Source organism: Vulpes lagopus, chromosome 2, assembly GCF_018345385.1.
Source record: "Vulpes lagopus strain Blue_001 chromosome 2, ASM1834538v1, whole genome shotgun sequence".
Taxonomy (NCBI): Eukaryota; Metazoa; Chordata; class Mammalia; order Carnivora; family Canidae; genus Vulpes; species Vulpes lagopus.
This window is the reverse complement of record NC_054825.1, coordinates 54268713-54845428: the sequence shown is the minus strand read 5'-3', so window position 1 is coordinate 54845428 and position 576716 is coordinate 54268713. Positions and strand designations below refer to the sequence as shown.

The window sequence follows — 576716 nt, the reverse complement described above, 5'->3', positions numbered from 1 at the left end:
ATTCCCTAAAATCTTCATATAAAGTCCTCAAACCTTTGAAAGGAAGTCTGGAAGCCCCCATCTGAAATTTTTGGAAACCCTGCCAGAAGGCCTTGGAAGCCCTGCCCTGCCCTGTATGGCAGCCCTGGAAATACTGCCAGGAGTGACAGGCAGCCTTTTGGGGTTGAGACTGCAGTATGCATGTTATCCTAATATTATCTCTGCCTTTGCAACAATACTTCTCATTGAAGTAGGGAATGGGAAGAAAGATTATTATTGTTTTTGTTTTAAAACAAACCAGTGGCTGTGTCTTAGTTACCTCGACCCAGAGGGGCCAGCCAAAAAGGATAGAGTGTAGAGTTTCCAGGTTTTCGGTCAAGATGGTGGGACTTTGGGAAGGTTGGCCCTTGTCACTGGCCAAATATATTGAAGTCATTTCTTGATGTTTTGGGTTGAACGATGGAGGTCTTGGCCTCTGTGGATTAGTGTATCAGGTCAAGATGTAGATCCCCTTTATAAATATTCACTTCATTGCTGAAGGTGAGTGAGCTTGCAGGCAACGGGTTGGAGCACAGACACTAACAGGACTAGGTACTATCTACATAATTATTTCTCACCCAGTGGGGTCCAGCAGAGAATATCGAATTTTGTTCACAGAGAGAGGATTCAAGTACTTATACTCATGCACTCGGAAACTCAGATGGTTTCTTTCTCTAGGCTTCCCTGGAAAAAAAAATTCTTTGAAATGTATTCAGCTGTGTGAGAGGAAGACACACACCAACATTCAATATTGAGACTGTGTCAGAGATACAGATTCTGAAGTGACCAAAAACATAGATGGATGCTATAGGAGAGGGGAAAGGGAAAAACAAATTTAAAAGAGGGCAATTAAAGTAAAAGGAGGGATCCCTGGGTGGCGCAGCGGTTTGGCGCCTGCCTTTGGCCCAGGGCGCGATCCTGGAGACCCGGGATCGAATCCCACGTCGGGCTCCCGGTGCATGGAGCCTGCTTCTCCCTCTGCCTGTGTCTCTGCCTCTCTCTCTCTCTCTGTGACTATCATAAATAAATAAAAAAATAAAATAAAAAAAAATAGAAAAAAAATAAAGTAAAAGGAGGCAGTAAAGACTGAGAAATCAAGGCTCTTGGGATCAGGAACCAACATCCAGGAAGTATGCTTCTGTCAACAGGAAGATAGTCCCCCAGAAAGAACAACACCTCAGGAGTCTCTGCCATGATTGTCAAGCTTCCTTAAAATAATTTCTTTCTGTAATTTTGAAAGGAGATGTAAGAAAAGATAAGTGGATTAAGGGGTTTTGTCTGAAGGGAGCAGAAATGCAGGAAGGGGGAATATTTTGGGATTGAAAGAAATATTTTTGTCTCCTTCTCTCCCCCCCCCCCCAACCAAAGTGTTTCTAGGTATAAGAACTAATAGGATAAAGGAAAAGAAGATCTGACTGGATGGTGTATTGAGGGTCCTCAAGACCAACTTCAGGTTTGATGAACTCTCTAGGACTTGCAGGACTCAGCATACAGTTGTACTCGTGGCTGTGATTTATTACAGCAAAAGGATACAAAGCAAAATCAGCAAAAGGAGAAGGTGAATGCAGCACAAAGTCTGGAGTTTTCTCCCTGTGGAATCAACAGGATGTTTTTAATTTCCCCAGCAATGAATTGTGACAACACATGTGAAATATTGTCTATCAGAGAACCTCATTAGAGACTCAGGGCCCAGGGTTTTTATTGAGTGCTAGGTGTATAGACACCCTCTGCCTACCGTGTACAAAAATCTCAGATTCACGGAAGGAAAGCAGGTGTTCAGCACAAGTCACATTGTTTATACAGTTTAGGAAGAGTAGGCCGCTCTTAGCAGTTAGGGTGGTGGGAACCCCAAATCCTAGTTAACCAAAGCACACATTCCTAGGTGCCTGCCAAGGGCCAACCTTGCACACAGGCCTTTCTAGAGGGCAGTCTTAGGCCTGCTATGTTAACTCTTTTCTGTGCAAGTTGCTCTGGGTGAGGGGTAGCTGGCGTGCTCCCCACCTGCCTTCTTCTCTAGTCAAGCTACAAAGCTGAAATCTAGCCCTCACTTTGGGCACCATTTAAATGACCTGAAACGATGCAGATACTGCTAAGTGGCTCTACTGTGAAGAAAATGAGGCTTGGAGATCATTAGAATGTTCCCAATTAGGCTTAACATGGGAGAAGAGTCCTAGTGTCACTTCTGAATCCTGACACCCTTCCCTACCTGTATGGTGGGTTTGAAATAGGCCTTGGTCTTGGCTGCCTTAGGGAGGGTCTCCTCTGGTTGTTGGTCGTACCTGCTCTGCATGAATGGAGGCTTCCTCTTGGTGTCATCAGCAGATGGGTCGGAGAAACTGTCAGTGCCCTCCTGCTGCTTCCTTCAGCACCCTCTTTCCACTTCTTAGGTACCCATGGCCAACCTTTTCCTCTAGATTTCCATTCTCGATCATCTGAAGGGATCTAAAATCATACTGAGGTAGACAAGCTTGAAGACTGTGTGAATGGTTATTTTTTTTAAAAACACTGAACTAAATTCATAAGCTATGTTAGAGAAAGATTCTCAAATCATGAGCTCTGGAGGTGGCTTACCTGCAAAACACAGGGATTCAGGCCTTCCAGTTTCCTACCTGAAGATCACACATACGCATGGATGGGATAATTTTGGTTTCTCCATCTCTCCTTGTGGGGATGAATGTTCAATTCCCTGGTTGACAGGGGCTTGGCAGAGATGGAGACATTGTGGCATTTATCACTAAAGTCCTCCTTGGGACCAGATCCAATTGCCAGCAGAAAAGTAGCTCAATAACCTAAAATCAGACAAGGAATGACTGCAAATTGGAAGGTAAAGGCAATTTCAAATAGGAAAACTTGACTGAAATATTATCTTTCTGATATTTTTTGCAGCTGATGCATTTGGTTTGGAGGTTAGTATTTCTCAGGACATGACAATTTTATAAGAATTTGAAAGTTTTTGATGAGACCCACATCAAGTTTTAGGGGAAAAAATATGGACAGGAATTTCCCATAGAGTCAAATCTGTAGGGGTGTAAAGTGGGACCTCGGACGGGAGCCAGAAACACACTCCTTTTTTTTTTTTTTTAAAGATTTTATTTATTTATCATGATAGAGAGAAAAGCAGAGACACAGGCTGAGTGAGAAGCAGGCTCCATGCCTGTGGGACATGGGACTCGATCCCGGGACTCCAGGATCACACCCTGGGCCGAAGGCAGGTGCTTAAACCTGCTGAGGCACCCAGGCTGCCCCAGAAACACACTCCTTGATAGGTTTATGTTGAAAGGCTGAGAGGTGGTAGCACTATGGTAGGTGAGAATTCAGACTCTTGAAAATACTTTCAACTCCTTCCCTTGTTAATAGAAACTGAAAAGACCTTAGTGTAACTTAGCTGGAACCTAGCAACTGAATTGTAATTCATTTGGAAGAGATTTTTTTTCTAGTCTGTTCTAAAATCTGTCTCATGACTTGTCCTGGACAAATCTGGGCATTTATGTTCTTTAAGGGGAACTCACATTCTGATTATAGAACCAAACTTCTGTCTTTTGGATCCTTTTCTCAGAATTCACCCTGGGCCCATTTGTACGATGGGGGAAGTATGTTTACAGATTTCCCAACTTACTCTTTTGTACACTCTCCTCCCTTTTCCTAGAACCTCTTCATATGTACACCTGAACTTCTTGCTCTCTCCCCTTCTTTGAATGTGTTCGTGTACATTTATAAAATATCTGATTTGCCAGAGCATTAAATTTCTGAGAAAGGCCAATCCCTTCACCTAAGAAAAGGAAGCTCCAATGCTACACTCTAAAGCTTTATTAGCAGGGGTTGGTCTAGTTGTTTCAGGGAGTGAGGCTTTCCTAATGCTTCTAAACTTCCCCAAATGCTCTTATGTAGACATCTTCTCATGGGTCAAGGAGACTGTCAGTAGTCTATAATAAGACCCTAAAGATGGTAGCCCTTCCCCACCCACCCCCATTACTCTAAAGCAAAACCTTAAAAGATTCCAGTTGGATCAACATTCTTGATCCATAAGGATTGTGCATGGGAAAGACGGACATTGTGACTTCATCCTGACTTAGGCCAGGGGGCTCTGCCCCTGTGATTGGTCACCAGTGTCTTCTCGAGTCCTTCTGCCCTCCATTGCTAATTTGGTTCTTACCTGTCTGTGACAATGGAATAGAAGGCAATTATTTGAGATAATGATAGCAAAACATACAAGTAATAAGAGAGAAACAGAATAATGACTGAGAGAGTGACAAATGTACAGAAAGATGGATGCAGAAATAAAATACAAACATACAACTGGAAATAGGAGAAATATAAATGAAAGATAAACAGATTAGAGTATTAAAAGTATATAGAGACTTATCCCAGTAATGCTAACATTTGTCAACACACAAAACTCAATGTAATATACCATATTAATAAAGGGGAAATGTTCATAATCACTGCAATTGATACAGAAAAAGCATTTGACAAAATCCAACACCCTTCAGTGATTAAAAAAAAAAAAGACATTCAGAAAAATAGGAATAATAGAAGGAAATTTCCTTAACATAATAAAGACTTTTATGGAAAAACCCACAGGTAACATCATATTCAATGGTAAAAGACTTAAATCTTTTCCACAAAGATCAGGAATAAAACAAGGACGCTCACTTTTAGTACTGCTAATCAACACTGTACTGGAAGTTCTAGCCAGAGCAATTATTCAAGAAAAAAAATGTATCCAAATTGAAAAAGAGGAACAAAAACTCTCAATTCACAGTTACATGATCTTATATACAGAAATTCCTAAGAAATTTACACACACACACACACACACACACACACAACCAAAAAACAAAAACTCCACTCTAGAAGAGCTCATAAATAAATTCAGTCAAGTCCCAGAGTACAAAACCAAAAATCAGGTGTATTTCTATACACTAGCAATGAACAATCCAAACAGGAATTAAGAATACAATTTAATTTACATAGTATTAAGAAAAATAAAATACTTGGAAATAAAGTTAACCAAGATATGGCACAGGACTTGTACCCAGAAAACTACAAAACATTGCTAGTATAAATTAAAGAAGATTTCAATAAATGAAAAGACATCCCATGTGCATGGATTGGAAGACTTAAGATGGCACTACATCCAAAGCAATCCACCAACTGAATACAAATTTTATCCAAAATCAAGAATATTTTTTGGCAAAAATAGAAAAATTCATTCTAAAATTCATATGGAATTGGAAGGGGTTCCAAATAGCCAAAAAATCTCGAGCTAGAAGAACAAATTTGGAATACTAATGCTTACTTCCTGATTTCAAAACTTAGTACAAAACTTACTTCAAAACAATGCAGGACTGGGCACCTGTGTGGCTCAGTTGGTTAAGTGTTTGACTTTTGATCTCAGCACAGGTCTTGATCCTCAGAGTCATGAGGATCAAGTCCTGCACTGGGCCCCATGCTGGGTGTGGCACCTACTTTTAAAAAATGCATTACTGTAATAAGACCCGTATAGATCAATGAACTAGAATCAAGGTTCCAGAAATATAGCCATAAATCTAATGTTAATAGATTTTGACAAATATGCCACAGCCATTCAATGGGGGAAGAATAGTCTTTCAACAAATGGTTGTGGGGCAACTGGATAGCCATATGCAAAAAGAATGCTGTTGGACCCTTCCTTCACACTCTATATTAACATTAACTCAAAATGGATCAATGCTCTAATAATGAGCTAAAACCATAAAACTCTGAGAAGAAAACACAGGTAAATTTCAATTACCTTGGATTTGGCGGTGGTTTCATAGTTATGATGCCAAAAGCACAAGCAATAAAAGAATTTACAAATAGATAAATTGATTTCATCAAAAAATTAAAACTTTGGTGCATCGAAGGACACTATCAAGAAAGTGAAAACACAACCTATAGAATAAGAGAAAATATTTTAAAGCTATATATCTGATAAGAATCTATTATTCAAAAATATATATAAACTCCTATATAACTCAATAACGAAAAGACAAGAAAATTTTTAAATGGGCAAAAGCCAAAGGATATTATACAAATGGCCAAAAAGCACATGAAACAATGCTCAACATCATCATTCATTAGGGAAATGCAAGTAAAAACCACAATGAAGTACAAATTCACACCCTTTAGGATGGCTATAATTTAAAAATGAATAACAAGTGTTGATGAGAATGGAGAAATTGGAACCCTCACATATTGCTGGTTGGATTGTAAAATAGTACAGCCTGTGTGAACAACAGTTTAAGGGGTGCCTGGGTGGCTCAAGCAGTTTATCATCTGACTCTTGGTTTCAGCTCAAGTCAGGATCTTAGGGTCTTGAGACTGAGCCCTGCACAGGGCTCCAAGTCCAGCAAGGAGTCTGATTAAGATTCTCTCTCTCTCTTTCTGCCCCTCCCCCCACCCCCAATCGCTCGTGTGTGCTCTCTCTCTCTCTCTCTCTCTCACTCTCTCTCAAAACAAATAATCTTTTTATAAAAAAACCAGTTTGGAAGTCTCTCAATAAGTTAAAGAGAGTTACCATATAACCAGCAATCCCACTCCTAGACATCAACCTGGAAGAAATGAAAATAGGTGTTCAAACAAAAACTTGTAAACCAATGTTCATAGCAGCATTATTCATAATAGTCAAAAGTTAGAAACACTGAAAGGCCCATCAATTGGTGAATGGATGAACATCAATTGGTGAATGGATGAATGAACAAAATATGGTATATCCATACAATAGAACACTATCTGCCATAAAAAGCAAGGCAATAGTGATAAATGCTGTAACGTGGATGAACCTTGAAAGAAGCCAGACTCAAAAGGTCATATTGCATGATTCAATTTTTATGAAATATCTAGAACAAGCAAATTCAAAGAGACAAAGCAGATTAGTGGTTGCTGGGGGGTGAGGAGGGGGAGGGAGAGGAGAAGAAGGGAGGCAGGCAAAGGGAGGTGGTGGGGAGGAGGGAGAAGCAGCGTATGATAGGGAGTGACTGCTCTTAATGAGTACAGAGGTTCCTTTTGGGGTGGTGGAAATGGCCTGGAACTCAATGGTAGTGGTAGTTGCATACCACTGGGAATGTGCTATACGTCACTGATGGTCACTTTTATACTTATGTGTATTTTACCATAATTTTAAGAAAGGATCTAGGAACACAGGGCAGGAAAAAGTTAGGCAAGGCAGGAACTTAGTGTTGTTCAAAAAGTCCAGAAGTTACAGTTTCTGGGAACTACCTCAGACAGGAGAAAGCCCTGGGTGCTATTGCTAGTGACAACAATTTGCTCCTTTGTTTTGTCCTCTTGTATGCCTGCTGCCAAGTTCAGGGACAGGCATGTCGTAGGTACTCCCATACACAGCAAGCTTTAGGAATGACAGGGTGAACTGTTAGAGGGGCTGGGCCTGTCTTTGCTGAATGAACCACCATGCCCAGAACTCTAGTCAAGAAGCCCTGTGACCCTAAAAGGAAAATTTGACAATACCTCTTAGACATTTGATGTTCTTGCCAGGAAACCTGCCAAGAGATCATGTAAATCCTGGACTCCCACCTTGTCAGACCTTAAGGAGTGATGTTCTCCAGAAACGTGTCTGCTACTTCAGTTTCTCTTGGTTCAAAGGGGATGGTAAAGATAAAGGGGATCCTCTAGAAAATAGCAAGTTGGAAACCAACTTGGTTGGTAGCTGAAACCTACCAACGGGCCCCACCCTTTGCTGTGTCAGATGTGGTCTGCAGGTGAGAGTAAGTATAAGCTGCTCAAATCTGTGAAACCGCTTGGAGTCAGTGTATGGTGGCCTCAAATGTAACCTCCAAACTCAAACTTTATTATAGAAAAAAAAACTGTATAACAGAATTTAATAGATGCTGACTATAGGTCACAGGAAAGGCAGATGATTTGTTTAATTCCATATTGAGGCCATTTTCTCCCTGAATAAGAGTTCTCTTAAACATAAAAGAGTAACTGGGGAAGACCTACTGCTTGTTTTTTTAGGGACCTTTAGGTCACAGATTTCTTTATTCCCAGATGCAGCTGGGGTCATCAGAATGAACATCTGTGTCCACTCACATTCTGCTGCCACCATGAGTATTTTCTGTCTGGGGTTCATCTGTTTTCCCTTCTCTCCTCTCACTATCTAACCAAATCCCACTCATTCTACACTTTGGATAATGTAGCAGCAGCCTATTGCTTTCCCTTTAATTTCTTACCAAACTTAGCTAAAACACTATAGAAAACTTTGAACTTTTTTTTTTCTTATGTATTTGGAGAAATCATTTCAATCAATTACAGAAAGTTTACTGGGGTCATTGCAAGGCATAAGGACTGAAACAAAGGTTTTGGCCTCAAAGAATTCCCTGTCCGGTGGAGCAACTAACTTTACTCTCTAATAGGGTAAGGGATTTTGGCCTTAGAGTTCACCTGTGGAGCCCGTTCCTTGATCTTTAGGGGGGAAGAAAGGAAACTTTGTTGGTCCTTCTAGGAGCTGGCCGTCAAAAGCACATTCACACTCCGTACAGTGCCCAGACTGAACAGACCCTTAGGGTTCTAAGGAAAGGTCAGGAAAAATTTCAGACCCAGCCGACTTGAAAGGAGCTATTAACCGATCAGAAAAGAGCCCCATGTGCGGCCCGGCCCCAGTGTCTCATCTTGCTCTGGGGTTCAGGGCCAAAGAGCAAAATGACTGAAGACTATTGAAGTCTCTTCAAAATAGAAGCAACTATGAAGAGGATGGAAATGCAGAAGGTGCTGAAATTCCAATAACAAATGACAAGAGCTAAGCCACAAGAGTCTGGGAGTGGAAACTGAAGAGATAGTTGTGTCATTCCACCCTATGTCTGCAGGGTGCTGTGGGACCCCCCTGCAAGTCAGTAGAACCAATGTGTGACAATGTAAACAACAGTGCGAGAAGTAAACCCACAAACATCATTTCAGTTGGAAACAAAGCTACTCAGATGTCTCCTTAAGAGCCGGGAAAATGCTGAACTGTCAACTCTTTTCATGGGGTTGGAGTCTGAGCAGCAAGAGTTATGGGCTGAGGGTAAATAATATCAGGTGGGTGGTGACTCTTGGTGGCATTTTTCCTGTCTGCTGAGATCCTCTTCCCAGGTACACATCCAGGGTTCTGAAAGGGGAAAAGACCCCTTTGTGCACCTTCCTCCACGTCATTGGAACCCAGACTCATAGGTGTCACCGGCGACCACTGATGGCAGTCTGAAAATCTGTCATTGGAGCCTCTAGATAAAGCCATGCCTTTACCTCCATCTGGGATAGTAGCCACTGTCCCTGCCTTCGCCTACCTCATTCTGTATTATAATGCTTCAGAAAATGAACTTTAAATGTTAATACCTTTTGGGAAATTGTATTATTATTCTTAGAGAATTTAGCGTGGCGAGGAACTCCCCAGTGATGCTGGGATTCAAAGATGAACAAGACATAGCCATTACTCTGACAGGGGTCTTCCAAGCCAGTGTTGCTATCTCAGGGGGAAGCTGGACTTGGAAGCTGGAACTCAGAGACACCCCCTGGGGGGGAGGTAGCCTCTGCGCAAGTCTGACAAAGTTGCCTAGAAACTTCTGAACCAAAGTTAGACGTGGGGATGTGAAGTTCTCAGATGTCAGTTTCTGGGGAAGAAGACTGGAAAAAACAGGGAGCTCTCTTGGCTTTTGTGGGATTTGGGTCCTCGCGCTGCTCTGCTCAGAAACAGGGCAAGGGGCTGCCTCCCCGAGGCAGTGCAGCAGAAGCCAGAAGGCCAGGTTGTTGTGGCTGGAAGGGTTAGCTCCCCTGTTGATGGTAACTGGTGGATCCCAAGGGCAGCCACACAGAGCCCAGAGGGAGATGGAGGTGGGACAAGCCTTGAATGGTCCTTTCTGATTCAACAGGACAAGACAGGGGGAGAAGGATGAACTGGCTTTGCATCTTTGGGAAATGATTAGATGATGCCCTTCTCTGAGCCTTTCTTTTCCCCTCCTTCACTCTCCTGGGACCCTGCCACTGCTATTTAAAAGAGAGGGGGAAAAAAGTCACCGGATGATAAGGTAAAAGCTCAAAGAGAAAAAAATTCAGAGAAACAGACAAGATATGTGGAGAATAAAAAAGAGAAAAGTAGGGATCCCTGGGTGGCTCAGTGGTTTAGCACCTGCCTTTAACCCAGGGCGTGATGAGTCCCACATCGGCCTCCCTGCAGGGAGCCTGCTTCTCCCTCTGCCTGTGTCTCTGCCTCTCTCTCTCTCTCTCTCTCTCTCTCTCTCTCTCTCATGAATAAATAAATACAATCTTAAAAAAAAAAGTAGAACTATCTAGAATGCAAATAGGGGTAGAAATAAAGCAAACACAGGAAGAGATTAAGCAACATGGAAAGTTAAGAGAATTTGTCACTGGAAGAAGGATAAGGGTGAGAAAGAAAGAAAAAAGGAGGCACCCAGTCAAAGAGGGGAAGAGAGGGGGAAAGCGCACTTAGCCGAACCCTCCCTCCCTTTGTCATTTAGATGTCTCTGTCTGTCCTCTGCCCTCCCAGCTCTTCCTTCTTCCCTTTATTCCTTAATAAATATCAGAGCCCAAATATGCCCTGCTAGAAACAAGGGAGGGAAAGATGATGAAACCATCTCCTTGTTCTTAAATTCCCCGCTAGGGAATTACATGGTACCCTGCAAAAGGCAAGGGGTAATGCTGGTGTGCTTGGAGTTGCGCTGGCTGAGGGGTGGGGGGCAAGGCTTGGTGGGAGCAGGGCATTCTGTGTGTATATTAGAGAGAGATTGATTTTGATCACCCCAAACTGCCTTGTTGGTTGAGACTGTGCTGCAGACTGGGGAACCCAGTGATGTGGGTGGTAGCTAAAGATTCAGACCCTTAAAGTTTCCAGCTCCCCTCAAAGTGTTAGGTTAATTGAGTATTTTAGGAGCACTGGGCAGGTGGCTGTGGCCTCCTCACAAACATAACGTTGTGGGAGAAATTAAGAGATTTCCTCCACTTCTCCTGAATCAGTATCTAGTAAGAGGAGTAAACCACACACACACACACACACACACACACACACACACAGAGCCCTGTGTGCTGTCACTGTCATTTGATAGGACATTTCAACACCAAATTGTGGTGTACACCCCATGTTCTTTGGAGCTTGCCTGCTCTGCTCTGCTCTGAGTGGGTTCCCTAGGGCCTACATTGGAAGCTTTTCCCAGAGGGCCCTGGAGTCTATGAGGCTGGGTGTTGCATTCCAGCTCCTGCTCTGCCTCTTTTATGCAGTCATCATTCTTCACAGCAGGTCCCTCTGGGTAGTCCATTCCTTGATCTTTATAGAATCCCTCCTACCTCTCCTTGGCCAGAGGCCACATAACTCACAGTAAATGAGATTAAAAAAAAAAAAAACCAACCCCAAAACCCTTCCTTGTTGCTGCCTTTTCAAGCCACTGTCCCATGGGGGCGCAGGGCCAAAGATGAAGGTGTAGGCCTCACAAGGACCGGGCTTCCCCTGCTCAGGAGACGGGCAGCTAATGTCACTTTGAATCACTGTCTTATGAAGTGTTCTCATTCTGCCTGCGTTTGGATGTGCCGCCTCCTGCTGTTGACATCTTGGGGCCAGTTATGCACGTACAGGGGGTCTTTTTGTCTTGAGCTTGTGCGAAGTGTGGCTGGTTATTACTTACTAGTTCTCTCGGGTAGCTTTTGAATGCTGGAACGTTCTTCAAGTCTTCCTTTTAGTCAACAAGTGCCTTCACAGTGTGTCTCCTGCTCCCCTATCAAAGCCAAAGGTCGGGTATATTTTGCAAGGGACCGGGTACATCATCACACCAAGGGGAAGAAGACCCACAGTCACTCCTCTGAAATTGAGCCTAGGGCCCGAAGGAGGGCTCTGTGGCCAAGAGGAATGTTGCCTGGGTTTATAGGGATCCACACATTTCCCCTTCCCAGAGAGATGGGACAGATGCATTTTTGAAATCTCTGAAACACAGACGGACTGTTCTTATCACACCTGCTTTGTGATATGCGGTCTCATATCCATAGAGTATGGTTAGATCTTTCCCCCAGGACTTTCCCTAAATCTCTTTCAGGAATGTGCAAGGCTGTTTTCTTGCTCTTTCTCCTTCCCTCTGACCTTTCTTTTCCATCTTCTTAGCAGCTTCCTCCTTCACGCCCAGTGTCTCGATGTCCTCCAGAGCTCCAAATTGTCAAAATCTACTGTACACCTTTTCAGTAAGAGGCTAGATAATTAGCACGAGGGTCAGAGAGACCCACCAGGCTTCCAATTTTTGTTCACAACCTGTTTACCAGAGGAAGAGTTCCCTGGGAATTAGGAATGTCACCAGACGTTTATGGGGATCCCCATGTTTTCCCTTTTCCTAGAGAGGAGTAACTGTCACTTCCAAAACCATTGACTTATGGGTGGATTATGGGTTCTCATCCTTTCTGCTTTGACCCCTGTCCTCTGTGGCAGATGGCACCTCTCACGGCTATGTCTGGAGCATTTCCCAGGGTCAGCTGTAGACCTCCATGAAGTTTGGGTGTTTGTCTTCTGGCTTCTCCTCTCCCTGCCCCTCAAAGGATCTTGCTGAGATCCTCTCAGGTGTCCAGAGCTTTTGTGTTCTGTCTCTGCCCTTACTCACACCAGCCCTTGGTCATCCTCTGGGATGCAGTCATATCACTCTTAGAAAAAAAGTTAAAAAAAAAAAAAAAAAGGAATACAGCTTCCTTTTCTTCTTTTGTTATTTTTTTGTTTGTTTTTTTACCAAGATTGTGGATGGATGCCCACCCCACCCCCCATCTCAGGAAAGGGGCAATGTATTATTTCTGTAATCTTTGGCTTTTGGATGGCTTCAGACTAAATTGAGAATAAGAATGTGGTAGAAGGTAGAAGGAGGGGCCTCTTCCAAGATGACCTCTTTTGTGTGTGTGCGTCAGAGGTGGAAGAAGGACTAAGGGTTAACCACATGCTAGAATGAAGCCTGTGTTTATCTTCTTAGGTGATAGAAGAGTATGGGCAGGATGGCAAGTGATATAGGAGTTAGTTGAAAGGTCAGACCTCTAAAGGTGTTGATGTTCCCCTTGTGGTGACTTTTCAGGCTGTTGTGTTAGGGGTCTGTGTGGGGGACAGGGTGATGGTTGTCTCCTGCTCTCACTTCCAAATCTAAAGACTGAGATGGAGGCTGGAGGGTGCTATGCTGTTTCAACTGTATTTCTTTCCTAGGGGGCCTGCAAAGCTCTACTTCTCCTCTGGTCCTTTCTCTTTTGGCCATTCTACTGTCTGGTCTTTCCTGAATGAAGGAGAATAGGGGAGGGAAGTTTTAGAAAACCTGGTGAATACAAAAAAAAGAAGAAAATAAAGATTAGTTGAACCCAAAGTCATAGAAAGTAGTACTCTAAAGAGAAAAAGAAGAAACTACGGATTTACACTTGAAGCCCTATTCCCAGGCCCCTAAACTAATATATGGACCCTTGGTCAAGAATCTTTGCTCTCACAGGGTCTTGTATGGGGTTACTAATACTCTTATTAGGGTGAAACATGTGGTGGGCAGACAGTTATCCTTGATTCCACCCCTTCAAGAGAAGGATTTTTGGGGTATGGGAATGTTATTGTGAGTCTCCCTTGTAGACATCCATGCAATTTCATGGATGGGTTGGGATTGTGTGAAGAAGGTGTTCAGACAAGTCAGTCTCCTGAGAGATTCAAATTTTGTGTTACATTTTGGTTTGAAGCAGATACTGGCCACAGTCAGGGACTGGGGTTGGGGGGGTGGGGTGCTAAAGAAGCACTTTTGAGAAATAAAGTTGTAAAGTCAGGCAGTCACATCAGTAACTCCTTCCTTAGCAATCTCTTGATGTTATCTGCTCCCGTTGACAGTTTTTGAAGGCACCTCAATGCTCTGAGCCTGGCCTGCACCCCAGCACAGCGGGATGTGGATCACTCTCTGGATGAGCCCTTCAACCCGGGGAGCAAGTCCAGGGAGGGAAGGAATGGGCTCCACAAGGCATCAGGGAGCTATTCTTGCAGGTAGTTGGTTCTTCTCCTCCCCTTGGTTCCTGTTTCTTTTTATCTCAATCTCCAAATTATCCCATTGTCCCTGTGAAAAGAGAAAAAATATTAAGCAGCATCCATCTACATATGAACTGTAGAGAGAGCAATGATGACAGGGCAGGTTCAGGAGAATAATTTGGAAACGCAGTACAGTTTGTTGGGGCAAGGGAGGGGAGGGGTGGGGTGAGTCCATGTCTGGGTGGCACCCCAGGTGTCTGAAGGACCAGCAGACACTTCCAAACCAGTCCTGGGCTCATGAACCCATTCCCTACGGAAGGGGAAAAACAAAGGGAAGGGCAGACGCATGTTGATATGGGAGAAGTTGTCAAATGTTCCCTGATCCCCACAACCCTTGTTCTGATGTGATGTTAAAATTCAGCTGAAGATGCTGTGAATTAGCTCAGTTGGTCTCAGAGTTCGTGGACAAATGAAACATAAAAAAAAAAAAAAAATAGAACGACTGTGGGCATAACAACTTTTTATCCAGGAATAAAACTGTAACAAAAAATTGATGAGGCAAAGCCACTTTGCCTTATCGGGTCATTTGGTTTAAAAAAAAAAAAAGTTTGATAATAAAAAAAAGAGGAAGGCCTGTCCGAATACAGGAAAAGCCTTCTTTCCTCCTTCGCTTGCACCACGGGAAAATGCTTTCCTGGGTCCTCTTCACTCTTTGGATCGGGATGGCCTCCGCTCCACTCATCCAGCTCTAGCCCCTGGGAGCCACCTGGGTGTCACACAACTCTCTCTGCCTCCCGCCGGAGAAATCCACGTTCAAGTTCACAATAGGCTTACACAGATCCAGGGTTTCTCCTCTGTGGGTGCGAGGTAGGGGGCGCCCCTTCAAAAAACCTGACTGACAGAGCAGATGTCCTGCGTCCCCCTCCTCACCTGCTTTGGAACACACCACCCTCTCCCCTGTGGGAGGTATTTCTGGGGTGCTGGAATCTTTGGTCCCATGACTCTCTCTGGACTTTGCTAGGAAACACAGGAGCCTGGCCGCTTGCTCTCCCAGCTACTGCCTACGCGCCCCCTGCCACCTTCTTGGCAGTCACCCCCTCGGTGTAGTCATCCAGTCCCTTGATATTCTCTCTCTCCTACCTGTGCAAAATCAACTCCCCAGTTGTTTTTTCTAAGAGGCCAGAGGATTCACTAAGGTGAAGACTGTAACTCCCTCCCTGACCACTCATGATTTGTTGAGCTGGTTCCCCACTGAGAGATGGATGGATGGATGGATGGATGACAAGCATATAGCCTGAGGCTCTTGGGGGGTCTGCGTTTTCTCCCATTCTTGAGGAGGGGGTCATTTTTGAGACAACCTGACTTATTCATGGATTATAGGATCCTGTCCTGCAAGCTTAACGCTTTGCCATATTCTTTGTAGGGGGCATTTCTAGAATTCTGGGTGGGGCCTTCCTGCGTCCTGCCCTAGACCTATTGAGGAGATTTGACTAATGGCTTTCCAGCTTCTCCACCTCCCATTTTGATGCTGCATTACTCTTCACAGCCCTCTTCCGGGGGCCCAGAGCCTTCACGTCTGCCTCCTCCGCCCCTATCAAAACCAATTCTCGTCCCTTTTCAGAGAGTGGACAGGATAACTAAAGTGAAAAAGACTGTCAAAGTCCCCCATCCCTGTTCTTTCTCCCTTTCCAGGCTGTTGCCAATGGAGAGTGCAATCACCGAGAATCCCGCCTGAAGTATACAGGCATCTGTGCTTTCCCCCTTTACCGGATACAACCAATGTATCACTTCTGAAATTGCTCACTCTGGGTAAACTTTCTGGGTCCTCGCCCTCTCTACTTTGGGACTTGCTACCCTGTGCAGGAAGGGGAATCTCTAGGCATAGAATCTTTATTGAGGCATCACCCTTGATCTCTTTCCCAAATAAGGAAGCTTTGCGTCTTCCACCTCCCCATAGAGTGCTGCTTTCCATTCTCCTACAAGAGCTTTACAGTAATTTAGTCTGCTGGCTTCTTCCTGATAAAACTCTCAGCTGTCCTTTGGCATAAGGCCAGAATAATTCACACTAAGGTGAAAAAGGCATATAGCTCCCCATTTTGTCTATTCAAGTTATTGTACAAGTGATAGGTCCAATGATTATAACTTGGACAAACCTTTGAGATCTGAACTTTACAAAGGACTTGAACTTTTCCCACTTGCCTGGAGTGGGTGAGCAGTATTCTAGAAAAGGTCACTGGTACCGCTTTTGAAATCTCTGACTTAATACATGGACTTCTATGTTGTCCCACTATCCTATTTTAGACTCCTTTCCCTCTATGAAATAATTCAAATTTATATTCTTGTTCTCCTGCCTCACCTTCTCTAAGATTGTAGCAGGTGTTCTATCTCCTCTCCACTTTTATGCCCATCTCTCATTTTTCCTTTGGAGAAAAGAATGAGATAACTCAGAATATGATAGAAAAGTTCTGACTTTTTTCTTTCAAAGCAATGACAGTTCTTTGGACCACAGTAACAAAGTTCTAATGATTGCATGTCAGACACCACTGCTTGGGATAACTCTTGAGGAAGTGCAATTGTGAGTTGGATCCTCAGTCACTCTCCTTGGTGGAATCTGCCCTGGTGATCATGAGAACTCAACCTGAGTCATAGACAATCTGTTCTGGGAACTGCCCCAGGGTCTTAGAGAAAGATAGCCCAGAGGGTAGCCACAGGTTTATTGTCTGTGGGTTGTTTTATAAGCCTCTTTCTGATACTGCTCTTCCAAGGATTTTTAAAATAAGACTTTAAAGAGATCTGTATCTAAAAACAGTTGGTATTCAATTGTTCAGGAAGGGACTGGAGACAAAATTGCAAGTAGTATAGCTGAGAAAGTGTTAGATTGGGACAAAGATCTGTTTTGTTTCTGGTTCTGCCATTTTCCAGCAAAAGGGAACAGTTCCCTGAACTTTTTGATCCTCTTTCCTCATAGACAAAATTGGTATACTACTACCCACCACACGGTGGTGAGAGGTTAGAAGTTAAAAGGCTCATTGTAGGGTGTGAAGCAAGTAAGGTTACTTGTTGGTGTCGTACATACGGCTTGAGTGCTGCCAGCTGCCGCTTGCACACCCTTGTCTCTTCCATTCTTCCCAATCATTAGCTCAATGTCTACTTGTAGGATCAGACATTCTGAACCTGTACTTTGTAGACTGGCATATAAAACCCTTGAAATTGTATGCAAAAGTGCATTTGCATGTGTGAGTAGGATTTTTCTAGGAAGAAGATTCATAGGTGTATTCAGATTCCCCATGAGATTCCAACAACTACAAAGTTTCAGATTCGGAATTTGAGAGTTAAGCCTTTGATTTCATCATCACCCTCATAGAGTGGGTCTAAGGTTCTAGCAAATTTAAGTGTTGGCTGATGGTAAGATAGAGTTTTTGAAAATGAAAACATTAGAGAAAATCAGTGATGTGCTCACTGGCAAAAATTAACTGGTTGCCTGCAAGTTGAAGGAAGACAGAGCGGCAACTCGGCCAAAATTATATTATTGTCAGCTGTTTGACACTGAGAAAGCCCCTTCTCCTCACTGATCTTCAGTGACCTCATCTGTAAAATGAGAAGATGAACTATGGTTTTCCAAAGTTCCTCAACAACGCTAACATAATTCTCTTAGGAAGCAAGATGACGGTAGATCTAGATCCCTTGAGTAAATGAAAAAGGATTGGGAGAAAAAGGTTCTTTGTGCCTATGACTTCTAGATTCCAGGGACTTCATTCCTGATAATGTTCTGAGAGTGAGTCTGCAGCTCAGAAAGTTCCAAAGGGAAGGAAATAGAAGAACTGCTCCAAGAAACTCCACTAAACCAGACTGGACTGCCCTCCATTCCGAGGTCCACGATCAAATTGTCAAGATTACATCTCTACAAGGCATGGCCTTTCGTGCCCTGACTCTCCTCATACATCACCATGCAATTGGTGCCAGAACCACAAGAGATGCCTGCTTGTGTCCTCAGACTCACACGATCAGTAGAGCAGCTGTGGAGCATCAGTAAATCCCTGCAAACACTTCAATACTCATGTAAGTCTACATCCAAGAGCACTACTCAACATAGCGGGATGAGAGACTGGGAAAAGAAAGCAGAGCTTGTGCCTTTGCAGGATCTGCCATGCACCTTAACTCCCCAGGCTGGAGTAAAAGGGATGTAGAAACCTCTGAGAAATGTTCATTCATACTGAGTTGGGTCAGTTGAATTTTCTAAGAGTAGCAATAAGTTACCTAGCTTATTATTTACCTTTTCACAAAATATTCATGGATTATTACTATTTCTGAAAAGCTTCAAGGTAGTCTTTGGTATATATTAGTACCTATCATTACTTAATAAGACATAAATTTTAGGGGAATAGAATAAGGGCGGATAAACTCTACTAGAAGAGGTAGTGGTGGATCTTACCCTCACTAATAAGACATCAAAATCGGGATCCCTGGGTGGCGTAGTGGTTTAGCGCCTGCCTTTGGCCCAGGGTGCGATCCTGGAGACCCCGGATCGAATCCCACGTCGGGCTCCTGGTGCATGGAGCCTGCTTCTCCCTCTGCCTATGTCTCTGCCTCTCTCTCTCTCTCTGTGTGTGTGACTATCATAAATAAATAAATAAAATTAAAAAAAAATAAGACATCAAAATCAATGATTTTTGGATGCCAAAGACAATTGAGAAGAGAAGTATGTTGACCACAACTTTTCTGAAAGGGAATATGCAAAAGGAGTTGGAAGGTCTTTTGAACTAAGGAGAAAGGAGAATGTCTACTCCGTAGTGTTGCCATATGTGCTATACCTAGACTAGAGATAGGAAACACCTTTATCCTCCACTTTTGAAGGCCTGGACATTTTTTTAAATAACAAAGAACAGTATTTGTGTGGTTTCATACAAACATCCAAGAAAATAGGAAGGATTTAGAGTAGCAAAATGTCCCATTTATCACCCACCTGTCTTTTCGAAGTAGCAATTGCCAAAACCTCTTGTTCATCTTTTAATTCTTTTGTCTTTACATACATGCATGAATGTACATGTTTCATTTTCACTCATATTTTTGGGATGACTATGTTTGTATATATGGGTCTTTCTCCTTCTTTCTTGGGAGATGCATGCTATTCCATAAGCATGCTGATGGTTTGTTAGGTTGTCACTCTATTACAATCAACACAATGGCCATCCTCCTATGTAGTCTATTTTTTTTGCGCATGTACAAGTCTATTATCTCTTAAGAAGGAGTGGGAAGCTATGTGAGTTTTATTTTTCTAAAGATTTTATGTGAGCTAGAGAATGCATGAGCTGAGGGAGAAGGGCGGAAGGAAAGGGAGAAGCAGACTCCTCACTGAGCAGAAAGCCTAACATGGAGCTTGATCCCAGGACCCCAGGATAATGACCTAAGCCAAAGGCAAACACTTAACCTCTGAGCCACCCAGGCACCCGAGAAGCTCTGTGAATTTAAACCAACTGCTCAATACATACTTTTCCCTTATAAAGGAAGAACTCTATAAACTATTCCACTCAACACGTGCCCTTTGAATTAAGAACATAGAACTTTCCTTATTTTCAGTCGTTAAAATAATTTTAAAAATATAATTTTCTGGGGATCCCTCAGTGGCTTGGCAGTTTAGCGCCTGCCTTCGGCCCAGGGCGTGATCCTGGAGTCCCGGGATCAAGTCCCACATCAGGCTCCCTGTGTGGAGCCTGCTTCTCCCTCCACCTATGTCTCTGCCCACCCCCTCTCTCTGTGTCTCTCATGAATAAATAAATAAAATATTTAATAAAAACATAGAATTAATTTTCTTATTTCACATAAGGTGGACAGAAGATAAATGAGAGAGGAAAACAGTCAAGTGGGGGGAAAACAGATAAGACCTTTCTAGATTTATAAAGATCTGTGAGGCAAAAGTCTAGTTTATTACTACTAATCACAAAAATATCTTCTCAACTTTTATTTTTTTATTATTTATTTATAATAGTCATACAGAGAGAGAGAGAGAGGCAGAGACACAGGCAGAGGGAGAAGCAGGCTCCATGCACCGGGAGCCTGACGTGGGATTCGATCCCGGGTCTCCAGGATCGCGCCCTGGGCCAAAGGCAGGCGCCAAACCGCTGTGCCACCCAGGGATCCCTCTTCTCAACTTTTAAATTTAAAGATAGGTAAATTTTAATATACAGTAACTCTGTTCATTGAAAAACGAGAGAGACCACACCACTTTGTCCTTGAAACACTAATGAAATTGACCATCTATAATACCATAAAGAAAACCTCAGTAAATTGGGACGCCTGGGTGGCTCAATGGTTAAGAGTATGCCTTTGGGCTCAGGGTGTGATCCCCGGGTCCCGGGATCAAGTTCCACATCAGGCTCCCTGCAGGAGCCTGCTTCTCCCTCTGCCTATGTCTCTACCTATTTCTCTGTCTCTAATGAATAAATAAATAAAATCTTAAAAAAAAAAAAAAAGAAAATCTCAATAAATTCCCAAAAGTAGAAATATTATATTGAAAATGTTATAGACAGTACTCACTGGGTGTGCTTAACAAAACTAAAACTTAAGAGACTAAAAAAAACTATCGGAAAAAAATTGAACTTTCTTACTTCTTGAGCACAACAGGAAATGAATACTAAAATTGCAGCATATCCATAAAATAATAATCATGAAAACATCAAATATCATAAATTATGGGGTTCAGCAAAAACCTTTTTCAGAATAAAATTCCTAGCCTTAAATTTTTCTATTAAATAAAAAATAATTAAAATTATCTAGTGTATTCAGCTAAAAAATCTGGAAAGCAGAAAGAGATAATTAATTAATAAAGATTAAAATGGGAAAGCATTGGGCCTTGCTGGCTAAACTGGTGGAGCATGTGACTCTTGATCTTAGGGCTATGGGTTTCAGTCCTATGTTGGGCATAGAGCCTATTAAAAATAAATAAGGCCACCTGGGGGGCTCAGTCAGTGAAGGGTGTGTCTGCCTTGGGCTCAGGTCATGGTCTCAGGGTCCTGGGATTGAGCCCCACGTTGGGCTCTGCTGAGCATAGAGTCTGCTTCTTCCTCTCTTTCTGCTCCTACCCCATTCATTCTCTCTCTCAACTAAAATAAATATAGTCTTTAAAAAATAAAAACAGGGCAGCCCAGGTGGCTCAGCAGTTTAGCGCCGCCTTCAGCCCAGGGCATGATCCTGGAGACCTGGGATCCAGTCTGGCATGGGGCTCCCTGCATGGAGCCTGCTTCTCCCTCTGCCTGTGTCTCTGCCTCTCTCTCTCTCTGTGTGTGTGTCTCTCATGAATAAATAAATAAAATCTTAAAAATAAATAAATAAATAAAAACAATAAAAAAGCATTATATTAAAACAGGAAAAGGATAAATATAAAAGCCGGTTATTTGAAAAGTAGAGTAACTCTTAGAAAATTAAATTCTATAACCTGGTCAAGAAAAAGGAGGGGCACAAATATCCAAAATAATAAAATCAACCACCAATGGAAAAAATGATAATAACTAGAATTAGAAGTGATTCTTCTTGCCTGTAGGCAAACATATTTGAAAATGTGGGCAAAATGAACAATTTTCCAGGAAATTGTCAGAAAGCAACTACTATCTTCCAAAGTCACACTGGGCCTAGATGGTTTCATGGAGAAATTCTGTGCAAACTGTAGAAAACTGTTTTAATAGGTCCACAACTTAGAAAAAGAACAGCTACCATTTTTTTTTAAAGAAGCATCATTTTAATGGCAGAGAATCTAGGATGGCTAAAATTATTTTTCAAATGAAGGATAAAATTGGAGGACTTCCTCTGCTGGATTTCAAGATCTAGTGTAAAGTATAGTGATCAAGACAGTGTGGTATTTACAGATCAATGGAATACAAAAAAAAAATTGACGTAGTTTCACATATATGTGGCTGTTTTTCAACAGATTTCCCAAGGTAATCTAATAGGGAAAGGAAAATGTTTTCAACAAACGGTGCTGAAACAAGTAGACATCTATGTGGATAAAGAAAAAAAACGTCTTATATCACATCATACACAAAAATTAATTCCAAATATATCACAAAACTCTAAGAGCTAAAACAGTAACACTTCTGAAGCCCACAAGAAAACATAGGAAAAATTTTTTGTGACCTTGGACTAGGCAAAGATTCCTTAGATACGTCACAAAGAATACTAATAATACATGAACATTCTTGACAAACTAGACTTCATCAAAATTTCAAACTTGAACTTCTCCAGAGATACCACTAACAAAGCAAAGGTAAGCCACCAACTGGGAAATATTATTTGGGAAATATAACATCCAACAAAGGACTTGTGTATAGAATATGTAACGTACTTTTACAACTCAATAAGACAACACGATTTTAAAAGTGGGCAAAAGATAGTGATATATGGAAGTGTTGAATCCCCATATTGTACACCTGAAACTAATATAACACTTATGTTAACTAGCTGGAATTAAAACTTAAAAAAATAAAATGAAAGCGGGCAAAAGATATAAGCAGACACTTCATCAAAGAAGATACATAAGTGGTAAATAAGCATAGGGGAGCAGCCATGGCATCTTGCTAACCCCACAGAGGCCTGAACCACAACCTGAATCTTGACAAAATGCCTCATGGTCCTCCCAGAAAAGGAGAGGGTGAGAGGCAGATCCTCCCAGAAAAGGAGAGGGTGAGAGGCTTGTGAGGGGCTCAAGGCAGTCTCCCCTGAGAGGCTTTCATGAGATGGCTTCTCCCCTCCTCCTGGGATCTGATCTGGCTCTCTTCCCCCCACCCCACCCCCTACCCCCCAGGATAGAGCTGCAGAATATAAAGCTTCCTAGCTGGAATCTAGACTTGGCTCCTCAGCAAGGTTTCCCACATCTCGCGTTGTAGTCATCTGGCCTCTTTTGTTTCCATGTTATCCTTTCTGCTGTGTGGGGCAAGAACCATAGGGAGCTAGTGTCTTTGGCTTATTTTTGTATTCATTGTATGAGAACTGGTCTAAACTGAAAAGTGGCTCATTGTATCTTTATAAGCTGAATCATCCAGGTCTGGGCTTTGTCGCCTGTGTGTGAGCTTGACAATAATAGCACATGCAAAGATGCTCAATATCATTAGTTATCAGGAAAATGCAAATTAAGACCAGAGGTGAGATACCACTACCTACCTATTAGTAAGTCTAGAATGAAAAAGATTGGCCGTACTATACTCACTGTTGGGGAACAGATGGAGCAACTGAACAGCTCAGACACTTCTGGTGGGAAGGTAAAATAGTACAACTAATTGGGGGAAATATTTTGGTAATTCTTTAAATTTAAACATATACCAACAATATGACCCTGCCATTCATTCCACTGTCCAGTATTTACTGAAAAGATATAAAAGCATATGCCCACACAGGTCTTCTACATTAGTGCTATAGCAGTTTTGTGTGTAGTAGCTAAGAACTGGAAATAACCCAAATGTCTGTCAAAAAATAAATGAATAAACACAATGTGGTATGTCCATATAAAGGGACACTAATCAGCAATTAAAAGGAGCAACTATGGATAGCAGAATGATATTGTTAAACTCTACCAGATAGTACATATTATGCGATTTCCCTAGAATTTTATGTAATAAAATTTTATGTAATAAAATTCTAGAAAATGCAAACGAGTCTATTAGCCACAGAAACCAGGTTAGGGATTACCTGCACATGGGATGTGAGAGAAGTTTAGAGTGCAAAGGGTCATGAGGCAATTTTGGGAGGATATTAATATGTTATCATAGTGATGGCTTTCTGAGTAGGTCCATAGGTCAATACTCATCAAGGTTTACACTTGAAAATGTGCAGTTTATTGTATGCCAACTGTAATTCAATAAAGACATATAAAAATGCAACCCGATCTAATTTCATGTGTTTTTCTTGTGCAGTCTAGCTGCTGTGAGAAGGGACTGGGGGGGATAAGAGGAGAAGGTGGGGGTCCTTAGGATCCTGAGGCAGTCATCTGGGTAAGAGATGCTGGTGGCTGTGGTGACAGTGGAAATAGAAAGGAGTGGATAGATTTGAGATATATTTTATGACCTAAACAATAGTTGCTGGCAGTTTCGGGTCTCCTCTTGAGGAAATTCTTCCTTGGGTCTCTGGTCTAGGTCATACAAATGTGTGATATAATTTCTCTGGCTCCCTGTACGCATCAATGTTCACAATTGTGTACTTATTTGTAATAATATTCTCTTAGTGTTTATCTTCACCACTAGACCTAAGTACCACCAGGGCAGGGTCTGTGGGACTCTGCATTCTGTCCCAAGTGCCTTGTCCAGTGCTTGGCATGCAGAAGGGTTATATGGTAGTTTTTAAACATGCCTGCATATTTTTTTCATTTTTCTGCCATCAAGAAGTGTCCTGTATCTTCCAAAGCCAGGTCTTCAGAGGTAATAGAACTTCTACCCAGCTTTGTTTCCTGGGATATTTAACTTCCTAAACCAGTCACCTGGCTGCGAGGAGCCCTTTGCTACGTGAGTGGTTCGAGCTAACAACCCCAGCCTAGGTTCTAGCTGATGATATCAGCCACTAGCCATCAATCACATCACGCTAGGTCTTCGAGACAACTCCAGCCACTGTGTGACTGCAACCACAAGAAAAATCCTAGGTGAAAACCGTCTAGCTAAGCCCTGTCACCAGCAGAACCACGAGAGATAAAAATAATTGTTCTGGTTTTAAGTGATTATGTTTGGGGGCAGTTTGCTATGCAGCAAGTTTAGTAAATAATAATTAGAACAATTTTAGTAAATATTTTTTTAATGAGCAACAAGCTCTGTTTTGCTTCAGCTCTGTGTCTTTAGCCAGCAGACCTGTTTTCCATTCTCTATCAGGTCCTAAAGGTCCTGGAAGTTCTGATCCAGAAACAAAAGTCTGTGCTCTTCAGACCTATCAAAAGGAGATGTGAAAACTCTCTGCCCTCAGCCCCACAGAGAACACGGCTGGCAAGGCTGTGGACAGGTGGCCCTGGCAGGCATCTCCGAGAACAGCTGGCTCCTGAGTTCTTAACCTTGAATCAAGGGAACACATGTGCACATGCTGTAATGGGGGGGGGGGGTGCACATTTTCCTGGAAGGAGAGTCAATCCCAGACCCAACTTCTTTCAAATTTTCAAGAGTCTATCCCCAAAACGTTAGGACCTTCTTTTCCAGTCCATGGACCTCAACTTCTAGATAAGAAGCTGAGCATACCAGGTACCCTGAATAAGCTTCCTTCTGAAAACAAATTCTGAATAAAATTTTTAAATTTTCTTAAATACATTGATGAGCTGGGAAGAAAAGAAGAAAGACTCCGGCCCCAAACCCAAGAATCTGGAAACACACGCTAAGCCTCGAAATTGCTTTTAAGGATTTTATCAAGTCAGCCAAACGGTGATAGAGCTCCCAGTCTTGAAGGTGAACTTGAACTTCAGTTTTCACAGCTTCATGGAGATGAGGTGGTAGGAAAGACACCGGGGCACTCAAGGTGGAAAGTCTAACGTGAAACCCCAACCCCTCCCCGCCATAAGATAGGAACCCAAAAGGACTATACCTACCCTCGGCAAGTGGATGAACTGCCCAGAAGCCCTGCTCTTCCCAAAAGACTGCAAAGGAAAGGACGCACCTTAAATTGTCTATTTCTAAGAGGAAATAAAATATCCCTTGGGGGTTCATAACCACAAGGTTGGAAGCTCCTCCTAAGAGTCGGGAGCCCCTACTCAACGACCCTCCATCTCCCTCCTCCCTCCCCCCGCAGGCCGGAGCCGGGCACACCGGGCCGCGAGTGCCCCCCAGAAGTACCGCTCCTCGGGGCGGGGGGTGCCTGAGGCGAGGCCGCCGCTGCTCCCCGGGACTCGGGGTCCCCCCCCCCCGCCAGGCCCGGCGCAGAGCCTCCGGCCTGGGGCGCTCAGGGGCGGGGCTGCGCTGCGGGCTGGAGGGAACCGGTCCGTCCCTCGCTGGGGCCTGGGCGGCGGCGGGGGAGCCCGGGGCACGGCGAGGGGGCGCCCGGCCCAGCGCCCGGGTCTCGGGGCGCCCTCCCCGGGCCGCGGGGCCTTCCGCGGACGCTGCGCCCTGGGGAGGGAAGCAGGGGCGCCCTCCGCCCCCGGCCACCGGCCCTGCCCGGCACGCGGAGGGGGGCTCCGGCTCGCTGCCCGCCCTCGGGGTCGGGGTCGGGGTCGGGGTCGGGGTCGGGGTCGGGGTCGGGGCCGGGGCCCGGGCCGGGCGGGGAGGCCGCCGATGCGCCGCCAGGGGGCCCCGGGAGGACCGAGGGCGGGGCGGGCAGGCCCGGGGCGCACCTGCCTTTTCAGCGCGCTCCGCCGCACCTGGCGGGGGGGTCCTGGTGCGCGCCCCGGCGGGTCGGGGAGCAGGTGCAGCGGCGCCGGGAGCCGCTCCCCGGAGCGTGGAAACGCGGACCCCGCGCGCCCGGTCACGGCGGCGTCTGGGACCCCCGCGGGGCGCACCCAGGCCCCGCCAGCGCCCCGGCAGACGGCGGCGTCCTCCCAGCCCGAGGGCCGCGCCCGTGGGAGGTCACGGCAGGTGCCCCCGCTCGGCGGAGGCCGGTCCCCTTGGCCGGGAACTCGCTCCTCCCACCTCGCTCTCCAAGCCCCGGGCCGCGCGGCCACCCCGCGCCCAGCCCCGTCCCCTCCCTGCAAAGGCGCGCCCTTCGGGGAGGGCAGGATGCATTTTTGAGGTGAAACGTTGTAGGACGGCCAGGAGTGGAAAATATTAAAAGCCCACTGGCGCCAACAAGGTTCACTCGAGGGCCAGAAAGTCCAGAAAAGAGGAAGTGTACCGTCAGTGGAGGCCCCGGGGGCCCCCTGCCCTGCGTCCCGGGCTGTCCCCCATCTTCAGGGTTACCGAGAGCCTGGCCTGGGCCAGGGGAAGGCCCCGGCCCGTGGCCCCAAGGGAGGGCTGCCGGATGTCCTGAGTATGAAGATATTTCCCTGTATTTAATTATTTCATCTCCTATGTTGACCTTGTCATAATGCCCTGAATGTCTTGTATTCAGTTTTTTCAATTAATTACAAAATTTCAGCAAAGCTTTTTTTCCCTGCCAGTTATTGTTGCATACAACCCCCAAATGGTAACACTAGTTGAAATCATAACCCCCTCACCCAAATGAGCATATGGACAATACCCTACAGTTCTCCTGCAACTTTGGCGAAAGGAAGACCAAAAGAGGAGAACAATGAGTAAAGAACTTATTTTTCATATTCACAAGTGGGAAAAACTATTCTTTTTATTAAAATACTTTTTTAAATGTTAGTATAGTTGACACACACTGTTACTACATTAGCTTCAGGTGTACAGCATAGTGATTCGACTTCTCTATGTGTGCACTGTGTTCACAAGTGTAGTTACCCTCTATCACTGTACATACAATGCTATTATAATATCATTGTATTCTCTGTGTGGTGTCTTTTATTCTCATAACTTATTTATTGGGGAAACTATACTTTAACCAAACTCCGAGGTCTAGAAAGTAATCGCTAATTAGAAATGACTCCAGATCAATACACAAGGAAAGTCTGAGACACTTTCAGTTAAGAAGGGCTATGGAGACATGACAGCTAAATGTAATGCATCTTGGATGAGATCCTTGAACAGAAAAAGGACATTATTTAAAAATTTAAGGTAAATTTGAATAAAGTATATGTTAATAAGAGTGTGTCAGGGGCAGCCCGGAGGCTCAGCAGTTTAGCGCCACCTTTGGCCCAGGGCATAGTCCTGGAGTCCCAGGATAGAGTCCCATATTGGGCTCCCTGCATGGAGCCTGCTTCTCCATTTGCCTGTGTCTCTGCCTCTCTCTCTCTGTCTGTGTTTCTTATGAATAAATAAATAAAATATTTGAAAAAAGAGTGTCAGTATTGGTTCATTAATTGTGACAAATTTACCAACCTAGGGTAAGATGTTAATAAAGAATAGGTATGTGGGGAGTCTCTATTATCTTCATAATTTTTATGTAAATCTAAGTTATTCTAAAATTTAAAATTTACTTAAAAAAAAAAAAGAAAGAAACCATTGTGCATTGGGACACCAATGGCCTTCCCTGGACAGAAATGTTGCATTTGTGTAGGTAGGGGAAGAGTATATACTCTGTGTGGCCCTCAAAAAAGGAAGAGAGGCTAAGGAAGTCTGTGTGTGGATCCTTCCAGCCTCTATTGGTGTCTTTTTTGCCATATGATCTGGCTATGTCTCCTCCGTATGTCACTATATGTCTTAGTAATGAATACAACTGTATACAACTTGTTCTGTGAGCAAGTTTCTGAGAGTAGGGGTGGTCTTGCATACCCCTGACACACTTGTCATTCAGTGTTCTTCAGTTGTCCAGGATTCAAAGCCCCATTGACTCTCCTAAAAAATGTAGTTGTGAAGACACCAGTTTATTTAAAGCACTGAAATAATAGTTAAGTGCTAAAGAAAAGGCTCCAAAAATCCCCTGAGCCTACTTTTTTTCTTGCTCATAATTTTCAATATCTCTTTAGCAATAGAATTATGCATGTTGAAAGAAGAGCAAACAGCTTTATTATAAAACTCCATTGCTGAATGCATTGTTGAATGCATTGAATAAAATATTGGCAAAATATCAATCCGTTTAAATGTCAGTGCTGCTCTTAGAAGGAACAAAAGTGTATATATATGAATAGGTAAAGAAAAAAAAAAGAATAGGTAAAGAAATTCCTACTCGAAGTGGATAATTATTATGTGAGTTGCCACAAATCTTTTTAAAAAATGATTTCATCTCTTGAAAAATTTTATTCTTTTTCATAGAGCCACTGAATACTCTTTCAGTATGGGAGCAAGTAAAATTTTCATGTGTAGTGTTGAAGAAGAATGGAATACAATTTGATGACAATGCTCTTTTTTTGGTCAGTGAACATTTTTGCTTAAGTCTTATTTATTTGAGAGAGAGAAACAGCAGAGTGAGACAGCACGAGGTGATGGGGAGCAGTAGAGTGAGAGGGAGAAGCAGACTTCCCACTGAGCAGGGAGTCAGACACGGGGCTCAATCCCAGGACCCTGGGATTATGACCTGAGCCGAAGGCAGACATTTAACTAACTGAGCCACCCAGGTGCCCCTGGGTCACAGATCAAAAGATGTGATGCAATCTTGAAGAATGGAAAAGCAATTTATGGCAGAAAGGATGGTGTTATGTGTTTCACCAAAATAAATTTGGAGGGAAGTTCACAGTTATTAGTAACTCTATATGCTAATATCTGCTCAGTAAACTGGCTCATAACACATACAGACTGGATTTGCTCGTTAATGTTCAGTAATGTTCAGAAGACAAAAGAATGACAGGAGTTAACTGTGACCACTGAGGAAGCTATGTTATAATGCAGTGGACTTAGACTGTGCCTGTAAGGAATTTTTTTAAGATTTTATTTATATATTTGAGACAGTACAAGTTGGAGGAAGAGCAGAGGGAAAGGGAGAAGCAGACTCCCCACCAAGCCAGAGCAGGGAGCTCAAGGCAAAGCTTGATTCCAGGACTCCAGGATCACCACGTGACCTTGAAGGCAGCTGCTTACCAACTGAGCCACCCAGGCATCCCCCTGTAAGGAATCTTATAAGCAAATTCTACAAAAAAAAAAAAATTCACCAGAGAACAGTTAAATCATCAAGAAAATATAATTAAAGAGGTATATAATTCATATACTTCAGGTAGATTAAAAAATTTTTGAGTTTCAATATGCTCCGTGCAATATTTTTCTTTTATCTGAGTATACACTGCATAGGCAATTAGAAATGATTTACATGTAACTAGGCATCCTGCATTTTTATTTGTTAAATCTTGGAACCTTTGACACATGGTGTTCTTGTCTAGAGACACAGCTGATTAATGACTGAGCCAGGATTTGAACCTTGAAAATCTCACTTCAGAGTCTGTCTGAACTACCATACTCTACTGATGAAAATTTTCAGCCTAGAATTATAGAATTGACTAAACTCTCGTTAAAGTTTGAGAATAAAATAAAGATGACTTTAGACGTGCAATGAATCCTTTGGCTACAATTTACAGAGACACTGATTCAGGCTAGATTAATCAAAAATCACTTTTCAAAAAGATTATCCTGTATAAAGAAAGTGTAGAATTAAGGTTGGCTCCGGCATTCATGAATTCACTAGTTCAACATGACATCAAGGGCACAGGTTCTTTCCATCTCTCCACTCATATCCTTGTTATTGATTTTATCTTCCATCTAGAAGCAAGATAAACACAGGTGCTCCAGGCACATTAGTATCTAGAGGAAGTTGGTACTCTGTCTCTTCTTGTGATTCTCTCTTAGAAGCAAGAAAACTTTCACCAGAATCACCCCGGAAGACTTCTCATTACATCTTACTTACTTAGCTTGGGTCCCATGTTCATTTTTTACCTAGTCACTGACACAAGGGTAGAATTTGCATTACTGGCTTGGACTAATTATCCAGAGTAGAATGGATGTTTGTCTAGTCAACCGCAATATCCATAAAGCCTAAAAATTTTTATTTCTAACACTCCCACTCTTTCTCAGGAAGCTACTCATGTAGAGTTCCACCAGATGAGGGTGTGAGCCAATGAAGCACTCAGGATCCAGGCAGGAGGCAGACTGTACACTCACACTAAGCAATTTGAATAGAATTTAATGAACTACTTGCAAGTGTGATTGCTGAGTTTAAAGAAATTTGCCAGGTACAGTGCAGTAGCCCTGGAGAGTTATTACTCTTGGATCTGAAAGAACAAAGCAAAGGAACAGGTCTTGGGATCTTGAGAGAGAATCGTTATGGAGAGGGCCACCGGACAGGAGCCGTGACCTTGGTGGAGAGATGCAGCCAGTCTACAGCAATCCATACCCTACTTCACTCTCCTCCTGCCTACAATCTCCTACCAGAGCTTCCCACTGGCTGAATCCAACTAGAATCTGGAGGTTGAGGAGGCATGTAGTCACCATTCTATTTCCTGTATTGATGAGTGTGACTACCTTACCTACCTCATGTTAGTGGGATCTTTCTGTAACTAGTTTCTTCCACTTAGCATAATGCCCTCAAAATTCATTCATGGTGGGGCACCTGGGTGACTCAGTTCATTAAACATCTGCCTTGGGCTCAGGTCTTGATTCTACAATGCTGGGTCCCTGGGTCCTGGCTCCTTGTTCAGCAGGGAGCCTGCTTCTCCCTCTCCTTCTGATGCTCCCCCTGCTTGTGCTCTCTCTCTCCCCATTAAGTAAATAAATCTTTAAAAAAAACCTCATCCATGTTATACCACATGACAAAATTTCTTCCTTTATAAAGCTGAACACATTTCATTGTGTGTGTGTGTGTGTGTGTGTGTGCATTACGTTCTGTTTATCCATTCATCCACTGATAGACATTTGGGTTGCTTCCACTGTTTAGCCATGGTGAATAATGCCGCTATAAACATCTATAAATATCTCCTTAAGATTCCACTTTAAATTCCTTTGGATATATACCCAGAAGTGGGATTGCTAGATCATCATAGTTCTATTTATTTTTATTTTTTGAGGAACTGCAGTAGTTTATTATTTTTTATTGCTGAATAATATTCCATTGCCTGGGTATACCAAATTTTGTTTATCCACCCATCAGTTGATGGACATTTGGGTTCTACTTTTTGACCATTATGTGTAATGTAGCAGTGAATAATCTTTGTGTGGACCTGTGCTTTATTTCTCTTGAGTAGATACTTAGGACTAGAATTTCTGGGTTATATGTGTGTTTATGCTTAACACTTTAAGAAACAAACTGTTTTCCAAAGTGGCACCATTTTACATACCCCGCAGCAATGTATCAGGGTTTCCCTTTCTCCACATCCTTGCCAACACTTGCTGTTTTGTCTTTTCCATTAGTGGCTAAAAGTCTTTAAGGTGTAGCAAAATCCCAGACTCCCTTTGCTAACCAGACAGAAGATGGAAGGACCAAAGATGAATGCTCCAGAAAATGTAAGCCAGAGAGAATACATGCAGAGCCACCTTTACACCTAACTTTGAAATTTCTAGGAAATACAGGAAAACAGTGGAGCAAGTCTTAGAACATCAACAGGATACCATAAGATGAATCTAGAAGTCAGGACATTCCTAATCTGTAAAACAACTGGTGTGTTCTCTTCAAAAACTCATTTGTTGTTGTTGTTGTTGTTAAAAAGGGAGACTCTCCTTGCTTAAAAGAGACTAAAGGGACATAAGCAAAGGCAATGCATGAGATTTAATTGGATCCTAGTTTGATGGGAAGCATCTTTAAAAGACATTTTGGAAATATACACAGAGATAAAGCTAATATGGTAAAATGTTAGCAAATGTTGGAGCTTAGTATTGAGATACATATTCATTGTACTATTCTTATATGTTTAAAAAAATTTTGCTAACAAAAACTGGAATGAAAATGCCATTTGGAAAAAGGCAACATATTTCTATATCAAACATCCTGTCCTGCTGGACAATAATACCAAGAAAACGTCTCTGATCAACCAAAATAGCAGCCTACACTTCTGTCACTTACATTTGCTAAGTCCTCTTGTAGATATTATTAGGTTTTTGTCAGTAATATCCTTGGAACCCTGAGGATCTACAGTGACACAAGCCCTGATCCTCCTATCCCTCTCTATTTGAGAACTTGTAGACAATGTAAAAAGGTAAATGGTGACTGAGCACAAATAATCCTCTGGGAGTGGATTTTAGAGAAATCTCTTCCACATCAGGATGCAGGATTCTAGTTTAGAATTTATAGGCTGAAAGTTCCATATTCAGCATCTATGTTCTGTCCTCTTGGACCTTCAGCTCATAACTTGCTCCCTCTTATCTATCTCACCCCTCCCAGCCTCCATGTCAAGGGAATTCATCTTCGAATATCCTATAGCACTTAGTGTATGTGCTGCACAAAGAGTATGGGCTAAATATTTTGAATAAATGAATGAATGCAATCCTGAAAGTAAGAGAGGACTTGAAAGAAAGGACAGAGTGGGCAACACAGAAAAAAAAACTGGTACGAAAAGATAGATTTTTCTGGAGCTATGTGAGGTTATCATTCACAAACACAAGACCTTAGAATTAGCAACCACAGGATACTGAGAGTCCTTGAAAATCATTCACCCTTCTTGCCCACCAACAGCACAGCCCACAGAGGATCTTTCGACCCAGTGAGAAATATCCCTTTCTTAGCCTTGAGGACAATTATTTCTTCCATTCATTAGAAATGCATACACCTGCAAAAATCAATTCTTCAAAAACGGTGCAATCAGGATCGGAGCACCATTCAATCGCTCCTGCTGCTGCTAATTAAAATGAATTCATCAGGATGGAGGGTTAAGCCGGAGGTTATGATGCAAAAGAGCTCAGTGCCAACAGCTCTGGCTTCCTGCTTCAACATCTCTTTGTTCTCAAATATCTGAAGGGAAATGAAAATATGCTTAGTTGGAAACAGTTATTTTCTCAGGAAAAATCTCTTGCCAGATTGCAGGTGCTTCGCTGTTCACTGACCTAGAAGAAGAGTCCCATTAGTGAACTCCATGGAAATTTATCCTCAAAACAAAAACTAGGACAGAGAATTCCAGCTCTTACGACATTCTTCTGCAAACTACCCATCTGAGTCGGATGTCGATATTTCTAACTTAACCTGAGTATGCAACTAACACCCCAGTTTTCTGGGTCTCAGCCCCCTTTGTAGTTCAGACTCAAACCCTTTCAGTACAAGACCCTTGCGTGGCAGAGGCTGGGAAGTTGCTTGCAGGCTTCTTTTTGTAAGACAAGCAGAGACACCTTGTGGTTGGTTTGGAAAATTATGTTTGCAGCTGCAGTCTCCACATTAAATGAGAATGACCCCCACAGGAGGAGACAGAAAAACAAGGAAAGCAGGCAGCATTATCAAGGAAGATGAGATACTTATTTGGCTAAAAAATGTAGTGTTCCATTAGCAAATACGTTTAGGAAATTCTGAATTCAAGTTAAAACAACTTTCTTCTCACATCCTCTAATACGTTCTGTATGATTGTGAATGTCTCAGAGTACTTATATGAGGCAATATTTTAGAAATTAATTTGATCAGGGATCCCTTTTTACATAAGCATCTTAAGGATTGGCATTCTGTGATCTAGATTTTTTTTAAGATTTTATTTATTCATTAGAGACAGAGAGAGAGAGAGGCAGAGACACAGGCAGAGGGAGAAGCAGGCTCCATGCAGGGAACCTGACATGGGACTCGATCCTGGGACTCCAGGATCAGGCCCTGGGCTGAAAGCGGTGCTAAACCACTGAGCCACCCAGGGATCCCTGTGATCTAGATTTGATACACAGTTGAGAGCCACACGGTGACATAGTGACACATAGTGACACCTATCGATATTGGAAATATTCCTCCAATCTTAGAGGAATCTAATGATTACAAAACACCAATAATAATCTTTAATGATGACACTGACTCAGAGGATCAGGGTGTGGAATCTTTTAGATGGACAGTTCCTTCAAGCACATTTGTAATAACTCAAAGCAGGGCATGCCCCGCTAGCTTTCCTAAAAGATAATCACAGCCAGTGTTGGGTGATGTCCTGGACCTCGCCATCTTTGCACCTCACAAATTTGAGAGAACTCATTCCCTTCCTGTTCAAGCCTATAAGAAAGTGCTTTCTTAAAGTGGGCTAAAGTGAGCCTCTATACCTTCCATGAACTGGTGTTAGTTCTGCTCTTTGGAAGTCCTCAGAGTGACTCAGCTTTTTCCTCCAAGTCTTTCACAAATTTGATGAGTTGTTATTTCATCTTAAAATCTTCTCCAGTAACTTCCACCACCTTCTACCATGATATGGTTTTCAGACCCCTCAGGCTCATCATGGTCATCCTCCTAAAAACCCTTCCTTTGTATCAATGTCCTGTTTTAAAAGTGTGTCACTTAGAATTGCATCTAGCGCTTACGGATCAGCTGGCCAGGGCAATGGGCATCAGGACTATCTGGATATTGTACAAATATAACAAGGTCTAAACATTTATCAGGGTGGGGCCCCTGGCTGGCTCAGCAGTTGAGCATCTGTCTTTGGCTCAGGGTATGATCCTGGGGTCTTGGGATCAAGTCTCATATCGGGTTCCCCCGCAGGGAGCCTGCTTCTCCCTCTCCCTATGTCTCTGCCTCTCTCTGTGTCTCTCGTGAATAAACAAATAAAATCTTTTTTAAAAATTTATCAGGGTTTTGAGCTTTTTGAGCATTAATAGCCTCAGGCTGTTTACATTGCTGTTAAGCCAGGAATCCCATATTCTATACATTTGTACATGTGTTGGTTTTCTCTTGTAAAACATAAGTATCACACTTCATTCAGTCCTAATAAATTTAAATTATTCGGAGCAAGCACATTATTTTAGTTTGTTGAGATAGTCTTTCCTTCTACTCAGCTGTTTGTTCATCTCTCCATTCATATGGCAAAAATTTACTGAACAACTTTTATGTGTCTATCATTTGTTAGGTTCTGGGAATTCAGAGACATTGTCCATGTTCCAAAGAAGTTTACCATTTAATGAGAGGGAACTGATAACTATTTTCATAATGTCACAGGGTCCTATGGTTGTCACTAGAAACCTTCCTCTAAAATTACATTAACCCAGATACCAGGTTGGCTCAGTGGTTGAGCGTCTGCCTTTGGCCCAGGGTGTGATCCTAGAGTCTCCAGATAGAGTCCCACATCAGGCTTCCTGCATGGAGCCTACTTCTCCCTCTGTCTAGGTCTCTGCCTCTCTCTCTCAATCTCTCATGAATAAATAAAAATATTTTTAAAATAAAATAAAATACAATAAAATTACATTAACCTACACTCCAACATTATTTGGTCGCAGTGGCCCTATAGATGAAACTCTCTCTGGAGCACCTGGGTGGCTCATATCGTTAAGTGGCTGCCTTAGGCTCAGGTCAGGATCTTGGGGTCCTGGGACCAAGCCCTGCTTCTACCAAGCCCGCTGAGCAGGGAGTCTGTTTCTCCTCTGCCCTTCCCCCTCCCCTTGCTCTTGCAGGCACATGTGCTCTCTCTCTCTCTCAAATAAATGAATAAAATCTTTACAAAAAATTGTCTCTGAAGTTATCAAGAAAAATTTAGTAGCTGTTATTTTGAAAACAAGGCCTATATTATTAAACCAAGACAATGTCTTTCCACATTCAAAAATAAAATTTAAAAGAACAAACAAATCAAACTCTAAAATTAAATTTAGACACAAATCAATTTAACCGTATATCAAATTGCTAGCATAATGCTAGAGAAAAAGTAATTCAAATGATTTTTGAAAACAATATAATCTGACTGAGTTGAAAACATCCTGAGGGCAACAGAATTGCAAAAAAAAAAAAAAGTCGCGAATTTACTTAATAACTTTGTTGTTAGTGAAACAATCAGTGTGAGAATTGTGAAACTATTTTGTGTATAACTGTAGGATAGAAAAATAAGTAAATCTGTTGATATTTTTGGGAACCATAATTCTCACTGTGGGAGAATTCGAAATGTAAGAACGTGAAAAAAGACCCCGATGGTATTAGATTTGAATTAGAGGTATCAATATATACTCAATATTATTACTATTTATAAAGGTTTTATTTATTTATTTATTTATTTATTTATTTATTTATTTATTTATTTAAGAGAGGGAGAGAGAAAGTGAGGAGAGGGCCAGAGGGAGAGAATCCCAAGCAGACTCTGTGCTGAGCATGGAGTCAGACATGGGGCTCCATCTCAGGACTCCAAGATCATGACTTGAGCTGAAATCGGAGTCCAGTGCTTACCTGACTGAATCACCTGGGTAGCCCTGTTTTTTAAAATACAGTATATATTCCACAGACCTGTCCACTGAACAGCCTTAGAAACAATGATACTTCCATAACTAGGATATCCAGAATTTTTTTAGATAGGATTCCTCACTAAAAGAAACCAGGGCTCCTTAGAGAAATAGCTAGTTCCAGGAAAGAAGATGAGTCTGGAAGGCTTATTGTTCTAGAAAGGAAGGGCATGCTCAAAAACTGGATGGAGACATGTCAAAAGGACACAGGAGCCAATTTGAAGAGGCTCTTATGGTCAAATCCAGGACAATGTGGGCATCAAAATAGCATCAGTAATGAATTAAAATGGACTACATAACAAAGAATCTGTGTGTAGATACTGAAACTTAAGGGGTGGGAGGAAAAGGGGAGAAAATCTTTCTTCCAAAGAGGGTCAGCTAATATAGAAAAACAATAAATTTTTAAGTCATTATTTTGCAATTACCATCATAAAATTTATTCAAGAAAATTTTATCACTAGATGCCAAAACAATCGAAGGAAAGAAAATACATGCAAGAACTCAAAGCATCATGTAAAAATCACGTATTCATGACAGAGAAACCAAAAAGAATATTTACAATGGACAGATGTGATGGGCGCTGTCTTACTACATAATTACACCTAGAGTCACCCTATCATGAGATTTTACTATACATCGACTAGAACAGCTAAAATTACAAAGACTGACAATATTAAGTGCTTCCCATATGTAATGCAACTAGAATTCTTATACATTGTTGGCAGACGTACAAAATGATATAGTCACTTTGGAAAACAATTTGAGAGATTCATATAAAGTTAAGCATATACTTAGCCATATAATCCAGCAGTCCCATTCCTGGGTATTTACTGGAGAGAATTATAAACAAGTCCACAAGAATGTTCACAGCAGCTTTATGCATAATGGCTAAAAGCTAGAAATAACCTAATGTCCATAACAGCTTTTGTTATATCCATACAATGAAAAGTTAATCAACAATAAAAAGAAATGAACTATTGATACATGCAACAACAGGGTTAAGGGGATCCCTGGGTAGCTCAGCAGTTTGGAGCCTGCCTTCGGCCCAGGGCATGGTCCTGAAGTCCCGGGATCAAGTCCCATATCGGGCTCCCCGCATGGAGCCTGCTTCTCCCTCTGCCTGTGTCTCTGCCTCTCTCTCTCTCTCTCTCTCTGTGTGTGTGTGTGTGTGTGTGTCTCATGAATAAATAAATAAAACCTTTTAAAAAATTATTTTAAAAAACAGGGTTAAACCCTAAAAGCATTACACTAAATGAATGAAGCCAAACACAAAAGGCTATAGAGTGTATGATTCCATTTCTATTACATTAATGAAAAGGCAAAACTATAGGAACAGAAATCAGATCTGTGGCTCCCAGGATTTTGGGGGTAGGGGAAGAGACGGAGGACAAAAAGGCATAAGGCAACTTTGGAAAATGATGGAAATATTCTATCTAGACTGAAATGGTGATTATATAACTGTACACATTTATCCAGAACTCATGTAACTATGTACACTAAGATGTAAATTTACCTTAATAAGCCTAATCAAAGAATTAGCATTGCCAATAATGGCAGAAAAAGACATCATGTGCTCCCAAATATCAAATATGGGAAGTATTACCTCTGTGGTATTCTTGCTAAAAATATCCTACATCTAGCATGGAGAAACATTCTGACAAATCCAGCCAATAGGACATGCTATAAGATTCTTAAAATGTTGGGATCCCTGGGTGGTGCAGCGGTTTGGCACCTGCCTTTGGCCCAGGGCGCGATCCTGGAGACCCGGAATCGAATCCCACATCGGGCTCCCGGTGCATGGAGAATGCTTCTCCCTCTGCCTATGTCTCTGCCTCTCTCTCTGTGTCTGTGTGTGACTATCATAAATCAATTTAAAAAAAGATTCTTAAAATGTTGATGTCTTGAAAGACCAAAAAGAGGGTTGGAGAAGGGAGCTGTCTTAATCAGAGGAGACCAAGGAAGTATGGCAACCAAATGCAATGAGGACTTTAACTAAATACTCAGGTTTTCAAAATAAAAACCAAGTACAAATGCCATTTGGGAGTTTAATTTGAGAAATGTGAATATGACTATATATTAGATGATTCAATTGATTATATTAAAATTTTAGATGTCATAATGGTATTGTGGTTCTTTAGGAGAATATCTTTGTTCTTGGGAGACACATGCAAAATATATAGAGGTGAAGAGTTATGAGGTCTGCAATTTAATTTCTAATGGCTCAACTCAAAGAATAAATGTGGGGTGAGGGGGAGGCAGATATGACAAAACATTAATAACTGGTGAATTTAGAAGAAGGGTGTACATGCTTTATGTGCTTTCATTATGCTGTGTTTTCAAATTTACATAGATTTGAAATTTTTCAAGATGAATAGTGGGGAGGGAAAATAATGAATTTTTCAGGAGGTTTAGACATTTAATTGGCCCGAACTTCAGTTCTGTGGAAACTCCAGATATTCATATATAACAACTTATTACAGACAAATGAAGTTTTCCTTACCTGTTCACCCATTACTTTCTTTAAAAAGAACTAGCTCATCAGAAAGGATAACCTATCATTTGCATCAATGTGGATGAAACTGGAAGGTATTATGCTGAGTGAAACAAGTCAGGAAAGACAATTATCATATGTGGAATATAAGAAACAGCACAGAGGATCATAGGGGAAGAGAGGGAAAATTGAATGGGAAGTCAGCAGAAAGGGAGAAAAATCATGAGAGACTCTTAACTACAGGAAACAAACTGAGGGTTGCTGGAGGGGAGGGGCGTGGGGGGATGGGGTAACTGGGTGATGGGCATTAAGGAGGGCATGCGATGTGATGAACACTGGGTGTGATATGCAACTGATAAATTGTGGAACACTAAACAAAACAAAACAAAACAAAACAAAAAACCCAACTAGCTCAGCCAGGTTTACCCTGTTCTGTCCTTTTCAAACAGCCTAGGAGAATTTGAAAAGCTGAAGCAGTCATTTTCTTGACCTCCACTACATTCTTTAGACCTGACTAATCTTTCCTGACTGTATAAAGCAAAAATACATATAGCAAAAATTTGCTGCCCAAGAAAAAATGACAAACTTGCCACCATAGTAGGAGACATTAACATCCTTCTCCCCTAATTGAAAGAATAGCCATACAGAAAAACCATCAGCAAGTATACAAAAGATTTAGAAAGAACAATAACATAGAACACTGAAGAAATGGCTTTAAGTACCAGTGAAACACTTATAAAAATTAACCCCGCAGTGAGCCATAAAGCAAGTCTCAATAAACTTCAAAGAATCAATGTCTAACAGAACAGATCCGTTAAAACACAATGTGCCTGAGCTAGAGATTAATAACAAAAAGATAACTTTTTAAACTGCACAACTGAAAATATAAAGACACGTTTATAAATAATTCACAGGTCAATGACAAAATCATAGTGAAAACTGGGGAAGTCTTAGAATTCTCTTGTTCATCAAAAAAAGATCTGCATATTAAAACATGTTGAAGGGCACCTGGGTAGTTCAGTAGGTTAAGTGTCCAAATCTTGGTTTCCACTCAGGGCAGATCTCAGGGTGACAAGGGGCTCTGCAATCACAGGCAGAGTCTGCTTGGGATCCTCCCTCCCCCTCTGTTCCTCCCTTAGCATAAGTGTGTGCTCTCTTTCTCCCTCTATCTCTCAAAAAAAAAAAAAACCCAAAAGACAAAAAACCCCAAAACATGTTGAGATCCAACTAATGAGGGTACTCAGAAGAAAATTTATAGCTGTGAAAGTTTATAGTGGAATAAAAGTGTCTTAGCCTGGGTTTCCCAGAGAATATGGGTTGCATAAACAAAGCATTCAATGGAGAGGGTGGTGGGGGTCGGGGAGGGGGAGAGGGAGGGGGGGTAATGGAAGCAGGAAAGGAGTTAGAATGGGTAAGGATACATTCTGTGCTGCTACTAGAGGGGCTCTGGGTCCTCGCTGGAAAAGCTGTATGAAATGTATCTCTGATTATACAGGTGAAGAGAAAGGAGGAAGCATTTTCCATTGGCTTCAGCCACCAGCAGAAGTCGGATGGCTTGCCCCAGAAGGTGGTGCCTCCCCCACATTTCCAAAGGAAGCATCCGAGATAGGAGGTAAGAGGTAGTGCCACAGTCCTGAGGCTCACACTGTCTGTTTCACTCGTCATAAGCTGGCTGGAACCCACATATCATCTATAAAGATGCACACACCTGGGACCCAGTATTTCTACTCCTATGTGTCCCCTAGAGAAGCTAAAAGTGTGCACCAGGAAAACTCATAAGAGCCAATTTTACGATTTCACTAAATTGGAAACAACGAAAATCTGTCAAGAGTAGGATGAATTAAAATTGATGGTATAATCACAATGGAATAAAATAATGCACTACAACGAAAATGAATGAACTGCAGCTAACATATCTCAAAGGCAACGAGGAAAGAAAACAAAAGCTGGTAACAGAAAAACACTGTGATGCCATTTATAATAACATGCAAAGCTTAACGTATTATTGAAGTTTCCATGCCTATTTTTAAAGCTCTAAAGGAAAAGGAATGATTGATACAAATTTTAGGATGCCTATTATGTCTTAAAGGAAAAGATGCAGTGGAGGAGAGGGGAGGATTCACGGAGTCTTCGAAAGTGTTAGTACATCCCATTGCTAACGCTGAAGGCAGTGTACACGGTGCACACAGGGTGTACGGGTCATTAATTCTTCACACTGAACACATGCATCATCTTCTCTGCTCTACTATACTTCACAACAACAATTGTAGAATATAGTTTCTACAAAGATTTCACATACTGTTAACACCCATGTTCTTTCCCAGCCTCCTATTAAGCAAAAAAGTGTGAGTAATCATGTACATTTAGGACTTTCAGATAAACTGAGGCTAGATTTCCTCATATTAAAAAAACAAAAAACAAAAAACCAGGCAGCCCAGGTGGCTCAGCAGTTTAGCGCCGCCTTCAGCCAAGGGCCTGATCCTGGGGACCCGGGGTGGAGTCCCACGTCGGGCTCCCTGCGTGGAGCCTACTTCTCTCCCTCTGCCTATCTCTCTCTCTCTCTCTCTCTCTGTGTGTTTCTCATGAATAAATAATTTTTTTTTAAAGTAAAAAAAAAAAAAAAACCTATATTTTCAGCCCTAAGAACTTAATGCCACATTCTTGGTGCATTGGTCCCAGATTATTTAACATAAATGTAAATTGATTCCATTTATTTAGACTTTTCAATTCTATCATATTTTCTCATTTATGCCTGAAGGTACATATTGTTTACATTTCCTGTCCTGCTCCGTCAAATTGTTTCTCTCTATATCCAGTAAATCGTATCTGTGTACACATAGCTTTTCAATATATGTAATGCAGCAATATATATAGTTAAGAACAGAGTACCTGTATGGCTAGAGGAAAAGATCATTTGAAAGGATTTTTTGAAAGATTTTTAAAAATTTATTTAGTCATAAGAGACACAGAGAGAGAGGTAGAGACAGAGGCAGAGGGAGAAGCAGGATCCCTGCAGGGAGCCCGATGCAGGATTCGATCCCAGGACCCTGGGATCATGGCCTGGATTTTACACAGTGCGTGGTTTGAGTTGGTTTCTCCAGAAGCAGACACGGAGAGGAGACATCAGGTGCAGATGAATTAGTAACAAAGTGCCTCCAGGGGGTACTGGGAAGGAGAGGGGGAGGCAGGTAGGGAAAGGTGTGATGAAGTTCAGAACACGTACCCCAAATATGGCACTTCGGCTCCTGCGTATCTTAAGCAGGAGTTGGAGAAACTGGCAGAAACAGGAAAATGCTTCTGCCCTTGCACCCCTGGGAGCAGGAGATAAATCTCTGATGCAAAAGGCATCCCCCTGGGCCAAGAGGGAGGGAGACTTCCCTATTACCAGAGACAGGAAATTTAGGCCCAAAAGATTATACAAACTAACCTTGTTCTTTTTTACCCCGTTACTACCCCTGCCCTAAACCCCTTTGCCTTGCCAATTGTTCACAAATGTATTGTTCTACCCACTAGAAGGTACAAAAGTTTCCTGCTCTGGTCATTTCTTTGAGTCTCACGTCTTTGCGGGCCTCCCGGAAATATACACGTGGATACGCAACTAAAATTGCTCTTTTCCTGATCTGCCGTTTGTCACAGGGGGTCCCCGCCAAGAAGCTAGAGTGATAGAGGGGAGATTACTCTTGGCCCCCGCCCCCGCCCCCACCCCCACAGGAGTGATCTCAGTTCGCTTCCATCTGATACCGACTGCAGGACGGCCCTGGAGGCTAAGTCGTGCCTCTGAGTCTGGCCTGAGCGTCGCAAGGGAACCGGGCCCGAGGCTGGCTAAGGGCACGGGAACCTCCCAGGCCTTCTGGGCTCTCTGCGCACGTGGCCGAACCTGTCCGGTAGCCCAGGGCAGTCCCCCAGGAGGAGTCGCACATCCCTGAAGTGCCGGCTCGCCCGAGCTGGGCCGCGTGGAGGCAGGTGGCATAAACTGGTCACGGCGAGCTCCAGAGTGTTCCATCGCGCCTGGCGCTTCGGGAGCCAGAGTCTGCTGGGACCGTCCCTGACTTCTGCCGCCCCGGCTGTCGGGGTCCCCCCACCCCGGGAGGCCCAGAGCCTGCTGGGCGGTTGGGCCTTCTGCACAGGGCGCCCAGAGGGAGCTGGCCCCGAGCCGGGCAGCGCCTGTGCTGTCTGTGTCTGCCTCTTGCTGCAGTCCGGGTTCAGAGCTGCCGGGTTCAAACTCCGCTCTGGACGGCGGGAGCAGAGGACTCAACAAAACTGCCTCGCTGGCCTTATTTTTCGACGAGAAGTGTTGATTCACAGATGCTAAGTGATGCCAGCAAATCCCCGGGGGAGCCAAGCCCTGAACACCGACGCCTCTAACCCTCCAGCTCTGGGCCCCCTCCCCTCATCTCTGGGTTTGTCTTTCGGCCCCACTGGGGGCCTTCTCCCGACCCGGTGGCCAGTTGTGGGAGCTGGCACCACTCTTCAGGTGGGGCCACCTGTCCCTGCCAGGCCTTCCTGCCCTCTGGCAGCTGTCACCCAGCGGGCATCTCAGAGGCCGAGCAAATGGAGGGACGCAGGACCCAAGAGAGTGGGCTTTGCCAGGCCAGGCCTGAGTGCTGCCAGCTGCCGTCGTTGGCCTGTCCCAGACACCCAGCAGAGGTGTCATTGGCCTGTCCTGGACACCCAGCAGAGGCGTCATTGGCCTGTCCCGGACACCAGCAGCAGCCGTCATTGGCCTGTCCCGGACACCAGCAGCAGCCGTCGTTGGCCTGTCCTGGACAACCAAATTGGCAATTCTCAGCCCAATCCACATCACGGATCTTATTAGGAACCATCCAGATTTAAATCCCAACTTGTGTTTACATCTCCGGAGCCACAGGACGTACTGAAGTTTGTTTGTACATGAGCACATTTGAAAAATCTACTTTCCAACATTTGATTTACTTTAACATAAAAAGAAGAGACCCCTTTGCCCTGTGGTTGGTGCTGCTGCGGTGGTTCTGTACCTTGACCTGGAAACCTGACAGCTTCCCGCAATCTGAACGGGATCTGGTTCAGGTTTGCTCCAAACATGGGAGGCCAGTTGGCGCACAGGATGCTGTACTACTCCGATTATTATCCTGCAGCTTAAAGCACAAAGATGTTAAGCTGTGCTTTTCTCTTATTCCCTTGAGGACTTTGATTATTTTTATTTATCACGTTAAGAAGAGTGTTACATTTAAACAGGAATGTGGAAACCACCAAAGAAATCTTTATGCCTACATCTTTCTCTGACTAAATCCCAGGATATTTTGTGAAGAAATCAGCTTCTGGGGTAACTATCGTCAATCATATTATACTGCCAGCTTTGACTAAAGGAAATAATATATTTGCTATGTGTGCAATTTATATTGAACAAGACAATGTTTATAATTAAAATACCAAGAAGTCAAATTCACTATGAAGTAAAATGTGTAAGGAGATAAGCATAATATGTGATGAAATCTTTATCTTTTAACTTAACATTTCCTTTGATCTAAAGAACCATCAACAGGGATCCCTGGGTGGCGCAGCAGTTTGGCGCCTGCCTTTGGCCCAGGGCGTGATCCTGGAGACCCGGGATCGAATCCCACATCAGGCTCCCGGCGCATGGAGCCTGCTTCTCCCTCCGCCTGTGTCTCTGCCTCTCTCTTTCTCTCTGTATGACTATCATAAATAAATAAAATTAAAAAAAAAATAAAAATAAAGAACCATCAACAGATTATTCAGAGACCGTGACAAAATTGTGTGTGTGCACACACATACAGTCAACTAATATTTGGCCAGGGAGCCAGGAAAACTCAGTAGAGAAAGGATAGTCTCTTCAATAAATGGCATCAGGAAAACTGGATGATCACCTGCAAAAGAATGGAATTGAACCCCTACCTTACACTACTCACAAAAATGAACTCAAAATTGGCTAAAGACTTAAATGTAAGACCTAAAACTGTCTTGGAAGAAGAAAACATAGGAGTAAGCTTCCTTGACTTAGATCTTTACAATGATTTTTAAAAAATATGACACCAGAGCACAAGCAACAAAAGCAAAACTACAAGAGTGGGACTGTGTCAAACTGGAAAGTTTCTGTACAGCAAAAGAAACAATTAATAGAATGAGAAGGCATTCGACAGAACAGGGGGGAAAGTATTGGCAAACCTGATATACAAGGTGCTGTATATCTGATTTACAAGGAGCTCATACAACTCAAGAACAACAGCAACAAAACAATAATCTGATTCACAAATGAATGGTCTGAAGACCTGAATAGACATTTTTTCGAAAGAAGACATCCAAATGGCAAGCAGGTAGTTGCTCAACATCACTCATCATCAGAAAAATGCAAATCAAGGGCAGCCTGGGTGGCTCAGCGGTTTAGCACCACCTTCGACCCAGGGCCTGATCCTGCAGACCTGGGATCGAGTCCCACATCGGGCTTCCTGCAGGGAGCCTGCTTCTCCCTCTGTCTGTGTCTCTGCCCCCCTCTTTCTCTGTGTCTCTCATGAATAAATAAATAAAATCTTAAAAAAAAAAAAGAAAAATGCAAATCAAAACCATGAGGAGATATCACCTCACACCAATTAGAATGACGATTATCAAAAAAGGCAAGACATAACTGGTGTTGGTAAGGATGTGGAGAAAAGAGAACCCTGTACACTGTTGATGGGAACGTAAATTAGTGCAGCCACTCTGGAAGACAATAGAGAGGTTCCTCAAAAAACTAGAAACAGAACTACCATATAAATCCACAGTAGGGCAGCCCCAGTGGCGCAGCGGTTTAACACCGCCTGCAGCCTGGGGTGTGATCCTGGAGACCTGGGATTGAGTCCCATGTCAGGCTTCCTGCATGGAGCCTGCTTCTCCCTCTGCCTGTGTCTCTGCCTCTCTCCCTCTCTCCCTGAATAAATAAATAAATCTTTAAAAAAAAATAAATCCACCAGTATCACTTTTGGGTATTTATCCAAAGGAAATGAAATCACTATCTCAAAGAGGTATCTGTACTCCCATGTTCAGGGCACCATAATTCACAATAGCCAAGACATGGAAACAGCCTAAGTGTCCACAAGTGGATGAATGGATAAAGAAAATGTGTTATATGTATGCAAAGGGATATTATTTGGCCATGAGAAAGAAGGAAATCCTGCCATTTGTGACAATGCAAATGAAACTTGAAGGCATTATGCTAAGTAAAATTAGTCAGACAGTTAAAGACAAATATGATCCCACTTGTACATGAAGTCTAAAAAAAATGGAAATCATAGAAAGAGTAGAATGATGGTTGCTGAGGACTGGGAGGTGGGGATGTGGGGAAGAGTTGGTCAAAGGGTACAAACTTTTCAAGATGAACGAATTCTGGGGATCTGATGGACAGCATGGTGATTTTAGTTAACAATATATTATATACTTGAAAGTTGCTAAGAGAGTAAATCTTAAATGCACTTGCCACTAAAAGAGAAAAAAGGTAATTACATGTGGTGATGGAGATGTTAACTAAGCCTACTGTGGCAATCATTTTGCAATATAGATCAAATCATTTCGTACACCTTAAACTTAAACAATGTTATAGGTCAATTATATTTCAATTTTTAAAAATTGTGCATGGTGTATGCATGAGTGTGTATGTGTGTGTTTGAAGCAGTGGAAGAATTATTAAAATAATTTTTATTAGATTTTATTTGTTTGAGAGAAAAAGAGAGAGAGTGGGGGAGGAGCAGAGGAAGAGGAACAAGCAGACTCTGTGCTGAGGATGAAGCCAGATGCAGGGCTTGATCTCAGGACCCTGAGATCATGACTCCAGACAAAATCAAGAGTTGGACACTTGACTGACTGAGCCACGCAGGCTCCCCTAAAGAAAATAATTCTTGCAAAATGCCTGGCCCATAGTAAGTTCTAAAATATGGTAGTTTACTATTGATAAATAGAAAAAACTGCCATGGTCAATTAAACTTTGAAAAATTTTATGGAAACAAACCTAAGCAAGTATTTTTTTAAAGATTTTTAAAAAATTTATTTATTCATGAGAGACACAGAGCGAGATAGAGAGAGAGAGAGGCAGAGACAGGCAGAGAGAGAAGCAGGCTCCATGCAGGGAGCCTGTCCCCGGGCCTTCAGGATCACGCTCTGGGCTGAAGGCGGCGCTAACCCACTGAGCCACCCGAGCTGCCCTAAGCAAGTATTTTTATTGCAGGATGTCTCAGAGCTATTTATACATGAATTGCTATGGTCTGAATGTCTGTATCCTCCCCAAATACACATGCTGGAATCCTAGTGCCCGATGTGATAATGTTAGGAGATGGGGTCTTCGGGAGGTGATTGGGTCATGAGGTTGCTGCCCTCATGCATGAGATTAGTGTTCTTACAAAAGAAGCCCAGCAGAGCTCCCTAGCCCTTTCTGCCCAGTGAGGACACATTGAGAAGTTGGCAGGCTGCGACCCAGCAGGGGGCCTTAGCCAGAATGCAACCCTGCTGGCACCTTCCTATTGGACTTCCAGCCTCCAGAACTGTGAAAGGGAATTTCTACTGTTTATAAACTAGCCAGTGATACTTTATATAGCATCCCAGAGAGATTAAGGCACTAATACACATTGCGAATCTTGGAAAGGAGAAGTTTAATATGCTCTCAATCCCAGACTTACATTAACCTAGAATGCCTTCTTTTTTTCTACATAAAGACCAGGAAACTATTATCAACCCATTCAGAAGTGAAACTATAGGGAAAGATATTAAGTAATACATTTTAAAAGTTAATATTTGTTGGGGCGCTTGGATGGCTTAGCATTTGAGCATCTGCCTCCGGCTCAGGGCGTGATCCTGGGGTGCAAGAGTCCCACATCAGGGTCCTGGCAAGGAGCCTGCTTCTCCCCCAGCCTATGTCTCTCTGTCTTTCATAAATAAATAAAAAAATTTTTTAAAGTTAGTATCTGTTCTATACATTCTATGAAATTCAGATTTTCACTCCCATTCAATATTAGCTATCTTTATTCTATCTATCTCATTAGTTTATCATCAACTGCAGTTTTGTACAATTTTGGTAGAGGGATTTTAAGATATGTTTTCAAGGACAGTCTATTGGATAATTAAACAAAATAATATGTGTGTATATATAGATAATGCATTATACTGTATAATTATCATACATATGTATACATTTATATGTATATACACACACTCTGTATCCATATGTAAATAGGGTGTCAATATCATCTGTTCTTTATAATGGTTTTCTGATGAGCAACTTGCTAGATATTTCAGAGACGATTTAATAAGGGCAACTGGTTGCTAAATGCTTGAAAGTGCTGAACAGGGGATCCCTGGGTGGCTCAGCGGTTTAGCACCTGCCTTTGGCCCAGGGCGCAATCTTGGAGTTTCGGGATCGAGTCCCGCGTGGGGCTCCCGGCATGGGCCTGCTTCTCCCTCTGCCTGTGCCTCTGCCTCTCTCTTTCTATGTCTATCATAAATAATCTTTTTTAAAAAAGTGCTGAACAACTAAGGAAAGGGAAAGACGACATAAGGCAAGTGTCAGGAGCTCCGCGTGCAGGGGAGTCAAAGCCCCAGGAGGGATTATCAGCGGTGCTGGGGGCCCCGGGGCGGGGGGGGGGGATGCCCTGGAGCGTGGGGGCCGCCAGGGAGGGACCCAGGGGGAAAAACGGAACTGCCAAGTCCAGGATGCTCCGGGCAGGTGCTAAAAGCTTACAGGACGTGGCCCGAGGGCTGAGCATGAGGGTCAGGGTCCCCACTGCAGGAGCCAGGGCCCAGGGCCAGAAGCCCGGGGGGAGCGGCTCCCCTCGCCCTCCGGCCTCCCGGGCCTCTCTTCGGGGGACCAACCGAGAGCCACCCGAGGGGACAGTTTGGGAAATGAACCTCCCCAGAGGCACAGCAGTAACCGCAGAGGACTGGAGCTGGAGACTGCGAAGGACCAGCCCACTGACCGAGGCATTTAGAAAGCAATCATGTGGGTATATTTTTAAATAAAGCCCTTCCTTCTCCTTCTCATGATCAACAGAGAAACTAGGTTCTTTTAACTCTGCGAATTTGAATTAATAATGAAGAGATGAAATTAGCACTAAAGTCAGGTGATGTGGGAGGAAATAAGGACTTTTTTTTTTTAAGATTTTATTTATTTATTCATGAGAGACACAGAGAGAGGCAGAGACAGAGGCAGAGGGAGAAGCAGGCTCCATGCAGGGAGCCCGACGTGGGATTCGATCCTGGCACCCCAGGATCACGCCCTAGGCCGAAGGCAGACACTCAGCCGCTGAGCCGCCCGGGCGTCCCTTAAGGACGTTTTTTTTGTTTTGTTTTGTTCTTTTTTTGTTTTGTTTTGTTTTGTTTTGTTTTGTTTTGTTTTTATGATAAACACACAGAGAGAGGCAGAGACACAGGAGGAAGGAGAAGCAGGCTCCATGCAGGGAGCCCGACGTGGGACTCGATACCGATACAGGGACTCCAGGATCGCGCCCTGGGCCAAAGGCAGGCTCTTAACCACTGAGCCACCCAGGGATCCCAAGGACGTTTTTAAAAAAGAAAATCCTTTCAACTCAGATTTAAAGGAATGATAAAATGAAATAAAAATTTCATAACTTATATTACAATCTTAAATTTCTTTAAAATATGAGTACTCGATTTGACTAAGCATGAAATTTTAATTGGCACTAAGTACTTCACGTTTCTCTTTTTTGAAGTGTTTTTGCTTTCTTTTTTGTTTTTTTTGCAAATTTTCTCTGTTGTTCATGCTGTCAGAGACTGTCTCTGACATTAGTATGCACCAGAGGCTGGCTCTTCACACAGCAAACACTTTAGCCTGGTTGCCTCTGTGGTGTATGTGTTAGGATTTGAGGTTACAACTCAACTGTACATAACAGTAAAAATTGTTGATCTGGATAAGGAATTTGAGATGCTCGAAATCCTGAAGTGCTTTTGAAATGATTAAAGATCGAATTAGGTCTGGTTAAATTTTTGCATAACATTTCTTTTTTTTTTAATTTTTTTATTTATTTATGATAGTCACACACACAGAGAGAGAGAGAGGCAGAGACACAGGCAGAGGGAGAAGCAGGCTCCATGCACCGGGAGCCCGACGTGGGTTTCGATCGCGCCCTGGGCCAAAGGCAGGCGCCAAACCGCTGCACCACCCAGGGATCCCTTGCATAACATTTCTTAAAATACACTGTGCAAGGGGTGCATGGGTAGTTCAGTTAACTAGCTGCCTTCTGCTCAGGTCATGATCTCAGGGTCCTGGGATCCAGCCCCATGTCAGGCTCCCCGCTCATAGGGAACCTGCTTTTCCCTCTCCCTCCCTGCTTGTGCTCTCTCTCTCTCTCTCAAATAAATAAATAAATAAATAAATAAATAAATAAATAAATTTTAAAAACATACAGTGCGCAAATCTCTAATTCTTTAAGCTATTTAACAGGGTAGCCTATATTAGGGTTTCTTTGGTCAAATAGATCTAGAAGAATTAATGTAAGTCAAGGCTTCTCAAACTCTCTGTGATGAAGGACCAATTTTTCTTTGATTTCCAATTTGTCTCAGACCATTTTTTTATTTTTTATTTTTTTTAAATATTTGGTTTTTTTTTAAATTTATTATTTATGATAGTCACAGAGAGAGAGAGAGAGAGAGAGAGAGGCAGAGATACAGGCAGAGGGAGAAGCAGGCTCCATGAACCGGGAGCCCGACGTGGGATTCGATCCCGGGTCTCCAGGATCGCTCCCTGGGCCAAAGGCAGGCGCCAAACCGCTGCGCCACCCAGGGATTCCCAGACCATTTTTTTAAATAAAATACAAGAAAAACAAATTACCAAGTAAATGAAATAAAAAGGCACACAAAAAGACACTCTTTAATAATTAGGGTCAACAAGTATTACATTACTTTGTCAAATTTCTCTAAAGTTTCTAAATGCTTACTCAGTTCATTTCAGTATTTATTATAGGCCAGTAAGAAAACAACCCAACAAGCAGCAGACCAACTCTATAGACCCTGTTCAAGTTTAAACAAAATTTAAAGTTTTGTTACTGAAGTACTTCTCAGACATTTTAATATATTAATGAGCATTGTCAATATCTAAGAAGTAGATTCCAAGTGCAACATTTAGGACATTTCCCCCCATTAAATAAGAGTGTAGAACTTCTTCCTTCGGTTAGTTGGTTTCACCAGTCTATTCTATGAAAGCCGTGTTCCATGGGACATACTTGGAGAAAAGCTGTTTTGTTAAATTTTAATTCTTAGAGCACCTGGGTGGCCCAGTCAGTTAAGTGTCTGACTCTTGATTTCGGCTCAGGTCATGATGTCAGGGCTGTGAGATGGAGCCGGGGGTCAGGCTCCGGGCTCAGTGTGGAGTCTGTGTGAGATTCTCCCTCTCCATCTGCCCCTCCAGCTTAGGGGTTCGCTCCCTCTCAAATAAACAAATCTTTATTTTTTTTTCTTCAAATAAACAAATCTTTAAAAAAAATTCTAATTCGGGCAGCCCCGGTGGCGCAGCGGTTTAGTGCCTCCTGCAGCCAGGGGTATGATCCTGGAGACCCTGGATCGAGTCCTGCGTCGGGCTCCCTACATGGAGCCTGCTTCTCCCTCTGCCTGTGTCCTCTGCTTCTCTCTCTCTCTCTCTCTCTGAATAAATAAATAAACAAATCTTTAAAAAAATTCTAATTCTCTAAAAATTATAGCTCCATGCAAGTTATATAGGTTAATGTTCACTATATAGCATAGTTGTATTTCCAGACAATTCCAAATTTCCTAGAGATAGACAGATGGGTGGATGGGTAGATGGGAAAGAAGGAAGAAAGGAAGGAAGGCATGGTATTTATCTTGTATACTGTAGTTGCTTAATTATGTAACTGATAGTAACAGCCTAAGGGCTAAAAAAGTTTTGGAGGTTGCTTCTATCTTAAGGCAATTTGCTTTCCCAAGTATCTTCTTGTGACTTCGAAAACCAGCAAGGACTCCTTTCATAAAATAAAATGATATTGCACAATTGTTTGCTGAGGCCTCAAGCTCCTTTCCCAGAGCACAGTGCTCTCATCTCACAGAGCTCAGGATGGAGCTGACGGTATGGTGAAATGCCTGAAAGACAGTGTTCCTAAGGTTTTGTGGTAGGACCTAGCTCAGAAAAGTTAACACAGTATTCATCTAAACTCAGCACTCAATAGGTCAACCAAGAACCAACAGCATCAGCCTCTCCTGGGAGCTTGGGGGAAATGCAGACTGTCAGGTCCCACCCCAGACTTACTACTGACTCAGGCTCCACTTTCACCAGATTCATGGGAGATTTGTTTGCACCTTAAAGTTCAAAGAGCCTGGATCTAACTGTGTGCTTTGCACATACAATTGTGAATAAATATTCATTACTCAGTCTTAAGGGATTCTGTTAAATCAAATTGAGGCTGGTTAGGGTGCAAGCCAGTGAATTTAGAGAGGAGGAGGGAAATGCAGAAAGAGACCCTGAGGGTGAGCAGAGATAATTCATCTGTTCCTTCTATGCAGAATTGGATTACTCTTTATGATTTTTCTTCAATTTGATTTTTAAATGGAACCATTATGACTCTGATCTAAGGGGCTCCGAGTCATCAACCAAAGTGTGCTAAGAACTAAGAAGGCACCTCTCCTTTAACATTTTTCTTGGGGTTTTTTTGGGGGAAGGAGGGAGATGGACAAAGAAATTTCCAAATTTCCCAGGTCAGGGGTCCTCAGCTGGTGGTCTGTGACCTGGATGTGGTGTATCAGGAGATGTCAGGTCTTCAGCATCCAAGTGGGTTCTATTCTAGATTCTGCAGTTTCCAGCTATGTGGTTTTAGACACGTAATGGTTTTAATCTCTGAAAGTCCTCATTTCCTCTTTCATAAAATGAGAGCACTGATACTTATAATATCCTCAGGAGTAGTTGAAAGATATCAAGACTTGAAAGCACCTCCTTTGGGGGAGCCAATGTGAATACCTTTCTCAGGCCTAGTGTTCCAGGGAGTCTCAGCCCAATCAGTCCTCCACATCCCCGCAATCCTACCCTATTCCCTCCCTACCTCCCCAGCTTGGTGACCAGCGGCTTGACAAATATACATTGAGCACCTTGGGTAAGCCAGGCAAATAAATGAGTGACAGAGCCTTCCCTGGGATGGCTTCATCCAATAAGAGATTCCTACTGAGTTCAGTGATTCTGAGAGTTCTAGATTTCACAGGTCATTAAAATTTCAAAAATAATTTAGGACATTGATAAAGGATTGCCAACTTTTTTTTTTTTTTTTGCTATTTTTAAGAAAATGGCTCTCTCCATTTCCTAAAAGAAAAATCTATTTTAATACCATAAAGTAGGACATTATGAAAGATAATCCTTTTATATTGAATAAATTTGACTCTTTGAAAATATTGCAGTGTCTTTTTTTTTTTTTTTTTTTTACTTCAGTATGAATAGATAAAACCTCTTCACAGACCTGTGCTATTTGGTAACCACTCTCTCTCAAAACCCTAGAAGGCTAAAGAAATAGGTTTTGTCTAGAAGTTGCTTAAAGTTGCCAGAAAGTCCTGAGGTTTGCTGACCAGACCCAAAGCCCCACCTCCATTCCCTGACCTCCTCTGGCTGATGGAAATGTTAGTTGAGAAGCTGTAATAGGATATGACAGCAGAAAGGTTGGATTTACTACCCCAGGCGTCCCCAATGCAAATATTGTTTTATTTGTGTGAAACAAAGCTTTCTTTGGGCCTTGGCTACTGCTGGGCTTTAGGAGGAGGCTGAAGGGGCTAGCAGATGGGAGTAGAAATGCAATTAGTTAATGCAATTGTGTTATTTAATGCACTTAGCAAATATATATGTTTTTAAAAGAACTGAAAGGAGCTACATCCAAATGTAGGCAGATGTTATCGCTAGTTGCCTGGGATTATGGTTTATTTTTGTACGCTTTGGATTTTTCAATATTTTCCACACTTTCCCTAAGAAGATACATCATTTATATAATAAGAAAAAAGTTTATCTTGAAAATATAAATATATAAAAATTTTGAACCATGGGAATGGGGTTTCATACCCAGATGTAATGTGCCTGCATGAAATAAACTAAGCCCCACTATATACCCTTTTGTACCTTTTGAATTCTGTGTCTCAAGCATGTGTTATCTATTAAAATAATAATTGATTTAGAAAGAGTTCAGAAGGCTGGAGGAGTTCCTACACATAAGGCTTACATAATTTTCTATGCTTTCCACCTCAATGCAACCCCATCCCACCCCCATCCCATCTTTGGCCTTGGGGGTGGGGGCTTCTCCTATGGCCACTCGACTGGTTAGCAGCTGCTATCTAATTAGGTATGAAAGAAGATGTGGTCATTGCCCGGCTTGATTGCTACAATAAGGATTGCAAATCATGAATCCAAACAAAGACCACTTCAAAAATCCAGTGCCTACCAAAAACATGGTGCCATATGAGAAACTGAGATGAAAAAGAAAAAAATAAAGATGAGCTGTGTGAAATCAGACTTTGGGTGGACAGAATTCTGTGGTCTTCTGGGACCTGTCTCAGGTCTTTGAGGTAGGATGAACATCTTACTCATTAGTAAATATTTGAGATGAAAGCTTTTTTCACTCACCTCCTAATTATCATTTTTCCAAAGCATCTGCTTCTGGGAGAAGATTAATTAGTTGGCTATTCCTAAAGGATGGATTTGGCGAGATCAAAGGACCTCAAAATGTAATGGAGAGAGAACTAAACTGTGGAAATTTTCTCTTTGGAGGAATGAAGATGAAAATTCATTTGGGGAGTGTCACAGTGAACAAGATTTGCTCTGTTCTTCTTTCTTTTCTTTCAGAAAATAAAAGCTCCTGCCAGGATGCAAATATTTAACTTATACTGCATTTTATTAGCCTTCTCTTTGTAGGGCTGCCACTTAAAATTTTTCTCTTTCCCTCATTGGGTAAACACATCAAAGAGGTGTTTATCTAAGACTATGTACAGAGACCTATGAGGTACTCTGCATGGAAAATGAAGGAAAAAACTCAAGGATGGTTTCCTTATGTTCACTCAGACATCTCCCCATTTGATTTTTTTCTTGTAGATTTAAACAAGTCAACCAACAAAATTGATGTTGATAAATTGTGCAAATTTATGTCTGTGCAAAGACACGTTGGCTTGCCAATATCCTTGTCCCTCACCTGCCATGAAACTCTACTTCTCTACATCTTTTCACTTCTTTTCAGAACGGTCACTGCTCTAGGCTGTGCCATCCCATCTATGCCTGAATATCTCTGCCATCCCCAGAATTCATACATCAAAACCTAGTCCCCGAAGGTAATTTACCCAAAGGTAAAGGTGTTAGGAGGTGGAAGTTGATGAGATCATGAAGACAGAGCCCTCAGAAAAGAAGTGTCCTCATAAAACAGACTCCAGAGAGTTCCCTTACCCCTTCCACTGTGTGAGGACACGGTGAGAAGACAGCCATCTATGAACCAGAAAGCTGGCTCTCAACAGACACCGAATCTTCCAGCACCTTGATTTTGGACTTCCTGGCCTCAAGAACCATGAAAAATAAACGTCTGTTGTTTATAAGCCATGCAGGCTGCGGTATTGTTACAGTGCTCCAATAGGACTAAGACAGTCCTTGTACCTTTGAGTTTTAATTTGATGACTAAATATATTTGGTAGAAACTTTAGAAAATGTAGATTAACAAAGAGAAAATTTTAAATTATTCATAAGTCTCACACTCAAAGAAACTGCTATTAGCATTTCATTATTTAATCTACCCTTCCAGCCTTTTCCTCGCCACATACTTTTCTACACAGTCAACTCTTACAGTTCGCACTCTTTTTCTATTTTGTTTCTTCCCCCTCTTTGCTTTTCCACAACACCGCTCTGTAGGATGAGAAGAAAACAACTCTGTTCTGACTGTGGTGGGTGTTGAGATGGTTCTGATAACACATGCCAATCATATTTCATCCAAGAATTGCTCTACACTTAGCTTCATAGACGTTACCTTTCGAAATGGCTAATGGCTAATGGTTGCTCTGCTCTACACCCTAGACATGAACTAGAGGTGATCTGGACACTGTATACGGGCCTCTGCCTGGGCCCCTGGGACCAACTAATGGATCTGCAGCAGCTTCTGGCCTTGGAATTGGCCCTGATTTAGTTCACCGGCTCACTTCAGGAAACACTGCTTTTCATACCATCTGCCCAGCAGTGAATAAAGACACATGGGATGTTGGCCTCTTGGACTCAGAATCAAAGGGCAAGGGCTACCCCATCCTTCCCCTCCTCAGCCTTACCTCCTTGGCTCCCCCTCCACACACCCACACTGGGTCATTTCCAAGACTGCACTGTTGATTTTTCAACTTATCAGCACTTGCAGTTGGGGAGAAATTGGGTCCCCCAGGGGCTGAAATCTGCCCTAACTGCTTCAGCCTCAGGTTATGGGGGGAAAAGCCACCACAGAAATGTTTCCCTTAGTGAAGTGTGCAGAGCCTGCAATGGCAAAAAGTCAGAGGGACAGCCCGGGAACGATGTGCTACAAAGACGCAGGGTGTGTGGAGATGTATTCGAATGAAGCCCGAATGCAACACCAGGACCCGTTAAGCCAACACTGATACTAATATCAAGAGGAATGTTTAAAAAGTTCCTAACTTTTTAACGCTAACTTAGCGTTTCCCACTCTGGCTGACCACCAGAATCACCTGATGTACTTTTTTAAAACTCCAGCCATATTGTTAAGATTCTGCAGACCTGGGAATAGATCTGGGCAAGGGCATTTAGTATTTACTTATTTCTCATTTTGAACTGCTTTAGGGAGGTGTTGCATGCTTTTTATTCCATTTTTCTTTCTTTTTTCTTAAGTTAAGCAAAACTGACCATTACCAATGATTTCTTTATTAAACTGACCATTTTTTAAAAATTGGGTATTAACTCAGACAACACCAGTTCAAATTGATTTGTTTGCTTAGAGCAGCAGTTCTCAGACCTGGCTGCACCTCAGAATCACCTGGAAGGCTTTTAGAAATCCTGATGCCCGGGTCTACCTACCTACCTTCAATTCTATCAGAATTTCTGGGGCAGGTGCTGGGGCTGAATGTCAGCTTCTCAAAGGTCCCTGGACAATTCCAAGGTCAGACCAGGCTGGGGATCGCTGGGTGAGACCCAGCTGAAAGGATGCTGGCCCACCAGTGTGCCAGGTATGCTCACTGCCAAGCTCTTGGGGTACGCTGGAGAATCCAAACACTGATACCCCTAGTCAGCCCACTCAAAGAAGAAAGCCCATGCGTGGCCTCTGCTCACCGCCAGGTAATCAGTGTACCCAAAGTAGGCACGTGGGGAAGCATCACTGCTTCCAGACTTCTGGCAGGTTTTCCTGCTCTCCTCTCCCCTCCCGTCACTCCTCACCCTACAACTGACTACCAACCGCCTCCCACATGTGAGTAAACAATCTGCATGCAAGAGGATGCCTCTCAGCTATTCTCTGACACGGGTTTCACTGGCATATGTCTTGACCTTCATGTGATTTACCAACAGTACGCCACCAAAAAATGGAGTGCTTTAGAGTAATTATCTCTTTGTCTTCCCACAAGTTTTTTAGGTAAGTACTCTAATCATTTTTAATCTATTGGGGTTTTTTTTAAAGATTTTATTTTATTTATTCATGAGAGACACACACAGAGAGAGGCAGAGACACAGGCAGAGGGAGAAGCAGGCTCCATGCAGGGAGACCAAAGTGGGACTCGATCCTGGGTCTCCAGGATCACGCCTCCAGCTGAAGGCGGTGCTAAACCGTGGAGCCACCTGGGCTGCCCAAGTTTCTAATCTATTGTTGAGGAAGCAGAAGCTTAGAGAAGGTGCAGGCCACATGCCCATCCTCTGCCCCACTTCCTTGACTCTGGGGCTGGGACCCTGCAAAGTTCATTTCTGCTTTGCCCTGACAGGCTCTGCCTGGGGGTGCCCAGAGGAGGGAGAAGGCACTCACCCCTTCTTGTTGCCTCCAGCCTTGTCAGCATCCTCCAGGCAATGGCCCTTCACTTCAGGAATCTGGGTTCCTGCTCTGTGAGTTCCTTCCTTCCAGCTTCTAGATCCTGAGAACTGCAGCTCCCTCTCTCCCTAGCCCAATGCAAAGGTGGGGATGGGGGTCAGGAGAGGGGGTGTGTGGGGGGGTAGCTGCCCTTGCACTTCTACTCTGGGGTTATTCTGCATTGCCTTCTGGCATTTACCGTCCTCCCACACTGATGCAGCCAATTCCCTGTCTTAAATTCTCTCTGGTAAGATAGCCAGTGGGTTTCTATTTTCCTGACAAATAAATTAAATAATTACTCAAGGACATGCCGCAGGAAGTGGCAGACTTGGGACCCAAACCTAACTCCGTCTGACTCTGGAAGGCCCACTCTCCCTACCTCCTAAGAGCTTCGTGGTAGCAGGTGTAGGCCTCTGAGACAAGAGAGACTTACCTGGCCTGAATTTTAAGAACTCCTCTTTCAAAAAGTGAAAAATGTCTTTGTACCCATGAAAAACAAATAACTTTAAGGACAAAATGACTACTGGTGTGTGAAATGGAAAAATTTATGGTACATTCCAAAAGTGCCTGAGGGTGATTACTTTTAGTCCTAATTAAAGTCCTGGATCCTTGAAATAAGAGTACTTTATCTAGGCTAACACCATCAACAGAATGAAGTTGAATTTCCATATTTTAAGGGGTAATTCATAATTTCATATGAACGAATGTATCTGTAGAATATTCCAGGTTGTAATTAGTAGTCTACAGGCGAAATATCTTTGTGAAATATGTAATGCATATCATGCAGCTTATCTAGTCCACACCCAGTTCATGTAGTCTAGAATATGGGGAATCTGGTAGAGCTCAAGCTTTGTATCATCTGGATCTGGACTGGGAGCTCAATTCCATCCTCCCAGAGAGTGTTTCTTCCTTTATAAACACTTCACAGTATTACAAGTGAGACCTATGAATAAACAGTGGCTAACACAGAGAAGTCACTGGATGTATTTAATCACACACACACACACACACACACACACACACACACACACACACCAGGATAACCAAATGCTAGTGGAAAGTACAAAAAGGAACATTGAATAAATGAAGCATTCTGTGTACAGGAAGAGGAGATAAATTATTCTAGAGATGACAACTGTTGATCAAATTAATGTAGACATTTAATGCAACCCGAATCAAAATTTCAAGGGGTTCCTACAGTATGCGGTAATATCATATTTTTTATGATTAAAAGCAGTGTAAGAATTTTAAAAAGCATTAGCCAAGATGGAAATATACAAAGTAGAAAGAAAAAGTCCTCCCTAATTCCATGTGCCAGAGGTAACCACTGTTAAGAGAATGGCACATGCTCTTTTAGACGTTTTTCTGTCTATACAAATATGCCCATGAACTCCGTGTTCTGTGGCTAGAATCATGGGAGGGATTTGTTTAGTCTGCAGCCATAAGCTTAGTGCTGGGCATTAAGCACATATGCAGCATCCAGAACTATGTGTGAGAGCCCTGGGTGTGAGGAGGGAACCCATAAACCTAGGAGACTCTGCACACACATACACACATATCACACACACAGCATGTCTGGCAAGTGAGCATGCCTGGATACTGGGAGGAAAGCCATCAGTCACCAGCGTGGGGCCAGGTTTTGGCTTTCCTGTTCCACTAATAAAAGCCAATGCTCACTATGTATACAGGTTCATTTGTCTGCAGAGTCCCAAGTAGGAAGTTTGGAGATAATATTTTCCTCTAAATATATTGGGTGCCAGGGTCACATATGCTCCCAATAAGTCTTACCACTGTCTAGATCAAGGTCCTGGTGAGGAAGAAAAGGCATGTGCCAGGTAAATAAATGTGTTTAGCGAAAGAGCTGTCTTCAAAGGTGTGGCCAGGCTACAGGGAGAATGGTGAGGGTAGTGGTGGTGGTGCAGGGCTTTATTTTCTTTTTCTTTCATGCTGCTTCTTGCTCTTATTCTGCTTTCTTTCTACTCCTCTTTCTCCCTCAGCCCTCTCCTGCAGCCTTTTGCACAGGGATTGAATTTGTTGAGTCAAATACTTACCTGATGTAACTCCAAGGCACCTTAGAGCTACCTTATTGGTATCCTTTTCAACTCTCCCTCTACTCCTTGGTTCTGGAGAAGCTCTGGATTTTAAGCTGTGTAGACCTGATTCTCAGACTCCTCCCTACCAGGTTAGTGGAGATCTGAAGCTGCCTGCCTGAGCCTCCTGGAGCCTAGTGCACCAGCATGCCTGACTCAAGTTATGAATGCTATGCGATAGTGCTCTCGGCCTGCTGGATCCAGTGACAAGCTAACACTTGGGTAACCTTGCACGCTTGGCTGGGGTGAGAGCCCAGAGCTGCCTCTCAGGGTTTGAACCTACTGGTGCCTGTGGACCCCAGACTCTTTCCCCACCAGTGCCCTGCAGACCTGCAGCTCCCCCAGCACCACAGAGGCTTTTTTTTTTTTTTTTTTTTTTTTTTTTACCACAGAGGCTTTTGTGGGAAGACAGCCATGGACTGTCACCTGCTTATCCTGATCACATTCACACAGAAGGTTAAAGAAGCCTGTGAGTTTGGCCTGAATCTTCATGAGCCCTGCTGCCTTAGCATATGGCCAATACTTTGTCTGATTACAGCTTCTTCTGATTGGCTTTAGATATGTGATTCCAGGTCCAAGAGCAGCTAGAATGAATTTTATCATCCTCCATCTTAGCTAGCTGCCTTGACGAAGAAGATTCCATGGGAAGGGATGCCACTGAGTTACCTGGACAGGCCTCCTGCCAATGCTGTGTAGACCATAACCAGTTTCCACTCTAAGATCCCCTTGTTCCTTGTTTTGATTGTTCAAATCTCATTAAATGAGTAGAAATTGCTTCACCCACTCCTCGTCAATTGGTCAAGAACTTGGGACACTGTTTTGCTCTTTATCCTCTGAAACATGCCATCCAAAGCCAACCCCAGACACACACTAAGTCAATTAACTCACTCACCATTCAGCAGAATCCTGTGAATTTTCCAGAGTCCTCAGACCCATTCTGTCTCTGTAACTTTTCCTTAAATGAATCTAACTCCTGCCACCTCCTCACTCCACTCCCCATGCCACCTCTGCATCCCACAAAAGCTTCTCTTTCCTGGACGCATCTGATGTGCCCATCACCTGCTCTGACTCTCATCTTAGCACCTCAGAAGTGGCTGCCACTGTAGCTTTTGTCCATTGTGGTTCTCCTATCGGTTCCATCACCTCGCTTGTGGATCTGCCTCCCCCGCTAAAACTAATCCAACTTTCCCATATGCCCTTTGCCTAGAGTCACCAATTTCTAAAATTTTGTCTCATTCTGCTTTCTACATATATAAACATTTTGCTGAACCACTTGAGAGTCAAAGACATCTTACACCTTTACTTTGTAATACACCAGAGAGTATCTTAACAAGGATGTTTTCTTATTATAAGCATAATATAATTAACAAATTGAAGAAGTTTATTATCAATATAAATACCATTGCTTAACATATGGAGGATATTCAAATGTTATTGTCTCAGTAATGTCCTTTGTAGCATCTTTCCCTGATCCTGGTTGGTTCCACTTTAAGGTCCTCATCACATTTATATGTTGTGTCTTTCTGAGTCTTCTATATTCCAGAGCAGTTCTTGGTCTTTTTCTTTCATGACAGTAACATTTTTGAAGAGCACAGGCAGTTGTTTTGTAGACTGTTCCTCAATTTGTGTTTGTCTGATTCTTTATGGTTAGATTCAGCTTAGGGCAAGTTGGCAGGAATTCTCCAGAAGTGATGGAGCTTCTCAACGTACACTGACAGGAGTAGTTTTGGAGAAATTATATTTTCTTTCTATAGTTCCTCTTCCCCCATTTGAACAGGTAGGAGACTCTGAGACTTACTGCAGGGAGATGAGAGGCAGGGCAGGAAGTGGTAGTAATCTCTAGGCACCCCTTCCCACTTTTTATTTCCAAAATCATGTGTTTATTGAGAAGAAATGGGGAAATTTGAAGGAAGAGGCAAAAAAGACAGAAGGACTTGCCTTAGACCCATACAAAACTCAGGATAGAGGGGTTTGAGATTCCCAATAAAGAGACAGGACCAGTGTCCTCTCCCTGGAAGATTCTAGAGATGACAGGAGCTCAGAGGGAAGCACTACATGGTGCCCAAGGAGGCTGACTCCCAGGACTGTGCCCTGGGCTTGTCAAAGACTCCCCACATCCAAGTAGGGGAGGGACCTGCAGGGCAGACAGACCTGAAGACATGATACAGACTGGAACAGCAGGATCCTGCTGACTATACCTGGTAGAGACGGGGTGGGGAGGACCTCACCCCAAGAATGACCCAGAACCTTCGTCCTACCCTGGAAAAATGGCACAGCCCTAGGAATGACTGGCCAGCAGGAAGTAGACTTTGAAGTAGAAGTAAGTTTATTTAAGAAAAGCAAAGGATTGTAATATTTCTCCTACGCCTGAGTTTGTAGTTGAGATTCAGGCCTGGTGAACACTCACTCCCTACCCCAGCTCCTCTAACAGATGTGAACCTAGCTCTCTGCTCTCAAGGACCTTTTCTCTTGAAACCACTCCCCTACTTTCTCCTCCCTCCCCTACAGCTTCCTCTTGGTTTATTTATCTCCTGTGCTCCTCCTCCTTTCAAAGAATCCTGCTTCTCCTTAGGGTCAGTCTCTGTCTGGGTGGGTCATTGGCCGTCTATCTCTGTCCATCCATTGCTGAATGGAGCCCATGCTCTGGATCTGCAGACAAAGTAGAAGGGGAAAGAAGCCCTCAAGGTGTCTGTATTAGCTATCTATGCTGTGTAACAAATTACCCCCAAACTCAGAGGCTTACAATACCTATTATTTCACAGTTTGTATATACATCAGGAATTCAAGTGTGCCTTAGCTCGGTCTTCTATAATCAAGGGGTCAACCAGAGCAGCAGATGTCTCAAGACTCAGCTGGGAAGGTGTCTGCTCCAAAGCTCACTCATAATAAGGCTGTTGGCAAGATTCAGTTACTCATGGGCTATTGGCCAGTGGCCAGATTTAGTTTCCTGCCACACAGACCATAGGGCAGATCACAAGTGATAGCTAGTGTCATCATAGCCAGCAAGTGAGATGAGCCAGACAGAGAGGGCACTAGCAAGACGGAAGTCATCGCCTTTTGTAACCTATCCTTGGAAGAGGCATCTTTATAGCATGCTAGTTGTGAGAAGTAAGCCCAGCTCCATGACAAAAACAAAGAAAGTAATTTCTATTCAGGTAACACCAAACTTCTAAACAAAATTTGAATTTTTAAAACTTATCAAATTCATCTTATCAAGTTAGAGTGCATTATCGAATCTACCTCGACTCCAGTGTGTGTTCTTAAGCTATAGCATGAAATCCGATTTTCTCATGACTGTGCTACAAGGCCAGTCCTATGCCATGCAGTGAAATGGCAAATGTGTTTGATAATCCAGCCACCACTTTTCTTCCTTAGCTGGCCTCTCTCTTCCACTCCTTGCCTCTGTATCCCCTCCATGCCTCCGTTCTCCTTCTGAAAGTCTTCTTGAGATAGGCTCTGAGGTGCACTGGGGTGACCTGACACCCAGCTGGGCCCCTCGTTGGCCCTCAGGCCCTCACCCATTGGTCTGTGAACAGCGGAAGAAGCTTCCCGCAGGTGGCCATCCTCCTGGCCTGATATTTCTTCCACCCTGCACTTCCTCACTTTGCTGCCCAGGTTGATGCTATACCTGGGCCCTTTGTCCTACCCACAGCATCCAGCTTTTGGACAGTTTTACCTGCATCCATGTTAGTAGAGTCCAGTCAAGAAGTCAGCACCTCGTCCACATGTTTTGTGCAGAGAGGAATTTCATGCAGCCATCCGATGGCGACAGTCTTGAGGGGAATGGTAGATACCAGGAAAAGGGGATGGCCCAGCTGTCAGGATGCTGGAGCCCACATGCCCTGGCTGCTGGACCACTGGAAGCTTCACCACTGCCGCTAACAGGGCTGCAGGCCATGCAGCCTACACTCCTGCAGCTGCTGTTGCTTCCAGAGGCCCTCGCATGGGCAGGAGACGGTGTCGGCCGCTTGCTTTTGCTCTGGGCTCCACTGTGACTCTCAGAGACAGACTCTCACCAGAAGCAGCTTGCAGGAGAGTCTGGGAAATGTAGTCTGGACACTAGCCTCCCCCACCAGGATCGCTGGCGTCCCCAGCTCTGCCAGGCCGGGGGCTCCAGGAAGGGCAGGACTGGAGCTGAGGGCCCCACGCAGAGCCACGCTGGACCCCTCCAGATGTAGGACCTGCCATCTGGGCCCCGACCTCTTGCCTGGGCGGCTAAGAGAACAGTCAGGCAGCCTGCCACCTGCAGAGGGTGTAAATGTTAACAGAAGCCACACCTGCGCAGGTGTGGGCAGGCTCTGGCCCCGTCGGTGCTCTGCACATGGAAAGAAAGGCTGGCCTTGCTCGGGGACGTGTCATCTGTAGGCGTCCACAGCCGGGAAAAGCTAGGCTTTCGTTTCATTTCTGTAGCAGCCATTCAGTGTGGCTTCCTTCCATTTTTTTTCTTTTTTTTTCTTCTTTTTTGCTTCCTTCCATTTTTTCAATTTTGAGTCACTCTATATTTCCTAGGAGATATGGTAGAAATGTTTCACTCTGGCATTACATAAAACAGGAAATTGCATTTCGCAGTGTTTTATTATCTCTGGTTCCCATTTGCTCCTGGTGCTCTTCTAAGTCAAATGTCTGTCTTTGAACAAGTGGCAAATTTAGCAATGATTCAGAGATATTTATTGGAAGTCTGCTACTGGCCTGACACCGGATAAGGAATTAAAGAATCAAGAAAAGGAAAGAAAAAATGACCTCATGTTTAGCTGTGTTACAGTTTTGTTAAAACATGAGGCTACGTACCTACAACTTCAGAAAACAAATAGATGGGGGGAGAAAGAAAGAAAGCAAATTGATGGAGTCTATTCCACGGTGTGATACTCTGTGGTCCACACTGAGGATCCCAGGTCAGGAAAGTTTCTCTCTAAAGAAGGGATGGTATTATGGAAGGCAAGGAAGAGGAAGAGGTGAGTGCCGAGAGCTGTGAAAGCAAAGGAAAGAAAGGCACAGACACACTGGTGGGTGGGCGGTGAGATTGCTTCACTGCAGCGGAAGATACAAGTCCTATTACTGAGGATCTTGAACATCAGCTTGAGGAAATTGAACTTGATTCTAGAGTTGCCAAAACGTGGCCATGGAAACAACGAAGATTATAAATCATATCATCATTCTGATTTTATAGAACAAAACATAACAAGCAGCCTGAAAGATGTAATATTTCAATAAATGCAGCTCTAAAGTACTAATTGTAGTCCTATAAACCTAATAATTACATCTCTTTATAGAGATGAGGTATTCGATTAGAAGTATTCTGGGTGCCTGGGTGGCTCATTGGGTAAATGTCTGCCTTTGGCTCAGGTCATGATCTCAGAGCTGTTTGATCAAGCCCCACATCAGGCTCCCTGCTCAGCGAGGAGCCCGCTTCTCTCTCTTCCTCTGCCTGCTGCTCCCCCTGCCTATGCTCACTCTCTCATATAAATAAATAAGATCTTTAAAAACTATATTTTATCTTACATCTCAATATGTTTTTTCCTCCTAAAATATAAGGTATAACTACCCCTACATTCTGATGCATTTGATCCCTGAGTCTGGAAGTGAGTTTAGATGGAGAGGCATGCTGTGATAGCTAAATCTATTTAATTCCTGCATTTCTGAGTTAGAATAGCAAAGAATTTGAGCCCAATGCAAAAGATAAAGCCTAGTCAGTCCCTGAATTTGTACAGAGTGTTAGGAGAGCAAGGGAGCTCTGGACCAGATTTTCCAGAGTTCCCTCTTCCATTTCCACCCCTATTCTCCTGCTGTTTCCGCAGGCCTGATCCAAGCTGCCTGAATAAACACCCAAGGCCGCAATCCAGGTCAGCATCTCCTACCACCTGCTCTCGGGTAAGGAAGCTGCTCATCAAGCCTTGAAACCTCCTCCCACCCTCGTTCTAGTATTTAACTTTGAGAACGCATCCTCTAGTGGCGACCTCTGCAGTACCCCGTGTGCAAACAGGATGCCCCTGGAAGGCTGACTTTTGGAGGCACCCTGCCACGGCTGCACTTGGTTTTCTGAGAGAGGTAGGAGATGAAGAAGTTGGCTTCAGCCACATTGCAAAGGAGTTTGTGGCTAGTCTAAGGACATTGATCTTTGTTGCTCAGATCAGATATTTGTTCGGTTAACAAATATTTCGAGTAGTGGAGGAAATGACCAGTTCTCAATTTTATAGACAAGGCTCGCCTTCAGTATTTGGGTAACTATTGTAAGATAAATGATGCTGATAATGCAAGTAGCTAGCTTAAGAAATAAAAATAAAAAACCAATGAAAACTTCTCCATATGTGCCAGGCTCAGGGCGAAACTGAAGGAAGGTACTGCATCATTCTTGGCCAAGCTGAGGGACGCAAATCCAGAAACTGCATGCCTGTGCTCCTCGCAGTCCGCTCAGCACACAGCTTCCCCCACATGTTGATACAGGGAAAATCTATTAAAGTGAAGGTCAAGGACAACCAGAAAGGAAAGAAAACAGGAAGTTATCACCGAAAGACATCTCCAGAAGAGAAGTATATTGGTTAGGATTAAGTCTGGCTTAGAATGAGAATTCCAACACAATAGTGACTTCAACTGACAGAAGGGTTTCCTGTGTTTGTTTTTCTTTTTCTTTTTTTTTTTTTTTAAGATTTTATTTATTTATTCATGAGAGACACAGAGAGAGGCAGAAACATAGGCAGAGGGAGAAGCAGGCTCCCTGCGGGGGGGCTAATGAGGGACTTGATCCCAGGACCCCAGGATCATGACCTGAGCCAAAGGCAGATGTTCAGGCACCCCCTGTTTTTTCTTTCTTATGCTAATGTCCAGAGAGGTAAGCAATTTAGGCCAAGAGTGGTGGCTCCTTTCCTCAAAGTCCTAGGGATCCAGCCTACTTGCAGATCACTGTTTGCCAACCCTAGGAAGTGGTTCATATCTTCATGATCCAAAATAGGTTCTAGAACTCCAGCTATCTCCCAGGGCACAGGGGAGAGTAGAGAGCCAAGGCGGGGTGAAGAACACATGCTATGTGTTTTTAAGGAAGTATTCTGGAAGCTGGTCCTGCTCTTTGGCTTATAGGTCCTTGTGCAGGACTTAATGACATCATCTCATTAGATGGAAGGCAGACTGGGAAGTTTTGGAATGAAGTGATGAAGTGTGTTTGCTGGGAGAAGACGGCGGGTCTCTTGGAGTCCCAGCTGATAACTTTATCTTCTTATTTTTTCTGTCCCAACTCCCTCTGTCAGCTGCTTCATTGTGTCCAAAACCTACATTGTCCAATACTCTGCAACCTACCCCTTCCATTGTGGTCTGCAGCTCCATGGAAGCCTTGCCAGTCTTCATGTACTGTCAGGGGCTCAGGGTCAGAGGGTTCCTCCTTACTGACAGCCCTGGCCAGGACTACGCAGAAGCTTTTAGCATAAGCCCTTATGCTCCGCCCAACAAGGATTGGCAAACATGTCCTGTAAAGAATCAGATAATAAATATTTTTGGTTTTGCTGCCATATATTCTCCATTACAGCTGTAAGTCTGCACTGTAGAGCGAAAGTAACCACAGGCCGTATGTATATGAGTGAGCATGGTACATTTCAATAAGACCTTGTTTTTGGACACTGAAATTTATTTTTTATTTATTTTTTTAAAAGATTTACTTATTTATTTTAGAGAGAGCGAGAGCATGGGAGCCAGGGGATAGGCAGAGGGAGAGGGAGAGAATCTCAAGCTGAGTCCCCGTTGAATATGAAGCCAGATGCAGAACCCAGGACTCTGAGATCGTGACCTGAGATGAAATCAAGAGTCAGCTGCTTAACCAACTGAGCCACCCAGGCGCCCTGACACTGAAATTTAAATTACATAATGTTGTCACATGTCATGAAACATTATTATTCTTTTTTTTTCTTTTTTTTTTAATCATGAGAGACACCCAGAGAGAGAGGGAGGCAGAGACATAGGCAGAGGGAGAAGCAGGCTCCATGCAGGGAGCCTGATGCAGGACTCGATCCCAGGTCTCCAGGATCACTCCCTGGGCTGAAGGCTGCACTAAACCACAGACCCAGCCAGGCCACCCACATTATTATTCTTTTGATTGTTTTTCAACCATTTAAAAATGTGAAAACTGTTCCTATCTCACAGGCCATAATGCAAACATGAGGGGTTCAATTTGGCCCACTGACTGTGGTTTATCAACCTCTGCCTTAAAAGATGAAGATGTAGGATAGTTATAAATGATTACACATATAAGTGATATTATTTATACCTAGTGCTGGCACGGAGCTAAACCAGATACACAATCCTCATGGTAGCCCCATGATAACCTGTCTTATGAATCTGATTTTATAGATGAAGAAACTGAGGCCCAGAGAGGCTAACTAACTTGCCCAAGGTCACCCAGCTAGCAAGAGATTCAGGCCCACCCAGAGGCTGTGTCAAACCATGGTGCTTTGTGTAACTGACAAGCCTATGGTGCCTCCGTGAGGTGACGGGAAAGGCTGGAAATTACAAGCAAGGGGACCCCTGGGTGGCTCATCTGGCGTGATCCCCAGATGTGGGATCAGGTCCCGCATCAGGCTCCCTCTGAAGAGCCTGCATCTCCTTCTGCCTGTGTCTCTGCCTCTCTCTCTCTGTGTCTGTCTCTCGTGAATAAGTAAATAAATAAATCTTAAAAAAAAAAAAAGAAGTACAAGCAGGGAACATCCTGCAGCATCGCTCATTGGCCACATGCTGCAAGGGGACACAGAGGCAAATGCCTGCCAGGCAGACTGTAGTGGGTAAGAGTAGATTCTAGGGTCAGAGACCTGGGTTCAAATCCTCCCCCACCCTCTGTTACTGTGTGGACTTAGGCAAAAGGGACAGGACTTCACAAAACCTTAGTTCTCTTAGCTAAAAAATGGGCATAATGACATTACCTGTTTCGTGGAGTTGCTGGGTAGGTCGTATATGAAGGGCTTAGCCTGTTGTAGGCACAGGGTCACTACCATATGGTCAAACACAGGTCTGGGGAGTTTACTGTAGGATAAAGCAAGCACAAGCTGTGTCTCCACCAGGAGGAGGTAGGAGCACAGGAGCTTTGGGGTTGGTGTTGCTATTTCAGGAAGTATTCAAATTCCAGGGGAGGCATGTTTTGGCCTGAGCTGGTTGGGAGGAGAAGGCCAGGGCTACTGAGCTAGCTCTCTTATGTTCCATCACTCTCCTGTGTCCTCTGCTAGGGGTCAAAGGGCTGGACAGGAGCAGAGCAAGACCCTGCCAGGGGGGCTGCCCATGGGTGGGAAGAAAAAAAATGTAGTTTTGAAAACTTAAAGATACAGGTAAAGCAGGATTTTTCACCACCTTCTGTTTCCAGCCCAGCTCAGCCACAGTCACAAAAACCCTGTTCGGGAAAATGAAACCCCCTAATCACAGCCGGCAGGACCCTGAGAGCTCCCACTTTACCAGCTGAGGCCTTGAGAATTACTTTATAAAGCATCTGTTGCCTAAAGGCAGTGTTTTAGGAGAGATTTGCACACATTTCTTTGTTCATTCCTTACAACAATCCCTTGCAGAAGTTCTATCAGCCCCAATTTAAGATGAGAAAACTGGAGCACAGAGTGGTTAAGTAACTCTCCCGAAGTCACTCAGCAAAGGCAGGCCCACAGCCTCAGCCTCTCACCCAGAGCCCACGTTCTATTATAGGTCACTGGTTTGAGCTTGTTTGTTTGTTGTTGTTTTTTAAAGATTTTATTTATTTATTCATGAGAGACACACACAGAGAGAGGCAGAGACACAGGCAGAGGGAGAAGCAGGCTCCATGCAGGGAGACTCGATCCCAGGTCTTTAGGATCACGCCCTGGGCTGAAGGTGGCACTAAACTGCTGAGCCACCTGGGCTGCCCTTTTTTTTATTATTATTATTATTCATGAGAGACACAGAGAGGCAGAGACACAGGCAGAGGGAGAAGCAGGCTCCATGCTGGGAGCACAATGTGGGACTGGATCCCAGGATCCCGGGATCATGACCTGAACCAAAGGCAGACACTCAGCCACTGAGCCACCCAGGTGCCCTTGAGCTTGTTTTACAACAGAACCCCCTGGGCAGCTTGTTAAAAAATATATATATACCCACTTCCTACCCGGAGATTTTGATTCAGTAGGTGTGGGGAGCAGCCCAGGTATACACATGTTCAATAAATACCCCGGGTGATTCTGGTGCCTGCCAAAGAAAACACTGGGGTGGCGGAGACCCTATAACTGTGCTGCAAATGGGAGCCAGCTGCAGAGGCTTATACCGTGAGCGGGCTTCAGAAAAATCACAAAACAGATGGTGACTTTGTTTTTAAATATCCAATCCTCAGTTAAATTCAACAAAACTGAGAACAAAAGTGTTTCTAACAGAAAGAAAACCTGGCCTAAACAGGCTGGTGAGGAGGGAACAAGGAGGGGCCGCAGCAGGACAGCTGTTTGGGCTGGAAGAGGTGCTATTCATTCCCTGCTGGGGCTGCCCTGAAGCTCTGAGCTGTCAACTGTCCTACCAGCAGGGGAGAGGGGGGAGGCAGGGGTGAGGCGGGCCCTGGCAGCCCTGCCTCTGCAGGTGGGGAGTAAACCTGAGCCTGGGGAAGGCTCCTCACCCCCTGCTGTGAAGACCTGGGATTTCTCTACACCCGCGCATCTGGCCACAGATGTGCTCACCGCAGGACTGGAACTATAAAGGGTCACCAAGGATTCCACTGGATTCTTTGCCTCCCTCAGAAACAGCCCCTTGCACCTACAGAGTGGGCTCTGGGTCCAGGCTGAGAGAATGAAATTTTGCTCCAACCCACCTGCCTCATTTGTTAGCATCATCCTCCACCCCCTATTCTTTACTTCGTTTGCGCTTAGAGATTTTTTTTTTTTTTCGCTCAGAGATGTTTTAAGAAAAAAAACATTTTATAAAGTTAGCACCGGGGAACCTGGGTGGCTCATTCAGTTAAGTGTCTGCTTTTGGCTCAGGCTGTGATCCCCATGGTCCTGGGATCGAGGCCCATGTCGGGCTCCCTGCTCGGCAGGATATCTGCTTGTCCCTCTCCCTCTGCCCCTCTCTCTGCTCATGCTCTCTCAAATAAATAAATAAGATCTTAAAAAAAAAAAAACCACCATAAAGAAAGTCAGCTTCCCTCTGAAAAAGATCAGAGTGAAGCCAGCTATCAGGGTACCCCGTTGTCCAGTGAGAAGGGGTGCAGAGGGCTGGGGCCATCCTTATATTCTTGGGAACAGTGGGGATGGAGAAAGGGGTGTGCTGGCTGAGGGGCCCCAAAGAGTCGATGCTCCAGGACAGAGGTCCTTCTGGCTGGTTTCAGGAGCGGTACAGATCTGCCTCAGGGAAACGGGGAGAGCAGGGATTCAGGTGATGTCCCTCTGGGGTGAGGAGGAGGACTCCTGAGTACGAAGGGGAATGGCGAGCCTGAGGACTGGCAGACGTAGCTCTGGGGGGGGAGCACTGCTTGCTTCTCCCAAGACAGACAAGGACAAGTAGCAGGTGTCATCTGCCTGCAGTGGAGGACCCGATGGTGACCTTCCCCTCCTGCCTCTTCTCTGGGACCCCAAGGAAGCAAGGGGGCACTCAGATGTGCCCCCGAGAAGAGGAACAGAGACACAAATGGGAAAAGATGGAGGAAGAAAGACTGTAAAGCAGAGATGCCAGGAAATAGGAGCAGAAGAGGGGAGGGGAGCCCAAAGAAAGGGAGGAGCAAACAGATACAGAGAAAGACAAGAGAGGAGGCTAGCCAGGGCCACAGTCCCAGAGAGACCCGGGATCACAATGTGACTTCCCAGTCAGTGTGGCCTTGCCCTGGCCTCTCTGACCTTGCAGGGGCTTCCTCAAGTCCCAGAGGTGGGAGGTGGGCTTGCAGCGAGGCAGTGTTCCACACAAGGTGGGGGGATGTGGGAAGGCCTTGGGAGTGTAGGAAAGAGAAAGCAAGGAGAGGGAGCCCTGGGGGGGCAATGGAGAGGGGGGCTGGGAATTCATCCTGTCTCACGGTGGGGTGGGAACTGGGGAGCACAGGTGCACTCGGGATAACAGCACCGACCGTCCCCTATGGGCACTGCAGTAGACCCCTCCACAGCGGTGCCCAGGGACTGCAGCATCAGGGGAGCCACAGGGACTATAAGGAGGAGCCCATCCTGGGGGCATTTATGAGGTGCAATCCTTGCCACTTGTTTGACCAGCTGTAAGGGAAGGGGAAGAACCAAAGTCTGTTCCTAGGTTGCTATTTTGAGTAATTGGTGAATGATCATGCCATCAACTTGCAGGCAATAAAGGAAATGCAGATTTTTGTCAGAGAAATCAGTTCTGTTTTGTACTACTGTTGTTTATATCTGCGTGGAAAACTGTAACTGGCCAATGAACATGAGATTATGCACAAACTCACCATTAATGAAAGACTAGAAGTTAAAACAAGATCACTTACTTAATCAAAAGGACAAAGATACTGGATTAAAAATTTCACTATTGGCAAGGACACTGGCCAACAGGTGCTCTCACACATCACTGATGGGGGTGTAATTTGTACAATCATTTTTGTAGGTAATTTGGAAAAAGTTATTAAAATGTTTAATGCGCTTTCTTTTTTCCCCCCTTTATATTACTTATTTTATCCCAGTGATTTTTTGTATTCTCTTTATAGATGAAGATTATGAACAGTTTGGTAGTAATATATGTGGCAACATTTGTTTTCAGTTTCTTATTCTGTCTGACCCCATCATTCATTCCACATCAAAGAATTTATTCAACAGCTTGCAAAAATAAAAGCACAAGGCTGTGCGCCGGAGCATTGTTGGTATTCACAAGAACACCCCATTTCCTCCACTTTCCAACTATGTGATTTGGGGCAAATTACTTCATGGGCTGTGCATGTTTCCTCCCTTGTAAAAGTGGTAATACTGGCACTGACGTTATTAGTTTATTAGGAGGATTAAATGAGATAACTGAAGCCAAGCATTTAGCATGGTGCCGGAGCTATGGTCAGTGCCCAGCTAACGTTAGCAAGCGTACTCCTGACAGGGAGGCTTCTGATGGCATGTTAGGGGAAGGTCTCCTGGCATGGAAGGGAGTGTCTGGGCATTGGGAGGACACTGCTAGATGAAGCTGAAAGTTGGGGCAGACAGGAAGGATGAATCTGTTGTCAAGTGTACACTTTCAGTTCACATGAGGAAAGGAAGCAGGAGGCTCAGACCTAATCTGGAAAGACACATAGTAGTGGTTGTTGGAGAGGAAATGGGGTCTGGGGACTGTTTTGTGCTTAGGGGAATATGTAAACCAATGAGATCCAAGATTCCTGCTGAGAAGTTAGAAGCCTGGCAGGAGCCCCAGAGTCTCAGAGCAGACCCTCTAGTGCTACCTTGCTGCAGAAGAGTTGCTGGGTTTCCAGAACAAGCAGGGCGAGGGAGTGAGGGCAACAGAGGACAGGAGCGGAGCCTCACCATCTTGGTTGGCACAGTGCTAGGAATGTGGTCGAATGGTTCTAGAATGACTCAGACGTGTACAGAGCCTCAGCCCAGCAGTTGGACCCAGTGCCATGCACTTGACTTTGGTGTCAGCAGCTGGGGCTCGCACGTCAATTCGTTGTCCACACTTGCATTGGATATAGATCTTTTGCATCCTATCTACTTTCAGGGTTGTCATTGCTCATGGGCTCAGAACTTAAATGATGTCCTGGCCCGAAGAATCTCTTCTTTCCAGGTCCAACCAGGCATCCATGTGATGGGGTGTCCAGAATGGAGTTTAAGAGGTAAGCAGACACCTTACAATGTATTCTGTGTGCCCAGAAATAGCTCTTGAAATTCTGCCCTTTGAGACGCTTATTATGGTTGGGGATTCCAAAGTATCTCTGACAAGTACATTAAATAATGATTTATTAATTCATATCTATTGGCAAATGCATTTCATCCCTTTGCTTTCTCCTTGGAGTGGTGATCTGTTTCAAAAGTCAGGGGGATTTGATGAGGTGGAGGGAGAAGAGGGCAATTTCAGAACTTGGGCCTTTCAGTACGGGAAGATGGGTTTTAGCTTGATGACCAGGTTGGGGTTTCCTGGCTGACTGTTGAAGTGTAATGGATCACCAAAAGGGAGGAGAGCGTCTCGGAGCCAACTCTACAGGGTGGTCTATAGATGACAAAACCCAGAGATCACAGGGCCTGATGCCAGGAGATCTGCATTCCTGTCTCAACTTTGCAACTTAATAGCTCTACTAAATGGGCTCCCATCCTTGACCCTCCCTTCTCTCTGCCATAAAGGAGGGCCAGTCATATAAAATCTTAAAATAAATAAATAAATAAAAATGGGCAGCCTGGCTGGCTCAGTGGTTTAGCACTGTCTTCGGCCGAGGGCCTAGTCCTAGAGACCCGGGATCGAGTCCCACGTCAGGCTCCCTGCATGGGGCCTGCTTCCCTCTGCCTGTGCCTCTGCCTCTCTCTTTCTCTCTCTCTCTCTCTCTCTCATGAATAAATAAATAAAATCTATTAAAAAAAAAAAAAAGGGAGGGCCAGTCATGCCCGCCCCAACCCCTTCCATTTGGCTGAGTGTGGCTTGGCTTTGGAGAATATGCCCACCACCGTAATAAAATAAATAAATGCAACAGCACATAATATTATTATAACTATTGGAAATGTCCCGAGGGGACTGGCCTCAGCTCGGTCACTATAGAGCTCATCTCAGACAACCGAGGTGACAGGCTGGCCCTACCGCCCCCCTCCCCCCGTCACCCCCGCTGCATGCCTCTCAGAACCATACACAGAAGCACATGAAATGCCCCATTCAACTTTGCTGAGATCAAAACCTTAAAGAGAACAAGTTCAGCTGATAACAGCCTTCTTCAGGGAGTTTCAATGGAACAGTTCGGGGTCTGCTGATGCTGGGATAAGATGGACAAAGCATCTGCTTCCGGCCTGGGGAAGAGAGCCGCCAGGGCAGGTGGCCAGGGCCTCAGGGAAGAGGAGAGCAGGAGCATGTTTTCACTGCTTACTCTTAGGCCTGTCCAGAGACCCTGATCATCCAAGAGCAGCCCTTCGGGCCAGCCAATCCTATGTGGGACATGGCCTGTCCCAGAACGGCCCAGGTGTCCGCTGCATGTGGACAGGGTGTTGTGGGTACAATAAAGGAAACTCAAAGGACTGGCCCTGCCCACGCGGGAAGGCGGAAAGCCTCAGACGCTCAGCAGGGACAGCACGCAATCGCCTTGCATAAGCGCAGTGGTAGTGTGAGCAGATAGAGTCACCTGGGGTCACACCGGGTTTCAGTCCCTGTTCTACAGGTACAGCTTTTATACCTGTGAAAATAGAAATGAGATTAGCAGTGCTCTCGGACCTACTGTTGTGTGAAGAGTTCTTGTATTTTGGAGCCCTGTATAAGTAGCACATCATAACTCATGATACCTTGTTAGTATTAGAGATACATTGTTAATGATTCAAGTGTGGGAGGGAGCATCTTTGAGGGGATGGAGCTTACCCAGCCATTCCATCATCAGGAAGGCCACTGATGATCTCTGAAGAGTTTCTGGTTGCAAATTACTGCCTGGTTTTACTTCAACATCACAGGAATCACAGAACTCAGAGCTTGAAAAAGATGGATTAACCATCTAGTTCAAGCACCTTATTTTAGAGACAAGCTACGACGCAGAAACTCCATCTGACTTCTCTTTGCTTTGTGCAAGGCTCCTGGCACAGACTAGGTGATCCGTAAGTACATGTGAGACAGAACTGAGTTCATTTCCCTGCTGAAAATTTAGTCAGTGTAAGGCAGGGACCCTATTGCACTGCATTGTGAGATGGAAGGAGAAAAACAAAGGACCTGGGATTAAAGTGTGCAGGGGCTTTGCAGCAGTGCCTTTTAGATAGCATAGTTCAATTGCATTATTCTACATGTAAAATAATACATATTTGTATATGTGTGTGTGTGAAGTGTGAGTGTGTGTGTGTATTTTAGCAAGAGGTTAGTGGTGAGGAACAAATAAGGCAGTCCTAATTCTTGCTGGTTACGCATCCTAACTGTGACTTTTCAGCTATTTTGGTTTAGCGGCACAGTAATTCTTTAAAAAAAAAAATCCCTCAGTTGAAAGTTAAATAATTTTTTTACCGAAATATGACATTATATGTATTATGTATGCATGCATGCATATATATATCTATCCCATATAATTTGCATTTTTATGGTAAAAGACTGGCCTCACTAGCTGCAAAATTAACATTGAGTTTTATTCCAGTGCTTCAACATCCTCTTGCCTAGCTACTTCCTCAAATGACCTAGATACATTTTGATCCCTGGATGGGGATAGCATGCTGCCCTGGGGAGGATTCAGTATTAGAAATTATTCAGGAGGTCTGGGCTGCTTGTCAAGAGTCTGCTGTTCTTTACTTATGGACTTTGGTTTTCTCATTGGCGTTGGGGCAGGCAGGAGATACGTGCATTAGAATTATTTTATAAATACATATGTAAGTCTTGTTATCTGGCAAAAACTTTTCTAAGTGCTTGTGAATATTAACGTATTTAATCCTCACAACCACCCTATGAGTTACTAGTACTATCCCTATTTTGTAGATGAAGCTAAATAATTTGTTCAAATTCTACAGCACTTGAGGAACTCCTAGAAGGGCCCTCTGCCAAGATCAGAATCACTCTGAAACAAAATAAAATTTACCTGGTGGCCTTTCTCTGTTGGTGGGTGCTCTTAACTTTTAGGGGTCATACATTCCTTTCAGAATTTGATGACAGCTATAGATCCTTTCCTTGGAAAATAAACATGTGTTGATGAATTAATCTACATCCCAAAGCCATCCATGGAACCCAGGTTAAAAACACCTATTATAGGGGCCCCTGTGTGGCTCAATTGGTTAAGTGTCTGGCTCTTGATTTTGGCTCGGATCATGATCTCAGGGTGGTGAGATAGAGCCCCATATGGGGCTCTGTGCTCAGCAGGGAGCCTGCTCAAGATTCTCTCTCTCCCTCTGCCCCTTCCTCTGCTCGTGCGCTCTCTCTCTCTCTCAAATAAATAAATAAAAAATATTTTTTTAAAGCCTTAATATAGTAGAGGAATGCATCAGCACTTTCTTCGGCAACTTATTTCCCATAGGAGCCCCAAACCATAGAGACAGATGTTCCGGAATCTACTATCTACTTTTTGTGCCACATGTCCTGTCTTTTTCAATGACTCTAGATTAGAAATCATCTAGGCAGAGGTAATCTAGTGGTTATTTATGGAGGCTGGGATTCTTGGGTACTTTCACATTCTGCATGATGTATTTCTGCAATATTTAAATATTTCCCTAGAAGCATGTATTACTTTTATAATCAGAAATGGTATGAAATATTTTTAATAAAAAATCACAAAATTTTCATTATGTTTATAATAAAAATATGCAAAATTGTGTACATAGAAGAATATTCATCACTGTGTTGCCTACAATCCTCCTAAAGGAGAGACTAAATAAACAATGTGGCTTTCTTCAATGCATTGCTATGTGGCTTCCAAAAAGAAATCCTGTAAGGTAGCTCTAAATGTACTGTATGAACCTCAAGACCTACCATCTGGAGAATAAAGCAAGATGTAGAATGGTGTACTGTGTGCTACAAATTCATGGAGGCAAGGGAAAGGAATGCTGTTTGATGCATCTAATGCTTCTGGAAGGATCAGAAAAACCTGGTGAATTCACTGTCTCTGGAAAGTTAGAGCAGAAATGAAGACTTCCTTTCACTCCATGCCCTTTCCTGGTTTTTAACTTTGTTCCATTATGTATTACCCATTCAGTAAAATACTGTAAAAAAGAATGTGAAAGGTCATGGAGATGCCACTACCTAAGAGGTGTCTTCCCACCATAGGACCTGGCATTGTCTGTCCTTCTGCCTGGAATGACCCTTTCTATCCCCTCTCCCCCTTTGGATGTGAGTTTAGTTGAAAGTTTCTCATTAAAGTCTTCCCTGACCTTCCCAACAAGGTCAAACATCCATCTGTCTGCTTTTGTAATACCATGTGCCTTTCTATCCAAACACTTCTCGGTTGCAATTTTCCATATATTTCTGTGATTATTTGATCCATGTTTGTCTCTTCCTTCTAGGCTTAAGCTCCTTAAGAGAAGGGTTTTGGGTTTTGCTCACCAGTATATCCATAAAATTTGGGACATAGTAGTGGACCTGATGTACTGGTACATAGTAGGGTAAATAGTGAATGAGTAGGTGAGCATACATCCCCATCACCAAGTCCACCACCCCTACTTTCCTGTCAAGAGGTCAAAGGTCTTCTTAAACACCTAAGAATCTGGACCTCACAATTTCTTCAAGCTGTTCATTATACCTTTAGATACCTCTCACTCAGGGATCCCTGGGTGGCGCAGCGGTTTGGCGCCTGCCTTTGGCCCAGGGCGCGATCCTGGAGATCCAGGATCGAATCCCATGTCGGGCTCCCGGTGCATGGAGCCTGCTTCTCCCTCTGCCTGTGTCTCTGCCTCTCTCTCTCTCTCTAGAGTGTGACTATCATACATAAGAAAATTAAAAAAAAAAAAAAAGATACCTCTCACTCTTGGAAATTTCAATCCCATTTGTTCATATTGAGCTAAAATGAATCTTTGTGGCTTCTACCCACTGTATTTAATTCTACCCTTAGCAACACATAGAATGGAACTAATTCCTCTATATGATGATTTTTCAAGTATTTGAGCACTTACAGTCTTCTTTTTACCTAACTACACATTTTCAGATTTTTTAAAGATTTTATTTATTTATTCATGAGAGACCCAGAGAGAGAGGCAGAGACACAGATAGAGGGAGAAGCAGGCTCCTTGCAGGGAGCACGACATGGGACTCGATCCCGCGCTCCAGGATCATGCCCTGAGCCCAAGGCAGGCGCCAAACCGCTGAGCCACCCAGGGATCCCCAATTTTCAGGGTTTTTTTTAGCCATTCCTAGCTATGACTTCCTTGAGGGCAGATTCATCTCTGTATCTCTAGCCCTCAGCTCAGCTATGTTATTTTAACAGAGTCAATTTTTTTTTTATAAGCATCGCTTACATTACTCACCTCTGAACATGCTGTACTTTGCCTAATGTTCCTCTTACGGTACTGACCAAAATTCTGGACAAATATCGCAGCTTTGGTCTTGCTAGCATACTTCCTTTCTTTCATGGTTTATATCTCTAGTAATGCTGAGATCCCATAAGCTTTGGGGGCAGCCATTGATGACACATAATGAGTCCTGTTTATGAGGGTTTCTTTTTTCCTTCTTTGCAGAGCTCCTGTCTGTACCTTAGAGCATTGCTGTGTGTGTGACCTTATGTATTAAAACACTGCACTCGAGCTCAGGCGACAGCTGGACTATGCAGCGGCCCAGGCGCTGGGCATGGCTGGTCTGGTGCTGGAAATTTACAGTCGAGCTATTCAAAAAAGTTCCACTTGGAATCTTCCAGATACTATCTACAAAACATGTAAATGTGACTGTGATCATGCACACGCACTGCCTTAGAACACAGGACAGTTTCACAGTTTATTGCATCAATAGATAAAAAGAAATACGATCATCTTCGTAGATGCTAAAAAGGAAGTAACAGGTCTGATGAGCTGCACATTCTTCCGAGCAGCAAATAGTCTTTAGTCCTCCAGTGATGATGTGATTGAACTAACACCATCAAATTTCAACCGAGAAGTTACTAGTAGAACTCTAGGCTCCGCGGTGGCCACTGCCAGAGGTTGACACCAGAATGGAAGTAGCAACGGCATTAAAAGATGTTGTCAAAGTCGGTGCAGTGGAGGCAGATGAACGCCAGTCTCTGGGAGGTCAATATGGCATTCAGGGATTTCCTGCCATTAAGATTTTTGGATCCAACAAAAACAGACCAGAAGATTATAAGGGGAGCAGACCTGGAAAAGCCGCGGTCGATGCCGCTCTTGGGCTCTGCGCCTGCTGGTGAGGGACCGCCTTGCGGGGAGGGGTGGGGGGTACAGCTCTGGAAAACCAGGTAGGAGTGAAAGTTCTAATAAGAAGGACGTGATGGAGCTGCAGTAAGAACGTCCTCGATAATGACGATGTTTGGATGGTTGAATTCTACGCTCCTTGGCGTGGACACTGCAGAAGCCTCCGCCGGAATGGGCTGCTGCAGCCACAGAGGTGAAGAGCAGAAGGGGGGGGGGGGGGTGGCTCGCCGCTGCGGAGGCCACGGGGGGTAACCAGCCTCCAGCCAGCCGATGCAGGCTCAGGGCCTTCCCTACAATCGAGATATTTCAGAAGGGACAGTCTCCCGTGGACTATGATGGGGGACCCACATGATCCGACCTCGCGTCCCGGGCCCCGGATTCGTTGTCTGAGACCACCTAAGATGCGCTGCCTGAGATGTCAACGAGGACATCGCTGAGACCTGCGAGGAGCATCAGGGTGTCGTGGCCGTGCGGCCCCACATTCTGGACCCCTGAGCTGCTGGAAAAAATTCTTACTTAGAAGTTCTTTTGAAGCTGGCAGGCAAATACAAAAAGAAAATGTGGGGGTAGCTGTGGGCAGAAGCTGGAGCCCAGGAGGAACTTGAAAATGCACTGGGGATCGGAGGGCTTGGATACCCTGCCACGGAATCATTAATGCCCACAAGATGAAATTTGCTCTTCTTAAAGGATCTTTCAGCGAGCAAGGCACTAACGAGTTTCTCTTTTGGGCGTGGATCTACAGCTCCCGTCGGAGGTGGGGCTTTCACCTGCCATCAGCACCCGAGAGCTTCCCGTGGGAGATGACACTGACCTCAGGGACGTGGACCTGGACAATCTGGAAAGACATGAGCTGTGAGAGGCTTGGCACAGACTTCAGTTTTCTTTTCTTGGGAGTGGATCTCCCCAGCGATGAAGGAACATTCTTCATACTCAGATAAGTCTACCAGTGGCCTTTTGAACCAAGAAGTAGCATTTGATTGGTACTGTGAAAACACTGCAACAGTGAACTTTGCAGCTCAAGAAAACAATGAAAAATTCTATGAATTGCTGTAGCCAGCGAATTGGGTTGTATTCTATCAAGTAATATTTTGAGGAAAACTCGGGGGCTGTTGACATAGTTTTCCCTCCGTCTGACTGCTGCTTGAATGTTCTTGGAGGGTGTTTCTTATATTATTAAGTTTTTTAGTGTGATTCTTTCATTTGAATATTAATGCCTTTTTTCCATTAAAAAATAAAATAATATTTTGGATAATTAAAAAAAACTGCACTCAACTGTTAATATTATATTGTTGGTTTGTTTCTCAGACTTTCCAAAGCCAGACCAGCAGCTTGGTGAAACACCATGATGAGTTCCACGCCAAGAAAGATGATGCACTTTGAAAATATATTTGCTTGGTGTACCTGGGTGGCAAAGTTGGTCAAGCGCCCAACTCTTGATTTCAGCTCAAGTCTTGATCTCAGGGTCATGAGCTTAAGCCCCACACTAGTGGAGTCTACTTAAAAAAAAAGATACTTCCACCTGGTGTGGCAAATACTACCCGAGGCTGACTCATGATATTTCCCTCTACCCCATCTTTACCCAATGAGCATCTTCAGAGAAGAAAGAGAGTGTGTTTGAGTTGCAAGTGAGAATTTTTTAAAAGGCCAACCTCTTTAATCCTTAACTGTCACTAGACCACTCTCGAGGGCTCTCATAATGCTGAATTTAAGCTCTTAGAGCTAGAGGCTCCTGGGTAAATGTGAGCATGGGCACATCATTGCTAATGTGCACAATATTTGGCAGAATGCCATCAGGCCAATACATTGAATGTAGCTTCTCTGTCTTTTAGCCAAGAACAAGAGGAGAACCAGTCAATCTCCAACATCATAATAATTCCTCTATGGGGAACATGTCCTGACCTGGTAAAGGGATGCATGCAATGATTTAGTTTCTTTTTCCCATATTCAGCTTTCATGAGCTATATGACAAATGGGTAAAGGATCAGAGCATGCTGAGAACTAATGAACCAGAGGGAGAAATTCATTTAATGACTTAAGTGTGCTTTATCTAATGTGAAATGTAGGTCAATTCACTGTAAATTTATTCATGGGGATTATTTGTCCTTAGCCTGATTACATGGCATGTATTATAAGATTTTGGCCTTGTGTGAAACAGAACAGACCCTGCTTGTCCCTCCCCATCCTTCTCCACCCCTCCCCCTCCCACCCTTTCCCCCTCCCCACAGGTGGCAGGCTTCTAGCCACATCAGTCAGTGCTTGTCTCAGGAGAAAAGACTGCATTTCAAACTATTCAAAAAATTGATTTGGGGCTCTTTATTACATTTTTTGAGACACTGGAAAAATCTAAAGCCTGAACACCTACACAGAAATTCAGATCTATTGCTGAGTTAGCAGCCAATATAAAGATCAAGCAAAAAGAGGGGTATTTCAGCACTATGTGGGGCTAGCTGGCTATGTGTTACAGACAAATTCATCAAACACAGCAATCAGGGAACACATTTTATGAAGTTAGCTAGCAACTCTTTCTTAATTCTAGTTTTAGAAAGCCAAGACAGCAGTCTTACGGGGCTTATTGTCATTATCATCACCAGCATCATCATCATCATTATTTTATAAACTGAAAATTAGTAACTGAACAGGCCAGTTTGTATTAGTGTGCCGTTAGCTTCACCAGCTCCTTTACCTCTGAGAATCAAAAAGAATCTTCAGTCCTTGGTCCTAAAAGACAGTCCAGTAAAGCAATTTCATTAAAGATTTGAACAAAGGCTTAAGACATTTATTCGTTCAAAATAGATGTCCACAAGATCCACCTTTTGAAAGGAAGAAATTTGTGGGGCTTAGTTCACATTAATATAATTTGTGGTTTAGTGCAGTAATGTGAAAATCCTGTAGTTGTCAAAAAAAGAATCACTTTTCCGCCTTGAGAAAGAGAAAAATGGAATTTAAACTTTTTTTCCTTTTCTAATTTAAGCTTAGGGTTAATTTGACAAGGATGATGCAGGGAAATACTAAGAAACGTTAACTTGGCATTGTGCACTTAGCAAGTAAAGCCAAAAATTTCATACTTTTCCCCAAACCAATTTCATCTCCAAGATAAAGAGTGATGCCTTTTTATGATTCCATAAATTTCAATGAGTTTTACAGAAAAGAATATTACTTTTTGTTTTTTTGTCTCTCTAGTAAAAGAACAAAACTGTGAACTGAGGTTAAATGAGCTCTCCTTGTCTTCCCTGTGGAGTATTTGTATAAAGCCATGGAGAACTCTAGCAAAGTCTCCAAAGTTACTCCTTAAGTCCCATAAAAAGATGATATCAAGTCAGATTGTTCCTGGAAGACTTGGCCTTGGAATATAAGTAATAGTAATGCCCTATATTTGTTTGAAACTTCACAGTTCATAAGGTACTCTCACTCATACTGTTTCATCTGATCCTCATACTCTCCTGGTGATTTTCAGCAGAGTTTGGTCTTCTAAGGGGGGTTAAAGTTCTGTAACCACCTGGAAAGATCAAATCACACACATCTACTTGACATTTCCTGACTATAAAATACAGAACGAGTGGTTTGGGGTCTATGTAAATAAGTTAACTTATCTTTAGAGAGCTGGGTATAACAAAACATTCCCTGACTTTAAGCCCAATAATGGGTACTAAGCCTGGGGGTCTCATCTCCCACCCCACCTCACTTGGGGGCATGGATTTATGGAGCGGAATGGTTAGCAGAGTTGCCAACCATGTTCAGATGCTTATTCTTTCCCTCTCCATTCCACCAAGTGTCTGTTGCAGCAGGCAGGGTCCAGGCAGGAAAACAGAAACCACGCTAGGTATTTAAATAGAGGGGCTTCAGTATAGGAAATTGTTTACATAAGTGATAGAAATGTTTAGAAGAAGAAAGTTGAGAAGCCAAACAAAAGATAGTGAAGCAAACTAGAGGTTCCCAATTTCTGGAAGCCTCTACCACTCCTTGACTAAAGGAAAACAGAAAGGGGAGGTATCACCAGAACCCAGGGGCTGGGATCATTGGAGTTAAACTGGGATGAGGTGGGCCAGTTCATCAGGAAATAGAGCCATAAAGATGCCACCCAGGAAAAAAAAGGAGAGGAAGAAATACCCTACCCTGTCCTTCCTGCCCTCTGGTCTCCAGTAGCACCTCACATTGGTGGAACACACTTGGAAGATGCAGCCTGTGGGGTTTGGCCCCACTGCCCAAGGCAGAGAGCAGGTTGAGGGGTGAGAAATGGAGCTGAGGGCAAACAGAATCAGGGCCAGTGTAATAAAAAATTTCTCTTTGTGCCAATTGTAGCCTTGAATTCCTGTTAAATGTGCATATATTGTGACATCATTGTATGTATTACCATGATTCAAGTCAAATAATTTGCCCAAGATCACACAAGTCAAGTGTTGCAGCCAGATCTTTTGATTCTTAGGTCCAGTGCTTTTGCCACTACCCCTGCCTGTTTCCTTCTATATAACTATACTGGAAGGGGCTAGGATTATCCGAGGGTTTAAAAACACTTTCATAGGGACGCCTCGTGGCTCAGCGGTTGAGCGTCTGCCTCTGCCTTCGGCTCAGGTCATGATCCCAGGGTCCTGGGGTAGAGTCCCATATCAGGTTCCTGGCAGGGAGCCTGCCTCCTCTCTGCCTGTGTCTCTGCCTCTTTCTTTGTGTCTCTCATGAATAAATAAATAAAATCTTTAAAAAATAATTAAAAAATAAAAACACTTTCATAGACTCTTAGGTTGGAACTAGCTCAGGGCATTTCAAACTATGTGCTCCAGAGCTCGGAGCTCCACAGAATCCCAAACTTCACCCCTCACTTCAAACTGTTTATCAATTTAATGTTATGCATGAGGGTTCCACTAAGATTTTTTTTTAAGATTTATTTATTTATTTATGAGAGAGAGAGAGAGAGAGAGAGAGAGAGAGAGAGAGAAGGCAGAGACACAGGAGGAGGGAGAAGCAGGCTCCATGCTGGGAGCCCGATGTGAGACTCCAGGATCATGCCCTGGGCCAAAGGCAGGCACTAACCACTGAGCCACCCAGGGATCCCCGATTCCACTAAGATTTAAAGAAAGTGATACTGCTCAAAGAAAAACATAAAATTGTTCTAGTCTATCTCCCTCAAATGAAGTAACTGAGGGAATTAAATGAAATCACAGAGGGTCTTGCTAACAGTAGACTTGAACCCAAACTTACACATAGGTTTTCTGGCTTGTCACTTATCATTCTTGTCAGTGAACCATGCTGGGTGTGCTATAACCAGCTGCTAAGAGAGAGTGACAGTGGAGTGAGGGAAAAGGGAGGAGTGATAGGGAAAGGCAGAAGAAATATAGAGACTACTCAGAAGAAGATGATCCAAGGCAAAAACAAAATGAAATCCACTTGAGAATGATGCTTAAAGGATTTAAAGCCATTGTGTTTTGCACATGGGGCAAAACCAAGGATATTCTGTTGAAAATGAGATCCATTCACAGAAGGGCTAAGAGAAATCAAGGATAGTTGCCAGAAAGTGGAAACAATCCAAATGTGCATCAGCTGGTGAATGGCTAACTTGAAGAATACCCATACAATAGAATACCAATCAGCAGTAAAGGTGCAGGTGCATATTGCGACATGGATGCATCTCATCTACATTATGCCGAGTGAAGGAAGCCAGACATGAACGACCACATATTGTTTGATTCCGTTTACATGAAATGTCCAAAACACACAAATCTATCAAGACAGAAAACAGATTAGTTGTTGTCTGGGAGTGGGGGTGAGTACAGGGAATGGCTGCAAATGCGCATGAGGTTTCTTTCAGGGGTGAATGGAAAATGTTCTCAAACTAGATTGTGGTGACGGTTGCACAACTTCGTAAATCTACTAAAAATCATTGAATTGCACATTTAAAATGAGTGAATTTTATGGTATGCTAATTTTACTTCAATAAACTGTTATTGTTTTTTAAAAGATAAAGCAAGGACTGACTCTAATCTGTTGTCTTGAAGGTACAAAAACTAACCTCCAAAAATGTCATGAGGAAAGAAAAAAAATTTTTGCAGATTTTATTTATTTATTCATGGGAGACGCACAGAGAGAGGCAGAGACACAGGCAGAGGGCAAAGCAGGCTCCCCGCTGAGCAGAGAGCCCTTATGTGGGACTCCACCAGGATCACGACCTGAGCGAAAAGCAGATGCTCAACCACTAAGCCACCCAGGCACCCAAGGGAAGAAAAGCTTTCATCAGCTGCTCAGGTAAATGAGGCATGGCTGTTCTTACATTCCTGGGTTGGGTCATAGAGGGCACCAACCATTATTCTGAGCCCCAGAATGGCTCTGTCATTTAGCACAGTCCTTCCCTGAGATTGCCCAGCACTGCCATTTCCTGGGCTTACAGGTTCTCAAAGCCACATCGCTGCAGATTTGGGGTGAATACAACATGAGCAGTAAAAAAAATTCTTCTCACACCAGAGCACTTGGCACCCCTCATTGTAACGATCTGATTAGGAGCCTATGTTCCTCTCGAGGCTGTCAACTTCATGAGAAAAAGGACAGCAAGCATCTTGTTCACTACTTTCTCCCACCACAGAACACAGGCTTCTCATGGTTCGTTCTAAATAACTATTTGTGAAAAGAATTTAAAAATTATTGGAAACGCTCTAAATAAATAGAGAAACTGGTTCAATGGCCATGGATTAATCCAACAAACATGTAATGGGAACACGACTATACTTAATTCCCACAATATCCCTGTTAGGTAGGTGTTAGGACACCATTCCTTACTGAGGAGCTGAAGTTCAGGAAAGCTAGGTTACTGGTTCAAGGTGGCCAAGAGTGATTTCAAACCAAAGTCTCCTGAAGCTAGATGCAGGGCAGTTTCTTTACACTTGAGTTTCATAAGAGCAGAATTAGGCTCCTGTTTTTCCATCATATAATGCTTTAGATTTCTTTGATGATTTGTATCAGACATACCCAAAAGGACCATTTGTTTAAAGTTTGATACTTTTTTAATAAAAGATTTTATTTATTTATTCATGAGAGATAGAGAGAGAAAGAGAGAGAGAGAGGAGAGAGGCAGAGACACAGGCAGAGGGAGAAGCAGGCTCCACGCAGGGAGCCCGATGTGGGACTCGATCTGGAGTCTCCAGGATCAGGCCCTGGGCTGAAGGCTAAACACTAAACAGCGCTAAACCACTGAACTACCCGGGCTGCCCTAAAGTTTGATACTTTTAATCAAGATATGCCCATAGCTGCTCAATGATTTTTTAAAAAATGTATTGATAAATAGAACCAAAAGGTGGACTGTACCACAAAGGTATCAATCAGTTAAGTAGCTATCAATGAAAGACAGTTTTTATATGTCAGTAATACGTCCCAGAAATGAGATGAACTAAAAATGACTGCATATGAAAGCCTGAGCTTTGCTTAATATCTCTAAAAATTTATTAAATTCTCCAATGGGAAGAGAATTATCTACTCTGGATACTTGACTGATCAACTTTTAGTAAAAGTATATGACAGACCTTACACGGATCACAGACATGGGTGAAGAAATTCAGGCTTCCGAAGGGAGTTATTACAACTTTGGAGATTATTCCTTCTGACTGTCCCCTCTTGGTGCGTGGTCATCACCATGCTGCAGAGGGGAATCATTCCCTCCTTGACTCCATATTCTCACCTCCCAGGGTTAGCTGCTTACTCACAGGTGGTGACTGATATATTTCTAGAATCTTCTCTTACTCTCCTCCCTTCCACCTCCTTCTCTTTATCTGTTGATTATCTCCAGAGTCCATTCTTTAGTCTTTAGGTAAGTTGTCCAGGAATAATGAGACTCTTTGATATTACTACTCTTACTTGATAAAGAAGACGAAAAGCATAATCAACCATGTATTCCTACAGGAAGAATGAGGCCTCCGGTGTCACATATAGTGTCAGAGGCCACACCGGAGTTGGTCCCTAGTCTCCAGAGTGCTGGTTCCAGCTTTCCTTTCCTCCTATGCTCTTTCTTAGCAAAAGTAAATAGTTGATTAAAGGCCTAGATGCCAGGGTGCTTGGGTGGCTCATTTGGTTAAGCGTCTGCCTTCAGCTCAGGTCCTGATCCCAGGGGCCTGGGATCAAGCCCCACATCAGGCTACCTGCTCAGTGGGGAGCCTGCTTCTCCCTCTTCCTCTCCTCTCCCCACCACTCATTTTCTCTCTGTGTCAAAGAAATAAATATGATATTAAAAACAAAGAAAAATGCCTAGCTGCTCAGGGCTCAGGAAGACTTAAAAATATACATTTCAAAATGTATTTCCTGTAAGATTATCCCCATTTTTCGTGTCTCCAAAAAAAAAAAGGACCAGAAAAAATGGTCTTATGACCAGTCCACTTTGGAGCTCAAAATATTTAGGCAAGCCTAGATTATTAATCCAATCCCAGATATATCATATTGCATTTTTATATGTAATCCATGTTTCTTTGGAGAATTCAAAAACTGTACTTTCCTCCTTCACCATCAGTCTTGTCACAAGGGCCAACATTTTTTTTTTAATATTCCCAATCATTTTTCTAGTGTGATCATTGGTAAAAGGTTTTAAAAATCACCATAAATGATCTCAGACCTAGAAATGGAAAGTAAGGGTCTGAGAAAACCTCCCAAAGCCATTCCATGTCTCTGATGCTCCTGTGGTCCCTCTCTGAATGGCTCTTCCACCTTGCCACCTGTCTCAGCAGTAACCCCACACAACAAAGGAGTCTTTCCCTTCTGATTCTTTGATTTCTGGCATTCATATCCTTCCCATGCTAAATAGGGAATTGCAAGAATGATGGGGTCTGCCTTCGAAGGCAATGTTCTTAAAAGGCACCGTGGCTTCTGTCTTACTCTCTTGTATGGCTTCCTCTGGGGGAAGACCGCTGCCAAATTGCGAGGACACTCAAGCAGTCCTGTGGAGAGGTCCACGTGGCAAGGAACTAAGGCTTCCTGCCAACAACCAGCACTAACCTGTCAGGCACGTGAAGGAGCCCCTTTGGAAGCTGCATCAAGCCCTCAGAAGACTCAGCTCTGGCAGACCTCTTGACTGCCACCTCATGAAAGCCCCTGAGCCAGACCACCCAGCTAAGCTTCTCTGGATTCCTGACCCACAGAAACTGTGAGATAATAGATATTTACTGTTTTAAGTCACAAGTCATCTGAATATGTGACTAATAATATGATAGATTTTGTCAGAAAATTAACCACTAGATTCTACTGTCTGAACACGCTCTCAGGTTAGGGATATGGGAGGTTGCTGTGAGAAAGACAAGACCAGTACATTTTATGTCGCTGATCAGCTTTTTAAGAGTGTAAATCTGTTCTTTCATTTTAGGGGCTTAGTCTTTGCTCTCTTCTACTTTCTTTCCATGAGCAGGATCTAAGCAGGCTGATGTTCTTTGAGGGGGGGCACACCTTACCCGGATGTAGAGCTACTCAAGTATCACTGGAAAAGTACTTGAGTGGGAATGAGGGGCAGAGTCATTTTCTTTCTTTTGCTCAAAAAAAAAAAAAAAAAAAAAAGACTCTAATTCCAGAAACCACCATAAAATAAAATCAGCTTTGTCTTCATAAGGACCCTAGTGTCTTAAAAAAAAAAAAAAAAAAAGGTCCAAATAGTAACAGTGGTGAGAAACGAGATCCTGTCATGGGATCTTTGTGGATAAAACTAGACATACACACAAACACACTCAGGAAATTAATATCCAATTTTCCAAGAGGAAAGGTTAATTGTGGAGACTATTTCAAGGACCAGTCCTGGGAATTGTGATATATTGGACAAAAGGAAAATGGGATTGCAAGTGAGCAGATAAAATATTTGAGTGTAGCTAATTTTAATTATAAAATTAAAAAGTTCAAGGATTTCCAAGTTTTAGTGCGCATAAGAATCACTTGGCAGGTGCAGGGGGCAGGCAGGCTTGTGTACAATTCAGACCATAGTTCCTCAACCCCAGAGATTCTGATTTAGTAGGCCTAGGATTGAGTCCAGGAATCTGTGATTTTTTTTTAATAGGTTCTACGCTGGGTCTGAGATCAAGAACTGAGCTGAGATCAAGAATTGGAAGCTTAACCAACTGATCCACCCAGGCACCCCCAGGAAGGTAGTTTTAATAGGCATAGTGAGCTGTTTCTACTTGTGAAAGGTCTGCAGACTACACATTTAGAAAAATTGAGGTAATATACATAAAATGCTATAATCAAATATTGTATTGGTTAAAACCATGAAAGTTCAAGAAGTCAGAAATACTAGGCAAGAGTTGGAGAGCAAATAAGCCAGTGAAATGTCACATAGACAAGTGCCCATCAGACATTTCCAGCAGACATTTCAATTGTTCTCAACTCCTAGGTACTATCTTCTAAAATGGAACCATGTTTGATTTTTAAAGTCTAATCATTGTACAGTGACAATCAGAAAGGGTGTTTTAAAATAAGTTTACCTTAAGGGAAGTTAATAAATGTTTCCATAGATTTCAATGAAATAGCTCTTATTTTGAAATAGCATTTGACTTGCTAGTTCTAAAATAAAAAAGGAGAAATTTTAAAACCTACTTTAAGTAGAAAATTAACTTTATAAGTAAACATCTTTAATAGGAAGAGGATGTGGAATATAATTACAAAAATCCTGTTTTGCATGTGATTGGCAGAAATAGCTTTACTAGTTATTAGTAACACATGCAGTTTGGAGAAGAAAACCCCAAGGACATACGGGTATGGCACAGCTTCACTGTTCTCAGCATGGGCAATCAAGTATTTCCAGTCATTTCCACAGGTGACACATTGACAATTGGATTTGTGGAGCAGTGACCCAATTCAGTCATTCAGAGAGTTAAAAAACACAAACATGTCACAACACAGGCAAAAAATAGAAAAATGACAGTCTGTGGGATACAAGCATGAGAAAAGGAATAAGTTTTAGGACTGAAGGGAATCACAGGGGACCCTATAATCAGCTTGGGAGCCCCAAGTCCAGCACCTCCATTTTATGGTGGGAAATGGAGTCATGAACAGATGGAAGCTTGTCTTTGACCTCATGATGTCCTAGTGGAACTCAGACCTCCCAGCTTCCAGCTCAGTGGTCCAAGGATTACTTGGTTTATAATGATGATGGAGTCAGCTCTCACCTGCCCAAGTAGGCAGCCTCTGGGCATCATTATTGCCTCCCAGGGTGCAACTGCTGCTCTGTTGACGGGGTGCTGCCTAGAGTAGTTATTTATAAAAATCATATCTGTTATTTTATACTTATAGGAACACCTTTGATATTTTTGAGTGACTTTCTATGATTATAAATCTAAAAATAAAATATTATATTTTGTAATTATACTACTTTTTAGCAATCATCATATTATGAGGGTTCTCAATGCACCAGGTCCATTGGCTCACTGTTTTCCAGGATGAGATATTGCCTATTTTGATCCTCTTTATGTCCCCAGCCTTTAGCACTGTGCAGGGCACACAGCAGGAACTCAATAAATTTGTGTTGAGGGATCCCTGGGTGGTTCAGCAATTTAGTGCCTGCCTTTGGCCCAGGGTGTGATCCTGGAGTCCTAGGATCAAGTCCCGCATTGGGCTCCCTGCATGGAGCCTGCTTCTCCCTCTGCCTGTGTCTCTGCCTCTCTCTCTCTCTCTCTGTGTGTGTGTCTCTCATGAATAAATAAATAAAATCTTTAAAAAAAAACAATAAATTTGTGTTGAATAAATTAATTAGTAAAATATATCATAGTTCTACTTATTCTTCATTGTGGCACATTGAGACTGAGTCCAGTTTTTTTGCAATTATAAATAATGCTGCAGTGAACGTTCTTTGATGGATCTTTGCATCTACTCCTTGTTATTACCTTATGATAAATTCCTAGAGGTGGAACTACTAGATCAAAGGCTTTGGATACGTATTACCAAATTGCCCTTCAGAAAAATGGGTCATTCCTCCATTCTGCCATCAACTTCTTCTTTTCTTTTTTTAACAATGAAAATTTTTCTTCTATTTCACACATTTTTAAACATTTCAATTCCAGTATAGTTAACATAGTGTTATATTAGTTTCAGATGTACAATACAGTGATTCAACAATTCTGTGCATTACTCAGTGCTCGTCAAGCTGAGTGTATTCTTAATCCCCTTCACCTGTTTCACCTACCCCCACCCCCCATAACCATCTGTTTGTTTGCTATAGTTAAGAGTCAGTTTCTTAGTTTGTCTTTCTCTTTTTTAGTCTGTTTTTTCTCTTATTTTTATTAATTAAATTCCACATATGAGTGAAATCACAAGGTATTTGTCTTTCTCCAATTGGCTTATTTTGCTTAGCATAATACTTTTTAGATTTATCCATGTTGTTGTGAATGGCAAGATTTCATTCTTTTTGTGGCTGAATAATATTCATAAATATATGTATATATATATACACACACATATATATCATATCTTCTTTATCCATTCATCTATCAGTGGACACCTAGGTTGCTTCCATAATTCAGCTGTTTTAAATAATGCTGCAATAAACATAGGGGTGCATGTATCCCTTTGAGTTAGTGTTTTTGTATTGAGTAAATATTCAGTAGTGTGATCACTGGATCATAGGGCAGTTCCATTTAAAAATTTTTTTAAAGATTTATTTATTTATCTGAGGGAGGGAGGAGCAGAAGGAGAGAGAAAAATCTCAAGCAGACTCCCTGCTGAGTGCAGAGCCGATTGCAGGAGCCTAATCTCACAACCCATGAGATCATGACCTGAGGTGAAATCACAAGTCAGATGTTTAACTGCTGAGCCATGCAGGCGTCCCTATTTTTAATTTTTTAAGGAACCTCCATATTGTCTTCCATAATGGCTGCATCAGTTTGCATTCTCACCAACAAAGCACAGGGTTCCCTTTTCTCCACGTCCTCTCCAACACTTGTTGTTTCTTGTGTTTTTGGTTTTCGCCATTCTGACAGGTGTGAGGTGATATTTCATTGTAGTTTTGATTTGCATTTCCCTGATGCGAGTGATGTTGAGCATCTTTTCATGCATCTGTTGGCTGGCCATCTGGTTATCTTCTTTGGAGAACTGTCTTGTCTTCTGCCCATTTTTAAATTGGATTATTTGTGTTTTTTGGCGTTGATTTGTGTAAGTTCTTTATATGTTTTAGATACTAATCCTTTATCAGTTATGTCACTTAAAAATATCTTTTCCTGTTGAGTAGCTTGCCTTTTAGTTTTTTTGAGTGTTTCCTTTGCTGTGCAGAAGCTTTTTATTTTGATGTAGTCTCATTAGATTATTTTTGCTTTTGTTTCTCTTGCCTCAGGAGACTTATTTAGGAAAATGTTGGTATGACTGATGTTGGAGAAATTACTGTCTGTGCTCTCTTCTAGAATTTTTAAGGTTTCAGATCTCACATTTAGTCCTTACTCCATTTTGAGTTTATTTTGTATATGGTATAGGAAAGGGGTCAAGTTTCATTCTTTTGCATGTAGCTCTCCAGTTTTCCCAGCACCATTTGCTGAAGAGACTTTTTTTCCATTGTATGTTTTTGCCTCCTTTGTTAAAGATTAATTAGCCATAAATGTTGTGGGTTTGTTTCTGGACTTTCCATTTGGTTTTTATTGATCTATGGGTCTATTTTTCTGCCAGTACCGTACTATTTTACTTATTACAGGTTTGTAATATAACTTGAAATCTGGAATTCTGATACTTCCAGCTTTGTTTTTCTTTTTTCAAGATTGCCTTGGGTATTTGGGGTCCTTTTTGCCTCCATACAAATTTGGGATTGTTTGTTCTAGTTCTGTGAAAAATCCTGTTGGTATTTTCGGTGGGATTGCTTTAAATCTGTAGATTGATTTGGATAATATAGTATAGTAGATATTTTGTATAGTATAGTATAGACAGTATAGACATTTTGTATAGACATTTTGACAGTATTTTTCCTTCTAATCCATAAGTGTGGAATGTTTTTCCATTTCTTTGTGTCATCTTCAATATTTTTTATTAGTTTTTAGTTTTCAGAGTATAGGTCTTTCACCTTCTTGGTTAAGTTTATTCCTAGGTATTTTATTATTTTTGGTGCAATTATAAATGGGATTATTTTTTAATTTCTCTTTTTGCTCCTTCATTATTAATATATAGAAGTGCAATGGACTTCTGTACATTGATTTTTGTATCCTGTGAGCTTACTGAATTCATTTATCAATTCTAGCAGTTTTTTGGTCGACTCTTTAGGGGTTTCTGCATATAGTACCATGTTGTATGCAAATAGTTAAGGTTTTATTTCTTTCCTATCAACCTGGATGCCTTTTATTTCTTTTTGTTGTCTGATTACTGAAGCTAGCATGTCTAATATTATGTTGAATAAAAGTGGGAAGAGTGAGCATCTTTGTCTTGTTCCTGAGCATAGGGGAAACTCTCAGTTTTCCCCCATTGAATATGATGTTAGCCGTGGGTTTTTCATATATGGCCTTTATTATGTTGAGGTGTGTTCTCTCTAAGCCTACTTTGTTGAGGGTTTTTTTTTTTTAACATGAATGGATGTTTTACTTTGTCAAATGCTTTTTCTGCATCAATTGAAATGATCATATGGTTTTTATCCTTTCTCTTATTGATGTGATGTATAATGTTGATTGATTTGTGAATATTGAACCACCCTTGCATCTCAAGAATAAATCCCACTTGATTATGGTTAATGATTTTTTTAATGTATTGTTGGATTCAGTTTGCTAGTATTTTGTTGAAGATTTTTGCATCTATGTTCATCAGAGATATTGGCCTGTAGTTACCTTTTTTATAGTGTCTTTATCTGGTTTTAGTATCATGGCCTCATAGAATGAATTTGGAAGCTCTCCTTCCTTTTCTATTTTTTGGAGTAGTTGAGAAAGACTAGGTATTAATTCCAACAATGAAGATTTTTTTTCTTAAGAATCAAAGTTAGTGATGGCAAAACATTTTTAAGCACCCTGCTCATTGTGATCGAATAAAAATAGTTTTTGAACACTTTCTGTCTGTAATGTACTAAATCATACCAGAAATTTATCTAGAGGTGAAAGTGTGCTGAAGGCATTTCTAAATTGCTTATATTCCTTGGATTTGTTCTGCCTTGTAAGTTTAATAAGGGGGAAAATGTGGTTTTTGCTAGAGAGAGAGCAAGTAAGTCAACATTGGCTATTGCAGACCACTGTAGGATGAAGTGATGCAAGACGGGAGCCTTGGGGGGGAAAGCTGTGGCCTGGGGGAACTCTGCAGTGGTCCCATGTACATATATGTATCAACATGGGACGATCTCAAAGCATAATATCAAGATGGGGAGGGGGAAATGCATATTTTTGAGATGCATAAAAATGGAAACAATGCACATTAAGCACATCAGAATGGTTGCCTAAATGGAAGGAAGGAAGTTGTCCACGGGATCAAATGTGAGAGGGACCATGCTCAGACCAACAATGCTGCTAACATGTCACAAACTGAGTTCATGCAGAGAGAAGTAAGAAAGAAGTTAGGATGATGAATCACTAAATTCTACACCTGAAACTAATATCACACTGTACGTTACCTAACTGGAATTTCAATAAAAACTTGAAAAACACAGAAAAAGAAAGATGGAAGGAAGTGGAGGGAGGGAGAGAGAGAGGGAATGAGGGCTGTGATACCCTCTGAGCTCTGATTCTGTCAGTAACTCAGGGTGAACTGCCCTCAAGTTCCCCACCCCTTCCGGGCCTCTGATGTGCCATACTGTGGAAGGAGTAGATATTTACCAAGGTTTTGGCCATATCATGCTGTGGTTCAAAGCTCATGCAGGACACCGAAGCTGTGGCCTAGACTCTCACAGGTAAATGCAGGTGTAGCGTTTTCCTGTACATCCTGACAAGCCCTACAAACAGAAAGCATTGATTGATTTGTAAAATAAACCATGTGCTTTACATAATACTTCTAGCACAGACTTCCATAATATTATAAGCAGATGTGAGCCGTTTATTAAATTTACAAACAGCAAAGTCCCATAATGACGGACCTCCCCAAGACGGCCAGCTCTGCCTTGGCCGAGTTCCAGCAGGAAATTTTCTGGTGTCGACCGTTCTTCTTTCCTCTTGGAGCCACACAGTATCAGACAATGTTTGAATTATTTAAATATGCTCGAAGTCTGCAGTTCATTGTCTTATCATTTCAAAGGACTATGCTTCTATAAATCATATATCTAATGTCTGAGATTCTAACCAAAAAAAAAAAATGAAGGAAAAAAATTAGACACACATATTTCTGGCTATCCAAGGATAGCGTATAGCAGAAAGGAAATGGTATTGCATAACAAATGCAAGTATTCGTTTGAAAGGTTTATGTAAATGCAAGATGATATAATGCAGTCAGCTGGCTCCAAAGGTAAAGCTGTGTGTGTGGCTGTGTGTGTGTAGATTCTAAATTAATCTAGTTAAAATGATACAACATCCTCATAAGAGCAAGGACAAAGTAAATGTATTAGAACATGTGGGAAACCAGGGGTTGCCTAAAGCAATTTTCCCCTTTATTATAGAAGGGAACAGCAAGCTTTACTGAGAGCCTTGACACCATCTATGCTGATGGATCCCAGACCATCACTGTGTGATCACTTTCCTCCTGGTTTCCATTTGAAAGAGGAAGCAATTTGAAATCCAAGGTTTTTTTCTTTGGCTTTAGAAACACCAGGAGACCAGCCAACTTTTAAATTTTCTGTTAGTCTTAGTCAAGTTATGTAGGACCCAGTCTCTCCACTCTGGCGCTGCCAGGAATTAGGCATTCATATGAAAAGAGATGAGCAGGAACACAACACTCCTGGTGCCTGACCGATGTTCTTGGCGTTGCCAGTGGAGATTTGGAACCCAGAAGAAACACTGTCAGTTTCAGTATTTGTGGAGACAAAGAACAGGGCTTCTCCTGGAATGGGCTTCTCTCCCACCTTGGTTGCTGTGGGCCCTGTGGACTTCAGTTTATTTCAGCCCACCTTGCATGGGGGTGTGATGGGTACATGAGGCTGAATAGAACATAGTTATGACCCCCAGAAAGACTCCAAGACTCTGAGATTCACATGCAGGAGGTTCTGGAGGATGGTGTCAGGCACCACACCTGTGAAGGAGTGGGGAAAGCAGGATACACAGAGGAAGAAGCTCATCTGTGATGTAGTGACAAAAGGACCTTGGGTATCCCAAGGGAAGCTCTGCTGCTGGGGCAGTACTTCAGAGTTGTCCACCCTTGGCCTTTATCACACCCCCTCCCCCCATCAACCATCTAGTCATCAGATACTAGCTGTGTCCATCTCCTTGAGTCACATACTTCCTTCAAACCAGGAGGGGTGGAGAGAGACTCAGATGAGAGGCCTCAGTCACCAAAGCTCTCAGCAGCTGGGAGAAGTGCCTCCGTGGATCCACCACAGCAATCACTACAAAGTACAGGATGCATTTCAGCCATTAAGATGCTCATGCTCTAGTTGAGGAAACAAGGATATGTGTGTTAACTACAGTACAAGGCAGCGAATTATAAGTGTCACATGTATGTCACTCATACATTTTACAGATGCATAGAGAAATGATAGGAAGCCAGAAGTGGAATTATGGATTATTTGACTCAAAGTGCTCAATTTGTAAATGAGAGTACTCCGATATTAAAAGCAAAAGGACATGTCCAAGGTCATGTTTCTACTGGGAAGTCACTGGGCTTTCTGATTCCCATTTCAATCTTCACTGTCCTCCTCAGTAAACAGTTCCTTTTGGAACCTAGTTACTTTTAACAGGGCTGATCTGTTTAATCTTGAATAGAACCAGGTAAGGTAGAAAACAGAACCCTTGAAATAGGTCCTCTGATGCACTAAGAATTGAACTCAAACAAATATCTTTGATTATAATCTGAAAAATGGCCAGTCAAGACACCGGCCTAGAAAGATTCCCCTCAGATTATAAGTAATTTCACATTTCATCACTTTTCTGTCCATTTGTGGTGATGTGGGAGGCCACTATCATTCCTGAAGGAAAGACCAGTCCTGGCTATGCTTATTTTGTGGAAATTAGACATGGTTTCTGAGTCTTTTCCCTCAGAATACCAAAGAGCATATGGGTAAGAAACCACCAGAGTCAACACCAGACCACACTGGTGATATTTTGCCTCTGTTAGGGTTATTGGGTAAACCATAACTGCAGTCTATTATAGTGTTCACTGTTTTCCTAAGACAGCATGGCCTGCTAAAGGTCTCCTTTTATTCTAGAACCTTCCAGTTTTACCTCTTCATATAATCATCAGACATGTAGAGTGCATTGTGGGGTGGAGAGGACAGAAGGGCAGTTTAGATAACACTGAACTGGGTTAATTTTAAAGATCTGGGTTCCTTCATAAGTGACTAGTTGTTCATTTCTTTGGATCATTCCTTCAATAGCTCAGCACCTACTTTGTACTAAGTAAGATTGTAAGAACTGAAGACTTGGAGTTGAGGAAGACATGACTTCTCAGGAACCAAGCCATCAGGAAGCTTGAACTGGTGGACAAGACATCTATAAAAATGAACCAAGAATAAATGCGATGATTTAAAACACAGTGGAAGCATCACTAGTGGGATGGCGCTAGAGATGTCTGTGTTGCAAAGGGTTCCAGTCGTTGATTTTGCTTAGTGTAACATACCATTTAGTTTGAACTCCACCCATTATTTGTTTACTCATGCTGGAAATTTACTGGAAGCTTTCCATGTGCTTCACACAGTGCTAGACACTAAAAATATAACTACTAGGAATGACCCAGCACTATTTGCTAGGAAGTTCTTAACATTGAAGAGTTTTAATTAATTAAAACATTAATCTGGTTTGTCTTGCTTTGTTTTCTGAAGCACACACATGTCAAGGGAACCCAAGCGTCCCATTCATTTCATACTACGTCCCAGTCCAGTCACTTGGGTAGATCAGAGCTTGGCTTCTCCCTAATTCCAAGTTCCTGCATCTCTTGTTCCAACATCTCATGTACTTTTGACTCTTCTGACTTGGGACATGCTCCCAGTTCTTTGCTACTGAGCCATACTAGTGGTCATTCTAGTCTTCTTACTTCCCTAGAATCTGAGTTCCTCAATACAGTGTGGAAATAAACAAAAATATTCCATTCCTAGACAGTTTTTCCCTCTAGCCCTCTTCCATGGTTTAGTCACAAGTCTCCTTTCCCTAACCCATCCTGGGGGAAACTCCTGGTCCCAGCCCCCTTCAGTGTCTCTGCCTATTTCCTCGTCCCCAACAAGAGCATGGAGGAAGCATACCCAAACTCACCTTTAATACTTTGGAGCTTTTCCCTTCATAAATGGCTCATTATCCAGCCTAAAGCCAATGCAGTGATTTTGTGAGGTCTTGAGGGTGAACTGGGGTGAAGCTGCCACCCTGACTCAGACTGTGGTTGTTATCCAGGTGTGCCTGTGGAGGTAGATGTTCCCAGCTGCATGTGCTGGTGGCCCTCCTCACTTTCCTTCCAATCTCCTCTTGGTGCCTTGGGGCTCCCTTCCTATTTCTTGTTGGGCCATCCACACTGTTGCTACACCTCTCAATACCGTTCATCCTCTGGAAAGTCTCTCTCCTCCAATCGATTATTGCCCATTGCTACTTACCCTTTTCCTCAGCCACTTCTCAGGAGGCCTTGAGCCCCGTACAACATGCATTCTCTCTCCCACACTGGCTCTGCTTTTGCTCCTGCATGATGGATCGCACTCTCACTGGCACATCTTGTCAGCCATCATGGGTCACAACTTTGCCAGAACACAAAAAGAATGGCTGAAGCAGGGCATGGTGGGGTAAAAGGCAGTTGTAGCTGGACACACTCGACTCAACAGCAAGTAGAGTGCTGTTTGGCAAGGACAGCCCCTGTTGCAAAGTGTGCTGATGCTCATTGTCAAGAGGGCTCTCCCTGTGATTTGCAAGCCAAGTATGGAGAGATGCGTACGTCCTCACAGTATAGTGTAATGGACTGCAGTTCTTAAGGAAGCACTTCAGAGACAAACTGCTATAATGAAGCAGCTCTGCTAGACCATGTTCAATGGGCACAGATGTGAGACTCAGAATCCTCCATACTTAGGATAGGGGTTCCCCAAATGTGGTCTCTGGACCAACTGCATCATTATCATCTGGGATACTTTTAAAGGAAAAGACTTAATATATCTGAATCTCTCGGAGCAGGGCATTTGAATGAGCTGCCTGGTGAGTCTAAGTTTGAGACTTAGAGGCACACTTCCTTTTTGAGAAATACCCAATATTTAGAAAGCCACACAGTGGTTCTTTGCTTGATCTCATCTGCAATTCTGAGGATATTCATCTCCCTGGAGATTTCCTCTCCAGAGCGGACTGTTTCTATCTTTCTAACATTCTATAAATGGAATAATTCTATATTTAATTTCAGATTGGGTGAGAATATTTCTTCCTGAAGATATGAATGGGCCTATCATGCAAATGAGGAAAGTTCCCAATACATTATATTTAGGACATTGTATAACTGTAGAACTGCCTTCCTCCAAGTGACAGTATTAGCTGCTCGTAAATTGGACCTAGACTTTTAAAATCGTTTTTTAAAAGATCTTATTTATTTATTTATTTATTTGAGAAAGAGAAAGAGAGAGAGAGAGCTCGAGTGGGGAGACGGGCAGAGGGAGAGGAAGAAGCCGACTCCCCATTGAGCTAGAGTGCCCAACCCAGGGCTTGAGCCTAGGACCCTGAGATCATGACCTGAGCAGAAGGCAGACACTTAACCATGCTGCTTAAGGGACTGACCACCCAGGCGCCCCTAGACTTTTTAAATCTTAAAAAGAAACAAGCAAAAACCTTTTGAAAGAATGGGCTTTCAATTTTCATATGAAAGGAACTTAGAGTGATTTGGAACCTTTTTAATGCTGATTCTTGTGATGATGTTATTTCCATGAGCTTCATTGGAAATATCCCAGTTCAGTAAATTCTAAGATCTCATGAACTTTTCCACGGAAAGAAGGTATTTCTCACCAAGTATATAGTTTCACACAGTAATGCTAGAACTAGAAAAATCCCCATTTTGTAGTCCTTAATGAGTCATTGATCCAGGCAACATTCATCAGTAAAGGAAACAATTGATAAAAGGCTGACGGGAACTTCATGACATTGGAATCAGGTTGGCACCATTGGTCAATTTCAGCTTCACTGAAATATGGGCAACCTGACATTATGTGCCCCTTGATGTAATGTAGTAGGAGACACACAGTACTAGCTATGAAGTATCCTCCTCCAAAAGTTAAACCTGAGTCTCATTTAGTTGATAGAAATAATTTCCAAGAAACATCTTCCAAGTTTACAAGAAATAGGGGATAGAGGACCAAGTTAAATAATGCCACAACGGAGCAACAGATAGATCCAGAGTATAGAACATTCCAAAGGACAATTGAGCAGTTTTCTTCAAGTCAGTGCCATGGAAAACATAAAGATGGGCAACTCTAAAATTCTACATGAAATGAAACATGGGGGGAAAAATCTGATGTTTGGCATTTTTAAGACATTAGAGAAATCTGAGTATAGAGTGGGCACTAGATGGTACCATGGAATTATTATTATCGCTAATTCTATTAGGCATTATTGTTAATTCTTTTAGGCATCTATCAGGCTATTATTGTTAACTCTATAATTGCAGTGTGCTTATATAAGAAAATGTCCATAAGATTTAAAGAGTAGAATGTTTTCAGTGGTTAGGGATGAAATGACATGATGTCTGAAATTTGTTTTACAATACGCAAAAAAAAAAAAAAAAGAGGATAGCTAAAGCAAGCAGTAATATTTTGGGATTGTTGAAAAGGGGATATCAGGTACATGGGGTTCATTATGCAATTCTACTTTTGCTATATTTTTAAATATTTTCATGATAGCATATTAGAATAAAAAACTCCACCTCCCAAGAACAAAGAAAGTAAGCAGCAGAATAGTATGCCACTATTTGTGGACAGAAGTGAACATATGTCTGTGCTATAGACATAGAATACCTTGGAAGGATACCCAGGAAACTGGCAAAAGTGATTGCCTCTGGAGAGAACTGGGTGACTGAGGACAGGGATGGAAGAGAGACTATTCAAATAACTTTTTGAAGAGAGGATGGAGAATTACATACAGAGAGAAACTGGTTTTATGAACTTGGCCCTTGTAAGTCTGGTTTTATTCCTCCTAACATCCTAGTCATCTATTGGTTGTAAACTGGGCATTTATACTCTGTGGGCCATATTCACCTTAAAAAGTTAATTTATGTCAATGGCGGAGAAATTTATTTAATAAACATTTGTTCAGTGCCTGCTGCATTGGGTGCTGGGTCCTAGGGCACAAAAAGATGAGTCAGACACGGCATCATCAAAATGATAGGGTTTAACATCAATTCACTAATGCTTTTTTATTTTAGGCATAAAAAGAAGGAACCTCAGAATAGCCAATTCTTTTATTTTGACAGTCTTTCTGACTCATTAAGAAATCTATTTAGCTGTGCCAAGTTCTAAGGATAATGAAGAAAGATTTGCATCAGTCAGTAATGTGGCTGAAATCCAGTGAAATGCAGAAAGTTGATGTGTTGGGTACTCTGTATTTAGGTGCTATAGTAATAAGGGTCATTAAACAAAAGTTAGAATGTCATGGAGTAGAATTAGAAAGTTAAGTGATATTAAAATACTCCTTTATTCCACTGATTATGTAGAGTCCTTTTTTTCCATAGTAGCCTGTGGTTCTGAACTACACATGAATACATTAAAAAAGATAAAAACCCTTTAATTTCATAGGAGGCCAAAATGATCTTTTTGCAAATAATCTTTCTGATATTAGGGAAGATGTTATTCCGTTGTTCCTATTTTATCTTTAGGTAGAAAAATTAAGATAATTGAATTGGTGCTGGAGGTTTTTGTTTTTGTTTTTGTTTAAATTTTATTCAAATTGTACTGGGGCAAATATTTAAAGAATAGTCCTAAGTGCTGATGCATTACAAATCATCTGAATGGTTATATCCTTCCTTTTCCATCTCTTCCAGTTCCCTTCCAACTTAGTTACCTTTTGCATGGCTCTGTACCATGCCAACTTTACAGTTTTGGTAATTATGGTTCTGACTATGCTGAAAAATCTGAGTTTATTAATATAAAAATAGAAAAATGTGATAGTGCCAAAAGTCTGACAAATCTCAATAGAATCACCTTTTGGGGCAAAGCGAGGACAATAAATCTTCCTAACCCAAAGGAGATAGATCCAGCAGGTAGTAAAAGTATATTCAAAATAGTGAGACAAATAATGTATAAGCCAGTTCGCCAGAACTCCTGCTTTGTAGTTGACCTTATAAAGGTTTAGTTGGCTACCAGATAATCCCAGCTTTACATCCTAAGACATCTGCTTCAGGCTGCTCTGGGCAACAGAACATAGGACTACAGGATCACAGCTACTTCTCGGTGCCTAGGACTGGTCTTGTCAGGAAAAAAACATCTTTTTGGGGTGTATTCTAAACGTCTGGAACTTTATTTCTGAGGAAAGTGACTGGATGAAAGAAGACCTTTAAAGACCTCTTATCAACAGAATCAGTTTGAATATCTTGTGTACCCTGTCTCATCTTTCCAACCCTTCTGAAAGGCAAGGGTTGTATTTTATTCAGTTGGATTCTGCACAGCTGAGAAGAGTGTTTTGGTCATAATGGGTCCAGACCCTAGTTCAATGAATATTTGTTAAATTGATTTAAAGAAATAAGCAAGTAAAAATTGTGGTGTATTTATTTTTTTTAATTTATTTATCTTTGATGTAGACACAAAGTCATTGCTTATCTCTCTGAAGTCACATTAAAATTATGTAAGTTATTTCTATGTGTACTCACTATATTTCAATACATTCAATTCTGTAATAAAAAACAATGACTTAGATACAATTTAATCATCTTATTTGTTTAAAGCAAGCCTATTCCATTTGATTTAGGAATATTTAGGATGATATTTCTTACATGATGATAAATATGTTATTTTTATTTAAAAAATGCTTTAGGTAAACTCTACACCAAAGTAGAGCTTGAATTTAGCACCCCAAGATCAAGAGTCGTGTGCTCTACTGAGATGGCCAAGTGCCCCAATATATTATTTTAAAATTAACACTGGTCTGATACCTAAACAAAATATTTTGAAAGAGTTATATTAATACATCTGCAGAGACAAGGAAACCAGTTTTATTGAACATGTTTCAGTGGTAGAGGGGCAATTTGTTATGAACACAGATTAAATTTTTTTAATTTAAAAGTCTATAATACCTTGATATTGTGGAATATTTCATGAAAACATGTTTATATAACTTTTTTAAAAACCCCAAATGGCCAGAGACCTTAAAGTTATATATTTACCAAAAAGTCTTGATGATCCACAATAAAAATACTGTTAACCACAGCATAACCTTAAACATGTTTTCTCCAATCTATGAGCAAGCAAGCAAAAGAGAAACATCCTGCCTGACATGTTTATACTAATTTATTTAAAGATAAATCCAAGTTAGTACAATAATAATAATTATTGGTATTCTTCTAAATAGTGCATTTCTTCAGGGACATTAAAAAAATTTTTATCTATCCATTCTAGAAAAAGAGAGCGAGAGCAGGAGGATGGGCAGAGGGAGAGGAGAGAGAAAGAGAGAGAGAGAGAGAGAGAGAGAGAGAGAGAGAATCACTAAGCAGACTCTCTCTGCTAAGCACAGAACTCATCCCAAAACCCCAAGACAATGAGCCCAGCTGAAACCAAGAGTCGATCGCTCAAATGATTGTGCAGGCGCCCCTTCAGGGACATTTAAAGAACCTTTCATAGAGTGTTCTATATACCATGGGAAAAGAAAAGTTATTATCAAGCATATCCTAATGGGTATACTAATAACAATATTTTCCTGAGTCTATGTAAGCAAATTCCTCCAAAAGAGAAAAAAGAGTTTTCGGGAATGCCTGAGTGGCTCAGTCAGTTAAGCATCTCCCTTGGCTCAGATCATGATTCAAGATCCTGAGATCGAGCCCCACATTGGGCTCCCTGCTCAGGAGTCTACTTCTACCTCTTCCTCTGCCCTCCTCCCATGCACCACCCCCAGCTTATGCTCTCTCTCTCTCTCAAATAAATAAAATCTTTTTTAAATAAAGATATTTAGAAAAATGGAAAAAGGAAGAAAAAATAAAAAGAAGAAAAAGAGAGGGAAAAAGGACATTTGAATCTGCATTTTATCACTCCATACTGAATAGTGAAGAATGAGGTGAGACCCTATGCTTACAGGTAACTAAAAAACGGAAACATGAATTCTTGCAAAGGGTCAAAAATCTGCCTCTCAAATAAAATGAAAATAACTTTATTGATTATATGCTATATTGAAACTGAGATAATATTCCCTGAATTATTATTGGGTAATAGACTATCCTAGAACTTATAATAAGAAAAGAAATGGAGAGATTTCTGTAAACCTGAAGATGTCAAATGAGAATAGAAGCTTGAGTGTCTTGTTTTCATCTCTGATTATGAGTAATAGGCAATTTTTAGAAAATATAGTTCCCATACCCACCTTGCTCCTGAGAATGGATACAATTTTGAGAAAGGGAAAAATTTTGTGAACTGTTGATGTATGTATGTATCAAGAATGCCCTAGAAGATACCTTAACATAGCACAAATTTTGATCATATAAACAACAGTGGAAAACAATATTTAGTGAAATTTCTTTTAGCTCTTCAATATAGACACAATTGGTATGCACATGTGCAGATAGATTGTCAGGAGTTTAAGGCAAATAGTGCAATGAGAGGAGGGTAATAATTTCTTAGCGTTTGGCTCTGTAGCTCCGAGTGATGCCTGGTTTGGGATTTACAGTTCTAGCTTTGGGAAAAGAATGGATTTTAGTTCCAGATGTATTTGTAAGTCAGTTGGAAGCTTTCTCTTTGATTTACTTTCCCAAATGCTGAACTCTATTCACAGAAAATGAATATTTTTTCAGTTCCTAATTATTTTCTTGGCAGAAAGTGGGACAATATGAAGGCTTGGTAAATTGCATAGATGAAATGAGTTTTACTTTGGGTCCTAGACAACTCTAAGATAACTGCCACCATGTTTCCCTCTGCTGGGTGGAGACAAACCCCAAGAATGCAAACTCGTTAAAAGAAGTATTAGTCTGCTCTATACTGAACTATGATCACTGTGACTGGTATAGACAGAGACTACTAGTAGCTGACTCTAAATTTAGAAATAACTGTCTTTTCAGGTCTAGGGTGGGGGAGTCTCAATTTTAAAGCACTTACTGTAGGTTACTGGTAAAGTAAATTTTACCTCTATGGAGGAATCTGTTGAAAAACAATGCTAGGCAATAGACTGGTTAGAGTTGGTTTTTCTAAAGAAATAGTACATGGCTTTGAGATCATAAGAGAGGCTAGAGAAAATGAGAAATTATAAAGATAAGTGAAATATCCAAAGTCATTTGGTTAGAAGCCAGGACTAACTAAGGCAAAGAATTCTAGGATTGATGTTCCTTCTCTTTGGGAGATGGGGTTTCAGTGATCTTAGCCACAAATTAGTACTAATTGGCTTAGTAATGACAGATATTCAGACACCTGCACCTCACTGCTTGAAATGTAGATTTGGCTGTCATTTTGAAGAGTAAGATTACTGAATTAAACCAGGGTTATGACTCTACAAGCTCTTAGCATCCAGGATTATCCTGGCAGTCTAATAGCAGAGATAACTTTTCAAACATCTTAGGAACTAGCTAAGTATACACTGAACAAACATGCTATTTTCATAAAATGACAATTTATTGAGCACCCACTCTGAGCCAGGCTCTCTTTTAGGCACAGAGATGCAGGTAAGCTCTGCATCTGATGGAACTTAACTTCTAATATTAAATGGCATTTCATTTGCAGGCAGTGGAAGGACACAGGATACTCTGAGAAGGATGAATTAAGTCATGTAAAAAATTCAAATCAAAGTTGGGGGAAGAAGACTGATTTTGAGACGCTTGATGGGATACCATCGGGTGCTATCACCAAGGACTAAGTGGACGGGAAACATAACTTTAGTTGCAAACAATTTTTCTTTCAGTGTTGATGAGCTTGTGTAAACCTGGCCTTTGAACTATAAAAATCTGGTTGCTTCTTGTCAGTGAACCAAGGGACAATTTAGGTGGCATTAATTCAATGAGCTTATTGCTAATCTCTTGCAGGAATCAATAAACATTTACTTTTTAGCCATCCCAAGTGACCTGCTATTATAACCAGTTATTGCTAGACTGGTGACCATTAAGAAGGTGTGAACAGAAACATTTTACCTGCGTGATTAGAAAGTCTGGGCCCTGCAACTTTTAGGGCTTTCTCAAGTTGCCAATTCAGTGGTTCTGATTGTGCTTTTTGATTTTAAAGTTTGTTCTCTGCAAGTTACAAAGCTGTACTCTGATGATACATAATCAGCGTATTATCTACTATTCACTGTGGTCATAATAAAACCAAACTCCTCAGCCCAGACAAGAACACGCTGTTGTTCTTATGGGATATCCAGCCTTATCCAATGTCCCAATAGACTTCCGTAAGATAGTTTCAATTTACAAAATCAACTCGCTTTCCAGTTCATAGCAACACGAGTTTCATGCTCTGAGAAAATGTTTAGAAGTGGCTGTAGTTCCATTTGTGACTAATCTGGAGAAACTTGCTAGCTATTTCTCGGGCAGAGGGGTCCATCCTAGTTATTTTGTATTGAGCTGGAAAAAACTTCAAGGTCTTTTACTTAAAAAATTAAAAAAAAAAACTACAAAAATCATGTGTTCCTGATAGAAAAATCAGAAACTACAACTAAGCAGGAAAAGAAAAATCACCCACACTGCCACCCATCAGAGAGATCTAGTTAACATCTGTCCAGTCTTTTCACCTGTCTCCATCACAGTTTAAAAGATGAGATCGTAGGGTACACAGCACTCTGTGATTTGTCACCTTGTCCCCCAAATAGCCATCATGTTGCTCAATGTCAACGTCATCCTACATGTCCTAACGCCTGCATATATGTAACAGGCGTGTAATTGACTTTATTCAAGGGTATGGTAAGCAGGAGAAAAATTTTCCTTATTAATTGAATAATTAATTAATTGAATAGAGGGCCCCCGCTGCCCCTTCCTCAGTGACCCCAAAACCCTAAGTGACCTCTGACCACCAATTTCAGGGTCGCGGGGACAACGCGCGCGGGCGGGGCAGGGGGCGATGGCACCGCCGCTCGAGCGCACGGCCCCCCACGGTCCTCGAACTACGCCGCCCGCTTCGGGGTGGCCGGGGGTCCGCGGGCGGCGCGCTGCGGCTCCGGGGGCCCCAATCCAGGGACGCCGCGCCCCCCCCTCCACTGTCCCTCGCATCTGAGCCCGAGTTCGGGGGAGCCGGGGTCACTCTGCGCCCCCTCCCCCCACGACAGCGCGGCCGGCGGGCCGCCTGCCCCCGCGGACCCTCTCGGCCCCGGGCCGCGGGACAGAGACCCAGAGGGGCCCGGGCCGGCGCAGCCCGGGTGCCGCACGGCGCCGCTGCTGGACCGGAGCCGCGCGGGGCCGCGCCGTCCCCGAGTGATGACGCGCTTCCTGCCCTCCCGGCGCTCGCGGGCCGTGCGCTCGCGCTCGCCCTCGGCTCTTGTTCCGCGCCCGGAGCCAGCGGCGGCGGCAGCGGCTGAGGCGGCTGCGGGAGCGGAGCGGTCGCCGGGCGCGCGGGGGGACGCCGGCTGCACTCCGGGGCAGGCGCTCTGCAATGAGACAGTAAATGCATCCCCCGGTAAGGCGCACGGCTCACTCGGGTTTCCCTCTTCCTCCAGCTGCATGCACGTTGCATGAATTTCTCGTGTCTTTTCCCTCCCCTGTACAGAAGGAAAATGTGGGTGGTTTTTTTTCCTCCCTTTTGCATCTCGTGAGTGATGCCAATGCAGAAAAAACCCCGCAAAGCTCCCAGATTTGATATCCTAGGAGGGCTTTTTGCAAAAAAAAAAAAAAAAAAAAATAATAATAATAAAAATAAAATTAAATTAATGCACCTGTCTATTGCACATGTATGTTTCACTGCACTCGACCTGGGCGCAGCGGTTTGCAAGCAGGCTGGCAGCCGGCGCCCGAGAGCGGATTCCTGGCGGCGGGCAGCCCGTCCCCTCCGGGGCTCCCGCCGGGTTTCCGGTAACTGGGCTTTGAACAGCGGCCCCGCCTGCACGGAGTGTCCCCTCGGCCCCGGCCGGGCCCCCGCGCCGGCAGAGTTGGCGCGGGCGGAGCGGCTTCATTCCAACACTGGCCGCCCCGACTCCAGCGCCACTTTGCAAACAAGTCTCCGGCCGCGGCTCGCGGCGAAGACAGCCGGCGGGTGCGGAGCTCGTGCGGCCGCGGACCCTCAGACCCGCCGGCTCCGCGACTCCCCCTCGGCGGCCTCGCCACCGGCAAAGCTGCTGGCTGCTGAGGGGCCCGGGCAGCGCCCGCCCCAGAGCGAGAGCAGGCTTCGGCTCCGGCTTCGGCTCCGGCTCCGGCTTCGGCGGCGCTGGCCTCCGCTGGGCGAGCGCTGCCCTTTCCTTCCTCGGCTCCGCCAGCTCCAGTTCCGCGCCCCCGGGGAGCCGGGGCGCCCGGACGCCGGGCATTTCGGGGTTCCCCGAGGGGCCCGAGGAGCGACGTTCGAGGGCGCCATATTTTCCGTGGGTCTTGGCTGCCGGGGCTCCGGGGACAGCGCGGGGGCCCCGGCCGCGGAGGCGGAGGGGGCTCGGCCGGGAAAGTTTGCGCGCCGAGGAGGCGCGGAGGCGGCCGCGCAGGGCGCACGCGGGGCCGGCCCCGGAGGGGCGCGTGGCAGGCCGGCCCGGCCCGCGGGGGGTCCCGAGCCGCCGTCAGGGGCTCCCGGTCCGCCGGGACGCCGCGCGCGGGCTCCCGGGCGCACGGAACACGCCCCTCGCCCGCTCCGCCCGGGCCGTGCGCTCGGCGGCGTCCCCGGGCCGGCTCCGCCCGCGCGCCCCGCCGGAGCCGATCCCCGCGGGAGGGGAGGCGGGAGCGGCCCGGGGCTCCCGCCGCCTCCTCGGCTGTCGCCGCGACGCCCGCCCTCGGAGGCCAGGTAAGGGGCGGCGGGCGGCTCCCGAAGTTGGGGCTCGGGGGAGGCGTGGGGAAACTTGAACTGGTGCCGTCCGCGACGAGTCGAGGGGATGAGGGGCGTGGAGTCCGAGCCCCTGCGCCTCGAGGTGGCGGCTGGCCGCCGCCGATGCCCGGGGAGCGGGGGCAGGAGGGGGAGCGGCGGGCCCGAGCGCGCGGACACGCGGGCGCCCCGCCCCCTGCTCGGCTCTCACGGCGGCCGCGCGTGCCGGGCTGAGGCGTTCGTCCGGCTGCGCGCCCTCCCCGCGGCTCGCGGCTCCGAGCCTGCGGCTGGCGGCTTCCCGGGACCGGGCCGCGGGCTTGCTCTTCCGACCCACGGTAGCTCGCGGGCAGAGGAGGGGCGTGTTGGCCGACCCACCATCCCCCGAACGCGGAGACCTGCCGGCCTGGCTCCTGGGCGTCTCGCTGAGGCGATGCCGTCCTGTCGAGGTCACGTCAGCACTTGGGGCTTCGTCGCCGGAGAGGCTGCAGGGGTCACAGGGACCGGCGGGCTCGGAAGCCTTCCTCTGAGGTGCGCCCTGTGAGCTCGGACCGGGCCGCTCCTTCGCCAGCCCCTTCAGCGAGTGCCTCCGGGGCCGAGGCCCCCACTGCGCGTCGGAGGTTTGTCTTCCGTGATTGCTGATTCGGGGTATCGGCGCCAAGGCTGGGGTGCAGGTGGATGTCCCAAGGGGCCTTGACGGTTACCTGCGTGAACGCTAGTTCTTTTTTCGTTTCTTTTCCCATTGAGCCCTGGAATAGTGGAAAACACCCAAGAGCCCAAGATACATTTATCCAAAATTAACATAACTAATTTAGGAGAGAATCAAATCAGTTGCAGAAAAGCATTTATTTTACAAAGTTCCTAGTCTTTAGCGGTGGTACCTTGAGTCGCAAGAAACACAGGGTTCTTCAGATTGGGGAAGTCACTGAATTTTCTCTGCCTTGGTACTTGGCACCCACTTAGGTTATTAAGGATATACAAAATAGTGTTAATTAAAGTGTCTTTTTTTGACATTAATGTTGTGCTTCTACTTCAAACAGCAGATTTTGAAAACAACTCTGTTAAATGAGTTACTGGCTTAGGCGAATAGGTGTGCCTTGAATTCACTAGTGCTAAACCTATTGTTTAGGGTTTTTCAAACCAAACACTGTTCTTTTCCTAGAGTATTTTTATGGGAAGTTGGGTTTTACAAAGAGGAGTGTGTGTGTGTGTGTGTGTGTGTGTGTGTGTGTGAGAGAGAGAGAGAGAGAGAGAGAGAGAGAGACTGTGATGGGTAGAGATAGAGATTTCTGATCCAGGTTCTGTGTTTTGTACCTCAAAATTACACTGATTCCCATCTTCCTGCACCCCTCACTCACAGCAGATAATTAGTTCCCAAGAGCAGTTAAGGGAGGTTACAGATGGTGAACCATCTAAATTTTTACCAACTATGCTCAGAAAAAAAAAGACTCTACATCTAAAAATGTATTTATTCGTTTAGCATTATGCTTTGTAACTACATATATTTCGCATTGTGTGCATGTACTACATGTTGTATGATAAAAATTAAATTTAAAAAATCGCTGTCTTAATAAAACTGAAATAAAAACTTAAGAGAAGTTGCAGACCCTTCAATCTTCATTCCCAAGTTTACAACTTTCATATTTATGATTTCTTATGCCTCTCTTAACAAGGTGTTATAAATTGTGCTTTGTTGCCTTTTGCCTGATTCATATTATAACTTCGTGACTTGATCAAAGGTCTTGCATTTTTGTTGTTGTTGTTGTTAAGGTTTTATAACTTCAAAAGATTAGAAAACGTCTGTGCTTTTTGGAGAGTTGCCTGTCAGTTTACCCCACTGTGTGGTGTGTATGTTGTGGTGTGTGTGTGTGGCCTGTCCAAACTCTTGGGACAGTGTCTGAAACTTATGATCCATGACAGACATTATTGATTCAGAACTTTTGAGTCATGAGGTTTTCTAGGAGATTTTAGGTGGAGTTTGGCCAATACAGGAAGTACTAAAAAAGAGTTAAATAATTCAAAGTCACTTTTATTGGGTACAAAAAATTTTAAAGACAAGAAGGAAAACTTAATAAGCAGGGCCAGAATTACAGCTTAACTTACGCAACTGGTGCCTTTTTAATTACAGTACTTTCCCCCAGAACTTCTTAATCCTATTATTTTTATATTTAATAAGGAGACTAGTTAAAACATTAGCCAAACAGAACTATTACAAATAATGGGGATAAGTGGTGGGTTCAACCAGATGTTTTGCCTGAAGTTAAGAGTTAAGGAATCTGAACTCTGTCAAACTCCCCCTGCAAGCCCTCTCTACAGGCCCCTCCTCAGTAAGCAGGGGATTTTAAGGAGCAAAAAATCTTGAAGGGGGTGGAGACAGAAAACCAAAAAAGAAATGACGAAATGCTTCAGGTAGGCTTCTCCTGACATCACCATCCTGACAACCTTTGGCTCTGTGGCAGGTGCCATTTGAATGACAACTGGTAAACAAGGCTGGGTACAAAATGCTTTGGTTGTAAGAGCCTTTCTTTATTGTCAGCCGGAACTCTGAATTAAGACTGGGCTCATTTGCCACCCATTTCACAGTGGATTTTCAGAGTCAATGCCAAGAACATGATTTTTTCCCTTAACCAACAGTGTAATTTCAGCTAAAGTGATGCTGTTCTGAATATGTAGGAAAAATAATGAATATTTGTATTTCCTTTTTACTCTTCTAGCTTCAATCTTTTTTTTTTTTTTAAGATTTTTATTTATTTATTCGTGAGAGACACACACAGAGAGGTAGAGACATAGGCAGAGAGAGAAACCGGCTCCCCAGCTGGGAACCTGATGTGGGACTCCATCCCGGGGAACCTGGGATCATACCCTGAGCTGAAGGCAGACGCTCAACCGCTGAGCCACCCAGGTGTCCCAACTTCTAGTTTCAATCTTAACAAAATTCTGAGTCCCCTATTCACTTAGCAATTGTTTTGAGGACTTACCATGCACTTCATGCTAAGAAGACATCCCCTGTCCTAACCTCACATGCTGAGTTCCTAGGGAGTGATATTCATTTGTACTTTACATATCTAATAGATGAGGGGGTGGTGGTGAGTATGTGATTAAACAGTATTTGAAGGACAACATAATAAACAAAGGATATCAACAGTCAGTTCCCAAAAGAAGAGAGATAAATGGTCAATAAACATGTGAAAAGATTCTTAACCTCCACAATGGTCAGGGTAATGCAAATTTAAAACACATTACTTGGGATCCCTGGGTGGCGCAGTGGTTTAGCGCCTGCCTTTGGCCCAGGGCGCGATCCTGGAGACCCGGGATCGAATCCCACGTCGGGCTCCCAGTGCATGGAGCCTGCTTCTCTCTCTGCCTCTCTCTTTCCCTCTCTGTGTGACTATCATAAATAAAAAAAAAAAATAAATAAATAAAATAAAACACATTACTTTTCTGTCCATTCAGTTAACCCACTTTTTAAAAAATCGGTAACATTTTCTGTTAGATGTGTATGGGGGCAACTCGTAGACTCTTGGGAGTTTGAATTGCTATAAAACTTAGGGAAAACAGACAATTTCTCTTTAAGTTTGGAATGAACTATATGCCCCAGCAATCCCATATTTGGAGGCCTGGTTTACAGAAAGAAAAACATCAACATACAAAGATCTGTGTGTAAAGATGTTTATTGTGGGGTTATTCAAGGAAATAAGCAATATGAAATGTCCATCAGTAGGATAAATAAATAGGGTTTATTTTGGATTATTTTGCAGGGGATATCCATGATGTATTAAATGTAAATAAAATCAAGTTATAGAGTATCAGATGTAGTATGATCCTATTTCTGATTTGAAAAAAAAAAAGCCCTATTATAGAACACTGGAGAAAGATATGGAAGGACACATAAAGCTTGAGATTGTTTAAAATTGGCAGTGGGAAAGGGGGAAGGGTGATTCATGTGTTTCATATACACCTTGATTGGTTTACTTAAACACAAAAACTTTTCTATAGGGAAATACTTTAAAATAGTATTTGGTTCATGGATATGAAACTTTATTGAGACCCTTTTGGAAACAACACCACACCTGCTTTCTCTGATGCTTTCTGCAGCAATCTTTAATCTCTTTGGAAACTTTCAGTTAATTATCTTTTGACATTCTGAGATTTCTCAGTTTTGAGTCAATGCTTTCATTGTAAAGGATGGCTTTAGAAAAAGCTGTCTGTTTACCTTTATCCCCCAGGAGAGAAGTGAGAATAAGAGATCAAGAAAGCTCTTAGCAAGCGCTTTCCTTTTCCTTGACTTTCTCTGATTCCGACTCAGGGAAGGTCTGGCCAATTGCACAGTCTTCTCAGATAGCAGCAGCCTCTCCTCAAGCTTGGTTTTCCTGTCCGAGGCTCAGAGAGGTACTGTCTAATGGCTCTGCTGGCATTTGAACTCCCGTCTCCTTCTACAAGATCCCTAGCTTGCTGACTACTCTGTACCATTTATAATCTTACCTTCTAGTGTGATTTTTGAAACTTGATAGAATTTATGAATTCTTGGCAGTTAGCACTAAAATTAAACTTCGAAAAACAGTGGAAACTCCATCCACGTTTTAAGAAGTCCGTGCTATGTGACCTTGTGAGTCCTAGTGGGAGACTCAGAGTCTCAACCCGCTGCAAGCCAGGGCTCTGCTGCACAATTTGAAAATCATGGTTTTAGATACCACCAGTGGTTCCCCAGCTAGAATGCATCAGAATCACTTTCAGGGCTTGTTAAAAGCCAGATTGTTGGGCCAGGGTTTTAGACTCTGTAAGTCTTGGGTGGAGTTTCATAATTTGCATTTTTAATAAGTTCCCAGGTAATGCTGATCTTGGTGATCATGGACCATACTTTGAGAATTGCTGGTTTTGAGAAACCAGCTTCCTGTTTTACAGATCTTGTGTTCTTGTCCAGCCAGGGGATTAAAGTTAGAATGCCAGTTAGGGCAAGTTAACTCACTTTTATCAATTTTACCAAGCAGAGAGAAATAAATATTTGGGTTATGTTATTTGAATGTTGTCTACATCTCTTGTATGTGTTTGGGATTTAATGATGGATAGATGCATGTTTACTCCACAGTGAAAGTCAGAGTTCATTAGTATTGTTTTAATATTCTGTAATGGAGTCTCAAGCGAGAATGAAGAGGACTGTTAGCGATTGTTTCATTTTTGGTTTTTGGTTTTCAGCATGCTTGCATATGGAAGATTTGAAGTCATTGATTTCTTTTAACAAAAGTTGGCTACATGTCAAGGGCATTGTGAAGAAAATGGTGACCAGATGATAAATGTTGCTTAAATTGTATTGTAATCTGGTCATTAGTGCATTTTTTTTTTTTTTGGAGGAAATTAAGTGCAGTAGCCATTAATTTCAACAAGTGTTTATTTCACTGTTGCCAGAGGGGGCATATTTCTAACAGTGGTTATCAGTGGCACATACATACTGTGCTGTCCTCAGGGACCCTTACTTTTGTATAAGTTCTTAGAGGCTCAGATGACCCAAAGCTCAAGAAGTTTCCCTGAAAGGCTCCCTTCTCCACCGATCCCCTAATTCTAAAATTCTTTTTTTTTAATTCTAAAATTCTTTAGCAGATAAACATTTGTTCTGTTTTTAGCCCCTTAATTTTAATGCTTTTTATTCTCTAATGATTTCACATGTAAGTTATAATAAGCAAAGCAAAATTGGTAGTAGAGTGTATGAAAAAAAATGAGAGAGAACTTTTCATGAAACAGACCTTGACCTTAAGCTTATAGAATGAATCTCTTTTGTAGGATTTTCCACCCTGACTCTGTGTTGGGATCCCTTGGGGATTCTGATGCTTTGGTTTGAGTGGGGAGTTGGCATTTATGGGTGTGTTCTCCAGGTAATTCTGATATGTAGCTAAGGTAGAGAGCCTGGATCTATAGTCCTCTGCCTCATGTTGCTTCATTTTTTGAAGACTGTTCATCTGGCCCATAGTTCTTCCTCCCTTTGACTGTCTGTCCTTCCTTCCCTCCCTTTTTCTCTGTCTGCATTCTTTCCTTCCCTGAATGGAATAAACCAAATGACTTTTTCTGGGTGGTGGGATTATAAATGTTTAAAATTCCTAAAAATTACTTTTTTTAGTATTTTCCAAATTTTCTCTATATTGAGGGTATGTTTCTTTTATAATCAGAAAACTTTAATAAAAATCGTATTAGTGGTTGGATTTGGGTTTTATACATATGAATTTACATTCCTCTATAATCAAATAACAAAGCTGTAACACCTCCGTATATACAGCAGTGAATGCAGTGTGCTTCCCCTTCTGTAATCCTTAGCTTGCTTTTGTTTGTTCAGATATTTTGGGATTATAGGTTTGACTTAATTCAGTTTTATATTATATAGCCTAATTTACAGGAAAGACTTAGAATTGAATTTTGTAAGCCTGTTTTAAAACATTTTTCCTGCTTAATTTTAGATGCTTTATTAGTTTTTCTGATAATCAGAATTTTTAAACAGTGAGTCCTGTGGTACCATCAGCATTTTGGGTGACTTGAAATCTATAGAGATTGTCCACTCAACTCAATCCCTTGGCCACCTCTCATTGTTACCTTTTCCTCTACCCTACTTCAGCCATCTCTTCCATGGTTATTTCTAGACAGAGGGTATTTAGCATCTTCTAGAGACATTTTTGTGTAGCATAGGTTGAAGGCAGGAAGGGGCGCTACTGGCATTTAATGGGTAGAGGCCAAGGATGCTGCTATATGTCTTAAAATGTATAGGACTTCCCCCACAACAAATAATTCTCCAGCCTAGAAGATCAGCCATGCCAGTGTTAAGAAACCCTTAGTGTCCTTGTTTTTTGTTTTTGTTTTTAAAACACCGGTCCACAAGGGAGAGAGATTTGGTGTGATGATCCAGCATGAAAATATGCACGCACAGCTGGAACAAGTTTCCTCAAACATTATTTACCCTTACTAGGTATAATGTACTCTTAGACTTTTTATTTTGTTCAATTAAAAAATGCTCATCATAACCCACTAAATTGATTTCACTTCCCACTAGCCCTTGGTTTGAAAAACACAGTTTTAGACTTTGTCATTACCAGTAACTGCACCTCCAGCAAAATCTTCACAAGCATTCCAGTGTGACCCTCACTTGTTTTTCATCTTACTCCCTTTAGTACCCAGTTCCACTTAGCCTTCACCCTACAAGGGCCTCTGACCTGGTGACCCTTCCACTTTTCATTGACCATATCCCTCTCTCCTCCCCTGAGGTGTCCCCCCCCCCCCCCCCCACAGCTCAGGTGCTCTAATACACCCTCAACTCCCTAGACCCTTTCTCCTTTCATCTAACTCTCTTGGGAAAACCCCTCCGTCCACCTACCATGCTCCTGCCTGAGGCCTAGGAACCGGCTAGAGAAAACACCTGGCCATCTGTATCACCTCTCTCTTTTGATTTATAACTATAGATCTCAAGGGGGACTGTTGGTACACTGGAATGCACTATTGTACCCCACCATATTTCTGTCCCCACCCCCCTTTCAGCTGATGACTTGGCTTATTTCAGGGAGAAAAACAAGCAATTACGAGTTTCATCCTCCTCCTTCCTATTAAATCTGCTAGCCTATCTACAACTGTAGCCACACAGCATTGTATCCACAGAGCTTTTTAACCACATGTGCAATGGATCCTGTACTCATGCATGTATCTCCTTTCCCTTCTGCATAATCGTCTTTCCTTCTCGGATGGATAATCCTTCCTGAGAGAGATGCTGTAGTAGTAGTCCTCATATTAAGGAAAAAAGCAACAACACAGCACACTCATGACCCCGTCCCCCCAATCAGCGACTCTTGCAGCTGCGGAGGTGACATTGGAGCCAACTGGTAAATGAAATGCACCCTACTCTCCCTAACAGTAAACCTTTCTGAAAGAATTGGCATACATTCTGCCCCATTTCCTCCCTGCTCATTCTGTCTTGAACCCACTCCAATTTGGCTTTTGCCCCATCCTTCACTGAAGCCACGCTTCTTCAGGTACCAGTGGTGTCTGGTGGCCAGCTCTTCCCTATCACCTTCTGCAGCCTCTCAGCAGCGGTCAACCAGCTGATTGCTCTCTAGGACCTTTCTTCACCTGGCTTCCGTGCCACCGTCCTCATCAGGTTCTCCTGATGCCCTGGCTGATCCGCCTCCAGCTCCCCTGCTGGATCTCCTCATCCTGGCTCCTGAAGGTTGGGGGCACTCCCTCACACTTCATTTCATTTACCAGTTGGCTCAAATGTTACCTCCACAGAGGTCTCCCTGGCATCTCCTAGCCCCTGCTCTCAAGCCTCTTCCTTTTTTGTTTTCATATCATTTATCATTCCCTGATATTACATACATGATTCATTTATTGTCTACCCCGCGGCTCTAGAATATAAGCTCCATGAGAGAAACTATCTGGCACCGTGTCCCCATGGGTCTGAAGCAATGGCTGGCACGTAGGAGTTACAAAAAAATGTTAATGAGTAATTGATGAAGAAAACTTGCTGGTTATGGAGGTTAGCCTTAGATGAGGAAAAAGAAATCTTTTCCAGATTTGAGCTAAGGAAGAGAGTAATATAGATGTGGAAAAACAGTGTCTCTGGGGACCAGTATTTTTTTTAGGTCAAGTGTTAAGAGAGGTTCCAGGAATGAGTGAATGCAGCCCATCCTTGCTAACTACTTGTTGAGTGATAGAAGGCGAGGATAGCTAGCTGCAGACAAATGGTTGCCTCTCATTTTTATCTTTGAAGGAGGGGCACTTAAGCAGTCAGCTTGGTAACTTTTGTCACTGAGTTGGACACAGTAAATTCACTTGTCTCAAGTACTTATTGACCTCGATGTTCTGGTGGATTGCTTTGGTGCATCACTCATCCCCAGAGTCCACTTGACTGCATGGAGAGAGGTCTCCTTTCTCTCCTGCCGTGTTTGAGCCCCTGGAAGACTGAATTTTCCTGCAGATCGGTGGCGATGTTCCCTGGTTCCCTCAATGCTGCTCTCTCAAGCACCCAGCTTAGGGAGTCCCAAAGCTTCGTGTGCTTAAATGACAATCCCTGTCTTCTCTATTTGCATTGCTGCAAGACCACCCATAATTATGTCATACTTGGGCTAGGACCTAGGTTGTTGTAAGTAAAGATACTTCCTGAGTATGGCCTGAGGTCATGCCTGGCAAATCTTCCCAGAGGAGTGTGGATTATTTCTGGGTTTGAGAGATTACATCAAGGGCACTTTAAGAGGCTTAATTTTCTCCTTGAAGGGCTTTCTATGGGACTCAGCACCTGTCACTCCCGGGCCCTCCCCAGCAGGGTTAAAGGGTAAGGCATCAGCCAGAGCAGCCTGAAGAGCAAGCACAAAGCAGGCGGGTTTAGTACATCCAAGAAGGAAGGGCAGATGTCTTCATGGGAGATCTTAGAGTCATTCCAGAGAAGTTAATTGCTTAAAAACTGGGAGGCCTGAATGGTTCTAGGTCAGCCTCTCCCTTTGACAGGGAAAGAACTGAAGCCCAGAAGGATGAGAATTACTGGGGCTGCTTCGCAAAGCTGGCATTGAAATCCCATGTTCCTGACCACCACCAGGTGCTTTTCCTTTTCTTGGGATATCTGGTGGGACCCTGACCATAATTGGTGGCTGTGGTTCTCAGTCGTGTGTGTGTGTTTCCAAATCACCAGGGAAGCTCTTAAAAATGCTATTCCTTAAAAGGTATAATGCTAAGTGAAGCCAGTCATTCAGAGAAAAACCAATGCCATATGATTTCGCTCACATGTGGAATTTAAGAAACAAAACAGACAACAAAGAGGCCAACAAAAAACTCTACTCTTAACTCTAGAGATTGGACTGGTGGTGACCAGTGGGGCAGACGGGTGGGGGTAGAGGATGGGTGAACTAGGTGATGGGCATTAAGAGCACACTTATCCCGACCGAGCACCGAGTAATGTATAGAATTTTTGAATTGCTATATCGTACACCTGAAACTAATATAACTCTGTGTTCATTATACTGGAATTAACACTATTCCTAAACCCACCCAACTCACTGAATTGGAATCCCTGAGAGCGAGACCTAGGGACCTATGGTTTTTTAAAAATTACTCTAGGGAGGCACCTAAGAGAGGTTGCCCGAGAGGGTATGTAGGAGGTAGTCCCCCCGTAGGCCTTGCACACTGGATAGACACAGCTCCCTTTTGGTGCAGGACAACCATCCCAACAGGATCAGGCTGCTGCTAATTCTCCCACACCCCCTCTGGTTACTGGGAAAGACCCTTTTGGGTTCCAGGTTTTTTTGTTTTTTTGTTTTTTAAGATTTTTATTTATTCATGAGACACACACAGGCAGAGACCTAGGAAGAGAGAGAGAAGCAGGCTTCCTGCGGGGTGCCTGATGTGAGACTCCATCCCAGGACTGTGGGATCATGACCTGAGCTGAAGGTAGACAGATGCTCAACCACTGAGCCACCCAGGCGCCCCTAGGGTTCCAGTTCTAATGCACATAAAAAAGGTCTTTTATTTTCTTTGAGGGCATCTCTGCAATGCGTTAGGTCCTACTAACAGGGAGAAAGAAAGGTGCATTCAGTATGAGGAACTCACCTCCTTGAGGGCCTAATATTAGGGTCCTCTTGATCCGGATCCCCAGGTGCCTGAGTGCCAAGGGTGGCTTGCCAGCTTTCAGACCAGCTGGTGCCTGATGCGGACCGTGGGTGCCCCTCTGACGGAAGAGGGGAGTGTGAGTCTGCTGAGCAGGGATGGGTTTGGACAGTTTTACGAGGATGTTAAATCATTTGCTGGTTCTTGCTGGTAAACTTGCAGATGTTTTGGAGCTCTAATTTTGTGAGGGTTGCTACAGGCTCAAGACTCCACAGCAGAGCCTGCACTGATTGCCACCTCCCACCCTCCCCACGCCCCACCCGCACCCCCACCCCTGAGCTGGCTCTCTCACTAAGTTGACAAGTAGTTCAAATGGAGCTTTATGAATGTACTTGGTGATACTAGAACAAATCCTGTGGAATCTGAAACGACACATCAGGGGCCCAAGTGTCCCCCACAGAAGGAACAGCAGAAGGGCACTTTCCTCTTGAATTGCAAGCTGACAGATTGAGTTTGTTAGGGCTGCTGTAACACAGTACCACAGATCCGCAGCTTCTACAACAGAAATTTATTGTCTCAGTTCTGGAAGCTAGAAGTCCAAGATCCAGATGTGGGCAGGGTTGGTTTCTTTCGAGGGCTATCAGGGAAGCTCATCCGTGCCAGGCCTTTATCCTTGGCTCGTGGATGTCTTCTTCTTGTGCCTGTTTTCTGTGTCCATGTTTCTCCTTCTTAGAAGGACATCAGTCATAACGGATTAGGCACCCCCCCCCCTTTTAATGTCTTCATTTTAACTCGACTACCTCTGTAAAGGTCCTGTTTCTACAGAAGGTCACATTCGGAGGTCCTGGGGAGTTAGGACTCCAACATACCATTTTTGAGGGGACACGAGTCCATGCACATCACAGGTTGTCAAACTGACCTGTGTCTTAATTAAAATCTGATGTGGAATGCTTCTTATTGAAGCTACCTTTTTAGGTGAAGGGGACCCTTGTTGGTAATCGTTGTAGAAGTCTGTATCCACCAGTTTTACTACCACCAGTTTTACTGGGTAGTAAAACTTGTCTGTGTGGTCCAAGGTAACAGCCCTGTGAAGTGGGTGCTGTTTCTACTTTGAGGAAGCTGAGGTGTTCCAAGGTTTACATGCCAAATATTGGGTAAGTTTGACTTAAGCTCAGATTTTCTACTGAGGATAGGTTTCTCCCATAACATCTGTGATTCTCAAACCTTGCTCTGTATGAGACTCTTCTGGGAAGCTTGCTAAAATACAGGGTTAGGAGACCCTCTGAAATACTACTGAATCAGAAGCTGAGGTTGCAACCAAGAAATCTCTATTTTTATTAAGTTTCCCGTGGAGATTTTGATGCATTCCAAAATGTGAGAATGAGTGCTACCCTACAAGAGACATAATATTTTAGGGAGGAATAACCCACCCTCACCATCAAGTGCCCATTTGAGTTTTCGGCAGCTGACTTTCATGGGAGGCCCTCGGAGGCATCATGGAAAGGTACTCCTTGGACCAGGGGATGCTGAGAGCCCCAGAGGATGTCCTTTCATAATTACCTCTGCCACCATATGGATGTGTGGTTGGAGCACTTTGGTTGTCTAGGCCATGCTAGTTGTCCCTCAGCTAGTGGGAAATAAAGCTAGCTCAGAACTTTCCGTGCCACATAAACCACAGTGGGGAAAGGGTGGGAGATAAGTTGAGAACATGCATCCTTTAGCAGAGCAAATATAAAACTGGCAGTAGGACAAGGCAAGAAAAAGTTGTGATTATTAAGTATTTGTGATTATAAAACGTATTCGTGTTAACTAAAACATGCTGGAGCATGTGGGTGAATCACCTGAAGAGATGTTAAAACATGGATTCCTAGGCCCCAGCCCCAGAGATTTGTTTCTAATTCTGAACTGCTGGTCTGTGGACCACACTTAGAGCAGGCAACTGCTCATTAATGAAAGACTGTCACTGTGTGGTTTCATCTGCTGCTACTACAATGACCAGCCTCTCTGCATAGTGAGAACATTTAGAAGCCTGGGCCATTGCCTGCATATTATAACCCATACTTAGGATCAATGTCCAAGTTACGTTACCATCTTAACTTCATTTCATTTTAGTGATTACATAACAAGACACATGCTCCCTTTGCTAGGGCTATATCTCTTAAGATATCCTTAGCCACCACCCTCAGAATTACCTGGGACTAAGTTTAAACACTGTAGCTGCACAGTCCCCAGAGATTCTAATTTGGTAGGTTCGTGTGGTGTCCAAGAATGTGGAGTTTTTATAATCAGAAGGTTATTAGGTATACTGAAGTTTTGAGTGCCGTTGAGCTAAGGCTTGGAAATCAGCTCTGCTTTATACCAGCCCCGTAGTAAAGGTGTAAACACTGTTTGATTGCATTGTTCCCATTTTCTGGCTAGGAATGCTGTTGTTTGGTCTCAAGTTACAAGGACCTAATTCTGCAGTGGAGATGTAATTTGAATAGATTGTTAGAGTTCTGTTTGAATAATCACCCCCTCCCTTTTTGACATAAGCTCACGCAGTTCATTTTGAGGTAAGTCTTAAAACAAAAGTTGTGTTCTTTGTCCAGGTAAATTCCTTTGGAACATTGATAGTATGTGAAATTTATTACAGATTTTTTGGAGTTAATTCAGGGGGGCTTTGTGGTTTTAAACTGCTCAGTTAAGGATGACCTTTGGTAGAAATAGGTTTATGTTCTTAGGCTCTGTGTGCATATTAAAAAATTTTTTTTTGGTACACTTGAAGGCGAGAGTTGGGAGAAGGAAAACTCTTTTATTAGTAAAGGAGATTCAATTGCATGGACTAATAGATCTTGGTACTCGATGCTCCCTAACAGATGTTTCTGCAAATTGATCCCCCCCACCCCCACCCCAACAAGATTCTCAATTCTTCTTTCTGGAAGAATGGCAACCTTGACTTTTAGAAAGAGGAGCTAAAATTAATTTTGTTTCATTGGACCATGCATGCCAGTCACTTTCTGTAATGTATTCTTGAAAAGTTAGAAATAAACTATTTTGAAAACCACAGCAGGAACTGCATGTATTTGTTAAAAATCAATACAGCTGTACACCTAAAAAGGATGACATTGACTATGGGTAACCTGACTCAAAAAATGTACCAGGGGAACTTGTCATGCTAGCCTCCTTTTTGTGAATTAGTTTGCTAAGTAAAGATTTCTTTTGTGATGCAAATGATTCCCGTAGGACCCTCCTTTGTTTCTTAGTTGTTTGAAAACTATTCTGTGTGCTTTCTCTCTGTTGGTGTTCAGTGGGGTGGGAGGAGTGGAATTGGCGCAGGGCTGCTGAGGAATGGATTTGGTCTCTCATTCATTCCTCCAGATCGTTTTCTTCTTAGCTCCACAGCCAGCACGTGGTAGGAGTTCATAGAAGTTTGGGGGATGGATTAAACCATCATGTTGATGGAGAAACTGAAGTGTAGAGAGAATGGGGTCAAGTGGCTTGTCCACATTGGAGAGCAAGGTGGCAGGAACCGAAGAATCCTTCATGCCTTCTGTGATCCCCTTTTCACTATCTTTTCTCCAACTTATGTCTTAAAAATTCATAATTTATTAGTTGAGAGTCTTTTAAACCAGGGAGCGCCTGCTTGTTATGGTTTTGGAGGCAGCCTGTTACCAAGGATAAGCCCTGGCTTTGAAGACATTCATCAACTTGGCAAATGTTTTTCTGAGTGTCTATGAGCTGCATGGTTGATACAGCCTGGAACAAAACAGACCTGGGCTCTGTCCTCACAGAAAGCAGGATCTGGCAGGGTATATGTCAGCAGGAGGCATTAAAACAAACCAGAACGGGGTTGGGTGTTGCGAAGGGTCATTGATAGTGTGACCTTGGGCAAGTCACCCAATCTGTGTAAACCTTGGTGTCCTCAGTAAAACAGACAAATCAAGGATTTGGTGCAAGGATTCAGTGAGCTGATGAGTGTAAAGCAGACTCTGTGTTTCTGGTCCCATGGTAATTATCTGTCATTTAAATTGTTAAAGAGGTTGAGTATGGATGTATGTTTTTTTTGCCTCTCTGCCGCATTGGCCCTTATAGACGACCTCGAGACAGGAGTTGGATGTATTTATTTTTCTTTCTGTTTTGGATCATCTTCACAACAATGGGGAGATGTATTGGAGGGCTGTGCTGGTTGGTTTTGCCCATTGACTGATAAAGTTGAGGTCCAGCCAGGGTTATGATTTAGAGGTGTGCTGCTATAGTGTGCCCTCAGGCTTTCTTTGGTCCCTGGGGGGGCCTTACAAAGTCCTTTTCTAAGTGTCCCAGGACTTGGGAGAGTTTGGGAGAACTGTCACCTCTCTCAGTGTATCTATAGGACCCCCAGAAGCAGGAGTTAGTTTAGTGGATTTTAAGGAGCCTTAACAGAACAAAGGAAAAGGAAGCAAGGGCTCCCACAGGCTGTGAGAGCTTTAAATGAGAGATGCAGATGAGCTAGGACAGGCTCCCCCAAATTTCTCTGATAATAAAACTCACCCGAGTGCTTGTTACATTTCCAGTTCACCAGGCCTCCACTCATCTGGGCTGGGGCTCTGGAATCTGTGCATTTAATAGTTACCCATCTGATTCTTAGCGGGGATGTTTGGGAAACACCCGCTTAGATCGTAAATTTCCTTGTCCTTGCTATTTAAAGTTGGTTCATGGACCAGCAACATCCGTTCCACCTGGGAACTTGTTGATACTTTCCGGCTCTACCCAGATCTGCTGACTCAGAATCGGCATATTAGTAAGACCCCAGGGTGAGTGTGCACACACAATAAATTTGAGGAAAATAAGGGCTTGTGTAGAAGGGCAAGGACACCTGTTAACATTTTAAACCAGATTGGTGGTGGTGGGCCAGAGATTTGACTTTGTTTTCTGATTCCAGTTTGAATGCTCATCCCACAGCCTCTGGACTCAGTTCTTACTGACTCAGGGCCTGTCTCCAGCCTGCTGTCAGGAGCCCTCACTGTCCTGCTAATATTGCATCTGGGAAGAATGATGCCTGGGGACAGGAGAGCACTGCTGGGACTTCCCAAGTGTGTCATAATTCTTGGCGTCCATTAACCCTGTCAGGATACCTTCTTAGGGCCCCAGGGAGAAGACTGAGGTCCAAATGTAAAAGTCCGTGATTTGTTTGGAGACCTGTCGGGTTTTGCATCATACCAGTGGTGGGTGCCTGCAAAAGTTGTTTTATCTCCATCCAAGGAAGGATCAGCTGGAGTGCAATTTTTCTAATGCTCCTCCAGACTCTTAAATCCTCCCTCTCCAAGCACAATGTCAGAGCAAATACCCTCCGAGGCACTTGCCAAATGGCTTGAAATAAGCGTCCACGCACATTTCCGAAAAGACAATTAGAAGCTTATTTGAGGAACTAAAGTCCTGCTGTGCTAGACATTATAGTCAGAGAGAGCTCAGTGCCAGTTGGGGAAACTCTCCTGGGGGCTCTTTCTCATCCCAGCCCTGCTCTGAGAAGCTGAGTTTGGGAATTGGACAGGACTCCAGGCTTGGGAGAGGAGGATAGGGAGGAGGCAAAGGAGGATGGACAGGCCCCATAGAGAATAGTGGCCGTGTCTCCTCCCCGGAGAATTGGAATTCTTACATACACAGTCGAGTGGAAAAGTGAAGGTCGTCATGAATGCATCCACACTTGAATCCTATTACTAGTTAGTACTAGTGTTGTGGCCTGGAAGACTCTTTAGGAAACTGAGCTCTGGAGAGATCAGGAACTCTGCCCAAATTCACACATTGGGCTTGTGGCAAAGTCTGGGTCAGGATCCAGGGATCTTGGTTTGTCCTCTACGCTGTCTCTGTGCTCTGCTGCCTTCCCTCTGGGAGGGAAGATGGGAAGACTATGAAACTTTACAATAATTGGATCCAGATGTGGTGGCCCTGCCCCTCCTTTAAAACTAGCATAATGCGGGCAGCCCGGGTGGCTCAGTGGCTTAGCACTGCAGTCAGCCCAGGGCGTGTTCCTGGAGACCTGGAATCGAGTCTCATGTCGGGCTCCCTGCATGGAGCCTGCTTCTCCCTCTGCCTGTGTCTCTGCCTCTCTGTGTGTCTCTCATGAATAAATAAATAAAAAGATTTTTAAAAACCTAGCATAATGCTTTTTTTTTTTTTTTAATGGAATAGACTATTTTAATCTGCTGGTTTCACTTGCTAGCCTACCTTCCTCATAAAGGTCAGGAAAGAAGAATCACAAGCTGGTAAATATCCCCGTCGTCAGGGATGCTACATCAGGTCGTTTCTCTTGGCATGAGGCATCAGCTCACATGATTTACAGCACCCAGGATGAGGGAAACCTCCTTACTGGACATGGGTAGAATATTTCTGTTCAAAGTCAGGGCATGGATTTATATGCTTTTGTCAATATCCACAGGGGGACAGATGCATACTAAATTTTTAAAATTAAATTGTGAAAAGGCTGAAACTTTACCAGGACTTTTTAGCTTGAGTCAGGGACCCTAAATGGTCTCAGTGCAGAGGCAGGGGGAGGATGTAGCTGTTTCTGTGATGCCTCACTGCTTGTGTGGAAAAATCCAAAGCCTGTAATCATTTATGCCACACGGTGTAGCAATCCATTACACATTGCCTTGGTTTAAGATAGTTTAATGTGTGTGCCCATTTTATTTTGTCCAGTAGATTGAGTTTTGAGGTCAACCCAGCCATTTTTTGGTCCACCAGCCCAGGAGCACGTTATTAGGTGATCAGGGCATCCGGGTGTAGTGGTCAAAGGAGGTGCCTTGTGAAGGTCAGACTTGATATAGAGGCTGAGGGCTCTGAATTTTGGCGTTCCTCCATGTTGTGTTGGCTGTGTCAGCCAGGCCATTACAACTGCTTCTTACTAATATGTCATATTGGTTGAGCTCAGTGAAGTCTTAACAAAAGACATAATTTGTCGAGAAATTAAATACTTTTAGATTATAATAGAAGCAAGCAGTCAGTGGTGTCAGAGGTTTAATTTGCCTTGAAAACTGGAGAGAAATCCCATGCTTTAATATCAGTGATAGAATAACAGTGTTCCATGGGAACTGAGTTTGAGAACCATTGGGCTTGGCCTTGCCACAGTCAGTCCAATAAGAAGCCAGGGCCTGGCTCTGTTCTTCAACTGGTGGCTAAAGTGCTGTCTTCATCAGGTTACCCAAAGAGTGTTCTCGGGACCAGCAGCCTCAGCATCACCTGAGAACTTAAAAGAAAGGCAGCCCCATCTTCCACTCACTGTATCATAACTCTGGGGTAAGGGAATACAGAATCGAACAAGTCCTCCAGAGTATTCTAATGTACACCAAAGTTTGAGAACCAGTACTGTACAGTTCATAAGCACCAAAAGCTATTTGAATGTGCATTCTGGTGGGTCATTTCCCAAAGTATTTCATGTTGGGTTGGCTTCTTGTTCTGGTGTCTCAGGCCAAGTGGATGGGGTAAATAAAGTTGGATTTCCATTAGTGCTCAGTAATAATTAACAACAGCCAGCCCTACTGTCTGGTTGGATAGGACAGTCCAGCTCACCTCAGACTGAGCTCTGCAAAAAGCACTTTCTGGTTGTGACTTGAGAAGGAGTAAGAACACTTACTCTCAAAAAAAAAAAAAAAAAAAAAAGAATTATCTCAAGAATGCCTTTGACAGTCATGTTCCTGTCAGGGATAGACAGAGATGGAGAGATCTCAGGGAGGAAAAGGTGGAAGAGATGCCAAAACTGGCTGAGGGCCTTGCAAAGAGGTGGGTTTCCTGCTAAGGGAATATCATAGCAAAGTGGCAGGGCTAAAACAACCGATGTTTTTCACCTGTGTTTCTGTTGGCTGTGTGATAGCAGAAATGTTTGATGAGCATTCTTCTCTTGAAATGACTTTTTTATCCTAACAGTTGAAACACAGCTCTTTGAGAAACATTTCCTCCATAAGGAAATGTTTCCACCTGAAACAAAATGAATGTGGAGATAGTACTGACTTTGAGGTAGAAGAGCAGAGCTAAAGGTTTCCATTCATTCATGCCTTGCTCTGTGCTAGGGAATGTACTGAACAGAGTAAGACAGGATTCCGCTCCGATGGGGGTCATGCAGAAGGAGAAGGAGGGGTGGAGCTAGGCTTTCCTGGCAGAGGGCACAGTAGGTACTGAGGGCTAGAGCTAGCCAGTTAAGGGGCTCTGTGACCTGCTAGGAGTGTGTCCCTGGAATTTGTGGTACTTGGGCATGTGTGGAGGCTGATCTAAGAGACTGTCCCCAGGCTACATTCAGAGGACCAAGTTCCATCTTTTCTTTTAGTATCTTAGTGAGTTGTGGGCGCCCCTTCCCTGCCCATAGGATAAATCACATCCTAAAACCATAATTATACCCCTTTTAGTTGAAAACAGCTTAAAAATAACTTTAGGGAGGTCAGGTCTGCATGGAGGTTGGGGTGATTCTTTGAGAAATATTGGGGAAATATAATTAAAAGCAAAATCTTTTCCCAGCCCAGAAGACTTCTCCACAAAGGCAAAAGAAAAAGAAAACAATTTATTATTGAATACGCATTAAACCAGAATCTGATGAACATCACAGACAGCCTGCTGCAAGGATTGCAAAGCTATAGATTGTAAAGATGGAAAGAAATCTCATTCTTTTATATAGCTCAGTGGATAACAGTGCATTATATTCATGTCTTCAAGATCAAATTGCTAAATTTATCCTGTTTTTACTAACTGGAGGTAGGGCTTGCAATTTAGAATAATGTGACTGCTGAAGCTAGGCCCGGGCCCTCGCAGGAAACTGGGGGATAGAGCCTTATCTTCCTTGATGATTGCATTTCAAAGAGGTACTTCTTAGGTAGTTGCAAAAGAGGCTTATTTGATTTGCATTTGACCTTCCAGCAACAGCCCTGTTCCTATGCCCTAGTGAGAGTGGCTTAATTATCCTGGAATCAGAGTTTGCCCTTAGCTGGTAGGGGTTCCTAGCTTTGCCTGTAGACATTGCCCTTAGACTATTGTTGTTCCCCTCTGGCCTCAAAATTCTCATCTGAAAATAGAAGTTGTTGGACTTCTCTGATGACGTTACTTGGAGGCTCTGCCTCTTCCTGTTTCCCAAGCTACCATTTCTTCTGTCCCCATGCCCAGAGCATCCTGGCCAGGCAGCAGCTGCAGCCTGGCTCAGAAATCTAACCAGCCTCTCTATATGCTAATTATCAAGTTACAAAACGACTTTTGGAGCTCAGGGTGGGGAATGAATTGGAGATGGCATCAGGTCTAGGGGTGCCTGTTGGCAAGGCCACCTGCTTCTCCTCCCAGGCGGGAAGGTCTCAGGATAATTCTGCACCTGACAGTTGCTATCTGATTTCTCGCTCTTTGTATTGGGCTCACCCTTGCCTCTATGAATTAGTTAAACTCGCTCACTTTGTCTCCCTCCCTCCCACCTGCCCTACTAGCTTCCTTCCACACCTTTGTCTCTTCTTTCCATCTCCAATCAGAATCAGGAAGAACCTTTGTTTCTCATCAGTTTAGTGCATGGGCTTTCTGTAAAGTGGCAAAGCTTTATATACTTTGCAGACCAGGCATGTTATACTTCCTCTAATGTCTGAAGAAGCTTAGAAAATTGCTTTAGCATGGCCTTATTAAGGGCTCTCCAAGAAACTGAGTTAAATGACAATATTCGTGTATAGAAATTTCCTCTTGGATGTTGTTAAAGTTACTTGATAACTCTTCAATTTCTGGATCAGAAAATTGTTTTCCCTGTTTATTCAGCCCTACTATGGGAACCTCAGACTTGGCATCTGGGTTGTGGAAGAACTGAATCCAGTCTAGATGGACATTTGTGAATTTATAGCTAAGGAAAGCTTCTGCGTTGGCTGAAGAAACTGAGTCTTGGCCACAACGGTGCCAGTGGGCAGTGAGGTGGCACCACTGTTTAATGGGACAAAAATATAAAAACTAGGGTTATCAGACTTTTCCATCTACTTTCATTTTCAGACCAATGTGTGGTTGTTCTTGTGCCTTGGCTTTGTCATCTCTGGTTACCTACATTCTGGCCTTCTTGGATTCTACTTGGTATTCAGCATAGAGAGGAAACAGCATGACTACCGTTCTATCCTTGGATCTTGATGATGTGGTCTGGTGAGAAAGGAATGGTCTCCCAAGAAGTTGCGAGGCCTTGGAGCAAGTTCCCCATGGTGGCCAATCTTAAATTCTTTAGATTTTAAGTCCACTTAATGTTATGTCCCCCTCAAGATGATGGCAACCAAATGAGACAGTGGCTATTTCAACCACACAGTTGAAATTCAGTGTAGTGCCTGGCCCCAGTAGGTGCTCTGCAAATTTGCTTCCATACCCTTTTTCTTGGAGAGCCCACCCCTATCCTGGTTGTACCTGGCAGACTCATTCATCTTTGAGAAAAGACATTACAGTGATACGCTCTTCTAGAATCAGAAAGCCCATCAGCATTCACAGCAGCAGCAGGAACAGATCCTTCATGCTTTTGTCCTTTGAAGGCCTTCATACCTCCTGATGATTAAGGAAAGAAAGCTTTTGGTGTTGGAGTAGGTTGGAAAGACGTATTAAATCTGTCTGATTGTCATAGCCACTGGCTGCAAAGGGGTGTTGAACACTTGAAATGTGGCTATTACGGCTAAGGAACTGCATCTCTGATTTTTAAAAATTCATTTAAATTTAAATTTAAAACCAGGTTTGGTTATTGGGAAACTTTTAAGCGTGTTTGAAATAACTTGGGTACAGCTTTTTCAGCTGTAAATGTTATGAAATCGAAATACAGCTCAAGCATTTCCAGTGAAGATTAAAACATCCAAATTGAGATGTGTGCTGTAAATGTAAGAGGCAAACCAATTTCAAAGCCTTGGCATAAGAAGAATGTGAAATACTTCACTAATTACTTTATTTTTTAGTTTTTTTTTTTTTTTACTTCACTAATGACTTTAAAAATTTTTTAAAATATGTATTTTTAAAGATTTCTTTATTTCAGTTTTTGTGTGTGTGTGTGTGTGTGTGTGTGTGTGTGACGCACGCGTGCACAGGGGAAGGAGCAGAGGGGGGGGGGAAGTAGACTCTTCATTGTACCCGGAGCCTCCATGCAGTGCTCTGTCTCCCCACCTGGAGATCATGACCTGAGCTGAAAACAAGAATCAGACACTTAACTGACTGAGCCATCCAGGTGCTCCTCATTAATGATTTTATACAGATTCAATTTCATTTGAAATGATAATATTTTGAACATATTGGATCAAATAATATATATTTCTAAAAAGCAAGATCTTTTTTCCTAAGAAGTAAAAAAACGTGGCTACTAGAAAATTTTAAATTGCCTATATGAGTCATGTTATGTTTGTATTGGATGGTGCTATCTTAGGTTTTAGCATATCTGAAATTGGCTTGAAGGTCCCCAGGAAGCTGCTGTGTCTCAAGTTCCTGGAGAGAGTGATGCTTTCTGGAGCCTTCTTCCGTGGCTTGCTTACATAAGGAGCAGAGCTGGCCACTTACAGACCGTTGGACATCTTCCCCATCTTAATTCAGTGCCCTCCTGGGGCCAAGTTGAAGAGAACATTCTTTTCTATAAAGGTTGGACCATTCTAGGAGGAAGCCTAAATTCTTTATTTCCTCACAGTTCCAGGAGCTCCTCTTTTCCATCAGCTCTCTTTCCCAAAAGATAGGCCTACATCAGGGCTCTTTGAGGTCCTTGTTGATCTAATTTAGTTCCATTTTGTTTTTTTTTTTGTTAGGCCCTCAGTTGAGGAACAACAGTAAAAGCGATGAGCTTGATAAAAGTGGGAAATTTAAATGCTGACTCACTCAATGCCAGACATGCTCAAAGTCATGTGGTCCAGACTTCCACCCATTCACAGGGAAGTCATGGGCCAGGGGAGGTACTCTGGCAACTAGCTGAATTGTATTTAAAAGGTTTTTAAGTGCTTATTTTAAAAGGTCCTGAAGTTTGAATTGATTACATATTTTCTTTTCTCTTTTTTTAAAGACTTATTTATTTATGATAGGCACATAGAGAGAGGCAGAGACACAGGCAGAGGGAGAAGCAGGCTCCCTGCAGGGAGCCTGATATGCGGTACTCGATCCCAGGACCCTGGGATCACAACCTGAGCTGAAGGGAGACACTCAACTGCTGAACCACCCAGGTGCCCTTGATTACATATTTTCAATAGAATTTCGTATCACTTTTGATGAAATTGGTTAACCAGTCTTGATTTTTAAAAAATTAGTTGTCATTCAGACACATTCTTTGAGCACCCTGTGTAGGGGGTGGAGAAGGGTGTAAAATGCCATTTCCTGGAGGGGGAGATTACAACTATACCTATACCTGCATTATGGAGGAAAACAAGGTAAGCTTGCATGTGAAACTGACAGTGAATGTTAGTCATTCTAAAGATTTAGAAGAAGGAGTGATTGCCGTCTGTGATCAGGGAAGGTTTTGGGGATTCATTCTTTGCATCAGACTTAGCTATCAGGTTTTCTGAAAGTAGAGCCCATGCATCACCTGCATTAGAGATAATTGTTAAAAGTGTAGATGTCTGAGATGGAGGTGAGGCCTATGGTTGTGAATTTTAACTCCTCCCCAGTTGGATGCACTTACAGGAGCATGGTTCAGATTTATTTCTAGTCCAAAAGATTAAAAGCAGTTAGATGCTATTAATTTAAAATGGTAGTTTTGAGGGTGCCTGCGTGACTCAGTGGGTTAAGTCGCATCTGACTCTTGATTTCAGTTCAGGTCAGAGGTCTCAGGGTCATGAGATCAAGTGTGCCTACATAGTTGGGCTCTGTGCTCAGCAGGGAGTCTGCTTGAGATTCTCTTTTTCCCTCTGCTCCTCCCCTCTTTAAATAAATAAATAAAATCTTAAAACAAAACAAAACAATGTTTGTCTTCTCTCAAATGACCTGAGCAGTAGGTCATTGACCCTGCAGCTTTTCAGAGCATGATAATCAGAGTTAGGAGGCATCTTGGAGGTCTCCAAATGGAAGGTACCAGGAATTCCTTCTCTTGAGAGTTGTTGTCTTCTTACTATTGTCTGTCCTTGGCGATCCTGTCCCTGCTACCTCACAGTAATAGAGAAATGCCTGCCACAGAGAAGCCCCATGTCCCACTCCCATCCTCCATGCCATCTTTCATCCAGGCTACAGATAGTTGCTTTTATTCAATCGTCTTCAACAACTCGTGGTTTCTGGACATTTTTCCTTTTTATCTGTGGGCCACTGGTTTTCAACCCTGGCTGAGAAAGCAGTTCTCAAGTCAGCTGTAGAAACTTGTAAACTGGCAGTGCCTGGACCCTCTCCTAGAGACTGATTTAGAGGGTCCAGAGTAGAGTGTGGGCACTGTTCTCAAAACCAGTATCAAATCACTACCCAGCCAGTCATACAAGCCCACAGTCAGCTGTCCTCAGAGGGCTTCTGGTTGTCTGCCCAGTGCAGAGCTGCATGGGCTGGACCTCTTTCACCAGCAAGAGGAGGAGGTTGTCCTAAGGCAGCCCAGGGTCACATTAGCTCTTAGAAAGTCACCCAGAGGGAATGGCTTGTATCTCCTTGTCACCAGCACCCAGCCCAGCTCCTGACCTGTACTAGGTGCCCTGCAAATGTGTATGAGTACATAGATGGTCCCTGAAACCGCAAATTTTCTCCACATGAACTGTCAGTAAAAATCAGGTTTTTCTTCTTATACACTGTGAAATTGATTTTTCTAAGACCTCAAACTCAGACCTTTCTTTCGCTTGGTAATGGTCCCCGTCTGTCACAGCTGAACTTGCTGTTAATTATAACAAGATGTTATCTTAGTAGCAGAATGGGTAGAAACAAAGAGAGCACTACCAGCTGGATCTGAGTCCTGGTTCTACTGACGCTACTTTGAGACATTGGATAAAATTCTTAACTGGCCATGCCTGGCTTTGCTCATCTGTAAAATGGGGATAACAGCTGTAACAGCCTCAGTGGGTTATGGTGGGATTAAAGGAGATGATGCATGGAAGGTGCTCAGCTTGGCCTAGAGTACATGCTCAAGGACTGTTTCCCATAAGCCTAAAGATGGTGGAGACTGGGAGTCGTGGGAGCCCACTTACGGGCTTCTGTCCTGGTTTGCTATGCCCTCCTCACTTCCCTCCTGATGGCCTGGATCAGGCTTCTTCTCGGAGGTGGCTGGAATTGTGTGTGTGGCTCTAGGGAGGGGAGATGGGTGGGAAGTTGGGGGTTGAAGGCCTTAGATGGGCTTAGTCCTGTCCTCCTTGAGTGAGGCCTGTAGGGTGTGGACTCATTCTGGCAGCAGATGACAGGGGACTGCCCCTGAACCAGCCACACTGGTGGTCGTGATCCACCCCTGTGCTTCTCTAGCTGTATAGCTGGCTTCCTCCTGGGGACCAGCCACTGAGTCTCAGCTGTGACTGTGTATTAGGCTCACCTGGGACCTTCTAAACCACATCAGTACCCAGCCCTGCCTGAGGCCAGTTAATCAGTAACTTCTGCAGCCCAGACATCCCTATTTATCTTAAAAGATCCCGTGGTTATTTCTAATGTGCAGGTGGGGACATAGTGCTGTAGGGCAGAGTGAATGCTAAAGACTCCTGGCGGTCTTGAGCCTTTGGGTGGGATGTGTGTCTGCTGGGGTGCTGGTGAGTCCCCTCACAGCGGTGGTAAGTGGCATTGACTTTAGTCTCATTCCCGTCATGAGACAAACCCTTCTATGCATCCCTGGGACTGAGTGGATATTCATAGGGAAGGGTTGGATTTCACAGGGGATGTTCCCCAGGAGAACTGGGGGAGACCAGCATACAGGTCTCTCAGCCCGCTAGTGGTTTAAGGAGGAAAGGTGTTTAATTTGATATGTGTTTTCTTCCATGGATAGGACAACGTACTCGTGCTTTGTTGCAAAAGGGTGGGAGTTTTGCACAGGATATGTCCCCTTTTGGGCTTAATTAAGCCTCACGAAAATGCTCCATGCACCAGGGTCAGGTGCTCAGCCAGCTTTCCTTGTGCTGCTCTCACTTTGTAGCATTTGCATCATTGTTTGTAGTAACAGCTGTTGGAGTTAATTTGGCCTCACAGTTTTGGGGAGAACTTACTCATCACCCCCATCTGATAAAGTATAGTTTGTGGAGAGCCTTCAGCCCCGATGAGTGTTAGAACTCTGGGGAGGTCTGAGCAACCCCCAGCCTTTTGTTTGTATCTTCAGGTTCCCCTCAGGTCTCTTGACCGGTTAACTACCTCTTCCCTGGGTGAGCGTGGGGAGGATTTGTTACAGGAACTGGTTTTCTCCAGTGCTTGGAAAGGCTTTATGAAAACACAGTCCGGCCATGCACATTTATATGGATATGTCTGTTGTAGTAGGACCCTGCTTGGTGAAGGCTCTGGAGACCCTGTGCTGTGGTGTCTTACAAGTGCCTCCTGCTGTCACTTGCATGCTCTTTCATGCTTTTGTATGGGGCTGCCAAAGACCCATGCCTGCATGATGGCTTCAAGTGGGGAAAAGGTACAACCTGAAATGGTTCACATTTCCTTCTCCACCCGCCCTACCCCATTTCATTTTACTTTTTAGTAAACACTAACTCATTAGGTCCTGAGGTAGATAGCTTGGGAGGTATAGAGGAATAAAGCTTTTGTTACCTTCCTGTGGCCCTGAGCTCATCTGGGAGCTGGGCATGGAGCTTTGGAAGGGGAGGTGAGTCAGGTCTGGGAGAGCGAGGGACACGAGCTGTGGGCTGGGATTGGGATGGAAGGAGACAAGGGAATGTGGACAATAACCTTTAAGACCTGGATACACCTCACACAGGCTGGAGAATTTTGTGATAATGGGGACTAAGCCTCAAATGTAGAAATTTGCCTAAAGTCACTGCTAGTGAGATTGTTGGCATTACTGGTCAGTGGATGCTAGAAGCAAGCTGGCCATTCAGTTCTTCTGTGATTTCCAGTTGGTATACAGCTTCATGTTGGTGTTTGTTGGCTCCCCCCCGCCCCGGCACCCCCGTACTAGCAAATGCTTTTCTGGAAGGCCCTGCATTGGGGTGAGGGTTGGGGACACAGAACTGACCACAGTGCCAACTCTCTAGGGGCTGGGAATCCAAAGTTTGCTGGGCCCACTGGGGTCTGGGAGCATGTGGGTCAGAACCATTTTGTGTGCTTGGTAAAATGGCAGATTCTTTACCTCACCCTAAGCTACTAAATCTGTATTTGCATCAAGCCTCTCAGACACTGCCTCTTTGTAGCTTGGCATGAATGTTTGAAAAGCGTTGCTCTGGAGGTGTTGCCACCACATTGGTGAGAAATGGTGGGGACTCAGATTAACGGTAGCAAAAAGGCTAGAAGGGGGAGTGGGGGCTGGTTTGTAGGTTTTTTTATGAGGCAGGGTCTAGAGCACTTGTGAGTGGGGGTGGTCCTCAAGCCACAGCTGTTGGCTTAGATGCTTCCGAGGGCAGAACCTGGAAAGACAGGGGAAAGGTCCGTGTCTGCTAGCCTGCTGTAGTCCGTGAGTGCTAGGAATTAGAGGTCTGAAGAGAAAGGCTGGGATAATGTGTCTCCTTGGAACTGTGATGGTGGAAGCCATTTGTAGGCTCTGCTAGATTTATGACCAAGCTCATCAAGAAGCTTTGTCCAAGGATGCCTGAGTGGCTCAGCAGTTGAGCATCTGCCTTCAGCTCAGGGCATGATCCTGGGGTCCTGGGATTGAATCCTACATGGAGCTCCCTGTGAGGAGCCTGCTTCTCCCTCTGCCTATGGCTTTCTGTATTTCTCATGAATAAATACTTAAAAAAGTTCTGTCCATATGCATTTCCCTTGCTTTCAACCTCGTTCAAGCTTCTGCTACCTTGACCTTGCTGTAGTCCCCATTCTGAGATACCTCTTATTGAATGACTTGGGGTGAGCTTCTCAAGTGGGAGTTGATAGTGGCAGGAAGAGGTAGCAGAAGGGAAAGTCGGGGTCGGAGTTGGGCAGATCTTGGACAGGAGGTCAGGGCACAGGTAGGTGCGATCAGCCTGACATTCTTGCCTCCCTCCCGTTGGCAATGGGTCCAGTCCTACGGGTGCCAAGACTGTGTTCCTCATTTGTCCAGAGGTGTCTGTCCCATTGCTCACTGAGCTAGCTGCTGCCACTGTTATTAAATTGATTTAACTTGGGGTTTCTCAACCTTGGTACAATTGTCATCTTGTGTTGATAAATTCATCTGGTGGAGAGTCAGTCCTGTGCACTTGTGAGATGTTGAGCAGCATCTGTAGCCTCCACTCACTAGTAGGTAGTAGCACCCTCCTCCTCCATATGAGGCAATCATGTGACTTCAGGCTTTGCAAAACCACCTCAGTTGAGAACTTTCTTTTCTTTCTTTCTTTCTTTTTTTTTTTTTTAAGATTTTATTTATTCATGAGAGAGACACAGAGGCACAGACACAGAGGGAGAAGCAGGCTCCATCCAGGGAGCCTGATGTGAGACTCGATCTGGGGTCTCCAGGATCAGGCCCTCGGCTGAAGGTGGCGTTAAACCGCTGAGCCACCCGGGCTGCCCTAGTTGAGAACTTTCAATTAAATTAACCATGACTGTCCTTCATCTGTTCTGAGCACAGTGAACATACTCAGCCCCACTCCCTTTCTAGTAGAAACTGCAAGTCTGGTCTGCAGAGACATGTCAGCAAGGTATATCGTACACTTCTCAGAGAGCTGTAATAGTTTGGGGGAATCTTGGTATAACAGGTGTGAGTCTGGCAACAGGTGTTCACTCTACTCCTTATCCTGGAATCCGATTCATGGTGTTGCTGTTGAACTTAAGTTTTATTATTGCTTATGCTAACTGTTCAGAGGACAACATCCTGCTGCATCTAGAAAACAAGTCTTAAGTCTTGCTTCCCTTCCTCACTTTTGCGTCTTACATGGTTTCCTTTTTTTGTAATGTAATGCCCAATTAAAAGTGCACCAAGCATTTGGAGCTCTTTTCCAGTAGGAGCTCTCCATCGGTGCTCCCTTAGCACAGCATTCATGTACCTCAGAGACCCTGCCTCTTCCCTCAGCCGCCCTGCTTTATTCTCCGGGCCAAAGTCAGGAGGACTTGCTCGGACTTGCAGGTCAAGTCAGACTGGCCCTTCGAGATTTCTGGCCTTTCCTTTGCTTCCGGACAACACCCTTGGGATCCGGATCCCTGGTGAGCCCTGCCCTGCCTCTGTGCCCACATTCTGGCAACTTCCTTTCCCCGCCCACTGGAACTGGCCAGATACCATGTAGATCAGATCTTGGCTTTGGGGCTTCTTCCTTGGAAAGTCTCCCTGGCTCCCTGTAATGTTGCCCCCCCCCCCCATCTGCATTCATTGTCCTTCCAACAATTAAAATGGCTAGTTCCTTGCCATTGAAGCTCCCTAATGGTTTTTTCTAGACCCTCGCCCTGTGGTGGATTCTTGGGAGGTAATAATGAACCTCTGTAGGAGGACTGACAGGTGTTGTCTCTCATTGCAGCATGAGCTTGCCTTTTGGAAGAGAGGACCCACAGGACCCAGAAGTGGGAGAGCTGTCAGGACCCTCAGCCTCCTTTTCTTGTATATTCATCTCCGCCCCTCCCCTTTGCTCCAGTCCCATTCTAATGGTCTCTTGTTTCTTCAGATTATTTTCACAGCCTGTTACCAAGAAAGGATGGGACATTCATTGCTTACTTAAAAGACAAAGTTTAATTCATCAATGTTACCCTTCCTGGGTGGATGGGCATTTTTATAGATTTCAGGAATTAGGTGGAGGGGAATGGATGGAATCCCATTAGACCATGGTGGCTTTAACTCCAGACAATTTGCAACTCAAATGTGATTAATGGGCACAATGAAGTGTTATAGCCAGAAAATGCCTTCTGTTTGTTTGTCTTCATGGTTGCAAAGACCTTTTCTTCTTTACTTGGTTTCTGTGGTCTGTGTTTAGTGTGGGCCTAATGTTTGTGCTTTAGAATTGAGGAACAGGAGAAGCAGAATTGTAAACATGGCTCAAGAAAGAAAAAGCACAAGAGGCCAACCTCCCTTGGCTGCTGGCCATTTCAAGGGCAGTTGCACCCCTTGCCCTCTATACTGGAGTAGTTAAGCTTGGCTTTCCATATTCACAGGAGAATCTCTTGAGGTTCTTTCCAACTTCTGAATATGGGAATACTTTTGAGAAGAGTTAAAACTCTATAAAAAGTCAACGTGTACTCATTCCTCTAAAAGGATAGCATTTGAAACCTGGCAAGTACCTCTGGGAAAGGTGGTGATCTATTGATGAATTTGCCAGGTGTCCTATGTCCTGTGTTAAGCTGCAAGTATAAGACTTCTGAGTGCACCTGTCCTGGAGGTAATGTTCTAATGTGTCCTTTGAATTATTAGTAATAGGAATTTGGTATGCATGGATTCCTGATCCTGGCTAATCTTCAAGAATCACCTTGGAGAGCTCTGAAAATGCAGACTTCTGAAACACACCTGGAGTCATTGAACCAAAGCCTTTTGGAGTGTGATCTGGAACCCTGTTCTTATTTTTACCTCCTAAATGTATTAAGTTTTTTCTTTTTATACCCCTAACTACTTCCTGGGATACTCGAGACTCCCTAGCATGATTCTTAAATAATGTGAAATTGGATGCCAGTCTTTTTTATTTTTTTATTTTTTTAAACTTGAAGTATAATTGACATAACATGATTAGTTTCAGGTATAAAACCTAATGATTCGATATTTGTATTGTGAAATGAACACAAGTAGTTAACATCTATTGCTATAGTATTTTTCTCTTACCAAAACTTTTAAGATCTATTCTTAGCAACTGTCGAATATATAATAAGGATTATTAACTATAGTCACCATACTGTATGTTCCATCCCCATGACTTAATTATAGTTAGAGGTTTGTACTTTTTGACTTTCACCCATTTCACTCACCTCCTCACACTTTTGCCTCTGGCAATGGAAATCTGTTTTCTGTATCTGAGTTCTATGGGGGGCGTTGTGTGTGTTTAAGATTCCACATATAAGTGAGATCATACAGTATTTGTCTTTCTCTGACTTAGTTCACTTGGCATGATGCCCTCAAAGGTCCATCCATGTAGTGAAAATTGGCAAGGTTTCCTTTTTGATGAATAATATTCCTCTATGTATAGTATTTTATTTATTCCTTCTTTCACAGGACCCTCCTCTTTTATTTATTTTTTTGAGAATGTGCGCATGCAAGTGGGGTGGGAGTGGGGGCACCAGGAGCAGAGGGAGAGAGAAAATCTTAAGCGGGCCCCACAGTCAATGTAGAGCTTAACACAGGGCTGAGTCACCTGACCCTGAGATCATGACCTGAGCCGAAATTGAGTTGGATGCTTAACCCACTGAGCCACCCAGGCACCACCTCCCTTTTTTTTTTTCCTTAAAGCTTCTCAGCAGAGACTTGTGTCTTATGGTTGGCACTGTGATAGCTTGTTAATTTTTGACAGGTTGCCAGTCTGCCCTTGATGCTCTGCCCTGGGGATTGAGGGAGTCCTAAGCATCTATTCTGGGGCCTGGTGATCTGTGATGGGACTGTTTTAGGGAGGGGGTGGAGAAGGTGCCTGATAGTGGTGAATGGGGGAGGGCTGTGTGGGCATGATAGTCTCACGTGGCGTATCTGAACTGGCTGTACTAGGCAGCCAGGAAGCCAGACTAATCCACTGGTTTGTGAAAATGCCTGAACCCTTCCCTTTAGGTGCTTGAAAGATCAAAAGTCTTAAAGTTTATAAGAACCACATGTGTTATGATAGCTTATAGCTAATGTTGTGTTGTGGTTTCTGGCAAGTGTGACTTAATTAAGAATGCCACTCCCCACCCCCGCCCCACATCATACTCAAGAATTATCTGGACTGTCTAGTGTTCAGTTAATTTTTTGGCTATGCCAGATTCCTAGTTCATTGGGGGAACTGCTTTGTGGCTGGTATCTTTACACTAACCACAAAGCCAGAGAAAGTAAGTAACTTCATTTGTATTTTAACTGTGAATTCCTAAATTCTTGCACACAGCAATATCAAAAATACCAAAAACATTCTAGAAGCAAATATAACTAGATGGTGGAGTGTTTGCCCCTATGTTCAACTTCCTTGGCAGGATGATTCCAGCCCATAATTTGGATATTTCTCCTGAGAAGTAGTTTATTTTACAAGTGAATCATTTAAGGTTATGGTTAAGATTTTTTACAAAATTAATATAAATGCAGAAATTTCCTGAAACCTGGCACCAACTGATAAGAAAAAATAGATTTTGATTTTAGGATTCCTTAACCTTAATGATTCTGAAAAGCTAACTTGCTCTAGCTGTGTCTGAGCTCTTTAGAAGGATGCAGGTTAAACAGGTCTTAGGGACTATGTTTACATATTCTTTTTTTTTAATGTTTATTTATTTATGATAGTCACAGAGAGAGAGAGGCAGAGACACAGGCAGAGGGAGAAGCAGGCTCCATGCACCGGGAGCCCGATGTGGGACTCGATCCCGGGTCTCCAGGATCGTGCCCTGGGCCAAAGACAGGCGCCAAACCCCTGCGCCACCCAGGGATCCCTATGTTTACATATTCTGAATGCTTTCATTAGACTTGTATTATAAGCACAGATTTATACTGTTGGTGTGTTTCAAAGAGAATCCTGTTACAGTTGGAATTTGGAAGTTTAAACAACTATTGTTTCTTCCATTTCTTAAATGGAAAGCAAATTTATAAGAGTTTGAATATACTATATTGTTTTATATCTATTTTACTGGGTCATTCACAGTTCAATTCAAAGCATAGAAAGTAACTAGCAAAACCAACTCAGCTGCTGTTTCCTATATCCAAACTCTCCCTGCTTAGAAAATGTTAGCCCCAATATAGTACTTTAGCTGTTATTTAAAAGACAGATGTATTAGGAAAGAAATGGCACTTAATCTGGATTACTTGGAAGTAGCAATCTGTATGGGGAAGTAAGTTTGAGTTAATGATTTACACCCACATTTTAGGACATGATGGCTTTACTTCTGCAGGAATTTCTATGTATATAAAAGAGTACCCATCCTCATTGTTTGAGATATAGCAGAACTAGGAGGGATCTACTGAGCATCTCCCGGTGCCCTGTGTTATATTTAATCCTAAGTGGATCCTGAACAAAATAGAAAACATGGCTCAATACTTAAAGTCAACCAGTGAGACTGTTAGAAGGAACAATTTTGAGATCATGTAGGAGCATGAATAATTCAGGTTAAGTTGCTTGGGACAGTTACTGAGTGATAATCCATTTTAATCACTGGAGAACTCCTTTTGGTCTGCAAGTCTCAAAGTCTTCCTGGAAGAGACCAAGTTATAAAGCAGGGGGAACCAAAAAAAATTTTTTTAACTACAATGATTTGGATAATCATGAAGGAGGAACTGAGAGATTTGATACCTTTCTCTGGGATTTTGTGGAGAAGTAGTAGCCTTAAGCAGCATGTTGACCCTGAAGGCCCAGGGAGTAAGGCCTGAGGGAAAACCGATCCTTCCTCTGTGGGGTTACTTGGGTTTAGCAGAGGACAGTGTCTACCCAGAGTCTCCTGGATTCCTGTTCACAAGCCTGAGGGGGACACAGGGCAGTGTATGTGCAGCTTTCTCCCTTGGAAGAGGGAAGTTGGCTTACGTGTGTGTGTATATGTATACATACATACATACATACATATATATATGTGTGTGTGTGTGTATATATGTATAAGACCTAGTTCAATAGCATTAGGGTATGCATCTGAGATCAGAATAGCACAGCCCTAGGGGTAAACACCTAATTAAGCCCAACACTCTCCTCTACATATTTGTGGATATAATTTGACTGCACACTGATGACATATTAAACCCGAAGCTAGATAATTACATAATTAGACAATTGAAACATGTGACTTATCCCCAGGATACCAGAATAACCCCTCTGGGCTTGAATAACCACAATTCTTACTATACTGCTCGTGTTTGGCTTCCCAGGGTTTGTGCCCAGAAGGACCCCATGTGGTCTCAGACTCTGGAATTTTGAAACCAAACATTGACAAGTGGCTGGAGTCTGGTTTAAGGTTGGATGCTGAAGGAGTGTATAGAAGTCGGCAAATGCAGATTTATGCAGCTTTTTAAAGCTTTCCCTGTTGGGGAAATGTTCCAAGGGGAGAACAGGAAAATTGCATCAGATGGTCCTTAAATATATAAGTAAATTATTTGACCTGAAAGACCTGAAGCTTAAGCATATGCAGTTCTATGGCCCCTTGGTTGTTTTAGTGTTACTGTTTGCTAGATTTCATCTCTGATGAACAAAATGTCAGAGATAAAAGTGCACAGTAGGTAAACTCTCCTGGGCATTGGTTCTTGGGTGTGACCCCAGACCCATCCCTTGCTATGGGGGGACACTTAGGGAACACACACAGGAGCGGACACAACAAAATCACTTGTTGATTTTTTTTTTTAATTTTAAAAATTTATTCATGAAAGACACAGGCAGAGACATAGGCAGAGGAAGAAGCAGGCTCCCTCTGGGGAGGCTGATGTAGGACTCAACCTGAGGACCTGGGATCACGACATGAGCTAAAGGTAGACACAACCATTGAGCCACCCAGGCATCCCTCACTTGTTGATTCTGAATACTGGCAGGTCTCCTTCTGGTGTTCTGTCAGCTGGGCCATGTGCATTCAATGTTTATGTACAGTTAAATTTTTTTAATAGTGTCATTATTAGACTTACCATAAGACAATATTTGGAAAAGTACAATCAGCATGATGGGGGAGATTATCCTCCATTTGAAGAGAAAATGACTCAGTGTGACCGGAGGGGGGGAAAACCCTAAAGGACTGTTAGGAGCTGTGGAAGGCTACAATCCACTGTGAAACTGAGTGCATTTTATAAATTGAACCATCCTGCACAAAAGTGGGAATGAGCTACTTGTCTTCTGTCTCCTATTTCTGGAAAACTGGCGTTTTCTACAGAGATCAACTAGTTTGTCTCCTTTCCCCACCATTTACTGAGCACCTACTATGTACCATGTACCACCGTGCTTCAGTCACACTTCTTTTGGGCTGGAAGTCTGTGAATCTCACGTATGTACACCATATATACGTGTGTGAGAGCACCTTGAAAACAGTCCTGCTGATGTGTTTTACAAGTCTTTGTTTTACTTTCAAATGTCTTGTGGCTTAGGTTCTAAGAGGCTGGGAGAGTGCGGGAGGTGTTCTAGTGAGCTTTTACCATGTTTCTGGCAACTTACTAGACATAGTTTAGTGCCTTCAAATACTTGTATTTAAAACTAGTACTTGGCTAATGTAACAAAATGAGTAAGTTCCTTTGGCTTGTTCACTAGAATGTGTATCTCGAACTCTTGGACTCCTTAGGAGACATGCTGACTCCAGGAATCACTCGCACAACTGGCTGGGGGAGGGAAGTGTCTGGGTTCTGTTTTACTCAGCACCAAGGAGAAACTTTGCTGGGCAGGCATTTGGGAGTTCTCGTCCAGATGTGTGTGACATAATTTCTGAAATAGACCACAGCTTATGTCACTTGGTTTCTATTTTCAGATTGTTATGTCGAAAGAGGCATGGGGAAACAGGCCCCAAATAAATTAGAGGGACAGAAGTGGTGAGCTGTGTACTCCTAGGCTGAGGAACTCCGTGTCCCCACCTGGTCCTGTAGGTTTAAACTTCAGAGATTGAATGGTGTTTTTTGGAGAAAAAGACTGCAGTTCTCACAAGGCTGTGGCCTGGACAGTTCGTTCAGAGGCTGTCACCTGTAGCTGTCGGCCACAGAGACCCAGGGCGTAATCTTGACACCGAAGCCAAAGGCTTTTTGCTTTGTAACTTCTTGTTATATATCTTTATTAAATTGACTCCAAGGCTGTAATAACTCTTGGGACTGATTTTTCTCTGCTCCAGGAGGACTGACTCCTCCCAAGTCTAGAACTTAAAAGGGCCTGAGTACCAAAGGACAAATGTTCTGTGCCAGTGACCGTCACCTATGCAGTTCTCTGGGGGCACAGCCTCCTTTTCTAGTCTTGATATTACCAACCTGAACTATTTTTTGGAATTTATGCTCAAGCTCTCTTGGTTAGAGACTCTGCGTTAGCTGCTTGCTTGAGGGTCCACTCCCAGGGTGAGTTGTGTGTTCTGCTTTCAAGTCAAAGTTGCCAGGGTCTTTGCTCAGCAATGGCCTCTGTACCTGAGGGCCCCAGGTCTGGTATGAGGGGTATTTTCTCTTCCTCATAGCTCTAGCCCTGGTTACTTGAAGCTTGAGTGGCGCTGGTCTCCTGGTTTCTCTTCCCTCCTCAATAACTTGTACTTCAGGTTCATCTGTCCTTCCCAGTTCTTAATACAACTTTAATTTTTGCATAGGTAAATTATGCATGGGGTGAAAACTTTAAACAGTAGAAAGGGGTATGCAGTGGAAAGTTTCTGTCCAACCTCTGTCTCTTAGAAATCAAGGTTTCTTCCTGAAGACTATCTGTGTTAGCAGTGTCTTAGACTGCTTCTGAAAAAATATCATGAATATTCCCTCCCCTTTACCTTCACTACCTTTTTCCATCCTCAATGTGAGTGAGGTGCTCATTATACTCTAATAAAATTCTTTTAAACTTGTAAAGTTTTTGTATTGGTATAGATCAAATTCATTCTTGAACTGCAGTGTTAGATTCCATTGGATTTCTTAACCAGCTTCCTTCCTATCAACTGACCTTGACTTCTTGGTCTCTCGTTTTGCTCAGTGCTGTAGATAGAAATGCATGTATTTGTTCATAAGTGTGTCTATACCTGTGGGATAAATTCCTGGAAGTGCCATGGTTGAGTCTGAGGTTACGTTCATCCTTAATTTGATACTGCCAAACTTCCTCCAAAGAAGTATCAATTGTCTCATCAGCAGGGTGTGAGATTACTGGTTTCCTGACTTCTTACCAGTGTGGTTTATTAGCACACTTTTTAATATTGGCCCATCTGCTAGATAATGATGATTCCTCAAGTGACTGTGCATGAGGTTGAACCTATTTTCACATGATTAAAGTCCTTTTGTATTTTTTCCTAATCTCTCAGTTGTTTGCCCATTTGTCAGTGTTGTTGGGTCTGTCTTGCTGGTTTCCATTTGCTTTTTTATATTATTTGGAAATCGTTGTTCTGTTACATGTGCAAAGACTTCCTCCATTTGACTGTTAGCCTTTTCCCTGCAGAAAACTTAATTTTTATATGTAGCTAAGTTTACTTTATGGCATTGGGGTTTTGTATCCTACTTCATGGTATTGTTTTTGTCTGCCTTCTCCACTCTGTGAGGATGTTTCTTGTGCCTAATGGCTTCAACTTATAGATACACATCTCTTCTGACTTCCCAGTATGCTTTACATCACAAATCTGCCAAACTCTTTGACCTTCAGTTCTAATTAAATTGTCTGCCTCATCAATAGATGAATAAATGATCTTTGAATTTATTGAATTGGTGTTCCCTGCAGGTTCCAGGCACTGTGATACGTGTTGAATACTCGGTGAACACACCAGACATCTGAAAGCCTAGTGAAGATGTGAGATTCACTCTAAGTCCTTGCAAAACCGGGATGAAGGATGACTGTTCTATAGGACTGGGAGTCCTACTTTGATCTGAGATGGTCACGAAAGTGATCAGGGAAAGCTTTCTTGAGAGAAGGCATCTAAATGGTAAACCTACAGCTTAAGTGGGAGTTGTTCAGAATTTAGGGGTAGGTAACAGAGTGTCCATGAAGAGGAACCAGAGAGCCTTCCATGTTGAGGGAGCTGCGAAATAAGGCTCTGGGGTAGATGATGGAGTGGCAGGGAGCTTATAGTGTTAGAGAAACCTGCAAAAGTCAGTTTTGCTGGACCACACCCCTGGGAGGAGGCTCGAGGGACTTGAAGGAGTCAGGTTATTGGCGGGGAGGGTGTTTTAGGTTGTATGTGGATTTGGTCATTTGCTCCACGATTCTTAGACTCTGTGACATCTCTTTCATGTAATATTCTCTAACATTTCAATAGAATCCTCAACACATTTGTTCAATGAACTTGTATCAAGTTGGCTTTTTTATGTTTGCATGGTTCTGTTTCATCTTTTATTGATCATAAATCGCTAAGAAAAATGCTATCATTTTTCTATCATGTTCCTAACAGAACATCTCCTCTTAGATGTAGGAGTATTTTCTGGTGAGCAAGTTCATCAACAGCAGCATTAGGAATTAAGCAGATACTTGAGTGGGTTTCATTTGGAGTTTTACTACCTAGCCATTAGATTGGCTGTTGAGAGCCCTGAGGTGAGCAGCTGAGGCCAAATCCCAGGTGGGCTTATGTGCTCAAGGGTAGAGTGATGATTAGTAATGTACCAGGAGGGAAGGTTCTTGTCATGGTGCTATTTGATCTAGAACAGTGTAAAGAAAGGTGCTCTTCTGTCTTGCTCCTAAATGTGTTGGTACAGTACCCATGGGTGTGGGTCATAGACTTAGACTGTTGGCTTGGGAGCATGGGAGCCATCTACTTATTGACATGTGCTTTTAATCCCAGTCTCTGCCTAAGGATACTAAAGCCTCTGTTTTAGGTCAGGTTTACTCCCCCCACCCTCCCCATATAACTACATATTTTGAAAAAGTATGAGGATTTGTGTGTGTTTTGGTCCAACAGCTTAACACAGTAACTGCCCCCCCACCCCCACCCCTGGGCATCCTAAACTATAATTTCTTCTTGAAGTTATCAGAGTTAATAGCATCTGCAAACGTGTCAATTAACACAGTTAAATCATTTATGCTACAGCTGGCAGTGCTGGCATTGACTTATAGGTGTGCTGGTGTAAGAGGAGCACCAGACCTCTGTAGTTTACCCGCTTTGCCACCCCTGTCTCTGGTGGGAGCTGCCTGGGTGCCAATAGCTCATGAGGAAGGCAGGCATAGGAGAGGATGTAGTAGGATGAGCTCAGGGCCAGAAAGGATTCTGAGAACCATTGCAGGCCAGTCTTGGTCAGAAAGTCAAACTTAGTTCCAGGATGTTGGCAGTGAGCCATTGTTGGCTACTCTAGAATTAATCAACTACATGACTTAATCTAGTACTAGTTATAATTAATTCATGGAAAAAAGGGGGCTCTGGAGGGAGGCAACCAGACCTCCTTGCTTTTTGTACATTGAGCAGGATATTTAAATGAAAGTTATCCCATTTTACCCTCTGGAATTGTGTATGTTCTTAGAGGTGAAAGACCACCTTTTTCTGTAAAGCAAAGTCTAAGAGCTCTTCCTATAATGATTTCCTTTGGCCTTACTTCTGTCCAGAGAGAGAAGCATAGTTTTATGTACTAAAGTTTGGCTCTAAACTCATACCATACTTTGAAACATTGATCTCCTCACTTCTGGGCCCTTGCATTTATTATTTGTTCCACACAGTTTGGTACATAATTGATCAGCCCTGTTTTACCATATAGTGGGAACAGGAGAGAAATGGGTGGGGAGCCAGCTTTCACCTTCTTTAGTTCCAAGCCTGGGAGTGGGGATGATTGCAAGGTTAGTAAGACCTTTTATAAAGCCGCAAGAACAGTGCCTTGAGGAGTACATGGAAGTTTCACAAGGTATAGTTGTACTGTTCTTGAGTTCCCCTGTGAAAGGTACTCACTCCAGTGATCCCAAGAGCTTCAGAAAGAGTGTGCCTCCCTGGAGAATCTCTTCTTCATAATGGGACTTCCCCCTCTGGGGAGGGAGGATCCCCTGAGTGGTCAGGCCTGAATAGTCAAGTTCTCCCAACAGCTGTGCCAGCACATGTTGGATGTGGTTGAAGTCCTGCTTGCTACTCTAAATTTTTCTTTTGTGTTGAAGAGGACTTAAAACAGCATGGTTGCAATTTAGATGAGGCTGTTTATAATACAGCTTTTATTTTTTAAAGTTAATCAGAAATCATATGTGGTATGTATTAGATATGTGTATTTATGTATAACATATATAATCTATTTAAGTTAGGATCAAGGATAGTAAATCCTCTGGCCACGTGGTGTCACTTTGTCTTGTGCCCGCACTCAACAGTGCTAGAAGATGAGGACCCTTTGCTACTGATCCAAGTGACAGGCAGCCATTGCCAGTCAATGGGGGTTACTGTGTGTGACAAAAACATTTTTCATCCTGGATCCAGATTGATCCTGAGGCGCAGGATACTTGACCTGTTACCCAGTTTTTACTGGTTGGATACGCATGCCACCAGCCTTTGGAAGCCTCAGTAGGAACACAAGGATACGTTTCTGGTGAATGACCAAAGTCCATGAAATCTCATTGTAAAAACAGAAACCTCTTGCTCATGTTGGTCTTTTACCCTTTGGGAGTAAGTTGTCCTGTAGAAACACTGAGATATTTTGGCTTTCATTCCAGTGAACTTGGAATCAAGAAAAGTTGCCTTTGAGATGAAGTCAGAAGCCATTAGTTAGGGGACAGTGAGGTGTTTTGTCTGTTTCTCTTCCAGCTCTCTGAAGGCTAACCATGATTCAAGGCTCTTCTGGGGATGGGAGCTCCTTGTGCTACAGTGGGAGCTCTGAAACCATGCAAGGCAGGACTCTTAGGTGCAGGACTTCTGGATTTGAAATCTGGGCAGGATAACCTTGTTGGTCCCTTCATTTACCTAGTTCTGACAAGTTCATGTGACTCTTGCAATAGAAAATCCTAAAGAACCCACCATGTGCTAGACATTGTGCTGTCTGTCCTAGGTTGATCCTTGATGTTATGCCTTTGCTCACCTATCTCCTTCATCTTTCCTGTATTGCATGTCTCCATTTAGGCCCCTCATGAGCTTGATTCTCCTGGTCTGTGAGTGGTAGTATGTGTCTTAGGCTTTAGCATCTAATGCTGAAACAAAACATTACATTTATGGTACATTTTGCAGTTAAACTTGAGATAGGGACCAAGTTGTCCCTGATTCTTTAGTATTTTCCCTTCTGGCTTCTCAGAGGCCTGACCATATGGGTAGGTTGTGCTCCTTGGGTGAAGTGCACCTTGAACTTGGTAAGAGCAGCATTCTGTCCATAGATCCATAAATACAACTGATAGGCAAGCATTTTTTTCTGTAAGTAGACCCTTAGCCTAGGGTCTAGTAGACTGGCCCTAATGCCCAAGAATGAGGACGACAGTGCTGGCTATCCTTCTCTGGGGAGTGTTTCCACGGTAACTTCTAGTTTCTCCCAGACCCCATCCCCTCCGCCATCCCTGGCTTGACCTTGGTTATGGCCTCACCATGTCAAGAATTATTTACCACCTTGCTTCTACTTATGATGATCTTTCCCTTCTAAAATGGAGCTGTCCTGCAAAGCAGTGTATGATATTGGAGGACGTCTCCTAGTCCTTCATCAGTTCAGCTTCTTGAGGCTGTTTAAATCCTTTCTAGATTCTCCCCATGTGGTGCTCAGCAAATGTTGAAAGCACAAATGAATGACTCTTATAGCAAATAAAGCAGTCTATGAAACAAGGCTATTTCTATCTTCTGGAAAATGGCCCATGGAAACAAAGCCAGGTTCTGGCTGTAGTCACGTTGGTGTATAATAGGTAGCTTGTTAGAGTACTTTCTCTTATCCTGTCCATTTCATATTCATGCTCTGTGACCATGTTTCCTGATGTGTGCTCTGTTGGGCTAGTCATGTGTCAGACGTTGGTAAGTACAAAAGGGTTCTAATACAAGCAGGCATGGATGTGTCACAAGCTATGAAGTTGAAGCCTCATGGACCTCTCTCTTACGAAGTCTACTTCCAGTGACCTCCACCTATTTTTTTTTTTTTTTTTTGCATAGAGAGAGCTTTCTAAGTTGGTTGAGTTTCAAATAGACACACTTATGAATACAAGTATTAAACCCTGAGCTAAATTATAATTAGGCTTTAAAAAACGCTGCAGAGCTTGTTGTCACTCTTAATGTGTGAATGTCTGAGGACTATAGTACAGTTTCCTGAACTTGGATTTATAGAATTCTTTTTTGCAGGACTCCTAGTGCTCCCTCACTTCTCAGAATGAGGCATATATTAAGTACTCTGTGAATCAGAAAATTAGGGAATTAACTTCTCAGTTGGCTCATACCAACTCATGTAAGCTGACTCTATCTATTCTAAACTGGGTATTTAGTGACATGATTTTTGATACCTTGAGTTGGTACGGTGAAAGCTTTTATACCACAGAAATTTGTCAACTTGCCTATAGTCAGGAACTGACTTTGAGATGAATTTTTTTTTTTCTGGTCCTTGGGCCGGTTCATCAAGAGGTGATACATGTTGACACTAGGAACATGTGTGACTTTAGAAATCTTTAAACAACTATTTGTGTGAAAGGCTACTAAGATAGAATCGACCTACTGAAGTACTTCTGTTCTTCTGAAAAATGGGTATGAGATTTCCTACTTTACAGAAACAAAGTGTTCCTCATTGAAAATGAGCTTAGGGGCAGCCACGGTGGCACAGCAGTTTAGTGCTGCATTCAGCACAGGGCCTGATCCGGGAGACCTGGGATTGAGTCCTATGTCTGGCTCCTTGCAGGGAGCCTGTTTCTCCCTCTGCCTGTGTCTCTGCCTCTGTGTCTCTCATGAATAAAATCTTAAAAAAAAAAAAAAAAAAAACAACAACAAAAAACAAAAACTTAAATATTTTTTTTTAAACTTTTTTTTATTTATTTATGATAGTCACAGAGAGAGAGAGAGAGAGAGGCAGAGACACAGGCAGAGGGAGAAGCAGGCTCCATGCACCGGGAGCCCGACGTGGGATTCGATCCCGGGTCTCCAGGATCGCGCCCTGGGCCAAAGGCAGGCGCCAAACTGCTGCGCCACCCAGGGATCCCAAAACTTAAATATTTGAAAGACATGTACTTAAGCTTTGAAATCAAAATAAAACCTTTGCTACTAAAAAATTACCATGGACTCAAGGAGCTTAAAGTAACACATTTATTTTCTTAAGGTTCTGGAGGTCCAAAGTCTTGAAATCAAGGTGTCCAGATGGCTGTGCTCCCTCTGGAGACTGGAGAAAATTCTATTTCCTCACCCTAAGTAGCTTTCAGGAATGCCACTGGCATTCCTTGGCTTGTGGCTCCCTCTTCCGAGCTAGCAGCATAGCGTTCTCCAAGCTTACTCTGACCTCTGCTTGCAGTGTCACATGCCCCTCCTTCTGACCTTGACTTTTCTTTCAAGGCCCTTAATTCTACAGAGTCCCTTTTGACACGTAAGGTAAAATATTCAGTGGTTCCATTGGGTGGTGGGGCTGATATCTTTGAGGGGCTGAAACTCAGCCTACCACAGTTAATTAATAACAAATTTTTTATATTCTCTAAAAAGCCAGTTTAATAAATGCCTTCTAGGGTGGGGGTGGGGTGGGGGTAACTGGGTGACGGGCACTGAGGGGGGCACTTGATGGGATGAGCACTGAGTGTTAGTCTATATGTTGGCAAATTGAATACCAATAAAAATAAATTTATAAAAATTAAAAAAAATGAATAAATGCCTTCTAGTATTTCTTCTGCTTGCAGTGTTGGGTTTCTGTCCATGCCCTTCCTGCTTCTTTAACTGGTTCTACTATTTTGTCATTAGTGGGAATCCAGTCTCTAGCAGTTTATCTATAGGTGTCAACAAAGCTCACCATTCACTTAAGAAACCTTTGAGAGGTTATTGATGTGAGTCTTGGATCTTAATAGCGAATGGTGTGATGGAGCAAGGTGAAGGAGAGACTGAGCTGGCATGGCTAAAGAGGGATGAGGATGAAGATGGGGGGTGGGGTATATGGAGAAGTGGATGAGGTTAGAAAAATTGTAGGTGCTACTGAGACGAGAAGATGAGGTAGTGTGAGAAGTGGCCTTTGCCTTGAATGACAGAAGGTCTTGGATTCCCTTGCTGTGTCTGAACCTAAAAAAAACAGAAAAAACCCTCACATGAACCATGTCTTCAGATGGCCTTGCCCCATGGATGGTATGGTTCTTGGGAAAGGTTAAGTTTCATAAAGACATAGTAATAGTAGTCTTTTTTTTTTTTTTTAAGATTTTATTTATTCGTGAGAGACAGAAATAGAGGCAGAGACACAGGCAGAGGGAGAAGCAAGCTACATGCAAGGAGCCCAACATGGGAACCGATCACAGGTCCCTAGGATCACACCCTGGGCCGAAGGCAGGCACTAAACCACTGAGCCACCCAGACTGCCCCAGTCTTCTGGTTTTATAAGGCCTTTTTCTAGGAGCTTTTGTCAGTTCTCAAATTTCTGAACATACCAATCATAATTTACTCCATAAAATGCAGTAATGCAGACTTGGGAGATTTTTATTCCATTGATACTTCTACTTGACAAAGGACCATCATTTCTTACTCACCTTTATTTTGTATCCATTACCAACACCAGCATAAGGCTATCAGTAACTAGTTAAGTCAACAGTTCTTAACAGCGGTGTCCTGACTAATGTGGCACAACCAATTGTGCAGTGATTTGCTACTAATGACTGATTAAAGAGACTAAACTTATTGATGACCTACTGGAAAATAGGAAGCAAGGTGATTGCTATGAGATTGTCTTTCTCTAGTATGGCTTTGGATATGCTTTGAGTGGGGCAGAAGGTGTAGAATCAGAACCAGCTGCTGCTCGGAGTGTACTTGGTGCCAGATCTGTGCATGGGGACAGGGACAGGGGGCTGTGCATCGTTGCCTGGCATCTGCAGTGTATGTGTTTTGGTGTGTGGGCTGAGAACACACTGGGGCTAAGTGAGGAACTACAGAGTACAAGGAACTGTAGTTTGGGCTTCAACAAATTTCTAGTTACCAGTGTCTTGTCAATGGTCACAGTTACCAGGAGAATGCTTGGTGTTGGCTGTACAGGTCAATAGTTGAAGGAATTCTGGGATGGAGAGTGCATGCCAGGCTTAGGGAAGCCAGGGTCAGTGAGGCCTTATTGGAGAAACTGACCTTTAGCAGTAAAACTAGATGTGTTAAAATGCACAGGAGGCAGTGCCTGCCAGTGGGACTTAGCTGATGACCCTGGCAAACAGTTCTCATCCCCACCCTGTGGGTTGGAACCACCTGTGAACTTTCCAAAAGCGCAGAGACCTACAGCTCTACCTTTTGGAGGTCTTGATTGTGCATCGGCAAATAACTTCTTCTTTTCCCACTGCAGGTGATTCTGGTGTTTATGCTGGAGTTGATTCCATGTTACTTTGAGGCTAGGGGAGGAATAGAAAGTGATCACAGTTTGATCACTGGCTTTCCTGTGGAACAAGCAGAATTTGTCATGTACATGCACATGTGCACAGACACACACCCTTATGTAGCATTTGTTTGAATATAATCAGGTCTTACACATATAAATGTAGCCCTCTAAGAAGTAAATGCTCAGATATTTAATGTAATAGTTGAGTGGTCAAGTGTCTTATTGAGTTCTGCAAACAACAGGTGTCCTGGTCTTTTCCTGTTCAGGATGCTTAGTTGTGAAGCCTGAAACTCTTAATAGGCACTGGGGAGTCTTTTAAAGAGTGCTTAACTTGTCTCCAGGAGGCTCAGGTATTTCTTGGATCTTCTTTTGTTTCTTTCTTTTTTTTTTTTTTTTTTTTGTGCTTTGATGAATACCTTGTATTCTTGAACCTGCTGGAAAACCAGCTGGAGCTTGGAAGGAAAAACCTTGCTTAACCTATAGAAGGAACACTAGCTGAGGAGTAGCAAGAGCTGGGTTCTAGTCACGGTTGATAATACATTTTACATTTCTGGGCTTCATTTTTCCTGATGATCCCTAAGATTTTTAAAGCTATATTTTCAGACCCATGAGTTTATATCATTAGATCTAACCACTGTCCAATTATTCTCTCTACTACATAGAAGTTGCACTAGGGGCTATTGAGCCTTCAAAGACTTCTAAGACCTCCTAGTTTCAAAGGATATTCTACAGAAGATAATAAGCCAGTGATAGTTAAATAACATAAGACTAGCCCTTAAAGTCCGTTAAAGAGCAAACTAAAATAATTAGATGAATGGGGTTGATTAGGGTTTCTCAGCTTCTTCTCTCCATTCTGCAAAATGGTAATAGGTTTTTCTTCACAAACTGTTCTAGATCAGTTGAGTCTAGAAAATGTTGAGTCAAGCGAAATTAAACAGTTTACTGAATACCTTCTCAGAATCTTTAGTCTCTATAATGAATGCACATCTGCATAATCTTTGGTTTCCTAGACTTTTTGTACAAGAATCCCTTAATTTTTTTTAAAGATCCTAGACTACCCACTTATTCAGTTGAATGCAATTTGGGAAGTTGGTATCAATGATAAGTGTGTTAGGAATTTAAAGTGGGGAGAGGTGGCTTCAAGCTGGATAGCCAGAGAGGATTTTAAGGAGATGGGGAGATTTGGGCCGAGTCTGGAGCACTGGGCTGGATTTGCATAGCTGCTGAGGATGGATGCATATCTGGCAACAGCCAGTGGCGGTGTTGGCCAGACAAGTAAGTGCATGGACACCTGAGACTTTCTCTTCAGTGGATCAGTCTCTCTTCTCAGAAGTGTTCCTCTGGCAGAGTTAACCCTTCTCCAGTGCCAGATCCCCTGAGGGCTTTAGGGGAACTTGGTTCCTACTACCTCTCATTACAATGCTTTTCTACTTTTGCCTCTGCTGTATCCAATAGAAATGAGCTGATTTCTAGCCTCACAATTTTCTAACATGCTACCATGAGGGGCTCATGGCCCCAGTATAGAACTTGGCTACTCCTTACAGTGGGCCAGGGCTGAGCTGCTAAGGCTGGCCCAGGTACAAGCTGCCCCAAGTTGCCTGGGGGTGCCTTTCCCCAGAGCCACTAAAGCAGAAAACCTTGGAGAGGGGCCCAAGGAATCTGTATTTTTAATAAGTTCCAAGACTGTGGATTTAGGACATGAAACTGCAGCTAACCCAGCCTCGCTCAGCTTGGGTCCAGGAAGCCTGCATAGACTCTCGCACTGTACGTTATTAGATTCCATCAGACCCCTTGAATCTAGGGTTACCCTGGGGAAAGCTTGGAAAATCAGGGTGCTGTGGACTCTAGGTCCTCAGCAGTGTAAGTTAGAGTTCCCATTAGGCCCAAATTTCTTGAAACGACTATATCCCTGTCTTTGTAGAATTAGCTAGCAGTTACTGAATTGAATCACCAATTGAATCACAAATGGGATTCTAGAAATGCATGATCTTGATAGAGCCATCTGGGGAGGGAAAAATCAGGCTTGCACAGGGCAGAGTCCAAGGGGCCTGGTCTCCTCATTCGGTTTATTCTGTGGGTGTTCGTTCTTCCCTTCAGTTCCCTTCGGTTTCCTCAATCACGTAGCTCTTACAAAACCCAGGTGGAAAAATGCCTTCCAGAGAGCTGACAGGTTGATTATTCGTGATGAAGGGCTAGAGCACTTGAAATGCATGGCAGGAAAAGACATTTGTTTCAGTCACGTGGTACAGCTTATTTTTAATCAGAGATGCTTTTTATTTTTTAAAGGAAAGCATGGGTATTTAATCGAGAGAAAAATAATAGTTACTTCTGTTATTTGCTTTGGTTGTTAGGAAGAATAATTCAGGAAGAGGTCTTGAGACTTACCACTCCTGTATCCCAAAGCTGAAGCAAGGAAGTACTTTAAAAGCCCAACACCAGAACCCAAGTTCTGACCTCACTTAAAATGTCAAAATGCAGTGTGTCCTATTAGCAGATGAGAAAGAGAATGCTCCATCTTACAATTCTTTTTACTTGTCTATGGGGCTGCTTTTTCCCCCCAGGGGGAAAGGGCATTCTTCATCTAGTTTTGCAGGGCAACTGGCTTCTTACTCTTTTTATATTCCTTGGTGGTATCTCAGCTTTGCAGTTTTAGGGGAAATTGGCTTTTGATGTGTAGCAAAAATGATAACCGATTTTAATATAAAATACTGAATGCTGGGTATTAAACTGTATGGCAGTAGGAAAAAGAGTGTCACAGAGCATTAGTTTTCAAGGCTTGAAATGAAGTGGCTTACCTTATCAAGAGAAGCCTTAGAGGGACGCCTGAGTGGCTCAGCAATTGAGCCTCTTCCTTCAGCTCAAGGTGTGATCCTGGAGTCCTGGGATAGAGTCCCACATGGGGCTCCCTGTGGGGAGCCTACTTCTCCCTCTGCCTATGACTCTACCTCTCTCTCTCATCAGTAAATAAATTCTTATTATTATTTTTTTTTAAATAAAGAAGCCTTAGAGATAGACCACCTCTTAAAGGAGGGGCCCAGATGGATGGTGGGAGATGAATGAGGAGGTGCCTGCTGCCGTGGTTTCTCATAAGGGATCTAAGGAAGTCTTACCTATAATTGAATCCTTTGCTTCTGAAAGATGGTCTGCGCCAGCCTTCTCCTTGCTGCCATCCCTGCCAGGAGCCTAGAACCTGAAGGAGGTGCTTGATCAGCCAGAAGGACGGTGAGCTGACCAGAGGCAAGGGAGTTGATAAATCACAGAACCTGCTCTATCGGGACCAGTCCAGTGCCAAAAGCCACTGGCCCTGGAGTACCAAATTTTCTTTAAAAACAAAAACAACAGAACCTTGGCCCAAACTGTGCATAGAAAGGACAAGAGAAAGTAATAAAGTGGCTGTATTTTCTAGGTTTAGTATTCACAATCCAATGTGTGTTGTTCCTTAAATTTCTGTCTTTATTTTCTTTTTCTTTTCTTTTCTCTCTTTTTTTTTTTTTTAAAAGACTTTATTTATTCATGAGAAACAGAGAGAGAGGCAGAGACACAGGCAGAGGGAGAACCAGGCTCCATGCAGGGAGCCCGATGTGGGACTCGATCCCAGGACCCCAGGATCACGCCCTGAGTTGAAGGCAGACGCTCAACCACTGAGCAACCCAGGTGTCCCTGTCTTTATTTTCTTTACACAACACTTGCACCTTGGCTTCTTACTTGCAGTTTTGTCTGTCCTGATGGTAAAAAGATTGGGGTTCCCTGTCAAGGTCTGCCACACAGTTACATTGTGTGCTGCTGCTCGTGAACCTTTCAGTGGTCCCAGCTACTTCCGTAACTGGATCTCGAGTCCCCTTGCTAACTGTCGTCTTCCGTTGTGTCTAGTAGAATCTTTGCTCAGGCCAGCCCAGCTGACCTCCCACTGTATCTTGGGAGTCCTCTGCTTTCAGCTTTTACTCTGAAAACTCCCCTTGACTGGAATGTTCTTCTTACCAACCAGATCCTACTCTCAGCTAGAGTGGAGACAGGTAACTGGCATCACTTGGGTATACCACAGCTGATGGAATAGGCCATCCAGAAGCTGGTAGTATGCAAATCACTGTGTATGCAAGACAGGTATCATGGTGAACTTGAGAGCAAGTTCAATTTGTGTATAAATAGCATAGATAGATCCCTACAGAATATATAGTTGGGAATTCAGCTTTTGCTCCACCTAACCTTATTTTGTGAGCAATCCCCTACATCATTATAAAGTCTTCATGACACTTGATCTTTTTAGGCTCAAATCTTTCTTCTCACTGTTGTATGTGGTATGAGGATCCCTTCCTTGAGCATGGCCTGGGATTCTTGCCAAACCCAAGGATGGCTGTACCCCAGTGCAGGCCAAGAGTAGAATCAGGATAGGAATGGGAATCCCTGGTACGATAATGAGGCACTGAAGGTTAGAAGTCTCCTTTCAGACTATCCTTTCTGATACCCCAAGCCTGCTGCACCCCACTCTGCATCTGCCCACTGGCTGTGAGGAGCAACTGTGCTCATTTAGCCATCTGGTCAGGCCAGGGGCAGGGTGGGCAAATAAGAGCTGAGGAGAATCTGGGTTCTTGTTTGTTGGTTTGTTTCTAAAGATTTTATTTCTTCATTTGAGAGCGAGCACAAGAGCTCTCATGTGAGCACAAGCTATGGGGAGAGGGAGAGGGAAAGGGAAAAGCAGGCTCCCTGCTGAGAGCAGGGCTGGATCCTAGGATGTAGACATGATGACCTGAGCTGAAGGCAGATGCTTAACCATCTGAACCACCCAGGTGCCCTAGATTCTGGGTTCTTAAGAGGAATGGTCTACACAGTGCTGATAGTCCAGGGACTGACCAATGCTGAGCCAGGGAACCTTTGCTGCTGCCTCCAGCCAGTCCTAGAACCCTTTCAAAGGTTCGTGGGCTTCCACAATACTTTCTAGCCTTTGATGCTGCCTGTATTTCTCTTTCTACTTGGACATACCAAAACAATATACGAAGTTCTCAAGTCTTGTTTTGGATCAACACCTTCCTCCACCCCCCTGGCCAGGGCTGGTGACCGGCAACTTGAGGTCTGATATCTATTTGATATGACTCCTGGTCTGGGTTCCCCAGAGTCACTGTGTGTGTGTGTGTGTGTGTGTGTGCGCGCGCGCGCATGTGCACAGGGGTCTCTGTGGGAATGAGTGAGGAAGAGCTCAATCTTGGTTTCGGAGACCTTAAACTTTTTTCTCTTTGTCTTTCATTCTTTCATCCATGGCTGTGATTTTTTTTTTTTTTCTTTGAAGGCCACTTCTGGTTGCTGCTTTGTTCCAACGTAAAAAGATGGTGTGGGGCTGCGAGCCTTAGCCTCTACCAGTCCCAGAGACCTCCCTGAGGCCTGTGGAGGTGAGCTGTCTGTGCTCTTTGGGCTCTGTTCCTGGATGGTTTCGAGGGGATGTTGAAGCCTGGGCCTAGGATGGTGACAAGTCCTTAGAACACACGGGGGAGAAGGAAAAGTGCAGAAAGAGGGGTGCTTCTGCAGGACACCCTGAGGCCTGGGTGGGTAGGACCGGGTGGACACAAAAACCAGCCTCCAAGCAGCAAGTGTGCTTCTTCCTGGTCTGTCTTTTCATCTGTGTCTTGCTGATCTGCTTTCCTCAGAAAGAGGGAGATTGTTAGCAGCAGGTACCTGTTCCATGAAGGTAGAGATGAATCAGATCTGTGAGAGGGAAAAACCTAGCTAAACTGCAAATGGGAAGAAAATTGGCTAGTGGGGAAAAAAAGAAAAAAGGTGGTAAAATACACATAACCTAAAACGTAGCTCTTGAGCCATCAAGTACATTCCTCAGGTTGGGCACCACTATCCATCTCAAGAACTTTCTCCTTCCAAACTGAAACACACCGTACCTGGTACATGCTAAGTCCTTATTCCCACTGTCCCTTTGCCCCTGGCAACCACCATTCTACTCTCCGTTGCTATGAATTTGTGTATTCTGTACCTCATTAGGAGGAATTATAAAATATTTGTCCTTTTTGTGTCTGTCTTGCGTTTTTAAGTTGACATTTTTCTTGGTATTTTAAGTAAGCACTCCCAAGTAGAGAGGAGAATGGGCTTTTCTCTCCCGTGGAGCCAGTCCTCCCCCTCCCTCTTGCCCATCCTTATCCAAAGTGGCAAGGCCAGTGTTCTTCCTTAGCTAATCCTCTGTGTGGAATGAGCTGACAGCTGGGGGCTCCCAAAATTTGCTTCCAGCTGTTCTCAGGCTTCAGTGTTTTCTCTAGAATGTTGAAGTGAGGTTGCCAGATTAAATACAGTCTTCTCGGCTGAATTTAAATCTGGATAACAGCACACACAAAAAAATTCAGTATAAATATGTCCCATATATTACATGGAGCATACTTAGAAATTACTTGTGGCTTCTCTGCAATTGAAATTTAACTGGTTATCTTGTATTTTTATCTGTCCCAATCTGGGCAACCCAGTGAACACAAAATAGAATGACTCATCAGTGAAAGGCCATATCATTGGCTACAAAGATGTCAGAAGATGGGTGGATTTGATGGCAGGTTAAGAGATAAAGATGATTTGGTCTGTGATAGAATGTAAAGAAAAAAACTAGGATCCCAAAAGTTGTATTTTAAACTGTATAGACTTTATCAGTTACATCTGCAGACAGGCACTACTTACCTGCTGGTCAAAATATGGTCTGTATATGGCGGTACCAGAAGTAGGAGCCTTCATGTAAGGGCACTTATTCCTGGGCAGATGCCAGGATACCTGCTAGCATGGATCCAGGGGGAGTATTTGAAGGGTTCCCCAGAGCCAAGCTGTGTGTCCGCCCTGGCCGTGGTTTCTCTTGTTGACTGATGGAGCCAGCTGTTTTATGTTGTGTGAAAAATCGAAACTTGATGCCTAGTTTCCCTCTTGTCCCTTGCTGTTCAGCAGCGAAGGTCCTCAGATTTATTCTTGTGGTACTTTGAATCAGCTTTCCAAGTGTGGATTCAACAAAAATGCAACTGATGATGAGTGTTTGCCTTGAGTAAGTCAGGCTGACGCTGAATCATTCCTTTTCTGTTTTCTGCGTGGCTGTTTTTCCTTGCCCTCCCCCTCGGATTTGGGTTCCTGGGGCTGGATGGCTTTTTTCCTTGGTGTTTTGGAGCAGAGAAAATAGTCGTCTTCAGGGTTTGCAAACAGTGTGAGACCTTCCTGTAGTTGCTGGTGGGGAGGTGGAGAAAATCAGTGTTTGGCTCTGTTCTCCAGAGGCCAGGCCCATCTGCAAATGGGGGGCGTCCCTGGACCCTGGCAGCTGGCAGCCTGTGGGCAGGTGGAGGGGGCTGCCAGCTGAAGAGGTCTCCTGAGGCTCAAGGGATGCAGGTGTACCCTTACTGGGTTCACAGCAAAGACCTACACAATTTATTTTGGGGTTTTGAAGCCCTAGCAGTTTGTGGCTCATTTTGGCCTCTTTCTTCCCCAAGGGACTACGTGATATTTAATGACTCAACTCTGATTGTACTCCGGACATTTCCTTTCCACTGAGGTCAGTTTATAGAGCTGTCCTGAAGCAAACATTTGTGCAAGGGGAGGCAGAAATAGAAGAAAGAAGAGAAGCTCTGGGGCCCCAAAAGTGGGCTTCAACCGCTGACCCCATGTGCTGGGGATGCCCTGACATTTTAATGTACAGTGTACTGCCAGCTTCAGGCTTCCTGGAGGAATCTTGTTGGCAATGCTGACTGGCACTTGGGGGCCTGCTGTCTTCAGGGATGCTTGTTCTCTGGCTAGGTGCCCCAGCAAGGACTTGGGGATGCCGCAGGGGGACACCTTCATATAGGGTATGGGATCATTCTTAGGTCTGGTTAGGAGTGAGGTGTCAGGCAGGAGCCTCAGAGTGAATATTTTAGAAGTTGCTGGGTCTGTACCACTACCTCCATTGATCTCCTCCTGCTTTCCCTCTGTAGGGCTTGAGCTTGACACTGGGAGACCAGGGCTGAGGCAGGAGCACATGTTGAGTTCTGAGCACTGAGGCCCAGCTCCTTAGTTTGGCTCAGATCCTGGAAGGCTGGTTTCCTTTATTCAGTACTTTAGAGGAAGAGTAGCTCAAGTAGCCTAGAAAAGACCAAATTCCTTGGGATAAAGGTGTGAGGAGATGGCTTGTAGAGCATTCTTCCCAGGGCCCTGCCTTCCTCTGACCATGTGAGATGGGGGGGGGGGGGGGGGAGGGGGAGAAGAGATGGGTGCTAGCATCTTGTTTTCTCCCTCTCCCCCAGACAGATTGATTTGCTGCCTCTGCTCTTCCTGAGGGGCTGACAGCATCAAACATGCTGGGGGAAATTGTTGACATTGGGGGTAATGTGTAGGCAGTTAAGTCTGTTACTAAGCACAAAGAATTTGAGCAAAGGAGAGAGACAAATAACTGGTATTAAAGAAAACAGTCGTATTTGCTGCTTTTCTTTGAGGGTCTGTCATGGGCAAAGGGATGTGGCACCTGCTGAGAGAAATAGGGAAGCATTGAGACGGTGAGTCTGCCCGCAGGAGTCTGTGAGGAGATGAGGAAACCAAATCCCTGCAATTTGCAGGTCAGGGAAGAGTCCCCAGCAGGGAGGGGGAGTGAGAGAGGCCTGAGGAGCTCAGAGGGGTTCACGGAAGTGTGGCTTCAGCTGAGCCTGGAGTTGTGTCAAATGTCTGAAAGCAGATGAGGGCATTCCTGGGGTGCCTGGGTGGCTCAGTTGGTTAAGCATCTGCCTGCAGCTCAGGTCAGGATCCTGGGATTGAGCACTGCATTGTGCTCCGTGCTTGGTGGGGAAGTCAGCTGCTCCCTCTGCTCCTCTTCCTACTTATGCTCTCTCTCCCCCAATCCCTTCCCTTTCTCTCCAATAAATACATAAAAAATCTTAAAAGGATGTTCTGGGTGGCAGAGACTGAAGGAACAAGGACCAGAAGGTGGGAGGGCACAGGGGTAGCACACTGGGTAGCCCAAAGGTTGTTAAAGGACTGGGACCCACTGTGAACTGATGGTGTGGGATTTTTTTATTTCACTTGTACGACTTGACTAGTGCCAGGTTGGATGTTGGTTGGTAACTTCAAAAAAGGTAAATCTCTGCCTCTTACTTCTTGCCTCCACTCTTCAACCTCTGCAGTTAACACTGCAGGAGAATACCTGCCCGGAAGGCCTCCAGCAACCCTTTAGTGGCCAAATCTCACTGCTTAATCTCCGGCTGCCCTGCAGGTTTTGCTGTTCATCCTTTTAACACCCTCTCCTTTTTGCCTCTAGAACACCTAACTCCTGTGACCTGCCTTTTTCTGGGACCTTTCCTTCTTGGCCATCATGCCTGTCTCCTGCATGTGTCTGCAGTTCCCCAGGCTCTGTCCTCCAAGCCACCTCTCTTCCTCTCCCTGCTCCCTGCGCCGAGGGCTTTACCCCACATCCAGGTTCATGGGGATCCTTGTTGACTGACTGCTCTTTGGCAAGCTCCCGGAGCCATACCAATGTCACCAACCCAGCTCCTGGAAGTTAGGGTTCTGCAGTTGTGAACCTCTGAGATGCAAAGAACTGAAGATAGTTCCACAAATATCTAAGTAAACACCCTCTGGATATAAGCTCCAAGGGAGACCAGTAACAGCCTGGGATCATCTATTCCATCTACTTCCCCTCCAGCCTTCTGTTTCCAAGAGCATCTTCCCTTGAAAACTCTGAATGAGTCTAAATATCCAGGAAGGCTGACACGCTACTGTCCTTTTTGGTAACTTGAAATTGACAACATTCTAGAGCATCATACTTCCTAGCCATGTGATGAGAGGCCAATGAGCATCTGCTGGATTTCCAGAGCTGCAGTGGGAGCAGCCTCTACCACACAGGAGGCAGATGTGCTCCTGAGTGGATCCTCCCCACGGCTTAGAATGTGGGGCTGGGCCCCAGGGATTTGAGTGTTCTCTGGGTCCACATCTTGCATAGGCGACTTTGAATTTGACACCTCTGTCACATAACCAGTGCCTGGAAACCCTGAAACTATTCCTGGTATTCATAACTCACATCGGGTAGGCTTAAGTGGTATTTATAGCACTCCCCAAGACAAGTAACTGCCAGAGGAGGTAGTGACACTTATCAGGTGCAGCGTAGGAGACACAAGGCTGAATACATGCTTTTTCTGGCTAATTTTAGATTCCCAGTGGTTGGGGATGGGAACAAGGGCTTATCGCATAGTCCGTATGCTTTGAGGCTCTGATTGCCCTGAGAGACTGGAGGTCCAGATACTTGTGGCCATTTCTGTTCCTAGGGCTTGCTGTCTTTTCTGTGTGTGCCTCCCTGTTCAGATTCTCCCTGGCTCTGCCCTTTCTTGCTCTGCTACAGGGAAGTATGTGTACGGGGCTTGATGGGCTAGCATTAGGCCACAAAACTGTGGGATGGGGACTCGGAGTGGGACAGAACTTTAACCAGTAGGACATTGTGCCTTATAAATTGTTGTACCACCTGTGAATGTTGGATAAACTATTGAGCTTGCCTATGTACCGTAGTAAAGGGGATCTCCTTGTTTCCTGGAGATTTTTGAGCTGCCTATACTTTTAAGGCAGAAGCGAGTGGCTGCAGAGGTGCTGGACCCCGTCTTCCTTGGGGGTCAGCCCTTGATGGCAGAAGAGCCTCTTCAAATGAACTGCCTCTATGGGGGGTGTGGCTCCAACAGAGGGAGAGATTTTGCTGCGAGCAGGGTGTACCAGAATATGGAGGGTCAGGAGGCCGCCTGGTGTGTGTTGGTGCTTTCTACCATCCGTCCCTCTGTTACAAAGTCCTGACAAGCTGAGGTCCTCGACTGGCCAAGTGCTTTCGTGAATGTTTGTGTGGACCAGCTGCCAGGTGGAGGAACCCAGGGAGAGTGGCCAAGTTTCGTTTTGCCTCCTCCCCTGCTTTCTATAGGTGGGCCTCTCGTTTGCCATCTCCCGCTTTGGGCACCCAGGACAGATTTTCTGGGGTAGTTTTCTTTTGTGTGGCTTGTAATGACTTGAGCTACCTGTCTTGGTATAAATAGCCATAACTTGGAAGCAGGTCTGTGAGAAAAAGCTGGGGGGAAAAAAACCCTCTCCTCAAAGGATGGCGATGGGACAGTCAGATCTGATTCACTCTTCCTCACCAACAGTTGTTGAGCCTTGGCTTTCTCTCCTTGGGATTTGGAGAGATTCAGAGGAGGGAACAATGGAACCTTTATTGGCTGCCGGCTCCCAGAGCAGCCCCTGCTGTGGCCGTGCTGGCATCGCCCTCGGAGCAAGGGCTTGCGTAGGGATGGTGAGTGGGGACAAAGCTTGCTTTTGTGCCCGGGCCTTTCTCCGGTTTCTCTGCGCTCTGAGAATCAGGCAGTGTCCTCTTCCCGCCTCTCCCCTGATTCCTTGAGATGGGTGTTGGAAACGGTAAGTTGCAGTCTTTCAGGTTGGGATCCTTCTGTGCTTGTCATTTCTCCTTGTGGGTTGGGTATAATGAGAAGGGACACATTGGTCGTCAAGAGACGTCTGGTTGGTCCTGGTTTTTCTCTACCACTTGTGGGATGTCTCTGAAACCTCTGGGGGGGGGGGGAAGGGTTGTACACGGGTAAGTGTGGGGTTGAGGGGCGCCTGGGTAGCTCAGTTGGTTAAGCATCTGACTCTTGATTTTTGGCTCAGCTCATAATCTCAGGGCCCTGGGATGGAGCCCCATGTTGGGCTCTGTGATCAGTGGGAAGTCTACTGAAGATTCTCCCTCTCTCTCTCTGCCAAATGCCCCTTCTGTGCCCCCCTGCCTGTGTTCTCTCTCCAATCTTTAAAAAAAAAAAAAGAGACATGGGATTGATGGAGAGTCGATTGGTCCTCTCAGACATCCAGACCTGCTCAGCCTGGGGCATTTCTTCTTTCTTGTTCTCTTCTCTCCTGCCCCCTTGCCTGGTGACAGGGGATGTGATGAGAGGCTATGGTGGCTAAACCACCGAAGAAGAGTCTAACTCAAATGGTCACCTGGCACAGCTACTTTGGCAAGCAGTGGGTCTGGCTTCAAAAAAACAAAACAGTTTAATTGCTCTTTCTACCTTACAGGGCAGAAAAATAATAGGATAACAAAATACGAATGTGTGCTATTCAAAAAAGGCAAAGTATTTTTTTAAACCAGTAACTTGACCTTCCCACTATTCCTTAAGCCTTGACTCTTGTTAGAAATTGATTTACCGCAGAGGGACCTCTTTTAGAGTTTGTTAGAAGCTCTGATGGAGATTGCTGGCCCACAAGTGGCCTGGTCAGCACAGAAAAGGGAAAATACAAGTGTTGGCTAGACCCTCTCTGGGTTAATGAAGTAAGGGTATAGGATACTTTGCTTGGTAGGAGTCAGGAAGGAGAGTTGATGCGTATTGTTAAGACTAAATCACGGAAGGAGCACTGTTGAGTATGGTTTCACAGAAGCCCTCGGGAGAGAGCCAGGTGTCAGGTACTGCTGGTAGGCTCTGTGCCGTCCACAGCAGATCCTCCCTTGGCCTCTCTCTCTCCTGAGAGGCCTGTGGGCGGTCCAGTTAAGGGAAGCCATGGAGTTGGCTGGTTGCTCCATGTGTTAGGGGTGTCTGCTTTAGAATCTACCCCTGCCAGTGTCTTCCAGGTGTTGAGCCAGTGACTCTCCTTCCTGGGACCCTGTGGGTGGAGCTTCCTAGTCTGGGCTTTTGCAGGCATGGATGTTGGAGAGGTACTACACCTTAGGGATACAGGGAAGTCTGCTAAGCCACAGGGGCTGCTGTTTTTTAGGAGGAGGGTGGGGTAGTGCTGTAGGCTGAATAATGAGAGAGTGGGAGGGAATGGCCCTGAGCTGGGGGTGTGGCTCCTGCCAGCTGGTCTTGGCCTCCCTGGTAGGACTGTAAAACACAAAGCTAGCTTGGTGCAAGGCTTCGGTGGGAATGGGAACCACATGGAGGCTGCAGGCTGGACTGCATCCTCTGGTTTCTCTTTCCCCTTTGCATTGCTTTGTGTCTCATCTTTAATTGAAATGCCCTTGTTAGGAAATCTAGCTCTGGTGAAAAGCTATCCTGACCGCAGAGCAGCCACCCCCATAGTAGGGAGGAGGATGTGGAAGGAGACACTAAAACAACTTGAGACTCCCAAGAATTGCCTTTTTGTTGTACAGTTGGGCTGTTGGCTGTGGCTATGGGCCCTGTGGCTGGTTGGGAGTATTTATTCCCCTTCAGAATAGGGGTGCCTCTTGCCTCTCCCCCAGCCCCGTAGCTCTGGTAACCCTTTTCTGTATTTCCATTGATGTTTTTGTATCCTCTTAACACCCTCCAATGTTAAGTGAGTAAAAAAGATAAAAGACTCTGCTAATATTTAATAAACTACTTAAAACTGTCCCTCTTAGAAAGCGGGCTAAAGCCAATTATTGACTTCCCTTCTTTCTGACCCCGCCTCTGGTGGCTGAGGGATAATGAGATGCTCACTGGTGTGTCCCTCTGAATCCTTTCTTTCCTTCATCTCCTCTTTCCTTCCGAACAAATTACAGCTCTCTTTTTTCGGATATGGATGCTGAGAACTAGTGCTAGTGATTGACCAATCCTGTGAGTATAGGCAGTGGCCTTCCTGGGATTTTCCTGCCATCGCGTTCCAGCACCCAGTGCTTCTCCTGGTTGACACGCAACCCGTAGTGGCTAAACAAGAAGTGTTGAACATCTCAATAGCTGTCTTCTGAGTTCTTAGAACAATTCTTCATTTCCTGATACTACTTTCCTTGTAAATGTGTAACTATACAGAAAGTAAAGTTAACTTCATGGAGAGTTTTGTGATCAGGAAGTTAGTTACATTTCATCCTTACTTTGGTCAGTGTGATTGGACTTAAGTTCTCTCTGACTTGAAAGATGTGTTTAGCTGCAAGCGTTCCTCAGTCTACGAGGGAACCCAGATACTTAGCTGTGAGTAAATAATTAGAAACTGGGTATTGTGGAGGATCACTTTTATTCTTGTTAGCAGCCAAATATCAGGCATTCTTGGAAGGTCTGATGAAATGCTCATTTTAAATGCAAATTGTTTGCACAGTTAGAAGGAAAATGGAATCATTCTGGCTCCCAGCACTCAGCATTTTTGCCATTCCTTCTGATGGCTGAGGGGAGGGCTTGTGACTAAGTCCTTCAGCATTTTTATTATGATTTCGGATTTGTGCTTGCTGAGAGGAAGCCTTGCTCTGGAACATTAACCTTCTTTTGCCATCGTGGTGTTTGTACTGGTCTCCCCCTCCACAATCTCTGGATTACCTTTCTCATTTGGTTTATGGATGTTGGATGTACTAGGAAATTCATAGTGGTGTTTGTTCTTTTGTTCGAGGTGAATGAAATGTGTTCAACACTTTAGCTCCTGGGCTGTGTGTGCCTTTTAGTCTTACAAGTTTGGCTTCCCTCTTGTTTCTTCTTCTGGATGCCTTCTCCCATTTTTTCGGTTAGCCCACTACTCTGTCCTCACTTGAGATCTGGAGAACCCTTGGCCTTGTGGATATTGGAGGCAGGAGGATGCCTATGCAGCATGGCTGGGTGGATGGTTCATTGTCCTGGACTGTGTGAGGAACACATGCACAGTGCTGAGCTTTGGGAGTCAGTTAAAGATGTTAATCCTCTCCCCACATCAGACAGGTTAAATTCCTTTTTCTGAAAGGGAGACTTTTACTTGGAAAACAACTTCTGTGTTCTTGAGTTCTAGAAGCCATTGGGCTTCTATATGGAGAGGCCCAGCCTCTGAGATAATTCCATGGGAGGTGTGTGCCTTCAGCTAGAGCCAGTGGACAGTTTTGGGAATGGCAAGGTAGTAGCATGTTTTCTCCATCCATAAAACAGTGACTTGATACTGAGTCTACTTCCTAAGCTGGGGTGGCAGGCTGATTTGTGGTTGCTAAGAATTATGAAAATGCAAAAACCATATACATCATTGAGTGCAGTTGCACCCCATGTGATTTCTTTTTAATTTTATTGTAAAGCTGTCTCACTTTGTTGCTTACACATTTTTGCAAAGCAGAAGATAGAATGTGAAATGCAGTTTCCATATTAGTCCTCAGTTTGTTGACTGCAACGAATCATTTTAGAATTAGAAGGAGTTCTTCCCTAACTCGGGGAAACGAACTAGGGGTGGTGGAAGGGGAGGAGGGTGGGTGTTGGAGGGGAATGGGTGACGGGCACTGAGGTGGACACTTGACGGGATGAGCACTGGGTGTTTTTCTGTATGTTGGTAAATTGAACACCAATAAAAATTAATTAAAAAAAAAATAGAAGGAGTTCTTCAGGTCCAGGAGCTCTCTGCGTTTCATTTCTGTGAACTTGGGAGATCACCAGGGACTTTTTTTGGTGGGTGGTGATAAAGAGAAGCCAGTTGTTTTAAACAGCATTGCTCCTCCTCTCAGTGGAAGTGAGATAGGGCTGAGAGAAGACTGGTTGGTGGGGAGATGTCCCTGATCAAAGGTTATACAGTAAGAGACAGTGAATAGCTCCAGGCTTGAACTGCCATACTTACTGGAAGGCTTTGAGAAGTAATAGTTGAATCCAGTTTAGAAGTTGCAAAATCTGGGATCCCTGGGTGGCTCAGCGGTTTGGTGCCTGCCTTTGGCCCAGGGCGTGATACTAGAGTCCCGGGATCGAGTCCCATGTAGGGCTCCCGGCATGGAGCCTGCTTGTCCCTCTGCCTGTGTCTCTGGCGCGCGCTCTCTCTCTCTCTCTCTCTCTCTGTCTATCATAAATAAATAAATAAATCTTTAAAAAAAAAAAAAGTTGCAAAATCTCTGCAATGGGCCAACATTGTCATTGTTGAGTCACCATGAACTGGAGACCTAGGAATTCAGGTGCTATGTCCAGACCAAGCAGCCTACTAGGGGAAGAATTAGGACTTGGGACTTTGCCCAAGTATTTTTCCTGCTTCCTGTATTTGAATTAAGGGTTCTGAGCTTCCATGCCATTGGCATTTGGGTTGGGTGATTCTGTTATGGAGGCTGCCTTGTGTGTCCTAGAACGTTTAGCACCATGGCCTCTACCCACTAGATGCCAGTAGCATACATTGCTGCCCTCCCCTCCCTGGCCCCCCGATTCGGTTGTGACAGCCAAAAATGTCTCCAGACATTGCCAAATATCCCCCATTGATGGAGAATTCTTCCTGGTTGAAAGCAGTGTTTTAGTTGTAGATGATGACCCTGGGAATTCATAAACACAACTCTTAGATAGCTTGAACCCCATCCTTTTTTGCTTGGAAATGTGAAATACACAGCTAAAATACTGTTTACTAGGGCTCTTACAGTAGATAAAACTGACTCAAAGGCCATTTACAGGAAAGTGGTAAACATAGTTCTGAACTGAAATGCATTGTGTTTGGGATGACCGCTTTCCCTCAAGCGGATTTGATTGTGGTTTTCTCTTCAGGTTTTGGATTTGAAGGACTTGTCTTTACTAAGCAGCCTGTACTTTTGATTGGAGCTAATGGTTGTGCTTAGGAAAATGTGTATAGTGAGTAGGGGAAAAAGCAAAATGCTCTGAGGCCAAGAAGATTTTGGCAATCTGAAGATGGTGATGGATTGGTCTCCCACTTTGCAGACCTTGGGGGTAAGCTTGGAAGAGTGCCCTTAACAACCTTAACCTCTCTAAATATAGAGCAGGTGTGAGGGGCAGATGTTGAAGTAGACCATGGCTTTATGAAGTTAAGAGTTGCTGTGAATCAATAGATGCAAAGAGCTAGAGAGCCCATTGAGAGCCCAGAGACTTGGGTACTATACCTGGGGCCTACCCTCCACTCTTTTGGTCAAGATGCCGAACAATTGGGCAGTAGGTTCCTCAGCCTTAAAAGGAATGGCAGAGTCAAGATTCCTGCTTCCTGGAGTGCCTGGGTGGCTCAGTTCGTTAGGCATCTGCCTTCAGCTCAGGTCATGACCCAGAGTCCTGGAATCAAGCCCTTCATTGGGCTCCCTGTTAAGTGAGAAGCCTGCTCTTCTCCCCTTTTCACTGTCCCTGGTTTGGGGTGTGTGTATGTGTATGTGTGTGTGTGCGCGCGCGCATGCTTACAGGCTTGCAGGCAGCCTGCGCACGGGCAGGCTTGCTCTCTGTCAAATCTTTAAAAAAAAAAAAAAAAAAGATTGCTGCTGCTTCCTGGATGGGGGTGAACTTCTGAGTGGTGAAGCAGAGTATATGAGACCACAGAATAAACCTAAGACTCTACTAGAGCCCTTGTTTTGCTTAGGAAACTTGGAAGAAGCAAGAAACAAGGTTACTTTTGAATGAAAGCAAGCATACACTATTGAATGAGTGCAAAATTTTCACAATCTGAATTTAAGCTGGATCATTGAACTTAATAAATGAAGGCAATTTCATGCTTATTGTGAGTCCCTTCTCAATGCCAGGTGATCCCCCTCCCCCTCCTGTTTTGGTGAAATTCTGGCAGAGTTTGCTAAGTCATGGGCCCAGGAATCTCCAAAATTACTTTTGCATCTAAAATTTCTAGAGGGAACAAAAGAAATCTTTGGTGTAGAATCCGGGATAAGTTCACATGCTCAACAACAGAGGACTTTAGGGAAAAGGGACCATGATAATAAAGGTTGTCTAACCTTTAAGAATTCAGGTACTTCAAAGTTGTTGACTTTCCTATGTTTTGGCTTAATGGAAAAGCTTTTTGGCTTGCATTTTGGAGTGTGAACCTGTAACCAACACTGCAAAGGGGATGGACCTAGTGCTGTTGTGGGACGCTGAGGATTTAAACACCTTACTTGAAAGTTGACCTAATCTACAAAATGTGCCAGAAGAGATAGCCTGCTGTTATAAGCATATTTGAAATGCCTCTAACTGAATGGTGACAACAGGTTTGGCCTGTGGAGTCAATGTCAAAAGTTAAAACTACTGACTGGGGGAATTACCTAGCTAGGGGAAGTTAGAAGAGTAAGACACTCCATTCAGTCAATTTTTGTTTCTGAAGTTATTTAATGTTACAAAGGAGGCTTTTTCTTTTCTTTCTTTCTTTTTTTTTTTTAATGTTGATGTTCGTGACCATTCTTTAGAAATTTAACGTCAAAGGCTTCAGACAGAGCCCACATCCCCAAGCTGTTGGGTTTCTGGAGAGCAATAAGGCGGCTGCCTGGCAGACACCAAGGAATGAAGAACACCTACGAATAAAGCAGTTGTTGAGTAAAACTGCTCCTGTAACCATTTGTCAGCATTACCCTATGTGAGGCAACTCTACTTATATGACGTAATAAAGATAATTTATAATGTCTTCATGAAGGCAGGAGTGGGTGGTAGTGGGGTTTTTCTTTGTCTTGTCTTGGCATGTAATTGAAACAGCCTGGGCCAAATGAGAAACACTTGTGTTTGGCGGGGGAAAAGATTCCAGAGGCTTCTTGACCAGGATCCTACATTGCTTCCTTATTTTACTTGGAGCATGTAAGCAGACTTCTCATCTGGGATGAGCATGAACAACATTGCCATTTCTGTCTGTTCATAACTAAATGCATTTTAGGACCAAGGGAACGGTCTAAATTCGAGACCCATGTGACACACCCAGTGAATCAGAAGAACTGTGGAGGTTGAGCTGTCTCAAGAAATCCATGACTATGGAGGGAATTTATAAATGCCATTGGTTTAACAATGCTACTTACCCAGGAGCTGGGTCCTTCGTAAAGAAGTGTGCCTGTGCATTCCAAAGTCACATGCTTTCTCAGTACGTCCCAGAGGAACATGGGGACAGGGTTTGCAGAAGTGCTGTTGTTCAGCCCTTGGGGAAATAGAGCCTGAGCAGGATGGACTGATGGGATTGAATACTTGTGTTGGTGTAGAGGGGGGAGGGGCCCCCCCCCCCCCCCCCCCCCCCCCCCCCCCCCCCCCCCCCCCCCCCCCCCCCCCCCCCCCCCCCCCCCCCCCCCCCCCCCCCCCCCCCCCCCCCCCCCCCCCCCCCCCCCCCCCCCCCCCCCCCCCCCCCCCCCCCCCCCCCCCCCCCCCCCCCCCCCCCCCCCCCCTGTCCCAGGGCATGGACATTTAAAAATGAAAATGTATTTATAGATGGTGTCCCCGGGGCCAGAATTTTAACTGTTCCTGTGTGAGCCCCACCCTTTCACAAGAACAGACCTCATTTCACAGGCTTAGTGGCCTGTCTCAAATGGGGGCTGGAAGTCCTTGTCATTGACCTGACCCCAACTCCCCTACCCCCCAAAAAGAAAAAAGGAAAAGTTGCTTTGTGACCTACACATAGAAGAGCACATAAAATGTCGAGGTACAACTTGAAGAGTAAAATGAACATTTGTGAAGCCAACAACCAGGTTAAGAAATCAATGTTACAAATACAGCCCAGAATCCCCTATCACCTCAGATGTGACAAGTGTCTTAACTTTTTATTTTGACCTATTTGCTTTCTTTACTGTTAGTACCTATATATGCATTCCTAAATAATGTGTATTTTTGTTCCCTGATGTTCATTCTTGGTTTTGAAAACTCAACCACCAAATCAATCAGGAACATAGCTTTGGGAAGCTTCCAGGTGAAACTGCTCGGCAAAGCATCCCCAGAGGAGCAGAACCTCTGAGTGTTGTGAGCATTGCTCGCTGTGGGTCTGACTTTCTCCACGAAAGTGCTACTAGAAACCAGCTTCCTCAGTTGTCCCTGCTCTCGTGTATTTCTTTGCAAATGGGGTTGTCATTCACACCCCGGTTTACAAAGGAGTGGTAGAAAGTTTGGAGAGAATTACAAAACATTTTAATTCAGCAGGGGTCCTCAGCTAGATGTACATAGAGAAACTTATGAACTCTTTGAAACTGTATGCATTATCCTCCCTTGGGTGAAAGAGTCCGTGATCCTTCTAGAGAAGTTGGTGGGTTCTCCTCCTCTGTAAGGATAAGGAATAACATAGCAATTGCGTTAGGTTTGTGTTTTTTGTTTTTTAAATGGATGCTGGAGCTGTTGAAGATTCTTGAAATATATTGGGTTGGCTTGTGTGTCTGCATTGACTTTTTACGTCTGAGCGTGCCTGAGTGTTGAAAGGAAAATGAGCGGTTCGTTATACCGTGGATTGTCCGGGGTGGAATTCTTGAGCATGCTGCCGGTGGCCTCGCAGGCTTTATGCTCTCTCTGAAACCTGCATCTCTTTTTCTTGACTAGAATGCCAAAATGGGGGAAAAATTGGGATGGTTGCTGTAGTTTCAAAACAAATGACCTCACTGCCTAAGTTCCAATTGATGCAAGAGAAACCCTAACTTTTGCCTTATAAATAATGGACTCTGGGGAAATACATCCAAAATACCCATTTAGCGAGGGTGGGGGCACATGTGTCACTGCTCAAGCTCACTCCCTAGAAACAGAATACAACTATTGTTATTACCAACTTCCTAGTTATTTCCTTAAGAGATATGGCAATTTAAACTTACAATGACTGACATTCACGTCTTCAAAGTAGGGGGGTAATTAGGCTTTGTGTGAGCTAACTTGTGTGAGGTACTTTCAGCTTTGTTTCAGCACTTTAGCTGAGGGATACAGGAGTTTTACTCCATTCATTTTCTTTTTTATGGACGAGTTGACTGCTGGTCTGCAAAGTTAGGTGTGATGTGTCCATGTATGCATTGCCTTGTCAGGGTCGGCTGGAACTAAAACCCCAGGGAAAGAGCTATTTAGATGATTACGGTTTAATATATAATTAGATGAAGGTTGATTTTTTTTTTTTAATTTATTTATGATAGTCACAGAGAGAGAGAGAGAGGCAGAGACACAGGCAGAGGGAGAAGCAGGCTCCATGCACTGGGAGCCTGATGTGGGATTCGATCCCGGGTCTCCAGGATCGCGCCCCGGGCCAAAGACAAGCGCCAAACCGCTGCGCCACCCAGGGATCCCTGAAGGTTGATTTTTAAAAATGTAATCAGGAGACTCATTTTCTAGAGAATTAGCATTTTGATCATATTTTAACAAAATGACCATTGGCAACAGTCTTAGCCCACCCATTTTTTGAAATGCCCTGCTTAGGGCAGTCTGGGTGGCTCAGTGGTTTAAGCGCCTGCCTTTGGCCCAGGGCGTGATCCTGGAGTCCTGGGATCGAGTCCCATGTTGGGCTTCCTGCATGGAGCCTGCTTTTCCCTCTGCCTGTGTCTCTGTCTCTGTCTCTCTCTGTGTCTATCATGAATAAATAAATAAAATCTTAAAAAAAAAAAAAAAAAAAGCCCTGCTTAGAGTCTCAGCATTTCCTGGGTGGTTTCTGGTCTCTTGGGTCTGTAAACCTGATGTATGGGAAAGGAGCTTTGGTTTTGGCCTTGTGTTCCTTATGTCTCATAAATTGAGACTTTTTAGGTGTTAAGTTTTTTGTTTTTTTTTTAAACCAAGTTTTTAGACTTCTCATACTCCAGTGTGAAAGCTTTTCTTTTAAGTTTTGTTTTTGAAGAAAACCAGGAGTTTCACTTTGGCTGTTGGAAGTCTTTGGGGAGTATGGGGGGAGAATTTAGGGGAGCGGTTAACATTTGGAAATGCAGGCTGCTCTGTCTGGTTTCATCCATTAAGAGCCAGACAGAGTAAGAGTAACATTTAGAAACTGAGTTTTATTAAGGAAAGTAATTTACAGGTAAATTTAAGCTTTATAGACTTGGGTCTGCAATTCCATTCCTAGGGTTGCCATTACTTGCTGCTAATTTTGGGTAAGGCAGCTCCTCTCTGAGTCTTGATTTTTCCTCCTCTGTAAAGACAGGAAGAGTCCAGTGACCTCCAAGGACTCTGGATAGTCGTCTGCCAGGGCCCCCCATATTGGGGGGATTTGCAGAGAGGCTGCTTTAGAGCTGCTGGAGGTAGAATGGTGCCCCTCCCGAGACTGAGGGCAGAGCAGTTACCAGCTGTACAACTGCACAGTGCCTGGAGACCACTTGCCTCAGGTTTTCCTTTTCTAACCACTTTTTCATCTGAACCCCACTGGTGTCCTTCAGTGTTGGGAGAATATTGCACACCCACTAACGTGGCCATCTGCATTGACACATGTCCTTTGTCTCCTCTTTGCCAGCGCACTGCTGTAGGGTAACACCTGGATTGGGTTCCCAGACCCTTGGATGTCTTGCTGCCCACAAATTCCTGGATCAACTTGTTGAAAACTGTGAGTAATCTGCATGTTTCTACTTTGCAAGCAACTGTAGATGTGTGGATCTGAGGGCTGGAGGGCTGTGGTCAGTAATCCCAACATCCAGCCAGATCCGCCTGAGGGACTGCCTTTCTCCCACCCAGCTCCAGGAGCCTTCGAAATGGCAGCTGTGACCACAGACATGACCTTTTTGCCCCCAGCAGTCATAAAGGTAGAGGGGTCTTCTGATTCTGCCTCCTTGGAGCTGTTTTGTTTTACCACCAGCGCCAAATATTGATTCTCTGCCTTTACTAACCTACAGGAACAGATTCTTTATGGGGGCAAATGCAGGTGCTGTTTCTCTGCCTGACCTCTTCTCCCCCTTGTTCTTCCTCATTCATGTCTTATTCTCATATTACTCTCCCTTTTAGAGAGGCCGTAGCTGACTCATTTAAAGACACCTCCTCCCCACTATTCTCTCTCTCTTTCTTTCTTTTAGATCCTTGCCTACATTTGTCTTGGCACTTAAAAGAGGATTGGTCTCTTCAGTTATTTGATAGACTATACATTCATTCTTGAAACGAATATTTGAGTTTCTCATATGGGCACCAGTGATAAGTTGCTTCTGTTTTCTGCATATGTTTCCTCAACAGCAAAAGGAGGGAGAGGACTGTCACTTGGCACACGGAGTGGTTGTAGATGCTCTTTAGAGTATGATGTGCACATCCCAGCCGCTCGTTGGAGGGCTATCTGAAGTGTCCTTTTCTACCTGTTTCTGGCTGCATCCCCTCTAGCTGGGCTCTTTTCTTCTGTTTGAGGCCAATTTCTTTGTAGAAATGAACCTCTCGAGGACGGATTATGCTTCATCTATCTTTGTATTCCCAGGGCGCAGCTCTCAGCTTTGAGCTCAAAAAACATTTGTTAAATGAACCCCACGAAGTAATTTTTTCTTCCATTTGCTTATCTAGAGTAACCTATCTGAAGAGCCATGAATTGATAGGCACTGCTGATGAATCCCAGAGCAAACACTAGAGTGGTAACTTAAGTGGTCATATTGGTCTCTGGTAATTAGAAGCCTTCACAAGTAAATACAATGGTAGGTGTTTCCTGGCCTTTTGTGGACTTGAGAAGATCTTCTCTTGGGGGTCTGCAATTATTTGTGGTAATGGGAGAGAACAAATGGGGGCCGAAGATGTTGGATAAGTATCTTAAAAAAACATTCTTTCTTCCAACAGGTTTTTATTTCTTAAAATATTTTTTTACTTGACAAAGTTCTAATAGTAATTTACAATCTGTTATTTTACAAGAAGGGGAGGGGGCAGCCCTGGTGGCGCAGCGGTTTAGCGCCGCCTGCAGCCTAGGGCGTGATCCTGGAGACCTGGGATCGAGTCCCACATCAGGCTCCCTGCATGGAGCCTTCTTCTCCCTCTGTGTCTCTGCCAGGCCCCCCCTCTGAATAAATAAATAAATCTTTAAAAAAAATAAAAGAGGAGGAAGGGGAAGATACCTAAACAGGGACCTGCTGATCCTTTGTTTTGATAGTCCTCATATTGGCCACATCTGCCATGGACTGTAGCCTTCTGCGCCTGTGTTGTATTCCAGATTTGAGACTTGTCCCCTTCTTTGTACCAGACTGTACTTTTTTTTTTTTTTTTTAATCACAATGTGACAAATCTTAGGATGCTAGGGGACAGAGCTACAGGCTTTTCCTCCCTTCAAATGTAGTATTAAACAGTACTCGGATATTTACTTGCCATCCTTCCTGCCTCAAGACACAGGATCCTGTCATGTCTGCCATTCAGAATTTCCCAACCCTAAAGCCAGCATTGTCTGCCATTCAGAATTTCCCAACCCTAAAGCCAACAGGGCAGTTGGGGTTTGGGGGCGAGCAATTATTTTCCCTGCAGCCTATGGTTGAGTGCCCATAGGTACTCCTATTCTAGCAAACAGATTTTATTTTCTAAATGGAATTTAGAAAAATACCATTTTATTACCTTGTATGAAATTGTGGATCCATGATGACATCCGATCACAATTCTTGTTTACATTTGGGATCCTCCAAGGCATATTTCTTTTTATTAAAAAAAAAAAATTAAAGGAATGACTATTTGGGAATCTGCCAGATTTTACTTCTTTCTCCTTTCTCTTTACTGGCTTAAAAACAAATGATATTGTTAACCCTCTTTGCTTCTTGAGAGAAGAAAAACATTTTTCAAGGTGGTATCAGGAATCTACATAAAATCCTCATTGTGCTCCTTTGTGGGAAAGCAGTTTAGTTAACAAAAACAATGTTCTGCATAATGCTTTAAAAATGAATGTATTATAGACATTGATTCCATGCTAATAAAAATCTATCCTGTATTTAACAACTGTATGTTTCTTAACATCTTATCTTAAAAAAAAAAATTTTTTTTTTTAAAGATTTTTGACATAGAGCACCAGTGGGGAAGCTAGAGGGAAAAGGGAAAAGGAGACTCCTCGGTGAGCAGGGAGCCCGATGTGGGGCTCAATCCCAGGACCCCAAGATCACGACCTGAGCCAAAGCCAGGTGCTTAACTGACTGAGCCACTCAGGTGCCCCTTATAAAAAATTTTTATGTGACCTTTCATTCTCCAGTTGCTGGCTGGGCTTCTTGCCCTCTGTCTCCCCATTTACTTATTTACTTGGTAATATTGCAATGAGCATTTTTATAATACATCCTTGAAGACCAGAGAGGAGGCATTGTTATAGGATTTCAAGGTCAAAAGATAGACACCTTTTTTTTTTTTAATTTATATTCCTAATTGATTGTGTAGAGGTCCTCATGAACACAGAATGTGGATCCTAAACAATTTTTGTCATTTTGAAAGCTAAATAAATACAAAAAGCCTTCCAAAATATGCCCATGCCAGATATGGGCATTCATAGGGCTTTGAACAAAGTCTCTAACCAGCTGGGGTTTATCAAGATGTCTTTGCTGATTCTGCAGTTCAGCCTTCAAGGGCTTATTACAGAGGCCCTCTAAGCTTGCCTGGTGTCCCCTCTGATGGTTCCTTTTCTCTGCATCCTACCTGTTCTTGTTTATACCCATTGATGCTGAGTATTGATAAATGGTCAGGGGTGACTACTTATGCTCCCACATGTTTGAGAGGGAAAATATGGCTCAGGCTGGAGGTTGTTCCTTGCTGCCCACAATGACCTTGGCCGATTCCTTCCCCTCTGTCCTTGCTCCAGAGGGAAACTCCTTGACATGTTTGCCGTGGCCACCCTGGGAAGCCTCTGTCTGGGGTCTCCTGAGACCCAGAATTACTGACATTTGTTAAAAGCACAGTTTTCCATGGCAAAGTCATGGTCCCGCTTTGTCAGGCAGCAGGCATCCATGGTAGATCTCTTTAACACAGGTGGATGATGATAAGGAGAGAAGGCTGAGATAATTCCCTGGGGGATGGGTTTTGCTGACTGGGCCACCCTAAAACAGGCTTTTTCCCTCTGTATAGCAGCCGGTTCCCTGTCCATTCCTGCACTTAGACCTCTTTGGGGCCAGCACCACTTCTTGTGTGCAAGTCCCCGATGTATATATACTCTTGCCTTTAAAAAGTGTTATTCTCTATCTCTAGATGAATCTTCTGGGAGGCTTACTTGGTGGGCTTCTGTTTTGAGTAGATGCAGTGAAGATCATCAAAAGCAATTCTTTGCTCCTGGATCTGCCTTGACCTTGTTCCCTGGGAATTGCTCTCCCTGAGGGTATACATTCTGCAGCTGATAGTAAGAATGAAGAAGTGGAAGCTCAGTCTGTGCTCTAAGAAAACCATCTTGACAATGGCCACAAGGCTTGGCACCAGCCTTACTAATGAGACTTCATTGTTGTCAGGACAGTAGCTGCCTCCCCCAGATGTTTTGTTCAGTAGAAATATTTCCATGATAACAAATGCCCTCAAACGCCCTTTTGAGAGTAGAGGCAATCAGTTAAGTAGCTGTGGCTCTGTAGCCAGAGCGCATCACTGCACCCATGGATTACATTTGGCAGCATGTCGTTTGGCCAGCTGCATGGCTCCCATGAGACGACCGGGTGGTTGAATGGAGAAGATGTTAGGGAAAGTAATGAGGTGGGAGGACAGAGGGCCGGTGACCTCTGTGCTGCAGCTGAATTTCCAGGGCTGGGTTTGAGCTTTGCTGTTTTGAGTTTGCAGGCCAGCTGCTGCTGCTTGGACCTGCAGTGGTGAGGATGACTCAGAAATCTGGAAGGAGGCCATGGTGATTTCACTACAGGATCAGAGGCAGCCCTATAGCCCTCCGGGGTGGGCGTGGTTGCTGGGGGGAAAGCTTCTGACCAAGGAGTAATTTGGATGCTAGTGCTCTAGGTCACTGGGATCTGTCAATTAGTAACTTGGGACATACTCTATTTTTATTACAGAAAAAACTCTGGTGGCAAAATATTATACAAAACAATAGCAGATGATATCGAGTAAGTTCAGTCTGTTACGGAGGTCATTCATTTGGTGAATTAATTACCTTTAGAAATCCTTTGTTTAAAGGGCCAAGTTTTCCCCCAGGGGTGCATTGGGGCTTCTGGGAAGTCAAGAGGTAGTTTTTAAGCTACACTAGTTACATTTCTGAGAAAAGATGAAAACTCGCTCATGTCCAGATGAGGGAATAAGGTCTGGATCAGTTTTCCACTGCTGCTGTCAGAGGACCACACAGACTTAGTGATTTAAGACGTCACTGATAAATTACCAGATTTCTAATCTGCAGAATTATGTGTCTCACTGGGCAAAAATTAAGATGTGGGCACGGTTGTCCTTCTGGGGGCTGTAGGGGAGAATCCATTCCTTTGCCTCTTCTAGCTTCTGCAGGCCACATGCTTTGCTTGGCTGGTGACCTCATTGCTCCAACTTCAAATCCAGCTACATAATGTCTCCCTCTGACCACAGCTGAGAGATGTTCTCTGGAATTTACTGATTCCATTGAGACCATCTGGATAATCCAGGAAACTCACCAGCTCAAGGTCCTCAAGCATATCTGTGAAGTCCATTTTGCCATGGAATGTAACATTGTTACAGGCCCTGCAGATGAGGGTATAGACATCTTTGGGGGGCCTTTCTGTCTTCCACAGGTGTATGTCACAGGGTCAAACAAATGTGGTTTCTTGGGCTTGCCGGGGAGGTTAGTGGCAGAGGTCGGTTCAAAGACATAGGTGTTCTGATGGGGGATCAGGGCCCAAGTCTTGTCCTTCCTGCTGTTTGCTGACTGTGTGATGCCCTGTGGAGGTGGAATGGTTTCTCTCACAGGCTATACTGTTCATTACAGCCATTTTGTCCCTAGGTAAGAGGCTGTGGGGCTGAGGAGAACAAAAAGAGCCATCCTTTCCTAATGAGGATAAAAAGGGTAGAAGCATGAGAGTTGGAGGTGGGGGGCTACCGTTTGAGTTCTGCACTGCTTATAAAAGAGAGTAGGGTGTTGCATTGATGGAACAGACACAAGTGAGCTGTCTTAAATGAAACGGGTGGGGTTTGTGGGGTTCAGTGTAGTTGCTTATTGCAGCTAACCTTTATTGAGTGTTGTATACCTGGGAGAGCATACCAGGGTCCCCCAGTCTGTGCTCACTTGTGCATCCTCTTCGAAAAGCAGCTCTGGGGGATATTTCTTTATGGTTCCAGCACTTCTCTGTGTATCAAAACCGGACCAGCTCTTTGCTTACACTTTCTGTGGAGACCTCACACCGGAAGCTCTGGTTTGCTCACCACCCCACAGCTTCCTGGCTCAGTCCTTATATCTCAATTTCTAATTCCTAGGAGATGACTCTAAATGGCTAAGCTTGAGCCAGTTGGCTTGGAGGGTGGAAGAGGAGCACAGTCACTTGGTTCTGTAGATGAGTAAATAGTGATAGAAAAGTGTAGTATGGGGAAGGGTCCTTGCCTTATTTGATAGATGTTACCGTAGAAACACTTTGTGATATGAATGTGTTGTTTTGAAGGATTTGCTTTTGAAATAACTTACAACTGAGAGAAAAGTTGCAAGAATACAGAGAATTCTCATGTAGCCTAAACATAGATGATCAATTACAAATATTTTGCCGCATTTACTTTATCATTCCTTTATCACTTGTATTTCCTGAGTCATTTGAAAGTTACATCATCCTACTTCATTCCTAAATACTTCATGTTTTCCCCGTTAACAAGAACCTTTCTTTTTTTTTTTTTTTTTAAATTTTTTTTTTTTTATTTATTTATGATAGTCACAGAGAGAGAGAGAGAGAGGCAGAGACACAGGCGGAGGGAGAAGCAGGCTCCATGCACTGAGAGCCCGACGTGGGATTTGATTCCGGGTCTCCAGGATCGCGCCCTGGGCCAAAGGCAGGCGCCAAACCGCTGCGCCACCCAGGGATCCCATAGAACCTTTCTTTTTATTACCAGTTCAGTTTGTAAAAACAGGACTTTAACATTGATCTACTGTTACCAGATATACAGTCCATATCTAAATTTTGCCAGTTAACACAATAATGTCCTCTACAGCAATTATTCCCCTCAACCTAGGGTTCAACCCAGGATTCTGCAAACTGTGTGCAGTTGTAATCTCTCTTTGTTCACTGGGAAGTTCCTCTGCCTTTTTTTTTTTTTTTTTCCTTTCATGACATTGACATTTTTGAAGAACGTGGGCAGATTATTTTATAGCAGTTTGGATTTGTATAATTCCTCACTTGATTTCTCATGATGAAATGTATTTTTGTCAGGAGGGCTGTGTAAATCACACTTTGCCTCTTAGTACATCACATTGGGAGGCATGTAATATCCTTTTGTCCTGATATTGGTCACATTAGCTTTGCTCCTGTGGTTAATGTGGTATTGAACTTGTGTAATTCAGTCTGTGTTCTAGAGCAGTTGAGCGTTTGAATCTGGGCATTTAAAGAGGACCTTCTTTAAATACATCTAGTTTGCAAGCGCTTTTAGTTCTTAAATTTTTTTTTTTTTATTTATTTATGATAGTAACACACACACACACACAGAGAGAGAGAGAGGCAGAGACATAGGCAGAGGGAGAAACAGGCTCCATGCACTGGGAGCCTGATGTGGGATTCGATCCCGGGTCTCCAGGATCGCGCCCTGGGCCAAAGGCAGGCGCTAAACCTCTGCGCCACCCAGGGATCCCGCTTTTAGTTGTTTAGTGGGGCTTTCCTGCAGTGGGGCAACCTTTTTCCTTGTAAGGTGTGCACTTGAATATAGTTAGCAGAGCTGATGTCTTCAGAGTCCACAGCTTGTTGTGAGGAAACAATTGCCCGAGGTTATAACATTATCTATGCTCCTGTGGCAAGAGTGAGGTCCGTCGCAGAAATAGAAGCACAGTTGTGGTGCTTCTCTTTTGACTGCATCTGACTGTCTTGGCTGTCTCTGAATTACCTAGGAGCAGAAGAACGATTTGGACACAGAACTCTTCCTCTTGCATACTTGACAGGTCTATATTGCTAAAGATGACGGTCCAGGTGCTGCCACTGTTTCTTTCCTTTAGATCTCTTACCTTGAGATGCTGATGGCAGGCTGGCCTAATGTGGTTTGGTCAGCTTGCATGTTGCTCCCATTTCAGTAAGACCCATGATGGTTGCTTTTACACTGATGATGCGTTCCCTTTATAAATGTGACTTCTCAGGACTCTGGAGGCTGCTGTGTGGGAAGGATGTGTGCTTCTCAGAGCTCTGAAAACTTTGTTTGATTTTGGAAAGTTTTATCCTGGATCGGTGCTTCTCAAACTTCTTCCAGTTTCACTGTTTGATGTTGGACATTTATTGGACCAACATCTGTTGGACATTCAACCTCGTTGACCTCTAGAGCTGTTGTTCCCACTTGTTGCTACAGAAACAAACAAAATGACTGCATGCAATCTACTTTAAGGTTAATAGGGAAAATGGTACTTTTTATAAATAAAGGATCAAAAATACTCAAGAGCCACAGTGTATTCTGACGATCCTCATGTACTACTTAAAAAAAAAAAAAAAAAAAGGAAAAAAGGAGAACATAAAGGAGTAGGACTTGAGCAATATCTTTGAGGTCAGGGGCTTTAAATTAAAGGGACCATTACTAAGGGACCATTACTAAGATTTAATGGATTTATGGGTTCATTTGTTTCTCAAGTTTTTTTTTTTGTTTTGTTTTGTTTTTTTTGTTTTGCTTTTTTTTTTTTTTTTTTTAGATCTGAACAGTTTTAATGCCTGTAGTTTTTCATGGGGGTTATCTCTGCGTGACTTGGGGCGGGTTTGTCAGTGTCCTCAGCAGAATCAGTGGTGACAGCGGGCCTTCAGCACATACCAAAGACAGCTGCTTGGAGAATTAAAGAGGCCTGGGCATATATTCCCAGAGTTTGTGCTTGTGCTTGAATTGGAGTAGGAATTACAGGCAGCCTTAGAAAAACTGGATGTGGAAGCATTCTATCTTCCCCAAAAAGATGTTAATAATTTAATTCCTTATCTTGTGCCTTGGTATCCACAAGTGCTTCTCATACACAGCAAGGGCTGTGTATGTTCTTAATTATTAAAGATGCTGGTATGTCATCTGCTTTTCTACCTTTGGAGTTTTTGCATGAGGAGAGGACCTAGGTCAAGTGTGTACTACTTTTTAAATTTTTTTAATGTTAAGTCTTCTGTGTGGAATACAGAAATACTGAATAGAGTTTGGTGCTGGTACTGGATGAGGGGGAGTGGCTGTTCGGGAGTATGTGGGGAGGGAAGTGGAGGTTGATGGAATATGAGTAAGATGTTCAGGAAATGCAAAAAAAGAAAAAAGAATTGAGAGGAGCTAGGCTAAACAAAAAGTAATCTGATGATAATGGAATGGTACCTCTTTTACTTCAGTGTCTTCTGACAAGGAGGAATTCAGAATTGAGTGAATGTTCCAAATAATTGAGGTTTCCCCCGATATAGGCAAAACCATTTTTCTTATAAAATGTCTGAAATCTGTTATATATTTTCCCACTTTGAAAAGTAGGAGATAAGTATGATTTACCTTTTCCTTATGACTCAGAATTCTCTGCTGGGCCAAAATAGTAGCTATCTCTCAGACAGTGGGCATGGGTTGCTGCCCTCTGATGTGTCCTATCTCGTTTGACCATCTGAGTCTGCTTTTTGGAAGCCTTATAGTTGTGCTGTTCAGAGAGGACCGTGGTTTCAGGGAGGATATAAAGTTGCCAGGATATATCTGATAACCAAGTTGATTCTGCACTCAGAGAGATTGCCCTCTTGTGACTTCACACACATAGGCCTAATATTGGGTGTTGACTTAGTGCTTAAGATTGTTTTCTGGTTGCTCAGGGCTGGTGGCTTTTATTTGCCCTGGTCATAAACCATAGAAAAATGACAAAACGGAGAGGCCCATTCATTGAAGGATGCTTATTACTTACATTTCCCAAGAATGGGGATAAGCACACCATGTAGGAAGCATTAGCATGGTCAGGAGGCAGAAGAAAAGAGTGCGGAGAAAGCAGTGCCTTTACTGGGGTTTCCATAAGAAAGGCAGGGCAGGGGAGTTTCTGGGTGGCTCAGTTGGTTAAGCATCTGCCTTATGCTCAGGTCTGGTCCTAGGATTCTTGGGATCAAGCTCCACATCAGGCTCCCTGCTCATTGGGAAGTCTGCTTCGCCCTCTGCCCCTCCCCCCAGGCTTGTGCTCTCTTGCTCTCTCACTCTCTCAAATAAATAATAAAAATAGATAATATCTATATATCTTCAAAAGGCAGGGCAAGGGAAGAATTTAAAGATTGGCTAGTTTGAATAATCCTAGTGGGGTTTGGGCTAAATAACGGGTTGTGTCTTGGTGCCTTATGCCTGGTCCTGGACAACTTAGGACAGGGGAAGTGGGGCTTGGTGCCTGAGAGTTGGATAAAGGGGATGCCAGGGATGGGGGACTAGACTCTGGAATGGTTGCTTGCATATGAAGGCTTTTTTTCTGGCTAAGCCCTTTGCTGCCTCTAAGAATTGCTTAGCCCTGGGAGGGACAGGCCTTCCCTGAGTCTAGAAGGCGGTCTCCAAATGCCAGAGTATTAAGAATATAGAAAAGAGAGTTAATATAATTGGCTCTGTAATGAATGGATGCCACATTCGTGAATCCAGGAGGTAAGAAAGCATGGTGAGAGAACAGTGAGTGGCCTTGTAACAGATGGGTTGAGGTTGATGACTGTCTTAACTTGCAGATTGTCAGATTCCTTTGGGGTCCTTAACATCCTCTGATCCAACTCTGTGGTGCTTGGAGGCTTAAGGACAGTGGGAACCACACTTTGCTACTCCTTTCTGATAGAAAGAAGTATTTTCATCAGTGAAGGGATTTCCTCCATTCTTTGCCTTATTGAGTAATGAATTTGAGTTGAATGAAGCCTCATTTCATTAAAGAAAAGTAAGCAAATAACTGGTCTTTGAGTATTGAGGGAAAAGAGAGGCTGTGCTGGTGGAGAATTTGTTTTTCCTCTCCATTGTTAGGTATGTGTATGTTTCAGTAATGTACCAAATGTCTAGGTCATTTTATGAGTAGGCTATTATTCAGATGTACCTTATAACTTTTGTTTAACATGTAATACATGGTATTACAGATAAAATAGAAAATTCATATTGATAAAAGAAAATAAAACTATCCCATAATCCTACCATCTGGAGAGATCTTCTGTTTTAAAAATAATTCCTCAATATGTAGGTTCTTTTTGTGATTTTTTTTTTTTAAAGAACCTCCCCCTCCCAGCCCCCACCTTATAGCTTGAAACTTTCCAAACACTGAGGTTATTTTATTTTACATTAATTTAAATAATTGCCTTCTGTTACGGTGGAATTCTTATAATTAGGGAACTTTATAGATGCTGACAGCTCTAATGACCTAAGGGAAGGTGTTTGAGGTGGTGCTTTGAAACAAGTGTAAGAGTCGAAGACGAAGTCCTGGCCACCTTCCCACTATATTATGGTGGAGAACTTGGGATGTTCGTGAGGCCTTCTTGTAAGGGATTGGGAGGATTGGAAATCTGGAAATAACTTACTAGCATTTGATTTGTGCTCCCTTCTGCCTTCTTTGGGACGTGGAGTAGGATGTTGTAGTTTATAGCTGAAAGGGCAGATAATGGGTATAAATCATGATCTGGGAAGTATAGTCCACGAGCAGCTGTTGGCCAGCTGCTGCACTGGTAACTCAGCAAACAATAAACTTTCATCTTAGAACCTTAAATTGTGTCAGAAGCCATGCTGCCACACAGTTGTCATGAAGATCTGGGTTCACATCTTTCCTATATCCTCTAATGGCTTTGTGAGGACAGGCCAGTTACAAGACTCCTGATTTTGTTTCCTCACCTATAAAATGCTGGTAACTTACCTACCTTATAGGATTGTTGTGAGAAGGGCATTAAACAAAATAATGCAAGTGAAACACCTAGTACCATACCTAGCTCCTAATACTCATGTAGTAAGTTACTGTCTTCCCCTCTCCCACACCTTCCCTTACTGATTTTTAGGATGGTAGCAGGGTTTGAGCAGGTTATTGTCAGGAGTGAATTTCTTCTAGGCATGCCTTACAAAAAGGTAACCCAGATCTACACAACCACTGTCCCTTTTATTTTCCATATAATAAGCTGGTCCAACACAGGCCAGGCAAAAAAGTCTAAGTAAACACTGAACCTCCATGTCTAAAAGAAGGGGAGGACCCTGGTGAAGAAGGTTGTTTTCTATCTATCTGAATCAGGGATGCAGCCTTTCTACTCTCTGGGTGATACTGGGATTCCTTTATTTCAAAGAAAAATTGGGGCCAAAGGACAGGAGACGTGCCAAGAGGTTTCATGTGCAGTTTCATATTTAGTGCTTTTATTTTTTATTTTTTTATTTTTTATTTATTTATGATAGTCACAGAGAGATAGAGAGAGAGGCAGAGACACAGGCAGAGGGAGAAGCAGGCTCCATGCACCGGGAGCCCGACGTGGGATTCGATCCTGGGTCTCCAGGATCGCGCCCCGGGCCAAAGGCAGGCTCCAAACCGCTGCGCCACCCAGGGATCCCTATTTAGTGCTTTTAGCATCTTGAATTGTTCCAAGGATTCTGAGTGCCCTGAGCTGGTATGTTCCCTTGGAGTGGGCACCGCCAAGGGGGCACTGTAGTCTTTTGCTCCCGTCTGACTTTGCCCCGGGCTGAGATCCTGCGTGGCCCTTGGTGAAATTCAGTTACACCGTCTGCTTAAAGCTGGACCTCAGCTGGCAGGGTCTTGGCGGGGGGGGGGTTTAAACAAAAGTACGAGCCCCTCCAGAAGTAGATTAGGTAGGTGTCCATTCGAGCAGGGGATTTGTGCATGTCAATTCTCAGAGCAGATATCTGGCTGAGAAAGGACTGGGTGACCTTATTTAGGAAAAAGGCTACATTTTGCTAACCTTTATTCCCTGGAGAAGGAAAAAAAATCATTACATGGCAGAGGTTCAGGCCCCATGGGGGATTTTGTGGACGATTCTCCGTTTCAAGAGTCTTATTTCCATAGATGTGATAAAATTATCAGGAACTTCTGCTTGTCCCCACTGTATACGCTTTCAGTCAGAAAAAAGAAAACTCTTCATATTTCTTGCATAGTCTAGGCTTTTGTCCCTTTCCAGCTGTAGCACTTAAGGATATTTTTTGTAAAAGGAAGAGGGAAAAAAAGACAATTATTTGAAAAGACCTTGCCCTGTACGCCCTTCCCACTCCCACGCTTAATACCGGTAAGTGGGGAGTAGCTTCTAAGCAGATGCTCTTAGACAGCTGCACAAGTGACACAGGGCCCCTTAGAGCCTGTCAGTTCAGCTCCTCCTCCAAGTGTGGCTCTGATGCTGCCCCCTCCTGATGCTGCTGTCCCAGGCCACCCCACCCCCAGCTTAGCCCTGTCTCTCTCTGTTCCCGTAAGCCGTTCACATCTAATGCTGAGAAGCAAGCAGAGTAAGGGGGAGAGTGCTCTTGTGGACTCAGAAGACCTGAGTCCAAAGGCCGACTTTACCACCTTCCAGCTGTGCAACTGGGCTGAGCTGAATTTCTTTCACTGCACTTGGGATTATGCTTTGTGATGCCTTCTCCATCTCGTCTTGCAGCTAGACAACTAAACTCCTGGAAGACAGGATGTTGTTCATCCTGTTATTTCCAGTCATTTATCTAGTCATTCATTTCTTTATACGATTACCCTCCTAGGACCTAAGAATAGAGATGAACATGATACGTTGTGGCACGTGGTAGGAATTACAAGCTGTTCCTATTTTTTTGTTTTGTTTTGTTTTTGTTTTTTTCCTATATCTCCTGTGATACAAATAGGTAGTTAAGAAAGCTTTGGATCTGTCTCCCCAGACATTCAGAAACAAGGAGCAGTGCATGGCCCTGGCTGCTGACTTGAAGTGTAACACTTCTGAAACCAGTGTTAGGAAAGCATTTTACTGGGAAAAGGTTATTTCCAAGTTTAGGGGTCAAGAGAGAACTCTCTGTCTAAAATTTTCCTGCTGTCTGCTAGCTAAGACCAGGATAAACAAGGACTAGAAGGGCATCAGGGCATATAACTTTTAGTTAGATGGGTAGAAACTGAGAGCAAGAGGCTGAATACCTGGAAAAGTACTTGAAATACTTTGATAAATGGAAAGTGGATGTAGACAATTTCAGAGTGATGGTATTTCAAATGGGCTCAGTTTTATCACCTTATTCCACCTGGAGAGGGTAAACTGTTATTACTCTTCATTTTCCAGAAGAAACTTTGTGTGGGAAAGCCCTGAAGGACCACATTCCACTTGATCCCTTCTATTAACAAAATTGTACTTCGAAGTCAGGTGGGGTGTGGCTGGGGAGCCCTTTCAAGATTGGAGCCTGGAGGCTTTGGGCTGGTTAATTGCATGTTTGCCTTTTGGCTTTTTTCCAGTCTTTCATCATGGATAACCCCTTATCTATAATTTTTAGACAAAAAACAAAACAAAAAAAAAACAAATCTGCCTTTCCTCTTTGTGTTTTATGAAGCTAAACGGATGGTGATAATAATCTAAGCACTGGGTTTGGGAAGTAATTATGGTGGATGAAAAGGGTCAGGATGGATTCTCCTACAGAGGTCAGCCTGTGGAGGCTGCATCTAGGCATCACCATGGCTGAGCAATCTGGCCAGCTTAGCTGGCTGTCCACATCCTGACTCCTCTCCCCCCCAGATATCTTCCAAGGCTGCTGGCTTTACCTGTCTACAGAGAGGATAGGCCTGTTTGTTGGAATTGGAGATATGCTGGGTGGCCTAATCTGAGAATGCCAGATTGACTATGGCTCATCACACCTGGATGCACCTTGCAACCACCTGTATAGCTGAAATGAAATGACAAGGATGAAAAAAAAAATGACAAGGATGGCGTTTAAGATGAGTATTGGAATTTGTGTCACTCAGAGCCCCGTGCATGACTAGGGTGGTCATTCCGGGCTGAGCACTAGTGGCTCCTGACCCTCACTACTCAGAATGGAGGCCCTGGGTCCAGCAGCATGTGTATCACCTGGGAGCTCATTTAAAATGCAGGCTTTCAGGGCAGGCCCTGGTGGCTCAGCAGTTTAGTGCTGCCGTCAGCCCAGGGCCTGATCCTGGAGACCCAGGATCGAGTCCCACGTCGGGCTCCCTGCATGGAGTCTGCAGTCCCTCTGCTGGTATCTCTGCCTCTCTCTCTTCTCTCTGTGTCTCTCATAAATAAATAAATAAAAATCTTTTTTAAAAAAAATGCAGGCTTTCTGGCTCCATCCGAGCTTCCTACATTAGAACCTGCCATTTAACAGGTCTGCAGGGGATGTGTGTGTACATTAAGGTTTGATAACCTCTGCTCCCATACGGTATTGTGGTAGGATTAGTGTTTGTTCCTGGAAGCGTGTTGCTGACTATATGCACTTTGCTCTTCTACCACTACTTTCCCTCCTAAGGATTGGGCTGTAATTTGCATAGGTCAGTTTTAAAAAATTAACATTAGTGAATCCTCTCTTCTGGATTAGGACTTTTAGTTGCTTTGCCTTCTATTGTCTGGCACATGCACATAATGTGTTTTAGTTAAACATACGTAAGCTGTAAAACAAACTGTATTCTACAGCCAAATAGAGAGGATTGTACTCTATCTTCATGATCTTTGCTTCTGTTTCATGGGCTTTGAGATGGCCTTTGGCTGTGTCTCCCTCTCCCCAGATGATGATTTGCTCTTTTTTTTTGGGGGGGGGGGCGGTTAGGAGTCCCCTCACATGTGTGTGTGTCACTGCATTTGCCGCAGTGTGTTGAAATTCTTGTTTACATTTCTGACCTCTCTGGAGATGAGGCTCTTGTATTATTTACAATACCTTGTGTCTAGGGCATCCTTGAAGCATAGTAGGGATTTAACTAAATGTTTACTAGCGAAATGAGTGGCATCAATGATTAAGATCTCCCCATATACTGTTTTTTTTTTTTTTTTTTTTTTTTTTTTTTTAAGAAGAGAGAAGGGGAGAGAGGCAGTGAAGAGAGGATCTCAGGCCAATTCCCCACTGAGCAAGGAGCTTTGACATGGGCCTTGATCCCACAGTGCTGAGATAATGACCTGAGCCTAAACCAAGAGTCAGATGCTTAACCAATTGAGACATCCTGGTGCCCCTAAGGCTTCCCAGTATGGGAGTGTAGATTATATCTGTGTATTTGCATATTCTCCATTGTTCCCTCCCCCAAGAAATCTAGGGGTAGAGAGTGAGGGTTACTTTCTGTTGGAAACTGTAGTACTTGATTCAAGAAGTTTAAATTTATGAAGGAGAAACAAGATTAGGCTAAATGGATGGATCTTCTGTTAGATGGTAAAAATGGCTATTTAAGACCTCTCTGGGTGACTTGCATGCCTGTTGATATTTTTCTCCACGACCTGTGGAACTTGCCATCTTATGGATGCGGAGTTCCTGCTTCCCTTAGATGGAAAGCAGTTTCCAGGTCCAGCAGTTTCTCTGATTGATGACCTTAAGAAAAGGTTCCTTAGAGTTCTGTTCTTATGTTGCAGTCACTCAAAACTCAGCTAGCTATGGGTCATTCAGAGATAACTGGAGTTCCATGATAATGATTTTTTTTTTCCTGAGCATGATTTTATGTGAAGAGATTCCACTCTGTTTAATATAACGTTAAGCAATTTATAATTGAAAATACTGATTTATCGAAAATTGTAAAACAAAACCAAATAAACGTGTTCCATTGCCTGAAAGTTCTTTCCTTGGTGATGGGGTTGTGGGTACATTTCTGTGTTAGACAGCATTCTGGCTCCTCAGTGCTGATCTCTAAGCACTGAGGGTCTTTTACAACTGTTTGAGGACTAAGGAAAGGCCCAAGTTCCTGTCTTGAGAGCTCCATCTAGAATTACATGGCAGTTACATTTAAGAATGAAATTTCGGTTTTTAAGGTAAATGTTCTGATACTTCAGTCTAACCTGAATGGGTTTTTCTAAATATCTGTTTTTAGGCTTAGGATATGTTTGCATTTCTTGTGCACAGTGGGGGCAGCTCCTAGCATCACCCACTGACGCAGTCTGTGAGGTTGTTAAGACTTGGTGTCTTTGAGGTCATGAAAAGGCTCATAGGCTATTTATTTTTATACTTGGAGTAACTATTTGAAATGGCTTAGAAGCTTATAAACCCTGTGTGGTGGAAGTGAAAGGCATCTTTGGGTTTCCAAGGAGCTGGGATACTGTGAAGCAGTATCAGTGATAGCAAATAAGACTATGGTGGAGAATGAGAAGTTGAAACCACAAAGCTGCCAGTATCATTGTGGAGTGAGATGTTTCACATTGACCGAACTTTCTAATAACAGGTTCTTAACGTTGAAAGCTCTTAAACTAATTTTATTTAAAAGCTTTAGAAATCTATCTAAATATTTCTTGAGCTTCTTTGAAAAATTGTGCTAGACAGTGCTTTTCCTGATGATTCAGAATCCTTATCACTTCATGCTAATGTGATGTACCCAGTAAGTGATTGGAGTACAATTCTTTGATCCTACAAAGCATGCCCCTGAGCCTTTTACGTAGTTTGAGTGCTAACTCTTGGAGCTCTCTTAAGCTCCCTGGTTGTTACTGGTCTGTTCACCCACTGTCAACTTGTCTTTCTTTTCTTGTCTTCTTAGTGGCTACTTGTTTGACAGTCAGGCCACTTGGCAAGTTTGTGGGAATTAGGCATATGTAATGATCAAAACTTATGAATTCAGCCAAGAGGGACAGGTTTACATTAGAAAGTGTAGGGGCTGTCAGGTGATCTCTTCATATGCCAGAAGAAAATTTTAAAACCAGGTTCTGGGTTGGTGAATGTGTCCCAGAGAGCTGGGATAGCCACCAGTCTCACCTATATTCAAGCATCTATCACTGGAGTGTGAAGTAATCTGGGTGTCAGATGACCCTTAAAATTGGTGACATGTTGTCCACAAAACCTTCTGACTAGTAGGATTTTTTTCCCCTTAAATGTGAGTTCTTTTTATGGATAAATATTACTCCTCAGGGATGCCTGAGTGACTTAGTGGTTGAATGTCTGCCTTTGGCCCAGGTCATGATCCTGGGGTCCTGGGATTGAGTCCTGCATCAGGCTCCCCGCAGGGGGGCCTGCTTCCCCCTCTGCCTATGTCTCTGCCACTCTGTGTCTCTCATGCATAAATAAAATCTTAAGAAAAATTACTAATCCATTACATTTTAGGAAGGGTGGGGAGGGCCAGTATACAGAGGGCATGAAAAATTGTTAAAAGAAGTTTGGCAAAACCTTGAAAGGAATGGATCTACTCAGGAGAGCTGTGTAAGGGTTATTGTTTTTTTTTTTTTTTTTTTTAGGGTTATTGTTAAGCAGAGCAGAGATCAGTTGATGGGATGTAGTGGAGTCTGAAGCCATTAATGATTAAGTGACCAGCGCAAGACAGAGGATTTGATTTTTGCCATTTGAAACATTGTAGAAATAACTTGACCAGTGTTTTGTTTTTTGTTTTTTTTCCCCCCCTGGGCCTGCGATCTGTCTTTATGCTTCCTGGGACATTATTTTACTTACTACCAAAAAAAGGGAGAGAAATAGCCTGGATAGGACTTGAAACCAGGGCTCCTTTAAGCAAACCATATTTGCAATTGAGAAGAAGGTGGTACAAAAATGTCAACTAATTAGGTGTAGTTGGCCAGAATTTGCCATTCCTTACACATTCTTTCTCAAATTTTTTTTGGAAATGACCATCCCAGTGAGAAACAGAAGGAATGTTCAAAATGGATGGTGGCCATTGGTGGGTTGTTTTCGTTTTTGTTCTTTAATGTCTAAAATGAATGCAACAGAATCTTCCTGGCCAAAATGGCTCTACAGACCACATGGGGGAACAAGTATTCATTGTTTCTCATGTGCTCAGTGTATAGGCATTGTGGCTGGCCTCCATACCACAAAACAAGGAGACCCTGTTGTCAGGGATTAAGCAGGGGTACAGTTGGGCAGGGCAGTGTGATGTACCTTTGGACTGGTGGTGCTCAAACAGGCAGGCTCATAGTGGTAAACCCTAAAGTGAGGCAAGAAGAAAAAGGTTTTTGTTGACTAAAATGCCCTTGAAATGGCCAGGAAAGACCAGGGATGTCCGCTCTGCCCATCTGAAGCCCCATCAGTACTGACTTGGAGTTTGAGGCACAACATGAAATTCCTTATTGAGGAAGTACTGTTAGTAAAGGAGTTTGTGAGTTAAAAATAGACCTGCCCTACGACCCAGCAATTGCACTGCTGGGGATTTACCCCAAAGATAGAGATGCAATGAAATGCCAGGACACCTGCACCCCGATGTTTCTAGCAGCAATGGCCACAATAGCCAAACTGTGGAAGGAGCCTCGGTGTCCATCGAAAGATGAATGGATAAAGAAGATGTGGTTTATGTATACAATGGAATATTACTCAGCCATTGGAAACGACAAATACCCACCATTTGCTTCGACGTGGATGGAACTGGAGGGTATTATGCTGAGTGAAATAAGTCAATCGGAGAAGGACGAACATTATATGGTCTTTCATTTGGGGAATATAAATAATAGTGAAAGGGAATAGAGAGGAAGGGAGAAGAAATGGGTAGGAAATATCAGAAAGGGAGACAGAACATGGAAGACTCCTAACTATGGGAAACGAACTAGGGGTGGTGAAAGGGGAGGAGGGCGGGGGGTCGGGGTGACTGGGTGGCAGGCACTGAGGGGGGTACTTGATGGGATGAGCACTGGGTGTTGTTCTGTATGTTGGCAAATTGAACACCAATAAAAAATAAATTTATTTATTAAAAAAATAATAAAGGAATTTGTGCCTCAATGGAGTACCTTTCCCCTGCTATTTAATATGCATGCTCTTCTTGAGCAGTTAAAGATGCAGAAGATAGATATCATTTTTTAAAAAATTTTTCACAGGTTGCTCTTGGCCATCTTTTCTGAACACATAGGCCCTGCCACAGTCCATATGTCAGCACGATTTTGATGGTGAGATTTTTGGTAACCTGAGGGGGCTTGCAGGCTTGCCAGAGCACTTCTGTCCCTGACTAACCAGTGCCACTGAAAAAGGGAGGTCATGCAAGTTTGGAGTTTAGAAATAGTCTGCTTAAAGGTGCAATATGCTGTGGGGCATGTTATAGACCCTTCCAATGAGCATAAGACAAATGACCTTGTTCAAAAGGCTAAATGAGATTGGGACAGGTAAGCCTCCCTCAGTGCACTGTTTAAATAAAGGAGGAGGTTTTGTCTCTGCTCCTTGCTTTGATTTGGCTGAAGGAAATGGGTTGGGCCATCTGGGCACATTCAGAGTTTATATATACATCCCTTCTGTTCTCCTTTGTCCTGAGCAAGTTGCATGTGTCTCTCTTGGCCTGGGTTTGTCAAGCCTCCCCTGAAGACTTGGGTGGATGGACACCCATGACTGACCATTGGGAACTTCCATGAATTACGTCCCTGCTGGGCCTGTACTGAAGGGGCTACCCTCCCACGAGGTTGCTGGATACCACTCTTAGTCGTTTGGTTGGCTGTTGTAGAAATGAAGCTTGTACTTCCATTGCCCCCAGAAAAGCCTTAATTATTGATTGGAGCTTTTCATGATTCAGGATCGTAAGGCCACCTGCTATGGCAGAAGTGACTTTAAGTGATTCTTGGGAAGGAAAAAACAGTTTAGAGGGATACATTTACACTGATGGGAGTGAACCTCTGGAAAGTGGTTGTTTCTTTAATTGGATGTAGTTAAACCAGCAGGATTTTACAGTAGAAATGATTTTATGCTATACCTAATGAAGGCTCACTGATCTTTAAATATTTTTAATTTTGAAGGTCTGTTTTGAAGGAATCTTTTTTTTTTTTTGAGTCTCATAAAGGTTTATGACTGGATTTTTTTTTTTTGAGATTATTTCTCAGAGGGCTTATGAGTGGGCATTATTTTCGTAGAGGGTCAAGTATTAAGACACCAACAGAAAACCAACTAAGCATAGTTTGGGCATAATAGGGCCAGTTGAAACACAGCATGACACAGGGCATGCCTTTGTGATCTTTATTGCTTGGTTTTGTCCTCTGCCTACAGTGGGCCTGGCCCAGTGACAGGTTCTTAAAGAACATGCTCCTCTAATGCATGAATTAAAGACCTTGCCACCACTTTCTTCAGCTGAATGAAGCTTTACAGAATCTGGGGGCCTTACTCCTGATGACCAAGTGGCTACTTCCTTCTTACTTTTTAAAACAAAATAGGCATTGTTTTTCTAGGAAAAGGCATTATAGCTTGAAGTTACCAAATTTGACAGCTTTTCTTAAATTCCTTCAAAACACAGAGTTGCCAAAACAAATGCTTCCTCTTCTGAGGATATGGATTTAATTTTTAGGCTTTGAAGTTTCTGAGGAGGAAGGCTGTCTTTGACAGTAAGGGAAAAGCCATGGTTAAGGAGTTAGCCAGGATGGCAGTCTTGTGCCAGCACCTCGTGTCTGACCTTGAACGAGTTGCTCTAGGCTCTGACCTTTGGGTTCATTGCCAGATGTACCAGGCTTGGGGAGATACAGGTTTACCTTAAACCATGGATTTCAAAAAGGAATCCACTGTACTTAGGACTCTAAAATTGGTTACCACTACTGTATCAAACTATAAAGACTTAAGTTGCACATATGTTGCTTGGCTTCTGGCCCATCTGGAGGAGGAGAGAGGGTTGTGGCTATGGATCTAGTTTGGAGATGGAATTTGGAGACATGAACACACAGGCACATAGGCATGCCATGAGAACTGCCACTTGAACAAATGCAAGTCAGTGTGAAATATAGAGGCTGGGTGATAAATGGTCTTGGACTTCTGTTTGCATGTCATCTCTGTCTCCCTTCTTACTTTTGAATATTTGGTAACAATTTTGAGACTAATTCTTTCATTTTAGTTGTCATGGAGTTCAGAGATGGGCCAAAGGAAAATAATTTTGTCAAGTCCAGAAGGTTTTGACTTTACAGCTCTGTTGGCTGTGTTACTAAATACGACTTAATGAGCTGGACACTTGGATCTGTACTGCCTCGATTTGTGTGGCCAGTTTTTGAACTCTGCTGCAGTAGAGTTAACAAACACCCTCCATTGTAATTTAAAAAAAAATGTTACTTTTTAAATTTCAGAAGTAATGGGTATTTACTAAAGATAAAATTTATGAGATGGACATAAAAATCGCCCCCTAAGAGTGAAACAGGATGACCCTCCTCAGAATTGACCCTGAATTCTAATCTCTAGCACTAAGATCTGAGCTAACCATCCAGACACCTGACCTTAACAAGGTCTTACCACATATCTTGGTGTGGTTTATAGTTGTTCCACACTGAGCTTGAATCTTGCACTTAATGAAACTTGTGGCACTGACTTCCCTATTTAATCCAAATGTGCTTTTTATATGTTGAAAGGCTTCTTAAGTGATTAGTGGATTCACTCAATACTGCCACCTTCTAAAGCTCCTTAGGAAAGTGATTTTCTTTCTGTGGGGTGAAAAGGAAATTACAATGGCCACCCTCCTATTTAGCCTTTCCCTTCTTGGAAATTCCCAGGCACCCTGGCGGCCATGAGTTGTACTCTTGGCTGCATTCTGTTGAGTTCCCGTGGTATGCCCTGCTCTGTTTCCTCTCCTGGCTCTTCTCCAGCTGAGGCCTTTCTAGAAAGATTTTTTTTCCCCCTTTCTTTGAGTTTATTTTCATCTCCTTTTATTGGTTCCTTCACTGTCTTGTGAGCTTGTCCAAGAATAAGGAAGAATAAGGAAGCCTTCTAGGAGCCAAATGGTCCTCCTGTAGCAGAGCTGACACTGTTTTCCCAGTTATTCTTATCTCTTGACAACCTCCTTCTGATTAATGGTTTTCAGTAAGCTATACGTATCAAAGATATCAAAGACTGCAGGATCCAGGGATGCCTGGATGGCTCAGTGGTTAGGCTCTGCTTTCGGCTCAGGGCCTAATCCTGGAGTTCAGGGATCGAGTCCCACATCGGGCTCCCTGAGGGTAGTTTGCTTCTCCCTCTGCCTATGTCTCTGCCTCTCTCTCTCTCTGTGTTTCATCAATGAATGAATGAATAAATAAATAAATAAATAAACCCAGGATCTGAACTGGGGAAAAGAATACCTGGTTTGGGTTCCACATTTGCCTATTTCTTAATCTGTTCTTTTTTTTTTTTTTTTTTTTGGGGAGGGAGGCAATGGTGGGGGTGGGGGGCGGAGAATCTCAAGCAGACCTTGTACCGAGCATGGACCCTGACCTGGGGCTCAATCTCACAATCCTGAGATCATGACTTAAGCTGAAACCAAGAGTTGGATACTTGACTGACTGAGTCACCCAGGCACCCCTTGATCTATTGTTCATTTTTGAACCTTTTATCCATCAGTAGAATCTACTGTATAACTCATGAGATAACTGTACGTTGTAAATTAATATGCAGAGGTTTAGTGCTTACCAATTTTTCTTTGTTGGCATATAAGGTAGTAGCTCTAGTTTCATTTGTTATATTCTGATAGGTCCTTCAAGTAAATGGAGTTAGATATTTGTGGATTGGAAGACTTAAGATTGTCAAGATATCCTTCCTCCAAAGTGACCTAAAGGGTCAGTGCACTCTAAATCAAAATCCCAAAGGGGATTTTAAAATTTTTACTGAGACTTCAATGAGCTGATGCTAAAATTTACAGGGAAAAGCAAAGGACTCAAAGTAGCAAAAATAAATTTAGAAAGAAAACCTAGCTGGAGAGCTTATTCTCTCTCTCCTGGCATTGTATCAGGGCAGATATCTTAGATTCGTGGAACAGGCCAGAGAGGTCCAGAAATGGATCCACACATACAAGGTCACAGATTTAAATTAAAGGGGCCACAGTAATTAAGTGGAGAATGGTTGCACTTTTGGACATGTGATGCTGGAACACTTGGGCATCCATATGGAAGAAAGGCACCTTGATCCTTAGATTATAGGATATTAAAAAAATTAACTCCAGATAGATCGTAGACTTAAAAATTCTGATAGTTCTTCCTTGCTATTTGATGTAATCATCATGAGGAAGGAATAGTGTGCTAAGTGCTGAGAGGTTAATGAAGGAAGACATGTTTTTTCTTTTTCTTTCTTTCTTTTTAAAAATTTTTTTTACTCTGGACCATTGTTAACCCAGCCCTCTTTTGATTAATAACCTAACAAAACCAAAAAGCCATGTTTCTTGGTGACCCCTTCAGAAGATAGATTTTCCTTTTCCTACTTCTTTGTCTCTTCCTCTTATTTTGCTGGTGAATCTTAATTTAGCTTATGCATAATGTTCAGGAAAATGCTAATGTGCTAATGTTATTTTAACACATAAGTGAAATGAATGACTCCTTTTATTATTTTTTTTTAAGTAGGCTCCATGCCTAGCACAGAGTCCATCCTGGGGCTTGAACTCATAACCGTGAGATTGAGACCTGAGCTGAGATCATGAGGCAGATGCTTAACCAACTGAGCCACCCAGGTGCCCCTCAGGAAGAGTTATCTTAAACCTGTATTAAAATGAACTAGGAAATCTTGTCATTTAAACAATCCTGTGGCATCATGTTAATAAGCAAGGAATCCTTCTGTTTAGCCAGTGTTTTTCCAGCTGTTCTGTCCCAAGGTTGTACTTGCTGGAACCCTCCTGCCCTCTAACTATGGAACAGGGAGCATGCTGGTGGGCAAGTCTTGACTTAGATCTCAGTTTCTCTGGTGGCCTTAAGCTGCAGCACTTCCTGGACTTCTGATGACTACAGTGTAAATGGTAGCTGAAACTTCACACCTGTATCTGTCTTCCACGTGTTGAGTTAGAGATTGCTTTGTGACATCAGGAGGGAGCCAAAGTAAGGAATTCATGACCATTAGCTGAGGAAGGGTGAAAGAATTTCCCCCCCAAAATCCAGTCTGTGTCCTGCAGTGTGGAGCACCATCTGCCTCTGGAGTGGGGGAGAGCTCAGTGCTTTGGGTAGTCTAAACTCGGTTCTGAGGTTAACTAAAGGTCATTGAATGCCTTGAAGCCAATTACATGATAGCTAAGTCAGTGACAGACCAAGGATCATTATTTTGTTCTTCTAATTGAACACATATCCAGAGAACATTTCTTTTTTGCCAGGCATTGTTCTAGGCTTGGAGAAAGCACTGTTTCAAGCAAGACCCGTGAAGATTGGACTCTAATGGAGTCCACGTTCCAGGAGTACAAAGGCTTCCTGGTACTCTCCTCACTTGTTTGTTTCTTGAAGCACTCAGCTCAAATCCAATCAAACATGGTATCTCCAGGAGGAAGGGACCTCTCTGTCCTCTGAAGTCATTTGTGTTCACTGTAGGTGCTAAGAGTATGAAAATTGTTAAAGCACCTCATCTAGTGGCCACCTGCAAAAGGGCTTAGGATACCCTCCAGGAAACTGGACATGTCATACTTTTTTTTAAGGGTGGTAGAAGGACAGGCCTCCCCAGGGGTGCCATATGAGTTAGGAAATATCCTACAAATATTGGGTAAAGGTACATTTGCATGGTATAATCACATGAATCCCACTACAAACATCCAGCCGATATACCCAGCTCTTCAGAGTAACGTTTTGAATTCCTAATAACTGTGCTGAACCTAAGTAAAAGAGGGCCCTCCTGCCAGCAGACTTTTTTTGTTTATTTCTGGAGTTTTTTTTTTTTAAGATTTTATTTATTTATTCATGAGAGAGACAGAGAGGGAGAAAGACAGACACAGGCAGAGGGAGGAGCAGGCTCCATGCAGGAAGCATAACGCGGGACTCGAAGATTTTGGGTCTCCAGGATCAGGCCCTGGGCTGAAGGCGGCGCTAAACTGCTGAGCTGCCTGGCTGCCCCTCTGGAGTGTTTTTAATGAGAAAGCTCTCCCAAAGATTGGGGGAATTTTATATTGGCAATGTATTTGAAACAGGTGACATTGTCTCCTGAGCTCTCTCTGGGGTCTTGGATGCTTTGATAGGCAGAAGCAGACCTTCCTCTATAGTTGTAAATACCTACCTAGATAGCTTGGGGTGACAGTTAAGCTCCCAGTTAAAGAAGCTGATTCTACTCCCATTGTAGAACAGAAAAACATCCTTTGGAAATCCTGTGTGAGTAGAATGGCATTTCAGTTAGGATATTAATCTTCCTAGAAATTATACCAGGAAAGTAGAATGCTTCCTCTTAGGCTCCTCCCTCTCTCGTCCCTGGCTTTTGGCTTGTGTATGGATCTGTCATTTTAGCACATAAGTGAAACGTTTGAACTACAAATTATTTTTTGTATTTACTGATGACAAATGCTTAAATCTTGCCACTTGTTTTTAGCTTAAAAATACTTGCTGAGCTGTGTTTAAGTGACTTAAGGGTTAGGAGGGAACTTAAAACTGTTGAATTCAGTGTTTCCTAAGTAACTGATGCATGAATTGGTCTAAAAGTCAACCTGGAAAATAAATACATTTTAAGATAAATGTATTGAAATAATTGCCCTTTATTGAAAAATGTTATCCTTCCTATTCTTTAGGTTTTAAAATGGCTGTTTTTGATGAAATGGTGGCATAAGGTGGTTTTTTCAGGGAAGGACCTCAAAGACAAAATTCAATCAGTCCAGTTTGGGAAGGAGTGGGGATTTCCTGCCCTGGAATACCAAAGTCTGGTAATCACTCATCGAGTTGAAAACCTTATTTGACCTTTGAGTTGTCCTCTTATTACCAAGTCCCCATTGAATAGGGGTGTTGGCCACCCCAAGGCTGGTCCTCCTTTCCCCAGCTATAGCTTCAGTTGGAGAATTGGTGTTCTGTGGAACTTTCATAATCTTAACTCAGGCAAATTCTTGGGAGCCAGAGCACAGGCAGGTGAGGAAATGCAGGGTGGGCTTTGGGTCAGCTGTTTGATTCCAATGGCCAAAGCACAAATCGCCCGTGAGCTTGAGTTAGTGCCACCACTTAATTGCATGGTAATTAAATGCTAACATGGTTGATCAGAGGAACTGTGTAATTGAAGCATAATGAAATGTGGCATGCTTAGTAAGCAATTGAGTTGTCTTCCTAAGGATGTAGCCTGCACTAGGCAAGAGAAGCACGGATGTCTTTAACAAGTTGTGTGTTTTTTTGTTTTAATTTTTTTGGAGTTCTGCCCTTTTGTCTCCTAAGGAAGATAAATAAGGTATTTGTTTAAAGTAAGGAACTCAACCCTTTATCTATCATACCTGAAAACCAGATTAATAATTTTAAAAAAAATTTTTTTAAGGATTTTTTCTATTTATTCATGAGAGACCCTGAGAGAGGCAGAGAGAGGCAGGGGAGGCAGAGGGAGAAGCAGGCTCCATGATGTGGGACTTGATCAGGACTCTAGGATCACGCCCTGAGCTGAAGGCATGTGCCCAACCGCTGAGCCACCCAGGCATCCCCAGATTCATAATTTTATATGAAATTTATGTTTCATAAAAAATTGAGGCCTTTCCCATGCATCATTGACCATAGGACCCCTGGCATGTGTGGGGGTGTTGGAGGATTGGGTTGCTGGGCCTGGGATACCCTCCCTCTACTCTGCCTTTAATTGCTTGAGGTCCCTTGAGAGAGAGAGAGAGAGAGAGAGAAACCAGTGGCTTTGGATGGATTGTCCACATCCTGTTGTTCCTTAACCAGAAAAGGAAATGTTAAGGCTAGGGTTTGATTAGAGGTGTTAGTTTCAAATTAATTCTGTGTTTAAAAATCTTATTTTTGTAAGCCATGTGAAAAAAAAAAAACTATTCTTAACACATAGGAAAAAATTTTAAGATTGGAATCCTCCCAGTAGTCTATACTTCCATTCTTCTTGATATAGTCACTGGCAGCTTTAGTTGAGCAATGTCCAAAATGAGCTGGTAAGATGTGGTCCTAGAGCCCCATATGCCCTGTTTGAGTGTCCTGCTTTTGGATAGGTGCAGCCTGTTTGTTGGGGTCAACCCTCGAGATCCACCAGAGCACATTCTCTACTGAGGATCTCTGGGGAGTGGGTTCAGAAGTACCGGCCCCAGAGCTTCAGGTTCAGTTAGACTTGGGTGCTCCTTAGTGGCTTTGTGTCTTTGGGCAAATCAGGTTTGGTTTCTTAAGCTGTAAAATGGGTATTAATGCTTTCCTTAGGCAAGAGTTGAGATAATTAAGTTAATGAGATCTGAAAAGGAGTCTGTGATGATTACATAGGGATAATATATGGCTCTTGCCTGTCACATAGTAAGACACTTTGAATTGGGCCCAGGACCTAGCATTTCACTTAAGTTGTAAATTTTGCTTGTTGTAATCTGGGGTTCCACTTGAAACCTCTGTTGCTTTTTCTCCTTAACCTGTGCCTGGTGGTCATTTGCTTATTCTAGACTGATGCTGCGGAATGGTGACTTGCAGCTTGCTGCTGTAAAGGTAGACCATGAGTACCAGGGATCACCAAGAAAGGCCTCTCTCTCCTCCACTGGATGCCTCCAGGCCCTTGAACAACAATAGAATGTATATTCTGGACACAAAAGAAAATATATATAGAATCCAAGTACATGGTATAAAGTGACACCATGTGCTCTGTGTAAGTCCTGAAAAAGTTAAGGAGTAAAACTCAAAAGTGCATGGTTTGTCCCTGGGCTTCTTGGCTCCAGATACATTGTATTTACAATTGTATTTACATTGTATTTACAAGTATGTGATAAATGCCAGTTCTTTGCCTAGTGCCCAATCTAAATAGGACTTAGGAGAAACTCTGTGAAATTGGTGCTCAGTAAATACTGAGGAGCAAACCCTCCTAGAGCCTGGATGGTGTTTTGTACCTACAGATTCAAGTGGCATAGAAGCCTGTATCTAGCCTGTTGGAACTATGACTGGCTCTGTTTCCCTGATGTTTGTCTTTCCAGATCTCTCACATGTTAAATACACACCCCCTCCGCCCCACCACCACCACCACAACTGAAGCAAAAGAGAGAAGGACAACCCCTTCTTAGAGAGTGGGCAGAAATTCCAATTTCAATTTACCTGTGATTTGGAGAATGTAACTTTCCATTTTCTAATTCAGTCTGTATGCACAAGCACACACAACGACTTGCCCCTGTTCCTCTTGTCACAAGTCTCTTGAAGGGTATTAGCCTACTATGTACACAGCTCCAACTTTTTCTCGCTTCGTTTAAGTAATTCATTCCCCAGAGGCTCTTTTGAGAGCAAAACTTTTTGAATAGACGGAGTGAGGTTTTGCCCCATTCCATTATTTAGGTAGTGTTAGGAAAAAAATAACTAAAACTTAATCGATTGTGTCAGTGAAATATAATTCTTTTAAAACGGTCAAAGATGTGATGACTTCAAGAAAGCTTCCCCGTGATCTCTCTTGGGAAATACATATATGTTTGGAACAAAGTTTTAAGGTGGCATTTCTTTTTCTCAAAGATCTTTGATAACTTGTGTTAGATGAAGTTAAGAGTGCTAGTGAAGGGCACCTGGGTGGCTCAGTGGTTGAGTGTCTGCCTTTGTCTCAGGGCAGGATCCCAGGGTCCTGGAATTGAGCCCCAAATCAGGCCCCCAGCGGGGAACCTGCTTCTCCCTTTGTCTATGTCTGCCTCTCTCTCTCTCTGTATCTCTCATGAATAAATAAATCTTAAAAAATAAAAAGTGGTAATGAATTCAGGGTAGTCACTAGCCTGTAAATGCAATCTGACCTTGAGGTACTTTGAAGAGATTGTAGTGGTTCCTAGGCATTTGACAGAAGGAAGAAGACTGAGATTGTACCAGTCGTTTTGGTGGATTACTTCAAATCAGGGAAGTAAATTTTGTGTCAGGTTGTGATTATCACTGAAGTGTTAAAGACTTGGAGAGGAGTATGTTGTCTTTAATCTATCAGCAGCCCCTAAAGTGAGTATTTGACAGATACCGTCACTAAATAACTGGCATAACTACTGAGAAGAGTTAAGTCAGTTGCTATCTTTATCCTGTTGGGATACAGAATTTACCACACTGGGGAGGCACCAACTTTACCTAAAGAAAGTGAATCAGCAATGTGCATTTTTCTTAAAGACCTCGTTTTCATTGAGGGGAACAGAAAAAAGTAAGGTTGGAATGTTGTGCTGTTGTGCAGGTTGGAGCTGGTGTGGTGCACAGGTGTGGATCTGGTAATGTAATAGCATGTGTGGTTTTTGAAACTCCACCCCCCCGCCCCCACCACGTGTTGCCTCATCTGCCCAATGAAATGAACTCCAGGTCTGAGGCCCATCCTAATGCTAATATTTTATCATGGGGGGCTTCTCTGATTTTTGTGACCTTCTATTTAAATCAGTATGATAGATGGCTGTTCCCAGCCATGTCCTCCAATATAATTTTAATCCCTGACGAAAGGGAATTGATTGCATTACTTAGCTGTTGCAAACTTTAGTTGAGCAATGTCTTTGAGATTCATCCATGTCTGTTACTATCAAAAGTTTGTTCATCTTTGTTGCAGGAGAGCAGTTCATTGTGTGCATATGCTGCGATCGATGAATTTTACTGCGGGTGGAAATTCTTGTAGTTATCAGATTGCATACCTGTGTACATGAATTTGTTCTTTTCCCTTTTCTTGGAAGAGGTGACTACTGCAAAGGTCCTATTTGTCCAGTTTAGTTTACTTTCTGATAAATAATCTCACTTAAGGGATGCTGGAGGTTTGTAAGATCGTTAAGTATGTAGACGTTATACTTAGGCCTACTACCTGTGTAGACATGCTACCAATGACTAATCAATATTACAGAGAAAACAGCCATATGGTTTCTGTTTTTTAATTTTATCTAATTTTAACTGCCTTGTATACACATCTGTGTTCTTCTATCAGGCTCTGAATTCTTTGGCAGTGGATAGATGGTAAAAGAGAAGCAAATCCAGAAGGACACAGCTGCATTCCTCCTGCAGGCCCTCTTTGCCTTTCCTTCATGTGTGTTGGTTCTGCCTCATACCAGCTACACTTGCCCTCTGTCCGTCCCATGCAGTGCCTGCCTGAAACCCTTGCTGGTAATCTGCAAGGGTCCTGAGCTGGGGAACAGAGCTCTGCCATGACAGGACTGTGGCTCAGAGGTCACCGACAGTCGAATAGGAGAATCCCCAAACTGAAGACCTATGAATTCAACTATGGAAACAGAGGTTTAGAAAGGTAAAGTGACTTATCCAAGGAGAGCCCATGTCTTAGTCTGTTTCACTTGTACTTGTCTTTTATTACTTATTGACTAAAGATAAGGCTGTATTGAAAGAGGGCTTTAAAAAGAAAAAAGGGCTTTATGTGCTCATAATTGATTCTTGGTTTTACCAAATGAAAGCTTTTATTGTTGTCTTGCTGAAAAATGTACTTTAACTGTATAGCTAACATATGGTATTATATTAGTTTCAGGTGTCCAATATAGTGATTCAACAATTCTGTACCTTACTCAGTGTTCAACATAAGTGTATTCTTAATTCCTTTCACCTGTTTCACACCCCACCCACCTTCCCTGTGGTACCCATCAGGTCTCTGGAGTTAGTCTGTTTCTAGGTTTCTCTCTTTCTCTCTCTGTTTTCCTTTACTCATTTGTTTCTAAAATTCCACATATGAGTGAAGTCATATGGTATTTGTCTTTCTCTGATTGGCATATTTCGCTTAGCATAATACTCTAGCTCTGTGCATGTCTCTGCAAACGGCAAGATTTCCTTCTTTTTTATGGCTAATACTCCTGTGTGTATGTGTGTGTACGTGTGTGTATACCACATTTTCATTATCCATTCATCTTTTAATGAACACTTAGGTTGTTTCCATATCTTGGCTGTTGTAAATAATGCTGCAATAAACATAGGGGGTGTACCTATCCCTTTGAATTCATGTTCTTGTATTCTTTAGGTAAATAACCCAGTAGTGCAATTACTGGATCAAAGGGTAGTTCCATTTTTTTTCTTGAGGAACCTCCATACTGTGAAGAGAACCTCCACAGTGCCTACACCAGTTTACATTCCCACCAACAGTGCAGGAGGGTTCTTTTTTCACCATATCCTCGCCAACACCTGTTGTTTTTTGTTTTTGATTTTAACCATTCTGACAGGTGTGATACCTCTTTGTAGTTTTGATGTATATTTCCCTGACAATGAGTGATGCTGAGCCGCTTTTCATGTGTCTGTTGACCATCTGTAATGAGAGCTTTTAAATTGGGTTTGGAATAATGAGTGATTTTTCTGTTCTCTCTTCTGGGCAAATGACACACAGCATCCTGCCCTCCTGGGTTTATGTTCTCAGTGTTTTCCTGTGGGCTGTCCATTTATTTTGATCTTGCTCACATAATATGAACATCTAGTGAGGAGTTGTGCTGCTCTTCCTGAAGAATTCTAAATTTCACTTGAGATTGGCTTTGACTTCCAACAAGGTAAAATTTGCCTGTTGGAGGAGGGAAGATGTTCACTGCACAGAGCTGTTGATGACCTATGGTTCTCTCTGTTCCTTTGATTTCAACTTTGAGTGCTTGCTTGCTTGTAGACAGCTGCCCCAGTCTGCCTTTCTCTTTTTGCCTCTTATTTCTTGCTCTGATTGAAGGCTGGGTGTCCTTCTGCCTTTCATGCCATCAGTCCCTGCCTGCCTGGCTAATTGGACAGGAGCTGTGGCAGGCAGGTGATCAATCCTGTTACTACTCATTTGCCTTACACTATGCAATCATTCTGACCAGTTTGCCTAGCATCCTTTTGATAGAAGGTTTTTGAGCTTTTTGTTTGGAATTGAAGATAGGTGAGGTAAGCAATTAGTGATAATGAAGAAGAATTTTATTTCCAGAAACTTGGTCCTGAGTTGTATTGCAAAGATGTGGAATAAAGAGGAAGGGTACTGTGGGTTTCATGTGGACCATCAAGTGATGGTATTGCTCTGGGATGCTGGAGCTTGGAAGATGGTTAATGGGAAGGGTGGTTTCACACTATGTGGACAGCTTCTCACTGGTACTATTTCACTAGAGATTGGTGACGGCGGATGAGTGAGCTAGTCAGATTTTGATGGAGGGGGATGTTTCTGCAGCCAAGGGCATCTAGAAGTTATGTTACCAATTTGGAGTATAGTGACCTCCCTCTTTCTCAGATTCTTTACCTTCAGTGTCTCCCATCCCCCACCCCCATTGTTGTGTCTGTGCCTAAACCACTTCGATTTTGTTTAGCTTTACTGCTCAGAAAGCTCAGCCCTCTCCATTTGTCCTGTTTTTGTTTTGTTTTTAACATCCTGAGCTGTGCTCAGTGGGAAATGTTGGTAAAATTTGAAGTTTTCTATTTGAAATAAAATGGGTGGTACATGTTTTTATTTGAAAAATGATTGTTGAGTCCATATAGAAACAAAGCTACCGCAAACAAAAATATTGTTTCCCTTTGTCAATTTGTAGGGGTTTTGGTTGTTTACCCCTACCCCCTTTCATAGGGCACTGGAGAAAAATGAGGTGGTGGTGGGTGTTTTGTAATGAATCTGACTAATTATTCCCTACTCCAACATTTTAATTTGGGGTGTATTTACTTTTTAGCAAAAAACAACTTTGCCCTGGAGGTTGTTGGGATATTCTACTTATATTCTAATTTGGTTAGAAAGTCAAACATATTGTTAGTGTTATTATGAGAAAAGTAAGAGCTTCCTGTCTTAGAAAATTTCCCACTGTGAAAAACAAACACACATGTTAACTCTTCTTTGGGACCTACTGATTTGATGGTAAAAAGATTGACTGGATATGTTGAGCAAATTGCTGAAACCATTACAAGAGACTCCACAGCCTTCTCCCCGGTCTCCTACATATGTACTTCATTTTCACATAGTACTTGAGCTTGAGCCATTGAAGCTTCTGTTTCCAGCCTCATCTGGAAAATGGGAGTGATGATTTTCCCTCTTGATGAGGTTGCTGTGTAAGTGAGAGTGGTACACAGAACACTTAAATTGGTCCAGAACATAGTGAATACTCATTGTCTTCTGAGTTGCTTGTACCTGAGGCACGAGGTTGGATATAGGGCTTGGGGAGGTAGGAAGAGCATGGCTTTTGAAGACAAATGTACTTGTGTTCAGATTTCAGGTCACTAGCTAACATATGGAGTAAGATATTGAGTAAGAGCTGAAGCTTGTTTGAGCCTCAGGTTCTTAACATTATTACATTACTATCTACCTCATGAGAGTGTTCTGAGGACCAGTTGGGATAATTCAGGCAGAAGTATAGTGCACAGTGCAGAGGTGCTGTGAGTGTTGCCTTTTTAGTGTGGGATAGAAGTATAGGGATAAAAGAATAAATACTGGTTAAGATTTATTGAGCACTTTTGCCACACAAAGTTCTAAGTGGGGTTAGAAATATTAAGTTTCATAGAGATTTTCAGAGGTATTTTTCCTAGTATTCCCATCTTACAGATAAACTGAGGCATTAAATGGTGAAGCAACTTGGCCAAGGTCATAGAGCTGTTAGTGTCTGAGCCTGGTGAGCTCAGCCTGCAGGCTCCAGAGCCCTCAGTATTGACCACAGCCTGTATAACCCTGTTAAACCCTAGTCTCCTGACTTTTCTTTTTATATAAACAGAAGACATCACTGCAACACTTGAGTTAGCTGGCCTAGCACCCTTGGGTGGGGGGAAAGCATTTCTCACTTAAATTTGTAAATATCTCATAAATATTAACAGGAACCAAGTGAAGGAGGTCTTGGTCTGACCCCGATTGGTTTTTCTCTTATTGCTCACACCCTTAGTTTAAGCTCCTTCCCTAGTGGCTCATTAAGTGAGACACTGAGGGAGTTTGCTTCCTGTGCTTTTTCAATTTAAAGCATTAGCAAGAGATGATGATAGCATATGAAATAAGCTTAACCTTGGAAGTTCTGCCTCTCTGCAAATCAAGGAAAATTGGAAATCAAGGAGTCCAGCATTCTTCTATCGTCATAGGCTGGCTGATGGATAGTACACCAGCTGCTAGGATCAGGCCAGAAAGCAAAAGTGATGGGGAGAAAAAGGAAAAGTGGGTCCAGTCGGACTATAATTTATTGCAGCTAATTTGTTTGATGGTTGAAAACTATAAAACTGGCTATATAATTTTTAATAAAGTATTTCTGGAAGAGAATGTATTATGCATATGTGAAATTAAAATAGTACTTCCAAGAAAATATTCCTAAAGTTCCTAAAGTCTTTTAGTTACTCTCTAAAGAGGGAGGAAACAAAGTTTGAGCTAAGAACTGAGGAATATATGCCATCTTTTTTTGGGCGGGGGGGGGGGAATCTGAAATCTTTACCATAGTAGAGTTGTAGGTCTCCCAAAATTATGTTCATTAATTGTCCCTTCTGGAGAGGAATGGGAATGTCTAGCTCCTGGCTTTTTGGAAGAACCTGAAATTTCCCTCTGAAGTTTGTTGAAGGCACAAGACCTGAGTAGGTAAGGTGTGTACAAGTGTATGTGTATATATAGCACTCACACCAACTTACTGAAGTGGCAAAAAAAAAAAAAAAAAAAAAAAAACCCTCAAAGCTTCTACCTTGAATAAAAAGGGAACAGAATTGTGTATCGCTTTAGTCCTATCCCTTTGTTGGCAGTGGGATAATAAAATCTTTCTCTGAAACATGAATGAATTATAGCCATAGTGCAGGGACCAAGGGGGTGAATGGAAAGCTGACCACATATGTTAAGTGGGAAAAGGAACATTTAAGAAGTTTGGTATTTATTTAGTAGTTTATTTAAAAGTCCATCAATTTTAGAAGTTGCTCTTACTAGTGGATATGTGGCATGGAATTTGACGACATCACAGCCTGCCATTCTGAGCCTGTCTTTGTTCATAACAAAATTGTTAGAAATACCCACCTCATAGAGAAGGTGTGCAGAAGCCGCTGGGTTGATACGGGAGAAGAGTTCAAATTGTACCTGACATACACAGGTGTTCAGTTAGTAGCAGTAGCCATTGTCATGGAAAATGCTTGAAGTCATGTTGGTCAGATTGTTTACTGGAGTTGCTTTGATAGAGGTGGGGAGCAGGAGCAGGATTCTGTTTGAATTTTTTTCACCAGCAAATTATACCTAAATTAGCTGGAAAATTAGAAAGATTAAAAAGAATCTGAGGGGGGCGGGTAGAGGGTGATGGCTTTTTTTCACTCCTGCTAGGTGAATTTGTTGTCAAACTCTGTCTGACCTCTGTGCTCTGGAGCCAAAATACATTACATGATGATCATGTAAAGTTTGGGAAAAAGAGGAACTCTGGCTTTATTGCTTTGCTGGGCAAAGGAGGCTGGGCCAGGCTAAGGCCTTCAGAACAAGCCCACCCCAGGAAGGGGCTGGGGCTGGGGGGTGATTAGAGGGAAAAACAGGATTTTGCTGATTTTGACATCAATTGTGTATGTTCTGTCAACCTTGTTTGTCATGTTTTCAGGATGGTACTAGGTTCCTTTAAAACAAAACAGTAAAAAACTGAGAGGAGGGGGGAGGTTGGCAGAAGAGCAGAAAAAGGTCTAAAATTGAGCTTTGCTGAAGCATTAGTGCAGCCATTTTGATTTTTTTGTTTGGCTTTATATGCTTTTAAGCAGTTTCAATTTTGCTGTAGGAGATTTTAATTTTGTATGGAGTTGATTCTTGAGAGCAGTGTATGTGTTTAATTCTTTACCTACTTTGTCCTCACCAGGTTGAAGGATTAAATTAGATTCCTTGCCTTGGTGGCCTGGTTGGGAGGAAGTAGAGAGAGCATTGCCCTTGAAGTCCTCACCTTCTTTTTGCTGTCATTCCTTTGTGCTTGACACAAGTTGAGAGTGAAGTATTCTGGTTCTTTGAAATCTGGGCTAAGGGTGTAGGAACAGCACACCTGAAGCTCAAAGGGAGAGGTGGCCATAAGTGGTTTTTCTGTGTCCTGTAGATGATATCCCACCTTTGATTCCCTGTGGCCAACTTTTTCATGTCTGTGCAGGAGATTTGAGGAGAGTAAAGAACTGGGGCCCCAGGAGCGAGGTAAGTGTGGCCCCTTATGGACATGTCACTCACGGGTTGACATTGGGCTCTAAGCCAAATGGTGAGACTCTTATGGATTAAAGAAAGGGCATCTGAGTGTCTGACTTCTCTGTTTTATGAGAAGAAAGATATCAAGAATTAGAGAACCTATGTCGGTAAATCCTGGGAGAAAATTTTTTGGGGGAGATAAACTATACAGCTGGTTGGTTTCTGTATTTCATCAAGAGGTTAGTTTCCTAATAAAGTTTTAGGTTGTGGTGGTTGCTTACCAAGTTCTCATAAATGAGAAATGGGGTCAGCATGCCATGGTGTTGCCCAGCCAGTTGTGTGGTCAGGTCTGTACCGATTCCTAGCAGCTAGACCCAGCACCCTCCTTCACGCTCCATGGGCTTCCTGTAGTTACGTGTTTCTGATGCAACTGGGGGTGAAAAGCTTTTTTGCAGTTTTGTTTTGCAGGAGTGGGATTTTTTTTTCCTTTTTAAAATTACTTTTTTTTTTTTTTTTTTTTAAAGCAAATCAGTGACTTGTTAACCTCTGGGGCTTTCTAAGAATGTTCTTCTGTTTGGCAGGTTTCCTTGCTAGTTTATTCTGCCTTTTTTTGTTGTTGTATTTTCCTGCAGCTGACATTTTCAGGACAGAATGACTCCCCAACGTCAATTTCAGAGTTCAAAAGCCAGAGAAGAAAATTGCATCTTCTTCCTCTGATGTGCAATTAACTTTGACTTTGACAAAGATTCCCTCCACCCTGCTGGGATGTGGGAGAATGTTATAAAGGATTTGGAAACTGTTAACAAAATGAATGGTCGGCCCTGAAATTGCTTTCACACACACATAATCCCCGCCCACCCACCTCCAAAAAACACACACAGACACACAATTTCATGGATCCCAGGGCTGGGATAAGCCTTCAGAAGTTATCTACAGTTTAGGTCTTACCTTCTTTAAGTATGCCAGTTTCTCAGAACCAGAAATTTATAAAGTGTATCATTGTGCAGCTGTTTCAGTAGAGCCCTCAAGCCAGCAACAAGGGGCAGTCTGTCTCAGAATAAGCTAGACTGGTCCATTGCAATGCAGTTGGGAGAGATTGAGTGTTCAGCTGACACGTGTTTTAACATTCTCAGTGAGGTATGGACAAGGGTATATGTTATCCTGTACTTCTGTAACTATGAAGCCCTGAAATAAACACTTTAGATACCTCTGCCTCTTCCCACACCTCATCCTGCCACCTGATGGAGAGGTTAGAGTGTTCTACTTCCATACTGGCAAATAGCTGCATGATCTTAAGTCGTAGTCTGTTTTATTAGCAGCCAGCATTTTGAGACCAGGGCACTATGCTAAGTGTACTACATGAACTGTCTCAGTGGATCCTCAAGAACTCTGAGGTTCAAGGTTATACCTTGTTTTTAGGGATGAGCAAACTGGGACTTAGAGCCGGTTATGGAGTTGGAACCTCACACCCCAGTCTACAGATTCTGAAGCTGTTTGTAAAATAGAAATCTGCAACACTGTTAATGTGGGACATGTAATAATTCTAAACTTGATTGCCCTTAATAATTTCTCAGATATAGAGAAAGTAACTGAATGTCAGAGGGAGAAATGGACAACACTATGGCATGATAGGAGAATTTCACACACCTTTCTTAGTAATTGAAATATCAGACAAAATAGTAAAGACATAGAAACTTAATGTAGCAGCATGTGTAGAGCACACCTCCTGTAAATGGAGCATACTTCTTAAAGCACACATGGAAAGCGACCATGTGTACCCTAAAATTAATTTTAAAGAGTATATATAGACTTTAAAAAATTAAAACCAGTTATAAATTAAAGATAAAAGGCAAGTTATCTAGTGCTCTAGGATTGTGAGATAACCTTCAGTTCCTTTGCCATATTGAGCATACAGATCTCAGCTGGGAAGAGCTCACAGTCTTGGGGGGGGTGACCTGGAGGCATAGCAGTAGGTGAGTGAGTCCACCATGCAAACTCCAACCCCTGCCACCTATGGTTACTGGGGATTAGACGCTGTTCCTATTTCCTTTCTGATTGTGTACGGTTGTTTGACACAGAGACCACTCTTTGCTTCCCAGTTAGGCATTTTGTAAATATATATCCTACCTTGGCAGTCCCTTAAGAGGGAAAGTCCTTAAAACCACTTGAGACACCTTATTTGTGAGAATTTGGGGCTATTCCAGCATTCCTGTGCCCTGATAACATAGCCTTTTCAATGTGGGGGAATTAAAGTGTCTTATTGGTACATAAATTAAAATCCTTGCCTTAAAAAAAAACTGAATAGGAGCTTTGTAAATGGAGGATTTTATACTTCACAAATTTTTAACATAAAAGTTCTCACCCTCACAGGGATGCGTGTAGGAAGTGGTTTTGACTTCCTCGCTGGATCTCAGTGGTGATGAAGCAGAGTGGCATAGAGAGCGACCCCAGGCTAGAGAGCCAAGGAGAGCTGTTCTCCTGGGATAAAAGCCAGTTGATTTTCTCTGAACCTCAGACAGGACTTAAGACACATACCTCAAAATAAACTCATGAGAATAGATAAAATGATGTAACTTAGCTCTGTGCCTGGCATAAAGTGTCAGGCTGATACCTGTTGACATTATAGTCCCCTATGCTTTTATTCAGACTTCCGGCTTTAGAACTGGCAATCTGTTGGGTTGCTTTCATACATGTGTTCTTTGTTTGCTTTTATCCATTTTTACATATGTTTGAAACTCTGATAAGATTTGGAAATTCTAGTCCATTTCCACTGCTCATGAGTCTCCAAGCAGGTGAATAGAGTGGAGTTTAGAATCAAAACGTGTTAAGTTAGAAAGGGTTTTTCTTCATTTTGTACTCAAGGAGGAAAAGAGGCCCTCAATGCAAATGAGTGACCTCAAGTCATAAAGTTAGCTAATAGAGAGTAATCATGTTGTAGCCCTCACTCTTGTTGCCACTGGTATTTGTGTGCATTAGTTCCTGCCAAAATCTTTACAAGATTGCTGTTGCTCTTTCAGTTTTACATGTAAGGCAGCTGAGGCTTAGGGAATGTAAGGCGCTTCCTCAAGGTAGCATGGCTCTGTTCAGTCTGGCTGTAGATCTTGCCCTCTTAGCCAGAGCCGTGTACTGCCCTGCATACCAAAGGATATGTTTGATTTGCTTCTTGAAACTAAATTGCAGAAGCCAGCCCTGGTGACAGATCTTCTGGCGCAAAATGAGGGTGATGTGTAAAACGTCCTGAGGACTTCCTGAAATGTTTACCAGTCTTTTAGAGGTGATTTAAAAGCAGCATGGGATTAGCTTGTGCATATGAATTAATGTGACTTGGTTCTACTAGAATTGATGGAATATATCCCCATGTTCACTTCGGTAATGGTAGTGGGGTCATTGACTAGATGCTTAGGGATGTCCCCAGCCTCCCTCCCTAGTGATATTTTCTCAGGTCATTGCAAGGTTAGTACCATTTCTTTGCTGTGGTAATGTCAGAGTTCAGTTTGATCTTTTACTCGGGTATCTGAAATCTGAAAATTGGCTGCAATCAGCGTTCGCTTGTCAGTTTTAACTTGCTGTACTTTGCTTGTATTATACATTTAGTAACAGTGTGTCACTTGTGCCCCGTGGAATTGGTTTGCAGCAGAATGGAGACTGGCTGGATGCCGCCCTCCTGCATCAGCTCCCCACGCCCCTCCTTCTAGTTCTGGCCACCTTTGTCAGTATCCTTCCCCTGCCATCCTGCTGAGGCTTTCTGATCCTCTCTGCTGTCAGGACTTTTTGTGGCGTGGTGTTGGATCTATACCTGTGCTACTGGTGAGAACCAGCTAAAAGGGAGCAATTAGGCATTACTGCGGGGAGTAGGCATGAAGGATAGGCAAGAATGGCAATGATGGGCTTGCTCATGTAGAACGTGCATTATTTTTTCTTGCTTAGAGGATACTCCACAAACCCCATAAACAGGGTATTTAAGGAAAAAAAGTCAGTATTTGCTTTTCTAATGACTGAAAAATACTGGTGCATTGCCTTTAGATATATAGGTGTGCCTATGTATAGCCATCACTCTTGGGCACTCTGGCTCGCTGTATGCACACAGGCATTCCTGGGGCTGTGCTTCTGCATCTCATCGGGGTCCCCTTTGTGGCTCAATGAAGCCAACACCAGGACCCAACAGCGGCCTCTGTTGTGGGTTGGCCTGGCTCATTACAGTGATCTCAGGGAACTTTCCTGTGATGGTTTAATGGACTTTCTTTGTTGGGCAGGATCCCTCAGATCCTAAAGGAAAGGATCCTCCAAATGGATCCTTCCACCTCCAAATGGAAGCAAAAACTTAAAATTCCAGATGCTATCAGCTCAGGATGCTGGCCCAAATGGATCTCTCATGGATTCTGTCCCAAGCAATTTCTAGTTCTTTGGGGAAGTTTGATAATGTTTCTGTGTAAAGGGAATGGAAGGTTTACAGAAGCCAGCTCCTATAATCCGGGAGCTTATCCTGCATGTGTACAGAGGAAACCACATTTAACAGAAAGTTAGGCCATAGAGTTCCCAAGCCATAAGTATCCTGTGTGGGTATTGCAGTATGTGTGCATATATATCAACAGATGGCTTGTATAGAGTCTGTTAGTCTATTCATGCATCTACAGTGTATACACTTGCATAAACATACAGGTACATGCCCACTGGATACCAAAGAGATACTGAGCCATGAGCTTCCCTTTAATGTTTGAGAAGTCTTCAAGGGAAAATTCTAGGGATATGGCCATTGGGAGCATGTGTTGGGATTTTGGACCTGTGGGTGAGGAGTGCATACTGCAGCTTGTGGAACTGGGGAAGCTATCAGGTCTTTCCAGTTACCTTTGAGTTCTCCAGAATCATTCTAGGTGATGATTATATGGCAAAGTTTGGTCTTTTCTGGAATATGCCAAATGTCCATGTGGTGCCCACTATAGGGCCCTGGCTGGTTAAACTGGTAACTTTGTCCTTGTACTGCTGGGGTTGGGGATAAAATTCCCCATGCTTCTGCCTCAAGAAACTATTGGCCTAGGGGCGCATGGGTGGCTCAGTTGGTTAAGCATCTGCCTTCAGCTTAGGCCATGATCCAAAGTCCCAGGATCCAGCCTGTGTTGAGATCTCTGCTCAGTGGGGAGCCTGCTTCTCCTTCTCACTCTGCCTACTTGTGTGCATGCATTCTCTTTCTCTTAATAAATAAATTAAATCTTAAAAAGAAAAAAAACATTGGCTTGTATTGTGGGTGTTAAAACAAACCTTACTTAATGAAAAGCCCACCTGGCTTATCACCTGTTCTAAGTACAGGTGTTTGAGCACAGCAGGAGGGTCACTGGACTCTTATATTAGTGAAAACAACATATCCATCACTGACAAAAATGACCTCACATCCTTGGGGAAAGAGTGGTGAGTCAGTCCCAAAGATGAGCACATTGTTTGGGAACTTTGCAGAAAACTTCTTCCATCTTATTCCCACAGTTGAGACAGGAAGATTGTAACAGATTTTATTTTCACCTGGAGTTTATGGAGATTTATAGCTGAATACAGTAAGGCTTTAACTCAGTTTCTGTGCTGATTTTTAGGTGGTGGTTTTTAACCACTGCCAGCCTCTTTTTCTCAAAAAGAAATATGTGGTTTTTGTTAGGTTTGTCTGTAAAAGTAGAATATGATTATTACTAAAGTAATATGAAAGTGGAAGAATAAAATAGTTACTCCAAAACCCACAGTGGTTTGCCATTTTGACAGATCTCCTTCTAGTCTTTTTTTCTGCAATTTAAAAAATTTATAATTTTTCTAGATTATAAAAACGTGTATAGGATATAACATATTTTAGACATGACGTGTGTATTTACTTTGGAGTAATACATGCTTTTAATGCTTTTAAGTTATTTTTTAAAGGTTTATTTATTCATTTATTTATGATAGACATAGAGAGAGAGAGAGAGAGAGAGAGAGGAAGAGACACAGGAGGAAGGAGAAGCAGGCTCCATGCCGGGAGCCCAACGTGGGACTTGATCCCGGGACTCCAGGATAGCGCCCTGGGCCAAAGGCAGGCGCTAAACCGCTGAGCCACCCAGGGATCCCTCCTTAAGTTATTTTTATTTCTATCTTTTTTAAGTTTAATCTGTATACCTAGTGGGGCTTGAACTCATGACCCTGAGATCAAGAGTTGCATTCTAACTTGATTGAGCCAGCCAGGAGCCCTCCTGAGTTTTTTTTCTTTTCTTTTTCTTTTTTTTTTTTTTTAGTAGATATTTGTATACTTGGAGTAAAATTGTAAATTTAAAATACAGTTTACGTTTTTATATTTTATTTTACAAATAGTATTGGCAATGCTTATGTTACTTAAAATCCTGTAAATGTGGTTTAAATTGATACATAATTTAAATGGATATATCAAAATTGACCTCATCTTTTCTATATTTGTAGTAGTGGGAAATTATCTTGATGCTGTGGTAGCTTTCAAAAGATAATATCGTAGAAGTAAAAAACTGGCCCTCAAACCAAATTAAGGTGTTTAAATTATTCAGGTTGAGTCCATTTAAATAGATAGTAAGAAGCAAGGGGAAGGATTAGGTTAATACACATAGGTCCAGCAGAAGAGGTGGGCCACATTATTTGTATCCTGGCTTGGCAGTGTTCATATATCCTGTTTATTGGCCACCATACCTTTCTCTGCTGATGAAGTAATTATAAGGATGAGATCTGAGAATAAGGGGACCCAGGAGACAGAAGGTATCTGGAGCCTATACACTTGATCTGTTTCAGAAATGCAGCAGCGGGTGCAGCCCTGGTGGCTCAAAGGTTTAGCACCGCCTTCAGCCCAGGGCAGAATCCTGGAGTCTTGGGATTGAGTCCCATGTTGGGCTCCCGCATGGAGCCTGCTTCCTCTGCCTATGTCTCTGAGCTGCCCTCCCCTCATGAATAAATAAAATCTTAAAAAAAAAAATGCAGGAGCAAGTGGTCTGGCCACAGGTGTCTCTTATCAAAGCTCCTCTTGAACATTAAAGAGCTTTTCTTTTTTGTAATGGATGATTTGGGCCAGAATGGATATCAACAGTGGGTGGTCAATTTTGGGTGCTAATGAGTACTGGGTGACCAGTTGCTTATTCTGTCCCTTTATAGCTACCTCCTTTATAGCTACCATGTGTCACAAGCTTTGTGGTGGTTTAGGCTCAGTAAGTTATGTATCTTGTAAGTTTCATCCATTCATTCTCTTCTGCTTAGCAGAACTGAAAAGCCTGGCCAACACACATTGTACTTGTTTCCATTTTTTTCATGATTATAGATAATACTTCGACAGACCCCTTTGTACATAAAATTTTTTCAGTGTTCTGGGACAGATAACTAAAAGTGGAATTACGTGGGCTGAAGGAATATTTTTAGGCCTTTTAATAGGTACTGTCAGATTACTACTGGAGAGAGATGTAAGGGAGAATGGGCTACAACTTAACACATAAATTGGTTTCTTTATGTCATCCATCTCCAATCTCTGCTTTTCTCGTTATTTTGTAATTTTATACTTTTAGAGGAAATGCTAGAGGGGTGGGACGGTGAGGGGAGGGCAGAGAAGGGGCGGGGAGAGAGAGAATCTTAAGCAGACTCTGTGCCCAGTGCAGAGCCCGAGGCTGGGCTCCATCTTACAACTCTGAGATCATGACCTAAGCCAAATTCAAGGGTCTGACGCTTAACTGACTGAGCTACCCAGGTGCCTCTCTCTTGGTTGTTCTTAAGTTTTTTTTATCTGAATAAGCAAGCAGTATGTGCATGGAGGGGGAGATATTTGGGGCCAGTAATTATCCTTCCTACCTCTGTCAGGCACCTTATGTGTCCCTCTAGAGACCATCTATGTGTAGACAATCATGCATGTGTGTATATGTGTATATATACAACTGTATGTATTTTAAAGCACAAGTGATAGCATTTTCTGCTTACTTTTTAGTGTTTTGCTCTGTATTTTGTGGCTCTTTGCATAGAAGTACTTGTAGAACTGCTAGGTGTTGCTGTAGTTGCTTTATGGTTGCTTATTCTTTTTCTTTGGATGCATCATAACTTCCCTAGTTCCCTGTTGATACATTTTCAGGTCTCTAATATTTATTTTGTGATTCTTAATATCCATGAACAAGTAGGATTTGGCATACATGAGAACTTTTCTATACAATAAAATCCTAAAAGTAGGATTGTAAATTTTACAGCTTGATAGACACTGCCAAATTTCTCTCCTTGGAGGAAAGATGTAAGAGAAGTCTGATTTCCCCAATCCTGTATCCATAGTGTTGGACATTTTGATCTTTGTCTTTTCAACAGATGAAAAAGTGTCTTGCTGTAGTTTTATTATTTTTAATTTTTTAAAGATTTTATTTATTTGATAGAGAGGCAGAGACACAGGTGGAGGGAGGAGCAGGCTCCATGCAGGGAGCCCGAAGTGAGACTCGATCCCAGGTCTCTAGGATCATGCCCTGGGCTGAAGGCAGCGCTAAACCTTTAAGCCACCAGGGCTGCCATTGCTGTAGTTTTAATTTGAATTTCTCTCATAATTTCTTTTTATTTCTTGAAGAACTCCTTTTCTGACCTTTCTTGTTCATACTTCTGTGCCTTTTTTTTGTTAGGTAGTTGGTCTATTTCTTGTCCATTTGTTAGAGGTCTTAAAAAAGTCCTTTTTTTAGAGTAGCAAGTAACTTTTTCTAGTTTATCATTGGTCTTTGAACTAATGTATATTGTGTATTGCCGTGCATATTTTTTGGACATACTTATTAGAGCAGGAACCAGGGGGAGGGGCAGAGGGAGAAGCAGACTCCCCACTGAGCAGGGAGCCTGATGCAGGGCTTGATCCAGGAACCCTGTGATCATGACCTAAGCCAAAGGCAGATGCTTAACTGACTCAGCCACCCAGGCCCCCCAACCATGTATATTTTTTTAAAAAAGAGATTCAGCTGAATTTATCCATCTTATATGGCTTCTGGTTTTTGTATTTTACTGGGCCTTCCCCACTCACTTGTAAGCATGAGAGGTCCCCCAGTGCTATTATGGATTTGCTTTTCATCTCTGAATCATTATCTCCAAGCTTGAAGGGGTTCAGGAGTCTATTGGGTGGAGCTTCAGAGGGGTTCCCTGAACCCTGTCCATTTGGGTATCTGTTGTCTGAGAGTAAGTGTGGATGTTCCCCAGATGATGAATGACCCAAGTTATATAATAGAAGGATCTAAGCTACTTAGAATAGTATTTACTGGTAATAGTTTGAATTTGAAGCTAAATGAACTTTAATCAGGCTATTGGGATGATAGATGGTGGTCATGCACAGCTCCCAGCCAGCTGCTCAACACAGCCCCTTACAATGTGATATGTGATTGTCCCTATTGGCAGTTGTGGTCTCATCCTGGAAGTAAGACACAGAACAGCCCCTGAAATACGCTACAAAAAAAGACCAAATCTTTTCTTTTCTCTTCTTTTCTTTCTTTTATTCTTTTCTTTTTTTGAAAAATATTACTCTTGGGCAGCCCCAGTGGCGCAGTGGTTTGGCGCCGCCTGCAGCCCTGGGTGTGATCCTGGAGACCCTGGATCGAGTCTCACGTCAGGCTCTCTGCATGGTGCCTGCTTCTCCCTCTGCCTGTGTCTCTGCCCCCCTCTCTCTCTCTGTGTCTCTATGAATAAATAAAATAATAATAATAATAAAACAAACTTCTTAAAAAAAAGAAAAGAAAAATATTACTCTTGCTTCACATAGCAAATAGTGATTTGGCAACAGGACCATGCTTCCCTCTTCTTTGGTTTGTGTGAATTTGATGCCTTGATTGAATTGAAGAAGCCTAAATATGAAGTCATCATTGCTTACCTGCTGTATGACCTTGGGCAAACACACTCAACTTCCCTGATGGGTTCTTCCTCAGAAAATTGGAAATTTTGATGTTTCATTGTTGTGAAGATAAGATTAATGAGTCTGATGGTTCTGCTTGAACTGTACCAGGGCCAGGTGGGCAGTTGGCCTCAAATATTTATGTGTGCAGAGACCCATAGGGAAGGGATTATTAACCATGTGACTTGAGCCCAGGAACGCGCGTTTTTAATATTGGTGTGATTCTGAAGCAGATGATCTGTGACCCACACTTTGAGAAATTCCAGATTTGAGTCAGGGAAAGCTGATGGGGTTGTATTCTTTTGGTGATATCTGCTATCCCTTCCCTTGTTCCTGACAGTGATCTATTTGGAGCCAGCTTTCAGGTAATTATAGGAGCCCTAATTCAAATTTCTAGACTCTAAGGATCATTTTATTATATATATATATATATATATATATATATATATATATATATATATATATGTGTGTGTGTATATATATATATATATATATAATGCATATATATATTTAGAGAGACTAAGATAATTAGCTGATTTTTGTTCTGAGAATATTCTTATCCCCTTATTATTTTACAAAAAAGTTTGCCTCCTGTGGGCAATGCTTGGACGATTTGTATCATGACTGTCTTTGTTTTTATGGGTGTTTGCTGATACTAGCACCAGGATTATTGACTATCCTGGCACTCTGCCCAGGGAGCGAAGTTGGTCTTTATGTCCTGCAATCTGTGGTCAGTGGTTAAGAAAGACTCCATGCAGCAAGACCTGTGAATTACTACGAGTTAGTGATAGGACAAACATCCCATTCTGGTGGCTTTGGGGCTTAGGTGATTGACTCCTGTCTGCTCATGTCATGAACCAAAGAGGTTTGCTGTTGGTTTTAATTAATGGGAGCTGGGTCATTTGGCTTTGGGATAGTGGATGCAGGGCTTCCAAGATGTTAGTGTGGACATTAATCACCAGGGATTAAAATGCAGGCTTTGATTTAGCAGGCCCAGGCTAAATCAGGGGTCTGCATTTCTAAGCTGCTCCAGGTGGGAGATCCAAGGACCTCACTTTGAATAATAGGAATTAGGAGTCAGAGCTAGACTTAAAGCCTGGCTCTGCCTACTTGGTTGTGCTACCTATATGCTTTTTTTTTTCCCCCTTCCTTGTATGTTAGGAACAATGAAATTAAGTAGGATAATCTATATAAAACATGTAGACAAATGTTAGTGCTCCTCCAACTAGACAATAGTTTAGGGAGAAAAAAAAAACACTAATAATTGGGTCATTACTGAAATGTATCACAGCATTATATTTTAGGAAGATGATTAGGAAGAAGTAAGAAAGTCCAATAATTGGGTCATTACCAAAAGGTAATCATAACAGTAAATTTTGACATAACAGTCGAATCAGGAAGTTTACTCTCTGAATAGATTTAAATAACCACAAGAAATATCTTGAGTATTAGGTGATGCCTGTGGTCAAGATATTTTTCCACTTAACACCTGTTTGTTTATCCTGTTCTGAGAGCTGAGAAAAAATTAGCTGCATAAATAAACACCCTGAACCGGCCAGTATAATCTAGCCATGCTTGTTTGGTCAGAGTAGACTTTAATGAGGATTAGGAATATGAGATATCCTGACTTGGTATGAAGAAACTGACTTGTGATTTATTTTTTGATACCCTCTTTTCTTGGAATTGTTTGCAATTTTGATAGAGTCAATCTTTTGTATTGTTTCTACTACTATACAGGGTTTAGGAGACATGAGTTCTAAACCTCTCTCTACCACATTGGCTCTGTGGCCTTGGCAAGTCCCACAGCTCTGGGCTTTAGTTTTATCCTTTACTCCATAGATGCTCCAGGAAGGCAGAAGCTTGTTGGCCGGCCCATTTGGTTGGTATTGTGCAGAGTGGGAACTCAGCAACTGTCTGTGGTGTGAGTGAGGGAATTGGTCAAACCAATTTAATGTGGATTTAATCCCCCTGGAATCCTATTCAGTGTCTGAACCAGTAAGGTTTGGGGTAAGGCCTTAGATGCTGCATTTGTAACCAGTACTAGGTGATGCCAATGTTGGTTTGTGCATCACCCTTTGAGTAGCAAGTTGTTTCTAGCTGAAATAATCTATTCTGTGGTACATGCAGATCTTCATAATGTCTTCCTGAAAGTCAGTATCTAAATACAACTTGTTCACTGAAACTGACCAATAAGTTGTGCTCTCTGGCTGTCCTGGCTGGAGAACTGTCTGGTTCAGCTTCAGCCCTGGCTTTCATGTCTCTGACCATTTATTTAGTTCAGATTTCTTTAGAACATGGTGCTCCCAACAGCAGCACCTGGAAACTTGTTAGAGATGCAGATTCTCTGACCCTACCCCAACCTTACCGAATCAGAAAACTCAGAGTGGGGTCAGCAATCGGTGTATTGGAACCTCCTTTCCAGGGGATTTTAATGTTTGAGAACTACTTTCTTGCCTAAAAACCTATCAGCAAGTTTTGTGGCACTGTCGTGTGCTAATATTGGGTATCAAGGCACTTCTTTTGTTTGGCTTGTTGGGGCATGGCAATATTTTGAAACCCAACAAAAGTTGATAGAAAAAAAAGATTTTAGTTAGTGAACTTCCCTGGATGAGTGGAAGGTACCCAAAGATGTACCCAAAGATGGCTCTTAGAAGCCACACAGCTATGCATACATTGTTAACATGACTTTGGCCTGATTTTCCCTGCCATTCTGGGAATTAGGAAACATGGCTGCCCATTGGAATCACCTGTGGAGTTTTTAAAAGGATGCTCAGGTCCTACCAGAGGTTCTGGGGTGCAGCCCAGGCAGCAGAATTTTTAAAAGCTTGCTGGGTGATTCTAATATTTAGCAAAGATTGAGGATTACTGGAATAAATGAGTACATCACTTGACTCCCCCCCCCCCCCCCGTAGGTTTTTAATTTATTTTTAATTTACACACAATAAATCTGTTGTGTGTATGTATGGGTTTTGACAAATGTATAAAGTCATGAAATCACCACCACGATCGATTCCTAGTATTTGGTTTTTGTAAATGTGCTTATGGACTTTTCCTCCTTAAAATGACAAACTGAATACACATGATCTTCCCTTGGTTTCTATTATTGTTACTGTTTTCTTGTTGATTGCTGTTTCTTTGGGGAATCCCGCATCTTAAAATTCATGTTAAGTTTCAAAACTTTCTTTTTTTTTTTTTTAAGATTTTTATTTATTTATTCATGAGACATAGAGAGAGAGAGGCAGAGACACAGGCAGAGGCAGAAGCAGGCTCCATGCAGGGAGCCCGATGTGGGACTCGATCCCAAGTCTCCAGGACCACGCCCTGGGCCAAAGGCGGCGCTAAACCGCTGAGCCACCTGGGCTGCCTGTTTCAAAACTTTCTTAACGCTCATTTGCTCTGTAGTTTGAAGACCCTCTTTTTTTTATTTTTTTTTTTTATTTTTTATTTTTTATTTATGAGAGAGAGAGAGAGAGAGAGAGAGAGGGGCAGAGACACAGGCAAAGGGAGAAGCAGGCTCCCTGTGGGGAGCCTGATGTGAGGAGCAATCGTGGACCCTGGGATCATGCCCTGAGCCGAAGGCAGACGCTCAACCGCTTGCTGAGCCACCCAGATGTCCCCCCCAAAAAAGATTTTATTTGACAGAGCCTAAGTGGAGACAGAAAGAGAGGAGAAGCAGGTTCCCCACTAAGCAGGGAGGCCCATTGTGGGGCTTAATTCCAGGATCCTGGGATCATGATCTGACCCCAAGACACATGCTTAACCAACTGAGCCCCCCTCAGACGTCCCTTGAAGACACTCTTAATTAGTGGGTCTTGCAGTGTTGGGAAGCATGTATAACTACAAGTGCCCAGGCCACAATCCATACCAGTTAAACCACAATATGTAGGGTGGGGCCCAGGCATTGGCCTTTTTAAAGTTGCCCAGGTGTTGCTAATGGACAGGAGGCCTGGAACCACTTTTCTGTGATTCTCCCTTAAAATACCTATGTGTCAAAGATCATGGGTTCTTGTTAAGATAGCCTTTTCTCAGCCATGGGTGCTTCTGATACCTCATTTTTATTCTTATGGGGCCTTTTAGAAAAGAATTCAAGGAAAATGACTTACTGATTATAGAGGCTACTTGAATACTCACAAATTTTGTATTTTTGCCTCCTTGTGGTGAATGACCATTGGCCTGTACAGTACATTTGTTGTCTTCCGTCTGGGCCATCTGAGCAGCGTAACAGTCATGTGGATGTCTGAGCAGCAGTGGTATGGAGGTGGCCTCAGTGCTGTCATTATGGGGGAGGAGGGAAGTGATGGATGGATACTCTCTTGCTAGTGCTTTATCAAGTCTGTAGAATGCTTTCCTGACCAGTCTATTTCCAATAATAGATGCCTGTGATGTTGCTTTTAAAAGATATTTTCTTCTCCGATTGACTTATTTCACTCAGCATAATACCCTCCAGTTCCATCCACGTTGAAGCAAATGGTGGGTATTTGTCGTTTCTAATTGCTGAGTAATATTCCATTGTATACATAAACCACATCATCTTTATCCAATGTTCTCATTCATTTGGGGAATATGAATAATAGTGAAAGGGAATATAAAGGAAGGGAAAAGAAATGTTGGGAAATATCAGGAAGGGAGACAGAACATGAAGACTCCTAACTCGGGGAATCGAACTAGGGGTGGTGGAAGGGGAGGAGGGCGGGTGTTGGAGGGGAATGGGTGATGGGCACTGAGGTGGACACTTGATGGGATGAGCACTGGGTGTTTTTCTGTATGTTGGTAAATTGAACACCAATAAAAATTAATTAAAAAAAATCAACATTTGAAAAATAAAATAAAATAAAATAAAAGATATTTTCTAAATAAGCAGCATTGAAGGAACCCCCTTCATCTCTAGGACTGACAGCTCCTTGATTTTCAAGGGGTGGGGGGTTCATCTTCATACAATGCTTACTTAATCCATAGGTTGAACTAGTTTACCTGAGTTGAGAAGGCCTCAACTCCTGGAAGGTAGAGTAATAATGCCATGCTTTATATAAACTTCTGAAAGATTATCATCTCACTGGAGGCTTGAAACTAACCCATTTCCTAGATGAAGCAACTGAGCCTCAAAAAAAAACTGAGCTGATTGACTTGCTCAGTCCCCCAGCTGGGCCTCACTCCTAGCCCACAGTCCTGGATGGTTTACCCGGTGGTGAGGCTCATCCAAGTGGCTAGCTGCTGCATCAGAAGGGCCCAAAGGGGAGTTTTAAAGGGGTAGTTCTAACCACTTCAAGCCTGATAGATGGCCTGGCTCTTGTGCTTGGGGATTTTTTGGTCTTAAGAGCCCAGTTCAGATGTTCAATCAGGGCACCCTTTCCTTAGAATGGTGTTCGGGAGGCTACTTAAATGTCTTCACGTTCTCTCTCTACTGCAACTCTGCTTTTCCCAGGCCTTGAAGAACACCAGCCTTGTTTTGGTTGTTACCCTTTGAAGACTACCTCCCTACTTTTACCAAGAGTTTAAGGATAACAGTAATGAGCGGCCGTGTGGTATTGAGCAGTAATAACATTTCTACTCCACTAGCCTTAACTATTTGTAGTTTCCCACTGCAAGGTATCATTTTCCATATTTTGCATTAGATGTAACAATTCATCCAGAGCCTCAGAAGTGTGAGATTGGAGCTTGTCTTTGTCAGAAGAATAAACTGGTGGCAAATTTTGCAATAGAAAAGTCTCTTCAGGATCATGAACATACAGAAGCAAATTCTGTCTCTTGTGGCTTGAGGGGCCTTGAGAAGGTCCTTCCTCCTTGGTTTTAGATTTGGGGTCTTAGTTTGTACATGTGGAACTGTGTAGATGTAGAAATCAATCTCTAAGAGACAAAGAGAGCTGAGTTGTACCTGTAAATGAAAAGATTAAATCCTACCCTCTGACCCCTTTCTGTGTGAAGTAAAATATCCCTACCTGACAGACTTAGGCCATTTGTGAATCAATAAACCTAGGGCTGTCACTCTAAGAGATATTAGAACTTCTGAGAACTAATGGAATGCTTAAAAAAAAAAAAATCTAGGGAAGATCTCTCTGGTTTGATTTACTCTGGAGAGAAGGTGAGTGCTTTGTAACATGCTGATTACCATAATAAAACATTTTTATTTTTTAGGAGAACATAAATGACAATAGGCCTTAAAGTACAGTAGTATCCTGTCACTTGCCTCCAGTGGGGAATTAAGGATGGTTTAGTCATGATTTGCAAAGAGAATACCAGTGGAATCTAAATTTTAAGGCTAACCTCATAGTAGAAACTATAGCTTACTTGCAGGGAAAGATTGGATTTCCTCTTCGTGGTACCCTGCCACTCCTCCACCACAACCTGAGTCAAATGGCAAGTAGACTACTTCCCAAGCAGTGCTGGCAGACGAACTTTCTCATTTGCATGTTTCTACAGGTGTAGGATTTTGGACATGAACAGGGTTGTCCTTTTCTATATGTGCCAAGAATTGGTGGGATTTGTACCTGGACCAGCACACTGTGCTTTGAATAATCATGGTAACAGTGGTGTTTCTACCACATGTACTGCTGAGTCAGTGCAGGTGTGGAAAAGGACTGTGCATGTGTGTGGGCTGATAGTTCACCTTTAGTAGGGAGGGATAGCTGGAGGGGTTAGAAGTCTGCAGTTCATTTCAGACAAGGGCTTGGCAGACAATGTGATAAAAGTCAGCATTTCACGGTGGAAGGCAGGAGCAGGGTGAGTACAAGCCTGTCTATCAATCCTGTGAACCACCTGTGGAACTGGAAGGAGGGAGTCCTAGTGGATGGTGGGTGATGAACCCAGGGGTTCCTTCTCTCAGTGGGTGACATCTCAGCACTGACTGGCCATGAAACTGTTTGGAGATTTTTAAAAGTTGAAGGTATGCTCCCTGCTATCCATCTGGCCATCATCTCAATGTTTCACTGGCTTGTTTTATTCCATAAACCTTACATGAAGACCTATGTGACAGGCCCATTGTTAGACATGGGACATTAAAAAAAATGAGCAAAAGTAAATATTCGGACTTAACTACTAGACCTTCAACTGCTTACTGTGCAGATACATACAAATGGGCATGCTCACACTCAGTCCAAATGAACTTATAGTGCCCTGGATTTCCACTAAATGTAAACAACAGCAAAAAATTAAAAAGTGAGTAAATGTTTCTCAAGGATCACTCTATAATGGTGGGAGTGGGGTACCTAAGAACCAACGACTATAAAATGATGTGGTGGGTGTGAGAGAAAGATACATACAAGGCATCATGGGACTGCAAAGGCATGGTATCTGACCCTTTCTAGGATGGGATAGGTTATCACAAGGGCTTTCAGAGTGAGATAAGGAAAGGAATGTTAGCCAGGCTGCTTGGGATGCTGGCGGGTGGTGGTAAGGAGGGAAGACCTTTCAGTCAAAGGATAGGAGGTAGGAGAACATGTGCAGAAGGCTGGGAGGTAACTGTAGAACCTCAAGATGTTCCATGTCGATGGAGAGTTAGGATGCTGACAAACCAGAGAGCTAAGCAAAACCCAGAGTGTGGCAGGCCTTTCTGCCTGGGGGCAGCACTTTGGATTTGATCGTGAAAGGGTTTAGACAGTAACTTCACAGGGGCACAGTGCATGATCTAGTTGGACAGACAAAATTCACATACCCCTAGGGAAAATCGCCAGTGAGTTCAATACCAAGATACATTCGCTTGTCCCTAATGGGATGTATGGAGGAAGAGAGGGATTCAGAGATCTTTTGCTGATCCCTGGGATGTGGAAACTCTGGATGTTTGCTGTGGTCACTGTTGATGATGGAGACAGATGCTGTTCTTATTCAGGTGAGGGGAGATTGGCAGGTTTCAGGAACCAAGCCATAAACTGATGAAGTCAGAATTATTAGGTTGACTCACATTTTTGCCCAAGCTTGTTGACATAATTTGATGATGCTTTTTTAGTGCTGGAGGCCAGGGGCAGCAGTGAGAAGTAGGTAGAGGGAGTACAGATATATTAAGAATCTACCTGCACAGAAGACTTTAATAGCTATGTTATAGTGATGTTTTATTGAACTGTTATCCATGCTTTTGTGGATGTTTAAAATTTTCCATAATTGAAAAAATGGGAAAAATAATAGCTTCACTGGTTTTGGTGAGGATTCGGTAAGAGCTAATGGGAGTGAAGGTCTGGCATAGTGCTGTGCTTGCAAAGTGTTGACCGTTGCTATTACTGGCCACTATCTTGGCCAAATTCCACTTTTCCTTCCCCACTCTGTTATTTCTTGCTCTTGACTTTCTTGGCCCTTTCTCTTGTTTCTGGCCTGGAATTTGCCCCATGGATTTTAGACAGTTGGGCTTTTCTGGTTTTGTCGCGGATGGTTCTCGCAAGGACATGCCTGTATCTCTTTTTCTCTGCCTCATCTTGCCTCAGGGAAACATGTCTGCGGACCACCCCAGTGCTAGGGTCCACCCAGGGGGCCTGCTTGACTGGTACCTTGCCCAGATACCTCCTTGTGTATCATGTGCGTGAGGAGTGGGGGAGGGGCCGTGATGGGAAGAGAAGGAGCCAGACACAGCACAACAGATAATACCCCCCTTTATACATTGGTTGTCATCTTGAAATGTTGGGTTAAAAATGAGACTTTATTATAGTGTCATGTTTTTGTTTATACATGTCTATAAAGTCTGTGACTCTGTGGCTGTAGACATGATTATATAAATATTTCTTGTAACTTAAGGGATGCTTGTTTCCATTTTGTATTGAACCTTTATCAGTGACTTTCAACCTTCTTAAGCCTTTACTGCTGGCTATTCTAGCTGCTTTGATAAGTCGCAGATTATTCGTAAACAATTTGTTTACTACACTAAGTGAAAAGATTATTTAGAGGAACTGGGTGATGAATTTTTCCATAACAAACAGAATGCTTAAGACTTGTGAAGTACCAGACATTGTGGTAGGCTCTTTTCACTCGTTGATCTGTAAGATCCTTTGGGGTTTAAAGAATTATTTTATTTTTTAGAGAGCAAGAGTGTGTGGGGAAGGGGCGGAGGGAGAATCCTATGTAGGCTTCCTTCTCCACTAGGGGCTTGATGCAGGCTCGATCTCATGACCCTGAGATCATGACCTGAGCTGAAATCAAGAGTTGGGTGCTCAACTGACTGAGCCATCCAGGCAATCCTGTTAAGATGTCCTTTTGAAGTAAATGTTCTGTTTTTACTTTTTCAGTGTCATGCATCAAACATATTCTAGGATTCTTTTGGTCGTCAGAAAAAGAAAACCTACTCCAATCTGGTTTAAACAATAAAGGGAATTTAGTGGTTCTCGTGATTAAGAAACCCAGCTGTGGGATGGGCTTCAGGTATGGTTTGATCCAGAGATGCATGTTAGTATTATATCTAGTTCCATGTCTCTAGCATTTTCTTGGCTCTACTTTCTGCTATATTTTGGCCTCACCTGCAAACAAGCTGTCTACAACTCATGGAAGCAAAAATACCCTCAAGAGTTCTAGGTCTTAGGAATGAATGCTACATCAGCCCTAGAAGATCCCACCAACTTTGAAACAGTAGAAGTCTTGAAATGTATTAAACTTGGATGTTGAAGTTGTGTGTCTGCCCTCTACCAAATATTGTGCCGAGGGGAATGTACGTCACTGCTGGGCTTGACCCTAGGATGTGTATTCTGAAGCTGAGGAAGTAAAGTCAGTATTCTGAAGAAGCACAAATATAAGCAGGGACTGTGAAGAGGAAATGAGTACTTGGAGACCATTCATAGGTGTCCACTGCTTTCCCCAAAGCAGTATTTGATAAACTTCACCCTCAATGTTCCTGAGGAAGCCTTGGGTTGTGGTCTTTTGCATGTTACTGTCTAGGAGCATGACTTTGTTCCCCATCATCTCATTGTTCAGGAACTCCCTATACTCTGTAGTAACGTGGTTGGACTATATTTATCCAATATTTATCAAATGCCTCTTCTTTCTGGCTTTATGTCAGGGGCTGTGGTTATCATTCTATACAGTATAGACATGGCCTCTGCCCTTATGGGGCCTATTGACTAGTGGGATGGTCAGGCATTAGTTACATGATGGAAAATGGAACCTCTGATACATGCCTGGACCTTAGGAAATAGTTACTGAACCAATGAAGCAGTTATACAAGTGCATAATGTTCAGTGCTTCTAAGAGCAACCATGAGGACTGTACTGAATGAGAAGAGAACCCAGGATGGGGTTTTGGGAATGTGTGTGTGCAGAGGCTGGGGCTGATATAAAGGGCAGTGTGGACTTTGAGTTTGTCTAGCCCTGAAGGACTCTGATGTCCTGCCAGCCCTAACATTCTCAGAGTAATGAGGGATCATTTCAGGCCCCTTTGTGATCCTTGTCTCTTAAAAAAAAAATCAAACCCTGAGGGGAAGTTACCTGTAGTGTTCTGTGTAGTTGTTAGAGTTGATTATGCCCCACTTGAACCCTCTCTTAATTTCTTAAATACTCTAGGTTTTAAATTCCTTAACAATGTTTCTTGAAGAGTGGATAAAGATGCGGTGTGGATATGTATACACTGGCATATTATTTAGTCATGAGAAAGAAGGAAATCTTGCTCTTAGTGCTAATATGGATGAGTCTTGGGGGCATTATGCTAAGTAAAATAAGTCAGAGAAAGACACATACTATCCTATCTCACTTATGTGCAGAATCTAATAAAGGTGAACTAGAAACAAAGTAGGATGGTGGTCACCAGGGACTGGGAGGTAGAAGAAGTGGGGAGATGTTGGTCACAGGATACCTTATAAGAGGAATGAGTTTTGGACATCTAATGTACAACATAGTGATTAGAGATAACACTGCTATAATGAATTTTGAAAAAATGTTCTTATTTTTCTAGATCATCTAAAAATATGGAAAAGTTGTAGAAGGTGGAAAGTTCTGCCCAGGGAAGGTATATACTAGGTGCCCCAAGCCCAGCTTGGTGTGGCTTCTCTAGTCCCCACTTCTCTAGTCCCCACTGTGTCCTTGAGCTTATGGCACCTTGTGCTTCCTGCCTTCCCTGGGGCATCTGTGTTCTAAGCATCTTTTATGGTCTGTCCACCTATTGTAAGCAGTGAGAACTGGGAAGGAAGGCTTCTGGTTTACCATGTAAGTCCCATAGCCTTGCAAGTATTTTAGTCTCTTACCTGCTTTGGGACATCTTTCATTTCCTGGAGCCATCTTTCCTAAGTTAACCTTCCACCCTCTGATCGTAGATTTTTTTGGGGGACAAAAACCTTTAAAAAGCAATTTCAGTAGAGTTACCAAAAAAACAAAACAAAACAAAAAACCTCAGTGGAGATTTAGAGGTGACTGTAGGGAGTGGCTCACTATGCGTGTTATGGCTTTTCTTTTATTGGCTGATGCATATGGGAAAATTGTGGGGTAAAGAACAGTATAGTACATTTCTTTGCCCTTCCTTCCATAAATTGCTTGCTGAAATAATGATTGAGGTACTGGAAAAAGTCCGCATTCTTGTGTGGAGGAGGAAAAGGGGAAAAAGGCAGATGAACAGAGTTTTTCTAGTGGAGCAACATCTTTGTAACCTTGTATTGGCATAGCAGAGGTTGCAAATATTTGGCAAGTTGGCAATTTTTTTTTCAAGTAACTCAATAAGGAACGGTGGTGGTCTATTCCTGGACGTTGGCCTTCATGAAATCCATATTGCTGTGTGCACCTCACCTGGTTTGGTGTATTGACAGTGCCTTGTTTTGACTAGGTGCTCAAATACTTGTTGGAGTTACCCAGAATATCAGCTTGAAGCTATGAGTGTTTGTGCCCTAGATTGATCCTGTAGCTCTCAACATGCTTTGGAAAGAACACTCCAGAGGCATGACTATATCTGTGAATTCCAGGTCTGTGGATTTTGATTCCTTTATATATTCTGCTGATCCTGTGAAGTAACAGAGCCAGATATGCAGGACATTGGGTGGGGTGGAACATACTGGAAGCTTGATGAAGGGGTTTGTAGGGGGAAGGAGGGTAGCTGGGCAGCTGTTTCTGCTTTTGATGGAATAGCAAGTCCCCTGATAGGTGTGGCCAGTCTGACTGGCAGACAGTGTGAGGAGACAGGTAGGCACTGAGTTCAATCCTCACCAGCACTGAGGGGAGTGCTTGTTTGACCTTTTGTGGCCAAAAGAAGCAGTTGCTGCAAACCACATGGCTTTATTGAAATATTCTTACTGGAGACTGCTCTTACAGTTGACCTACCTCTGTGTTGGAGTCATGGAATGGATTTCAAAATGTGGACAGTTTTAGGGGTGGTTGATATGTTTTTCCCTTGATGGAATAGAGTTCACCCCTCTGCTTTTGTCCTATTAATTTTGGTTCTTTCATATCTCCCCATCTCCCCGCCTCACGTCTGTGGGACAAGAAATTTTTGAAAGGAGAAATAGAGAGGGAGGTAGTGGCTAGACTGTTTTGTCAGGAGACAGTCTTTCTGACGTCACTTTGTCCTAAGGTTTGCTCTTTCCGTCCAAGCACAAGGATAGGATAGAAGGCCCCTCGGCACTCAGCTAGGGAGAGTTGGAGCCAGAGATGGCCAGTGTGGATGGAAGAGCAAAGCCAGGTCCCTGGCACAGGGCCAGGGCAGAGTCCCTTAGAGCAGGGGTGGTACTTTGGCAGCCGTCTCTCATGGTCACATGGCTAACAACAAAGCACAATTTTTAGAGCATTTACAGACATGAGCATCTAGAACTAAATTCCTTGTAGTAATATGATATGCAGAGATCATGAGAAGACCTACAACACTTCAATGGACAAGCTTTTGATCTGTTGTATCACAATTCCTTTACCAGCCCCTGCAGACAGTCTGTGAACCTCTTCAGAATCTATTTAGGGCCTAGGAAGAGGACAGTGTTATCCAGGAAGAGAGAAGATAAAGAAACAGTTATAGAAAGAATGACTCTGGCTCTTTATCACAGAAACCATGGGTTGCTCAGGGGACTACTGACAAAGTCTCAATCATTGTAGATATGTGTACTTATAAGGTAAGGCTTTACAGATCATAGATAGTCATCTAAATTTTGTCAGGTAGCCCTTCCATTTCTATAACCTGTTGAAAAATATGTTCAGGTGCTATTAATATAGCTCCCAACTGGGACGTCAGAACCTGTGTACAGGTAGAGCTGTCATGCCACACACAGCAGGGTTGGACTTTGAATGGCCAGGGTAACATCAATTCTGTGGCTGTATTGACATCTTTGTTGTTTGTGTGTGCACCCACACACATACCCCAACGCTCCCACTAACTTGACCTTTTCCCATATTCCTTTTGTCATCCTCAATGAAAATGGCACTTGGTCCTGACATTTTTCAATTTATTCATTGTCTCCTAACCATTTTTGTGATGGGGATAAATCTCAATCTGTTTATTTCATGTTCCTCATTTGAATCTTATTGATGTATCCTGAGGCCCTCTAAAGGGACCTGCAGTACAAATATTAAAAGGGGACATAAAGACTTGAGATGATCAGAGCCTGTTGTTTGTCAGTGCCTTGGGTTGTGTCTCCATGTCTCTTACTCTGATGTTGCCCCTAAGATGATTTTATACACATTCTGAAAGGTACAAGACTCTACTTCTTAAAACTCAGAGTCAGTCTGCAGCTTCTTTGGAAGGACTTCAGTTATCTGTAGATGGGAAGACTGCCTGATAAATTTCTGATCTTCATCCAGCTGTTACTGCCAGTCTGGTTGTGAAATGTGACAGGACCATGGCCAACTGTGTAATGTTGAAATATGTTCCATTTGAAATTCCTTTCTATCCTCTGCATTGCTATGTGAATTAAGAGAGTATGACTGGCAGTGATCAGAGGCTTAAATCACATTTTGAATTTGCCTAAAGAGGATTTGTTGGTTTTTTCTACTAGTCACAAGACATTGGGCGAGGGGCCATTTACAAGGGATTGCAACTGTATGGAGAGCTTACAATCCAGTGCAAGACTTTGTGAAAGGATACTTAAAGTATAAGGTAGAATGTGGATGACAACTAGTATCGATAATGTACTCTACATGGCAGCTCAGAGGAGACAAGAAAGCTATGGTCCTCAGTGTCTGCCTTCAGAGAGACTAAGGATTCCCGCCTGGATCTAGAACCAGATAAAATATGAGCAGCACAGTGCAAGGGAAGAACATTGTAGGCAGGATAAATGACACGTGTAGTGTGGAGGCGGGAGTGGATGAGGTATGTTTGGGGACCCTGTATAGACTCTTGAAACAGTGGATTTATGTGATAAGAGGAAAGGGGAAGATAAGTTTGAAAGGTAGAAGTGGGCATGTATCCTGCTGCTTGGGACAATAGAAAACCCAGTTTAGCTTAAACAGTGAGAGAGAACATGTTGGTTCATTAACAGAGAAATGGCTCTCTTTTCAGGTTGCAGGCATGGTTGTCTGAGGTCTGTTTTCCTCTCCGTAGGTGCCTGGATGTTCATAAGCTGGCTACCAGCAGCAACCAAGGCTATATGCTTCTTTGTTCACATCCATAACAATCAAAAGACCTGAGCTTTGCTCTGGCTGGTCCAGTCTTAACCATCATGGCAGCCAGGGAATGCTATGTACTTAGGTCTGGGTTTCTGCTCATCCCACAATGATGTTGTGCTGATTGGTTTATGCCAGGAAGGGTCAACCTCTAGAGCTCAGTTTTGGGCCAACACCACCAAGGACTGACTGCAAGTCAGTCCTATGGCTGCAATGTAGTGATTTCTCAAAAGACAATCTGGAAAGGAAGAAGAGGCTGGAGGAAAGGTTGACAATGAAAAAAATGTCAATTCCAGCTTTAAATTATGGGCAACTTTGAATTCTAGGATAAATGATCTCTAGTTGAATCTAGGCTTTATTCTATACACAGATCCTCTTGGGCTGATGCCAGTTTTTGTCTTGGTTCTTGATGAGTAGAATGTTTAATTATAATCTGCTCATGCCCAGAAAATTTGGTAACCAATTTTTCTTCTTATTCCCATCATCTGTTTTTGCTCCTCGCAAGGACTGTGGGTGCTCAGTGAGCTGACTTGTTTGTTTGAAACTCTATAGAGTGCCAGACTTGAAGGTCTCTGCAGAAGTATGTCTCTCTACAGTAGGCTCTCTAAGAGAGCTACTCCACTCACTTAAGATGGCTCTTTTGGAAGTTACTCAGTTGAGTCTATCTGTTCACTTTAACATGAATCACAAATTAGGTAGAATTGCTGAAGTTTACAAGTGCCCTTCAGAACTGAGTATACCTATTATGTGTCAGGAATGTGCAGGTCACTGGGAATGAACCCAGGTATGGCACATAGTCCCTACCCTTAATCTCCCAATCTGGTTGGTTAAACCAGTAAATCCAGAATTCTCATTTTATATGGTGCATGTCCAATGCAGCATGCTATGGAAATTGAGAGAAAGAATGTTTCTCTCATTTGGAGGCAAAGCAGATGACATTTCCTAGCTTAACTAGGATGTTTAAAATGGGTTTCAAAGTTAGGGTTAGGCAATGGTTAGGTGTTTATTTTATTTTATTTTATTTTTGGTTAGGTGTTTAGAACAGAGGGAGGGGATTGTGATAGATAAAGGATATGTTGATGTATTGTCAGAGAGTCCTAGGTGGTGTGTTTGGCTGGGGATATAATTCTTAAAAAAAAAAAAAAAACAAAAAAACAACCAGGAGGAGGAAAGAAAAGGCAGACTCTCGACTCCTCCATCCAAGATTCTAATCTGCAAGTCAGGAAGTAGTCTGGGAATCCCATTTTCATTTCCAACTCCTTGGGTGGTTCTGATCCTGGTGGTCTGAAGAGTACTGGTCTAGAGTGTATTGTGGGGGTGCAGGGCTGCAAATGTAGGCTGGGGAAGGGGAAGAGCAGGAGTCCCACGTGGGCAGAGAGGATGGAGGAGAATTTCTAGGTCTGAGTGTTCAATAGGATCCTGGAGGAAGTTGAAGGCATTTGGGAACAGAGCATATTTAGAGCAGGAAATAATATCTTGGGCATATCTTTGCACAATTGAGCTAAAACGTCTTGCCAGAATGAAGACTAGTGAAATAATTATTTGGCTGTAAAATGCCACTGAGAATTCAGGTTCCAAATTTTAAGTGCAAATTCTTGGTCTGCTATAGCACTTTGTGTCCCAGTTGGGAATTACTTATCCTTGTTCTGTTAGCACAATGATTTTGTAATGCTCTTGAGTAACCTTGGAGGCCATTCTACAGATTATTTATTACTTAAAAATAAGATTGACTCAAGGCTGAGTAAATGTGTGGTACTGATTCCACATGGGGGGAAGCAGTTGAGGGAGATGTGTAGCATTTATATAGTTAAAGTGTTTGCAGTCCACATAAATTGGGTGAATCTCTTCTTAGAATCATTGAGACTTAGTAAGACATTTATTTTTTTTTTTTTAGGACTTATTTGAGAGAGAAGAGAGAGCTTGAGCATGCTGGGGGAGGGGCAAAGAGAGGAGGAGAGAAAATCTCAAGCAGACTTCCTGTAGAGTGGGAAGCCTGACATGGAGCTCATAGAAGGGAAGTCCTATGACCCTGAGATCATGACCTGAGCTGAAATCAAGAGTAGGACACTCAATCAACTGAGCCACCCCTTAGTAAGATGTTTTACTTGTCTTTCTCGGTAGCTTTAAGAACCTTCTCATGGGTTCCTGACTTACCCTGAAAGCTTGCAGGGAGTGAGCTGGGTCCTCCATCTCTTGGGCACTGGATTTCTAGATGGCTTATTTCCTGTGCCATGATGATTTTTACTTGGCGTTAAAACAGAAACAAGGGATCCCTGGGTGGCGCAGCGGTTTGGCGCCTGCCTTTGGCCCAGGGCGCGATCCTGGAGACCCGGGATCGAATCCCACGTCAGGCTCCCGGTGCATGGAGCCTGCTTCTCCCTCTGCCTGTGTCTCTGCCTCTCTATCTCTCTCTCTGTGTGACTATCATAAATAAATAAAAATTAAAAAAAAACAAAACAAAAAAAATAAAAAAAAAATAAAACAGAAACAAGATTTTAGACTGGCTCTGTGCTTTACATTATTGTTGGAATTAACCCAGTTACTATTCTAAGCTCCGTGGGAATGGAAGTCCCACTTCTCAGTATAACTTAAAACTATTTGGTTTCTTCAATTGTGTTTAATAAGAATTCATTAGTTAAATTTGAACTTAAAGGCCACCAAGAAACAAAGTATGAGGTACTCCCTCCTTGGCAATTATTTGTCTTAGGCATGAAAGTATACCTTGAGAGAAGGTGGAGGAAGTTATATGTAAAAACATGTATGTTGATAGCAGTTCCTCACAGGACTTCTCAATGCTGGCACTGTTGACACTTGGGGCGAGATCATTCTTTGTGGTTAGAGGCTGTCTTGTATATTATTGGGTGTTTTTGCAACATCTCTGGCCTCAACCCACTAGACCCAGTTGTGACAGTCCACATTTGTCTGCAGATATTGCTAAATGTGCCCCGGAAGCAAAATCGCCGCTGGTCAAGAACCACCAAGTTAACAGACAAGAAAACTTTCCTGGATATCTCTCTACTTGGCTCTTAATCAAATTTTTGAGAATTTTGTTGTAACTATTAAGCCATATATAGTTGATTATCAATATACACAGATTCTATACTTGCAGATTTGTATACTTGCTAAAATTGATCGGTAAGCATAAAATCATTACTCCAGGTACTTTTACAGCCTTGGACACACATGTGTGCAGAGAAGCAAAAAATTATAGAGTCACCTCATGCACCTATTCCCAGCTGAAGTCAAACAAAGTGATGCTTCTCATTGCAGCTGTCTTGACTGTCCTTTCCATGGCCTATTGAGTGCCACATTTTTCAGATTTTTTTGTGCTTTTTATTAGTGGTTTTGCTTTTAAAAATGGCCCCCTAGTATACTGCTGTGTAGTGTTCATAAGTGTAAGAAACTATTACATGCTTTGCAGAGAAAATACATGTGTTGGATAACTTCAGGCCTGAGTTATAGTGCTGTTGGCCATGAGTTCCATATTAATGATAGATCTTTCTAGCTGTCTTTAAACAGAAATACACACCAGACGACAAGACTGTTTCTTAATCAGTATTTTGCCTTGAAGGAACCTGACCCTATATTTCGCCTTGGAGGAACAGTCCAGTATTTGCCAATTCACAGTTAGTGGTAACTCCGTAAGAATGTAACTAACCACCGCAAATAATGGGGTTCGACTATCCTAGTATTTACCTACCCTACATTGCCAAAGCCTACATTTTAGGGATGCAATTTGTGAACGTATTAAGCTGTGTTGCCTTTTTTTTTTTTTTTTTTTTTTTTTGTAAAACTGACAGCTGCATTATGAAAAACTTACAAAATAAATAATTGCTGAGCCAGTGGCTATCAGTATTTTTAAAACTATTGCATACCTTGTGGAAAAAGGTTGTACCAATTTATTGTGCCACAAGAAATTTACTTTTCTATCCAATGTCCTTTTCAGTACATCTTTTCCAGCATTATTTCTGCATTTGTCTTATTTTAAAAATGACAGAATTGTTGAAAACTCAAATCCTACAGATACTTTAAAAAAGAATGTAAAAGTCTCATTGTTACTTTTCCCACTTTTTCCTCAAGAATGTTAAGAATTTGATAAGTCATTTCAAGCCTTTTAAGAAAATGCACATAAAAAGAAATACTTTATATATCCATAATTTAACATGGAAGAGGCTGAGTATTTGCTTTCTGTATACTGTTTACATTATGCTTTGGTTAACTTCATATAATTTAGGCACAAAAATATTTTCTTGCTATTTTTAACACTTAAGTTGTCGGCAGGAAAAACAGCACAAATGATGCTTCCCAATAGCTGTTGTTTAATTTTTGAGCTAAGTGACTATTAGCTTGTGATAAATATCTTTTATTCTAATTTTTGTTTTTGCCCATAACCTAAGTGACAGAACACAAATCAGATGCCATCTTGCAATTTTATTTTCTCTCACTAGGCTTGACAGAGGATTCAAAAGAATTCAGCTTCCTGATAGAAAAGTGGTTAATAAATGAATGTGTACAGGTAAACATTATCCATGATCAGTCAAGATGCTTAGTATAAGTTACTGCAGCAGATGTTCCTGGAATGATTTTGGTGTGAAGAACACATTTGTGATAGTGAGTCTGGAACCCTTGTCCTCACCAGGGCTGGAGGACATGTGAGAGATGTGCTGTTGATCCCTCTTGTGTCAGTCACAAAGGGACTGTTTGGAGTGAGGAAGGATCCTATGGATGAGTTGATCTGGGGTGAGGGAAGTGAAACCTCCTTGTGCCAGCTTTTGATAGTAGATAGAGGATTTTGTGGGATTTTCTTTGTTTTTGTTTTTAAAGATTTTGTTTATTCGTGTGAGAGAGAGAGAGAGGCAGAGACACAGGCAGAGGGAGAGCAGGCTCCCTCTGGGGAGCCTGATGTGGGACTAGATCCCAGGACCTCTGGGATCATGACCTGAGCCCATGGCAGATGCTCCACCACTGAGCCACCCAGGCGCCCCTAGATAGGGAATTTTGATTGCATTTTAAAACCCTATTTCTGTTAGAAAGCCATAGTTCTCACTTAGGATGATTTAAAGAGGTACACAGTAAAAATGCTCCTGGAAAAGAAAGACTAAAACATGAGTAGCTTTGATTGATGGAAAAACTCAGCAAAATTGCAGACCTTCGAAATCAGAGGCGTATTCTGTTTCCAGGATGGTGGGACATGAGAAATTGTACAGTTTTTGGGTTACCTGTTAAATACTTAGAAAAAACGATAAAATAAGATGTATGACTTTACTAAGTTCGGGAAGGATTATTTTCTGGAAAGAAAGGAAAAGATGTCTGTTATACCTGAGTGTCAGTTTCTTAACCTAACAGTGAGACACGCCTAGGTCCATAGGATTGTTTTCCAATAAGGAAGTATCCCTTACGTGATAATTTTGCACCTCAATTCCAAATTCCACACTCCAGCAAGATTACAGTAGGTCTCCTTAGAAATACGGAGAAAGCTTAAGGGTTTAGCAGACGTGGATTTTTTAAAAAACTCTTTCATAAAGCATTAGCGATGAAAAATTCACAGAATTTAAATGCTGTTCCCATTTAAAAAAAAAAAAAAAAAACCAAAAAGCCCTTCCCATATATTGGAAATCACAAGGTCTTTTCCCTGTGAGATTCTTAGTTTACCCTTGGGATGATATTTTTTGTTGACTGTTGCAGGCATTCAGATAATCATCAAAAGCCTAGAGGCACACCCTTTGAAGTGCATAGTTTCTCTTTCAGAATGTCTATGGGAGAGCCACTAAGAATGTTTAAAGTAAAATATTTCAGATAATTATCCACATTGCTCAGACTTTTATTCCTGAAAAATAGCAAGTAAACTTTATTGCTTAACTCTAATTTGAATGTTTATGGAAGGACTGAGTTGAAGTGTTCTTTTAAATTAACCTTTCTTGGGTAAACTTCTATAAAAAAATGTCATTAACGATATTTGGATTAACTTGTGATGACAAATTTAAATATTATACAAAACTTTAGAGTAAAAAGTAGTGAAGTTAATAGAATTCCCCCCTCAAAAAACCCTTTGTAAATAGTGTCTCTGTAGCCTGTCTTTGTGTTTAGAAAACCGAAGGTGTGACTTTGGTGTTGCTCTATCTGTGAACTTGTGTCTTCTGGGCTTTGTAAATATAAATTATCTTTTTTCATATTTTCTGGTTTAATAGTTTGTTGTTTTGTTTTAACTTTTCTCTCTCTTATCCACCTGACATTTTTTTTGTGTGTGTCTCACAGAGGTAAAGCGGTAACTTCATTTTGTTTTTGTGGATATTCACTTTTGTGCATACTTACTTTTCCTATTATAATGGATCAAACAGTTGGCTCTTTCCGTACTGATTTAAAATCTAGGGGCAGCCTGGGTGGCTCAGCGGTTTAGCTCTGCCTTCAGCCCAGGGTGCGATCCTGGAGACCCGGGATCGAGTCCAACGTCCAGCTCCCTGAGTGGAGCCTGCTTCTCCCTCTGCCTGTGTCTCTGCCTCTCTCTCTCTCTCTGTGCGTCTCTCATAAACAAATAAAATCTTAAAAAAATAAAAATAAAATCTAATCTAATGGTTTGCTTTACAGTAGTCTAAATGATACATTGATTGTATCCTAAATATATGTTCACTTACTACACTCTTTATCCTATTAAATGATCTATTTCTGTGATGACAACAGTTTTAGTTACTGTAGCTTTACAATATTTAGCCTTGTTTGGATAGATTTCCCTTCATTGTTCTTCTTTATTTTTTATTTATTTATTTTTTAGTTTTTTAAAGATTTTATTTACTTAGAGACACAGAGAGAGGCAGAGACATAGGCAGAGGAGAAGCAGGCTCCTTTCAGGGAGCCTGAGGGTGGGACTCGATTCCAGGACCCTGGGGTCACGACTTGAGCCAAAGGCAGACATTCAACCACTGAGCCACCCAGGTGCCCCTCATTGTTCTTTTTTAAAAACATTTTTCAGTCATGTTGAAGCTTTCTCTTCCAGCTCAACTTTAGAATCAGATTTGTAAGTTCTACAGAATATCCTGTTGCAACGTGGGTTGCATTATGTTGATTCTATAATGTAATGGAAGGAGAATTGCCATCTTAAAATGTTGGGTCTTCCTGTCTGGGCAATGGTAGTGCTGTTACTTGGATCTTCTGTGTTCTTCAGTAAAACTTAAGACTGATTTGACATATTTATGTTTAGGTTTATTTCTAGATATTTACTTTTTCTCCATTACCCCCTTCCTTACTCCTTTTTGGGATTTTTAGGTTTTTAAGTAATCTCTATACCTAACATGGGGCTCTAACTCCCAACCCTGAGATCAAGAGTAACGTGGTCTATGGACTGATCCAGCCAGGTGCCTCTGGAATATTTTTTTTAACGACATTTTTGAACCATTTTTCATTTTACTCTTTCTGACCATCTGCAATCCACTGAGATTCTAGGCAAATTGACATTTCCTTTTCCAAAAAAAAAAAAAAAAAAAGAAAGAAAAATTATACTGCCTTTTCCTAACATTTTAACATTTTCTTAGATTTCCCTGGGTTAGAGGATGAAGTAAAATGTTCAGTAGTAATAGGCATCCTTGTTACCATCCTGACTTTTTTTTAAAAAATTATTTATTTATTTATTTATGATAGTCACAGAGAGAGAGAGAGAGAGAGAGAGAGAGAGAGGCAGAGACACAGGCGGAGGGAGAAGCAGGCTCTATACACCGGGAGCCCGATGTGGGATTCGATCCCGGGTCTCCAGGATCGCGCCCTGGGCCAAAGGCAGGCGCCAAACCGCTGCGCCACCCAGGGATCCCCCATCCTGACTTTAATGGAACTTATAATTCGCTATTTATTCATTCATACATTCCTGATTTACTTTTCTATGTAAGAAAATATTTGCTTTTTATAAGAAAGTGTTAAGTATAATGGGGGGGTCATACACAAAAGTGTTAATGATTCCTTAAGGTTCTACTTGTTTTTAATGATTCCTTAAGGTTCTACTTGTTTTTTTTTTCTCACCTTTATGAGGTAGGAGTATGTTGAGGCATTTGGGGACTCCCTAGAACACAGGACCTCTGCAGAAATCCTAGGAGTACACTTTGGACAAGACTGATTTATTTATTTATTTATTTATTTATTTATTTATTTATTTATTATATAAATTTATTTTTTATTGGTGATCAATTTGCCAACATACAGAATAACACCCAGTACTCCTCCCGTCAAGTGCTCCCCTCAGTGCCCGTCACCCAGTCACCTCCCCCATCTCCCCTTCCACCACCCCTAGTTCGTTTCCCAGAGTTAGGAGTCTCTCATGTTCTGTCTCCCTTTCTGATATTTCCCACTCGTTTTTTTCTCCTTTCTCCTTTATTCCCTTTCACTATTTTTTATATTCCCCAAATGAATGAGACCATATAATGTTTGTCCTTCTCCGATTGACTTATTTCACTCAGCATAATACCCTCCAGTTCCATCCACGTCGAAGCAAATGGTGGGTATTTGTCGTTTCCAATGGCTGAGTAATATTCCATTGTATACATAGACCACATCTTCTTTATCCATTCATCTTTCGATGGACACCGAGGCTCCTTCCACAGTTTAGCTATTGTGGACATTGCTGCTAGAATCATCGGGGTGCAGGTGTCCCGGCGTTTCATTGCATCTCTATCTTTGGGGTAAATCCCCAGCAGTGCAATTGCTGGGTCGTAGGGCAGGTCTATTTTTAACTCTTTGAGGAAACCTCCACACAGTTTTCCAGAGTGACTGCACCAGTTCACATTCCTACCAACAGTGTAAGAGGGCTCCCCTTTCTCCACATCCTCTCCAACATTTGTTGTTTCCTGTCTTGTTAATTTTCCCCATTCTCACTGATTTAAATGAACCTGTTGGCCTGCTGAAGCAGACTGTGGGTGGAATACAGTGATTTAGCCAGTGGCGATAACCCAGACTGGGGTGGAGTCTTGGGCTCTGGAAGTCCTGTTTTCCTTAGGGCAGATGGAGTGACATTCTAGATGTGCCCTGAGAACACATTGGTAGGGTTGAAATTCAGAAAACTCTCACTTAGTAGTCAGATGTAAAGGGACTTTGGGGGTTTCTCAGGAGCAGGGCATTTAGAGATGGAAAAGGAGAAAAGAATAGCATACAAGATGTGAGATGTGATGCCCCAGGGCTCTGACACTTTCAGGTGGTGGTGGAAGGGGGGCAGAGGAGTCTGTATCTTTGTTGCCCAGAGATCCGCTGGCAGAGTTAGGGCTCATAATGTAAGCTCCGGCCCTTTCTTGTTAGTAGAGTCTACCTGTAAATACTTCCATTAGGTAAACTTCAAATTACCGTGTGTGCCTGAAAGCCATAAGTCCTTAATAAATTTAAAAGAAGGGTTTTCCAGCTGTGATTTCTGGAGCTTTTTGTGTGTTGGGCGGAGGGCCCTCAGGAGCCGGCAGGACCCTGGGATTCCCATTCCCCCCATTTAAACCAGAGCAGCTCTGCTTTCATAATCCTGCATGGCTTATCAGGTTTCTGAGTAAAATAACATTAGAAGACAACACTTAGCTGCTTAAAAAAATAATAATAACAATAAATTGAAAGCCATCATTATAATTCATCTTAGTAATTAAAACCATGTTTGTATACTACTATTGATCTTGCCTATGTTAACTACCGGCCTTTTATGTTTCAATTGCATTTCTTAAGAAAGATTTCCTTGCAGACGCAATTTAGAAATGATTTCTCTTTACATGGACTTCATAGTGATTAGGATGTGCAGGTGTGATTGGGTCAGTTGTGTACATGTCATATTTCCTCTGATAATGGTAAACTTCTTAAGGACCTGCTTATATTGTATTTATGTTTTTCATCCCACCCATCCCACCCCAGTCTCTGACGGCCTATCATACTGGTTCAGGATGTAGCTCCGGATTGCATGCAGACTGTTGTGGGTAGACAAACCCCTTTGTCTTCTGCTAATGATGTGAGCAACAAGGAGACTAGGAGAAGCTCAGAGGCAGGACTTTTCCAGCAGCCTGACTTGGCTCTTGTCTTTGAGAGTGCAGGCAAGTTAAGAGAGCTCTAAGTAGCCACCTTTGGGGATTGCTGTATTTTACTCGGATCACCAAAAATCGAAACAGGCTGGCTTGCCAGCAGAGCCTCTCCCAGTTATGCGTGGGTTAGAGTTGAAGGAATTGAGGCCAACGGATGTGGACTGAGCCCAGAGGAATTGTGGTAATGAAGCCTGGCTTCACAGGGAGATTAGTAATGTGGTCCTCACTTTTGACCTACGCCCTTCCTGCTCCTCGTGGGCAAAGTGCAGGCCTTTCTCTTCTAAGGAGCTTTCTCTGGCAAATCTGGTCCAAAGCGAGCTTTGCTGTCTGTTCTTCAGAAAGACCGTGTGTATTCTCTCATGAGCAGCCATGCTACCATATTTTGCAATTACCCACCAAGGATTTTTACCTGTTATACCAGCTCTGAGAAGGCACTATCATCACAGTGCCAGACCTATATCAGGTGCTTATTTTACGCAAGGAGTTTTGGTTGTGATAGAAACCTATTCACCAATTTGATAAACAGGGAAGGTGTTAGTGTGTCTTGAAGATCTCCCAGGATGGGAAATGAAGAGCACAAGGGTTCATGGGAATTGGGCTGGGAGACCATCGAGGTGCTCTCCTGGGCTCCTGCATCCCTGGTTCCTGTGTTGAGGTATCCTTCATCTCCTTAACACCCATATGAACTTGTGGGGTCATGATGGTCGGTTTGCCCTCTATGGTTCCCCAGCCCCAGGCTTTCTGACATCATCATCTTCCATCCTCCCAGCTAGAGTTCCACCACCTAGAGTGGCTTAGAGTTACTGGAGAATCCCATTGGCCAAAATTGGCCCCTTTGAACCAAGCCACAAGAGCATGAGGTCCCTGGCCCGACCAAAATTCCTTCCTTAGGGTCAGAGCTCCAGCCCTGCCGAGACAGCTTTGGTGGAGGCAAGATGAGAGGTGGGTCCCATAGCACCTACGGCTTCCCCTTCAAGCTACACACATCACAAAACAGGTTTCATTCCACTTGCTAAATAATGAAGTGATTCATTCTTTTTCCCAATTCTAATCTCACTGCTTTGAGATGAAATTTTCCTGTACCTGTCTCTCATTGTATGAGTGAATCATTCTGGATTATGTTTACCAGCAGTCTGGCAGGTGACCCCTACTCTGCTCCTCAGCCCTCAGCCTACAGTTGGTGGACTGTATAACAAAGGCCAAATAGCATCACAGTGTTGCCATTCCTGCTGGGAGGCAGAGTAAGGAGCAGCAGCCCCACCAGGAGCAGCATTTTCAAAGATTCCAGGGATGGGGATTGGAGGCCTCCTTCACCCCTTCCAGCTAGCTGAGTGTGTGGAGCTGCAGCCTGGACCTCAGGGCCAGGAGGCAGTGAAATGCTGTGTGCACAGCCTGGGGAGCAGTCCCTTGGGCTTGCATGGCTCTTTCAGAGAGTAAATACGATTTGCTTTTCCATTTATATAAAATGTCCCTGCTTCCCACTCTTCTATAGAGCAGGAAATGAAAAATCATTCTAAAACGAGAGAAGAAAAGAACTAGCAAGCCTGATTCACAAAACTCTGTTTCTCACTGTGCCGTGCACTGTAGCTTCAGCAGACCCATGTGTTATTTTTGAGTGGCGGGAATAATAGGGCTTACACCTAATCAAGGAAGAGAATTCCAAACAAAAGCTTGGGTGGGGTTTCCTGGGCAGGAGTATGATATTGTAATAAATGGGCCACAGTTGTGCAGTCCAATCTCTGGTCTGATTATACAAATTATAGCAGGGGCCCTGTTTTCAAAGGAATGTAACACACCCCATGGAGGCCCCTCCTCAGTGGGTGTGTCTACATTTCCTCAAGCGCTCTCCTTCACAGTAATGCTTTCACCAGAGGAGCCCAGAGCCTCCTGTGGAATAATTAGGATGCCTTCATTAGGGTCTCTGCCATGGGACCATTTTACAGGTGAGTTTGCCTTATGTTAAAGTCCTTTAGGGAGTCCTGTGGCTAAATTCTCCACTCCTGTCTTACTGAACAAAAAGTGCATACAGGGCTCTGACATTCCAGGAACAATTGCCAACATTTCCAAGCGCTAATGAGCCAGGCACTTGATACGGGGTAGAGGAAAATGTTGGGATCAAAAGTCTCTTTTCTTGCAAAAGGGGGTATCCATTTCTGTGACTGTGTCCGGAGGCCTGCTGCTGTCCTCTGTCTTCAGATCGCCACGCCTGGCTCATGTTCTGGAATATTCCTGACCCCCTGGGCTGGCTCAGCCTTGGTGAGCTGCTTTGAGAGTTCCCTCAAGTGCCAAGTTCCTGTTCCTTCAGGAACCCTGTCCTGGTTGATCTCCCTGGCAGCCCTTCCCCCTTTTCTCTTGCCTCTCAGTCTTCAGAAAGAAACATTCTTTCCCTTGAGAAAGCTTTCCTGGCTGTCCCTCCTCTCCTGAGTCCCAGTCTGTTAGATGCCCCAGGTTTACCTTTTTTTTTTTTTTAAAGATTTTATTTTTTTGATAGCACAAGCAGGGGGGAGTAGCAGGCAGAGGGAGAGGGAGAAGCAGACTTCCCGCTGAGCAAGGAGCTAAATGTGGATGTGGGGCTCCATCCCAGGACCCCAGGTACATGACCTGAGCCAAAGGCAGGCCCCGGTGGGTTTATCTTTTTTAGCTCCTACCACTCACTGTTGGATGAAGGCTTTGCTACTTTTTCTTCTTGAATTTCAACCCTCCTGGAGGCCAAGGCCGTGTCTTACTCTGATGCAAATTCTTGATACCTGGCATATAGTAGGTACACCTGAATGGTTTGAAGTTGTCTTTTCTTAAACTAGCTGTGTGCTCTAATTTTATTTTTATCTATAGCCAATTTATGCCTTCCATCATGTAAATACCTTGCTATTACAGGCTTGTCTACTTAGAATCTTAAATCGTTTTACTCTAAACCATTTTGGTTTGCTCTTTTCTTACCCATGTGTCTTCCTGCCTTACCTGATTAACTTCATGCTGGGAGCAGAGTGATTATGCTGCAAGGCGTGGCTGAGATTGGCCTCTCTGTCTAGGTTGTAGCCCTCTTTTTTAACATGGGAATTCTTAGGGTCACAGAAGAATAGTGAGGGCAAAATGCAATTAACCCAGGTGGTGGTGCTTGCCCCCGAGTGCCATGCTGACTGTGCCTTCACGCCACCTCTTGCACATCATGCCCCATTTCTGTTGACCCTCTGCTGAGTTAGGCATCTGTCATCCTTTCAGAGTCCAGCCCTCCTGGCCTCCTATGGGAAGCCTTCTGTGGTTCCTTCAGGGTACCCCACCAGTGTCCTGGCCAGGATCCCTGCAGAGGAACACTTTGGATGAACACTGCAATGTGCATCACATTTTATTGACCTCATTTGTTGGTGGGTCTCCCCTCTCCTGTCACTGAGAGACTTGTTCTATGGCAAAGCTCTAGGCTTACTCCTTTTTTTTTTTTTTTAAAGATTTTATTTATTTATTCATGATAGACACAGAGAAAGAGAGAGAGAGAGGCAGAGACACAGGCAGAGGGAGAAGCAGGCTCCATGCTGGGAGCTTGATGTGGGACTCGATCCCGGGACTCCATGATCGTGCCCTGGGCCAAAAACAGGCGCCAAACCGCTGAGCCACCCAAGGATCCCCCCTAGGCTTACTCTTTTTCTTATTTCCCAGTGCCTAGCTGATGCCATACACGTAATTCCTGCTTGCCCAGCCATTGTAAGAGTCCCTAAGCAGCTTTTAATTAAAAACGAACAAACAAAAAAAAAAGGTGCGTCGCCTCATTGGTGGTGTTTCAACTTTCAAAATTATTGCCCATGTCCCATGGGGCTTTAAACAGTGTGTGTCATATTTTACAGGTGAGGGATGGAGACAGCTCAGAAACTGGAGCTACATGTTTTGTATGAGGCAAGATGATGACAGACTTGGTCCTTCAGAGGCCTTGTCTGGGCTTTTCTGTGTATAAGATGGACCTCTGGATACTTGCTGTGTCATAGAGTGGTAGGGGTCAGCCAGCCCAGGCTTTTGGTTTCCACATGGGGTTAGGGTGCTGGTCTTGCAGGCAGTGGGAGGGACCCTCAGAATCTTCTTTGGGAAAGGCCGAATGGGCCTTTGCCTGTGGTGGCAGCAATGCTCATTTCAATCTGGAAACCAAGATTTTATACGTGGATAAAGAAGTTCTGCACGTTAGCCCCTGCTGCACTCTATACCTTATAGCTTTCCTTACAAATCATTGTTCTGGGTGATTTTTCCTGACCACATTAGATTTATCATGCTGTGGAAGATGCTACATGCCTCCCCGTCGACACACATGTTCTCCAAAAACGCTTACGATACTTGTTTGTTGCCTGTGCAAATAGCCCCAAGGAGGGGAGAGGTGCAGCCAGGGATATACGAACATGTGTGTCTACTTGCTGGAGACTGGCTAGCAGTGATCTCAGACAAGCTGTTAATAAGCGTGGAAACCCTGCAGGGCCACATGCAGCCCTGCTAACCACTCAGGTGCAAACTTTCCCTTGACTTGCCAGGGTGAGCAAAGTTCATAACTAATTTGAGAAGCTTTAACAATACTCACTTGGGATAGTGAGAGATTAGTTTGGAATAATGGAAAGTTCACCTGATTTAGAGAATTCTAGGGAAAGTGTGAAAACATTGAAGCATTTACATAATGAATTGCATCAGATGACAGATGATGTGCCTAAAAGAGCTTTTTGAAATACAGTCTGTGACAGAAATTTGACATTATTGCCCAATAGTGGGTTTTGGGGGGATCTATGCTAATGGGTATTTGAGAACAATTAACATAGCACTTCTAAATAAGTGCTTCTGATTGATTGTTTGGGGTGAGGGGCACTGTCTGGCAACAGTTGCACCCTTAAATTCTTCCCATAGCCATGTGTTAATCTGAATGAATTTGAACTTGTTTTGATTATTCTTGTTTGCCAGGCAGACCACACCAGACTTGGTGTGGCTGCTGCTGCTAATGTGGCAAAGAGATGACTAAACGTTGAATACCCTCACTTATTCATATTCACATAATGAATCAGCCCACACTAAAACTGCCTTGCGGCTCAAAGCTGCAAGAATCTGAATGTCTTTGTGCAGCAATATCAGCCACCTTTCAAGAACAGCAACATGTAGTTCCTGCCCACAAGAAGTTGACAGTCCACTGCAGAGGACAAAAACACTGACTTTTGGGCTCAGCAGAGCATCGTCAAGTCCTGGGCTTCACAGTGAGACAGCCTTATTTTTTCTTGCTGTGGGAGTGAGGTTGCTACTTGACATACTTAAGCCTCAGTTTCCTTTGTGAAAGATTGATGATGACTGGAGCCACCACCTCTGGGTTATTGCGAGGGAAGGGGAGATGACATTTACAGACTCTCAGATGTAAGTGGTCATTGTTGACTTGGTGTGGCTGCTGCTGCCTATGTGACAAAGAGATGACTAAAATAGAGCACAGCAGATGTTTGAGGAGGCCAGGTAAGTGTTCCATGAAAAGAGAGGTGGGAACCCATAGCTCCTGGTAGGGTGTAAGAGCCAAGAAGGCCAGGCCACCAGGGAAAGGGTTAGCAAGGAGCCTCCAGGTAGTGAGGTGTTCAAGGCTTCTCTATTTATGCCTTCTGCAGACACTGATGGAACCTCAGGATGTGCCAGAAACTTTGTTAGGCTCTGGGGTTACAGGAGTGACTCATGAAGAGATGAAATCCCATGCCCTCTTGGAACCCACATCGTAGTGGGAGAGAGAAGTGAAACACACACCAGTGTATGTAGAAGCACTGACAGGAAGGGTGTAAGGCAGATGCTGGGAACATGATGGAATTATATGGGCCAGGAGGGTAGTACATGGGGGATGGGGAAGTAGCCATGGAGGCAGAGGAGGGAAGTCAATGAACTTTGGCCAAGGGCTCAATGCCAGTCATTCTGGACAAGTCAGCAGCCATAGGAATTTTTTTCCCCCCTATGTTCATTTTGTTCTCAACTCTAATTGTGATGCATATTCATTACAGAAGATGCATGAAAGAATTCAAAGTAAAAGAGAGAAAAACCCTTGGTTCCACCATTCAGATTTGTATTTTGATTAACTTCCTGTCCTGTTTTTCCTGGTGAGAGATAGGTTGGTTGGTTTATTTCTTGGGTTGACATAGCCAGGATCATGCTGTAAGTACAATTTTGCTTTCTGTTTTCTCCACTTATTATGGAGTAAGCAGTTTCTCAAGTTCTCATAAACAGTATTTTTCTGGCCATGTAATACCCAGTCAAGAAAATAAAACACCATTAACTTAGCGCTTTCTTTGGATCATGAAATTGTTTTCAAGTTCTTAGTAGCGTAAAGAGCGAATGTTTAGCATCTTTATATTTGAAAACATTTCTGCATCTGAGGTGATTCTGTGAGGATAGATCTCCGACCTTGCTCTTACTGGTTCAGTGGACTTGGCATTTTTAAGATGTTTGAAACACATTGTCAAAGTATTTTCCTTAAAGGTAGCCCTTAAGGGAAAGGTTGTAAACCTTTGTCCTAGAGACTCAATGGAACTGTGGAGGGGAGGGTGGATTTGGGCTGGAAGAGGTTGGAGTCCTAGTGGTTAGCAGATAATGCCTCCCCTGGGGTGGTGGTATTTCTGACAAAGAGTGTCAGGACCTTTCTTGAATACTGTGTGACTTTATAGGGGGATCATAAACTCTGGCAAGAGTCTGAGCTGGTTTGTAGCTGACGAGGACACGTTTGGTTTAAGACCTCTGGAACTCCCTCTTGTCCCATGTAGTTCTCACATCTTATGATGTGACTACTCAGTTGTCACTGTGGTCTATTGAATTGAGTTCTTTGAGCCCTTGATCTAGGACGTGAGCATTTATATATACCTAGTTACTGTTTAATTAGACTCTGTAAGGTATAGGGGCCAAGGGAAAGGGGGCTGGCAGTGCCTAAGGCACGGGGCCCTGGCTGTTGTGGGGCTGGGGCAGGCCTGGTAGCACTGCGTGGTGGTAAGGAGTGGGCTGGAGGGGAAGGGACATCCTTCATGGCCCATAGGGAGGCAGAGTAGAGTGTGGGCATGGGGCTGAAGACCTGGGCTTCAGAGTTGGCTTAGTTAATGGTACTGGTTCTTCCACTGACTGGCCAAGTGACTTGGTGCAAATTACGCAAGCCACTCTATGCCCCAGTTTCCTCAGGAGCCATACCAACCAGAGCATTTTCTTCTTAGGAGCTACACTGAGCAAGTGTTTTCAGGCCTATATATGTAAGAGGTGGCAATTTAAAGAAAATGCAGAGAATGATGAAATCAAAACTCAGACCAAGTAGCTACTTCCTAATGGTGTTGAAAGCATTTAATGAAGCCCATGGGAGATCCGTAGTAAATGACAGGAAAGGTGGTTGATGATGACTGTCTCTTATCCGAAAGCCCACAAGGTGTTGGGGTTGTTCTCACAGACCCTTTGAGAAGAGTTGTTTCTTTGGGTGGTGGTCTGCCCTATGAAAGACCAAAACACTCTCTATACCATGCCCCAGAGCTAGTTGTCTGGAAAAAATCCATGGCCTTCAAGGCTGAACACCTGTCCCCAGCTCCATCTTCCTCAGCTTTTCAGGGACAAGGAAGATGTCCTTGTCCTAGGTGTCCTTGACCTAGCCATTCTGAGATGCTGGGGCTGGATAAGCCCAGTGTTAGACCATGTAATAGTTCCCTACAGTTGACTTAACAAGTTACCACAAACTGGATGACTCGTGTGTGTGGGATAGTATTTTTTCCTCTGCCCTTGTGATTTGTTAGCAGAGACCCCCTGTAATAAAAGATTAAAAAGAGAAAAACAAGTTTATTAGCCTGTATACCTCATGTATATGTGAGAGATACATAAGGGGTAAAATTGAATAAACTATAAGAGGTAGTTTAGAATTCAGGCTTAAACATCATGTTAATAAGGAAAGGGAGGGGGATGTAGGCCTTTTAGAAGAATAAGTGATTTTTAGGAAAGAGGAATGGGCCCTTTGAAGAATAGATGGGATTTTTTGTCAGAATTTGGGTGTGGTGTTGACTTCTAGTCTCTTTTCTTGAATAAGCCAACCTTCCCTGGTTGATAAAACTCCTGGGGAAGGGATTTATATAATTGAATTTCTTTAGGATAATTTATTTAGGGAGATAAGAGGAGTTGACAGAAAGCTTCTCCTTGTATTTACTGTTTTTCACTTGCCTATTGCCCAAGTGCATATTTTGGGGTGGCATATTTTACTACATTTCGTTTACAACAACAGAAATTTATTCTCTCACAGTTCTGGGGAGTCAGAAGTCCAAAATCAGGGTATTGGCAGAGCCATGCTCCCTCCAAAGGCTCTAGTGGAGAATCATTCCTGATTTCTCCTCTAACTTCTTGTGGGCCCCTCGATCCAAACCTATACCTCTGTCTTCATACGGACTGACCTTCACCTTGTCTTTTGTAGTTCTTGCAAGGACACTTCTCATTGGATTTCAGACTTACTCATGTAATCTAGGATGATCTATTCTCATATCTTCAATATCAAGATGTAAATGTACAAACTTTTTCCAAATCTGGTCACATTCATAGGTTTCAGAGATTATGACATGGCCATATCTTTTGGTGGCAGTGGGTGTGTGTGTGTGTGTGGGGGGGCACTATTCAACCATTACAGGCTAGAGATTGAGTCTATGTCCTTATGGGAGGACCAGAAAGTCTGCTCTAACATTGTCCTGTGTATCCCAAAGTCATGGACACTTGAAGCCAGGCACCTCTGGCCTGAGCTTTTTGGTTCTAGAGCCTCAACTCCTTTCTAGGAGAAGCCAGGAGATTGAGAAAGTTTTCTCTAGAGGCAGGAACATTTGTCCAAGCATTTGGTCTCCAGGATTGCTAGGACATTAGGATTGTTGTCTCAGGCACACTATAGTGCCCAGACTTTCTTGAAGGGGTAGCATCTGGAGTTTATATGCGAAGTTGGTACAGTCTTTAGAAATCATTACTTATGGAAGTAGGTGAACTTCATGATAGTTACGGTAGCTACAGTTCAATTTTTATGGTAAAGGGCAATGACTGTGAATTACAAACTCTGTGGCACATGAGAAATCTGGTGATTGTGAGGGTTAGGTACAGCTGAATTTCTGTTACCACAATTCCTTAGGTAAACACACTACATAAGCAGATGCAAACAGTAGAATTCAAATGAGAAGTTGTTATTGGTCATTGTGGAGGTCAGTTTTGGGTTATATCTCAGAGTTAACAAGCTAAAGCTAGTCCTCCTGGCTTTAAAGTTACAGTGGATGGAATGATAATTGTGACTTTTCCTTTCTGCTTTCTTCAGGTCAAAGCACTGTTAAATTCTTTGGTGATAATTGTTCTTTCTTCTTCCCCACATTCCTTCTTCCTGTGGTCTCCCCCTTGTCTTTCCTCTTTTCAAGACTCCAGAGCTATTGAAAATGTTAACAGGATTCCACTCTTGATAGGAGGTTGTTTCCAGAGTGATTTCAGGGTGGTTCATCTAAAACCTTAGGTGGTTTTTCCAGATTGATCTTCTTGGACCACACTCCTCCTTTGCCTCCCATGGGGAAGGGTGCCAGACTATTCCCTGGCTCTTTACCAAGTGTGTCAACAGTTGGTTTCTAGTTCACCAAGAACAGAATAATCTTGGGTAAACATGGCTGTTGGAAAAAAGCAAATATTAGTCTTGGCAATTGTAGTCTCTCGAGTGTTTGGCCCCTCATGTGAGTGGACAAAAGAGAGTTACATTAGAGAATGTGGCATCAAATATCACATCTGTCTAAAGGATATTGGTAGAAATATATAAAAGACTTGAAAAAGACCATGTCAGTTCTTTATCTTTTTCTCTTTCATTGTCTCTCCTTGTCTCTCTTTCTTCCCTTCCCTCCCTCTCTACAATATTTGAAAATACCTTTAACACTTAATTCTACTTGCTTAAACCAGGTCTTCTACTTTAACTTACTGACATTGTTTTAGGCCAGATAATTCTTTATTGTGTGGGGCTCTTCTGTATATTGCAGCCTGTAGAACAATGGCCTTGATATCTAACCATCTGACGCCAGTTAGCACCCCTCCCTAGATATGACCACCAAAATTTTTTCCGAACAATGGCAGCAATTTTCCCCAGAGCCTAATTACTCGAGAGTGAAAAACACTGGCCTACGACCATTCTCCCCAGAGTGGTAGCATAAGATGCCCTGAGTTTGGGGACAGAGGGTGTCTGTCTGTCTGGAGGGGTGGTGTTTGGGTTCATTGCTGTTACTTCTTGAGAGTTTACCTTCTAACCCAGCTCAATGGGGTCATGATGTGGGTCTCAAAAGTGAGGGCTATTGGTGATTAGCAAGTCAACATTGTTTGCTATTAACTTTTAGAGTAGATAGTCCGTATTTTTTTTTTTCTGGGATTATTGCCATTTTTCTGGTGGTTTTAAAATGGGGATGCCAATCACAGTGATAGTGCTCCAGAGATGGGCCTGACACTTGGCACCTTTCTATTGCTTGATTCCTTAACTGGACATCAAAGCATGACAGAAGTTTATTGTCCATCATGCCTGCGAATCAGTCAAATTTAGTTCGTGTCATCAGAGGGGAAGGTGCCAAATTTTGATGTCAAGGTGACACCCTGTTTGGGAAGGTGTAGTCCCTGGACCTTCTCAAGTATGACTGCGTGTACGTACAGTCAGCAAATCTTGCTTCTAGAGAAAACTTGAAATACTTTATCCCAGTGCAACTGTTAAAAGAACTACCTTTAAAGCCTGAAGCATCTTCATCAGACTTTCAGAGTTAGGAGTTTGTGCAGAAATGTCATTGTCCTAACACAATTAGGTTAAAAACAATGTGTTCACATGTTGAACACATGTTTGCTCATGTGTTGCCTCCAATTTGTTTTCTAATTGGAAATGGTGGTCATCTGCAGAAGTAGGAAAAACAGCGGGAACCCCCATGTGCCCATCATCCAGCTCCTGTGGTTAATACAGGATCCATTTTGTTTTGTGGAGAACCCCTCCTTCTCCACTCAATTATCTTTTAAAATATTTAATTAAGAGAGATATCGAGAGGGAGAGAGATCACAGAGGCAGAGGGAGAAGCAGACTTAGCACTGAGCAGGGAGCTTGATGTAGGGCATGATCCCAGGACCCTAGGATGGTGACCTGAGCCTAAGGTAGCTGTTTAACTGACTGAGCCACCCAGGCACCCCATCCACTGGATTATTTTGAAGTAGATCCTCAATCTAGCATTTTGTCTGTGTGTGCACGTATTTATGTTTCAGTATGCAGCTCTAAGAGGTTGAGGTTCTTTTCTAAAGTGTAATTATGATCCTTAAAAATAAATGAACCAGTATTAAGCCTAACAAATGCTTCATACTAAATCTCTCTTCCACTTGGTTCATAAGTTGCTCAGGTCTCTCTTAGTCTACTCTCTATCCTTCTCCATTGAGTCACAGTATCCCAGGGTGGGACAGACTGGGCTGCCTTTCATTCTTTTTGTGTCCTCATCTACTAAGGTGTGTGGATGCTGCTTCTGTTGCCTAGCACTTGATAGGAACATAACAGGTACCTGTTTTTCTTCTAGTTCTGTAAGTTCAATTCCTCCTCCTGGGTTCTCGGGCACAGCCCTTTTCTCAAAGGAAATACCCAGGTGGCAGGTGCCTTCTATTGCCTGGAAGCTTCTCCCCACATATGTGCCCTTAGCTGGGCTACTGACAGCTCCCTCCCCTCCCAAAAATGAAGCCTTTGTAACCCACTCTCTGCCAGACTTTTCATGCCAGTCTATGTGGTACCAGTCAGAGGTCTAGGAAGTCCCTGAAAAGTTAGTATCTGATGACTGCATTCTGTCAGTGACAAACTTGTGCCCAAATGCTGCTTGCCAGTGCTTTCATTCCAAGCTCCTTTGACAGCCCCAGGCTTTCCTGCCCTGTGGCCCCCCGACTCCTCAGTGTCACCTCACAGCTGCCCTCCTGTTGTGTCCATCTATTCCTTCTAGCTACGTGTGTCTCTCCTGGCCAGCCCTGGCTTCACCAAGAAGCTGCTCTGTGCCCTCCTCAGTCTCTTTCTCTCTCTTTCCTCAAAGCTATTGTTCATTCTGTACAAGATTCCACTGTACATTAGACATTCTTCTCCTCCTGCTTATACTGTCAACAAGCGCACACCAGCCCTTGGCTCGAGTTCACAGGGCTTTCTGGGCCCCAGTGTGTCTTTTTTGGATGCCGCCTCCTGGGAGCATTGGCAAGCTTCACCTCTGGGCCCAGCTGTGCAGATGCATAGGGCTCTGGTGCCTTGCTGCTGGAACAGCTTTACTCTCTGGGACAGCACAGAGTTTTGTCCACCTGCCCATGGGCAAGAATCCTACAGCTAAGGCAGGATATCCCCAGACACCCAGGCTGCAGTGCTCTTGCCCCTGTACCCATTAACATCCCAGCTCCTAAAGTGACTCTTGACTGGCTCTCTGTTCCTGCCTTACCTTCCAGTTTTCACAGCCACCCCCCCCCCCAATGAGGTGTGGTTTGTCCAGAAATTGTGCCCCTTGACGTGGTTTCTCAACCTGATGGTACCCCAGTTTACATGTCCCTTGCCTGCTCTTGGGCCTCACTGTAACCTCCTTATTGAAACTCCATCTACCTTGTCTTTGGACTCTGTTAGGCTCTCGTGCTTTCACTTCTTTCTCTACTAGGTCTGTGAGGAACTCAAGCTCCCTGATGCCCTGAGCCTTGGAGAATGAAGGCTGCACGGCCACCTCTGGGGACCCACCAGAGATGCACACGCTATGACCACCACCTCTGCTCCACCCTCTTGCCATGTGGTGTCCTTTCAGGGGCCTCTGGTTCATGGATGCTTGGGGGCTTCCAGGATGTTTGCAGACCTATCTCTTTGCTTTAAGCCCTGGTATGCTAACCCCTCCCATCTCTCCTGGAAAATATAGGTCCCCTAGTTGCCACCTGTTAGGCTTCCCTCCTCTGTCGCTGCCAATGTCCAGGCTTGGGGAAGTGGTCTCAGGTGTGAGTGTCTCCCCCTTACCATCTCTATAAGGTTCCCTTTCTCCAAGAATCCCCCTTCTCTTCTGGGCTGTGGTTTCCTGGCCTTTCAGTCTACAGCTTGCTGGAATTCCCACATCTTATAACAACTGTCCCTAAACCCTGAGGGGTATTCATTACTAACACTGTGTCCAGATGAGGAGGCTTTGAGGGGAAGTAGCTGCCCAGGCTCCTAGACTGCTGGTTAGTGCCGGCACTGGGGAGGGAGCACAGCTGCTTACCTGCCTGGCTCCCTGGCTTCCTGCTCAGGTCCTCAGCTTCCAGTCAGAGCTACCAGAAGGACACAGCCTTGCTAGGATCTTCAGTTGGCTGGAGCCAGGGCTAAGGAGCGAGTGTTGAGACCAAATGTAACTGAAGTGACTGCCTGTCTGAGAGTGATTCCACACCTAAGCTCTTGACTCCCTGGTACTTCGGGGACCATCTGTCTTCTGGGCTCCACTGTGACTTCTTCAGAGGCTGCCTCTCCATTTTTCTGTTGCTCAGAACACTCTATATGTGGTTGGTGCCTACTGATCGGCTCCTTACCTAGGAATTTTTAGCTTCTAACTTCCACTTGGCTTTTAAAAAACACTTTGATTTCCATCCGTGGATAATGAACACTTGACATTTGTGCTTCGTTGAGGTGTAATCATTCCACATATGAACTTGACTTTGTATATAATTTAGTATTTTTGAAATTAGGACCTATCACCACTGGATTATAGAACCATGTAGTATATTATCCATGGCATTATATATTTGCAGAAAGAGGGTATTATAATTGTAGATGTACAAATATGACTATATTATGGATCCTCATCCTAGCTATGTCATGGAAATTGTTTTAATCACCCTCTTTTTTTTTTTTTTTAAGATTTTATTTATTCATGAAAGACAGAGGCAGAGGGAGAAACAGGCTCCCCACGGGGAGCTTGATGTAGGATTCGATCCCAGGATCCCAGGATCACGAGCTGAGCTGAAGACAGACGCTCAACCACTGAGCCACCCAAGCATCTCTCACCCTCTTCTAACTGGTAGTTTTCTTTCCTAAAAACACAGTCCTAGCTCCCTTTCCACATGTGTTCCCTTCTGCCCCCAACTCTTAAAATTGTAGAATGATATGACCAGAAAATTGAGGATTCAGGTGAGTTGGTTTAGTGTTTCTGAAATGAAGGGTCATCCAGTTTATAATTTGTGTTGGGCTGGCTACTTCTGTAAAACTCAAAAATATTTGAGAAAAACATATTAAATAAAAGCATTGTTATTTTTATTACATTCAGCCAACATAAATTGTTAAATTGCTATAAAAGTTCCCAAATGTGTATTCTCCATTTCTTTACTTCAGACCAGTCACATACTGGTGGGCAGACCATCCTTTGGGTACCACTGGGCTAAATAATGGAGGTTTTGCTTAGTTCATCTATTTCCATGGAGTCATGGAGAAAAGAAAAAAGATCCAGCTTACTCTGATCACTGCTGACAATTAGGGAAACATAGCTGGGAGGCACTGTAAATTCTGCTGACCTTCAGAGGTGAGGCATAATGTTTGATTTTTCATTAAAAAAAAAAAAATCAGAGATGCCCAGGTGGTGTAGTCAGTTAAGCATTCAACCCTTGGTCTCAGCTCAGGTTGTGATCTTGGGGTCCTGGGATCAAGCTCAAATCAGGCTCTGTGCTCAATGTGGAGTCTACTTGGGATTCTCTCTCCCTCTTCCTCTGTCCTCACACTCATGCACGCATGCTCTCTCTCTCTCAGATAAGTAAAACTTAAAAAAAAAGTTCAATCCTCAGGTAAGTCAGATGTTCATGATTTTATCCACTGGAAATCAGTAGAAGGCAGGTGAGTGGCTCTCCTCCTGATTGATGAAGAATGCCCAGCCCACCCATGTCTTAAAGTAGAAATGTGGGTCTGTATATTTTCTCAGCTGCATAGAGTGCAATTCTAATATCCAATGTCTTAACAGCCAAAAGAAATGCTATCATATTCTGATTGTGAGATAAAAAATATGGACTAGGAATTGCTTTTTTAAATAGCACAGCATTTAAATGTTTTGATTCACATTTTGAAGGGGTCTATCTGATGATTACATGGTATTTTATGCTCAAGGTAGCCGGAACGGTCTTACTGGAATACTTAAATATTTAAATCTTAATAGGAATTGGTAGGAACCATTAGGAGGAGTATACAAGATAATTAAAAACAAGTCCAAGTGAATTAAACTTAGCTTTAGGGCTATATTCAAACAACACTAGTTGTGCTAGGTTAACCTGAAACATATTTACACCATTATGGAAAGAAATTAGAGCCTAGAGAAACGCTCTATTAGAAAGGTAACTTAAAATTTTAAATTTTCTAATAGCCACATTTTAAAAAGGTGAAATTAAATTTATTTTACCCATTACATCAAAATGTTAAGATTTCAGAAGACCTAAAAATTATTAATGAAGTATTTTACTTCTTTGTACTAAGACTTAAGAATCTCTGGATTTTTTTTTTTTTATTAAAGATTTTACTTATTCATGAGAGACACAGAGTGAGAGAGAGGCAGAGACACAGGCAGAGGGAGAAGCAGGCTCCATGCAGGGAGCCCGATGAGGGACTTGATCCTGGGACTCCAGGATCACACCCTGGGCCGAAGGCAGGCACCAAACTGCTGAGCCACCCAGGGATCCCCAAATCCCTGGACTTTATACTCACTGCACATACTGATATGGAGTAGGTATACTGCCAGTGTTCTTCAGCTTTGTGTGTCTAGTAGCTATAATACTGGGTAGTACAGATACAGAGAATTAGAGTCCACAGTGAGGTGGACCAGATGTACAATGCCCTGAGTAGTTTTATATTTGAATTATGAGTTGGTTCCAAGTAACTTTATTAAATATTTTTATTCATTAGAGACACACAGAGAGAGGCAGAGACATAGGCAGAGAGAGAAGCAGGCTCCCTGTGAGGACTCGATCCCAGGACCTGGGGATCACAACCTGAGCCAAAGACAGACGCTCAACCCCTGAGCTACCCAGGTGTCCCCAAAGTAATTTTTTTAAATGAATTTAGTTACCTTAGAGGGGATGTCAGTGGACCCCTCTGGGGAGTCATCCTTCCACAGAGGCCTTGTTCTTTCACCCCAGGGAAGGAGAGAGAGCATGAGAATTGCTTTTACTGATTCTGTAAGGACAGAGACAAGAGACTCAAGCAGGATTCTACTTTGTGTTTTTTTTTTTTTCCCCAAGAGATTGAGGAAGAAAAAAGAAGGTTTGTTTGTTTGTTTGTTTTAAATATAAGGGTAATATGGAAGAAACCTGGACTTCGTGAAAAAGAACAAATACATATTCTAGTAGCAAAGAGCAAGGAAAGGCTAAGTTACTCTGGTTAATGAAGCCAGTCCTGGGAATGGCAGAGAAACATGTAAGAGTAGAAAGTCCTAGTTGTGTCCATGCAGATGATGTGGAAGCGGCAGAGGCCTCATGTCCTGGTTTCCTCCTTGGGAGCAGCGATCTCTGGGCAGAGAGGGGTGGGGCATGATGTCCTGCCCACACTCAGCCAGCCAGCTCCTGTGCTGCCAGCAATCCTAACTCAGGCCAGCTGAGTCCCTATTAGGTCATCTGTGTCTTGCTGTGTGCAACTGGGAATGAGGTGGCCTGTAACTTCCATAGGCATAACTGGAATTTTTTTCTAAGTGACAATAGCTTTATTCATTTTCTGATTAAAAGTACTAGTTTTATAAAACCAAGAAGTTGAAATGGTATGGTGCTTGGTATTAGCTTCAAATGATTGGCCAGTGAGGGTGATTGGCACAGAGAGGGGAAAGGCTCTGAATGAAATGAGTGCCTTTCAGTTACTGTGGAATCAGAGGGATGTGTTCTTAGAGATTTGTTATAATACTCTGTATTTCGTGGGTGTTCAAACTTTTTAGCAGGAAGTTTTCAGTATTTAGATGGTGCGTGAAGTTGGAAAGAAAAGATCTGAAACTCCATTACTCAAAAATCACCACATTTAATTTGAAGACATTATTTTAAAACCACATACTATAATTTTGAATGGTGAAAATGTCCTGAGAGGAATACAGGAAGGCTGTTTTTGTTTTCTTTTATTTTATGTTTTTAAGAGTTTATTTATTTATTCATGAGAGAGAGAGAGAGAGAGAGAGGCAGACACAGGCAGAGGGAGAAGCAGGCACCATGCAGGGAGCCCAATGCAGGACTCGATCCTGGGTCTTCAGGATCACGCCCTGGACTGGAGGTGGCGCTAAACCACTGAGCCACCCGGGATACCCTCTTGATTTTATTTTTAAATAATCTCTACACTCAGTGGAGGGCTTGAATTTACAACTCGGAGGTCAAGAGTTGCATGCTCCATCAACTGAGCCAGTCAGATACCCCGTGAGCCTTGATTCTTGATCTCAGAGATTTTATGCCAGTTAGAGAGCCAGGAGGTGTCACGGGAAGGCAAAGAAAGTTGGCATTTACTGCAGGAATGTCTGTCCCCAGCCTTATGCTTCTGTGGCCCTTGGGTTAGCTTGTGAGGGAAGTTCTCCACTCTGCCTTTTGCACAGGAGTGAGGTAAGGCTCAGAGGATGCACACTGCCCATGTTCATGCCACATGAGTATAAGGGAACTGGGATGCCACTGGCCCTGGGTGACCCAGCACCAGGCTCTGTACTGAGCATTGGAGTATACCCCATCTTTCACAGTGGTAGAACCCTGTAGAACCTGTATTAGAGTGAATCCAACCTGACATAATGAATTGCCTGCCAAATGACACAGAGAAATCTACAAGATTCATGGAAATTGAGAGGAAGAGCAAGAGTAGGGGGAGGCCCTGGGGAAGGAAGGTCTTTTGGGACAGGAAGGAGACCTGGCTAAGGAGAATTTGGGTAAGTTCTGAGAAGAGGAGGAAATTTAAATGACCAAAGAACTGTTTGTTGCGGGAAGGGAGGGTGTTTGGGTTTTGAATGAAATGTACCATAACGAATATGAAAAGAATCTCTGGTCAGATGAGGAAAGATAAGGATTTAATTTTTTGAAAAATAGGTCAGGTGGCAATTCACGGAGACCCGAGTGCACATAGTAAGAGATGTTAGGGGAGCAGAAGTGCTTTTGAAAGATGAAGTTTGAGGGATACAACAGCTACTAATCAGAGGCAATGATGATAGGTTCTTACTTATTAAAAAAAAAAGTGTCCCTGATTTTCACATTGTGTATACCTGAGTAGCTAATTTGCTCTTGATGAACCAAAACATCCACCCAAATGACCTGATGTTCTTGTTTGTGGTCCTTATTTTATGTTGCCCAGAGGCTGATGAAATTTCACAGCGCACCTTGATTCTTGCCATTGCTTTTATGTTGTCATATGTTGGCTCATAGCACGCAGGCAACCAGGCTTTGAGGGCTGGAGGAATGAGCCATTCTGCATGTTCATAGGAGTTTAGCATGTCTCCTAAATAGGATGCCTATTCCTTCTCCTGGCTACAGCCTTGGGATATTCTATTATGGGTTTGATGGGTTTTCCACTGAAAAGGAAAACCAGATGGCTTAGGGAAGTCACATTTTCTCTTTGTGTCCTTTAGTTGATTGTTATGCTATAGAAGCAGTCCTTAAGGTGCTAGTATGATGAAATAACCCTCAAATTACAGGCTGAGGTGGCAGTGGTAATAAAAGGAGGGAGAATCCAACTTCTTAGGATCAGTTCTTGCAGGTTAGAACGCTACATAGGCAGCCCCTGCTCAACCTCACTACTCTGATACCAACAAGTAATGTATAGGTGACCTCAGGTTCTTTATCACTGTTTCTAACACCTGACCCCCTTTGTCCCACCCTGAGTCTGTCCCTGGGCTCTTCCCTACAGTGTTGAGGGCCTCTGTAGGGATTTCCCTGGCTTTGGTGCTGGATTGGGGGAGGGGGAGGTGCAGGTGGTGTATAGAGAACCAACACTCACCTTCTTTTCTTGCCTTTAAAAAAATTTTTTTTTAATTTGCTTTTTCATAAACTTTTTTTTTTCTAGAGCCCTTTTAGGTTCATAGCAAAATGGAGCAGAAAGTATGCAGTTCCCATATATCTACCCTCCACACACATAACACAGCCTCCCCAACTACCAGGATCCCTTACCAAAGGGTACATCTGTCAGAATCAGTGAACCTGCATGGATACATCCTAAAGTCCATACTTCACATTAGGGTTCACTGTTGTACATTGAACATGTATTGTACATTCTGTGAGCTCTGACAAATGTATAATCACATGTATCCACTATTAGAGTATCATACAGAGGAATTTCACTGCCCTAAAAACTCTGTGCTCCATCTGTTCATCCCTCCCTATTTCCCAGTCTCTGGCAACCACAGGTCTTTTTATTGTCTCCATAGTTGTACCTTTTCTAGAATGTCCTATGGTTGGAATCCTATAGTATGTAGCTTATTCACATTGGCTTTCCACTTGGTAATATGCATTTAAGTTTCCTCCGAGTCTTTTTCATGGCTTGATAGCCCATTTCTCTTTAATGTGGAATAATATTCCACTGTATGGTTTCCTCTTCTTGATATCTTCACTATAGCTTTTTGCCCAACCCTTCTAAGAAATGTTCAGATAGCTGATTACTTTGGCCTCTTGTACATCTGGTTCTGCTGTTGGTACTCTGCATGGTTTCATGCTTTCCTACAGGGTCCAAGTTGGAGTGACTGAGAAAACAAATTTGTTTTAGGGGTTAGGGATGGAATCGTAGCTTGTAGAGGGCTATCCTCATTCTCTGATTGTTAAACCTCACCTTTGTTTGCTTTTGGGATAGGAAAAAGGGAATAACTACAAAATGGTACAGTTCCCTGATTGACACCAGGTCAAACAGGAGAGAGGCTTACTCAAAGGTTTGTGGCATAAGAGTGAGTCCTCAGCCAATCTCTGGTATTAAAAAAAGGAAAAAGGGGCTTTACCTGGGACCTTGACTTTGAGGTGTAGGCATGGAGGGTGATCACAGAACAAGGCAGCCCCTTCTCTTCTGTACATGTATGAATATACACATATACAGGCACACACATGTGCAGACCCCTGACTCTACCCTGACTGCATGGATGTACCCCAGCCTTTTAAAGCCCAGTGTCTTGGGGTTATTAATCCTATAAGATGTATTTGTTGATTCAGGTGTTAGGAGCTCTGCTGTAGCCAAGGTCAGGACCATGGGGGAAAGCCACAATTCTTGCCTCTAAGAGGTCACAATATAATGATTTCAATATAACATGGATAAGTACAGAGAGAGAGAGAGTTGTGGTTGATGAAGTCTCCCCAGAGTAGGTGGAACTTGAGGGGCAGCCAGATGAGTAGGGGGTGTAGAGAGCACATTTTAGGCTTGGGATACTAGAGGTCAAAGGCCACTTGAGGGGAAGCAGCTCAGAGTGTGCAGGCTTCTAGAAGGAGCGCTTACTTTTAGGACAGGTGAGGTAGGAGGTGAGGAAGTAGGCCCTGAAGGTTTCTGCAGCCTGAGAGCTGAGGATACAACTCTAGTGCTTGTCCCAGCTGGTTTACTTTGGGGCAGGGAGAGAGCTGGCATGCGGGGGTAGGGGCGGTCGGGGAGACACTGGGCAGGCCCGCTACAAAAGCATAGCCCAGCTGAGATCAGGAACTGCCAGAACAACACCTGGCCATGTAGCAGAAGTGGGATTAGGGAAGGGTCCAATCAGTTTGACTTTTAACAGTGACCGAGGAGGAATTAGGTCAGTATTTCCCTATTCTTTTTTTCTTCCCTCTTCCTTAAAGAGAAAACACAGTTGTTAGAAGTTTTTCTAAAGTATCTTGACCGATTTTGTCATAGTGCATTGAGCTTGGCAAAAACATTGAAGTTTTTATTTGTTCATTTGAAGATACTGTAACATCTCTGGATTATTTTCAATATCACATTCAGACCCTTGAAATTCATAACATAGGATATTTCTTGATGTCTGTATTCCATGCTCAGTTGCTTTTTTCCAGCAAATTGGTGATAAAAGCTTTTTGGTGTGTGGTTGCAGCCTTCTGGAAGATAAATGTGTTTGTTCTTCCTTTCCCCAAAGGAGACTCTCTTCATAGCTTTGATTAATTGGAATTTGTAGTCATTTGAATGTTAGTTAATTGGGCTTTTATTGAGAACAATTGGCTGTAACCATATACTGAATGAAGTAGTCTAGAGACAAAAATTTCCTTCTAATCCAAAAGTCATTTGGAAAAATACATTTTTGGGGGGTGAGGTAGGGTGCAGGAGATGATGGTGGAAATGAAATGGGGGAAAATAAAACTTTCTGAGAAAAAGAAATAGGAAGTTTGAGCATTTTAAAGTCAATCTCAAGTGGAAAACTGTACAGTGCATATCTTGGCCAGTTGATAAAATGGTGAGTTCATGGTACACTTACATAAGCTCTCTTACTCCTCTCTTCACATAGTCCAGTATTGGTGGGACATCTTTGTACTCAACCTGCTTACTACATTCTAGTTACTCATATTATTCATTTTGTCTGATTCTAAGTGTCTTTAAATTTTTGAGAGAAGAACAGTGAATGATAGAACAAGAAGGAATTCATGGCATCAGGTTTTTCTATGTGTGATAAATGTATAGACGGAGTGAGGCAATGTAGTATAATCCTAGCACTTCTCCGGCCCTTATAGTAAACGCGTGTTTTCCTGTGCTTTGCGTTAATACCATTTGCATCAATAACTGATCTTTTTTTTTTTTAATTTTTTTTTAATTATTATTTATGATAGTCAGAGAGAGAGAGAGAGAGAGAGAGGCAGAGACACAGGCAGAGGGAGAAGCAGGTTCCATGCACCGGGAGCCTGATGTGGGATTCGATCCCGGGTCTCCAGGATCGCGCCCTGGACCAAAGGCAGGCGCTAAACCGCTGCGCCACCCAGGGATCCCAATAACTGATCTTTTAAGGGCATCGTGCTTAGTCATGCAATTGTGAATGTAATAGAGCAGAGTAAGCCTTCAATAATCATTTGCATAAAAATCTAATTATAACATTTTCCTAACTGTTGTGTGAGGTACTTATCCCAGGACAGGCAGACCGTAGGAGTAAAGGAATCTGTACAGATAAGGTTGAAGCTACTTATTCACAGTCAATATGAACACATCGAAGGGTCCCAAATGTTCTGCAATGGAGAAACTAATGTTTAAACCAACCTTTCTCATATTTATATTGAGAAGCTTTTTTTGCATGTAACATCCCTGACTTCCTAGTTTGCTGGAATACTGCTTTGGGAGGAATACAAAGAGATTTCTGGAGCTTTTCTCTTTGCACAGAGCAAGGTAGCTTATCATTTCTCATCTCTGAATGCCATGGGCATTGATGCTTTGAGCTTGTGCTTTGTTGAGTGTCTTTTGACGCCAGCACTCAGCCTCTGCTGGAAAGTCAGCAGGGAGGAGGCCAGGAAAACAGAATTGGACACTTCCCTTTAGAGTCACATACCTCCTGACAAAGATGACTCTAACATGGAGCTGTACTTAGACTGGAAAAGTTCTCATGGTTTCAGAAAAAAAGCAGGACTAATCCTTGGCAAGTGGTAGGTGTTGTAGGAAATGGGGAGAATTTTGTTTTCAGAATTTCCCTTTACTTGTTTTTTTTCTTGTCTGTATTTTAGGGCTCCTGAAGAACTTTTTGTTTTATTTGCTGCTTGGATTTTGATTTGAGGAATTACTAATCAATGTGTCCAATGTTAGTATAACTTCAAGCTAAAAGTAATACAGTTACCTTATGAACAGTAGTACGTGGGTTAGGGTTGCCACCCCTACCTCCAGTCAAAAATCTGCATGTGATTTTTGCATCCCCCCAGATTTAACCATGGACAGCCTACTGTTGACTAGAGGCCTCACTGATATCATAAACAGTCAATTGATACATAGTCTATATGTTACATGTATTACATACTACATCCTTACAATAAAGTGAGAGAAAAAAAATCATAAGAGCAAGTATACTTAGAGTACTGTATTGCATCTATAAAAAAGAAAATACACATATGTGGACCCACATAGTTCAAACCCAATGTTCTTCAAGGGTCAACTGTATACTCTTCTCATAGCACTTTTGTTAACTTTGAAATGTGTTCATATGAACCTATTTCCTGATTTTCATGCTCATGTAGATGGTGTTAAGGGAAAGCTTAGGTTGTTACACTATTCCCTGTCTTTGTTGTTGTTGTTTTAAGATTTATTTATTTGAGAAAGAGAGCATGAGCAGTAGGGGGAGAGGAAGAGAATATTCAAGCAGACTCCATGCTGAATGCAGAACTGGATGTGGGACTCACTCTCAGGACCCTGAGATCTCAGCCTGAACTGAAACTGAGAGTTGGATGCTCAGTCAACTGAGCCACCCAGGCACCCCACTATTCTCTGTCTTTTAATGAAATGTTAGGATGGGAATTATCTTAGCTGCTTCAGATCTATACCACATAGTAAGATTTCAGCCATAAGCTTTGTGAGGGCTCTTCACGGGAGGCAGCTTTGCCTCAGCAGATCCCCTTCACCTCAACCCTACATTCCTGCGTACATTATGCTGAGTAAAATGTGGAAAGCAAGTGGTCCTAAAACCCTCATAGTGAAAAAAGTACCTTGAATGGGCTCGATTAGATTACTTAATAATATACGTTTTATTTCTTTAATGCTGTTAAGAGGATAATCAGTATTGGATATACCGTTTTCGGGGCACTTTGCTCTGGGCACTGAGTTAAGAACTTTATCTGTACATGCTCATTTCATTTCTACATTTGAAATATCTAAGAAGTAGTATCTCTGCTCTGGTGATGAGTGACCGAGGACTCCCAAGAGGTGTGTTTAAGCTTCTTGGAGCAAGTAGCAAGTGGTCTGCGATACAGAATCAGTTAAGTCCAGCCCTAGAGTCCTGCTGTTGGTGACAAGTCAGTAGCTTTTGCTGCCTTTTGGTCGCATCTACTTATGCCCCTCTCAGAATACTCAGAAAAGGTACAATGTGGGAGCTGCCATATGATGTATCAGATGATGATTCAAAGACTATTTTAAGGCAGAGGTCCTTAAATAATATGCTTCTGCTACCTTTAAAATAAGTTTATATTTAATTTCAAGCGTCTTATTCATGTTAAAAATCACTTTAGGGCAGCCCCGGTGGCACAGCAGTTTAGTGCCGCCTGCAGCCTGGAGTGTGATCCTGGAGACCCGGGATCGAGTCCCGCGTCGGGCTCCCTGCATGGAGCCTGCTTCTCTCTCTGCCTGTGTTTCTGCCTCTCTTTCGCTCTCTCTGAATAAATAAATAAATAAACAAATAAATAAATCTTTTAAAAAAATCACTTTAATAGGTAAGTGTCCTATGTAGATACATATTATGTTTCCAAGTTCTTTTAGGCACCTTATTGTGATCAGGCAACAGACAATGAGTTTCTACCATGGACCATTCCCATTACTGCTCCCACTGAATTGGAGCTCAAGCAAGCAAGACTATGTTTTATTTTTGAGCATTGCTGGATTGCTTTAGATACACTATCTTTAATCCTCACAACGGCTCTTGTGCTGGGCATTATTACAGAGCAGGAAATGGAGGCACAGAGAGGTTAAGGCACATCAAAGCCAAATGACTAGTAAATGACAGATCCAGAATCACTCACCTTAGCCATTGTGCTCCTTTATTTTTTTTTAAAGATTTTATTTATTTATTCATGAGAGACACAGAGAGAGGCAGAGACACAGACAGAGGGAGAAGCAGGCCCCATGCAGGGAGCCTGATGTGGGACTCGATCTCGGGTCTCCAAGATCACACCCTGGGCTAAAGGCGGCGCTAAACCGCTGAGCCACCAGAGCTGCCCACATTGTGCTCCTTTAAATGCAGGAGGAGGAGCACAAATTTTGTCTCAAATCCTGATGTGTCTCAGCCTCAGATGTGAACTTGTCTGGCTTCCCATCCCCCTGCCCAACCATCCTTTTAGAAAGATGCCCTGGGACTGAGGAGGGGGTGAGGAGAGTGGATAGCACTGGGTGGCTTGTATGTTTGAGTTATGCCATGGAGACACAAATACTTACTTAAGTATCATGATAAGTCATTTCTAAGATTGGATAGAGATTTTTGTCCTTTTGTGTACTTTCTAGGGACATTGTTTTTGGGAGAGACGGAGCCGCTAGGAGATGGAGGAGGATTAATTAGATTTGTACTTTACATCCAATGCACCTGTAAAGGGATTTGTATGTCTACAAGGGATTATAGCTTTTTAACCAGGTTTATAATTATGGTATTAGGAGGATTCATGCATTATATGGAACTTCTCAACCTTTAAAAATAGGGCAATGAGAAGAATAAATTTGTTTGCTGGAGATAAATTGAACATAATGGTTCCATAATGGGAAGACATTACTGTATTTTATAGTCTAAATAGAAAAGAAGGCTTTTCATAGATAAACTAATCCAATAAAAATAAATCAATGATATGGTTAAAACATTATAGTGGAGCATAGTTTAACCATAGAAATGGCCCATCTGGACAAGCATGTCCCATTTGTTTTTATTCTTATTCAAATATTCTTTTCATCAGTTCTCTTATTAGGAATGAATCTACCTGTCTCTTGAAATAGTTTTGCCTTTGTTATACTAGCTTTGAGTCTGTTGCTTCAGTTACTTCAGCTGTAGGTCATAAACATTACATGACATTGTGTGTGATAAATCATCATTCATGTGATTACAGAGTTTACTCTTCTGTTTTCAAATGGAATGGGATGATTGAAAAGATAAAAAATAAAAAGCAGCACTGTATTATGTGGAACTCATTTAGTCACAAGAAACCAACTGAATTGAGCTGCTACCTTAAAGCTGGTGTGTGTGTGTGTGCGCGCGTGCGGGGAGGGGGGGCATTTATTATAAAGATGCAGGTGTGTCTTAGAACACAAATGCAAGGTCAGAATGGCTCTAGGAAATGAACAGGAGCTGGAGATGAAGAGAACTCTCATCAGTGTTCATTACAAGCACATTTGTGATACAAATGTCAATAAGATGAGAGGAAAGCTGGCAAAAGGCAAGTAGAAATCTATGTAATACTTGAGATGGGATTAGAATACAGCTCCATTCTTTGGAAAAATCATGCTCTTTATAAGAAATTGAACAGTATAAGAAGTCAAAATCCTTTAAAATTCTGATAATCAGGGGTGATCATAATTATTTTGATAAACATCCCTCTAAGTCTTAGGACATCTGGGAAAACACACACACAAATGAAATCATACTGTGCATGGTCCTTTACCTATTTTTTCTTGTGGCATCTTATCAGTAAGTACAAATCTCCATCAGTATTTCCAGTGTCTGTATTGTTTATTTCACGTCTCCTCTATTTGTGAACTTTGAGGGCACTGATTCATTTTCCCCTCATAATTACAAATACTGTGAAAAAAAAATTACAAATACTATGTATGTCCATTTTTCTGCTTACACAATTAACTAGGGTAAATTCTTAGAGTTATTAGCATTGCTGTATCAAAGAATGTGTCATTTTACATGTAGATAAAGTAACATAAGTGGTATGCTACATCATGAGCTACATCTGAAATATTGGTTATTGTCAGTCTTTGACATCTTTATCGGTCTGATATGTTAAAAAAATCTCCATTTTCTAAAGGTGTTCTTTAAGTTGTATTTTTTGTTAGTGTAGTTGATTATCTTTTCATATGTTTATTGCTATTATAATTCTTAAATTTGTTTTTTAAAGATTTTATTATTCATGAGAGACACAGAGAGAGAAGCAGAGACACAGGCAAAGGGAGAAGCAGGCTCCTCGCAGGGAGCCCGATGTGGGACTCGATCCCGGGTCTCCAAGATCACGCCCTGGGCCGAAGGCAGGTGCTCAACCGCTGAGCCACCCAGGGATCCCCTGCTATTATAATTCTTATCGAAGGTTTATTGACTGTCCATCTCAAGGAGAGTATTTTCTTACTGCTTGATTTTTTTTTTTTTTTTTTGGCTAAATAAGGATAATAACCTTTATGTCTGCTGTACAAATATTTTACCTAATTTCTTATTTCACCTTTCATTGGAGCTGTCACCTTTTGTTCTTTTATTTTTGACTTAATTTTGCCATTCATAAATTTGAGATTTTTTTTCATAATTTGGAGATTTTAAAAAGGTAGCCAAAGGGATACCTGGGTGGCTCAGTGGTTGAGCATCTGCCTGTGGCTCAGGGTGTGATCCTGGAGTCCTGGGATTGAGTCCCACATTGGGCTCTCTGCATGGAGCCTGTTTCTCCTCTCTCTGCCTGTGTCTCTGCCTGTCTTTCTGTGTCTCTCATGAATAAATAAATAAAATCTTTAAAAAAAAAAAAAAGGTAGCCAAATGCCCTTCATGGTTTCAGAGTTTTGTTTTGTTTTTAAGATTGTATTTATTTGAGATAGAGAGTGAGAAGAGAGCACAAGAAGGGGGCAGAGGTAGAGAGGGAAGCAGATTGCCCACTGAGCAGGGAGCCCAACGTGGGGGCTTGATCCCAGGACCCTGGGATCATGACCCGAGCTGAAGGCAGAAGCTCAACCGACTGAGCCACCCAGGTGCCCCATGGTTTCAGTTTTTGATGTCAAGTTCATTTTTTATTTATTCTTTAAAAGATTTTATTTTTAAGCAATCTCTATGCCCAATGTGGGGCTTGAACAACCCCAAGATTAAGAATCATGAAACTTTACCGACTAAACCAGCATGTTTAGAAAGCCCTTTTCTGTGTATTATAAAATTAATGGTATATTCTTTTTTTAAAATTAATTTATTTATGATAGTCACAGAGAGAGAGAGAGAGAGAGAGAGAGAGAGAGAGAGAGGCAGAGACACAGGCAGAGGGAGAGAGGGAGAAGCAGGCTCCATGCACCGGGAACCCGATGTGGGACTCGATCCCGGGTCTCCAGGATCGCGCCCTGGGCCAAAGACAGGCGCCAAACCGCTGCGTCACCCAGGGATCCCAATGGTATATTCTTTTAGTGCTCATCTGATTCTATTCTGAGTTTATTTTTTTGTAGGTAGAGATCTAGATTTTTCCCTCCTCATTAGCTAAACATTTATGAACCGGTCTCACACACTTACCCAGACAGATGATTCCATGTCCTTGGTCTATTCATGTGGATACTTGGCTCTATATATGGGTATTCTGTTTCATTGATATGTATGTTGTCACTGAGATATCTATTAACTGTGGCTGAGACAATTTTGCGGTTGATGGTGGTGCTTCTGTTTTAAATTGGTGCTAATAATGGTCAGTTGTGAATGGCTCAGAGAACTGGGAATGAGATGAGATCAGTTGAAGCAAGAAGGGGCTGCTTCGCAGACACATTAGAGGAACTAAGTAGGAAAAGGGTGAATGAGATAAGAGCTCATATAAGCTAATTTATAAAGACTGAGAGTGCCTTGTTTTTGTTTTAAACACTGGGGGGTGGGGGCAAGTGGGTGGGGAAATGTATCTTTGTTTAAATTCTAAGCCATTAAGCATTTCTACCACAGGGAAGGGAAAAAATGTGTTTTTGCCTCTTTGCCAAAAGTAACATAATTTTGGTCTTTGAAATAACTGTCTTGGGACCTCAATTCCCTGTTGGTAAAGAGAATTCCCAGCCCATGTGTTGTAGCGGAAATTCATTGTTTCCTGAGTTACTTCCTTTCATGCTTAGTATGGAGGGAAATGGCCAAATGTATAGATGAACATTTTTTATTCTCCTAAAACTGACATCTATAACATTACTTGATCCTGATAATTTTTATTATTGTTTTTAGGTATTGCTGCTGAAGGCTTCTCAGATGCTTTAGGATATCTTCAGGGAAATCAACTCTTTACGTAAACTGAGAATTCAGGTGAGTCCTTGAAAAAAAATGTATCTTAGCAATTAGCCACTCCCTGCATTGATAAAATGTAAGTGTTGAAACATTGTCACTTATACTGTCTCATTTGACATATTCTGAGGCAGGCATGTAGCCACCTAGTCTTGCCACTTAATTGCTATTTATTTTTTCCACCTAGTCATTGGGTAGGTGAATACAGGGGCCAGCAAGACAGGATGAGAAGCTGTCTTTTAGCCTTATTGCATAAATTCATATTTATTCACACTATTTTATTTATAAACTTTTCATTTTTGAGGTGTTGGATAAGGAATTAATGTAGAAAATTTTAGTAGTCTTTGCCTCGTGAAACTGCTTGGTGGTTCTTGGAGACCTCCATGGATGGCACACAATTGCTCTACCATGAGATAAACTTTGGTTTATAGGTTTGGGTTTCTCCCTTTGATTGTCCTGGGTGGGGCTGTATGATGCCAAGTAGTGTGTGTGACGTACTGTTGGCAGGGGACAGGGGTGATCTTCTGCAGGTCCTTAGTATGCCTGGATTGACATCTGACAGGTTAAGGGTTGGTTTATGCCGCTATACTCACCAACTCTATTGTGGCTCACCAGGCTTCCCATTTCTGTTCCTGACCAGCTGCACAACTGGGGACAGGTTGATCTTTGCCAATTTTGTACAGTCATCTGTAAAACGTATGCTGACCCAACCTACTCGTTTCCTTTTAGATTTTATAAAACAGGAAAAAAATGTCACGATCAATTTTTAATACATATTTTTGGCTATGTGTATGCAAAGTTGCTGATTACTCAAGCTGGATGAGTGCATGAAACTTCATTGTATTTATATCCTATTCTTTCTATTTTGTGTTTAGAATTTTTCATAATTAAAGATTTAAAAAAATAACTGCCATCTAACATTTCATGAAAGAAGTATTTTAATACTGGAAGTAGGAATGTCATAAATTTAGATTACACGTTTTTAGCATTATGAAAATATTCTTCCTTTGCCACCTCTTTCTCATTTCTCTGCTGACCAGGGACTGTTGGCCATGAACTAGCCAGACTGGCCTGATGACTGACATTTGGGACAGATTGGCATGTATGACTGACTGCTAAGGGTTCTTCTGCCTCTGAAATTGTATCATTCCTTTGCAGCAGGATAGAAATGTACTCTGTTTATACATCAGCTATCTCTAGAAAATGCTGACAACTAGTCTAGTTGAAATGAGAGGTCAGAGGTCGAACAGATGAGAAGGAATTGTTCTGTTGGGAACACCCCCCCAAAAAGTGGCTTATTTACATGAACAGGAGATTGAACTATGAGCCACCTTGTAGCCAATATAGAAATAAACATGATAGTATTTTAAGATGTTGAGTAAAAGGGTATAGAATCCTCCCTTCACACCAGTATGGGCAGCCTCTGGCCAGGTGGTATCTTTTTTTTTTTTTTTTGGTGGTATCTAATAGATAAGCATGCCCCTGCGATGTGAGGACACTGGATGCTAGGGATGGGGTTGGTGGCTGCCTGACTCCAGGGAGGCCTGTGTAAACATTGTGTGTGAGGAGCATAGAGCTGGGTGGGAGTGGAGGGGTATGGCTGAAAGTTCTGAGCTGAGAGCAAAGGGATGACATGCACACAGGGTAGGGAAGAGGAAGGGATCTGTCTGGCCCAGGAACCATTTGGTTGTCTTGGTGTGCCTATTATCCTATGAGGAATTACAGGGGGCACTAGGCGGTCCTGTTTGACTAAAAGGGCCTGGGCACAGTGGGCAGGAAGCATTTCACATCCAAAAACAGTGTGCCAAGTGCATTCTTATGCCATGGGTCCATACAGAATGGGAAACTATACTTTGCACTTACATCTCCATGGGGTGTAGGGATGTGTATGGGGGCAGCATGGGTGGAAGACTGAATTACTAGGACAGGAAAATAATGTGGGGAAGGAGCAACAATAACGCCTATGTCAAGAGGCCCACATAATCCTGGCTGCTTTGGAAAGTTCTGTGAAATTATACTGTGGCTTACATTGTATGGAACACGGTGGTTCAGTCCTTTGGAATTGCTCCTCCAGTGATTTCTGGCTTTCCTTTAACGTTCCTATTTTCTGGAAACTTGAATGAAATTTGACAGACTTGTATTCCCTTCTGTCAACCCCACTTTTGGTTTACTGCTTGATTTGTGTGGTTTAATTGGGTTGCTTCCTGGGGATATTTACTTCACTGCCCTTTTTAGGAAAAAATTAAAACAACAACAAAAGAAACATTTGTCCTAAATGTATAATAATATGAGAAATTACCTGAAATCTTGACACTTCTGCAAGTGTCTACAGTCAATGAATAAATGCAAGCAGGATCTTTTATTTTGATATAAACCAGAGAAAAGAGAATTGCTTTAAGGGACACGAGCCTGGCTGAGTCTAAATACAACTTAATGAATCAAAAATACAATCAATCAATCATGTTCTGAGTATTTCAGAAGGCCAGGCACTGCTGGGTGAGATCTTGTAGGGATGAACAATTAAGAATTGGAGACAGCCATGTTTCATAGGAATAAACATGTGCTTTTTTAGAGGGTTGTTTGCACAAGAGAGAAGAGATTGATAAAGTATAGAGGAAGAGGGACATATATGATAAATGAGTTGTTGAATGTGTTACTTAATGACTTGTGATATATTCCGGATTTAAGAATAAGTATGATACCCTGAATTTACCTCCATTTTCCCTTCAGGCTTGTAAGAAAAATATTTAAAAACTATTTTTAAATGAAAAACATTGTCTTTTACTCTCTGAGAATTTTGAATTCCCAGTGCTGTTTTAGGGGGACGGCCTTGAATCTATAAAATTCAAAGCAGGATCTATCTGTATAGCTATTTGTCATTCTGTATCAGTCCCTTAAAAGCTATGACATCAGGGAAGGTGCGTTCTTATGCTTATTTTTCTTCATTAAAAATGTAATCTGTTAGGCACTTGTGTCTTCCTGCCATCCTCCATTAGCCAGATTCTCTGCTTGTTTTTTTTTTTTATATATATTAAAACAGCATTTATTTGTTAATGTAACATAGGAAATTAAAGCAAGTTACACTACCTTTAAAAACACAGCTAATGCATTTTAAGAGAAACCCATCCCTCCCACCCCCCAGTCCCACATGAATTAAGAATCTAAGAGAAGGAATAACCATAAAACAAAGTGTTGTGGAATCCTTCATTCAAGAATGCTTGCATAATGATTAGGTTAATATTGCCTTCTTGCAAAATCTCTCTTTTCTATTAAAATGTTTTTGTAGCCTTGACTGTTTATTACAAAAAAATTTCAGTACAAAAGTTGGTGCTATGAGGGGATTACTCCGCTTGTTGATGGAAGGTACAGGCATTTGCTCTCCCCCCATGGGGCCCCTGAGTGGCTGGGAGTCCTAATTAGCATCATCCTAATTAGCATCACATCCTTGATCAGGATTCCCTGACATGTACTAGGCTCCTCATTCTACTGTCTGTGCTTAGTAAATGTTTCAGAACAACAACAATTTCCAGATTGTTTTTCATAATTAAACTTAGGAATACATGGGTATAATAGAATGAGCTGTTTCCTTACACTTTTTGGCTAATTATGCTCATCAGTTAATTTCTTTCAAAGTTAGCCCTGTGGAGAGCTCAAGATTTGAGCCCTTTCTCAGAATTGATTGGATTTCATGGACTTAAGGGCTCTGGAATATTTGTGTCTGTATTTAAATACTCTCCTATAGAACACAAACCTTTAAAAATTCCGTATTTTTGCTGCAACGTTTCATATTCTGAAGACCTATAATGATCATCAAAGCTGTTCTGTTTACAACAAATTAGAATTAGACAGCTTTCCAGAACCATAAAATGACTAGTTGACTTGTAGAGTTTACACATGACTTTAAAACAAAGCAAGCACACCATAAGGCCAGCTGCCATGGTCTGAACACAGCATGGTAAGGCCTGGTATGGGCAGAGAAAAACCCTACTGCTGTGATCTAAGTAATAGTCTTAGGATCTTTCATTTAAAACAATGTAAGTCAAAGTAATGCATGCAAAGAGTTAAAAAATAGAAAATACTACAGAACAGCTCCAAATGAAAAGCAGCAAGGGTTTTACCCCACCTCTTCCTTCACTTAGTCTTCCTTTTCAGAGGCAACCACCTCCTCCCTGTAGATCATTTTCACCTTTGTGACTTGCACATGTATGAATATTAGGCTTGCAGTGCCATTTCCCATGTTATCAGCTTTAAGAGCTGTTTATGGTGTCTTCTTGTGATTGCTGATGAGCTCACCCTGACCAGCCCGTTTCCCTTTCTCCCTGCAGCCGATTCACATTTTCAGTCCTAAAACTGCTGCTTCTCTGTACCTCAGTTGGCCTCCTTCGTTGTTGTTCTGTCTCTTACATAGGCTGTTTCTTGTTTACCCCCCACACCTCTCAAAGGCAGCTGTACCTTTGATTTTCTTATTTTTTTTTAAAGATCCATTTACTTGCTTTAGAGGGAGAGAGAGCATGCAAGCAAAAGGGAAGGGCAGAGGGAGAGTGAGAGAGAGGGGCAGAAAGCAGACTCTGTGCTGAGTGTAGAGCCTGAAGTGGGGCTCCATCCCACCACCTCCATCGTGACCTGAGCCGACACCAAGAGACGAGGCTTAACCCGACTGAACCACCCAGGCGCCCATGTACCTTTTGATTTTCTAATGTTCAGGTTTGGTAATACTTAGTATTCTGTTGTTAAGCGAGGGCTTCCGTGATTTACCTATGACTTGATTCTGAATGTGAAATCCAAGAAGCAGCATTTATGGTCTTGCGATCAGGGTAGCAGCTGTTGCCGTCACAACCCAGTATGTGGTAAGATTTTAGCTCTTCCTCTCTAAGCCTAATGACCCGCACCTTGGCACCTCTGTGGAGCGTGTTTGAATGGATTCTCCATTTTATGTGGTGGCATTGGCTGTCTTGGGCTCAGCCTCAACTTTTCCTAGCCTCTTGGTCTTCCCATTCTTCCTGGAAACCTGCTTTAGGTTTGGAGGTCTTACGCCCACAGCCCCCTGCCTTCCAATTTCCATCAGAACCATCTGATCTCAAGGTATGCTTCCTGCTTCTAAGCAAATGTTCATGGCCCGGGGAAGCTTACCACTGTTAATTAATACTGTTGGAAAAATAGCTTCAGGCTCTGATGTCTTTGAAGGGTCAGTAACCTGGTGTTTAAAATTAGCCATCCTTAAAAAAAAATAAAAAAAAAATAATAAAAAAAATAAATAAAATAAAATTAGCCATCCTTTATGGAGGACCTGATATGTTAGACATCTAGGTATCTGAGGCCTGGAGTCTGATGAAATCCTCACACCAGCACTGTAGGAGAGATAGGGCTGTTGACAGGGCCTCTATAAAGAAGTTGAAATCTGGATCAGAGACTCCTCGAAGGCCTCCACTGGGAAGTGGTTCTTAGATCCTGGGGTGAGTTGGGGGCATGGTACCAGCTGTGGTTTCATCGATGAGAAAAAACTTGTCCTTTTCTGAAACCTCTTCCACTTTCCCCTGACCCTCTCTGGAGACCATTGCTGCTGCTCTAAGGAAAATCAGCTCTGCTTAATTCTGGCCAAGAACTCATTATGCAGAATTCTGGAATTAGAAATGGGGCTATCCTTACCTACTCAGGTGTTCTGTTTGTGACTCTGAAATGAGAAACGGGGCTTCATACTCAACTCTGTTGTTAAGAAGGGAAAAGGAGCTTTGATCCTTTGAGTTGGTCATCTGCTTTCTAGGCAGATAGCCCATGAATGAGTTGGGTGGAGTTACTCTTTGTTACCTCTGTTAGGTCCTGGTGGTGATGTTAACACCCGCTGCCTAAGTGCAAATAGTGCTTATTTTCCAAACCATCTTGACCTATGAAGTTAATGCTCCCAAGTAAGTAGTGAATGTAAGGAAAATCTTTAGAGCATTGGTGCCTAGTTTACTTATGGACGAGATAGTTGGCCTTAATGAAGCCGAATCTTAATGTATAGATTGGAGTCAACATGGACTTTGTGACTGTGGTTACCAGGAGCAATTTCCTACATTAAAAGTTAGTAGTGATAAGCAGTCCATGGTTACCCTGCTAAGGACTTGAAACAACCTAATTCTGTGTTCGATATTTGTAATTTTTATATTTATTGATTATTAGAACTGTGATGTGGTGGTAATCAAGTAAGGTTGTAATAAGTAGGAGACATTTTGGTTCCCTTAAACAAAGATCACTAATCTTCAGTTGTATCGGTCCTGTGACACTTGTGTAAAAGTGATTTGGTGGGGCAGGGGCACCGGGGTGGCTTGCTTGGTTAAGCATCTGCCTTTGACTCAGGATCCTGAGAATGAGCCCTGTATTGGGCTCCCTGCTCAGCTGGGAGGCTGCTTTTCCCTCTCCCTCTGCAGCTACCCTCTCTTTTGTGTTCTCTCTCTCTCTCTCTCAAATGAATAAATAAAATATCTTTTTTCAAAAAAAGTGATTTAGGGGGCTAAATATGCTTGGGCAATTTAAATCTTGATCAAAATTTTCTCCCATGGTTAGGAATGCAGCTTCTAGAACAGTGGGACAGAACCCAACCCTTTAGTAAGAGTAGGGAATAAGATTTAAAATGCTTTTTAAATTTACTTGATGCCAAATATTCCCCAGACTAGTTGCATATTCTTCCATTTACTTCTAAGTAGTGAAAATGACTCTCACCTCCCCTATAGAAGAACTTTGGCTCCAGGCACTGGGGTCATGCAGGATGCTCAATTCATTTTGCTGGCTCTTTGGAAAGTTTGATGCAGGCCAGGGGCATGAACTGTGTGAAAGTGAGGCCCTGGTCCCCTCCATTGGCCACTATTCTCAGAACTTTGTATTCAGAGGAAGCATATTCAATACTTTGAACTAGGAAGGACAGAAATACAAATCAGCACCAGAGCATATATAATGAGGTGGGCCTTGTTGTGTTTGGTCAACACATTTCATGGATGTAGCATCTGACCTATGAGCAGAAGAAGAGCAAGTTTAGAGGAAGGAGATATTTCTAAGGGGGTAGAATAGATTTCCAAGAGAAAGTAGCATTTATTTCTGGGTTAATTGGTTTTAGTTTTGCTACTTCTAACAGAATAACTATTAACCACAGTGGGTTATATACGATAGAAGTTGGTGTTTTCTTGCTTAGAATGAGGTCCTAAGGTGGGGTTTGTGTGAACTTGGACTCCTTGCAGGGTGAGTAAAATTTCACATTTCACTTGGGGTAAACTTCGTTTTTTTGTTTTGTTTTGTTTTGTTTTGTTTTGTTTTTCATTTTAACAATACGAAAAGTAAGGGCAAACTTAAAATCAGTGCTTAAAGCAAAAATCTCTTATAGACAAAATTGATCCGAAACATCCCTTGGGAAGATGTCACATGAGGGACTAGTATTCTGTTTCCTAGTTATTCCAACAGAATGGGCTTTTCTCTCTCTGTAAGAGCTTGCTGCTAAGTAGTTGGCACCTGTATTTAAGGGCCATGTTAAAAACTATAGAATGACTTTCAGTATCCAGATAGGACCCTTCTTCCCCAGGCTTACTCAGTTTCTGAAAAATTCTTAATGCCCCTCCCATGGTCTTTCTGGGGCTTGCTTGCTCACTGAGAAGAGTGGGAGTGGAACTGCTTGCCAGATTGATTATTCATACCTTTACTCATGGAAGCTTTCATTTTTTTAAAATTTTTTTTAAATTTTTCTTTATTTATGATAGTCACACACACACAGAGAGAGAGAGAGAGAGAGAGAGAGGGAGGGGCAGAGACATAGGCAGAGGGAGAAGCAGGCTCCATGCACTGGGAGCCCGACGTGGGATTCGATCCCGGGTCTCCAGGATTGTGCCCTGGGCCAAAGGCAGGCGCCAAACCGCTGCGCCACCCAGGGATCCCTCATGGAAGCTTTCAAAACACATTCAGAGGTGAAGAGAATTTGATAGTCAAATATGTGTCCACCACCAAGGTTCAACAAGGATTAATCTTAGTTTTGTTTTGTCTCTGCCCTTATTTCTTCCCACTCATTTTGAAGCATATCTTTGCTATTTTTTCTTCTATCAGTATTTTAGTATAGGACTTAAAAGATAGGACTTACTCTGTATCACTATAAAAACATAAAAATTGTCAGTATTTCCTTAATATCATTAAATAGCAAATTACTGTTTGTGTTTTCACAGATGTCCTACATACTTTTGTTTCTTTGAATCAGGATTCAAATATGGGTTATACATAGCAACTGACAGGTCTTTAATCTCCTTTTAATCTGTACTGACCCCTCCCCCCTCTCCATGATTTGTTTCTTTAAGAAACTGGATTATTTGTCCTTTAGAGCAGAGAATCTCAAATGGGAGTGATCTCCCTCCCCTATCTAGGGACATTTGACAATATTGGGAAATACTTTAAGTTGTTACAACATAGAGAGTTGGCATCTAGTGGGTAGAAGGTGAGAATGCTGCTAAAATCCTACCATATGCAGGTCAGGCTCCCCACAGCAAAGAAATAACTGGTCTAAAATGTTGATAATGCTGAGATTGAGAAACTATGCCGTAGAATTTCCCATGGTGTGAATTTTAATGATTTCTTCTCCCTGGTGCCATTAAACGTGTTTCTCTGTTACTTTCATTTTCTATGATATGTTAAAAGCTTGAGTTTTGGTCAGATTCAGATCTGGATTTTTTTTTCTTTTTAGTCAAGGCTACTTCATATGCAGGCAGTGTCTTTCCATTAAATACAAAATCACTGCTGGTCTCTCTTTTTGTGATATTGGTCTTTGATCATTGCCTATATCTTTTTGTTCGTTAGTGATTGTAGAGTAGTGATTGGCAGTTCTGTTATTCCTTCCTCATTTCTCTTTCTTTCTTTCAAGATTTTTATTTATTTATTTATGAGACACACAGAGGCAGAGACACAGGCAGAGGGAGAAGCAGGCTCCATGCAGGGAGTCTGACATGGGACTCGATCTCAGGTCTCCAGTATCAACGCCCTGGGCTGAAGGGGGTGCTAAACTGCTGAGCCACCCGGGCTGCTCCTCCTTCCTCATTTCTATATGAGAATACTTAAATAAACAGAAGTTTAATGTTAATTATTTGTTAATCTTGAGGTTCATATAGGAAAGGATAAATACTTGATGTTTTTCCTGTTTTCAAAACAATGAGTTCCCTGGTGGCATCCTTTGAAAGTGATCACTGAAGTTTTATTTTTTTTGTTTTTTCTTTTTTTTTTCCGTGTAAATACAATTGGTGCATTTCAAATCTTATTGGTACTCAAACTGTCCCATATTTGGTCAATAGAAACTAATTCAAGATGGCTTCCAAGTCCTTTGGACAAGATGTTTTTGGAGGAGGTGGGTATTCTTTTTGTTGTGACACAATGTCACAGGCTTGTCTTAACCCATTTCTTATTTCAGACTTAGATCTACTACTTCTCCAGGGAACCCTGGTTCCTTTGAGTATTTAGAAGGCACAATGCGAAACTAGGAATGTTTATTGTCATTGGATTCATCATTGTTTCTAGATCTTTTCAGTGGACCAAACTAGGGAATATGTATATATATGTGCATTTGTGTTTATGTGTATGTTATATATAAAGACAAAACCAATTATTAGTGCATATGGATACTTCTAAGTAACATTCAGATATATAGGGTTTTACTTAATCAATTTTATAGCAGTGTTCTTTGTTTCACCCCAGTTCTCACTGATATCATATTTTTTCATTTGCTTTATCTCATGCTATATACACAATAGACCTAGTTGTAAAGATGTCTAGAATAGTTATGTGTGATTGTGCCACCAACTAGATATATAAGTTAGGCTCATTGGTTTTAGTTTTGGCTTTTAGAGATTCCCTTTTTCAGTTGAATATTGTGCAGTATTGTCATGGTTTCCAAGTCTCATCTATAATATGAGGCGTATTCAGAGGTGTTTTGTTTTACCCCTATTGTCTTGCCATCCCATTTCCTCTCTTCCCATATGTAGCATTTGAAAAAAAATCTGGTTTATCCTTGTATTGGTTTTTGATATCAGGAAATATGTGTGTGCTTTCATATTTACATATCCCTCCCTTTTCTAGTACACCATAGTATTCTGTACACTTTTATTTACTTTTTTTCCCCCACTTAATCTTCCCTGGTTCTTGTCCATGGTGATGCACAAAGATCACAAAGATCATGGATTCACACTCCTTTGCACAGCTGCATAGCCTGCCATTGTGTGGGTTTACTCTTGACATACTCAGCCTGCCCTATTGGTGGACATGCTTTTTTTCATCTTTTACTTATTACTAGGAATAGTGCTATGTGGAATAGCTTTGGGAACTCTTTTTTCTTTTCTTTTTTCTTTCTTTCAGATTTTTTTAATTTATTAGAGAAAGAGAGCATGAGCAAGCAGAGCAGCAGGCAGAGGGAGAGGGAGAAGCAGGCTCCTCGTGGAGCAGGGAGCCCAATGTGGGGCTAGATCCCAGGACCCGGGATCATGACCTGAGATGAAGGCAGACATTTAACCAACTGATCCACCTAGACACCCCACCTCAAGCACTCTTAAAAATCATTTGTCTTTTCCAATGTTATGGAAATTAAATGATGTATAGTATGACTCTTCTAATGAAGAAAGTAAAGGATGTCTGCAACCGTTGGGATGAACTGAGCTTTGGGATAGGAAAGGGAAGTTAGGTTTGGGACAAATGGAGAAGAACTTTTGAGTGGAGTAGACTTTCTGTTTTCATATAGAAGAAAATCAGTCTTAGGAAGGTTGATGGAATGCAGATTTCCACACATTGCATTGCCAGGCCAAGGACTTTCAATCTTCTACTTCAGGGCAGGAGTTGGCAATCTTTTCCAGCAAAGGACCCAGGCTGTAAATATTTTAAGTTACCATCGATGTTGCAACTACTGAAGTCTGCTGCTGGAGTGTGAAAAGCAGCCATAGACAATTCATAAATAAATGAGTGTGACTGTGTTCCAATCAAACTAGATTTATGGGCACTGAAATTTGGATTTCATGCTGTTAATCATATATTATGAAGTAGAATTCTTAATCTTTCCCCTCAACTATTTAAACATGTAAAAATCAATCAGAACTTATTGGCCATGATTTGCCAAGCTTTGCTCTGGGCATTGGGGAGCCATAGAACATTCTTGAGCACAAGAAGGACCTACTCAAAAGGATTATTACCAGTGGATTAAAGAGGGCTCCATCAGAGGCAACGAGTCCAGGCTGCTCAGGGAGGCTGTAGTTTTTCTCAATGTGTATGTAATTGGAATGTGTCTATGGGAGCAGATTTCTTTTCTATTACCTGAAATTAAAGAGTTATTGAGAAGTGATGATCTCATTATATGGTTTGATAGGAAACTTGCATTTATTTATAAAATCTGTATTCTCCAATCTTCCATTGGTTATATACAAATAGAGTACCAAACTCACCATTCCACATTGTGAAGGCTTAGGGCATAATTGTCTCATTCCTATCCCCATTTTCCACCCTCACTCTGTTGAGAAACCCCATTCAGCCCAATTACCAACGAGGCTTTTGTGTCAGCTGTCTTGCACCTCTCGTTTCCTACGACATTTGGCAGCTAACTATTGAGAAAACAGCCTTTAGTTTGTGGGAGGAAAATCAAAGATGATATAAATGAAAAAAATGTATTTTCATATAATGGAAATTATTAGAGCAACTTTTAAAATGTCACTGAAGATTAATGCAGACAAGAAGGAGCTGAATATATTAGAAAGTAGGTCAAGTTATCTCATGTTTATGAATGAGGTGAATTAGAGTGCAGGTTTAGGTTTATAAAATTGTGTGATACTATGGTTTATATGAATTACCCTAGCCCAAATGATATTATAGCAAAATATTAAAATGAGTTTGTTTCTTTATCCTTTGTGGCTAAGTATTTTATACCTAATATTTTATGAATTTAATAAACTAGTAAAAGTGATGAGCTTCTTGTTATTGCTCACATTTCCTGTACTAGACACAGAGTCTACTCTAGGGAGTTACTGCTGAAGTAGATGTAATCCAGGGGATGAGTGCTTCCAGAATCACTGGAAGGTGTGGAGGAAGAATGGCTCTAGGGTAAGCCTCTAGGATACCCATACCCAGAACCATTTTCTCTTACCAGAATCGAGAAAACTGCCATGGCTGCTGTTGTAGGAAACTGCTGAATTAGAAACCCACTATTTGAGCTACTAGCTCCTGCACTATGCCTCCTCTGCCAAGAGACCTTGCTTTTTTGTGGATACCCTTAAATTTTACCTTTTTGCCCCATGACTCAGTTCCAAATCAAAGTTCCCATGAGCCCATCTCATCAGTGGAGAGTCTGTCCCATTGGATTCCATAGCAGCAAAGGAGTCTGGGCAATATGTAGTATTTAGCTGTCCAGCCTCTCCATGCTACAGGCCAGCCAATCTCCTGTATTTGCCTCGATTTTCATTTTCAGGAAATGTCACTTCAGATCGGCATGCTACCACACTTAGGAATTTGAAGGACAGAATATCAGAATCTCCCTTACTTGGATACATAGGACATATTTCGATAGATTTGCATAGTGATAATAATAATGGGAATAACAAGTGCCACACCAGTGTTACTAGATCTTTAATTTGTATCCATTTACAGTGTTAATGATGACAGAGAATTTGGTAAGGAGACATTTGCTAAGTTGGAAAGATCTTCTAGGGGGTTGGAATTACTGTAATACTGGGAAGGGAGAACCTGTGGATTACCAGTAAAAAGTTCAATGATGGTGGAATCCAGGCCTAGAACACATATTGTCTCCATGAATGATAAGTAGGTCAAAATAGTATCCTGATCATCCCTTACTTGAGCGTTGGTTGCACTAACCCAAGCATGAGGTCAGTGGTTAGGCTTTTGTTGACCACAGTGTCGGCCAGTGTTAGATGCTGAGCTGTGGCTCGGTGTGGAGGCATCACCACACTACCCTCTGCTACCTTTTCATCTCCTGTTGCATTTTCCATGTGGTTAGGCTACCTCTGTTTCCGCACAGCTGTAATTTTGTCATCCTTGTCTGAGTGTCCTTTGGATGTTGCTTTTCTTTTTGTGTTTGTAGGGTTTCTTCTGCCCTTGAGCACCCTGGGATTTCTCTCAAGATTCTCTTTTCTCTGGGGACTAGATCTGTCTTAGTGCTTAATAGTCATCAGAGCCATTGTGGGGTCACAGAAGTCTTGGTGGCTTTTTATTTGTCACTCAGACATCTAGGGCTCCTCCTGAGACTTGAAAGGCTGATGGCAGGGCAGCCCATCTGCGTGACTCCTCCTCCTTAATGAGATTACCTTAATGAATGCTATTTCAGTGATGGTTTTCCCCTAAGTGGCCTTAATTCCATTGCCTGCGCATGTTTTTTTCTTGACTCTATCTCTCCTTTGACTTCTCCGTAGGACCTAATGTAAAGTGGGTAGCAGTAATTGGGAGCATATTGGCCTCATCCAGCAAGACTCCAGAGTGGTCACATATTAGTGGAGTTTTAGGAAAACATGGGGAATAATAAAAGGTACAAAAATATCCTTCTACACCATTGTGTACCAAGTGAGTGTCCATAAGTGTTTCTCATTTGATTTTTTACCTCTAATTTGGTTTTCATGCCTTTGGATTTATTTGACCTGTTGGTGGAACTAACCTGACTCCCCCTGGGCCCTGAGTGCACGAGTGTGCATATGTCTCTCCCTGTCCCTGGGTGGGCTCACTGCCCCTTCTTCCTGAGTTTACTATCAGCACTCCATAGGCACTGGTTCTTAAATAGTAAGTAAAGTGGAATTGCATCCTGCTATGACATGTGACTACAAGAACCACTATCTGAACAGCTGTGAGCAAGTATGTCTTTCTTCTTCCTCTGTAAAGTCTAGCCTCAAGGACCTTGATCTTGAGCTGCTCATAATTTTGTGCAAACCCTGTCTGACATTTTTGTTGAGCCCTAACCCAGGATTTGAGTGACCTGTAATACTTCTATATATTTGAAGGTTGGTGGTTTCTTAAAAAAATATATTTTATTTATTTGAGAGAAAGAGAACGTAAATGATGGTGTGGGGGTGCAGAAGGATGAGGGAGAAGCAGGCTCCCCATTGAGCAGGGAGCCTGATGTGAGACTCAATTCCAGGACTCTAGGATCATGACCTGAGCCAAAAGCAGATCCTCAACCCAGTGAACCACCCAGGTGCCCCATGAAAATTGGTGTTTTGTGTTAAAAATTAGTTTGAGCTATCCTCCCCCCATCTAACCAACTCATCCAACAAGCATTTATTGAACCTCTACAAAATGCCAGGCATTCTGCTAAATGTTGGGGCATTGTTGCCAGAAGGTAGAGGTGGAAAATACTGAATATAGTTGGTGCAGAGGGTTTAAGATAGAGTTGAAAGTAGATCTTGTAATACCTTGTAAGGGATGTGGACTTTTTCTAAGGACAGTCCGAATCCTTTAAATGGCCATAGCTGAGTAGGATATAGTCTGATAACTTTAGGAAAGGCTGCCAAGTGAGATGTGGAATGTGTATTCAAAAGCAGTAAGAGGAAAAGTGGGGGGCCCAGTGGGAAGCTATTGCAGTAATTTGAGCAGGAATGATGGTATTCTGGGGTGTAGGAGACGAGGACAGATTTGAGAGATTCTTAGAAGGTAGTGGTCAGGAATTGGTGATTGTCCATTGTGGGAGTGTAGGAGAGGCTCATGTCAAGCATGACTCTTTGCTGTGGCTTTGGCAGTTGGATGGATGTTGGTTCTATTGAGATCAGGAACACAGGAAGGAGGAGCAAGTTTGGGAGGGTGGTGGCAGGGAAGAAGAGATGAGTTGATTTTTGAGTAAGATGAAATTAATATATGCTCGTGAAAGGGCTTGAAGACATGATAGACTTGAATAAAGAGTATAGGAGACAGATCTGTAGATCTGGTGGATGCAAGTCCTAAGAGCAGATGAGATCCACCAGGTGAGGGTGTACAGGAGAAGGGGCTAGGAGAGAGCTCACAGGCCATGAGATTAAAGCAAGGATGAGAGCTTGTGGAGGAGACTGAGCCAGGAGTGGGTCAGACAGATTGGGAGAATCTGCTAGAGTGGCCACTGTTGTCCAGGGTGGTGCACACAGATAAGAACGGGAGAAGGAATGCCTGAAGCCCCGTGGCAGGGCTCAGCAGAAGTCAGATGAGGAATACAGTGAGTAATTAGAGGTCTGTCAGTGTAGAGAACTCTTGCAGGAAGGGTGGCTGTGTGGGAGAGGATGAGGCAGTGCAGTAAGCCTGCAGGGCTTGAGGGCGTGTGGCTTTAGGAGTGAATAGTTAAAGAAGAATGCTCCTCATGTGCTTCGTTCTTGTCATGCTTACTGCTCTGTTACATATCTTTTTCTTTTTAATACTTGGAAAGCTCCTTTAAATAGTCCCAAAGTTGCAGAAATGCTGGAAGTACAGCACAAAGAATGGTCCCTCGAACCATCCGATTGGAAGTTGCTGACCTAATGCACCATCACTTCCAATTATTTTTACTGTAAAAGGACATCTTTGAACCTGACCATAGTACAATCATTAAAATTGCTACCATGTAATCTTGGGCACCCTTCACTTTTCCCAAACATCCCTTGCACATTCCTTATAGCTGGAGGATCACATTCAGAATCATTTGCTGCAGTTACTTGTCTCACGTCTTTTGTCTTCATTAGTCAGGACAGTCAATGAGTCTTTTCTTGGTTTTCATGACCTAGATCCTTTTGAAGATGAAAGACCAGTTATTTTGTAGTGTATCCCTACATTTGGGTTGTGTCTTGACTCATGATTAAATTCATGTTTTACCTCCTTGGCAAGAGAATCATAACAATGAGGCTGTATGGTTTTTGCATCCTCTCATGTGTGCAATCTAGATGTGTCTCATGATTGATTAGGATCACATCACCCTATGATCACATCACCCCATGATTCAGGTGCTGTTGGCCAGGTTTCCTCTCTGAAGAGGTTTATCCCCCCTGTTTTCAGGAGATACTTTGGAACTAACAATGTAGCTTTCTCATTCCTTATCTAACTTTGATTTTATTTATGCATGGATTTATATTGGTATGGGCTCATGTTTTCATATTGCATTCATCAAGTCATGACTATCATTTTGGTGTTTAAATTGTTCTTGGTTTAGCCAGTAGGAGTCCCCTCAAACTGGTTTCTGTGTCCTTCTGACCCATCCGCATCATTCTTTGGGCAATTCTGGACTTAATAGGAGGTGCCACACTTATCTTTCCTCATCCCTGTATTCAGGCCTTTCCTGATGGAGCCTGAGTAGTTTTTATTAGAGAAGGGTACTTTGAAGCCAAGATCTAGGCTCTAAGTGTGTTCCTTGATACTGGGATATCCTCAATCCCAGGCCGCCTCAGTGGTTAGAGCTATAAAATGCATTAGGTTCTTGTTATTCACAGTAATTATGTCCTATGGTGTCTCATGGATCCCTGAATTAGTGAGCATGGAGCCATTGCTCCTAGGGGAAATACAGGCTTGCCAACCTCTGGTCACAATATTACCTTGTTTTAGGTGTGTTTCTTTCTTTCTTTTTTTTTTTTTAAAGATTTATTTATTCGTGATAGAAAAAGAGGGGGGGGAGACACAGGCAGAGGGAGAAGCAGGCTCCATGTCGGGAGCCCGACGTGGGACTTGATCCCGGGACTCCAGGATTGTGCCCTGGGCTGAAGGCAGGCGCCAAACCACTGAGCCACCCAGGGATCCCCAGATGTGTTTCCTTTTAAAGATACCATATTTAGTATATATTGGTGATTCACTAACATTGAACTCAGTGGTCAACAGCACCTAGGCCTGAATGAAGCTTATCTAACATACACATTTTTTCCAGAAGGCACATCATAGCCTCTCTGGGTTTAGGAACACTACAGACGGTGCTCCACTATATTTGGGCCATTTTAAACAGCTAAGTCATCAACAAGACTGCAAAAGTCATGACATTAAATACACTGCAAAAAAAGGATATTTGTTAGGCTGACAGCCGAAATGGCAATAATGTCCTCTTGTTAGACCTCAGCTGGAACTTGTACACAAGATGACTTCATTTTTGCCACTTTCTTGTGTCCACAAATAACCAGGAGAGTGCTGTTGGGATTACAAATAGACTTTAGCAAGTAGGTGAATTTGCAGATACAGAATCTGCACATAATGGGGATTCACTGTGTACCTGTCTTTGCATGCATGTGTTACCACTAACCACACACAGCTGTGTCTCTGTGTCTGTCTGCATGTTTGTCTTGAAAACCATGAATTCACGCCAATACTTGAAATTCCAGTATAACTCCATGGGTTCCCTTGAAGTTTTTCTCTGTTCTAGGCCACCATGGCACCCCCATCCCCACACCCCCACAAACTCCTTTGCTGCCACCTACCTTATTCTTTCCCACATAATGACTTTAAAGCTGATTTCTTCTGGACAGGAAGGCTGGGAGCAAGAAGGGGAGTGGATGTAATTATATCTTACTATTCCATTTATAGTCTACATGCCAATTTAAGGTAGGCTGATATTAAAATATTTATGAGGCCTCCTTTTCATCTTCTAAGAAATAATGCAAATAACAGCAAATTTGGGGGAAAATTATTTTAAAGCTAATGAGTGGTGAAAGAACCCAAAACTGACTTTATGTATTGACTTAAAGCAGTGCCATCTCCTCTGGTGCAGATAAACACCTCTTGACATTCTAGGCTCAGGTATGAATGGTGGAGGTAGCTACTCCAGAGCTTCAGTAGTATGTCCTGCCTGAGAGATCCACTCTCTAAAGCCACTTGGAGGTGTCTGCCTCCCTCAAAAGACCATGAGTCCCTGGAGGGCAGGGACCGTATGTGAGTTATTACTGTGTCACTAAAGCCTGGCATACAAAATGACTGGTATATGTTGGTGACATTGTTTGACTATATCCTGCCAAATGGTTGCCCAGTCTTTGAAGGCCTCTCCTTGTCTTACAATGTTCTTGATTCTTTCCCTTGAGTTTTTCTTGAAGCTCATCTCCCTCCTCCCTGTGGGAGCCTTCCAGGCTCTCACTAACCACAGAGGGATCATTCTTGAAAGAGCATCTGAAGAGTTGGTAGAGTTTTTGTAATTTAGTACCTAGCATCAACTTTGGAGCTGAATAAAGTGGCTTTGGATTTCCAGCTATACCACTTTCTGGCTGCATGGTCAGGAGCAATTCTTGGACCTTATCCCAGTTTAATAATCTGTGAAATGGAAATAAGCAATGCCTATCTCACATGATTTGGGGAGGATTAAATGAGTCAGTGTTTTGAAAGAACTTAGCACAGGGGCTGTACTTAGTCAATGTTAGCAAAGATGTTGATGGTGGATCATTATTGTTCTGGTACTGGGTATGTCATCATCTTTTCTGGAGTATAGGCCTTTTCTCCAGCTTGGTGATGAACTCCTCGTTGGGTTAGCAATCTGGTCTCCTACTTAGTGCATATATCTAACCATCCCCCCCTCCCCCCCGCCGTGTGTCACCTACTCCCCTCCAGTCTAGCACAGTGCTATGCACCTGGTAGGCTGTAGCTAACTTTTGATTGGTCATTGAACAATACTTCATGCTCAAAGCTCTCTACCTGACCTAGTCTTGCTAGTAGAGCAATTTGCTTCCCTTTTATCAGAGTGCTGGGAGATGCTGATTATTTTTTCCAACCTTTTTTCTTTTTTTTTTTTTTTTGATTAAGAATCAATACTCTGTATGATGTGGTCAATGTCATGGTCTGCTGCTGGCAAGAAGTGGTGTTTTCCAGGCTTTCTCTTTAACATAAGGGCTGTCTTCATCCCTTTTGGACTCTCAGGCTCTATTTACACAAAGAAGTGGCTGCACAATTACTGTCTGTTTTTACCCTTGAGAAATGATGGCAACCAATGCCAAGAAGTTCTTAACCAGGTCAGCAGTGTGTTGTGTTTTATCTTCCAGCCCTGGGTCTTTATGGCAAATCTGGATTGGGTTTTGTAAAACTGCAGCAGCCTGAGATGTAGTGGGCAATGAATCTCCCTGCTCCTGAGACTTTACCCCCCTCCTTTCCACCGGAAAAAGCACTTTGTTAAAAATAAGTATGCTCTTTGAAACGTCTTCTCGCTCTTTAGGACAGACTTACACACTTAATAGGTGGTATCTACTGGGTTGATTTCTTTTTTTTATCAATATCTATTCTGTCTTGCTGGGATGATTTTCTATTATGTAGAAATGTCGGTAGAGGAAGGAGCCAGCATCTGCTTTGACTGTTTAGCTGAAAATGATATTGTAAGGCTTATTACCCACTTTCCTTCTTGAAGATTTGAAATCTATTGTCTGAGGTAGAACTGGAAAGAAATGTATAGCTTTGGAAGAGAAATGACCAGTATTCAGGACTGTGTAGATGGTAGCAGGGAATACAGATAATAGTAAAGAGCCAAAGCTCAGGGCTCAGATTTCTGAGTTTATGTCCTGCCTCTGCCAATTCATTAGTTCTATTCTGGGTAATGAATTTGTTCTCTCTTTCTCTCAGTTTATTCACATATAAAATGGATTTGATGGTTTTATTTTAGTACTTCATAGGGTTGTTGTAGGATAATTATATGATGAAACACATACAATGAAGAATATGATAATAAATGTATATCATTGTTCCTATCAACTTACTTTGGTGCTTTTCCTTATGGTCTGTGCTACAAGGAAAGGGCAGAAATTAAAATTTCACTTTCATGAATATTTATAATGGTCAACTTATGCTCCAGTTCTTTTAAAGTAAGGAAAGCCGTGTATAGCAAGTGTGGCATAGACAAGGGGTCCTGTGTCCTACAAAACTACTTGGAGCTGACATGGAATTCACACATTCCTGGCAGGAATGTAAAATGGTACAATCTATTGGGAAAAGGGGTGAGCAGTTTTTTCTGTTATTCATGTCCTGTACTCAGATTTTAAAAATCTCTTCATTCATGACTTTCATCATAAATGTGATGGTATGAGGTGTGATATAACTTAATTGCTTTTCAGAGGAACAATTTGCCCAGCACCACTTTTGAAGAAACTTAACGCCTATTTTATGTCCCAGATATTCAACCCTTGATATTTACCCAAGAGAAATGTAAGCTATGTCCTTACAAAAGACTGGTATGCAGATTTCAAAGGCAAGACATTGGGCACATGCACCTGTTACTATGAGCTTTATTGATAATAGTCCCAAATTGGAAACCTCAAATGTTCATCTACATGTGACAGGATCAGTAAATTGTGCTATATCCCTTCAAGGAAATATGATTCCATGATAAAAAGAAATGAACTATTGACATGGATGGCTGAAAATAATGACGCTGTGTGAATAAAGCCAGACCAAAAAAGTACATGCTACATTCATGTAAGATCCTAGTTACTGCAAGCTAATATATGATGAGAGAAAACAGATTCCTAGTTGCCGGAGTATAGCAGAAAGGGACAGTTGGGACTGAGGGCTTACCAGGGGGGTACAGGAAAACTTTGTAAAAGTTATGGGTATGTTCATTATCTTGATAGTCCCAATCATCTCATAAGTGTATACCTGCATAAAAATTCATATCCTTTAAATATGTATGTTTTATTGCCAATAATGCTTTAATAAAAATGTTTTTAAGAATTGGGCCTAATATATGGAATAACCAATACATTTGCTCAGCTCCCATAGCATGACATTTATTGACTAGCTTAAAGAACATTTGCTAAATTGGGGCATGTGGCTGGCTCAGTTGGTGGAGCATGTGACTCTTGATCTCAGGGTGTTGAGTTTGAGTCCCATGTTGGGTGTGAAAAGTAAAAAAAAAAAAAGGGGGGGGGATGCCTGGTTTAGCTGGTTAAGCATGACTCTTGATTTTGATTTTAGCTCAGGTCATGATCTCAGGGTCATAAGATTAAGCCCCAAGTCAGGCTCTATGCTTGGGCAGGGAGCCTCCTTGACATTTTCCCTTTCTCTCTGCCCTCTTTGTTTTCTCTCTCTACAAAAACAAAATAAAACAAACAAACAAAAACCAAACAAAACAAAACAGAGATTTAAAAAAAGATCATTTGCTAAATTGTTCATAAGCTGTTTTGTTTTCTTTTGGAATTTATAGTGCTTTATTAGAATTTTTTGGAACAATATACCAAAAAATTTGAATTGATAATTTTGCTGTCTTTTGATCAAATCCCCTGTGCCAGGTAAAAACATTTGCATTACTGCATTGACCTTATAATTAGTCATTACAACATCTAAATGTTGTAAAATTTCTGCACAGGCTTTTGGTTTTGCTGCTTAGAATTCTAAAATAGCTTCTCTTTCTGGCTTTTTTTTCCCCCTCTTCTCTCCACCCCCACCCTATCACCTTGCTCTTCAAATTGAAGAACATTTCCTCCTCCAATGTACAAAGGGATGCAAAGGAAACCACCTTATTTACTTCATATGACCAGACTTAAAATTTAGCTTGTCAAAATTAGTTTAATTACACTTGTAATTAAGTTGGCAAAAGTCTGTTGTTAAAGGTGAGGATCATAAAATGTTTTAACGTTTAAATGTGGTTTTAAAAAAATACGTGTCTTTTTTTTTTTTTTTAAGGTTTTATTTATTTATGAGAGACACAGAGAAAGAGGCAGAGACCTAGGCAGAGAGAGAAGTGGGCTCCGTGCAGGGAGCCCGAAGTGGGACTCCATCCTGGGACTCCAGGATCACACACTGAGCCACAGGCAGATGCTCAACCACTGAGCCACCCAGGCCTCCCACAAATACATGTCTTTAAGAAACTTCTCGGGACACTTGGGTGGCTCAGCAGTTGAGTGTCTGCCTTTGGCTCAGGGCGTGATCCCGGGTTCAGGGATTGAGTCCCACATCGGGCTCCCTGCAAGGAGCCTGCTTTTCCCTCTATGTCTCTGTCTCTCTGTCTCTGTCTCTGTCTCTCTCTTTCTCTCTCTCAAATAAATAAATAAATAAAATCTTAAAAATAAAACTTTTCTGATGTGTGTATAACTGGAGTTCTGTAGCATCTTTCCATCATGAGCCACTCCCACACTATGGAGTTCATCATCTGCAATTTGGGATTCTTTTTTATTTTGTTATTGGAGAGTGATTGACCTACAATGTTAGTTTCAAGTGTAGAGCATATTATGTCTATCTCCTAATTCGCTTTATTTATTTTGCCCATCCCCAAACTCACTTCCCCTCTGGCTGTCATTAGTTTGTTGGTCTCTGTATTTAAGTCTGTTGGATTTTTTGCCGCCTTGTCTTTGTTTTTAGATTCCACATGTAAGTGAAGTCAGTCCTGTGGTATTTGTCTTTCTATGACTTACTTCACTTAGCATAATAATCCTGTAGGTCCATCCATGTTGTATATGGCAAGATTTCTTTGTTTTGGCTGAGTAATATTCTTTGTGTGTGTGTGTGTGTGTATGGATTCTTTTTTTAAAAAAGAGTGAGAATTGTTAAAGATGTAAGAAGAGTATAGATTGCTTTTGTATTTGAGAACATTCTCTCAATTTGTTGAGAATTGTCTGGCGCTCGCCTCCTCTGGCAGCATTGGTCTTTTTTAGCAATTCACCAAACATTTTTTGAATTTTTATTCAAATAGCAATTCTTTCCTTTAGTGCTCATATTTCATTGGTCCATATCATATTTAGATTATAAATATATAATAAAAATGGCTTGAACATATTTAAGAACATTCTGTATAGGCCTACCCCTCAATGATAGATAAAGCATACCCCTCTTAGAGCTGCTTTAATTTGGCATGTTTTTTATTTTTATTTTTATTTTTTTTAAATTTTTATTTATTTATGACAGTCACAGAGAGAGAGAGAGAGAGAGAAGCAGAGACACAGGCAGAGGGAGAAGCAGGCTCCATGCACCGGGAGCCCGACGTGGGATTCGATCCCGGGTCTCCAGGATTGCGCCCTGGGCCAAAGGCAGGCGCTAAACCACTGCGCCACCCAGGGATCCCTTGGCATGTTTTTTAAATTGACCAGGAGACACATACACATGATAGCAAACTGTAGATCACTTCTAAAGCCAGAATTTGAAGACAGTAAAATTCTATAACATTTCGGTGGATTTTCTTTCAGTTTCTTACGTATATGTGCATCTTTGTATGCAGCTTATTACATTATTTTGTTTAGTTCCTGAAATCAGTGATGAATGTCCTCAAAAATAAATACTTGTCTTATCTCTATTTCATTTCAGTAGACTCCTAGAAATGAAAGTATCAGTTTAAACAGTGTGACCATATTGAAAACCCTTAAAGAAGCTCGTCATACTGACTGCCAAAACAAAACAAAACAAATATATATATATACCTCCTATGGAAGGAAATGTGTATTTCACTGTTTCTTTCCAAAATGATGAGTGTTCATATCCTGGCTAACATGGTAGAGAATATTTTGTTTGGATGTATATTTTGAAGCTATTATTGAAGATGAATCCCCCCGCTTTATTTTCTTGCCACTTGTGGTCTTCTGTGAAAAATCTGTCAGTGTTCTTTAACCGTTTTATATTAGGATATTTCATTTTCTGAGCTTTTTAAAGTCTCTAGCCAATATCTCTCTGGTAGATAGTAACTTTTTGTCAAGCTATAGATATGTTTTCAAAGTTCATTGTCTCTCTTTGTACTTAGCAATGTTTTTACTTTTTATATTGTATAAAATAATTTTGTGATTTCTTCTCTTGCATTATTTTTAATTTTTAGACCTTTCCTAGTCTGACTCAGGTAAATGATGTAAATCTTACTGTTTTATGCTTTTATTTTTGAAAATACAGCTCTCAATTCATATAAATCTTTATTGCAGTGTAAAATATGAAGCATGACTTAACTTTTTTTTTCCAGATCAATTTGCCCAGTACCACTTTTTGATGATCCTTATTTCTTAATAGGGTTCTGATGAAGGTTTTTTTCACCTAGGAACATAGTATATGCAGTAGACATTGTGTCTGTTTTATTTATCTATTTGTCTTATATCAGCACAAGAATGTAGTCAATTTATGTTTTTATTTTATTTTTTGAGGATGTAATAATTTTAGCTTTATTGTTGGTATTACTATTGGGTGACCAAGGTAACATTTTTTTGCAACATTTTTGTTACTATTTTCAGTATAGTTTCTTTGGAAGTAACTATTTCTAGATAGGTAGTAGCCCAGACTTTGGGTGATTTGTAGTTTTTTCCCACATTTTCATCTCCCTGGGTAATATCACTGGGAATCTTGTGTAAGTTTGAGGGCCTTTGCTGTCCCATCTCCCACCTGAACTTCTGTCGATTATGTTTTTAACATCCTTAAACTCAACCTTTACTCAGAAAGATGCTTTTTGCTATTGCTCTTTGGTCTAGCCTGAGTTGCCTCATTAATCTTATTTTCATAGAAAGCACTTGATGAATAATAATTACTTTGTCAGAAGACAGTGTTGAGATTGCAGGTTCCTATGGCCTTGTGTGGTCATTGCCATCTGGACTAGTTGTGGCAGAGTAGAATTGTCACTCAACTGGGTGTCTTCACATGGTATTTGTAACTTCTCAGAAAAGGAGACTTGACCATGTAGTACACTATATGCCTGTAAAATGTCTCTGTCGAGGTGCAGAGTTGAAAGTAAGGCTTCATGAAGCTCTGATTGTTTAGACTATCGATTTATAAATCACATTGCACAGGTATTATCAGGAGCGGGGTCAGCTGCTTTCTTTCCAGACTGTCAGCGTCATGCATTTGGAGAAAATTGTACAGCAGCTGAAATATGTCAGAGTAGAAGGCAGAAGTTATCCGGGCCAAGTGCTTTTGCCACCTCTGTGTTATGGGTGAGATTGGAGGATCTGCCTGAAGGTGACTCCAGTAACTTGCAGCCCATCCTTGGCATGTTCTCCCTCTGGAACCATCCCCTGAATTCCTTTTGGGGATCACTTCCAGGTTTTGACTTCTCAGTCTACCCTCTCCAATAGTTAAATGATACAGAACACTTCACCTCCCTAATCCATTATGTAGAGGTACCCACTTATCATTGACTTCACGTTTATAGAGAGCTGATGGAAGGCTTGAAGAAAGAAGAAATAGAACTATACCACAAGCAGGGAGATGCACTGGCTTCTCTCCCCTTCGTCATGCCTCTGCGAGCAGCCCTGTGTGGGCTGTCACACCTGGATCAGAGAGGCCGCCTGCCATAGCCACAGCCCTGGCTGCCACGTGGCATCTCTGACTGTTGAACTGCCTGCCTGTTTGAAGTGTCTGTCACACTGAGCGGCTCTCCATTGGGGTTTCCTTTCATTTTAGTTTGCTAGAACTTGGAAATCAAATGCGTGGGGGGAGTGGAGTAGATTTTAGTGCTGAAGATATAAAGGAAGAAACTGATTCCTTCTATTTAGAGGAAGCATACTCTAGCATTTCCATACGACACTAGGAACAGAGTTGGTAGTCTTACGGATAAAAAGTCTTCTCTGAAAAGGCAGGAGAAACTTTGAGGAGGTCAGCTAATCCAGGCTGATTGTCTCCAATGATTTTTCAGATAGGCATCTCCCTCTTCAGTAACAACAAAATGGATCATAGTTGCCCAATACCTTGAGAAACATTTTTGCAGACTTATATTTAACTTGAAACTTAACTTGAAAGATTCCTCTCCACATTTTGTTTAGATATTCTGTGCAACCCTGTGAAAGGGTTTTCTGAAGCTTTTTGGTTGATTATTCTCCTGATGTGTTTAGTTTTCAGAGTGAAACATCATGCTGAAGACACTGAAAACCTTTCCCAGCTTTTTATGTGTAGAGAAGGAAGGTTTCAGTTAGAAAATGTGCATGAAAATGGCTTCCCTGGACTTGCTATGAAATCTGTGAGTTAAACCCTCAGCATATAAACTAGTTGACAGTATTAAACAGTTGAACTTTTAATTTTTGCAGAAGAACCCAGAAAAGCAAATGAGCTGTGGCTTATACTATGACCTGCTCCCTGTTCTCAGTTTGGATTGTAATGTTGCCTGAATGCTGAAATGTTTGATTTTTAAACTGCGCAGCATAGCAACGAGTCTAGGTAAACATGTAGTATGTGTTGCCAGTGAATATTCATTGGGTTAAAGGTGTGAGGAGGGAGGCGGTGCTGTGTGTTTTTCCTCATAAATATAATTTAATTTCCATATTTGGCTCCAGCAACACACCTCTGTTACGTTAGAGAAGAGTGAGAGAGAAATGGACACCGCTGGTGTTGCTTTACTCATAGTTGTGGCTTTTCTTAGCTCATCCTTGGTTTTCTTAAGATGAGGTCACTCACATGCCACACTATTCATTTATCATGGATATGTATATAATATTTTGTATTTTCATATTTCTGCCAAAAGTATTTTTATATCAAAATGGGAGTTGTCCTAAGACTTAATGAACAGTCAAGTTCATTAATTACTGTAGTGGGTTGAATAGTGTCCCCTCCAAATTCATATCTACCTGAAAACACAAACTGTAACCTTAATGGCAAACAGTCTTTGTAGATGGAGTTACTTAAGGTTGGAGATGAGGTCATACTCGATTAATCCAGTGATTGGTGTCCTTATAAAAAGAGGCAGGACACAGAAGAATGCCACATGAAGATAGCTCAGAGACAAGGAGTGGTTCTCCTTAGAGTCTTCAGGACACCCCCACCCGACCCCAGCAGCTCTTGATTCCAGATCTAGCTTCTGTAGTTATGGAAGAATAAACTATTGTTTTAAAATACACATTAAGTGGTAATTTTTTTTTTATGGCAGCTCTAGGGAACTAATACAGCAACCAATGCAGAATGACCGAGACTGAAGACCCTACCACTTAGCTTTTAGCTAAAGGTGCTCTGATTTGAGCAAGGTTTTAAACTACAGTGTGTATAATCAAGGCAGGAAAATTTTCCATATGCTAGAAGCTCGTTTGGTGTACCTTCCATTTTCATGTGGCCAACATAGCGTAAAAGGTAATTTCCTGGAATCTCTGTTGAAGGAACTTCCATGGTCTTTGTTAATCATGACCTTTGGAATTTGTGGGGAGGGATGCCTGTTACCAGTGTTCTATCAAAATGAATTTTCAGTTCCTTAAACCTGCTTCATGGAGCACCGTAGGATTTCAGGAATTGATTGGGTCTCTATAAAGTACTGATTTATTCACATGATCAGTGCTTGAGGACTCTGGTTAGAGGGTCAACAAATTGCAAACCCTGCAAAAGGTGCAGGTTGATGCTGTGGAGTGATGTCCTTTTTGAGTCTTCAGTGAGAAAGACAACATCTGAGGCACAGTTTGCTGCCCCACTCTAGTAGGCGAGGAAAAAGGAAAGTCAATACGCAGTTACTGAGAGCAAGGGTAACAGTGTCTTTAAAAGAAGAAAGGACTCATCTGGTCAGTAGAGATAAAAAATGCGGTATCTTGCTGACACTGATTCAACCACCCTGTATACCCCCAGCCCCATATTCTCAAATGTATTTTGGAAGCTTAAATTGTCATAGGTTAGGTGCTCCTGCTGTGAAACTCAGCTACGCAGCTGCTGTATGTTCACCTGAAGTGGTTGTGGAGGTACTTAAATAATGGCAAAGTGTTAGTGAGATGATGCAGTCTTGTACTTCAACATGATCTACTTTGGTTGCATTCATTGGGACAATAGCCTTCTTATTTTCTGTGAAGATCACCCTGACCGCAGAGGAATTGGCTCAATATGACAAAACCTCATGCTTCCATTATTAGGTGTTCGAAAGGAATGACTACATCTGGAAATTTCAGCACATAAAATTTCTAGCTAATTCTATAAGGCAGCCTCTCACCAATGAGAGTCAGAATGTAAAGCCAGTTTGGAATGGAGAATTGCTCTCTGCTTAGTTTCAGATAGCATGTATGCACGTTCAGGAAAAGCTTACTGTTGTCCAGAAGAAAACTTCCTCTGTCATCCTTCCTAGGAGGCACCACATATGAGCCAGGCTTTTCTTGGTCTGTTTGGGGTAACCTCTGGAGTGTTAATGTCCTTCCTCTGCTCTCCTCTGTCCTTTAGATGTAAACCCTACCAGGCATTAGTGACTTTATTTAATCTAGTATCCTGGGTGTTCCCGTGATTTGGAGGTATTAGTATTCTGAATTCAGAAATGATGATTAGTCTTAATTTGGAAACAGAATCAGAAAGTTAAAAAAAAATTACTTCAGCTTATACAATTAAAATGAATAAGGACTTAAGAAGCACAGAAGGAAAGAAATAGAAGAGTGTGTGAGTGAATGTGTGTGTGTGTGTGTGTGTGTGTGTGTGTGTGTCTGTAAATATAGGGGAATTTTTCTCTGACGGTTTCTGATTTCAGCCATTGGCAACTTTTAGAGGACTCTTCTAGGTCCAGAGGGATTGGGGTTAGGAGATAGCTAGCAGCCAGTCTCCGTTCAGTCTGGCCTGTCAGGATGAGGGCTGAAGAATGATATGTTTTTCCTTATCTGTTAAACAGGTGCGCCTTCATATGCACAAAGGGAATGCAGAGAAAGTCATGGCTCCTCTATAATTCTGAAAAGAATTATATTCTTTTCAGCAATATGATTAATAAAAAACACAGATTGAATAGTGTAAAATTAGGTAATTTGTTTACTCAAGAATTTTATGTATCTTGTTCTTAAAGTGCAGACAAGTAGTGTTTTGTAATCCCCATCTAACACATACACTCACTGAGTTGTCTTATTTAATATATACATTGATTTTTTTTCTGCGTGCGTCAGTGATAAAAGAGACAAAAGCTTCCTTAGTTCTGCACTGTATCATGACTAATCTAACTTTATCTTAATAAAACGAGATGTAGTTTGGGTTTCTCTTGGGCCAGTTCTGTATCCTTAATGACCCCATAAGCTGTCCACATAGCATCCATCACTGCCCAGACCAATTGCTGGGAGGCCTTCGATGTTGCCCATTGCCTCTGTGTACCCTGCACAGCTGGCCCTGAGTGCCAGCAAGCCTTTTTCCAGCTGACAGGGCTAATCAGGATGATCAATATGTCCTTACCTCCTCATGGCACAATCACTAAGTGGATTTGCTTTACTTAGTATCCATATGGAGTGACTGTTTGAATGGGCATTGGAGATTTTAACTGAGCCCTCTGCTGATAAACCCATGCCAGGATGGGAAAGAATGAAACATTACCATGCCAATGGAAGCACAGCTCTTGGAGACAGAGTATCCCAAATCAGGTGAGTGTAGGTAAATAGTACAGCGCTGTAGAATGTTTTCCAGAGAGTTTTTCATGACTACAGATGAAGGGGGCTATTGGTTTGAACACATGGGGAAAATAATTTGTTTTCATTGAAAATCTCATAGCTTGTAAACCCAAAGAAAGCCTCTCTTCCATGGTTCACCCAGTGATTGACTAGTCCCATTTACCAAAACCAAGTGTAAATTTGTAAATGAGTTTTTGCTGGCTGTGCTGTTTTAAGAAAATGGTTTTAAGTCCACTCTGTGGTTCATACATGAAATACTAGATGTGGAATGTAAATGTATCTTAAGTGTAACTCATAGCCAATCCACACCAATACCGTTAAGTTTAGACTGTTAGCTGTGAGGTTACTGCTAATACTGATGTGGAAAAAAATTCTGAATACATTTTCTTCTAGTCCTTTGTTGCTTAAAAAGTTGACTGTCATCATTAGGTAGCTTTTCATTAGATTTAGAACCTTTAGTTTTTGCTTTTGAGTTCATATGTTTCATTTGGGGGTGAGGAGATAGCTGGTAAGAGAGTAAAATAGGGAAGGGAAATATGGACTCTAATTTTTGGAAGTACTGTTGATTTGTCATTTCCTCAAAGAGTTGACCCATCAAGTTCATTGCTAATGTTAGATCTGCCCATCTTTATTGGGGATATTATTATAATTTTCCTGTCAACTGTATAATGGCTGAGATTCTGGATTTCCACTGTTGCCCTAATCACAGCAGCGAGTAAGGAATATGATATCTCAACAAGAGCCTGAGGATATATCTTAAGGGCCCTACTCCAAGTGGTTTTATAATAGAACTACATGAGAATTTTGTATTCTACTTGGATATAATATATTGGTGTTGGTTTTAAATGGCTAGTTTAACCTTCCTTAGATCCAGGAAGATTGACCCTGTTGGGCCTGCAATTTTGTATACTCTTTGCAAAGGGTTTTATGTTTATTTATTTGTTCCCAGATAATGAAAAAAGTAGTCTTTGATGGCTTACAATATTACTTCTCTGATGTATTTAAAAGTTACTGTGGCGGGATCCCTGGGTGGCTCAGTGGTTTGGCTCCTGCCTTCGGCCCAGGGTGTGATCCTGGAGTCCGGGGATCGAGCTCTATATTGGGCTCCCTGCATGGAGCCTGCTTCTTCCTCTACCTGTGTCTCTGCTTCTCTCTCTGTGTGTCATTCATAATAAATAAATAAAATCTTAAAAAAAAAGTTACTGTGATGCTATAGGAAGTTTGTTGCTTCTCACCTCATAAAATAAGCTATCTTGAATGAATTGTCCTTTCTGTGCACAGAAGGATGTGGAATGTTTTGGCCTGGGAAGGGCTAGAAGTAGGAAGGTCTCAAATGTGGTAGGCTATGTCAGGGTGCTGTTGTGTTGCTTTGTCTCAGACACTGGTCTCTTGAAAAGCATAAGGTTTTTCTCTTGGGGGGTGGTGAGAGAGGAGATAAAATATCACAGTTAAGAAGGAAGAACAGAAATGGAAGAAATGGGTAAGCTTTGACAGTTTCCCTCTGCTGCTTTGTCAAGCTGTCTTAGAGCACCAGAGTGCTGACAATTCCTCAGCAGTCCTATGTGTAATGTCAAAAGTGTGTGTGTGTGGGCAGTTATATACATAAACACGTGATGAGAGGAAAGGCAAGAAGAGGACTGACTTTAAAAAAAAAGTTGGAGACTAGGAATATACCACGTTAATGTGACATGTACTGACCAAATAGGAAAAAAACAAAAACAAAAAACAAAAACCACACAGCACAGCTAAGAAAGATGAAGCCCATTTCAGAGGCTGTTGCCTTGAACTGCTGGAGCAGTGACCAGAAAGTTCCTGGTTCCAATAACACTCCAGATTTCCCCTTTTTTGGCTGCCTAAGGAGGATTATTGTCAGGTTTGGGGAATAATTAGAAAATGCAGGAGTGTGTATTGTCCTTGTGCTGGTCGTCAAGGTTGATGTGGGGGTACCAGTGAGGCAATATTGGGAAAACCCATCTGCAGATGTCATTGCTTATATCTTGCAAACCATGTAAAGCCCCTGGGACTTAGCTTTTGACTAGCAGATGTGCTTATTGGCCTTCAGACTGACTCGGGCCCCTGACCTACTTTTCTGGTTACACAGGCCTAAATGAACGTGTTAGGAAAGGAAAGCTTTTCCAAGTTGGAGTCGTCCTAATCACAACTGGAACTCTTCAAAGTGCTGACTGTGGTGGCGCCCCTTTCAGTGAGGTATGGCCGGGCTTTGGTGGCTGCCGTGTAAGCTGAGGACTTCTCACTATGAGAGAACTAATTATACATTATTCATCTGTGTAATTGAATTAAAGGTGAAGAGGGCATAGGCTGTGGTTAGGACAAGGACTGGGAGGAAATGCCTATTGCCATGAGCTGATTTTAGAGGTTTCAGCATCCATTCCATTAGAGTGCAGTGTGCTGGAGAGCCAGGAGGAAGCCAAGCAGCTCCTGGGAGCAAGGGCAGGGAGAGGACAGGAACTCCCACAGCATATGTTTTAGGGGTGGTTGGGAGGAACTTGGGCTAAAGCTGATGGGCAGGGAGGAATTTTAAATACAGCCACCTGTCTTCTCAAAGCTTAGGACTCTTTCAAATCTAGCCAATCTGGGTTTCCGTGTCACCAGCCTGGCTTTCAGGCTGTGCTCTGCTGAAGTCATTTTGCTGGAAAGATGCAGAGATCCAAGTGTGTGCAGATGGGAGTGGATGCTGGAGGAAAGATGGTAGGCCACTCATCTATGAATGTACAATAGAGGGAGGCCAAGGACGTGGAAGCTATAGGGAGGGTAGACCTGCATCCCCCATGAAATCCATTTACATTTGGTGCTGGACAATGGGCAGATACCACACTTTTTTTTCACAGCCAGAGGGTGAGTTTGAGAGCACATGTCATCCTACAGCCCTTGCCTTCAAATCATTCATTCTCATGGTCTTCAAGCATTTGGAATAATAGTTTATATAAATGTACAAGGGAGGTAATTAGCACATTAAAGACCTTTTAACAGGAGCTGGTCAAGCATTGTGTCAGTTATTCAATACACATAGTTTTTCAGAGTAACAATTCAGTGTAATATCTGATAGAATTGTGTCTTCTGTGGCTTAGGAAAATACAATTAATTTTGTTACTTTTCTCCATTTGAATGGACAATTTAAAAAAAGGGTGCTTAAAGTCCACTTTGCTGGGATGATAATATAGTTTGACATTTACCAACACCTCCCCCATGGAAGTTAACAGTCAAAAGCCTGGGCAGGCCAAAGCACTGTGGACTGCAGTGTGGAAAATACATGAACATAATCACGACTACCCTTTATTATTTTCTTCTCTAATTCTAAAATCTGAGTCCTTTGAGACAACTGAACACAAGTACCTGAGGCCAAAGTCCACTTTCTCCCTGCTACTGGCAAGCTTGACAGCGAGGTTTTGTACCTCCACGTAAGCACTGGATGTTGGCAGGCCATTCTGAGATCACCTTGTCCTTACACAGGAGGAGAGGGAGACTTGGATGATAAATGTCTTGTCCAAGGACACACAGTTCTTAGCGGCCCATGTCCTGCGAAGTCAGATGAGAGCTTTTAGTTGGATCAGGTATCTGTGACTACTGGCATGAAGTTGGCATAGAGAGGAAACTAAAGATGTCATGAATTGTGTTTGGTACTGAATGGCAGACACATAGGGGAAAGGCTTCAGGAGTGTGGGATTTAGTTTCAGCACAAGGACAAATACCAATGTTTTTCTTCTTGGCAGATACTCAATTTTATTAAAAGTATTTTAAACTCTGCCCTACTAAAATAAGATTGCGGGCTTGTTTTTTGAGGGTTGAAAGGAAGGACTAAGGTGAGTGCTGGTGGTAAAAGAAGCAAAGAATGTCTCATTTTATGAGATGCTTATGCCAGCCACGCCTTTAATACACATGCCTTTTAAAATTTCATTATCACCAAAGGCTAATGCAGTTCTAGTAGTTAGATCATTTTGTTTCTTGGCAAAAGAGAATTCTTAAGGGGATGATCCATCGTCTGGATGTGCAAGAAGAAAGGTTATATGTTAAACTCTCTATATCATTCTGCCCTTTGGTAGGATGCAGTTGTACCCCAGATACTTCAGTTGCTCTCATCATGAGAATTTATAGGTATGCCATTTCTGTCTGGATTTCTCTTTGTCCCTCCTGATAGAGGGAGTTGATGAATTTTGGGAGCCAGCCAAGCAGGGAATTAGGTAAGCAAAGTCTTTATTTCTGCTTTTACCTTTTATTCATAGAATAGTAACGTTTGATAGTTGCAATTATACTTGAGGTAAGTGAAGAGGCTTGCCACATACAGAATCATATTGTAAAACATTGATTTTGCTTTTTAGAGGGTAGCAGAAATTGAACTGTTGCATCAGAGACCTTATTTTATCTTATTTTATTATTATTTTTTTAGAGACCTTATTTTAAAAATAGAGCCATACTGAACACATGCAAAGGGTTTTGTCTCTTAGCTATGCCAGAATTACCTCTGTTTATTTGAATTTTAAAAATGGGTTATTTTGCCGTTGCAGTATCACCAAGTACATTAATTTTCTTTGCCTTTTCCAATTTCTCCAATGTTTTATTTATTTATTTTTAAGAAAGCATCTTGTTAAAACTTCCAGAATGAATTATTTTTATTAGGCAGTTTTCGGCTTGCTTATTTGCCCCTCTCAATTCTCTCCATGTAGAGATGGCATCTTTTTCTGTGGCTTATGTCCAGTGAAGCTTGGAAGTATTTAGCATTGGATTTAATCCCATTAAGATTCTGACTGTATTGTGACTTTAGTTTTCAATAGAGTAAATTACAAAAAGGATGAAATCATACATGAGCTATCAACATGGAAAGTGAGCATTCTTCTTTTCTATAGTCCTGATGTAGAAGTCAGCATTTCACATTTGTTCCATAATACTAAGTCTCTTTCTACTGAGAAATTTAACAAAGATGCTAATTGATAGTCATTGTTCTATTTAAGTCTCATGTTGCAGATACTTAGTCTTGGTAACAAGGTGAGAACTGCAATTTTTCACCCTTATACTGATAATTCACTGTATACTTCTGGGGTAAGAGGAAAATGATTGTAGTTTTTAAACTATTCACATACCCACTGAGGCATCCTTGGCCTTTGAAAGCAACACATTGGGGTTTGACTGCATTGTCATTCTGGTGTAGCTTATATAAGTAAAATACCAAGTAGACAATGCTGTTGAAACAGGAACAAAAGTTGAAATAATACTTAGCACATCATGTGCAGTAAGCTTTCAATAAGTATTTGCTGAATTAAATGTAATTATTATAAGTATGTACGAATTATTGTAGAGGTCATATGCTGTCTCCAAGTCTGACCTAAAAGATTTTTCTCAGAAAGTTCTGGATATTAAGTAAAGTCTTGCTGTTTATTGTAGTTAATATCCAGGATTAGAAGAAGGGTTGGATGTTTCTGTGCTCTAAATATGAGGAAAGAGCAAATGGGAAATTGACCTCCCACTCATAAACCCTTGTTCAGTGAGGCTAAGTAGACATTAAGTGACCTGGGTATAAGAGGTGTTTGGTATTTTAGAGCTCTTCAGAGGAGTTTTTATTTGGTAACCTCTTAGAGGGCCAGTCAACTGGTAAGACCAAAGTTCTTATAGAATCAGAGCAGAGTCCTGGGTGTCCTAAGGAGAATTAGTCATAAAATAATCGGATTCCATGGTACCATCTTCTCTCTGGAATTCCATGTCTTGATGACCTGCATGGTTTCCCCCAGACGATCCTGGTTACCTAACTCTAGTATTATGTAACCTTCAGTTTTACATTTTCCAGATTTGATAGTGGACCAAAATTTAGGTAGACTTCATCTAGACTCTTCTGCTTCCTTGGTGTCACTAACTGTTTGTGGTCCCTTCATGGCATAAATGAGATAAACATTATATGCCCAGCACATCATGGATGATCAGTACATGGTGTTTCTCTCTCTGTGTGAGATGGTGCTTCTCCTTGACCACATGTGACTCTTGCTGAGATTATACCAATTTTAAGGGCTGGCTTCTTCTTAGAAAAGAACCCTGAACCTGAGCTTCAGGACTGGTGTTACCAGTCATGACTTTTGTTTTTAAAGTTTCCTGGTTTTTTTGGCCTGTCTTCCTATATTGATATCTACTAGTTTTGTGGAGTTTCTATTTTCCCCAAACAAGGCATTTTCTGAAGTTTTCCTGAAACTCTGAGAGAGATCAGCATGAGGCTAAGCTATAAGCTGAGGGCCACAGTTTTATTTGGATTGCAAGATCATGGCTCAGAGCAGATCTTCTCAAAATGTTGTTTCCCCTAAGAATAAGGGATATATTGATTTTGTTTATTTTCTGCTCACCCTCTCACATCTTTCCAAATATGTTTTTGAGTACATTGTGCTTTCCTTCACTTTCGTAGTGTTTGGAGAACACAATAAAAGGTAAATATTAAGCTATTAAAAAATAAAGATCCAGGCAGCTGATAAAACAGAGGTCTAACCCACGTAAGCCTTGGAAAAGTCCTTTAGAAAACACGTGAACATTCCTACTGAGGATGCATAGGCCGTTTTAACACCTCCTTATTCTTAATTCAGAGATCTCTTCTTTCTGTATCTTTGAGGAAATTTACTATTTATTTGGTGAGGTGATAGTCCTTTGTATGACACACATGAAGATTTGTCAGGATGGTCAAAATTAAATCTAGTGTCACAGAAGTGGCCCTGTTGGAATATTTTATTAGCTCTGTTGGCTCCAGCATATTTGACTTTTTTTTTTTTTTTTAAGGACTTATGTCATTGAACTGCTTAAGTCCTAGAGATTGAAACACTTTCTGGGAAACCATCCTTACTTCTAAGCTAGTTGATTAGCTCTTAGGGTTAGGGACTGTGACTTAGGTATTTATATATTAGGGTTAGCAGAGTGCAGGCTGTATTACTGGTATTCAGTACTGTTTATTTCATTGATGTTGATAGTTTTAAGGTGGTATTCCTTAATAGCTGAAATCTTCTTTCTACTTGGCTAGTCATTTGAAAATCCCAGAGCACTGAACTCCATCCCAGTGCTCAAAACACTGAATTTCTGTAATTACTGAAGGGAATTTCATATGCATCAAGGAGAGTTCAGTTGCTGTCCTCTCTTCTTGTGTATATAAATTAAACTTAGATATGGAATTCTCTGGCTTTTCCCTCACCTCCACCATTCAGTGAAAGTGAAGAGAAAGCTCTTTCTTAGGTTTGAAAGCTGATAGTGAAGTGCATGGCTTGCTCAGTCCCTAGAGCATGTAACTCTTGATTTATGGGTTGAGTTTGAGCCCCGCTTTGATGTAAAGCCTACATAAATAAATAAATAAATAAATAAATAATAAAATAAAAAGCTGATAAAACACTAAATTTGGATCCTTTCCTCAAACTATACATAAAAAATTTAAAATGGATCAAAGATTCTAAGTTGTAGGAGCTATAAGACTACAAAACTCTTAGAAGGAAATATAGGTATAAATCTTTATGACCTTGAATCGGGCAATGATTTCTTAATTATGACACCAAAAGTATAAGCAATGAAAGGAAAAAATGGACTTGATCAAAACTGAAAGAACATTAGGGCATGAAAGGACAGCCAAGTAAGTGAAGAGACCATGTATAGAATGGGAGAAAATGTTTGCAAATTATAGATCTGGTAATGCTCCTACTCTCAGAAATATGGAAAAAACTCTGATGATGTAATAACAAAAAGGGAAATAATCTTTAAGATGAATAAAGAATTAGAATAACTTTTTCCAAAGAAGATATTCAAATGATCAATAAGCACATTAAAGAATATTCAAAATCGTTAGTCTCGGGGAAATGCAAATCAAAACCATAATAAGAAACCACCTCACCTTATAGAGTGGTCATAATAAAAATGACAATGACAAGTATTGGGGAGAATTTGGAGAAACTGGAATCCTACAGATGTCTGGAGGAAATGTAAAAGGTGCAGCTGCTTTGGAAAAAGAGGCAGTTTCTCAAAAGATGAAACAAAGAATTACCATATGACCCAGCATTTCCACTCTGGTGTATGCTCAAAAGAAGAGAACTTTGAGAATTGCATCTCATGAAAAAATTTTTTGAAGATTTAATTTTTTAAAAAATTTGAGATTTACAATAAAATTGAGAGGAAGGTACAGAGATTTTCCATGTACTCCCTGTTCCCACACGTGCACAACCCCCCTCAGTTACCAGCATCACTTAACAAAAAAGTATGTGTATAGCCTTTTTTACTACAGATAAACTACATCATAATCATCCAAAATCCATAAAGAGTCACTTTGGTGTACATTAAATCAGTTTAGATAAATATATAATGACATATATCCATCACTGTAATATACAGAATAGTTTCACTGCCCTAAAAGCTCTTTGCTCTACCTACTTAACTTCATCCTTGCAACCACTGATCTTTTTATTGTATCCTTAGTATTATGTTTTCCAGAATGTCATGTAGTTGGAATCACATGATATGTAGCATTTTCAGTTTGGCTTTTTTTCACTTAGTAATATGCATTTAAAGTTCTTCCATGTCTTTTCATGGCTTGATAGCTTATTTCTTTTTAGTGTTAGATGATAATTCATTGTCTAGATGTACTGCAGTTTACTAATACATTCATCTACGGAAGGCACATCTTGGTTGTTTCCACGTTTTGGCAATTATGAATAAAGCTTTTAACAGGTTTTTTTATGTGGATATAAGTTTTCAACTCCTGTGGGTAAGTGTGCAGGTTCGTATGTGGACATAAGTTTTCAAGTCCTTTGGGTAAATACCAAGGAGTGTGATTGCTACATCGAACGATAAAAGTATATTTAATTTTGGAAGAAACCACCAAACTGTCTTCCAAATTGGCTGTACCATTTTGCATTCTCTCCAGTGTGGGGATAGGAGTTGTTGTTTTTCCACATGCTCACAAGTTTTGTCAGTGTTCTAGTTATTGGCTAACCTAATATGTATGTAGATATGTATCTTGTTTCAACTTAGATTTCCCTGATGACCTATACTGTGGAGCGTCTTTTTTTTCTTTCTTTCTTTTTTTTTTTTTTTAAGATTTATTTATTTTTGAGGGGTTGGGGAAGGGGCAAAGGGAGAGGGAGAGAATCCTTAAGCAGACTCCCTGCTGCACACATAGCCTGATGCAGGGCTTGATCATGCTGAAATGGAAAGTCGGACACTTAACCAACTGAGCTACCTGGACATACCTGTGGAGTGTCTTTTCATGTGTTTATTTGCCATCTATAGATCTTCTGAGATGTCTGTTAAGGGCTTTGACCTATTTTTAAATGAAGCTGTTTGTTACTGAGTTTTAAGAGTTACTTGTATATTTTGGATAATAGTCTTTATCAGATGAGTTTTTGGCCAATATTTTCTCCCAATCTGTGGTTTAGTCTTCTTAGTCTCTTGATACTGTCTTTGAACAGAAGTTAGGAAATTTTATGAAATCTAGCTTATCAATAAGTTTTTTCATATGTCATATCCTTGATGTACCTAAAAAGGCATCACCATATTCAAGGTCATCTAGATTTTCTCCTATGTTCTAGGAGTAGTTTAGTTTTATTTTAGATTTAGGTCTGTGATAATATTTTGAGTGAAGTCTTGTTAAGGTTATATTGTCTATTATCTAGATTTTTTTTTTAAATGTGGTTATCTAGCTGTACCAAAACCATTTGTTAAGAAACTATCTTTACTTCATTGTATTGCTTTTGGTCCTTTGTCCAAAGATCAGTAGATTATATCCATGGAGGTCTATTTTGGGGCTCCTTCTGTTCCACTGGTCTATGTGTGTATATACTGTGAAAGGATCCTGGGTTAATCAGATAAATATATAATGATATATATCCATCATTATAACATACAGAATAGTTTCACTGCCCTAAAAGGTCTCTGCTCTACCTACCTAACTCCACCCTTGCAACACCTCGATCACTTCACATATTTACCTTTTTTTCCTTTTATTCTTTTTCTTTTTTTTTTTTTTGGTAAGGACATTTAAGTTCTACTCCCTAAGCAAATTTCAATTAAGCAATACAGTGTTATCAACTATAGCCACACTTAGACTCTAAGACAGTATTCTTCTTTAACAGAATATTTTTATCTTTTTTACCAGCCTCTCTCCCTAATTGCCCTGCCCCCAGCCCCTGGCAGCTACTTTTCTACGGTGTTTGTAAAGTTTGACTTTTTTCCCCCTTATTCTATGTGTAAGTGAGATCATGTGATATTTGTCTTTATCTGTCCGGTTTATTTCACTTAGCATAATGTTCTTTTGGTTCATCTATGCTTTCACAAATGACAGGATTTCCTTCTTTTTAAAGGTCAAATAATATTCCATTCTATACATAGATGCACCGTATTTTCTCTATCCCTTTATGAACACTGGAGTTGTTTCCATACCATGGCTATTGTGAATAATGGTGCAATGAACATGGGGATGCTATAGTCAGTCTTAAAGTCAAGTGTTTCTTTAATAGTGTATTGGCTATTCTGGGTCCTTTGCCACTCCACAGGACTTTAGAACCACTTTGTTAATATCCATAAAGTAACTTGATGGAGCTTTGATTGAGATTGCTTTGAACCTATAGACCAGGTGGGACAGAACTGACACCTTGATAATATTGAGTCTTTTGGGGCAGCCCGGGTGGCTCAGTGGTTTAGTGCTGCCTTCAGCCCAGGGCCTGATCCTGGAGACCTGGGATGGAGTCCCACGTTAGGATCCCTGCATAGAGCCTGCTTCTCCCTCTGCCTTGTGTCTCTTCCTCTCTCTCTGTCTCTGTCTCTCATGAATAAATAAATAAAATCCTTGAAAAAAGGAAAAAAATATTGAGTCTTTCTATCCAGGAACATTGATTATCTCTCCGTCTATTTACTTCTTTGATTTCCTTCATCTCAGTTTTGTACTTCTTTTCCTACAGATCTTTGTTAGATTTATACCTGAGTATTTCATTTAGGGGAGGTGCTAATGTCTATGGTATTGTGTTTTTAGTATTAGTTTCCACTTGTTCTTTGTTGGTATACAGGCAAGCAGTTGACTTTTTATATTAGCCTTGTATCCTACAACCTTGCTGTAATTATGAGTTCCAGGTTTTTTCTGTCAGATCTTTTGGATTTCCTACATAGTGGAGTATGTCGTCTGCAAACAGTTTTACTTCTTCCTTCCCAGCCTGTATACTTTCTATTTCCTTCTCTTACCTTATTTATTGCATTAGCAAGAGCTTTCAGTGCAGTGTTGAAAACGAGTGGTCAAAGACAATATCCTTGTCTTTTACGTGATCTTAGTAGGAAAGCTTCAAGTTTCTCACCATTAAGTATGATGTTAGCTGTAGGTTTTTTTGTAGATAATCTTTATCCAGTTGAGGAAGTTCTATTACTACTGACTGACAGTTTCTATTGTGAATGGGTATTGGAGTTTTTTAAATGCTTTTTCTGCATGTATTAACATAATCAGGTGATTTTTCTTTTTTGGTCTGTGTAAGTGAACTAGCCTAATAGAAAGCAAGACAGTTGAGGAGGGCCAACCAAACATTTTGAGAGCTCAGTGCGGTCTTGACAGCGCCCTCCCTGGATTTTGGTTTTATAATCATCTCACCAGAGTTTCACTCTTTCCCACCAACCCAGTCAGGCTGGTAGAACTTAGCCTTAAGAGCATCTATCTCAGAGGAAGAGTTCCACAGACTTAAAGGCTCTGATCACAGATGAAGGTACTCAAACAGCCACTCTTTAGTCATCTGAGCCTGAGTTTGTTTTGACAGGAATTTTTTGTTTTTCTTACTGCTCTCTGTGGGTGTATCTCAAAGCAACTTAATATTTGTTGGGGTGGGGGTGGGAATCTGCATTTAGTTGATGTGTGACCTGGTGATTTGCGTTCTCCCATTAACCTTTTTTTTTGCCTTCTGATTTTTATGTACCATATAACTAAATCAATAAAGAGAATGGAAAAATAGCTCTGTTTAACATTTCAGGGGTGATGGAGTAATGTTGTCTATAAATATTTATATATTCCTGAGAAGATGCCTTTTTCTTCTGACATTTAGACTGACTCATGGAGAGATTCACCACTGGGGAGGAAAGAGAATAAAGAAACTTTTTTTTTCCTCAGTAAATTTATACGTGTCTTTCAAAGGTAAACAGAAGAAAATTCAAAAGGATTTTTCATTATAATAGGTTTTTTTTTTTTCTGGAGCATTGAAATATTTAGCCAGTCTTTTCTCATCTAAGATAGTAACTGGGGAGACATGAATGTGTAATTGAATGCTTCCCCAAATCCAAATAGATGAGTTTGGCTTCTAGCTTCCTGTGTGTCCCACAGCTTCCCTTCTATCCAGCTTCCCTTCTCTCTCTCTGCACCTGGTCTCTCCTGCTTTCCTTATGCCTCCTTTCTCCTGGTCTTGGCTTCATTCCTGTCTGCCTGAGTCACTGCCTCCCACATTTCTGGTTTGTCAGCCTCAGTAATGGATAGAGACCCTCTGGGCAGCCCAAATCCCAGCCCCAGTAAGTGCTCACCTGCCTTTCCTGGGGAAGGTAGAAGCCTGGTCAGGGAGCTTGGATGCAAAGCTGTGCTTCCTTGCTTGGAAGCTCCTTGAGCATGCTTTCTGCATTTCAGAAATCTGTCAGGCAAAGAGAAAGCTATGCTCCTTTATTTGGCTTGAGTTTCTGCAGCCTGGTATGGAGAAAGTGGTTATATACCTTCTCATCAGAGATAGGTCTTCAGTGACTAGAAACTAGGAGGTTGATTTTTACAAACATACCAAGTTTGGGGAGTAAAAATCTTTTTGAAATATGGGGCCATAATATTTTAAAATTGAGACCAACCCTGAGAAAGTTGACATCCACTGAAATAATGGAGCAGACTGAGCACTCTTCTGCTGGGGGCGGGGGACGTTCTCATGACCTTCTTTGGTGCAGGGGACCCATAGTTAAAATGTAGTAGTCCTCTGAGGACTTTATGACAAAAAGTGGGACCTACCATGTGAAATTTTAAGAGGGCTTGCTCAATGAATTCTTACTAAGTCTTATTTAAGCCTTCTATAGCACAAATAATCATCATCTATCATCTTTTCAAGTTGAGAGTTTTATAGTGAAGTATCTTTAGTAGTCAAGTATATGTATATGTGTGTGTATATATGTGCATATGTGTGCATACATATATGCACACATGACGGTAATGATAAAATCTGTCCACTCTAGGTGGTGATGTGAGGACTCACAAGATTACAGCAAAATGCTGCCGTTAACCACCAGTAACAAGCGGTTAATGGTTAGAAATCCTGGTTAGAAGTTACTTGTACTTTCTTCTTCTTGCATATGAATTTAAATTTATTCTCACAGCTTTCAGGACAACCCCAGCAGCTGTTTTGAGGCTTTCAGTTGTTATAGGCAAATAATTAACATAGGTCATAGCAGTGTCATGCAGATGACTTGTTGCCACCATGTTGGGTGGCACTAAAGTTGGACAGCTCTTGCTTGTGCTGTGGTTTGTTCTTATTCTGATGGTATCTTACCCATTTAGATGTTGCCTAGGAATGTTCAGAAGGATCCAGACTAATCCTGGAGCTCTTCAGAAGCCTTAGGGATTCCTAGCCATGCAAATTCTTAGAGCCCTGACATCATCCTGGAATCACTAAGGTACTAGAAAAACCTTTGTGATCAGGGTGACATTGGCCCTTATTACAGATTCATTCCCCTATTTTGCTTGTTGGGGTCCTCCCTGTACAAGGAGTAGCATCTGGTCTAGTGAATGGTAACTCAGTATATATGGGTGAATAAATGATTGCATTCTATAAGAAACAAGCATTTTGTACACTATTTCAGTTTAAGTAGTTGGCTTCCTGCCATCCTGAGAAGCAGTCAGGACTGAAACCTATGGCCTCTTTTTTAAAATCAGTTCTATGGAAGATTTTAGAACTAGAGTACCCACAATCTCTCTCTGGTTTAAAGTTTTTGCACAACTAAAACCTGTGTCATAAATTATCCCACTGACCTCCTTTTAAGCAAAGAAGAAGAAAAAGAATAGCATAAGCAGGACATGTTAGGCTGGTTTTCAGGGAAGAGCCATGACATTACCCTTCCTACTCTCTCTGCTGGCTTGACAACCGTCAGTTACTTGATTTTCTATCATCTTGGGGTAAAGAAAAACCTTTCAGATTCTGTATTTTAGTTTTTTCCAAACAGGTCGTGAAGCATTAACAATAATGGTAGCAGCATATACTGTGGTTTGGCTTTGCTAATAATAAGATCTTTGCTATATGTTAAGTGAGTTTTGCAAGGACTGAGACATAGTGTGTTTATGCATAACTCTGGAATCATCAGGTCACACAGGCCCTATGTTATGGTACTGCTGTTCAGACAGTGGCCTCCCAATCCAAATTTGTGTTCTGACTCCCAGTCCAAAAGTGTTGTTGTTGGGGTTTTGTTTTTGTTTTTTAACAGAGCTATAATTTCTTTTAGATACTTGTTCCTCTGTAATAAAAAGGAAATAAATCAGGTGGAGGAATTGCATCCACCTGTTTATCAAATAATTGCTGAAAATCTGTGCAGTGTTGAGAAAAGTAAATAATTGTGGGCTCTGGGGATGCCTGGGTGGCTCAGCAGTTAAGCATCTGCCTTCGGCTCAGGGTGTGATCCTGGAGTTCCAGGATCAAGTCCCACATCAAGCTCCCTGCTTGGAGCCTGCTTCTCCCTCTGCCTGTGTCTCTGCCTCTGTCTCTCTCTCTCTCTGTCTCTAATGAATAAATAAAGTCTTTAAAAAAAATAATTGTGGGCTCTAAAGAAGCTTGCCATTACATAGGGAAAGTAGGCTCAGAAACAGTTACTCAGTGTTGAGATTTTATGGAATACCTACTCATCTGGCAGGCCCTGTACTAGGCCCTGGGGTCACCAAGTCCTGGGTGGTGAGTACTATCTGTGAGGGAGTAGAAGGATGTGACAAACTGAGTCATGAACAAAGGGTAGAACGCCCCCCAGGTGGAAGGGTAATTTTTTCTGAAGCCATCTGGAATGCTGCCCTTCTCATTCATCTCTCCAGTCCTGTCCATTGTGTAAGACTGAACTTCTATCTCCTCTTCAGCCTGATGTTATTCTTACCTGACTCGGCCCAAAGTTTGACTCTTCCTCCCGTGGATCCTTTTGGTTCTCTTGCCATTGAGTCTACATTCCCTGCCATCCCCCCTCCCCTGGTAATTTCTACATGCAATGTGGGGCTCAAACTCATGACCCTGAGATCAAGAGTCCTATACTCTCCTGACTGAGCCAGCCAGGTACCCCGCTACATTCTTTTTTGGAATATTGTGAATTTCCTGGCATCAAAAGGCCCAGAGAGCTTCCTGTTTCTTTATACAAGGGAAAGGATGATCTTACAAGGAAGAGAACCATTCTGTTTCATTAGAATTAGAGTAACTGAAAGTTGTCTTGTGTTGTAGTTGGATTTATTTTTTTTTTGAAGATTTTATTTATTCATGAGAGACACAGAGAGGCAGAGACATAGGCAGAGAGAGGAACAGGCTCCCTGCGGGGAGCCCCATGTGGAACTTGACTCCAGGACCCCGGGATCACAACCTGAGCCAAAGGCAGACGCTCAACCACTGAGCCACCCAGGTGCCCCCAAAGTGGATTTATTTAATTCAAAGAAAAGTGTGTATTATGACTAAAGCTGAAATCAGTCAAACTCAAAAGATGTTTCACCACGCCAATAAAATGCTTATAGAGTCTCATCCATGCCTGCCTCTCAGGATGCTAGGTACTACACATTTTCTGTCATACCATCCTACAATGACCAGCGTTCTCTACACTGCAGTCTTGTTTTGTTTGGTAGTAATGAAGCAAGGCCCTGAACCCTGGACATAGATATACCCAGATTAGAGCCCTCTACAGCCCCTCCATGGCTTGGTACTATTTTAACTGTGGAAAGAAAGTATCCATATGCATATGCCTGTGTGTTTTGCCTACACCAATACCTGCATCTATGCCTACATGTACATGTTAATAAGCACAGCATATATATAATTTCCCTGCAGATAATAACACATATTTGACTACACTGTTAGTCAGTTTGTGTCAAAATTGTACTGATTTCCTATAGTTAAGAAAATTATACTAATTAAAATCTGAATTGAACCGTAATTAGCCTGATGTATTAGTTTACTGAGGCAGCCATAACAAAGAACTGCGAACTGGTGGCTTAACCAACGAAAATGTATTGCCTCTCAGTTATGGAGGCTAGAGGTCCCCAATCAAGGCATCCTTCTGAGGGCTATGAGGGGAGGGTCTGTTCCAGGCCCCTCTCCTTGGCTTGACCACCATCTTGTACCAGTGTCTGCTCCCATTGCCTTTCTTCTATGCGTGTCTGTGGGTACACATTTCCCCTGTATAAGGAAGGACACCAGTCGTTTTGAATTAGAACCCATCCTAATGGCCTTATTTTATCTTGATTATCTACCCTAAATACCCTATGCCAGCAAGGTCCCCTTCTGAGGTTCTAGAGGTTAAGACTTTGACATATGAATATTAGGAGGGTCAGGGGAAGGAAACAGTGCCAGCAATAACACTATGTTAGGAATCATATTTGATGAGTATCAATTTTACAAGCCATTGCTGGCATGACAAAATATTGTGGCATAATCCCTGTAGATAAACACTTTCAAAGTCAGAAAATTATTTCATCTTGCCATTTCTTTAAGGATTCTTATCCTTTATTTATCATTATTATTATTATTATTATTATTATTATTATTATTATTATTTATTTTGGTCTCTGCATTTCTTTTATTTTTCCAGGCTATATCTTAAATTTTATATGTTTTCCAAGAATTAGTCCAGGTTGTAGAGAATAAGTGCAATACTATCTCAAAATAGTACTTGAAAATATTTTGTTACATTCACCTGTGCTGTTAAGAGTTGACCATTCAGTGTCCTCTCCCATGGGATATGTTTGTTTCTTCCCCATGTTCTTGATGAAATAGTATTTATGGATACAGACCTAAATTTGATTTGGTTTTATTATTTGGAAATGTAAGTCTTATCCATAACTCACTGATAAAATTGGCCAAGACTTTTGATTTGGGTTTAGTAAGTATAGGAAAATGGTACCCTGTCAGAGTACTCGAATTTAGTTAATATCTTCTTTGTAATTCTGATTTGATCCACTAAGCAGTTCTAAAAACTTCAGTTTACAGAAAACAGAGCATTGATATTTACTATATGTGTATGTCTACTGTTTTCTTTAGTAGAGTCTAGTCCAGTCATTTCTTCTGTCATTTCTGTTAGCAATCTATTTTAAAATTTATGTTAAGCCTCTATCTTTCCTCTGCCTCTTTTCTGTAAATCTGGTTTATTGTCCATGACAAATTTTTTCCCCTATTCATGCCTGTTGTCAATTCTTTTGATATGGTCCCTTGCAGCCTGAGCCCTTGCTAGCAGAATCATTCTGTAGGCTACATTGAACTATAAAATATAGATTGAATATTGGCTTTCTTGGTTGTTAATGCATATTCATTTATCTAACCCATAAATCAAACTGCTAATATCTGTAGATTCAGTTTTTTTTTTATTAGCGTAATATCTTCTGGGTTGCTCCTTAAAAATACTGATGATTCCTTTAAAAAAAATAAAACGAGCTTAAAGTGTGAAAGAATAAAAGTTTTTAAATAGAAAAATCATACTGCAGTCTTACTTTCTAATGGTGAAAACTTACAAGTCGCTGATATATACAAAATCAAAGATACAGCTGAGTAAATTATGATGACTTGCATTGCAATATTTATCTATTTTAAAAAGTTTCTAAATATTGTACAATCCTGTGGGAAAAAATTATAATGTAATTACAATGAGGGAAACATCAGAATACAGAATTACATAAGCATGTCATCTCAACTACATGAAATAATGCATAAACAGTGGAAGATGTGTCAAAGTGTTAGCAATGCTTATGTTTGGGTAGGGTAGGATCATTCAATGAAGCCTGGATAAGACAAATTTGAGTTTAAACCTCCCCTTCTCCTGGAGGTGCCTGTTACTTAGGAGACATAACCTTCTAAGCTGGATTGAGTGACTTGTCAGAATGGGACACATGAAAATTCAATTAATAAAAACCTTACAATATATATATTTCACCCATTTTACTGTTCTCTTAACACAAGCACTATGTTCATTTTTTCCATGTTTCTTCCTGTTTAAACACAGTAGGAGACAGAGCCCCCAGTACAGTGTCCTGGTCACCTTATCTGGGCGAAGTCTTTGCTCCTTAGCATAGTGTGATGTTGAAAATTCAGTGACTTGACACACAGAAAGGGTTTTTTATTATTATTTTAAATATTGGAGTTCAATTTGCCAACATATAGCATAACACCCAGTGCTCATCCTGTCAAGTGCACAGAAAGGGTTTAGAATACATGCAGGCACATAATTGGTTTTATATGTTTGCTGCTGCTAATTAAGAAATTGAAAAATAGATGTTTTAACTCCTACACTGAGAAGAGAAAGCCACAGTAAAGATTTACATACCCTGCAGACGGCTGGACTTGATGACTTCTGTGTCTGAGATCAGGGATACCACAGGCTAGATTTAGTTTAACGGAGATGTTGCAATTTTCAGATATAAAATGGAGGTGATCTTGGAATGAGTGGCCACAGAAAATAAGGCTACTCTGGAAAATCTAGTGTGTGAATGCTGGATTGGTACTGTGGTGGACTCTGAATCTCCAGAAATATACATTTCAATGAAGTTCCTTGCTTTGCATCAGTTCTCCGGGCAAGCGCTAGATTTTTAGGTCTGGACTCTAACAGAAATGCCCTTCTGATTTATAGTTAATGTATTAACATAGATAAGCCTCAAGAATATGTTCTTTAAAAAAAAAAAAAGATTTTATTTATTCATGAGAGACACAGAGAGGCAGAGACACAGGCAGAGGGAGAAGCAGGCTCCATGCAGGTTGCTGACATGGGACTTGATCCGGGGTCCCCAGGATCAGGCCCTGGGCTGAAGTGGCGCTAACCTGCTGAGCCACCCGGGCTGCCCCAAGAATATGTTCTTAATATTAATTTTTCTCTTTAGCATTCACCCTTGCCAAAAACCATACACTGTTGCCTCTTTCAGTGATGTATGATGCTGTGAGTTTGCAGTCTTGAATTCACTGGTCAGAGGTGGATGCTGAAAACCTTTGTAGTGAAAGGGATTTGGAAATAGGAAGTAGGAAATTTCTCCATTTCTTAACCGAAACCAAATATGACAGTGACCCTGTTGCTGCACAGCCCAAGCCCACACGGCTTTGGCAGATAGTCTTCAGTCCAGTGGATGCTTTCTTAGCATCAAAAAACAGAAGCAAGGGATGCCTGGGTGGCTCAGTGGTTGAGCGCCTGCCTTTGACTCAGGTCGTGATCCCAGGATCTGGGGTCGAGTCCCGCATCGGGCTCCCTGCGAGGAGCCTCTTCTCCCTTTGCATGTGTCTCTCATGAATAAATAAATAAATCTTTAAAAAAAAAAAAACAAAAACAAAACAGAAGCAGGAGGAAGGTGACCTGAGAAGGAACTTGGAGTTCTTTTCACTCATTCTTCCAGGGTCAGTTTACAAAATACTGAATATTGTTTTTCCAGATCATTGTAGAACAAAGCTCTTTATTTTTTCCCAAGTAAAATCCAGTCCTTCTGTACCCATCCCCATGGCATGTGCCATATAGTGACCACGCTTATGTTTATCAGCATCAGCAGTAGCAGCCTGGAGAATCTGCTTTTATGGGATTTTTATAGGCTTGTCACCAGGAGTCAAGAAAAGCAAATAATGGGAGGGGTTTATTCCCAGTTATCCAAACAAAGAGTAAATAATTCACAGTTCTTCTGGTCTTGACCTTCACTTTCATTTTTCTTCTGTTTTTCCTTGGACTTGACCTTTTATTTTTCTGCCCTCTGTATTTTTGTGAATAGCCTCAAATCATTTGAATGAGTTAAAGTTCAAAATAAAAAATTTGAAATCAGAATTCAATTTGCAACCTACTTCTTTAACTTGTGAGAGGAAGCAAATAACAGGGCTGCAAGGTGGACTCCAGAGGGACTAAGATGTGGGGATGATTTATTCTGCTGTCTCAGCAACCACAGGGGTAAGTGTGACATTGCCAGAAAGCAGGCACAACCTTCTTAGTGGTCTGAGGGAAACCAAGATATATTCCACAGGAAAACTCCTCCCAGATTTTCTGTCTGTGAAATGGGGATGCAAAAAAATAAAAAATAAAAAAAAATCTATTTTACTTTGTAAGCTGTTATGTACATCAAGTGAGAAAGATGTCTGTGGAAGGGCCATAGAACTCTTCAATGCCAGATAAACACTAGATTTAGCATCTCTTGTCATTTCAGGGGGGACTTGAGCCCTGGAGGGCGGGCACTGGAGCACGGGTTACAGGTGAGTGCTCCATGGAGTTTAGGAGAAGAGAGGGATCCTGCACTGAGGGAGAGGGGTTAGAAAGACTAGTTTCAGAAAACCAAGCTTGATGCAGGGCTTGCAGGGTGGGTAACTGGGAAGACCAAGATGGGTGGTGCATTTCAGACAGAGGTAGCCACAAAGGCTCAAATAATGGAGGCAATTTTGCAGAAGTTGAAACCACACTGTTCCATTAAAATGGTGAGTTCTTACAGCATGAATGAGGGAAAGCAAGTGGGTAGATGGGAGGCCATGACCCTGGGGTTGAGCGATTTGAACCTGATTACCCGTACATTTCAAAATTTGGTGTCTATTAAAATCATCTCTCAGCACAATTATAACACTACAAAGACGTAGGTGTCTGCTCCCCTTCCTTTTAGCAGGTTTTCTTCCCAATTCTTTGCTCACTGCTCTTTATCAGAGCTCTGAATTAGTCTGCAGGGACTCTCTACCTCCTCAGAATTTCCTGAGGAAAATGAGGCGTCATATCATCTTTAATAAGGGTCAGCTCTCAATTTGCCTGGAAGTTCTGAAATGCAACATTGTAAGACAGTGATAAGTGATAAATCTAAATGTCCGCTTATATAGCAAGGTGTAACCGTCAGTGCATCCTTATGACCAATGATAGACCTAATGATGGAATTTCATATGCCTGTGCTGAGAGCTGAGTAGAGGTGGAGGGTGAGTTGGAGGGATCCCTGGTGGGCTCTAGTCATATCACATATGTAGCCAACTATTGTGGCAGCATGGGAAGGTCAGATTATGGTTTCTAGCAGTGTGACCTTGGGAAGGTCACTTAATCTCAAGATTATAGTTTCTTCATCTGACAGTGGGAAAACAGTGTCAAAGATCATTTCCCATCATTCTGTACTGCCTTCTGCTTTGTTCTTGGAAGTAGAACTGCTGACTTGCTTCTCCATCCATGCATTACACACATTCTGAGGCCCTCTCTGCAACAGCAGGTACTTTACAGTGAGCAATGCACATTGTCCGTCCCTGCCCTCAGGGTGCCTTCAAGAGTTCTTGACTGATGGTGGGTAGCCTTGGTTCTTTCTTGAGTTTCCCTTTTGCCAGGCTGGAGAACTTCATCTCATAAGCCATGAGTTTAAGCTGCTGTGATCTGTGAAACAGATTGTTGATGAGTAGAAATAATAGAGCCTGCTGGATGTTTGCCTTCCATTCATCTTTTTTTTAAAAAAATTATTCATGAGAGACCCTGAGAGAGAGGCAGGGACATAGGCAGAGCGAGGGAGCCTGCTCAGAACTCAGTCCCAGGACCCTGGGATCACGACCTGAGCCAAAGGCAGACGCTCAACCACTGAGCTACCATTAGTCATGCTATTCGTGTGGGTAATTGCTAATGACTAATTTAGGAAAAAATCTGTTTAAGTCTTACCCTGCAGTACCTGTTAATTCCACAAACATTGACAAAGCATCCGCTTTGTGGTGGGCATTATACTTGGGCCTTGAGATTCAAAGTTGGCTGTGATGATACAGTCCTTATCTTAGGAGGACAGGGAAGGAGACCTGTCACCACAAATGTACTCTTGATACTGTTGTATGTGTGTCTTGGGGTGAGTGTCCTGAGGACAGGTGAGAACACTGCAGTAGCCCTGGGTTAAGGGACAAATGGGGTGTTGGCAAAGCAGCTCTGGGTGCCGACAGCTTGGCTGGAATTTTTATTGACTTGCCGGACCTGCTGCTGACTTCACACCTGTGTGAGTGGTTAATCATTTCCCCTGTTCCTGTATCACCTGACCTTTTAACGGTTATTTCTAGTTGAAGTATGCAAAGTCAAGTGATTGGTCCTGGCTTTCCATGCCTCTGTGAGGGAGAACTGAAGAGAGATCCTTGTGTGAATGTTCTCTCTGCTTTTCTCCCTGTTCTGGCTGCCAAGGGGGAACATACTCATTCTGCTCTTTTTCTATGTGGGCGGTTACCATGTGAGGAAATCCCATCAGCTGTGTTCGTGTACTATTTTCCCTGAGCTCAGGATTAGCTGAAGTTCTCTCTCTTAAGTTGTGAATGTGGGGGGTTAGGGGAGTAGCCCCTCTAATCAGACTCTGCCTTCTCAGCTCTCACTACTTGGGAAGAGGGAGGCATGAGGGGCCCAGTGAGAGGAGAGGCAGATTATTAAGGAAGGCCTGTGGCTCCCTGATAAAGCTGGATGCAGGGCAGCCCTGGTGGCTCAGTGGTTTAGCACCACCTTCAGCCCAGGGCCTGATCCTAGAGACCCAGGATCGAGTCCCATATCGGGCTCCCTGCATGGAGCCTGCTTCTCCCTCTGCCTGTTTCTCTGCCTCTCTCTCTCTCTATGTCTATCATGAATAAATAAATAAAATCTTTAAACAAACAAACAAACAAACAAAAAAGGCTGGATGCAGGTGAGATGACAATAGGAAGGAAGCTCTGCCCTCTCTCCTCCTCATTCTTCCCTAAATGATTCCTCCCTAAATGATTCCTCTCTAAATGTTGCTCCCAGAGAACAGTTGATTTGACTCACACTTCTAGATGGTCACACATAGACAACTGGATGTGCATGGTGGGCTCAGCATTATATACGGAAAGTTCTGTATGTGTGAGCTGAGCCCCAGTGTACCTGAGCACAGACAGCCCAGGAAAGCAAGATGAAGGGCTTTTGAGGCACCTTTGGATAGCTATGACCCCATCATGTGATGGGTTTTACTTGTTGGCTGAGCTGTTTACCTTCCTCCCTTGCATAAGAGCAGGTAAGGAGTGGAGAGAAGGAAAGCTTTTCACTGGGCATTTCTCCAGGAGAGCAAAATTGTTTACTGGAGATTGAGGTGAATAATAGGCCTGTGTTTTATACTGACATTTGGTTATAAAATGTGTTCTGTTACCACAGCTATATTTTGCCTTCTGAGGGGGGAACAGATGTAAAGAAGCAGGGGCAGGTATAACCATCGTTATTGGATGCAGAGGTCTTCCAATGGGTGAGAATGGAGCCAGTGGATGGAGGTAGAGAGGGGAGAGGGATGATGGGCAGTTCTTATTCTTCAAAGTCTGGGGTCCCAGTGACGCATGGTAGTCTGGCCCTCTTGTCCTCTCAGCTAAACACGATACCTCTGCTCTGCAGGGGAGTGTGCAGGGTCCCTATGCCCCCTCTCCTGGGATGCTCCAGGGCAGGGGTCTACTTTGATGCTAGCCCTGACCCATACCATAGGGTATAATTCTCTCTGTTAGGCTCTTGGATTCTGATGTCCAGAAGGACAGCCTGAGTGCAGGAGTTCTTGTCCCACAAACACATTTGGCTTCATGGCTCTTCCTTGGATACTTCTGTTTCTACCAAAAAAAAAAAAAAATGAGTGACTTGAATAAGGATGAACACAGGAACTATGTACAGGGAACAGGGTTACCAGAAGGGGTGTGCTGTTTAGACAGGAATATTGACCGTCTTTGCTCCCTAATGTCTGTGATAATGTCTACTACATAATAGATGTAGAATAAACAGTAAATTGAATTTTGCAGCTTAGATGGTGGCTAAATAGAATATGTTGCTTCCAGTATATCTCCAACCCCTGTGGCTAAGACGAAAAATAACAAACTCTTACCTGGCACTTTCTTTGTGCTTTGGCATGGGTCAATAGATTTCTTTGGTAACCTTATTACTACAGGTTAGGTCTATTACTATCTCCCATTTCACAGAGGAAGAAACTGAGGCAGACTGCAGTTAAGGAACCAGTACAGAGCCATGAACTAGTAAGGCAGGAGTAGAGTTGGAGCACCTCACAGACCTCACTGGTCAGGGCAGAGATCCGAGGGGTGGTTGCTCATCTTAACCAATAGTGGACATTTCTTGGGCAAGGAGGAGGCCTTGGCTGAGCTGGGCTAGTTTGTTCCAGGGTGGAGTGGCCTGAGCTTAGGCAGCCTGCACTGCTGCCACCATCCTGAGCTGTTTACAGCTCCTTGGGACCAAAAAGTATTGACTTTAAAAGGAAAAATGTCTGGGTTTTACCACCGGTTCCATTGGCTCATCTGCCACAATGGATGGCACAGGCAGATTTTGTGTTGGCCCCAGGTGACCTTCGCACATAAAATCTGGACCAAAATAGTTAGAATGAGAAGAAATTATGAAAAGGAAGATGTTGTATGTTTTATGAATTTTATACCCTTTTACCCTTTCCTCTTTAGGAAACCAAAACCACAACAAAAAAGGACTTAAGATCCAGCAAGATAGCATGCATTCAGATTGGGGTAAAAGAAAAACAAGGATAGGATCATAAAATAGAGAAAGGGGTTAGACTATAAAACAGTCGGCTTAAGCCTTCTTGCAGCCAGACCAAAAAAGGAAACCTATTCTTCTGTCCTAGGCTCCCTGCCTGTAGAGGCAGCAGTTAGCCAAAAGGGTTTAGGATACAGGGAAGTAGAAGTAAGGCTCAGTTTGCCGCCTACACCACTGCCCTGAGAACATCTTGCTGGAGAGGGAGTGGGGTGTTGGTCTTTATCATGGCGTGTCGTCTGAGTTACATGATTTTCTCAGGGCTTTTGTGGATATAAAGTGAGACTTCTCGTAAGAGCTGAAAACACTCATTTTTATTCGACGTAGCTAGGTTCCTATATGCTTTGATCCAATGATCTTTTTACCATTAGTTTAGGACTGTTAATTTCAGCGCGTGTCTGTTTTGCAAGTATCTCACTGTGTTGTGTGTGGAGCTAGAAACAGCTCAGTGCTTTGTTGTGTTCCCTGTGGAATAAGGTTAAATCACCATGTATTTTGATTTCAGACCTCATTGACAGTTGCCTGTATGGATGATGATCTTGCATAATAAAAATAAAAATACCTCGTCTTTTGCATACACACAAATAGATAACCTGAGAGTTGATAAGGCATTTTTTATGTACCTTATTTACATGTTTCTGACATTCCCACAAAGGAAATCCTTGGTCTTATTTCGTGTTCCATATTGGGAACACTGGGAGCCAGGAGTAAGAAGAAGAAACTGGAGCTGGAGCCTTTTAGTCTTTGACCACCAAGCAGATGCTGGATGCTGTGAGAGTGATTTTGGTTGGTTGGTTTTGCTGTATAACATGTACCATGTTGTAACATTTGAGGTGGTAGAAAAGTTGAGAATATGAGTCTCACAGTGAATCTCCTGTGTCCCTCCTTATGTTGAATCTCTACCTTGAGCTAAGGGTAGTTGTTTCCGTGGCTTCACCTGTGAGAGGTTGGGATGAGAGCAGAAGGGAATCCTGTGGGAATAGTTGGCTAAGCATCAGTGTCCACTGGGAAACTCCTTTCATGGGAGCCAGTTGTCCCCTGCTCTTTGAAGAGCAAAAAGAGGAGAGATAACAGGCCTGAAGGTCCACGGCATTGGCAGGTCTGGGAATGAACCTGAACTGCAGACTCCTTCCTAGTCCAGTGCCCTTCCCTTGAACTGAGACTTGCCTGCTCCTCTTCTCTCTCACAGGCCGAGAATGGAGATAATGCATGCTGGGCATCTGCCTCCAGGAAGGGCACTTAGCTGTCTTGAGACTGCCTTTTGGGCCCTCATCTGGTGGAAGCCGTGTCTGTACAGATGCTATGTAGATAAGGAATTTGTAGCAACCACGTGATACATACTTCTGGATAAAGAGCCTTAAGGGCATAATTCAGAGCTGCTGACTTTTCCTCCGCTCCTTCCAGTAGGCCTCCCCCAGAGACAGAGAGACAAGTCTGTACTTGCTATGCTGGCCCTCTCCTCCTCTCTCTCCTAAACTTGCTACTCTGGCTTCCCCCCTCTGCTAGCTGCTTCTTAACTGAGCTACCAGAGAACTCTGTGCCAGATTTAGTGATATCTCTATCCTCATCTTCCTTGAGCTATGATCAGCGCTTGGCACACCTTCTTCTGGGCCCATGGTCTCTTGGTTCTGTTTCTTCACCTACCAATGGGCCTCCTTGCCAGTCCCTTTTGTCCTGAATTTAGAACATTGTTACAGGACTCTGTCCTCAGGTCTCTGTCTTGAGCACATCCCTAGGTGATCTTTCTAGTCCCAAGGAGTTAGATAGGATGAGCTCCCCCTACCCATTATGTGTCCTGCGTAGTCTTTGACCCTGTTCTACCTCTCTACTGAACATATCCTAAAGAAACTCATTAGAGAATTTTCACCCCAAACCTGCATCTCCAGCAGCTTCAAGCACATCAGTCAGTGGCTTCTTCATTTTTCCAGTTGTTTTGGATAGAGATTTTACTTCACAGCTTCTCCAGGCTTTTCTCCTATGTTCTTTGTTGACCTGGGTTTTGTCCAGTCTTGCTTGTGTCTACTCCCTGTTGCTCTATCTGCCTCTTTCTCCTCACTCCCCGTGTGTCTTCTGTTGCCTTCTGAGCTCTAATGTTTACTGTCCTGCTGTTATAGTCTCCTTTCAGCCCCTGTCATGGCTCCGTATTTCCCTTTGATGGAATCCTGCTTGGCTTGGCTTGAAGGACCATTAATTTGCTCTGCAGAAAGCCCAGTTATTAGCCTGGGAAGGGCAGCCTTCATGCAGGGACACTTACAATACTTCCCCTTCCCAAGGAATGGAGGAGATGCAGCACCCTATTCTCTCTGGTGCATTCCATAAATGGCACCCATGACAGAGTTCCAGGACCTTTATCACTGTTACTAGCAGCCATGCTCATGAATCTCAGTGGTTCAGGAAACCCTACAGCTGTCACCAGCCCCAGGGGGACAAACTATTCCACGCAGTGATCTCTACATTAAACTTGTCAATTTAAATCTAGAGTTTAAATTTTTTTCCCAAATTAGGGAGTTAGTTGGTTAAGCATGCCAAAAATAGAGTGGGGTAGACCCTTTCCTATATGGCTGTAAGAGTCCTTGATGTTGTAGGTGGAAAATGACTGGATATTTTGAGCTCTTCTGCTAGGTCAGCAATCTAGCCACTACCCAGGCCATAGTAAATTGATTCAGTGTGGGGAAGTTTCCCAGCGAACACTGCTGTTGTTTATTGAGAACTGTATCTTGATGTTTTTCAAGAAGTATTTTCACAGGCTAGTCATTCAAACATAAGTAGAGGTCAAAATGACTTTATAGTTGGACGGCCTAAATGATTGCTCCGCGTGTCTTTATGTATTGCAGCCTGCCTGGGGACACCAGAATATCTGTTTAAAAATGTCCTCTGTATCCAGTGGACCGGCAATCAATCAAGCATATGAAGAAGTGATGCCCCAGAGGCACCCGCTCCCTGGGCTGGTCAGCCTGTGGCCCTTTCTGCCTCTTAGCTAGCTCATTGCTTCTTCACATTTATGTTCTTAAGTGGGAAGGGACTATAAAGGCAGCTGGGGTTCATGTTCACTGCTTGTGGGTTCTCTAAGAAAAGTTAAAGGATGAGAACTTGAAATTCCTGTGGATTTGTGTTCTCTGTGTAGTCCTGGGGTTCTAATAGGCGCTGACTATGAAGTGCATTATTCTGTTTGCCACAATGACAGTCCAGCCGGGTGAGTCTGTGACTGTGAGTTTCTCAGATGCAGAGAAGAATCCTTCCTCTTGCCTCATGCCTGAGGAACATGCATTTGATTGAGGCTGGCTTGGGTTGAGGGCAGGCAAAGATTCTGGCTACAGAATAAGTCAAAATAAGCCATTAGCCACCAACTCAAAGGAAATGGACTAAATTTTTGGACTTAGATTTTAAAAAGAAGTCATTTATGAAATAAAACCTAGGCTAGACCTGTGTACTTTATAAAGTAGGATGTTGGGCTCCTATTGATAACCCTTTAGGGTTTGGTTCTTTTAGGTGTTATACAGGGCTGTTACCATTGGGGCTTCTTTATTTGTGGGGAAACTGAAGAAGAGTGGCCAGAGGGCCTTGCTTGGATTTACATAGGGTCCTGGTGTTGGAGTTGGGCCCAGATGCCAAGTCTTCTGATACAAGGAGTAGTGGAACACTTTTACCCTGAGGAGCATCTATCTGTCCCTGTCCCCAGGATTTGTGGGGAGAGAAACAGGGCATGGAGGCTGCTAACAGAAGCATCTTTAGAGGGTAGCTGTGGTACCCAAGGCTCTCTGCTTCTCACACTGAGGACACCTTGTTGGAAACCCAAAGTAGGTAGGCACCATTGAGAAGGGGTCTTTTTTTTTTAATTTTTTATTTATTTATGATAGTCACAGAGAGAGAGAGAGAGAGAGGCAGAGGGAGAAGCAGGCTCCATGCACCGGGAGCCCGACGTGGGATTCGATCCCGGGTCTCCAGGATCACGCCCTGGGCCAAAGGCAGGCGCTAAACCGCTGCGCCACCCCGGGATCCCGAGAAGGGGTCTTGGTGAACTTCCACAGATCCTTTATCCCTAGAGACTCGACTGGCTACTCTGTGATAGTGTCAACCCTGAGACTAGATGCTCTTGTCTTATTTTAAAATTTTTGAAATCATTTAATTTGTGCTTCTATCCAAAGCATTCTCTTTAATAGCTAGGTTATTCTTTCAATTATTTAAAGCTGATTTAGAATCTAGCGGTTTTTTTCAAGACTATTATGAATATCATGGTTTGTCTCTGTGTTTTCCAGACATTCTAAGTGAGAATCTTCAAACAATTTAGGAAAATGGTGGCCCTGTCCTTAAAGATTTGTGTCCGCCACTGCAATGTGGTGAAGACCATGCAGTTTGAACCATCTACGGCTGTGTATGATGCATGTCGAGTCATTCGAGAACGGGTACCTGAGGCACAAACTGGCCAAGGTAGGCCAAGGTTATTCACTGGCTTATTGAAAAGTGTTTGTATGTTCTTTGCTTAGTAGCTAAAGAAATGGCTGCTCTTAGTGGTACTCAGGGCCACTAGTATATATGTTTCAAATGAAGTGTCTTCTTAGCCTAAGCAGTACATACTTCCTGAGTGAGTCTTGTGATGTCAATGGCCACAGCTGCCACTGAATCATCGTCACACCCCTCATCATGACCCTTCCATACATCAGCATCGATCTCTATAGTTTACAAGACACTTTTTTGATAAGTCACTTCATTTGCCCTATAACATACAAATGAAGCTACTCTCAACAGTTACTGTGTTTGTCTCTCCTTCGCTCTGTTTTCCGCATATGCAGCCTGAAGAAGGCTGGAACTGACATCAGGGCTCAGGGAAAGCCTAACATTTCAATTACTTTGAAGGGGCTATTTTATACACTTGATCTCAAATCTGAAAGGGAGTGGGTAGCATCTATGTTTTGTTTCTTATTTCTTTAAACCACTGAGCACTTTTAATCCGAATTTGAAGAAAAGCCATGCATACAACTTTTATTTCTCAATTCCTTCTCTCTACATTTCCTTCCTTTATTTAGTGTTTGGTGCTTGAGAAATTGGGTTACTCCCAAATTAATAAGCCTTTATTATGAAAATGGGGTAAAACTTAAAAATTGGAAGCATGAAAATCAAATATTCAAAGAGATAAACAATGGTCTTCTCAAAGATGTCACAAAACTGCCAAACTTGTGGCCTAAAAGCATTGTTTATGTTATTTAAAAACATTGTTATTTCTAGATTACCCCACATTCCCAACCTTTCTTCAAATTCTGGTTCTCCAGTCATTTCTGGTGCCTTTTCTTTTACTGTTTTTCTCCCAGATTAAAAAAATTTTTTTTTTATTTTTCTCCAGAGCGGATTGCTTTTTAGCTCTGGTGAAGATCAAAACCTTTACAGATCTTGAAGTTGTTATTCTAAGAAACAACAGGAGCTCAGACCATCATCTGGGCCTCTGAGGTTACCTTGAATCACATTCAGAAAGACAGAAGTCTTTATTTTACTGATTTAATTATAATCTTTGAAGACATATTTATTTAAGTAGTCTCAGCACCCATCTTGGGGCTCAAACTCATGACCCCGAGATCAAGAGTTGCATGCTTTATTAACTGAGCCAGCCAGGAGCCCCAAAATAGAAATCTTTAGACAGGAAATGGTACTGGTTTCCTCTTGCCACCATGCTCTTGTACTTCCTGATCAGATTAAGGGATTTCTATGGAGAACAGAGTTCTATTTTCCAACTATATTCATAATTTAGTGGGATGGGGGACAGAGGCTTCATCTCACTGGGCCCTCCTGCTTACCTTTAGTAATGCTGTGTTAGGATGATGATGGAATTATTCAAAGTGTAAAGGCTCCATTGGCCTTCTTTGGCTGAGTGGCATTGGGCTTAATTGGTTACTTCCTTAGTTTCTCCATGGTCGTCTTGTCCTCCTTCACAGGTTCTCTGCCAGGTTTTTATATAGCAAGTGAAAGGGAACAAAGCTCAATTCAGAAATTAGAAATTTGGACCATTCTGTTCTTGATGTTTCTCTAAACTGTAGACACAGCTGCTGCCCACTGGTTTTAAGAATCACGAACCTTCTCTGTGGGTGTTGATGTTGCAGCTCAGGCTTCATTCCTCCTCTTGTGCTTTAGCCCCTTGGCTTGTTCATGTTGTCAAAACGAAACCTGTCTGGTGCAGAAGAATACCGACAGCCTGCCAAGTCAGCAGACTCAGGGTTTGAAGCTGGTGATGGCATCAGCGGCACTCTGTCTTTTATCCTCTCTTCTCTTTATCTTCCAGCTTCTGATTATGGGCTGTTTCTTTCCGATGAAGACCCTAGGAAAGGGATTTGGCTGGAAGCCGGCAGAACACTGGATTATTACATGTTGCGAAATGGGGTATGTTGTAGATTTTTTTCTTTTTTTTTGGGTCACTTGGTCTGTGGGCCTTCTATAGAAGCCAACATAGTAGTATTATGTGAAAAGGGAGAAAAGGGGAGACCCAACAATCTATTCTGCATCAAGGGTCCCTTATTCATAGTTTTGACATGGTTGACTTTGTAAGGGCTGTTCAGGTAGTAATAGAAACTATCAGTAGTCCAAATTCTTGAAGCCCCACAGAGTAATTAAAGCAGCTTGGGGTTGGCTCTTCATACATGCCTTGGTTGGGCTTGGTAGTTAGGAAATGAGATAAAGTGTTCTTCTGTAAGGATATAGAAAGTATCCTGGAGACTAATGATAAAAAGAAAGGGTAGATTAGAGGGAAAACAAAGAATTCCTAAAGGTAGTCAGAGATTAAATATTCATCAGTTTTGTTTTTGTAAAAGAAGGTCCATATTAGATGTAAGCTTGATAACAATCAGTTCAAGTGACAACAAAAAAATGGTTGTGTTTGGAGTTTAGAGGTAGTAAAAAAGTGTTGTATATTCTGTTCACCTTAACCTCAAAGATACTGGCTTTTAGTATATGGAATGCATGTATCAGATGGGTCACTATTCTATAAAGTGAGAATGAATTATGTGGTACCAATTAATTTTCCATTCATAAATCTATTGTTAGATGTAATTTAAAAAGTCTCCTCTTTAAAAGTAACTTCCAACCTACTACCCCCATTTGATCTTGCCATTACTATAAAAACCACTTTTGTGGCGAATCCCCACTCTAAAGAATTACAGGGGGGTATTATTTATTCCTCCATGACATAGATATTAAAAATTGCTTCTAACAGTGAGATAACTGGAGGAGCACACCACTGTCTTCTTCAGTGGCAAGTAAGAATTTTCCTCTGCTAGTCCTCATCAAAGCAGATCATCTACAGTCTTTTAGGAAGGCATAAGCTACTTTAAGCTTACAGAGATTAGTTTTCAAGAATTGTAAGCTATAAACAGTACTTCTTTGGGGGCAATGTCACCATCAGATTTTAGGAGAGCTTGTTGGAGGCAGTTATTTAGCACTGGAGTTTATATATTAGTGACAAAAATCTCACGAGAACTTGGAGGAATTCAGAGTGTGCTAGGGAAAATTCATTCTTTAAAGAACAGGGTCCAAATTAATGACCTGGTTTCCTAAGTCATGTGAAAAGTTTCTGTGGTTTTGCCCTAGGATATTTTGGAATATAAAAAGAAACAGAGACCTCAGAAAATCCGGATGCTGGATGGATCTGTGAAAACAGTGATGGTGGATGACTCCAAGACTGTTGGGGAACTCTTGGTTACTATTTGCAGCAGGATAGGTGAGTGTTCACATGCAGAAGTTTTGGTTCTGGTTTTGTCGTTAATTCCATGCCTGATCTTTTTTTCACCCCCATTTGATGACTTGCCAATCCTGAATATGTCCTAGTTACTGATTTCTATCCAGTCCTAAGACAGACAGTGTTGCTATTCCTTAGATAATGCAAACCCACTAACTGGTGTTGTAAGCACTTGAACATCTCGCTGTGTTGAAATTGAGAATTTTATTTCCCTTTCAAAAACAAAAGGAATTTTAAAAAATATATATTTACTTTAGAGAGAGCATGTGTGTGCACGCACACGAGAGTAGGCATGAATGGATAGAGGGGCAAAGGGAGTGAGAGAATATCTCAACAGACTCCCCACTGAGTTCAGAGCCTGATACAGGGCTGGATCTCAGGACCCTGAGATTATGACCTGACCCAAAATCAAGAGTTAGACACTTAGCCAACTGAGCCACCCAGGCACCCCCCAAGAGGAATTTTTTAATTAAAAATAATATGATTTGAATCATATAATTCTAGTTTCCCTTCCATGGCTGAGATTCTCTATAAGCATCAATGACATCCAGTATTTCCTTGAAGACTGATAGGGATAGCCTGTACAGTTTTGATTGCTACATAACTTTTCTTCTCATAGCTTCTATTAATATCCTCAAAAGAATAAATCTGTCTCCTTTCTGCATGAAGCCCTTCAAATATTTGGAGAAAGTATCCTGCCCTGTCTTAGTCTTCTCTCTACCCAAAGGAAGACCAGTTGCTTCAGCCACTTGATTGACACAGTCTTGCCTTGTTCTGCATGGTCTAGACTGCTTATTTCTTGAAAATTAGAATTGAATGTGACATTTTCAATGTGGCTTCATTAGCTGAAAAACCTTCTTTTTGGCCAGAGTTATTTAATGTATACTCTGTGGATGGCCCCCTGACCCTGAGCTTAGTAAAGCCTCTTTCTGTCCTTCACTACCAGGGACTCCAAGGAGGAGTCCCCACAGGCACCCAGTGGGAAGGAGTGACAGCAGCATAATTGCTGTCCTAAATCCTAAATTACAAATTTATAAATTATCCTAAATTTATATTTTTAGGAATAACGAACTATGAAGAGTACTCTTTAATCCAAGAAACGATTGAAGAAAAGAAGGAGGAAGGGACGGGTACGCTAAAGAAAGACCGGACACTGTTGCGAGATGAGAGGAAAATGGAGAAGTTGAAGGCCAAGCTCCACACAGATGACGACCGTGAGTGTCTGTGAAGGGAGCGGCGGCCCGGTGTGGGCGTGGTCAAGCCTCACTGCCCTTCCTTCACCTACATGACTCTGGGTGGGATTTTTCCCTTTGCTGTTGCTTCGTTCCATCTGTAAATACTTTAGTCTGTGACATGGATGGGCTTTTAAGGGAGGAAGTGACCAGAGTGTCATTTCACACCTAAAAAAGTTATCTCTTAATGTGAAATATACAAATTATGTTCACAATATCTTTTATAAAAGCTAATAATTTATTTAAACTGGGGTCCAAAAAAGACTGGACAGTGTAACAGTTATTTTCATCTCAAACTTCTCCATCTCTCCCCCCACCCCTTGGAATTTCTGGGAAGAAGAAAACAGATTGTTATTTGTATCAAGTTTTCTATAGTCTGGATTTTATTGATTGTGGTATCCTCTGACATGGACTTCTGTCTCTCTTAATTCCTGAGATCTGGAAACTTGATCAGTTTCATATGTATGTGTATACTTTTCAAGTGAAGACTCCTCCTTATGTGGTGGTGTGTACTTCCATCAGAGAGTTGTACTTGGTTGTTTCCTTTTTTTGTGATATTAACAGCTATTAATGACCATTGCCTAGATCCATAATTTCCTTAGAGATTACAAAATGGTAATATTATTATAGGAGAGTCCTCTTCTGTGACTACACAGTTAATATTTGGAAAAGCCAGTATGTACACCCTGTGTATCCCCCAAGTATGCTATGTGCACCTGATTGCCCCACATCTCCTTCCTCCCTCCCTCCTCCCCCAATCAAGGATCTTACTTCATGCACAGTTCCTATAGACCTTCCCAGGCTCGCTTGCTCGCTCTTTATTCTTGCTGCTGCATTGGGAAGATGTCATCATTGTCATTATGTTTATTGATCTTCAGGGCGGCTTTCATTTCCTCTGACCCTTTCTCCATTCTTTTTTTTTTTTTTTTTCTGCCTCATTTGATTTCAAGTTACGTACTTCTTTCCAAGTGAGACAATGGTAGACAAATCCCAAGGATTTTTATAATGTGCATGATACTCTCCCAGGTACCGTGGGAGATGAGATCACTCCCACACATTCCCTGTGCTAAAGTTGCTTAGAATCCAGTGAGGCTTATAATACTTACTCACAATGTGTGTGTGCTAAGCTCGGGGATGGGAATGAAAGCTGTGGAAAGTGTAGAGGGGTGGTCCATTTCTGTGTGCCCAGATAACAGGTGAGCGTTTTCTGAATGAGATCCAAGCAGGGCCACGGGTAGGGTTCTTCTTCCCCTGATCCCTTAGTTCCTGTTATATATATCCACCTCACCCCCACTGCCATCATCCCTATCCAGTTACTTTTATTTTCCTTCCTTTTCCTTTTACAGGTGGTGGCAACTCAATATGCTCAGTTTATAAATTATTTCACCTAATGAGACTGAAGTATCCACTGTTGCCTTAAAGGAAAATGCTAACTTAGTTGTCTTGGCATAAAGCATTGATTTTCTTATTCCCCCCCCCCCCCCATGTTACAAATTGACTGTGGGGCTTTTTTTTTTTTTTTTTTTTTTGACTGTGGGGCTTTAACAAACCTTTAGGAATGGCTGGAAATTTTCTCTCAGTTTTTTTTTTTTTTTTTTTTTTTGTGTATCATATGGTACACGATAGTATATGTGAATGTATTTTGCAGAATTAAAAAGCACAGTTCTAATATAAGTAACTAACTGAATATCAGCGTTCCAGAAATCCACTTCTCTTTTGATAAATCCCTTCAAACCAAGAGGAAGAATAAATAGAGTTCTTTCATCTGCCTTATTGTGTTGCAGTAAATTGGCTGGATCACAGCCGAACATTCAGAGAACAAGGAGTAGATGAACATGAAACATTGCTGCTTAGACGGAAGTTCTTCTACTCCGATCAGAATGTGGACTCGAGAGACCCCGTGCAGCTGAACTTGCTTTATGTTCAGGTACAGCATTTAATGCTCAGTGAGGGTGGAGAGAATTCAGGAAGCTCCTGGCTGTGGCTTGTGGTGAGCTGGAGCTCAGCTCCAGCTTCTGTGGTGTTTGTGATCTACAGTTAGCTTCCAGGGGACGCTGTTGAGGGATTCCTCAAGTGTTTGGTTGTGGTACACATTGATGCTCCACAGAGAAAGAGAACCTTTCTCTGGCCTCCCAGATTGGGACCTGGTGGCCAATACTAACTCTTTGCCTGACTTGGAGACATTTGACTGGCTCACCACTGCAGTAAAGCTTTCTTAGCTAATATCTTAGGATACGAGTGAATATTGGTCAGAAAATCCATATTTCTCATTACCTGAAAGATAGTCTCTTCATAACCTTTTATGTCTTCACCATTAGCCTATTGTTGAGACTCAGATAAGTCATTTAACTTCCCAGAATTCGCAGTTTCCCAATATGTAAGATGTTGATTTCATATCAGACTGTCCTCAGTCTTTTCTTCGGCTCGAGGAAAACCTGATCTTTCTTTTTCATTGTTTTCTTCCCTCCTTCCCTTTCCTCTCCTTCCATTTACCTAGTTATCTACCCTTAGAAATAATGCAGGAGGTCACTAAAATGTTATCATGGCATCATCTGTGTTTGTAAATAAAGTTTTATTGAAACAGAGCTCATTCGTTTGTGTTACACATTGGTAAACCCCTTCCATATCATGTAACTGCTTACATATTGTCCGTGGCTCTTTTCCTGTTTCAGTGGCAGAGTTGAGTAGTTGTGACAGAGACCATATGACCCACAAGGTCTAATAAGTTTATATTGTCTGGCCTTTCACAGGACAAATTAGCTAACCTCTGAGTCCGTGGGTACCAGAATGCCATGGAGGGGAGGGGCCTGGGAGGCAGAAAGGAGGAGAACAAGGCACCAAGAAAATGCTTGTTGGTTTAAGACTCAGAGCCATAGCTTAGAGTATCTGCTGGTGAGTGGTCTGGGAATCATTTAACTAGAGAAAGAAAAGACAAGAATAAAATAGCAACAGCAGTGCTGGATCAGGAACTGAGAGAAGAACTTCAGACACGGTGAGTTCCTGATTCTATGCATTTTGTCTATTTTGCTTAAATGGCTGTAGTGTTGAGTTACTATCTCTCTCCCCCTGCCACCACATTACATTACATTGGCCTTTATCTTGGGATGGGGATTGGATTGATTTTACCTCTAGGTAATTTTTCTGTTAGCTTTAATGATTTACGGCCATAAAAAGTATATTGTGAATCACAAGGATTTCCCTTTGCCTCTTTATTTTTCATGATCACTTCTACCTTCCTTGATGATATTAAAGCTTTAGTTTTCTCTGGATACTGCTGATGTTTTCTATCTATAGGCAGTTTGAGGAAAGGACTTGTTTTCCCTTTGCCTCATTCCTCGTGTGCCACAATCACCCGCAGTGTCCTGGCTGTTTCCTATTTGGCTGGCTCTCTCCCATGCCACACAGAGAGGATGCACTCAGATGCAGGAATGTGTCCCTGGAGAGTAGGCATGGCTCCCCCAAGCTCCTGATGCTTTTTGCTTCCTCTTGTCTTTCAGGCTCGGGATGACATCCTGAATGGCTCCCACCCTGTCTCCTTCGAGAAAGCTTGTGAGTTTGGAGGATTTCAAGCCCAGATACAATTTGGACCTCACGTGGAACATAAACACAAACCTGGATTCTTAGAGTAAATAACCTCTTGGGGTTTTTTTTTTCCTCTTTTCTCCTCACTATTTATTTTTGAGCCAGCTACATAAAATACATACCCTAGCTTCAGTCAGTTGTGGGGTTGTTAACTTTGCCTCAGTTGAGTAGATGATCACATCTGTGGATGTTGGAGAAAGCAAAGAGGCCTGGAAATTCAATGCTGGAATGACTGTGATGATTACTCCTCCAAGTTCTGGCAGAGGGTGATTCCATGGAGACCACAATCTTCAGCATCCTGCTAAGACATGGTCTCTCTGTCCTGGGATATCTCTGGAGTTGAGGAACTCAGGACCTCCGTCTTGTGAAATCTCTTCCCATTAGAACATTCCTTCTTCATATGGGGCCAGATTTTCTCATCTTTAATTTCTTTTCAATATTCTCCTATATTAGAACATCAGAGCATAAAAGAGCTTCACCTTCTTTATTACGATCTTAAGACTTCTTCATTGCTCTGAAAGTGCATCTGGTCTTTGGTTCTCTTGCATACATCTGGTCTTTGGTTCTCTTGCATAAAATGATGGGGTGTTTTGGGAGAGAGCTCAGTATTTGGAGATTTGAGAGAAAGCAAACCTACAGATAAATCATGGCCTCACAGAACATGGACCTTAGGGCTGGATTTCCTAGAAATACATAGCAGACAGGCCAAACCACACATAGACTGCTTTTGTTTAAAGTCCTCTTGCCTTCTGTTTTGTTCAGCTTCTCCAAGAGTTTGATGTATTTCTTCCTCTGGTAACATTCCTTTACCTGCTCCCCACCCCACCCCTGGCACTTTTTTCTCTTCTGCTTCCTCTTAGAGCAGATGAAACATTTGGCTAAGCCCCCTCCACCACTCCTCACAAATACTCAGTGTCTTGACATGATCAGTATCCTGCTATCACTTAAAGTACAACTTGTAGAAGCTTTGATAGTGGGACCTGACCTGAAGGTCAGTTAGGAGCCAACATCACTTTTCTATAGGCTATGCCAACATAGGATGTGTTGAGTAGGGCATCCATTGCATTGTGTCCAAGTGTATTGAGGGGAGAGGATCACATAAGTGTTTCCATGGTCCTTGGCCCCACTTTTACTCTGGTGGGAAGTAATTGGGACCAGCATATGTCCTAGAATAAGAAGAAAATCTGACTTCTTTCCTGGTAGTAGAGATGCTTGGCCAACATGGTGTTGGTTCTAAACTGAGTTGTGACCAAAAATGCTCTACCCTGTGGCTAATGAATCCCAAGGAGACTTTCCAAAGTGATGCTTTGGTCTACAGTATACTGTACAGTGACCTTGTGTCTGAGAATGACTCTACACATGTCCTGTCACTGACTTTGTTTATATCCTCCAAATAAATCATGTGGCCAATTGTTCCTCAGGACCCATTTCTACCCAGTCTGGTTTCCTTCCTTCAGGAACCATGGGAAGTTGGCCTTTCTCTTTTCTGTGATACCGCAGATGACTTACTTGTGTGGGGATTTCAAACGGCATCATAGCATTGATATTACTATTACAGTATCTTCTGCAGTTTGGGGCCTATGGAATGCTGCACACCTACACTCCACTAAAGATGCCCCTTGTTCTAACTCTGGTAGGCAAGATTACATAATCATATTCAGTCAGTTTACTTTTTTTCTGAGATTATAATATGAAGCTCGTGCCTCTAGTGGTATGTGTATCCTTATGCAGGTTCCAAATTAAAACAAGCTTATGCCTAGTGGCAATTATTTTTTCTTATGAATATGATTTACTTTTTAATTAGACCAAATCTAGTCTAGGTAACGAGGCATTTTCATTTTATGTAGATGTTTAATTGTATACATTATTGCATGTATTGTACAGGTAAAATTTCCTGAGGATATTCATCTCCTCTTAATTAAAACAAAATGACGGGGTCACATTTCCCTGACTACATATTGGAAATTCAGAATCTGTTCAGGGATAATAAGCCGGAGCCGTCCCTGGTGACTGTCTGGGCCATGTTTGCCAGCCCTTGTTTTCCTCCAGCTAGCTTTCATGTGTGCTATCCACTTGAATGAATTCAGAGTTTAAGAGAAAAAAAAAAAAGTAGAGAGGTTAGACTTGTCACAAAACCAGGTTGAAGATACAGCCAGGCCACAATATCACTTGCATAGCTTCTGGATGAGGTGCATTCGTGAGTACACGTCTTACTTGTTTGAAAATTTGTATAGCACTTTTGCTCAAGTCTGTTGTGGACATTTCTATAAGGCCTTCCACATCCTTCTACAGACCCTTTAATGGTTTCTGGACTCAGTACCAACGAGGTGAAAGTATTTATTTAGAACAATGAAAATCAAAGACTATATAAGATTTTCAGAGTTTTCAGAGATTTAAGGATTATTGACTGTTCCCTGTCTACTCTATATGGGGAAAATAGGTATGAGAGAGACAGAGATGGAAATAAGGTACAGAACCAGAAGAAAGAGCTAAGAGCCAGAAAACAGCCAGTTCTCCCAAATCTAGTCTGATGTACTTGATCTACATGACACTTTCCTTCAAGACCTCTGTGAAGAGTTTCAGAAAGGAATATTTCATCGGAGCATGAAATATGCACAACACAATCCAATAATTATGTATATACTTCCTGCCCTTTTAAGTTCAGAAAATGATTGCAGAAAGCCTGCTGCATGGTGTTCTTTAACTCCGTGAGGACTTCATGTGTATGGAGATGGAGAGGTGGAGTAGGAAGGACAGAGAGAGAGAAGCAGAGTCCCTGCTGAGCAAAGGAGCCTGATGCCAGGGCTCCATCCCAGGACCCTGAAATTATGACCTCCTTTGAAGGCAAATGCTTAACCAACTGAGCCCCCTAGGCAGGCACCCTTAAATCCAACTACTAATAAGGATTCTTGTATTGTCTAGCTCTATAGTATTTCTAAAAGACATACTTTTATTTTAAGGACACAGGAAACTTTAAAGACACATAGAAAATGATGTCCCAGGAAACTGGTTAAAACTGGAGAGGCTGTATTTAATGTCACACAAAGTAGGCTGTAAGACGAAGAAAACCTAAGTAAAAACAGAGAAGGTCATTACAAAGATAGACTAATTTGCCGGGATGATAAATTGTGAACCTGTGTGCACCTGACATTACTTTAGAATATTTAAAGGAAAGATAGAGTATAAGGAGAACTTCAGATATGAAATTTCAGTGGAATAATTTAACATATTTTCCTCAATGTTGAGAAGAATAAGATGAAAACAAAGAAATTGTTTTATTTTTTTATTTTTTTTAATTTTTATTTATTTATGATAGTCAGAGAGAGAGAGAGGCAGAGAACAGGCAGAGGGAGAAGCAGGCTCCATGCACCGGGAGCCCGATGTGGGACTCGATCCCGGGTCTCCAGGATCGCGCCCTGGGCCAAAGGCAGGCGCTAAACCACTGCGCCACCCAGGGATCCCCAAGAAATTGTTTTAGTCAAAAGAAAGTAATGAAATTGAAATCATAAAATTAACGCAACCCAAAGCTGCTGTTTGGAAAAATAAATATGTAAATCTCTGGTAAGTTTGATCAAGAAAAAAAACAGAAGCAGAAAAAGGCAAAGAGTAAGAAGCATTATTGGTAATGAAAATGGGGCAGAACTTCAGATAAAGAGATTTTAAGAATCATAAGAGAATGAAATGAAAGCTTGAAGCCAAAAAAATTGAAAATTAAAAATGGGTGATGAGAAAATCTGAGTAGATCTCTAATCTTGAAAGAAATTGCCTTATCAGTTTAAAATAAACTGCACAAAACAACAAATGAAAACTTAGGTCCAAGTTATTTTGGAGAATAGAAAGAAAATTTTAAAACCCCTCCTCAACTTAATTTGGAACTAGTAGAATCAAATACCAAAATTGAATATAGATGTGGAAAACTTTTAAACTGGATAGAGATGCCCTCCCCCAAATCAATAAAACATTAACAGAATCCAACATGACATGTATTTAGATGTAGCTGCAAGTTAGAACTAGTATCTTCTAAGGATATAACATTTATTGAACAATTTATGGCATGCCTTCTAGGCACTGGAGTTGGAATAATGTAAAAATACAATTATTTCTGCCCTTGTGAAACCTACATTCTAGTACAGAGGAGCAGATAATAAGTAAACATAAAGAAAAAGATGAATAATTTCAGAATTAGAAAAATGGAACTGTCATTATTTAAAGATGATAGGATTATCTGCATATGTAATCCACTCAATCTACAGAGAAAGTTCTTAGAGCTAATAAGAGTAAAGTCCCTGGAAAAAAGGTAAATATATAACTGCTTATCACTACCTAGGTCCAAACAATAGTATTCGTACTCACCTACAGGACTATAGAACAAAATTACATGTACATATACTATTTTAAAGTTATATATAGGGATCCCTGGGTGGCGCAGCGGTTTGGCGCCTGCCTTTGGCCCAGGGCGCGATCCTGGAGACCCGGGATCGAATCCCACATCAGGCTCCCGGTGCATGGAGCCTGCTTCTCCCTCCGCCTGTGTCTCTGCCTCTCTCTCTCTCTCTGTGACTATCATAAATAAATAAAAAATTAAAAAAAAAATAAAGTTATATATAAAATCATATATAGTATTTTAAGTTTAAAAAGGGAGACCTTTTGTAACCAAAAGTATGATTTATCTAAAAAAAAACTCTAGGATCTAACCAATGAAATGATAAAATTCATTGAAGAGAATAAATGAAGTGGTTTGTTATATTAATGTATAGGAAGGCTGGATGTCGTAAAAGCAATTCAAATTTGTTTATCAATTCAGTTCAATTCTAATCAAAATCCCACATAGCAAGTAATGAGAAAAACTAATCTTAAAATATATATGGACCTCCTAACCGCCTTGACCTTTTTTTTTTTTTTGCCTACCCCCTAATCCCTCCCCTCTGGTAAACAACAGTTTGTTTCCTGTATTTATGAGTCTATTTTGTTTTATGTATGCATTTGGTTTTTGTTTGTTTGTTTGCATTTGTTTTTTAAATTCCACATGTAAGTGAAATTATAAGGTATTTGTCTTTCTCTGACTTAGTTATCATAATGCCTTCTAGCTCCATCCATATTGTTGGAAACAGCAAAAGTTCATTTTATTTTTTTGGCTACATACATACAAACAACATTCCATTGTATACATATACACCACATCTTCTTGAACCATTCATCCATCAATGGACACTTGGGTCTCTTCTGTGTCTTGGCTATTATAAATACTGCAATCACATGGAGGTAAATATATCTCTTTAAATTGATATTTTTGTTTTCTTCCATTAAATACCTAGAAGTGGGATTGTTGAATTGGAATAGGTGAAGGTGATTAAAGGTACACAAACTTTGTTACAAAGTAAATAGGTCATGGGAATAAAATGTATACCATAGGGAAATATAGTCAATGATATTGTAATAACTTTGGTGACAGATGATCTTATTGCAGGGGTCATTTTGTAATGTATAAAAATATCAAATCACTATGATGTATATATGAAACTAATAGGATATTGTATGTTATACTTCAGTAAGTAAAAACTTATGTATATTTCAATAAAACTAAAAAAATTAATATGCATTAGGACTCAAGAATGACCAAGGTTAATTTGAAGGACTCACCCAAATACCCCATTTCTTACAAAGCTATAGTAATTAAAATACTCTATTACTGATACTGGGTGATAAGAGTTCTAAAGGTTGATAAACATCTTTATTAAAATTAAAATAGGGATCCCTGGGTGGCGCAGCGGTTTGGCGCCTGTCTTTGGCCCAGGGCGCAATCCTGAAGACCCGGGATCGAATCCCACATCGGGCTCCTGGTGCATAGAGCCTGCTTCTCCCTCTGCCTGTGTCTCTGCCCCTCTCTCTCTCTCTCTCTCTCTCTCTCTCTCTCTCTCTCTCTCTGTGACTATCATAAGTAAATAAAAATTTAAAAAAATAAAAATAAATTAAAATAATAGGCAAAATATATTACCAAATTGAGTGAAGCTCCAGAGTGTGGGAAGAAGAAATTTGCATGTTTGCAATATACACTATGAAGAACTAATATCCAGAAATAATTAAAAAGAAAAAAAAGGGGAAGGGCCTGGGTACCTCAGTCGGTTAAGTGGCTGACTCTTGTTTTTGGTTCAGGTTGTCATCTTAGTATCATCATGGGATCAAATTCTGCACCAGGCATGGAGCCTCCTTAAGACTCTCCCTCTGGAAAAAAATAAAAATAAAAGATTCTCCCTCTGGCACTCCCTACCGCCTGCCCCTGTGCACGTGTGCAGGTTGCACACGCTCTCAGAAAAACAAAACTAAGAAAATGACCACCCAGGATAGCAACAGGTACTTACGAGGAAATTCAACTGGCTTATGAAGATATGGAAAAAATATTCAGCCTCATAAGTAAACCAAATGCAAAATCAATAAGAATGTAGCATTTTATGTCTATTAGATGGGCACAAATTTAAATATATGAAAACATCAAAGTACTTTACAGAGGAAACAAGACATTTCAGAGAATGAATTCGGTAAATTTAAAAATACAAAGAAATAATAGATTTATAGGTACAAGGAGAAGTAGGACCATAATCAAACATGTATGGAAACTATAAGAAAGTGCAGTTAAGGAGAGAAAGAAGGATGGTATGTGATTTCAGCTAAATCTCTAATCTCTATTTCTTTAAAAATAAGTAGCAATCATAAAGCAAATATGACAATATGTATTTCCAAGGTTTTCTACAATTAATTTTTTTGAAACCATCACAAAGAGTACATGTGAGGTGAGAAAGCTTGTTTGTATTCACTGAATCTGGATCTCTGACATCTGGCAAAGGCAAAATTACCAGGCCTTGAGGTTCAGACAGCAAGAGCTCATGGCTGTGCTGCAGGGGAGGTGACCCAGTGGTTGGATGCAGGCAGGTGGGGAGCAGGCTAGGACCTCTCTCAGCCTTGATGACCATAGCCCCTGGTCCTTTCGGCATGTGCCTGGGATGTACCTACTGAAAGAACAAAGCAACCCAATCTATGAACCTCTGTTGAAGAATTCAGAGTGGACTTGGAAGTTTTTCACCACAAACTTAACACAATTAAGTCAACAAAGCTTTTGACGCAGTAGTAGGGGGCTTCGAGTCAGTTTTTCTCTTGGCATTTATTCAAACTCCTATTCCTCCTTTGGAGTTAGTCTTCAGAATAATTTGGCTATAGATCGTGTTTTCAAACTAATGGTGAAGGAGGCATTTCAGCTTGTGTGTTTCATCAGCTCTGCCTTAACCTCCTGTTCCTCACCCCTACCACCACCTCCACCACCCCCACCCCGTGGGGCTCCTGTCAGTTTGAGGAGGTCATGGCCATCCAGTGGTACCTTCACTTTACCTGCTAGCAGCAGCCTCCTTATGTTGGTGCCTACCTCCCTAGTTATTTTCAGACTCCAGAACTTTCAAACCAGGTACCACTGAACTGATCTCATTCCATGTGCCTCTTAAGCCCTTCGATGGGTTCCTGTCTTTAGATAAAAGGGCACTGGGATTGGTTCTGGAGCACAGAACTGCTGTGTGGGTGAGGTTAGGTCCTCAAACCATTTCCTGAGCTTCTCCCATGCTGTTGTCTTTACTCTCCACCTCTTCCCTCGACTAAGTGCTTCCCAGCTCAACAGATGCTTCCTTTCTCCCACTTCTTCATCGCAGTTAGCCAGGTCTTAACCAGTACCCTCAGTCATTCAGGTATGTTCATCTTTGCATCTGGCTTCTAATTCAAGTGTGTCTAATCCATCATTTGAGCTTTCAGCCCAGTGTTGCTAGTGGTTCTCCAACGTCAGCATACATCAGAGTCATCCAGAGAGCTTGATAATACTGCAGTGCCTCATCTCCAGAGCCTCTCATTCAGCTGGTCTAGGACAAAGACTAAAGCTTGGCACTTCTGACACATTCCCAGGTGGTACTAATGCTGCTGGGCCTCGGAGCCATATTTTAAGAACCTTACGTAATACAAAATTGGAGATGTTATTGTTGGTCATTTGGTGACTGTCCATGAAGGCTGGACTAAGGAAATCTGGGTGTTCCAGTGTCCTGTGGCTGATACTGTCCCTGTTGTTACTCACTACCTACCTCCCTTCTAAGCTTCCACCCTTGCTGGATAAACACCTGATTCCTTTTTTGCTCCATTTATGAGCAATAACACTCCTAGGAAGGAGGCCTATGTTCTTTTTTTTTCTTTTTAACTTTTTTTTTTTTTAAGATTTTATTTATTCATGAGAGACACAGGCAGAGGGAAAAGCAGGCTCCATGCAGGGAGCCTGACGTGGGACTCGATCCCAGGTCTTCCAGGATCACACTCTGGGCTGAAGGCGGCGCTAAACCCCCAGGCCACACGGGCTGCCCCCTATGTTCTTTTTAGACTCTCACACCAGCTCAGAGAAGTGGTGACTTGCCTGTGGACATGTACTTGTGGCAATTCTGGGATGGATGAGAAGTAGTTCACATTTCCCCCAAATCACAGCTGACTCTCATGTACTTGTATACTTCTTGCCAGAGTATAGAACATCTATAGGACCCTTAAAAAAAAAAAAAGATTTTATTTATTTATTCATGAGAGACAGAGAGAGAGAGAGACAGAGACACAGGCAGAGGGAGAAACAGGCTCCATGCAAGAAGCCCGATGTGGGACTTGATCCCAGGACTCCAGGATCATGCCCTGGGCCGAAGGTGGCGCTAAACTGCTGAGCCACCTGGGCTGCCCTATAGGACCCTTCTTTTGGAATTACTTGAACGAACAGCTTTAATTTTATAAAAGAAAATGAGGTTTCGTGAACATCTAGATTTGAATCAAAACCCTGAACCCCCAAACATGTTAAGTTCTCCTTCTCTCATTTAATGGCTTCTGGGTATTTTTTAAAAATTGCCACTCTTTAATTTTTTACCATTATCTGATTGGATATTTCTCTTGTCCTAATCTTTGTTCCAAGGTTCTGAAATACGGATCACATATTATGTCTTTTGACTAAAGGGTAGTTCGGAGGGACCAGAGTGTTGAATAGGTAGGAGCATGGTCTCTGGAGACCATAGATGAGGCTTAAGTTGATGGTTGTGATTGTGGGCAATATAGTGTCACTGAACCTCATGTTCTTTGTATAAAATGGATATTTTCTTGCATGGGCTTTTGTCAGAATTTAATTGACTTATACATGTAAAGCGCCCGAAAGAGTGTTTGACTTTCAATAAACAGCTGTTGATAGCAGAAAGTCTCTATCAACATGGTTTAGACTGTCGATAATCCAAAAAGACATTTAAAGTACAGAATCCATGGGGCACCTGGGTGGCTCAATCAGATGAGTGGCTCAGGTTATTTTAGGGTCCTGAGATAAAGCCCTGTGTTGGGCTCCATGCTCAGCAGAGAGTCTGCTTCAGGATTCTCTCTTCCTCCCTCTGACCCTCCCTCTGCTTGCACACACTCACTCGCTTTCAATTCTTAGACATCATGGATTCTGTATTTTTTTTCATCATCTCTGTGACACACTATAATTAAACTTCCAACTTTACATTTACTTACTCATCTTTTGATGAAACACCGAAGTTTTTTCTTGGTGTAGATCCCCTGGTTGGGGTTCTGTATTCTTTTCCTTGTATGAACCACATTATCTAGGAGAGAATTTAAAGACCATCCTGGAGCAATCTGAGGGTGAGCTATTTTTAGATTTTCATGATTTTTTTCTTTTTATTATTTTATAGTTGTCTCACATCTAATAACTTTTGGATATATTTATCTTAAGCATTCAGTAGCTTTCTTTTTGTACTCTGTTAGCGGTTTATGGGCTCTGTTGGTTTATTACATTATCATGTGATGCATGGCCAACAGCAAAAGTGGAGAACAAATACAGCTGACTTGGCGAGAACAGAAGTGGGGCTCGTGAGAGAAGAATTTACTGGCTGTAAATTTTCAACTTCCCAAGGATCTTCGGGTATAAGAAGAGCTTGGACTCGCCTGCCCTTTTAGTGAAGAGGAAGATCTGTTCTTACACTGCTCAGAAAAGGTGCTATTAAAAGGCTGGTGGTAGCCTTTGGTGGAGGAGACTCCTTCCCTTTTAAAGTGGGCATACTGAAGGAGGCAGTGGGAGGGACTTTGCTTGGCCAGAGCTTGCTTAATTAAGAGAGAAATTTCCAATCAGGTTTGACATTCTGACCCATTTTCTCAAAGAAGGCTGACAGATTTCACTTGTATGCCTGTCCCAGATGCTTAAGAGCTTTCCAGGCTTGGGGTTGGTAATCAAAACAACAAGTGAGCTGGAACTGCTGCATTGCTGGCTGGCAGGCAGTGATGACAGGCTGCATGCTCCTTCCAGCTTCAAGCTGACACTATGCACTTTGCTGATTTATTGGGGAAAAATACATGCCACACATGGGCACACATACACTTCATATTTTAAAATACTGTACGATAAACGCCCGCATCAACTCCTGTGACATCAAGAGTAACACCTCTAGTGCAAGCTTTGGGAAGTTGTTTTTTGTACCTGCTGAAGAATGGGAGGGTTAATTTGCAGAGTTGGGATAGAAGGCAGCTTGTTGCCACACAGAACTTTCTTGCCATTAATGCCCAACATATTCTAACCCTGCCTGGTCCCTAGACCCTGTCATCTGGCATTCTTCTAGTAACAGTCATTGTTTTGAGGAGTTTGGCATGGATCCCTTTTTGGATGCTCTGGTTCCTTAGCCAGGTCCCCCTTGGTTGGTAGCCTAGCACCTACTGTCCAGTGGCCCGCTTGTGATGCTTTTTCACTATCATTTTCAGTGTGCTTTGGGGGAAAACTTCTGAAACATCTGGGCTGTCAGGTGGGTCTGCTCTTGTTCTGGGAGGTCAGAGGCTCCGGGTACCAACAAGTCCCGTGACCGCAGCTAGGTTACTTATTTCTCTGTGACTTTGTTTCTTTGTTTGTTGTGACATCGGTGCCTTCCAGTGACCAATTCCATTTTTGTCCATGGAGTCACTTAATCATAGAAATCCACTGTGCTGCTGCTTAGATATTTCTTAGACCCTACCCTGCTGCCTCTTGAGAAATCCAGATTGTTCTGCTGCTAGATCCCTGAAATTCCAGAAAATGTACTTACAACTTTTGTTAATAGAAATAGTTTGCAAGTTGACCAGACTCCATTTTTCAAGTGTTAATGTAGTCAGAATCTGGCCTTACCCTACCTCCCCTCTACTTTTTTGCTGGGGTATTTTATTTTATTTTTTTTATTTTTTTATTTTTTTTTGCTGGGGTATTTTAAAACAAATTCCAGGCAGCGAATTATTTCATCTATAGATACTTCAGTATGTTTTCCTGACAAATAAAAAAAAATGTTTTAAATATCTAACCCTATGCAGCCACAAATCTGTCCTAACACCTAACAAAATTAACAGTAAATCTGTAATACCAGCTAATATCCAGTCTGTTAAATTCTTCCCCCACCCCCACTGGTCTCTCAAAAATACCAGTTTTACTTAATATTAGGATTTAAGCAAGGCCTACAAATTTTTTTTTGGTTGACACTTTTTTTTAAAGAAAAGTTTTATTGAGATGCAGTGCACATACCTTATAATTTACCCATTTATGATGTATGATTCCTTTTTTTAGTGTATTCACAAGATTGAGCAGCCATCACACAATCTAATTTCATTTATTTATTTATTTATTTATTTATTTATTTATTTATTTATTTCTATCTAATTTTAGAGCACTTTTTTCCCTCCTGATATAAGCCTTGTGTCTGTTAGCAGCCACTCCTCAGTAACCCTACACCCATCCCCAGCCTGTGCAAGCACTGATCCTAGCTATCTCTGTAGATTTGCTTATTTTGTACTTTTCGTATAAGTGGAGTCACACAATTTATGGTCTCTTTTGATGAGTTTCTTTCACTTAGCAGTGTTTCCATGTTGGAGTTTATATCATACTTCATTCCTTTTTATTGCTGAGTAATGCTCTATTGTATGGATCAACTACACTTAATATACCCATTCATCAGTTGACTGGACATTTGCGCTGTCTATCTTTTGGCTATTAGGAATACTATTATAAACATTCATGTACAAATGTTTGGACATGTTTTCGTTTTTCCTGGCTATGAGCCCAGGAGTAGAATTGCTGTTTAGTATTTTGAGGAACTACCAGGTTGTTTTCCACGGCAGCTGCACCATTTTCCATTCCCACCAGCAATGTATGACAATTCCAATTCCTCCATATCCTCACCAGCACTTGTTGTGCATCTTTTGTATTGTAGCCACCTTAGTGGGTGTGTGGTATCATATTGTAACTTTTCTTTGAATTGCTCTGTTGATTACTAAAGTTATATTTTCATGTGCTTTTGGCCAATTGTATTTCTTTGGAAAAAGGTTTCTATAGATAACCCCAACCCCCTTTTAAAATTGTATTGTCTTTTCATTGCTAAGTTGTAAGCTCATACATATTCAGAATGTAGGTCCCTTATCAGATACTTAATTTGCAGCATTTTCTCCCATTCTCTGGGCTGCTTCTTCACTTTCTTGGTGATATCACTTGGAGTTCCAAATTTTTCATTCTGATATAGTCCTACTTATTTTTTCTTTTGCTGCATGTACTTTGGTATTATATCTAAAGTGTTGGCCTGACTCCAGGTCATAAAGATTTACTCCTGTATTCTAAGAGTTTTACAGTTTTAGCTTAAATATAGGTCTCTAATACATTTTGAGTTAATTTTTGTGTTTGGTGTGAAGTAGAGGATCTAATTTCATTGTTTTGCTCGTGGATATCCAGTTGTCTCAGCATCATTTGTTAAAAGGACTATTCTTTTCCCATTGAAAATCAACTCATTGTTAAGTTAGAGGTTAATTTCTAGACTCTTGATTCTATTCCACTAAACTGTCTATTCTTATGTCAGTATTCCACTGTCTTTATTACTGTAGTTTTGTAGTAAATACGTTTTTTTGAAACTCGATTAACCTGTTACTGTTTCCTCTTTTTCACATCTAACACCAAGCCATTTATTTGTGAGGAACTTGGGCTATTTTTATAGAAATGCCCTAGCTAACTTTGGACTCATTGTATCCTGATGGTGTCACTTAACATGTTCTTCTCTCTCTTTATAAACTAATATTTAGATCTAGCATCTTAATTAAATGCAGGTTAAATTATATATTTTTTATTGCCAAGAATACTTCCTGGAGAGTGCTCTATACTTTCTATTGCATCAGTTAGGAGGCATATGTTGTCCGGGTTATCCCACTTTTATTAAAAGTAAAATTGATTAAGTGGGTTTGAATCAGACTGAACTATTACTATAAAGTTCTCCATTAACTTGTCACTTAATTGGTTTTAGCAGCTACTCAGGCATATTTTGATCTATTGCTTATTTCATTAGGAGCTATAAAATGATGACTTTGGACTCCTTTTATTCCTTCTGTATTTGTTAACTTTGTTAGTTTCCATTTATCAGTTTCCACTTGGGATTGGTGGCCTAGCCACCTGCTAAGGTGGCTCATGATTACTTTAAAGGACTTTTATGGGATTTTATATGTCTGTGTTTTTACCCATTGCAGTCGTCATTCTTTCTGATACTCTAATTACCCCATCACAAGAAATTAACTATATGATGTGTAGGATTTTCTTGGAAATAATCCAGTGCAGGGGATAGGGTGAAGGAGTAGATGAGTCAGGAATGGCCGTGAATTAAAATTGTTGGAGCTGGATGGTGGGTTCATTATATTGTTCTCTCTTCCTTTGTATAAGGTTTTTTAAAAAAATCATCCTGTTATTGGCCAGTGATTACCCCCTTGATGCCAGTCCAGTGTCATTTTGATAGCTTCTTTGATCTCAGACATAAGAAGCCCCAAGAACATTTGATACATTTCCTGCCCCAGAGTTAGAATCAATCACTTCTCCAGGGATCCCTGATTCCTTTTTAGTGGGAAATGGTATTCAGAGGCTGACTGAGGCCCTGACAATGCCACCAGATGGTCCTTGCCCTTAGCTTCCTCAGTAGACACACTAAAAAATGTGTTCCAGGAAAAGAATGAATCAGACATTCAGGTCAGTATTTCCAATTCAAATGAAAGACTACAAGGTTTTCATTTTTTTTTTTTGCTTTATTTTAATCTATTTTGTGCTAAAAAGTTTAATTTCTAATAGCTAAAATTATTACTCATTTAATTTACTCTATGACATCCTACTTCTATATAATGTAATAACCTAATTTTATAGTATGTGTGTATATGTTTAGAGAGAAGAGGGTATAGTTTTAAAATAATGTTATCAATATTTGATATGTCTTCTCTGGTTTATTTTATCTTTAAGACATATCTCACTAGGGATGTACAGTGAAAAGACTTTTTCAGAGTTATTTGAAATCATTTTTCTTCTGTGGTTATGCAATCAACTTGATACACTGCTAAGTTCATTTGTTTCAGTTTGCTTTAGATTTTTAGGTATTGAGTTTTTCCCCTTTGTGATTTCAGAGTGGCTCTAAAGTGATAACTGTAACATAGGGGATATCCAGAGGTTTTGTTTCTGTCCTTGTTCCCTTCTTTCTTTTTCCCAAAAAGAATCATTTAAATTAGTACTAGATGTATATTTGTATTGTTTTAAAAATGCATATATATTTTTAAAGATTTACTTACGTATTTTAGAAAGAGCCTGCACACATGCGTGTGCAAGATTAGGGGGAAGAGCAAAGGGAGACAGTCTTCAGACTCCTCTCTGAGCATGGAATCTGACATGGGGCCCCATCTCATGATCCATGAGATCATGACCTGAGCTGAAACCAAGAATCATATGCTTAAGTGACTGAGCCACCCTTGCACCCCTAAAAATGTGTATTAGCCATATAAAATGAAAAACACTTTCCTCCCTTTATCACAAAGGATAGCATACTGTACACTCTTTTATCTTTTGCTTTGGTACTTTACAGCGTATCATGGAAATTCTTCTTTGTTAGTTTGATCCTTTTTGTCAGACTGGTTTTATATTTGTGTCCTATTTTTTAAGTGTATGGTGGGATGTGGCAGTCCGTTTTTAATTGTTCCATAAAATACTGGGAGAGTTAGTGACTTCACTGAGTTGTACAAAAAGTCTCTTCTTTCCTCTTCATCATAGAGTAAATGGCTTTTCTTTTTTATTTTCTCTCTCAGTCTAAAGGAATTCCTGCCCAAAGAATACATCAAGCAGAGAGGAGCTGAAAAGAGAATATTTCAGGTATTGGAAATGTACAGAACTTTATTATTCTCCTCACTCCCTAGCCTCATCTATTAGTATGAGAAGGGCCTCAGCACATGATAGTTTCATATCCCATGCATGTACTCTGCTTATATAATAAATGATTAGTGACTCAAGAGTAAAGAAGCTGACAGTTCTACTTTGGGCAGATTTATTATCTTAATCCATACCTTCTTGCTAAAGGTTACTTAGTCCTTCTGAGAAAAATGTGCATACATTTAATTTCAAAGGCATTATATCTTGGTAGTGTCGAAACAAGGTGATTTGCTATTAAAATGCCCTGTAAAAGCAGCTACAAGTAGCTTCTTTGTCCTCATATTTGTTTTTTTGAAGCTTAGAATTTGGAAACTGGTGTCTTTTTTAAAAATTCAGGGGTTTTTCCCTAAAAGGCAGAGAGTTTTCTCTTCCAGGCAAACAGTAAGAAAAGCCCTATCATCAACTTTGCCATAAAACTATCACTCCTGTGAATCCAAAATATTAAAGTCTCCTTTGTTATTGAAATGTAAATATAAGTTGAAGTAGAAATTTCATGTGTTTAAAATGCACACAGTCTTTTTTCTAAGCACTCTGACATGCGTGCATTTATATATCCTGCTCTTTGAAAAGCCATATATTTTGGATGGATGTTAGAATGATGCCTATCCTGGAGAACATTGTTTTAGATCTCGTTGAAAGCATTGGTCCTGAACCTTTAGGGATATGGAGTTCTTCCAAAAGTGAATTGCCCTTTGGACTCTGGTCTACCATGTTGCACAGCAGGAATTGTTGCATATGGGTGTAAAATCTCTAGGGAGTTTGGACTCCTGTTTTAGTTAAGAAGCCCTGCATTCAACCTTTCTCTATGCTCTGATCCTTGGTCAACTGGTGTGTCACAGAGGGGTCTCTCCAACACAAGCATTGATGATTGATCATTCATAGCAACTGTACGTGCCATGTATCATAACCACCTCTGCCAAGTCCACCTGCTGGCAGAGCTGCAATAACTGGTCCTTGCTGCTGTCACTTGTAGGAGCATAAGAACTGTGGAGAGATGAGCGAAATAGAAGCCAAGGTCAAGTATGTCAAACTTGCCAGATCCCTCCGGACATATGGTGTGTCCTTTTTCCTGGTGAAGGTAAGTTGGGCAGGGTGCAGAGGGTGTTTGCCTCTGCCACCTCTTCTATTAAAGTGTTTGCTGTCAAGCTTGCTCTGTTGTCCTGAGACCCCTAGCATTTGCAGAGGCAGCATCTGACCAGTGGTCACTTGAGTTTAGCCATGGGACAGACATGAAGCATGTAAGCTATAAGGCTGGTGAGTGAGCCTGGCCACCCGTTGGGCCTCCAGGCATTTGTGTCTTGTCTTGGCACACTGTCGCTGCTATAAAGTCACTGAAGGACTGCATTTATGTCTACTTGATACCACTTTACTCTGAAAGTGTTTCACTTAAGATTAATGAGAGTGCTCTGGACTAAGTGAAGGCTGTTGATCACTGCATACCGAATTGAATTGATGTAGTAAATGCAGCACGCACTTTGTATACTTTTAGGTGGGCTTTGGGATTTTCTGTGGCCTTCAGATCTGATTTCATGGGAATTGTTTGCCTTCCTACTAGAGGGAAAGAGATGGGTCTTTGAAATTCAAGACCAAGGCCCTTGATGGGTGTGTTCTTAGGTGGACTGATAAGTACTCTCATTAGCTTCATTTGTACACCTTGACCTCACACACTCTATTTTAGTCATCTCACTAATAGGTTTCATTGATTTCCACTTGTTTTGCTGTGACTCTTTGCTCCTTGCCTCTTGCCCTTGGCCCTGAAAGAAAACTCCACCATGTGGTGAAGTTTCTCATGTTACTTAAGGCAGAGGAGAGTGTTACCAACTGTGCTCTATCTGTCTCCAGGGACAGAAGTCCCAAGGCCAGAGTTCAGGTGGTTTAAGAAGATTACTTTCCTCACTGCTAAAGAGAACTAGAGAAGAAGAAAGTTATACTGTCCCCTAGGATGTTTATGGGGGAAGAGATGCTTTTCTTGACTCTACTCCTCATTGGAAAAAGCTGCTTCATTTGGGATGAGGAGCAACAAAGATATTACACTGAAGAAGGGGACACACTTCATGCTGATGAGTTACTTAAGCCAGGTAGCTCTTAGTTTTACACCCAGAAATGCTGGGACCCTTGCAAATGATGAAAGCATAGGTGAATCACTTTGTTACTCAGAAAAATCTTTTGGAAGTTGAATTTTTCACATTTAATGTGAGTCTTAAAGTATCAGTGAATTTTTGAATGGGGCTGATGTCTTGTAGGTACAATGACTCCATTTCTCTGGAATGACTCTGCTGCCTTAGCTGAAGTGAGCCCATCTAAACTGTAGTCACCTGCTTTCATCATCCTAGTTTACCCACCCTCACCATGAGCCTATGGCGAGATCTGCTTTTTTAGAAGAAAAAAACTGCTTTCCATTTATTATTCCAAAGAACAGTAGATGGCAGATGAATTGCAGTACCTATAGGGACAAAGATTAAACAAATTCTAAGCATGTCCAATGCTTTGGTCTCAGTTTCCATGCTTTCTTGAGTTTTTCTGTAGTCCTTTATGTATGAAATTCATCCCTTGTATTCATATTGTTTTCCATTAATACCATCACACATGATACAGTCAGTTTCAGTGATGTGCATATAGGTCAATAAATTTATAAAGCACAGATCTTCTGGTTATTGCAAAGTTTTGTAGATTTGGTTAAATGAAAACTTCTTTTACAAAAGTATTTAAGGCAAAATAAAGTAATGAAAATTTCCTTTCTTCCTCCCTCTCTCCTTTTCTTTTTTCCATCTCTCTCTCTTTCTCTCTTTCTCTTGCATGCCTTTGAAGAAAAGCCAGGATCAACTTTCATGTGTGTATTAGATGTATAAGTTTTGGTTTTCCTTAGTTTTATTTTTATTTTTTTTTGGTCACTTGATGAAAGTGAGCACCCTGCTCACTTTAATTTTTTGCTCAGTGGTCTTACTTATATACATTTTATTTTAACATTGATTTTGATAGGAGCACCTGGGTGGCTCAGTTGGTTGAGCATCTCTTGATCTCAGTTCAGGTTATAATCTTGGGATCATGAAATCAAGCTCTGCTGGTCTGGTGCCTACTGAGGATTCTCTCTCCCTCTCCTTTTTCCCCTTACATCTCCCACATGCATGCTCGCTATCTCAAAACAAACAAACAAACAAAGTTGATTTTGATAGTTTGCATGACTGCAGATTGCTGTTTTGAAAGTAGTTCAACCGAGAATTCAGGATTAATTTAATACTATGGATTAATGAACATCATAAATCAGATGAATAGGTCAAATAAAATGACCTCATATACAGTGAACTGTCTGGAAAAGAAATACAGAAAATTACACTTATGATAGTATCAAAAATAATAAATTACTTAAGAATGAATTTAACCAAGGAAATGAAAGATCTGTACACTGAAAACTTTAAGATGCTGGTGAAAGAAATTTAACACAATACAAATAAATGGAGAGATCCCATGTTCCTGGATTGGAAGAGTTAATACTATTAAATAGTCCATTCACTTAGAATAATTTTCAACCCACAGATCTCTGTACGTGCTATAACAATATATAGTCTTTAACTTTTACATTTATTTTTAAATTCAGCAAAATGTATGGCTAAGGGATAGTAAGTTTTTTAAAAGCATAAGTAACAGATTTCTCTAGAACCCCAACCTAAACATATCATTAAATGGCATAATATAGGAAGTTAAAAGTGAGTGATTCTAGCATCTCATTCACTACTTGTATAGGCTATTGGAAATTTAAGTCATAACTTATGAAACATTTAGATATTGATGTTGAACACACTTAGTCATACCACATGACCTTGAGATTAATCATAGATATTCTCAGAGTAGTTAGATATATTTACAGGATACTTCTATCATACTTTCTTCTATATCCATGAACACGTTAACCCAATATTCAGAGCATTATACTTTATTGTTATAAAAAAAAAAAGTACTTGGGTATTGGAGTTAGAAGATGGGCCTGGAATCCAGGATAGCAATATACATCTATGTGGGAAATAGCAGAAACTTGTATGACTTTGAGAGACATCCATAAACTCCCTCAGCCTCAGTTTCTTCATCTGAAAAATGGGAGTAATAATGCCTTACAGAGTGCTAGTGAAGATTAAGTGAGGTGATGTAAGTAAAGAAATGTAGTGCCTGGAAAGTTAAGGATATTTGATAAATTTTAGATTATCCTTAACCCTTCCCACATCTCCCTAATCCCTGGCTCCTGAATCTTCCAATTTGTAATTTGCTTATAGCAGCCACAATGTAGAGCAAGAGTTGCAAACTTTGCTAGTAAAGAGTCAAATGGTATCCTAGGCTTTGTGGGGCATACTGTTCATCTCTGCCCATGTGGCCTGAAAATAACTGTATGCAACACGTAAACGAATGAGCATGGTTAGGTGTCTATAATGCTTTATTTATGGGCTCTGAAATTTCAATTTCATATAATTTTCACATGTCACATAGTTATTATTCCTCTTGTGGGTTTTTTTGTTTTGTTTTGTTTTGTTTTTTGTCAACCACTTAAAAATGGAAAATTCAGTCTTAGCTCTCAGGCCGTAAAAAAGCAGGCAAAAAGCTGGGGTTAGCACTTGCTGTAGTTTGCTGACTCTGATGTAGAGAATGTCTATAAGCCATATAATGAGTCCACAGGGAACAGCTTTATGTGGCAGTATTCTCGGTGGCTAAGAACATAAGCTTTGAAAAGAAACACCTAGATTTGGATTCTGGCTTTGCCACTTAGTTTTACCTTAGATAAGTTACTTTACCTTCTATCTATATGCATGCTTGCTCACGTATAAAATTGTGCCTTTTTAAGAGGTTTAAATGAAATAGTATTGAAAAGGGGATTGTGCCATAGAAGATCTCAGTGAATGGAAGCTATAAATGTCTAGTTTTCCTCTTATATTGACTTGTTTTGCATTTTATCTTGATAACACTAATCAAAACCCCATAAGCAATGGTAAGCCATTTCCCATGACCTGCAGAGGACCTTGTTTCATTACAGGAAATTCCTATGTAAACCTTTCTCATTTATAAGCTTGTCTTTTAACTTTCCCTGTAGCCACAGCCAGAACCTTGAGGTGTGAGATATGTGGGGAGATGACCCTTTTCTCCCCTTAACCATAAAAGCATCACAGAGGGCATTTGGAGCTTCTCAGAATCCTGAGTAAAGCTGGGTAGATGACAAGTTGTTAGAGAAAAATGGCTAATGGAAAGGATCTTTAATACCATTTTGTTCTTTTTTAAAAAAAGTTTTATTTATTTAAGTAATCTCTACACCCAGGGTGGAGCTTGAACTCACTACCCTGAGATCAAGAGTTTCATGCTCTTCAAACTGAGCCAACCAGTCACCCTTAACTAACACCATTTTGCTCTTGAGCAGCCTTTTCTTTCTGCCATGCCCCTAAAAGAGATAAGTATCTTGATAAGACAGCAAAGCACACAAGCCAGCCCTTTGACACCAAGCCAGGGTTGGCGAATTCTAGTGAGCACAGCTGGGTCACAGGTTTAGGCCACATCGAATTTAAAGATTTTATTTATTTATTCATGAGAAACGCAGAGATAGAGAGAGACAGAGACACAGGCAGAGGGAGAAGCAGGCTCCACGCAGAACCCAACATGGGATGCGATCCTGGGTCTCCAGGTAGGCCCTGGGCCAAAGGCGGCACTAAACCGCTGAGCCACCCTGGCTGCCCCACATCGAATTTAGAGCCAGAACATGCCAAAGCGTAACCCACTTGCATCTCTTCACTCAATTCTAAATCTCCCATGTAAGAAGCAGCCAGTCTTCATTCCAGTGAGAAGAGCTGAAAGAAAAGCAGGCTTGACCATAGCCAGTCACTGGTTTTGAAGCCACTGTAATGGTTGAGATGTGTTTGAAAGAGGAGGGGCAGGGCTTGTTAATGAATCCTGCCTCTCCTTAGTAGAATACATACATTCTCCTGCCTCTAAGTTATGCAAGCTCAAGACATCTTCCAAACAAAACCAACCTAATGAGGACCACCTGGAGAGAAATTTCAGCATAATAGCAGCTACAGCTGCTATAGCGCTCCTGCTTGGGAGACGGGACTTGGGCCTGCCTAGCCTGCTTTCTATTCTGCAGATAAAAGAGCGCTGATCTCTGTAGCTGAAGTTGGCAAGGCCAGGTGTAGGGTGGACTGGGATGTGTGGGATATGGAGAGGAAGAGGAAGCCCCTCCCAGTATGCAGGCTCTACCACTGTGGGTCTAAGGCAGGGCTTCATGGGGAAGAACCAGTGTAGCTAGCACTGAGCTGAGCCTTTTGCTCTTTTAACTTTCTCCAGCTGCTCTGTGTTTTATGGGTAGGCTGAAATAATATGATCCCTTGACAGTGGTCTCTGTTGCTGGGTTTCAGCATTTTCTGAGTTTCTTCTGTCCCCTTCTCCCTAATCCTGATCTGATGGAATGCCCACTGTAGGTTATTAGCATGTTCCCTGTGGCTTTCTCTCCTGTCCCGAAAATTCACAATTCTGTGTTCCCTCACCCCAAAGCCTCTTGCCCGCTGGGAGGTGCAGATGGAAAAGGCTGAAGGCAACAGCTGCAAACCATATTTTATTTCAGATCCCCTTCAGGGTCCCAGCAGCTGGGCTCGTGCTAACCCTGTGTGACTAACTGCCTAGAACCTCTTTGCCTAAATTTCTGTGTGGCTCCTGACACCAGATTGGACTAGCTGGCATCATCCATGCTGCATTGCTTATTATCCCTTGTGGAACCGGCATCTCTTTACAAAAAAATCTTACTCTTCTCAGTATTTTCTTAAGGTTTGGGAGGTTCTTCCACTGCCAATAATATTCCCCTTGTTGGACACTCACTCAGATTCCTGGTCCTGTTCTCTTCTTCTCCTGGGAGGATGCTGGAGGTGTGCTGTGACCTTAACCGACAGATGGCTTATGAACTGCCCATGGGGCTTAGTGGGGATTTTTGTCTTCTCTGATTGCTTTTTTTTTTTTAAGATTTTATTTATTTATTCATGAGGGACAGAGAGAGAGAGAGAGAAAGAGAGAGAGAGAGAGAGAGGCAGAGACACAGGCAGAGGGAGAAGCAAGCTCCATGCAGGGAGCCCAACATGGGACTTGATCCCGGGTCTCAGGATCAGGCCGTGGGCTGAAGGCAGCGCTAAACCGCTGAGCCACCCGGGCTGCCCTCTGATTGCTTTTACCACAGTAGAGTACACAGTGGTAGACTGTGCTTTTGAAGTCAGAAACATTTTTGAGCTATTTAAATTTGTGTTCAAATCATGGCCGTACCACTCACTAGTGCTTGCCTTGGATGGTTTGCAGATCTCTTCATTTGCAAATTGAGGATGATGAGACCAACATTTGAGGGATGCTCTGAAAATTAGTAGATAGTATTAAGTACCTAGCACATTTCTGTTATTTTAAAATTGCTTATCCCTTTGTATACATAATTTGTGTGTGCTGATTGGTATGTATATTCCTCTGAGAATAGTGATTTAGACATTGCTAACTTTCAGGAAATATTTGGGAAGGTTTATTTTTTCTCCTGATAACAATAGAAATAGATTTTTTTTTTCTTTGAGAGTGAGAGAGAAAGAAAAAGGGACAGAAGGAAAAGGAGAGGGGCAGCCCGGGTGGCTCAGCGGTTTAGCGCCGCCTTCAGCCCAGAGCCTGATCCTGGAGACCCGGAATCAAGTCCCATGTTGGGTTCCCTGCGTGGAGCCTGCTTCTCCCTCTGCCTGTGTCTCTGCCTCTCTCTCTCTCTCTCTCTGTCTCTCATGAATAAATAAATAAAATCTTTTAAAAAGAAAAAAAAGAAGAAGAAGAAGAAGAAGGAAAGGCAGAGAGAATCTTAAGTACCACACCCAGCACAGAGCTGGATGCAGGGCTTGATCTCACAACCCTGAGATCATGACCTGAGCCAAAATCAAGTTGGATGCTTTAATTGACTGAACTACCCAGACAGATTTGTTTTAAGTGAAATTTGGAGAATAAGGAAAAGAACAAGAAAATAATACAAATCACTTGAGATGATCACTGCCATTTTATCATGTAATGAGATTTTTATTTAAAAAAAATCTGTTATGAATTCTATTTAAAAATTTTATTTTTAAAATTTTGTTTCATGTAGGGTTACACTGTACAAATGGTTTTTATTTTAGACCATATTGAGAATTTGTAGCCATGAATCTAGTTGTTTTCCAGTTACCCTAATTTACTTAAAAATTCCCCTGTTGAAAATTTTGGTTATGGATTTCCAGTTTTTCACTATGATAGACTATAGTTACACATAGTCTTTTCACACATTTAGAACTTCGTTTTGAGTAGCTTTCTAAAAGCAAGCTGTGTCAAAAGGGGGAGCATTGTTATAGCTTTGGATTAATATTGATTCATTTTCTTCCATAAAGATTTTGCCACTTTAAATTCCCATCCATAGTGATCCTTTTTCATACCTTCTTCAATTTCAGTATTTAATTTTTAAAAAAGCTCTCCATTTTATTAAGTGAAAACCTAACTTAATTGCTTGGTTTTTACTTTTTGTTCTAATTTTTTTCTTAAGTTTTTCTTTTAATTACCTGGTATTAATTACAGTTAAGTGCACTCCTTCATCCTCATCACCTATTTCACCCATCTTCCCACCCATCTCCCCTCTGATAACCATCAATTTGTTTTCTATAGTTAAGAGTCTGTTGCTTAGTTTGTCTCTTTTAACCCCCTTTGTTCATTTGTTTTGTTAAATTCTTAAATTCCACATAGGAGTGAAATCATACAGCATTTGTCTTTCTCTGCTGACTTATTTCCTTATTGTGCTTTCTAGTTCCATCCTTGTCATTGCAAATGGCAAGATTTTGTTGCTTTTATGGCTGAATAATATTCCATTGTGTGTATACGTGTGTATGTGTATGTATATATACGTACTACCATTATATATATATAATGGTGTGTGTGTGTGTATATATATATATATAATGGTAGTATGTGTGTGTAAAACACACACCTCTGTATCCATTCATCAGTTGGTGGACGCTTGGGCTGTTGCTGTATCTAGGCTATTGTAAATAATGCAGCTATAAACATAGGTGTGTATGTTCCCTTTGAATTAGTGTTTTTGTATTCTCTGAGTAAATACCCAGTAGTGCAATTGCTTAGGGTAGTTCTACTTTTGAATTTTTGATGAATCTCCATACCGTTTTCCATAGTGACTGTACCAGTTTGCATTTTTACCAACAATGCAAGAGGATTATTTTTTCTGCACATCCTCACCAGCATTGTCATTTCTTATGTTTTTGATTTCAGCCATTCTGACTGGTGTGAGGTGATATCTCATTGTAGCTTGGATTTGCATTTCCCTGATGATCAGTGGTAATGAGCATCTTTTCATGTGTCTATTGGCCATCTGTATGCCTTCTTTGGAGAATTGTTCATATCTTCTGCCCATTTTAAAACTAGATTATTTGTTTTATTGGGTATTGAGTTTTATTTATTTATTTTTAAATTTTTATTTATTTATGATAGGCACACAGTGAGAGAGAGAGGCAGAGAGATAGGCAGAGGGAGAAGCAGGCTCCTTGCACCGGGAGCCCGACGTGGGATTCGATCCCGGGTCTCCAGGATCGCACCCTGGGCCAAAGGCAGGCGCCAAACCGCTGCGCCACCCAGGGATCCCCGTGATAATGAGCATCTTTTCATGTGTCTGTTGGCCATCTGTATGCCTTCTTTGGAGAATTGTTCATGTCTTCTGCCCATTTTTAAACTAGATTGTTTTATTGGGTGTTGAGTTTTAGAAGTTCTTTCTGTATTTTGGATACTAACCCTTTATCAGATATGTCATTTGCAAATATCTTCTCTCATTCCATGGATTGTCTTTTAGTTTTGTTGATAGTTTCCTTTACTGTGCAGAAGCTTTCTATTTTGCTATAGTCCCAGTAGTTTATTGTTGCTTTGTTTCCCTTGCCTCAGTGGGCATATCTAGAAAAAATGACTATGGCTAATGTCAGATAAAATTTCTAGAAAAATTCTTTTAGAATTTTTATGGTTTCAGGTCTCACATTTAGGTCTTTATTGTGAATTGGTTTTTGTATGTGGTATAGGAAAGTGGTTTAGTTTCATTCTTAGGCATGTTGCTGTCTAATTTTCCCAACACTATTTGTTGTAAAGACTGTCTTTTTCTGATTGGATATTCTTTCCTTCTTTGAGAAAGATTAGTTGACCATATAATCGTGGGTTCATTTGTGGATTTTCTATTCTATTCCATTTATGTGTCTATTTTTATGCCAGTACCATATTGTTTTAGTTACTACAGCTTTTTAATATAACTTGAAGTTCAGAATTGTGATTCCTCCAGCTTTGCTTTTCTTTTTCAAGATTGTTTGGCTTTTCAGGATCTTTTGTGGTTTTATACAAATTTTAGAATTTTTTATTTTAGCTCTAAAAAATGCTGTATTTGGATAGGGATTGCATTAAATGTGTAGATAGCTTTGGGTAGTATAGACATTTTAACAATATTTGTTCTTCCAATCCATGAGCATGGAATGTCTTTCCATTTCTTTGTGTCTTCAATTTCTTTCATTGATGTTTCCTAGGTTTCAAAGTACAGGTCTTTAACCTCTTTGGTTAGGTTTATTCCTGGGTATTTTTTTTAATTTTTTTTATTATTTATTTATGATAGTCATACAGAGAGAGAGAGAGAGAGAGAGGCAGAGAGAGAAGCAGGCTCCATGCACCGGGAGCCTGACGTGGGATTTGATCCCGGGTCTCCAGGATCGCGCCCTGGGCCAAAGGCAGGCGCCAAACCGCTGCGCCACCCAGGGATCCCGTATTCCTGGGTATTTTATTACTTTTGGTGCAATTGTAAATAAGATTGTTTTCTTAATTTCTCTTTGTACTGTTCATTATTGGTATATAGAAATGCAATGGATTTCTGTACATTGATTTTGTATCCTGTGACTTTAATTAGTTTAACGGTTCTAGCCGTCTTTTGGTGGAGTCTTTCAGGTTTTCTATAGAGTATCATGCTATCCGCAAATAGTGAGTTTTGCTTCTTCCTTACCAGTCTAGGTGTCTTTTATTTATTTTTGTTGTCTGATTGCTGTGGCTAGGACTTCTAGTACATGTTGAATAAAAGTGATGAGGGTGGACATCCTTATCTTTTCCTGATCTTAGGGGAAAGTCTTCTAATCTTTTCCCATTGAGGATAACATTCGTTGTTGGTTTTCCATGTATGGCCTTTATTATGTTGAGATATGTTACCTCTAAACCTATTTTGTTGAGGATTTTTATCACGAATGGGTGTTTTACTTTATCAAATGATTTTTCTGCATCTATTAAAATGCTCATGTGGTTTTTACCCTTTCTTTATTGACATATCATGTTGATTTGTGAATACTGAAACATCCTTGCAGTCCCAGAATAAATCCCACTTGATTGCAGGGAATTTTTTTGATGTATTGTTGATTTTGGTTTGCTAACATTTTGTTGGAGGATTTTTGCATCAGAGATACTGGTCTGTACTCTTGTTTTGTGGTGTCTTTATCTGACTTTGGTATCAGGATAATGCTGGCCTCACAGAATTAATTTTGAAGCTTTCCTTCTTTTTCTATTTCTTATAGTAGTTTGAGGAGAATAGGTATTACTATTCTTTAAATATTTGGTAGTATTCACTTGTGAAGCCATCTGGTCCTGGACTTTTGTTTGTTGGGAGTTATTTGAATACTGACCCAGTTTCTTTGGTGGTTATCAGTCTGTTCAAATTTTCTGTTTCTTCTTTCAGTTTTAGGTGTTTATATGTTTCTGAGAATTTATCCATTTCTTCTAGGTTGTCCAATTTGTTGGCATATGGTTTTTTGTAATATTCTTTCTTTTTTAAAGATTGTATTTCTTTATTTGAGAGAGAGACAGAATGAGTGAAGAGAGGGGCAGAGGGAGAAGCAGACTCCCCACTGAGCAGAGCCCGATGCAGGGCTCAATCCCAAGACCCTGAGATTATGACCTGAGCTCAAGTCAAATAATTAACTGATTTAGCCATTCAGGTGTCTTGTGTAATATTCTCTTTCAACTGTTTGTATTTCTATCACATTGGTTGTTTCTCCTCTCTCATTTGTAATTTTATTTGAGTACTTTCTCCTTTTTTTTTTTTTTTTTTGATAAATTCAGTTAGACGTTAATCAGTTTTATTGATTTTTTTTTTTTCCCAAAGAACCAGCTCCTGGTTTCATTTTTCTGTTCCATTTTTTTTGTTGTTGTTTCTTGTGCTTTTTCTAGCTCCTTCAGGTATAAGGGTTAGGTTGTTTGAGACTTTTCTTGCTTCCGAAGGTACGCCTATATTCCTGTATACTTCCCTCTTAGAACCACTTTTGCCGCATACCAAAGATTTTGAACCATGTATTTTCCTTTTCATTTGCTTCCATGTACATTTTTATTTCTTCTTTTATTTCCTGGCTGATCTATTTGTTGTTTATTAGCATATCCTTTAACCTCTATATATTTGTGATCTTTCCAGAGTTTTTCTTGTGATTGACTTCAAGTTTCACAGCATTATGATCAGAAAAGATACATGATATGACTTTGATCTCCTTGAGCTTGTTGAGGCTTGTTTTGTGGCAAATATGTGATCTATTCTGGAGAATGTTCCATGTACACTTGAAAAGAATGTGTATTCTGCTATTGTAGGGTGGAATGTTATGAATTTATCTGTTAATCTGGTCCAATGTGTCATTCACAGGCATTGTTTTTCTTACTGATTTTCTGTTTTGATGATCTGTCCACTGATGTAAGTGGGGTGTTTAAGTCCCCTGCAATTATTGTGTTATTATCAGTCTTTAGGTCTAAAGTGAGGCTTTTGTAGTAAGTCTATAGATGGGTCTTGCTCTTTATTCATTCTGTCACCCTTTGTCTTTTGATTAGAGTATTTGGTCCATTTACATTCAAGGTAAGATGTATTTATTGCCATTTTGTTACTTGTTTTTAGTTGTTTCTGAAGATTTTCTTGGATCTATTCTTGTCTTTCTTTAATGGTTTTCTTTGGTGATATATTTGGATTTCTTTCTCTATTCTTTGCATATTTATTAGCAGGTTTTGATTTGTGGTTACAGTTAGATTTGTATATAACCTTTTCTGCATAAAGCAGTCTATATTAACTTGATGATCATTTAAATTTGAACCCATTCTTTACTCTTCTCCTTCCCATGTCCTTAGGTATATGGTGTCCTATTTTTACATACTTTTATTTTGTAAGTTCCTTGACTGATTTTTTTTTTTTTAACAGAAATACTCATTTTATTCTGTTTTGTGTTTCCTACCTTCATGTTGTCATTTTTGGTCATTCATTTCTACTCAGACAATCCTCTTTAATATTTCTTGCTGGGCTGATTTAGTGACCATGAACTCCTTTTTTTGTTTGGGAAACTATTCTCCAATTCTAAATGATAGTCTTGCTGGATAGAGCATTCCTGGATGTAGGTTTTTCCCAGTCAGCACTTTGAACATATCATGTCATTCCTTTCTGGCTTGGAAAGTTTCTACTGAAAACCCTGCAGGTTTCCTTTGTATGTAACTGTCTTCTTTTGTCTTGTTGCTTTTAATATTTTTTCTTTTTCATTATATTTTACCATTCTAATTATGAAATGTCTTGCTGTGGATCTGCTTTTGTTGATTTTGTTGGGGGTTCCCTGTTCCTCCTAGATCTGGGTGTCTGTTTCCTTCCCCCAGAGTAGGGAAGTTTTCAGCTATTATTTCTTCAAATAAATTCTCTGCCTTCTTTTCTCTTTTCTTCTGGGACTCCTATAATATGAATGTTATTGTGTTTGCTGGAATCACTGAGTTCCCTAAGTCTGTTCTCATTTTGTGGAATTCTTCTTTCTCTATTTTGTTTAGCCTGATTACCTTCCATTACTCTGTCTCCTAGGTCATTAATTCATTCCCCTGCTTCTTCCAGCCTGCAGTTCATTCCATCAAGAGTATTTCTCCTTTTATTTATTGAGCCCTTGATCTCTGCTATGTTATTCCTCATCTCTGTGTTAGCGGTCTCACTGATACTGTCCACTCTTTTCTCATGTTTACTGAGTATCCTTATGCTCATTGCTTTAAATTCTCTATCAGGCATATTACTTATATCTGTTTACCATAGATCTCTGGTTATGGCCTTTTCCTATGCTAATGCTGCACTGGTTCCACATTTGGCACTGTGCTTGTGCTGAGCAGCATGGGAGGGAAATGTTACCAGCCAGCTCTTTTGTTCCCATAGGAGTCTCTCTTTGAATGCTGCCTCTCTGCTATGTGCTCCAAGATGATTAACTAACTTCCCCCACTGTGTACTCCATCTATCTCCATACTGTATGTCCATGGGCTTTTTGCCCTGTCCTTTTCTCCAAGATCAGTCCCAATCCCCTTGAGACTCTTCCATTATGTCCATTGATCTTTAAAGCTCCAGGTTTTGGGGATCCCTGGGTGGCTCAGCAGTTTAGCGCCTGCCTTCGGCCCAGGACATGATCCTGGAGTCCCAGGATCAAGTCTCACATCAGGCTCCCTGCATGGAGCCTGCTTCTTCCTCTGCCTCTCTCTCTCTCTCTCTCTCTCTCTCTCTCTCTCTCTGTCTCTTGTGAATAAATAAATAAAATCTTAAAAAAAAAAAAAAACAACTCCAGGCTTTAAGCTCTACTGATTGCAAAAACTCATGAGTTTTTGCCCCTTTCTCTTTTCAAGGCAATTGCTATGGGGATTCCTTTTCCCTGTGTGGTCCCCTATGTGCTAGTCTGTCTCTAACCCTTCTCTGAGATCACCTATCCCTCCCCAGCACAGTGACCATGATTCACTTCTCTCTCAAGCTGCATCCCCACACTTCCTATGTTCTTTATTGTGGCCTCTTCTCTACCTTTAGTTACAGAATTTGTTCTACCAGTCTTCAGTCACTTGGGGGTATTTATGATGATCTGATAGTTACTATGTGTATTTGTGGGATTAGGAGAGCCTAGGATCCTCCTAGTCCACTGCCATCTTCTCCTTCCTCCCCCCTGAAATGAAAGTCTGCTTTATTATTTTGAATGTATTTTGTTGTGTTCTTTGCCAGTTATTTTTGTTGATCTATGATAACCTTTCACATATACAGTATATAAAGTCTTTCACTATCATAATTATTGTAAATATTTATCTGTAATCATTTGCTTTTTAATTTTGCTTACGGTGAGGTTTCTTTCTTTTTCTCATATTTACCCTCTATTTTTTAGATGTATCAAAGTCTGTATGTTTGTAGTTAAAGATGTTGATTTTTCCCTTTATGAATTTCCTTTGTTTTGGTGCTTGTGCTTAAAAGTCATTTCCATCCTAGGAATCACAGAAATATCCACCTATATATTCTTCCTCAATTATTAATCTCAATTTTTTTTGCCATTAGTATGAGGTAGGGGTCCATTATTTTAATAGGCATGATTACTATTAACTTATTAAAGCTAATTATAAAAGGCTTTTTCAGAGTCAGTAGATGTACATACAAACACCAAAACAAAGAATTCAAATAGAAGTATATTTAGGAGATTTACACGAAAAGGTTTCTGTATCTTTTAGTGAGAAGATTCTACTTTGGCAGAGTTTTAATTAATTCTAAATAGCTAATATGCCATGTTATAATTCTACATTAAATCTTTTTTGTTATTCGCTGAGTTGGCTATTAGAAGTGATAATATTTGGAATTTATATTAACTTCTATTTCTCTGGATATCTACTCAGTTCTGTCCCTTCTATCTGTCACAGATTGGTTTTGGAACAACCTGCCTTCCTAAACAGCATCTCTTTTTGGGAAGCGTGCCTCTGGGCAGCCCGAGTGGCTCAGCGGTTTAGCGCAGCCTTCAGCCCAGGGCGTGATCCTAGAGACCCGGGATCGAGTCCCATGTCGGGCTCCCTGAGTGGAGCCTGCTTCTCCCTCTGCCTCTGCCTGTTCCACCCTCCCCCAACCGTGTCTCTCATGAATAAATAAATAAAATCTTTAAAAAAAAAAAAAAAAAGGAAGTGCGCCTTTGTGGATTTTTCTAGTCTTCTCATGTCACTGTTTTAACTTCCATATCGTTAGTGAGTCATTCACCTAGTCCCAAAACCCTGGTTTTCTAGTAGCCCTGCCTATTTTGAAACATAGTTATGTAGGCAACCTCAGATAAAACACCATGACTTGGCAAAATCATATGTATTCAGGGAGAGCACTAACCCTTGGTATTTCCTGTTTCAGGAAAAGATGAAAGGCAAGAACAAGCTGGTGCCTCGCCTGTTGGGCATCACCAAGGATTCAGTGATGCGTGTGGATGAGAAGACCAAGGAGGTGCTGCAGGAGTGGCCGCTCACCACGGTTAAGCGCTGGGCGGCCTCACCCAAGAGCTTCACCCTGGTATGGACTGGCTAACAGGGAGGATCAGCATGGCCTTAGGCAATATTGTGGGGTGGGAAGGCGAATACAAGTTCATTGGGCTTCCCTTGCCTTAGAGAGCAATGTGGAGAGGGACAGATGGTGGGAGTCCAGAGGACCAGGACTGTTCCAGTCTTCTGTGTTCCCGATGCTGTCCCTAGCATGCCCTAAGAGGAAACTGTCTAATGCTCAGAGGCTAGTCAAAGGCTCCTTCATCTCTAGTTGTTTTAGAAGTTCCCAAGCATTGTGACATCTTGCTGAAGTGTTTTTTCCCAGCCTGCCTGGAAATAGCATACTGTATAGGGAAATGGCATAGACTTTGGGGTAGTATTCAAAACCAGCTGGTCATCTCCCATTTATTAGAGTTATCTTTCCTCTCTAAGCCTTAATGTCATTAGCTTTAAGATGGGAATCATAATACCTATTTTACAGAGATACTAAGATCAAACAAGATGATGATGATAAAATTCTCAGTGTAAAGTAAATGGGAAATAGAAATAGGGAGGATGTAGTCATCTCAACCCTACAGATCTCTGAATTCCTCCTCCCAACCTTAACAGTTGCTCTTAGTGGATTCTATGTGTATTGTTATCTTAACTATAGCCACACTGACACATGGGAATCAATAGCATTGTTATTTTGTAGGGCAAGTTGAGCAATAAGAGAAATCAGTGTTGAAATTTCTGTATCTCCTAGCACTCCTGAAGTGTGCTATTCTAGTCTAGTGAGTACTTCAAATATCAGCTTGTATCTAGGTAGATCTCATAATAGGGCATCAGAAAAAAAGCATAAGGAAGGAGATTTGGAGGGAGTCTTTAGTTATCTAGTTTGATCATTGGTGGATAGACTCTTGCCAGTTGGAAGGAATCATCAGAAAACAGACCATCTTCCCTCCTATAGTCAAGATGGAGGGAAGATTGAGCTCTATCTACATGGCTCTTAAGGAGGGGTGTTTTTAGAGAATGATGTCCTCATCTTCCATGGTAGGAAGTTGTGGATAATTCGTAAAAGAGAAAAATTAAGAAATTAGTTTTTGGAAATACTAGAATAAACTGCTGAAAGGATTCAAAGTAGTTGTCTTTGTGGATGGGAGAGATGGAAAGTAAAGATAGGAACGACCAGGGCAAGGGCCCGTTGTGTTTTGTTATGTATCTTTTAGCGCTATTGGTCTTTTAAAACTAGGTCCAAGTCCTGTTTTTTTGAAAACAAAAAGTTATTTTAAAGATAAATAAGAAATAGTTATGGGTCACAGTAACTACCTCAAGCACAAGAGAGAATGAATATCAATGCTGTTTATTAAAGTTGGATTTAAAGTTTGTAACATGTCATATTTCTTTGCTTTCCACACAAAGCCTTCATTTAATTTCCCAGTGTCTGGAGATTTTCCTATTGTCTTCCCCTTACTGATTTTTTTAGTTCAATTCTGCTTGCTATGGTCAAAGGACAGACTCTGCATATTTCAAGTCTCAGAATTTTAAGATTTGTTTTTATATCACAGGATATGGTCATTCTGGGAAAATGTTCCAGGAATACTTGATTAGACTATTCTGTAAATGTCTGTTAGATCCTGTTAGTTGGTGGTGGTGTTCCAGTCTTCTCTATCCCTACAACAGTTGCAGATTTTTCTGTTTCTTCTTTCAGTTTTCACTGCATGTATATTGAAGCTCTGTTTGGTGCTTACATGTACATTTAAGATCCCTTGGTCATCTTCATGGAGAAATTGTTTTAGTAAATTTGTTTGCTCTGAAATCTGCTTTATCTTAATATACCCACTCATGCTTTTTCAAATTAATGTTTGCATGATATATTTTTCATTCTTTTACTTTCAACCTACTCATATTTGAGACCAGTTTCTTACAGAGTGCATAAAGTTGGGTTGTGCTTTTTTTTTTTTTAATCCACTTAGTCTCTTTTAATTGACCTTGTTAGACCATTTACATTTCGATTTAATTATTGATATGGTAGGGCTTAAGTCTACCTTTTTTTTTTTTTAAGTCTACCATTTTATAATATTTTTCTATTTATCCCCTCCATTTCTTCTTCCTCTGTTTTTCTTGCCTATTTTTGGGTTATTTAAACATTCTTAGAGTTCCATTTTGATTCATTTATAATGTTTTACATTATCTCTTTACTTGGTATTCTTAGTGATCTAGATGTTACCATATATGTAAGAAATTAATTATAAATTTTTAGGTGTGGGATCCCTGGGTGGCGCAGCGGTTTGGCGCCTGCCTTTGGCCCAGGGCGCGATCCTGGAGACCCGGGAACGAATCCCACGTCGGGCTCCCGGTGCATGGAGCCTGCTTCTCCCTCTGCCTGTGTCTCTGCCTCTCTCTCTCTCTCTCTGTATGACTATCAAAAATAAATAATTAAAAAAAAAAAAAAGACTGACGGAACGGAAAAAGAAATTATAGAAGGGATTTCTGAAGGAGATTTTAAAAAAAAAAAAAAATAAAATAAATAAATTTTTAGGTGTGGATGTTTATTATTTCAAGGGAAGTGTAGAAACTTCACTTCTGTTTAGGTCTTTTTACACTCCCCACTTTTTAAATATAACTGTTCAAAGAAATACATACATTGAACACCACATGAGATGGTGTTACACCTTTGGTACAACTATAGAATATGATTAAATAAAACTCATGAGCTGAAGGAAAAATTACTACATCTCCTTCTATTTTTTATCTGTCCCACTGTTTTCTTCTTAACCATCCCAGGCTCCTGTTACCATTTTCTTTGTGTTTGAAGGACTTCCTTTAGCCATTCTTTAAAGGTAGGTAGATCTGCTAAAAAGAGATTCTCTTAGCTTTCTTTTTTCTGAGAATGTTCTTATTTCCCCTTCTTTCATAAAGGATCATTTTGTCAGGTATAGGATTGGACATTGACAGCTCTTTCTTTCAGCACTTGAGAAATGTGCCACTTCTTTTTGGTCTTCAGGATTTCAGATTAGAAATTGTTATTCAAGTTGGTGTTCATTTGTAGATAATAGGTCACTTTCTAAAGTTCTTGTTGTGTGTTTCTCCAGATTTATTACATTTGGAATATGCTCAGCTTCTTGAGTTTGTAGGTATGTATCTTTAATTTGGGGATATTTTCAGCCATTATTTATTTTAATACTTTTTTCTTAAAGATGTATCTATTTGTTAGAGCATGAAAGAGTAGGGGAGGGAGAGAATCTCAAGTAGACTCCCCACTGAGCACAGAGCCTGTCATGGAGCTCAATCTCACAACCCTGAGATCATGACATGAGCCAAAATCAAGAGTCGTCGGGTACTTAACTGACTGGGCCACCCAATCACCCCTTGAATACTTTTTTTTGTCCCACATTCTGTCACTGTAGGATTCGGATAATATGAATTTTACATCTTTTGTCATTGTCCCACAGATCCCTGGAGGTCTGGTTTGTGGGTTTTTTGTTTTTTATCTTTGGTTGAATTTGTATTCTTTCTAGTCTTGAGATTGACTTATTTTATTAATCCATTTTCAAGCCTACTGATTCTATGCTCTGTCATCTCCACACTACTTTATCATGTGAGTTTTTAAAATTTTGGTTATTGCATTATTCAGTACTATAATTTTTATGTAGTTCTTTCTGCTGGCTTCTCTGTTGAAACCTGTTTGTTTCAGAAGAATTTGTAATGGATTGTTGAAACATATTTTATGATGGCTGCTTTAAAATATTTATCAGATAATTCCAAAATCTGATTCATTTCAGTATTAGCATCAATTGATTATCTTTTATTATTACTATTTTGTCTTACTCATATCATAGTTTTGTTCTTGATATGAGTAGTGATTTTTTAAATTACATCTAGACATTTTGATTTTAAGTTAGGAAACTCTTGATCTTAAATCTTTTGTTTTATCAGTCACCTTGTTTGGATTTAATGTTGTGTTCTGGTCTCCTTTTGTGGGCTTTGGTTACAGTGACAGTTTTCGGAGCCCTTGCAGTGCTGTTCTGGATTGTTTTGACACTGCCAGGGTTCTTGCTCAAAACTTGATGGTGCTGTTTGTGAAGGTACTTCCTTGGACCACCTGCTGTTGCTGGGTGACCTTTGTTGGGATAAGCAGAAGCTACGGGCCAGTCTCTGTTCATGCCATTGGGTGGAGTTCAGGAGGACATAGGTTTCATGTGACCACTGTTGCAAAAGAATAAGGTCACTTGCCTGTCTCTGGAGCAGGGACTGGGATGGGATGGGCTTTCATTGCTCTGCAGCTGCTGATGAGTGCCAGCCAGCCCAGGTTGTGGAGCTGGTTGAAGACTCCAAGATAGATCTTCACTGGGCTTCTCCTCTCCTGGTCCTTTGGCGAAAAAGGACAGGCTTTTGAAATCCTGCCTGTTAAAGGTTCTGGGTTTCAGTTACTCACCTGGGGGTAATCGGATATAAGAGAAAACCTAAGAATTCACCATACAGTGGTTTTTCAAGTACTGCATTCCCCAGTCTACCTTTCCAACTTTCAGAGCCTTTTACTATTGTTTGCTGAATAAATTTTAGGATATTCAGTTGTGTTTGGGGGGAACAGAAGGGGAAAGTGAGTCTGTGCCATCTTGTTCTAGGACTAGACCTCTATCTTTACCTTTAAAACTGCAGATATATAATTATATTCCTTCTGATGTTGTTTTTTTCAGGATTTTGGGGAGTATCAGGAAAGCTACTATTCAGTACAAACCACTGAAGGAGAGCAAATATCCCAGCTGATTGCAGGCTACATTGACATTATCCTGAAAAAGGTATTTCATACTGATGCAACTTGGAAAAGCTGCTTTGTTTTCTTTCTTTCTTTCTTTTTCTTTCTTTCTTTCTTTTTCTTTCTTTCTTTCTTTCTCTCTTTCTCTCTTTCTCTTTCTCTCTTTCTCTCTTTCTCTCTCTCTCTTTCTCTTTCTCTTTCTCTCTCCCTTCCTTCCTTCCTTCCTTCTCTTCTCTTTCTCTTTCTCTTTCTCTTTCTCTTTCTCTTTCTCTCTCTCTCTCTCTCTCTCTCTCTCTCTCTCTCTCTTTCTCTTTCTCTTTTTCTTTTTTTTTGAAACATTGACTTAGATGATGCTGTTACCTGGAAACACACACACACACACACACACACACACACAAAACAACCCTAATTTAAAGTACTTGATTCACTAATTTAATCTTAAGATTGCTTGAGTGTGCAGTCTTTAATCTCAAGATCCTACAAGAGTTTCCATTTTAACTGCAGTTCATATTTATATTATTACTGCCAGGTAATGAGCACTAGTGGTTCACTTAGCTAATGAATGAGACTAGCAAACCCCTCAGCATCTTCCTCTCTAGGTAGTTATGTTATGCTTTCCAGCCTCTTTAAAAACCTTGGTTGATGGTCTGAAAATGTTCTTCATATTTTTCGTGAAATTTTTGTTTTTAAGTAGGCTCCATGCCCAGTGTGGAGCCCAACCTGGAGCCTGAACTCATGACCCTAAGACCAAGACCTGAGCTGAGATCAAGAGTTAGATGCCCAAAAAACTGAGCCACCCAGGCATTCCTCATGAATGTTTACCAAATTACCAAATTTTACGAAGTTTTCCCAAATTTAGTGGGGTTATATACCATCATGATATACAGACAGATTGCCTAAGACTTCAAGATACAGCTCACTGAAATAACCAAGTTCTCTTAGAACATCAGTATCTGTGTCTTGATTTTAACTGTATGAAATTGAGTCAATGCAGTAATAAACACAAAAAGCATATATCTCTATATTGTGTTAAATACTGTATATTTTTTATTGTTGCTTTTGTTTTTGTTCACCTATCACTTACTCCAGTACAGGGAATTTTGGGTAAACCTCAAAAAGGTTTAGCTCCTTTTAAAAGGTATCTTAGAGGTTCTTGCATCAAGACTTGCTGAGTTTTCTTTTTGTTTCATTTTACCTCAGAAACAAAGTAAAGATAGATTTGGATTAGAGGGGGATGAGGAGTCGACTATGCTGGAAGAGTCGGTTTCCCCGAAAAAGTAAGTATTTTTAAAAGCATTGGAGAACCCAACTTCTCCCTAAATGGGCAGGTTTCCTTGTGCCAACTCTGGTCTGTTGCTCTGAAGTCCATCAGAAAGGGAGACAACAGTGGGTAATATAAATGAATCTTGCTTCTCGAAGTGTGGTCTCCAGAACCATCATTATCAGTGTTGAGTGTGTCTTGTGGGGAGAGGAGGCTGTGGATTGTAGGGAGACAGAGCAAGATGTGGTCTTTAACTCCGTCTTCAGACACAGTGAGTGTTCATGAACCCTGTTCTGCAGTTGCTCGTTTAAATCTCCTAACCTGCATCATTTTGGTCAAAGGCTGGAGAGTGGGCTTCTGTTTAATTCTGTGCCTTTTGGGACAGGCATCTACCTAGTGGAGGAGTTGTTTATAGAGCGCTTACTTCATGCCACATGTGTCATGAGGCAGTAGAGAGAAGTGGTTAAAACCTGGACTCTGGAGCCAGACCTACTGGGTTCAATTCTCCAGGGTTTCTCTCACTTTTTTTTTTAAGAGGGAGAGAATGTGGGGAGAAGGAGGGAGAGGGAGAGAGAATCTCAGGCAAGCTCCACACCCAGCACAGAGCCCGATGACAGGGCTCAGTCTCATGACCCTGAGATCATGACCTGAATGGAAATCAAGAGTCAGACGTTTAACCAACTGAGCCACCCAGGCACGCCTTGGGGATGTTACAAATTTCCTCTATCCCTTTACTCAGCTCTAAAATGAGAATAACGATAGTACTACCTTATACATTCTATCTTGATGATTGAATTATTAATAAAGCACATAAAACAATGCCTGGCACATCATATGTATATACTGTTCTTATCATCTTCATCATCATTTTCAATACAGAACAGTCTCAACTCCATTTTACAGGTAAGGAAACTGAGATTTACTAAAATTAACATCTAATAAGTGGTACTTTGAGGAAATCTGAGCAGCTGCTCCCCTTATGTTATGTAGAGCAGTGTGATAATAAGTTTTCTTGCCCACACTTTACTCTGTATGTCTAGCATGCGGTCTCATTTCATCGTAATAACAACCCCCAGTGTAAGAGCTAGACCAAATGTTACCACCTGTTCATGACTGAGGAAACCAAAGCTCATGGAAGTGACTTTAGACACACATATGAGGCAGAGCCAGGAGTCAGTTCAGATCTTGTGATGTTTCTTACAGTACCCTGCCAGAAATTTCTAGCATGTTCTCCAGCATATTGAACTTACTAAGTCATAGTAATTGCTTCTCGAACATTTCCGTAAGCTATAATTTTGCCCCGATGTGCTTCATAATCACCTCAAAGGTGCTTTTCCATTTGCCCCCTATTTTAGTACACAATTTGGAACCGAACCTCATGTGATGTGTTTCACATATGTGGTTCCCTCTTGAAGAGTACCTTAAGTCCTTGGAATTAGTTAATGACCCTTAGATGGAAATCAGTAAGGTAGTGTTTCTGGCAGGGCAAATTGTTCCCCTTTAGAGGACTCTGCTGCTCTTGAACTTCGAAGAGCAGCTGAGTGTCTGAGTCCAGAGCACAAAAACTCTTCACTGCCTTTTACCTCTGTAGTCCCTTCCCACTGCCTAGAGCATCATGGTGGAGTCTGATCAAGGCAAGCAGGAAGAATGGCCCACCTGCCCCTTCTCCCTGCATTAGACATTGGCTGAGATCACAGAATGTAGCTGACTTCCTCCTGGAGCCCCCACATGTACCCTCCCTAGTGCCAACTCCTCCACAGACATTACTCTTCCTCCATGGATGCCTGCTGTCTGGTATCTAACAGGGCTCATGAGCTTTGCCTTGGGCAATAGGGAGTGATCTGTGATGGTTGGAAAACCCTGGGACAGAGGCCTGGCCACATAATGCAGCTGCTCACCGAATCTGCCATTACACACACACACACACACACACACACACACACTACTCCCCCAGACTCTCCCTGTATGGGTTCTTTCCTCTGGGCTCCTGTGCAGATATACCACTCTTATATGCACAACGTCCCTACCACTCATCCTAAGAAAATATCAGAAGTGAGAAATTTCTTTTTTTTTACTAGATGTCTTAAGAATCTTCCTAGAGTTTTGTTGAAATCATCTGGAGGAGGTACCAAAGTCTGTCCTATCATCAAGGTGCCAAAGGTGTTTAAATGCCCTCTGTGGTCAGTGGCCTTAGGCCTATGGGAGGAGAAATGAGCTGTGGGAGATTTTCTTTTAGTTCCTTTCTATACTTCTCCCTTCAGTGCAAGACCTGTGTCCCCAAAGCCTAGATCGAACCTGGCCCACAGTGGGTATTTGTTGAATGAATGCTATTTCAGGTGGGATTTACCAGCTCATAGATCAGTGTATCCAAAACTCTTCCTTACACCTGCAACATCATTGTTAGAGAAACATTAACAGTGGTTGTGGAGGGGAACTAATTGCACAATATCCTGAACTGATTAGTAATGGTTATTTATATTCATCCTTATAAAAAGATTGATCTCAGGGTTCTTCTGAGTATTTTAGTGGGACCTGATTCACAGCTGGGTCTGTATATGCCTCTCTTGAATTGGCCTCCACAGCAGAAAGCCACCAACAGTTGTGCCACGTGTGGCATTTTATCATTATACCATATGCTAGTGGCCACCCCACAGTGACCAGGCCCCTGTCCCCTACAGGTCCACCATCTTGCAGCAGCAGTTCAATCGGACTGGGAAGGTGGAGCACGGCTCAGTGGCGCTGCCCGCCGTGATGCGCTCAGGCTCCAGCGGACCCGAGACCTTCAATGTGGGCAGCATGCCTTCACCGCAGCAGCAGGTCACGGTGGGGCAGATGCACCGAGGACACATGGCCCCACTGGTGAGGCTTCCCCGACGCCGGCCCTGGGAGTCAGTGCTGCCTCTGATGTGCAGGGAGAGACACTAGCCTGGCACATGCTCCCTCATTCCCATCTAAGCCATGGCTCTTCATGCATGGTCCCAGTACCTGACTGCCCAGTGCTCTCCCTAAATGGGGTGTCTTAGGAACTCCCTGTGTAGGCTCATAGGTATCCTCTGAGGCTGGAGGGCAACCGTGACCTGTCCACGTGACTAATGATACAGAGGTACAGAGCCCTGCTTCCCCGCTTTAACAGCAACAAGCTGCTCATTAGCCCAGGGCACCACTCCGAGGGTCTTAGAAATAGAGCAGGTCTGTAGTGATGCGTAGTTTCCTCTGAGTGGATGGTTGCTGCTTTGCACTGCTGGTCTGCCTGGAATCATGTGCTGCCGGGGAAGAATTTGATAAAAGCTGAAAAGCCTGAAAGCTTTGAAGTAATTTGACCCTGAAGAAGCATGTTGACTATAGGTTTGGGTGGAATCCTTTCTTATTTACTAAGAATAGTTCTGGGATATAACACAGTTCCTATACCTGAGATCTTTTGTCCTAAGTACTGAAAGAGTGGAGTAGCTCCTCTGCAAGGACTCTTTCTGAGTCGTCTTGTCAGCTAATTAAGCTCTCCACACTCTTGATTATAACTTCTCTATTGCAAACACCCATCCTGAGCATTCTATTAATACAGTCTCTATTTCCAGCTCCCTGCTTAAAATGGGAGGTGCTTGGGGTTGTTGAGACACACCATGAGCCTGGAGTTCGATTTTGGCCTTGTTTCGTATAGAGAGAGGTGTTGGTTCCAGGAGGGGAGTTATGATTGCCTTGTGGTCATCTGCCTTTGCAGACTTCAGCCCAGCAGGCCCTCATGGGGACCATCAACACAAGCATGCACGCTGTCCAGCAGGCCCAGGACGACCTCAGCGAGCTGGATTCCTTGCCACCTCTCGGCCAGGATATGGTAAATATTGTTCATGGTTGTCATTCAGTGTCTTGGCCTGGCACAAAGGAAGGCTTTGCATTCTGTCTGCGTTCAGCTGGGTGAAATCTTTGTCCAACTAGGTTTTTTTGTTTTGTTTTGTTTTCAATATATTGAGTCTTTGTAGTGAGGTGTACCCACAGGAAGAGAATTGTGGGTTGCTACTAGGCATGAGCAGTACCTCTCAAGGGCCAAGAACTTGGACTGTGAAGTCATATGATTTAGATTCAAATCCCAGTTCCACTGCTAGTATCTGTGTGAATCCAGGCAACTTACTCTCTCTAAGCTCCCATTTTGTCATGCATGCCTAGGGATCCTAATGAAGTCTTGTAATACAGTCGTGTGCAGAGTTGTTAGCACACTACCTAACCTAACCCAGCTCAATGAGTATTAGCTGTTATTATCAGTGCTTTTCAGACGTTAGCATACATCAATCTCCTGGAAGGCTTGTTAAAACAGATCACTAGGCTCTGCCCCCTTTTTTCTCAGTAGATCTGGGGTAGAGCCTGAGATTTTGCATTTGCAACAGATTCTCAGGTGTTCTCCTGCTCTCTAGGGACCATGCTTTAAGAACCACTTCCTTACTGGTCAGTTCTTCAGCAGGGCACAGGTAATTAGCTGCCTTCCTGTAGGTGCTGCTGCATGAAATTATCTAGCCCCTCCCTGCTCAGATTGTGGCCCATTGGCCAGCAGCATTGGCAAAACACAAGATCTCTTGAGATGTGGAATTTTAGGCCTTACCCCAACCTTCTGAATCAGAATCTGCATTTCATTGGAGTTCCCAACTCTTTGGTGTGCACATTACAGTTCATGGAACACTGGCTGGCACTGCCAACCTCAGCCCAGCTTTCCATGTTGGAAGTAGCTGTGAAGTTAAAAGAACCATGCCCAAGGCTCAGCTCAGACCAAATAAATCCTGTCTTTGTGGGTAGGGCCTGCTTTTTTTTTTTTATCTCCCCAGGTGGTTCTGATAGACAAATAGGACTGAAAACCACTCCATTAGGACAGACAGGTCCATCTTAGGCCAGGGCCAAGATGCAGTATGTAGTCTCATCTTGCCCAACCACGATAACTGTCCTCTGAGTCCTCCCTACATGCTGTGTTTTCCATTTGTGTACTTGTATACTTGCAGGTGCTGTTATACTCAGTGCTTTGTCTTCCAAGAACCTGAATTCATGAAACATGTTTCATGGGGGACCTTCAGAGTAGAAATACATAAGGCAGACACCTTCCCCTATCCAGCACTATTGTTTTGGGCTTAACACTCCTGCTTTACTAATTTTTAAAGCATTAGTATACCAAGAAAAAAATATTAGTGCTGGATGTATCCTAAATCTCAGTGAATGTTTTGGGAAGTAAATCAGCATCATATATTACCATAGGGTCATCACTATGAATGTAAATGATCACTTACTGGCTAAGTCCAGAAATGCCAGGAAATAGAGAATTTGCTATTTATACATTCCAGTGAACATAAAGTATAAGATCTGGAAAAGTTTTTAAGGACCACTGACTTCCTGCAGTAGAAGAAATGTAAGGCACAGGACCTAGATGTAATTTGCCTGAGGTCATGTCACTTGTCAGTGGTAGAGCTAAATCTAGAACAGAGGTCTTGACCCATCCCTCCTAGTCCTTCTGGGAAAGGTGCCACATCTATACCACATTCATGGTGTTTAACAAAAGTCTTTGTGCTGACACAGAGCACTCGTGAGCTGAAATGCTGTCATTCTAACCCTGCTCTCTAATAAAACAAGGTGGAAAAAAAAATAAAATAAGGTGGAAATTCACAACAGTTGTTGGTGCTGATATGTAACATTATTATGAGACATTAATTCTTCTCATTTTTTATTGAATTTACTTAAAGAGAGCCATATAGAATTTGTCTAAGATCCTAAAGAAAAAGCCATGGGGGGAGTATGGAGAATTTATATGCCATTCAGCATCAGTGAATGAGCCAGAAGCCCGTTAATGACATTGCTTAAGATGACTTAAAGGCTTTGTTGGTGCCAGCCCAGTAACAAGAGTACAGACAAAATGCTGGTCTCATTTTATGGCACGACCTCTCTGGTGTCCTGGGCAATCCCACGCAGTGACTGTCTTGCTCTTGTCTGGTTTTGCAGGCGTCACGGGTGTGGGTTCAGAATAAAGTTGATGAATCCAAACACGAAATCCACTCTCAGGTTGATGCGATCACAGCTGGAACAGCTTCAGTAGTTAACCTCACTGCTGGTGAGTCTCTGAGGGCTTTGTGCCGTGTTGTGGTTTTGCTTTAGAAACAATTACTGTTCCTTGATTGAAACAACAGATTTTCGTGGGACGAGAGGCTAGTCTATTTTTAGGTACTCTGAGTGCTTCAGGCACTTTTTCACGCTGACCCAGGAGAAAGGTGGGGAACATCTCATTCCTTTCTGTCGATATCATGCATCCTTCACCAAGCACTTCATAGCTCTCCTTATTGTTCACTGGTCTGCTAGATGTACTTCGAAGTGTATGGGAGCTAGTTTCTCCCTTTTGAGAGCTTGCAGTCTAAAACTGGGTTTAGAGGAATAGATCTATCCTGTGGGCTTCTTTAGTCTTATCCCACAGTACCCTCATGGCACAGCATGACTCCCACCTTGCACTGTTGGGTGAGAGCCCACGTATGTCTCGGCTTCACCGTGCAGTATTTCAGTGCTTCAGGAGCAGAGCTGACCTGCCTCAGCTGCTCCCTTTGGAACTGTACAGGTGTGGGCGCTCAGTATTTCAGTATAGGAGGCCTCCGGGCAAAAGGACTTTGGGAGGAGCAGCACCTTGGAGCCAGGGAGTCAGGCATCTCCCCGTGCATGGGCAGCTTTGTAGTCTGATCCCACAGTGTGAAGGCTCATGCCATCACTCATCTGGGCTTTCCTCACCCTTCACCGCTTTCCTTTGATGGTGACAGCCCTTCTGTGTCCCAGGTGACCCTGCAGACACTGACTACACAGCAGTGGGATGTGCAATCACCACCATTTCCTCCAACCTGACGGAGATGTCCAAGGGTGTGAAGCTGTTGGCCGCTCTGATGGACGATGAGGTGGGCAGTGGGGAGGACTTGCTCCGAGCTGCGAGGACCCTTGCAGGGGCAGTGTCAGACTTGCTGAAAGCCGTGCAGCCTACTTCTGGAGAGGTGAGCTCTGGGGGCAAGCAGTCACTCGGGTTCCGATGAGGCAGGTGCAGCCTGGAGCACTACTGGGCTCTTGCTCCCAAAGCTGTTCTTCCCATATTATATATTATCATATTATTATATGGGACATATTATCATACTGTGGGATTTGGAGAACTGGGCACAGAATCTATGGTTTGACTTTTGGGACCAGTTGAGCTTTTAGTAAGAAACCTGCCTACCCCCTCACCCCAGGGTACTTGATTAGATTCAGCCTCATAAACTAACACACATGGTCAGTACACATTTGAAGGGGATACATGTTGGTCCCCAAATTCCCATAAAGTGTATATCACCTTCCTACCAGCTGAGCAAGACTCATTGGCTGAACATTTCAAATCGATCTACCCATTACTGGTTTGTGAACCATCAGGCATTTCTTTGCACAGATTTTATCAGGATATTTAGGTCTCCCATCTGGCAGATAGTATGAGATTCTAGGTGCAGGAGAGCCAGTCCCTCATGATTCCTCTCCCTGCACTGCTGTCTGATGCCACTGTGAGGAAATACATTTTCTTTCCAACCAGTGTGTGTTTTTCAGCCTCGACAGACAGTTTTGACTGCTGCTGGAAGCATTGGACAAGCCAGTGGGGATCTTCTGAGACAGATCGGAGAGAATGAGACCGATGAGCGATTCCAGGTAAGATATTTGCAGCCCATAATTTTGGAAAGGAGTCTAAGTGATGGTCTAGACTCAAGCAGGAAGAATGTATGAGAAACTAAATCTTGGTTGGGCTCTCAAGAATAAGATTGAGGAGGATTTTTAGGGGGGTGGGGTCTTTGTTAATTTTTTACTTAATTTTCAATTAAAAAACACTTCATTTACATATCATGCATCATTGCTGTGAAACGCTTATGTAGCTATTCTCACTGGTCAGTATGTTGGACATTCATTAAACACAAAAGTGGAGGGAATAATGACATGAACTCCCTTGTATCTACTGTCCAGGCTCTATACTTATCAACTCACGGCTGGTCTTGTTTCATCTTCTGGGGGCATTTTTTAACCTCATAATTCTGAAGTCCACAAAAAAGAGAAAAAATGTGCACTCCCATAGCAGAGGTTCTCCTTTGTATTTAGAGATGGGTCTGTTGTCTGCGTCTTATTCAAAGCCAGCATGGTGGGGACATTTTTTTCTTTCTGTCACTCTTCTTGTTCTGTACCAAGGATATATGCCATCTGTCCTCTGGTGCACAGCTGTAGCCACTGCTTGCAGCTGGTTTAGTGGGCTGCCAACTCAGAGAGGAGCTCAGCTTGTCTGCCTCTTTTCCCAGCCACCACAGATGAGAGGAGCTCCAGGCTGCAATGAACTTGTCTTCTCACGTACTTGTGGGCAGATGCCCTTCCTGCCTTTCTCCAACTCGTAAGACCTGATTTTAAGTAGCATAGAACTACATTCTAATGAAACTTACAGTTCGAGCCCAAGTTCTCTGGAACACGGCCTTTTCCAAATCCTATGTCAGGGAGTTGGGGAATTTCATAGCATTCAGAATAAAAAGATCATTCAAGGTCATTCAGCTTTACTTGTAGAATTCAAGTTTCTTGCTTCATGAGTGGCAGTTTTGTGTGCTATTTTAATCTGGAAATACCAAGCTCCATCTATACAAGATGTGTCAGTTACATTAAGACATGGTTATATTGTGATACATGGACCTTGCATCTCCTCTACTTTCCACACACCTGTGGTACTGGGGCCCGAGGGCTCATTAATATCCTGTAATGCACTAAGACGGTCAGTGTTGTAACATTCATGTCAGGATGGAGGGTGAACCCCGTATGGGGTGGTAGTAGTATTCCTGGAAGCCCTTTCTATGCTGGGATGGCCAGCAGTCACTTAACTTGAAAGAGAATTTATAGCAGACCACATAAATAGATTCCACTAAATTCAAGCTGTGACCCAGTCCTGACGTCCCCTTAGCCAGATCCCCAAACTGCATTTATACTGGCAATTGCTTTTTGTATTAGAGCAGGTAATTCTTTGTAGGCAGGCACCTACTTAAGAAAGTAAATGTGAGATTCAGCTTTTGGCTTACTAGGCTTAATTAACTTGAAGTAGTCAACTAGCTTTCCTCAAAAATATTACTGCTTTCCCCATAGTGTTTGGAAAGTTTGAAAAGAAAGTCACAGTTCTTCCTGAAGACATTGCATGCGTCCTTGTATTGCTGAAAACTTTTTGTTTTCTTTTTCTCTTTGACAGATTGTTACCATCACATAAAAATGCAAACTCTGTGCTTCCTGTTGTTTCTATTTAGACGTGCTAGGAGAACAGGTTCAGGTTCATGGTATGGTCCTAAAGAGGCTTTCTTAACAGAGAAAGGCCTGGCTTGAATGCATAACATTTCTATAAGATCTCTGGGCAAACATCAGTACAGTAGGGTAAATCCTGCACCCTCCTCCTGTTAGGAACAGCCCCTAGCTGACTGACACTGTGCTTCTTATGCACTATTTTTCTGATTCTTGAGATCTTATCTTAGAGCTTTTCTTGGGTTCTCAATGTACTGCATGTTCCCAGAGTTAACAAAGATTTATTTTACACAGGCTACATAATAGTGGTCTTGTTGAAAGGTTTGACAAAGGCCTTGTCAGTGACTATGGCTGTAGTATCACATTCTTTTTCTAACTGTATTTTTTTTGGACAATATTAATAGGAGGAACAGGATTTCTTTAAATTGGCCTAACAAAGCCCTTTAGAACAATTGTGAATCTACACGACCAAATCTTGGTCCCTCTGTGAAAAGATGAATTCATATCACCTGAAAGAATACAATGACCCACTTTGAAAAGATATTTTTAAAAGTCTTGTAAATAATTTGTGACATTCAAGTTGAGAGTGTTCACTGAGCGTTGAGATAGGTGTTTGAGAACCGAAACTCTGCAGGCCATGGTTGGAGCACTTTCTAAAAGTTATGTGGCCACTCAGATCCCAAAGGGCATCTTCAGCTTTTGACACCTCAGGCTTTGCTTTTTCCTTGGACATTGAGTAAACATCAGAAACCTAAAATAAAGACTGGACTAAGCTGTTCCTTTCAGACTGCTTGGTTTTTGTCCATTTTAAAATCTGCCTATGTGGTAGTTTATGGGTTTCTGATTTGCCTGGATAGCATATAGTTTCTGCTCTGTGTAATGCCGTGCAGGCTGAGCACTCCAATCTATCTTCTCATAAAATATCTCCTTGTAAAGACTCTGTGGGTGCCCTTTGCATTCAGAATCAAAAGTGCTTTTCATTATCTGATGAATTAATAAAGACTTCTGACCACATTTCCTCTGGGAGAAAGCCTTGACATGTTTGTTCAAAATAAAAATGGCTCATATGTTTGGGATTTGTTTGGGAAGGCATTTCCAAACCAAATAAACTACCTTCAATACTAAAAGCAAAGAAGCAAATTAAATGTTAACAGTGGTTATATTTCAGGTCACACAGACGGGTGACAAATCTGGTGGGCTAAATCAAAGGATTCTCCATCCTGCAGACAGAATGCCTTTTTGTTGAGTTGTAGCATAAACTGATCTATAAAGGCTCAAAGCTCCTTGCATCTTCAGTGAGGTCGTAGCTTGTAGCTAGTTTATTTATGCAGGCTCCCTTTCGGCTTCTCATAATAATTTAATCCCCATCCAGAATACTACAGAACACTGAGAATAATTTATGTTCAGAGCACTGCTCGCTCAGCTCTTGAGCTGTAGGTATTTTCTGTGCGTGTCCAACATTGCCCTCTGGAGGCAGAAATGGGGCTGAATTTCTAAAGGTAACTTGGATCCTTGTGCAAAACAGAAATCCTAATAAGAAATTTTCAAGTGGCAGGGCATGATGACTTATAGGGCATGAATTCTATCCTTCCTGCAGCATGCTGTATTTATGGCATCTGGATATATTTCCAGCTTTTCTTGATCTACTGCATTGACCACATATTCAAGAGACTTAATCGAAACTCTCTATATTGGAGAAGTACATGAATGTGAATCAGTGGTTAAAAATAAAAACCCTCCCCTGAAATCACCCTATTTTAGATTTAAACCTTATGCTTGGGATGACTGAGTGGCTCAGAGGTTGAGCGGCTATCTTTGGCTCAGGGCATGATCCCGGGGTTGGGAATCAAGTCCCACATCGGGCTCCTTGCAGGGAGCCTGCTGCTCCCTCTGCCTATGTCTCTGCCTCTCGGTGTATGTGTGTCTCTCATGAATAAATAAATAAAATCTTTAAAAAAAATAAACCTTATGCTACTTAATGTATAGGAGACTATATAATTAGGACACAAGTCTCTTTCTTTATGTTTAAGAAAAAGTTGACATTTTAGAAAAATAAGTGGAAAGAATATCCTTATGAAGCACTGGAAAGAAAAGTTCAAATGGGATTTTAATAAAATGTTTAAGTGTATACCACATTTATTTCTAGGCTGTGAAAAGTGATAAAAAAAAAAAAAAGTAAATAACCTGCTTTTTGTTCCCTATCTTAGGATGTTTTAATGAGTTTGGCCAAAGCTGTTGCCAATGCTGCTGCCATGTTGGTATTAAAGGCGAAGAATGTTGCCCAAGTAGCTGAAGACACAGTCCTACAGAACAGGGTGATTGCTGCTGCTACCCAGTGTGCGCTCTCTACATCCCAACTTGTAGCATGTGCCAAGGTAAGCTGGCTGGCAATCTGGGCCCTTTCTTCAAAGTGTCACATGCTCTGATTGGCCACCAGTCCCTGGGGGAAAACAGAGGCAAAATTTGTTAAAATTGAGATATAGAGCTTGCTTCAGGTGTTGTCTTTTAGATGACCCGATAGGATTTTGACATTAACTGCCCCATTGTGCGTTTATCATTTGCCATTTCTACTTGCAGATTACCATGTCTCCCCCTTGGACTCCTCACTGTGCGTTAGTTACACCTGCACACAAGGTGTTCTTGCACTGTACAAAAATGCAGTACAGCATCATGAATGGGTTCATAGGTAATCTGCCGATTTGGGAGAGCGCCTTTTGTGCTGTGCGGTGTTATAGAGTGAGGGTAATCAGGATTAAGTTCATGGTTGCCAGTTAGGCTGTGCGTGCTCTGAGTGTCAAACTTTATCTTGTTAAGCACCTCGTTCCCAGTTTGCTAAAGAGGGAACCACTGTCCCCTACATGTTCGTAAGAAGCTTGCGGCCAAACTCACAAGTGGCAGAGCCACAACCAGGGTAGTCTCAGGCCTGTCTGGTTTCACATACTCTTTCCTCACCACCATGTATGTATTCACACATCAGAAGATGGGAGGTGTCTGTCTTCTCAACTTGATGATGTAACATGTTCTATAGATCCGGGACTGGCTTAACCTGGCATTTCCTATCCCGTGGCGGGATTTGCAGTGTCAGGTGGAGGTGTCCTGAGTTACCGTTCCTGCTTTCCTCATATACCCTCCAAGGACCCACAGATAACGACAGAATCCCCGTGTCCTTTATTTTTATTTTAAAAATTTTTTATTTATTTATGATAGTCACACAGAGAGAGAGAGAGAGAGAGGCAGAGACATAGACAGAGGGAGAAGCAGGCTCCATGCACCAGGAGCCCGACATGGGACTTGATCCCGGGTCTCCAGGATCGCGCCGTGGGCCAAAGGCAGGCGCCAAACCGCTGCGCCACCCAGGGTTTCCCCCCCCCCCCCCGCCCCGTGTCCTTTAAAGTACCAAGAGGTGCAGAGTTCCAGATGTCTCTGTAAAAGAAATACAATTCCCTTAGGTAGTCTTATTATTCCTGGCTCAGGGAGCTCAACTTAGAGGTTCCTAAAGGAAGAGGCACGACATAAATACCAGAAATTTCTCCCTAGGGAAGAAGTTAGGAGTATAGTTACATATCACTAATGAAGATAAAAATTAGTGGGCATCAAAAGTCACCAAGATAGAGTGAAGTCGTGAAGTATGAGAAACCACAGTGATGGTTGAGTTTAATCCCTGGTCCTCTAAGTAAGGAACCACAACACAGAGCAGGAAAGGAGTTAGTGGAAATGTTCTTGCTCAGTGGGGACCACTCATGCCCAAAACCTGCTCCTCTGTCACTTTAGGTGGTAAGCCCCACCATCAGCTCCCCTGTGTGCCAGGAGCAGCTGATCGAAGCAGGGAAGCTGGTGGACCGCTCAGTGGAGAACTGTGTCCGCGCCTGCCAGGCAGCCACTGATGACAGCGAGCTCCTGAAGCAGGTCAGCGCAGCAGCCAGTGTGGTCAGCCAGGCCCTGCACGACCTCCTGCAGCATGTACGACAGTTTGCCAGCCGAGGCGAGCCCATCGGCCGCTACGACCAGGCCACCGACACCATCATGTGTGTCACCGAGAGCATCTTCAGCTCCATGGGCGATGCTGGTGAGGGGACGATGCTGTGGGTACACGGGTCAGCTTGGGGTTTCACTGTGGTGACGATTGTAAGGAAGGTGACGGCTGCCTGGCGAGGGCGAGTTGTCATCAGCCCCTGTCAGAGATTTCCTCACTGAGGCAGTGGAAGACTCTGAATGGGCCCATCTGTATCCTCCTTACATGATTTAAGAAGATACAAATACTCTGCACACTTGGATTTTTATTGGTTTTGTTTTTTAATAAACCTTTTATTTTGGAATACTTTCACACTTGCAGAAAAGTTACAGAGGTGTTAGAGAGTTCTTATATACTCTTCCCATTTTCCCTCATGTTTCGCATCTTGTCTAATCCACAGCACACTTGTCAGAAATAAGAACCTTGGTGCTTAACTGTTCACTACTGACATGATTCAGATTTCACCAGTTTTTCCACTTATGTCCTTTCAAAATCCTAGGATACAATCCATGATACCTTAAATTTAGTACATTTTTATTTTTAAATCAAAAGATTTAAGATTTAATCAAGAGATTTTAAAGCTTTTTTCCCCCCTTAATGTCAGAATGTTTTGGCATCCTTCTCAAATGATCTTTGGGAGAGGAAAAAAACCCTTGCCTTTGAGTAGCTTTATTTTAAATGTTTACTTTTATACCCCTCCTACTTCTAAAAGAAAATTGAAATAGATATCAGTAAAATCACAGGAACAGTAAAACCAAACACTTACTAATAATAAGATCAAGACCAGTACTGGGAAGAAAAGGGTGAGCAAACAGAAAACTGAGAGGGAAAGCTGAGCCAAGGCAAATCTTAGTAATTGAGCATGAAACTGGGGTCCGTGCTTCCTATTAGTGAGAGCCAAATGACACAAATACAGTGGATCATGCGATATTATTCGTCTGGAGTTAGGTAACATACAAATGTTTTCAGATTTTAAAGATAATTTTATGCCATTATACAGAGTTTATTATAAGGGCTTTTAGGTAAGTGGTTCTTGAAGTGAGATAAATAATATTTTCTAAATAAATATTTATTGAATCACATGGTAAATCCACATAATTTTGTTCCCTGCCTTCCCTTTCAAAATAATTTCTCTTTGCTTAGTTGTGTCCCATTTATTAGTTCAAGATGAAACTTGGATGTTTTGGGAGTCAATAGTCTTGATAGCCAGTAGGAGTTATTTTCTGTCCTGGGTCTAAATGGACTGCATTGCTTAGGACCAGAGCTTGGGGGCTCCCTTCTCTCTCTTCCTCTTGCCAGAGTGGAGACTAGGCTGTGCTGGTTTTGAGCTTCAGAAAGCAGACAAACAGATGGCATTCTCAATCCCGTTCCATAGGTGAAATGGTACGCCAGGCCCGGGTCCTGGCGCAGGCTACCTCAGATCTCGTCAATGCCATGAGATCAGATGCAGAAGCTGAAATCGACATGGAAAATTCAAAGAAGCTCCTGGCAGCAGCAAAACTCCTGGCTGACTCCACCGCTCGCATGGTGGAAGCTGCAAAGGTATGACATTGGATTTGTTGAGTTGAAAATGGACATTATTAAGAGCTGGGATTTGGAAGGTACCCTGAAGATAAAGAATGGTCAGCTGAGTGTGCGTTTTTGTTGCTTAAAACCTATATGGTTTTGTGACCTTGATCCTTGTTGCATTGGGAAACAATGGAGAAGGGCATGGAACGTGAGAATAATACTTTTTGAAGGGAGTGGTACTGACTCAGCAATAGACAACAGAGTCTCTGCTTAGTGAGCCTTCTCTCTGTCCATTGGGTTATCACCATCAGCTTATTGCAAATGGTGATTAAACTTGAGATTTTCAACAGCGGATTCACTTAGGGCCTGTTCTTTTGCCTGAAACCTTAATATTACTTTGTCCTCCATTTGACTTCTCAACTGAACTCCTATCAAGATTTTACATAGTGGAGTGCTTCCTGCCTCACTGTTCTTCAAATCCCAGTAGCAGTTTTAAATATTATATAACAGCTTGAATGAATAGTTAAGAGTCAGCTTTCTGCTTTTTGACAGCTAGGCTTCAGCGTGCTGCTTCTAAAAGCCAGTGATTCTTATCCCAGGGCTCTGTTTCAGAGCCCCCCCGCCCCCTCCCCCCAAACCTTGAAATGCACGTGTCTCGGTTCTGCCCCCAAAGATCCTGATTCACAAGGTCACTGGTAAGGCTGTGTGTGTATATGCAAGTCAGTTCCACAGGAGTTTCTGAGGCCTATCTCTAGGTGAGAACTGTATTAAATGGAGAAGGCTGTATTTTCCTATGTTTTTCTTTTTCTTATTATGCACCTAACATGTTTTGGTGGAATTAATAGAAAATGCAGATAAATTTAAATTAAATAAAAATCATCTTCAACTTCATATGCCTAAGATCACACGTGTAATGTATTTCTAGACATTTAAGATGCATTAAAAGCCCACACATCTCCCTGACCTCCAACAGAATACCAGTGCCTCTCAAGCTACCTAGCGTGTGAATTCTTGCATTTAAAATGTGTTATGACATGCAACAAATCATATAGACCTTCCTTGACTGACTTACTATTATAGTCCCTTTGGTACTGTGGTTTCTTGGAGATACTTCATGAGTGAGATGAAGAAAAACCCAAGGAGGGGTGGACAGGGTCTGAACTTCCTTCCTTTATGCCCCAAGCCCTATTTCATCTGAGAAGCTCTGCCCTTAACCATCCCTTTCAGCCAAAAATACATACTAGGGTTTTGTGCAGTAGTTAATTTCTTTATGGTTTTTACGAATTCTGCCCCGAGCCCTTCTAAGTCTAAGCATAGCCATTTTAAGCAAAATTTCATGTGCACAAAAATTAATTGGCAGACTAGAAAGAACCTTAGTGTAAAATCTGATCAATCCCTATTTAACAAATAGGCAAATTAAAACTCAAGAAGACTAAGCCTACTCTCACATAATCAATATTGAGCCAGGGCCAGTGTGTGTATATTTGTTTCTAGATATGCAGCGTTCACCAGACCTTATTGAATGTATCAAGTTACCAGAAACTTGTTTTTTGTTTTTTTGTTCTTTTTTTTTAGAAATTTATTTTTTTTATTTTTATTTTTTTTATGATAGTCACATACACACAGAGAGAGAGAGAGAGAGGCAGAGACACAGGCAGAGGGAGAAGCAGGCTCCATGCACTGGGAGCCCGATGTGGGATTCGATCCCGGGTCTCCAGGATCGTGCCCTGGGCCAAAGGCAGGCACCAAACTGCTGCGCCACCCAGGGATCCCCAGAAACTTGTTTAAGTATTTATTTTTGATTATTTATATCAGATGGGACAATGGTTAAGTGTTTCATAAATTCTTTTAGTTAAAATTTGTCACTTGGACTTCATGACAGTATTTTAATTTGCTGGATTTTGTTGAAGAGCCTATGATGGTTAGAGCTCAAAAAATAGATTTAATGTGCAGGAAAAAAATACATTTCATAATCAGTAACTAAGATTCCAGGCCAAGATTAGTACTGCCTATCTAATGTACAGAAAGAGACGTTGCTAAGGAAGGATCCAGATGCCCACTTCAGAGTCAAGTGCAGGAATGGTTGTTCTGCGCTGCCCAAAATACCAAAGGAGGGTAAATTACGAGTAGTTTAAATACCTGATGACCAAGAAAATAAAATGGTTTTCCTAAGCTCCTGAAATAACACAAAAGTCTCCCAATCTTTTACATACGAAATACAAAACCAGAATTTTTTTAGTTGCTAGAAACACAAAATCAAGAGTACTTAAAGTGGTTACAGTTTGATTTTTTTTTTTTTTTGGAGGAATGAACAGTATTTATTAGGTTACAGTTTGAAAGAATGGAAGATTCCCTTCAAAAGGATTGCCAAAACACTTTTGTCACAGATGTTAAAACCATTCCAGCCAGGATGAATTCCTATAACTTTTATAAATAGTTCAAAGAAATAGGTTCTTGTAAATGGTCAATTTGGCAAGTTGAGCATTTGGGAAATGGAGACATTGGAAAACTGATTTTCGATAATTGGCGTGTGTGTTTCTGCTTCATCTCCGCCTTGCAAGCAAATATTATCACCTTAAAGTGTTCATGAAAAGAAACTCATTCATCTGTTTACATTAAGAACGAGTCTTACAACATCCAGACTCTGAGAGAAAAATCTCGATCTCTGCTTCTATTGCAGGTGGGAGTGGATGACTGGATGTGCTTTTAAGTCTTTGTTAATTATTGTGCCGTAAAATTATATCCTCTTCCTACGTTACTGTTAGCCTTTTCCCTACTTCCATCCATCTAAATAAAATCCATTTGCATTCCTAAGACACTTGCATGCTTCCTTTTTTTTAAAAAAAAGATTTTATTTATTCATGAGGGAGACACAGAGAGAGGCAGAGACACAGGCAGAAGGAGAAGCAGGCTCCACGCAGGGAGCCTGACATCATACTCGATCCCGGGTCTCTAGGATCACGTCCTGGACTGAAGGCGGTCCTAAACCGCTGAGCCACTTGGGCTGCCCGACACTTGCATTCCTAAAACACTTGAACAGCAACATGGTGTGGCCATGGGCTGTGCATGGTGCCTTTCTCTTTCCCTGCCAAAATAAGGGGCATGAGATATCTCTTGTTAGTTCGGTACAATGGAGTACCAGCTCTACTTTGCTCTACTCTCCAACTCAGGTTTTCCAGGAAAACAGTTGCATGGTCTTTCTTAAATAAGACTTCCTTGTAGTATTTTGGATGGAGTTCCCAGTCCACCTGCTCACTGCACCCATGCCCCTGTTTATGCTACATTCTTAGCCCATTCACATTAACCTGCACTGCAAGACAGGAGAATCTTTCTGCAGTGATTGTGTGTCTGTCATGCCAATTAAAATAAAGTTCTCCCTGAGAGATTTGGGCAGGGGTGAGATTTATCTTAACATCCTTTACACCACGGATATCTGATGGCAAGTTAATTTACAAGGTGATGATCTCAGGTGTTTAATTATTACCATTGGATTTCTCCTGTTTACTGGTGCAGTTTTGAAACACCTCCTGGTAGATTTTTATGATGTTGGGAGATGAAACATCTTTATGATGTAAAGATCCGGCTTGAAGCATTTGCACTCTCCCAGATATTGTGTATTACCAGAAAAAAAGTAAAGCTGAAAGCATGAGCTCTGCATCCGTGGCAGGATATTCCTTGAACCTCTCAGAATCTTTCTTTTCTGCTTTCCAAGGGGGCTGCAGCCAATCCAGAGAATGAGGACCAGCAGCAGAGACTGAGGGAAGCTGCAGAAGGTCTTCGAGTAGCAACCAATGCCGCTGCCCAGAATGCCATCAAGAAAAAAATTGTCAACCGCTTGGAGGTGGGTAAAGAGGCTGGTTTTCTCAGATGTCTGTTTTAGATTGCGAGAAATTATTTGAAAGAACAACCAAATTAATAAGGTAATGCCCTTACAGAGGAAGTAAAATCAAGATTAACGATACTGTTGAACGGTTAAGGTACTTCAACAATCTGAAACGTTGCTTTAGGTACATTGTACATCTAGGTCCAGTGGCACATTGACACTTTGAAAAATAACTTCAGCTCATGATTTCAGTAAGCAGAATCTTTCCTGAGTTTAGCATTCTTGAATGGAATTCAATTTTTTCCCCCCTGACATTAAGGGGTGCCCATGTTCAGAAAGGACCTTTAGCTGAAAATGTGTATATTTTGTCAGAGGCATGACTCTTTCAGGACCCCCAGTAGAAAATACAGACTTGGAAATACTGCAGAACGGGAATCAGGCTTTGGTGAAAGGTGCGGGAATAAGAACACATTCTTGTCATTTTTCAGAACCTGTATTTATTCTGGGGCAAAAAAAAAAAAAAAAAAAAAGAGGGAGGAATAGCAATAGGCAATAGGCACAAACTCTAAGAAAATAAAGTTCTGTCACAAAGATATACGAGAGACTCTCACACTAAAATTTGGGAGGTTGGAGGCTGAGAATGTACCTGTCTGATGAATCCCTCCATGTGAGTCTGCGGGATTCTGGAACAAAACTGGCCTCCTTGTTCTTGAAGGATGTGAGAGAACAAACACAATTGAGTACTCCAGTGGGGAAGTCTGGGCCTTTCTGAAGCAAGGCTTCCCACGGGTGGCAAGAGGAGAGCCGTAAGCATACCAGCGTTTGTGCTTCTTGTGGGGGGGAAAAATCCCCTAAATCATTTAGACTTGATACCACTTATCAGTGCCATCATAGTCTTGGAATTAATTGTCTCTTATCTTTTTGAGAGAGACAAATGAACACTTGAGCTCTCAAGCGTGCCTGTCTTTATCACTTGTCCCAGGGATTGTAAACCAGGAGATAACAGGACATGGTTAGATGAGGCTCATCAGTGGCCTTCAAAAGGCAGAGTCTGGGCCCGGAGTGCCCTTTCCTCCTCATGCAACTCTTCTGTGCCAACCCCGCAGTGGGAGGGGCTTGTAGAGATGTGTGTGTGTGAGGGCACACTGAAAGCCTGGCTCACCTCCTGTCCCTCTCCTCTCCAGGTGGCAGCTAAACAGGCTGCAGCCGCAGCCACACAGACCATTGCCGCCTCCCAAAACGCAGCAGTGTCCAACAAGAACCCTGCCGCCCAGCAGCAGCTGGTGCAGAGCTGCAAGGTGAGCCTCTGGCTGCCCGAGAGCCAGGTCTGCTGTAGATGACACTGATAGCATTAGAAGGCCAAGTGCTGGCATAATTCAGTTAAGGCTGATCATCTGGGCCCCTGATGCAGTTTGTTGAGGCTCCAGTGTTCCAGGTGTACACACACACACACGCATGCACGCACACACACATCTAGTTTTTCTTTCATAAGTGGATGGCCTGCGTGTGAAGGGAGAGTATTTTTTTCGCCTCTCCTTTGGATTCTTTACTTTCTGTTCAGGAGACCAAATCAAGGAGGATCAATAACAAGGCCATTTTAGGGCTCTGAAATAGTAATGAAGCATTGAATTTCCAGAGTGCCTTTCTCCCTGTGAAAGGTGGGCCTTTGCCTTCCACATGTGCTCGTGGGAAGGTTGATTCCCTGCTTTGTGCTGATTGCACCCGGAGGGTTTATTTCATCCTGTCTGGCCCAGTGACAGTGTGCGCTGGAGCTTTCTGTTGTTGTGCATTTGTTCTTCTAAGGGCCAGGCTTTGGTAGCGTGTTGAAGCCAACATGCTACAAAGGGCACAGTGAACATCGTTGTTGCTGCTTCCAGGGAGTTCACTGTCCCGGGACACCCCTGAATGGTGCCAGTCACAACAGATAATTGCATAACCGTTGCCCGCGTGTTGGCAGTATGTCTGGAGTCTTCCAAAGATCTTTGCAGTGAGCACTGGGGACTGAGTGGAGAGCTGTATCTGTGCCAAGGTTCTGAGAGTTGACTGCAATCTCTTCTTTTTCACATCTGCTCTGTGATATGGTTCCCATGTGAGTGGTGTTGCTTCTTCTACCTCAGAGATGGCTTTACTTCTGAGGAACACCACCCAGAGCCCTCCAGGTCCTGATTCTGGATTCTCAAGGTCAGCCCCCCACAGCGAGTGTGCTCAGGAAAGTCTCAATGATGCAGTAAGGCTCTGTTCTCAGGACGGTTTGCAGAACGACAGGGTTTTTCTGTGAGCCAGGCCCCTGTAGGGTGTGTGTTATTGGTGCCTCAAGTCTGCTGCCAGCATGGGTCAGAAAACCCTTCTCAGAGAGCACTTGCTACTTGTGTCCAGGATAATACTACAGGGTGAAGTACCCCCCCCCCTTTTTTTAAAGATTTTATTTATTTATTTATTTGACAGCACAAGCAGGTAAAGTGGCAGGCAGAGGGAAAGGCTCCCTGCTGAGCAGGAAGCCCCATGCAAGGCTCAGTCCCAGGGCTCTGGGATCATGACCTGAGCCGAGGCAGGCACTTAACCAACTGAGCCACCCAAGTGCTCCCACCACCTCCCCTCTTTGCAGAGCCTGAAGATACTCAGTGTCTGGGTGTCACTGTCAGGAAATGAGAGCTTTACAATTTATCAGATTACAGTGGAGAGAGGAAAGTGAACCACATTACTGGAGCCAGTCCGGAGGAAAATCTCATGGAAATATTTTTTTAACCCTCGCTGGTATGGGTTCCAAAAAAAAATAGGTCACCATGCTGGGATACTCTTAGGACCTTCATCAGCAGTGGAGGCCACAGCACTGTGACCGTTGAGAACCTGGTCAGTTAGGTGTGGAGTGGCCACAGAGGGGAGAACACAGAGAAGGTAGGAGGCTGGTCTCCTAAGGCATTGTGGGAGACTGACCCTTGAAGTGGCCTCGCCTCAGAAATGCTGCTCCTCCCTCCTCTACCCTGGGCATTGGAATTGTGAGTTTGAGAAATGAGGAGGGCTACTCAGAGAACGAAGACCCATAGAGATAGGAAAGGTGATGGACAGAACACATACCTGCAAAGTGAGAACTCGAAGCACTGACAGATGCTAGCAGTTAAGTATTTTTCTTTTTTCTCCATCATTGGACTGTGTGACTTGAGTTTATCTGGTGGTTAATTGTATAGGTTCTTTAATGGTTTGTGTTGAAGCTCTAAACCATAATCAGCCAGGGTGGTATTAGTTGCAAGTGGGCAAATGCATGTAAGACCTCCTTACAGAGACTTGTACTGTGCTTTAAAATGTGGGGACCTTCAGGAGCAGAGGGTGGAGCATGTGTGGGCAACGGCTACCCAGAAGTACTGTCTTAAGATTCACCAACTGGCTTGAAAGTGGTGGATAAATCTCAAGTTTGGGACAAGCATTGCCCAGGTGGAAGAGCACAGCCCCAAAACATCCATCACTGGGGTCATTTCCACCCTGTTTTGGTAATTCACCATGCTGGCTGTGCTCTGTTTTAATTTTCGTTGCTTCCTGTAGGCGGTGGCTGATCACATCCCCCAGCTGGTCCAGGGAGTGAGAGGGAGCCAAGCCCAAGCAGAAGACCTTAGTGCCCAGCTGGCTCTCATCATCTCCAGCCAGAACTTCCTCCAGGTAACAGAAGCATTCACCTTGGTTGTGCCCAGAGTCCTGCCATGGGGTAGAGGGTGCCCTTTATCCTCAAGGAGAAGAATTCCTGGTTCTATAGCCACAGCAAAGTCTTTGCAGTAAGCAGATCTTTGAAGGCCTTCCCATTATATTTCCATGTTCAGGAGAGGTGAATTTAGGTTGGCAAGCAAAATGCTAATATGCTGGGAAATTGCCCTGGGAGACAGCCCATAATAATTTTTTTTTCTTGGGAGTCTCATCTTTATTTCTCCTATGTGAGGGAAAATGTATAATATGTTGCAAGTTTTGTTGAACAGCCTGGTACTAGGTATTGCTCTACATTTGCCAGTTTCCAGAGAGTCTAATGCTATTATTCACCAACTGGGGAAAAAAGAAGTGGTAAGTATATCTTCTCCAAAGGTGTGATCTTTTTGTGTGGCAGTTGTATAATTAGTAAGTGTTGCCAGTCTTTGTGAGTTAAGGGGTAGATTCATTTTAAGAAAAATAAAATGAGACAATTAAGTGGTGGAAAACTCCCTTTTTACATACTACTTGTATTCAAATCCCTTGGCACTTCCTGCTACTTGTATCTCCTAAACAGTTCATGTGATGGAGTGATACTCCTCCTCATCCTTTTCTAGTTGAATCTATGGTGACAGGACTCACTGATACATCTGTTGGGCTAATTTTCCAAGTGCTGTAGCTCCAGCATGCAGACATAGGACATGAACATTTTAATGTTATTTCCTCACATTATAACTACATGCACACATACATGTATATGTATAGATTTTTCTAAATTGGGATTTGTTGTGTGTAGGCTCTGTTTCTCATGTTAATGTTTTGTATTATGAGCATTTATTATTTTGAATAATCTATCATATGGGTACAGCTGTACTCTGGCTCTTCCCTCACCAGTAGACATACAAGTTGTTTTCGATTATTTACCATCATAAACAACCTGTGATAGGATAAAACTCCTTATGTGTGATCAAATATTCATACGCCTTTTGAATTATTAGGATAAATTTCTAGAAATAGGATTGCGAGTGGCTTATTTTTATCTTTGGGACATTGAGAATTGTGGCTTAGACAGGTGTTTCTCTTTTCATTTAGGTGGTTAGAAGGCCTGGAGCTACTGTGTTGTCCCCATCACTGGCAGACTTCGGGGGTATTATGATAGTCATGCAGACATGTACATGTTCCAGAGTCCACTCTGTCCCTACTCTTACTTATCCTTTTCTTTCATCCTGTTAATTTTGCTTTCACAGACATATCAGATAATTATAAGGCAGAGTTAGAAATAAGTAGAAATGGAATTGGCCAAAAAAACTGGTAGGTTTTAAGCTTCATTCTTCTTGCAAAATTGCTCTTCTGGAAGGCTGAACGAATCTAAATTTACATGCAACAATGCATGGAGCACATTTTCTTTTTTTTTTTTTTTAAATTATTTTTTATTTATGATAGAGAGAGAGAGAGAGAGGCAGAGACATAGGCAGAGGGAGAAGCGGGCTCCATGCACCGGGAGCCCGACGTGGGATTCGATCCCGAGTCTCCAGGACTGCGCCCTGGGCCAAAGGCAGGCGCTAAACCGCTGCACCACCCAGGGATCCCCGGAGCACATTTTCTAATACATCTTTTCCAAGTTAGGGAATCAAGCATTTAAAAAATAGGTTGTTGGCAATTTCTCAGTGAAGTTCTTATTGTTTGATGTTGCATTTCCTTGATTGTCACAATGTTAAATATTTTTCATGTTTCAGTTGTTTTTATGCAGTGAGGTTATCTACTCACATTTCAGGCTGTTTTTTTTTATGAATTCTCATGTATTATTTAAATATTAAAAATATTAACTTGTGTCATTAATGTTTATTTTCTGACACTTAAGTTGTTTCAACTTTACTAAGAGCAGTTTTATAACATCTATATTAAAACTCCTAAAAATGTATATTCTTTGGTCCAGATGTTGTACTTTTAAAGTTTTATATAAAGAAAATAATGAGAATTTTAGCTACAAAGTTGTTTATCATACTATTTAATGCACTGAAAAGGGAATAGCTCAACAAAACAGGATTGAGAAATATTGAGAGGTGCATACAATATTAAGAGGTGTGAATACTACACAGCTATTAAAAATATAGAATATGTGAGATAGGGAGTTTGAAAAATAGAATAAGTAATATGATCTTATTTTTGGAAATAATGCACACAGACATCCATGCATGGTGAGATTATCCTGAGTAGTGAGATGTGATGTGGTAGGTCATTTTGTTTCATTTTGTCTGCCCATGTTTTTTAAAGTAGTCTGTTGGATATATCTGAGACACATTATAGAGCTATTCTAAGAAACACAAGAAATGTATTTAATAAACTTTTTGAAAAAAAATAAACTTTTTGTAATCTGTTATTTATTTTTAAAAGATTTTATTTATTTATTCATGAGAGAGAGAGAGAGAGAGAGGCAGAGACACAGGCAGAGGGAGAAACAGGCTCCAGGCAGGGAGCCCGACTTGGGACTTGATTCCGGGTCTCTAGGATCATGCCCTGGGCCGAAGGCGGCGCCAAACCGCTGAGCCACCTGGGCTGCCCATTTGAAATCTGTTTTAAATGAGAATTTCAAGCCCCTATCCTAATTTTGCCCCTCTCAATGACACACATCTTTTTTTTTTTTCCTTAACATTTCTAGAACATACTGCCCTAGAGTATCTGATCTGGGATAGTGATTTTCAAGGGTAGTCTAGATGGTTTTAATATTCCTTGTTTCAGGGCAAAGTAAGTTCTGGCTGATTTGCAGCATTGCTGTTTGCATCTCTACTCTCTGACTTCTGCTGCTCAGGAGCCATCTCACTTTCCACTCATCTCTTTACAGCCTGGAAGCAAGATGGTGTCCTCTGCTAAAGCAGCAGTGCCCACTGTGAGTGACCAGGCTGCAGCCATGCAGCTGAGCCAATGTGCCAAGAACCTTGCCACCAGCTTGGCGGAGCTGCGTACTGCCTCGCAGAAGGCAAGTGAAACCCTTATCACAGCACTTAGTTCATTGGGAACAGAGCTTTAGAAGCCTTACTACTGGGTATGACCTGGGATGGGTATTACCCAAGACCTGAACACTGCCAGGCTTATTTCTGGGCAGAGTTGTCTGTTCCATTTGCTTGATCAGTAAAAGATTCTCATATATAAGATTAGCTTTTGCCATTTTAAGCCACTATCTCCCAGACTTAGTTTATCACCTTCCAGTTACACACGACTTTTGTTAAACTATTTTAGGTTACGTGCTCCCCTTCAATACCCCAGGACAAGGAATGGTCCGTTTTTCACAGTCTTAGGGGAGACAGTCATCAGTTCCTTGATGCCAGGTAAATTGTAGGCCAAAATAAGTGATTGTATCTTCCAGGTATTATTTTGTGAATTTAATAAATTATTTAGGCAGTAGATTTATTCAGGGGAGGGATCATTTATATTATCTTTCTCACCCTGAAAACTTTTCCCATCCTACATGGAAGCATTCACCTTAACAAGATCCTCAATAGAACAGAATTCAGGATTAATGAGTTTCTGCCTCTAGCACTTATTAATTACCAACGGACCTCATTACTGTACTGTTTGATATGTTATTAGCATGAAGTTCTGGCATGAATTCATTTCTCCTCATTGTAGTGATCCCTTTATTGAAACAAGAGGCCTCATACATGAGCAAGGGAAGAAGGTTAGAAGCTGATTTGAATTCTTAATATGAACAGTGTACTATATCACCAAAGAACAATATCCAGAGCTTTAGGATAATATTCAATTAAAAAAAAAAATCTTGAGCCGTGTTTCTCAACAAGAGGTCCAAGGACCATCTGCACTGGAATCACCTGGGAGCATTCAGAATGCAGGTTCCTGGGTCTCCCCACTGAGCTACTAAGAGTCCCTGGTCATAGAGCCTGAACATCTGCATTTTACAAGCTTTGTCAAATGAGCCCTAGAGACATGCACCCTTCAATTGCTCTGAAGCAATAAGCCTCAAAGTGGGACTCAAGCTAGACTGTCCACTGGGTATAAGAAGATACTGAGAGCTTTTAAATATGTTGTTTTATATGGTAGAAGGGTTAAGAGTAGAGGCTCTGCAATCAAACTACCTGCATTCAAATTCTAGCCTTGCCATTGACTAATTTTTTGTGATCTCAGCAAGTTAATTAACTCTATGCCTCAGTTTCTTCACTGTGTAATATTGGCACATAGCAATGAGTCAGTATTTGCTGCTGCTGTTGTCACTGCCACCTAAAAAAAAGAAGAAATCAAGATTTACCAATATTTGACAATACTGATCAATAATCATACACATATAATTTATTAACATGTATATCAGGGGATGTGATCAAAGCATTTGGAGGCCAATATTTTATTTTTTTAATTTTATTTATTTATTCATGAGAGACACAGAGAGAGAGAGGCAGAGACACAGGCAGAGGGAGAAGCAGGCTCCATGCAGGGAGCCCAATGTGGGACTCGATCCCAGGACTCCAGGATCACACTATGGGCCGAAGGCAGGTTCGAAACCGCTGAGCCACCCAGGGATCCCTGAGGTCAATATTTTAAATGATCAAGAGAATTGCAGTCGTTTTATGAAAACAATTGCTAAGGGAAGAAAATCTTTTGTAAATTTCAGTATTAGGGGAGACAATGGTTTAGGTCTAGAAATTTGTAGAAAATCAGTAAGATTGAGAAAGACTTGTTCCCATAGTCCTGGGTTCGTTCATTCATTCCTTCTTCAACCATTCACCATGTGCTTCTCAAGCTTCTATGTGCCCACACAGTGAAGAAGGATCCTCTTAGTCTGAGCAACAAGTGCATTTTGGATAAAAATAGCTTCAAGGAGACGTTAAGTATATGTACTTATGAGACCTACATAATTGATTATTTAGAGAAGTTAAGACTGGCTGAGGTTGGTTTTGCTCTATCAGAAAATGCTCGCTCCACTTGCTTCCTGTTGCCAGGGTTGGAGAATCACTGGGGACATCCAGAAAGACATTTTGTACATTGCAAAGTACTAGGAACACTTTTCCCAGGCAGACTGTACACATATTCCCAACTCTATTGACAGGCCCACGAAGCCTGTGGTCCTATGGAAATTGATTCTGCCCTGAGCACCGTGCAGACACTCAAGAATGAACTGCAGGATGCCAAGATGGCTGCTGTGGAGAGTCAGCTGAAACCACTTCCCGGGGAAACGGTAAGAGATATTAGAGCCCACTGTAGGGTGGGACTCTGCCTCGTGTTAAGATCATGGTGAGGCATTTTTTAGAAGCTGAAGTTGATATGCCTGAATCTCACACATTTTGAAGGCAAAGCTCTAGAATAGCCCCATTTTTAAGAACTGTGTTGAGATAAAGATGCCCTGGAAGCGGCCCCTAGTAATGGTTCTGTGTCTTGCTTTCCTGAAGCTTGGCTGAGTGAACAAGTGTCTGTCACTCTTTTTCATAAACAAGACACATCCTAGTGTTTGAGGCCAGTTCTGATCCCACAGCCATTTTCTGAAAAGAATGTCTGGTGTGGCTGGAGGAGCTAGTTTTAAAAGTAGGAGTTCTAGCGTCTAGCTCTAGCTTGTATCCTCAACTAGCTGTAGACAAGTCTTGGATCTCCTCTGTGTTTCAGATATTTTATCTGTTAAATAGATAGCAATGAGGTTATAAAGGTAGACATAGGTAATATTTTCAATAGTCATGTTTCGAAAAAACATTTAGTGCAAGACAACTAGGAAGGACAAAAGGAAGGTACTTTAATACAGTACAACCACCATAGCCAGTGGAATGGTGGTAACAAGCTCGCTCTAATCTGATCATGTTATAGTGCCTCTTGATGCCTATGCCAGGGTTTTCTTGGCTAAAATTTTATCAATTCTTCTCTTTCGTGTGTACCACCTTTTCCACATTATTGAACATTGCCAATAAATACCACCACTTGGTAAGTATCTCATAAGCGCTGTCAAGGCACATCAGTGTAATTTATCCTGATGGTACCTTGATGAGCGAGTTTTGTTAATCCCATTTTACAGCTGAGAATACAGAGGTGAAGAGGTAGTATCTGTCAGCTGATAGGAGAGCCAGGGTTTAAAGCCAAACCAACAGGACTTCACAACCCATGCTCTTGATCCTTCACATTGAGAGCTTCTACTCTTGACTACTGCTGCCTTTTGGATGAACTGCAAACTTGTAGGATATAAAGAGACTTATGGAGCACCTAATTTACCATGGAACAAGTGTTCATAGGAAGCCCTCAGAAAATATTTGTGAAATCAAGCTACTGCTAATTGTAAAGATGAAACTCAGGCTCCGAGAAGCCAAGTCACCTAAGGTCACCCAGTAACGATAAAGTCAGGACTGGCTGCAGGGCCAGCAGCTTTGTAATGCCGTCCACGTGTCCCTTCGCAAACTCCTGTACTCCAGGGACCCCAAGACAGGTTGACAGGACACGAATTCCGCCTTCACAGAAACCTGGTGCATTAGAATACAAGAAAGCCCGTGTAATTTCTAAGGAAATTGTTTGCCCCAAAAGAATGTATGTGCTGTGTTAGAACAGATTGTTGGCTTGAACATGCTGTTGGCTACAGGTTCTTTCTTATTGGAAGGCACTGCCTATCTTGGGAAGCATGTTGTAGAGTTAAAAAATGAACACATTCTCTGATGCCTTTCTGCCTCTCACGGTATGCCTGGAGGTTCTGTTCCAAAATGTTGCCCTCATCTAGTAATCAAATAATTATCCTTACCCCGGGCTTTCAGTAACTTTGTTCTCTGAATTATTTATTCAGTTTACAAAGCAAGATGACGTGCTGTTCATGGGAAGCAAGCACTTTGCCCATTTTCATAATCTCATTTACCACGGCAAACCTCTCTTTCTATTGCATTTCCTTCTGGTTAGAACTCCTCGAAGTATAAAGATCGAAATGAACAATGTTAATGGTCCCACATGCCAGGAAGGCGGTACCGCTGGATGTCTGCCCACTTCCTGCCAAGGCATAATTAATTCTCACTAAGGATTTGTTGCAGACTTTCTAAATTAGCTTCTAAAGACATGATGCTAATAGCTACCATTTGCTGAGTACTGTCATTGATTCTCAGAACTTTCTGAGCTGAAGTATTAGGATCTCCTCAGGAAACTGAGGCATGGGAGAGGTTCAGTAACCTGCCCAGTCTCTGACAGCTAGCATTTGGGAGCAAGAAGCATTTGGGGCATGAACCCAGTTTTGTTTATTCTGAAGGATGGGCTCTTTCCCCTCTGTCACACTGTTTACTCTTAGGTGGGAAAGAACTAAGAGCCACAGTCTGACGTGCATTGTTTGTGTGCTAAGACTTCAGTGTATGTTGCCATTCTTCTAAACTGTCTTCCCCCTTGAAAACTCTTCTAGCTGGAAAAATGCGCTCAAGACCTAGGAAGTACATCCAAGGCAGTGGGCTCCTCCATGGCACAGCTCCTGACCTGTGCTGCCCAAGGCAATGAGCACTACACAGGTGAGACTCACACCTTTTGTGCTGCCCTGTGGCCAGATATAGACTGCTGGGGTGGGTGTTGGGGGTCAGTAGCTGGAGTTCATTGGTTTGAACATGAACCTGACTTTGTCTTTCAACAGCAATTTACAGATTTTTTCAAGCACTTTCCATGTGCTTCATTATTGGGCTTGATACTAAGCATACAAAAAGGAATAAAATATGAATGCCCCAAATTATTTGTGGGTCACCCCTTCTAGACTCTAAGAGACTATAATTATAGACTTCTAGGACTATCTCTGTATAACTCTTGAAATCTCACTAAATTAAAGGATTTTTTTTTTTTAAAAAAAAGGTCAAAAAGAAAAAGATGGCAACAAATAAGACGCCAGTGAAATTTGTGAAGATGGGAAGAAACATGAGTGGTAGCTGATAAAGCCAGTGAACAAAAACTAAAGATCTCCAGGGATAAGACAGCCACAAGAGACAGTCTAGTATGTGCTGCAAAACCCTGAGGGATTTGAGTATTGGAGACATGAGCTATCCGTATGGACAGGAAACACCCCTAAACATGAGGCTATAAAAGATACAGATCATATAATTATCAACTCTAGGAAAAACACCAGGTTATATAGGGAAATGTCTTCCTAGTAGGAAATAGGTATAATAGGAAGACTCTAGCTACCTAAAATGGAATCATTGAGAAGTTTCATTACAGGCCCATTACTCGGAAATAGGAAATGTGTCAGAAGAAAGCTCAGAGTTGAGTGGCTCTAGGCGGGGAATGGGATGGGAAGGAGTGGTTCTAGATTGTTGCTTTTGTTATACAGTAGTACTGCTTGACTTCATAAAATATATGTTGTTACTGAAGTAAGCATCTAGAAGAGAGCTGTTAAAGTCCTAAATGTATACCTTCATGAGTTATCATACTTTGAATGCACGCAAAAAAAAAAAAAAAAACACCACCAAGATCAAGCAGTGGAACATTTTCAGCACCCAGATATGCTCTGTGCTCCCTGCCAATCATTATATTTCCTCCTGTCCCCCAGAGGTAAACACCCATGACTTGTAACAGCACAAGTTGACTTGCCTATTTTTAACTATGAATGGAATTGTGTAAGGAGTGTCTGTGTGTTTTCACTGCTTTCTCTGGCATTCTGATGTGCGATGCATGTGATGTAGGAAAGTAGGAAACAATTCTTTCCTTTGTGTTGCTTACTGTAATATTTCATTATGTATATATACCTGTTGGCGACTCTTTATACTATCGATGGATAAAGCTATGAGTTGTTCTAGTACATGCTATTTAGTGAACATAGATAAGCATTTTCTAAATAGATACCTAGAATGGAATTGTTGGGTCCCAGACTATGCTAATGTCCACCCATGTCCTGCCAGCCATGTGTGAACATTACAGGTTTTTTTTTAAGAATTTTATTTTTATTTATCCATGAGAGACACACAGAGAGAAAAAGAGAGAGGCAGAGACACAGGCAGAGGGAGAAGCAGGCTCCATGCAGGGAGCCCGACGTGGGACTCGATCCCTGGTCTCCAGGATCACACCCTGGGCTGAAGGAGGCACTAAACCCCTGAGCCACCTGGGACTGCCCAACATTACAATTATTCACATTCTTGTCTTCACTTTTTGTTGTCAGCCAGTGTTGTTAGCCGTTCTGCTGAGTGTGTAGTAGTATCATATTTTGGCTCTAATTTGTATTGTCCTGATGAGCAATGCAATTGAGGAGTTTTTCACATATTAATTGGCCATTTGGACATTTTGTGAAGTGTCTGTTCCTGCCTTTTGCTTTTTTTTTTTTTCTTTTAAAAAACAACCACCTTGAGTTACCTTTGTCTTAGTTATAGGAATTCTTCACTTATGTGTATTTTTTTTATCTTGGGGCTTACCTTTCACTCTCAAAGCTTTTTCTTGATGAACAGATTTTTTAGAATTTTAATATAGTTCAATTTATAATGCTTTTCCTTTGTGGTTACTAACTTTGTCTTTTTTTAAAAAAAAAATTGCCTCTCCAAAATCATTAAGGTAATCTCTTCTATTACAGTCTAGAAGCTTTGTTGTTTTACTTCTTATACTTAGAACTGCAGTTCATCTGCAGTTGGGTTTTGTATATGAGCAAAGAGGGTCCTTACTGATTTTTCCCTTGGATATCTGTTTGACCCAGTGCCACTCACTGAAGAAATCTTCACTTTCCCAGTGGTCTTCAATGCCACTTTGTTGCTAAGTGAAATCTACATGAAAATTGGTTTTTAATCTTTTGCTGCTTTTCCAGTAACTTAATTGCTTGTCCCTCCCTTAGTAGCACATTTTCCTAATTACTGCAATTTTTCACTATTAATATCTGGCTATGTAAGTCCTCTGACTTTGTTATTTCTCAAGTAGTGCTAACTATTCTTAGCCCTTTGTGTTTCCACATAAATTCTACAATCAGCCTGTTAGTTTCTATTCTCCTTTTTTTTTTTTTTTTAACTGGATTTACACTGAATCAATTTGGGAGTAAGTGGCATTTTCACATTCTTGAGGTTTCTTATCTGCAAATATGGCATGTCCCTCCACGTACTTAGATTTTTCTTATAATATTTTATAGTTTTATGCATATAGTTTGCACATTTGTTTTCATTGTAATGCACATGATATATCTCATTTTATCATTTTCAGTTTTTCTATATGCTTTTATTTAACTTGTATCTTGTGGGCATCATGTAGTTCTTTTGCAGAGGGAGAGGTTGTTGATACAACAATCTCTTTAAAAATTTTTTTTTAAAGATCTTATTTATCTGAAAGAGAGAGAGGGGGCATATGCAGGAGTGGGGGGTGCGGGTGGCAGAGGAAGAGGGAGAAGCAGACTTCCCGCTGAGGAGGGAGCCCAACATGGGGCTCAGTCCCAGGATCCAGGATCATGACTGCAGCTGAAGGCAGATGCTTAACTGACTGAGCCACTGAGGCTCTTCAGTCTCTTTTCAATTGGAATATTTGTTCCATTTACCTGTAATGTAATTACTGATGCATTGGAGTTTGAATCTATCCTTTTACCCTTTGTTTTCTGAATGACTTATCTATCCTGGGCTCCTATCTTGCCTTTCTTCAGATCCATAGGTATCTGTTAGGTTCTGTTTCTCTCTCCTTGATTAGCTTGTTAGTTTTATATTCATTGACTCTTCTATGATTTTTAAAAGTCTAATATAAGTTAGTATGTGTATACTTCCTGGACAGTGTAAGAGTCTTGGGACACTTGAACTCCCTTTACCTTTCTTCCAGCTCATTCTGTGTTGTCATTGTGTACTATAATTATACAGATGTTTTAATCGTCTCCATACAGTCTCCATATTGTTTCATACAGTCAGTATCCCTTTAGATTTGCCTCCACATTTACCGTTTTCAGTGTTCTTTAATTAAGCTTACTCTCTTACCATGTGCCCCCAGCAAGGATTATTTCCTTTCTGCCTGAAGAAGTCCCCTCACTTCCTTCATTGTGACTTTAACAGTAACAAAGTCTGTCCATTTTTGTTTGTCTAAAACTGCCTTTGTTTAGCCTTTATCTTTGGTAGAGAATTTCACTTATAAAATTTAAGGTGGTAGTTCTTTCCTGCCAGAACTTTGATGATGTTATTCCATCGTCTTCTGGCTTCCTTTATTTCTGTTGTGAAGTCAGGTGTCAGTCTCCTTTTGTGATGGTAATATGGTTTTATTTTTCCCCTCTACTAGCTTTTTAAATTTTTCAGTCTGTTTTAAAGCACTGTGCATTTAGAAGTTTTATAGGGTGTTTATCCTGCTTTGGTTTGTAGTACTGCTTGAAAATGGGATTTGTTGTCTTAGGTCAGTTTTAGAAAACTCTCATGCTCTGTATTATCAAATAGTGTTTCCACCCCAGTTTTTTTCTCTTCTCCCTAGATTCCAGTTACCATATATGTTGGGCATTTCCACTGTTTTATGTGTCTCTTAATCTTTCTTGTACTTGCTGTGATTTTTTCTTCTCCATGCTTTATCTTCCATATTCTCATTTGATCAGTCTGAAGCTCACTGTTCCTCTCTTTGGCCTCTTTAGCCAGGTCTATTCTGCTTTTAACCTCTTCTTTTTTTTTTTTTTTTAAGATTTCATTTATTTATTCATGAGAGACCCAGAGAGAGAGAGGCAAAGACATAGGCAGAGGGAGAAGCAGGCTCCCCACAGGGGAATGCAATGCAGGACTCCATCCCAGGACCCCAAGACCCCAGGATTATGACCTGAGCTGAAGGCAGATGCTCAACCACTGAACCACCCAGGTGCCCCTTTTCAGAGGTTCTAATTTAAAATGTCCTATTTTTCAGTTTGAGAATAGCCATTTGATAGTTTTCTTAAATCCTCCTTTTTTTCTGCTGAAATTTTCTATCTTGCCATCTAATTTCTTCAACATAGTTACCATGAGTTATTGAAAGTACTGGTTCAGTAATTCTGATATCGGGATCACCTGTGGGCCGGAATTCCTGGTTTGTCATTTCTCTCCTCTTAGTTTTCAGCTGCTGGTCTTCCTCCTGGTGTTTCTGATATTTTTTAATTTAATGCTAGACGGTGGTATTTTAAACTAAAGAGATAGTTTGAAGCTCTGGATTGTGTTTCTTTCCCTGTGGAGGATTATTCTTTGTTTCTGGCCTGTAGTGAACACCTAGGCAGATCAACATAATATGAGCAGGGACTGTGCTGGTTGGAAATTGTGCTATTTCCATTTGGTTTTACAGGGCATAGCCCTTTGTGTATCCCATAAGAACATCTGTGATGATTACCAGGGCTGTTCTCTTCCATGGGCTTAGAAGGGTGGCTTTTAATCCTCCTATCCCCATGAGACTGCAGGAAGTTTTGCTCAGCTTCTGGGCAACAGTGTACAAATGAAGGAATGCTTTTAGGGGAAAGGCAACCCTGTATCTGCTCCCCAGTCCTCTGCTTTCTTCTTCTTCTTCTTCTTTTTTTTTTTTTTAAATCTTATCCCTCTGTGTATATTTATTACTTTCAGAATAGGGACAATAGGAGCACAAAAAGAGTTCTTTAGAGTATAATACCTGCAGTAATAAGAATTTTATCCTAATAGGAGAGTAAGGGAAAGTGTAAAGAGTAAACTGGCCATCTGATCAGGGTTTTAAGAACTGCTTAGTGTTCTTTTAGCATTCAAGGAGAAGGAAAAGTATTTATAAATTCCTACAAAACAGAGAGCCTCAGACGACCTTCTGGGTAGCAACCATCTCTCTGACTCTAGAAATATCTCTTTCCCAGTTTCCTTGCTCTTCTCCAAGGTTCTATATGTTTTCACTTCTTTCAAAGATTTCTAATGCTGCTTAGATTTCTTCTAAGAAATTAGGGATACACAGAGGGATAAGATTTAAGAAATGAGAGGTATGAGTTTCAAAAATTTCTACACATTTATGGAATCTTGCCAGATTTGGTGTAGCTGATGAAATGACTCTTTAGCAGAAGGAAGGCTGCTTTACAGGTTGCATCATCTCATACTGATAACATCCAGGATGACAGACTGTCTAGTCTGTGTGTGAAAAGCAGCCTAGAAATAGTCCCATTTAGTTTTGGCAGGTACTGAATGGGTGGTTGGGAAAGTGGGAACAGTGGTTAAGTTCCAAAGGTAAAAGAAGGCTGACAAAGTGATCTGAAGAGGACTCATGTAAAAGGCAAGACATTAAGCCTGGAAAGGGCAGCTAGATCAGATAAACCAACTTAAATCATTGAAAACTTAATCTACGAGCATGTGAAAACATAGAAGAGTTTTCATCCATGGACATGGTTTTGATTGTCTTTTAAATAGGTTGTCCTTCCTCTTGTATGCAGATAAATTGGAGGGAAACAAAGTTGAAGGCAGTGAGACCAGTGTGAAGGCTGCTGCCTTCATCCATGTGAGAGATGAGCATGACCTGTAGCAGGAATGAAGGGATGGATTAAAGAGAGACCTAAAAGCTGTTAGAGACTGGTCAGGAACTGGCCAGAATGGGAGTAGGGAAAGCAACGTGGACAGCTCTAAGTGTTTGGCCTGGGCCAAATGAAGATGTGTGTTTATTACCATGATGGAAACATCAGGCCATGGGCAGGTGTGGCATGGGCTAGAGTCTAGGGATGCTAGGTTCACCTGTAAATGCATTCAGTTTGAAGCATCTGTAGGATCTCCCAAGTCCAGGTGCCCATTAGGCAGCTAGGAATTTGCCTCTGGAACTCAATAGAGAAAGCTGGGCTGGAGACAACGATTTTTAATGTTAATACAATGATAATAATTGAAACTGTGGAAGAGTAGATAAGTTTGCCTGGGGGAATAATAGAGTAAGAAGAAGGTTGTCAGATGTAACCCTGCAGAACCCAAATACTTAAGAAGAAGAAATCTAAGCAGCATTAGAAATCTTTGAAAGAAGTGAAAACATATAGAACCTTGGAGAAGAGCAAGGAAACTGGGAAAGAGATATTTCTAGAGTCAGAGAGATCGTTGCTACCCAGAAGGTCCTCTGAGAGACTTAGGAAGAAGCATCCATTGGTTTTGAGGAAAACAGAGTCACTCTTCTTGTTGAAGGCAAGTGCAGCAAGTTGGCGAATGGATTGGAAGCAAGGAGAGAGCACACATGTGGACATCTTCTCCCCAGGGCCTCAGCTCTCCTTGCATCCTCAAGGGAGGTATGCAGGATATTCAGGAGTTACATGTGAGCTGCCGACTGGCTGGATTCTAACATAGATGTGTTTTTGTTTGGCCAGGGCAGTATTCAAACTACATTTCTGCTTGGCTGAATACAGTTGTGCATAGACCCCTTTTCAGATTCTGTGTAACAGATTAAAAACCTATGTCATACCAGGTTTTTACCTAAGTTTGCCAGGTGGTCTAGTGCTGTCTGTACACAACCTACATGAATGCTAATCAACAATAAGCACCATTACAGAGCATTTCACTACATCACATATCACTGATCTATCTTCCTAAGGCTCTGTTCCTAAACATAATTTAAGGTCCAGATAGCAAGAAGACTGTGAAAGTAATCTGTGTCTTCAAAGAATTGTGGTTATTCACTGGTTATTGCCACAGTGATCTGCTTTTGTATTTCCCACTGGCATTTCTGGCTTTGTAATGTACCATGGACTCTAGGAACATTTTCATTTGGTGTTTGCCTGGAGACCTGACCCATATGAGTATCATCACTACCATTGAGAAGTTGCTCTGAACTGAGCTGTGTGTACAGCCATAGATGTTCATTGGGCTCCCCGGCCTCTTGTCATCTTGTTTCATTCTTTGATGGTGTAGCTTCCTCTTTTTGGAAACCTGATCCCTCCAAAGAGGATCCTTGAGGTGCCTTGAGATTTCCTAGTGAGTCCTCAGTGGAAAACACATGGGATAAATCAGCCTAAGCTTTGGCATTCAGTTCCTCTGGTTTCTGCGTTTTAAAAAATTGTCTGGCTCTATAAAAGGTTTTTCACTAAATGATTTTTGCATAAACATGAATTTTCTAATTGTGTATGATAAATGTTTTATTCTTTCAAAGTCATATACAGCTCAAATAGAAATGGCCTCAGGAGACTGTATAATAAATGGAAAGGCAAGAGATGTCTAGAAATCACACCCAGAATTTTCAACAGAGCAGTGATCTCAGCCTCTCCTAAAGCCTGTGGGAACCGGAGGCCCCGAGGGAAAAGGCAGCAGTCTAGGCCACACAGCTAATCAGCAGCAGAGCCAGAGCTAGATGAGGTCTTAACCACATCTGGTGCCTTTCTGAGCAAGGGCATCTTTCAACTCTGTGCCAGAAGCTCAGACATAAAAAGGAATTGACTGTTCTGCTCAGCTTGTTTCTCTCCTTCACCTTCACTTTATTTATCTTTGTGTTTTCTCTCCTGAGCTTCCCCTTTGCCATAAAAAAGGAAAAAAAAAAACCACTTTGTTTAAAATTCTTCCATCCCACATGTTCCATTCAGAAGTGCCGTGTGATAAATGGTAGATTGGCAGCTTTGTAATTTGCCCTGATTAGATTATAGAGTTATGTCCCAGCTGTGTGACTTACTAAATATTTACAGATTAGCAAGTCTGCAGCACTGCAGAGTTGTCTTGTTTTATGGATGGGGGGGGGGGCTTTCACATAATTGTATTATGGTGCCTCGTCCTCAGTAAGGAGAGGACCACCTGCTGTGTCTCTGCTGACACAGCAGAAGCAACAGCTGGTGAAAGGTGGTCTCATTGGCACCCAGAGACCATCCAGCTGAAGCCTTTGGACAAGTCACCTTAAAGCTGAGAGAGAAATTAATGTGTCATTTTCATATGGTATATGTTCTAACAAAAATCCCTCATAGTGGGGCACCTGGGTGGCTCAGTGGTTAAGCGTCTGCCTTTGGCTGAGGTCATGATCCCTGGGCCCTCTGCCTCTCTTTCTGTGTCTCTCATGAATAAATAAATAAAATTTAAAAAAAAGAATCTGTCATAATTCTCTACCCCAAAGAGCACTGTGCAGAGTCTGACCCAGAAGTTAAGGATCGTCAGATCCTAGCTCTGACACTGCCTCTGAAAGTGTGTCATGGACAAGATACCTCTCAGTGCTGGACCTCATCTAGGAAGCAGTTTGGTGAGATACGCCTTAAGGTGGGCTCCTCTGTGTTTCTCAGGGTGTTCAGATTCTCTTGTTACCTGCTCTGGCATTTCTAGCCTTCATCTTCTTGGGTATGCCAAGCACTGGGTGCCATGTCAGGAAGATTGTGCTCATTCTGTGGGGGGTGGTGCTATAGTTTTTGAGAACTAGTTTATGTTCATAGTTTATCACCAAATCCCATCATCCTTAGAAGTGAATTTAAGGATGAATGGGCACTTCACAAAGGAGGCTATCCAGATGGCCACAAAGTATATAAAAAAGTGCTCAATGTCATAATTCCTTAAGGATATAAGAGTTAAACCTCAGTAAGCTATAATTGCACACCCACCAGAATGGCTAAAACAAGAAGTCTGACAGTAGCTAGTTTTGGCTAGGATGTAGAACAACTGGGATGCTCATACGTTGTGGTGGAGTGTATAATAGTAAAACCATTCTGAAAACTTTTTAGAGTGTCCTTTAAAGCTAAACCTGCTCTATGACAGCAGTTCATTTCCAAGAGAAATGATTCCATCTGTCCACCTAGATGTATGTATTGGAACTTTCTTGGTAGCTTTATTCATAATAGCACTAAACACAAAACAGTCCAAATGTCCATCAGCAGAGGAGTGGATAAACAAATAGTGAATTTGTATAATGAAATACTACATAGCAAGAAAAAAGAATGAATATAACAACATGGGTGAATCTCCTAGCATTCTGGTAGCAAAAGAAACAAGACACAGAAGAATACATGCTTGAGGTCCCATCATCAAGGCGTTGGAGAACTGGTAAAACTAGTCAATGGTAATAAAAGCTACTTCTGGTATGAGAGGTTCTTGACTGAGGATGGGCACAGGTGATGGAAACTCCTCTGTCTTCCATCTGGATGGTGGCTACGTGATTGTAAATGTGTAAAACTTCACTGAACTGCACATGTGGACTTCCCAATAAAAACAGTTGGGAAGAAAAGTGCATCTGAATGATCCATCGGTATACTTGATCCCCTGCACATGGTGTTTTAGGTCTGCGGACCTGCAGGGCAGAGTGTATGAGGGGAGCCAGAGCAAAGTCATTTTTAGCAAGGCACTTGTTTAGCATGTCTTAGATTGGACCAGAGCCAGTGGTATAAGCTGCTACTTTGAGAAGCATAGCAATTCAAATTTTATGAAAAGTAAGATGTCTCAGAAGGTTCTCTCCTTTCTAAGAAGCTGTGTTCTAGAGGCTTATTTTCAAGTACAGTATGACTTTTAGATGGAATCTAATAGAAAGTGTGGTGGACTTTTATCCCCAGGAGTGGCCGCAAGAGAGACAGCCCAAGCTCTGAAAACACTGGCCCAGGCTGCACGTGGAGTGGCCGCATCCACAAATGATCCTGCAGCTGCCCAAGCCATGTTAGATTCCGCTCGAGACGTGATGGAAGGCTCAGCCATGCTCATCCAAGAAGCCAAGCAGGCCCTGATTGCCCCTGGGGATGCTGAGAGTCAGCAGAGACTAGCCCAGGTGAGGCCCAGAATTGGCAATTATGATCATCAGTAAGGTGGTCGTGTTCACAGGCTGTCCCCTGGGCATTCTTTCTCTGGTGTGAACATTTTTCAATCAGTGGGTATTTTCAAAACCTCCCAAAGTGCTATGCCGATGCTGGCCATACACAATACCCATTTCTGTAAATCTTGCCTGGTACTCCCCATAATAGATATGCTTAATTGAGTCAACAAAGAGTATGGGTGGGAGGGCTCTGTTGAAATTTGTCCTTGGAACTTTGGGAGCCAGGACACAGCAAGTTTGTGTGGGATCTGTATATGCTTAAGTATATTCCTCTTCCTAGTTTGGGAGGGGAGGTAGATATACTTAGTCTGGTCACTCAAAGTTTTATACTCGCTCTACTGCCTCTTTGAATGAGTCTTTGCCAGCCTAATGAAACTAGCGGGCTAGAGACCATCTAGGCAAAGTTCTAGACCAGAAGCTGAGAACATGGTTTAGGATAAAGGAAATGACACAGCCCACTTCCAAAGATCTTACCCTTTACCTGAGGACGCTGAAGAGTGCAAATGGTGAGCCCTCACACGTCCTAAAGAGGCAGCATGTGGGCAACTCCCAGGTTGGTCTGGAAACCACCTGCTCTTGGGTGGAGTATGGTATGAGTGTGATGGCACCAGAGTGTCACAGAGAGAATCATACCTAACTCTTACCTGAGGAACTCAGGGCCTCCTTCCATTTCTGTGTCCCCAACAGGGCTCTCAAGAAGGGAGCCCTTTCTATCCTCTTGGTGGTGGCTATCTTTGTTGTAGAACCTGATGTAATATTGGAGACTTTTGTGTTTGAGTCACATAGTTGTGCTTAGCCCAATGCTGGGGTGCATGTAAGGTGTACCGTATCACTGTGCCTAACCCTTTGCCAAGACAGAATGTTAATCCCAGTGAGAGGCCCTGATGAGGTGATTTAATGGTAAATGGTGTCAGCTGGATGCTGGCAGATAATTTCCCCATCCTTTCCAGCTCTGCATACTGTCACTGCTGGTTCCACACACATCTGCAACACTGTATGCACCGAAACTGCTCTCTTACTGAGCTTTTCTCCCTCTGTGTATTCAGGTGGCCAAAGCCGTCTCACACTCCTTGAATAACTGCGTGAATTGTCTTCCTGGACAGAAGGATGTGGACGTGGCCTTGAAGAGCATTGGCGAGTCCAGCAAGAAGCTGCTTGTGGACTCGGTGAGAGGTTTTGCAGTGAGAAGGGGCATCTGGGGGACTGGGCTCACTTGAGGTGTGAGAGGGAATCTTCTCCCTTCTGTGGGATCTCTGAACAGCGAACCTGTTTCAGGAATCCTGTTTTGTCTCCCAGTTTCCCTTTCCTTATTTTGCTTTGCCATCAGCAAAGTTCCCAAGTGTTTACTTTTTCTTTGAGTCCTTGTTGCTGTTGGCTCTCTGGTCATTCCAGTGAAAACAGGAAAGGTGGGTATGCAATCATCTGACTTAATACCAGGACATCTCTGGTGATGACAGTCAGCTGGTGGAGGGACATGTGTTTCCAAGATGTTAGAGTGAATAGCCTAAGGAATCTTCTTGCTCTTGGAGCTTGTTCCATGTTTTGTGAGCCCCTTTCAGCGGCAGGCTCGGACTCATTTCTTCTCTGCCTGGTGCCAGGAACGTACCAGGTATGCAAGCAGAGTACATGATATGACTAATAGAGCTTAGCTTCACTCTCTGGAACCCCCACCAAGGACACTTCTGATCCACCCAAAAGCTATGTTAGCAAAGGTTACTAAAAATTGATGGCTCTTAGTTTGGAAGAATAGGATTTAACATTTAAAGGCATCTGTCTTTTTATTTCTAGAAAGCTAAACCTTTGAGAGGTTCCATCCAAAATGGAGTGGTAGCGCAGAGCATGGATCTTGGAGTCAGACTGCCCAGGTGTGAATCCTGGCTCTGCTACTGAGGGGCCTGTAGCCCCCTCAGGGGGATTTTTAAATCCACCATGTCTAGCACTGAATAGGATAGGTGTTGAGTAAATTTAAGTGAATGAAATAATGTATGTATGTTAAAGGTCAGACTTAACAGAAGTGGGCTCAGACCACCCAGAGTCTTTGAATCAAGATGATTCAGCAGTGCATCCCTGGAGTTTTTCCCTCCACAGAGCCTTCCTTCATTTCCCTGATTCGAAGTAAAATGTCTTAAGGGGTTTGCCTTTTCTCTCCATTGCAGTTACCTCCCAGCACGAAACCTTTCCAGGAAGCCCAGAGTGAACTAAACCAAGCAGCGGCTGATCTGAACCAGTCTGCTGGGGAAGTGGTCCATGCCACCCGGGGCCAGAGTGGGGAGCTGGCCGCAGCCTCTGGAAAGTTTAGTGACGATTTTGATGAATTCCTTGATGCTGGCATTGAGATGGCAGGCCAAGCTCAGGTGAGTGTGGCGATAGCTGACTAGAGTTGACGCTTGCCTGTCTATTCTGGTAGACCGTCTGCCCTCAAGGCCAAACAAATAGGAACTGGGCAAACAAATAGGAAACCTCTCAGCAGGTCACACCGTTGTGTTTCCTTTGCTGCTTAGAAAGCTCTGACCTCACAGGACTGGCATTCCTAAAGATGTGTGAAATGCTTCTTAGAGATGAGGGATAACTTTTCCCACGATCATCCAGCAGGATTCATGGTTTCCTTAAGCTTTTTGGAGGGAGGGCAGCTCTGTGTCCTCTACTTCATATGTGGTATAATATAGTAAAAAAACAAAAACAAAAACAAAAAACCTGTGGTTTTGAGGTTCACTGGGCCCATTTGAGGGAACCATGTCTAATACCAAGTGTCAGATGATTAAAAATTACCTCCTTGAGATGAACAGATAAACCCATTATTCAGAACAAGGGGACATGACTGGTCTGGTGTCAGCTCGCAGAGCTGTTTTTTCTTAGCTCCTGTGAACTCCCTAAAGGAGACTCCCACAGTGTGTCTTGCTGTGTTATCTACACATGGTTGTTTCTCAGACAGGAAGTAAGCCAAGTGAGAAATGTGTCTTTCCCTGAGTCAGGAACTTCTGGCAGGGGGTGGGGTGGGGTGGGGGGGTGGCGGTGCGTGGCGGCAATCAGCTCTGAATATCTAGACAGTGCCGGTCATTTGTGCCAGGCTGAGATGTGTGAGCTTCTTGACAACTCCAGCATTGTTGGGCAAGATGCTGGAATCCTGGCCTGGTCTGTGCACTGGGGCACTTGTGCTCTCCTTCCCTCCCCCACGTTTAATGCTTGCACTTGTGAGACTGCACAGCTCTTGGCTGACCCACTTGGGGATGGATTTCTGTCCTGTTGTGTGCATCTTGATCTGGATATCTGTTTGGGGAAGGGTAGATGCTGGGCGGTGTCTCTACCAGTTAGGCATCTGCAGACGAATTGGGCTTTAATGCAGTCTCTATAGAGAACTTGCTTCCATTTCAAGATGCTTCTCCCAGCTCTCTGAATGCTGCCCTAATTACTCTGCCTCCTTTTGACTTTCCAGACGAAAGAAGACCAGATCCAAGTGATAGGAAACCTCAAGAATATCTCTATGGCATCCAGCAAGCTGTTGTTAGCTGCCAAGTCTCTATCTGTAGATCCAGGAGCCCCCAATGCAAAAAATCTCCTGGCAGCTGCTGCAAGGTAAGAGTGGAACAAAACGTGCTTTCATGTGTGGTTAAATAATGTCAGCGTGTGAGAAATAGGCCTGACATCCTGCTGCTTTTGCTGAGCAAAGATGTGCTGTTTTTATGTTGTCAGAGGCAGAGTCGCAACTCTGACATTTGATTAAACTGGCTCATCTTCATGTGATTTCCCCCACTAAATATGTTTTCTGTCTTATAGCCTTTCAGCTTGCTTAGACTTAAGGCCGCTATTGATTTATAAACAGGATGGCTCAAATGGATGTTTTTTAAGGAGTGTTGTATCTTTCAGATGATGAAAGTAATATGTGCTCATTGAAAGAAATCAGAAAATCCAGAAAAGTATTTAAAAAAAAATTCATGACACCCAACGAGCCATTCAACATTTCTGGAGCACTTACTGTGTGCCTGGCCTCAAGGTTAATTAGATGAATTTAAATGTATCCTATTTGTCACATGTAGAAAGGTTCCAGTTTAGGATGAATGGGGTGGTGGTGGGAATAAATTGTTTTGGGAAATATATTAAAACATGAATCCAAGCTTTTGGGTGGTGCCAGTGTCCTTCTTTCCTGTTGTTTTCACCTGAGGAGGTAGTTAATACAATACAACGTCTGCTCCAGGGCCACTCAGGCAATTAAGTTCAATAAGTAGTGATTGAATGCTGGTATGTGGAGAAATTGCAATGACAGCCTGGGAAGATTTTGTATTAGCAATCCCACATTCGTTTTCCTGAACCAAGAGGGCGTAGGATGTTTTATGTTTCTCTGGTGCTGCAGGCATGTTTTCTTAGCACTACTTGACATCACTCTATATATAGGAAAGCTAACAGCAGTCAGAGATGAAGTGTGGGTAATAAGGATATATAGCGCATTTGGAAACCTTTTCAAAATGATCAGTGATTTTTAAAATGAATAGCTTGAATTCTACTTTTCATGTTTTTTTTTTTTTTTTTTTTAAAACCTGGTTTTGCTTGTTTGCTTGCTTTTTTTCCTGTCTTTCTCTCCCCTGGGTGCTCAATGGTGTCTTTTTGAGTTAAGTTCAGAGTCAGGAGACCTGAATTCTAGTCCAGGCTTTAATGTTTGACATACTTGGGATACATTGATTGGATTTCTCAACCTGTCTCAACTTTCCCATCTGCAAAATGGGTATGGGTACTACATCATCTTTAAGTTCTAAGTTCTTGTTAGTTCTCAGTACACAAGATATCTTTGTGCTTATGGTTAAAACTGGTCTGTGGTCCCCTCTTGCCTGGAGTGCTATTTTATGTATGTATATAAGTATGTATGTATTTATTTGCAAGTGGTAGGGGGTGGAATTAGATCATTTTAGAGCAGGTCCCTTGGAAACACTTGAGTTTCTGTAGCTATTCCTAGGTGTGTATACTTAAGCTTTGAACAATAGTAAGAGCCACTAGGAGATTGGAAAAATCTCCCATCCCCCTGCCCCCATCTTATGCTTTGTGACTGTGCCAGTGTGTGCCCTCCGAAGGGTGGGGGCTGAGGAAGGAGGGGTGATGGCTTGTCTGTTGAGCAGCTGTTTCTCATATAAAACCCTTCCTCAATTCCTCTTTTTCCTACAAACAGCCTTTGGATAAGGCAATTGATGTTTCCAGGTATCTGAACTCAGATGTTTTTCATTATCTTCAATTTTGTGCATCATTTCAAAATTACAGTTGCCAACTTAGAACTCACTGTCCACTCTCTGAAATCATGGAAGAAGGGGAAAGTGTAAACTGGCCTTTCGAAAGCCAGGTAAGGGAGGAAACACAAGCCCTGACAGAAAATGGCTGGTAGCACAGCTCTGTGAGTGTCTGAAGGCCCCCTGGTGGTGACATTGAGGAAGGGGCCTGGAGACTGAGGTGCCTGTGCCTCTGTCCTGGCTTTCAGCAATTGACTGGCAGTTCCAGCCTGATGGTTTCACAGCCAAGTACGTCCTTAAAAATTATCACATGAAATGCTTGTCTCAGGACAGAACTGTTGCCAGAAGATGCTGGCACATTCTCCTTGGTTTCTTGGCCCATGTTGGGAAGCTCTGCTCCTTGAGGTGGTTTCCCAGTGGAAGCTCCAAACAGGTCCAGTGAGTCAGGCAAGCTGTTCTTCCAAGGTGAAGCTCTCTGCACAGCTAGGATGCATTCATTCATTCATCTGGCAGATTTTTATCACATGCCCGAAATGGGCTAGGCCCATTACTGGGTACTGGGTAGGCCCACACTGTGATGAGACAGAGATGGCCCTGGTGGTGTTAGGGCAGGGGAAGCGCATACATTCACACAGCATGCTCCCCTCATTTCATCTGGACACCACGGCAGCCCTGCACATGAGCACCCTTGGAGCGGCAGGGATCTGACTGCCATTGCCTCTCATCTATAGTCCCACTGCCCTCTATTCCTGAGACAGCCAAGCCCTGCCTGTGCTTCCTGTGGATGGCCCCCAAAGGCCCCAGGATGCCATTGTCGGGACCTGGACCAACGTAGCCCCTCATTGTCTCCTATGTCAGCAGATTTGAATCCTTTGTTCTTGACAGTCGCCATGTTCTTCCTGCTCTGAAGCAGCTGAGTATCCCCTTTCCCTCTGCTGTTCATTCTGTATCAGAGCCCAGGTACATTTAAGGAGTGCAGTCCTTTGGTTTCTGGTACTTAGTGAGGACGAAGTGTATTGAGTGCCCAGCTTGTTTGTCTTCTTCCTGTGTAATTGTTGAGCTCTGGCTCTCTTCTGATGAGTTATGTAAAGCTGGAGACTCCTTGCCAGCTGTTCCTCAGCTTTTTCCCTGGCCAGGGGCTGGCCTGATTCTCCCTAAACTTAGTCAAAGAAATAGAAAACCAAGGTGCAGTTGCAAAATGGAGGGAGTGGCCTACCCCTGAGCGCCTCCTCTGCATCACTGCTCACACAACAGTCACGCTGGCCCAGAAGGCCTCCCTGGCTGAGAAGTCTTCATGCCCATGGCTGCCAGCATTGGGACCCAGACAGTTTTTGAGCTACTTTGTCTCCTGAGGGTTCCCTAGAACTTTGCAGATGATTCCTCTTCCTGGGCTGTCCTTTGTTTTGAGGTTCCTACCAAGCACATTTCCTCCTGCTCCTAAGATGGTGAAAAAGAATGACCCAGCAAGCAGCACTTCCACACTACAGAATAGAAAAATATAAACTAGGTTGTCTGTTGGTCTCCTCTAGAATGTTGTCTTCCTTTTATCCAAATCAGTCTCTCACTGGCTTTTCCTATTGTTGTGGTCCACATTGAGCTCTCCCATGCTGAACCTGTGCCTTCTGTCTGTGCTCCCAGCAAGCCCAGAATGTATCTGTCAGGTGTCTTGGAAGTTCGGGATCCCGTCTGACAACCTACCGCCTTCACTGCTTCCTTTGGCTTACCTTCTTTGTGCCTTATCTGTTCATTATCCTGCCTCTCCAACCAACCAGATTGTAATCACCTTGCTTTCCTAGAGAGACAAACTATATTATTTTTTAATTCCCATACCGTGTACAGAGTAGGACCCAGGGAATACACGTGGGTAGAATTTGGGGTGCTGGTTTTTTTTTTGCCTGCATAAGGAGGCTCTCCCTTGAAGAAGGGAAATGTCTGATATCAATGTTTTCCCCGCCAAGCTCCTTAACAGATGATTTATACTTAACAGATCATCAAAAGCACAAATTAGTTGACCTTCTTCTCTCACCCCTCGTCCATCTCCATATCTATTGAGAATTTCCCTCCAGAGCTCCCAAACTAGTTGAATCAATGCAGTCAGAATCTTTGAACGCTAAACAATACGCTAAACAATTTGTACATTAGAAAGCCTTTTTTAAGATCTAAGGTTATAAATTCTGATTTAAAAAAAAACAACTGAGAGTGGCTGGATATGCCTAGATAGATAACAAAACACAAGAAAACACTACTTCTGGATGGGGGAATTACTTTTAACTTTTTTGTATTTAAAAAAAAAAAAACTTGTGTAGCTTTAATCATTTTTTTAAAAAAAAAATTTGGAAAAATATTTTAAAACTGCTGTTCAGGCTTATTTAGATTCATATAGAACAGAGGAGGATACTCTCTTTGGGTCTCTCTTTGTGACAATGTAAGTTGACCAAATCATAATTTTTATTTGATTTACCTAAATTTTTCTATTTATTTTTTTTAAAGATTTTATTTATTTATTCATGAGAGAGAGAGAAAGAGAGAGAGAGAGGTAGAGACACACAGGCAGAGGGAGAAGCAGGCTCCATGCAGGGACTCGATCCCGGGTCTCCAGGATTAGGCCCTGGGCTGAAGGTGGCGCTAAACCGCTGAGCCACCCGGGCTGCCCTAAATTTTTCTATTTAAAAATAAAATTACTTTAAAAATATTATAAATCTCACATTTTGGGATGTTGTTCCGTCATTTTTTTTTTCCTGAGTATATATGTTTGTAAATTTTGTTTTACTTAACTGTGAACCATGAGTATTCTTCTGTGGTAGGAATATACTATGCATTATGACTTTTAATGGGCACCCAGAATAGCATTGTAGGCTATGTATTTATTTAATCAGTCCTTTGTCATTGCATATTTGGGTTGCCTCTAATCCTTTGATTTTACAACCAACTGCTATAGTTTGAAACATAAAAACACTATTTTTCATTGTCAAATCTACGTAACCTCTTGCCTCTGGGCCACTTATTTTATTATCAGCTATCTCATCCAGACTCTAAAATGAGTTATGAGGGTAAATAATACCTAAATCATGCTCCCTAGTCATGGATCACTATTACCCAAGTGACTCATTCAGACATCAGTGCTGTGCTGGCACTTTTATGGATTGTCTAACCACAGACTGCTAGTCTTTTGAGGTTTTCTTACTCCAAGTTTTTATTTGAAAATTTTTCACATCTAAAAAATAGCTTAAAAATGAGGACAATAAGCAGCTATAAAGTCTCTGGATTCTCCAGTTATAAACAGTTTTTAATGGAAAAATCCTTATGTAAAAATTAGATTTTAAGAAATGCAGATACACAGGAAACATTGAAAGAAATAAGCTAAATGGAACACTGGTGTGATATGTGGAAATATCCTTATGTGTTGTGTCATCACTGTTGAGGGCATTTGGCTCCCTTCGTACATGAACATCACATATGCCAGCCTGCCCCCTTGGAGGTGTGTCTTGAAGCCTATCACATGGAACAAGGCCCTGGACTCTCTGAGGGACCCCTCTAGAGGATATATCAGGGGCCACACCCTCCAAGATACCCAGAATTGTCCTGCTATCTCAGTTGTTACTGTTTTGCTTTCCACCACAGAGAACCCAGTGCTGCTCTGACACCTTAATTAAGCACTTTGCTCCAAATAAATGAATTGCTAGAGTGAATCTTACAAAAACTATTTTGGGATTCTTTCTTGAGTTCAGGAATGTTTTTCTTCTTCCCATCCTCCTTAGCTAAATTTAAAATTCAAAGCAGTATCTCCTCATCAAATAATTAAGCTGATTGCCTTTGTACATTGGCAACATCATTTTCCATCTAATTTGATATTCTGTGGGAAGCTGCAAAGCCAATTTAATAAAATGAGGCCTCTTTTATATTAGGCAGCGCTAATGATTAACAGCAAGTGTGCTCTATCTTGTTTTTCTTTGTTTTACTTGAAGTTGCAGGTTTAGCTGCAGTGGTTAGGATCTATGAATAGAGGTTAGGGCCCTGCCGGAATATAGACAAGTTATGACCGTGCTGAAAAATGGTTACAGGTCTGGCTTTGGAGTCAGAGAGTCATGGGTTCAAGTGTGGTTTTTGCTGCTTATTTGTAGCATCCCCTTAGAAAATTCTCTCCTATCTCTTGGTTTGTTTTGTTGTGGTTTTTTTTCCATTTCTAAAACACAAGAGTATTCAATTTTAAGAATATAAAAAAAACTGTGGTATTGGCAAAGGATTAGACGCATAGGTCAATGTAACAGAGTCCAGAAGTAGACCCACATAAACATGGCCCAGGGATTGTCAACAAAGTTACAAAAGCAATGCAATGTAGAAAGAATAGCCTTTTAAATGAAGGGTGCTGGAATAATTGGATTTACATAAGCCACCCCTTACCCACAGAAAAAGAACCTGGGCCCATATTTCACACCTTATATAAGAATTAACTCAGAATGGACCATGACTTTCTAAATGATCTGTAGTCTAACCTAAGCAGGAGTTAAGCAGAGGCTGCTTAGGAGAGGTGGAATCCTTGCCAATAGAGAAGAAACTCCGAGCTGCCTCTCAAGTTCTAAGAATAGACACATATATAAAATCAAGAGTCTCTAATTCCTATTAATGTTAAAAGAGCTGTTTTAAAGATAATTTGGGAATAGCTTCTAGGAACTAGCGAATCATGTAGAATTTCGTGGAAAGAAGAGATTTTAAAATCATGAGCAGTTTATTGTATGTATGCCTGCTATGTTTTAAAATATATAAAACATTCCAAGCTATACAAAAGCTATCCAAAATAGCCTCAGATCATCTTATTCCTTATGGGTTGCTAATGAAGGATATTTAAAAACAGTGTTAATATGATCTCTTTGCTATTTGCAACTTTGTTGTGAATTCTTTCCTAAGAATATATTAAAAGATAGTCATACTTTCCTAAAAGAACCATTAGTACCCTTTAAAGGGAAACCAAATGAGTAATCACAGGCAAAGTGGGGACACTCATTCTATCTTTGCTGGTTGTGGTTTATTTTTGGTTGTTCAGAGCCTTGTCGAAGAGCTCTCACGGGGACCTTAGCCTTTATAGTGAACTCCTTGTATTTCTGGTGATCTTACAAAACATTGTTGGGGAAATTACTGTTGATCTTTACAAAATAAAACAAAACAAAAACCCTTTATCTGTTTCTGTTACAGAGCTGTGACAGAGAGTATCAATCAGCTCATTACTCTGTGCACCCAGCAAGCTCCAGGCCAGAAAGAATGTGATAATGCCCTGCGGGAGCTCGAGGTAGGTTCCTAGAAAGGTCACTGGGATTTAAGAGGGTTTGACTCTCTGTCCTTCCCAGAAAGGGTCAGTTTCTTCTCCTCTGTTTTTGCCTTATATCCTTACTGGAAAACTACTGGGAACCAAAGTTTTAATCCTAGTGGAAAGATATTAAAGATTTGATGGAATTGTCTTATCATCTCTGCTTCCCCTTTTACCACTAGGATGAGAGTTATTTTGTTAAAGACCTCTATTTCAAATAGGAAAAGGCCTGGGTGTAGGCTGAAGATGAGCAATTTCTACCTAAAAAGTTTTGGAGTCATTGTGTTGGGGCAGTTGGGAGAAGCCAGGATAGATGTTCTTTTTGAATAAAATGATTTTCCCATATGTTTTATTTTAGTCACTGTAGGGGGCACATTAGTGGAAACCTAGGAATAACACTTAACTACACAATCAAGGTGACTATGTGACCTGTAGAGGCCCAGAACACAGTGTGCATGCTTTTCAATTTACATTCATACTTAAGGTTTATTTATAATGGAAAATTCGTCTGTGCCCACAGGATGTATGCGGTAAACAGAAAATCAGTGTACCCACTTGTATGCAAAGCAGTCGTAACCAGTACAGGTTGTATTGAAATAGCCAAATAGATATCTCAGTAGATACGGATTGGTTGTACCTGGCTTACCTTTAGTTTTCTGGATGATTAGCACGGGAATACCCACCATGCCAGAGGGGGTCTGATTGCAGCTTTTGAAGGGCTTGATTGAGGCCCTGTCTGCTGGTGGCGATCGGCCAGTGTGCACAGCTGGAGGCAACAAGAGGCTTGTTACCACAGGACTCAAGCATTCTGAAAACAGTGGAGGCTGTTTCCTACGTTGGGCTAATTACTATCCTGTCCTGGTCTGTTCACATTCACAAATATGATATGTGGGCTTTTGGTCTAAATCAAATCTATAGGCCCAGATACAAAAACTCTGTCCTTCAATGGTACCCTTGGTTGCCAAAATCATGACTCTTTCAGGACTGTTACTAAAACCATTTTGATTGTGGGAAGGGTGGGAGGAGGTTCTTCAATGAAATGAACTCCTTTATGCTGCCTTCTTTCCTGAGATCCTTAACTTCATAACTCAGCAGTTTCCACCATGACCTCCCCCAATCCTTGGTAACTCAAATGACTGTGTCTTTTTGTTGACTGTGCCCCAAAAGCTGCTGGGTCCTGGTGGACACACTCACTGGGGAGAAGGTTGGATGGCTCCCCTGGCAAATTCCCTCATACATGACTGTTAGAGATGTTACAACATATGACCCAGAGAGATTTTTGGTGGACTAGAGACAATGGGGCAAGCCCCATACCCTGCTACTCCTAAAGAGGACTGAATATTTTCTGTACTTTTTAAATTTAAAAACAAATGAACCATCCCAGTGGGCAGTTTGGGGGTGTTACCTTCTTTCATGCCCATGCATTAAAAGATTCCAGAATTGAAAACTGAGGGGTCTCTTCACGTAGAAATAAGTTAACATATCCTTGAAAGGTAAACTCCTCAGAGTTACCCAGCAGAGAAATCATGCTAGTTGACCATTGCCTTGCATTAGCTTTTAGATTTTCTTAAGGAAAAAAAAAATCTCTCCCTTTTGTGGATACCATGCTTCTCCTTCACAATTGTAAACAGGAGATTCTCTGTCGAAGCTAACCTGAGACATCCTCCTCCCTTCCATCAATGTTAATGTTGGTAGGAGGAAATCTGAAGTCACACATAAAACCCTCTAAATTCCTCTCAAGGATGTGGATAAATGAATGATCATGACCAGGATGCTATATGTAGAGTGCAAGCAAATAGTTAGTATTTTACATTGAATTTCTCTTGTTCTATATCACTTGCTTGCTCTTTAAGTTGTGTTTTCCTTCTGTAGACTGTCAAGGGGATGTTGGACAATCCTAATGAACCTGTCAGTGACCTCTCTTACTTTGATTGCATTGAGAGTGTGATGGAAAACTCCAAGGTAAGCCTGTCTATGCTATTAATGTTTCTCTTCATTGGGGGGAAAAACCTAGACCTGCTCCACATGCATCTGCCTATGGCCAGTCTGTGTGGCTGCATCAATTACAAAGCCTGACTCTGGCGCCCTTTTCTCAGATGTTTCTCAAACTTGACTGTGCATCAGAATCACTTAGAAGTCTTATTAAATGCAGACTGCTGGACCTTACCCCTGAGTTTCTCATCCAATAGATCTAAAGTGGAGCTGAGATTGGACATGTCTGACAAGTCCCCAGGTCCCCTCCATGCCGTCCAGAAATAACACCTTGAGATTTAGAGCTTATACCATGTCATAGATGAGTCTTACTGTAAATCAAGTCATAGATTTCTTTCTCCTGGGACTGAATTCCAAGGAAAAGCTCATCAGTGGTGTTGGCTTTTATAAGACCCTCTTATGTATTCTTTCTGCCATCTATTAATGGCATCATTCTCAAGGGAATTGAAAAATTGGGGGTTCTTCTGGGAGGTGGGAAGAATGAGAAGATGTAAATATTGCAATGGTTTGTGTCCTGCCAAATCTTAACCTTACTCAACAATATCTTATTTCTTCATGTTTACTTTGATGTGGGTAGCAATTGAGGGTGGTGAGACTAAAAAGATTTCTTAATGGAGCAATAATGATTGTTTTTTTTTTAAGTCAAGAAACACCTATGATGGCAATACCCAAGTTTTTGAGAATGATTCAAAACCGAATTAATATTAAATACAAGTGAGACGAGTGGATATTGAGCAATTGCCAATACCAAGTTTGTACTTGGAGCACATGTGCATGTTTGTGCACATCGCTCTGATGTTAGCTTTGGGGGCACATCTGTGTTGATGATGTCAGGCAGAGTATGCTTTGCATTGGGCTAAGACTAGAGTTTGCTCTGTCTAGGATCCTTTGTGGAATTCTGGATTGCCTTAGGGAAGGGTGTATGTGTCTTACATACTTAGATCCAAAGGAACTCTTCCTTCTTAAAGAGGGACACAGGGTAATAGGAAGGACAATACTGTGCATACAGATATCTTCTAACTTCCCCACTTTGCAAGCTTTCATGTATGCTGGACTATTTTGTATTATCTAAGCAACTTCAGGGAATTTTTTTCTCTATCTAGAATGGCTTATTAAAAAAGAATTAGGCATTGGCAATGCCCTAGTCTCTCTAAAGGATTGTGTTCAACATCTTCCATTCCACCATCTGTGACGCTGGGAAGTAGACTAGGACCTGTCCTTTTGGGGCATAGAAGACAGAGCACCAGCTATGGGGCAGGTGTCCTGCCTCTGCCCATGTGACCTTCTGCTTGACTTCTCTGGGTTGATTTCTAAATATTAAAAATCCCTTTCTGCTGTTATTTTTTTTAAAGATTTATTTATTTATTCATGATAGACATAGAGAGACAGAGAAAGGCAGAGACACAGGCAGAGGGAGAAGCGGGCTCCATGCAAGGAGCCCGACACGGCACTCGATCCCAGGACCCCAGGATCGTGCCCTGGGCCAAAGGCAGGCGCCAAACTGCTGAGCCACCCAGGGATCCCCCCCCCCTTTCTGCTGTTATTTTAAAGCCCTCTGGGGAAAAAAAGGACCTCAATGATTTTCAAAATAAGGCGAATACTTATAAAATTTAGGAAATAGGTTTAAAAGGGTTCAGAACACCTATCTGTTTCTATCTATCTATCTATATATACACACACTGTTTAACAAAGACATATTTAAATTTTACTATCAAGTAAATGAATAACATCAGCTAAGGTATGTCTTCTGCTTTCTGAGGTGTGACTACCTGCAGTTCAGTGTAGATGTCTGATTTTTATATTCTGAGATCTGACAGGTCTCACTTGAGACCATTTCAGCTGTGGGATGCCCTGTATAGGTTTTACTTTATTCATCTGTGTATATTAACTGTACCTCTTTGAGATAAAGATAACCTTTTTCCTTTTTTTAAGAGAAAGCCATGGGATCCCTGGGTGGCTCAGCGGTTTAGTGCCTGCCTTTGGGCCCAGGGCATGATCCTGGAGTCCCAGGATCAAGTCCCACATCGGGCTTCCTGCATGGAGCCTGCTTCTCTCTCTGCCTGTATCTCTGCCTCTCTCTCTCTCTCTCTCTGGGTCTCTCATGAATAAATAAAATCTTTAAAAAAAAAAAAAAAGAGAGAGAGAGAGAGAGAGATCGAGCAAGCAGGACAGTGGTGGGAGTTAAGAGAGATGAGGCAGAGAGAGAGAGGGAGAAAATCCTCAGCAGACTCCACACTGACCATGGAGCTGCCCAGTGCAGGGCTCAGTCTCATGACCCTGAGATCATGACCTGAACCAAAGTCAAGAGTCGGACACTTAACAGACTGAGCCATCCAGGTGCCCCAAGATAGAGATAACTTTTGAATGAAAGGTTCATACTTTCATTATGCATTTCTCTTTCTGGAGCAGAAATGTTATAATTCTCTTAAATCTCCTCTTAATGCAAATAAAGAAAAATAATGGCAAATATCGTATATTAAGTGGCCTTGAATGTTAAAGTTGGAAGCGTGGCTCCCTTTTCCCCTTTTCCAACATGGCTGGAAGAAATTGGGGTTTAATAGTGTCACTGCTTGGTTGTTTTGCAGGTTCTGGGCGAGTCAATGGCAGGGATTTCGCAGAACGCCAAGACTGGGGACCTCCCTGCCTTTGGGGAGTGTGTGGGGATTGCGTCCAAAGCCCTCTGTGGGCTGACAGAGGCTGCAGCCCAGGTAAGGGCCGGGCCCCCATGGCCCCTGATGTAGGCCTTCCAGCCTTAAGGCCTCTGTCCTATGCTAGGGTGAGGATACCAGGAATACCACACCCCGGTGAGAGGCATGTGTGAGCTCCAACTGAAGCTTCTTCCCCAGCCACCATCATAGAAACCATGGCAAAGCAGAGGTTCCTTTGCTGGTTGGGGCATTTAGACAAGGCAACAGCCAGTTACCCCCCAGGAGCAGAACAACCTGATGAGGACAGTGACATTCTGAACATTGTGGGCCCAGAATAAGGGTTCAGAGACCAGATTTGGGTTTGTTTTTCTTTTAAGACCACTTTTACAGAGGAGAAAAATGAATATTACATAATTCCCATTCTCCCTGAGGCTTTAAAATTGCAAAAATGTTTGTCATGCTCTTTTTAGGATCAGAGGGAGAAAAATTTTGATACCATCCTGCAGAGACGTAATCGGGCATGTTCCTTGCTTTGGTGCCACTGTCCTCTGCATCTCTAATAATTCTTGGGGTCATGTGACTGAAGCTTCAAAAATTGTCAGCATTTACCTTGAAGGATTTACCATTTGACAGTCACCCCGAGGCTGAGAGATTTTACTGAACCAAAGGGAAACGTCCCTAGTTTGGGGGATGAAATTGTTCTTATCCTGCCCCTCAAATCTCTCGGGAATGACTTAAGGTTAAAATTCCCATTAACAGTTTCGTTCTTTCCCTCTGATTTGACTAACACATCCACAGGGCTTAAAAGAGAAGACCTTCTCTTTTACAGCCTCTTGTCCTCTTCGAGACCAAATAGTACCTCCCCCCCCACCCCCCACCAGAGCCATCATACTCATTCTTCTTACTTACTATTGGATATACTGGCCTCAACAATAAGGAAGCAGTTGGCTATGAGATGAGAAACTTTCATGCATGGCAGGCTCCAGCGTTGGCCGACCCAGCAGCTCTATGCTGTTGGTCTCCACTCACATTTTTCTGTCTCTGCCATCTGCCAGCCAGAGAGTCAGCCTCACACTGAGCCTGGGTACCCTCATGGTCCCAAGATGGCTGCCAGCAGCACACAGGGCTGCTTTCCTCCTTATTCAGGCCCCATTGGAAAGCTGCTTGAGGCTTTCTTAAGAACAGAGAGACTTTGTTCCCAGAGGCCTGCAGGAGACTCTGCTGCCATCAGCTCGTCTGTCCTTAAACCCTTACTGATGAGATTACCCTAACCAAACCTACACCAAGGAGCTCCTGAGTATGCTGCAGGTGCATTGCCAGGCCCTCGTCCCCTACAGGCTCATCTGGGTCTAAGCTGTGCTTTCCTCCTCCCTTTCTAGGCTGCATACCTGGTGGGCATCTCCGATCCAAATAGCCAGGCGGGCCACCAGGGCCTCGTGGACCCCATCCAGTTTGCCAGGGCTAACCAGGCTATCCAGATGGCATGCCAGAACCTGGTGGACCCCGGCAGCAGCCCGTCACAGGTAACCACGGGGTGAGAGTGTGAGGTCTGTGAGTCCTTAAGCTCCTGGAAGTGGTTTGTGGGAGACTGTGAGAAATGAGTAAGGAATACTGTTCTTTCAGAGCTTGCAAAGCCAGCTAAATGCAGTGCTGTGGATAACAACTTGAGGGGGGAATATTACAAAATGTGGTAAGCGTGGCAGTGTGTCAGGGCTTTCAAACGAGGTGCTGCTAGGCAGTAGGAGTAGAGTAATTACTGTGAGATTCATCGGGAGTCTCATGATTTCATTCAGGTCAGAGAACATGGGTGGAGGGCTTGTTCTGTGCTCAGCAGTAAGGGTCAACACAAGTAACCTGATCATGTAGGCCCTGGCTGTAACTCTGTTGGAGAAAGCTTGGAAGATGGGGGTTGCCAGGATGTGATGAGAGCACCAGGGATGCACAGAGAACATATGAGGAGCTATCAAGGTGCACGTCACAGAGATGGTGGCACTGAGCCAGGCCTCAAAGTCTAGTTAGAATCCAAAGTGCCTAAAGGACCCACAGAGGCGTTTTAAGACTAAACAGTATGTGCAACACTGCATATCCAAGTAGCAGGGAGCCCTGTTTAAGCAGCTTGTGCTAAAAGGAACAAGAACTGGTCCATAGGGTTACCAGAGGCAGCCCGTGAGTGCCATGTCCACTGTGTACCCCAAGACCAGCATTCTTTAGGCAGGAGGAGGAGCCAAGTTAAGGAGGCACTAGAGGGACCCTCTGACCTGCCTTCCAGCCTGAGAGCTGATGTGGAAGATGTCAGGGCACCTGACACTCGTCTCTGTCCAGTTAAAGACAATAGGGTGTTACCAGCCTCAGTCAAGTGGGTCAGGTGGGTTCAAGAGAGTTGTTGGGGTTAAGGGTGGGGCCCGGGAGATAATGGACCCAGACCCCTTACTAGGGCCTGCAGTCCCCCTGTGGGTGAGGAAGGAACTGATGCATGTTGGTGTTTATTTTCCTCATCTAGACCTGGACTCCAGTGTGGTGGCCATGAGCTGCACATGGCCATTAAGCCCTTGAAATGTAGCTGGTCCAAACTGTGATGGGCTGTAAGTGTAAAATACACACTGGATTTTGAAGACTTGATATAATAAGAAAAGATAATGAGATCTCAGTATTCTTAAATTGATTACCTGGTGAAATGGAATATTTTGGATCTATCAATTTAAATAAAAGAAGTTATTGAAATTAATTTCTCTTGTATCTCTACTTATTTTAATGTGGCTACTAGCAAATTTAAAATTTCATATGTCGTCCACATTATACTTCCGTCAGGCAGCACTGGCCCAGACCCTGGACCATGTGCCTCCTGGCCAGGGATCCTGAAGCAGAGCTGATCCCCTCTCCTTTCAGACTATCTGGAGTCCAGCCCTCTCCCACTCCAGCAGCACCTCCTTTCCTTTTGTTTATTCTCTCTTACTTAGCCTCTCTTGGCATGGTTTTGGGGCAGCAGAGCTAGACACGCATGTTGTAATCACATGGGCCCTAGATATGTGAGCTGAAGAGGAACACGGGGCTCGGGACCAGGGTGGACTCCTCTGACCTGCACCCCTCTGCACTGACCATGGGGTGCTGCAACCCAGCTCCATGCTTTGTAGGTTCTGTCAGCGGCCACCATTGTCGCCAAGCACACCTCGGCCCTGTGCAACGCCTGCCGCATTGCCTCGTCCAAGACGGCCAACCCAGTGGCCAAGAGACACTTTGTCCAGTCAGCCAAGGAAGTTGCCAATAGCACTGCCAACCTAGTGAAGACCATCAAGGTAGGTCACGGAACAGACATCTTAGGTGATCCCTGTGTCACCTGTTACAGTGGGGAAGGAAGTATGCAGGATTTCAGTTTTGCTCTCCTCAGGTTTGTGTCTCGTGAAGCCTAACACCTGATAGAAATCATTGAGATATTTATCATGAAAAACCAACAGCCTTGGTTGGTCTCCACTAACCTTCTTAAACTGGAGGCAGCAGGGTTGCCAAATTCTGTACTTGAGAAGCTTGGGGGCAGAAATGTGAAAGAGGTTGGCTATGAGGCATTGCTTGGCACTGTGTTTGGATAGCAGACACCCTGTGTTTATCGTAGCTGCTGCTACGATTTTGAGCTCATTGGCTCCAGGGAGTTGCTGGTAGGGGGTCTGCCTTTATTGCTAGATATATCTGGACCTAGAGAGAAGGTGAAGGGGAGAAGGGAATGGGAAGCTTTGGGGAAATCACTTGAAAAAAAATCAATTTAATCTACCCTGTGATTTCTATTCTGTTTATAGCTGCTTAAATGTTTGAAACAGAGCATCAGATTTTTAAAACAGAGCATTCCATGTTCATACCAAGTTCATCTTTGTGTTACAGGCCGTGGACTGATTGGGGGAGGGAAGTGGCAGGTACCCTGTGAGGAAGGAATTGCAGCAGCTGGCCTGGAGTAGGTATAGGTGGGTGATAAAGCCACAAACCCAGTCTGCCCCAAGCGGAGATCAGGCAGCCGCTGGCAGCTAACCTCAAAAGGAAACAGCCACAGCTGGGAGAGCAGGCCACAGGCAAGGAACCCAGAACCCCCTTCCAAGCCTCCAAAGCAGTGTGTCACGGAAGGCAGGCTACCAGCTCTGTGTAAACCCAGATCTGAGAGGGGAAGGCCAATGGAGGGTTAACACGTATTTAGGGATTGTCACACACATTGAGGTGGGGCGATCTGCTTTGTTACTGGGCAGGCCCTCGTGTAGTACTACTCTGTCCTCTCTGGAGATAGCATATGACACGCATCATTTTCCTTGCATGATGCTAAAGCACTTGAGTCGTGTGGAAAATCAGTCCAGAGGCGGAAGCTAGAGGAGAGCACGCAGCCCAGCAGCAGTTAGGAGCTGGCGGGTGAGAGCACAGGACGGTTAGCCCTGTCAGCAGTTTCTTACCGTTTAAACAAAGAGCCTTAAAAGAGTAAAGCCCGCCTATTTGAAGACAATAATAAGATAGGTTGGAAATAAATTAAAGCCAGTGAGCAGGTGCCCTTGGGATCGTGGTGGCTGCTCACCTTAATTACCATCATCGTTCATAGTATTCAAAATTAACAAAGCTTACATTTTTAACTCTTTGGTTTGTACAAAGCTCGTTTCCAAATGTTTGGTGTAGATTACTCATCCCAGTTCACAATACCACCCTGTGCTTGTCATCCTCGTTTTATAGTCTGGATACTAGGCGCTGGCAGGTTAAGTAACTTTCCCAAGGAGACCCAGCCAGTCAGTGACACATAGGAATTCAAACCCAGCTTCCAGAACCCCCACCCTTTCTACTCTTGATCCTGCTCTCACCCTGCCATGCTATCCAAATCCAGACTAACTTAGGACCAAACACCTCGGTGTGTTTGCACTCCTTGTGTGCAAACTGGGGGAGGCCAGGATGAAAGACAACAACAGTTGAAGGGAATGACATCACGCACGGGTGGTTGCTGTATAATTAACCGACTTCAGTCACACTTGGCCATTTTCTGGTCATTAGGAAACAGACTATATTTAGATGGAGCACGGGAGGGGGAAGAAAAAAAAGAAAAAAACTGTTCTATAGAAACTCCTGGGAACCTTTCTTTTGTGCCTCCTCCTGCTCTAAGTCCTGACCTATCTCTGTATAAAGCATCTCTGCTAAGATCTCCTCTCCTTTTCAGATTCTCCTCACGGTGTCAAACCCTCTTTGCAATTCCCGGCGGCAAATGAGCTCTTGTGATGGCCTGAACGATAGGCCTGTGCAGGAACATCAGAGGAGGGGTGCGGGTGATTGTTAGGTGGGGAAGATGAAGGCGTCGTCTCTATGAGCTCCCTGGGAAACAGCAGCTATGCACAAGGAACAGAAATGAACCCATTGCCCCTCGACTGGTTGAAGTGTGCTTGGTTTTTCAATTCTCACTGCGCGGCAGGGTTTGCCAGGGACAATGAGCCTTGTTTTTAATTTACTAATAGGAAGACAGTAATAGTCCTTTCCCTGTAGCTCACCATACTGTATACTGAATAGATTTCCTGTTTCAAGGAATTGGTTAAAAATCCTATCATAGAACAAAACAAATGAATATTTAATTCTTTCAATGTTTAAGACTACTGCCCTCATAGCTGCATTTTGCTCTAAGTTTTAGGCTGCTTAGTCCTTTTTTTTTTTTTTTTTTCCTGCTTTTAACCATGAGGATGTGCCCACGCTGCCAAAATCCCAGCTGCCACACCTTTATAGACACACACAAAAAGGAGGGATCCCAGCCAGAGGAACATTGAAGACCAGGGAACAGACCTTCACAGTAGGTTATCAGGACCATTAGAATATGTGCCCCCAAGAATCTTAAACTTCAGGGCACCTGGGTGGCTCAGTGTTTGAGTATCTGCCCTTGGTTCAGGTCGTGATCCTGGGATTGAATTCCACATTGGGCTCCCCACAGGTAGCCTGCTTCTCCCTCTGCCTATGTCTCTGCCTCTCTGTGTCTCTTGTGAATAAACAAATAAAATCTTAAAAAAAAAAAAAAAAGAATCTTAAACCTCTACCGATAGCAGTCTTCAAAATACCGAAGCTTGGCTCAGCAGTAATAAATATCCTCACCTTCCTCCCTGGCAGATTGCCCTAAATGCCAGCTGTGGTAGAAGCACACGACCCCTACCCACAACTGCTGTCTTTCTGCCGGTCACTCCACACAGGGTCACCTGCTTCTCTTTTTTCAGTCAGCTCATTACTAATCTCGAATCACATGTGTGGAATGGAATGCTATTTCAAATGTGTGCTCATTCAAGTTTGGGTACCAAGTAGAAATTGTACAACAGCTTTTCTTTTTGTGAGGAGTTGAAGCATGGCCTTGCCTCTAACAGCAGAGATGAAGCTCAAGTTTTGGGATTAAGCATACCCACGGTATACCAAAGATACCAGATCTAGCTCTTATTAATTGAAGTTGACTTGACTATAGGTGCGTCATCTTTGGTCATCCTTAGGTTTGGACTGGTAAAGAAGGTTGATTTTTTTTTGTTCCAGAAGAAAAAGAAAGGGGAAAACTTCTCGGGCTTTTCTTACTCCTATTCTTATTGCCTTTGTCTAAGGTCAGAAGAGAAGGGAGCCAGGGCTTTTGGGTTGTGGTTTGAAGTGTGAGCTTGGATAGCCTGCCACTTTCTAGGTGTTGGTTTTATCATCTAGAATGTTGGGGATTTGTGATTAAGGTCCCAAATCTTGAAGGTCTTAAGGTCCCTTCCAGCTTCCCAAAGTCCATGAATCTTTGATTCTGGTACACATGCAGAAACTGTTTATCCCAGACTCCTGTGGGATTTTGCTAAGAGAACATCCAAAAGAGCTGGCCAGGGATGAAGAGGATCCTCATCCTCATGGGCCCTGGACATTTGGCTAACTGAATTTACCCCTTCATTGTTGCAGCTGCTGTCCTAGATATTCTGTGACATGGAAAGTCCATATGAAAACTATCATATCTACTTAAAATTTCACCAATGAGCAGATTTGCATATTCAGTTTACCTGGGTGGCTCCACCATCCCCAGAGTGGAAGCAGCATTCAGAAATGACATAATATCTGTGTAAATCATCCTCTCTGATGCCACCTCTAGTGGAAATAGCTTTTCCTTTTTGAAAATGAAAAAAAAAAAGTGGTTGATAATAGCTTTGGTGTTGTGTTCCACATTCAAGATCCTGTCCCATAATTAGCAATGGGCTGCATGATATGTGATTTTAGTGCCGAGGCTCAAAAATATATATATCCTTTCTTCATCTATTGGCACAGTCTATGAAACTGCACAATTAGAAAACCATTCCTTGGGATGTACCAATCATCTTTTCATTTTGATAACGTTCAAGTAAAGGTTGGTGGCTTGACCAGACACCTGCCTTCCTAATAGGCCAAGAAGGCTGTATAAGGTAGAAAAAGGGGACAGGAAGAGTGTAAGGAGATAAGAACAGGAGGAAGGAGTGACATGAAAGGGAGGCTTGTCATCTTCCATTGAGCTAGAAGCCTCATCATCCCTGCTGGAGGGAGTGTGATTGGCCACTGACGCAACTGGGATTTGAGTTCCTTTGACACCGAAGTCCATTTCTGCCATCCATCTGCTACTGGTGTGCCCATGTCGGGGCCACTCATGTCAAGTTCCTGCTGCGTAGTACCCACCCTACCTCCCAGCATATTTCAGGTTGCTCTGAAGCCTCACCTCAAGGAATCCATGATGTTCATAGTGCAATAAGATTAGACTAACAAGATGCCATGTGGGTGACAGGTGCTAACTCCCCATTATTTACTGAGCACAAAAGTGACGGTCAAAATGGAGGCCATGTGTGAGCAAGAAATAGCACGTAGGGTTGCCACTGGGTCTGGAAAAATGGCAGAATTGGTGAGGTTAGAATAGAGGTCAGTGTCTACAGATGAGTAGAGGCAAGGCATGCATGGTATTAGTGAAGATGATAAATTAGCCAGGCTCATGGGAATTCCTCTGAAAATATGAGCATGGTGGGATGTATAATTATTGTACTAAGCTGCCACAGCTTGATTGGAATGTAGTTGTTATTCAGAAATAGCCGTTAGAGCACACGTGCCAGCCTACTCTTGGCTTAACTGAAAAATAACGCTCTCATCTCAGATCTGGTTTGTTTCATAATGCTGGCGCCCTAGTTTTTTGTTCACTAATTGTCTAAATTGGCTTTTATATATTGCTCACAACAGTTGAATTAAAAGTTTAATTGGTCATTTAACAGGGAAATTTATATTCTTCTACAGATATAACTGCCTTCTCAAATATAACCCTTTGCCGAGGGGAAGGGACCCTGTCGTTGTAGTGTGTCCCCTCCCCGCACAGTCTGCAGGTTCTAACAGTCTTCTTCAGAAGGTGGGGTCAGGTGTTGGGGAACCACAAGTCCAAGGGTTAACCCTTTGTTAAGCAGCCTTTCATGAATTACAGGATGTGTTCCTGGGTTCTTCTCATCGAGGCCTTTAGTCAACAGAGTGATCACTCAGTGCCACCTGCTATTTAAAAAAAAAAAAATACTGAAGCATAAGATGGATAGGCAAAAACGTACATCATATAAATAGAGCTCCATGAACTTAAGTTGAATACACCTAGGTAACTATAGCTAGATCAAGATCTAGGGCATGATCAGCCCCCAGAAGCCTCGTTTGTGTCCCTTCATCTTATTTGCTCTGAAGGATGACCTGACTGCCAACACCCTAAATTAGTTTCACCTCTTTTTGTACTTGGCACACATGGAATCATACAGTAGGTACATTTTTGTTTCTGGCCCCTGAAATACTATGTGAGATTTGTCCATATTACTGGGGGTAGTTCTCGTCCATTCCTTCCCTTTGGATTCATTCCACTTTTCTCATTTCAGAATGGTGGATATGGACACTTTACCTCCATAATTCATGCAGGGATATCCAAGTGAAAGAAAAATTGGAAATGCTATGCAATGTAAAGTATTTTTATAATTTTGGAGGGAATAAACTTAAAGTAAAAATGGATGAGGAAAAGCCCAAGGATTATGGTATGAAAAGTGGGGAAGAAAATGGTTCAGCTGCAAGGTCATATGAACAGGAAGTTGATGGACTTTGAGTTCAGCTGCCCTGTGAAACACATATTAAACTGTATTTCTTATAATTGCTGAGGCGCTCTGCTTGATGGCTTGATCTCTCCAATTATTTTTTATGAATTCAACAAACATTTTCAGTATTCCCATTAAACCACATACTTCCACTAGGAGATGATTACCTTGGCCAGGAGTGGTTTGTGCATTTCAATGGGATCATGTCTCTGTGTTTTCTTCCATCAGGCCCTGGATGGGGATTTCTCTGAAGACAATCGCAATAAGTGCCGCATTGCCACTGCGCCCTTGATCGAAGCTGTGGAGAACCTGACAGCATTCGCATCCAACCCTGAGTTTGTCAGCATTCCTGCCCAGATTAGCTCTGAGGTAGGGAGTCTTTGCAGCAAAGATAATACTGGGGTCTTTGGCTAGTTCGTGTGGCACCAAATCCACATGAATAGTTAAGAACTCCAAAAGTTCTGTCTCGTAGAACGTTGTTGTTGTTGTCAATGACAATACATGCACAGAGTTAATGAAACTCAAGATATACACGTATCTTAAGTGCTAATGCCTTAGCTTTATGTGTTGAACACAAGCTCTGTACTTAAGTTTGGGGCTGATTCTTTTCTTGGTATGCGCCATATTTGAAAATGATACTTACAAGTGAACATGGACCCACGTCCTTGCTATCCAGGCTCTGTGTGAACCAGCCTCCATGGTTTCCTAACCTCTATGTCTCTTTCTGAAGAACACAGGTAGCAAAAGAATAGAACCTTGGCAAAGAATAGAACCTTCCAGAGCCCAACTCATTCACTTAATCTGTGCACCCTGCCCTTGACTCTTCTGCTGTTTGCTCCCAGGGTTCTCAGGCACAGGAACCGATCCTGGTCTCAGCTAAGACCATGCTGGAGAGTTCATCATACCTCATTCGCACTGCACGTTCACTGGCCATCAACCCCAAAGATCCGCCCACCTGGTCTGTGCTAGCTGGACACTCCCACACTGTGTCTGACTCTATCAAGAGTCTCATCACCTCTATCAGGTTAGTTTCTCCTCCAGAAATTGCTGGAGCCTACATCTAATCAGGGTGGAAGGAGGATAAGCCCAATAGGACTTTGATTTGATAGATGTAGCTGATCATTACCATCTTTTTGTTTGGCTTTTTGGGACCAGTGGTAGTTCTGTACACAATAGCTAACCTAAACATTCACTCTATGTCAGAAACTGTTCTGAACATTTTACCTATATTACTTTATTTCATCATCACAACAGCCTTGTAAACACTGCCATGGTCACCATTTAACTGATGAGAGAATTCAGTCAGAAAGGACTTAGGTAGTATTCTCATGATCATCCCCAGGCCTGATGGCCTAGTCCCACTCCTAACCATTGTCTAGACCTAGGAGCTTAGGCAGAGAACACCAGTGTTTATTTAGCAGGATTTGAAGTTACTTTATTTTGTTAATAAGGCAAAAAGAATATTCTAGGTCCCACAGTAACTCTGGGCATCTCTGAACTCCCTGGCAATAGCATGAACCTGAAAAATCCCCAGAGTTGGTGTAACATCTCTAAAGTTGACCAGTTAGTACTCCACAACGTGGAATACATCCTTTTCCTTAGCCATACTTTGGTTTTTTATTGCTTTTGAAACTCATCCCCCCCCCCAAAAAAAGATACTCAGCCCCACTGTTCTCTCACCTAATGCCTTACAAGGAAAAAATCCACTAGATATTTTAACTCCTACCATAGGACTTTGTGAATAATATGTAATGTCGAGAGTATAGTATGTTTGTATAGGAAATAGCTCTGACCTTTTAAGAAAATAATAAGGGTCCTATGTTGAAGTCAGTGAAGTCTAAATAGTTTGATGAGTGGTTGTCTATCATCAGCCTGAGATGAGGAACAGCATCATGTCTTTCTCACTCGAAATAAATAGAGTTCACATGAGTGTTAAATTAAGAAATGCATGGGCTCTGCAGAGAGACATTCCTAAGCAAGGCTCAGGGATTCACTCTTTAAATCAATCAGACATGGTAGAAAGTAGATAGGGGCTCCCGGCCCACCATTGCTGCAGCAAGTTGTGAGACCTGAACGCTGAGGAATCTGTTTGACTTGCCCTGTCCTTCCAGGGACAAGGCCCCTGGGCAGAGAGAATGTGACTACTCCATCGATGGCATCAACCGGTGCATCCGGGACATTGAGCAGGCCTCTCTGGCAGCTGTCAGCCAGAGTTTGGCCACGAGGGATGACATCTCTGTGGAGGTAGGCTGGGGCTCGGTGTCTGAATCAGAGGCCTCTGAAAGTACTTAAGAATCACAGCTTTGGGGAATGGGGCCAAACACATTTTTGATGCTGGCATTTTATCATAGAATTACCTTTATCCCTGGAACCCACCTGGGAAGTTTGTGGAGGGAGTAAGGCAGATGCTGAGTAGAAAGGCTTTGGTGAAGGAACACATGTACTGCTGGAGTGGAAATTACAAATATGGCTGAAATTTGGGGGGAAATGATCACTGTCAGATGAGAGTGTGTCAGTGGAGTGAGGTTACCGTATTCAGTCTAACACATCAGTAGAGCAGACCAAGACATGTAAATTTTGGAATATTTCCTTGTCATGTTTTATCAGTGCATTTTTTGACTAATGGGCATATTTAGCATTAAAGTCTACACATTTGGTCTACTCAGAGGTAAAGGATTCTGCACTAAGTTGCCTGATATCCAGTGCTGGGAACCTTTTGCACTATATTTTTAATTCAGAGCCATGGCCCTCTTTTGCCAATTTTTTCAATTAACCTGTCCAAAGGCCCTTGATTCATACTTCCTTCTTTCTGTTGAAAGAACCTGACACTCAGGAGGTGCTTAATAAATACAGATGGTCTGTTTACTGACCTGTCCCTTACCGCCAACGAATTCATCCACAGTGAACTTTGCCGCGGTCTCTAAGCAATAGGCCCAGAGTTGGTCTTGCTCATTTTTACTAATAGAGCTGCCGATTTTACTCCAGCTCTACTCCCTTCCCCCACTGTCAAGAAAAGAAAGAAGGGCACCTGGTTGAGCATCTGCCTTCCGCTCAGGTTGTGAATCTAGGGTTCCTGGACTCAAGTCCCGTATCAGGCTCCCTGGAGGGAGCCTGCTTCTCCTTCTGCCTATGTGTCTGCCTCTCTCTCTCTCTCTCTCTCTCTCACACACACACACACACACACACACACACACATACAAACACACACAAATAAATAAAACCTTTTTTAAAAAAAAAAAAAAAGAAATATTCTCATCCTATGCAGAATGTTAGAATTATTGTCAACTTTTTATTAAAGTCAGGACATGCATACAGAAAAGTGTGCATATCCTAAGTGCAGAGCTTGATGAATTATCACCAACCAACCTCGGAACAGCTGCTCAGGCCCCCACTCTTTCACCACCCCTCCCAAAACATCCTCTGTCTTCACTTCCTCCCTAGGAAGAAAATCTCTCCCTTTGAGGAGTTCCCTTTGAACTATGTGTACTTCCTCCTTATACCCTGTTCATTTTAATAAGCCATCTGTAATAACATTGCTGAAATATTCTTACATTCTTGAGTATAATCACTTCGAGCAGATAGACAATAGTGAATTAAATGAGATCCTTGGAAGTGTGGATGTTTCTACTTTCCTCCATCTTTCTATTTCTATCTCTTTTTCCTTTTTATCCACAGAATTTTGTTTTCCATTTGGCATGTTAGATTGCTCTTCTCATTAACTTCTCATTAAGACACCTCTGCCCCGAAACCCCAGCCTGGATACATCATTGTTCAGAGGGAAAGCAGCACAGGCCAGAGTCTCATTACTGACAAGCAGAACAGTGTCACTTTGTCAGAAACTACCCTGTACCTTGCTAGTCTATGGTGGTGATCTATTAATCCTGAATCCATCAAGCACATTTCCTAGGGTGAGTCCCACAAAGGATCTGGTCTGTTCTGTTATTAGCCACTAATGTCCACCTTGGAATTCTCCGTCTCCCTCATGCACCAGCGTCACCCAGATAGTTGGCCTCTTCACAGCATGAGTACAGTTCTTCTCTCAAATCTGAGAAAGAAATACCTTGGGGGGTGCAGTTTTTAATATTTGCATCCACATCACTGAATACAATGCACTTAGAACCTGAGCTGAGTTCAGGGCATTTTCACAGTGTGCTTGTCTGGGAAATGGTCCTACTTTCCAAAAGCTGATCTCATTTTTTATATTAGCCTTTTCTCTCCTCCCCCGCCCCACCTCCCCTTTCTTAAGGGTTCTTAGTTCTGAGGACACAGCCACCTGGATGTTCCCCCAGACCCCACATTAGCTCTCCCTGTTTGAACAAAGTTTTCTTCCCTCCTTGGAAGGGAAATGTTCCTTACTTCCAGTAGTTATGCTGAATAACTCAAAGTAAGGATATTGGTGACATCACTGAACACTGTGGTTGGTGTGAGTGAGGAGCCAGGAGGAAAAGTATTCTTCAGACCTGCCTTTTGTCACTCATGGGTGGAAGTGTGGGGGCTCTAGTCCAGGGGAACTCCGGGACCCTGGGAAAGGCAGGGTGGAGTGGTAGCTACGTGGCTCACCCAAGAGAGGGATTATCCATTAAGGATATAGTAGATATTTTGGTATCCATTTCTCATGGCCAGCTTGTCTTCTGCGTGGGCCTTTTTATTTTTAAATCAATGTGGCTACATGGTGAATTGCCGTAGGGAGAATTTGACAGCTCTCTCTCCTTATCAGGCCCTGCAAGAGCAGCTAACTTCAGTGGTCCAAGAAATCGGGCACCTTATCGATCCCATCGCCACAGCGGCTCGGGGAGAAGCAGCTCAGCTGGGACATAAGGTAATGTGCCCCAAGGGGATCCTGCTGAGGATCTGTGTGAACGATGGGGGGTGAGTGATATTGATCACTGACCACTTCAGGATCAGTTTTCACCTAGAGTTCAAACAGAAACTGGAATGAGATCTTTCTGGTTATAGTCAGATTTTCCAAGACGAGACATCTGCTGCCCTTGACCTTCACTGAATAAGCCAGAGATGAACACTGACATTGCTAGTCTGCTGTCTTCCATCTTTTGTCCCTGGCTGGCTGGCCTCATTCTCGCATGTTTAGGGGTACATTGTTCTTCCATGGTTTCTAACAGTGCCTGTTTTCACATATAAAGGAGCAAAGCAAACTTGCAAACTGCACTCTGGATAACCAGGCCTCCCAGGCCACTCCAGAGGGCCATTCCATACCCCTTGTAGAAGTACTGAATAATATTTTACCTGTTTTGGGGTTCACTTTACAAATCCTTCAAGGCTAGTTGACTTGTCTAGCAGCCTGTGCCTCAGTAGAGGGAGGGCAAAAAATTGGATTTTTAACCGCCTTCAGGGTTTCCTAACATTTATCAGTGCAGACATCAGTATTGATGTGCATATCAAGAAAACCGAGTAGCCAAAATCTTTTCAGCAGGTATTGATTTTAGAAAGTCAATGTTCTTGCTTTTTCACATTGTGGAACAGCTGAAGGGCCTACTAAGCTTCCTGCTGGTTCAAAAGAAAAGGTTTTTGAGATTTAAAATGACCAGTGTGTCTGTATGCTTTCAAGTGTGGCAAATTTCATTTCTCAGCTGAGTTCCTTTATAATGAGAGAGGAGGACTTGTCCACCTGTACGAAGAGGTTTAGAGAATGTGGGGGCTGGCCTGAAGGTCAGAGCTCTCCCAGCAGGTGGGCTGGAGCATTGCCCATGTGCCTGCTGTGGGGAACTGAGTCTGCCAGAGTAGCCAGACTTCATTTCAGCAGTTACTTTTGTTTCCAGTAAGCATTTTGTAAGAAAATATATCTAGATTTCTAGAGCAACAATCCTTGTCCCTGTCCATATGGAGTTAGTATGGAAGATTAATTCCTATGTCAATGGGTGGCATCAAAAGAAAAATAAGATATTTGTGTCACGTGAGTTACAAATTTACTCTTGGCCCTTTGGCTAAACCAGTCTCACTTTCTAAAAGAGAGTTCTGGACAAAGGAAGCCTCTGCCCCTCCATCCAGAAGAACCCTGGACTGAGAGTTGATACCTACCTGGTCCATTTCTTTATTACAACACTCAGGTGGGGGCCCAGAGATCACCTGGAACTGATAAATGCAAATTCTCAGACCATATGTATTAGTTATTTAGAGTGGCTATAACAAGTTACTATAAACTGGGTGCCTTGCACCAACAGAAATGGAATCTCTCTCAGAAGTCTAAAAACAGGGTGTTGGCAGAGCCCGACTCTTTCTGGAGGCTCTATGGGAGAATCCATTCTTTGCTCTTCTAGCTTCTGGTGGCCCTTACTGTTCTTTCACTATTATCATGCCAGTCTCTGCCTCTGTGGTCACATTGTCTCCTGCTTTTCTGTTTGTCTTCCCTTCCTCTGTCTCTTACTAGGATACTTCTTAACAGATTTAGGGCCCACCCAAGTAATCCAAGATGATCTCATTTTGAGAGCCTTAAATACATTGCAAAGACCTTTATTTCCCAATAGGATCATATTCACAGGTTCCAGGGATTTGGCCGCAGACATATCTTTTTAGGGGGGCTACCACTCAACCCTTTCTGCCACCCTAGGCCTAGGGAAACAAGATCATTTACCACTTACTCAAAATTCTGTGTTAAACTACTGTGCTAACCCAGGTAAGGATATTTCCTATTCTTTCATGTCTAGGAAATAGAAGTTGTTATAGTCTTTGCTAAGCCCCCTAAATAGAGGAAAAAGCACATCCTTTCAAAAACTTTTGCCCATAATACATGAAGAATAGTAACACCTGGCATTTATTGAGTGCCTACTGCATGGCAGGCATTGTGCCAACTACTCTTATATATGCTAATTTAATCCTTCTGACAATCTTACGGATCTTAGTGCTATTATTAATCCCCATTTTGTGGAGAAGAAAACTGAAGTTTGGTAATAGGAAGCAGATTGCCTAAGACTTCTCATTAAGGAATTGGCAGATGGGATTCAAATCCAGTGGCTCTGAAACTAGAGCTTTCTCTCTCCATCACCCAACCATAATGTCTCCATGAGGGCACCAGCTTAGCTGTGTTTGATTATTCTCAGCACACAGCAGCCCTTGACATTTTTTGGTTGCATTGGTGAAATGTACTTTTAAAATTAAAAAATGAATCCAGAGGGGCTCCTGAGTGGCTCAGTGGGTTAAGCATCTGACCCTTGATTTCAGCTCGGGTCATGATCTCAGGGTCATGAGATTGAGCCCCACGTCGGGTGCCATGCTCAGTGCAGAATCTGTTTAAGATTCTCTCTCTCCCTCTCACTTCTCCCCCACTTGTGCGCACTCTCTGTCTCTAAATTAATTAATTAAACCTTTGGGAGAAAAAACAAATCTAGAAAATATGTAAGGTTCTAATGCATTAAATGTCTTAACTCCTTTAATACATACAGTACCCATCCTGAGCCCTGAGCCCTTATAACCCATCAGTGCACTGTGGTTCCCTTTGGTGGCGACACTAATACCCTTCCAGGGAAAGAGGATGAGATCCAAGGCAGATGTGTAAGGGCTGATACCTGGAGTTGTGCAGGCTGGGTCTTTCACAAAGGTGTTTGGCCAAAGCAGAGACTGAGGCCAAAATCCAGCCAAGTCATGTGCTTTGACATCAATCATGGCTGCCCCAGGGATAGGGAGCCCCTTTAAAATTCATACAAAGTGGGAGCCTGGGTGGCTCAGCGGTTTAGCGCCTGCATTCGGCCCAGGACATGATCCTGGAGACCTGGGATCGAGTCCTACGTCGGGCTTCTGGCATGGAGCCTGCTTCTCTCTCTGCCTCTCTCTCTCTCTCCCTCTGTCTCTCATGAATAAATTAAAAAATAAAATCTTTAAAAAATAAAATAAAATTCATACAAAGCACCGTAAAGGCCAGCAATAGCCCTGCTCAAGTGCTTTGAAACCATCTGTAAGAAAACTGTATTCAAGGATAAAAGAGTAAACGTACGTTTATTGCTGATGGTCTGTCTCATTGTTAGCTCTAATGAATTTTAATATTTTGGACTCCCACCTTGTCCCAACCACCACCATCCCCACAGACTCCTGCCCCCTGCTTCATTTCTGACCCACTGACTGCACAGCTCATGTGAAGTGGCCTTCCTGCCTATGGCCCCATCACATTCATTTTCCTCCACACAATGAGAAGCATTAAGGGAAATTGCTGGCCAAAGGCTTGAACTTAAATACACTTGATGGAAATAATTAAGCAATTAGTAATTGGCACACATAGGAGTAGAATAGAAAAGTGTGATCAGGGTCATTGTGTCTTATCTCTTATCTGAGTGGGATTGGATGGTGGTATCTGAAGCAAGTATAGCAAAACGTTAAAATCTGATATTCTAGATGCTAGGTAAATGGGTATTATTGTATTATTCTTGGACTTTATTTTGAATACTTTACAGAACAACAGACAACCAAATAATAAACATTTGTAAAACCCAATATTATAACCATAGTGGAGCTGGACTGAAAATGAGAAGTAGTGGCCAGTGGAAGAGAAGGCAGGAGCCTGGGCTGTGGATGAGGACACCTGCTTCTTGTCACCGCTCCACATCTTGGCTGCTTGGGGTTGAAAAAGTTCTTTCACCCACCTAAGCCTCAGGCTCTTCATTTGTATGTACCTCTTAGAATTGTGGGGATTAGATGAAGCATGGTAAGCTTCTAGCAGAAAGCCTGGTGTGTGAAATGTACCCAGTATATGTGTGTGACATGTGGCCCTGCAGCACCCAGCTGGTGGGCTCTGGTGAGCACAGAGGTAACCATGTTGTCACCTGCTGGGGAGGCCTAAGTGAGAACAGTGGTGAGCCATCTGGATAGGCTTTTTTCTTCTCCTGGGCTGGACCAGTCATGAACGGAACATCTAGACTGATGTGAAATCATTTTTGTTTTTATTGCAAATCCGCGTCAGGTCAACATGCACAGGGCAGAAGGCAGTTGGATTGGCTTTCTTGAAAGCCTCTGCTCTCAGGCTTCTTCTCTCTACTGCCCTGTTCCCCTGCCCATCCCCATCCCCCTTCCTTCTGCATTCATAAGATGCTTATCTTTGTTTCTTTCAAAAGCTTTACTGTTTTTATGAAGTTAAAGTTTGTAGAGCTCTCACACCCAACTCTGGATCACAGAACAAATTTCATAACACTTCTGCCATGATGAGAGGTGAGACGAAGATCTCCCCAGAGGAAGTAAAATCGGAGCAAGAGTTCATTAATGAGCAAGTACTTCTAAAAGTAAGATTGAGGGCAGCCCGGGTGGCTCAGCGGTGTAGTGCCACCTTTGGCCCAGGGTGTGATCCTGGAGACCCGGGATCGAGTTCCACGTCAGGCTCCCTGCATGGAGCCTGTTTCTCCCTCTGCCTGTGTCTCTGATGAATAAATAAATAAAATCTTTAAAAATAAATTAAATAAAGTAAGATTGAGTGATGAATAAGGTCTGAGGGTCTCATGTATAACATGATGGCAATAACTCATGATTGTGGATTAAATAATAGAAAAAAAACAAAAGTAAATTTTAGCCAGTGAGTAAAACAGAGTAAACTTAAGCAGGTCTGCCTCTCCGCTGTGTGTCATCCCATTCCTTTCTCAGTCCCCTCCCCACTGGTGGGGCTCCTAAAGGAGATACATGTATTTACATGATACATCTGTGGCTTTTTTGTCTTGAAAGGTGACACAGCTGGCAAGCTACTTTGAGCCCCTGATCTTAGCAGCCGTTGGAGTCGCCTCCAAGATCCTGGATCATCAGCAGCAGATGACAGTGCTGGACCAGACCAAGACGTTGGCAGAATCTGCCCTGCAGATGTTGTACGCAGCCAAAGAAGGTGGTGGAAACCCCAAGGTACAGTTGAGGATCCCAGGGACTCACCGAGGGCCACCGAGGGGTCATCAAATATTCCTCAATGTTGAGTTTCCTCCAAGGAAAATCCTCTAGTTCTTGGTGACAGTATGTAACTTCCTGCTCAAAAGGTGGGAAATAATATTTGATTGGCCTTCCGGGGGATCTCTAAGAAGAAAGTCAAGACATAGACATAATGAAGCTTTTTTGTAATCTTTTCCATGACAGAATCTGGAGGCAAGCATCCTTGGGAAAGAAAAACATTGTGTAGTTATTGCAGGAATGAAAATTCATACCTGCCAGGCACCTTGCTCAGCATTGACACCCAGCCTGTGCAGAGCAAACCTCAGTTGTTTTCCAGTGAATATCATTTCCTTTCCTGGTACCCAAGTTCAAAGCAAAACATGGTGTAAGGCCACCCATGGCATGTGTTTCTCTTGTCTTGGATCAGCAGTTTAATATGAAAATCTCCCTTCCTAGTTTGCAGGTAGAACATTTCCTCAGCCTGATGTGTCACCCAGCTACTTGAAGTGGCCGAAGATGGTGACAGCATGCCATTTTCTCTTGGGGATGATACTTGTGTCAGAGTGATGGTTTCCCTTATTGAAGCCCTCTGTGCTTTAAGTTCCCCCAGGGTTCTGATACCTTGAGAGGAGGTTTGAGGCTCCTCCTGCTATTTATACCTTCTAGCAAATGCCTCCACATAGTCCATCTAAACTCCCTGGGTCCTCACCTAAGCAGACTACATTGCGGGAACACGGACTGGAACAATCTGTGCAGGATACTTGCCTCTGAGCAATAGGAATCCCTGTTATGTACGTATTCTTTTTAGCATGCTTTGTTGCAGCTCTCAGGTCTACACATCAATAACGTGGTACAGCAGAGAATACTCTAGATTAAGAACCAGAATCACAAAATAGTAATTTGAGAGCTCAAAGTTACTGAGTCCTGGTTCTGCACCACCTCTCATACCTTATATCCTCTTGATATTTAATCTCCTAAAACTCCCATGGTATAAGGAGGTTCCCAGTGCACAGATGTGAGAACTGCGACTGCTTAGGTAAGTTGTTGCACATCGCAGGACAGGTGGATGTGGAGTCAGGACTGAACCTGCACCCTATGGAAACACTGGCCCACTGCCCAAAGCAAGGGCTGGAGGGAGGTCAAGCAAAGTTACAGGGAAGAGGTGACCTGTTACTAGTCAGTCTCAGAAAAGGAAGTTACTTGGCACATAAGGGTAGCTTGAGGCATGCCAGCAAGGAGGAACAGCATATACAGAGGAATACATGGGGTCGTAAGAGGATTGCAGTATCTTTAGAGAACAGCGCGCCATCCAATGTGTGTGGAGCATGCAGAGTGGGGACAGCAGGTGGGGGGATAGATAGGGCTGTGTTGTGACAGATCTCCTCTCCCACATTCTTAAGGAGCTTGGGCTTTACTGTCAGCAGTGCGGCAACCTATCCAGGGCTGAGAAACAACCATTCTGGTAGTGGCATGAATGATGTCTTAGACTTGCATTTTCTGTGTTCAATTTTTCCAGCCAAGTATCTGGCAGCTCTTAAGAGCCTAACTCTTGGGATGCTAAAAATATTGAGAGCCAGCCAGTGCCCTCAGGTTGTTCTCAGTGTCCCGGAAAGAAAGAAGCCTTGTTGCTGAAATGGGGAGGTTGATCAGCAAGAACGAGAGTGCCCTTTTGGCTGACAGCTGAGAGATAGGTGCCCAAGTAGGCCCAGCCCACTTTGCACCTGCCCCACACTGGGGGAGCCAGGACTTGCCTTCTGGATCCAGTTCAAGGGTCTCTTTTTTTCTGAGAATCAGTGCCAGATAGCTCCTCCACCCTGACCCAAGAGGATTTCATTCCCTGCAGAATAATCCAGATTAGGAGTTCTCTGGGTTTTTTGTTTGTTTGTCTTGTTTTGTTTTGTTTAGCTATTAGCACATCTGCTTAGACCACAAGGTCAGAGCTCCTTGTGGAGCTCTGTTTTATACCAAGAAACTCCTGGTTTGGGAGCATGTGCAGCCTGCACTATAAGCTTTAGAGGACATCCTCTGCTTGGAAGTGGGGGCAGAACACGAGAATGGGCCAGTTTTCCGTGACTGACCTGACACATTGGGGACAGGCTGAGACATGGTGAGGGAAGGCAGGACGGGTATGTGTGTGTCTCCCCTCCCTGGCATCCTGCATTCCACCTGCGCTCTGTCCACAGACCCTGACAGGCTCCTCGCAAGGGATGCCTAGGACACTACAAGCGGGTTTTTAGGTCCTTTCCTAAGAGGCTTATTGCATAGACTCCGTCACCATGGGTACTATTCTTTGGGCAAACATTTCCTAGGGGTTACTTGCTAGGTCTTAGGTGTATGTATGTGTTAGATGCTGTATGTCACTGTTTGCAAAGAAAATGCAGTTAAATGATCATCGCTGGCTCTGATGTGGTAGAAAAGAGGATAAGCTTTGGAATCCATGTAATTGGACTCAAATCCCAGTTCTGTCTCTTGCTAGCAAATTACTTCATTTCGTTGCTTCCTCATCTAAACAGTGGGGTTAATAATGAATACCTCTCAGGGGTCGTTATAGAGATTGACTGAGATAATGTGCCTGACACAGTAGGTATTTTTTTAAAAAAAGAAAAAAGTGACAGCCCCAGAGTCTGGTGTTAATGAGTCCAATGATTACAAGGCATTTGCTGTGTAGCCTAACCCTCACCCCACTGAGCCACCCTTCTATGCTCATTCTATACCCCCCGAGACCTCCCTTCCACACTCAGCCCTATCCCACTCAGTTCCTTCTTACATTCTCCTTAAAGGGCCCCTCCTTCTTCTCCTGCAGCAGATATACAGCCCTGTGCGCTGTTGGGCAGTTCTAATTATTGGATGCCTTTGTTTCCCTTCTGCTCACATTGATGTGTGTCCCCCAGCCCCCTGTAGCCTTCTCCCATTTTCCAAATTGCTGTGATGTCTGTGTCTGCTCTACTGGGCTTTGTAGTTGAAGCACTATAATCCAGAAATAAGGCTCCCTTGGAGGTAGACTTCAGACATGTTTCCAAAAAAGAACCGAGTTTGATTTTTCTCCTGGGTTGTGCTGTGAGGAGCAGTAACAAGGAGCCCCTCCAGAATCTAAAATAATGACCTCATTGTTGAGCCTTCTGAGTCTACTTCCCAGATGGCTGTTGGGCTTTTAAGCAGGCCTTAATTGAGCGCCTACTGTGTCTTTGGGTGTCTGAAACTAGTGTGCTCAGGTGGCTGGCATGTGTGATTTGGATGCGGCTGTGGGGTAGAGGTGAGGTTTGCCATTGGAGTTGGAGGAAGTGGCCCTGGGAGAGGCTTGGGGTAATGGGAGGAGGCTTCACAGACTCTCAGCTGACCCTTTAAGGATCTGTGACTTAAATATGCAGAGGGAAGGGAGAGCAGGCTACACAAGCAGATGGGCAGGTCATTGTTTCTGGGACAGCCAAGAGCAAGGATGTGTTTTTTGTAGGTTTGGATTGCCCCGGTGTGGAGAAAGTGTCCTTTACATTTTCCAGGGAGTCAAGAGAGCAGTGTTGTGGTTTAATGCTGTCGCCCCCAGAACTTGCCTCTTGTACCTTCCTCAGCCCATATAGAATAGCAGCTCAGCCCATATAGGATAGCAGACACTTGGCAAGCAGCACTCACTTCTCCCCGGAAATGTGCACTTGGCTTTAATATGGATGTATAGAATTGCTGACATTTTTGTGCCACCAGTGATCATCTTATTGAAGTGGAATTTAGAGAAATACACACCTTCCAATTTTACCTTTCTCATCAATATTTGTATGAGGTGCTCTCTCTAGAGGGTAATGTGCAGGAAATGTCACCTTTCAGACTTCCATCATCAAAATAAAGCAATCTGCACATTTTATGTTTTACCTTCTCTGTACCATGAAATCAGCAATCAACCTAAATTACCAGTTTCCTCCATCACATCCCTGAGAGCGTGAGCTGTGCCTTCCTGACACACTCAAGACAACCACCCAAGATCTGACCAATGTACATCTCATCAGAGGTCGTATGGAAGGCCTTTTCTTGATTCCCATGGCTCTTCAGTGCCACAGACTGAGTCAGTTCATGTGGCTCACACAGCCTCCCCCTTAGAATTCTTTTTTTTCAGCTAGTCAGTTAAAAGAGTTGCCATTTACCTTCCCTCAGTGGCCTCCTTACCTTCTGTCTACCAAAGTGAAGGTGTAATTTTGCAGGACTTTGGAAGGGTCGTCTCCCCTGAGGAGTGTCAGGACAGCTGTAGCCACTGCGAGGGGGTGGGAGGGGGGCAGTACCTGGGGCAGTGCAATTCTGGCGTTAGGTTAGATTTCCCAGGTTAAAGGCATTGCCCTCACTTCAGGCACCAATCATAAGCTCCAGAGTTCCCAGGCCATCCTCACTCTGACCAGGTGACTCCAAATTCAAGAGGTTCTCTCTACCCCCTCAGGTTCAATAATGTGCTAGAATGACTCCCAGAACTTGAGAAATTGCTCTCCTTTCACCATGTTATTGTAAAGGCTACAAACCAGTCAAAAGAAGAGACATGCAGAAGGCAAAGTCTATGAGAGTCCTAAACATGTCCCAAGGATGTGTCACCGTCTCCGCTTAATGCTATGCATCACCAACTGGGGAAGCTCACTGCAACTTTGCCGCCCAGAATTTTATTTGGATTTCATTATGTAGGCATGATTGATTGAATTTAGTCTCATGATCAGTGATTCAGTTTACAGCCCCGTGAGGTCCCCTGAGGTCCCCAGAGGTCAGGCTGATACTCTTTTGCTCAAAGCCACAACCCTCTAGTCACACGGTTGGTCTGTCCAGCATGGCCAGCTCCCGTCCTGAAACTGCCCATAAGCCACCAGGAGTCACTTTCTTAGCCTAAACTAATGTCTGGTTCAGGGCACCCACCGTGAATAATAGCAGAGGCAGTCCTTGATCACTTGGGAAATGCTAGGCACTTAAAGGCTCCCTCCTAGGAACCTACAACAAAGATCATCCAGATATTTCACTATTCCAACCTGGGTGAACTTCCAGGGTTGGGCTCATGTGGCAGCAAGCTACCAGGTGCTGGAAGTCATATACAGGCTAGGTCCTGAGCAGATTTGGGACCATGGCTGGCAACAAGTTCACGGGTGAGAATGGAGTGCACAATGGCAGATGGAGCCAAGAGAGCTAGAGGCCAGGTTGATGCTGAGAGGCAGAGGAAGGCACGGAATGAGGGGGGCGCAGCCAACTTCCGGAGTGGTAGCTAGTCCTATGGCCCCTTTTGCCTTTGCCACATGGCATGCAGGTGCCATCACTCTGTTTAAAAGTACCCCCATTTGGGGGATCCCTGGGTGGTGCAGCGGTTTAGCGCCTGCCTTTTGCCCAGGGCACGATCCTGGAGATCCGGGATCGAATCCCACGTCGGGCTCCCGGTGCATGGAGCCTGCTTCTCCCTCTGCCTATGTCTCTGCCTCTCTCTCTCTCTCTCACTCTCTCTCTGTGACTATCATAAAAAAAAAAAAGTACCCCCATTTGGGGGGGAATGGCTGAAACTTCCCTTGGTAGATGCCATATTCCTTATGTTGAGGTTTGCTTCTTCAGTAGTGCTGATAAATTTGGCCTGATCTGGCCATCTGCTCAGTTTCCTTTTGACCAGTGGCATCAGTTCAGCAGATGGCCAGCCAGTCAGTGGCACTGGTTGTCCACCAGATCCAAAAGCTTTAGTGCTTAAGCTCTCATTTTCAGACTGTGATCATCAGAGGGGTCCCTGGCAGAGCTGTTAGCCAACTCTTGCCTTCTGGTGGGCTGTGAGGATGAAGAGGATGTGCACAATGGTGATGAACACCGGTGATGAACAGTACCTGACGCAGAGGAGGCCCTTGGGAAGGGTAGCAGCTGTCTGTCCTTCCTGCTATTCCTGCCTCTGATATTTATTGTTGTTCCTGGTTCCCTGCCTGTCACTCAGGAGGAAGCATTGTCAGTCAAATGCTAAAATACTTGACCCAAGACATAAAAACATAGGTTTTGCAACTGGATTGACAGTCACATTGGGCCCATAGCTGACTCTTGCAATGTATAAAGTACACACTAGCCCTGGGCCTCCTGCCTGCATTCACCTGGATATGGTCGAGGATTCTTGGTCTAGTCCGAAGAGCTGGAGCAGGTCACTACAGCCTGAGTGAGGCCAGCTGAGGGCTTGAAGGCAGGGAGGGAGGCCCAAGCCCTGTTCTGACTCCCCCACAAGCCCTGTCTCTGCCCTCAGCTCTTGTGATCCATGCCTGTTTGGCAGCATCAAAACAGATGGTTCCATTTATTTCTACATAACCTCTCCAGAGGAGAATTTTGCACCAACAGCCCGTGAAGGTTATCCATCCTTGTAAAAAAAAAAAAAAAAAAAGAAGAAGAAGAAAAGAAAGAAAAATTACCTGTGAATACCTGTGAAAAGGGAATGTTTCACCCTTTACAGGAGCCCCACCTGGTGACTTGATCAAACCCTTCATTTCCTGTGAACACTGCTTCTGGAGGGAAGGAAAGCCCACTGGTGGCAAGGAGCACGCAGTCTTGTTGGAGAGGGGGCTGGATTCATTGAGAGATAATGCAAGGGGGCAGGAGCTGTGTGCCAGGCACCATGCCCAACACTTTGCACACAGTACGTTTCTCAGCTAATCGTCACAGTCTGTATCCTTTCTGCCTCTGGACCTTTGTACAGGCTGTGTCCTCTGCCCAGCACCCTCTCCCTTTCCTCCTCTCTTCACCCTGCCAACTCTACCAGATGCTGGATTCTTCCTCCAGGTCTCCTCTTCAGCCAGGACACCTCCTCTGAGGAGTCTTCTCTGACCCCAAGGCTGGCTTAGGAGCCCTTCTTAGAGGCTGTCACAGTTAGCTGTTGCTGCAAACAAGCCATTCTAAAACTTAGTGACGTAAAACAACACCATCTTAGAATGATCTCTGGTGGATCTACAGACCCACTGAGCCCAGCGAGGTGGTTCTCACTCAGAGTCCCTCCTGCCACTGATGCCAGGTGATAGCTGGGGCTTGAGTGACCTGACGTTCACTCACTCCCAGGTCCATGTCTGACTTAAAATCACTGAGGTGTTCAGGACCTGGGGCTCCGTGGGCAGCCCTTTGTACCTCTCTGTGGTCTTACCGTGCGGTCTGCCCAGCACACAGCCTCGAGACAGCCAGCCTCCTTACACAGAGGCCAAGGACTTCACAGGCAGCTGTCCTGAGAGAGAGCCAAGCAGAAGCTATATCGTGTTCCAGAACTGAACCTCACTTTCCCCACATCCTTCTGAGGCCTTCACCTCTGATGACTCTTTGACTCTAGAGTTGGTTCTCAAGGCTGTAGGAATCCAAAGGAAGGCCAGTGACAGCATGAGGACAAAGTCACCCGAGGAGGTAGTGTTTAGGCCAGGCCTTGAAAGAGGGCTAGGATTTGCATGGGGCAAACAGAGAAGGCGAACAGAATAGACCCAGCTGCTGCAGGCTGAGGGTGAGAGGTCAGAGCCATGAGGAAGCCACTGGATGGAAGCCCGGACTATGCCGGGGAAGGGGGTGGAGGAAAGAGGTCCAATGAGGGACTTCCCATCATAGGTAAGAAAAGAGTCAAGGGATCTTTCTTCCTCAAGGCTATGTGTCACTCTTAACTTCTCAATTAATTTTAGTTGTAATGGTCAATAATTAGCATTTGCATCCTGACACAGTTGCCTCGAGGTCACCATCCACGATCTGCATATTTCATGTCTCATCAGATGTCTTTTTTTTTTTTTTTTTTTTTATCAGATGTCATTTTGAAAGACCTCTGGTTTGCCATGGATTTCAGTTCCACACAGGGCCCGTTCCTGAGGCTCACACAGCCTCTTCAGGACAGCCATGGCCACTGCGTGGGGGTCCCCAGAGCCTGGAGCAGTGTGATCCTGATGCTAACTAACTGACATTAGGTCCAGCTTCCCTAGGCTCAAGCACCTACTCCTAGACTGCTCAGATTATAAATATACCATACATTCATCCATAGCATCTCAGGAGAATTCTGCTGCAAGCACAGTTATGATAATTCCCATTGTGCTGAGGAAACCACACTCAGGACCACTTAGCTAGTAAGAGGTGGATCCAGAGCTAGAACCCAACTTTTCTGGTGCCAGGACTTTGGCTCCTTCTCCTGCATCTTACTACCACTGGAGATGTTTTTCAGGGAGCCTGGCACCTTCACTGTTTCATCTTTTCATTCATTCATCTACCCAGCACTTCTGTGCTTGACACACATGTGGAATTCCAGCAGGTGTTGGAACATGTCCGAGTTATAGGGAGAGCTTGTGAGCGCTCGTGAGACGGCCTGCAGAACATCTGACCCTGGAGAACTTTGCTCACTTGTCCCTCCAACCTCATGGCAGTGTAACCTGTGACATAATTACAAAGCCCATTCATTTTTCTGCAGATTTCTTCTCTGTCGCTACATTTACATAATCCAACCTAATTTGTGGGAAGAAATCTAGTGTGTTAGGCAGCTTTGACAAGAAGTACACTTGTTATGAACATGTTTTTCCTTTATATTAGGATTTTTTTTTTAATTAAACCTGTAAGCTCTTGTCATTGGGAATCAGTGGCATTCTCTTCCTACCATCCTGAGCAGACTAACATAAAACTGGCCCCGCAGAAGATGCTATTTGATACTACAATTTTATTTTTCCTTTTGAATATAAAAAGATGTCCTTTTTCTCCCTGTTTTGTAGTGATTTTGCAAACAAATGTACCAACAGAAGAAAAGGAAAATTCTAGAATCACTATTGTGCTCCATAATAGGGATATAGTTTTATATGATACTTTTTATGGTTATACTTAAAAGAAGTGCAGTTATCTCTGAGGAGAGTGAGCACCATTTTCTTCAGCTTATGGAAACCCCTCACTGTCCTTTTTCTCCTTTACCTTCTTAGGCTCAGCACACCCACGATGCCATCACAGAGGCTGCCCAGCTCATGAAGGAGGCTGTAGATGACATCATGGTGACACTGAATGAAGCCGCCAGTGAAGTGGGGCTGGTGGGAGGCATGGTTGACGCCATTGCAGAGGCCATGAGCAAGGTAGGCCTGGGTGCCCAGATGCTTACCTTCACCTCTTGGCCCCAATTCCTCCTCGGTTTCCCTCACACGTGCTCCCCAGGTGCTTTTCTCTCAGGAATGATCAGTCAAAGCAGATGCTAGTGACCCTCCTCTTTTCCTGAGGGTTCCAATCATTTTACACACATCCTGTCTCCGTCCAACATGTTATTCATTCTTGATTATTCGTTCATTACTTTTGTAAACCACTCTCACCCTGCCTTCGTTTTACATGGGGGAAAAATACTGGAGATGGAGAAGGTATCATGGGTTCCTTCCCTTATAAAATGAAGATAGGTATTTACCTCCCTTCTTTTTTTCACAAAAACAGATTACAAAGGGAAATAATGAAGGGATTCCCAAGGGCTGGTCTTTGTAATGGCTACTTTGGAATCATGCTGTTCCTAGGCCCTACCGAATAAATTGACATTTCTGTGGAGTTGAGCCTAGGAATCTCTAGATCTTTTAAATTTCCACATGGTTTTGGGAGCCAGATATAGAAAGCACAGAAGGTAGTACATGTGAAAGCCCATTGTGAACTCTTGCCAGCAATGGGCATAGGAGATAGCATGAGAATCATTTCTTCTCTAATGACTGCTCAGTTGAGTTGGAGGAGTAGGGAAGTGTGACTAGAGAATATCTCCTGCTCTTTCCCCCAAGGAATCCTTTGCTAGTCATGTCAGTTTGATAGTCATTAAAATAAACAATTGTTCATCAACATCTAATTTCCATTCTGTGATAGCACAGCCAAGAATTTCAGATTTTTGTGTTTTGAAATGTCCATTGTCAGATTGTGAATGCATTATTATGGCTTTCAGGATAATAAGTGGTCTTTAATTGCTAATTTAGAGTAGATTGGTTGGTTCATATCTCCATAAAGAGGTGATAGCCTGAAACTATAATTAGGATAATTTCACTTAAACATTACACAGTCATTTTCAGACTGAGAGTCACAAGCTGGGCGGGGATGCCAGGGGTTCCTTTAGAGACCCCAGGCATGCCTTGTCAAATCACTCTAGTAATTCCTGCTGTGGGCTTCTTGTGCCTCAAATATGGACAGTTTGGCAGAAAATGAGTGAAATTTCCCACTTTCTAAAGGCCTTTGGGTAAGTTTCAGTAGGTTTGTTTGGTTTTCAGAATACCAGCGCTTTGAAAGTTAAGCCATATGTCTACCGAGGATATTAAATTAATGGAGCTCAAGTTTTCTCAACGCAAATTAGAAATTCAAATGACAACTTTTCTTCCTAGGAGAAGGTATTTTTCCAAATGACTAATGATAGGGAAGAGTTCCATAAATCTATGGAATATGGAAGTCAGATTCTTGAAGTCTTTTTTTTGATAGTCACTGAACCTTGCATATCAAGAGGGATTTTCAGTAAAGAAAGCAGCTTTTGTACTGTCTGATGTCAGTGGTGTGACAGCTGCGCTCTGACTCAGCCCAGGACACACGTGATTCTTTTGGAAAGGCTGGGAGAGAAGTCTGGCATTACCTGAGAGCAATAATTAGGAACTGCCAATGACAGGAGCCACAGAGGCCAGGAACAAAGGAAAGATCCTGCATTCTGCAGAGCATACAGAATGCCAGGGTTTTATTGGTACCCCTAAACTCCTGTCTACCCAGACCTACACTTAAGTTTCTACTCAATGCCTCTTCTCCATTCTCCCTTTGTTGAGCCTACCCCAACCTGCCCATTGCTGCATATTCTGTATTAAGTGATATTCCAGGGCCTTTGAGCCCCTAAGCAGTGACATGTTAGAAATTGGGCATTTCCTGAGTTTGGGTTAATTTGTTTCAACATTGATAGCCCGTTAGCATCATTGTCAGAAATTCTCAAAGGCATAGAGTGACTGGCAGAAAAAATGAGTGTACCCAAAGTTGACTCTAAGTTGGACATAATATATGCCACTTTTGGTGCTCCAGCTGTGGGGTTCTTCCTGGAATTCTCTCTCTGTGTTTAGGCACCTGGAAGTTTGGAAAGTAATAGGTTAATATGAAGTAATCAGGTTTCCGGGTGACCTTGGACAAAGCTCTCTGAAGCTTGGTTTCCCTATTCAATGATGTTAGTGGTTCTCAGTCTTGGGGATTTTGTGACCCACTACCTTTTCTTTGTTTGCTTCTTTGTTTGGGTTGTTTGGTATTGGTGGTGATGGTAGTTTTTTCTTCTTTTTTGACCAGGGAAGGAGGTTAAAGAAACAAAAAATCCTGCTGTGTGCATCATTACTATTTCGTATAAGAAAGGTCATGTTAACATCCCCCCTCAAAAAAAAGTAGGAAGGCTATAATCCCAGAATAAAGGCAAGTTCTTTGAACTAACTAAATTTGAAATCCACAAAAATTGACCCCTTTGTTCTTAATCTTTCTCATTGTCTTCAGACTAGCAGGTGGTGTCCTATGCTGCCCTCCAGTTCTGGCATCCTGGTGTGTTTGCAGTTAGGCCACAGCTCATATGAAATCTCCCAGCACATTATTGGACACTTGGAAGATGCCCAGTCAGGGTAGCCCGAGTGGCTCAGCGATTTAGCGCCACCTCCAGGGTGTGATCCTGGAGACCCAGGATTGAGTCCCACGTCCGGCTCCCTGTGTGGAGCCCTCTGCCACTGTCTCCCTCTGCCTGTGTCTCTGCCCCCCCCTCTCTGTCTCTGTCTCTATAAATAAATAAATTTTAAAAAAAGAAGATGCCCAGTCAGTTTACACTGAGTGAATGAGCTCATAGCTTAGTCCTCATTTGACTATCAGAGCCCCCATAGTATGATGGAGATATTTGGCAGCAGCTATATCCCTAATAAAGAAACCTAGAAAAATCTAGCCTGGAGTCTATGTTGATACTTTGGAAATTATAGTCCCAAACTAAGCAACCACATCACACACAGGCTATAGTGATATGTTCCCTCAACTCATATTGTAGTTAGCACCTGCTTGCAACACGGAGCTCTGATTGAAGACTGCATCTAACATTTCCTAATTGCCCCTGTGGCCTCTAGTCTCTGCCCCAACTGCAAACTATCTCTCAGAGAGCTTCCAGGACAATCTTCTCACATATGTCATTGTATACTCTGCATCCCACCATTTTCCTCATGATTTCAAGTTTCTTCATTGGACAGCTCAGCTTCATTCCCACTGCTCTCAACAGCCCCCTCTTCTGTTCACTATACTCACCCTTCCTGTATTCACTTCTCCTTATTTTGTCTCCTCAACTGGAATACCTCTCAGCAATCAACAGTGATGGTAACAATGATGATGATGGTGGTGAAGATGGGTTGCATTTTTCTTCATCATAGTCATCATTGACCTTATCATCATCTTCATCATCCTGGTTATCATCTCCTCTTTTGTGGAGCTCTTGGCCAGGTATGGTCTCAGTTGATGTATATACTAGAACCTTCTGATGCTATCAAGTTTCCAGTAAAGGACCTGAAACTCAGAATTTAAGCAATCAGCTTGAGGGCTTTTCACAAGCCCTGGAACCAGGTCTCAAATACAGGTCTTCTGAACCAATATGTCCTTAGCTCTTCAAGGGACAGAGCCACTGTCCCACTAGCTCCAACTCTCCCCAACTCTCCCCCCGCCGCCCCCTGCACAGTGATCTCTCCCACCTCTCTAAATTCTTATTACTCTCAGAGTCAGATGAGCAACAGATTATTCCTACTTCTTCCAGTCTCTTGTCTTCCCCAACTTAGATCAGAAGCGAGGGCTCTAGGGTATAGGCCTCTATGGACTACACCATTCCTAGAGAAGCCCTTCATGATGTAGGTTCGGCCTCCTCTCCAGGCTCATCTTCTGCCATTCCATGCTTCTCTAGAAGTGTCTGGCTCAGGCCCACCACCTTTTTTTTTTTTTTTTAAGATTTTATTTATTTATTCATGAGAGACACCGAGAGAGAGAGAGAGAGAGGCAGAGACACAGGCAGAGAGAGAAGCAGGCTCCATGCAGGGACTCCAGGATCACGCCCTAGGCCAAAAGCAGGTGCTAAACCACTGAGCCACCCAGGGATCCCCGGCCCACCACATTATGCTTGGACTCTATTCCACTTCTTGGAACCCCTTCCCTACCTTTTGTATGTAGCAGACTCCTCTGGTAAGACTTGACAGAAATGTCATTCCTCTGGAATGCCCTCCCTCTCCTCTCAGACAAGGCTTGGGGTCTCCTTGCCTGTGTACCCCAAGTCCCATCTTTGCATCTCTGTTAAAGTCCTTATCACCAAAACTGGGTTATACTTTTGACTCTCAACCAAAGAAATTCTGTGGGCATCTCCATTTTTCAAAGTTCCCGATTCTAATAAATATAGCCCACACTTCAACTGTCCTCTCCTGACTTGTGGGTTCATTTTCTCTCTTCTGTAGCTGGATGAAGGCACTCCTCCAGAACCAAAGGGAACATTTGTCGACTATCAGACGACTGTGGTTAAATACTCCAAAGCCATTGCGGTGACAGCTCAGGAAATGGTAAGAGGAAAAGAGTGGCCCCACCCACTGTCGGTTGCCCTGGTGTCCAATAGTACCACGACTGAGTCTTCAATTTGGGGTCTGTGTTGGAGAGAGTCTACCCCGTGTTTCTAGTTCCTTCTGGGCCCCAGCTCTGTCCTTTATCTGTGGTCTCTCTGGCTGCCTGTGGCCCAGACAACCCTGTCCACTGGAGCTCCCATTTCATGGAAAAGCTGCAAGAGGGAATTACAGATAATTGTAACTTGGTCATGAGGATAGGCGAACAAAGGAAGGAGAGAAAATGAGAAGGAAGTTGGAGGTAAGGGGAAAGAAAAAATCCTATTCACCTCACAAAGGACTTGAGGTGTTTCTATAAAGTTATAATACAAGAGAAGACGTAGGGGTAGAACAGAGATTGTCTAATGAAATCAAGTTACAGTACTTGGACAGTAAGGTTGTCTTTTAGGCAAAATGAAACAGCATGATTACATAAAGATAATATCTTTGACAACAGAAGACATGAAACCTTTGGAGGCAATTTTCAACATCCTTCTTTTTTTTTTGGCTAAAATATTTTGCCATTAGAATTGTATCATATGCATCTTAGGTACAAATGGCATTGAGAGAGAATGCTATCTGATGTGTTAAAAAGTTGTACAAAAGGTGTCCTCAAAGAATAAATAGGAGTACATAGTAAGAAAGTTCCTCATGACCTTCCAAGGCTCAGATGTCATGGAATAAAATTTTGGAAGCTGCCTCTCTGCTGCTGCCACGTGAGCCTGAGTTGAGAGATTCAGTAGCCTCCCAGCTGGAGGGACCACCAGACTAAGCCGTGGCATGTTTCCTGCCCCACCCAGCCAGCACCTCGGGATGATTTTGTCATGTAGTCATGTGTCCACTAGAGGTTGAGCTTGGACTACAAAGGCTTCCCTGGCTGCTGCTATTCCTCCTTAGAAACTCTGTGATCAAAAAGAAAAAAAAAAAAAAAAAAGAAACTCTGTGATCATGCCAGGCTCATTGTTACTTAATAGGATTTGGGCTGGGAAGAGGAATAGGAGCAGTGCCCATCTCATCTCAGTGACTCAAAGAGCTGGAATCAGGCCCAAGCTGGTACTGCTCAGGGGGCTCCAGGACAAGGCACAGGTCAAATAAGGCAGACCTGCACTGCCAAGTCTTCTGAGCAGGGAGCACAGCGTAGCAGGAGATGAAAATATTTTGAGTGGCCTCATCCTGTTTCTGGAACATCTCCTGGCCTACGTTCTCAGCAGGTCCATTCTCTTTAGTAGCCCCACTGGGGGCTACATGGCTGCTCTTAGGTTAACTGGCCCAGACCCTGAGTTGGCAAGGATCCCCATCGCCACTTCAGGTTGCCCCAGAATCACTGTGCTCCCCATGGCAGGGTGCAAATGAAGCAGCTCTAAGGTGCAGCCTCTCTGTCTCTCGGGGTTCAGCGTATGTTCCTTAGGAACCCACACCTAAGCCTGAAAGCCTGTGACATTTCCTGGCAAACATGCCTTAGACTGCTACCCATCCACGTCCAGCCTCAGTGGATATGGAACCATTTAAAATATTTTTTTTAAGCCCTTTAAAGTCAAGGTCTTCTAATGCCACCAAGAGAGAGAAGAAGTACAGCAGGGGAGAAGTCTTTTACTCAGAAGGGACGAGGACACCTTTCTGGGTGGCAGTTAAAACTGCTGTTGGGAGCACTGAGAGACGTTCTGTCAGAGGACAAAGAAAAACTAAAAACTGGTGTGTTAGTTAGGTAGAACAAATTTAGGTAAGTTTTTCTATGAAGCAGGTGGAAAAAACGGAACTTCCTAAGAATGAAAAGAGCTGGACCGTTTAGGCTACAGTGTACTCTTAACCAATTTGTGGCTGAACCCTTGTCATCCTTTGGTATAAACATACTACGAAGCTGTATTCTCAGAATATCCTCCACCCAGACATTGGGCTCACCCCTTACTTCTCAGTCATGATTTCCTTAAAGGCCTTATCCTCATGCTGTCTTGCCCATGTGGGATCTGCTTCTGGGTTCCCAGAGACCAGGTCAGCTCTCTGCAGAAGCACATGACCAGGGATGTGCCCTGTACGGGGCTCACGCCCCCTGTACTTCTCTAGGGGAGCCTCCTGGTGACCCTCGGGGCCAGGTGGGCTGGGGCTGCCGCACTCATCCCCGAGGGTGGACCATTGTTGGAGGGAGGTCTACACAGCCTGAGCCTAGCATGTCACCCACTGGCCCCTCCAGGACCTGCTGGCCCGAGAGGGGCCCTGGCCTGTTGTGCACGTTGCAGCATGGGCTTTGCTTGAATTGCCCTCCCATGTCCAGCCCCAGATGCAAGCCCAGAGCTTAAAAGTGAATGAAACCCTTTGGCTTCCAGTGGTATTAACACATGGTTCTCATGCTTTTTTCTGTGTGTGTGTGTGTGTGTGTGTGTGTTGTGTGTGTGTGTGTGTGTCTTGCTTGTTTTCTTTTTCCAGATGACTAAGTCGGTTACTAACCCGGAGGAGTTGGGAGGACTGGCTTCACAAATGACCAGTGACTATGGGCACCTGGCCCTCCAGGGCCAGATGGCGGCAGCCACGGCGGAACCAGAGGAGGTCTGCCACCATAAGCCCCTGTCTTGAGAAGCACATGCACACTGGTACCCACTCCCGGGGGATTCTTCATAGCTTAGCTCCACCCTAGAAGATTCTGGCCTGATAGCTAAAACCAGGTTCAGACCCAGTAGCCCCAGGTTGTGCTCAGGGCTCACTGTCCTTTCTGAGGCCAACAGGTCCATCTGGGGAAGCGGGCTTTCAGACAGACACCCTCTGTTCAGAGCAGTCAGCCCGGTTACCTGTCTCCCAGCCCATCGCCTGACTCCCAGGGCAGAACACACGCTGCCATCTTCTTTTTGCTTAGCACATCCTCCTCCTCAGTGACTTTCCTGGTTTCCAAAGGCTCACAGCAGTTATTGGAAGAGCCAAGTAAGAAATTTCACTGCCCCATCTGAGAAAGGGCTGGATTGCCTACTTTTGAGACACAAAATCTTGCCTGACTACTGTTGGTGGCTTTTTACAAACTGTCCTCCTCCCCCACATCTCCTGTGGACTCCTCTTTATCACCTACCTGCCTTTCCTAAACTCGCTTTCCTTAGCAGCCAAACATAGACTTTGCTTAGAATGCCTACACCCATAAGAGTCATTTGGCAAAAGTTTAATCCCAGAGGCCACTTTCTAAGAGCCCCCTTTCACATCCGATATGCCTGAGTAATCAAGTGGTCCACTGGGAAGCAAACAGGCTGGCTGGAGCTGTGCATGGCCAGTCACACCCGTGCCAGTGTTAGCACGCAGAAGGTGTCCATGCTGAGCTACCGTATGACTCCTTAGAGACACAGAGCTCAGTCTGTAATAAAGAATAGTGGAGTAGATGGCAGGGACACTGGGAAGATGAAGGTAACTGCATTCTGTGACATTCAGGGAGCCTTTTATTAAGCACAAATCCTGTTTATGATACTCCCAAATGAAGTAGACAGCTGTGACAGTCTGTGTTCCCAAGTCACTTAGTGCTCTGTCTGCCAGGAGTCCATTCTAAGCATGTCTTCACAAAGACCCCCAGAGATAATGCAGAAATGACCCAAAACAAAATCACTTGCTAACACATGTCATAACAACGCATGTAAACAGGAGTTTCATATGTATGTACTTGCATACATATATATCTAGCATGGGATGACGTAGGTTTCTAACAGTGCCTGCACTTGTAGATTTTAGTTCCATTGAGTTTTTAGGCTGCAGCATGAAAAACTGTGTTTGTAATGAGTCTGTTAAGTCACTACCCCGAAAGAAAAATCAGCACACACCCCCTCCACACATATCAGGATTCTGTGTAATTTTGAATTTCCTAAACAAGCCTAAGGGAACTTACATTACAGGAAGGAACAGTTTGGACAAAAGGAAGAAGTGTTAGGCTTGTAGGACTGAAAAAACGAAGAGGCTTTTGGCAAGATTTAGATCTGTTTCCAGAAATCTTTAAAAATTGAATCTATGGCCGTCTGGTGGGTTCAGATGTTGCCCGACCTGAGTTACTGAGTAAGGAGGCCCCTGATCCATGGAGACCTTTCCACATCTGAGTTCTTCAGAGCTCCCTAGCCTGTGTGTGAAACAAGCAGATTTTCTTACTGCAACCCAGACCATGAAGCATAATACAAAATATTGCCAGGGCAGCCAGGAAAGAAAAGGTATCACTGAAAGCACAGCACAAAATTACTTTAGTTCCTGGCCCGGTGTTTGTAGCAGCTGACGTTTTCATTAAGATTCTCCCTTTACACCATTGTGTCCTGAGTTATATTTTACATTCCAGACACAAGAGTAGTGTGACCTGGAGCAAAAAAGGGGCAGAGAGAATATAAAATTACCAGTGGCTTGCTAAGGAAAATTCTTTGTGTGCATTTGCCAGACAGATATTTAGGAGAAAACTGAGAAGGTTGGGGAGATCCCTAAAGCAATGTAGTTTTTTATTCCAAGACTGTGGAATTAGTTTTCTATCCAAGAGGGCCCCACATCACAGCATGTGAAAGTATTTCTGTCCAGGGCAAATAAGAAGCTGCTCCCTTGCTGCAGTCCTGCAGGCTGCTCTACCGAGTCAGCATTCTGGTCTTTTCCAGAATGTGACAATTACAGGAGAGGCACTAGCTCTGCCCTCTGAACATCAAGCAGGAGCTTTATCTGCTGCTTTTGCCATGGAGAACTCAAACCCCCGTTAACATCATTGTGAAAACTACTTTCTTCAGGAAAGTTTAAAACCCTTAGGCAACTGCACAATCTAAGATCACTGTTCTTCTTTAAAAAAGAGGGAAATGTAGATCCTGTGAGCCATAAGGGCTAAATATAAATGCTGGGGGGAAAGATCTAGTGACTACAGCTTTGTCTCCAAGGGAACTCTACTGTGACCACTTGTAATACTGCATGTCTTCAAAGCTGGCAGGACTATTTGTCAAGAGCCTGTGGCAAAAACCACAGCCTTTTCCCAAAAATGAGATGGGTGTCTACACTAGAATTCTCTAAAACTTTCCGCTCCAAGACACACTTTTTGTAGGTGGCAAGTGATGCCCTGTTTTTGTTGTGCACTCATGGTTCTTTCCCTTTTTTTTTTTCAAAGGAGAAACGTAAAGCCTGTCAGCCAGCGTCCACTATTGCCTGTTCAGTATTCACAAACTCTCCAGGCAAATGATATTTGACCGGGTTTCAGATGTGATTGCTTTGAGAGCCTGAGAAAAATTTGTACGTTTTGTTTAGTTTGCAGCAGTAAAGACGATCTGAATTTCTGAGACCTCCTCCAATTGAAACTTAATGCAAAACTTCATAAAGGCCAGACTTGCAATTTCCCCCCAAGGCATAAAACCAGGAGACGATGCCCATTTTACTTTTATTTGGGCAAGAAGGGAGTTGAGGGTTTTTCTTGATGCTCGAGTCATGCTTTGCTGCAGTCACCAATTTAAAACCCCAAGTCGAATATCTCTGAGCAACATTCCTTTAAAATACACACTGGCAGTAAGTCCAGTCACCCTGGGGGCTGGTCAGATTTGCTGAGAAACTTAGTGTCACTTTGAGAAGTTCTTGTTTTTAAAGCCTTTACCTTTTCATTGGCAGACTTAAAAATGCATTCCCTTTCTCAGATGTTCCTCCAGCAGTATAGAATGTTCTGGGAAGTTGCAGTAGAGTGTGTTGCTTGTGTTGTCCCCTTTAAGCGCCTCCCCTTAGCTAGCCCATGTACCCATGATAAAGAATAATAGAGATGTTCAAGTCCATACAACACATCAGGTCCGTGCTGGGTGCTAGCCCATTACCCTCACAGCCGCACGATCCTTTTTCTTCCCCATTTCCCAGGTTAGCAAACTGAGGCTCAGGAAGTGTAAACTGTCCAAGGCCACCCAGCTACAAGAGTCAGTGTGGAAGCCACTTGAAATAACTTTCTGGAATAAGTGGAGTTTCGAGTGAGTAAATAAGGAAACATAGCAACATCAGGATTCAAACCCAGGGCATCACAGACTGTGCTGCTTTTCCCTCAGCAAGCTGCCTCTTGTCACAGCAGTGAACGTTCACCTGGCACTTTCTACTTTGAGATGTGTTCACATATAACCTTTCACTTGGTCCATCAGCCCTGGGTCGTAGGGCAGGTTCTGTCCCGTTTCATAGATGAAGGAACAGAAGAGGTTAGCCAGCCCACCCAGGGAGTTGGTGGCCAGGAAGGGGGCTGGGCCAGCAGTAGGACCCATGGGCCTTTCTGCTGCCGGTGCTGCCCATGTAGGTGAAGGGCTGAGAGCAGAGGTGGGGCTGGCATCCTGAGATCCCTCCCCTGCCTGTTGTGTTCACCCCTCTTAGTGTGTGAAAACAAGTGAAGCCTGTTTCAACATGCCCTTCATGATGCCCTCCCACGTGGCTGTCCTGATAGGATTGCACAGCCAAGCACATAGGAGGGTTGCGTACAAACCTCATGGAGGCCTCTGGGCACCAAGAAGGTAATTGTGTGATTACCTTCTGGCACAGGCTCGACACCAGGACCAAGCCCTGGGTTGGCCAAGAACCCCAAAGGCTTTGTACAACTGTTGCTTTATCTTAGGCTTATACCCTTGTTTGCTGGTGCTAATCTTTGTGCTTCCTAATTGGAGTCTCCTCCATAATGACCACTGTCCCAGCTCCACAGGCATTTATAGGATCCTTTGCTGCGTGCAGGGTGTCCCCTCCAAGGAAGGGGCTGAGCACCAGGATGTTGAGGTGTTTTTCATAGCAAGGCCTCTTGCAAGGGGGCTGAGAAGTGTGAGGATGTCATGGAGGATGTCCTGTCTGCCCATAGGTTTCAGGCTTGAGACCTGGCAGCAGCAGGTCCCTTCTCCCTTGCACCTCCAGGTGGGAGTGCTTACCCCAGTGCCCACCATTGCGCAGACAGGAAGTCCAGGCGTGGTTCAGAGCAGGGAGCAGAAGTGGGACACAGAGAATGTTCTCAGCCTGGTCCTTCCTAGCACAGGGGTTTCCCACCTTATTCTTCAGAGCCCTGACCCAGGGAGGCGCTTTGGAAGTTCTGCATATTTGACTCAAGGCTCACTTTTCAAACAACTCTTTCTGAAACTATTAGGGAAATCTGTGTGTGTTTCTTAATAAACTCTGGGCTGAGCCACATAGTAAGCCAATGGGAGCCTACTAGCACCTTACCATGAACCCCTGGGTGGTTTTATGTGGACCTCAGGCTGATAAGCTGCTCTCTGCTACGGTCAGAGGGCTACAGGAAAGCTGCTCTTGTTTGCTTTATACACAGAACAGGATTTTCTCAACACTGCAGCCAAAGCAAAATACAGAAATGAGTCAGTGACTAAGGCTCTATAAGTCTTGTGAACCCAACTTTTAAACTTTGATTCACTTAGTCTCATTGACTGTTTATGGAGCCATGATGTAAATTTTAGCTTATAGAAGAAGGGTATACTAATAATAAATTATATCAATTTTACATGTTGCATTTCCATGAGAGATTTGGTGATGGGAGAGTAGAGGGTGGTACTGATGCTAAGTGGTGAAAAAATGAAGTTAGTAAACACTGATCTGATGGGTGGAACGCTGTGCTGGTAGGAGCAACCTGGGTTCTCATCTGGCTTTGCCAGGCACTGGCTGTGTGATCTTGGGCCAATCACATCACTTCTCTGAGCCTGCACCATTTCTTCATCTACCAATGAGGAGGTTGAACTAGTGAGGTCACGTTTATTTTGAAATTCTGTTTCTTCCTCTCAGTGCCCCGTACCTGGCTTTCCCAGCAATGCCTGCCATTTAGAGACCTATCTATGGTCATCTTGACATGCAACCCTTGCCTGTGGATTAGCTCTGACCCTCAAGTGTGTGGAGTTAAAGTACATGGATCTGAAAAGCCTTAATAGCCAGGTTTAGTTTTCAACCTTCATGGAGCACCCCCCTACTTCAACCGAGCCTTGTGTTTAAGCCAGCAGACATGCCCAACAAATAGCTACATTTTGTGCTGATGGGTGGCTGAACTGGAGTGCCTTTCCCCTCCTCAGTGGTGGGCCGGTTTGCAGAGCTGCCAGCTTGTATGATCCTCGTGTTGTATTCCACATGGAGATGGTCCACAAGCAGTCCTCCCTGATTGTGAAGCTTGGGCAGCACCCCAAAAGAGGCAAAGCTCCACCTTCTGAACCAGGAAAATTTTCTTTTAAGTGAATTTAAGCATCCTTTAGGCCTTAGGGAATTACTTTTTTACACTTAAGTATTAGGTGTTTCAATAACAGAGTTAACATTTGCAGCGCCCTTCACTACCCCAAGACTGCCCTGCCTTGAACTCAAATCAGATGATGCTGGAAGATAGCACCTAAGCAATTTAGATCTCCCAGCTTTTACTCAACATACCTGAGATCTTAGTAGCTGTTCTTGGTATTTACTGGAAGGAGAAGCCACAGCTTCTTGCTATCATGGAGTCTTAGGAAATAACACTTGCTAACTTAAAGCTTAAGGTGTTTTGTTTATAGTTGCTTACCTGGGTTGGAGGGCAGATTATTTATGGCAGCCGTATTGATCAAACCAAAATGAAAATTAATGTGAAACAGCAAAAGGAATGCAAACTTTGGGAAGGTGGAATTTATTACGCCTTAAAGAGACAGCTGGCAGCCTATCCATAGTGGAGCTCATTTGGGTTCTTTTAGGCAAAATACCTTTTATAATCACACACCCCAGGGGTCATTAAAAGAATGCGTGCCTGCTGAGCCTTTAGCTCTAAAAATGTAGCTTTTTAAGGAAAACTTAACCTGGCCTGATAGGAAGGCTGGGCCCAGCATGCTGGCCCTCACCACGGGACACAGCTGAAGAAGGGGGTGTTATTATAAACATACCAATTTTGCAAGAACCTGAATGTTTTATGCTGCTTACAAAAGCTTTATGTTTTCAACTTCTAATTACTCTAGGGCTGGGTGCAGAAAAAAATAAAAGTAAATGCAATCCCTGCTTCGAAGAGGCCCTGACACACAGTAGGGACTCAATAAATGCATGAATGAATAATAATTACCCCCCCCCCCCCGAGTTCATCTAACTACCATTTCTGTCAGGTGGCTCCGGATACAAGTAAACAATATACCAGGAAAAGTAACAAATATCAGAAAGGCATTAGGCTAGGATGATGAAACACAGGCTTGCTTCCTGGGGATTCTGGGCATTTTACAGGCTCTAAAAAGGGAAGTCAAATCAACCAAATTCCATACTCCAGCAAGCACAGACTCCCAAGAGCAGTGGGATTTTCCTAGCCAGGCTCCCATAGGACGTGGAGAAATTTTCCACACAGGGGAGACCTCAATGGTAAGAATCCATCATGCTTCTCCCTCCCCACCCTGGGCTTGCCTCCACAGATCGGCTTCCAGATTCGCACTCGTGTGCAAGACCTGGGCCATGGCTGTATCTTCCTGGTGCAGAAGGCGGGGGCGCTCCAGGTGTGCCCCACAGACAGCTACACCAAAAGGGAGCTCATCGAGTGTGCCCGTGCAGTCACAGAGAAGGTAAGGAGCAGCCCCAGGGCAGGGACAGAAGCAGGAAGCCAAGCCCAAATGGATCCAGTCGGGTCTGGTGGTCTCCTCCCTCACCCAGGGATTCCCCAGGGAGGGGGCACCTCAGGGGTCTGGGGTAATTCAGAACATGAGAGGGACCATCCCATGAAAGTCAGGGCCCTGGTCTGTGGTACACCTCCTTGGTGGGCTTTCCTGCAGACAGACTGGACAGGACTGGAATCAAAGTCACATGAGCACCAGGAGCCCCTCCTTGCTACCCCTTATGACACTTGTCCCCTGAGCTTCCTTCTCAGGGAAGCTCCCAGTTGCTGGGAACTAAGAAGGGCCTGAAGTTCTGTTGGTGTAACAACCTTTCTCCCAGAACAGACTGTGAAGTGGGGGGAAGCATTGAGGACCCTGCCCGAAGTCACACGGCACCTTGGTTAAAAGAGCAGGGACAGGCTGGAGGTTGCTGATCTCTAGCAGCAGCTGTTGGAGAGAATCCCACAGTGTTGTGCGTGGGGTCTGGGGGCTCAACTGACTTCACCTTTCCTAGCCTCGATGCCCTCATCTGCAGAATGAGCACAGAGAAATACAATGCCTGGCCCCTGGGGTGTGAGAATGAAATGCGGTGATGTGTGTAAAAGTGCTTGGCACAGTGCCAGACTGTGTATTATATAGATCCTAGCTGCTGTTCTCTGTAAACCATCTCTGACACTCTTCTCCCACGGAGTTCCCTGCTGGAGAAAGCCAGTTCTCATCGTCTCTTGATTCCCATGGCTGCCTTACACTCCCCAACCTCACCCTCTGAAGTGTACTCCTCTCCTGCTTTGCTTAGTTCCCCGAGTCCTTTTTCAGGACCACTGTTGTGCAGGCAGCTCGGAGTGCAGGCTGAAGCCTCTGTGCTTTGCTGGCTTTTCCCTCGCTTCACTCAGGTTCCCAGGACATAGAGCTCTTCCCTGTTTAGAAGCTGGCAACAGGGGTCCCCTCTCCTGGCAGCTGCCGTTACAGACGCTGCTCTATATGTGATCCCTCGCCAAAGCCGAGCGATGTCTGGCCGTCTCCACGGCCCACAGGACAGCCCAGGCCTCCTTGGGACAGCACAGAAGGACGGAATCAATCTCTCTGCTGGAGGAATCTCTCCCTCCTTTCAAAGCCCTTCCTTGTTGTTGAAGTTACCCTGGCCAAGTTCCCCTGCGGAAGACCTCGGAGCTGGCACCTGAAGGAGGGGAGGGGGGTGGTCCAGGCTGCATGGTGTTGGCCAGTGGGGCCAAGCAACATGATCCCCCTGAGCTGTTCTTGGTCTTCCTGCCTGTCCCAGCAGATGGTCCCTGACGTAGGACACCTGGTGTGACGTAGGACACCTGGTGGCTCACAGGCAGGGAATCGGGCTGGCCAGACTCAACCTTTTCAGTGTTTTCTTGCTACGTGCTCCTGTCCTCTCATCTCTACCTGGTGTGTCTTACATGGCTTGGTTGTGTCTATAACTTCCCACCATCCGTGATCCCCTTGACACGTTCACCTTTGTGTCCTCATCCCCTAGGGCCTAGTCACTGCTCAATACACTGACTTGCATGCCTTTTGTAGCAGGCAAGACACTGTTTCTGAATTAATTCTCTTTCTTCCAGTCTGGCTGAGAACGTTCCTCCCAGATTCATGATTACTTGTCTTGGCCTTTGTCACCTGTCCTCTGGGAATTCTTTCCAGAAACTGGATACTTCGTTCCCAGGCCAGCTCTGTACCATCCCGACTCTTCCTGGTGGGACATAGTGGCATTTAACTCTGGGAAGGAGGATCAGGCAAATGAGGAAGAGGAACCAATCCTTGTGGGCTAGTCTTGGGACATAGCAGGTGCTCAGGAGGTGGGCGCTCTGCCCTGCCTGCTAGGCTGTGTCTACCACCTCTGCTGAGATCTGAGCAACACAGGAAGAAGAGAACATACAAACCATGTGCCTCTCACTGAGGCTGTAACTCCTTATCCTTGTCAGTGTGTTTTTAAACAGTGCATTCAAGAAGTATTTTCAGACTCTTCTTTGGGCCAGCCATAGTCAAGAATGGTGGGTGTGTGTGCACAGAGATGAATATGACAGCTCCAGACTGTCTCCAGACTCAGTCTCCAGTCACTAGCCAGAAGCATGCTGTTTTAACCCATGCTAAATGGGCTGTCCTGAGGGCAGGGACAGTGCTGTGGAACCCTCAGGAAGCACAGCTGTGTTTCTGGATGAGGACAGTGGAGACTTTGAGCTGGCTTTTGCAGGATGAGCAGGTTGGTGGCTGGGGAACAGGCAGGGGCAGACCCACTGCAAGAGAGGTGGGGGATATTTGGGGAAGTAAGGAGTTGGTTGATGTGGCAAGAGTGTGGTGGGAGGCCAGAGAAGTTGAACTGGTTGTGCAGGGAGCTCATTTTCCCTTGACAGCAGGGGAAAATTGTACCCACAGGTATGGTGGAGTTAGCTTTGTGTTACAGGGAAGTGTCTCTAGGAACAGTGAGGGTGTTCTGGAGGAGGTGATGGGTGGCAGGTGGCAGGAAAGGGTTTCTAGGGGATCCCTGGGTGGCTCAGCGGTTTAGCGCCTGCCTTTGGCCCAGGGAGCATGGAGCCTGCTTCTCCCTCCTCCTGTGTCTCTGCGCGCGCCTCTCTCTCTCTCTCTCTCTCATGAATAAATAAATAATTTTTTTAAAAAAAGGAAAGGGTTTCTAGCGTGGAAGTCACTGAAGTGAATACAGTCAACTTGCTGGACTCTCAGGTCACTCAAATTATTACTTAGTGCCTGGTGATAGCTCAAGGGAGTGTTAGGGTAGAGAGGTGACGTACACAGGAATACTCTGGGCTCTAGCCATGATAGGGTCCACCCTGAAGAATTTCCAGTCAAGAAGCAATCAAGGGCAGGAATGATGAGTATTCACAGAAGGCTGTTCTAGAGAAAATCTGATTGGAGGGGGCAGAGATGGCCATGCCTTTCACAGAAGCCTAAACCTCTCTGTGATCTCAGGAACGTAATCCTATTAAAAGTATCTGCTCTTGGGGATCCCTGGGTGGCTCAGCAGTTTAGCACCTGCCTTTGGCTCAGGGCATGATCCTGGAATCCCAGGATCGAGTCACACATTGGGCTCCCTGTGGGAAGCCTGCTTCTCTCTCTCTCTCTCTATTTCTGTGTCTCTGCCTCTCTCTCTCAGTCTCTCATGAATAATAAATAAAATCTTAAAAAAAAAAGTATCTGCTCTCTACTGATCACTTACTTTATGCAGTGCTAGAGAGCTGATAAACATCCCTCCCCCCCTTATTCCTCCCAACAACCCTGATAGGCAAGAAATAATATCCCCATATTATAGATGAGAAAACTAAGGTCAAACAGCTTGCCCAAAGTTGTTTAGCCAGAAAATGATAATGCTGGTACTCAGCCTGACATATTGACACCAAAATATGTGTTAACCCATCAGCTGTATTGAGTCCCTGAGAGAAAATCCACTTTTGGTTAGCTTTTCACTTTTTTGCCCTGGTTTTGAGATCTAATTGACAAACTGTATTAAGTTTAGCATCTACTGCGTGATCATTTCCTTTCGTGTTACTACACCTGGTTACCACAATAAGTTAACATCCATCATCTCACGTAGATACAAAATATATATATATATATTTGTTCCTGATGATGAGCTCTTAGGATTTACTCTTAACACTGCTGTGTGACATATATGAAAGTTAATTGTAGTCACCATGTTGTACACTATATCCCTAGTACTTATTTTGTAACAAAGTTTATGTTTTAAACTTTGATCCACACCTTCTCTCCCACCAGAAAACTGATCCCTTTTTCTATGAGGTTAGTTGGTTAAGTTTTGTTTTCTCCTGTTTTGTTTTTAATTTTTGTTCGATGCACTCAAATAGAAAAGTTCAGCCATTTCTCCTAACTCCCATCCCCTGCCTCTGGCAACTGCCAGTCTATTCTCTATATCCATGAGCTTGGGTTTTTTTTTTTTTTTTTTTTTTTTTTTTTTAGGATCCACATATGACAGAGATCACGTAGCATTTCTTTCTCTGACTTCCTTCACTTAGCATAATGGCCTCCAGCTCCATCCATGTTGCTGCAAATGGCAAAATTTCATTCTTCTTAAGGCTGAATAATATCCTACTGGATAATACATACCATATTTTCTTTTATCTATTCATTTATCATTGGACATTTAGGTTGCTTCTACTGATTAGTTTTTGTAAGTGATGCTGCAGTGAACAGAGAGGTACATATCTTTTTGAGTTAGAATTTGTCTTCAAATAAGTACCCAATACTACAATTGGGTAGTTCTATTGGTAATTTTTTGAGGAACCCCCATGTTGTTTTCCCTAGTGGCCGTGCCAGTTTACATTCCCACCAATAGCACATGAGGGCTCCCCCTTTGCACTGCATCCTTGCTACACTTGTTATTACTTGTCTTTTTGATGATAGCCATGCCAGCAGATGTGAGACGATACCTCATTGTGGCTTTGATTTGTGTTTTCTTGATATTTAATGACGTTGAGCATCTTTTCATGTTCCTGTTGACCATCTATTTGTCTTCTTTGGAAAAATGTCTATTCAGATCTTCTGCCCAGTTTTAATTGGACTGTTGTGTTTTGTTTTGTTTTTACATATAGCTGTGTTATTTTCCCAACATCATTTATTCAAGAGACTGTCCTTTCTCCTGTGTCCATGGCTCCTTTGTCATAAATTAATTGACTCCATATGCTTGGGTTTATTTCTGAGCTCTCTGTTCTGTTGATCTATGTGTCTGTTTTTATGCCAGTACCATACTGTTTTGATTACTCTAGCTTTGTAATAGAGTTTTAAATCAGGGAACGTGAGACCACCAACTTTGTTTTTCTTTCTCAAGATTGTTTTGGCTCATCAGGGTCTTTAGTAGTTTTATAGAAATTTCAATATTGTTGTACTTCTATGAAAAATGCCATTGGAATTTTGATGGGGATTGTGTTGAATATGTAGCTAGCTTTCTGTAGTATGGACTTCTAACAATATTGATCCTTCCTGTCTGTGAGCGTAAAATATCTTCCCATTTATTTGTGCCTTTCTCAGCTTCTTTCTTTAATGTCTTATAGTCATCCATTTGGAATCTCTCCCCCCACCCCCACCTTGGTTAAGTGTATTCCCAGATGTTTTATTCTTCTTGAAGCAATTGTATAAATGGGATTGTCTTCTTCATTTCTCTTTCTGATAATTCAGTATTCACTATAGAAACACAACAGATTTTTGTGTATTGATTTTGTATTCCTCAACTTTACAGAAGTGATTATTTCCTGACAGTTTTTGATGGAGTATTCAGGGTTTTCTGTATATATTATATCATCTTCAAAGAGTGACGGTTTTACTTCTTTTTTAATTTGGGTGCATTCTCTTTCTTTTAACTGCCTGATTGTCCTGACTAGAGCTTCCAATATTCTGTTGAAAAAGGTGGCAAGGGTGGGGATCTTTGTCTTGTTCCTAATCCCAGAGGAAAGGCTTTGAGCTTTTTACCATTGAGTATGGTGGTAGCTGCAGGTTTGTCATATGGAGCCTTAATTACATTGAGACATGTTCCCTCTTTACCCACTTTGTTGAAAGCTTTTATTATCAGTGGGTATTGAATTTTGTCAAATGCTTTTTCTATATCTGTTGAAATGACCATAAGATTTTTATTCTTTATTAATGTATCACACTGGCTGATATGTGCATGTGGAATCATCCTTGCATCCCTGGTGTGTTGTGTATGATCCTTTTAAATGTATTCTTGAATTCAGCCCACTAATATTTTGTTGAGGATTTTTGTACTATGTTTATCAAGCATACTGGCCTATAATTTTCTTTTCTTGTGGCATCCTTGTCTGGTTTTGGTATCAGTGTAATTTTGGCTTTATAAATGAGTTTAGAAGAACTCCCTCTTTTTCTATTTTTTGAGTGGCTTTTTTTCCCCCCAGTGATATATGAATCTGAAAACCTTTGGGTTACATGTTCTCCATTCCCCCATTCACCCTGACATTCCCTCTCTATCTATAGGTGTCCTTGGTGCTATCAGCTCTCCAGGCTGGGAACAAGGGGACTCAGGCATGTATCACAGCCGCCACTGCTGTGTCTGGGATTATTGCCGACCTGGACACCACCATCATGTTTGCAACCGCGGGGACCCTGAATGCAGAGAATAACGAGACCTTTGCAGACCACAGGTATGGGAGTGGAGGTCATCCTGGGGGCTTCTGGATGAGGAGAGATTCAGGCTGGCCTTATGGGACTTTGGAGTCTACCCAGGAGCCAGAAATGTGGTTAACCATTTTGATTTCAATAAGATGCTCAAGGGGAGAAAGTGAACCACATAATCAAAACAAGCCCCTTTGCCAACTGTAAACACATAGTTATGTTCCAGCTTTGTGCCTTTGGCAGCCTGAATCCAGCCTGCTCTGGCAGAGGACAGCTTTTTGATCTTCTACTTTCCAAGCTAGAGAGATGTGGCTCTCATTTGCTCCCAGCCCCTGTGGGAGTGGGAGTGGCCAGTACAGGCCCATTTAGCTTTGACATAAATGGAGAGTGGGGTTCTGAGCCTGCTGGCTCTCCAGGCCCTGCTCCTGGAGGCTGGTGCTGGAGAGCCCTCCCCATAGCCTTGCCGTGTGTCTGGTACCTTTCTTTATCTCTCTTCAGTCCCAGGGCTGGGCTACGGAGGAGATTGCTAATGCTGTCACCCATTCTAGGATGCGGACCCACAGGCCCTCACAGCTGCCCATAACTGTGAAGTATTTGGGGGGAACCACAGGAAAGGAGTTGACGTCTCACTGAGTTCTGCAGGGTTGGGAGGAGAGGGCCAGAATGATGGGCCTGAATCTTTCACTGAAGTTTTATTGTTAATTAACTATGTGGGTATGGGGCTGACTTTCCTTGCCTCTTCCCACTTTCCTACACAGACAGTGAGCACGCTGATAAGGAAGGGGAAATCTGTCCTCTCTGTTCTTCAAAGCCCTTTAACAAAAAATCCCATAGGAAGGATTTCTTTGCTTCCTAACTACCAGTAGACAAGCTCTGCCCTTTGTCTCCCTCCCTGCCTTCTCAGGGAGAACATCCTGAAGACAGCCAAAGCCTTGGTGGAAGATACGAAGCTGCTGGTGTCAGGGGCTGCATCCACACCAGACAAGCTGGCCCAGGCGGCCCAGTCATCAGCAGCCACCATCACCCAGCTCGCTGAGGTGGTCAAGCTGGGGGCTGCTAGCCTGGGCTCTGACGACCCTGAGACACAGGTATGGGTGGGCCTAGGGACACAGATCACCCTCACATTCCTGTAGACAGACACTGTGCTGCAGCAGGCCTCAGAAGAGGCCAAAGGCATAAGAGAAACCCCAGAAATAAACAGTAGGTGCGGGTGTGGCCTGGGGTCTGGAGTCTGGTAGGAAACAGTTATCCGGGCAGGACAGTGGTACAGACTGTGGTGGCAGCCATGGCAGTAGAAATGACTGGTGGACAATTAAGCACAGTGAGTGAGCATTTAGGTATAAGGGAGAGGGAGAGGGCCAGGGTGATTCTACATCCCAAGCAAAGTCAGTGAGTAGATAGTGGCTCCCTGGCGGGAGAATGGGCCTGGCCAGGAAGATGAAGGTGAGCTCAGCATGGGGCAGTGCCAGAGAGCCATTCAGATAGAACTAGAGAGGGGACATAAGCCTGCACAGGCATGGGGATACGGATGCAGGGGTAGTGGCCATACAGACAGTGACTGCAGCCACAGAAGAGGAGGAGTATGGGTTGAGAGGAAAAGGATGTTCAAGGCAGAACTGAGGAAGCCACCATTTAAAACCATAGTAAAGAGAAAGAGGTGCCTCAGGAGATTGAGAAGCAGCAGCAGCTGGTAGGAGGAAAGCCAGGAGTCCTGATATTAAGAGAGGGGAGAGAAACAGCTACTTGTCAAGAAACTGAAAGTCTGAGAGCTGGCCACTGGCCACGCTAGCAAGCGTTCTTCATGTGGAGTGGCCAGATGAGGGTAAAGGAAGGAAGCCAGCGTGTGTAGACACCCTTTGAGAAGTCTGGCTCTGAAGGGGAAGGGAGAGACGAGCTGGGGGTAGGGTAGGGTAGGGCTCTGTGCTCCTGTAACCTGGCTTTGGGTTTAGCGGTTTCACCAATGTTACCTTCCCACTCTTTCATCCTCGGCCTGGACCACCAGCTCCTCAGGGACAGCACCCACAGGTTACTGATCTTTGAACGCTAAGCATCCAGTGCAGCTCCAGCACCTAGTGGATGCTCAACAAGTATGTGTCAGCTCCTTTTGAACATAGAGCCAGCCAGGGCCCCCGGTAATAGGCTCTACTCATTCCCAGGGTCAGAACTGAAAAGGTCTGCTCTGTCTATCCTAGCACCATCAGATGGCAAAACCTGTTGTCACTGCTTAAACCACACTCAGTTAACTTGTCCATTTGGCCCATGTGGACAAAACTGGGCAGGAAGCCGCCTACCATCTGGTGCCCAGGTTGACGACAGCTATTGTTATAGTTAACACAAGGCCACCAGGTTGGCTCCCATGTGGCCATGACCCTTCCCTGCCCAGCGTCCTCCAGTGGAGTAGAGCTCCATGAGGAAATGTTCCACATGTGGCCGTTCTACTCCTGCTATATTTCTCCCTGATAACATCCAGGCTCAGATTGGCTGCCCCCTGGAATTCGAAGCATTCACAGAAATCCCTCCCTGCCCACAATATTGTTCTTACCCCCATGGAGAAAGGCAAAGCTTGAAAATGCTCAGTGAGATTGGAATCCATATTCTGGGAGCCTAGCTCCACTTTAGGAAGAGTGAGCAGGCTGGGGGAGGATTTAAATCTTTGAACACGAAGAAATGTTTCAAATTATTTAGAGTCTTGACTCCCAGATGCTCTGTTATGTCCTAGAGCCCCAGCTTCTAATGAGACCTCTAGTGGAAAATATCCCCTCGCAAAAATGTACCTACTCTCCAGTCACATCCTAGTGACCAGGGACAGGACCGTGCACGCTGGGTGTTGGCAGTAGCCTGGGCTTGCCATCCCTTGCCCTCCACTTGCTGTACCTCCCTGCTGCTGTGATGGCCAGAATCGGGCAATGTGAAGTGCACACCCATCAGCCCTTCCTCACGAGCCCCATCATGTCCTGACCTGCCCTGTGGGTTCAGAGGTTGCCAGAGGATCCATGTGCCCTGGGCGTGAGACGGCCCGGGACAGAGCTGGAGAAGGTGGGAGGGCCAGAGGCACAGCGTCACTCTGCTGCTCAGATGTCTGGGACATAGGAGTTTCTTTTTTTTTTTTTTTTTTTAATTAACTTTTATTGGTGTTCAATTTACCAACATACAGAAAAACACCCAGTGCTCATCCCGTCAAGTGTCCACCTCAGTGCCCGTCACCCATTCCCCTCCAACACCCGCCCTCCTCCCCTTCCACCACCCCTAGTTCATTTCCCCGAGTTAGGAGTCTTTATGTTCTGTCTCCCTTCCTGATATTTCCCAACATTTCTTTTCCCTTCCTTTATATTCCCTTTCACTATTATTCATATTCCCCAAATGAATGAGAACATACACTGTTTGTCCTTCTCTGATTGACTTATTTCACTCAGCATAATACCCTCCAGTTCCATCCACGTTGAAGCAAATGGTGGGTATTTGTCGTTTCTAATTGCTGAGTAATATTCCATTGTATACATAAACCACATCTTCTTTATCCATTCATCTTTCGATGGACACCGAGGCTCCTTCCACAGTTTAGCTATTGTGGGACATAGGAGTTTCTAATGTGGTTTCATGTACATTATGTAGTCACCCTCACAGCAGTGTGGTGAGATAGGGTTGGTGCTACTAATGCCATTTGTACATGAGGAGCCTGAGTCCTAGAGCATAAGCTAGTATGAAGGTTAAAATCATGACCCTTGGGCTCATGCTGACTAGAGTCTGAATCTCAGCCCCGCTGCTCCCAGGCCCTGGGAATGGGCAGAAGCATCGTAGCTCCCACCTGGCAGGGCAGTGGTGAGGATAAAGCAAAGTCACGGGAGGCATGCATGGCTCGGGACTGAAACACTGCCCTCAGTAAGAGGAAATTGTTGCTGCTCCAGAAGTAGGGGTTCAGAAGACTTAAACGTGTAAGGGGTATGTCATGTCATGTCATTCCTAAGTATGACTAGTGCTTCAGACCCCAGGTCCTGCACACTGTAAGGATGGCCTGTGGCCTCTGCTCAATTACTGGAGTGTAGCTACCATATTATCTCTATTGTCATTAGGGTGTGCACTTGTCCAGTCATTCTGTGACTTATCGTGAGTGCCTGTGACATGCCAGGCCCTGTCCTGAGTACAAAACACAACAGACAGAAATCCAGGCTGGCCCTCCTAGAGCTTACACCCACATTGGGGGAGAAGATAGTAATTCCACATACTAATAAGTCCTATCCATAAAACAAGACTCGCTGCTGGAATTTCAGGCGGGGGGTGGTCAGGAAAGGTCTCTGAGCACCTGCATTTGTGAGCAGAGACCTGAATGATGAGAAGAGCTGGGTTCCAGGCAGAGAGAGGAGCAAACGCAGAGGTCCTGAAGTAGCGATGAGTGGGATTTTCACTGGACACAGACAAGACCCATCTGCCCATCTCATGTGGAGTGAGTCAGAATCCTACAAGCCAGAGCTGGAGGTGCAGGCGGGCTGCCACAGAGGCTCTGCAGGCCAGGGTATGAGGCTAGCATTTGCTTCTTCATGTTTTTGGTTACCAGCTCAGGGTATAGGTGAGCGGTGCCGGCTCCCAGATGTCTGCTTAGCTGCCTACATCCTTTCTTAGGCGGCTTGTCATCAGAGCTGCCAGCTGGAGCTGTTTGAGCATGCTGAGTATACGTGGGGTCTGTATTCTGGCTCAGTGTCAGTCCTACTTGAGGAGTCTCCTGCATCAGCATCTTCAGGGGTGGCTTCTGGAGAATCTTCCTTGCTGCAGGCTTGAGACCTGCAGAGATAGAGACCTTGCCTCCCAGATGCCCCCACCTGACCCTCGGGCCATATGCTCTCCAGGAGGCCAGTAGGTGACTGCTGGGGCTGCTCACCTGGACTCTCTGCTTTCTTTCAGGTGGTATTGATCAATGCCATCAAAGATGTAGCCAAGGCCCTTTCGGATCTGATTGGCGCTACCAAAGGAGCTGCCAGCAAGCCTGCTGATGACCCCTCCATGTACCAGCTCAAGGGGGCGGCCAAGGTAGAGTGGGGCCCCAAGTCAGGGGCAGGTGTGGAAGGGGGAGTGCATAGTGAGAGAAGCATATACAAGAATAACAGAAGCATATGCATCTGAGCTCCTTCCTTACTTAGCAATAGTTTTGCTCATGGAATCAGATCCAGAACAAAAAGGATGGAGCAGACCTCAGTGTGCTTCTCATTTTCTCTCTGCCTCTCCTTCCTATGCAGGTGATGGTGACCAATGTCACCTCCCTCCTCAAGACCGTAAAGGCAGTGGAGGACGAGGCCACCCGAGGTACACGGGCACTTGAGGCTACAATCGAGTACATGAAACAGGAGCTCACGGTAAGGAGCCAGCAGTCACCTCCCTCAGGCCCCCTGTGCAAGAGCTGACACCCAAAACAGATTGCTCTAAGATTCATAGCATCAAGCTCCAGTTTTACCTGGAGCACCTGAGCTAGGGAGGCCCACTCACCTACCTGCTGGTAGCTTTGTATAATTGAGGCCCCAGGCATAACTCACCGCATCAGGGTTTGGCTATGATTGATGTGTAATTAAGAAATTAATTAAAATGTGTCACTTAGGACTATTTAGGTTTAATGCCACCAAAATCAGAGCATGAAACAAAAGATTTCATTACAGAAGATGCCTGGGAAAGAGAAAGTGACTATTTGCTCTCACCTTGAGCTTAAATGGTGTGCATACCACGTGGAGCCACTCACGGCACCTCTTGATTCCCTTTGCTGTCAGGAACAGCTCACACTGCTGCACCCATCCAGATTCTGGAGTTGGAGGTTCCCTATTAGAAAAACCTGGATGCCTTTGCCTGAGACACTTCCCTTTCAAATTCAGCATTCTTCTGTTGGTGATCCTTGTGATCTCAGAGAGATCAACCATACGTTCTTTCCTGCCTTGTTCCATGGTTATAGAGTGAGGGTGTCCTGGTGTTCCTGAGATATGGATACTATCCCTGTTCTTTTGATCCCATAATGGTTATGGATTGACTTATCCTAATCCCTAGAAATAGAAGTATGCTGAAAATGAGTGGTTTCAAATGGAGTTTTTTTTCCAATAGGAGGTCTAATCACAGATTCAGTTTCTCTTTTGGGGTGGGGAGTGGAAGTCCTGCCTCGCTGCCAGTTATTATTCTGCATCTTTAGAGGGTCACCTATGAAGGCCAAAAGCCCATGTGGATCAGCCACAGAAACCAGCGATTCTGTTCGGTTTTGGTGTTGGGGCCTTAGGTTCTCTTGTCCTATTTTGAACGAACCCCGTCTTGGTCGGTGTTATATTGGGTTCTCACACAAAAAAGGAACTAAAAATTGCAGGTGGTGTCCTTAAGCCCTGCCGCCTGACGCTTACCCACCTGCGTTGGCTCAATGGTTCCTATCAAAAGTCAGAGCCCACATTCTGGTAGGCATGGGTGGGGCTCATGGTGGCAGTGGAGGAATTTGAAATTCAGAGCTCTCCTGGGAAGTTACACATGGTCAACCTAAATAGACCAATGTGGTCTGGCATTGACACAGGTTATGCATTATTTCCACTGACATAGGAAGTTTCTGAAGGAGCATGGGCCACGTGGGCCATATTAGTGTGAAGGGCCCTGTACAGGTCGCGCTCATTCCAGGTTAGCATTCAGGCGTGGCCCTGGGCAGCTTGATTGGAGCTGCCCATTTTTAGGGGGGTGGTAATGTTTGACGCTCCTTAACACATGACCGGGATAGGGACACTGGCTGGATTCTTTCCTTTGCCTCAGGAAAAACTAGCTGGCTGAAAGGTGGTTGCCTAGGGCTAAAAACAGAGTGGCCCCAACCAGTTTAGGAGTCCTCCTTGCAGGGGACAGCCTCACAGTGAACATACAGCCCTGGCACCAGTCACTCATATTAGAGAGACAAGACAGATGGGCTTGAAGCAGAAATGGCTGCCTTGACTCACGGGTGGAATTTTAAAGTGGGATATTCACTTACCATGGTTAATTTATTTCAGCTTCTCTAAAGGGGTGTGTGTGTGTGTGTGTGTGTGTGTGTGTGGTTTTAAATAATTCACAGTGTCACTGTGGCGCGCTTGACACGAACGCCTCTGCACAATTATGCAGTTATATTTGTAAGACAGGCTAAGAATAGAAGAAACCAAATGCTCCATTTCCCCCCAACCCCACACCTTCTTAAAGAGGAAGAAAGAGGTGAGTCCACAGGGATGCATCCAGGTCCATCCAGCGCAGGAACCAGCCTCAGAACTGCAGAGTTTCTTGGACCTGCTAAAGCACCAGCGGGGAGGGGCAAGAACTGGGAAGCCACCCCACCACCTTCCCCAGGATGGTTTAAAATGCTGAGTGTCTGTCTGCAGATGAACGGGTTAGTGCTGTAGACATGTCTCCCTCCCCCTCCCCGGATTGTTAACCATGAACGCTGAGTACAGGTGTACAAAGCTTCTCCGTGCTAGAATATTGAAAGCAAGAATAATATTACTCAAATTAAATTTCTAATTTCCTGCCTTTTGATGGTTTCTTCCTGTTACTGGCTCAGTTTTCAGACCGTGAGCAGCAGCCCAGTCGGAGAAGATAAATTATTTTTGTCCTTCCTTTTTTTGTTGTTTGTTTTTGTTTGTTTGTTTGTTTTTCACCTGTTGTATTTTGAACTTTCAGGTGTTCCAGTCCAAAGAAGTACCTGAAAAGACCTCTTCACCTGAAGAATCCATAAGGATGACAAAAGGCATCACCATGGCGACAGCCAAAGCCGTGGCCGCTGGGAACTCATGCAGGCAGGAGGATGTGATTGCCACCGCCAACCTGAGCCGGAAAGCCGTGTCAGATATGTTGACAGCTTGTAAGGTAAAGGCCTTGGAGTTGTTTCGGATGGAGAGAGAAGGCAATGTTGTGCCTGAGTATTTGGTTTGGTGTGGAGGAAGGGAGAGGCCGGCCACATGGAGAAGGGAGCAGCTCGGTACCCTAACTCTGTAATGAAACACATGCTGGAGGGGTACACACACCAGCCCATGGGAAATGACTCTCTAGAGTAGTTTCGTGTTTCAGAGGGGGGGATGGCCTTGGCTTGGCCTGCTGACTAACTCTTCTACTTTCCCTCTTCCTAAGTAGGCAGGATGCCTCCTCAGGGAGGGTGTAGGGGAGCCACTCTGACAGAGGCAAGGAGGGACTGTAGCATTCTGTGCCTGGCCCTCTGAACAAAAATTGCTTCCCACTCTAGCCTGTCTCCAGTCCTGCCTCCATGGGTCTGCATTCTGTGCTGGGAGACATGCTGCTATAACTGGGTGAGAAAGTGAGTTGGGAGAACAAAACAGAGTGTTAGGAAACTGCCTTTTTCCTATCTGTGCCAGACATTTTGCAGAAACCCCTCTGATCCTTGGCTAAGCAAGCAGGGTGGCTGCCTCAGCTGAGCCCAACCTTTGTGAAGGAGCGGGAAGGACCTGAGTTGTTATTTCCTTGTCTGTTAAGAAAGTGAGCCAAAAGAGGGCCCCCCCATTGAGCACCCCAAACCAGACCTTCATCCTTCTAGGGACATCTGTGTCCCAGGGACCCCGGCTTCCACTCAGTGATGGTTTGATAACTCCCTACCATGGTGAACAAGTGGAGAGGAGTCACAGAAGTTGAAAAAGCAGCTCTTGCAGCTTTGGGGTCTGAGGAGACAGGGCCATTTTTGTGGCAAAATCGCTTGGGTGGGAGAGCAGGGCAAGGTCCAACTGATGGCTTCTTGGGTTCCTCAGAGCAGGTGGGATGCAATAGAGGTACCTGGATTGCGGGAGGGCAAGGCAGCCAGCCTGAAGGAATGAGCATGCGAGGGCTGGGCAGGGGAGACAGCACCACATTTACTGGCCTCCTGGGTGTGATGGAGGCCAGAGCATGGGGGGTGTGCGGGGAGGGGAAGAGGGTGATAAGGTGGTAAGGATACTTTCATGGGGCCCGTGTGTGCCACAGGGCCAGGGAGTTTAGACTCTCCTGGGGCCACAAGTACTTGCAATTATGGTGTGCTTCATGGAATCTGCCCTGTCAGAAGTGACAACTCCCAGAGGGGTTACAGCCTCACCCAGAGAATAGTACTTACCTAGCAGGATGGGGCCTGCATGCCACCTATGGTGTTCCATAGGGCACCTCACAGTTGTGGAAGGGCTGTCATGCATATTCGGTCATTTGATCCTGGATGCGAAGGACAAAGGGAATTATCCCAACTTGATGGATGATGAAGCAGCCCTGGAGAGATTAAGTGGCATGACCATGGTCACACAGCTGTTTACTCTCAGAATTAGAACTGAAACCGGGTCCTCTGATTTCACGGCTACTCTGTTCCTGTTGCCCATGGCCTCCCAGCTATTAATGGTTAGGGCCACTGAGGGTGATGAGTGACCAGTGCTTTGTCTCCTTGTTACAGACAAGAAATGAAAAGGGGAAATTAAACAGATTAAGGTGGCAGTGGAAGGCAGCTTAGATTTTCAAGTCTCTTAATAATGCACATACCCTTGTGTTTAGGGGAAGAGGACAAGGATCCAGGTACAGGCCCAATTTGCCCTGCCTCTGCTCCTCCCTGTTGTCCTGCCCCCAGATCAGACCATCCTGACTTTACAGGGTAAAATAACAGTCAGAATTTTACACCTCAAAGCCAGACTTTGATGACAAGAGTTTGCACTGAGCACTGAGACTCCTGTTAGGATAGGACTTATATAACAGACTTATTGACTTTTGCATTTCCTTTGGTCCTGTCTCTTTTGCAGAAAGAAAATGAAGCAGCTTGCCAGAAAAGGCGTGCAATAAGGAATATATAGAAAATCAGGGACAAAAAAAAAAAAAAGAAAATCAGGGACACCGAGTGGTAGACCAGGAAGAAACCCTTATATCCAGGCAGAGGGCCAAGTTGCCATATTGGAGCACTGCCTTTGGGGCTGAGCAGGGTGGCAAAAATGCAAGTGCAGTAAGTTACATCCTGGCCCATTTTATCAGAAGGAAAGGATTACACTAATTATTCAGGTGGAGACAAGGGATTCCCTACACCCTAAGTTAGTTCTCCTGTGTTTCTTGTCTTACTTGCATGTGTATATGTCTACTTTAGATACATGACAACCAACTATTACAACTAATGTCATATGGCCGTTTCTATGTTGCTGTGAGTCGTTATAAGTGACTCTTTCATGACCACAAATACTTTGTTAATGAATACAATCTTACCCTATTATCAGATATTACCCTATAATCTGCACTTTTTATCTGTACTTTAAACTCTACTGCCATGAACATCTTTGGGCATACCTGTACTTTCTTTGCTTTGGATGATTTCCTCATGCAGGACTCCCAGGAGTACAATTAGTCAGATGTTATGACATTTTGATTCTTACCAGATGGCTATCCTGAAGAGTTCTGCAAAGTTAGAGCCACCGGCAGTGGACAAAAGTGCCTACCCTCAGTCCCCACATGACTCTAAATGGGGGTTGTACACGCTGCCTATTAGAGGTAACTTTTGGTAGCATTATAGCCTGCATCTTCCCCCAGATGTGGGTTCCATCCTCACCTTTAGAGACAAAAGGGAGCAAGGACAAGTAAAAAAAAAAAAAAAAAAGTGGTAGTGATAGGCATGGCCCATTAGTCCTCAGATGGGCAAAACTGAGCTCAGAAATGATAGATGCTGGCCACTCAGATCGTCCCCACTCATTCTGGGGTGTGTTGGGGGAGCAGGTGAGGGGAGAGCCCTCAGGTGTTCCTACCAGTACTCCCCAGTCCTAGACAGTGTGGCTTGTGTAGAACAAACATGAAGGCTAGCCACTCTTCCCCTCCACTTTGCCTTTTTATCCTAATATGTGATTCATATGTGTCTTGATTTGGGATTTATTTGTAGTTTTCTCTTTTATGTGTTCTGAGAAGCCCCACGTTCTTTCCAGAGTAAGGCCGTAGAAGGAAGAAAGGCTGGGTAGTGTTGCCAGATTGAGCAAATAAAAAATAGAGTTTCTCAAACTTACATTAAAAATTTTTTATTGTTTATTCAAAATTCAGTTGTAACTGGGTTAACTATACTTAATCTGGTAACCCCATGAATGGGTGTGCCATCGGATATATCAGAAGTGAATGAAACCAACAGGTCATAAGTGCAAAAAATAAATAAATAAAGCACAGATGGCTGTACTAACCATATGTCCTTGTTTGCTTATCTCACCGTGTATAATGTGAGATGAGTTCTTTATGGCACCTCTGAGGGTAGTGGGGAGCTTACGGTCTGAAGTTTCCCAGGAGCCACAGGACCCTGGCTGGGAAACACTGTGAGTACACCGTGGTCAGGTCACAGAGTGAGGATCTGAGTGTGATCAGCCTGTGAACACAGAGGGGCTTCAGGACGCCTCATGCTACTGGAGAAAGGCAGGCAGACCCTGGGAGAGTACATCTGCTGTAAGCACCTCATCCATGAATTTTTCCTGGGCTTTTTAGTGCATGTGGAGTTTCTTACATTTCAGTGAAAGAGGGCAGGGAGAAAGGAAGGAAAGAAGAACCTGATTCATGTGCTTTTGTCTGGCTCCAGGGCAAGACCCAAAACATTGTCAGAGAACCTACTGTGTAGACAGGTGGGAGGTAGCAAAAGAAAGTGGAGGAGGGCCACCTTCTCTATCCAGGGAATCAGCAAACGTTTCTCAGGGAGGTCATGGAGGGCAAGGCAGAAGGTATTTCAGAATGGAGGTCTCCTACCTGTGGGTGCAGGGCTTCTCTGCACTCCTGGGCAGGTAACTGCTCCCACCCCTTGGTCCGCTCACCAACTGGCTTTTCCTGTTTTAAGATATCAACATTCCTTTCTCTCTGCAGCAAGCCTCTTTCCACCCTGATGTCAGCGAGGAGGTGCGCACCAGAGCTTTGCGGTACGGGACGGAGTGCACCCTTGGCTACCTAGACCTTCTCGAGCACGTCTTGGTGGTGAGGAGAGGGGTGTGGGCCGGGCCAGGGCTGGGGAAGAGCTAAGTCAGATACAGACCATCCTTTCATCAGGAAAATACCTCGGAGAGCACTGTGCAGGCTCCACTTGTGAGTCTGGGGCTGGATTGAGCTGAAATGTGTCCAATATCGCACTGCTCCAGCATGCTGATGTCAAAGGGTCTAAAAGAAGTTGTTAGCATCCAGGAGAGCCGAGTCTCTCTTTGCACCAGAGAGGCAAGAATAGCATGCAAGAGGGTGGTATAGACAAAGCCCCCTCTGAAATAATGTTGAGAGGTCCTGTTAGAAAGAGCCCAGTCCTTCAAGGACAGGGAAGCCTCCAGAAAGAGCCACACCAGGCTCCATGACAAGGAAAAACATCACCAGTGCTCCAAGTGACCTACCAGCCTCTTGGGATATCCCCTTGTCCTTGAGTGAATACTGTGGATCACGCTGAGAATGCTTCCCTCCCTCCGATGACTTTCCTCCAGCCTGGAATATCCACATGGAGCTGGAAAAGGGGGCTGATAGGGAAGATGCCAGTGCGGGGGTTCAGTGATCATGGCTAGGAAGACTGTCCGCCTGGGAGCCTCAGGCTTGCACTGACAGTCCCAGCTCATAGAGTGGCTTGGCTTCCTGCAGCCTGAAGGGCCAAACCATACACAGTTGAGAAATATATTTGCTGTATGTCTCTGTCACTTCCTGGGAACTACATTCAGAACCATGGGAGATCTAGGGCAGTCCCCAAGAGAATTTGTCCAGGAATGAGACAACCCCAGAAGAGAATTGATGGTGTCCCACATTCCATCACTGTTTGCTCCTTCCCAAACCTTAAAAAGAAAAAAAAAAAAATCAACAGGCCACAGAGAACTGTAAGTCTTTCATTTGTGGAGCACTGAAAATTTTCATTTTGTCCTTGCACTACCATGAGGCTAGCAGAGCAAAGGAACGATCCAGAGAAGTTTGGCCCCTTGGTTGAGGTCACCCAGCCACCAGGACAAATCCGGGACCAAGTCACAATTCTTATTATGTCCAGCCATGTGCTTGTTCTAGCATGTCACTGCCACCTTAAAATTAAATTACCTTTTAAGAGAAGGAAAAATAAAGACAAAAACAGAAGGAGGCAAACTATAAGAGATTCTTAACTATAGAAAACAAACTGAGGGTTGCTGGAGGGAGGGGCTTGGGGGGTTAGAGTAACCAGGTGATGGGCATTAAGGAGGGCACGTGATAGAATGAGCGCTGGGTGTTCTATGCAACTAATGAATCACTAAATTCTACGTCTGAAACTAACATTACACTTTATGTTAATTAAATAGAATTTAAATTAAAAATTTTTAATTAAATTACCTTATGATATTAAGCATTTTAGGTCTCTTAAGGGAGCAATACTTTTATTCTTCACCCACGTTAAGTGTGGTCCATGTGAAAGTGTACCTTCTGTGAGAAGGGGCAGGCTGGCATTCCTAACATTGAGTTCGAAAGCCTGAACCCTTGCAAACAGACAGCAGCGTATTGCATGAGGGCCAGGGAAAGAACATCTTGGCCAGTCAGCGTTCACTGGCACGAGCCACTCTAGCCAAACCCACTTTCTGTGTTAGAACATAGTTAAAGTGGTCAGTCTATGAGCATGCTTAGCAGGAAATTCAGGGTCAGGAGAATGAAGCCAGCAAGGCTTCCAACAGGTGTTTTTTCTTTCTTGGTGGGACAATAGTCTTAGTCACATAGAACCTTGTTCTAGATGAAAATTAGAAAGTTATGGCAGAAACAGTGGCAGGCTTAGGTTTAGAAGCTCTGAGTTCAGATCCCAGCTTGGCCACATAAATAGCCCTCAGGTTGTCACATTCCACCTCAGCTCTTGATGAGCCCTGTAAGAGGAGTGTCACCACGGAGGGGTTTACCTCCAGCTGTGCACCTGACAAATCCACAAACCTGAATAAAAAGAGGCAACAGCCTTTAAGGGTGTTCATTGGAGGGCAGGTCTCCCATTTCACTCTCCAGCAACAAGACACCTTCTGTCTGGGAGAGGAGTTTGCCCTCATGAGGATGAGCAGGGGCCAGTGCGAGGAGTTAACCCCAGTGGGGAGGAAAAGCAGAGCCCCCTTGGGTCCTCTCCCTGACCTCAGGACAACTTTGGACCCTTTTCCAGTATCTGGGAACCAGGTGCTGCATCACCAAGGCACCTCCTCTCCCTCTGACCTCTCCTCTCCATGCCCACCTTGTTTGGGTGAGCAAAAGAAGACAGGGCCTCCAGGGGGTGGGAGGATGGTGGACCTCTTTGTCCAAGAAGAGGCCAAGAGATCTGGCACCTCCGTAAACATTAGGGAAGGTGTAGGAGCCATTCCCACCCAGTTCACACATTCGGAGACCCCAGCTTTATGGCCACTTGATTACTATGTCAGGCTTCAGCCCTAATGATAATCATAAGGTTATTCTGGAACAGAAGGAAGGACACCTGCTCCATGGGAAGCCCCCACATCATGTGTGATTGGTGAGGCTTAACTGTAGGGGCCAGAGGCTGGCAAGACAGGGGAGCAAACACCTCCTCCTTTTTCTGGGCCTGGCAAGAACAATTACACTTTATAGCTGATGTGCTTCTCTGGCTGCTCATATTAGTTGATTGATTTTCTGTTATGAATTCTCCCTTGTGTTTATTAGGGAAACAGGACTCTTAAGCCTATGTGTTGCAGACTCAGATGGTTACGTTAAAAGCCTACCATCTGAGTTTCTTTTCATCTTTCTAAACAGTCATATCATTTTGACCCATAATCCTGGTAGAAAGAGAAATGCCCTGTTTCCCCATAGCTGTTTTGAGGTACATGGTGTAAAAGTAGCTAGTGTGCAAATGGAACCGTTAATAGAAAGGAAAGCTGAATGGCATTGGAAATTATGTTAAAACATGCAGAATTTATCTCCTCTTTTCCAAGGATATTTTTGCCTCTTGATGACATGTGTTGATGGTTCTGACTTTCAGAGAAATATGAGTGAATTAGCATCATACATTTATTTGTTCATATATTTACTTTTGTCTCTTTAGAAAGCAAGTCATACTCTTTGGAGGTTATTTTTCTCATGAAAAATAAAGCAAGAATGCAAGCCTTCCAAGGAGATTATCGTAACCATAGGAAAAATACTCGTTCATCACTGGAAATTGCAGAAGCCTCGTGACAGCATTCTTTCACCCATGCTGTGGACATTTGTGGTTTTCTTGGGCCTGCAGCTGAGAATAAGTTCATGTCTTGCATTGTTAGCCCTAATTCTTCCACCCAGACAGACTAGGAAGAAATCTGGGCTAACATGAGGCCAAGAGGAAGGAAGATTGCACAGCAGTGAGAGGCTTAGGAGCCACAAGACTGTTGAGGCCAGAGCTGGTGGAGAACCCAGCAAGAGATAGGGGAAACAGAGACACACAAACAGGGAAACTAGCGTTCATTTCAGATATTAAGATTTGCTATTTGAAGGTGATGAATAAACAAGCAGTTAAAAAACTAGAGACTTTCATATGAACAAATACATGCACAGCATCCTATTCACTCCTTCATTTCTCTGATCTTCATGGGAAGGCCATGAGTACTAGGATGGCTACAGCATCTCTGTTATGCAAAAAAAAAAAAAAAAAAAGTCAACCTAAGTCGAAACTGTAGCAGGAGATCTTAGGTTAGTCCTCTTGGATCTCTTGTAAAGGTGACCTCTTGGTTTAATTGATCAAAGAGAACTGATAAGATTCCTGAAAGCTGAAGTGAGGCTAGATCCTTGTCCAGTTTTTACCAAAAGAGAGAGAAGTTAGAAATTAAGGTTCGGAGATGGTGTCCAGCAACTTACAGAAATAAGTTCAAGTCACTTTCAGGTGATACAGGGACGTGCAGGGATCTTCAGTGAGCTGCTTTTCTTAAATTTAGGCACATAAAAATGTGGAAGAGATTACACTGCTTTAGCCTTGTTCAGTTTCAACATGTTAGAGCCAAGAATTCTTAACTTTTTTTTTTGCTGGTTTGTATATTTCAGGTTTACTTTAGAAAAGGCTTAAAAATAGAGAAAACCATATCAACATCCATGTGCCCATCATGTATAATTAATTAACTTTGTTTATGTTTGTCCTATTTGGTTTGGATCCTTATATTTTTCAAAGATTTTATTTATTCATGAGAGACAGAGAGAGAGAGAGGGGGGCGGGGTGCAGAGACACAGGCAGAGGGAGAAGCAGCTTCCATGCACCGGGAGCCCGATGCGGGACCCAATCCCAGGACTCCAGGACCACGCCCTGGGCAGAAGGCAGGTGCTAAACCGCTGAGCCACCCAGGGATCCCCTGGATCCTTGTTTTTTTAAGAATATATATACACATATATTTTTAAATTTTGTGTCATTTATCACTCCCATTCTGCTTTTTTTCTCTATCTAGGTGCAAGTAACTCTCATGATTTTAGCATCCTTAGACCCTTTGGAGCTGAATGTCCATTTCCTACCTCCCATTACCATCATTAAAGAAACAGCAGCACAAGCACACAAAATGTTCCTTAAACTATTAAGAGGGTCCCAATGCCCAGTTGGATCCTTTGGGAATTGAGAGACCAAATCAAGAACCCCTGCTTGGGTGATCTTTTCCTTTGGAGAATCCAGTTAGTGATCTATAAATAACAGGATCCAATTTAGGCAGAGCCCTGACCTGCTACCCAAGGAGCTTTCTGAAGCTTTAGATGTGGCCATTCAAGCAGTGTTGGCCTCCTGTATTTGCCGTTTGCTAGTTTGTCCTGGAGGATTTTGCAGGGCAAGAGTCAGCGTCATTGCTTCTGCAGCATTCAGTTCAGTATTGCATCTAAACCACAATGTGAGATCTTTGACAGGCTTAAAATTACCCTCGCTTCCACTAGCAGAACTTTAATTTGGTTCTGTCTCTTGTCTGCTATTAGGAATCATGTTGACTTAATGGCAGAATAAAAATAGAACTCCTTTCCACCTGCTATATTTGAATCCGATACTTTACTATAGGGCTTGTCCCTTTCTCAGAGCTGGAGTATATGCAGGAGCGGTTCCCTCTGTCTCTCCATCCTGCTCTTCTTTTAAAGACAGAAGTCTTTAATCACTCCCATTTTGACGATATAAGTGAATTTACCCACCACACCCCTAGCTTTTTCTAGCCTTATTGAAGCCTAACAAACATACAATAAACAGATAGAGTGTACAGTTTGAATACTGATCTCTGAATACATCTGTGACAGCATCACCACAATCAAAATAACAAATGTGTGCATTACTCCTCAGGATTTCTAGGCAACTGCTGATCTTTTTGTTACTACAGATTTGTTTGCATTTTTCTAGACTTTTATACAAATGGAGTATGTAGCATGTACTCCTTTTTGTCTGGCTTTTACTCAGCATCAACATTTTTCAGTCCCATCCAGGTTATTATGTGTATCAATAATTTGTCCTGTTTTATTGCTAAGTAGAATTCCATCAAATGGATGTGCCATACTTATTTATCTCTGTACCTGATGATGGACATTTAGGGTGTTTCCAGATTTTAATTATTACAATTACAGCTGCCAAGATCATTCTCTGTACAACTCTTTGAGCCTATATGTATTCATTTCTCTTGGATGAGTACCTAGATGTAGGATATTTATAAAATAGGGTATGCATTTTTAATGTTGTTTAGGAAATTTTTAAAGAGTCATTATACTATTTTACATTTCCTCCAGAGTATATTAGAGTTCTAATTGCTCCACACCCTTGTCAACTCTTGAAATGATCTTTTTAATTTTAGTCATTCTAGTGGGTAAATAGTGGTATCTTGCTGTGGTTTTTAGTATATGTGCTGCCAAAGTAAGCATTGTGATTTTAATTTACAATGTCAAGTATCTTTTTTTTTTTTTTTTTTTTTTAAGATTTTGTTCATCCATTCATGAAAGACACACATACAGAGAGAGGCAGAGACACAAGCAGAGGGAGAAGCAGGCTCCATGCAGGGAGCCTGATGTGGAACCTGATCCCGGGTCTCCAGGATCATACCCCAGGCCGAAGGCAGGCGCTAAACTGCTGAGCCACCCGGACTGCCCTCGAGTATCTTTTTTTATACACCTCTTTACCTTCTGTATGTCTGTTTTGATTAAGTGCCTGTTCAGATCTTTTGCCTGTTTTTTATTGGATTTGTCTTACTATGGAACTTTTAAATTTTTTTATATTTTCTAGATGCAAATTGTTAGATTTTTTTTTTTTTTTGAGAGGTTGAGAGAGAAAGCGTGAGCAAAGTAGAAGAGAGAGGGAGAGAGAGGATCTCAAGCAGGATCCACATGGGTGCTTGATCCCACAACCTGAAATCAGGATATGAGCCAAAATCAAGAGTCAGATACAACCAACTGAGCTACCCAGATGCCTCTAGGTTTTTGGTTTGGTTCTTTTTAGTAGTTTCTCTTAAGGTGTGCTTTACCTTTTCATTTTCATAACAGTGTCTGAGGAGGGAGGCAAATGTATGTTAGAAAACAGTGCGGCAGAGAGTTGAGGAAACAAAAAAGAGCAGATAAGACTTGGAAAAATAGAAAAGGAAAGCTAAAATATGTCCCTTTTTTTTAAGATTTTATTTATTTATTCATGAGACATAGAGAGAGAGAGGCAGAGACACAGGCAGAAGGAGATGCAGGCTCCTTGCAGGGAGCCCACCGTGGGACTCAATTCCAGGACTCCAGGATCACGCCCTGGGCTGAAGGCAGGCGCTAAACCACCGAGCCACCGAGGGACCCCCTTAAAATATGTCTTATATCTCAATTAAATATACAACATGAATTGAATGTTTCTGTTGTATAGGTTATCAAATTATTTTTAGGGTTATATCCCAGTATAAGGGAAGGAAAAATAATTTTCTCTCTCTACCTTTCTGAGTTCTTGCCTGTGTGGTAAGATTAACACAAGAAAAACAAATTTATTAACTTGTGCACCTCGTAGATACATGGCAGATATCCAGGGGAAAAGAGTAACTGCATAGGTGACCTAGGCCACCAGCTTAAATACCATCTTTAGCTCAAAAAAAGAAAGTTTGTAATTGGTTGGGGGGAGATCACTGATGGGAGGTTACCAGGAAAAGCTCAGTAAAGTAAGGTAAGGTGGTTATGTATATTTAAACTGATTCTCTTGTGATAAAGGGAGAGGGAGACACCCTTAACAAATGAAGATTTGCTTTATAAATGTAAATTTCCCTTTCAAAAGTGTAACCTATACTCTGTTTTCAGAGCTTCTCCTGTATCTGCTCCTTCTCAAAAAATTAGCTCAAAATAATCCTTAAAAGAAGTAGATTTTGGAGTGGTACAGTCTGCTATCCCCTTCACCAGCTTCCTGTTGTCTATCATTTGCATGCCAGATTGATTCTCTTTTTAACAGATTTATGAACTATAATTGGCATATGACAGAATTTGTCCACTTAAGGCTTTCAATTAATTGGTTTTTACTGTATTTACAGTGTGATACACTTATCATAATATAATAGAACATTTCATCACCCCAAAAAGACCTCTCATACCCTTAAGCAGTCACTCATTGCCCTCATCCCCACTCCAAGTCCTACACAAACACTAATCTCTTTTCTGCCTCTGTAGATTTGCCTATTCTAGACTTTTCATATAAATAGAATCACACAGTATGGGATCTTTTGTGCCTGGTTCTTAAACTTAGAATGTTTTTAAAGTTCTAAAGCATAAACTTCCAAATTCATGGTTTTTGAAATTTTTAAGTGTAATTTATATGTTTTATCTTCTGAGAATCCTTACCAAATCTAAGATCACTAAGATTATTTTCCTGTTTTCTTCTATATAGTTTTAACTTTTATATTTGCTTATATTCCATTTCTAATTAATTTATGCATATGGTGTGGGTTAAGAGTCAAGGTTCATGCTATTACATATTATTCCAATTATTGCTATACCCAATTATTCCATCACCATTCATTGAAAAAAATTATTGTGTCCCCATTGAAATAAAAATGTTTTAGCATCTTTAATGAAAATCAGTTGACCATTGATCTATGTATCATTGTATACCAATATCATATCGTGATTCTCACTACAATTTTATATGAGTCTTAAAATCAATTAGTTTAAAACTTCAACAGCTTTCAGTAGTCTTAGATATTCTGTGTGCTTTGTATTTCATTTACATTTTAGGATAATCTTGTCAATATCTAAAAAAACTTGGAGTTTTGACTGGGATTGTGAGGGAGATTTGAGGATAATTGATATCTGAAGAGTGTTCTAATCCATGAACATGGTATATATCTCCATTTACTTAGGTCTTTAATAATCTCAACAGTATTTATAGTTTTTAGCACTCAGGTCTTACACATCTATTGTCACATTAAACACTAGGTATTTTTTTTAAGATTTTATTTATTTATTCATGAGACACACAGAGAATGATTGAGAAAGAGAAGAGAGGCAGTGGGAGAAGCAGGCTTCATGCAGGGAGCCCGACATGGGACTTGATCCTGGGTCTCCAGGACCATGCCCTGGGCTGAAACCGCTGAGCCATCTAGGCTGCCCAACACTAGGTATTTCATAATTTTTTATGCTATTATAAATGATACTGCCTTTTTCAAATTCCCAATTTTTTATTATATATAAAAATATAATTGCTTGTATATTGACTTTATAGCCTGTAACCTTGCTATACTCACTTATTAGTTCTAGAAACTTTTTTTTTTTTAACAGATGCCTCAGAATTTTCTACATGGACATTCATGTTATTTATGAATAGACTATTTTACTTCTTTTCTGTGTGTCATGTATTTTTTTTCTTGCCTTACTGCACTGTCCAGGAATTTTAGTATAATATTGACAGGAGTGTGAGACCAAATATCCTTACCATATTCTTGATCTTCAGGGGAGAACATTCAGTCCATCATTTACTATGAGTCTCCCCATCATACCTTTAACACTTGACTTATTTTTGTTGTATTGACCTCTATGGATAAACCAATTAACCAATGAACAAGGCCTATGGACCACTTAGCTCTTCAAACCCTGAGCCAATAACTATAATTCACTTGGTGGCCTTACAACATGTATTGTTACAGAAAAAAACTAGTACAAGCCTTTTACACTTAAGTAGTGCCAAATGCCACTATTTAAGTTTAGAGTGGTTCACAACTCATATATAGGTTCACAACTATATATGAAAATCACATGGGGGACTTCTAAAATCCTGATGCCCAGGCTATACATCAGTCCCAATTCTGTCAATAGCCCTGATGAGATTATATATTAAATTACATATTAATTTATATGATCTTAGCACCACTCTGTAACAAAAGGACTGTTACTATACCTATTTAATAGGCAATTTACTTAAACTGAGGCTTAGTGAGAAGATAAGTAACCTGTACCTCTCCATGGTTCTAGTGTTGTTTTGGAAGTGTTCCATGAAGCAATCATTTTAGAACTTGTCCCAACAGTATGTTGTCTTGTTTTAATTCATCCATTCATTTGTTTGCTTATTCACATGTTTATACTGAGTTCTTTTTTTATTCCTAAAGATTTTAGCTTTATGTAATCTCTACACCTAACTTGAGGCTTGAACCCACAACCCCGAGATCAAGAGTCTTATACTCCACTGACCGAGCCAGCCAGACACCCCTATACTGAGTTCTTAATATCTGCATAGTGATACATATAAGTCCAAGGGTGAGAACAATAAGAGCAGAGCAGCTAAATTCATAGAACAATTGAAAATATAAAAAAAGTGTAAAAGATCACAAGAGGAAGGAGGATGGGGATAGATGCATGTAAAGTGGTGCTCAAAAATCTATGACTAATCAGTTTGAGCATTTAATATAATGTCTTCTATGCCCTGGTGTGCCTGGGGCTGGTCTAAGTATAATCCATTAACTACCCCAACCCCAGATTTTTTTTTTTTTTTTTTTTTTTTTTTTGCCAAGCTTCTCTTAGAGTCTTCTTTTAGCTCTGGGGTCCAAAAGACCTCTTTTCCAGACTCCTAAGAAAAGAGTATGCTGCCTGGCCCAAGTGAAAAATGTATGGGACACCAAAAAGGGAATTAACATTGGATGAATGCCTGTTGTGTTGCAGGCATTGCGCAGGATGCTTCTCATGTGTTACTCCATTTGATCTTTATGCCAGTCCTGAGGAATAGGCATTATCCCAGTTTTACAGATGAGAAATAGGTTCTGAGGGGTTCAGTAATCTGCCTAGTGTCTTAAACAGAGAGCAAATGAAGCCAGGTGTGATCACAGGTTTGTCCAGCTTCAAAGCCTATGCTTTGTCCCTGGGTCAGAGGCCTCAAAATTGTCCATAGAGACACAGCACTTGTGCTTTCTTCCTGAATGGTCTCACATTCCTAAATCTGAAGATTACCACTGTGAAGCATAGGAAAGAGATGGAGAAAAAGAATGTTGGAAGAAGAATTTCAAAATTAAGGAGCAAGATGATTTAAGTCAGAATGTAAATTCATTTCTTAGTTCCATTCTTGAGTGATTTGAGAAGAAATCCACACAGGATAGCCAACATCTTTTTTAATACCATAAAAATAACCAAAAAGCAAAAAAAGAATTTTAAAAACCTTTGAACTAGTTTGAAAGAAGCAAAATCCTCAAGACCTCCCCCGAGGAGAGCTTGTAGTCAAAACTGTGAAGATGGATTATTCCTTCAGGAACAGCCCTCTTGATCAGTTGGTTGCTCTCTTGGGGACTATGTCTCTAAGACCCTACCAGAGTCACATACTCCTGGTCCTACTGTTATGTTGTCACAAGTACCAGCTGACCTGTAACTTCAGACTTTCACGTTCGCTCAGAATGTTCTTACACTGTGGGTAGTTTTTGTGTGCAGGTGTTTGCTTTATGTATACATGAAAGTAGAAATAAAAGATGAGTAAGGATCTCATCTCACTTATGATCTTAGGGGAAACATGTCAGAAGGAACCTTAAAGAAACTCCTGGATCCCAGCTTTTCATTTGTCATGTGAGGCAACTGAAGGCCAGTGAATCTTATGTGATTTCCCCCAAGTTTCTGAAGTCACTTGGTGACGACAGAGTTGCAGCTTAACACCAGGATGGCCAACTCTTCATCTACCAGGAAGAGTGTGTTTTCTGTCAAAACGGCTACCATCTCTCTCATGTATTTGTCTTCATCCATAGATCCTTCAGAAGCCAAGCCCAGAACTCAAGCACCAACTGGCTGCTTTCTCCAAGCGCGTTGCTGGCGCCGTGACTGAACTGATCCAGGCCGCAGAAGCCATGAAAGGTAGGCCGCATTCTCTTGTGTCCAGACAGCACTAGCACAGTGAACTGAGCAGAGAAACTGCAGGGCCAACCCAGGCCTTTTCTTGGCAAATGCAATCAGAAGGAATACAGTGAGGTACTATTTTTTTTTTTTAAGCAAATGGGAATAGAGTTAGATTTTCAAAGTTATACCCTCCCTAAGCAAAGCTTTTTGTCCAGTCTTTGTTAAGTACTTAAATGATAGAATCCTTCTAGAATTGCTCACTTCTCTAAAGAGTCTTGCTATTTATTTTTATCTGCATTTTCATTCCTCAGAATATTTATCCTTGTTCAAATGACACACTTCATGTTTAGGAAACGATGTTCTCTGGGTACATTGATTAAACACCCCTTCACAGTAACATTAAAAGCAGTCCCCTCAACAGAGAAAGGTGTTCTCACCAATTTCCCTTCCTTTGAGCTGAGGTAAATGGCTATTCTCTTTGAGTCCTGAGAGAAGAGAATGGCAAATCTGTGTGGTCCGCATAGTCTCAAGTCTTTTGAAAATGGTTTCTTGCATTCATGAGCTTTAAGTTAGAAATCAGAATAAGGCTCAAGCTGGCCTTGGACCATGAGATCTGGATTTTTGAAACTATCACTGATGACTGCTCCTGTGGTAGAGCTGTATCTACAGCTGACTTAGAAAAATAGGAGCTGACAGGAGCTCCCCTGTACCCAGCTGATCTCTGTGAGAGCTAGAGAAGACCCCTTAGGACCATGCAGCAAGTAGGCTTATGGAGCTTCCCTACATGTCAATCCAGATAGTGTTGTTTTAATGAAGCCAGTGCCCTGCAGTCACAGCTACCAAGAATGACCCTCTTTGGACTGATTTTAGGAACAGAGTGGGTGGATCCAGAAGACCCAACCGTCATTGCAGAAACAGAATTACTGGGGGCCGCAGCATCCATTGAGGCTGCTGCTAAGAAGTTAGAGCAACTGAAGCCAAGAGCAAAACCAAAAGTGAGTGTCCATGTGTGGCTGCTTGTCTTATGTCACTAGGTCTTCCTGTGGATGGCTGTGAAATGGAGCTCTGTGTGCCACAGGAAGCTTATCTCCTCTGTAGTTAGACTAGCAAGCTACAAACCTGCTCTACTGGCCTAGCACTTTTTTACAGGGTATAGAAAAAAACCCACGTGTGGATCCTTCAGGTTAACCACCAGAAAAATACCTTTGGGTATCCAGAGGAAGAACCCAGGCATTTACAATCTGAGTTTAGTTTCATTATATATAATAAAGCAGGTGCTGGATGCTTACTTTGGAAAATTCCTGTCACTGAACGTGGTATCATCGCCCTCCAATTTTCTGGTTTCCATAATGTAATGCAAATTGCAATGCTGGGTCTCTCCTTCTCTTAAAATCATTGGAGGACAATGTGTACCTCAATTGTGGACCCCGTGACATGCTGGAGGCTGTGGTGGGCTGTATGTTTCCTTCATCTGTGTTTGTCATCTAGATAAATGTTTGAAACTTAAGATCATGAGTAGATACTAAGATTAACAGCCATTTAAAGAAATATTTTAAGATTGGGCAGTAGAGAGGACAATTATTACATAAAAGGACAGTGAGCTAGTGCTGTCCAGGGGCAAAGCCCAACCTGTTAGGACACTCTTTCCTGTCACTCCACCCTCTGTGGCTGTCTTCAGTCAGAAGATGGTGGGACTAGAGGAGGCCTCTTTTTCTTTCTATTCAAGCAAGTCACTGCAGGTACCTAAAACCTCACTTCCCTTCCAAGGACCCACATATATTTGGAAGTAAAATCTGGGTTTTTCACTTCAAAAAAGTTGGATCAGATTAGGTATACCTAAAATTCTACCTATTTTATAAGACCAAAGGATGGAGCACTAGAATACACCACACCACTCAAAAGCAGTGCCTGGGTTCACGTAGTATGTAAAATAGACATGAGCTTGGGTACATGTATTAAGCTTGGAAACCTTCTCAAAACCATGAAATTCTTAGAGCCAATCTCCAATCTCCTAATAGTTGCTCTGGACTTGGTACAGACATTCTTTAAATTTCTCATTAAAATGTAATTTAAGAGTTATGGTTTCTGATTTGGGGGTTTACCAGGGTTCTCTCCACTAGCTTCTAACCTGAGGGCTTTATGTGGTCTGAGATTGTCCAAGTTGTTCTGAACAAGCTTAAGAACTGAGTGTGTATATAGTGGCAACTCCCATTTTCTGTGCCTTTATTTCTGCTTTATAAACCAAGTTAATTGCGAATGGAAAATTACTTTCAGCTAAGAAGCAAGCAACCATTGACTAAGATTTAGAGGCTTTGTGCGTAATTGGTTTTTCCTCTTCCTCTCATCTGATTTAGCACAAGTAGCCTCTCCTGGAAAGCTTTCATCTACTAATGCTGAAGTCATGTCAGTTGGCGCGCTTCTGGAGAATTAGCCTGGTGCTCATGTAACATTAGCACTTCACCAGATTCTGAGAGTCCTATTTCAATCCCTCTGCCTTTGTCCTTTTGCAGGATCCCTTGGAGCTCTGTCTCTGAATCCTAGTTGCCCTTTGTCCAGCCATTATTTATCTTACAATTCTCGAGCTGAAAAAACAAATAATTAAGGCCCTACCCCATAGGATTATTGTTACAACAATAAAATGAGATAACTTAAGAACACAGTGCCTAACTTAATAAGCAGTAACTGTATCGCCATCACTGAAAATATACTTCAGAGACTTTTATCTACTACCTCCTAGGAGAATGCCTGCAATAAAAATTACTCCATAGATCGACCAGCTGATGGATTGGGGGGGGGGGGGGGGGGAACAGAAAACAAACAAAAAAAAGACTCATATTGATTGAGTACCTAAGCATGTGCCAGCAGTCTTCTAGGTGCTTTGCATGGAGTAACTCATCTGGGCCTTGCAACAAGTCCACAAAGCAACATGTATTACCATCCCTGCTCTATCCATGCAAAATACCTTGGCAGAGTCAGATGGCTTGACTGAGCTGGAAGCAGCATATGTGGGCTCTGGGTGGCAGATCTTTGGGTCTAGTCAGTGTCAGAGGTTGGTGTAGCCCCACAGGGGAAGTTTTGGTTTTGCCTGTACTCTTTGAGCTGTTAATGCTACTTCTGGGAATCTGTTCTGAGGAGTAAATCCAGAGAGAAAAAAAGCTCTATGTGGGGGAAAGAGCTGTTCCTTATAGCTTAGTTTGTAGTAGGAAGAAGTTAGATGTGACCTGAGTGTCTCCTTGAAGAAAAAGTATATGGCTATTGAAAATAATGCTTGATTGGGCAGCCTCGGTGGCGCAGCGGTTTGGCGCCGCCTGCAGCCCAGGGCGTGATCCTGGAGACCCGGGATCGAGTCCCGCGTTGGGCTCCCTGCATGGAGCCTGCTTCTCTCTCTGCCTGTCTCTCTCTCTCTCTGAATGAATGAATAAATAAGTAAATCTTAAAAAAAAAAGAAAAGAAAATAATGCTTGATAGAACTGTGTAGTATGAAGAAGGTGCTCAAGGATAAATGTAAAATAAAAAAAACAAAAAACAACAGGATACAGAATTATGTGCTCATTACAACTCTGTAAACACTTGCATATGAAGGAGGCAGGTAGGGAATGTACAAGTGTGACTGTAGAATTAGGGGAGCCCTGTGTTTTAAAATTTTATAAAACAATGTTTTAAAAATAACAGCACTTAAAAAATGAGTGATGGCTGCTGAGATGGACCAGTGAGCATTCCCTGCATTTCCTTGATCATCTAGCCTTTGTATTTGCATTGTGGGTCTTTAAACAAAGCCAAGGAATCCTTTGGTTAAGGTCAAAGTAGACATAACTCTTGATTCAAGTCCCTTCCTTGGGGATGCCTACTTTAGGTCCCTCCCCTCTTCATATTGGGAAGGGTGCTTGGTACCTCTTGAGTGCCTTACAATGACATGAGGTCCCACTCCACCCAATGGCCAGAGGTTCCTGCCACATGGATTATATTCTCTATAAAACTGTTTTAAAGAAACCATCAACCCAAACCATGGTTTTTGCCTGTGTCAGAGTACCATCTGCTTTGTGGAAATAACTACATGAACTAAAATATCTTCCTTGCCTTTATAAAGGAATTTATTTCCCCGGTTAAAAAAAAAAAATCTCCAATCTTAACACCAAAATTGACCAGTCTTTGTGGTTAACTGGTTCTCTCCATCCCCCTTCCATAACTGAAATAAATAAGGAATCCTCAGGATACTCTGAATAAGCATTTGCTATCACATTCCTACCCCTATACCCCTACCCCAACTACATACAACCACACGAGCTCTCAGCATAGAGTAAATAATGCTTTCCTTTGTAACCAAGGAGCATTTATACTGCTTTGAAGAACAGTGTTGGGGAAGGGCCGTGGTTTTGTTGGTTTGTTGGTTCAAATTATTTTGCTCACCACATTCTCAGGTCGCCTGTCTTAAAAGTAGAATGCTCCATGGTTTATGAAGATGATTCCTGGTATAGTCCCAGCTCAGGCCCTTAAAATTTAAGCACCTCTTTTTGCCTAGAATCTCCCACTTATGAATAACAAGCTCGCACTGTTGAATCCACTGTTTGCTTGGGAAGATGGCTTAAAGGCAAAAGGGGAAGGTCGGTGAGCTCTGGTGCATGTGCCTCTGACGTTGCTAATGGCGCCGCTTCCACACTTCCAGACGGCCAGTGCTCCACAGACAGGTGATGAAGTTCCTGCAGTGGTGACCGCCCCCTGCATCTGTAGCCTGCAGTACGGTGCCTATTCTCGAGCCCAGTCAAACCTGGATGCCTTTTCTGCAGGCCTCTGTGTGATATGTTTGATATATTAGGTTGTTATTTAATCCAACTATATATCAAACATATTCCTACAGTGTCTTGCCCTGTCTCCGGGGGTTCCTAATATAGTCGATAAGGCAACAGGAAAGAACATGTTAAAATCACAAGCAGATTTAGAAGATGGAGTGCTCATTCCATTTCATGATGTTATATTCCATTTTTTTTTTCTAGTGTCTCAGACCTGTGTCAGTATTGCTAGATTCCTTTGTTGTAGAAGCAAATCATGATTATGGATGTTTTCATAAGAGCTTGAGATATTATGTATAGCTTAGTTTTGTGCAGTAATGAATCCTTAAGGGATATATGCTCAGTGGAAAAGAAAATGGGAGATTGATTCTAGACCATGTGTGCAACATGGGATTAACGTCAGGATTATAACCCCCAAACACATCTAGACTTGGCATTTCATCTTAGTTCGCTTTTGCTCTGATCTTCAACTTAGAAATTAGTAATTTTCATAATCAAGTTTTCAGCAAAAATTCAAGCACAAATCCACTCTAACTTTCCCTTCAACCAATAGCATCAAATTGTATAAACCGAATCAGCCATACCAACTGTAGGAATGGTGAGTCACTGGGCTTTATATAAACCTTGGTTAGGACTAAATGTATCTAATAAAGATAATGTAATGCAGACTGTACTCTGTCTGTTGAATTTCCTGTAATTGGTTAACTGGTCAGTAGAGGTTGATAATATTTAGAATAAGCTGACAATCAGAAAGTAATTCCATAGCCTAATTGGGTGCAACAGGAAGTTTAGGATTATGAAACATTTTTTTTTTTCTGGCACACAGCAGCCGCCTTTGCTTGGCTTTGACCTCCTCCTCCTAGAAGAGCCTGCAAAGCATGTGTGAGTTCATTCTGATCTGTTTCAACAAAAGACTGTGAACACTGCTTTCTGGAAAGAGAACTATTGTGCCGGTAGCTCAGTCCTTTGGAGCAGAGAAGAAGCACTCTTTTAAGAGCACTTTTGTGTTTATGCATGTAAGCAATGCCCCCACACAGTTGGTAAGACAGTGGTTTGAACAAATGGGTCAGGAAAGCTTCCCCTGGTTATGTCTAGAAGCCATCTCCAAGTTGCTTGCCACAGTGAATGCATAGTGACAGGTCACAGCAGCAGCGAAGTGATGGCACAGGGGAGGGAAATACAGAGTTGGAGTCCCAGCCGCTAGAGCGATAAAGTGGAACCTGTCCCTGGGATCCTTCTCCACTTGAGAACAGATCAGTAAATGTATGTCAGCAGGAGCTCTTTCAGATGGTTTGTAAGATGCTGCCAAAATCAATGCCACCTTCAACACAGCCAGAGAACAGTGTTTGGGGGTTTGAGTCCAGTTAAAGTTGCTAGACCAAAATGACAAATTGTCATGGATGAGAGACAGCATATTATTATGAGTAAAGGAAAATGCAGTTCAGGGGGCCTTAAGGTGAAACCCATTTGTTAAAACTGATAGGATTTTCTTGTTTCTTTCGGTAATCTTGCTGTTGGCCAGTATGCTGTGCTGCTTAGCTGAGGGGATGAGAAAAGGCAACCGGATATCCAGGGAGGATTAGGAGCAGATACAGCATTTCTGTATGGCTAAAGTGTGGGCTTTGAGTTCATCTGCCACTAGTTGCTTCCAGTCCAAGAGATGTAAAGGGTGTGAAAAGCAAAGGTGTGTGGGGAACTCAGCCAGTTCATGCTCCCGGGTGACTCCTGTCAGTGTAGAACAGGAGGTCTTGTTGTCAGACCCTCCTCAAGTACGTAAAGGATTCATATCAAAGGATCAAAGGAGCTTATGATGTAGTGAATGTATCCAATCAAATACATGAAAGCATTCCATTATCTTTTTTGTCCATGCTTCCTAAGTAAACATCCATGTGGCTTTTTTGAAAGCATGATTATCTTTAAGAATTTTTCTGCCAAACAGAAGTAGCAATTAAAAGATCATTTCAGTGGTATTACTTCTCACCCCCAAAAAGAAACCTAATAAAACAATAGCTACTATGAGAAAACCACACCTGAGAAACTGTGCAAGCTCGGACCTTTTCCAAAGGATGCTGCGTGAATATGCATTCATTTTTTTTATCTGGGTACAAAGGGTGGTCTCTCCCCAGGTTGCAGGCAAAACCATTTGGCACTGCTCTCTCTGTCATCCACTTTGACTGTTCGTTGTTTCTCTATGACTTTCAAGAGGACGAGGCCAGCTGTCCGGGTTTGGCCTCTTGGAAGATCTTCCCATTTATAAATTCCCATTTATAGTAAGGGTGGTGGTCCTAAAGACAACCCACCCATGGGGCCTCTAAAAGAAAAGTTGATTTGACTCCTACACAGTTGAGTCTTCGAGTACAGGCTAAGATCTCCCCCCAAGGCACCTCTCAATTCAATACCAGAAGCAAACTGGTAGCAGCCAAACTCACTACAAAAAAAAGGGGGAGGGGGGAGAAACATGGCTGCCTTTCCACTCTGGCTTCCAACTGGCAAGAAAATGCTTCACTGTTGTGGTGGGAGTGCTTGGTGCTGGCCTTCTTTTTTCCCTCAAGGACGTTTAAATTATATGCAAAATGTCCACACTTTTAAGAAATATATCTAAAAGGCTTTTTTTTTTTTAAGTTTCTAGTGTGATATGACCTTGTTTTGAGTAGCAAGTATTCTGCAGGACTTCCAATAACACAAAGCTCAGCTTCTAACTGGAAAGATGGTACCATTGAGTTGTGATGTGGTCCTTGTAGCCAGTTGTGAGAGGAATGACCACTGTGTTGAGTAGCTCACAGCAAGGAAGTCCCTCAAAGGAAGATTTTAGGGAGGGAGGCAGACATCAGGGCAGCTACCTTCAGGCCATCGTCTCCTATTTGTGCCTTCTGGACCACACCTTCAAACTCATTGGGGAAGGTGCTATGGGGATGTAATTCACAAAGAAATGGCCAAGTAAAAGGATCATGGACAAAAACGTCCTTCCTCTGTACGCCATATGCCCCAGACCTGTGAGGGAGGAGGTTGGCAAAGATGCTGCAAGGGGAAGGCAGAGCTTCTCCATGAAGGAGGAAAAGAAGGAAGAGAAAAAAGTAGCGCCTGCTTATTTTAGTGAGCACCTTCTTAACAAGGAAATGTTTAATTTGGAACCGTAACATCTGAGATAAAGGACCCAGAGGCTTGAGGTTCTTCCTTCGGTTACTGACAGGAAACTGATGGATACCTGGAGAAAGACAATGAATGCTCGAAGTCACGTGGTCAGAAAGGGTGGGACACCCTGGTTCTGGAGAACCCAGATGGCCCATCTTCTGCTCAGGTGTTGAGGGAGAAGCTGGAAGCAATGCCAGTCTGTGGTCTGTATCATGTGTTACCTGACACTTCATTCATCTTCGGTTTATGGTTTTTATTTCTAATTATTTTAGGTTATCATCAGAACTGATGGTTAGAACCTTTCTCCAAATTATGAATGCAAAATGGTCCAGAGAGAAAAAACAGACTAGCTTAGCCCAAAGTCTGAAAAACAGTTTTTAAAAACACAAGAAAAGTATGTATAGTAAGAGAAGTAATAGTGAAATTCATTGCTAGGAGTTATTGAGCATCTACTATGAGTCAATATTGCTCTAGTATATTTATACTTTACTTATAGCACCCCTATCAGAGAGGTAGGAGGGAAGGCAGGTTCAGAAAATGAATGAGTTACTGCAAAGATGATGTCCGCAGAATCCCTAAAAGGCAAAACACAAATAAGGAAAGGCTTCCCCTTTCCCTTCCCTCTGTCTCTGCTCCTACCAGACTCCTACCCCAGCGGAAGTCAAGCTCCTGAGACATTAGACCAATGAGAGCAAGACAGGAGCCTCATGTGCTCTCCCGAGCATACAAAGCTGGCAGCAAGGGAGCCAGCCCAAAATGTCCCTTCCCCAGAGGGACCTCAGCAGACCTCTCACTTAAAAAAAAAAAAAAAAGAGGAGCTCTGCAGGAGATCACTGGAGAGGAAAAATAACAGCAGAAGGGTACCTGGACCTTTCTTCAAAGGTACCAGAAAGCCAAAGTGAGACTAAGTCCATCCTCTGCTGAAGCTTAGGAGGCAGTCCAGAAGAGACCACTGCGGAAAGTTGATGGTGAGCTGAGCTGGCCAGGGGCCTTCTGACAGCAGAGGGGAATTAGGAAGGGGGCAGTGAACAGAGGACGAGAGGACAGATTCAGCGCTCAGAAGCTGTAGCTGACGTGTTCATGAAGCAGAGCAGATTCTTGGTTGGCACACTCGGTACTCTTCCCCAGCGCTGCTTTGCTAAGAGAGCCTCTTTGCTAAGAGAGCCTCTTTGCAAAATGCTGGAAATACTGTTTACTTCTGTATATGCATACAGAAATGAACCCCTCAACGGACTGTAATGCAGGTTAAGGGGTGCAGGCAGAGCGGACTAGTGACAACCCATAGCCTTACACGGGGCAGGAGCCAGCACATAGATGTGTGTGCTTCCTCCCCAAGGACCACAGAATACACAGTTACTGATGTGGACGCTTCCTCGATGCGTTTCTCCTTCTGCAACCATGTCAGTTGTCCTCTGGCTGAACTCTAAGACTTGGGAGACTCATTGTGAATGGATACATTCATTCGGCAAACATTTATCATGTAGTCTACACTGCCTGATTGTGTGCTCGGGAGACCACATCAGTTGAATAAAACACAGTCCTTGCCCTGGAAGAGTTGACAGGCTGGTAGGCCTCAGTTCACAGGGCTCTGTTTTCTTTTACCCAAGCCAGCATTTCCCGTGGAGTAGTCTGCCTCCATTAGAAATGGAGATTCCCAGGCCCCCCTGCAGACCTGTTGAGACACAGTCTGCAGCTTTAACCACATCCTCAGGTGATTCTGAGCCAGGGCATTTTCTTTAGTTCACAGGGCCCTGGGTCTCAGCATCCTGCAGGGTCTCCTTATGGCAGCTCCACATTACTGCCCTCATTATTCTCCGTCTCCCAGCTACCGTGGGGCTTAGTCTGTTGATAAATCCTGCAGTTTCATTGTGATCCTTTTCTGTAAGAAGGTCCTTTGAAGACCAAACCCATTCTGTTTCCCTCTTCTTCAATGTGGTTGAGCATGAGCCTTCCTCTCGGTAGCTCCAACTGCCCTCCTCCCTGATGCCATCACACATGCTGGTGAGAGCCAAGGAGACTGGCAGCACTGACAGGGACACTTCAACATTTCGAAGTCTCCTTAGCTTGGGGAGAATCCCATCTTGTAGATGAGAAGTTGTGTATGGCATGAGAGACACCCAGTGATGATGTTTATTTCCAGAAGGAGAGAGAGGTGGGCGTTTAGTCTTAGGGATAAACCTGGTATACAGTGTCTAAACATTAGCCCTCCGGGGACGCCTGGGTGGCTCAGCAGTTAAGTGTCTACCTTGGACTCAGGGCGTGATCCCAGGTCCTGGGATCGAGTCCCTCGTCAGGCTCCCCACAGGGAGCCTGCTTCTGCCTCTGCCTATGTCTCTGCCTACCCACCCCCCATAAATAAATTTTTTTTTTTTAATTAGCCCTCCGCTGTTGTAGTCATCCCACTCAGCCTTTCTTGGGAAGCTCTCTAGTACTTTTTAGTCAGAGCAAATGTCTCCCAGAGATGAGGCTTTGTGCCACGTCCATTTTAAAGCATAGAGATGTTATAGAAAGAAAACAAAAATTCATCAGCGGGCATTTATAACAGTTGCCATTGCAAGAAAAATCTGTGGGTGTCAAAAATATTTCAAAACCAAATATCTCTTTCAAGTATGTGTTCTACAAAACTTCAGGGCAGTGGAAGATGTGGGACGAGCCTATAAAGTTGGGTGGAACAAGATGATTCTCTCAGATTTATCCATCCTGAGAGCACTCAATTTTAAGAAAATCACATTTTTGTGGACCCTAAAATTTGGGAAATCAGAAATCTGATGGGGTACTCCACCCTGTCATGTGGACTCACCCCGGAGTCCACCAGAAACAAGGATCTGCGACACAGTAAGAAGCCACCATGGGCTTCCGTTTCCTCTGCCCCAGTAGAAGGGGCTCCCTTTGGGCTCAGAATTTACATGATTTCCCTGGTGCCTTAATCTGTTACATGCTTGAGTTTCTTTTGTAGAATAAGTTTCCAAAAAAGCTCTTAATTCAAGGTCACTGAATAAATATCCATAGGTATCAGAGCCTAATGCAATTTCTTTGGAGCCTATCTATTAATAGTACCTCTTATGCCAGAGTGCCTTGTAATTGTTTTTCCATTTCAATAAATCTTACACTCCACCAGTACTATAAACTCCCCTACTCCAAAATGAATCCACTGCAACTGAATCCATTTCTGTCCTGAATGCTCCCAGAGCAAGACTTTGTCAGATAAGAATATGTGCCTTCTGTCCAAGAACTTCTAAAATGCTGGCATCATTCATCAGATTCACTAGATGTGCACCGAAATGTTATTTTGATAACATGAGTTGTAAAAATAAAAATGAGTTCGGGATCTCTCCTAGTTCAAGGTGCAGCCATAATGAATAGGAACTGGGAAGAAAAAAAAAAAGTTGTATCCATCCTCCGTGATGTTTCATATGGGACGGTTAGTGGCCAATTCTGAGCCTCTGACACAAGGTGAGGCCTCACTGATGTGCCAGGGGGTAGCCAAGCTAGTAAAAATATGTCCTTACAGAGTCAGAGAGATTGAGGTTTAGATCTGGTTTAGAGTCTTCATGCAGCCACATGACTTTGTCCCAACACTCTACCTCCCTAAGCCTCAATTTTCTCACTGTGAATATAAGAACGAATATATAGTTTAAGATTTGTTTTTCTCTTGCTTGGTGAGAATTAAACAAGTAACCTACATGGAAATGCCTAACAAGAGACTTGGCACATAGTAGGTGCTCTTAAAAACATTGCTATTGTACAATATTACAGATGTACTGAATGATGCTGAATTATTCACTTAAAATTGGTTCAAGGGGTAAATTATATATTTTAACACATGAAGAAAACTATTGCTATCCCTGACCATCATTGCAATGCCTGAAAGGTACCAGCCACATCTTCAACCTTCAATAATCAAAGGGGAACTTAACCTTACTTAGATTCACAGAACATGAGTGCTAAGGGGACCTGGAGGGCATCTACTCTGATCACCCCAGAGTGATGCTCCATCCAAGCCGGCTCAGGACCAAGGTCCTTATACTTGTCACACTTACCAGAGCTTCTCCAGCTTCCCAGATTGTTCTGGCAGCATGGGGCACGGTACTGGTGAACTTAGAGTAGAGCCCTCATGGCCTGACAACACCTGCACAGGGGTGGCCGGTTCTCTTCCCCAGGTGGAACCAGACCCCAGGTTTTCGATGTCATGCTGCCTCACTGTTTTTCCCACCCCTGATGATCTGTGGTTGGTACATAACTCTCCCTGCCCAGCCACAGAAAGTGCAGATGCTATTTTGCTTTTGTTTTCACCCAAGAAAAATGAGGCTTTTCACAACTCGTAGCCACTTTTTTCTTTCTTCAACCCATTTTGGAGTTAAGCCCTTGGAAGAGTGTATTACCACCCACTCTTTGGATTTTAATTATTGATTATTTAAATTTTGGTTATTGATGTTAATGGGACATATTTGAGCATATTTTATTCACAGTGAATTTAAATTGTCTGTGTAAAGATTCTGCTTTGGAAAAATAGTCTGTCTTAGAATTTCCTGATTTGAAATTTGTGTAGAATTGTCATTGCTAGCAGCTTGTACCTTTTAGAATCGAGGTAGTGGGAGGCAGCAGATGGAGAATCATTTTGCCAGCTTAGGCCTCTCTACCCTGGGTGTGGTTTGTCAGCATAAAAATCATAACGGATGAAGAGCCAGGTGACCAAGCAGTAAGTAGTTTGGCAAAAGCACCCTTCGTGGATGTGAATGGCATGTGACATCATTTTCTTCTGTTATAGCAAGCAGATGAGACCCTGGATTTTGAAGAACAGATTTTGGAAGCTGCTAAATCCATTGCTGCTGCCACAAGTGCCCTGGTCAAATCGGCCTCGGCAGCCCAGAGGGAGCTGGTGGCCCAAGGAAAGGTGGGTAAACCTCGCGGGCCAGGTGCTGGAACATTCACACAGTGAGAGCCTCTGAGGGCCGAGGAAAAGATGTGGAGGCTTGTGGCCTGACCTGCGGAAACCAGTGCTGGGCCTTCCCTCACTGACTTGCCCATCGCTGCCCCATCTGACTGAAAACTCTGTTAGCTTAAACCTAACAGCCAGAATGAAGGGTTTGGCTTCTGGGACTCTCATCTGCTTCTTGTTAAGGAAAGCATCCTGTTCCAGGCAGTGATCAGGGCCTGAACAAGACATTTCTATTCCCGCTGTATGTTAAGCTATTTAGAGATGTAAACTGTCATATTTTCCTAGTGGATAACTACAGGAGCACCATTGTCAAGCGCTTCGTGGTACAATTTTCCAACTCCAATGGCTCGATCCATTTGTTAGGACTGTTGAGCGAAATGCCATCTAACTCTGCAGTTAGCATTTTCTTGAGCCCGTTGATCAGAAGGCCAGTCGGGTTTTAAATCTGAGATCTCTTTGATCTGCCTCCTCCCCAGTCACCTATTCCATCTGCATTAGCACGAAAGCATAGTTCTTTTTCAGTGACCCAAAGGATTCATTAGTATATTAAACTAATATTGCATATGGAAGGGTCTTGCAGTCTAAAATATTCCATGTGTTGTTCCCATACACCACAGAAGGACCCCATCCATATTGCCTCTTGCAGAGAGACTATCAGATTGAGAGGCACTACAGAAATCTGTGGGTCTGGGGAGTTGGGTCACCATAATTGTCAGTCACTTCTGTTTGATATTAAAAGGCCTTTGCTGTCAGTATACAGGTGGACAAATAGGATCGTGCCTTGACCTAAGAACTTGTAATACAGACAGGAAGTTCTGCCCAACGAGTGGCCATGTATATTCCTCTGTGAAGTCTCTTGTGAGCTAAACCTTGTCTTGATCCAACCCACATACTTGGGCTCCTCCTTCTAAACCATCGTGTATTATATTGTTCATTATTAACATATGTATTCCTGTCTCTCTGCTGACGTGCAGTCTGTCCCTTTGTGCTTTTCACTTACGCCCTGTGGATGTAGCAGAGCATGGAGCTTATTTAAGTACTTGTCGACTCATCAATATGTAAAGGCTAAAAATGGATCCTTAAGAAGAATATCCTACCTAAAAATTTCAGTCTCTTCATAAAGGGCCGACTCTGTGCCAAATTGCTAGGTACTGAGAGAATTTAATTTGGTCAAGCATGTGTGGAATATATTCAAGCATTGAAGAGTGCCTGGGGGGCTCAGTCGGTTAAGCAGTCTACCTTTGGCTCAGGTCATGATCTCGAGGTCCTGGGGTCTCATCCCACATCATCTCTGTGCTCAACGGGGAGTCTGCTTCTTCCACTCCCTCTGTCCCTCCCATACTTGTGCTCGCTTTCTCTCTCTCAAATAAATAAGTAAAAATCTTTTAAAAATATATATGTAAGAGGTAATAATTGCTGACCCCTAATTTCATAGTCAAGTTGAAGTACTCCTCTCTGATCTCTCCAGGCACCTCCCACCATGTTAAAAAAAAAAAAAAAGGTTTTCCCTCCCAAAGCCATTCCCTCTTGCATCTGGACAGAAAATGTTTCACTTGTTTCTATAATTTCTAGACAGAAACAGAGCTCATCTTACACCCAGCTTCCTACTTCTCTCCCCACCCCTGGCCAGATATTCTGTTACTTTCTTAAGGCAAGGGTCGGCCATCACTTGCACTGAAGGAAAGGCACCAGCTTTCCTTTTTTTTTATTTCCTCATCTGCCGTGAAGTCACAGCATGGCTTTAGGATCAGTAATCTGCAGAGATGCAAGTTTCCCTTGGCCCTTGAAAGCAGAAGCCTCTATGGCTCCTGTGTTTGAACCAGAGAAAGGTCGGCAGAGGAAATAAGCATGGGAGGACAGCCCTACTCCATCATTCCTGAGCAGTTTTCCCAGAAACACAATACCTAGCAACTAAATGGAGGCCATTCTGAGCGTTTCAGATTAAGTCCTCGGGGCCCAGAGGGAGCCCAGCCAGAATGTGCTGGCACAGTCTCGGAGTGGCAGCATCCTGTGCAAGAAAGGCTGTTCCATTCTCATGCTGGTGGTGCTGCGTGTCTGATGAGGTGTTTTTCTCTCTAGTTCCAGAGTGAGGTAGAGGCTGAGGGGCTGCAGGTCCACCCTCTGCACCTTCCAGCTCTCAATTCAGATTTCTACACTCCACTCTCTAGGTGGGTTCCATCCCTGCCAATGCTGCGGATGACGGACAGTGGTCCCAGGGACTGATTTCTGCCGTAAGTCACCTCTTCTTCCATCCTTCCCATTTGGGTTTTGGATCCCCTGAGGGAAGTGTGGGCCTGGGGTCACTTCTCCATCAACTGTTTGCAGGCCCGGATGGTGGCAGCTGCAACCAGCAATCTCTGCGAGGCGGCCAATGCCTCAGTGCAGGGACATGCCAGTGAGGAGAAGCTCATCTCATCCGCCAAGCAGGTCGCTGCCTCCACGGCTCAGCTGCTCGTGGCCTGCAAGGTGAAGGCCGACCAGGATTCAGAGGCCATGAGGCGGCTACAGGTAATGGTCACTGATGCTGGTGGGAAAATACTCCTGTTGGAGCGGGTAAGTGTCGCCAAAGGGGACAGTCTCACTTCCTTGGCATGACCCACCAGGCCTTCCATCAGCCCACTCTGTCCCACTTTTCTCATCTTCTACCCTGTACAGCTGTGCGTCTCACACCTGCTGCCCCAGCAATCCAACATTCTCCATGTCTGCCTTCTGATCTCATGCCTTGGGGCCCTCACTCACCCCAGAATGTCCTGGCCCTCACCACCAGCCCCACCTGGTGATCTATTCGTTCTTTGGGACTCATCTCCAGAGTCCCCTCTTCTGGGAAGCCCTCCCAGACTCCTGCAGAGTACCACTCCACTCTTATGGCTCCTTTCACCTGGTACCACCACATTTATTTTTAGATCAGTCTTTGACAAGACTGTGAACCTCTCAGGTACAAGCACCACATCTTTATCTGCGTATCTCTCACACTGAGATGGTCCCTCATCCACTGTTTGCAAAAGAGAGGAGAGGAAAGGAAGGACTGAGGAATTCCTATAAGACTAAGAGGTTTCCCAGAGCCCAAAGAACATGATCATGACGAAGGTTATAATCGAATCCCTCCCAGCACATATGTTTTCCTGATTGTTTTAATTATAGAAGCATTTTAAACACATTGAAGGGAAAGGTTTGAATGAAAAAAATCACATAGCCTCAACTTCCTCAACGTGTCAAATGGTACCATTTTTTTCTCTTCCTGTTTTTATTTCTACACAAAATAACTGTCTACTTGGCATCATAGCAAGAGACATCTGCTTTTTTTTCCCACTTAACATTTTATCATACACACCTTTTTACTTGAATAAAAGGCTTCATAATTTCTCTATGCAAAGCTAACCGGTCCATTCTTCATGAGTCTCATTTTGAATGATTGCATGATGTTACATCACTTGATTATGCCAGAATTTTCTTATACATTGGATAATTTGTTTCCAACTTTCTAGATTTCTTAGATATTATGAGTGTTAGAATGCAGACTGTTTATGTGGCTGAAAAAAATGTTTAAATGCCATGAATAAAATCATAAATGACAGAGATATTTGAACAATTTCATCAACACTTGGAACTTTTGTTACGTTTTGAAAGTCCTAAAGTGTGTTTCTGTTTCTCGGTCCTCCTGAGTCTCTCTCACCCACTGCCCTTACCTTCATTTGACTCTGGGATAGACCCAGGGGGGAAACAGGGGGCTGCATGTTGGTGAATATAGGATTTGAGGAACACTTCTGGGGGAAACATCCTGAGTTAAAAGAGACCCAGGTTCAAGTCCTGCCCCTGCCATATATTAAGTGAGTGATCTTAACACAGATCATTCAAAAATTTCCAGGCCTTCACTTGCCTTGGCTATAGAATAAGGATAGAGATGCCCACACAGCTCTTATCAAAGTCAAGAGATATGATCATGCTTGTACGTGCTCTAAGGACTTACATGGTCATAGCACAGCATCACTCTCTTTGTGATCATTCCTGATTTAACTAGATGCTGCAGTATCATGTCTGAGTCCCTTGCAATGACCCAGAGGTTCTCTGGGGCTAGCTCAATCTGTGTTCAAATCCCAGCTCTGTAACGTACGAGCTGCAGGGTCTCAGAGAAGTTACTCAGCTCTGATTTCTGCATCAGGAAAGTGCAGTGGTGACTCCTGACCTCATAAAGCTATTTTGAGAATGAACTTGTCATATAATAATTGGCATTCCCTTCCCATGCAAGCCCTCATAGTTCCCATCAGTCACTTTAGATCACCCACCAGATGAACTAGTTACTTTGAGAAAAACTCAACTTTCTGATGACTAATCCCCATGCACAAGTCCTTGACTCTGAGGGGGCCTGGGGAAAGTAATATGGGAGGCTTCATGAAGCCTTGACCACCAGTAGAAGAAAATGCCAGATGTCAGGGGGCCGAGGACAGGTCCCCAGGCTGTGCTTCCTGAGCATTAAGTCAGTGTGGGCAATAGCCCTTATGAAAGATCTCGACTTGACATTGAAAAGCTTTTATTCTTCCTTTTAAAAAAAAAAAAAAGAAAAAAAAAGTTTTATTTATGAGAGAGAGAGAGAGAGAGAGAGGGGCAGAGACACAGGCAGAGGGAGAAGCAGGCTCCATGCAGGGAGCCCGATGCAGGACTCAATCCTGAGACTCCGGGATCATGCCCTGAGCCGAAGGCAGGCGCTCAGCCACCGAGTCACCCAGGCGTTCCGAAAAGCTTTTCTTTACCCATCTCTAGCAATTTCCCCTCCTTAAGCATTTGGCATCAAGTTCAGCTGTGACTCAGAAAATACACCTGTAGAGGCCCAAGTTACTGTGGGGCTCCCCACCTTCCCATGCAGAGTGTGGTTGTGCTTTCTTACCCTTAATTCCCTCAAGAAGCATTCAGCGAGCACCAGGTGCTAGAGATAGGACAAAAGTCACAGCCACTGCATCCTAGTTACTCACTGTCCAGAAGGAAGAAGGACAACCACAAGTGTGGGAGGGGCCACAGTGAAGGCACCGCAGAGCATTGTGGGGAGGTGTGGGTAAGGCCAAGGCAGACGGACAGAGTGCTGTGTGAGCCAGTGAGTTTGTCTAAATTGGATGGGGCTGAGGGTGGGGAGTAGTGTTGTAGACCAAAGAGACAAGCCCTGGCCGTGCTTCTGTTAACAGGCATTTCACATTGCTATAGTCATTTGTTTACATAAGTATAATTCCCCCTCAGAAGTATGTGTTCCTTGGGAGCCGGGAACTCTATCTCATTTCTGCGTGAATGACCGAAGGTTAGGTAGTGCCAGTGTTGGTACAGTCGATGGACTGCTGGACAGACAGATACCGGATACTAATGAAAGAGAAATGCTGTGTTATAATTGGATGACAAATCGATTCAGAGTTCCATGAACTGTGCTTTCATGTCTATTCCTGCTGAATCCAAGTTGGCTGTTTCTAATGATATAATATATGTTTTTCCCCCCTCTCCAGGCAGCAGGAAATGCTGTGAAAAGAGCCTCAGATAATCTCGTTCGTGCAGCCCAGAAGGCAGCATTTGGCAAAGCCGATGATGACGATGTTGTAGTGAAAACAAAGTTTGTAGGGGGCATTGCTCAGGTTTGTGAAGAAATCCAGACAGTGTTACTCCGGACATGGGAATTGTGTTAACAACAGAGACACAAAGTAACAATGACTGTGACAGGATGGAAGCGTATTTCTCCTTGGTGAAACAGCCGGGGTGTGAGCAGCCTGTGGCTGATGTGTTGGTTCCTTTGTTTCTGAGCCCCAGGCTCCCATCTGCCTTATTGCCCCACCATCCCCGAGATATCGATTTGGCCAGTTGGTCCAAGATGGCTCAATATCCACCTTTGCTTCCTCTCACAGACCATTGGTCAGGCCTTCATCATGTGGCCAACCAACCCAGCTGCAAAAGATGCTGGGAAATACAGTTTTCTTTCCTGAGGAGCCCTGTACCTTGCCCAAATCAGGGATTCTGTTATAGAAAAAAGGAAGAAGAGAAATTAGAAGGCAGTATTATCATTTAAATAAAATGATGGATTTGGCCCTATAGAGAGAATGAATAGTAACCCCTTAACAGAACTTAATAGAAGAGGAGACAGGCTTCTGACTTATGCAGGATTCCATTCTTGTGCACGGTAGTGAAGAGCAAACTTCAGGAGATCAGGGCTGCAGTTTGGGATATGTGTTGTTATAAATCCGTTATAAAAGATTGGTTTTCTTAGCAGTGCCAGGAAGTTACTCATCCCCCTGCCTTCCTTAGCTCTTCCTGAGCCATTCCCTGTGTTTGGAAATTTACTGGATACATTTTTACCGGGACCTATTTCTTGATACAGTAGCTCCATAAGAAGTTCCATGACAAGGGTCACTGATCATACTTTTTTTTTTTTTTAATTTTTTTTTTATTTATTTATGATAGTCATAGAGAGAGAGAGAGAGAGGCAGAGACACAGGCAGAGGGAGAAGCAGGCTCCATGCACCGGGAGCCCGACGTGGGATTTGATCCCGGGTCTCCAGGATCGCGCCCTGGGCCAAAGGCAGGCGCTAAACCGCTGCGCCACCCAGGGATCCCAAGGGTCACTGATCAAATAAGTGTGAGAGATCCTGCCCTCTGTACCTCCACCTCAGACTATCACAGTGATAGCCTAGTGAAGGCTCTGAAAGGTTCCACAAGAAAGAAATCCATTTGGCTTTCTTGAGCACAAACTTATCTTTTTCACCTGATATCTATTCACTAATATTCCTCAGCTTATATCTTAGAAGCATGAAACAAAAACATGAAAGTTATCAAGTGGCTAAGGACTCCAACTCTAGCTTCAAGAACACTTGGACAGGTCCTGCTCCACTAAGTGGATGTTCAGGGAAGTAGACCCACCTCTCTCAGCTCCAGGGTCCTCATTGGAAAAATAGGACATGCAATAGGAACAACTTCACTGTGCTGCCACAAAGATGATAGAACACTCCACGCAGAGTGCTTACACCAGCGCCTGGAGCATAGTAGGGATGCAGTAGATGTTTGCTGTTAAATCAGTGGCCAGAAGTCAGCTTATTTTCTTGGGTCAACTGGGTCATTGGTCTCAAAACCCAGAGTATGGCCCAAATGCTGGTCTCCAGAGCTAGGATACTTAGTCCCGGTATATGGCTGTGATGTCCTATCGCAGAGGCACTGGGCGTTCATGAGACAAGCAGTGGAGTTGGAGAGGGTGGTTTCCTGAAAGTTTTTAGATCCATCCAACTTGTTGCTTTCCTTCTAGATCATTGCTGCCCAGGAGGAAATGTTGAAAAAAGAACGAGAACTGGAAGAAGCAAGGAAAAAACTGGCCCAGATCCGCCAACAGCAGTATAAATTCCTACCCACTGAGCTGAGGGAGGATGAAGGCTAAGGCCAGAGCCAAGATGGTGTGCCCTAGGGGATGGCTCTGCGAGAACTGGCCAAACAGTGTTCCTGAGACACTGGGCACTTACCTGGAAACTGCCCGCCTCCCCCTGGGTCCAACCCAGAGCCCTGCGTGCTCACTCACGTCTGTGTCCTGTAGGGCACCGGCTGCATGATCGTGATGTCACACGGTACAGTGTCCCACCCACAGCTCCTTCGCCACCTCCCCTCATGCCTCACCAGATCTCAGGAGAGAGGGGCGCACGTTTCGTGAACTGTTACCAAAAAAGAGAAGTCAGTATTACGTCGTTCTCAGACACTTTTGTTTTTGTTGGTCTTTCTCTAGGCCCCCCCCTCCTGGGCCTTCTGGGAAATTAAAAGAGGAAAAAGATAATGGCTTGGGGAAAATCGTTGACATCCTAGATATTATCCTCCCTCTCAGGAGAAGATGGAAGCTGGAGTTGGACACGGTTAATAAGCCAGAAGCATAAACCGGTGTGGACTCCAGGAGGACAACTCGGGTCCTTCTGTGTCTCTAGCACTGACTCACCCAGAGGGTAGAGAATTCCTACTCCCATTTGCACGCTTTCTTACCTCCGTGTGTAAGCTCCTTGTACAATCTAGACCCATCTTGTATTCTGTGGCCCAAAAAAAACGAACATTTATTTTTTCCTCCATAATCCAAAGGGCAGAAGTATGGGGGACTGCCAGGGCTTGGTAAGCAGGGGTGGTAATAAAATGTGTGGGCTCCTTACTCTGCAGAGCTGTTTCAGTTCATACAAATTCACCCACACAAACCCACATCCTCCAGGTGACCCTTTGCACAACATCCCCCTCCTAAGCATTCGAGGTGGGGACTCAGCTAGAATAAAGCAATTCCCTGGTATCTCCACCTTCCTGGTCCTACATTGGCTCCTCTGCTCTCAAAATGGTTAGCTTTCAAGGCATCTGTTTCAAAATCTGTCACCTGTCCTGCATCCCAAGATGGACATTTTTTTCTGTGTCTTGATACTCTTAAAATCTAGATGCATCCTACAATCAATATGAATCTTTTTTTTTTTTTTTTTATGATAGTCACAGAGAGAGAGAGAGGCAGAGACACAGGCAGAGGGAGAAGCAGGCTCCATGCACCGGGAGCCCGACGTGGGATTCGATCCCGGGTCTCCAGGATCGCGCCCTGGGCCAAAGGCAGGGGCTAAACCGCTGCGCCACCCAGGGATCCCTCAATATGAATCTTTAACAAGATAGTTTTGCTGACCTTGTGTCTTATGAGTAAAGGCACGTGGTGTTTCCAGAGTCTGTCTTCTGGATGCCACACTTCCTAGATTTAATTTTTCCTTTCAGAGCCCCTCCCCCCTTTTTAAGGGCATGGTAAGACCTTGAATTTACCTTTAATCTGAGCCTTTAATCAAGACAGTACATGAAGGATGAATGACTGGTGGAATAGGTCCTAATGCCAGGTAGCCAGTGATTTGGAAAGAATTCATGAGGGGAAGACAGTGGTAATGGAGGTACATGGGTTTTGAAGACAGCCATCCTCCTGCTCTGCAGTGACGTGGTGTCACATCTCCTTTCTCATCCACAGAATGGCTTCAGGATTCCACCCAGGGTAAAAGTGGATGCTTTGGTCCTCAAAAGGCACCACTTCTTTTAGGCCTCACCCCATGGTGCTGCTTTGGGAGACTCTAGCCCATGTTGTAGTTTTAAAATCTCATTAAACTTAGGACAGTATCCCATATTTATGAGAGACTTGTAAGTGCTACACATAGAGATGTTTTTCCAGATAAACAGGCAGTTTGAGGAGATATAGTGCAAATAAAAAGCAAGTGGGAAGAGTATGTAGGGGATAGGGGTGGGGGAGGTGGAGGCACCAACTCTGAAGAGGAGGGAGCCACAGAGCCCTGGCCTCTCGGAAATGCCAGCACACTCTCGGCTCTCCCCGAGGGTAGCTAGTACAACCCTTCATACCTGCCCTGGGATAAAAACTGAGGGCTCCATGGATGGACGGGCACAGGGTGCCTTCTGAGGCTGTTTATCAGACCTGAAGGCTCAGAGTCAAGGTGTGCTAATGACCTCATGTAGCAGCACCTGGGGAGCCCCCCTTCCCTGTGGCCCACCCTCACTGTATTCTCTTCCAGACTATGAGGTTGCTTCTCCCCTTGCCCATGTCCCCTGTCCCATCCTGGCATCCCGGGAGCCGGGCAGGTTCAGGCAATGAGTTCTTTCTCGCTGCCTCGGAGTGGTTGAAAACTTCTACCGCACTTGACACAGCAAAACCTACCAAGACAGGCCAGAGGAGAGGCCTGTCCTTGATGACTTGAGAGAGCAGGCATGGAACAAAGTTTATTTTTGTAGGACCTATGTACATATGCTCCTGTCTCGAGTGTTCTGTTGCTAGGAGCTGGGGGAAGTCGGTTCCCAGTTCTCACTGGGCATGAGGCTGGTTTTTTCTCTATTCCTTTCCTTGTCCACACTGCATACGTGTATGTGAATGGCCTCGTGGCTGCCTTGGTCTTTTCTCATGTCATAAATTGGTTGAGAATTGTGCTTTGAGCGTTATTTAATAGGCACATGACCCCAGATGGCATCAAGGGGGCTGCTGGCTCTTCTTCAAAGGGAGATCATGCAGATAGTTGCATTTGGGGTGTGAGCTTTCATTCAGGAGCGTCTAATGAGGAGATGGTTTCAAGGTAAAAATGATCCCAGGCCTGGAGCATAGTAACGCTTCTCTCCATGTGAAGGGAAAGCAGGTGTGGGCTGCCTGAGGGGAACCATCACTGGGCTTCAAAGCCTTCAGCTGATCTTCGTGCTTAGAAGCTTCTCTCTTGGAAGGTCAAGAAAGGAACCTGAACTGACTTCAGAACCTCTCTCAGTGATGTGGGAGCCTAGGTTTTGCTTGGTGCTGCCCTTTAAAGAGCTTTGGGTAAGGATGCTTAAAGCCACATTCAGTTAAGGACCAGCCCTTGTTCAAACTCTGCCGGTGTTCCAGCAGGTGTGGCGATGGCGGTTGGCGTGAACGGTGTCCTGAGTCCTGGGCAGCTGTGTAGTCGGGTGTCAGGGGCCCTCAGGCCACCTGCAGAGAAGCCACATGGCCTTGAGGGAGGAGCCACCTGAACCACAGCAAATGCTTTATCACGGCAAACTCTTTGGGCTCCTCAGGGATCTCCCAGTGTGCTTCTTGGGTGTTTCATCGGTCCGTGAGTTTCTAGTAACCAAAGCCCGTTCCTAATTTATCAATGTGTTAATACCAAAATTCACCACCCCCCAAGAGAGTGAACCCCACCACCAAAGTGATCCCTGGGCAGGGCAATGGTGGTGAACCGGCTGTGGTCTCCACTCCTGGGGGACTAGGGGTTCTCCTCAACAGTGAGCCCCACAACTCCCCCAGCTCTGAGGTTCTGGACTGTGGCAGGGCCTCTGGGGGTTCTGGCCTTGAGACCCCAGCACAGACTATGAGCATGTTCAGCTCTCAGATTCCTGGAGGAAGTGTCCCCTCTGCTGACCAAGGGAGTAGCCACCTCTGAGACTCTTCGGGGTACCAAGGAGCTGAGGGTAAACACATCCTTCAAGCTAAGAGGCAGTAGCATTCAGAGACCCAGAGATCCTGACAGCTGTGCCAGGGGCTCAGTTCCAACTCCCCAAGGTCTCTTCAGGGTGGTGGCCTCGGGGGGAAGGTGTCTTTCACCCACAGGGCCCCCCAAGTATGACATTTAAAAGTCCCTGAGACTACAGCTCCATCTTTCTGAGCATCTTCTTGGTATGTTTATGGTCATTGGGAACGGGCATGTGACAGAGCTTCTGTTGACTCATTTAAAAAAACATGAAGAGACATTTCTGTAAAAGAGTTTGGGCCGTGGCCTTCCAGCACCCCCGTAAGCCACCAGTGTCTCAGTCACCCTGTCAGCGTTGGCATCTCCTGGGTCCACAGAGCACGAGGCTGGGTTTCCCTCGGCCACCTTCTCACCTGGCTACAAAATGTAGAAGCAAACAGGAAAGTTAAGCTCTGCCCCATGTCATAATGTCTTTATTGATCTGATCACATAAATTATTTTTTTTTAATTCACCAGAAATAAACTTTTAAAGGAATGAACCTGTGTGAAAGTCTCATGGTAGTGGGATGAAGGCAGGGAGGGGGGAGGAGGCAGCAGAATCTGTTTTTGTCACGGGAAAGAAATCCCACCTTGAGCTTAACCTGACTGGTGCCAGAGGAAGTGTGTGCGGGCGCACGTGACCGAGGTGAAGCCACAAGAACCGCTGTATTCCTTATAGCTTTGCTGACTCCAGAGAAAATTCAGAGAAATAGGCCATAAGTAGGAAGAAAGGCTTCCATGGCACGGAGAGGAGAGCGGCCAGGAGCACAGCACGGCAGTCCCTGTGTCAGGCTGGAGCTCTTGGAATTGTCATCAGGAGTTTGGGGCTTGTTGACCATGGGTGTTACCTAGCTGGAAGGTTGCACAGCTAAGCACAGGGATCGTATGCTGCTCTCCGGCCTGTCGGGGCCTGACCCCACCTCTGACAGCCAAGGCAGAAATGCAACCTGCAGGCATTACACTTTCTCCTTCCTGTAGGGAGGGGGTGCAGATTGCCCAGCATCTGGTTTGGGGAAACCAGGCTCAGAAAACTGCAAGGCATTTCTCATCTGCAAGAGGGCGATGTCAAAGAATCACCATGGCGACGGAGAGTGTCACTGGCATGTGTCACAACTAAGGATTATTTTCTCTTAGAATGGTGATGTAGGATCTCAAAGCAAATTAGTGATTTTTTTTCCCCTCTTGACAAAAATGGGAGTGGGACTGCTTCCTGCCAACATGAAGGTGGGAAGGCTGAGGTGCAGTCTAGGAGGGAGGGGAGCGAGCGTTCATTCGTGGGGGCCCCCTGGGCCTGCAGGGGCTGAGCGCACAGCTTCCTCAAGGGCCACAGGGAAGGTGGCATGGCCATTTTGCAGAGGGGCAAACCAGGCTACAGCAAGGCATGGAAGGGGCAGGTGAGGGACTGGAAGCGGTCTCTGGGATTTCATGTCCTCTGTGCAGCTGAATCAGATGGACCCACAAAGAACCGAGTACCCACCACCTGCCTTGTGCAGGACACTGGGACCTTGGAGAAGGTCGCAAACACTTGAGCCAGGGCCCTGAGCAAAGAGGGCAGAGCCCTGGCGTTGGAACAAGCCCTCGTCAAGAGGGGATTTAGCCCAACTCCTAAGGGCCAGGAGTACAGTGTTTCCGGCAGAGAAGACACGGGAGTTAGCATGTCAGCCCAAGGGGCCACCCCGTGCAGAGGCCTGGCTTATGAAGGGTGGATTGCTTAGGGGAACGGAGGAAGGCAGTGTGGTCAGGGCTTGGGGTGTATGGCACAGGGAGGAAGGCGGCCCGGAGTGTGCCCAAGGGGCCCTGTGTCAGGCTGGAGCCCTTAGAATTGTCATCAGATGGGGGCACCTGGGTGACGGGTTGCACGCCTGTCTTTGGCCCAGGCATGATCCCAGGGTCCCGGCATCGAGTCCAACATTGGGCTCCCTGCATGGAGCCTGCTTCTCCCTCTGCCTGTGTCTCTGCCTCTCTGTGTGTGTCTCTCATGAATAAATAAGTAAAATCTTAAAAAAGAATTGTCATCAGATGAATCGCTCTGCAGGAAGATGAGAAGAGAGTTTCTGACCCCCGAGAACGCATGATCAAAGTGGGGAGTGCGCTCACGGAAGTCGGCACCTCAGGAGCGAATCCGGGCCCTGCCTTCTGTGCCAGAAAAGCTTGGAGTGAGGAGAGGATGGGAGCCAGCTGCTCCAGTGGGAGGCGGCGCAGCAGGAGGGACTGCCCCTGGAAGGCAGTGCCGGGAGCGGGTGTGTCCCCTCTACCTAGCTGATCCCTATTAGACACTTGCCACCTGCCGGGACCTGACCTTCATTACCCCGTGGAATCCCCACCACATCTGTGTAAAGCATGACACAAGCATGACACTCTTTTATCTTGCAGATGACAAGGCCGAGGCACAGAGAGGTTAGGTGGCGTCCACGGCCACACAGCCAGAGCTGGGCTCTCCCAACCGCCCCGGCGGATCGCGCAGCTAGAGAGGGGCCGAGTGGACACGCCAACTCCAGTTTGCATCCAGAGCTCCTGTTTTTTTTTTTTTTTAAGATTTTATTTATTTATTCATGAGTGACAGAGAGAGAGGCAGAGACACAGGCAGAGGGAGAAGCAGGCTCCATGCAGGGAGCCCGACGTGGGATTCGATCCTGGGTCTCCAGGATCACGCCCTGGGCCAAAGGCAGGCGCCAAACCGCTGCGCCACCCAGGGATCGCCCTCAGAGCTCCTGTTTTTAACCAACTGTACGGAGAACCTGCCCGCGTGGCAGAGGGGACAGACATTAGGCGGGCAGAGGCAGGGGCCTGGACCTGCTAGAGGGGCTGCTGGGCGGGGGCAAGGGGGGGGTGAGCACCGGGTGCGACGGGACAGGCCTCGAGCCCGCAGGGTGCGGGGGGGCAGCCCAGGGCCACCGACCAAGCGCCCAGGGCGCCTCCTCCACCGCCAGGTTCCCGAGAACCCGCCTTGGCCTTGTTTCCACCTGGTGCCTCCAAACTCCTGGTCGGGGGTCCTTTTCTCTGAAACCACCGGCCCCCCAGTCTAACCCCCAGTGTGGAGAGGGACTCCCGCTGTGAGCCGAGCCACGGCCCTGCCATCCACCGAGTGGCAGCAGGTGTGCTGAGGAGCCTCCCCGCCGCGGGCCTCCCTGGGCTCTGGGGTCTGATCCCCTTTAACCCAGAAGCGCACGTGGAAGGCGGTTTCTGTGCTCCCGGGAGGGCGAGCGGCCGGGCCCCAGGGCAGCCGGGGCAGCAGGCTCCCCTCTGTGTTCTGGGCACCCCACTAGTGCAGGGCATGCAGGGGCAGCAGGGAGAGGCGGTCGGGCTCCGGGCCTCGGAAGGTGGGCAGTGTCCTGGAGGGGGTGCAGGCCCCGGGGCCAGGGAGGCCTGGGGGCGCAGGGCCTGAGAGGGCACAGCCCCTGGGGCCGAGGGGGCGGGTGGGAAGCCGTCGGCCTAAGCATGCAGGAAGGGAGAGGGGTGGGCAGGGGCCACGAGGATGGCTGACACCGGAGGGTAAGTCGAGGCGGAGCCTCCGGGCGCACTGACTGTTCCAGGGGTTACAGGGAGGCAGGCCCTTTGCACACCCTTGGCCCTGGCTTGTTAGGCGTCCTGGCCGGTTTTGGCCGCAGGGGGCAGTGTGGCTCCATGGGACACTAATAGGGCCGCCTTCTCCCAGAGCAGGAAAAGGGGCCTTTGCCAGGCAAAGACATCAAAGCACAGGGAGTGCCTTAAGCAGTGTCTAGGAGGTGTCCTGAGGGCCGGTAAGGTCCTCTCCGAAGGACCCTATGATATGTGATGTTGCCAGAATTCTTCTGGCCTTAAACTAAGCCCTTTCTGTGTTCCATGATACCGTGAGGACACGGGTTCCAAGCAGGGAGGCTGGGGAAGCTCTGCTCTGAAGTCCCATTGGGATGACCACCTCCCTAACCCCCTTCGCACGCATGGCACACCCTGGGTACCGTTACCAGGGAACATTTGTGCAGAAGCCTCATCTAGGTCACAGGGATCACATCTTGTCACATGGATCTGCCCCAGCTGTGGATGTATGAGATATGTCATAAAGACTGATGCGCCGGGCGTAAACTTGAGACCATGTAGTTGGCACCAGCGTTTATGACCTGGGGATCAGCTCTTTTGGACTCTGGCTGATTTGAACTCAAATAGGATCAAAAAAAAAAAAAGCGGGGGATTTGTTCCCAAACAGTTCCTACAGCCCCCAGCAGCCCCCCTCCTTCCCCACCGCTTCCCATGGCCCCACCATGCCACAGGGCAACACTATTGCTCACACAGCGTCTCTGCAAATCGCTTTCCTAGGATTCCCTTCCTCGCCGAGCAACACGGAAACAACTTGATCCCAAATATCCTGAAACCTCCTGGTAACACTCGCCATTGTTCAGCAAAATCCAGAAGATGTGCTCCAGCCAGAAGGGGGTTGTTAATGAAACACTGAAAGGACCTCAGATGCTGTGAGCTGATCCCTACAAAATGAGGCCGGGGGCCCAAATCCCAGTGGAATGCAGAGGCCATCTGGAAGAAAAGGGAAAGGCTGGGGGACATGAGAGGCAGGTTCTTAAATAAACCAGAGTTTCCTCCGGCAGCTCCATCACCTCAAAGGGGCACCTGAAATCCAGCTCCCAACCTTTCCTTCCCTTGTCTTGCCTCAGAAGGCAGGACGGTGAAGTGAAAAGAGCATCCACTCTGGACTTCAGGTAGACCTGGTTGTGAGCAAGTCCTTTCCCCTCCAAGCCCGTGGAGATGGACAGTGGACATTACACTGCACACTCCAGCATCTTTCCTCTATGGAGCTGCGGCAGCATTTGGGGGCAGTTGAGGGGGTGTAGGAACTGTTAGGTGTAGGAACCTAGTCAAGGTCGGGCCCAGCTGGTCTAAGGCCACCATTCCCCTGATTGGCAATTGGCGTAGAACCTGGTCTGGCCAAGAAGCTGGGAGGAAATGTCTGCTGAAGGCGTTAGCCTCCCCCTGCCACATCAGTTGTGAAGAAAGAAGCTGCTTCTGACCACAGCAGAGCCAGCCTCAGGATGGAGCCCATCCCAAGCACGGACAGAGCGAGAAGAATCCGCGTCTTTGGTGACACTGTGGGTTGGCTTGTCTAACCCTAGTTCTTCCAGAATTCCCAGTCCCTACCCAGTGCCATCCTGCCGCGTCTAAACCAGCAGAGTTGGACTTTGCTGCCAACGCACTGTCACTGGTCCCAGGCCACAGTCGTATCCAAAAAGGCCCACGAGCATCTGGCCACACATTAGGCGCTCGGCAAAATCTTGCTTCCCCTTTCCCTCACATCTACATGAAAGAAACTCCCCTTCAGGAATTAATTCAAATGCTCCCTTGAGCCTTGTGGGCCTCACAGGGTGCCAGGCTCATAGTAGGTCTTCGGTAAGTTTTTGGATGACTCTTACCCCCCCTCCAGAGTATGATGTCCGTAATGCCTGGATTTGGGTTTCTGGCTTGCTGGATGGGGGTGGAAATGGTAACAGACAAATTTGTTGCAGAGGTCTGAGTCCTGTCTCCAGACTCTGAGAGAAGCAACTGGAACACAGGCCTCCCCCCACCCCACCCCTGCCCCCAGGCCCCCCTCTCGCACTTCCTACACCCCCAGTCTCCATCCCTGTGCTCTCAGATAGACATCTGCCCTTGGTAAGCTCCGGAGTCTGGCCAATCACCTACAAAGCAAACCATCTGAGGAATGTCTGGTATGCAGGGTATGCAGTTTGGTGTAGGTTTGTTTTTTCTGTTCATCACTTGGCAAGGAAATCCTTCACTATTTTGTCTGGAAGCATTAGCATGGAGGACCCAGGGAGCTGGAGGTAGGGGGAAGCAGCAGGACAGTTCTCCCTCTTCGTCTGCTTCTAGGACTGCATCCTTAACCTGCTTCCCTCCACCCCCTACTCTCCCCACCCTCTCCCACCCCCCAGGCGCCCCCATAGAAGACAAAGTGAAACAGAAGTAGGGGTGGCAGCAGGGGAAGACCTTTCCCTGGGGAGGAGAATAACCAGCAGCTACAGGGGAGGACGGCGCAGGCAGGAGGCTGAGCCATTGCAGGACACAGAGCAGTGTCCTTCACCTTCAGTGTCTAGCTCCTTAGCTTTGTACAGGGGACCAAATCTGGGCTGGGAGTCATGAGACCAGGTTCGAGCTCTGGCTGGGCAACCTTGGGCACATTTCTTGACTTCATGGAATGTCTTTATTTTCATCAGTGAACGGGCAGTCCACCTTCCGCCACGACTCCAACTGGGTCTGGATAGCGGACGTCCCTGATGTTTGACAGCTAGCAACATTTTTGAGTATTAATTATATACGAAGAGCTCTTCTGGGTACTTTATAAGCATAATCCTTTCCTTCGTCAGACCTAACACTCACCAAGTACTTACAATATGCCGGTCACAGTTCTAAGAACTTTGTGTTGCCTCATTTAGTCCTCACTACAAACCTACAAGAGAGATACCCCGTTTTATAGATAGTATTTGTCTTTTTTGTGCCTCAATTTCCCTTTCTTCAAGCTCACACAGCTAAAGAAGAGCACATCCAAGTGAACCCAGGTTGCCTGGCTCAGAAATGTATCGTCAAACACTGTGCTCTATTGTTATTCATTACTCCTTTTGCATTAAAAAAAAAAAAATATATATATATATATATCTCCATTTTATGGATAACAAAAATGAGAGTAAGAGAATCATACAATTTGTCCACAGGCTTTACATGGTAGAACCAAGAGCCAAATCTCGATGTGTCGTTCAAAGCTTTTCCAGTTTTTCCACCACCATGGACTACCTCTCACTAGACACACTCAAAATTCTTCAGACTCCCAGGGAGATTTCTGCAGCTGCAAGTTTGATCTTGGAAGTCCCATTTGTAACCGTGACGAGAGTGTCCTAACATGATTTGCAACAAAGTCAAAAACGTGACTCCTATAAACATGTGGCCAATGTGAGTCAAAGATTTATTTCACTTATTAATGAAGGGATCAGTAGAATGGCAAAATTCATTCAAAAGTTATAGAAAACCACGAAGCATCCCTGAGAGAATGCTGGAATAAGATTGCCAAGCTGCCTACGAGATTGATTACCTGGAAGGCAATCAAAGGCTGGCCTCTGGGTTGTAATCTATTGCGCCAGACAAAATCATGGCACCTAAGACAAGAATCACGTGCATGACTATTGGTCTCCTACAATCTCGCATAATAAAATGGCCCAAATGCTAGTAAATAGGTCAAAATAAAGGAATATATCACCAGAGAAGGAGATAAGCTCCAAATGGCTCTGTTAGATTATCCCCCAGACAGTCGTTCTTTTGCCCAACTCCAAGTTTGGGATACTTTGTCTAAACACAGGGCAGTGAGATGATGACCACGCAGGGCTGTTGTAGCATGACGTTGTAAAGCACGGTATTTAGGATTAGGAGACCCCTGGGTTCAAGGGGTGCCCCACCATTTTGCGTGCCTGTGCAAATCTCTATACCCTGAGCCATAGTTTCATCATCATCTGTAAAGATTTTTTTCTTTTTAAATTAGGATAACGATACTCTCTCTTCAACCTCACAGAATTTGGGGGAGGATCACATAAGAGTGACTATAGCATGACTGGGTCAGTTATTGTTCCGGCTTCTGATTTAAAGGGAGCCACTGGCCACCACTGGAGGTCCCTGATGGAGAGCCTCTAATGTGGCAGGATACATTGCCAAGCGCCTAGCTCTCCGTGATGCCGGCAAACACAGGTGCACCCAATGAGCGTGTGGCACCTGCAGACTGAACCAGCAAAACCAGTATTGCGGAAGACTCTGGAGACCTGAGTCACGTTAAGGAGTCAGAGCTGCTGCAAGGGCGCTTTTGACAATGAGGCTTTGGAGAGAGACGCAATGATCCTGAATCACTTCACCGACCGTTCCAGAGTGAGCTCAGAAGCAGACATATGTCACAGCCTTAACCAGGGTTTGGCAAACTTTCCCCCCAGATGGTAGATATTGTAGGCTTGGCAGGCCACAAACAGCCTCTGTTGTTGTATATTCTTTGTTTTCATTTTTATTTTTGTTTTTCACAACCTTTTTCTTCTCCCTTTTTTTATAACCTTTTTAAGATGTAGAAGCTATTCTTGGTTTCCTGGCTGTACTAAAATAAGCAGTGGCCTGAATCTGGCCCACGGGCCAGGGATGTTAGTGGCTTTGGAGTGGCGAGAACTGCCCCTGAATCCTACTCTCTTCATCTTCCAGCTGTGCGAGTTGGGGCAAGCAGCCTCGCCCCTCTGAGCCTCAGTGTCCTCGGTGATGAAATTCTTTCACAAAATACCTGCTGCTCCTCAACTCCCTTCACAGCACAAAAGAGCATCCTTGACGCTGAAACAAAATGAAGAGGCCTGGGTACGTGAAAGGCATGAGGCATAAAGCACAGCTATTGCTTGAACCCCAAGGTAGCCAGGGGGGCCCCGGGCAGGAGCCAGGAGAGCCATCCACGCTCCATGACCACAGAACTTCCATGACAGTGGCCTGGCTTCGGGCAGGGCTATGTGACAACACTCCGAGGACTTTATTCAGTGTGTCCACATGGGTCCCAAGGACCCATATTTGTTGAAGGCCTTGTCTGTGGGTCTGACCTGCAGCCAAGGCTGAGCAGCCCCCAGAGCAGCGTCCCAGTCCAAGGGGCCTGAGAACCTGCCCGTGTCCTGGCGCCCAGGGAGCCTGGCGCCCTTCAACGCAAAGCCAACTCCCCAGTCCGCTAAGGGTGAGCTCGTGCCCGAGGCCCCAGCTCGGAAGACTGCTCCACATCAAAACCAGTAACAAGGGTTTCTCCGGGAGCCCAGGAAAGGGAACCTGCATGGTGGCCGGTCTGCTGTGACTGTCACAGGAAAGGAACCTGGCATTTCGGAGCAAGGCCTGATGCGGGCCCATCGTCTGCCGTGTGCCCTAGCGCCTGCCCCTTTTACGGAGCCGGAGCCCGAGGCCCTGGAGGTCCCACTGGCCCAGGCCACAGGCTTCGCAGCAGTTTTGATAGAGAGAGAAGTGCCGTAGCCTCCGACGAGGCTGGTTTCTCCTGCTGTTACCCTCCTGTACTCCTACCAACACCTCCCTTTATGGCATTTTCCTGTGGCCATAAGATCAGAACCGTGTGGGCGCCCGGGGGGCTCAGCCGTTGAGCATCCACCTTCGACTCAGGTCGCGATCCCGGGGTCCTGAGATCGAGGCCCACATGGGGTTCCCCAAGGGGAGCCTACTTCTCCCTCCGCCTGTGTCTCTGCCTCTCTCTGTGTCTCTCACGAATAAATAAAGACAATCTTTAAAAAGTAAAAAAAGTGACCAGAACCATGGAACATTTAGGCTAAAAATTCCAAGGGGATTTTTTTTTTGTTTTTACTCTCAAAGGCTGATGATTCACTCTTATTAAGAAATAAATTCCTCCTCCCACCATGGAGATTCAGACTTGCGGCAGTTCTGAGCTGGAGACATCCAGCTTGTCACTAATTCTCTGCTATGTCCCCAATTTGTTCCTGAAAAGACTGGATTTTTAAAAAATCATTATATGATTTAACATCATTTAAAGGGAATTTATGTGTGTGTGGTAGGTTTTTTGGTTGGTTTGGATTTTTTTTGTAAACAGGAGAATTCCTCTGCAAAGAGAATAATGTGGTTTGCAAATCTGAATTTTGACGTATTTGGTTTTCTTAATTATGTCAGTAACTTCAGCTACTGTTTCTTTAGTGACAGTTCCTGAGTTCCCACAGATGGGGAGTTTGTTCTGTGTGAAAAAGGACTCTTTAGTACATAGGATGAAAGCAGAAAATCGGGACGCTCCGGTGGCTCAACGGTTGGGTGCCTGCCTTCAGCCCAGGGCGTGATCCTGGAGACCTGGGATCGAGTCCCGCATCGGGCTGCTTGCAAGGAGCCTGCTTCTCCCTCTGCCTGTGTCTCTGCCCCTCTCTCTCAGTCTGAGTCTCTCATGAATAAATAACTAAATCTTTAAAAAAAAGAAAGCAGATAATCTTCACTGCTGGCCAGCCACTGTTAGACCAGATCACATATGCTTTCTCATTTGCTACTCTCAAAAAATCTGCAACGTACTGTCCCCATTTTGTAGATAAAGAGCCTGAGGTGCAAGCAAAGTGGTAGAAATGGCCCAGTTTTGTCTGACTCCAGGGTAAGTGCATTTTCCAAGTCAAAAAGCATGAGATTTTTTTCATCATTAAAAAAAAACCAAGACAGAAGAACTCCATCCTCCACCCCTGCATTCCCTCACCCCAAATGCCTTCAGTAAATCCAAATTCTAGGTTGACATGAGAGCAGTTTACGTTAACCCTGTACTCCTCTTGTGCTTTGAGAGAAAGAGCTGGGTTGAGCGCACAGAGAACACCAGTGTGGCTGGCTTCCCCCGAGTCGGTCAGGTCCTCACCAAGCCACAAGAAGGAGCGGGTGTGGTTCAGATGCGTCCAGACTTCGCCCCGAGCCCTGGCACTGTCTCTGCCGGACGAGTCTCTTGCTCTGCTACCCGCACTGCCCAGCGACCAGGAGGGGCAGAGCTGTCCTTGCCTATAAGAGCCCCCTCGTAACCATGATGTCCTGACCGATGGATGCTCTCCCAAGCCACCCCGCTTCGCCCTCCCCACCAGGCACGCCCTGCAAATCTGGAAGGACATTTTTTTTAATTTTTATTTTTTTTTTAGATTTTATTTATTTATTCATGAGTGAGAGAGGGAGAGAGAGAGAGAGAGAGAGGCAGAGACTCAGGAGGAGGGAGAAGCGGGCTCCATGCAGGGAGCCCAACGTGGGACTCAATCCCGGGTCTCCAGGCTCACACCCTGGACTGAAGGTGGCGCTAAACCACTGAGCCACCCAGGCTACCCCAAGGAAGGACATTTTTTAAATGAAATTTCAGATCCAGCCTCTGACCTGAACATCTGGGCAGGTCTCAGCCGAGTTTCCCTTGCTCGCCACCAAGGCAGTCCCGAGGAACGACGTGCTTACCGCAGAGCCTTGCCGCTGCGACTGTCGTCAATAGGGTCTTCGTCTGTTTCCCTGGAGCCAGTGCAGTGCTTTGTGCAGGGTAGGTGGTTGCAAAGGTGACCAAACTGGCCAGCAAGGGGGCTTCGAAGGCAGCCTGTAGCTCTGCTGCCCCGTGATTACCAGTGTCACAGCCCCGTTCCAGGCTTGCTGTTAAATGTAGTCCTGGTGGGGTACCCGAGGGCCTGAGGGGCAGGCCATGGGGACGCGAAGGACAATGACTGTGGTGATGGGCTGCATGCCATGTGCTTGGAATCAATCCAGGAATCAGCAAGCCTCTCAAGAGGAAGGAAGTTTGCTCAGGACAGGAAATCATGGAAGACTTTCCAGGAAGGTTGCCACAGTCCTCTAACAAACACTTCCTGAAAGAGCAAACCCACTGGCGAGAGCAGGGACCCGTCTTCCCGACCTCGGCCGACACCCTTGCAAAGTCCTCTCGGGGTCTTGGCCTCCCGAGCTACAAGGTGGGGGATTTGGACAAATTGGCAGTTCTCACACTGAATTTTCTTGGAGCCCAAGGTTTTCAGGAGTCTCCCCAGGCAGGCGGATGTGAAGACCTTTGAAAGAGCTGCTTGTACCTGCTGTTTGTACCGAAACTCCATGGGTAATTCCACTTGCGAAAGGGTCTGGTGCTGGAGGAAGGCTTAAAATCCAGGCAATCTGCAGGGCCCAGCAGCCCTGTCCACCTGGGGAAATGTGTGCCAGGCATTGTATTCTCTGCGGAGCAGGTGCCCAGCTGGGGTCCCTGCCCTCTGAGCACACGAAAGCAGATGGGTAGGCCGGGGGAGAGGTTCCCTGGCTCTTCCTTCCCAGGGAACCTCTCTGGACCCACACTTGCCTTGCCAGAGGGCATGTCCCTTGGCGGGGGTGGGGGTGGGAGGTGGCAGGAGAGCGGCGGTGTAGGACCCTAAGAAAGAGTAGCTGTGGGCCAGGAGTCAGGAGTCCTGACTTCCAGTCTGGTCCTGGCTCTGTCCCTTCCTCCCTATGACTGGCGTTGGCCTTTAAACCCCACTGAGTGTCATTCTCTTGAGTCAAGGGCTCCTTCTGAAAATGAAATTGAAGGTAGACACGGGACTGGACACTCAGACATCAGTGTCATCGCAGGAGGAAAATCAAGGTGGAAGACTTCATTTGAAGCCAACTAACTCCAAGCTGCAGATCTGTACTCTGGGCTCCGCCGAGAGACCCCGTCTGCTGAGGCAAGGGCTGCCGGGGTACCCCAACCCAAAGTGCTTTCTAAGCATGCTACCTTTCCTTCCTCCAGAGGGGTGCTGTGACTGGTGATGCCCCTGGCAAACTCTGAGCACCCCACCCCTACCACAGCCGCTTCTGCATGTATTCGGGGGTAGTAGGAAAATGGCTAGGAACCAGGCTGCCTCTTCAAATCCTTCCCTGCCCCTTAATAGCCTTTATGCCTCCGTTTCCCCACTTGCAAGAGAGGAATCAAACTAGTACCTATGTCAGGGGGTGTTGGTGAGATTTAAGCGCACAAGTCCACACAAAAGGCCTAGAACAGGGTGCCTGGGTGGCTTCAGCAGTTGAGCATCTGCCTTTGGCTCAGGGTGTGATCCCAGGGTCCCAGGATCGAGTCCTGCATCGGGCTCCCTGCAGGGAGCCTGCTTCTCCCTCTGCCTGTGTCTTTGCCTCTCTCTGTGTGTCTCTCATGAATAAATAAATAAAATCTTTTTTTTAAATTTCTTTAAAGGCCTAGAACAGTACCTGGCCCTTAGAAAGTCCTTGCTATGGGCGAACTACCATCACGCTATTGTATGATGTACACCTGTCTGTCTAGAGCAGTACATTCGGGAGCTGAGAAATATCATCCCAACACGTGAACAGCAGCTAATGTTTCTTATGTCTATAGGAAGCATTTTACATATATTAACTCACACAATCCTCACACAAGCCTGTGAGATAAACCTTACCATTCCCAATTTCCACATGAGGAGGCTGAGGCCCGGAGAGGTTTGGGGCGTCCCCCAAAGGCACAGAGCTACAAAGTGGCAGAGTCAGGATTGGAGCCCATGCAGTCTGAGTCTGTAACCCTTACTCTTTCTGCTGGCAAATATTTTATTTCTCAGAATATTTACAGGTTTATGCGACTAATATATACTCAGGGTAAAATATTTAAGACTACAAGAAAGCATAATAAAAAAAAAATCCGTTTACATTCTGCTCCCCAGAGATGAACTGTTGGCCAACCACCCTTTTCTGCACGTGCTGGGGCTGTGTTTGTGCGTATGCCTAGTGCTTGCATAGTGAGATCATGACGGAGATGCATTTTTTCTTAATCGTAAGCGCTGTTACGGGTTGCGTTATGCCCTCCCCTCAACATTTATATGTTAGAGTTCTAACCCCCACACCTCAGAATATGGCCTTATTTGGAAATGGGGTACTTAACAGTGGCCATCAAGCTGAAGTAAAATCATTTGAGTCGTAATATTACAAGGGGAACTGCAGACGCAGAGAGACACAGAGAGGGAAGACCATGTGAGGAAGCATCTTCTCCAAGCCAAGGAGAGAGGCCTGGCACAAATCCTTCCCTCACAGCCCTCAGAAGCAACCAACCCCACTTTGGTCTCCGGACCTCTGGCCTTCGGAACTGTGAGCAAATACATTTCTTTGTTAAGTCACCCAATCTGTGGCATTTTTGTCACAGGAGCCCTAGAAAGTGAACACAAGCACCTTCAGTACTTTTTTGATCTCTGCTTACTTGCTTGTACCTTATCTCCAGCACCTCCCCTACACCTGGATTTTACTCCATTGGATCCAACATGGTTGCAGGGCCCCTGAAATTTTTCTATAGGATCCACCTTTTTTTTCTCTAATTTCTATCATGTCCTGCTCTGGGTGATGGGACCAGAAAGGCCTTTAGAAAATTCCTCAGGAGTATCTCGATGTGGTCTACCTCTGGCCCCCTCCTGAGGCCTCTACTTTCCTAAAAGAAAGTCAGGAGTATGAGGGCGCTGGTAAGGAGGTGTTCCCAGCTGTGGAGTAGCGGAGGAGAAGGGATGTCCACAAGCCCTTGTCAGCATTTCAGAAAAGCCTAATAGAAATCATAACTTTAATTCCAAACAGAACCAAATGAAGTACTGGAACAGCTACCCGGGTTGCCAACCTACGAAGGCTCCAGAACATCACCGAACTAATGTAGAAAGACGGCGCCACTTAACTCCGCTCTCCAAGGGAAGAACCTGCCTCATGACGTCCTGGAAGACACCAGAAGCCCCGAGCCCTGTAGGGCCTGTGTCAGTTGGCTAGGCATGAGACACCAGTGACGCCCTCATGGTGCCAACCACTGGAATGGGGTTAGCCAGGGTTTAAGTCCCTTTTAGGTGCCTTCCAGGAAGTTATCAGCTCAGAACATCAGAAGAGACGACAAAAGAGCAAATGAAATCTATGAAGGTCAGCTTATAAAAGAGAAAACATTTAAAGCCGCACAAATAGACTTTGTAACCACAGCCATGTTAATGCCTCTGCCCTCGGTGAGCACGTGAGACCCAGGCCATCCACTTATGACAGAAAAATGGGCTGGCCTGGTGGGCATTGATATGTGCAGCTGTGAGCGACGAGAGAGAAATAACATTACCAAGGCATCAGGCTGAGTACTTAGAAGCTTTCAAGATGTGAAGGCTCATGTTGAGGCTGGGAAGAGATGACTAAAAAAGATGCATCCTTGATGGTGCAAAAGATGGAACCCGCCAGATGGGGACCCAAGGGGTGGTGGATAACCCAAAGGCAATAAATAGAAAACCTCCTATGACCTGGTGTCATGCTTGGCCAGCAGTTCTCAGACTATGTGGTCTTTGGACCCCTTTACTCTCTTAAAAATTATTGATGATCCCCTAGAACTTTCTGTGTGGGTGGGTTCCATTGACATTTACCACTTTATAAATCAAAACTGAGGAAAATTTAAAAGCAAGAATACCCAGCACACATTCTACTAGCAATCAGAGCCAGCAGCCTTTGGAAAACTCTACTGTGCCCTTGTGAGAGTTAAAAAGGCAAATAACATCTTAGAATTTCCTTTTTTTTAAAGATTATTTATTATTTATGATAGACATAGAGAGAGAGAGAGAGAGAGAGAGAGAGGCAGAGACACAGGAGGAGGGAGAAGCAGGCTCCATGCCGGCAGCCCTACGTGGCACTCAATCCCGGGACTCCAGGATCACGCCCTGGGCCAAAGGCAGGCACTAAACCACTGAGCAACCCAGGGATCCCTCCCCCCCTTTTTTAAGTAAACTCTATGCCCAATGTGGGACTCAAATTCACCACCCTGAGATCAAGAGTCACATGTTCCACTGACTGAACCAGCAGGGCACCCCGATATCTTAGAATTTTCAAGAAGATAGCTGTGACCTCACAGCCCTCCAAGGGCCTGGGGGACTCTCTAGGGCGCCTGGGTCACACTTTGGGAGCTCCTGGGCTAGGCCATTTAGAGGAGCTCATTGAAATCTCTTACCCGGAAATGTGGAGATTACTATTCTCATTTTCCACGTGAGAAAACTGAGCACTGGAAAGGTCTAGGAGCCTGCCCTGGCTGGCGAGGGCCACCAACAGCAGTGGTACCAGGTCAGCCCCGCTCTGACTCCAGAGCCCGCGTGTGATTCAGACTTGACCAGTGGCAGGGCCAGGCCCGGGAGGGGAGCAGCTGGACAGTCCTCGGGCATCCACAAGGGACCACGCGGTGGGAAATCCAGGCCTCCCCGTCAGGACGCTGACTGGCCATGAGTTGCCACTGGGGTGTCCAGGCTGAACCCCACCCCTCGTGCATGCCACAGGGGCACCAACCTCTGAACGTCTGTGGTCCGGGGTGGAGGTCATAGAAGGAACGGGCCAGTGGAGACCGAGCTTGGCCATCGGGGAGTGGAGGGCTGGGCGGGGTGCACCCCGGGGGGGCTGGGCCGGATGGGGCCTTAGGGTAAATCACTGGGGACTCCCTCCCCAGGCCCGAGGCCTGTCCCAGATGGTGGGGGGGGGGGGGCAGGAATGTCAGGGTCACAGTCAGCCAGGGCAAGGACAGCTCTGCTGCAACCGCACGGGTGAAGGATCAGCCCAGAGAATCTGGGGCCTCTTCCAGGACCATAATAGGTGATTTCGTTCCAAACCCTGACATCGGGAGTATCACTGAAATCCACGGAGAGCGAGAGTTTTCTACTGGAACAGCATTCCAGAGCTACTGCCCCGCCAGGAGCTGTTTCCAATCTCAGAGCTGTCAAACAGTTAAAGGCACAGGAGCTCCGCTCCCCCTGCAAGGCCGCAGAGCGTTGGTGGGTGCCCAGGCGCTTGGCCAGGCCGCACCCCACCCCAGCCCATCTCAAGGCGACACCACAGCCCCACAGCCCCACCCCGCCCAGACCTTGGACTCTGGCCCCTCGGTCCCCAGCCCCCCGGGGGTACAGTGGGGGAGGCTGGGGAACATACAGTCTGGAATTGGCTACCCATTCAGACCCTTTGGGGGGGGGGTGTCCACACCTTCAGGCTTGCCCACTTACCTACCCACTGAGCCCCTGGGCACACTGTTTGGGATCCCCGGCCCCAGCCGGTCTGTGGCCCCCACCCCTGCCACCCCGGTGGAGCCTGCAGCAATCCCAACACTAGCAACAGCTCGCAGCGTGTGTGCTGCGCTTCACCCTTTGCACCTGGCCCCGCACCTGTCTCCCGGGTTTCGGGTTACACAGTTGCCCCCCTCCAGAGAAGAGGAGGCTGAGTCTTGGGAGGGGGGAATGAGTGCTCAAGGTCGCCCTGGGGAGAGAGGCACCAGGCCCTGATCTCTCCCTCTAGGCCCTGGGTTCTCCCTGCTGCACAGGGTGGTGTTTGGGGGCAGCGTAGGGAGCAGGAGAGGCACAGGGCATCGGACCCCATACCTGGGGGGAGCTGGGGGCCCCCTCCTCACCTCTGTTTGATCTCTGGTGGCCCACCTGCCTTGAGTCCTGGGAGAATCTTTCTTTGGGGTTAGAAAGGTACCAGTTCCGAGTGTCAAGCAGCTGAGCAGTCTGACTGGAGTTCTCTCTCCTAAAGAGCCACCCCCTGCAATCCCACTTGGGCTCTGTGCTCTCTGGTTTCTGGGAGTGAGGAGCCTCCCCGTGATGATCTCAGGGGCTTCAGTGGGCAAGGCTAGCCTTGGAAATCCTTCCTGGGATGTGATCATGACCCCTCAGCAGGTTATTTAATAACGTGCCCTGTGGGAAGGAGACCCTCTGACCTTTTAGCCACTGTTTGGTAGCCCTTGCGGCTACCTTTCATGACAAGAGAGGAGCTGACCTCACCATGGGGCCTAAAGGGAACGCTTTCCCTGGCAAAGCCACCTCTGGGAAACAGCTCTCTGCCCAGACCAGGGATGGGGGAACTTCGGGAAGACCTGCCAGGTACAGGCCTGGAAGACCTCTGGGGGCCCCTCTAATCGTGCAGCCATGGGAGGCGAGCCCAGGAATATCCTGAACCTTTGCACTGAATGGGCCTTCAGGTGTTCGCAGGTGAATGAGGCCCAGGGCAAGGCAGGCAGGCCTGGGAAGCCTCGGGAGGGGGGCCCAGGTGTGATGTGGACGCTGCCATCCCCAACGCTTTACTCAGATCACATGCAGGTGAAGCCAGCTCACCTGCGGCCTGGCCGGGGACTCTGGTCCCCGTGTTAGAGAGAATTGTCAGAAAGGACCTGGTAGGGGAGGGTCGTGGAGCAGCAGAGAGAAACCTCGAAATAATCTCGTTGTCGCTCCCACTGGGCTTGCCAGCTTCCTCCAGCAGTTACAGGATTCTGGGGTAGACTGAGGCATGGAGATGCACTCACATGGGCTTTTTGCCTCTAGGAAAAAATGTTACACTCCACCCAGAAGCTGGCTAGGTCCTGAGCTCCCGGTAAGGGGCCCCTGGAGCCACTCTCTTGTGCTGGACATAAAGCTGGTGGACGAGTCCAACCTTCGAGCTACCCTGCCGGGGACAATCTCTGAGAACCTAAGGAAAGACGCTCTACCAAACAAACCCTAAACTTTATTCCAGGAAAGCCAACCTTGCCCTTCTGAAGTCCCTCCTCTTTGTAGAACTGTGTTCTTCAGCCCTTGGCTCCACACGGCTGCGTGAGAAGACCACATCTGGGCACCTGGGGGCTCCGTGGTTGAGCATCTGCCTTCAGCTCAGGGTGTTACCCTGGGGTCCTGGGATCAAGTCCCGCATCAGGCTCCCCAGGGAGTCTGCTTCTCTGCCTCTGTGTCTCATAGATAAATAAATAAAATCTTAAAAGAGAGAGAGAGAGAGAGAGAGAGAGAGAGAGAGAAAGACCACATCTGTCCTTCAGACTTGGGCATGTTTGTGTTGGGGTCAGCTAGGGTGTAAACTGCTTCCTGGATCACCACCCATGAGTCAGTCCCTGGTGGCCCAGAGCCCTGAGGAGAGTGGAAGGAGGCAGGACAGAGAATGGATTTAAAAAAACAGCAGCAAGGAAAACATGATTTGCATGCTGTTGGGGGTGAACACAAGTCCAAGAGAGTGGAGGTGTCGCGACTAAGGCCTGTGGGACCAAAGGAGGCTCAGCAGATGCGCCGTGCGCTGTGGGACACGGCCCGGTGAGGAAGCTGTCCGTGGGCCCAGCCAGGCCCAGAACAGCTAGGGGGGAGGTGGGGCTGAACGTAGGAGTGAAAGCTGACCCCAACATGCTGGTGGCCCCTGAGATAGCCCCTGGGTAGGAGGCCTGGCCTCTACATGCTCCCGACAGAGGATCATTAGAACAGGCTTCTGCTGAAGGTGTGGGAGTGAAGCGGGGTACAAGTAACAGAAACTCACGGGCCACCTGGAGCAATGAAGAAATCTGTAGGGAGACCACTGGGGTGCCCACGGAATCAGCAGGACACCTGGAGAGACCAGACTTGGGAAACAGACAGGAACCAGGAGAGGCAGGGCAGCAGCCCCCAGATGAAGGGTGTGTCACAGAACCACTCCTGCCCAGGAAGGATCTCCCAATTGTCCCTGCGTTTTGGCATCTTTCCTTCAAAGGTCTAAGTCCCAAATGGTAGAAACATGAATCCCTTCTCTGCATCCCAGCTGCCAGGGGACAGAGAGCAGGACCCTCTGGCTCCTGGAGTCTGGGGACGGGAGGCTCAGAGTTCTCTAGGGACAGCCATCAGCCACTCTCCCGGTGTCCTTTTCTCAGGCACAGAGCTGCTTCCTGTGGGGAATGGGCAGCAGGTTTTTCTTGTGTTTTATCCCAGGTCCTTAGCTATGCAAGTTCCTCAACGTCCTGGGGGACCAGGGGGAAGGGAAGGAGAGGTTAGTTTTCAGGTTTCTTTCTACCTTTTCTAATGAACTAATTCATTTCTTTCTATGGCCTTTTGCAAAAAATGTCACGATCATCGGTAGGCATCGAGAGCCCACTCTGACTTACATGGTGTAAGGTAGGGGAATCCTAAACAAAAAGGAAGGAGGACATCTCTGTAAAATACTTATGATCATAGTTTATTCAATGTCTACTGTATGTCAGGCTCTGGCTAAGTACATTTGTTAATGTAGCAGAGAGAAAAACTTATTTTAAAAACTTGCTACATGCTATGTGTAATAGCCTCAAACTGCAACTACCTCAAAGTTCACCAACATTAGAATAAATAAATTGCTGTACATTCATCTAGAAGAACACGTTCTAGCAGCGTTCTCAGGGGTGGTCTGCCCCTGCACCTGCCCCAGACCCTTTCAGGAAATCTGCAAGGTCAAAAGTATTTTCATAATAATTCTAAGGCATTATTTGCCTTTTCCACTTTATTGACATTTGCACCGATGGTGCAAAAGCAAAGGTGGGTAAAACTGCAAATGACTTAGCGCACATCGAGGCAAAGACACTCAACTGGAGTAGTTACTGTGTTCTTCATTATCATACATTTTCAGAAAAAAATGTGGCAGTTTCACTTAAGATTATATCTTGATGAAACAGTAAAAATTATGAATTCTATTAAACCTTAATCTCTGATATGCCTCTAGTATTCTGTGTGACAAAATAGGAAGCACACATGAAGCTCTTTTGCAAAGTGAAGTACAATGATGTAGGGGAAAGGCATTCATGTGATTGAGTTGCAAGCTAAACTAGCCACTTCCTTGGGTGTGATTCTTGATGCACATGTGCAAGACACTCTTGCACTAGGAATGGAATCACTGGATCATGGCTTATGTACACATTCAACTTGATGAGAAAATACTAAATTGTTTCCAAAGCATAAGGAATGTATATGAGATCTTGTGAATCCACATTTCAACACTTGTTATTGTCCAACTTTTACATTTTTTTGCCCAAATGAATGGCTATACAATGGTATCTTGTCATGATTTCCATTTGTGTTTTCCTAATTGTTGAGTTTGGATGTGTTCATTGGACATATGTTTTGCCTGCCACTGCTAATTTTGATTCAGCCTTGTCAGCCAACGTCCCAGAAAAATATGAGCATGTGTGGCACCAGCGAGGGATGGAGGGATGGCTTAGTATTACCATATTTAATATATTATAAGATGCCATCAATTATAAGATACGTCTTCAACTTAATACAGGTTTCTAGAAAAAAAGAAATGTCAAACCAAATTATACCTTTTTAAAAAACGAATAATAGTATATATTATCAGTATAATCACACACCATTTTCTTTTTTAATGTCACCATCTCTAATCAGTCTTTGAATTCAGGGTCTAAAAGTTCCTCCAGTTGAAGCAAACACTATCAAAGAAGTGTAGATGTATGGAATCTGTTCCCATGAATGGATGTCCTGAGAATACTTAATAAAGACAGTTAATATGCCAGGTTTTTGTTATTATTGTTAAAACTTGTATTTATTTATTTGAGAAAGAATGGGCATGTGTGTGGGATGTGCATGCACATGCTAGTAGAGGGAGGGGCAGAGAAAGAAAGGGAAAGGCAGAGAATCTCCAGCAGACTCTGCACTGAGCATGGAGCTCAATATGGGGCTTGATCCCACGACCCTGAGAACATGACCTGAGCCAAACCAAGAGTCAGATGCCCAAGTGACTGAGCCACGCATGCGTCCCAATACACTATGTTGCGCATGCATTTCCTATTTGGTTAAACTCATAGTTTCATTTTCTCTGTAATTGAATTACGTATCATTGGAAATTTGAAAGTCAGCCAGACACTTCTGACAGATGGATGTGTAACATCTAGTGACAATCTTCTGTAAGGCACAAATTAGCCACCGCAGCCTCTCACAGTTCTCCATTCTGTGATCTGCCCAGAGATCCTGGCTAAGTGTGCACAGCCCTGCAATGACAACCATGTCAGGACTCAATCCTCTGATTGTTGCTAGAAAATTTTGGCTGATATCAATTAAAAGACACAAGCCAAAAAAAAAAAAAAGACAAAAGCCAATCCCAGAAGCATTCAAAAGTGAAAGTATGAGTCTTATCTTTCTTAGTCACTTGTTAACTAAATTGTAAATACCTATGGATCTGTGTGTGTATATGTGGCTAAAATTTATTGAGCATCTACTAAGTGATAAATTCCATGTCAGGGACTCTCCATCCATTATCTCTAATCGTTATAGTAATTTTATGACATAGGTAATATTATCTTCATTTTAAAGAAAATTGAGATCCAAAGAGACAAAATAACTTGACCAAGACTCGTTTTGTTTTGTTTTGTTTTGTTTTGTTTTTACCAAGACTCCTAAGAGGGAGAATCAGAATTCAAATCCATCTCTCTGGCTTCAGAGCCCATAAACCTTCTACCACCCGTAAAAGGCACAAATGTTGAAGATGATGAGTCTCTTTTTTTAGGTGTTGAACTCCATGGGCCACTGGGTGAGATCTCAGACAGATCACTGGCCAATCTTCACCTGTGTCGTCTGGTGGCTCCCTTTATGAAGGTTAGTGGCAGGGACAGTGAGAGATTTACTAGAGAGTTGAACTATGTTAAAAATAACAACAAGGTATTTACTCCTAATCCTGTTAAGCTCCTCTGAGCTGCACGCAAGCTGAGCAGGGGAGGGCATGTTCATTGGCCCCAGCACAGGTGGGTCTCATGTGGTTGCTACCACCTGCCGCATTTTCCCACCCCAGCCAGGGCTCTGTGTCACTATTTCTAGAGTCGGTTAGCGCAAAACCCTAACCTTTTTTGTTGTGATGAATTGTCAACACATTTTTTGGTTGTCAACAAAGAGGCTCAGGTTCAGCCCTGGAAATATATTTCTTTTCCTTAGGCACGTCCCGTGCGGAGGAAGGAGGTACTCTAGACAGAGGGCTGATAGGCGGTATCAGAACCCAGGGGACTGCGCTTTTGCCAGCCTCCAGTTTACACCCAGGTCGGGTTTGGAGCTCCCACAGGCCTGAGCCATCTGGGGAGGGGGCAGGAAGGGGCCGGTCTGCCTTTTAACAGAAGAGCCCTGAGCTATCTTGGGCAAGTAAAAGCTTGTTTGGGTTTTCAGACTTTCCCAAAGGAGCATGTGCCTTCATCTCCCTCCAATGTGTGGCTTAGTCTGGACTTTTCACAAACTTTTCATCACCAAGAACCCATTTTATAATTTCTCCCCCATGGGCCTCTTCTTTTGAAGGACTTTTATCCACCAAGCTGTATGTTGGCTTTTAAACCACTATGAAGAAAAAACAAAACAAAACAAAAATAATAATTATAAAAAAATAAATAAAAAATAAACCACTATGAAGGGCACCTGGGTGGCTCAGTCGGTTAAGCATCTGCCTTCGGCTCAAGTCATAATCACAGGGTCCTGGGATCGAGCCCTACGTCAGCCTCTCTGCTCAGTAGGAAGCCTGCTTCTCCCCCTCCCTTTGCTGCTCACCCTGCTTGTGCTCTGTGTGTGTCAAATAAATAAATAAAATCTTTAAAACAGAAAAACACAACTCTCTATGAATTAGGTATGATCAGCAGGAAAAAAGGAGTCACAGCCTAAAGCAAAAGAACTTGAGATTTTACTCAGTACAGGTTTTCATGTGAAAGTAAGTTTCTGTTTCTCTTGGATAAATGCCTGGAAGTGCGATTGCTGGGTCATACGATAGTGCTTCTTAACTTCCTAAGAAGCTACCCAATTGTTTTCCAGAGTGGTTGTACCATTTGGCCTCCCTACCCATAATGTCTGGGAATTATAGCAGCTCCTCAGCCTCACGAGGACCTAATAACGTTAATTTTCCAAAAATAAATTGTAGTCATGCTAACAGGTGTATAGCTTTAAGTTGAATTTTCCTGATTACTCATGATGTCAAGGGGTAGTGGAAGGGGAGCTGGGTGGGGGGATGGGGTGACTGGGTGATGGGCACTGGGCGGGGGCACTGGATGGGAGGAGCACTGGGTGTTAAGGTATATGCTGGCAAATCGAACTCCAATAATAAAAAAAAAACCATCTCATGATGCTGAGCATATTCACATATGCTTATTTGCCATCTACATATGTTCCTTGGTGAGCTGCCTGTCCAAACCTTTTGCGTATCTTTAAATGGGTTGTTTGTTTTCTTACTGAGTTTTGAGAGTCCTTTTTATATTCTGAATACAACAGGTCCTTTGTCAGATATGTGTTTTGCAATAACATTCTCCTAGACTGTGGTTTGTCTTTTTATTTTCTTAGCAGTGTTTTGTTTTCTGTTTTTTGTTGGTTGAGTTTTTGTTTTGTTTTTATTTTGATTTGCAGAGCAGAAGTTTTTTATTTTGACAAAGTCTGATTTACATTTTCTTTTATGGATTGTATTTTTGGTGCATTTCTAAGAAATGTTTGTCTAACTCAATATTACAAAGCTTTTCTCTATATTTTCTGCTACACATTTTAGAGTTTTAGGTTTTACATTTAAGTCTATTATGCATTTTGAGTTAATTTTTGTTTAAGGTACGGAATACGGATCAAGGGTCAAGTTTCTTTTCTTTTTTCCAAATGGATGTTCAGTTGGTTCAGCACGAAGTGTTGAAAAAACCATTCTTTCTCCATGAACTGTTGTTGTGACTTTATCAAAAGTCAATTGACCATATACATGTGGGTCTATTTCTAGACAACCTTCCTTGTTCCATTGCTAATACCACCTGATCTGGATTACTTTAGTTCCGTAGTAAACACTGAGATAAGTAGTATGAATCCTCCAACTTTTTTTCTTTTTCAGTTGTTTATTCTAGGTCCTTGGCTTTCCATATAAATTTTAGAATCAGCTTGTTGATTTCTACAAAAAGTCCACTGGGATTTTAATCGGGATTACATTAAATCTACGAGTTTGGGGAGAATTGCTATTTTTAGCAGTATTTACTCTTCCCCATCTGCATATTCTTTCCCTCACTTAGTTTTCTTTGATTTCTTTTATTAGTGGTTTGTAGTTTTCAGCGTACAGGTCCTGCATATATTTTGTAAAATTTATACTAAGACATGGGTTTTGTTGGATTGGTGCTATACGTGGTACTGTTTTTTAAATCCAAATTTTTAATTATTCGTTGCTAGCATATAGAAACACAACTGCTTTTTGCCTATTGACCTTGGGTCCTCCAACCTTGCCAAACTTACTAGTTCTAATTGCATTTTCTAAGATTGCTTGGGATTTCCTATGTAGACATTTGTGCCATCTGCAAATGGAGACAGTTGAGTGTGTCTGTGTGCATTTTGCAATCGACATTTTATTTCTTCTTCTTGCTCTATTACATTGGCTACATTCTAATACAATGTTAAACTGGCCTACAATAGCACTTTGATGGGAGGAAAGGCTTTGTATACCTCAAAGATGATGGTGGAATTATTACATTCTCCTGAGGAACCCTCATTCTAAGAAAATAGCAGTTGACATTTAGTTCATTAATAACAATAGTTAACACCTCTTGATCATCTGTTCTACTCTGCAGTTTACCTGTATTATTTTACTTGATCCTGATTTCAGCCTTATGAGATAGATATTACTAACCCCTCTTTTAAACTGAAGAAACCGAGGCACCTGAGTGGCTCAGTGGTTGAACATCTGCCTTTGGTTCAGGTTATGATCCCGGGGTCCTGGGATGGAGTCTTGCATCAGGCTTCCCACAGGGAGCCTGTTTTGCCCTCTGCCTGTGTCTCTGCCTCTGTGTCTCTCATGAATAAATAAATAAAATCTTTTAAAAAATAAAGTGAAGAAACCAACACTTAAGAAACTTGCTTAGGGACGCCTGGGTGGCTCAGTTGTTGAGCATCTGCCTTCAGCTCAGGTCATGATCCTGGGGTCCTGGGATCAAGTCTCGCATTGGGCTCTGTGCAGGGAGCCTGCTTCTCCCTCTGCCTGTGTCTCTGCCTCTCTCTCTGTGTCTCTAATGAAAAAATAAATTTAAAAAAATCTTAAAAAAAAAAAAACTTGCCTAAGAATTTCTCCTTTACAAATGGTGAATTCAGATCTCTCACTCCTCATCTCCAGAGTCTGTGTTCCTTGCACTACACTCTACTGCTTATGGTCCAAATCATTTTGAGCAGATCTCAGGTTCGTCTACACATGACAGGCCTCTGGGGAGCTGTTAAACATTATGGCTACCTGGGTCCCACCAGAGCAACTCAGTCTGAAACTCTGGGGCTGGGGTCTGGGCCTGGGTACTTTTTCTAAAAACACCCAGTTGATGCTGAGCTACAGACAGGGGTGAGGACCCTGGACCTGTCACTCCAAAAGAGAGCGGTCCTCCTGTCCTTACAACACAGTGACCTGAGGTGCTTGGCCTCTGGATCTGGAAGCCATGGGTAATGAATGCTTAGCAGGAGGTAACTGCTATGTCTGCTTTGGGCCTGGGAGGCTCAGAGCTATAAAAGGCAAAGCTTTCTCCTTCATTTCTTAAATGCTAGTAAATCCAAGGAGTGTGTCATGGTATTTTAGCATCAACTTATCACACATGTTTGTGCTGGCTTACAGTTGAAGCCTTGATGGAAAACAGGTGGGACTCCTCAAAGCTGCTGTTAAGGACTTAATGGGTTACAAAAGGATGCTAATGAAACAGTTTGAGGAGAGGAATGTTGCTGTTTCAGAGGATGTGGGGGGACCCTCTTTTCTCAGAGAGATTTGGCCTGCTGGGGCATTTTCAAAGCAAAAGGCAAGGTTTCTTGCATCACTGTGGGAGGCAACAGCATCCCTAAAATGTGCTGCCTGGAGTAGCCATAGTTTAAGAAATGGAACCTTCTCTATGACATGGCAGATGGAGTCTGAGGCTGAGTTATTGGCAGGATAAAATGATTTCGGGGCCAGCTATTACTAAAGCTTTAAGATGCCTTTAGAAGTTTTTCCGCCCCAGATATGGCATCTAATCTGGGTAACATGGCCTTCTTTGAAAGATCCCTATAACATGGATCATATTTTTGTTGTGATTATTTTAAACTTATTTTTTTCCCATGCTAAGGGTAAAATGCACCATCATGGAAAATTTAGAAAATGCAGAACAGTAACCAGTGTAAGGATGAGGAAAATTGTTGCAAGACTAATACTTCACTAGAGCTTTCAGAAACTTCATCCCCTCTAATCCTCATGAGAAACCTTGGAGGGGATGAGCTTTACTCCTGTGTTCAGATGAGAACCCTGAGGCTCATGGATACTCAGTGGTTGGCTCTGGGCTCCCACATGGAGGTAGGTGGCCTAGCCTGGAAGTTCCTTCTCACCCTCAAAACCATAGTACATTCTGGAATATTTTTTCCCAGCCATTCTTAGGCAAGCATTTTTTATTTTGATGTGATGTTTGGGTCCATACTTTTGAACACAAAAAATTCAGTTTTGCTTTGCCTGTTTTTTTCATGTAACTTTTTCATAGAAACAGTTTTCTGGGTAGTCTTTAGCCTTGGGGTGTTCATTTGGTGGATGGTACACTACAAGAACGGGCTTTGAGGGAAATTCCTCCCAGGTGAAGTTTTGTCTTGGCAAACCTGGCTATGGATGAAACTCATTCAAGGAAAAAAAAAACTCATTCAAGGGGTACACTGCTGTCGCAGACAGGAGCCGGGGGCTGTGGGAGTGAATGCTGGCATGGCAAGGCCCACAGGAAGGAAAGAACCGGGTTTTCCCACCACTTAGAATGATTGCACTTCAAATTATTTTTTCATGAACCACTCTGATTGCCCATGAGAATGGATGCTTTTGAATAGGATTTTTTTTTAAAGATTTCATTTATTTATTCATGAGAGACCCACACAGAGGCGGAGAAGCAGGCTCCACGCAGGGACATGGGACTCGATCCTGGGTCTCCAGGATCACACCCTGGGCCGAAGGCAAACACTCAACTGCTGAGCCACTGGGCGTCCCACGATTTTTTAAATTTTTTAAAAGATTTTATTCGTGAGAGACTCAGAGAGAGAGGCAGAGATGCAGGCAGTCCTGCAGTCCCTGTGCAGGACTCAATCCCAGGACCTGGGATCCTGACCTGAGCCAAAGGCAGACACTCAACCACTGAGCCACCCAGGTGCCCCAGGATTTTATTTTTTGAAGAGACAGGATGACATGGAAAATAAAAACAGGGCAGCCCAGGTGGCTCAGTGGTTTAGTGCTGCCTTCGGCTCAGGGTGTGATCCTGGAAACCTGGGAACGAGTCCCACGTCGGGCTCCCTGCATGGAACCTGCTTCTCCCTCTGCCTGTGTCTCTGCCTCTGTCTCTCATGAATAAATAAACACAATCCTAAAGAAAAAGAAAATAAAAACAGAATGATCCGTCCACAGTTATATGCAAACCCAGAAAAGGGGAGCCAAGGGCCTGTGCTGGCTGCCTGGAGGAGGTGCCTTGGAGAGCCCCCCATGCTCGCTCTGCAGGCTGGAGCAGGCCGAGGCTGTGGGAAGCAGAGCAAACAAACACGGCAGAGAGAATCAGGCCCTGGGGACACAAGGGCAGGCCGTGGAGAGGAGGCAGGCCTGGATTCCTGGCCAGAAGGCAGGGGCGAAGACCACATTCGTTTTAGAATCCTAAGCGGTAGTGAACATCCCCAAGCCAGGATGGTGGGAGTCGGCAAATCCTCTCATAACCTGTTTCAGGTGGAAAGGACAAAACCCACCTTTACGTGGTTCTGGCCAAGGCCTTGCCTTTTTCTTTACTTCGCTGTAGCTTCATTGACCTCCGCTGGCGTCTGGGGGTGGGTACGTGGGGACTGCACCCAGGGACACTGCAAGGACACAGCAACCAGCCTCCCCCAACCCCATGCAAACTGGGATCCGTCTTTTCTGTCAAGGGGTGAGCTTTTTAGCTCCCGGGCTTCCGGTGGGTGACCAGCCCCAGCTCCCCACCCAACGTCCTGAGTTTTCTCCCTTTCATACTTTGACCCGGTGCATTTTGGCTGGAGAATAAAGAAAGAAAAAATCTGAAATGCTTTCTCTGACTCTCAGGGGCCCGATTCCTACAGGGGAGAATTGAAAACAAAGCACGCTCGGACTCCAAACCCAAGTGGCAGCAATATCTCCGCTGCGAGATCTGCAGGTGAAGGACGGAGTGAGAGCGTCTGGTTCTCATTAGAATTCTTGGCAAAGCCCGTGGAGGCGCATCTGGAAAAGAAAGGGGAGGGGCCGTGGGTGAGGTTTGTTGAAGAAACCCCTCTCCCCCATCACAGGTCTCTTGGCTTCGACCCCTCAAGGTCACCTGGGGCCAGGTTTCCGATCCCTATGCGACTCCCTACATGTGCGGGTACATAATCTGAGTCCCTGGACTCTAAAGTGGAGAATCCAAATAAGGAAAACCCAGTTCACTCTCATTTTTCTAAATGTCAGCTGAAGTTCTCCTGCAGACAATCCCACTTTCACAGATGCGGTGGATTCCAAGGGGAAGGGTCAATAGTAAGGATCTCTTATATTTATTTGCGTGGGATTACCGTTTTCAGGGTGATCTCAGCCATTGCTTTCATCTGAGCATCACACCATTTGCATGAAGCAGCGGATCTCCATTTTACAGATGGAGGGAAAACCCAACAAACAGAAAAAACTCTGAGTCCCAGAGAGAGTGGGGGACTCATACATACTAAGTTTCGCAGCCAGTGGGAGCCCTAGCTGGGGGCTAAGCATCTGATTCCTGCCCACCACAGTGTCTTACAGGTCACACCACGGGTCATCCCTCCTTGGAGTAGCCTCTCCCCAGCCCCCATCTCCTTCCCCTTTCCTGAATGTCTCAGGTCTTAGCTTAAATGCCACTTCCTCTGGGAAGCTCTCCCTGATTGAGCCTCACCCTCACATTAAGTTAGTTCTCTCTGTCAGCACCCTGTGCACTTTCTTCTTAGGGCACTTATCAGAAATTTTAATCAGATTTGTGTAATTATTTACTTAAGATCTCCTCCCTCTCTGGCAAGACAGCCCTGGAGGACAGAAAGTATGTCCAGTCTTGTTCATCGTTGTAAGGTGAACGAGACACCACTCAGCACAGTGCCTAGGACGTGATGCCCACGCCCCCCCCCCCACCAAAATGTTTGTGAGAGAAATAAACAAAAACTTAAAAGTTGCCCAACACAGTGGTGAAGGCTGAACCCAGGCCAACTTCCTAACTTCCTTGGTGACCTAGTCAGGAAGGGATTTTCCAGGGAAATTGCTGGAGATTCTCAACAAGGCTGTGTGAAACCCTTTGCTAAACACTGAGAGAGGTCCCGAAAGGTTAGAGGCTGGAAGACTGAATTGTGCAGGATTTCTGCTTATCGCCAGACTCGGGAGCATCAGGGATAAATAGACCAGGGGAGCCTACGGAAGTTAGTTCATGCCCCACGGGTCATTTCTTTCTTTTCTTTTTTTTAATTTATTTATTTATTCATGAGAGACAGAGAGAGGCAGAGACATAGAGATAGAAGCAGGCTCCATGCCGGGAGCCCGACGTGGGACTCGATCCCAGGACTCCAGGATCACGCCCTGGGCCAAAGGCAGGTGCTAAACCGCTGAGCCACCCAGGGTCACTTCTAGCTCCATCCTCTTGTGTCCTGGGGGAGCCATCGCTGCTCCCTGGCTGGATGCCGGAGGACATGAGTCAGCGGAGCAGTGGGCTTGCTCTTCCGGGCCCTGCCCGCCACGACGGTGGCCTGGGAGGGTCTGGCACTTAGCTGGCCAGAATCAAAGGGTGACCAGAGCACACATCACCTAGTTCACATGGGCAAGCAGGCCAGAGAGAGGGGAAGGACCGGTCTGGTAAGTGGAAGAGCTGGAGCCAGCATCCAGGACTCCTATTTGATATTCTCTCCACCGCCGCTCAGCCCATAGGAGGCTGTGCCCCGACCTTGGGGAAACAAAATCTTGAAAATGAAACATACAAAAAAGAAACATACAAAAAAGTGCAAGGTATGGTCCCAACTTCCAGAACTTACGATTTTGTCAGACAGTGAAAGAAATTTCTTGAAATGGTGACCAATGAAACCTTGCAAGTTTAGGCCATTACACTCTATGCTGTGTATAGAAGAGACTAGGTCCTGAGAAGTCAGAGGAAACTTGACAATTGTACCCCCAACTCTACAATACCTTCGGTAATTTTTTTAAATACTTATTTATTTATACGTGAGATACGTAGAGAGAGAGGCAGAGACACACAGAGAGAAGTAGGCTTCTCGAGGGGAGCCCGATGTGGGACTTGATCCCAGGACCCCGGGATGACAACCTGAGCCAAAGGCAGATGCTCAACCACTGAGCCACCCAGGTGCCCCTGTTTTTGGTATTTTTTAAAAGTAATCTCTAGGGGATCCCTGGGTGGCGCAGCAGTTTGGCGCCTGCCTTTGGCCCAGGGCACGATCCTGGAGACCCGGGATCGAATCCCACCTCGGGCTCCCGGTGCATGGAGCCTGCTTCTCCCTCTGCCTGTGTCTCTGCCTCTCTCTCTCTGTGACAATCATAAATAAATAAAAATTAAAAAAAAATAAAAATAAAAGTAATCTCTACACCCAATGTGGGGCTCAAACCCACACCCCCGAGATCAAGAGCCAGGTGCTCCCCCACCAGAGCCAGCCACATGCCCCTGCACTGCGTGCGACTACAGCACAGTGAGAAATGTGTGCACGTGGGGAGGTCCTCCACCATGCCGTGAAGGAAAGTCTTTGGAGTCAGACATCTAGGCTCTGCTGCTTCCAAGCTCCACGACCTTAGGCCAGTCTTTGGGGCTCTCTTTGACTTGATCTTCTCTTCTGTAAAATGGGTTGAGAAGATAATAAAGGTACTTCCCTCGTAGGGTTGTTGGGGGAATTGCATGATGTGACAGTTGTCAGACATAAGCAGATACTCAGTCTGATTATTAAGTAGCACTAAAGCTGTGTGGAGCGAGAACGGGTTATCTCAGGGAAGCAGGGGGGCTCCCGTCACAGTGGTGTTCAAACCCTGGTTCAAAGCCCTGCACGTGCAGGCTTTGTCTTTTGAAGCCACCGACAGAGGGGTCAGTCCTCCCTGCCCCACAGGGGAAGCTGGACGGAAGAGCTCATTCCATTCTCTGCTGCTCACCTGGCCCATTCTGCCCAGAGACGTGAGGCCCGTGACAAGGGTGGGCCCATCCTGGCTCACAGCAAGGACTGTCATTCATCGGGCGGCCCCAGCACCAAGGACAGTGCCTCCACAGTGGGCGCTCCAGAAGCTCTGGTGGTGTGGGGGGCTGCTCTGTGCACTGAAGTGGGGCCCCCGGCTGCACAAAGCTCCAGCTGGTGTTGCGGGGACCAGGGGGTAGGGAGGGTTGTGCTGGGTTATGCTCGTTTACAGAGAAGTAGGTTTACTGGGGGGTGGGGGGGTCCAGGAGATGGGGGGCAGTGAGCCCTGAGAAGCACGCATCCTCTCCCACAAGCTCTCCTCCCTCATCAGTGAGCAAAATCTCACTTCCTGCCGTAACTGGGAGCTGTATTATTTCCTCACTCATCCTAGAAGGACAGCAGAACATTCCCTAACCCCCCAAAGGTGCAGGAAGATAAATGGCAAAGACGAGGTGTCACACGGATGCTGACTTCACTGTGACGACAGGCCAGCCCCTCCCAAGCACTAGTGCGCAGGAGCTGCCTGGCATCCTCAATGACTGAGGCCGGGCTGCAGGGACCAAATGCCATCATAGGGGCCTTCATCAACAGGCACTTGCTTCTCACAGTTCTGAAGGCTGAGAAATCCAGGATGAAAGCGCCAGCAGGTTTGCTTCCCTGTGAGGACTCTCTTCCTAGGATGGCCTCCTTCTCCTGTATCCTCAAACTCGGAAAGAGGAGGAGCTCTGGTCTCTTCCTCTTCTTCTAAGGGCACTAATGTCATCAAGGGCGCTAATCTCACCCTCCTGATCTCACCTGAACCTTCTTACCTCCCAAAGACCGACCCCACCTCCAAATACCATCACCCTGGGAGGGGCGGGGGAGGGCTTCAACAATGCGAGTGGGGGTGGGGAGGAAACACATTCAGTCCTGGGAGCTTAGAAACCCTTCCCAGAACGTACCAGGGTATTGACTGCGGACTGGTCAGTGAAGATAAAGGGTCCTAGGCTGCCTCTTGCCCCTCACGTGCTCAGGCTCCTGGGGACTGAGAGCAGGCCCATCCCAGGGGGCATGAAGGAAAGCAGGTCCAAGCGTAGTCTGTTACATTCCGCACAGGTGTGCGGGCTTGAGGGGCCAGTAAGGTCAAGGACCCTCCTTACCCTCTTCCCTTTTACAGATGAATACATATGCCTGAGCAAAGAGAAGTCAACCTTGAGTTCTAGATTTCATTTTTGGGGTCTTTCTCTAAATGCAAGACTCAACAAGAAAAACTCTGGGGCTCACTCGAATGTATAGACTTTAGGACTAAAGATGGAAAAGTCAAATAGGACTCATGATATTTAACTGATTATGTACAACAAACTTTGCAAACCACACGTCATATAAAATAACAGAGAAAGACTGCTTTTTTTTTTTTTTTGTCTCTTGCATCTCATGAAACAGTTTTGTTCAAACTCTTTAGGCTTATCTCAACATCACTGTCTTATCACAAGAGCCACTTTGGGTTCTCCCCCACTGTGTCCCAGAGCCCATCACCTTTAATTACTACATTGTTTGAAAGCAAGCGTTTTCTGTTTTTTAAAAAGATTTTATTTATTTATTCATGAGAGACACACACAGAGAGACAGAGTTATAAGCAGAGGGGGAAGCAGGCTCCCTGCAGGGAGCCCGATGCAGAACTCGATTCCAGGACCCCGGGATCATGACCTGAGCCAAAGGCAGACACGCAACCGCTGAGCCACCTAGGTGCCCCAAATCAAGCACTTTTTTGAACTTGTATTTCTTGTCACTGGAAATTTATTCTGAGCCACAAGTACCCACATGCATAATCCACTGTAAGACAAACTTTCTAAGCTACAGGTATGAGTATATACAGGACTTCTATGACAGTGCCGTGGTGATCGATGATCTTTACAAAGTTTGCACAGAGGGGTGTCTGGGTGGCTCATTCGGTTAAGCATCTGACTCTTGATTTCAGCTCAGGCCATGGTCTCAGGGTCCTGGGCTCTAGCTCTGGGTCGGGCTCTGTGCTCTGGGGGCGGGGGGGGAGTCTGCTTGGGAGTCTCTCTCTTCCTCTCTCCCCCTCCCCTCCCTCAAATAAATAAAGAAATCTCTAAAAAATAAAAATAAAATAAAAAGTTCCCAGTACTCCAATCTGTGAAGACCTTGCCCAGCTGGGAGAAATTAGTACATTTCTATTCATTTCTTTGCTTCCTCAACAAATTATGTCAAGTGATCTCCTTACCAATCTAAAAATAACATTGACAGAGTTCCTTTGGGGACTTTGTATATTCTCCAAATAGTATTTTGTTATTCAAAAATACCATCATTGAGAGAACACCCTGTAACTAAAAGCTTATCTCAGGCCACTCCCTCTTTTCTGAAGGATAATTTTAGGGAAGTGGTACAACAGCACGACCTTTGGAAAAAGTGATACTGTCTAATTACTTAAGTCCTTGTTTTCTTCCAAGAAGATTGATGATGGAACTCTCTCGATGCCATTAAGGTCTTTCAGAAGGCAGCTGCCATCAAGGGACCTCACTTCTTGACTGATGCATATTCCACCATTGCTGAGCTCCTGAGCCCAGCCTCTCACCCATCCAGTGGCTCAGGAATGTGTTCATGTTTAATCTAGACAGAGGACACCAACATGAGCTGGAGAATTATATTTCTGGATTATTGGACTATGCAAAAATGTGTAAGATTTAATTTCTGGAGTCAGGCACAGAAATACCTCTGCTTGGTGCTATAGTTGTAAGATTCTGACACCAACCCCAGTGTGGGTATTCCCCTCCCACTGACCAATTCTCTGACACCAGCTGGGTGTCCTACAATTCACCTCAATTCTGACTCTGTCTACTGGGAGATAGCATCAGATGCCCCAAGTTAGGGGTTCAGCCACACAAGACTGGCATCTCCCCGACTTCAGACACCAATTGCAAATCTAGATTATCACCTGGGCCTCTGACTGACCAGCTATAGATCAGAGGTTCCCATGACTCCCTCTTTGGGTTCATTTAATTTGCTGGAGCAGCTCACAGACTCAGAGGGACTTTTCATTTCCTAGATTACCAGTTTATTATAAAAGAATAAAATTCAGAGATGGCTCAGTGCTTCTGCATCTGCCTTTGGCTCAGGTTGTGATCCTGGAGCTCTGGGATCCAGTCCCTCGTTGGACTCCCCGCAGGGAGCCTGCTTCTCCCTCTATGTCTCTGTCTCTCTATGTCTCTCATGAATAAATAAATAAAATCTTAAAAAAAAAAAGAATAAAATTCAGAAACAGCCAGATGAAAGAAGTACATAGGGCAAGGTATGGAAAGGGAGTGCAGCTTGCTCTCTGAGCATGTCACTGTCCCTAAAATTTCATAAATTCACCAACCCTGAAGCTTTCTGAACGCCAACCTTTTGGAGTTTTATGGAGGCTTCATTGCATAGGTGCAATTCATTAAATCATTGGCAATTGCTGATTGAACTCAATCTCCATCCTCTCCTCCCTCCCCACCCAGGGATGGGATCGAAAGTTCTAACCCTCTGATCACATGCTTGGCTACCCAGGCCACCAGTCCCCAACCTTAGGATACTCAGAGACTTTCTAAAAATCACCTCAATAACACAACACAACAAGAGACACCTTTCTGGCTCTCAGTGCAGGAAATCCCAAGGGTTTTAGGAGCTCTGTGCCAGAAACAGGGATGAAGACCAAACAGATATTTCTTTTTATAAATCACCTTAGCACAAGTTACTTATGAAATTTTTACATAAACCTTGAAAGAAAAACTCTCTTAATTGGAAGATTATGGGCAGAATAAATACAAGTACAATTTCTATTTAAGTGCCTTCCTCTACTGAGTATGTTTACTGTAGGGTAAACATTATGCAAAGAATCCTAAATGCAGTATCTTGTTTATTTTCTTGTTCTACCATCTTGTATTAAAATGTCAATTCATTTATTTTCATTCTTGTTTTTCCAGTAAGGTAGTTTAAGGCTATACATTTACCGCTAAGTACTGCTTCATCTGCATCTCTCAAGTTTCGTTATGTAATCCTTCCGCAATTATTCAGGTCTAAATATTTTGTAATTTTTATTAAGACTTTCTCCTTAATCCAAAATATATTTAGGAGTATGTTTGTTTCTAACTTAATAACATTGTGGAGAGAAAATATAATTTGTGGGATGCCTGGGTGGTTCAGTGGGTTAAGTGTCCAATTCTTGATTTTTGGTTCAGGTCGTTATCTCAGAGTTGTGAGATCGAGCCCCAAGTCGGGCTCCACACTTGGGCATGGAGCCTGCTTAAGATTTTCTGTCTCCCTCTGCCCTTTCTCACCTCAAAATATATATATATATATATATATATATATATATATATATATATATATATAATTTGTATATTATAAATAACTTAAAATTTATCAAGGCTTCTTTGCTAAAATGGTCAACTTGCTTGAAAAGGATCTATATCCTCCATTCAAAGGCAGGCTTCCATACATACTGATCCATGATCCATACTGGGTCAGGTTTACTGAATTAGCTCTTCATATCCTACATACCTTTCCTCTTTTTTGGTGGCTTGATCTATCAACTCCCGATAAAAGTATAGTAAAAATATTTTACTATAAATATTAATTAATCAACTCCCATAAAGGAACTTATAAATGTACTCATGTTAAGCACACCCAAATTCATAATTGTTATATATTCTTAATGGGATGTTACCGGGAGCCCGACGTGGGATTCGATCCCGAGTCTCCAGGATCGCGCCCCGGGCCAAAGACAAACGCCAAACCGCTGCGCCACCCAGGGATCCCTGTTATATATTCTTAATGGGATGTTGCTTTTATAATTAAGTATTATCTTGGCTTATTCTTCATAATGCTTTGATCTTAAATTTTATTTGGTCTCACATAAATACTGCTGGACATAAACATTAATTTCCTGAACTTGCCATAACAAATTATCACAAACTAGGTGGCTTAAACCAATTGAAATTTATTCTCTCACAGCTCTGGAGACGAAATGTCAGAAACCAAGGCATTGGCAGGGCAGTGCTCCCTCCAAATCCTGGAGGAGAGGCCCCTTCCTGCTTCTTCAGCTCCTGGTAAACCCCCCCCCCCCCAATCCACGGTTGTGGCACTATCACTCCAGTCTCCGCCTTCACTGCCACGTGGCTGTCTTCCCCTGGGTCCGTGTCTCTCCCCTTGTTCTCAGAGCACCAGTCACACTGGATTAAGACTCTGACATCATAATAACGAATGATATCTGCAATGGCTGTCTCTGAATAAAGTCACATTCTGGGGTGCTGGCAGCTGGGACTTATTGGGGGGGTCACAATTCAACCATAACAATATTTTTTTGGTCCGCGCTGGCTCGATATATCTTTTGCCAATGTCTATTTTCCATCTTTTTTTGTGGTTTTGCTTTAGGTATATCTCAGAAATTCGTTTACCCTAATCTAATAGTCTTTTGATGGGTAATCTATTTACATTTATTGTAGTAACTAATATATTCTAATAAATTTCTGCCATATTTTGTTTTATTTACCATCCCCCCTCTTTTTTTTTGTCTCCTTCCAGTTGTCTTAACTCAGACTCCCCCCCCCCCCAAAAGCAGAGTCTGAGATAAGGGCTTGTCTGTAGCTTGTTTATTTTAGGAAATGATTCAAGGGGTAGGAGCAGAGGAGGGGGCTGGGAAGAGTGAAAGGAGGGTGAAGAGAAAGCCAATCGCCATCCCCCTGGGACCTGGGGGGGAGGGGGGAGGGCTACAGAATCCATCACAGTTGTGCCCACAGACGAGTTAATGTTGTTTTTTGAATGCAGCTGTGTCATTTTCACTTCCTCTCTCTAGGTCATAGGTGGCGGGCATGTGTCTGGAGCAGAGGGTATTCCTCACAGCAGAACCACCACCTTGGCTGTCGGCCATTTAGCTTTCACACAATCCTAGGGGGCACTTTATCACCTCTGTTTTAGAAGCGAACAAACTGAAGCTCAGAGAGGTGAAATCACTTGCCCCAAGTCATATGGCTAAAACCTGATGGAGCCAGGAGTCAGACTCTGGTCTGTTTGGTTCCACAGCCATTTCTCTTGACCAGGAGCTCCACCGCCCTGCATGGCCCTGGGTGTGCGCTGAGGCTAGCCCTCATGTACTTGAGTTTCAGTGTCATTTATTGCAGTCTCATCAGGGCAGATTTCCACAAAGAGAAACAACAACACAACCACACTACTACATGGTCTCTGTGTGGCTTTGAACCCATCTCTGTCCAAACAGGAGTGTTCTAGAGAGACTGGGAATGACGGAAGCCAAGAGATGTCTTAACCTCTATTCAAAGAACTTCTGTTTTTGTGTTTTATTTGCTTTTGGCCCACAGCTCTATCCACTCCCCAAAGAGTATGGTTTTCTAAGTAAATCAGGTAATTATTGACTAAGGCAGGGGCTACCGTGATTGAGAAATTAGCCATGTCTGTTTTTCTTCTGCAGACTCACTGGAAAAGAATGTGAGGTATTCTCATCTCTTCCTCTCCAGGGGCCCTTGTGTTTTGCAGGGCCAGGCTTCTCTTGCCCCCAGGGGGCAAGTTAGAGGCCTCTCTTAGATTGTCTAAGCGTCTGGAGACTTAACCCTAATTCTTAGAGATAGAGAGGGCTGGGGAGGGACCCAGGGCTCAGAGGTCATTGAGGGCTGGCAGGACGCATGAGTGCTGGGCCTCTACCGGGCACCCTGGGGGTGGCAGGGCTCTGGGAGTGGCTAAGATGGGGGGAGGGACATGGCTAGGACTGACAACCCCCCCCCCCCCCCATGGCCTTCGATTCGGGGAGGATGCTACAAGCAGCAGCAGGATTCAACTGGCCACCAGGGCTTGGATAATGAGCAACTTAACACTGACCAGAACGGATCCGATCAAGGTTCTGCCAAGGTTCTTGGAATCCCCAAGGTTCTAGAATCCTCAAGACCTCAGAGTTCTGTGTGGCAGGAGAGGGAAGGCCCTGAAAAGTGGCTGAGATTGACTTTTCTGAGGGCCTTGTAGGTGGGTCTTAGTATGACTTAATTTAATTTACAAAATCCGCAAAATGTGTCATGGAACACATTCCCAAGTGTCGTGGACTATTTATATCAGTTACGCTAATAACGACCAAATCCTGAAGGGAATTTTTCTAACATACTCGGTAAAACAGGTCTTTTTTTTTCCCCCCCTTTGGCAGTGGTTGCTTTATTCATATTCATATTATGTTGGTTTTACGTGCGATGCCACAAGCTAGGTAAAACAGGTCTTAGTTGTTGTTGTTGTTGTTGTTGTTTAATCCTTTGGAAATGGCTGATCGATAATTGACAGGCTATAATGATTCTAAGCCCTTCTACTGGTAAAAATATCTGCCACCCTGTTAATTTAAATTCCAAATTACCTCCAGATGAGGCTTTAAAAACACCCTGTGATTAAATCCACACCAAATGGAGTTTCTGTAGGAACCTTTGCTGACTCTGAGGACGGCCTGAGTTTGTGGAAGGCTGGGATCTGGACCGGGCTAGAAATGAAACTTGGGGCCCCGAGAACCCTCATCTACAGGACTCGGCCAGGGAGCCATTAGCCCTGGAGGCTGGCCCAGAGCTGAACAACCTTTACCTGGAAATGCCTTAGGAGGAGGCACTGGGAAACCTCTCTAGAAGCTCACAACCTCTCTCACCTGCTCTTATTAGACCATAGAGGTAGGACTCGGGGGTGGGGGCCACTGGGCAGGAGGCCGGGCCCAACGGTTGGGAGGCAGCTGCCTACATCTGTCTGTGCGTCTCTACAGCCGGTGAGTGCCAGACAGGCTGTATATGTGTCTCTCTGACACTGCATGTGTGTCTCTGCACGTGTGTGTCTGTGGGGTCAGGGATGCATTGAATCAAGTCATAGTTTTCTAAACCACGTGGTTCACAGGACAGAACAGGTGGCCCAACTTCTCAGCGGGGAAGCCACCTCCGGAGGCACAGACCACCTGCAGCCCAGCTGGGTGGGGGGGTGTGGCTGTGGGCAAGGAAGACAGGGAGGAGCAGTCTGGAACTTCTGCTTGGCTGAGGGGGAGGAGGAGGAAGGAGCAGGGTGGAGGGCGAGCAGTGAGCAGCACATCCTCAGCAAGGGGCTGGGGAAGCCCAGCAGCCATAGGGAGGCCAAAGGGCTCTCAAAATATGACCTCCAGTTTCTAGGAGAGGAGCTGGGCTTCAGAGGTGTCCCCTTCCCTGCACGGTCACATCGTCTCCTCCTTCCCAGTCCTGCCACCAGGAATACAGGGGGAACATCTTTATTTTCCGGTAACTGCTTTGCTTAGGCTCGGGGCTGGGCATTTTCCACTTGCAATCTCTGTGCGCTTGCTCACTGTGACCTGTGCTTTGTTTTCCCCATCCTAAAGACCAGGAAACTGAGGCTCAGAGGGAGTAGGTGGGTTGCTCAAGGTAACAGGCTGATGGGTGTCAGCTGAGGCGAACCTGTGTATGCTGAAGGCCAGAGTAGATGTATCACTTGACAGTCATCTACCTCTGGGCTGCCCTCTCTCTGCCGTGAATGCCCGCTCCCTGCCCCCCACCCCACAGACACAGTCAGTCCCTTGATGGAGGGTGACAGCCCAGATGGCCAGGGTATCCACATGACAGTTGTCTCTGTTTATGATATACACACAAAACAACAACAACACAATATTAGACCTAGTGAAAGCCATGCTTTTACACCCTTCTTTCTGGGTATGATGAGGCAGTTGGGGGCCAGGGAGCCTCTAATTAGCATAGTGTTAAGAACATGAACTTTGGAATCAGCCTGGAACCTGAATCTCTGTTTATGAGCTCTGGGATACTGGATGAGTCACTCAACTTTTCCAAGCTCATTTCTTCATCTGAAAAATGGGATAATAGTATTTACCTCCTTGGCTACTGTGTGGATTAAATGAGGCAAAGCGTATGCGTGCACAGCATTTGGCAGCCAATAACCACCCAATAACTGGAAGCTCTAATTATTCCTAATTATAATGGTGGTGGCAACAAAACCAACCAAAGCAGCTGGATGATCACAAAAAACAAGGTGAGCTGGGTTCTATGCAGAGACAAGGTTGTGACATCTGTGTTGTTGACCAAACCAGAGCAAAAGAGGATGTTGAGTAGCCTGCTGCCTGGCCTCAAAGAGGGAAGGGGCAGATGTCGGGGACCCCTAACCTTGAAGTGGAAAGTTCTGGCATTGATCTGGATGCATGGCCTAATTTTCACCTCTTCTGCTCTCAGAGTTTTAATGGGGCACGCTGAGTGCTGGGCATTGACATAGATAGGACAAGTGTGACCCACACTATGGGCTGGAAGCCAATACTGGGAGGGAATGCAACTGGCACCAGGTGCCACAGTGTGTCTGCTCTTTGTCCCGACACCTGTCAGCTGGGAATTCTGCATGTCATCAGTGCTGTGGGGTATGACCAGCCCAGAGTAAGACCCTACTATAGACCAGCAGTGGCATCTGTCAGTGCCAGTGTGTCTCAAGGGGGGATGCATTTTTAGTGGCTTATTGTCTTGACTACCAAAAAAGATTCATGAAAATTGTGAAAAAAATATGTTAAAACAATGTATAGAAAGTATGAAGGTAAAACAGTAAATGAATATATATATATATATATATATATATATATATATATATATAAACTTTTTTTTTAATTCTGGAAGTTTTCAAAGACAGAAGTAGTATGAATGGCATAGTGAATCCGCATGAGCTCATGACTTGCCTTCGACCACCAGAATAGTGTGTGCATGGGAGTCCCAATTAAAGCAACGTGGCTTTAACATCTTCCCAGTGAGTTAATGAGCTCCAGTGATCCCTGTAGTGCAAATATGTTAAATTTCCTAATTATCCAAGTGCCTGAAATTACTCCCCATCTCTTTTCCCAACTGCCTTGAGCATCACAATCTGAATGAAGTAAGAAAGAGTGAAGTTAATTTACCCCAAATCATACAGGAAGCTTAAGCAGTGCCTGAAACATGGGTATTCCATAAGAATTGAAGTAAAATAATAATGCTAGGACAAGAGCTCCTGTTTATTGAGCACTTACTATGTGCTTGCTCACTGAATTCTCACACCAGGCTGTACCACGTATCCTATCTTCATCCTTGTTTTACCAATGAGGAAGTTGGACACAAAGTTCATCCACTTACCTAACCTCACACAGAGCAGAGCAAGGACTTTGACCCAAGCACTGAGGACTCCAGAGTCTGTCTTCTTAGCCAGCACACCAGGGGGGCTCCAAATCAGGTGACCCCTGCACCAAAGCCCGACATGGGCAAAATGAGTGCTGCTGGGAAAGATGAGGATGGAGAGAAAGCCGCTTGTACGGAGCACTGCTGTGGGACCAGGCGCTGTGCTAACTGCTCCCCTGTAATGTCCTCACAAACCCCTGCCACGGAGCTGGGATCGCTTAGGAGGCAATGACACTAGCACTCTTCCAGATGAGGCACCCTCCTGGTTTCCTCAGTGCCAGGCCTTGGGTGAGATCCCGTATTTTTTGGGGGGTGGGGGACACCCTATTTGCAACTATGCATAGAAAAAAGTCAGGAAAACTATCCACCAAATATCAACAAGTGCTTACCCTCACCCGCCCACAGTAGAAGGGTAAGGGGAGGGGGGCTATAGGGTTTTTCTTTTCTTTTTTGTTAATCTCAACTTTCTAATCTCTCTACAATAAATTCCTTGTGTTACAGAGAGTAGGGGAGGAAAAAAGGGGGAAGGATGAAAAAAAGGAAGGGAGAGAAAATGGCACTCCAAAGCCGGCGTCAGCAGGCCGGAGCTGGGGCTGGGGTGGGCATGAGGGCAGCAGGCGAAGCGGTTGGGAGCGTCGGGCAACATGAGATGGGCAGCCCCAGGGGATGGCAGGCTCAGGTTAGGCCCAGACTGGCTTTAAAGGTCATGGTGCATGGGTGCACACGTCCTCATAGGACCCGGGGGCCCCCAGAGGGCGCAGCAAGTCAGCCCGTGTAAAAATACGCAGTATGGCCAGCTAAGGTTTCTGGGGGGGCCGCCGCCACGGGAAGCAGCCACCTCGCCCTCGGAGGCCTCCAGGCCCACGCTCCCTTGGCAGGTCCTCCCACAGCCCCAGAGCCGGGGCTGTTTGTTCTCAAACGCAGCATCTTTGGGATTAAAAATAACCCTTGAGCTTGGCTGCCTTCTCCCTGCCCTGGGGGCAGAGATGGGCCATGCTCCCAGTCTGGGCATTTTCAGCCGGGATGGCGCTGTGACCCACCAGACCCTGCCCGCTTAGCCACCCTCCGTCAGGAACGCTTGATGGAAAGGGAAAGGAAGGGACTTGCAGGGTCTACCAGGAAGGAAAGTAACCGCCCCAGAAGAGCAACACGGATGCCACCAAGATCACAACGGAGCTTTCCTAAGAGAAATGACAGGCCCCTTATGGGCCACGCGGGGCCATACGGTGTCAGTTCTGCTGCAGCGTGGAGAGCATTCGAAGAGGGCACGGGCCTGGCCGGCCCCCACAGATGTGTGTCAGTTTAAACTCCAGCAAGAGGGGCGCCTGGGGGACTCAGTGGTGCAGTGCCTGCCTTCGGCTCAGGTCATGATCCAGAGGTCCTGGGATCGGTCCCGCATCAGGTTCCCCGCTGGGAGCCTGCTCTCCCTCTGCCTGTGTCTCTGCCCCCCCCCCCTGTCTCTCTCTGTCTCTCATGAATAGATAAATACATCTTTAAAAGAAAAAAAAAAGTCCATCATGAGCAATACTCCTTTCAGATGAAAAAGTGGTGCGACCAAAGATCCCTGTTACAATGTCCGGGAGGGCTGGTGCTGGTGACTGCAGGTAAGGCCACCTTCGGGTGGGCGAGGTTACTGTGATTTTAAAATCTCACACACACAGGCCTTCCTCCGTTCTGATCCTTAGTCCCATGGCTGAGGATCCCCGGGGGAGCCTAGCTCTTCTGCTCTGCAGCTGGGGAGCCTCAGGACAAAGCCGCTGGGGAGGTGCGGTGGCGGCGATTAGAACCCTAGCTCCCGGGATCCCTGGGTGGCGCAGCGGTTTAGCGCCTGCCTTTAGCCCGGGGCGCGATCCTGGAGACCCGGAATCGAATCCCACATCGGGCTCCTGGTGCATGGAGCCTGCCTCTCCCTCTGCCTGTGTCTCTGCCTCTCTCTATCTCTCTGTGTGACTATCATAAATAAATAAAAATTAAAAAAAAAAAAAAAGAACCCTAGATCCCTCCCCCTCGGGGGACTCTGGGAGCTTCTTGGCTCTCCTTAGGTGGGGGCAGAGAGCCCACCTCTGGAGATCTGGAGGAGGGGGCTGCGGGGACAGCCAAGGACACACCTCGTGGCCTCACCCCACCTCACAGGTGATGGGGGAGAGCTGCTGCTGGAGCAACCCATCCCACACTCGGGGTGACCAAGAGGGCTCACCTGGAGTTCCAAGTGCAATCGTTTGTGATGCTGCCAGAAGCGCTGTGTCGAGAAATCGGGCATGATAGACTGTTGACGTGTGTCATCGTGCCAGGTTGGGACGTGAGGAGACATGCGTTTCAAGTGTTGGCCGTCCCTGCCTTGTCCCCACCTGGAATCCCACAGCAAGGGTAATGAGGCAGTGTCCCCATGGGGGAGGGATCAGGGGGGCCAGACCACAACCAGACGCTTTGTGCCTTGATACCAAGACAGCTGCTTAGACAGCCCAATGCCTTGATGCCTCGAGTGGATGGCGCAGAACCTGAGTCCCCTTCCCATCAGAGAAATGGAGTCCCAGCTCACCCACTGCCCACTGAGACACCTAGGAGAACACCGAGGGAAAGGCCTGGGAAGCGAGGCATCACACAGGGGAGACAGCAGTCAGGACTCCACAGCCGTGCCTATCTTTAGCCACTGATGTTTTCTGGAGAATCCGTGTGGAGAAGGAATGGGGTGTGCAAGATGGCGAGCGAGTGCTCCGAGTGGTGGAGCCGCAGGAGCCCCTTGGACAAGTGGGAGGATTCCACCTATTCTTGGGAGGTGGCTCTCCTGGCCCCTGAGAATTTCTGGATGGGGAGGAAGAATGACTCTTAGGTGGACAGGACAACTCCCAGAGCCCCAGCCCTTGGGGATCTCATGGGGAGAGCGGGGAGGCTGAGTAGCAGGTGTGAGGCCTAGCAGCATCCCTGCCTGCGCCCAACCACCGTTTCCACGCACCCTGGCCCAGCCTGGCTTCGCTCGTCCTTCCCCAGCACGGCCACCTGCAACTCCAGCACACTTCTTTGCCTCTCTTGCTTTCCTTTCTCAAGGCCCCAAACTCCCTCCTCATGCCTTTAACATGATGCCCTCAGCTCCTTTTTTATTATAAGGACCACGCTAGGGCCCCTGCGGCCTTTCTCTTTCTTCCTATGCCCCACATTCACCTGCTCCCTCCCGCCACTGTGGTGGAAGGCTGTCCCCTCTGTTCCAAGGAGAGCCCCCCACCCAACTGGGTCTTCCATCCCATCAGCCCGCTGTTCCCTCCTCCAGGACTTTCCAGCTCTGTCTCTCCACAGACACCACCCTGCTTCAGAGAGCTCCCCTGACAGGCTGTCGCCTTGCACCTGGGGCCTTTGGAGCCACCTACCAACAGCTCCCTTCCCTTCATTGCCAAATACAACATGTCTCTGGCTTGATAAGTTGGTTGGCTGCTTACTCGCTTGGTTGATTGATTAATTGCTGCCAAAGCCACCTCCGCCTTCCCGCCCCTGACTCTGCCTCGGAGCCTCAGCACAAAGGGTTCCTTATCGCCACCCCTGGGCACTGGCCAGCCCTGGAGTCTCCTCCCTCCAGCCCACAGACGACTCACCTGCCTCTTCCCCACGGTTCCCATGCCCCGCGTGACCTCAGGCCCCCAGATGTTCCTGGAATTCTGAGTGTGACTCAGAATGGACATCTGTCACTCCACACTGAGGCTGCCTCAGCTTGTCACAAAGCCTCTGTTTCCTGAGTCAAATGGTGATAATCACACCTGCCTCACAGGGTAAAGACGAAATAGGATAATAACTGTAAAATGCTTAGCATAGTGCCAGACAACATTAAGAGTTCAATAAATAATAATAATTGTGAATTATCTTAGCTCATGCATACCTCTGGTTACGGGCAGCTCAGTCCCCCAGAAGGTAGCCTGTTCACTGCCAGACGTCACCCTGATTTTGAGCAAGCTTTTCCCTTATTGCTTTAAGAGATATGACCTAGCACAATATTCCAAGCACTCTCCTAGTGCTTTACAAATTTTACTATTGTGACCCTTATGGCAACACTATGAGGTATCCCTAATTTATAGATAAGGTAACAGAGGCACAGAGAGACTAAGTAACTTGCCCGAGGTCCCAGAGCCAGGAACTGAACCCAGGCAGTCTGACTCCAGAATTCTTGGTTCACACTGTACACAGCTGTCTGTTGGGTCACGTTTAATTAAAAGGACATAAACTAGCCCCTGCTCATGGGAGTGCTCTGAAGTAACACAGAACGGTTCCCAGACCGACTTCATTCAAGTCCAGGCACTGCTTTGTATTTACCTTTGTTTCTTCATTCATTAAAAAAGCACTTACGGAAATTCTAGTACGTTCCTGGCCATACGGTGCCCTGAGGCCCTGGGGTGAGCGGGCAGGCCGTGCCTCTCGCAGCGCTCCTAGTGCCTTTTGGCAGCTGACAGTGCCTGGCACCCAGTGGAGTTCTGGGGACCAGAGTGGGCTCAGTCTCTGCATAAAAGCCCCCAGCTCTGGGGGTGCCCAGGGATCCCTTTACCCAGAGGGCTTATGGCAGGAGCACAATGTCCACGGAAAGCACAAGTTCAGTAGAGATGCCTTGAAGCCTCGTGTGCAACCAGGGATCTTTGAAGATCAGTGTTGGTCAGGCTTGTTTAGCGATGAGGGGGATCACTTACATTCTAGAGAGGTCCCCGAGCGGAGCCAAGTTCCAGCACGCTGATGGCCTCACCAACTCACTGGGCCCTGGGGAAACCTCCTGGGAGGCACTGGACTCCCTCCCCACTTGCTTCTGGACCAGCCAGCCCAGGGATGGCCCCTCCCTCTCCAGGCCTGCCCTCGGGGCATCCCCCCCCCCCCCGCCCCGAATCTCTCAGCCACGCTGAGGCAAAGGTGGGGTGGAAGAAACAACCGGACCCCAGGCTTGGAGAAGCTTGGGATAATGGGCTAAGGTGACCCAGTATCAGTAGGACTCATCGAGCCAAACAGAAGCGGGAACAGGGCTCCACTTACACAGGAAGCTTGACTCGCAGCCTGAGGGACTTCCTTTCTTATTATGAGGATGGAGCAAATTCCTCAACATCAGTTTCGAACTGGGCCTGATGCCCTGGCATGGCTGCATGGCTCGGCAGGGTCTGACCTGGAACCTTCCAGACTTCATCTATTCCCACTCTCTCCTTTCCTGCTGC

The 576716-nt window shown here is 43.3% G+C and overlaps 1 protein-coding gene and 1 pseudogene across 6 annotated transcripts; both read left to right on the top strand.

The window, feature by feature from the left end:
• Positions 1 to 75351: 75351 nt before the first annotated feature.
• On the top strand, positions 75352 to 81071 carry LOC121477287 (annotated as a pseudogene).
• Positions 81072 to 108759: 27688 nt separating this feature from the next.
• On the top strand, positions 108760 to 527200 carry TLN2 (talin 2). 6 transcript variants are annotated; one of them, XM_041740682.1, is made up of 59 exons: positions 108761 to 108914; positions 176752 to 176841; positions 276094 to 276171; positions 334178 to 334349; positions 336190 to 336287; positions 337491 to 337620; positions 338700 to 338852; positions 340655 to 340797; positions 342368 to 342495; positions 357594 to 357657; positions 358688 to 358792; positions 373916 to 374071; positions 378720 to 378821; positions 379979 to 380055; positions 382718 to 382898; positions 383755 to 383868; positions 386007 to 386115; positions 386823 to 387031; positions 387609 to 387707; positions 391520 to 391687; positions 393084 to 393378; positions 394700 to 394866; positions 398546 to 398674; positions 399841 to 399954; positions 402194 to 402307; positions 405168 to 405302; positions 407382 to 407510; positions 409683 to 409785; positions 419634 to 419842; positions 420934 to 421053; positions 422044 to 422241; positions 423321 to 423460; positions 430288 to 430381; positions 432272 to 432361; positions 434977 to 435099; positions 436419 to 436562; positions 438171 to 438332; positions 444333 to 444473; positions 444947 to 445128; positions 446216 to 446348; positions 448822 to 448923; positions 453759 to 453929; positions 462836 to 462982; positions 467339 to 467440; positions 469898 to 470017; positions 476797 to 476943; positions 482953 to 483119; positions 483995 to 484178; positions 487987 to 488112; positions 488319 to 488435; positions 490735 to 490920; positions 494881 to 494988; positions 506115 to 506220; positions 507073 to 507197; positions 518890 to 519015; positions 521229 to 521291; positions 521386 to 521568; positions 524544 to 524669; positions 526325 to 527200. In XM_041740682.1, the coding sequence occupies exons 4-59, from the start codon at positions 334214 to 334216 to the stop codon at positions 526451 to 526453; spliced, it is 7629 nt and encodes a 2542-aa protein (XP_041596616.1). In that variant the 5' UTR covers positions 108761 to 108914; positions 176752 to 176841; positions 276094 to 276171; positions 334178 to 334213; the 3' UTR covers positions 526454 to 527200. The 6 variants fall into 6 exon arrangements, with proteins under 6 accessions (XP_041596655.1, XP_041596616.1, XP_041596626.1 ...); XM_041740692.1 differs by lacking the exon at positions 108761 to 108914 and adding an exon at positions 176302 to 176322; XM_041740721.1 differs by lacking the exon at positions 469898 to 470017 and having other exon boundaries at positions 108760 to 108914.
• Positions 527201 to 576716: the final 49516 nt, after the last annotated feature.

Bases quoted from the DNA above. Each gene is read 5' to 3' on its own strand.
- TLN2 (XM_041740682.1), top strand. From the start codon at position 334,214: ATGGTGGCCCTGTCCTTAAAGATTTGTGTCCGCCACTGCAATGTGGTG. The intron at 338,853-340,654 runs GTGAGTGTCTGT...ATTGTGTTGCAG, and splicing joins GCTCCACACAGATGACGACC to TAAATTGGCTGGATCACAGC. The intron at 483,120-483,994 runs GTATGGGAGTGG...CTGCCTTCTCAG, and splicing joins GAGACCTTTGCAGACCACAG to GGAGAACATCCTGAAGACAG.